Source organism: Engystomops pustulosus, chromosome 4 (genome assembly GCF_040894005.1).
Source record: "Engystomops pustulosus chromosome 4, aEngPut4.maternal, whole genome shotgun sequence".
Lineage (NCBI taxonomy): Eukaryota > Metazoa > Chordata > Amphibia > Anura > Leptodactylidae > Engystomops > Engystomops pustulosus.
This window is the reverse complement of record NC_092414.1, coordinates 206,579,882-207,028,402: the sequence shown is the minus strand read 5'-3', so window position 1 is coordinate 207,028,402 and position 448,521 is coordinate 206,579,882. Positions and strand designations below refer to the sequence as shown.

At 44.7% G+C, this 448,521-nt stretch overlaps 9 protein-coding genes across 34 annotated transcripts; 3 read left to right on the top strand and 6 right to left on the bottom strand.

Moving 5' to 3' along the window:
* Positions 1 to 8,978: 8,978 nt before the first annotated feature.
* On the bottom strand, positions 8,979 to 21,293 carry GTF2F1 (general transcription factor IIF subunit 1). 2 transcript variants are annotated; one of them, XM_072149715.1, is made up of 14 exons: positions 21,205 to 21,293; positions 13,790 to 13,822; positions 13,648 to 13,709; positions 13,314 to 13,386; positions 11,802 to 11,995; positions 11,551 to 11,721; positions 11,042 to 11,247; positions 10,661 to 10,802; positions 10,523 to 10,581; positions 10,186 to 10,296; positions 9,982 to 10,055; positions 9,681 to 9,822; positions 9,466 to 9,589; positions 8,979 to 9,354 (listed from the first exon to the last, which is right to left on the bottom strand). In XM_072149715.1, exons 2-14 carry the CDS (start codon positions 13,799 to 13,801, stop codon positions 9,150 to 9,152), a joined length of 1,575 nt encoding a protein of 524 aa, XP_072005816.1. In that variant the 5' UTR covers positions 13,802 to 13,822; positions 21,205 to 21,293; the 3' UTR covers positions 8,979 to 9,149. The 2 variants fall into 2 exon arrangements, with proteins under 2 accessions (XP_072005816.1, XP_072005817.1); XM_072149716.1 differs by lacking the exon at positions 21,205 to 21,293 and adding an exon at positions 18,727 to 18,790.
* A 6,135-nt stretch (positions 21,294 to 27,428) lies between these two features.
* Positions 27,429 to 31,014, bottom strand: YJU2B (YJU2 splicing factor homolog B). Its single transcript, XM_072149713.1, has 9 exons — positions 30,855 to 31,014; positions 30,136 to 30,189; positions 29,976 to 30,058; positions 29,818 to 29,873; positions 29,446 to 29,506; positions 29,209 to 29,351; positions 28,954 to 29,126; positions 28,732 to 28,870; positions 27,429 to 27,830 (listed from the first exon to the last, which is right to left on the bottom strand). The coding sequence occupies exons 1-9, from the start codon at positions 30,855 to 30,857 to the stop codon at positions 27,457 to 27,459; spliced, it is 1,086 nt and encodes a 361-aa protein (XP_072005814.1). The 5' UTR covers positions 30,858 to 31,014; the 3' UTR covers positions 27,429 to 27,456.
* Positions 31,015 to 32,847: 1,833 nt separating this feature from the next.
* LOC140128194 (surfeit locus protein 4-like) lies at positions 32,848 to 352,245 on the bottom strand. 4 transcript variants are annotated; one of them, XM_072149711.1, is made up of 8 exons: positions 352,173 to 352,245; positions 340,651 to 340,716; positions 223,349 to 223,491; positions 35,886 to 36,072; positions 35,737 to 35,813; positions 35,257 to 35,300; positions 34,892 to 35,078; positions 32,848 to 33,500 (listed from the first exon to the last, which is right to left on the bottom strand). In XM_072149711.1, the coding sequence occupies exons 4-8, from the start codon at positions 35,989 to 35,991 to the stop codon at positions 33,234 to 33,236; spliced, it is 681 nt and encodes a 226-aa protein (XP_072005812.1). In that variant the 5' UTR covers positions 35,992 to 36,072; positions 223,349 to 223,491; positions 340,651 to 340,716; positions 352,173 to 352,245; the 3' UTR covers positions 32,848 to 33,233. The 4 variants fall into 4 exon arrangements, with proteins under 4 accessions (XP_072005812.1, XP_072005811.1, XP_072005813.1 ...); XM_072149710.1 differs by having other exon boundaries at positions 352,114 to 352,227; XM_072149712.1 differs by lacking the exon at positions 352,173 to 352,245 and adding an exon at positions 351,912 to 352,027.
* CACNA1A (calcium voltage-gated channel subunit alpha1 A) lies at positions 78,470 to 302,825 on the top strand. Of its 12 annotated transcripts, none has more exons than XM_072149702.1 (47): positions 78,476 to 79,307; positions 150,676 to 150,781; positions 161,129 to 161,268; positions 183,877 to 183,968; positions 185,365 to 185,517; positions 185,661 to 185,848; positions 198,113 to 198,216; positions 199,156 to 199,271; positions 200,843 to 200,896; positions 202,272 to 202,364; positions 202,957 to 203,166; positions 204,152 to 204,264; positions 204,370 to 204,482; positions 205,002 to 205,133; positions 205,518 to 205,590; positions 205,668 to 205,785; positions 206,389 to 206,456; positions 207,165 to 207,271; positions 208,700 to 209,506; positions 210,869 to 211,287; positions 215,672 to 215,813; positions 216,273 to 216,402; positions 218,906 to 218,965; positions 219,284 to 219,390; positions 222,101 to 222,200; positions 223,356 to 223,516; positions 223,826 to 223,963; positions 224,306 to 224,507; positions 225,535 to 225,699; positions 226,093 to 226,203; positions 226,445 to 226,528; positions 241,265 to 241,381; positions 241,741 to 241,806; positions 243,980 to 244,080; positions 244,209 to 244,359; positions 244,672 to 244,799; positions 250,326 to 250,422; positions 264,644 to 264,749; positions 264,842 to 264,949; positions 265,957 to 266,057; positions 266,200 to 266,309; positions 266,400 to 266,538; positions 266,626 to 266,739; positions 272,784 to 272,819; positions 298,180 to 298,378; positions 298,697 to 298,908; positions 301,529 to 302,825. In XM_072149702.1, exons 1-47 carry the CDS (start codon positions 79,060 to 79,062, stop codon positions 302,060 to 302,062), a joined length of 7,173 nt encoding a protein of 2,390 aa, XP_072005803.1. In that variant the 5' UTR covers positions 78,476 to 79,059; the 3' UTR covers positions 302,063 to 302,825. The 12 variants fall into 12 exon arrangements, 10 of the variants coding, with proteins under 10 accessions (XP_072005807.1, XP_072005803.1, XP_072005800.1 ...); XM_072149699.1 differs by having other exon boundaries at positions 272,781 to 272,819; XM_072149698.1 differs by having other exon boundaries at positions 264,842 to 264,958.
* Positions 332,201 to 333,198, bottom strand: IER2 (immediate early response 2). The gene has a single exon (XM_072149695.1). The coding sequence runs from the start codon at positions 333,067 to 333,069 to the stop codon at positions 332,578 to 332,580; it is 492 nt and encodes a 163-aa protein (XP_072005796.1). The 5' UTR covers positions 333,070 to 333,198; the 3' UTR covers positions 332,201 to 332,577.
* A 115-nt stretch (positions 352,246 to 352,360) lies between the features above and the next one.
* On the top strand, positions 352,361 to 356,027 carry STX10 (syntaxin 10). 2 transcript variants are annotated; one of them, XM_072149708.1, is made up of 8 exons: positions 352,379 to 352,851; positions 353,698 to 353,868; positions 353,985 to 354,078; positions 354,259 to 354,321; positions 354,397 to 354,504; positions 355,192 to 355,298; positions 355,382 to 355,476; positions 355,740 to 356,027. In XM_072149708.1, exons 1-8 carry the CDS (start codon positions 352,817 to 352,819, stop codon positions 355,817 to 355,819), a joined length of 753 nt encoding a protein of 250 aa, XP_072005809.1. In that variant the 5' UTR covers positions 352,379 to 352,816; the 3' UTR covers positions 355,820 to 356,027. The 2 variants fall into 2 exon arrangements, with proteins under 2 accessions (XP_072005808.1, XP_072005809.1); XM_072149707.1 differs by having other exon boundaries at positions 352,361 to 352,851; positions 354,259 to 354,504.
* Positions 356,028 to 359,560: 3,533 nt separating this feature from the next.
* Positions 359,561 to 382,614, bottom strand: NACC1 (nucleus accumbens associated 1). Of its 3 annotated transcripts, none has more exons than XM_072149693.1 (7): positions 382,410 to 382,614; positions 381,908 to 382,080; positions 368,719 to 369,559; positions 365,300 to 365,494; positions 364,768 to 364,873; positions 364,065 to 364,162; positions 359,561 to 363,895 (listed from the first exon to the last, which is right to left on the bottom strand). In XM_072149693.1, exons 3-7 carry the CDS (start codon positions 369,548 to 369,550, stop codon positions 363,642 to 363,644), a joined length of 1,485 nt encoding a protein of 494 aa, XP_072005794.1. In that variant the 5' UTR covers positions 369,551 to 369,559; positions 381,908 to 382,080; positions 382,410 to 382,614; the 3' UTR covers positions 359,561 to 363,641. The 3 variants fall into 3 exon arrangements, with proteins under 3 accessions (XP_072005794.1, XP_072005793.1, XP_072005795.1); XM_072149692.1 differs by having other exon boundaries at positions 368,719 to 369,609; positions 382,410 to 382,612; XM_072149694.1 differs by having other exon boundaries at positions 365,300 to 365,473; positions 368,719 to 369,609; positions 382,410 to 382,611.
* On the top strand, positions 382,038 to 420,788 carry TRMT1 (tRNA methyltransferase 1). 8 transcript variants are annotated; one of them, XM_072149685.1, is made up of 17 exons: positions 382,038 to 382,286; positions 413,655 to 413,833; positions 413,933 to 413,988; positions 414,809 to 414,948; positions 416,259 to 416,446; positions 416,913 to 417,028; positions 417,115 to 417,227; positions 417,379 to 417,527; positions 417,614 to 417,697; positions 417,778 to 417,847; positions 417,927 to 418,061; positions 418,279 to 418,361; positions 418,432 to 418,540; positions 419,066 to 419,142; positions 419,220 to 419,339; positions 420,247 to 420,358; positions 420,641 to 420,788. In XM_072149685.1, the coding sequence occupies exons 1-17, from the start codon at positions 382,233 to 382,235 to the stop codon at positions 420,743 to 420,745; spliced, it is 1,890 nt and encodes a 629-aa protein (XP_072005786.1). In that variant the 5' UTR covers positions 382,038 to 382,232; the 3' UTR covers positions 420,746 to 420,788. The 8 variants fall into 8 exon arrangements, with proteins under 8 accessions (XP_072005786.1, XP_072005784.1, XP_072005785.1 ...); XM_072149683.1 differs by having other exon boundaries at positions 413,607 to 413,833; XM_072149684.1 differs by lacking the exon at positions 382,038 to 382,286 and adding an exon at positions 382,730 to 382,873.
* A 97-nt stretch (positions 420,789 to 420,885) lies between these two features.
* Positions 420,886 to 445,576, bottom strand: MAN2B1 (mannosidase alpha class 2B member 1). Its single transcript, XM_072149681.1, has 24 exons — positions 445,428 to 445,576; positions 442,503 to 442,605; positions 441,651 to 441,824; positions 441,387 to 441,580; positions 439,542 to 439,674; positions 439,199 to 439,344; positions 438,847 to 438,963; positions 438,683 to 438,765; positions 436,730 to 436,850; positions 436,570 to 436,648; positions 436,103 to 436,212; positions 435,768 to 435,875; positions 425,892 to 426,008; positions 425,559 to 425,747; positions 425,390 to 425,487; positions 425,130 to 425,247; positions 424,510 to 424,628; positions 424,327 to 424,428; positions 424,022 to 424,109; positions 423,849 to 423,929; positions 423,396 to 423,632; positions 423,088 to 423,237; positions 422,901 to 423,003; positions 420,886 to 421,025 (listed from the first exon to the last, which is right to left on the bottom strand). Exons 1-24 carry the CDS (start codon positions 445,494 to 445,496, stop codon positions 420,901 to 420,903), a joined length of 2,964 nt encoding a protein of 987 aa, XP_072005782.1. The 5' UTR covers positions 445,497 to 445,576; the 3' UTR covers positions 420,886 to 420,900.
* Between the last annotated feature and the right edge of the window lie 2,945 nt (positions 445,577 to 448,521).

The following is a 448,521-nucleotide window of genomic DNA, read 5'->3' as shown; positions in this document are numbered from 1 at the left end:
TATAGCCACTATAGAGATTTTTTATTAAGAGTCGCCAATAATCTCAAGCATGAATTTTCCATTCTTATCATATTTATTGGGTGAGACAGTATTTAGTGTGTTGTTTTATTTTAACATTTGGTGAATGCTTTATTATAGCCAAATTTATGGTCTGTGTTTCCTCAGCATGTCATTGCCAAATACGCAAATAGATCCTAACACGAGAAAGAATGAAAAGCTTTCTTGTAGGAAAGACCATATAGACCCAATGGTGAAGGCAGGATGTCCTCTTGCTAAAATGTACACCCATAATTCATAGCAAAATAAGGATGGGATGGAAGAATAGTATCTCTAATTTATAAACATGGCCGGAACCGTAATAATTTTTGAACTTTTTGGGAAATAATGGAGGTGAATTACTTGATGGATGTGATTGACACTTTGCAGTCAACTAAACATCTTCAAGAGTTGAGATGAGGTAAAGTGGAGACCCTCAAGGACAAGAGACCATAGGACAGTAATGGCGAACCTTTTAGAGAGCAAGTGCCACTACTGCCATATGAGGTTTGTGTTAAAAGTATCCTAATGGGCATCATGTAGAAGAGTCTCATGGCAAGGATCTGCTGGAAGATATGAATGAAACCTAAGACTTTTCACAAGAAGGTCCTGGTATCGTCTTTCTTTCATTCTGGTTTTTTGTTGGTGCTTGAAATGAAAAACATTCACCGTAACCTATCCCCTGTTCCTTCCTGGATCGTTGCTACAATGGTCTCTTACTTTTTTGTCCCTCTCAACACTTCACTCAGCCAATTAATAAGGCGGTGACATGTCTTGGGCATGAGATGGGCTGAGTAGGATTTCATGTGTATTTTCAGGTACCAGTAAGTATGACCAGCGAGTATGACGAACAGAGAGACTCTTTCCTTTGTACGATGCATAGAATTTTCAAAGCTTCAATACCCGAGGATGAGGATAATGAGGATATAGGAACTTTTTAACTTTTAGTACTAAGCTTTGAGGTACCTCACACTCTCTACAGAATCTCTCAGGGTTGTATTTGGTATCAATGAAGACATCCCGTCTGGCACACATTGCCACCTTACACAGCTCTATACACAAGTATGAAAAAATTCTGAGGGTCAGACTAGGTTTCCTTAGGTCCAGCAGAGAAAATCTGGGGACCCGCTCTTCATTATCCCCAAGGAAATATACTTTAGCAGCCTTCAAATTGTGCTGTTTTCTGATAGATCTGGGGTTCACTATTGGTTTGAGCCAGAGCCCACCGGAGGATCTTCTGGTGGGCCAGTCCGACACTGATGGTGACATTCGTATGGATACATTACTAAACTAGACAAATGTGGTATCTCTCCCATTTGACTAATCTGTGTCCACTATATAAATAAAGAATTATTATATTTCTATTATTATAATATTATTAATCTACCAATCCAAAGAATTACCAAAAAAGCATCATCTCAATCGCACATTGAAAGCTGTATAAATAAAGTCCATTAGAATGTTTTTTTTTGCCAATTTCACCACTTTTGGAAAAAAAAAATTTTAGTTTCCCACTACATGGCACAGAATATCAAATGATGCCACTAGAAAATATAACTCGTCTCACGTATTTCAAGCCCTCGTATAGCTTCAAAAAGTTTTGGCTCATGGGAGGAGTGGAGTGATAAAACAGAAACGCAAGAAAAGCCAAAAAAACTTGTTAAAGTCATACTGTAATTTTCTTTCTTCCGGGGAAAATCCAGCAAGTGTTTCATAAAATTGAAGATAAGTCGCCGGTGCTGTCTTAATAATTTCTTTTAGGACATCTAGTACTTGGTGGTGTGCATTTTTTATTTTTTTTATTATCATTTAATTTATTTATTCATTTCATATATCAAATTCAATACAATACAGTCTGCTTATATTACACAGTGACCCAGGCTGCATATCATTATAAAGAAGAATTTGTTAAAACATACAAGTGTGTAAGCATATATTTATACATACATACACATTTTACTTATATACACACATGTACACATATTTAATCAGATGGCTTTTTCTTCCTCAAAATCGCCCTAACCTTCTCATCCACAATATTTGTGTAATTACAAAACATTTACTACAGATCCACCGTAGTCTTACATACAAAGAAATATCTCTATCTCCTAACCCGTATTCTATCTTCAGAGATTCAAAAGTCCTCATGGAGCCCTCTTCGAATATCTGATCCAAATACCTAATCCCTTTACCTGTCCACTCTTTATACCCCCGCGATTTCCCCCATTAAGTGCCATATTGTCCCATATAGTAGTTAGATCTATCCTATCCTTAACCTTTAACATATTTTTCATCTTCCACCAACAAAACATCGATGTGTCAATCACCCCAACTAATTTCATTTCCTGAGAAGGACCTGTCTCCATAAACTCGACTATACTTAATCTCTTATCTGCAAACCCAAAACGACTTACGAGGCCTTTTATTACTTCCTCCGGTGTGTTATTTACGATCACCGCGACTTGGGCAGCCACAAAGTACAATCTCCAATCTGGGAGGGCCAGCTCTCCTTATTTTTTGGGCACTTCAGATATCTATTACTGATTCTTGCTTTCCTTCCAACCCAGAAAATATCTGCACAAATCCTATCCATGGCTCCAAAGATCCTTTCCGGGATCTTCACTGGGGAATCCCTAAACAGACATAAGCCTGTGGAAGGAATCCCATCTTTATGAGAGGCATTCTGGCAGCATAGGATAATTGCAATTTCCCCCATATTTTAACTTTAGATCTCCAACTTTTCAATAAGGGTCATATATTTCATTCTACAAATCTGTCCAGGATGTTTGACATTTCAATTCCCAAATACCTAGATGATTTTTCCCCATCTATTATTTCCACAAGTAGGCATGTCTCAATCCTGACATCTCCCGGGGGCATTAATGACGACTTTTTCCATTTAATTTTTACCCGGACACCTTTCCATAAGCTTGAAATGCATCCCTCACTTTGCCCAAGGATACTGATGGATTACCAAGGAGGAAAACTAGTGGTTACTGGGTCTGAATCCCTTCATTGTTGTCAGAGACTTCTCTAGATTAAAAGGCAATTAATTCACAGATCCTTATACGCAGCAGGTTTTCTCTCAGGAGTCTGAGACCTGGGAACCTCAGGGATGACATTTCTCTCTGTTGATTTTATTCTCTCGTTTTCTGTGACTGGGAAGAAGTTGGACGCTTATATGGATAAACTTCTTTTCTTTATTTCTCATCCTTTAAATTCCCATGATTATTTAACGCTGGAGTTTCATACATTTGCCCGCATTCTAATTGTATAACACCACTGGTGTGGGGCTTGTGCTACTTTGGACACTTTGGGATATTTTGGTTCATTACTTACGGTAATACCTTTGTTTGTTATGGGCCATGGGTGGTGCGGCTACAGTAGTGATACCTGTGTTAGAGAGAGGTAAAGGCTTGTCCTCTTCTGGAGGCATGTAGTCCTATCTTCCAGTCTGGTTCCAGATAAATGGAGGGCTCTCTGCTCACATTCTTCAGGTGCTGATTTTGCTGGAGGACTTAGACAAAGGCCCTTACTTCGGCACTCATAAAAAAAAGGTGCGGCTATTAATGCTGTATAATATTTTGTCTTTTTCAGGAGATCCAATTGTTCAAAATTTATTCCATGTCCTCAAGAATCTTCTGCCTTCATTTAAGGCTCCATGTCCATCTTGAGGTCTCTCAGGTTTGATTAGTTGCCTTCATGCCCTTCTGCGCTGCTGTTTATAGGCTCTTTGAAGGGTTTTTCCTCACAAACACTTGCCCACAGAGTAATGAAGCTTAAGGCCTTTTCATGTTTAGAGCCTTTTCTTCGGATACCACAATATTGTCTGGGTTAGTGTGCAGTCTCAAGGTGTCCTTAGGTTGGAACATCAACCCCGACGTCTTTCCCACAAGAACCCTCAAAGCCAGACTGAGGAGACCTGGCATTGTTATGGTCTTAAATGGGTGGCCTTATTATGTCTTGAAAAGACCAAATCCTTTCTGCAAATTATCTTTTCAGTTTGCACCATTGAGGGCCCAAGGAGATAGCTCAGAATAAGTCCTGGTTTTAATGATGGATGAAGATGAGGATCTTCTCTGCATGTTAGCGCTCATACAACACGTCCTATATCTGTTCCATGGAACTAGTCTAAGTCATGGTGTTGTAACACATTACAGAGCAGATTCGGCCTCCGCTCCAGCCTTGGCCACTGATTCTGTAACTCATGTTCCACCAGAATGATGAAGTTCAGCTTTAAAATAAGTGGCCCTGACTATGGCCAAGAATACACACTCCAGTGGTCAGCGCTTATTTATATCAGACTGGAATTAGTAGCCGTGTAGAGAAATCACAAGCCTCCATGTAGTCTTATTGCAGTACCTCAGAATTAACATGGACATATAAGTTACCATTATTATGGAGGAGATAATGGGTGGTGGTACAATGAGCAGAGGATGCTTCAACTATGGGGAGTTTTGGCAGTGGACAGGGTGGAGGGGTTCGCTGTAGTCCAGGACATAAAAAAGGCAAACATCATAGATATGCTGCAATCTTGTAATTCCTGAAGAGGCAATAAATCTGCTTGTGGTGTAGAGAGACAGACAAAGGAATTAGAGCTGCTCAGAGCCAGAGATGCACCTGGGATACTGACAAATGGATGAAGATCGGAAAGAATGGAGATCAACAATAGGAAAGAATGAACAGTCACCAAGGAATAGTAAGCAGGATCATTGTACGAGGAGGATGGGGGCTGCGGCAGATCAAGTGCAAGAACTTTCTCTCCATGTAGCAGAAGACTAAGGACAGAAGTCTCATCAAAATGGGCGAACCTCCCTGCTGTAATGTAGTCAGAATCAGCAATCCAGGCATTATGGAGGGCCAACATTGTCCAGGGTACACAGCTGGAACATGGCCACATCACTAAGGTGACTGCCATCATTGTCCACAGAACACCACTAGTATGAAGACACATGGATTTGGTAGAGACCTGTGTGGTTTCCGTATGACTCCGGCAGATCTATGATTTATAAAGTGCTACGTAATGTGAGGGCGCTGAATAAATAAGGATGATGATTAGTAGAACTAGAAGCAGATATTTTTGTACTTTGGTACTAGAGGCATCACCGTTTTTTATTAAACTCATTTATTGGAAAAATAAGCAAGATCACTCTATATGAAAGTGGCGTTATACATTAATGCAATCACAGTACATCCAAAGTATAACATAAACCAATCCTGAGGAGGAATATACCATGATGGGGCACATGAGAGAGCAAAAACACTAAAAAAAGCGAGTATTTACATTGTATAAGCTCAGACATGTCAAAGAAAAGAAGGAAGTATCTTGTCCATATCACAATTGGGGAATACAGGCCAGACCACAACATGGAGAACGTATTTGAGCAAATGGTTTTGTAGTTAAGATGGAAGTAACAGAGTGGACGTCAGTGGGTGAGAATAAGGTTAAGAGGAGAGGGGCACCAGTCATCCCATAGTTTGTGGAATGCTATTACATTATTGACAAGTTGCTTCCATGGAGAAATGTCTCCCATCCATCTAATCACAAATATAAAGAGATAGAAATAAAAAATATATATGGATTTCTTATCTGACCGGAGCATCTAATCACAAAGCCTTCCTAGCAAGGAAAATCTATGTTCATGGTGAGACCATTGTTCCTCATCCAATATGCCAACGAGACAAATCAGTGGAAGACAATCGGTCTGCTTAGGATCGTGGACAGGAATGAGGGCACCGCAGGCCAGAAGGAGGCAATAAAGGGGCATGCCTAGAGCCTGGAGGTGCATGGAGGCACCAGACGTAGTGGGGTGTGGCCGTTCTACCCATTTTATGACGCCTAAGAGGGGTCAAATAACTTTGGTGTATGATATATAATAGGGTTAACTTGTTGGAGAGACAAACCGATTCAAGACTAGGATTTCTGATAAAAGTTCCTCATGAAGTTAGGAGATGTGAGATTTCCAAGAGCCCATTGCTCACAGATTGACACCATTACAGTTGATTTTCATGAAATTAAGAGTAAATTGTGGAGCTGATGCTACCGGGTACCTGCGACCTGACCACGGCAATAAGAGGGTAAGATAAAATTTGAGGAGATTGTGTTGGAGATTGCTAAAATATTGAGTGACGTAAATGCAAGATTTAAAAGGGTTGACGTGGGAATTGGAATTGGTCAGATAGCTGTTCATATGATAAGAGAGACCATTGTCATAAATGTCGCCTAGAGTTCAAATTCCTAGGTTGGTCCACAAAGAAGTGTCCTGAAGAGGAAGCAACTGTGGGAGGGTATCATTATGCCAAAGGGGTGTCCCTTTCCAATAAGGGACAAATGTTCCTAGACTCTTTCCAAACCTTCCTAGCCGTCTTGTGAATTGGTAGGAAATGGCGGGCGGGATTAGAGGGACTTTAAGAACAAACCATAACGACCAGGAGTCCCAGATAAAGGAAGTAATGGGAGAGTCCATCTGTTTGAAAAAGGATTTGCATATAGGATGGAATATATGTTGAAGAATATAGAGATGTATGGGTAGAGTTACCACTAATCAAATTGATTCTCCCCCCCACCGACAAAGCTTTGTAAGCTGCGGATTACCAATAGTATGTGGCCATACTATATAGATAGCCCCTGAATGTGCCCACTCAGTATATAGATAGCCCCTGAATGTGCCCACTCAGTATATAGATAGCCCCTGAATGTGCCCACTCAGTATATAGATAGCCCTTGCACGTGCCCACTCAGTATATAGATAGCCCCACCAGTCCACAGTCAGCCCTAGATGCCCTCTTTATTGAAATGTCCTGCCAGACCCCCCCTCCCCCCTTTAATGAAATGTCCTGCCGACACCTCCCCTTAATATGTCCTGTAAGACTCCCCCTCCTCTGGAAAAGAAATAATAACCCATACTCACCTTCAGCTTCTTCTCCCCATGATGGCGGCCCTGCACCCCTGGGCTTGCTGTGAGGGCCATGTTCATGCCTGGGTGTGGGTGAGGAGCTTGTAGTAGGTTTACATGTAAGTGCCAGAAACAGGAATTGTGCCTATATTGCGCCTAAAATATAGTGCAGTCACAGGTGATTACAAAGACTAAGGTCCTCAACTAATCACAGATGGTTTTATTATGTCATATTTTAGGTGCAAAACCAAAACTAGAGCAGAACTAGTGCGCAAAACTGTGATCCATCTGGCCCTATGTATATTTCCATCTTCTCTTTGATTTACTTTGGTTAGAGCTGGTCATTCCCCTAGTATTTCTAGACATATTTCCTTCCCACCACCTCAGAGCGGCAGCTCTCTCCTGGGGATAGTCAGATTGTAGCCGGACCCCTCCAGTCACAGCCTATTCCTTGAATTATATCTTGTGCAGGGTCTGAAGGGAGAAGCAGGACTCCAGGTTCTAGCAATACAATGAAAATGAGTCGTGCTCCTCCCTCCGGACCAGGCACCACGTATTATTCCATGAAATAGCCATGGCTGGAGCGCTCCTTTAACATTTATTATCATGTTAAAAGCACAGGGGTATGCCAAATGGCATATCCATCTAAATACAAAATCTAAAAACTCCTCCAGAACCGGCACCCCATTGGGTCACCCATGGGGTCACTGAGCAGTGTTGTGCAGGTCTCTGTCTGTAGCAGGAAACTGGTAGAATGGATAGGTGTCACCAAATGTGTCTGTGATAAGTAATGGCTCGGGCCTATGGTGCAGATCCTGATGCATCTCCTAGACATGTGGGCCCTGAGACTAGGTACCAGTGGGCTCGCTTCCTCTAGACACCGATCACTGCTTAATTGGTTATTATGATCAGTGACCTCATATATGCCAAACCAAGCGCCTCAGGACTAAAGGCTATCTTAGGAGTATCGGCTGTCGAGTTCCCAGGGACCCTGATGACCCAGTCACAGTTAGTGGTAGGGTCATGGTAGATCTTATGTTATCCACCTATGGGGGGCGTGTACGTCTCTCAAACGGTGTGAATACATCCTTACTGATGGTAAACCGTCTCAGCTTGTTGGCTGAGTTGTACAATATGCACGTGCCCAGCAGCAGATAGGTAGCCACAGCAAATAAATACATACCTGTGCTCCCGGCTGCCAGCGCCTTGTTGCTCCAGCGCCCTTTTCTATGTCCCAGGCACCGCAGCTGCTGTCGCACAAAGGACATAGGCTGCAATGTTACATGAGGTCTTAGAGATTGGCGCTGTGTGTGCACCTATTTATTTAAGATTTGTCTGCGAGCCAGAGGCAGCCTTCAAAAGAGCCGCATCAGGCTCCCGAGCAATAGGTTACCTACCCCTGCCTTACGGGGACTACACATTCTTGTCCCCCTACAATTATTTACAATTTCAAAGATGTGACAACATATAAAAACACCTGCCAACTTCGTAAAATCACTTTCCTATCGTAGAACATTAGAAACCCACGCTTTCTCTGAGAAGCGAAGGTTGAAAAGAATAAAGAAAAAGAGGTGCCCAGACCCCACCCTAAGGTAACGAGCAATCAGTGAGGGTGGTCTACCAACAGTAAATCATATGGTAGATGTCCTTTAAATATTAAGTATTATCTCTTGCTGTGTGAGTTACCTTGGCACTTGGGGTGAGAATAGACCCCCGTATTACCACTGATGCTGGTAACACCATGTCCAATCTGTTACTATGGGATAGATTGATTGTTGGTCATGAAGCTGTGAGCACTGAAGTTAAAAGGGGACTTTTCTCCATCTCCACATATTAGATATAACGGATCTCTCACATCCGTTATGAGGCTGCAATCAATGCCTATGACATTTTAGGAATCTGACAAAGATGAGATCCAGAGATGAAGGAATTGGGCTATTGTTCAGATATGCGAGGTATTCAGCCAGTTACATCCGGGCACTGCCCACACTCTCTACGTCTGTAAAGAATGATGGACCACGACGGGATCAGCTGCATCACAGAAAATACTTAAAAACATCTTATTTAATACTCCTCATTCTTCAAAGTAATAAAAAAACAAAAACTACAAAACACTGCACAATCTCCAGATGGGGAAATCTCTCACAATCCGGTGTCACCCTGGATGTCCACCTCTGCCCTGGGGCAGCGAGGGCCAGTCCTGTAGTATGTGCGGGGTCATTCCTTCAGGTAGAAGTGCATTTTGTCATGTATTGTCTTGCGGTCGGGGTTCAGTCTCTTGAGAATCTGGGCGAGCACATTGACAGTCTGCTCACTGCTTAGACCCGTCTTCTTGGTTTGGAACTTTTTCAGCAAGTCCTTGGTGGTCATGGGTTTGCGGGTCAGATATCTTCTAACAGCGTCTTCTGTCAACTGGATGTCCCTGTGAGAAAGACGGATGACATGTGGGAAGGATCTAGAGGCGGCTTATGTGCATCTCATAGTGATGCCTCGCTGCAGTGCAATTATCACATGTGATACAAGGGCCACTTACCCGCTGCTGGGTGTAGACTTTCCAGACTGGGGCTGTGGGGTTGATTTTCCCGATGTATTTTGAGGTCCAGAATCCATTTTCAGGCGTTTTGCAGCTGGAGTGTGATTGGCAGCGCCACGTTTACCTGGGAAGACCATAATACCAGTTACTGATATGAGCACAGCTGGAAAGGACTGGCATACAGAAGACCACGGGCCATTATACTAGCAGTGCACCTTGCTCCAGTTTATTAGCTGCGGCCCGGAGAGTGCTAGACGTGTTCCCCGAATCAGGAGAGGGGGTGCCAGGTCTGCTGTTGGCACGTGAGCTGTTGTTAGAGCCTCCTTTCTTATCCTTCTTTGGAGGAGTCTTCTTTTTCTGCAGAGACAAATACAAGTCAAGTCTCCATTAAAAATACTTCTCTGGGATAATATAAAGTATTTTTTAGTTGAATTGAGCCCCCCATCCAAAGATAATTATCAAAAGTTGTAGGAATAAGACCATAAAATATCTGGAGAATCCGTTATTCCTCATTACCTGCATGAATAGCGCAGAGGAGGCCTCTCCGTCTATATCACTGTCCTCCGACGTCTCAGACTCATCGCTGCTGTCTATAGGGAAAAGCACAGAACAATTACCTTCTATCCAGTGTCAGCTTTTTGGGTTGTCATGACCCACAGGTAGCATGTGGGGGGGCGAAGGATTCTCCGGTTCAGGCTTTATATGGAGAGTTGCTCTCACCTCTCTTCTTCTTCCGCTCCTGAGGTGTGGGCGTTTTCTTCTCTTCCTCCTCCTCTTCTTCTACCTTCTCCTCTTCGCTCTCCTCACTGCTCTCGCTTCCCTCATCAATGCCTACAGGGCACAGACACATGAAGTGTATATAGAACTTCATGGTGGAGACCACAGGGGATACAGTGATAGATTTTGCACCAGCTCAGACTCATGTGGCAAAGAGATCATAAAGAGCGCAGTATTCCTATAGCAATTATATTCTCAAATATCCCCCCACCTACTGAGCGGCACGTGGGCACCAGCATTACCAGAGAAACTAGTGCAATTACATTATATCATCTCTCACCTTTTGGAACATCCTCCTCCTTCACAACCTTTGGTTTCCCCGGAAGTTCCTCATCTGAGCTACAAGGAGAAGACAGAGGGATGAGCGGTGGTATTATGGGGTCTGCCAGCATCTCCTGCAGCCAGGTAGCTCCATTACCTGCTCTCATCAGACATATAATCCACCTCCTGCCCCTCATAGTCTCCATCGTCACTGTCCTCGAAGGCCTCATCCTCAGAGCGAGACTTCTTCTTTTTCTTCTTGCCCTGCGTTTTCTTCTGTGCTTTAGGCCGACGCTCTCCTTAAAGAGAAGCACAACAGAAATGGATGAAAGCTGCTGCTGCCCCATTTATCACAGCGTCTGCTGGGGATGGAGGAGAACTTACTGACACACCGCAGAGGTCCTAGCGACGCTGCATGTATTACAGGTGTTACCCATACTACCACAATGATACCACTCCTAGTACTTGGATTAAGCAGTGTGATAAGATAACAGGACTCCCCCTCTAGGATATCCCCTCATTCATCCCACCTACTCACCATCTTCTCCACTCTCCTCGCTCTCCGTCGTGCTCATCTCAAGGTCATCCTCGAGGTCGTGAATTTTCAGGTCATTCTTCTTCTTCTTCTTGCTCTTGCCCCCCTTGTCCTGCTTGCTGCCACCTTCCTCATCCTCTTCATCTAGTCCCTGGTCCTTCAGACGTCGCTGCTGCATGATGCTGAAGTGATTGAGGATTTTGTTTCGCCTGAATGGATACAAGAGGAGCGTCTGTCACATTTATATTGATCAAAAAAACCCTTAGGCCTCGTGAACCCCCGCTTCCGGCCCTTCTGTTTTCGGTTGGGGAGCACCGCTCATACCATGGATGTCAAAAATAAATGACTGCCTGGGTGACATTCTATTCCTATCCTATATTTTGCAGCGCAGGCAGTCGTGCTCCATGCCCGAAGCGCACAGCCAAAATAAATAGTATGAGATCCTTCTCTACAGCCTAAAATGGCTGATAACAGGGGACAACAGAATAATCCCACCAGAGGTGTACACCCACCTGTCCCATTCTTGCTCGGCCTCCTCAGCGGTCAGGGTGCGGTGCTTGGCCAAGGGAGTGAAGTTGTACCAGTTGGACACTGGAAATGCCTCGAACGCACCATCCGGGCACTGGGTGAAGATGAAGTAGGAGGCGTTCTCTGTCACTCCTCCCTTCTTCACACCTTTATACCTGTAAGAGAAGACATGTGGATACATACATGGTCCGGGCCTTCAGCTTTCCTGGCCAGGGTTCACGTTTCCATCACTCACTTGCGCCCGGCTTTGCCATTAACCCTTAGCACCCAGGGCTGGTCTTCAATCTTGAACTCTTTCAGGATAATCCCGTACTTCCTCCTTCTGGACTCTTCTCTCTGCTTGCGATTAAACTCACTCCCGGCTCCGGAGTCTGGCATGTCTTCTTCCTGATACATTTTCTTGGCGCTCAGATCACGCTCCATACGAGCCTGGCAGAAAATAAGTTCTTTTACGATAGAGCCTGTAGGCTGGCACAGAGCTGGGTAACCCCAATGATCCTCATATCCGGTCACCATTCAGCTAAAACATGCATATCAGAGGACGTCTGCCATACAGCTGTCCTACAGATTACCTGATAAATCACTGATTTCGTAGGACATCACACACACCCCCAATGCCATCTGAATGGCAGCTGCATCCGTATTAAAGTTGGTCTTTAACCCCAGTGTCATGCAGCTGCTAGAGCCAGAGTAAGGGGCTATAGAAGTGATGGCGAACCTTTTAGAGCCGGAGTGCCCAAACTTCAACCAAAAGCCACTTATTTATTGCAAAGTGCCAGCACAGCAATTTATTTCTCCTAGTTCTTTGACAACTTTCAATCCTTCAGCCTCCCAAGGACACCAACGCAGTTGAAAAGAGGAGGGCAAATTCATCTATCATTGTAGGAAGATTCTGCAGGAAGATTCGTTGAGTCCTGTCTGGTGAACTTCATGCTGGGGTGATGGCCTGGGTGCCCACAGAGAGGACTCCGAGTGCCGCCTCTGGCACCAGTGCCATAGGTTCACCACCACTGGGCTATAGGATAGCCCTGGCTACAGTCTGCAAGGACCCCCCTCATTGATAACATGCCACTAAACACTCAGATCCACAGGAACCAAAACCAAGCACATCCACCTCCTATGAAAACAAAGCCCTCAAGGGTTAAAAAGTGGTCCCGTACCCGAAGTATGATCATAGCCACCATAGACCAGTTTGTGGTCCATCTTTCTCAAACTACTGTATTGTAGCTGGCATTGACATGTGAGACAGCTGGGTGAGCACCGGAGTGATAATACAGCGCCATGTACCTTGCCTTGTATAAGTTAGCAGTGCAGCGCGTGTACATGAGCAATGACACTATGTAGCAGTCGTCTCCCCTCATATCCTAGTCCAGAGGTTGTATCTAGAGACTAACTGCTCACAGAAAGCAGCAAAGCTCCTGCTCCTTAGCCCTGATAACAACGCAAGCTGCAGTCTGTCTAGGTAAAGCTAGACGGATTCATCAGAGGCGCAGGTCACATCACCATTAGGTCTTCAATTATTCTGAGACAAAAACAGGAGCGACAGAACAGGGGCGAGTATTTCCATTATACCTTCCTTCCGTAGTGTCGATGGAACCTGTTGTGTCTTCTCCCTCACCTGGTTTTGGTTCAAAATAACTGAAGGCAGTGTGAACTGGGCCCGATATACAAAGTAGGTGTGTGAGAAGTACTTTGCTATATTACAAGTCTCTTCTAGTCACTACTGATCTGCAAAGCTCCTCGTTACCTGGTTCCACGTAGAGAAGTCAACTTTATCCGCTGCATTAAACGCCATAAGATTATATCTTTTACTGGGATTCCTGCAACATACGAGAGAGAGGAATAACACATGAGAGAGGGGCTTGCACTATGGAGGGGTCCGGGAATGTACCAGCACCCGGCCATCCATGGATGTCACCAAGAGGCAGTACAGACCCCTTGCTGGTTATGTATAATATTATCACATAAAATGTTGCTGCCACCTAGTGGACAAGGTCAGGACTGCACCCAAGGACCATTAGCTGGTGGGGTCCTACAATGTGCAGTAATCTGTCCCTATTGTATGAATCTCCGTCACTCACCTGGGAACGCGTACAACATATTCGGTGACTGATGATCCACTGGCAGACTGGCTGCTGCCCCCCTGTAACATAATGTCAGGAATATGGTCACCACATAGGAGAAGAGCAATAAAAAGCATGCGGGCACCAGGTGGGCACTTACCAGAGACGCCATGGCTGCACGGAGGACACACACCTGAAAGATAAATCATCAACAGTGAGGAACATGGGGGGCGAGCAGGACACAAGATGTATATAACAGGAGGCAGCAGGGAGATCTGCCCTCATGTGACAGTGATCTGTGTATACTATAATATACACTCACCGGCCACTTTATTAGGTACACCTGTCCAACTGCTCGTTAACACTTAATTTCTAATCAGCCAATCACATGGCGGCAACTCAGTGCATTTAGGCATGTAGACATGGTCAAGACAATCTCCTGCAGTTCACACCGAGCATCAGTATGGGGAAGAAAGGTGATTTGTGGCCTTTGAACGTGGCATGGTTGTTAGTGCCAGAAGGGCTGGTCTGAGTATTTCAGAAACTGCTGATCTACTGGGATTTTCATGCACAACCATCTCTAGGGTTTACAGAGAATGGTCCGAAAAAGAAAAAACATCCAGTGAGCGGCAGTTCTGTGGGCGGAAATGCCTTGTTGATGCCAGAGGTCAGAGGAGAATGGGCAGACTGGTTCGAGCTGATAGAAAGGCAACAGCGACTCAAATCGCCACCCGTTACAACCAAGGTAGGCAGAAGAGCATCTCTGAACGCACAGTACGTCCAACTTTGAGGCAGATGGGCTACAGCAGCAGAAGACCACACCGGGTGCCACTCCTTTCAGCTAAGAACAGGAAACTGAGGCTACAATTTGCACAAGCTCATCGAAATTGGACAGTAGAAGATTGGAAAACGTTGCCTGGTCTGATGAGTCTCGATTTCTGCTGCGACATTCGGATGGTAGGGTCAGAATTTGGCGTCAACAACATGAAAGCATGGATCCATCCTGCCTTGTATCAGCGGCTCAGGCTGGTGGTGGTGGTGTCATGGATCCATCCTGCCTTGTATCAGCGGCTCAGGCTGGTGGTGGTGGTGTCATGGATCCATCCTGCCTTGTATCAGCGGCTCAGGCTGGTGGTGGTGGTGTCATGGATCCCTCCTGCCTTGTATCAGCGGTTCAGGCTGGTGGTGGTGGTGTCATGGTGTGGGGAATATTTTCTTGGCACTCTTTGGGCCCCTTGGTACAACGCCACAGCCTACCTGAGTATTGTTGCTGACCATGTCCATCCCTTTATGAGCACAATGTACCCTGTAACATCTGATGGCTACTTTCAGCAGGATAATGCGCCATGACATAAAGCTGGAATCATCTCAGACTGGTTTCTTGAACATGACAATGAGGTCACTGGACACAAATGGCCTCCACAGTCACCAGATCTCAATCCAATAGAGCATCTTTGGGATGTGGTGGAACGGGAGATTCGCATCATGGATGTGCAGCCGACAAATCTGCGGCAACTGTGTGATGCCATCATGTCACTATGGAGCAAAATCTCTGAGGAGCTTCCAGCACCTTGTTGTATCTATGCCACGAAGAATTGAGGCAGTTCTGAAGGCAAAAGGGGGTCCAACCCGTTACTAGCACGGTGTACCTAATCAAGTGGCCGGTGAGTGTATATGCCCAGGAAAAATCCTACAAGAGGTTTAAGCTGATCTGATTGTGTGATTCTACTTCTCTTTCCCCAAAGGGGTTTTCCCAGAAAATTTTAAATCTTCTTAGCATCAGTGGAAATCTCAGAGATCTGACCCCCAACTTATCATAATGGGATCATAGATACAATATGGAGGGTATACAGGAAACTACGGTGGGGGGGCAGCGTATACAGGAGAGTACGGGGGAGGGGGCAGCGGCTTAGCGTATACAGCAGGAGAGTACGGGGGGCGGGGGGGGGGCAGCGTATACAGGAGAGTACGCGGGGGGCAGCGTATACAGGAGAGTGCGGGGGGGGCAGCGTATACAGGAGAGTGCGGGGGGGGGCAGCGTATACAGGAGAGTGCGGGGGGGGGCAGCGTATACAGGAGAGTGCGGGGGGGGGCAGCGTATACAGGAGAGTGCGGGGGGGCAGCGTATACAGGAGAGTGCGCGGGGGGGCAGCGTATACAGGAGAGTGCGGGGGGGGCAGCGTATACAGGAGAGTGCGGGGGGGGGGGGGGGCAGCGTATACAGGAGAGTACGCGGGGGCAGAGGTCGCACTAACATTTTTCCAGAAGGGTAAAAATACTCCTCTCACCATTTTTGAGGAGTATTTTTACCCGAGGAGGAGTATGAAGATTTCGTTAATGCGCAGCGCACACTCGACACTACACTCACAGCGCGGCACACACTACACTCACAGCGCAGCGCACACTACACAGCACACACTACACTACACTACACTACACAGCACACACTACACTACACAGCACACACTACACAGCACACACTACACTACACAGCACACACTACACTACACAGCACACACTACACTCACACAGCACACACAGCACAATACACACTACACTACACTCACACAGCACACACTACACTACACAGCACACACAGCACAAACTACACTCACACAGCACACACAGCACAAACTACACTCACACAGCACAAACTACACTCACACAGCACAAACTACACTCACACAGCACAAACTACACTCACACAGCACAAACTACACTCACACAGCACAAACTACACTCACACAGCACAAACTACACTCACACAGCACAAACTACACTCACACAGCACAAACTACACTCACACAGCACAAACTACACTCACACAGCACAAACTACACTCACACAGCACACACAGCACAATACACACTACACTACACTCACACAGCACACACAGCACACACAGCACAAACTACACTCACACAGCACACACAGCACAAACTACACTCACACAGCACAAACTACACTCACACAGCACAAACTACACTCACACAGCACAAACTACACTCACACAGCACAAACTACACTCACACAGCACAAACTACACTCACACAGCACACACTACACTCACACAGCACACACTACACTCACACAGCACACACTACACTCACACAGCACACACTACACTACACAGCACACACTACACTACACAGCACACACTACACTACACAGCACACACTACACTACACAGCACACACTACACTACACAGCACACACTACACTACACAGCACACACTACACTACACAGCACACACTACACTACACAGCACACACTACACTACACAGCACACACTACACTACACAGCACACACTACACTACACAGCACACACTACACTACACAGCACACACTACACTACACAGCACACACTACACTACACAGCACACACTACACTCACACAGCACACACTACACTCACACAGCACACACAGCACAAACTACACTCACACAGCACACACTACACTCACACAGCACACACTACACTCACACAGCACACACTACACTCACACAGCACACACTACACTCACACAGCACACACTACACTCACACAGCACACACTACACTCACACAGCACACACAGCACAAACTACACTCACACAGCACACACTACACTCACACAGCACACACTACACTACACAGCACACACTACACTACACAGCACACACTACACTACACAGCACACACTACACTACACAGCACACACTACACTAACACAGCACACACTACACTCACACAGCACACACAGCACAAACAGCACAATACACACTACACTACACTCACACAGCACACACTACACTCACACAGCACACTCACACAGCACACTCACACAGCACACACTACACTCACACAGCACACACTACACAATACACAATACACAATACACACTACACTCACACAGCACAGCACAGCACACACTACACTCACACAGCACACACTACACTCACACAGCACACACTACACTCACACAGCACACACAGCACAATACACACTACACTCACACAGCACACAGCACACACTACACTCACACAGCACACAGCACACACTACACTCACACAGCACACAGCACACTCACACAGCACACTCACACAGCACACACTACACTACACTCACACAGCACACACTACACTCACACAGCACACACTACACTCACACAGCACACACTACACTCACACAGCACACACAGCACAATACACACTACACTACACTCACACAGCACAATACACACTACACTACACTCACACAGCACACACTACACTCACACAGCACACACTACACTCACACAGCACACACTACACTCACACAGCACACACTACACAATACACTACACTACACACTACACTCACACAGCACACACTACACAATACACTACACTACACACTACACTACACAGCACAATACACACTACACTACACTCACACAGCACACACTACACAATACACTACACTACACTCACAAAGCACACACTACACAATACACTACACTACACTCACAAAGCACACACAGCACAATACACACTACACTACACTCACACAGCACACACTACACAATACTCTACACTACACTCACACAGCACACACTACACTACACACTACACTCACACTACACACTACAATCACACAGAACACTGCACACACTACAATCACACAGCACACACTACACTCACACAGCACACACTACACTCACACAGCACACACTACACTCACACAGCACACACTACACTCACACAGCACACACTACACTCACACAGCACACACTACACTCACACAGCACACACTACACTCACACAGCACACACTACACTCACACAGCACACACTACACTCACACAGCACACACTACACAATACACTACACTCACACAGCACACACTACACTACACAGCACAATACACACTACACTACACTCACACAGCACACACTACACAATACTCACAAAGCACACACAGCACAATACACACTACACTACACTCACACAGCACACACTACACAATACTCTACACTACACTCACACAGCACACACTACACTACACTCACACTACACACACTACAATCACACAGAACACTGCACACACTACAATCACACAGAACACTGCACACACTCACCCGGCCTTAAGTCCCGTCGGGATCACGTAAATGCAGGCAGCTGCGGGCAGGTAGGGAGATGCAGCAGGACAGGGAGCAGCAGCCCCGCTGTCCACAGGTCTCGCGGGGGCTTGCGCTCTTGCTCCGGAGCGCTGGTGACACAGATCACTGTGTCACGTGCCACGCTGAGCGGCCCGGCGCGCGCTGTGATCGCGCTACAGACATTTACCTGTTTTGCAGCGCGCGCCGGGCCGCTCAGCCTGCGCGCTACAGGGAATAGTTGGCAAGCGTAACTCTACGCATGGCAATTATTTCGGGGGGTAATGGCGCCTCATCACACGTCTATGACGCGGGGGGGGCAGCGTATACAGGAGAGTGCGCGGGGGGGCAGCGTATACAGGAGAATACAGGGGGTGGGGGGGCAGCGTATACAGGAGAATACAGGGGGTGGGGGGGCAGCGTATACAGGGGGTGGGGGGGCAGCGTATACAGGGGGTGGGGGGGGGCAGCGTATACAGGGGGTGGGGGGGCAGCGTATACAGGGGGTGGGGGGGGGCAGCGTATACAGGAGAATACAGGGGGTGGGGGGGGCAGCGTATACAGGAGAATACAGGGGGTGGGGGGGGCAGCGTATACAGGAGAATACAGGGGGTGGGGGGGGGGCAGCGTATACAGGAGAATACAGGGGGTGGGGGGGGGGCAGCGTATACAGGAGAATACAGGGGGTGGGGGGGGGCAGCGTATACAGGAGAATACAGGGGGTGGGGGGGGCAGCGTATACAGGAGAATACAGGGGGTGGGGGGGGCAGCGTATACAGGAGAATACAGGGGGTGGGGGGGGCAGCGTATACAGGAGAATACAGGGGGTGGGGGGGGCAGCGTATACAGGAGAATACAGGGGGTGGGGGGGCAGCGTATACAGGAGAATACAGGGGGTGGGGGGGCAGCGTATACAGGAGAATACAGGGGGTGGGGGGGCAGCGTATACAGGAGAATACAGGGGGTGGGGGGGCAGCGTATACAGGAGAATACAGGGGGTGGGGGGGCAGCGTATACAGGAGAATACAGGGGGTGGGGGGGCAGCGTATACAGGAGAATACAGGGGGTGGGGGGGCAGCGTATACAGGAGAATACAGGGGGTGGGGGGGCAGCGTATACAGGAGAATACAGGGGGTGGGGGGGCAGCGTATACAGGAGAATACAGGGGGTGGGGGGGCAGCGTATACAGGAGAATACAGGGGGTGGGGGGGCAGCGTATACAGGAGAATACAGGGGGTGGGGGGGCAGCGTATACAGGAGAATACAGGGGGTGGGGGGGCAGCGTATACAGGAGAATACAGGGGGTGGGGGGGCAGCGTATACAGGAGAATACAGGGGGTGGGGGGGCAGCGTATACAGGAGAATACAGGGGGTGGGGGGGCAGCGTATACAGGAGAATACAGGGGGTGGGGGGGCAGCGTATACAGGAGAATACAGGGGGTGGGGGGGCAGCGTATACAGGAGAATACAGGGGGTGGGGGGGCAGCGTATACAGGAGAATACAGGGGGTGGGGGGGCAGCGTATACAGGAGAATACAGGGGGTGGGGGGGCAGCGTATACAGGAGAATACAGGGGGTGGGGGGGCAGCGTATACAGGAGAATACAGGGGGTGGGGGGGCAGCGTATACAGGAGAATACAGGGGGTGGGGGGGCAGCGTATACAGGAGAATACAGGGGGTGGGGGGGCAGCGTATACAGGAGAATACAGGGGGTGGGGGGGCAGCGTATACAGGAGAATACAGGGGGTGGGGGGCAGCGTATACAGGAGAATACAGGGGGTGGGGGGGCAGCGTATACAGGAGAATACAGGGGGTGGGGGGCAGCGTATACAGGAGAATACAGGGGGTGGGGGCAGTGTATACAGGAGAATACAGGGGGTGGGGGGCAGCGTATACAGGAGAATACAGGGGGTGGGGAGCAGCGTATACAGGAGAATACAGGGGGTGGGGGGCAGCGTATACAGGAGAATACAGGGGGTGGGGGGCAGCGTATACAGGAGAATACAGGGGGTGGGGGGCAGCGTATACAGGAGAATACAGGGGGTGGGGGGCAGCGTATACAGGAGAATACAGGGGGTGGGGAGCAGTGTATACAGGAGAATACAGGGGGTGGGGGGCAGCGTATACAGGAGAATACAGGGGGTGGGGGGCAGCGTATACAGGAGAATACAGGGGGTGGGGGGCAGCGTATACAGGAGAATACAGGAGGTGGGGGCAGCGTATATAGGAGAATACAGGGGGTGGGGGCAGCGTATACAGGAGAATACAGGGGGTGGGGGCAGCGTATACAGGAGAATACAGGGGGTGGGGGGCAGCGTATACAGGAGAATACAGGGGGTGGGGGGCAGCGTATACAGGAGAATACAGGGGGTGGGGGGGGTAGCGTATACAGGGGGTGATGTATCATACATGCTGGGGGTCGCGGGTGTCTGGGGTCACACATTGTTATCAGCTTCTCACCTGCTCTGTGCTTCTGCTTCCCGGAATCCGGTTCTATTCCGTCTACTTCCGGGTTACATCCCGATATAAGACCCTGGTTGGGGCGGAAGTCACTCTGGCGCCATCTTTGTTGTGGCACAGGTGTCAGGAGCGGACATGTTTGTTGTGGGCGTCTTGCCTGCGCTCCTCATGTATGGTGGTTGTGACTAAATCCCATGACTCAGTTAAGGGATTTAGCTGGCTCTGTATGAGATGTCTATTTCCCATGACTGGGAAGTACACATGCGCCCCCTAGTGGTGAGATACTGAATAGTTCTAGTATTTATGCGCCCCCTAGTGGTGAGGTGCTGGATAGTTCTAGTATTTATGTGCCCCCTAGTGGTGAGGTGCTGGATAGTTCTAGTATTTATGTGCCCCCTAGTGGTGAGGTGCTGGATAGTTCTAGTATTTATGTGCCCCTAGTGGTGAGGTGCTGGATAGTTCTAGTATTTATGCGCCCCCTAGTGGTGAGGTGCTGGATAGTTCTAGTATTTATGTGCCCCCTAGTGGTGAGGTGCTGGATAGTTCTGGTATTTATGTGCCCCCTAGTGGTGAGGTGCTGGATAGTTCTAGTATTTATGTGCCCCCTAGTGGTGAGGTGCTGGATAGTTCTAGTATTTATGTGCCCCTAGTGGTGAGGTGCTGGATAGTTCTAGTATTTATGCGCCCCCTAGTGGTGAGGTGCTGGATAGTTCTAGTATTTATGTGCCCCCTAGTGGTGAGGTGCTGGATAGTTCTAGTATTTATGTGCCCCCTAGTGGTGAGGTGCTGGATAGTTCTAGTATTTATGTGCCCCCTAGTGGTGAGGTGCTGGATAGTTCTAGTATTTATGTGCCCCCTAGTGGTGAGGTGCTGGATAGTTCTAGTATTTATGCGCCCCCTAGTGGTGAGGTGCTGGATAGTTCTAGTATTTATGTGCCCCCTAGTGGTGAGGTGCTGGATAGTTCTAGTATTTATGTGCTCCCTAGTGGTGAGGTGCTGGATAGTTCTAGTATTTATGCGTCCCCTAGTGGTGAGGTGCTGGATAGTTCTAGTATTTATGTGCCCCCTAGTGGTGAGGTGCTGGATAGTTCTAGTAATTATGTGCCCCCTAGTGGTGAGGTGCTGGATAGTTATAGTATTTATGCTCCCCCTAGTGGTGAGGTGCTGGATAGTTCTAGTATTTATGTGCCCCCTAGTGGTGAGGTGCTGGATAGTTCTAGTATTTATGCGCCCCCTAGTGGTGAGGTGCTGGATAGTTCTAGTATTTATGTGCCCCCTAGTGGTGAGGTGCTGGATAGTTCTAGTATTTATGTGCCCCCTAGTGATGAGGTGCAGGATACTTCTAGTATTTATGTGCCCCCTAGTGGTGAGGTGCTGGATAGTTCTAGTATTTATGTGCCCCTAGTGGTGAGGTGCTGGATAGTTCTAGTATTTATGCGCCCCTAGTGGTGAGGTGCTGGATAGTTCTAGTATTTATGCGCCCCCTAGTGGTGAGGTGCTGGATAGTTCTGGTATTTATGTGCCCCCTAGTGGTGAGGTGCTGGATAGTTCTAGTATTTATGTGCCCCCTAGTGGTGAGGTGCTGGATAGTTCTGGTATTTATGTGCCCCCTAGTGGTGAGGTGCTGGATAGTTCTAGTATTTATGTGCCCCTAGTGGTGAGGTGCTGGATAGTTCTAGTATTTATGTGCCCCCTAGTGGTGAGGTGCTGGATAGTTCTAGTATTTATGCGCCCCCTAGTGGTGAGGTGCTGGATAGTTCTAGTATTTATGTGCCCCTAGTGGTGAGGTGCTGGATAGTTCTAGTATTTATGTGCCCCCTAGTGGTGAGGTGCTGGATAGTTCTAGTATTTATGTGCCCCCTAGTGGTGAGGTGCTGGATAGTTCTAGTATTTATGTGCTCCCTAGTGGTGAGGTGCTGGATAGTTCTAGTATTTATGCGCCCCCTAGTGGTGAGGTGCTGGATAGTTCTAATATTTATGTGCCCCCTAGTGGTGAGGTGCTGGATAGTTCTGGTATTTATGTGCCCCCTAGTGGTGAGGTGCTGGATAGTTCTAGTATTTATGCGCCCCCTAGTGGTGAGGTGCTGGATAGTTCTGGTATTTATGTGCCCCCTAGTGGTGAGGTGCTGGATAGTTCTAGTATTTATGTGCCCCCCTAGTGGTGAGGTGCTGGATAGTTCTAGTATTTATGCGCCCCCTAGTGGTGAGGTGCTGGATAGTTCTAGTATTTATGTGCCCCCTAGTGGTGAGGTGCTGGATAGTTCTAGTATTTATGTGCCCCCTAGTGGTGAGGTGCTGGATAGTTCTGGTATTTATGTGCCCCCTAGTGGTGAGGTGCTGGATAGTTCTAGTATTTATGTGCCCCCTAGTGGTAAGGTGCTGGATAGTTCTAGTATTTATGTGCCCCCTAGTGGTGAGGTGCTGGATAGTTCTAGTATTTATGTGCCCCCTAGTGGTGAGGTGCTGGATAGTTCTAGTATTTATGCGCCCCCTAGTGGTGAGGTGCTGGATAGTTCTAGTATTTATGTGCCCCCTAGTGGTGAGGTGCTGGATAGTTATAGTATTTATGCGCCCCCTAGTGGTGAGGTGCTGGATAGTTATAGTATTTATGTGCCCCTAGTGGTGAGGTGCTGGATAGTTCTAGTATTTATGCGCCCCCTAGTGGTGAGGTGCTGGATAGTTCTAGTATTTATGTGCCCCCTAGTGGTGAGGTGCTGGATAGTTATAGTATTTATGCGCCCCCTAGTGGTGAGGTGCTGGATAGTTATAGTTTTTATGTGCCCCCTAGTGGTGAGGTGCTGGATAGTTCTAGTATTTATGTGCCCCCTAGTGGTGAGGTGCTGGATAGTTCTAGTATTTATGTGCCCCCTAGTGGTGAGGTGCTGGATAGTTATAGTATTTATGCGCCCCCTAGTGGTGAGGTGCTGGATAGTTATAGTATTTATGTGCCCCCTAGTGGTGAGGTCCTGGATAGTTCTAGTATTTATGCGCCCCCTAGTGGTGAGGTGCTGGATAGTTCTAGTATTTATGCGCCCCCTAGTGCTGAGGTGCTGGATAGTTATAGTATTTATGCGCCCCCTAGTGGTGAGGTGCTGGATAGTTCTAGTATTTATGCGCCCCCTAGTGGTGAGGTGCTGGATAGTTCTAGTATTTATGCGCCCCCTAGTGCTGAGGTGCTGGATAGTTATAGTATTTATGCGCCCCCTAGTGGTGAGGTGCAGGATAGTTATAGTATTTATGCGCCCCCTAGTGGTGAGGTGCTGGATAGTTCTAGTAATTATGCGCCCCCTAGTGGTGAGGTGCTGGATAGTTCTAGTATTTATGCGCCCCCTAGTGGTGAGGTGCTGGATAGTTCTAGTATTTATGTGCCCCCTAGTGGTGAGGTGCTGGATAGTTCTAGTAATTATGTGCCCCCTAGTGGTGAGGTGCTGGATAGTTCTAGTAATTATGTGCCCCCTAGTGGTGAGGTGCTGGATAGTTCTAGTAATTATGTGCCCCCTAGTGGTGAGGTGCTGGATAGTTCTAGTAATTATGTGCCCCCTAGTGGTGAGGTGCTGGATAGTTATAGTATTTATGTGCCCCCTAGTGGTGAGGTGCTGGATAGTTCTAGTATTTATGTGCCCCCTAGTGGTGAGGTGCTGGATAGTTCTAGTATTTATGTGCCCCCTAGTGGTGAGGTGCTGGATAGTTCTAGTATTTATGTGCCCCCTAGTGGTGAGGTGCTGGATAGTTCTAGTATTTATGTGCCCCTAGTGGTGAGGTGCTGGATAGTTCTAGTATTTATGCGCCCCTAGTGGTGAGGTGCTGGATAGTTCTAGTATTTATGCGTCCCCTAGTGATGAGGTGCTGGATAGTTCTAGTATTTATGTGCCCCCTAGTGGTGAGGTGCTGGATAGTTCTAGTATTTATGTGCCCCCTAGTGATGAGGTGCAGGATACTTCTAGTATTTATGTGCCCCCTAGTGGTGAGGTGCTGGATAGTTCTAGTATTTATGTGCCCCCTAGTGGTGAGGTGCTGGATAGTTCTAGTATTTATGTGCCCCCTAGTGGTGAGGTGCTGGATAGTTCTAGTAATTATGTGCCCCCTAGTGGTGAGGTGCTGGATAGTTCTAGTAATTATGCGCCCCCTAGTGGTGAGGTGCTGGATAGTTCTAGTAATTATGCGCCCCCTAGTGGTGAGGTGCTGGATAGTTATAGTATTAGTTCTAGTATTTATGCGCCCCCTAGTGGTGAGGTGCTGGATAGTTCTAGTATTTATGCGCCCCCTAGTGGTGAGGTGCTGGATAGTTCTGGTATTTATGTGCCCCCTAGTGGCGAGGTGCTGGATAGTTATAGTATTTATGTGCCCCCTAGTGGTGAGGTGCTGGATAGTTCTAGTATTTATGCGCCCCCTAGTGGTGAGGTGCTGGATAGTTCTAGTATTTATGCGCCCCCTAGTGGTGAGGTGCTGGATAGTTCTAGTATTTATGTGCCCCCTAGTGGTGAGGTGCTGGATAGTTCTAGTATTTATGCGCCCCCTAGTGGTGAGGTGCTGGATAGTTCTAGTATTTATGCGCCCCCTAGTGGTGAGGTGCTGGATAGTTCTAGTAATTATGTGCCCCCTAGTGGTGAGGTGCTGGATAGTTCTAGTAATTATGTGCCCCCTAGTGGTGAGGTGCTGGATAGTTATAGTATTTATGTGCCCCCTAGTGGTGAGGTGCTGGATAGTTCTAGTATTTATGTGCCCCCTAGTGGTGAGGTGCTGGATAGTTCTAGTATTTATGCGCCCCCTAGTGGTGAGGTTCCCCCTCATCACCCCGGCCTTGCCTCCTACTTTGATCATACAGTATAAGCTGAGGGTGCGTGTGCCCTGCAGATGTCGGAAGGTTCCTCTGAGTTGTAGGATTAGCCGCTCCCCGTGTATAATGCGTGTGGTGGAGCCACAAGAACAAGATCCATGGATTCCAGGATTTGTGGGAACCTCCATATAATAAGGATGACATCTCCCAGGATGGAGCTCCGTCGTATTGGGGCGTCCTGTCCTGTATGCTAGGAGATGAGGACAGGGCAGTGATGTACCTCTGCAGCCTGTCAGTGAATGGACACCAGCCCCGTGCAGTTATACTGCAGCTCCAGGAAGGTCACTGCCCACAAAATCCCACAGTAACAATAGATCCTCCTGCCCCCGGCCGCAGCACTATGATTACAGCTCTGGAGGGAAATGCAGCAGATGGCAGATTGTACAAGTGGCGTTTTATATTTAGTGAATTTTCAACTTTTTGAAACAAAAGTCTTTTGTCAGGTGATGTCTACGCCTGCTCAGAGGCAGCTGGAGATTTGTGCCCAAATTTCACATCTGGATTCAGCTGATAACTTGGGGAACTACAAAGGGCGACCATCTAAGGCGCAAACAAGTCGCAAATGAGCACAAGCGCCATGACAAGGGTCAACATTATAAGAAAGAAAAGGGTGAGCCAAGAGTGCGATAGCTGCGCCCCTGTGTGTATGAGGGTGATGCCACACGCGGCGTTTTTGGGACGTTTTTAAGCTGTCCATCAAAAAAACGCATTCAAAACACCACGTGTGACCACAGCCTAAGGCCCCTTTCACACTTGCGTTGCAGATCACGTCAGAGTCTGATCAGGGTTTGGTCAGTGAAAAACAGACATTTTTCAATCAGTTATCAGTTTGTTCAGTCTCTCACACGCAGATAACGCGGGTGATAAGGACTCAGGACTGAGCTCTATCTTTTCTATGGCAAGTGATCAGTGAAAAATCGCATTGCACTTAAGTCTAAAAAACCCCCATTGATTACAATGGGGAGGATGCAACAATGTGTCCGAGGGCGCGTTCTGCTGCAGATTAGACTCTCAGTTCCTACGTTAGTTGGTCTAAACTGTGTGCCGGAATTTTGGGTGCACGGACGATTTCCCGCAAGCCACGCCCACTGCTGACAGGCAATCAGACAAGTCGGGGAAAGTGCCAAAAAAAGTCTAAAAGCCGTGATAACTGGTGCAAAACCAGGAGGATTGTGGCACAAGTGCGTTTATAAATCCCCCCCCAATGTGTCAGAGTGCAATGCAAGTTCTGCGCATCACAAGCACTCGCAGGACACAAGGTGTGAAAGGGGCCTCAGATGTAACAATGGCTGATAACAGAGGACAACAACCCCCCAGCCAATCATAATCTCTCCAGTGTTCTGGACGCCTCCATATGCAGAGTAATGAAGAGGACAGAGGCAGCGAGTGATATATACAATATATATTACATACATCTACCCCTCCCCCTCAGAGCTGGAGTCTGAGTAGTCAGCGACCAGTCCAGATATAGAGGTGTTGGGTTTGGTGGCGCCACCCTCAGGTTCAGGGGGGTCAGTACTACTGACAGTCCGTGTTGTGCTGTCCCCAGGCGCGGGTGCGGTCCCCTCCATTGTCTGTCTCTTGTTATCTGATTGGCCTCCGTCCTTTGATGCTCGTCGTACGACCCCCAGGACCATGGCGCTCGCCCCGGGGCTCGGCTGAGGTTTGGGTTGGATCATTAACTTCTTCAGGGAACTCCCTGTTGTCTGGATTTTCCTGTCAACTTTGGGGGAGAACCAGGAGCGGCTGCTGATCTCCGAGCGCTTCTTCTGCTGCTTCTCATCATACGCTGTAATACAGAAGTGATGAATTAGGTGGATGGGGGCGAGAGGCTGTGTTCTATGTACAGAGACACCACCCAGCTTTCCCAGGCTCCAGAAAGTCTGTCTAGATATGAAGTGACGCAACTGAGGGCTAACTAGCATCCGATACATCAATCAGGCTCCTGGGAAAGATGAGTGACTAGTTTGCGCCATTTTCTCGGTGGCTGTTTTTACGTCTCTCTCCAAATGGCGCCACAACTTTAAACCTTTCATACAAACCCCCCCCCCCAAAAACCTAACTATTATTTATGATGTACAGAGCTGTGTAAGGGGCCATTTTTACTGCTACCGTTTTTAGGACTGTACGACCTTTTGATCACTTAGTATTTAATTTATGACGGATTTGGACATCTGGGCGCTGTTTTTCATCATGGGAAATAATAGACCCGCAGATAACAGTTTTTATAATTTGATAGATCAGTCATTTCTGCATACAGCGAAATCTGACAAGTTTATGTTTGTTATTTTTATTTTGTATATAGGCAAACAAGGGTTATGTGAACTTTTATTTTTACAGGCCCTCTTTTACAGGCACACTGGTGCGCGCCTCGATATATCCCTGGTCATGTGATGTCACACAGGTGCGCGCCTCGTTATATCCCTGGTCATGTGATGGCACACTGGTGCGCGGCTCGTTATATCCCTGGTCATGTGATGTCACACAGGTGCACAGCGCGTTATATATCCCTGGTCATGTGATGTCACACAGGTGCACAAAAAATATCAATTATGTGCTCAGAGTGGACAACCCCATCAAGGTCTGTGATATGGTGAATGGCACAACCCCCTCTGCCGGTCCCCGGGGCACCACACGCTAACACTACTGTTTGATCCTCTATGGCCACTACCCCCGGGACTTGTCCTTACACTCCAGGCTGCGATACTTGAGTAGAGCCGCAAGCTTCTTATCCTCCTCAGCCTCGGGGAGAAGCTTGAGGTCCAGTGACGTCTTCTTGAGCAGAGCCTGGTCCCGCTCCTCCTCCTCCCGGATCTGTTTCTTCTCCTCCTAGGATGAGACAATGAGGTTGTACTTTGTGCTGTATGTGGTAACTGAGCGCTGTACGTGGTGCTGAGCCGCTCTCTGCTTACCCTGAACCGGCTGCGCAGGAGGCTGTTGAGGGCGAAGTCGTCCTTCCATGCACCCTGAGCCTCCTGCAGCTCGGACAGTGACGGCGCCGCCTTCTGGAGCTTCTCCTTGTCCTTGACTCCGTGCTCAAGGCGGAACATGGAATCCGTCTCCAGCTTCTGCTTCTCCTCATGTTCTGGGGGTGATAAGAAGACACCATGGTGATAGAACCCCCAACATCTCCTGGTGCCCTTCAGTGGGCGGGGCATGACACCCACCTGTAGTGAGCACCTGCTCATTCTCCGCCATATCCCAGCGCTCCTCCTTCCTCTGCGCGCCGCTCACAATCACATAGTCACATGACGCGGGGTCCGTCTGCATCTCAATGTAATTCACACATAAGTGACACTTCATCCTGAACCTGGAGAAGGTAGAGAGGGCTCATTAATACTCAGCACTAACCACTCAGCTCATTTAGGTGCCAGGTAGCGTCTCTAAGCTCGAGGAGTCTGTACCTGTAGATGGGAGTTGTGTAATAATTTCCAACCTTCTTCTTTTCCGCGTTATACCGGACCCCTGAAATAGAGAGGCGCAGAGTCAGGACTGATCTCCTGTATATAACGGATGATGTAGATATTAAAGGGGTCCTCCAGGACTGTAAGTAGCCACCAACACTTAGCCCATTAAAGTCCCGGGTCCCTGAGCGATCATCTGGATGTGTCCTGTCCCTGCAGCGCCCCCACAGGATAAGTGCAGCGCTACACTTGTGTCATACAGTGCTAGACAGGGATGTGCAGGGCAATAGGAACATTCAGAGTAGTACAATATTAATCCGGGACAATAATAAACGTCGGTGATGACCTACAGGACACCGGTCTCCGTCTTACCCATTCCTATGTGATTCTTGCAGCCGTCGCACCAGATGTTATACGGCATCTCAAACCTGCGGAGAGAAGAACAGGAATGAGCGGGTGTCACCGCTCCGCAGACACTGTGGGTGACATGTACTGACAAGCCGCTAGGAGTGACCCCAGTGACCTCTCACCTGATGATGAGGATGCCCTGGGACAGCTTCCTGGCCCGCTCCCGCAGCGGGTGACTGTTCCGGTAACGGTTGAGGGAGCCATGCTGAGGAGAGGAGGAATAAGAGGTCACCGCAGGATATGTACAACGTGCCCAGTGACAGCCGGGGACACCGCACTCACCTTGGCCGGGTCAAAGTCTGGAGGATAATACTTATTGGTTCCTTTTCTCTCCCCCTGTAGGAAGATAAAAAGCATTTACATCATTATTACTATGTGCTGTGGGGGAGACGCCATCTGCTCCCATCACACGGCTGGAGAATATAATCCTCAATGTCCTCTGTGGCACCACAAGTCCCAGCCACAAGACACATTCTCCCATTTATAGTGGAACAACAAGTCCCAGCTGTCAGTAATGTGACCCTATGACAAAACCACACAACCCATTGGTTGGAGGACCACATCCCTCAGCCGCGGGCCGCGCACTGGAGGACCACATCCCTCAGCCGCGGGCCGCGCACTGGAGGACCACATCCCTCAGCCGCGGGCCACGCACTGGAGGACCACATCCCTCAGCCGCGGGCCACGCACTGGAGGACCACATCCCTCAGCCGCGGGCCACGCACTGGAGGACCACATCCCTCAGCCGTGGGCCACGCACTGGAGGACCACATCCCTCAGTCGCAGGCCTTGCAATGGAGGACTACCACTCTCAGCCGCGGGCCTTGCACTGGAGGACTACAAGTATCACAAAACCCAAGGTAACAAACTTAAATGGAAGTCAAGAGAATCCAAATCAGGTCCAGCACTACAACTCCCAGCATCTCCTGGACAGCTGTAGAGCCGCTGCCGCGGAGCTCCAGCTGGGAGTTGTAGTCATCCACAGTATCGCTGGCACTCACCATCCTCCCGCAGGCTCAGTCCTGGACGTGTCTCCGGTGCTCGCTCTCCTCTCCTTCCAGCCTGTGTTATGGTTGTGATGAGACAGAGGAAATGGTCACATAATCTTTGTCCTCATTTCCGCTGTGATGAAGCCCGATAATGTACAGGTCTCCCAATACACAGCGGTCTACCACAAAATGGCCGCCAAGCTGAAGCGTAGCCCTGAAACTGGAGACATGCGCTGTACCACGTGGTGCCAGAGGCAGGATCTGGGATGGTCACGTGATCTGACGGCGCCTCACGAGGGACAAAACTCCATCACGCGCTAGCACTGTGGTGTACAGTGCTGTACAATGTACTGGTGAGGAAGTTGCACAGGATCTGACGTGTTGTATGAAGCCCGTCCCGGAGCAGCCAGCATGTCAGCGGCCACTGCTCTCCCACTAGAGGGCGCCACGTGATGAGATTATAGGGGATGTAAGATGTTGGCCCCATGATAGGTGTAGTAGTCATTATATAAGTGATGGGCTTTATACATCTCCACAGGAGATGTTGGCGCCATATACAGATCCCATCACACTGTATTAGCAGATGGTAGGGATAGTCTCTCTAATGTACTGAGGTCTGTCTTCAGGCGGCCGCACTGGCTCCCTCTAGTGGTGGCTGCAGTTCTAGTCTGCCCCATCCTTAGGATCCAATATCAGAGCAGTAAAGTCTGATACCTCCCCCAAATCACTTGTATGAGATCACCTATGGGTGGGGGTCAGATGTAACACCAAGGATGATTAACCCCTTGCGGCCGATGCCACGGAGCTGCATGAGTTTTGTTTTTCACTGTGCTCTCCACACTGCACCTCTCGCTTTTTCCTTGGGTTGGTAAAATAAAAGGGACACCAAATGTACATAGATATGTCATGGGGATGGTCCGCTGCCCTGTGAGGGCTTATTTTCTGCGTAACAAATTGCACTTCATAGTGACGGTATTTAATATTCCATGCTGTGTACTGGGAAGCAGGAAAAAAATTCCAAAACAATCGTGAAAAAAACGCATTTGCACAGTTTTCTTGTGGGCTTGGATTTTACAGCTTTCGCTGTGCGCCCCAAATAACGTCTACTTTTTTTTTTTGGGTTGGTACAATCACAAGGACACCAAATTTGTATAGGTTTTAATATTTTCATACATTTGCAAAAATTAAAACCCCCTGTACAAAATTTTTTTTTTTTTTTTTCCATTTTGCCATCTTCTGGAGCTAATAACTTTTTCATACTTTGGTGTACGGAGCTGTGGGTGATGTAATTTTTTTTTGTGGCTGTTTATAGCAATGAAAACGCCATCATCTTTAGGACTGTGCAACCTTTATTGTTTTGTTTTTTTTATATTTTCAAAACGGAAAAAAAAGTGCCATTTTCGACTTTTGGCGCTATTTTCTGTTACTTGGTACATAATCGGACATTTTCGGACGCAGCGATACCTAATGTGTTTATGATTTTTACTGTTTATTAATATTTATATCAGTTCTAGGGAAAGGGGGGGGATTTGAATCTTTAATTTTTTTTTAATTATCTTTTCTTTTTTTATTATTACTATTTTTCAGACTCCCTAGGGTACTTTCACCCTAGGTTGTCTGATTGATCCTAGGTTCCATAGGCGTTACTGAAGCCTAGAGCCCCTCAGGCTCATTTGCATACAGTCTTTTATCCTGGTGGTAAATGTCCGTTAAGGACCCAGTAACGTACAGATCCATCATGTGTCATAAATGTATGCACCTACCTCCCCCTAGTGACAGCTGCAGGCGCACAATATACTAGACATGGCCGGACATGCTCCTGATTTTCTGTGCATTGTGTGCACTTACAGTTTAGCTGACACAAAGGTGTAGTAAAACTAGAAATGTAAGTGCAGCTCTGGGTGTGCACATAACAGGACGATACATATAGAGGGCATCTCCCGGGCATTGTGGGTAATGTAGGCGTTTCATCTGGATTTAGCAATGTACAATTAAAGATCGCAGGTTATCGCTCTGAAAATAGTAATTTATTTAAAAAATGTTCATACAAATGTTCTCCTTACAATAAAATCTTTCTATTTGTGTCGTTCCCGACGTTTGATGACATTATCCAGTGATGGGCACAAGACGCCCAAATGTAGACAGAGTCCATGCAGGTAGTGTTTACTGGAGGAATAATGGGGGCCAGGCCTGTAGGGAGCGATGGCAAGCACGAGGGTGTGGATTCAGTGCCCGCGCCTGGCATAGCGGCCCTTGCACATTATTCTGTACTGTAATATATCCCCTCGCAGAATGGAATATCCCACACCAGGCTCCCCCCGCTGGATGGAATATCCCGGGCACATGGTGTAATGTGAGGGCATCATATAAATGGCATCACGCGAGCGCCCGTCACCACTTCTTCTTGTGCTCGTCCATGGACACTCCGCCAGGTCCCAGCGCCACCACCAGCAGCAGCCCCCCCACCACCGACAGGGTCTGGAAGAAGTCGTACTTGAGGAAGTCATGCATGGGGCGGTGGGAGGGGATGGTCCAGAAGGCGTTCTGCAGAACATTGATGACCATCAGCCACAGCACCAGGGTCAAAGCCGCCACCTTAGTCTTAAAGCCAATGGCCACCAAGATGATGAGAAACAGCCCAAAGATGTCCTGGAAGATCTGAGGAAGACATGAGGATTATATAGTGCCCCCCTGTATCCAGCCATGCCCCCCCCGTATCCAGCCATAGACCCCGTCTATCGTGCCCCCCCCGTATCCAGCCATACACCCCGTCTATTGTGCACCCCCGTATCCAGCCATAGACCCCGTCTATCGTGCCCCCCCGTATCCAGCAATACACCCCGTCTATCGTGCCCCCCCCGTATCCAGCCATAGACCCCGTCTATCGTACCCCCCCGTATACAGCCATACACCCCGTCTATCGTGCCCCCCCGTATCCAGCCATAGACCCCGTCTATCGTGCCCCCCCGTATCCAGCCATTCACCCCGTCTATCGTGCCCCCCCGTATCCAGCAATACACCCCGTATATAGTGCACCCCCGTATCCAGCCATTCACCCCGTCTATCGTGCCCCCCGTATCCAGCAATACACCCCGTATATAGTGCACCCCCGTATCCAGCAATACACCCCGTCTATAGTGCCCCCCCCGTATGCAGCCATACACCACATCTATAGTGGCCCCCCGTATGCAGCCATACACCACGTCTATAGTGCCCCCCGTATGCAGCAATACACCCCGTCTATAGTGCACCCCCGTATGCAGCAATACACCCCGCATATAGTGCACCTCCGTATCCAGCAATACACCCCGTCTATAGTGCCCCCCCATATCCAGCAATAGACCCCGTCTATAGTGCACCCCCGTATCCAGCCATACACCCCGCATATAGTGCACCCCGTATGCAGCAATACACCCCATATATAGTGCACCCCGTATGCAGCAATACACCCCGTCTATAGTGCCCCGCGTATCCAGCAATAGACCCCGTATATAGTGCACCCCCGTATCCAGCAATAGACCCCGTATATAGTGCACCCCATATGCAACAATACACCCTGTCTATAGTGCACCCCCATATCCAGCAATACACCCCGTCTATAGTGCACCCCCGTATGCAGCAATACACCCCGTCTATAGTGCACCCCCGTATCCAGCAATACACCCCGTCTATAGTGCACCCCCGTATCCAGCAATACACCCCGTCTATAGTGCCCCCCGTATGCAGCAAAACACCCCGTCTATAGTGCCCCCCCGTATCCAGCAATACACCCCGTCTATAGTGCACCCCGTATGCAGCAATACACCCCGTCTATAGTGCACCCCCCGTATCCAGCAATACACCCCGTCTATAGTGCCCCCCGTATGCAGCAAAACACCCCGTCTATAGTGCCCCCCCGTATCCAGCCATACACCCCGTCTATAGTGCACCCCCGTATCCAGCAATACACCCCGTCTATAGTGCACCCCGTATGCAGCAATACACCCCGTCTATAGTGCACCCCGTATGCAGCAATACACCCCGTCTATAGTGCCCCCCCATATACTCACAGTGAAGGCGCTGACATTGAAGTGCAGGAGTGTCATGAACATGAGGATGAGCAGGACGCGGCCTCCCAGCTGCATGTACTGACGGGGGGACGTGTCCCCTACAGTGGGCACCCCGGCAAACATGGACTTTCCTTCAGAGCGAGACTCGGCCAGGAGTAGCAGGAGCCCCCCGCCTAGCGCCATGTTCCTGAGGAGAGAGCAGTCAGTAAGTGCTCCAACATGGAGCCCAAGTCACCGCACAACATGGCCACCAATGAGTTTGTAGGGGGTAGCGCAGGCTGCGGCAGTGTACCCCTCCAGGGCCAGGTGGGTGGGGGGTGCATGCAGGCTATGGCGCTGTACTCAGCTGCACTTAATGTACTGACCTCATGAGGAACTTCACATCCCACAGAATATTGTAGACGATGGTCTGAAAGAAAAAACACAATAATATAAGGATCATTGCTGTATAATAGATGGTCAGATACGGACCACTGCTTGCCGTCAAGAAATGGAAACTCATCGCCCTCCTATCCAGGCCGTGTAAGCGCTGATGTCACTCCATATGAGATTAGGGATCACATGGGAGGGACAATATATTCACCTGCAGCTGATCATATAGAATACACTGCAGTCTATAGGAGCCTGATGTGACAGCAGTGACCGTTTCCCACCACTAGGTGGCGCTCTCATCCTGCTCATAGATGTCTCTCTGCTTCTTATACTGCAGTGGGAGGGACTGAAGAGCAGTGAACAGTCCCTGGCACCCTGACCCGCTACATGCCCAGCGGCCATCATGCCCAGGGGGTATAACATGAGATGCCACCATCATGCCCAGGGGGTAACGTGAGATGCCACAGACTCACCTGCAGGAAGATGATGCAGAAGAGGCCGAGGCAGGCGTACGGGACAAACTTCCTCGTCAACACCAGGACGCAGCCAGCTAGACAGAGACATAGAGCGTTAGGGCAGGAGCAGGGGGCACAGGGGCAGAGCATGGTCTAGGGGGTCTCACCCAGCTGGCCTAGCATGTTAATCAGAACAAACAGCGTGGCCAGGACGGTCCCGCAGCGCCAGGACATGCTGATGTAATCCCGCTGCTCGCTCCACTGCAGCCACATCCGCAGCCCGTCCTCCAGGAAGGTGCTGATCAGACACAGATGAGCCAAGTGCGGCAGATAACGCTTCGTCACACGCAGGAACTGCAAGGACAAGACGGGTAGAGTGTCAGCTCTGCAGAACAGGACACATGATAGACTGCTCTGCACATGGATCCATCATCTTCATATACACAATTCAGTCTCAGAGCAGTACTACAAAATGACCACAAGAGGGGAGCAGAGAGCGCTCAATTAACATGACATCCAGGCTACTGCTCCCTGGTATCAGCCACTCAGCGTGATCACATATTGTACAGGTCACATCTCCGCTCCCTGTGTGTGATGCCAGGAGGTGCTGCCAGCCGGGCATCTATTACATATCTCGGGTTACACTGATACAACTTGGCAGTCGCTAAGCAAATATTTAAGGTTAAACACGAACAGGAAACAGAAGCTGCAGGTATCAGGGCAGAGGCCGGTGACCGTACCAGAAAATGGAGTATACACAAGAATACAGCGAGCCCCATAACTCCGGAGCCGCGCTCCACTACAGCCGTGCTGCAACATTACACCCAAAACTCAACATCTAGCCGTCCACAAACCAAAGCCGAGGTCAAAAGCACCGGTACTGCAGGACATCGTGTAGTACTATACAACTGGCACTTGGTGGAGCTGTAGCTCTCATCACACAGAACATTATATTATGTGTATATAGGGGCAGTGTATAGGGGGCTGCGCTATGGAGGACAGGACCAAGAACAAGAGAATCCTGAAGATCCATCACTGAATATAAACAGCAGAATTATCTACATCCCTCTGCAGCGCAAAACAGGCAGAACCTCTCACATAACTTCCACCCATCCACCAGCAGCAGAATAGCGAGTGCAGCTCTGGGGTATAATACAGGATGTAACTGAGGATCAGTACAGGATAAGTAATGTCATGTATGTACATAGTGACTGCACCAGCAGCAGAATAGTGAGTGCAGCTCTGGGGTATAATACAGGATGTAACTCAGGATCAGTACAGGATAAGTAATGTCATGTATGTACACAGTGACTGCACCAGCAGCAGATAGTGAGTGCAGCTCTGGGGTATAATACAGGATGTAACTCAGGATCAGTACAGGATAAGTAATGTCATGTACGTACACAGTGACTGCACCAGCAGAATAGTGAGTGCAGCTCTGGGGTATAATACAGGATGTAACTCAGGGTCAGTACAGGATAAGTAATGTCATGTATGTACACAGCGACTGCACCAGCAGCAGAATAGTGAGTGCAGCTCTGGAGTATAATACAGGATGTAACTCAGGATCAGTACAGGATAAGTAATGTCATGTATGTACACAGTGACTGCACCAGCAGAATAGTGAGTGCAGCTCTGGGGTATAATACAGGATGTAACTCAGGATCAGTACAGGATAAGTAATGTCATGTATGTACACAGTGACTGCACCAGCAGCAGATAGTGAGTGCAGCTCTGGGGTATATTACAGGATGTAACTCAGGATCAGTACAGGATAAGTAATGTCATGTATGTACACAGTGACTGCACCAGCAGCAGATAGTGAGTGCAGCTCTGGGGTATATTACAGGATGTAACTCAGGATCAGTACAGGATAAGTAATGTCATGTATGTACACAGTGACTGCACCAGCAGCAGATAGTGAGTGCAGCTCTGGGGTATAATACAGGATGTAACTCAGGATCAGTACAGGATAAGTAATGTCATGTACGTACACAGTGACTGCACCAGCAGAATAGTGAGTGCAGCTCTGGGGTATAATACAGGATGTAACTCAGGATCAGTACAGGATAAGTAATGTCATGTATGTACACAGTGACTGCACCAGCAGCAGAATAGTGAGTGCATCTCTGGTGTGCCTCGTTAACTCTCTGTTGCTGTGAGAGGCTGTGTGCTGCTGCTGCTCCTGAGCTCCAGGGAAAAACACCTCCACCTGGGGCCTGCTCTCTCCTCTCCCAGGGAGGGAGTGGGTTTCCAGGCATGAGCCAGGGCAGCAAGTACCAGGCTCCTGCTTCGCGGTCTAGGCCGGTGGGAGGCAGGGGTAGCCAGGAACCGGCCAGCGCTGCGGAAACCTTGGGGGTAAGAAGATCTGCAAGGAACAGCAGCAATGCTGCTCCAAACCCCCCCAGGCCAGCTAAGGCTTCAAAAAGCAGCAAGATCTCAGAAAAGATGGATACCTCGGGAAAGCTGGATACCGCAGGAAAGCCGAGTGCTCAGAGAGGTGAGGCTGACCTCAGTGAAGAGGGCTGGGGAATGCTGAGGACCCGGGAGTCTATTTCCACCTATGCCTCCTGGGCTCTGGCCCACCTCTCTGAGTACGAAGAAGCCAGCAAGACGGTGAGGAGACTGCGGGAGGAGCTGAGGTGCGCCCATGCCAGGGCAAGCTCTGCCCCAAAGAAGAAGGAGCAGATTATGGCAGAGATTTCCAGGCTCCAGACTAACATCCAGGCCTTGGAGGAGAGGAAGGCTTACCTGCTGGAGAGGAGCGGTCCGTTTAAAGAAAAAATTCTTAATGATGAGCGGTTCCGGGAGATGGAGGAGGAGAAGCAGAGGCGGCTGATGGGGCTTCAGCCAGAGAGTCAGACGGAGGAGGAAAGTTCGGTACCGTGCAGTGGGCCCACAGCAGGACAAGCGGCCATGTCATCTGGCTGCGGTTCTGCCGGCCCGGGTGAGGATAGTTACAGCCACCAGGGAGGGGCGCTGATGGAGGAGATCCGACGGCTCGAGTCCCCTGTGCACCTCCAGGACTTTACTTTTGGAGACGATCTGCCGGAGGATGCACCGGGGGGCAGAAAACCACGAAAGAAAAAGACCAAATCTGTGGAAGTGGTGAGTCTAGTCTACAGCCCCCTCCCTGTAAAACCCGAGTCGGCCGCAGGGTCAGCTCACTGTGCGAGCCCCGTTACCCAGCCCAGCACGGGTCCTGCAGTGGACTCAGTGCCAGGGAGCGGGGAGATTACAGGTGTGACATCTGATGTGGCGATGGGCTCCGTCTCTGTTTGTGGCAACAGTGGGGGAGCAGGGGAGGCATCGGCCGCAAGGCCGGACAGTAAGGGCGGCTCGGCTGTGGCGATACCATCCAAATCCAGTGCTGTGGTGCGTCCCCCAGTGGGAGGGGGGGATAGCCCGGCACTGGTGGCAGCTTCCGGTGCCTCGGCGCCTCTTCATGCTGTTGCCGCTGATCACTTGGTGGTGGAGCGGCGGCAGTGTGGAGGTGTCGCTGAGGCTGAGGGCTCCGGACCTCCCAAGCCTAAAGTCCTATTTTGTGTCGGTGTTGGAGATAGTCTGCAGAGGAGTGCTGAGGAAGGTGGGGATCAGCGGTGCCACATACCAGCCAAAGATCAGCGGCGACTCCTACCTTCCTCTAAGAAAAGTAAAATAACATCTGCTACCGATGATGTGGAGGGCACAAGTGTGACACAAGTTGGGGTCCCCTCTGGGCGATGCTCTGCGGGGGGACCCCCGTCCCTTGTGCCTGAAGATGCGGAGGTGGTCTTGTCTGCTAATATTGCTGCTGGTCCAGCCAGTGTGAGTGGAGTCAGTAATGTTGTGGTGGATAATGTGAATGGTGTGAGTGGTGGAGAACCGTTACCAGTTATGGGGGTGAGTGATGGAGTGACTGGTGGTGTGAGTGGCGCGGCTAAGTGTAACATGCAGGTGGGTAGTGTTAATGTGGTGGGTGCAGGGGTTGGTCCGGTTGCTCCCCCAGTGGCGGCCCCCGTTAAGAGCTATGCCAGTGTCGCTGCTGGGGGAAGTGGGGTTCCATCATCCTGGGCTCTGGGGACGGCTTTTTGCAACGGCACCTCCTGCAGGCCTTACAGAAGGGAGAAAGGACGATCAATGTAGCGGGGCAGGAGGTTGATTTGTCGTTTTGGATAGAGAGGCACGGCCTGTCTGCCTTCCGAGAGCAAAGAGGCAGGGAGACACCATGGTCGCTCCCGACAACCGGGCCAGGTGCTAACCGTAGGAATGTGGTCCGTCTTCGGTGGCGTGGCAGTGATGTGTGTCCCCCTCGGGCACGGGTAGTTGAGCTGCTGCTGAAGATGGACTTCAAGGCGGCTGACATCTTTGCCTTGATCCATCCCTATGGTACATCCAAGTTTGATATCAGCTTTGTTCGGCCGGAGGGGCTTGAGCTCTTCTGGTCCAACTATGAGCTGAGATACAACGAGCCCGAGTGGCGGGACTTTGCTGTGCAAGCAGTGTCCCGCCAGAGCGAACTCAAGAAAGTGACCGTTCTTACCCGTAATGAATCACTATCTTGCTTTGACATCATGACCTGGATGAATCGCTACGGAGAGGTGCTAGGATTACCAGAGAAAAATTGTGATGAGTATGGTATCTGGTCAGGGGCCTGGACCTTCATGGTGAAGTTGAGACGTTCAGGTAACTCAGTCGCCCACATCCCTTCATCAGCCTTCCTGGGGAGGGATCGGATCCTGATCTTCTACCGGGGACAGCCTAAGCTGTGTCACAGGTGCGGTGACCCCACACATGGGGTGTCGGCCATCTTGCTGCATCCTGTACAGGGCAGATTAGGTGTAACCTGTGTGGTGATCTCGGTCACCCGTACAGTCGTTGTCCTCTTTCCTTCACTAATGCGGGCTCAACCTCAGCGGATTAAAGCCATGAGGCTGAATCTGCTGGGGAGGGGACCAGCAGAGGCGGAGGAATGGAGGGGCCAGGGAAGAAAGACAGGAAAAAGACGCCTGCCCAGCTAAGGCGTCTAGAGAAGCGTCAACAGGAGAGTCTCGGGCCGCTGGGACGACCTCTGGCGCTGTCCTGGAGACCACACCTGTCGCTGAGGCCCCAGGGGATGATGTGCTGGATGAGGAGGTCAGGAGGATCGAGAGAGAGGAAGGTGCCACGTCCTCAGACTCCTCCCATTATGAGAGTATGGATGAGGATAATAGGGCGTGGCTAGAGGAAAAGCGTAAGCGTGGCGCCAAAAAGAAGAAAAAGGGTAAAAAGAAGGGAGGTGTAAGATCTTCTCCCTCCCTAAGGTACCCAAGGAAGGTGCAACCAACGCCCCGCTCGTCGAACTTTCAAATCGTTTCCTGGCCCTGGATGGAGCCTCTCCTGCCGATGGAGGGGCTGAGGGTGAAGGGCCAGAGGTGGCGGAGCCTGCAGGGGGTGCCGAGTCTCCCCCTGGGGAGTCAGGGTCCTCAGGAGGGGAGACTGGCCAAGAGTCTAGAGGCGAGGATGAGGGGGGAGGTCCTGGATCTGCCCCTGAAGCATCAGAGGTGCGGGATATGGACACCACAATATGTCTAAAAAGGGGGTGTTCATTTCCCGAGGGTGGTGGTAAGATGGGTAAAAAAAAAGCCGTCTAACTCAATCACTCAAGATGGCGGCACCCACTCCGTTGACGCTGGCGTCCATTAATGTCGCTAGCATTAAGTCTGATGCGGCTAGATTTGCGGCCTTTGATTTTCTCGGCCGCGTTGAAGCCGACATTTTATTTTTGCAGGAGACCAGGTTGCCAGATTTGGCGGCCGTGTTTAAAGCTAAGAGGGAATGGAGACACGGGCCTTCCTACTGGTCTCTTGCGGCCGAGCCGTATAGCGGAGTGGCGGTCCTTTTTACCGCACCGGTAGAATGCCGACGAGTTATTGAGTTAGAAATGGGGAGATGCCTGATCCTGGATGTCCTCATGAAGGGACAAGAACTTCGCCTAATTAACATCTATGGTCCCCAGTCCAAGTGGGACAGGAAGTGTCTCTTTATGAGGATCAAGCCCTACCTTTTTACAAGTCGGCAGGTGGTCTTTGGAGGGGACTTCAATGCTGTCACGAGGTCCCAGGATAGGGGAGGTTCCAGAGACAAGCTGACTTATGATAGCGTTGCTCTTAATAGCATAGCCAGTGAGGCTCGCCTGGTGGATGTCCACATCCGGCACACCCCAGGCCACGCAGGGTTCACCTATTATAGGGGTAGCTGCAGGTCTAGAATAGACATGTTTTATTTAAAGGAGGAAGCCATTTCTTCACCAGTTTCTGTTGTTGAGGTGGAGTTCTCCGACCACTGTCTAATTTTGTTTTCTCTGAATGTTACAGAGACCCCCCGGATGGGAAGAGGCTACTGGAAGCTCAATTCGTCTCTCCTGGAAGAAGCAGAGATAAGACAATCCTTTGAGGACTTTCTTCAGAGCCAGGTACCTTTGCTGGGCCTTTGTAGCAGTAAGTCAGAGTGGTGGGAGATGCTCAAGAAAAGGGTGGCGAGATTCTTCCGCCAGCTCGAGCCTCAGGAGCCTGGACAGGTACTGCCTGTATCAGGGCCTGAGGAGGAAACTCGAGCATCTCGTCTCGACTGGAGGTAGTCATGAGGACATCTCCAGAGTGAAATCCTTGCTGAAGAGGTGTCAGTACGATAGACACGCATCTTTGGTTTTTGAGAGGGATTACGGGAAATACCGCTCGCCCGACCCTTACAGAAACTGCAAGATGTCAGTGAATGGTAAAGTTGTCACGGGACTGGTTGACAGTACGGGATCCCTGAAAAGGTCCAGATCTCTTGGGCAGGAGGGATCTAGATAGGGATGTGATGTCGGCTTTCCTGGCAGAAACTGTCCCTGAGCCAGGAGTAGACCCTTCTCTTGAAGTTTTGACAGAGATGATCAGGGAAGAGGAAGTCAGCCTGGCGATTGAAGGGCTCGCCCTCAAGAAATCGCCAGGTCCGGATGGCTTAACATCCGAGTTTTATAAGACCTTTAAGGACGCCTTGGTTCCCCTCTTGACTGAGGTATATAATGAGTGTCTTTCCTCGGGCGCTCTGCCGAAGTCAATGAGGAGGTCAGCCCTGATCATCCTGTCAAAGGGTAAGGATCGATCTCGTATTGAGAACTGGCGTCCCATAGCGCTTCTCAATACGGACAGAAAGGTTTTGGCAAAGGTGCTGTTTAATCGGCTGGTGCAGTTTGCACCCCGGCTCCTTTCGGGGACCCAGCACTGCTCTGTTCCAGGCCGCAGTACATTTAGTGCTGTGCTTTGTGTCCGGGAGGCAGTGGAGCAGGGCAGGGCTGGTAACTGGAAGGGGTACTTGCTGTCCTTGGATCAGGCAAAAGCGTTTGATTGGGTTAACCACGAGTACCTCTGGTCTGTCCTTCTGAGGTATGGCCTGCCGGGGGAGATTGTCAATTGGCTAAAGGTTTTGTACGCAGGGGCAGAGAGTTTCCCGCTTGTGAACGGTTGGATTGGCCGCTCTTTTAAGGTCGGGTCTGGTGTTCACCAGGGTTGTCCTCTGAGCCCACTGCTGTACGTGTTCGCGATTGACCCATTCCTTAGGAGTGTTGATCGTGGGCCGTTGGTGGGAGTCGGGATGGATCGGGCAGCACCGGAAGCCACTCTTAGAGTGGTAGCACATGCCGATGATGTCACCGTTTTCGTGTCCTCGGGAGGGGAGGCGCAATGGGTGATGTCAGAGGTTGATCGCTACTCAGAGGCTTCTGGGTCGAAGATCAACCGGGATAAGTGTGAGAGTCTCTGGCTGGGGGAGGGGGATCCAGGCTTTGATCTCCCGGACACTCTTCCAGGGCCCCAGGACTCTGCCAAAGTTCTCGGCATCGAATTTGGCCAGGGGGATTACCCCATGAAAACTGGGACGGCAGGCTTAAGATCGCCGCTCAGAAGGTGGACCAGTGGAAGGGTTGGTCTTTGACCCTCAGAGAAAGGGTTAACCTGATCAAAACTTACCTGCTCCCGTTGCTGATTTACCTGGGCAGTGTGTGCATGTTGCCAGAACCCCTCTGGACTCGGGTCTACAGTCTGTTCTTCCAGCTGTTATGGGGGAATAGGCTGAACCTAATCAAGAGGGAGGTTACTTACCGCACGAGGAGACAAGGAGGGTTGTGTATGGTCAACCCTGTGGTGTTCCTAGTGAATACCTTTCTTAAGATCAATGTTGCAAACCTCTGGAAAGAGAGGGCTTCTCTGTGGGTATACTCCTGCAGGGGATGGTTTCGGCCTTTCTTCCAGGAGGGCAAGTGAAGGATCTTCGCACACCGCATGGGCATCTTCCGGCTTACGCTACCCCGGTTCTGAAGGTGATTCGCCGGTGGGGTCTGGGAATGTGGGAGATCAGGACCATGTCGAGGAAACTCCTTGACAAGAGGGTTCTGTTGACCCATTTCCAGAAGCCTCTGGCCCTCAGGGATTGCCCAAGTCGGGATCTTGGGGTGGGTTTGAGTTTATTGAATTCCATCAGGATCCCCTTGAAGTTTTGGGACTTGACTTGGCGCTGCTTCCATGGAAAGCTGCTTCAGTGCCCCTTTAACACAAAGGTGTACAACCGGGTGGGCGCTTCCATCCATTGGCCCGGGTTGGCCGGTCTCTCCTATGTGGAGTGGGCCTATGGAGCATTCAGAGGCCTGGGTGGCCGGGACCGATGCACGTTATTCCTAGTTCGTCTAGTGGTCAGGTACCACACGTGGAACGCACGGTGTTTAGTATCGACGCAGCGTAAAATCCTCCCGGTGGATGAGGTGGTTAGGAACATTCTGGGTGACCTGGTGAAGGTGCGCTCTCTGGAGTATGAGAGGCTGGGCACGGGGAGGGCCTCTCTCCTTTGGAGGGGGTTCTCCTTTAGTGTCCCTTAGCCTGTCATCTCCGCTCCTGGTGTTGGGCTGATTCTGCACAGTAGATTTTTGTTTTGTGTACTGAGGTTATAGAGATGTAGTGGCTTGCAGGCGCCGAACCTGGGCTTTATGTGGTTTTGATTGATGTTGTTGAGATTTTATTTGTATTCTGTTTTCTTTATGTTATGTTGTAAATACTGTATATATTGTATATAGAGGGGTTTGGGACATAGTGTTAGGTTGGGAGGGGGGTGATGGTGGTGGGATTTACGAACTGACCTTGGACTCTATGACCCTGGCACTGGTCTGGACTACTTAACGTAAACTTTGGACGTTAGACCAGTGTCTGGGGGTGGGTGCGGGCGATGGATTGTTTAGTGTAGTGTTGTGTGTATTTGTTATTATATATTTACAAAAAAAAAAAAAAGGTGTGGGGTGGTTTGTTATTAGAGGGTGTGGGTGGGTTTATGTATATTTATAGTCATTTTTGTTTATTTGCGGGTGTGGCTTGTCTTTGTTTATTGGTTTGGTTTAGGATGTAATCGGTTGGGTGGGGGTTGTGGTAATTGGTGTTTATTCATTTCGGTGTATTGTAAGTTATTGTTTTTGCTAGGTATGAATGGGGCTGGACCAGCAGGTAAGATATTGTATATATTGTATATTATGTTTTGTTTGTATTGTTATGTTTTTTACTTTTATATAAAATAAAAGATCTACAGGATGTAACTCAGGATCAGTACAGGATAGGTAATGTCATGTATGTACACAGTGACTGCACCACCAGCAGAATAGTGAGTGCAGCTCTGGAGTATAATACAGGATGTAACTCAGTATCAGTACAGGATAAGTAATGTCATGTATGTACACAGTAACTGTACCAGCAGCAGAATAGTGAGTGCAGCTCTGGAGTATAATACAGGATGTAACTCAGTATCAGTACAGGATAAGTAATGTCATGTATGTACACAGTGACTGCACCAGCAGCAGAATAGTGAGTGCAGCTCTGGGGTATAATACAGGATGTAACTCAGGATCAGTACAGGATAAGTAATGTCATGTATGTACACAGTGACTGCACCAGCAGCAGAATAGTGAGTGCAGCTCTGGTGTATAATACAGGATGTAACTCAGGATCAGTACAGGATAAGTAATGTCATGTATGTACACAGTGACTGCACCAGCAGCAGAATAGTGAGTGCAGCTCTGGGATATAATACAGGATGTAACTCGGGATCAGTACAGGATAAGTAATGTCATGTATGTACACAGTGACTGCACCAGCAACAGAATAGTGAGTGCAGCTCTGGTGTATAATACAGGATGTAACTCAGGATCAGTACAGGATAAGTAATGTCATGTATGTACACAGTGACTGCACCAGCATAGTGAGTGCAGCTCTGGGGTATAATACAGGATGTAACTCAGGATCAGTACAGGATAAGTAATGTCATGTACGTACACAGTGACTGCACCAGCAGCAGAGTAGTGAGTGCAGCACTGGTGTATAATACAGGATGTAACTCAGGATCAGTACAGGATAAGTAATGTCATGTATGTACACAGTGACTGCACCAGCAGCAGAATAGTGAGTGCAGCTCTGGAGTATAATACAGGATGTAACTCAGGATCAGTACAGGATAAGTAATGTCATGTGTGTACACAGTGACTGCACCAGCAGCAGAATAGTGAGTGCAGCTCTGGGATATAATACAGGATGTAACTCGGGATCAGTACAGGATAAGTAATGTCATGTATGTACACAGTGACTGCACCAGCAGCAGAATAGTGAGTGCAGCTCTGGTGTATAATACAGGATGTAACTCAGGATCAGTACAGGATAAGTAATGTCATGTATGTACACAGTGACTGCACCAGCAGCAGAATAGTGAGTGCAGCCCTGGAGTATAATGCAGGATGTAACTCAGGATCAGTACAGGATAAGTAATGTCATGTATGTACACAGTGACTGCACCAGCAGCAGAATAGTGAGTGCAGCTCTGGAGTATAATACAGGATGTAACTCAGGATCAGTACAGGATAAGTAATGTCATGTATGTACACAGTGACTGCACCAGCAGCAGAATAGTGAGTGCAGCTCTGGGGTATAATACAGGATGTAACTCAGGATCAGTACAGGATAAGTAATGTCATGTATGTACACAGTGACTGCACCAGCAGCAGAATAGTGAGTGCAGCTCTGGAGTATAATACAGGATGTAACTCAGGATCAGTACAGGATAAGTAATGTCATGTATGTACACAGTGACTGCACCAGCAGCAGAATAGCGAGTGCAGCTCTGGGGTATAATACAGGATGTAACATTGAATTCTTCTTCTGATCAGGGGGAATATATTACACCAGGAGGGAGCATTCAGATGTTGTGGGTGCAGCCTCATTGTAGCGGAGGGGATGACATGACCCCCAGCTGCTTGCAGTCTATCAGGCTGTGAGTAATTACTGATACTCCTTAGTGGTCATAGAGCAGAAGCTCCTGTGGTTTGGTCTGTGATTCAGTAGCCGGTAATAGAGGGATATAGATCCCGGGCACAGGATGGCGGCCATGGAAGCAGACCATGCTGCAGAGTAACCAACATGTCCCCGGCCCTAAAACGATTTACAACTCCTGTATTCTCATTCCTCCTAGGATGAGGGGCGCTCAGGACCTCAGGTTAGTAGATCTTACTGACACCTCCACCAGGTTTCGTTAGGTTAGAGACGCGTCGTCCTATTCAGCTGTAATCTGTATGGGAACCCGCCAGCAGCTGCCCCATCCCTCCCCCCACCCCAGGTGCCTGATAGATGGACAGGACCCTTACTGATGATCTAACATGGCAGACAAGCCTTCCTTCTGTTTCCTAGAATAACCCCTGTAGGCTGCTGAGCATTGGATATTGCTGAGCACAGCGCTCTCCCATCTCCAGCGATGTCTGCACAGCATGGAATAGAGCGTCAGGTCACAAGATCAACCTGTAATTACAGAGGCTCCATCCTGTGTAATAGGGGGGACAATCAGCGCCCCACTGGATGGATGAGCCAAATAATGGAGGCCGAGCGCCTGACCTTATAGTGATCAGAGGAGAAGCCCTGGATGAACCCACCGCCCGGGTCCTCACATCTCCTGAGCAGATACTAAGCCAGGGCCGCACTGATATTATAGTTTAGGAAGATAAAGTAGCGCAGAGGATGGGGCTGTGTCACAGTGATATAGGGGGATCCAGTCCAGCAAGGGACTCCAAGCATCACAGTGATATAGGGGGATCCAGTCCAGCAAGGGACTCCAAGCATCACAGTGATATAGGGGGATCCAGTCCAGCAAGGGACTCCAAGCATCACAGTGATGCAAGGAGGCCGCGGTCACCTGCTATCCACTTTATTATCTACAAAGACATGAAGAGTCAGAACCAGGCTGCGTGCACACCACCGTCTGGAGTGCGTTTTAAGGTGTGAACGCAGCCTAAGAAAGTTTTTTGGTTTATGAGGTGAAGGAGGTGATAGGACACATCAGCCATCACTGGGCAGCTCAAGGGTTAAGTGTTAATGACTTGACCAATTAATTAGTGACTCCCCCCGCAGCACATGGTTTCTACCGAGCATCTCATCCACCTAACGGAACATACCACCAGCTGCTGCAGGTAGGAAGCCATGGGCTGTACCATGTCATTGAAGACAAGGGTGTTGCGGCCGCCGGGTGATACTACCTGATGCCCCGGGAGGGAGAGCGGCGCGGGTCAGTGTGGGGGCTTGTTACCTGGTCCGCCAGCTCCTCGGCTGTTCCCAGGGCATCCGCGGGCGCCATCTCCTCCTGTGCCGCCACTCAGTGAGCGCGTCCGTCCCGCAATCAGACTGGGCAATGGTTGTGGAGGGCGTGGCCCCGCACCATCACGTCAGCTTCCAATATCCGCTGCTATTGGTGGAACGCTGGCGATAAACGGAGTCACGTTTGTTTTTCCACCAATGGCAGCGTCCCAGCTCACAGCTTCATTGTATTGTGCAATACGAGTGCAAGCCCGCGGCGTCCATGGTAAGTGTGGGTGTCCTGCCCTTACTGTCAACGTGGACAGAGCGGAGAGCAGAGGTATCCCCGGAGCAGAGCTGTTGTCCTGGCTGCAGAGGGAGGGCCTGGGGTTTGGCTTTGCTGATTGGCTGCGCTCAGGACAGTGAACCATGTGCCCTGCAGATAAGCCCCTCCCCATGTGCAGGGGGCTGCCAACAAGCTGTCATGTCCATAGCACATTCCTGACAAGTCATCACCTCAGCAGTGATACAGACACTACAGGACACTTCTCCAGGCCATCCCTCAGGGCGCGTTCACACGTTGCGTTTTGGTTGCGTTTTCATTGCGTTTGGAACGCATATACAACAGCTGATGTGAGGTAATTTGCCTAATTACATTACCGTTTACGTTTGTAAACGCAATGTTAACGCATGCGTTAACAAAACGCATGCGTTAACGCTTGCGTTAACATCGCGTTTACGATGCGTTTTGTTAACGCATGCGTTAACATTGATGAAATTAGGCAAATCACCTCTCCTCAGCTGTTGTATATGCGTTTCAAACGCAATGAAAACGCAGGTCAAAACGCAACGTGTGAACGCGCCCTCATGGCCAGTGTAAAATTCCTTAAAGGGGTGTTCCAGTGTATTTTGAAGACTCCTAGGATTCAGCACATGGAGAGAAAAATTATAAAAGCCCACTCCATAGTCTTTCTCCATACCCCCATTCCTGCTCCACTTCCCCATTCATTCTCTATACTCCATTCCTGCTCCTTATCCCCATTCCTTCTTCATTCTCTATACCCTCATTCCTGCTCCATATTCCCGTTCCTGCTCCATATTCCCACTACTTCTCTGTATCTTCATTCCTTCTCAGTTGATGCCTCTTCTAGGGCCAAAAGTGTCAGCAGTCACGTGACCAGCAGTTGGCCTGAAACTGTCCCAAAACTGTCACAGAACCATTCCCATAGGGCGGATTCACATGTATGTGCACACAGTCTGCTACATTCACATGTGCCATAGTGCTGCTCGCCTCCGCCCCTCTCCGTAGGCTGTAGATTCAGCCAAGGATAGAGCTCTATCGTTTTGCACAGGTTCTATCTTTTTGCACCTACAGCTCAGAGCGGTGAGCGCTTGTACCGAGCCTGTGTACCACAGCCGTCTATGCACCACAAGCTTGCGGCTGCACATACGTTCCCCAGACGGGTTGGCGTTCTGCACTGATAACCTGCTGAAAGTTTCTCCCATTTGCACACAGGATTTATGGAGCTCAGCCACAAGGGACCATTGGGTCATTCCAGGGTCAGCTCCATATTTCAGTAGGCCCCTGGGAGACAGAGCCTCAGTGGAACTCATGTGGCATTAAAAATTCTGAAGCTAAAGCAGTCTCCTGTTCCCCAAAATATTCCCAAATTTATCATTCCACACTGCCACCTCATGGTTATTTTATATAAAACACCTATAGATTCAGTATGTGGGCCCCCCCAGCAGCTCTGGGCCCCGGCACTTGCCCAGGTATGGCCAGTGCTGGTGCCGGCCCTGAGTCCTTAGTCACTCATCTTACCAATGCTCTTCTCACTAGATCACGTGCATTGGTGGAGCAGCCATCTCTAGGAACAGTCCTGGTTACACCAAACTTCTATTTAAGAATCATAGAAGCCAATAAGATTAATAAGTGTCTCCCAATCTCTGTAAACTCTACAGGCAGTTCTGTCCTCCTCGTGTGTTTGAGTTCTATCATCACATTTCTGAACTTTACATGCAGTTCTCTCCTCCTCATGTCTCTAAACTATAGTGGAAAGATCCCTTCTTTTCATGTCTCTGAGCTCTACAGGAAGTTCTCTCCTCACATCTCTGAGCTCTACTGGCAGCTCCGTCCTCCATATGTCTCGGAGCTCTAGATGCAGTTTACTTCACCTTAAGTCTCTGATTTCTACATGCAATTCTCCCTGAGACTACAAGGGATATTGGTGGTCCCATATATGGATTATTGGCTAATAACAGCATCATTGGAATAATAATTCTTTATTTATATAGAGCACACAGATTACGCAGCGCTGCACAGAGTTTGCCAAAACTGGTCCTGGCCCTAATGGGGCTCACAATCTATTCACCCACTAGTATGTTTTGGAGTGTGGGAAGAAACCGGAGGAAACCCACACAAACACGGAGAGAACACATAAACTCCATGGATTGACATGGATGGGACTTGAACCAAATACTCCAGCGCACATTTTATTCAATCCACTCTCCAGCTCCTTCAAGCTCACAAATTCTACTTCAAGAAGTCTTTTGTTTATATCACTGCCATTTTTCTTTTTCTCTTCCTCAGAGACACACATGTGGGTGGGGAGAATGCTTATTATTGATACATATGATATCTTTGTACTGCTTAGCAATGTAATATATAGTACAGACCAAAAGTTTGGACACAGCTTCTCATTCAAAGTGCTTTCTGAATTTTCATGACTATAAAAATTGTAGATTTACACTGAAGTTATCAAAACTATGAATTATCACATGTGGAATTATATACTTAACACAAAAGTGTGAAACACCTGGAAATATGTTTTATATTGAGGGCGCTGTCCCACGTTGCGTTTGCAGACGCAGGCGCAGACCAAACCACGCCCACTGGGGCGGTCCGCGGTCCGATCGCATCGGCGATTTCCATAGAAACATAGAGAAACGATGATGCGATTGGACCGCGGACCGCCCCGGTGGGCGCGGTTTGGTCTGCGTTTGCAAACGCAACGTGTGACAGTGCCCTCAAGGTCATTTTGCTGTGATCACTGCTTTGCACAATCTTGGCTTCTCTTGATGAGATACAAGAGGTAGTCACCTGAAATGGTCTTCATATCACAGGTGCCCTGTCAGGGGTAATTAGTGGGATTTCTTGCCTTATAAATCGGGTTACGGCATCAGTGGTGTGGTGCAGAAGTCAGGTGGATACACGGCTGATCGTCCTACTGAAGAGACTGGTAGAATTTGTATTATGGTTAGAAAAAAGCAGCTAGGTAAAGAAAAATGAGTGGCCGTAATTACTTTAAGAAATGAAGGTCAGCCAGTCCGAAAATTGGGAAAACTTTGAAAGTGTCTCCAGGTGCAGTTGCAAGCGCTACAAAGAAACCCAATGACATGAGGAGCGCCCCAGGAAAGGAAGAAAAAGAGTCACCTCTGCTGTGGAGGATAAGAGTCACCTCTGCTGCACCTCTGAGGATAAGTTCATCTAAGTCACCAGCCTCAAAAATCGCAGGTTACCAGCAGCTCAGGTTAGAGACCAGGTCACTGCCGCACAGAGGTCTAGCAGCAGACACATCTCTACATAAACTGGTAAGAGGAGACTGTGTGCAGCAGCCTTCATGGTAAAATATCTACCGGCAACAAGCACAAGAGATAAAAGGAGTGGACATTAGACCAGTGGAAATCTGTGCATTGTCTGATGAGTCCAAATTTGAGACCTTAGGTTCCAACCACCGTGTCTTTGTGCAACGCAGAAAAGTTACATGACTGGCCCTACCGTGAAGCCTGGAGTAGGGGTAATGGAGTGGGGGTCTCTGCTGGTGACACTGTTGGGTGTGATGGTGTGTGGGGGGGGGGGGGCTTTGCTGGTGACACTGTTGGGTGTGGGGGGGGGGGCTCTGCTGGTGACACTGTTGGGTGTGATGGTGTGGGGGGGGGCTTTGCTGGTGACACTGTTGCGTGTGATGGTGGTGGGGGGGCTTTGCTGGTGACACTGTTGGGTGTGATGGTGGGGGGGGAGGGCTCTGCTGGTGACACTGTTGGGTGTGATGGTGTGGGGGGGGCTTTGCTGGTGACACTGTTGCGTGTGATGGTGGGGGGGGGCTTTGCTGGTGACACTGTTGGGTGTGATGGTGTGGGGGGCTTTGCTGATGACACTGTTGGGTGTGATGGTGTGGGGGGGGGCTTTGCTGGTGACACTGTTGGGTGTGATGGTGTGGGGGGGGGGGCTTTGCTGGTGACACTGTTGGGTGTGGGGGGGGGGCTCTGCTGGTGACACTGTTGGGTGTGATGGTGTGGGGGGGGCTTTGCTGGTGACACTGTTGCGTGTGATGGTGGGGGGGGGCTTTGCTGGTGACACTGTTGGGTGTGATGGTGTGGGGGGCTTTGCTGATGACACTGTTGGGTGTGATGGTGTGGGGGGGGGCTTTGCTGGTGACACTGTTGGGTGTGATGGTGTGGGGGGGGGGCTTTGCTGATGACACTGTTGGGTGTGATGGTGTGGGGGGCTTTGCTGATGACACTGTTGGGTGTGATGGTGTGGGGGGGGGGCTTTGCTGGTGACACTGTTGGGTGCGATGGAGTGGGGGGCTCTGCTGGTGACACTGTTGGGTGTGATGGTGTGGGGGGCTTTGCTGATGACACTGTTGGGTGTGATGGTGTGGGGGGGCTTTGCTGGTGACACTGTTGGGTGTGATGGTGTGGGGGGCTTTGCTGATGACACTGTTGGGTGTGATGGTGTGGGGGGGGGCTTTGCTGGTGACACTGTTGGGTGTGATGGTGTGGGGGGGGGGCTTTGCTGATGACACTGTTGGGTGTGATGGTGTGGGCTTTGCTGGTGACACTGTTGGGTGTGATGGTGTGGGGGGCTTTGCTGATGACACTGTTGGGTGTGATGGTGTGGGGGGGGCTTTGCTGATGACACTGTTGGGTGTGATGGTGTGGGGGGGGCTTTGCTGGTGACACTGTTGGGTGTGATGGTGTGGGGGGGGGCTTTGCTGGTGACACTGTTGGGTGTGATGGTGTGGGGGGGGGCTTTGCTGGTGACACTGTTGGGTGTGATGGTTTGGGGGGCTTTGCTTGTGACACTGTTGGGTGTAATGGTGTGGGGGGGCTTTGCTGACACTGTTGGGTGTGATGGTGTGGGGGGCTTTGCTGATGACACTGTTGGGTGTGATGGTGTGGGGGGGCTTTGTTGGTGACACTGTTGGGTGTGATGGTGTGGGGGGCTTTGCTGATGACACTGTTGGGTGTGATGGTGGGGGGGGGGCTTTGCTGATGACACTGTTGGGTGTGATGATGTGGGGGGCTTTGCTGGTGACACTGTTGGGTGTGATGGTGTGGGGGGGCTTTGCTGGTGACACTGTTGGGTGTGATGGTGTGGAGGGCTTTGCTGATGACACTGTTGGGTGTGATGGTGTGGGGGGGGGCTTTGCTGGTGACACTGTTGGGTGTGGGGGGGGGGCTTTGCTGGTGACACTGTTGGGTGCAATGGAGTGGGGGGCTCTGCTGGTGACACTGTTGGACACTGTTGGGTGTGGGGGGGCTTTGCTGATGACACTGTTGGGTGTGATAGTATGGGGGGGGCTTTGCTGGTGACACTGTTGGGTGTGATGGGGCTTTGCTGGTGACACTGTTGGGTGTGATGGTGTGGGGGGCTTTGCTAATGACACTGTTGGGTGTGATGGTGTGGGGGGGCTTTGCTGATGACACTGTTGGGTGTGATGGTGTGGGGGGCTCTGCTGGTAACACTGTTGGGTGTGATGGTGTGGGGGGGGGCTTTGCTGGTGACACTGTTGGGTGTGATGGTGTGGGGGGCTTTGCTGATGACACTGTTGGGTGTGATGGTGCGGGGGGGGCTTTGCTGGTGACACTGTTGGGTGTGATGGTGTGGGGGGCTTTGCTGATGACACTGTTGGGTGTGATGGTGTGGGGGGCTTTGCTGGTGACACTGTTGGGTGTGATGGTGTGGGGGGGCTTTGCTGGTGACACTGTTGGGTGTGATGGTGTGGGGGGGGGCTTTGCTGATGACACTGTTGGGTGTGATGGTGTGGGGGTGGGCTTTGCTGGTGACACTGTTGGGTGTGATGGTGTGGGGGGGGCTTTGCTGGTGACACTTGCGTGTGATGGTGTGGGGAGCTTTGCTGATGACACTGTTGGGTGTGATGGTGTGGGGGGGCTTTGCTGATGACACTGTTGGGTGTGATGGTGTGGGGGGGGGGCTTTGCTTGTGACACTGTTGGGTGTGATTGTGTGGGGGGCTTTGCTGATGACACTGTTGGGTGTGATGGTGTGGGGGGGGGCTTTGTTGGTGACACTGTTGGGTGTGATGGTGTGGGGGGCTTTGCTGATGACACTGTTGGGTGTGATGGTGGGGGAGCTTTGCTGATGACACTGTTGGGTGTGATGGTGTGGGGGGCTTTGCTGGTGACACTGTTGGGTGTGATGGTGTGGGGGGCTTTGCTGGTGACACTGTTGGGTGTGATGGTGTGGAGGGCTTTGCTGATGACACTGTTGGGTGTGATAGTGTGGGGGGGGGCTTTGCTGGTGACACTGTTGGGTGTGATGGGGCTTTGCTGGTGACACTGTTGGGTGTGATGGTGTGGGGGGCTTTGCTAAAGACACTGTTGGGTGTGATGGTGTGGGGGGGCTTTGCTGATGACACTGTTGGGTGTGATGGTGTGGGGGGCTTTGCTGGTGACACTGTTGGGTGTGATGGAGTGGGGGTCTCTGCTGTTGACACGGTTGGGTGTGATGGTGTGAAGGGCTTTGCTGATGACACTGTTGGGTGTGATGGTGTGGGGGGGGGGCTTTGCTGGTGACACTGTTGGGTGTGATGGTGTGATAGGCTCTGCTGGTGACACTGTTGGGTGTGATGGTGTGGGGGCTCTGCTGGTGATACTGTTGGGTGTGATGGTGTGGGGGGCTTTGCTGATGATACTGTTGGGTGTGATGGTGTGGGTGGGGGGGCTCTGCTGGTGACACTGTTGGGTGTGATGGTGTGGGGGCTTTGCTGGTGACATTGTCGGGTGTGATGGTGTGAGGGGCTTTGCTGATGATACTGTTGGGTGTGATGGTGTGGGGGGCCTTTGCTGATGACACTGTTGGGTGTGATGGTGTGGGTGGGGGGGCTCTGCTGGTGACACTGTTGGGTGTGATGGTGGGGGGGGCTCTGCTGGTGACACTGTTGGGTGTGATGGTTTGGGGGCTTTGCTGATGATACTGTTGGGTGTGATGGTGTGGGGGGGGGGGCTTTGCTGATGACACTGTTGGGTGTGATGGTGTGGGTGGGGGGGCTCTGCTCGTGACACTGTTGGGTGTGATGGTGTGGGTGGGGGGGCTCTGCTCGTGACACTGTTGGGTGTGATGGTGTGGTGGGCTTTGCTGGTAACGCTGTTGGAGATTTATACTCAACCAGCATGGTGACCACAGCATCTTGCAGCGGCTGCTATCCCATCCGGTTTGCGTTTAGTTGGACCATCATTTATTTTTCAACAGGACAATGACCCCAAGCACCTCCAGGCTGTGTGAGAGTGATGGGGGGCTACACCAGATGATCTGACCTCCACAGTCACCAGACCCGAACCCAATCCAGATGGTTTGGGGTGAGCTGGAGCGCAGAGTGAAGGCAAAAGGGCCAACAAGTGCTCAGCATCTCTGGGAACTCCTTCAAGACTGTTGGAAGACCATTTCAGGTGACTACCTCTTGAAGCTCATCAGAGAATGCCAAGAGTGTGAAAAGCCGTAATCACAGCAAAAGGAACCTAGAATATAAGACACATTTACAGTTGTTTCATATAAGTATATAATTCCACATGTGATAATTCATAGTTTTGATGCATTCAGTGTGAATCTACAATTTTTATAGTCATGAAAATACAGACATATCTTTAATGTTCATTACAGTATTGTTTTACTGTTATAGTTATATCGAAAAGTCAAATAATAAACTCCCAAGATTTTACAGTAACACGGTACCACTACCATGTCACATCCATTTAACTCATCCCAGAATCTCAGTACGATTAGCTACAAGAATTTTGGACCTCTAGGAGTTCCCTGGATGACAGCTCACATGAGAGCCCTGCATAGAGATCTTGTAGATAGTAAAGAGCACAGCAGTGTGAGAAAACACCCCAGAGGCTTTTGGAGACTATACAATCCTGCAATAAAACTTCAATTTCACAGTACTGCTTCTACTAAGAACATACATAGAGATATGAGTAAACCGTGGTCCAGGGCGGCTACATACCACTTGCTGCCGTATTGATGGCCAAATCTGCTGGTGCATTTTTTTTTTTTTAAAACAAGTTTGTAATTGAATTGAATGTAATAATGAATCTCTTGGCACTCTGTATAATGTGCTGTCAGCTGCTCTGTCTTTTGTGTGTCACCCGCTGCTGGCACTGTACCTTTTCCTGTGTAAACAGCGTGTCCCTTTGTATAATGGGTGTGTGCATGTGCCCTGAGGGTAGACGGCAAGAGACGCGTCATCAGCCCGAGCTACAGAGACCACACTGGATATCAGTCTTGACCTTGTTACATGAAGGTGAAATACAATGTAGTGTTTCCATCTCTGTCTTTTGCCATTTGACTCCTTAATGGTATGAAGTGTCCAGAACCACCTAGTCCAAAATGTATTATATGCAACCTGAATGTAAGCCATGCATGGGTCACCTCTCCACAGGCACACCAATATACAGTCATGATATGAAGACCTTTGGATAGTCACTGTAGTCTGAACCAAATGTCCTGCATACAAATCACAAAGCTCTGTTTACCTGCAGTCACCACTAGAGGGAGCTTATTCTATGTATTTTAGTACTAAAGTTAGTAAGTGCCCCCTACTGGTGGCATGCAGAGGATTTGGAGACTGAGGTCAGCACAGGAGAATGGGATGGCCACACGCCACCTAATCTCTGCTCCCACCTGGTGCTTATTTGGGAATAAATAGCATATTGTTAGGTTTCTGTATTCTTCTCACTGAATGACATGCCAGCGTTCCTCAGAATTGAGTCGGCTGAGTAATCCTGGGAAGTAGAACTATGGACCCCAATCTGCATCTACAAGTTTTCTCCTAAGCCTCTGAGGAAAGGCAATCATTTCGAGGCATTACTTGTTAAAGAACGAGGTTTTTGCAGACATCACAGTTCAGGGTGTCAGGTAAATAGGCCGGCAGCCCTCCGCCATACAGGAAAGCATGAAGCAAAGTAACTCCAGTACTTCCATCCCACAAGAAAGAAAAACTGCAACATTCAATTGTAACATACTGACATTTCCATCAGCTTCTTGTGCTGAGATTCTGGGATCAATATTAGATTGTGGGGGGGGATCCAACATTTGGCATTGTAACCAAATAGCTGATATTAGGAGGCGCTGTTAATGTCCAGTGCATCCTGTGCTGCCTGTCCTGACCTCCTGTCTGCCCCTGACCATGCTTCTGCCTCGCGACTTTGTACCTCACTTTGGCTGCCACTGCGGACAAAGTCGCACCTGTGGAACAACTTGGTGGTAGCACGCCGCAGGAAGTTCAACCTGCTTTGCGGCGGGCTCTGGTGAAAACCAGGTGCTACTTAGACTACGGTCCCAGGTGTCGGCTTACATCATCATCTGCGGTGGTCCAGTGGGTCCGGTACTCCTGGTGCCTGACAAGTGCTATTCGCTGTGTAGTGGCCATGATGGGTTAATGCAGCTCTACCTCCATTAGATGAATTGTGTTCCTTCAGTGTCTGGGCTCTCAACAATAGTAAACCAGATAAAATAGGCAAATGGTCAAGTGCTTGTGGGCTGCAAAACACACACAATTGTGTGCATGAGGCCTTACTGAGAAATTACGACTTTATGATATTCTCATAACTTTCCACGCATCAGAAGTGTCCTCTAGGCGTGTTGTATCTGTCACCAGGAGTCACCAGGAGTTTTGGGCATTACTGTGGTTTCAAGCAAAAATACTGAAAATATCTCCCCTGACTCCAAACTCTTAAATATGTTTTTATTCATTTTTTTTGTTTCTTTGTCCTTTATGTAAATTCATAATTTTTAGTAAGCCTCATTAGTAACCCCATGTGCTACTCACTGCTTACAGAATGGAGATTATTTTATTACACAGAATATACTGTCACATATATGAGGAAGATGTGGTGTATAAAGTGTGATAATCTATTAAAGTAGCATTAGTTATATTTACTTTTATTAATCTGCTTATGCCATCCTCCACCATGGACTAAAGTCTCAGCCCTTAAAGGGGTATTCCTACCATGTAGACAAGTTTCTTATATGTACTCCGGATAACAAGATAACACATTGTCTAATCACGGTTATTAACAAAAATCCAGCATTTCACAGAAATAAGTCCAACCGCTCTCTATTAGATCTGCTGTACACAATTTCAGTTGCCCCTAGACACGACCCTGTAACTTCTGACTTTAGGGTCGGGTGACCACCATCTTGAATTTCGGTGTGAGATGGAGATGAGATTTCTGTCTCCTGTGTGTCTGTAGCCCCGCCCCCTGCATGGAGCTCAGAGACACTAACTGATCACTTCCTGCCAGGAGATCGTGAGCAGAGAGAGAGGCTATAAAGTACAAGGATATAAGTGATCCGGGGGAGGCAGGCACATGTCTGTGAGATGTAGCAGGGCTAAAAGTGTAAAAGTCTGTCAGCGTCTGTGTAATCTCATGCATTTCTGATCTGTCTCATCACTCTTTCTATTTATCACCCCACAGAACTAGATGGATCATAATGTGTCTGCTTAGAGAGGCCCCATCCACGTCCTGAGATTTTGCACTGACTAGCCTAGAGAGTGATATGAGCTAAAACAGCAGTAACATTGTAAAGTAAGGAGTTAAATGATCTTTATTGTGTTACCATCACTAGGGGATCGAAATGGGAGAATTGTCCTTTGTGGGAAAACCCCTTTAATCGTGTGTTAAAAGGGCAAAATATTTGCTGTGAAGTGAGAATCCTGTTCATCTTCATATTATCAATAGTATAAAAACTAATTACCGTATTTTTTGGACTATAAGACGCACTTTTTTTCCCCAGAAAATGGGGAAAAAACAGTGGTGCGTCTTATAGTCCGGATGTACCGCAGGAGGGAACGGAGGGCACCTGGCTGCGCTCAGCCAGCTAATGCTGGCAGAGCGCAGCCCTTCACAGTAAATGCACAGCGGCTCGCTGTGCTCCTCTCCTCCTCTCTTGTATGTGCGCAGCCCGCGGCTCCCAGTCGGCAGGCAGTGAGCTGGCTGGCTGCACAGCGCTGCCCGCACAACGCTGCCCTGAGTCTCTTATAGTCAGCTGTAAGGTGAGTGTCTCTGGCTGGAGCAATGCTCTGCAGCACTGCTGCAGAGTATTGCTCCACATCGGAGACACTCAGCTCACAGCATAAACAAGAGGGACACAGTCATCTCCCAGATCCTCCGGTGTGTGGATATCACATGACCCCGTGATGTCACGGAAAGGGGCGGGGCCTCCCGGAAAAAGCAGGAAGTAAGTGAGCTTCCATGTGTGACTGCAAGTGGCGAACAGAAACCTTACAGGAGCAGCGTTATTCATGTGTATGGAGGTGAGGTCCTAACAGGAAGGAGGAAAATACTGATTGCTTAGTATCAGGGGAGCTCATCTGGAACAAGATATGTATGTTTTGTGCGACTGCATGGCTGCTTTGCCTGAGGTGTATGTTAAATGGGACTGTGTGTCTGGTGGGGGACTGAAGTCTATATAGATGTATTACTGAGGGGTTGGTGGCTGTATATATATGTATTATTGGTGGGAGGTCGACTGTATGCGGATGTGTTACTGGTGGTGCGGCGGCTGTATGCGGATGTGTTACTGGGGGTGCGGCGGCTGTATGCGGATGTATTACTGGGGTTTGGCGGCTGTATGCGGATGTGTTACTGGGGGTGCGGCGGCTGTATGCGGATGTATTACTGGGGGGTTGGCGGCTGTATGCGGATGTGTTACTGGGGGTGCGGCGGCTGTATGCGGATGTATTACTGGGGGGTTGGCGGCTGTATGCGGATGTGTTACTGGGGGTGCGGCGGATGTATTACTGGGGGTGCGGCGGCTGTATGCGGATGTATTACTGGGGGTGCGGCGGCTGTATGCGGATGTGTTACTGGGGGTGCGGCGGCTGTATGCGGATGTGTTACTGGGGGTGTGGCGGCTGTATGCGGATGTGTTACTGGGGGTGCGGCGGATGTATTACTGGGGGTGCGGCGGCTGTATGCGGATGTATTACTGGGGGTGCGGCGGCTGTATGCGGATGTATTACTGGGGGGTTGGCGGCTGTATGCGGATGTATTACTGGGGGGTTGGCGACTGTATGCGGATGTGTTACTGGTGGTGCGGCGGCTGTATGCGGATGTGTTACTGGGGGTGCGGCGGCTGTATGCGGATGTATTACTGGGGGATTGGCGGCTGTATGCGGATGTGTTACTGGGGGTGCGGCGGCTGTATGCGGATGTATTACTGGGGGGTTGGCGGCTGTATGCGGATGTGTTACTGGGGGTGCGGCGGCTGTATGCGGATGTATTACTGGGGGGTTGGCGGCTGTATGCGGATGTGTTACTGGGGGTGCGGCGGATGTATTACTGGGGGTGCGGCGGCTGTATGCGGATGTATTACTGGGGGTGCGGCGGCTGTATGCGGATGTGTTACTGGGGGTGCGGCGGCTGTATGCGGATGTGTTACTGGGGGTGCGGCGGCTGTATGCGGATGTGTTACTGGGGGTGTGGCGGCTGTATGCGGATGTGTTACTGGGGGTGCGGCGGATGTATTACTGGGGGTGCGGCGGCTGTATGCGGATGTATTACTGGGGGTGCGGCGGCTGTATGCGGATGTATTACTGGGGGTGCGGCGGCTGTATGCGGATGTATTACTGGGGGGTTGGCGGCTGTATGCGGATGTGTTACTGGGGGTGCGGCGGCTGTATGCGGATGTGTTACTGGGGGTGTGGCGGCTGTATGCGGATGTGTTACTGGGGGTGCGGCGGCTGTATGCGGATGTGTTACTGGGGGTGCGGCGGATGTATTACTGGGGGTGCGGCGGCTGTATGCGGATGTATTACTGGGGGTGCGGCGGCTGTATGCGGATGTATTACTGGGGGGTTGGCGGCGGTATGTGGATGTATTACTGGGGGGTTGGCGGTGGTATGTGGATGTAGCACTGGTCAGAAAGTCGATAGTGAGCAGGAGTATGTGTATGTATGCCACATTCAGTGGGGGCCTCCACAAGATTTTGTGCCCAGGGGCCCCCACCAACCTTAATCTGGCTCTACCAGTGAAAGCTATTAGCAGTAAGCGCAGCCCGTGAAAACTTACGGCAGCATGCAGTGCATGCTGACTGGACTATTCTGCCCCCAACACTGGTTGGCTGAGCTTGCTGCTAGCCAAGCCGTAGCCAATCCGTGTTGGGTCAAAGTAACAACACTCCCCCGACCACCAAGTGTTCTGTATAGAGCTGAATCTCACAGAACACTTGTAGTGTCGGCACGGGAATCATCCTTCAGCACCAGGTAACAGTGTCCCATATACTCTCCCCTAATAAAGTCTCCCCATTTATTCTCCCCACACAAAGTACACTATTAAAACTTCACCAAATGTCACACAATGACCCCTAATAAAAGTATCCCCTACACAGTCCCCTTAGGCTACATTCATGGCGGGCACACGTCGTTGTCCAGGAGAGGAGGAGGTGGTGAGCGCTGCTCGCCCCTGCCCCTTTCCAAAGAGAAACATGGCTGCACAGCACTGCTGTGTACAGTGCCGTTACTTTACTGTTACTTTATTAAATATTTTAGTACACTATTTGGGGAAAAAACATTTTTTCTTATTTTTCCTCCTCTAAAACCTAGGTGCGTCTTATGGTCCAGTGCGTCTTATAGTCCGAAAAATACGGACTATACGGAATAGTAGTTAAATTGGTATAAATAGTGGGCAGTAATATAGTAGTTATATTCCTGTACATAGGGGGCTGTATTATAGTAGTTATATTCCTGTACATAGGGGGCAGTATTATAGTAGTTATATTCTTGTACATAGGGGGCAGTATTATAGCAGTTATATTCTTGTACATAGGGGGCAGTATTATAGCAGTTATATTCTTGTACATAGGGGGCAGTATTATAGTAGTTATATTCTTGTACATAGGGGGCAGTATTATAGTAGTTATATTCTTGTACATAGGGGGCAGTATTATAGTAGTTATATTCTTGTACATAGGGGGCAGTATTATAGTAGTTATATTCTTGTACATAGGGGGCAGTATTATAGTAGTTATATTCTTGTACATAGGGGGCAGTATTATAGTAGTTATATTCCTGTACATAGGGGGCAGTATTATAGTAGTTATATTCCTGTACATAGGGGGCAGTATTATAGTAGTTATATTCCTGTACATAGGGGGGAGTATTATAGTAGTTATATTCTTGTACATAGGGGGCAGTATTATAGCAGTTATATTCTTGTACATAGGGGGCAGTATTATAGTAGTTATATTCTTGTACATAGGGGGCAGTATTATAGCAGTTATATTCTTGTACATAGGGGGCAGTATTATAGTAGTTATATTCCTGAACATAGGAGTAGCATTGTACTAGTTATATTTTTGTATATGCAGAATGCAGTATTTTATTAGGTGTTTTAATACCACAGATAAGTATAATAAAACATGTGTATTAGGGTAGGCAATATTAGTAGCATTACCTTCTCTATAGGCAGTGTGACTTTAGTTTGGCATGTGCTGCTTGAGTTAATCACATTCCAGGAGATGCTGACCTAATGTGAAGGTATTGTAAGTCTATCAGATTTGTAACCTCATTATGGAATTAAAATGCAGGGACACTGATGACAAATCATCTGGTGCAGAGAACAGCAGAGTCATTGACGGCAGCATCAGTATCAGACCCTTCAGACCGTTCTTTTATGTGACTCAATGGTCTCTAACTTTGACTCATCAGCTGATGTAATAATATAACGCCGGCTACTGCCTGATTCATTTTTGTGACGTAGCTTTTGGGAAAATAAGATTTCTTCTTTAAAGGGGTTTTCCCATGAAAGAAAATTCTCAAATCTCAATCATTTAGTGATGTTTACACAATTCAGATAATTTTAACCCTTTACTTTATAATTTTACTCAGTTTTATTTTTGTTTTAGCTCCTATCACTCTTCTGGCTCCTTAGTGTTGAATCCCAGGGTGTGGGTGGGGACTCTCTAGCAGACTCATTACTGTATCATCCATCTAGTTCTGTGGGGAGACAATGTGGTTACATTAACAGAGTACAGGTTTATATACACTTTCATCTGGCTACTGACATTGTACTAACACACTGACATGTAGCGAGATGAGACAGATGAGAGATGCATGATATCTATTACACAGAGGCTGACAGGCTTTTACACAGTGTGAGCTCTGCTACATCTCACAGCTATGTGCCTGCCTCCCCCTTCCCCGGGATCACTTATCTTCTCCTAGTTTGCAGCCTCTCTCTCTGCTCACCATGTGCTGGCAGGATGTGATCAGTGAGAGTCTCTGAGCTCCATGCAGGGGGCAGGGCTACAGACACACAGCAGAGAGAGAGACAGAAATCTTATCTGCACACAGAAATACAAGATGGCGCCCAACCCTAAGGGTGAAGACACACATGGCGTTTTTGGGCCGTTTTTACTAAGTGCGTTTTCAGATTGTAAAAAACGCATCCGTTTTTGTCCGGTTTTCCGAATTTGCGCAATTACAAACGCATGCGTTTTTTACGATCTGAAAACGCACTTAGTAAAAACGTCCCAAAAACGCCATGTGTGTCTTCACCCTATGCCAGAAGTTACTGGGTCGTGTCTAGGGGCAACTGAAATTGTGTACAGCAGGACTGATAGAGACACTTTGGCCTTATATCTGTGAAATGCTGTAGTTTTGTTAGTAACGGTGAATTAGAGAATGTGTTATGTTGTTATCCTGAGTACATATAAAAAACTTGTCTTTGTGGGAATAGCCCTTTAATAAAAGCACTAGAAAACTTTCACATAACAAAGTCCAGCGCACACTCCCAGATAACTTATCACAGTAGAGGTGACGCTCACATGCACTTGTTTACCCTCTGCCTCCAATCCCCAAGGCCATCAATACAAACACCCAGGAGTTATCATGGAGGGGAGAAAAATCTAATCATTATTGTTATGAGCTGCGGCAAAAAAGACAGACAACGTTTAGACTTGTATCTAGTCATTGCAGCGCACAGGTCACCCACTGCACCCGTGACACCCACATGGAAGAAACATCACACACTGCCTTTCATTGCAACACACTCTAGAAAGAAAACATGCATCAAAAATTCTCTGTGAATTAGCCCTTAATATTTATGTTGGTGCATAAAAATTCCTTTTTTTTTCAACTACTTGAAGATCACCACACATCTGTATGAAGGAAATCTACCATCAAAATCCATCCTGATAAACCAGGGACATTACCCATAGATCCAGGCACCAGGACTGTGGTAATCTGCTTATATTTCTTATCCATGGCCTCCTGCCTTCTAAAATCCTCTGTTATAATAATGCTAATGAGCAAGAAGGGCTCTCACAGAGGCATTAACAGAGCACCTCCGTGTTGTAGCTTCACAGGCTGTTACAGTGTGCAGGAGCACTTCACCTTCCCACCATGTGAGATTATATAAGGCAGAGGGACAGGGAAAGTGCTGAGGGAGCAGGGGGGGGGGGGCAGTATAAAAGCCTATGAAGCTATAGCAAGGAGGAGCTCTAATAACACCGCCCAGAGTCCTTCAGGCTCATTAGCATAATGTTAAAAGTAGATTTTAGAAGGAAGGAGATTACAGAAGATTATAAGAAGATACCACAGTCCCGGTGCCTGGATCTATGGGTAATGTCCCTGGTTTATTATGGTGGATTTTGATGGTAGATTTCCTTTAAGAAGACGTTTCAGGAAATGTTCCTAGATTCTTATCTAGTGTTGGGTTGTTTTATTTTAACAATTTACATGTTTTTCTAGTCTCTGCCATTTCCTGCTGGATGATTGGCTACCAGATTCTCGGACCATGTCTCTTCTTCACCTTATGGCACATGCTGAGAACATCCAAGTATTCAGGTCTCTGGGCTGCCAGGGGCATGTCTTTAGAAGGGGCTCATCTCCCAGCCCTACGCCTGTGGGTGGTAATCCAGGACAGCTGGCAGCTGTGCTCACAATTATGTGCTGATTAGGACCTCTGGTAGATGGCGGGCAGATCCCGCCGCTGTATATGTGCAGCTATAGCCGGGCCTCCTGTACTGCAGTAAAGCAGCAGAAGCTGTGAAAAAGGTTGGTTTTACTTTGTTTCCTTTGCAAAGTCTTTAATTTGCATTCATTTTTAATAAAGTTTAATAATAAATGTGAAAACCACATGTCTATTAATTATATCACAGGGAGACAGAGGTAGATATGTCCAGGACTGGGTCATCCTCACGACAGGCGGAGGAGCAATGTGATACAGATGTGAGTGTACGGAAACTGCTATAAGGGTGCAGTCACACAATGCTTTCTTGATTCGGTTTTAAACACACCGAAAATTGCATTTTTACTATGTGTTTGGCTGGTGTGAAATAGTTTTTCTTAATTTCTGGATTTTTAAGCTTGAAAATTGTTTACACTTCCAGAAATGAAGAAAAATGGATTCAAACCAGCCATAGTAAACATACAAAAACACATGTGTTTTCAGTGCATTTAAAAACCCAGAATCGTCACAGAGGGGCAGATTTACTTACCCGGTCCCGTCGCGATCCCGCAGTGAGATGTCCGACGAGGATTCCGGTCTAGCACGATTCATGGTGCATGTGAGTGCGTGTCTTGCGATACAATTTTAAATGTTAAATCCCGCGCATTATCGGAATCCATCAGGTTGTCTGAAGGTCCGACCCCCGATTTGTGTCGCGTGCAACCCAGCGCTGATGCGCTGATCGCGTGCGGCAAAATCCCGGGGCAATTCGGTGTAAAACGGAAATCGACGAAAATGCGTCCGACTGACCCTTAGTAAATGAGCCCCATAGTGCCCCATCAGTCAATAGACAGCTACTTGATAATATCCCCATTACTTCTGATTTTGTTGCTTCTTAGGGTGAAGACACACATGGCATTTTTGGTCAGTTTTTAAGCATGCGTTTTCAGTCCGTTTAAAAATGCATCCGTTTTTGATCGTTTACAACCTGTTTATCTATTAAGATAATTGGGAAAAACAGACAAAACCGGTCAAAAACGCATGCATTTTTAAAACGGATCCATTTTTAACCCCTTATCACCGACACTAGTTTTCAGCTCAATGACCAGACTCGATTTTTCAAATCTGCCCTGTCTCACGATAATTGGTTATAACTTCGGAACGCTTTAACATATCCCGGTGATTTTGAGAATGTTTTCTCGTGACACATTGTACTTCATGTTAGTTATAAAATTTAAGTGATAAGTTTTGCGTTTCGTTCTGAAAAAAAGTGAAAATTTGGCAAAAGTTTGTAAAAATTCTTCATTTTCCAAGTTTGAAATGTTCTGGTTTCCAGACAAGATGTAAAACTACCCAAAAAGTTTGATAATTAACATTTACAGAATATCTGCTTTATGTTGGGATGATATTTTATGCGTCCTGTCATTTTTCTAGGATGTTATGAGGTGCAGAACTTTAGGTGCGATTTTTCTCATTTTCATGAAAATTGCCAAAACTCACATTTTGAGGGACAACTCAGCTTCCAAGTGACTTTGAGAGGCCTAAATAGTAGTAAAACCCCATAAATTACCCCACTATAGAAAGTTCACCCCTCAACATATGTAAAACAACTTCTATTAAGTCCATTAACCCTTTAAGTGTTTCACATGGGTAAAACAATATGGACCTGCGATTTAGAAACTATAGAATTCTTTTGGAAAATACATTCATTTAGGCCAAAACTGAAATTTTCAGAATAAATTAAATGATGAAACGCACTGCAACGCTTGATGCCCAATTCCTCCCGAGTGTACTGATACCCCATATGTGGTGGTGACTTCTGTACGGGCGCACGGCCGAGTATAGAATGAATGGAGGCGCCATTCACAGCAGATTTGTATTGTCACATTGTACGACCTATACATTTTTATTGGTAATACAAACATATGAGGGCTTATTATGTACGGGATGAGATACAATGTATAGATAATTCATTTTGGGGGTCTATAGCTTATTCTTGAGATTTTATTAACTATTTCAAGGGGGACACAAACAAAATCATCAATTTTTATTTTGGATTGTTAGCATTTTTTTCCCCCCGCCCACCGTAACGTAAAAATAATATTTTATCTTTATTCTCTGGTTCACTACGATTACGGTGATACCTCATTTATATAGTTTTTCTTATTTTTGCTTAATTTTCCTGAGCAAAACCAATATTGGAGAAAATCGCAACTTTTTATTGCCATATTTTTCTGTTGTCAGATCTGGTTGAGGGCTTATTTTTTGCGAAAACAGTTGTTCTTTTCAGTTGTATCATATTAGCGAACATAACTTTTTTTGATCACTTTTTAGAACATTTTTTGTGATGGTGTTTGATGAAAAATTGTATATTATGGGAAGTTTTCCGAGTTTTTTTTTTACGTAGTTCACCGAGCGGGTTCAATATTGATTTAGATTTATTGTACAGATTAATATGAACGCGGTGATACCAAATATGTACATTTTTCGTGTGTTTTTGTGTTTTATTTACTGTATTTGCATTTTATGTGTTACTGGGGAGATTATGGGACTTTTAATTTATTTATTTATTTAATTATATTATAAAAAGATTTAATTTTTTTTTTTTTTTTTTACTTTTTTACATTTTCTACTTCTTGGCTTGAATAAGCGATCATCCGATCGCTTATTCAAGCCTTTACACTGCAATACACTTGTATTGCAGTGTATAGTGCTGCGCATGCTCAGCTACTTACAGCCGGGTCCTGCCAGGAAGGCAGAACCCGGCGGGGAGAGAAGCCGACAGCCTCGGGTCACTCGTCGGGACCCGGGGCAGCGGCAGGAGGGATCGGATACCCGGTAAGCACACCGGGGGGGGGTCCGATCCACGGGGGACACACTTGCACGCCGCAGTCATGCTTGACTGCAGCGTGTAAGGGGTTAAACACCCGGGATCGGAGTTTTTCTGATCCCGGGTGTTAGTGCCGGGTCTGGGCTGTGATATCACAGCCCGACACCGGCACTATACTGACCCGATGTCCCGAAATCTTCTTCTGATGCGGTGCCGTAGAAAGGCGTCGCGTCAGAAGAAGTACCCTTAATGACCGCCGTAAAAACCTGATAGGGCGGTCATTAAGGGGTTAACTCAATAAGACAGCAATTTTCATGCAGGACAATGCCCCCTGTCACATGGAAAAATTGAGAAAGCAGCTCCATGAAACAGGAAAACATTGAAACAATGGAATGCCTTAGCCCAGAGTCCTGATCTAAACCCAATCGAAAATCCTTGGTACGGCCAATAAACTCACATTAGTCACAGAACTGTGGGAGAGACTGGAAGAAGAGCAGATCCCAGCAGAGCCGTGTGAGAAACCAGTGATGTCCTGTGGCCGGTGCTGAAGTCATTCAAGGCAAAGGCCTGTGCACTCCCTACTGATATGTAACTGGTGTAATCTTCTGAGAATTTAGTTATTCTCTGGGCAACAGTCATTGGGGCTCATTTACCAAGCGTCCAGCGGATCACATTTTCGTCAACTTTTAGAAATTTTCGGGATTTGGCCCGCTGTGACAGCTATTTAGAAGTGGATTGTGTCGCATGTGATTGACTTTCATGCAACAGAAATCGAGGGGCGGGACGTCGGAAGATCCAATGGATTCAGACTGAGCGTGGGATGTAACTTTAAAATTATGTCGCATACAAGGCTCTTACATGCACTGGGAACAAGAAGGTGAACTCCGGCGGAACTGAGCGGGGAAGCGACAGATGTAGGAAATCGGGTGCACGATCTTAGTGAATCGTGGCAAAGTTCATTCTCATCGCACAACTCACAGCGTGGATTGCGCAGGACCGGGTAAGTAAATGTGCCCCATTGTTATTGTCTAATTATCATCATACGCTCCACAATATTGAATTTTCTGGTGCACCAACTATTTTCTGTCTGACCACGCCCCCTAGTTATTGAGGACACGCCCCTTTTTGGACGTGTTGGAAAATTGTGCACAGCATTCCAAGTGCAAATGACTGCAGTTTTCTGGCATAGACAGATTGATACATCTCCCCCAGTAACTGAACAGATGAATCAAAGTTATTTAACAGGTTTCCCTTTACACCTGTTTATTTAATGATTTTCACCTGTTAAACTAAGAAACTGTCCCTGCAATGTGTTAGGCCAGCAGAACACGTGGCGTTTTGAACCCGTTTTTAAGCAGTCTGTTAAAATTACAATTATCTTAATTAAAATGGGTCAAAAACGGATGCATTTTTTAACAGACTGCTTAAAAACGGCCCAAAAACGGTTTCAAAACGCCATGTGTGCCGCCAGCCTTACGGTTTTACTCCTAAAAATCTTTTTTTTTCATTTATTTATTATTAGCTTATTTTGTAAGTTGATCTATAAGTTGAACACTGCCTGAATCCTTCTGCGCATACTATAGACCAGATTTTAGCATATGTCATATAAAACCTGATGACGCAAACTGGACGACTGTTACTAATCCATCCCACTTGACAGTCCCTTCAATTTCTTGATCAATTAGCCCCACTTTCAACCACCTATTGACTCTCCTCTTATTGTTTCAAATCCCATTTACAATCTACTTTTAATGCTTTCTCAGCAAACTTGAGGCAATTCTTCTTCTAATGATATTGGAGTTCCAAACTTCTGTAATACGTGTTGCATGGTTCCTGCATCTTACTATTACAATGGATAAGAGCCACCTCCACTGCCGTCCTTGTCTTGCCAGAAGTGACTGCCCTTGTGATGAGCCGACTTGTAGATTATAGCGATCTCTTGGCTTCAGAATGGATGGACTTCATTTTGTATTCATCCACCCGTCATGGCACGAATGTTATGCAGTTTGGTTATTTTCCTGACTGAAAGAGATCGCTATTGCTGAGCTGGATTATGTGGTTTATTTTTTCTTGGGAAATCTTCATGCCTCCTCCTTCCTACAAACCAGTCCCCTTCTGCTTGGGAATCAGCCTAATAAGACGCTGAGCTATGAGGGAATGTGAGGACAGGGTGTAATTTGTAGTAAAGAGGAAACCAGCAGCAAATCATTAACAATGCGCCCGATATCCTGCATGTGTCGCTTCCCCGCTCAAGTCCTACAGAGTTCACCATCTTCTTCCCGGTGCATGTAAGTGCATTGTCTTGCGACACAATTTTGAAAGTTAAATCCCGCGCTCAGTCTGAATCAGTCAGACCACCCAGCTGCACAGCCCCCTAAATCGTGTCACATGGAAGCAGAGCAGCTGCACCACAAAAGGGTCGCGTGGAAACAATCCCAACACAGACACTTCTTAAATACCTGTACAAGCCGAGTAATCACCAAAAAAGGTCCAACAAAAGTGCAGTGCACAACCCTTAGTAAATGAGCCCCAATTGTTACCCTTTTGCCTGGAAGTGAAGGTCTAGAGCAGGGGTGAGTTCTACCCAATAACTAATGCTCACTTTCCTTATGCCCTCTTTTATAATGCCCCAAATTTCATGCTCCCGTTTTTGTGGCAGCGCAGATAAAACTCCCCTTTCCTCTGGTCTCTCTGTCTTTGGTGCTGCAGGAAGGTACTCGGCGATGTCATTGCGCTGCCATGCTGTCCATAGTGTATTACTCCCTGTTCTGCTACGACTAGGGGTGAACCTAAACTCTCTGCTGCCTGAGGCAAGATATAGAACGGCACCCCCTCTGCCCCACCCAGTAGTAATATATCAGGTTATTTTTTTAGTAAATGGGTTCTCCATGTAAGGTCTTGCACTGATGCTGATATCAGGTGTGAAAATACAGTGCCAGGTCCTGTTTTGTAGAGATAACTGCGCACCTGATGCTGCCCCCCATCTTGTTGCAGGGGGCGCCGCCTAAGGCAAGAGGCTCAACTTGTCTCATGGCTGGTGCACCCCTGGCAACGACACGAGCACAGGCAGCAGTGCAGGAGCTAGGAGTGCGTCCCAGTCCTGCATCTGACTAGCGCACTGCCACAATACCCACTCTTCCTGCAGTTTGTATTTAAATCAAATACATTTTTATTGAAATATTTTTGGTGTTGTACAACGTTTCTGTTTTCACTAAGTAACAGAGACCATCCCCTTTTCTCAACTCCCTGCCCCAACCAAGAGATCCCCCCCCACCAGTTCGGTGGATTGTGATAAAACTTAAATGATCATATTTGGCATATAAGTCCAACGCACCTCTCCACCCCCTGCCTCTCCCTGTGGGACTGCTTCTCCTCGAGCAATCTTTAATTCTTATATATGGCAAGGATGTGGCGTCAATGTATTGAAATAAGAAAAAACTTAAAAAAAAAAATCAGAAAGCCCCCTGTCGCCTGTGACGTGGCCCCCTGCGGACTAGACATAATGAGCGCCCTGTGATCTCTGGCCTTAGGGGTCACAGGAGCCAGAACGGTGATGTTCATCCCCATATGAGCAGTCATACACCAGGCAGTAGATATTCATCTCCTCTGTCCATAGGCAGTGATCCCTTCTTCAGATGTAGATCACACTGATGAGGAGTGGGGCTGACTGTGTGTATGACATGTATACAGCTGACAAGTGATAGGAGACATAAGTACAAACATCCTGGAGCGAGGAGCTGACACTGACAATAAGTGGAGTGACACACGACGAGTGCCTATGAGATGTATGTATCCAGCAGCGATTTGTATGCATCTACTTTGCACCTCTTACGGTAATGGAGTTGTGTTCGCTCACCATCCTCCGCCTGCACAAATGCTGCTTCCGCACGGTGTGACATAAACATTTATGTTTGCAGATTTTATGCTAATTACAGATGCTGTCACCCAGCCAATGACAGAGCCATCAGCTAATGAATCGTTGCGGCTGGCTGTGATTGACGGCTCTTTTCATTGACGTTGAATACCGGCCCTCCATAGGTTGTGCACTGCTGATATGGCACCATGTCTGTGATATCTGAGCACAGGGTTAATCCTCCCCAGGCCCTGACTCCTACTCCTGGTCAGCTACTTTACCATCCCCAGAAGTCTTAAAGTGCTGAATCTAGGAGCGAGCTAAGTGCCTGTCTCCAGTGTCAGCAGAAGTGCCTGCTGGGAAACACTTCACCCTTTGCTTGCTGAGCAGCAGTACAGGCAGGAGGTCACTAGGGTTTACATATGAATCAATGCAGGATGGTCCCTGAAGGACTTAGGGTTAATGCACTGAATAACCTGAACCTGATTGACCTGGGTGGCGCTTATGTTATTTAATCGTGACCACTGAACTGACAAAGAGTCAAGGTGATGAGTACAGGGAAAGCCTATGCAATAACAGGGGTAAGAGGACAATAGTTATGTCATCCCAGGTATCATCGGGGGCTTCGCTGTACAGCCTGGGATTATACAGCCAGCTGACCAAATTTAGAAAATTGTGTGTCCTATATGATTAGATCATATCAGTATTTTAGGTTATTTTATAAATTGTATATATTCTAAAGCAAAGAAATAAAAATGTTGGTTTTTGACAAACCCATTGTAGGATCCGGCGTCCGGCAGTAGGATGTCCAGATGAAGGCCAAAGGGATGATGCTATCAGCCATAGCAAGAGAAGATGGTTGTTCTGAGTCTGTGATTTCTAGAATATTGCATCTTTACAACATCACAAACTAATTTAAGCTCCCCAAGAAGGTTGGACACCACTGAAATAAAAATTCAAGAGAGGACAGGATAATGAGGAGAATCTACACGGGGAATTGTTTCAACACTGCAGTTGATATTGCCTCCAGTTCAGCACTGAACAGGGTAAGGATCTGTCACATCATATGTGTCCCAATATTTAAGAGCGTTTAGACGGAAACCCTACTCTGCAGTCACCAAAACGCTCATTAGCAGATAGACTACACTCAGCTGAGGAGCATGTTGTATGGACAGAGGAGAAGTGCTCCACAGTTCAGTGATGAAATCAAATTTAATTGATTTGCATCTCATGGTAAACATTATGTTCATAGACAAATGGGGAAAAAGAGAGAACTCAAAGTGTATAGAAGTCAGTGAAAGGTTAAAGAGGAAGTGTCATGGTTTAGGGAATGTTTTCTGCAGCAAGAGTTGGACCTCTTATGCAGCTACAGGGCACAGTGAATATGAGTGTGTACCAGAACCTTCTTCAACAAGACATGGTTACTTCCTTGCATTCTTCACTCAATCAGCAGCGAATTTATTGCAGGACAATGTCCCCTGTCACGCAGCAAAATGGAGTCCTCATCTAAACCTACAGAAAACCTTTGGTGACAAAGTTATCGCCAAGAAACCCACAACATTCACAGAACTGTGGAAGAGACTGGAAGAAGAGCGGAGCAGATCCCAGCAGAGCCGTGTGAGGACTAGTGATGTCCTGCGGCCGGTGCTGAAGTCATTCAAGGCAAAGTCCTATGCACTCCCTATTGTTATGTAACTGGCGTAGCCTTCTGAGAATTTAGTTATAATCATTCTCTGGGTAACAGTCATTGTTGTTCTCTAATTATCATCATACGCTCCACAATATACAATTTTCTGGTGCACCATCTATCTTCTGTCCGGTCACGCCCCCTAGTTACTGAGGACACGCCCCTTTCTAATGTGTTGGAAAACTGCCTTAAAATAATCTAAAGCGCTAAGGAATTTGATGGTGCTATATAAAGAAAGATTGTTATTTTTATTATTATAATTATAAAACCTTGAATAAATGTGGGGCACAGCATTTTACAGTGCAAATGACTGCAGTTTTCTGGCATAGACAGATTGATACATCTCCCCATTAACTGAACAGGGGAATCACAGTTATTGAACAGGTTTCCCCTTCAAATCAAATTCACCTGTTTATTTAATGTTTTCCATCTAAGACACTACCCCTGCAATGTGTTACTGTTTTGCTGTTGTAACCTTCAGAAAATGTAGTTATGATCTTTCTCTGTGCTACAATCATTGCTGTTCTCTAATTATTACCATCACATTTTTTTGCAAAATAAAGGTTTAATGCCGATACTTTCGTAACAATCCGGTGCCATGGTGCCCTGTACAAAAAATCCATCAAATGTTAATCAATGGAGATTACATTATTTTACACCAGCACCAATGGTCAAACATTGTTCTCTAATTTTGATCTCTAGTGTGTGTGTATATGTATATATGTGTAGCAGAAGTATAGAAATAGAGAAAGTTAATTGGAGTATAGTAATAGATCACTGTGGCAGTAGCATAGTAACAAAGCAGCATAATGGCAATATGGCAATAGGGTAGTGTGATGGAGAAGTAGGGTAAAGTGGAGTGATAAAGTATTGTTGTAGAAAAACACTATAGCACCAGAACCAAACTCTGTACTTTAATACAGCACCAGAACCAACTTAACTACATAAATATAGCAGCAGAACCAAGCTCACAATATTATACAGTACTAGAACCAAGCTTTCAGCTCAATTCTGAGGCTTAAACACAGCACCAGCACTGAGCTTATATCACACATAAAGCAACAGACCCAAGTTCCTTTCATACCAGATTTAAGCTCATAAGAGCCCAAGAACCAAGCTGAGTGCATAAATACAGTACCTTTACCATGCTCATATCATAAATGCAGAACCAAAACTGAGCTTATATCATAAATACAGCACCAGAACTGAGCTTAATACATAAACACATAAATACAGCTCCGAAACCAAACTCAGCGAAAAACAGCACCAGATATGACTTAAAGGGGTATTCCCATTACAGCAAATTGTTATTGTTTGTATTATCAAAAGTTACACAGTTTCCCATATACTTTCTGTATCAATTCCTCACGGTTTTCTAGATCTCTGCTTGCTGTCCTGCTATAGAAAGCTTCATTGTTTATTTCCAGTGGACAGATATCTGACCATGGTCACACAGGTGCACGGCTTGTTATAGCACAAAGCTCTGATTACTCTCTGTGATATAATGAGCCGTGCACCTGTGTGACCATGGTCAGATTTCTGTCCACTGGTGGTGAACATAGAAGATTTCCTAGGGGTGATGCCACACATGGCATTTTTTGTCAGTTTTTAAGCATGCGTTTTCAGTCTGTTAAAAAAAGCAGGCACTTTAAATACATGTGCGTTTTTTAAAAACGCATCAGTTTTTGTCCGTTTTTCCCAATTATCTTAGTTAAGATAATTGGGAAAAAAGGACAAAAACGGTCAAAACGGATGCTTTTTCAAAAACTGGCTCAACTCCAAAAAGATGTATAAAAAAGTAATATTTATTCCATGAAATGGTTAATAGACAAACAATGTCTTCCCAATGCGTTTCGGGTCAGACAACCCTTTATCAAAGATAGGACAGAAAGACTTCAATGCAAGAAAAATAAAGCACTAGAACCAAACTTCTAACATAAATACATCACCAGAAATCATAAGCACAAGAACCAAGCTCATAGCATAAATAAAGTTTTAGAAGAAAAAGCATAAAATAAGTTCCTTGCAAAATACAGCAGAACTGTAATTCATTCTTAAATACAGCACCAGAACCCAGCTTCTAGCAAAATACAGCACCAGAACCTAGATTCTTGCAAAATACAGCACCAGAACCTAGCTTCTAGCAAAATACAGCACCAGAACCTAGCTTCTAGCAAAATACAGCACCAGAACTGAGAACATATCTAAAATACAGCTCCATATCCAAGCTTATACAATACATATGTTACCACATCTGAGCTTCTATTAAATATAAAGGTGCCCAATGAAGCTCAGCACATAATTATAACACTAGACCTGAGCTCACTCCAGAAAAAAAAATACAGCACCAGAAAAAAATGCAGCACATAAATACAGCACTAGAACCAAGCTCATAACAAATATAGCGCCAGAAACAAACTCAGAACAAATATAATGTAGCAAAACCAAGCTTGGTACAGAAATACAATAACCAAAGTAAACTATGTGTACCAAAAAAGGCACCAGAACTGGGGTCATAAGTATAGCACCAGAATCAAGCTTAGTACATGAATACAGGACCAGAACAAAGCTTATAGCATAAATTTGACACAGGAACCAGCAACTAAATTAAATAAAGGTCAGGAACATTGCACAGTACAGAAAAAAATTACAAATTACGGTTAACCTTTACAATATAATTTGGTGTGCCCAGTATGGTCTAACAAATAATGACATTTACAATGGGAGCTGATTGACAAGAAAGTTGTTCTACCTATTGTCACACTTAAGATCATACATTGAATCATGTACGAAACAGTTTATTTATGTATGGCACACTAGAGTTAAATGCTACAAGCTGTTCCTGCTGAAAGTAAAGTGCCACACACTGTGTCTTCTGGAAATACCACCACTGCCTGCTGTAGGGAACTAGGATGACAATGTAGCGGATGATACTACACAGGTGATGGTGCAGTGCAGCGGTAGCACAGTATATGGCAGTATAGGCACTAGGCGCTTAGTGTATTCATAGAAGAAGGATCAGATCGTGACGTCACTGCTGGATCCTTGCTGCTGATTTACCAATACATCAGCCACAGCGAGGAGAATGTGTCCGGAAAAGACCATAGCTAATGGAGTCTCACATATGAAGCAGTGACAACACTAGACACAGTACTGATACTTACCCCAATAGCACCCGGCCCTTCCTACCATTGGTGACAGAGCATAGAGAGAGATGGGATGAAATAGATACTTTGTAGACAATGTGGAAGATATGTAACACTTGATCAGATAGATATGAGATAGTTGTCTATATAATATAGATATAAGATAGATAATATGAAAGGTAGATAGATGTAGGGTAGAAAGATGGACAGATGAGTAGATGGGGTAGGTAGATATCAGATTAACGCAATGATGGGGGAAGTGACATTTCACTGGCACATTTATTACATTGCCCAGACAGTGTATGTGTGTGTATATATACAGCTGACGGATACATAGTAACTAGCCAGGTGATCTATCTCATAGGTATGAGAGTATAGAAATGTATGAGGTCTATGGACAGATAGATGTGATGACAGATGACTGGGCTGGTGCGGTGCAGCCTGTGTACAGCCACATTTGATGCATATGTGTGTGTGCAGGCAGCAGAGGGTTAAGGCTCTTGGTGCAGTGTCGCCATGTAGTGCACAGGCTGCTCCTGTAGTGCTGAGGCGGTTCAGCACTTGGACAGCTCCCAGCCCAGACTGTAATGTGTGACACATCCCTGCATAGCTCCCTATGCACTTTCCCTCACTAGCGCCCTCTGCAGCTGACCCTTAACTTGTTCCTAACAGCACCTGTCTGGTCCCTTATCCATCAGCCATTCTCCTGACTTTCCACTTGGCTTGTCATACTCCTGTCCTCTTCCTGATTCTCCCTCCCCCACCTATGGAGGCTCCGCTGTGGGTTTGGCAGGCCAGCTGCTGCAGTGATTGGCCTGGGGCTATCATGTGAAGATAGATGAATGACACCTTTCCACCCAGTCCATATCCTTTAGGTGATCCATATTCTATAGGTCTATCCGGCTGCGTCCAGGCTCATCCAATCTGGTCTTTCATTGCCTCTTATGTCTCCCAATGGCCGATCCCAGGCAGACCTTTTAGTATTGCATAGGGCTGGGGGAGTGGTGGTAGGGGGGGAGTGGAGCTGAGGACTGCAGCATATCTCTCCCCTCCTTCTCTTCCAGGCTCTCCCCCTCCCCTGCTGGATCTCGCTCTCCCTCTGCTGCTGCTGCTGCTGTGAAGGATTGAAACTCAGCAGCTATCTTTCTAGACTGGACCCACATAAGAACATCTTTATAGATAATAAGGGGTTAAATGAAACATAATGCAAGAGCCTTGCATTGCAGAAGACACCCACCCACCCTACCCTAATCACTCCATTGCCAATGAATCAATAACCCAAAGTGAATGATTTCCCATTGCCAAATGTCATTGTGGCTCAATCGCGAGGTTCTCCAAGACTCCCCCATACTCTGAAGCTTGCCTTATCTCCCTCCTCTCGCTCAGTTCCCCCCACCACCACCTCTCGTTCTCTCTTCCTATCACCCACAACCACCCCCCACCCCCCTTTCCACCTCCTCCTCCTCCCACCGCCCCGGACGGATTGCAGGATCTTGAAAGATGCAGCTCTGAAAACGGCAGGTCTGAAAACGGCAGAGCGTGCAGGGGAGAGGGTCTGCACCGCAGGACCCCTCAATCTTTTTTTTTATTTTCATTTTGGTTTTTTTTCCTGTTTTTTTTTTAATTATTGTTTTTTTATTTTTATTTTTGAAGAGACCAGTCCGGCGGCGAGGGAATGTGTGATCGCCCCCTGTTCTTAACCGTTACCTCTCTACATCTATATCTCCATTTGTTGCCTGTGACCTGGACTTTCATGCATGAAGACCCTGTATAGAGTTCCTTGTGTATATAGGACTTGGTCATACGTGTCTTCTCCCTGCTCTGTATACTACTGTTAAGTTGAGAGTTCCTCTCAGTATATTCCTGCATTTTCTATATGAGCACCTGTCTGCGGAGATACCTGAGGAGTGTGCACTCATATCCGGGACGCTGCCTGTCTGGATGAGATGTGATGCTTTGCAGCGTCCTTACCTCTTCTTTTCCTACATCTTTTCCTTGCTCCTCGCTTTCCGGTAACCCGCGGACTTTGTCCCCAGCATCATGGGGGCTCGCTTCGGGGACGAGGTGCCGGCCCGTGGCGGGGGAGGCGCAGGTCGTGGAAGTCGACAAGGTGGGCCCCCAGGGGCCCAGCGGATCTACAAACAGTCAATGGCACAGAGGGCCCGAACTATGGCGCTGTACAACCCGATCCCAGTACGGCAGAACTGCTTTACCGTCAACCGTTCCCTCTTCCTCTTCAGTGAAGACAACGTGGTGAGGAAATACGCCAAAAAAATCACCGAATGGCCATATCCTTTTTTATTCTTGGCATTGGGGTGCAATAGGCCATGGTCCCTAGTAAGGGTTAAACATGGCTGTGATGGTTGGTTGTATTGGTACTGCCGCACATAAATCATGCAGACAGACAGATCCATATATACCGGAGGTCTAAGTGTATCCATTGCTATATGTGCATGTGTGTATACAGGTATGTAGTGTCATATCAGTGTGTCCCATATGTCTATATGGACCTATAGTGAGAGATGGACATTTGCTCCAATATGTCCTACATGTGTGTGTGTATGAATACATAGTATGGGGATAGTGTCGTGTATGGAAAGTGGGGAAAGCAATGTACAGTATTATGTGTCACTTCCCCAAATATCTATTGCAAAATAATTAATGCTATATATTTATTTCTCTATTATCTATCTATCTCATATCTATCCATCTATCTCTCTATCCATGTATCGTCTATCATACCTATCCGTCCATTGGCAGCATACAGAAAGATCACCTGTGTAGTTACTGTGTATCCATCACATATTCCCAGTATGAATATATGGGATCTATGTACCTATGCACACATGTAGTACATCTAGCTGATCTTGCTGGGACCTGTACAGTATGGCAGCTGTATATATATATATATATACAGTCTGGGAGATGTAATAAATGTGCCAGAGAAATGGGCAGCACTATGTCACTACCCCCATCATTCAGTGCATACGTTTGTGTTGTCTATGAGCGCCGGGCACAGCATATATAAAACATGTATTGTGCTATATATAGCACTGCAGTGCAATGCTCCATTAATAAATCCGCCTGATAATTCTGCATTCTGTGCACATATTCCTGAGGTTCACCAGCTGACAGGAATCTTGGTAAACATAGTCCCGGTGAAGCCCTGTGTATGTGGTGCATTTCATTCTATAGTGTACAATGTATATGTACCCACTGCAGTGTGCAAGGTGCAGTCATCCTGCTCATACCTGCGCTCTACATACATATAGGACGCAGTGCTTGTCATGTGTATACCTGCACTGTACCCTGTACACAGGAGAGATGTAATACTATACATAGTAATACAGATAGAAAATAGCATATCTAGGTCTATACAGCCCCATACATACATGTCCATCAAATATAATATCCATCATCTATGTCATATCTATCTTTCTGTCATATATCCATCTATCTATCTAGATTTTACTTTTCTCCATTCCGCCTTTGCTATGTTAAATGGAAGTTCTCATGTCATACTGGGGTCTGAATTTTGGTGGTGACGTCTAGAGAAATCCACCCTTCAGGCTGTTTTCCTGGTGAAGTGTGATAGGAGCAGATAATGGTCAGCGCTGGGGAGCTTTGCTGCAGACACACTGTGGGGCTGTGAGAACATATCTGCCCACAGTGCTGATGGGGGAATAACTGCTGGAATGGGGTTAATGTGTATATAAAACAATAGCATTTTATCTCTTGCCTGAAGAGCTGGCATTCTTTGAGGTGTAGAGATGCAAACTGGTAAAACTGATGTCTAAAAGAGCAGTGTCAAGCGAGATCTGAATTTCCTGTAGTATGGTGCGTGTACACGAACACACATTCAGAAGCGTACTCGACGAGCTTCTATGAGCACCTGTCACTAGGATAGCCCCCAATAAATTGGGTCATCCAAAATCCCCAAAATGCTCCAAACCAGAGTGCCAGTCTGTATCCAATATACCAAGAGCATTTGTCTAAAGTACACCCAGCGCCAAGAGGGCACAGTATACAGTGGACGCCTCCATACTACATCCTGCTCTTATGGAAAGCCCTCTACAAGATTCCAGATGCTCCATACCATGTTACCTCCATGTTACTGGCTTGTTGGCACAGTATGTAGCCCCCTCAGTTTAGAATTACAGGAATCGCAGAAGGCAAGATCTTCTGACTCATCAGTATAATTATAAGTGAAGCCCCAGGATTAATGAGGCCATCACCCGGGCACCCAACATGAGAGTCAAGCAGGTTATCCATTAGGGCAGTGGTTGGCTCTAAGATTCAGTGGAAGTGGTTGATTGTCCCCTGACCATAAGATTGTGTTGACCAGTGGCTGGTTCCTATATCTGGACAAACTTTGGTTTGTGTCCAAATTTCCATTGGCAGTCCCCAAGATTCAGGGGGCCAATTCTTGGTCAGTGGGTTCTCCAATGCTTTGTCTTAATAGGCCAGGCAGTTGTTTTCAATAGTGGGCTTTTTTTTAGGAAATAGAAGAAGATGACACATGTATATAGGTGGGGGCATCTTACTCTGATCACACATATGATAATGTCTCGGTTGGATCAATACTCACCATCATGGTTGTTTTCTAGATGTTCATGTGGATACCGCTAATACTCTTCCTGAGGGAATGAATCTGATACTAAAGTCTCAGAGCAATTAAGATCCAGATTTGAATTGCTGACTCCAAATTCAATAAATGGATAAGCTATAATATGTCTTCTTATACATGTATACAGGGGTGTACATAACACTGAGGGAGGAACTTGATCCAGTCAAGAAGGGGCAATTCCATTTTGTTGGGACCATTTTCTTTCCCAACAACCTGGTTACTGGTCCACATGCAGTTTTGGGAGTCATTGGTTAGACTTTTCTTCCTTATGGTAAAGTTACATGTGGTATAGATGGGGGCTGGTCCTACTTCCTCCTTCCGGGGGTAGGTTGCAATCTATGGGGAGCCCTGGCACTAAGTGTTGGGTTTTCCTGTAGCGCTACCACTGGAGAAAATAATCACTAGAAAATTCCCATTAACATGAAAGTGTTTTCCATATAATATAATATATATATATATATATATATATATATATATATATATATATATATATGACAGGTTCTCCAAAGAGCGAGAAACTCTTTATAACTACTTCTCTCCACTCTGACCAAGAGATGTGGATCAGACAGGACCTTTATATGAAATCATGGGCATATATTTTTACAATCCCATTTAACCCTATTTACCAATCCCAGAAGTCAGTGCTTATAGCTTTTAACAAGTGTATCTTTGATGAAGCTTGTCTGATTTGCGGCAGTATCTTGTGTGGCAAGTTGCTCATGTGGAATGGGGCGATTTGCGCTCCTGTCAGCTTATGTGACACTTGTAAATAGTCACAGTGGTGAGAGGAGCTGAAAGTCATTGTCACGTCGTAATGGGAAATAAAATAAGTTGCATGTGTAACTAGTTCTCGGTATGTATGATGCCTGCTCAAGTGTCTTACCATATTGTCAGGCCACCATTTGCACTTACCATACAGGTGCGTGTCCACCACCTTCTGCTGCTGCATCTGAGTTGGGCAAAGCATAAAAAAGGCTTGAGGGTAATCACTATAGTGATAATTCATATCAGTGTAGACCCATATTACTGAACCTGATGCTATCGAGCTTGGACCCTTCGTCCCACATGTGGCTGTTGCAGAGATTATTGTCAACCAATGACACCAGGGACCTTATAGCTTTATCGATCCATGTCAGGAGGTTTCGAGCCGCTGATACTTGACACCAGGCCTATCCCGCTGGTACATGATGACTGGGTCAGGACAATATGATGTCTTATGTTTTATCGTGATTCAGTGTAATTCCTCCTGTTGTGTTGTGTGCAAGGTTGGCAGCTCTGATTTTGTTAATGCATTAATATGGCCACAATGTAGGGGATGAAGCAATGTTAGGTGAATACTGTGGGAGGAGGACCCCAGTAGAGAATAACATCCCCAAATGATTCACCTCTCCTTTCCACATTTCTTACTACTCACGCTGTGGTGTCACATGTGCACTGCTAGTGGACTGGTCAGCACCATTAGGTGCTCCATTACTCATTGGATGAATTGCTTCTAGTAGCCGGTAAATGGGTTGAATGGGCTTGACCTGCAATACTCATCATCACAGTCTATGAAAAGAAGTGGGGAAGTTTGTGGAAAAAAACCATTAAAAACAATAACGCAGGCAGCCAGCCTCACTCCCAAGGACAAGATGTCAGGCCTTCCTATAGAGAAAAACCTATGGTGTAACCGGAGGCTCCTCACCGCCCACCATCCATCATGTTATTATACTAGAAGATACACCATTGTACAGATGGCACCATTGGACAGTCTTTGGTAACAGAAACTACATGCTGGGTCCACTGTGCATCGGGTCATATCATCTCCATCTGATATCTATTATTCATATGTTTACTTCAGGATCAACCTCACCCTGTTGCAGGAACAAACTGGCAAATCTCTGCCCCAGAGCAAGGAATTACAGATGTCACCTAGCAGGCTTTGCGGTGTCACTGAATTCTAGATGAGGACATGTCACACCTGGTATATAAAAAGGTGGCAGACTTCTATGGTTGCAAGGACTCATGTCCATTGGTAGGCTGTGGCTGTTTATGGGTAACCTGATTCTGTGCACCTCAGGGTGACTCCTGGTGGCACTTTTGATTTGATGACCCACTTTGTGTGGCACTGGTGGGTGTTCTGACAGGGTATGGCCCTTGCATAAGCTGAATGTGTCCATTTACTGTAGATCCTGAGAATTGCATTGCGGCTGCTTCACTGAGCAGATCTAAATTAAAAAAATAAAGCAAACTGCATTTGGTACTTTGCTGAGCTGTGCAGTATTGGTTCGCAGTCAGCTTTCTCTTTGATGGATGCTTCCTCCACAGGCTTTTCCTTCAACATACTCACTGCTGCCTCTTTTATTCTTGGCTGAGTTCTGCTGGTGGGGGTGATGCCATTTCTATACTGTAGCAATAAGATATGCCACATAGACATGTCTGCAAAGGTCAAGAGGCAGCGGGAAAGCCTCTCCATACAGCATGAATAATACTAATAATTCTATTGCCTTGCTCAATATGATCAATGCCTGATAATATATTCCACCCAGATTTGATAACCCCTCCCTAAATATCATAAGTACAGAATTAGAATATTTTCTATTAGCCTTTTTCTTAGCTTCATCCTGTTACAGGGCAGATGTTAAGGGTTCAGATTTACTTCACACCCCTCTCAAATTTCAATGCCCTTTTAAGTAATTCAGTAAATAAACACCGTATTTTATAAGAAATGTAAGAAAGTGACAACTACATGTGTTGTTATTTTTTAAGCCGATGCAGTAACTAGAATGATAAATTAACTGATCTAACTACAGTATCATTTTATTGTAATTTTAAACAATATACCTCGCATAGTAGTAATCATACTTTACCCTATATACAAGAATATCATTATTAAATTATTTCACCCTATGCAAAACAATATAGGTACAAGAATATAACTACTGTAATACTGCCCCCTATGTACAGGAATATAACTACTATAATACTGCCCCCTATGTACAGGAATATAACTACTATAATACTGCCCCCTATGTACAGGAATATAACTACTATAATACTGCCCCCTATGTACAGGAATATAACTACTATAATACTGCTCCCTATGTACAAGAATATAACTACTATAATACTGCCCCCTATGTACAGGAATATAACTACTATAATACTGCCTCCTATGTACAAGAATATAACTACTATAATACTGCCCCCTATGTACAGGAATATAACTACTATAATACTGCCCCCTATGTACAGGAATATAACTACTATAATACTACCCCCTATGTACAAGAATATAACTACTGTAATACTGCCCCCTATGTACAAGAATATAACTACTATAATACTGCCCCCTATGTACAAGAATATAACTACTATAATACTGCCCCCTATGTACAAGAATATAACTACTATAATACTGCCCCCTATGTACAGGAATATAACTACTATAATACTGCCCCCTATGTACAAGAATATAACTACTATAATACTGCCCCCTATGTACAAGAATATAACTACTATAATACTGCCCCCTATGTACAGGAATATAACTACTATAATACTGCCCCCTATGTACAAGAATATAACTACTATAATACTGCCCCCTATGTACAAGAATATAACTGCTATAATACTGCCCCCTATGTACAAGAATATAACTACTATACTACTGCCCCCTATGTACAGGAATGTAACTACTATAATACTGCCCCCTATGTACAGGAATATAACTACTATAATACTGCAACCCTATGTACAGGAATATAACTACTATAATACTGCCCCCTATGTACAAGAATATAACTACTATAATACTGCCCCCTATGTACAAGAATATAACTACTATAATACTGCCCCCTATGTACAAGAATATAACTACTATAATACTGCCCCCTATGTACAAGAATATAACTACTATAATACTGCCCCCTATGTACAAGAATATAACTACTATAATACTGCCCCCTATGTACAAGAATATAACTACTATAATACTGCCCCCTATGTACAAGAATATAACTACTGTAATACTGCCCCCTATGTACAAGAATATAACTACTGTAATACTGCCCCCTATGTACAAGAATATAACTACCATAATACTGCCCCTATGTACAAGAATATAACTACCATAATACTGCCCCTATGTACAAGAATATAACTACTATAATACTGCCCCCTATGTACAAGAATATAACTACTATAATACTGCCCCCTATGTACAAGAATAGAACTACTATAATACTGCCCCCTATGTACAAGAATAGAACTACTATAATACTGCCCCCTATGTACAGGAATATAACTACTATAATACTACCCCCTATGTACAAGAATATAACTACTGTAATACTGCCCCCTATGTACAAGAATATAACTACTATAATACTGCCCCTATGTACAAGAATATAACTACTATAATACTGCCCCCTATGTACAAGAATATAACTACTATAATACTGCCCCCTATGTACAAGAATATAACTACTATACTACTGCCCCCTATGTACAGGAATGTAACTACTATAATACTGCCCCCTATGTACAGCAATATAACTACTATAATACTGCCCTCTATGTACAGGAATATAACTACTATAATACTGCCCCCTATGTACAAGAATATAACTACTATAATACTGCCCCCTATGTACAAGAATATAACTGCTATAATACTGCCCCCTATGTACAAGAATATAACTACTATACTACTGCCCCCTATGTACAGGAATGTAACTACTATAATACTGCCCCCTATGTACAGGAATATAACTACTATAATACTGCCCCCTATGTACAGGAATATAACTACTATAATACTGCCCCCTATGTACAAGAATATAACTACTATAATACTGCCCCCTATGTACAAGAATATAACTGCTATAATACTGCCCCCTATGTACAGGAATATAACTACTATAATACTGTCCCCTATGTACAAGAATATAACTACTATAATACTGCCACCTATGTACTAGAATATAACTACTATAATGCTGTCCCCTATGTACAAGAATATAACTACTATAATACTGTCCCCTATGTACAAGAATATAACTACTATAATACTGCCCCCTATGTACAAGAATATAACTACTATAATACTGTTTCTATGTACGAGAACATAACTACTATAATACTGCCCCCTATGTACAAGAATATAACTACTATAATACTGCCCCCTATGTACAAGAATATAACTACTATAATACTGCCCCCTATGTACAAGAATATAACTACTATAATACTGCCCCCTATGTACAAGAATATAACTACTATAATACTGCCCCCTATGTACAAGAATATAACTACTATAATACTGCCCCCTATGTACAAGAATATAACTACTATAATACTGCCCCCTATGTACAAGAATATAACTACTGTAATACTGCCCCCTATGTACAAGAATATAACTACTGTAATACTGCCCCCTATGTACAAGAATATAACTACCATAATACTGCCCCTATGTACAAGAATATAACTACCATAATACTGCCCCTATGTACAAGAATATAACTACTATAATACTGCCCCCTATGTACAAGAATATAACTACTATAATACTGCCCCCTATGTACAAGAATAGAACTACTATAATACTGCCCCCTATGTACAAGAATAGAACTACTATAATACTGCCCCCTATGTACAGGAATATAACTACTATAATACTGCCCCCTATGTACAGGAATATAACTACTATAATACTGCCCCCTATGTACAGGAATATAACTACCATAATACCGCCCCCTATGTACAAGAATATAACTACTATAATACCGCCCCCTATGTACAAGAATATAACTACTATAATACTGCCCCCTATGTACAAGAATATAACTACTATAATACTACCCCCTATGTACAAGAATATAACGACTATAATACTGCCCCCTATGTACAAGAATAGAACTACTATAATACTGCCCACTATGTACAGGAATATAACTACTATAATACTGCCCCCTATGTACAGGAATATAACTACCATAATACCGCCCCCTATGTACAAGAATATAACTACTATAATACCGCCCCCTATGTACAAGAATATAACTACTATAATACTGCCCCCTATGTACAAGAATATAACTACTATAATACTACCCCCTATGTACAAGAATATAACGACTATAATACTGCCCCCTATGTACAAGAATAGAACTACTATAATACTGCCCACTATGTACAGGAATATAACTACTATAATACTGCCCCCTATGTACAAGAATATAACTACTATAATACTGCCTCCTGTGTACAAGAATATAACTACTATAATACTGCCCCCTATGTACAAGAATATAACTACTATAATACTGCCCCTATGTACAAGAATATAACTACTATAATACTGCCCCCTATGTACAAGAATATAACTACTATAATACTGTTTCTATGTACGAGAACATAACTACTATAATACTGCCCCCTATGTACAGGAATATAACTACTATAATACTACCCCCTATGTACAAGAATATAACTACTGTAATACTGCCCCCTATGTACAAGAATATAACTACTGTAATACTGCCCCCTATGTACAAGAATATAACTACTATAATACTGCCCACTATGTACAGGAATATAACTACTATAATACTGCCCCCTATGTACAAGAATATAACTACTATAATACTGCCTCCTGTGTACAAGAATATAACTACTATAATACTGCCCCCTATGTACAAGAATATAACTACTATAATACTGCCCCTATGTACAAGAATATAACTACTATAATACTGCCCCCTATGTACAAGAATATAACTACTGTAATACTGCCCCCTATGTACAAGAATATAACTACTATAATACTGCCCACTATGTACAGGAATATAACTACTATAATACTGCCCCCTATGTACAAGAATATAACTACTATAATACTGCCTCCTGTGTACAAGAATATAACTACTATAATACTGCCCCCTATGTACAAGAATATAACTACTATAATACTGCCCCTATGTACAAGAATATAACTACTATAATACTGCCCCCTATGTACAAGAATATAACTACTATAATACTGTTTCTATGTACGAGAACATAACTACTATAATACTGCCCTCTATGTACAGGAATATAACTACTATAATACTGCCCCTATGTACAGGAATATAACTACTATAATACTGCCCTCTATGTACAAGAATATAACTACTATAATACTGCCCCCCTATGTACAAGAATATAACTACTATAATACCGCCCCCTATGTACAAGAATATAACTACTATAATACTGCCCCTATGTACAAGAATATAACTACTATAATACTGCCCCCTATGTACAAGAATATAACTACTATAATACTGTTTCTATGTACGAGAACATAACTACTATAATACTGCCCCCTATGTACAGGAATATAACTACTATAATACTACCCCCTATGTACAAGAATATAACTACTGTAATACTGCCCCCTATGTACAAGAATATAACTACTGTAATACTGCCCCCTATGTACAAGAATATAACTACTATAATACTGCCCACTATGTACAGGAATATAACTACTATAATACTGCCCCCTATGTACAAGAATATAACTACTATAATACTGCCTCCTGTGTACAAGAATATAACTACTATAATACTGCCCCCTATGTACAAGAATATAACTACTATAATACTGCCCCTATGTACAAGAATATAACTACTATAATACTGCCCCCTATGTACAAGAATATAACTACTGTAATACTGCCCCCTATGTACAAGAATATAACTACTATAATACTGCCCACTATGTACAGGAATATAACTACTATAATACTGCCCCCTATGTACAAGAATATAACTACTATAATACTGCCTCCTGTGTACAAGAATATAACTACTATAATACTGCCCCCTATGTACAAGAATATAACTACTATAATACTGCCCCTATGTACAAGAATATAACTACTATAATACTGCCCCCTATGTACAAGAATATAACTACTATAATACTGTTTCTATGTACGAGAACATAACTACTATAATACTGCCCTCTATGTACAGGAATATAACTACTATAATACTGCCCCTATGTACAGGAATATAACTACTATAATACTGCCCTCTATGTACAAGAATATAACTACTATAATACTGCCCCCCTATGTACAAGAATATAACTACTATAATACCGCCCCCTATGTACAAGAATATAACTACTATAATACTACCCCCTATGTACAGGAATATAACTACTATAATACTGCCCCCTATGTACAAGAATATAACTACTATAATACTGCCTCCTGTGTACAAGAATATAACTACTATAATACTGCCCCCTATGTACAAGAATATAACTACTATAATACTGCCCCTATGTACAAGAATATAACTACTATAATACTGCCCCTATGTACAAGAATATAACTACTATAATACTGATCCTATGTACAAGAATATAACTACTATAATACTGCCCCCTATGTACAAGAATATAACTACTATAATACTGCCTCCTATGTACAAGAATATAACTACTATCATACTGCCCCCTATGTACAGGAATATAACTACTATCATACTGCCCCCTATGTACAGGAATATAACTACTATAATACTGCCCCCTATGTACAAGAATATAACTACTATAATAATGCCCCCTATGTACAAGAATATAACTACTATAATAATGCCCCCTATGTACAAGAATATAACTACTATAATACTGCCCCCTATGTACAAGAATATAACTACTATAATACTGCCCCTATGTACAAGAATATAACTACTATAATACTGCCCCCTATGTACAAGAATATAACTACTATAATACTGCCCCCTATGTACAAGAATATAACTACTATAATACTGCCCCCTATGTACAAGAATATAACTACTATAATACTGCCCCCTATGTACAAGAATATAACTACTATACTACTGCCCCCTATGTACAAGAATATAACTACTATACTACTGCCCCCTATGTACAAGAATATAACTACTATAATACTGCCCCCCTATGTACAAGAATATAACTACTATAATACTGCCCCTATGTACAGGAATATAACTACTATAATACTGCCCCTATGAAAATGTTTTTTATATATCACTTAACAATAGTATTATTGTACTAGTTGTATTGATGTAGCACTGTTATTATGTATTTATTGCAGCTACAATACTTATTTCTACCACAAGTATAATTTTGGAGTTATACAATTGGTGTAGTCATGATATTCATGTGCACTATTGGGGAAGTAATATCAGTGCTATGGTAATATCACTGGATTATATTCTTGAACACTTTATTTTAGAAGTGAAGAAGTAATACTGGTCACTACTAGGGTAAGTGGATTATTATTGGAGGTGGGAACTAGTGATAGTAATGAAGGTGGTATCAATCTAGTATGACCAATAGATTGTATATGGGAAGAGTATTATTTTGGGCAGGGTGTATACCGGTAGTAATAGTATTGGTGGTTATACAATAGGTCAGTGATGGTGAACCTTTTTGAGGTTGAGTGCCCAAACTGCAACCCAAAACCTGTATATTTTTTGCAAAGTGCCAAAACAGCAATTCAAGTAGTAACTTTCTTGCTCAATGCTGTACCACAGCTTTCAATGGGCCTGAGGGCACCCTAAACAGGAAGATTCAGGGGTCGCACAGAAGGGGCTCCAATGATAATCTGACCTTGTCCACACCACCTCTCTCTTCCTGCAGTCTCAGTTAGACCAGGATGCTCCACATTAAAATAATGCTAAATATGCCTAGTCCGGCGACTGCAGGAGGATCCCTATCTGGCCATGGTGCAACATCTCTGAGTGCCACCTCTGGCACCCGTGCCACAGGTTTGCCACCACTGCAATAAGTAGTCATGTACATCTTTCCTAGTCATTTGAGGACACTATAATCATAGGTAAATCCTGACACATTCTATGTGCAAGGAATTCACACTTCCAAGAAAGAGGAAACCCTTTCAGAAATCACCTAAGTGGTGAGACGGTGCGAGGAATACCCTCCGCAATGTGATAATATTCTCCAGCAGGTGATGAGGCTACTAGACACTTTGTAGGAATTGTAACGTTCTGGGCCAGACTGAATATACTATTAACAGATAAGTAAGTGAACCCTTTGGAATTATCTGGATTCCGGCATTGATTACTTGGTCTGCTTATCATATAAATTTGGGTTCTAAACAGTCAATTACTTGGTAAAACTGGAGCTGAAAAGGACTTGGGGGTATTGGTGGATGGTAAACTTAATTTTAGTGACCAGAGCAAGGCAGCTGCTGCCAAAGCAAATAAAATAATGGGATGTATCAAGAGAGGAATAGATTCTCATGATAAAGACATAGTTTTGCCCTTATACAAATCTCTGGTCAGACCACAAATGGAATATTGGGGGTCATTTACTAAGGGCACGATTCGAGTTTTTGCGACATGTTACCCGAATATTTTCTCTTTGTATTGCCCCGGGATTTCAGCGCACGCAATCGGATTGTGGCGCATCGGCGCCGGCATGCACGAGGTAGAAATGGGGGGGGGGGTCGTGGCCATACGAAAACCCGACGGATTCGGAAAAACCGCTGCATTTAAAAAAAAAGTGTCGCTGGACTCGCGCTTACCTTCACCAAGTATAGCAGCGTGCACTCCAGCGGAGTTCTGTGCAGCAGCGACACCTGGTGGACGTCGGAGGAACTGCCTTAGTGAATCGCCGGAAGACCCGAATCCAGCGCAGAGAACGCGCCACTGGATTGCGAATGGACCGGGTAAGTAAATCTGCCCCATTGTGGACCGTTTTGGGCACCAGTGTATAAAAAGGACATAGTAGAGCTGGAACAGGTGCAGAGGAGAGCAACCAGGATTATTAGGGGAATGGGGGGACTAGAATACAATGACAGATACTATGATAAATCACAACTATAATATTCATGTCTTTTATACACTGGGGGTCAGCATTTTTCTTATATTGGCAACTTTTTAGGTGAATTGGTGAAATTTTTTGACTTTTTCACCTGCCCAACCCTGGTCGCCGCTACCACGTTTTTCATGCTGTGTCTGATTTAACTTTGGAATCCAGATCTTGATATTCATAACAATCGTTTTGCGATGATGATAATTTTGCACAAAGGAACTCGACTCCGGTGTAGGAAATGATTTTTGCGGTTATTGACCAAACCAAATTTTCTCGAGAATATTTAGAAGGCTTTACCTGCCATGACTTGGCTTACATCAGTCCAAAACTGTCAAAAAGGGTTTATGTAGATAGGAAATACTAGGAACTATATAGATATAGGCGAGGATTGTATAGCAGGGATAGTAGCTGGTGCAGGGTGTATACAGATAGGTGGCAGGGGATAGTAGCTGGTGCAGGGTGTATACAGATAGGTGGCAGGGGATAGGAGCTGGTGCAGAGTGTATACAGATAGGTGGCAGGGGATAGTAGCTGGAGTGTATACAGATAGGTGGCAGGGGATAGGAGCTGGTGCAGAGTGTATACAGATAGGTGGCAGGGGATAGGAGCTGGTGCAGGGTGTATACAGTTAGGTGGCAGGGGATAGGAGCTGGTGCAGAGTGTATACAGATAGGTGGCAGGGGATAGGAGCTGGTGCAGGGTGTATACAGATAGGTGGCAGGGGATAGTAGCTGGTGCAGGGTGTATACAGATAGGTGGCAGGGGATAGTAGCTGGTGCAGAGTGTATACAGATAGGTGGCAGGGTATAGGTGCTGGTGCAGGGTGTATACAGATAGGTGGCAGGGGATAGGAGCTGGTGCAGGGTGTATACAGATAGGTGGCAGGGGATAGGAGCTGGTGCAGGGTGTATACAGATAGGTGGCAGGGGATAGGAGCTGGTGCAGGGTGTATACAGATAGGTGGCAGGGGATAGGAGCTGGTGCAGGGTGTATACAGATAGGTGGCAGGGGATAGTAGCTGGTGCAGGGTGTATACAGATAGGTGGCAGGGGATAGGAGCTGGTGCAGGGTGTATACAGATAGGTGGCAGGGGATAGGAGCTGGTGCAGGGTGTATACAGATAGGTGGCAGGGGATAGTAGCTGGTGCAGGGTGTATACAGATAGGTGGCAGGGGATAGGTGCTGGTGCAGGGTGTATACAGATAGGTGGCAGGGGATAGGAGCTGGTGCAGGGTGTATACAGATAGGTGGCAGGGGATAGGAGCTGGTGCAGGGTGTATACAGATAGGTGGCAGGGGATAGTAGCTGGAGTGTATACAGATAGGTGGCAGGGGATAGGAGCTGGTGCAGGGTGTATACAGATAGGTGGCAGGGGATAGTAGCTGGAGTGTATACAGATAGGTGGCAGGGGATAGTAGCTGGAGTGTATACAGATAGGTGGCAGGGGATAGGAGCTGGTGCAGGGTGTATACAGTTAGGTGGCAGGGGATAGTAGCTGGTGCAGAGTGTATACAGATAGGTGGCAGGGGATAGTAGCTGGTGCAGAGTGTATACAGATAGGTGGCAGGGGATAGTAGCTGGTGCAGAGTGTATACAGATAGGTGGCAGGGGATAGTAGCTGGTGCAGAGTGTATACAGATAGGTGGCAGGGGATAGGAGCTGGTGCAGAGTGTATACAGATAGGTGGCAGGGGATAGGAGCTGGTGCAGGGTGTATACAGTTAGGTGGCAGGGGATAGGAGCTGGTGCAGGGTGTATACAGATAGGTGGCAGGGGATAGGAGCTGGTGCAGAGTGTATACAGATAGGTGGCAGGGGATAGGAGCTGGTGCAGGGTGTATACAGATAGGTGGCAGGGGATAGTAGCTGGTGCAGGGTGTATACAGATAGGTGGCAGGGGATAGTAGCTGGTGCAGAGTGTATACAGATAGGTGGAAGGGTATAGGTGCTGGTGCAGGGTGTATACAGATAGGTGGCAGGGGATAGTAGCTGGTGCAGAGTGTATACAGATAGGTGGCAGGGGATAGTAGCTGGTGCAGGGTGTATACAGATAGGTGGCAGGGGATAGGAGCTGGTGCAGGGTGTATACAGATAGGTGGCAGGGGATAGGAGCTGGTGCAGGGTGTATACAGATAGGTGGCAGGGGATAGTAGCTGGTGCAGGGTGTATACAGATAGGTGGCAGGGGATAGTAGCTGGTGCAGGGTGTATACAGATAGGTGGCAGGGGATAGGAGCTGGTGCAGGGTGTATACAGATAGGTGGCAGGGGATAGGAGCTGGTGCAGGGTGTATACAGATAGGTGGCAGGGGATAGTAGCTGGTGCAGGGTGTATACAGATAGGTGGCAGGGGATAGTAGCTGGTGCAGAGTGTATACAGATAGGTGGCAGGGGATAGTAGCTGGTGCAGAGTGTATACAGATAGGTGGCAGGGGATAGGAGCTGGTGCAGAGTGTATACAGATAGGTGGCAGGGGATAGGAGCTGGTGCAGAGTGTATACAGATAGGTGGCAGGGGATAGTAGCTGGTGCAGAGTGTATACAGATAGGTGGCAGGGGATAGGAGCTGGTGCAGAGTGTATACAGATAGGTGGCAGGGGATAGGAGCTGGTGCAGAGTGTATACAGATAGGTGGCAGGGGATAGGAGCTGGTGCAGAGTGTATACAGATAGGTGGCAGGGGATAGGAGCTGGTGCAGAGTGTATACAGATAGGTGGCAGGGGATAGGAGCTGGTGCAGAATGTATACAGATAGGTGGCAGGGGATAGGAGCTGGTGCAGAGTGTATACAGATAGGTGGCAGGGGATAGTAGCTGGTGCAGAGTGTATACAGATAGGTGGCAGGGGATAGGAGCTGGTGCAGGGTGTATACCAGTGATGGCTAACCTATGGCACTGGTGCCAGAGGTGGCACTCAGAGCCCTTTCTGTGGGCACTCAGGCCATCACCAGAGAGGACTCCAGGTATCTTCCTGCAGTCCCAGACAGCCCACGACTTGCTGTGCACAGAGCTATTTTAAAGTGACAGCTCTACCTGGGACTATTTTCTGCTTTATTGGGGTCCTTAGGTGCTGGTATCAATAAAAACTGTGACAGAGAAGGGAGTATAAATCACAAATTACATTTCTGTGTTGGCACTTTGTGATAAATAAGTGGGTCTTGGTTGTAGTTTGGGCACTCGGTCTCTAAAAGGTTTGCCATCACTGGTGTATACAGTTAGGTGGCAGGGGATAGGAGCTGGTGCAGAGTGTATACAGATAGGTGGCAGGGGATAGGAGCTGGTGCAGAGTGTATACAGATAGGTGGCAGGGGATAGGAGCTGGTGCAGAGTGTATACAGATAGGTGGCAGGGGATAGGAGCTGGTGCCGGGTGTATACAGAGAGGTGGCAGGGGTTAGTAGCTGGTGCAGGGTGTATACAGATAGGTGGCAGGGGATAGTAGCTGGTGCAGGGTGTATACAGATAGGTGGCAGGGGTTAGTAGCTGGTGCAGGGTGTATACAGATAGGTGGCAGGGGATAGGAGCTGGTGCAGAGTGTATACAGATAGGTGGAAGGGGATAGGAGCTGGTGCAGGGTGTATACAGATAGGTGGCAGGGGATAGGAGCTGGTGCAGGGTGTATACAGATAGGTGGCAGGGGATAGGAGCTGGTGCAGGGTGTATACAGATAGGTGGCAGGGGATAGGAGCTGGTGCAGAGTGTATACAGATAGGTGGCAGGGGATAGTAGCTGGTGCAGAGTGTATACAGATAGGTGGCAGGGGATAGGAGCTGGTGCAGGGTGTATACAGATAGATGGCAGGGGATAGTAGCTGGTGCAGAGTGTATACAGATAGGTGGCAGGGGATAGGAGCTGGTGCAGGGTGTATACAGATAGGTGGCAGGGGATAGTAGCTGGTGCAGAGTGTATACAGATAGGTGGCAGGGGATAGGAGCTGGTGCAGGGTGTATACAGATAGGTGGCAGGGGATAGGAGCTGGTGCAGAGTGTATACAGATAGGTGGCAGGGGATAGGAGCTGGTGCAGGGTGTATACAGATAGGTGGCAGGGGATAGGAGCTGGTGCAGGGTGTATACAGATAGGTGGCAGGGGATAGGAGCTGGTGCAGGGTGTATACAGATAGGTGGCAGGGGATAGGAGCTGGTGCAGAGTGTATACAGATAGGTGGCAGGGGATAGTAGCTGGTGCAGAGTGTATACAGATAGGTGGCAGGGGATAGGAGCTGGTGCAGGGTGTATACAGATAGATGGCAGGGGATAGTAGCTGGTGCAGGGTGTATACAGATAGGTGGCAGGGGATAGTAGCTGGTGCAGAGTGTATACAGATAGGTGGCAGGGGATAGTAGCTGGTGCAGAGTGTATACAGATAGGTGGCAGGGGATAGGAGCTGGTGCAGAGTGTATACAGATAGGTGGCAGGGGATAGGAGCTGGTGCAGAGTGTATACAGATAGGTGGCAGGGGATAGTAGCTGGTGCAGAGTGTATACAGATAGGTGGCAGGGGATAGGAGCTGGTGCAGAGTGTATACAGATAGGTGGCAGGGGATAGGAGCTGGTGCAGAGTGTATACAGATAGGTGGCAGGGGATAGGAGCTGGTGCAGAGTGTATACAGATAGGTGGCAGGGGATAGTAGCTGGTGCAGAATGTATACAGATAGGTGGCAGGGGATAGGAGCTGGTGCAGAGTGTATACAGATAGGTGGCAGGGGATAGTAGCTGGTGCAGAGTGTATACAGATAGGTGGCAGGGGATAGGAGCTGGTGCAGGGTGTATACCAGTGATGGCTAACCTATGGCACTGGTGCCAGAGGTGGCACTCAGAGCCCTTTCTGTGGGCACTCAGGCCATCACCAGAGAGGACTCCAGGTATCTTCCTGCAGTCCCAGACAGCCCACGACTTGCTGTGCACAGAGCTATTTTAAAGTGACAGCTCTACCTGGGACTATTTTCTGCTTTATTGGGGTCCTTAGGTGCTGGTATCAATAAAAACTGTGACAGAGCAGGGAGTATAAATCACAAATTACATTTCTGTGTTGGCACTTTGTGATAAATAAGTGGGTCTTGGTTGTAGTTTGGGCACTCGGTCTCTAAAAGGTTTGCCATCACTGGTGTATACAGTTAGGTGGCAGGGGATAGGAGCTGGTGCAGAGTGTATACAGATAGGTGGCAGGGGATAGGAGCTGGTGCAGAGTGTATACAGATAGGTGGCAGGGGATAGGAGCTGGTGCAGAGTGTATACAGATAGGTGGCAGGGGATAGGAGCTGGTGCCGGGTGTATACAGAGAGGTGGCAGGGGTTAGTAGCTGGTGCAGGGTGTATACAGATAGGTGGCAGGGGATAGTAGCTGGTGCAGGGTGTATACAGATAGGTGGCAGGGGTTAGTAGCTGGTGCAGGGTGTATACAGATAGGTGGCAGGGGATAGGAGCTGGTGCAGAGTGTATACAGATAGGTGGAAGGGGATAGGAGCTGGTGCAGGGTGTATACAGATAGGTGGCAGGGGATAGGAGCTGGTGCAGGGTGTATACAGATAGGTGGCAGGGGATAGGAGCTGGTGCAGGGTGTATACAGATAGGTGGCAGGGGATAGGAGCTGGTGCAGAGTGTATACAGATAGGTGGCAGGGGATAGTAGCTGGTGCAGAGTGTATACAGATAGGTGGCAGGGGATAGGAGCTGGTGCAGGGTGTATACAGATAGATGGCAGGGGATAGTAGCTGGTGCAGAGTGTATACAGATAGGTGGCAGGGGATAGGAGCTGGTGCAGGGTGTATACAGATAGGTGGCAGGGGATAGTAGCTGGTGCAGAGTGTATACAGATAGGTGGCAGGGGATAGGAGCTGGTGCAGGGTGTATACAGATAGGTGGCAGGGGATAGGAGCTGGTGCAGAGTGTATACAGATAGGTGGCAGGGGATAGGAGCTGGTGCAGGGTGTATACAGATAGGTGGCAGGGGATAGGAGCTGGTGCAGGGTGTATACAGATAGGTGGCAGGGGATAGGAGCTGGTGCAGGGTGTATACAGATAGGTGGCAGGGGATAGGAGCTGGTGCAGAGTGTATACAGATAGGTGGCAGGGGATAGTAGCTGGTGCAGAGTGTATACAGATAGGTGGCAGGGGATAGGAGCTGGTGCAGGGTGTATACAGATAGATGGCAGGGGATAGTAGCTGGTGCAGAGTGTATACAGATAGGTGGCAGGGGATAGTAGCTGGTGCAGAGTGTATATAGATAGGTGGCAGGGGATAGGAGCTGGTGCAGGGTGTATACAGATAGGGGGCAGGGGATAGGAGCTGGTGCAGGGTGTATACAGATAGGTGGCAGGGGATAGGAGCTGGTGCAGTGTACAGGTATATATAAGTATACAGGTAGTGTAGAGATATATATGAGGATATAGGCAGGGCAGGCTAGTGGTATGTATGAGTATATAGGCAGGCTAGAGGTATATATGGGTATATAGGCAGTATAGACGTATATATGGGTATATAGGCAGGCTAGTGGTATGTATGAGTATATAGGCAGGCTAGAGGTATATATGGGTATATAGGCAGGCTAGAGGTATATATGGGTATATAGGCAGTCTAGAGGTATATATGGGTATATAGGCAAGCTAGAGGTATATATGGGTATAAAGGCAGTATAGGGATATATATGGGTATACAGGCAGGCTAGAGGTATATATGGGTATATAGGCAGGCTAGAGGTATATATGGGTATATAGGCAGTATAGAGGTATTTATTGGTATATAGGCAGTGTAGAGGTATATATGGGTATACAGGCAGGCTAGAGGTATATATGAGTATACAGGCAGGCTAGAGGTATATATGAGTATACAGGCAGGCTAGAGGTATATATGAGTATACAGGCAGTGTAGAGGTATATATGGGTAGTATAGAGGTATATATTGGTATATAGGCAGTGTAGAGGTATATATGGGTATATAGGCAGTATAGAGGTATATATGGGTATATAGGCAGAATAGAGGTATATATGTGTATATAGGCAGTATAGAGGTATATATGGGTATACAGGCAGGCTAGAGGTATATATGAGTATACTGGCAGGCTAGAGGTATATATCAGTATATAGGCAAGCTAGAGGTATATATGGGTATATAGGCAGTATAGAGGTATATAGGCAGTATAGAGGTATATATGGGTATATAGGCAGGCTAGAGGTATATATGAGTATACAGGCGGGCTAGAGGTATATATGAGTATATAAGCAGGCTAGAGGTATTTATGGGCATATAGGCAGTATAGAGGTATATATGGGTATATAGGCAGAATAGAGGTATATATGTGTATATAGGCAGTATAGAGGTATATATGGGTATATAGGCAGGCTAGAGGTATATATGAGTATATAGGCAGGTTAGAGGTATATATGGGCATATAGGCAGGCTAGAGGTATATATGGGTATATAGGCAGGCTAGAGGTATATATGGGTATATAGGCAGTCTAGAGGTATATATGGGTATATAGGCAAGCTAGAGGTATATATGGGTATAAAGGCAGTATAGGGATATATATGGGTATACAGGCAGGCTAGAGGTATATATGGGTATATAGGCAGGCTAGAGGTATATATGGGTATATAGGCAGTATAGAGGTATTTATTGGTATATAGGCAGTGTAGAGGTATATATGGGTATACAGGCAGGCTAGAGGTATATATGAGTATACAGGCAGGCTAGAGGTATATATGAGTATACAGGCAGGCTAGAGGTATATATGAGTATACAGGCAGTGTAGAGGTATATATGGGTAGTATAGAGGTATATATTGGTATATAGGCAGTGTAGAGGTATATATGGGTAGTATAGAGGTATATATGGGTATATAGGCAGTATAGAGGTATATATGGGTATATAGGCAGAATAGAGGTATATATGTGTATATAGGCAGTATAGAGGTATATATGGGTATACAGGCAGGCTAGAGGTATATATGAGTATACTGGCAGGCTAGAGGTATATATCAGTATATAGGCAAGCTAGAGGTATATATGGGTATATAGGCAGTATAGAGGTATATAGGCAGTATAGAGGTATATATGGGTATATAGGCAGGCTAGAGGTATATATGAGTATACAGGCGGGCTAGAGGTATATATGAGTATATAAGCAGGCTAGAGGTATTTATGGGCATATAGGCAGTATAGAGGTATATATGGGTATATAGGCAGAATAGAGGTATATATGTGTATATAGGCAGTATAGAGGTATATATGGGTATATAGGCAGGCTAGAGGTATATATGAGTATATAGGCAGGTTAGAGGTATATATGGGCATATAGGCAGGCTAGAGGTATATATGGGTATATAGGCAGGCTAGAGGTATATATGGGTATATAGGCAGTACAGAGGTATATATGGGTATATAGGCAGGCTAGAGGTATATATGGGCATATAGGCAGTATAGAGGTATATATGGGTATACAGGCAGTTTAGAGGTATATATGAGTATATAGGCAGGCTTGAGGTATATATGGGTATATAGGCAGTATAGAGGTATATATGGGTATATAGGCAGGCTAGAGGTATATATGGGTATATAGGCAGTATAGAGGTATATATGGGTATATAGGCAGGCTAGAGGTATATATGGGTATATAGGCAGTATAGAGGTATATATGGGTATATAGGCAGGCTAGAGGTATATATGGGTATATGGGCAGTATAGAGGTATATATGGGTATATAGGCAGGCTAGAGGTATATATGGGTGTAGCAGCAGACATGGAGCCGGTCTCTTGGTGTGTATTATTGCTATGGCTCTTGCAGATATGCTGCAGTATCACTCAGCTCCTGGTATTCCCTTACTCCTCGCCCCCACACTCTTCCATTATTTGGCAGCCTCTGTCGTACTGGCTGCGGCTCACATATTGGAGCATCCTCCAGTCTGAGCGACCGCAGCTGCTGCCCTGTGTCTCCAGCACACAGTGTCTCATTAACAATGTGCCTCATTATAGCTACTGTCTCCCATGTAGATTACTGTATTATAATATTTCCCAAATATGTCATATAATAGGATCATATAATCATAGCTGTGACTGGGAGGAATCAGTGCAGTCCTCCGGTGCTCTATAACATTACATACCGCCTGTTTATTCATAGCCCGGCTTTACGTGATACAGGTTTGATGCAGTTTTGCATCAGGCGGATCCAAGAAGACAGGAGCAGTAACATCTCTTTGTTATTCAGTGATCAGTCAGGATCTTGATGCCAAACCACAAGGAATAACATATAAGAGAAAATAGTGGAGAGATAAAACTTGTACCAATAATGGCCACACGTGATATATAAATTCACTCAAACCTATTATTTATGCAACTCCAACATATCCTCTAATATTATATACATCAGAACCGCTGCAACAACCAGTTTGTGAACCCTAAGGAATTTGTGCTCCATTACTGGTAAATGGGTCTCAGTTCTGCAGTATTTTTGGATTTTTATGTTTGTCTTGGGTCATGGATGGTGATGGTCCAAGACATCCAGGACCAGAGGTAGCAGCACCAAATCTTTACCCCCCTTCCACTATATAAAAGAAAACATAGTAGTGTACATTTCTTCTAAAAAATCCAACTTTTGTCTCGTTTGTTCACAGAAAATGTTCCCAGATAAATTTTTGGAACATTCTGGAGGCACCAAGCCATAATGTTTTATGTCCTCGGCAGCTGCTTTGTAGTGTCCATTCTATCATAGAACAGAGGCGTTAATTTAATGACCTTTTGCCAATTAGTTATTTCAGAAGACACAGACAGGGCGGTTTACCCATTTAACCTCTTCCTTACTGCTGTAATAAGGGGCGGCATGGCGGCTTAGTGGTTAGCATCACAGCCTTGCAGCGCTGGGGACCTGGGTTCAAGTCCCAAGGTCAACATATGCTAAGAGTTTGTATGTTCTCTCCGTGTTTGCATAGGAGTCCTCCGGTTTCCTCGCACACTCCAAAACATACTGGTAGGTTGATTAGATTGTGAGCCCCATTAATTATATTGCATTATATTGTATGTGAAGGACCTGAAGTAAAAGGAAAAAATCTAAAAACATTTTTTTTGGGGGGAAGCCTTCAGACGCCCCCATCTTCAATTCTATAGCACCTAGAAAGATGTATCATGTGTTTTACTTTGTGACTTTTTAAAGTTTGCTGAAGTCGGGATACTTTAGCAGTGCTATGTATCTTTCTAAATTTACCATTGTGATACATGTCTGTTTCTTTGGGGCATATTTATCAGGACTAGCTTATTGCTAGCACTTGGGATTATTTTGCCCTCTCCGCCGCCTTCACGCCAGTGGGGGTGTGAAGGGGGGGGGGCGCGGCAGGCCGAGCGGAGGGCGGGGCCATCCAGGACTGTCCCTGCGTCTGCGCACTTGCTGCTGCCGGCGACTTTTCATATGCGGCTGCGGAAGCCTCTTGATGTATCCCGCTCCGAATATGCAGCGGCAGGGCTATCATACGCTGGCGCACGAGCCCCAGGGTATAATAAATATGCCCCTTTGTCTCTGATTTGCTGTGTTTTTTTAATGTTTGTGACTTTTTAGGTGCATGTATGGAACTAAGCATGGGGTCAGTGGTACTTTGTTTTGCACCTAAAAAGTTGCAAAACGAAGAAAACCGCTGTCTTGGAAAGATACATTTAGGAACACTGCAACAGACACAACCACTGGCTAACTAAGACCTTGGCAGAGTCGCAGAAATGCACCTAAAAAGTGCATGGTGTCATAATAAAAATGAGATGAGATTCTTGTCTTCAATATGACACCATGTTTCTTGGTGCTATAGAACTGATGATAGAGACGTCTGGAGTGACGCTCCCCCCCGCAGCCTCATTTTAACATGACTTTGGAGGAAATTTATATGGGTACATGGGTGAGATTTCACAGCCAAGAGGGGAAAGTAGAAAGGATATTTCATATTCTACAAGAAGGGGCTGCTAGATGAATGGGATGACAGGTTCCCTTTAACAGTATAACTGTGTGTTTTCAGTTTGGTTAGATCCTACATTTCTGGATTGGATAATGATCCGATCATTTCTGGATGCTCAGATTGAAATGCAAATATTGGCCCAGATATATGAAAACGAGTGCAATCCGTCTTATGGCAGTTTCCCTCACCCATGTGCAGTTTGCGCCAGATGATACAATAGTGCCGCCCGCTCTTAGTAAATCTGGTCTATTTTAAGGATGTGACACAGTTGCCCCTTTTTTTGGTACTTTGCTTCATGCTGTTGTGCACAATTGTGGTGCAGCTCAGTAATAGATGTCAAGCAAAATCCGACTAAGCACTAACATGCCCCTTTAGGTGAAATTTTTTTGTAAAGTGCTGGACAAAGTGCAAACGCGACACAAAAGTGGCACAAACACTTCATTAATACATATGGAAGCTCTAAAGATGCTTTGTGCAGCGCTGTGTAATCTGTATGCGCTATATAAATAAAGAATTATTATTTCTTGTTCAGACACAATGATATATCTCAGCCAATGACTTGAAGCTGTATATAGTTACCATTGTACAATACATCTGTCTATGCTATACTGTATAATAAGCAGGTCCCATCCCTGCACCCAACTTCTGAGATTCATACATATGTTTTATTCAATATCAACTACAGTATAAATAATGATGTATTGTTCATATCATTCTGAAAACTTTTATATTCTACGCTGCATTATATGGATATTTAGAAATAATCCAATAAAGTCACACATGAATCTACACTCACCGGCCACTTTATTAGGTACACCATGCTAGTAACGGGTTGGACCCCCTTTTGCCTTCAGAACTGCCTCAATTCTTCGTGGCATAGATACAACAAGGTGCTGGAAGCTCCTCAGAGATTTTGCTCCATATTGACATGATGGCATCACACAGTTGCCGCAGATTTGTCGGCTGCACATCCATGATGCAAATCTCCCGTTCCACCACATCCCAAAGATGCTCTATTGGATTGAGATCTGGTGACTGTGGAGGCCATTTGAGTCCAGTGACCTCATTGTCATGTTCAAGAAACCAGTCTGAGATGATTCCAGCTTTATGACATGGCGCATTATCCTGCTGAAAGTAGCCATCAGATGTTACAGGGTACATTGTGCTCATAAAGGGATGGACATGGTCAGCAACAATACTCAGGTAGGCTGTGGCGTTGTACCAAGGGGCCCAAAGAGTGCCAAGAAAATATTCCCCACACCATGACACCACCACCACCAGCCTGAGCCGCTGATACAAGGCAGGATGGATCCAGGCTTTCATGTTGTTGACACCAAATTCTGACCCTACCATCCGAATGTCGCAGCAGAAATCGAGACTCATCAGACCAGGCAACGTTTTTCCAATCTTCTACTGTCCAATTTCGATGAGCTTGTGCAAATTGTAGCCTCAGTTTCCTGTTCTTAGCTGAAAGGAGTGGCACCCGGTGTGGTCTTCTGCTGCTGTAGCCCATCTGCCTCAAAGTTGGACGTACTGTGCGTTCAGAGATGCTCTTCTGCCTACCTTGGTTGTAACGGGTGTCGATTTGAGTCAATGTTGCCTTTCTATCAGCTCGAACCAGTCTGCCCATTCTCCTCTGACCTCTGGCATCAACAAGGCATTTCCGCCCACAGAACTGCCGCTCACTGGATGTTTTTTCTTTTTCGGACCATTCTCTGTAAACCCTAGAGATGGTTGTGCGTGAAAATCCCAGTAGATCAGCAGTTTCTGAAATACTCAGACCAGCCCTTCTGGCACCAACAACCATGCCACGTTCAAAGGCCTCAAATCACCTTTCTTCCCCATACTGATGCTCGGTTTGAACTGAAATTAAGTGTTAACGAGCAGTTGGACAGGTGTACCTAATAAAGTGGCCGGTGAGTGTATAACAGTACAAGATGCAAGTCCATCAAGTCCAACCTAAAAGGATTGAACACATGTTCTTTCCCCATAACCCATAATCTTATTACTCTCCAGAAAGGCATCCAGGTCTCCCATGAACATGTACAAACTATCCATAACAACCTCCTGCAGCAGAGAGTTACATAATCCCCGTCTATGGTGATGGTAGTACCGCCTCTCCTCTAGGTGTAGAGGATGCCCCCTGTCTATGGTGATGGTAGAACCTCCTCTCTTCTAGGTGTAGAGGATGCCCCTTGTCTATGGTAATGGTAGAACCTCCTCTCCTCTAGGTGTAGAGGATGCCCCCTGTCTATGGTAATGGTAGAACCTCCTCTCCTCTAGGTGTAGAGGATGCCCCCTGTCTATGGTGATGGTAGAACCTCCTCTCCTCTAGGTGTAGAGGATGCCCCCTGTCTATGGTGATGGTAGAACCTCCTCTCCTCCAGGTGTAGAGGATGCCCCCTGTCTATGGTGATGGTAGAACCTCCTCTCCTCCAGGTGTAGAGGATGCCCCTGTCTATGGTGATGGTAGAACCTCCTCTCCTCTAGGTGTAGAGGATGCCCCCTGTCTATGGTGATGGTAGAACCTCCTCTCCTCTAGGTGTAGAGGATGCCCCCTGTCTATGGTGATGGTAGAACCTCCTCTCCTCTAGGTGTAGAGGATGCCCCCTGTCTATGGTGATGGTAGAACCTCCTCTCCTCCAGGTGTAGAGGATGCCCCCTGTCTATGGTGATGGTAGAACCTCCTCTCCTCCAGGTGTAGAGGATGCCCCTGTCTATGGTGATGGTAGAACCTCCTCTCCTCTAGGTGTAGAGGATGCCCCCTGTCTATGGTGATGGTAGAACCTCCTCTCCTCTAGGTGTAGAGGATGCCCCCTGTCTATGGTGATGGTAGAACCTCCTCTCCTCTAGGTGTAGAGGATGCCCCCTGTCTATGGTGATGGTAGAACCACCTCTCCTCCAGGTGTAGAGGATGCCCCCTGTCTATGGTGATGGTAGAACCTCCTCTCCTCCAGGTGTAGAGGATGCCCCCTGTCTATGGTGATGGTAGAACCTCCTCTCCTCCAGGTGTAGAGGATGCCCCCTGTCTATGGTGATGGTAGAACTTCCTCTCCTCCAGGTGTAGAGGATGCCTCCTGTCTATGGTGATGGTAGAAGCGCCTCGCCTCTAGGTGTAGAGGATGCCCCCTGTCTATGGTGATGGTAGAACCTCCTCTCCTCTAGGTGTAGAGGATGCCCCTGTCTATGGTGATGGTAGAACCTCCTCTCCTCTAGGTGTAGAGGATGCCCCATGTCTATGGTGATGGTAGAACCTCCTCTCCTCCAGGTGTAGAGGATGCCCCCTGTCTATGGTGATGGTAGAACCTCCTCTCCTCCAGGTGTAGAGGATGCCCCTGTCTATGGTGATGGTAGAACCTCCTCTCCTCTAGGTGTAGAGGATGCCCCCTGTCTATGGTGATGGTAGAACCTCCTCTCCTCTAGGTGTAGAGGATGCCCCCTGTCTATGGTGATGGCAGAACCTCCTCTCCTCCAGGTGTAGAGGATGCCCCATGTCTATGGTGATGGTATAACCTCCTCTCCTCTAAGTGTAGAGGATGCTTCCTGTCTATGGTGATGGTAGAACCTCCTCTCCTCTAGGTGTAGAGGATGCCCCCTGTCTATGGTGATGGTAGAACCTCCTCTCCTCTAGGTGTAGAGGATGCCCCTGTCTATGGTGATGGTAGAACCAACTCTCATCTAGATGCAGAGGATGCCCCTTGTCTATGGTGATGGTAAAACTCCCTCTCCTCTAGGTGTAGAGGATGCCCCCTGTCTATGGTGATGGTAGAACCAACTCTCCTCTAGGTGCAGAGGATGCCCCTTGTCTATGGTGATGGTAGAACTCCCTCTCCTCTAGGTGTAGAGGATGCCCCCTGTCTATGGTGATGGTAGAACCTCCTCTCCTCTAGGTGTAGAGGATGCCCCCTGTCTATGGTGATGGTAGAACCTCCTCTCCTCTAGGTGTAGAGGATGCCCCCTGTCTATGGTGATGGTAGAACCACCTCTCCTCTAGATGTAGAGGATGCCCCCTGTCTATGGTGATGGTAGAACCAACTCTCCTCTAGGTGCAGAGGATGCCCCCTGTCTATGGTGATGGTAGAACTCCCTCTCCTCTAGGTGTAGAGGATGCCCCCTGTCTATGGTGATGTTAGAACCTCCTCTCCTCTAGGTGTAGAGGATGCCCCCTGTCTATGGTGATGGTAGAACCTCCTCTCCTCTAGGTGCAGAGGATGCCCCCTGTCTATGGTGATGGTAGAATCTCTATGGTGATGGTAGAACCCCCTCTCCTCTATGGTCTATGGTGATGGTAGAAGCACCTCTCCTCTAGATGTAGAGGATGCCCCCTGTCTATGGTGATGGTAGAACCTCCTCTCCTCTAGGTGTAGAGGATGTCCCCTGTCTATGGTGATGGTAGAACCGCCTCTCCTCTAGGTGTAGAGGATGCCCCCTGTCTATGGTGATGGTAGAACCGCCTCTCCTCTAGGTGTAGAGGATGCCCCCTGTCAATGGTGATGGTTGAATCACCTCTCCTCTAGGTATAGAGGATGCCCCTTGTCTATGGTGATGGTAGAACCTCCTCTCCTCTAGGTGTAGAGGATGCCCCTGTCTATGGTGATGGTAGAACCTCCTCTCCTCTAGGTGTAGAGGATGCCCCTGTCTATGGTGATGGTAGAACCAACTCTCATCTAGATGCAGAGGATGCCCCTTGTCTATGGTGATGGTAAAACTCCCTCTCCTCTAGGTGTAGAGGATGCCCCCTGTCTATGGTGATGGTAGAACCAACTCTCCTCTAGGTGCAGAGGATGCCCCTTGTCTATGGTGATGGTAGAACTCCCTCTCCTCTAGGTGTAGAGGATGCCCCCTGTCTATGGTGATGGTAGAACCTCCTCTCCTCTAGGTGTAGAGGATGCCCCCTGTCTATGGTGATGGTAGAACCTCCTCTCCTCTAGGTGTAGAGGATGCCCCCTGTCTATGGTGATGGTAGAACCACCTCTCCTCTAGATGTAGAGGATGCCCCCTGTCTATGGTGATGGTAGAACCAACTCTCCTCTAGGTGCAGAGGATGCCCCCTGTCTATGGTGATGGTAGAACTCCCTCTCCTCTAGGTGTAGAGGATGCCCCCTGTCTATGGTGATGTTAGAACCTCCTCTCCTCTAGGTGTAGAGGATGCCCCCTGTCTATGGTGATGTTAGAACCTCCTCTCCTCTAGGTGTAGAGGATGCCCCCTGTCTATGGTGATGGTAGAACCTCCTCTCCTCTAGGTGCAGAGGATGCCCCCTGTCTATGGTGATGGTAGAATCTCTATGGTGATGGTAGAACCCCCTCTCCTCTATGGTCTATGGTGATGGTAGAAGCACCTCTCCTCTAGATGTAGAGGATGCCCCCTGTCTATGGTGATGGTAGAACCGCCTCTCCTCTAGGTGTAGAGGATGCCCCCTGTCTATGGTGATGGTAGAACCGCCTCTCCTCTAGGTGTAGAGGATGCCCCCTGTCAATGGTGATGGTTGAATCACCTCTCCTCTAGGTATAGAGGATGCCCCTTGTCTATGGTGATGGTAGAACCCCCTCTCCTCTAGGTGCAGAGGATGCCCCTTGTCTATGGTGATGGTAGAACCTCCTCTCCTCTAGGTGCAGAGGATGCCCCTTGTCTATGGTGATGGTAGAACCTCCTCTCCTCTAGGTGCAGAGGATGCCCCCTGTCTATGGTGATGGTAGAACCCCCTCTCCTCTAGGTGTAGAGGATGCCCCCTGTCTATGGTGATGGTAGAACCGCCTCTCCTCTAGGTGTAGAGGATGCCTCCTGTCTATGGTGATGGTAGAACCTCCTCTCCTCTAGGTGTAGAGGATGTCCCCTGTCTATGGTGATGGTAGAACCTCCTCTCCTCTAGGTGTAGAGGATGCCCCCTGTCTATGGTGATGGTAGAACCTCCTCTCCTCTAGGTGTAGAGGATGCCTCCTGTCTATGGTGATGGTAGAACCACCTCTCCTCTAGGTGTAGAGGATGCCCCCTGTCTATGGTGATGGTAGAACCTCCTCTCCTCTAGGTGTAGAGGATACCCCCTGTCTATGGTGATGGTATAACCTCCTCTCCTCCTAGGTGTAGAGGATACCATCTGTCTATGGTGATGGTATAACCTCCTCTCCTCCTAGGTGTAGAGGATGCCCCTGTCTATGGTGATGGTAGAACTGCCTCTCCTCTAGGTGTAGAGGATGCCCCTGTCTATGGTGATGGTAGATCCTCCTCTCCTCTAGGTGTAGAGGATGCCCCCTGTCTATGGTGATGGTAGAACCTCCTCTCCTCTAGGTGTAGAGGATGCCCCCTGTCTATGGTGATGGTAGAACCTCCTCTCCTCTAGGTGTAGAGGATGCCCCCTGTCTATGGTGATGGTAGAACCACCTCTCCTCTAGGTGTAGATGGTGCCCCTGTCTATGGTGATGGTAGAACCTCCTCTCCTCTAGGTGTAGAGGATGCCCCCTGTCTATGGTGATGGTAGAACCACCTCTCCTCTAGGTGTAGAGGATGCCTCCTGTCTATGGTGATGGTAGAAGCGCCTCGCCTCTAGGTGTAGAGGATGCCCCCTGTCTATGGTGATGGTAGAACCTCCTCTCCTCTAGGGTTAGAGGATGCCTCCTGTCTATGGTGATGGTAGAACCTCCTCTCCTCTAGGTGTAGAGGATGTCCCCTGTCTATGGTGATGGTAGAACCTCCTCTCCTCTAGGTATAGAGGATGCCCCTGTCTATGGTGATGGTATAACCTCCTCTCCTCCTAGGTGTAGAGGACGCCCCTGTCTATGGTGATGGTAGAACCTCCTCTCCTCTAGGTGTAGAGGATACCATCTGTCTATGGTGATGGTAGAACCCCTCCCCCTTTTTTTCATTTATACGATCATTTCTAAAAAGATCATAACCATCTATATAAACAGCCTGGTCATAGCTATCATTTATTATATTTGCGCTCCAACATTAAAAGTTACAGTTCCTCCAAGTTTTTGGTGTGGCTTCTGGCATTGGTGTACGTGCACTTCATATGGTTTTCTCTATCTTTATCCCTTTGGTTCATATTCCCAGATCTTATCCTATCCCCCTTCTTCCCCCACGTACCATGACCATGTACCAGTTTTCTATCTACACTGTCTTGCTTTCTACAAGTTTAGTCGCCTTCCTCCTCCAGTTTAAACACTCCTCCAACCTTCTAGCCATTTTCGCCCCAAAACAGCTGCACCCTCTCCATTGAGGTGCAGCCCCACTGTAAAGCCTGTAGCCGACAGCAAAGTCAGTCCAGTTATCCAAAAAAAAACAAGGCCCTCCTTCCAATAACAACTTATAGACACTTATTCACCTCCCCAATCTCCCGCTTTCTTTCTGGTGTGGCACTTGATACAGGTGGTATTTCAGAAAAAAACCACCTTTGAGGTCTTTGCCTGAGCTTGTGGCCCAAGTCCCTGAAATCATTTTAGCGAACTTGAGGACAATGTGGAGCCATCTAACCTTTCCTGTGCTTCCCCTACTTACTGGAGCAAACAGTCCCCTGGATGTCTTGCTGTAGCATTGCTACCCCTGTACTGATATCCCCCTCATCCGCCAGCTTTGCGGACTTATTGTGGTGCACCCGATCAGGACCAGACTAACTCTTCCTACTATCCTGCCTTCTACATGTTACCCAACTAGCTGCCCACCTCCTAAAGTCCTTTAATCCTGTATCACACTTAGAATACTGCACACACTAAAGATCAGCCCATACTCGCAAACAGTCCCACACTTGCTTTTCTGTTTGCCTTTTAAAGGCTTGGATGCCAATAAATGCTGCTCCTTTCCAACAATCTGTCTGCAAAACCCAATGACTGGTCATAATATAACTTATTACTGTCTGATGGAAAAAGATGCTATAATGTGGTAGCTTGTGGACTTTTACAAGGTTACGTAGCTTGGTATTATTATATGTAATATCTTGCAGAGTTTGTGCAGAGAGTATTATATTGATTGCCCATGGTCACATAACCATCAGGCTTTCCATTGTTGCTGAGTTGGTGATACTATGACTTGTTACTATAGTGCAGTATGTTGTGGAGCTGGTGATACTAGGACTTGTTACTATAGTGCAGTATGTTGTGGAGCTCGTGATACTATGACTTGCTCTGGTAGATGCCTTGTAGTAGTGCAGGAAGCAGGGACACACGCAGAGTTAAAGTCCAAATCAAGTGTTTTATTCACAATGCTTTGTCAAAACACAAAATCAACCTTGGCTTAAGCACATACAAAATAAACCCTGCCCGGCTGGGCACTGCCTAAAACAACAACAGCACCTAACTATACATGTACCAGACTGACAGGCGGCTCTCAGTTACCTTTGCTGTGTGTACACGGTCTAGCCTTCAGCTCTTCAGGTAGTGCCTCACCTACTGTTTCTGGCCTGCAGTCTAAATCAGGCTGTAACGACCTGTGACCCACACCTTTGGGCTATACAGAAACCCAGGAGCGAAGCCCGGATGGAGTAGGAGTCCCACTACCAGCCAACCCCTACTCCATAATAAGCAGGCCCAGTACGGACATTACAAAGGTGTCTATGCTAGCGAGGCCAACATAGACCAAACAGACTATTCCTGCTTACCACATGTCTGCATTAACTCAGGGGTTACTGCAGACAAATCCCGGGCTTTTACCACCTGCATTTCATCTGCCTGTAGGACAGATAGCGGTTTTCCCACACGACACCTCTCACTTTCTTACATACCCTCCCCCTCAGTTCAGACTCACTGGGGTGAACTCCTGACATTAAACAATGCATCCAGGACAAGGCATCCGCATTGCCCTGTAGTTTCCCTTCCTTGTGCTCCAAGAACCACCTAGTGACCCTGGCATTCTTCTCCTTAGTTCTACTCATCCACGTGAGAGGAGAGTGGTCAGTTATGAGACGGAACTGTCGTCCCAGCAAGTAGTACCGTAGGGACTCTAACGCCCACTTTATCGCCAGACTTTTCTACGATACTGTAATTCTTCTTTGCTGTTGTGAGTTTCCTGCTCAGGTAAGTAATGGGGTGTTCCTCTCCATTCACCTCCTGAGACAGGACAGCTCCCAGCCCAACATCTGACACATCCGTCTGCACAATAAACTCTCCCTTGAAGTTTGGCGTAATGAGGACGGGAGATCCACACAATGCAGACTTCAATGCCTGAAAAGCACCTTCTGTAGTTTGGTATAAAACGTCTGTAGTACGCAACAATGCCCAGGAAAGCCCTGACTTGTTTGGTGCTCACTGGTTGAGTACAACCCTGGATAGCATCGATCTTGTTGACCTGAGGTTTAATTATGCCACAACCGATCACATACCCCAAATAGTGTGTCTCCTCCATTCCCTGCGCACATTTCTTGGGGTTTGCGGGCAGGCCAGCTGCCCTTAGAGAGTTTACTACGGCCTGTACCTTGGCCAAGTGACTCTCCCAGTCATGGCTGAAGATGATGATATCATCCAAATAGGCTGTGGCGTATCTCCTATGTGGCTTTAACACTATGTCCATTAACCGTTGGAAGGTGGCGGGGGCCCCATGAAGCCCGAACGGTAACACAACATAGTAAAAAAGGCCCTCAGGGGTGATAAAGGCTGTCTTTTCTTTAGCCCTATCTGCCAGGGGTACCTGCCAATATCCTTTGGTCAGATCCAATGTGGTGAAGTACCGAGCTTCCCCTCGTCTCTCAATAAGCTTGTCAGCCCGTGGCATGGGATAGGCATCGAACTTAGACACCTCATTCAATTTTCTAAAATTGTTGCAAAATCGCAACATCCCATCAGGTTTGGGAATTAGAACAATTGGACTGGCCCACTCACTTTTAGACTCCTCAACCCGTAGTAGTTTCAGCATCTTCTGAACCTCCTCTGAAATGGCTTGTCTACAAGGCTGTATCCAGTCCCTGAGGCTCGATCTTACCTTCACCCCTGCACCCCTGGCTCAGTGACAATATCATGTTTGATTACAGATGTGTATCCGGACAACTCTGAGAACACATCTGTATTTCCTACTACAAACTCTCGAGCCTCTCACTGTTGCCCTTTGGTAAGGGTATCGGCTATTCGCACCTCTGCATCTGCTACAGGCTTATCTGCAGCCTGTGAGGGTAGCGCAGGAGGTGGACTAGCCAGAACCAACAGATTTACATGATAAGTCTGCTCGGGTTTACTCCGTCCGGGCTGACATATCCTGTAGTTCACCTCTCCTACCTTCTCTAGCACCTCATACTGTCCTTGCCATTTGGCGAGAATTTTTTTCTCTACAGTGGGGACTAGCACAAGTACCCGATCACCAGGATTAATGGTCCTTACTTTTGCTGACCTTTTATAAATGCTGCTTTGAGTTCTTTTTGCCTCCTCCATATGCTTCTTGACTATGGGCATGACAGCCGCCACCCTGTCCTGCATATGTGATATGGTCTATTACATTTTTATGGGGGGTGGGCTCCATAGAGAACATTAAATAAGGCAACAGTACATCCAAATCCTTCCCATCCTTGTTCACCACCTTTTTTTTAGCAAACTCTTCAGAGTTTGTTAAACCGTTCTACCAATCCATCCGTCTGAGGATGGTTCACAGAGGTGCGTAACTTCACAAGTAGGGAACTCCAGCAAAATCACGGATGAAGCAAATTAAATTCAAGTTTTCTTTATTCCACGGTTAAAAGCTTAGTCACTAAAAGCATGCAGCAAAGGGACAATGGTAGACAGACCTACACGTTTCGTCTATTCAGACTTAATCATGGGTGCGTAACAGTTTAATATTAAAGAGCCGACATAGCTCCTTGGTGACTATTGAGATGAATGGGGTTCCCTGATCTGTGAGGATCTCTTTGGGTAGTCCTACTCGGCAAAACATGGCAAACAATTCTTTAGCAATTCATTTTGCAGATGTGTGCCTAGTGGGATGGCCTCAGGATATATATCGGGTGGCATAGTTCATGACTACCAGAATATGCTGATGCCCCCGAGCAGATTTAACCAGAGGACCCACCAAATCCATAGTGACTCTTTCAAATGGTACCAAATAATGGGCAGAGGTACCAATGGACTTTGAAACTGTACCATGGGAGCATGCAATTGACAATCAGGGCAAGTTTGACAATATTTTTTTACCTTATCGTACACTCCTGGCCAATAGAAAGGCTGCAAGATGTGTTCCAGTGTTTATGTGGCGTCTAGGTGTCCTCCCATAACATGTTTATGTGCGAGGTCTAATGCCGTTTGTGCATCTTATCAACTTAGTACAATAATTCCTGAATAACCACCACCCGAGGAAACAACTTATCAGCAGCTGGGTGCTGAGGTACTCCATTAATTTCTACTCCATTTTCCCTGGCACGGACCAGACTTGGTTCCTGGAGTTGTGCAGTACCAAATTTGTCACAGGATACCTCCAAATCAGACAACTGTGGCCCTGTCACTAACTCTTCAGCTTCACCTGCCATAACATCTAAGGGAAATAGTAAACTATCATCTTCTTCTATGGCGGAAACCCCTACAGCCGGAACCCCAGAGTCTGGGTCATTGGGCTCGGGCCCGACGACACAGGAGAATGAACCCTCAACTCTTGGTTTCCCTGCCATAAAGTCCAGAACATGGGGAAGTCCCGTCCCAAGATAAGGTCATGTGGCAAGTTCATGACAACCGCGGCCTCATGTAGCGTCTCCCCACAAGAGGTCTGTTAGGTAATAATTGTGGTGGGGTAGTCCTTTACGTCCCCATGGATGTACAGGACTCCAATTGTGCGCCCTGTGACAGTCTTGGGGTCTATGAGGGACCCATTAATTAAGGTCACCCCCGCCTCCTCCCATGGGGTACCCCCGTACATGGGAAGTTGTATTGTCCCAAGGACTCTTGGATGACCTTCCGTGCCTTAGGGCCTGCCCTGGTATAAGGGGCTTCCTTTTTTAGGGCCTCGGTAGCACAAAATGTCTCCACCAACCCCACCAGTGCCTCTGCATCAGATGGGTCATCTCACCCGGCAAGGCCCTCAGGAAACAGTCCAAAACAACATTCTCCACAATCTGGGCTTGGGTTGATGTCTCCAGCTGGAGCCACTTGCAGACCAGGTGAAGTCTTTAAGCGCGTAGACGCAGATCCACTCCTAGTCGGGCCAGGATCTCTGCCTTTACCTTGGGGTAGTCCCGGGAATCCTGCTCGCTCAGATCGTAGTATGCCTGCTGGGGATCAGTGACGAGAAAGGGGGCCAACACCTCTGCCCAGTATTGTTGTGACAACCTCTCACAGATGGCCACCCTCTAAAATAGGCCTCCACATCGTCCTCTGCAGTCAACTATGTCATGGCCTTGTGGACCTCTTTCCTGGCGTCCTACAATCATCGCTGGGACAGTCCTTTGCTGAGCAGTTGCCAGGGCTGTCACCGGCCTCCTCATGCCTTTTCTGTTGCTGCATGTTGACCAGCTGCTGAACCACCATTGCTCGTTGCTGCTGCAAACTGGACTGGACAACCTGCTTTATTAACTCTTCCATGGCTGTGGCTTTCAGCTTCAGCCACAACTGTAGCTGTATCATTACAGGTGATTTCTTCAATCACCCTAGAAAAGGAACTAAAATTCAAATTTAAGGGGTTCTTTATACATGTACTAGCCAACCTGCCATTTATATGCCAAAATGCCCATGTGAGCTGGCATATGTGGGCCAGACAACTAGAGCTATAAAAACAAAATTGAATGAGTATAAATCAGTCATTAGGCAATACCTGACTAAGAATGAAGAAGAACTAAACATTGGCAGTGAAAGAGTCAAGAACGAGACAGGCGTAGCTAGACATTTTCGTGAATTAAAACATAACGTCCGTGAACTGCGCTGGTTAGTGTTACAAAGCTTCACACATGGAAATGAAGACATTGTAAATACGAAACTACTCCAACGTGAAGTTTACTGGATTACTAAATTGGACACCTTGTATCCTCATGGGCTCAATGAGCAATGTAACTTTAATGTATTTTATGACGTTCGTATTTTGTATTTTGCTGCTTCATCTTTTGAAGTAGGCAATATAAGTGTATATATAAAAGTTGATAGTTTTTTATTATATTTTACGTGTATAGATGGTAGAGATTATGGCATTTAAAGTCTTACCCTGCCATTACGGTGCATGTCTGAGGAAGGAGGAACCTCCTCCGAAATGTCACAACACACCGGGCGTGCGTCGTCTCAGTGGAAGCCACTGCTGTTCAGTGTGGACTTACTAATAGACTATGGCACATCTAGCCAAAGTGTGGTGATGTATTGATGCCTTATATGTCTTTTATCAAGTTATATATAATGAAGAATTGAATATCTCCATGGTTTTATTGATATCTTTGATTGCAGCTTCAGCACTGTTGACATCCAGGACATGCAACTAGTGTGTACTTCACTGCCCTTTGCCTGCTCCAATCCACCATGTGTGGGGAATTGCTCTGGTAGATGCCTTGTAGTAGTGCAGGAAGCAGGGACACGCGCAGGGTTAAAGTCCAAATCAATTGTTTTAATCACACTGCTTTGTCAAAACATAAATTTAGCCTTGGCTTAGGCACATACAAAATAAACCCTGCCCGGCTGGGCACTGTCTAATACAACAATAACACCTATAACACCAACCATACATGTACCAGGCTGCCAGGCACCCGCTCTTGGCCAGCAGTATAACAGGCGGCTCTCAGTTACCTTTGCTGTGTGAACTCAGACCAGCCTTCAGCTCTCCAGGTAGTGCCTCACCTACTACTTCTGGCCTGCAGTCTAAATCCGGCTGTAACGACCTGCACCTGTGGGCTATACAGAAACCCAGGACCGAAGCCCGGATGGAGTAGGAGTCCCACTACCGGCCTACCCCTACTCCATAATAAGCAGGCCCAGTACGGATATTACAAAGGTGTCTATGCTGGCGAGGCCAACATAGACCAAACAGACTTCTCCTGCTCACCTCATGTCTGCATTAACCCTTGGGTTACTGCAGACAAATCTAGGACAGATAGAGGTTTTCCCACACAACACCTCTCAGTTTCTCACACTTGTTACTATATTGCAGTATGTTGTGGAGCTGGTGATACTATGACCTGTTACTATATTGCAGTATGTTGTGGAGCTGGTGATACTAGGACTTGTTACTATATTGCAGTATGTTGTGGAGCTGGTGATACTGTGACCCGTTACTATATTGCAGTATGTTGTGGAGCTGGTGATACTGTGACCCGTTACTATATTGCAGTATGTTGTGGAGCTGGTGATACTATGACCCGTTACTATATTGCAGTATGTTGTGGAGCTGGTGATACTATGACCTGTTACTATATTGCAGTATGTTGTGGAGCTGGTGATACTGTGACCTGTTACTATATTGCAGTATGTTGTGGTGCTGGTGATACTGTGACCTGTTACTATATTGCAGTATGTTGTGGAGCTGGTGATACTGTGACCTGTTACTATATTGCAGTATGTTGTGGAGCTGGTGATACTGTGACCCGTTACTATATTGCAGTATGTTGTGGAGCTGGTGATACTGTGACCTGTTACTATATTGCAGTATGTTGTGGAGCTGGTGATACTGTGACCTGTTACTATATTGCAGTATGTTGTGGAGCTGGTGATACTGTGACCTGTTACTATATTGCAGTATGTTGTGGAGCTGGTGATACTATGACCTGTTACTATATTGCAGTATGTTGTGGAGCTGGTGATACTGTGACCTGTTACTATATTGCAGTATGTTGTGGAGCTGGTGATACTGTGACCTGTTACTATATTGCAGTATGTTGTGGAGCTGGTGATACTGTGACCTGTTACTATATTGCAGTATGTTGTGGAGCTGGTGATACTGTGACCTGTTACTATATTGCAGTATGTTGTGGAGCTGGTGATACTAGGACTTGTTACTATATTGCAGTATGTTGTGGAGCTGGTGATACTGTGACCCGTTACTATATTGCAGTATGTTGTGGAGCTGGTGATACTATGACCTGTTACTAAATTGCAGTATGTTGTGGAGCTGGTGATACTAGGACTTGTTACTATATTGCAGTATGTTGTGGAGCTGGTGATACTGTGACCTGTTACTATATTGCAGTATGTTGTGGAGCTGGTGATACTATGACCTGTTACTAAATTGCAGTATGTTGTGGAGCTGGTGATACTGTGACCCGTTACTATATTGCAGTATGTTGTGGAGCTGGTGATACTGTGACCTGTTACTATATTGCAGTATGTTGTGGAGCTGGTGATACTGTGACCTGTTACTATATTGCAGTATGTTGTGGAGCTGGTGATACTGTGACCTGTTACTATATTGCAGTATGTTGTGGAGCTGGTGATACTGTGACCTGTTACTATATTGCAGTATGTTGTGGAGCTGGTGATACTGTGACCTGTTACTATATTGCAGTATGTTGTGGAGCTGGTGATACTATGACCTGTTACTATATTGCAGTATGTTGTGGAGCTGGTGATACTGTGACCTGTTACTATATTGCAGTATGTTGTGGAGCTGGTGATACTGTGACCCGTTACTATATTGCAGTATGTTGTGGAGCTGGTGATACTGTGACCTGTTACTATATTGCAGTATGTTGTGGTGCTGGTGATACTATGACCTGTTACTATATTGCAGTATGTTGTGGAGCTGCTGATACTGTGACCTGTTACTATATTGCAGTATGTTGTGGAGCTGGTGATACTAGGACTTGTTACTATATTGCAGTATGTTGTGGAGCTGGTGATACTGTGACCCATTACTATCATAGTATATGAGGCTGGAAGGAGACGCAAGTCCATCAAGTCCAACCTTCAAGAATTAAATAAATGTTTTATCCCCATAACCCGTGATATTTTTTCTCTCCAGAAAGTCATCCAGGCCTCTCTTGAACATGTACATAGAGTCCGCCATAACAACCTCATGCGGCAGAGAGTTCCACAGTCTCACTGCTCTTACAGTAAAGAACCTTTGTCTATGGTGATGGTAGAATCGCCTCTCCTCTAGGCGTAGAGGATGCCCCTGTCTATGGTGATGGTAGAACCTCCTCTCCTCTAGGCGTAGAGGATGCCCCCTTGTCCTGGTCACAGGCCGAGGTATAAAAAGATCTTTGGAGAGATACTTGTACTGTCCGTTCAGGTATTTGTACATTGTAATGAGGTCTCCCCTCAGTCGTCTTTTTTCTAAACTGAATAATCCCAAATTTTGTAATCTGTCATTGTATTCTAGTCCCCCCATTCCCCTAATAATCCTGGTTGCTCTCCTCTGCACCCGTTCCAGCTCTACTATATCCCTTTTATACACTGGTGCCCAAAACTGTACACAATATTCCATGTGTGGTCTGACCAGGGATTTGTATAAGGGCAGAACTATGTCTTTATCATGAGAATCTATTCCTCTCTTGATACATCCCATTATTTTATTTGCTTTAGCAGCAGCCGCCTGGCTCTGGTCACTAAAATTAAGTTTACCATCCACCAATACCCCCAAGTCCTTTTCAGCCTCAGTTTTACTAAGTAATTGACCGTTTAGAACATAATTATACTTTTTGTTTCCATGGCCCAAGTGCATAACTTTACATTTATCTACATTAAACCTCATCAACCATTTCTCTGCCCACTCCTCAAGCTTCCACAAATCCCTCTGTAATGCTAAACTATCGACCTCAGTATTTATTACTTTACACAGCTTAGTATCATCTGCAAATATTGAAACTTGACTGTGTAAACCCACTACAAGGTCATTAATAAAAATATTAAAAAGAAGTGGCCCCAATACTGACCCCTGTGGCACTCCACTGGTAACATCAACCCAATCTGAGAATGTGCCATTAATGACCACCCTCTGTTTTCTATCACTAAGCCAATTACTTACCCAAATACACAAATTTTCTCCTATTCCCAGCAGTCTCATTTTATATACCAACCTTTTATGTGGCACGGTGTCAAATGCCTTTGAAAAGTCCAGATATACAACATCCACAGCGTCCCCCAGATCCAGTCTTGAACTTACCTCCTCGTAGAAACCAATCAGATTAGTCTGACAGGACCGATCTCTCATAAACCCATGCTGACGCTGGGTTATAAGGTTGTGCACAGTGAGATACTCCAGGATAGCATCTCTAATAAACCCCTCAAATATTTTCCCCACCACAGCAGTTAGACTTACGGGTCTGTAGTTTCCAGGATCGCTATTTGATCCTTTTTTGTATATTGGTACCACATTTGCTATGCGCCATTCCTGTGGAACATAACCAGTCCTCAGTGAATCTTCAAATATTAAAAATAACGGTCTGTCTATCACCGTACATAATTCATGCAGAACCCGGGGGTGTATGCCATCTGGCCCAGGTGATTTATCTATCTTAGTGGTTGCGAGGCGGCGTCGTACCTCTTCCTGGGTTAAACTGTTGACATTATAAAAAGAATTTACATTATTCCTCATTGTGTCTTCCACCAGGGGATTTTCCTGGGTAAAGACAGTTGAGAAGGCGACATTCAGTAGATTTGCCCTTTCCTCATCTCCTTCCACCATGACCCCCATGTTATTTCTAAGGGGACCCACACTCTCTGTTTTTAGTTTCTTATCATTTATATACTTGAAAAATAATTTGGGATTATTTTTGCTCTCCCTGGCAATATTTCTTTCAGTCTCTATTTTTGCGGCCTTTATCTGCTTTTTACAGGATTTATTTTTCTCTCTATAATCCTGTAATGCCTCATCGCTACCTTCACGTTTTAGCACCTTAAACGCTTTATCTTTCTCGCTTATTGCTTTCCTTACAAGACTAGTTAGCCACATAGGCTTTTTCTTGTTCCTTTTATGCTTTTTCCCATAAGGTATGTGTTTCTCACAGGACTTTTTCAGAATATATGAGAAAAAGTCCCATTTTTGGGGGGGGCTTTTGTCTTTGAGAGCATTATCCCAGTCTATGCCTTTAAGGTCTTCCCTTAGTTGATGAAAATTTGCCCTCCTGAAGTTTAGAGTGTTGGTTGCCCCTTCACTAACATGCTTAGTAAAGCGTAATACAAAATCAATGATATTATGATCACTATTCCCCAGGTTCCCCCCAACCTGTAGTTTTGATACCCTATCAGGTCTGTTGGTAAGGATAAGGTCCAGCAGTGCCCCCCCTCTTGTTGGCTCCAGGACTAGTTGCGACAGGTAATTGTCTTTTGTTGTTGACAAGAACCTGCTACCTTTGAAGGACCTGCAGGTTTCTGCCCCCCAGTCAATATCTGGGTAATTGAAGTCTCCCATGATAAGTACTTCACCATGCTTTAAAGCCGCATCCATTTCACTTATCAGCATTTCCTCTGCTGCCTCCATTATATTTGGAGCCTTATAACAAACCCCTAGTAATATTTTATTATTCTTTTTCCCTCCCCTTATCTCCACCCATAGGGACTCCACATTTGCGTTACTGATGTCATCTCGCAAGACGGGCTTGAGGCAAGAATTCACATATAAACAAACCCCTCCCCCTTTTTTATTTATACGATCCTTTCTAAAAAGACTATAACCATCTATAGTAACAGCCCAGTCATAGCTACTGTCCAGCCATGTCTCGCTGATACCCACTATATCATATTTCCGCTCCAACATCAAGAGTTCCAGTTCCTCCATTTTGTTTGTGAGGCTTCTGGCATTTGTGTACATGCACTTTATATGGTTTTCTCTGTCCATATTCCTTTTGTCCTTATTTCCCAATCTCATTCCAGCCCCCCTTCCTCCCCCATGGACTATGGCTCTTCCCAGCTCTCTATGTACACCGTCTAGTTGCCCTGCACAAGTGTAGTTGCCCTCCCCCCAGGTCTCTAGTTTAAACACTCCTCCAACCTTCTAGCCATTTTTTCCCCTAAAACAGCAGCCCCCTCCCCATTGAGGTGCAGCCCATCCCTACTGTAGAGCCTGTAGCCCACAGAAAAGTCAGCCCAGTTCTCCATGAACCCAAACCCCTCCTTCCTACACCAACTTTTGAGCCACTTATTTACCTCCTTGATCTCCCGCTGCCTTTCTGGTGTGGCACGTGGTACAGGCAGTATTTCGGAGAAAATTACCTTTGAGGTCCTTGCCCTGAGCTTATGGCCTAAATCTCTGAAATCATTTTTAAGGACCTTCCACCTACCTGTTACTTTGTCATTAGTGCCAATGTGGACCATGACCGCTGGTTCCTCACCAGCCCCTCCCAGTAATCCGTCAACCCGATCCGCAACATGCCGAACCCGAGCACCCGGCAAACAACACACTGTTCGGTATGCACGGTCTTTGTGACAGATTGCCCTGTGTGTTCCCCTAATAATGGAATCTCCCACTACCAGCACCCGTCTGACCTTGCCTGTGCTCCCATTACCCTTCTTACTGGAGCACACATTCCCCTGGTTGCTAGCGGCCACATCTTTCTGCAGCATTGCTACCCCAGAGCTGATATCCCCCTCATCCGCCAGCCTGGCAAACTTATTGGGGTGCACCAGATCAGGACTAGACTCTCTACAACTCTTCCCTCTACCCCGCCTTCTACATGTTACCCAACTAGCTGCCCCCTCACTCTGCACCTCCATACTTCTCTCCCCACAACCATCTTCCCCAGAGAGTTTGTGCTCCAGGAGCAGCAAACTTCGTTCCATATTATCAATTGCAGTATGTTGTGGAGCTGGTGATACTGTGACTTGTTAATATATTGCAGTATGTTGTGGAGCTGGTGATACTAGGACTTGTTACTATATTGCAGTATGTTGTGGAGCTGGTGATACTGTGACCAGTTACTATATTGCAGTATGTTGTGGAGCTGGTGACACTGTGACCTGTTACTATATTGCAGTATGTTGTGGAGCTGGTGATACTGTGACCTGTTACTATATTGCAGTATGTTGTGGAGCTGGTGATACTGTGACTTGTTACTATATTGCAGTATGTTGTGGAGCTGGTGATACTGTGACCCGTTACTATATTGCAGTATGTTGTGGAGCTGGTGATACTGTGACCTGTTACTATATTGCAGTATGTTGTGGAGCTGGTGATACTATGACCTGTTACTATATTGCAGTATGTTGTGGAGCTGGTGATACTGTGACCTGTTACTATATTGCAGTATGTTGTGGAGCAGGTGATACTGTGACCTGTTACTATATTGCAGTATGTTGTGGTGCTGGTGATACTGTGACCTGTTACTATATTGCAGTATGTTGTGTAGCTGGTGATACTGTGACCCGTTACTATATTGCAGTATGTTGTGGAGCTGGTGATACTGTGACCCGTTACTATATTGCAGTATGTTGTGGAGCTGGTGATACTGTGACCTGTTACTATATTGCAGTATGTTGTGGAGCTGGTGATACTGTGACCTGTTACTATATTGCAGTATGTTGTGGAGCTGGTGATACTATGACCTGTTACTATATTGCAGTATGTTGTGGAGCTGGTGATACTATGACCCGTTACTATATTGCAGTATGTTGTGGAGCTGGTGATACTGTGACCTGTTACTATATTGCAGTATGTTGTGGAGCTGGTGATACTATGACCCGTTACTATATTGCAGTATGTTGTGGAGCTGGTGATACTATGACCTGTTACTATATTGCAGTATGTTGTGGAGCTGGTGATACTATGACCCGTTACTATATTGCAGTATGTTGTGGAGCTGGTGATACTATGACCTGTTACTATATTGCAGTATGTTGTGGAGCTGGTGATACTTTGACCCGATACTTTATTTGCAGTATGTTGTGGAGCTGGTGATACTGTGACCTGTTACTATATTGCAGTATGTTGTGGAGCTGGTGATACTGTGACCCGTTACTATATTGCAGTATGTTGTGGAGCTGGTGATACTGTGACCTGTTACTATATTGCAGTATGTTGTGGAGCTGGTGATACTGTGACCTGTTACTATATTGCAGTATGTTGTGGAGCTTGTGATACTGTGACCTGTTACTATATTGCAGTATGTTGTGGAGCTGGTGATACTATGACCCGTTACTATATTGCAGTATGTTGTGGAGCTGGTGATACTATGACCCGTTACTATATTGCAGTATGTTGTGGAGCTGGTGATACTATGACCCGTTACTATATTGCAGTATGTTGTGGAGCTGGTGATACTGTGACCTGTTACTATATTGCAGTATGTTGTGGAGCTGGTGATACTGTGACCTGTTACTATATTGCAGTATGTTGTGGAGCTGGTGATACTGTGACCTGTTACTATATTGCAGTATGTTGTGGAGCTGGTGATACTGTGACCTGTTACTATATTGCAGTATGTTGTGGAGCTGGTGATACTGTGACCCGTTACTATATTGCAGTATGTTGTGGAGCTGGTGATACTATGACCTGTTACTATATTGCAGTATGTTGTGGAGCTGGTGATACTGTGACCTGTTACTATATTGCAGTATGTTGTGGAGCTGGTGATACTGTGACCTGTTACTATATTGCAGTATGTTGTGGAGCTGGTGATACTATGACCTGTTACTATATTGCAGTATGTTGTGGAGCTGGTGATACTGTGACCTGTAACTATATTGCAGTATGTTGTGGAGCTGGTGATACTAGGACTTGTTACTATATTGCAGTATGTTGTGGAGCTGGTGATACTAGGACTTGTTACTATATTGCAGTATGTTGTGGAGCTGGTGATACTGTGACCTGTTACTATATTGCAGTATGTTGTGGAGCTGGTGATACTGTGACCTGTTACTATATTGCAGTATGTTGTGGAGCTGGTGATACTGTGACTTGTTACTATATTGCAGTATGTTGTGGTGCTGGTGATACTAGGACTTGTTACTATATTGCAGTATGTTGTGGAGCTGGTGTAACTATGACCTGTTACTATATTGCAGTATGTTGTGGAGCTGGTGATACTATGACCCGTTACTATATTGCAGTATGTTGTGGAGCTGGTGATACTGTGACCTGTTACTATATTGCAGTATGTTGTGGAGCTGGTGATACTGTGACCTGTTACTATATTGCAGTATGTTGTGGAGCTGGTGATACTAGGACTTGTTACTATATTGCAGTATGTTGTGGAGCTGGTGATACTATGACCTGTTACTATATTGCAGTATGTTGTGGAGCTGGTGATACTAGGACTTGTTACTATATTGCAGTATGTTGTGGAGCTGGTGATACTATGACCTGTTACTACATTGCAGTATGTTGTGGAGCTGGTGATACTGTGACTTGTTACTATATTGCAGTATGTTGTGGAGCTGGTGATACTGTGACCTGTTACTATATTGCAGTATGTTGTGGAGCTGGTGATACTATGACCCGTTACTATATTGCAGTATGTTGTGGAGCTGGTGATACTATGACCCGTTACTATATTGCAGTATGTTGTGGAGCTGGTGATACTGTGACCTGTTACTATATTGCAGTATGTTGTGGAGCTGGTGATACTATGACCCGTTACTATATTGCAGTATGTTGTGGAGCTGGTGATACTATGACCTGTTACTATATTGCAGTATGTTGTGGAGCTGGTGATACTATGACCTGTTACTATATTGCAGTATGTTGTGGAGCTGGTGATACTGTGACCTGTTACTATATTGCAGTATGTTGTGGAGCTGGTGATACTGTGACCTGTTACTATATTGCAGTATGTTGTGGAGCTGGTGATACTGTGACCTGTTACTATATTGCAGTATGTTGTGGAGCTGGTGATACTAGGACTTGTTACTATATTGCAGTATGTTGTGGAGCTGGTGATACTGTGACCTGTTACTATATTGCAGTATGTTGTGGAGCTGGTGATACTGTGACCTGTTACTATATTGCAGTATGTTGTGGAGCTGGTGATACTGTGACCTGTTACTATATTGCAGTATGTTGTGGAGCTGGTGATACTGTGTTACAATGTTGATGTTTTATAATTAAATCATTCTGTTTGTGTAGTATTGGCTGTGTAGGGATTCTGTGTGAATTGTTTTAGGGTATAATTATCCCCTCAGGACCCTGTGATTATGTATTCTAAACACTGTCTATATGTTAACCATGTGAAAGTAGCAATGTGCTATAGATATGTAGCTATCTATGTACATATTTGTGGGAGAGAGCTAACAGTAACATACTGTATGTATTCACTGTGACATAGCAAGCATGAAGAGGGGCTCAGTTCTCTCCCCTGCTGTAACCACTACCCCCATCCTGCACTTTTGGGCCAGGTGCTAGTAAGCTTCTCCTCTCATTAAGAGCCAGGCGACAGTTCTTTATTGTGCATTATATGTTTGGTGTGGAGTCCATAATAGATGACGTGTCCCATGCCTGGGAGGGGCGCTGGGGACTGTAGAATGACACAGTCAGTCTCTTATTTATGTGACACATTTCCCGGGGTCACATATCTCGCTGTGATAGCCCTCCCTGCTCTTCGCACATACAGAGTGTGTTCTCAGGGATACAGCTGGGGTAACATAGTTCTCTCTGGTGTACATGGTGGGGATAGCTGCTACTCATAAGGGCCCTCTAGAGGAGAACACTGTTACTTGCATTAGTAGAGTAATTGTTCATTATTTAGGTTTATAGTTTCATATTGTGTTTGATAGCAGATAATGGAAACAAGTGTACTACCCGGTCATACATTTCCAGGAGGTGAAACAGAGGGACAAGGTGTGCCGTCACATTTTCATTTTCTCTTTTTTCCCCTTGAGGGTTACTAACAGGAGATTTTCCCAATCTGTCCCAGAAAAAGCAGGTAGTACACTAACTAGAATAAGAAAAAGTTTGGCTGCACCCAGTTTCCAAGTAGAAGTGTGTTTCACAGGCTACAAAGTACAGAGCTACAGGACACATAAGACACTTATACTAAATAATACCAACAGCACCACAAGAACAACAATAGAGACGGAAGAAAAACAATAACATAAAATAAATAAAACAAAAAAGCAGAAAGGATAGAAAGTCCCAAACTGTCAACATTTCTCCTGTATGTCCTGCATGCAGAGGGACCCCAGCTCCATATACATTAGGAAGCCTGGATTAAATACAGAGGAAAATGAGTCCTTGATACATGGGTGATTTTTCCCCATCTACAGAGAATGGAGAGGTCTGTATTTTGTATCGTAGGTAGCTTCAAATGTAAGAGACAGAATCTAAGAATGATGCCACACATGGCGTTTTGAACCTGTTTTTGGTCCGTTTTTAAGCAGTCCGTTAAAAAATGCATGCTTTTTTTTTTTTTTAAATGCATCCATTTTTTAAAGGTTAATTATCTTAATTAAAATTGGTCAAAAACAGATGCGTTTTCAAAAAACGCATGCGTATTTTAACGGACTGCTTAAAAACGGACCAAAAACGGATTCAAAACGCCATGTGTGGCATCACCGTCAAACATATCCCTAACATTACACATCTACTTACATTGCCCCTGGAGTTCACAGAAAGTGCATTGTCCGCTGATCATGCACTGTGCCGCGATTCACTAAGATCGTGCGCCTGATATCCTGCATGTGTCGCTTCCCCGCTCAGGTCCAACAGAGTTCATCATATTTTCAGTGGTGCATGTAAGTGCTTGGGCTTGCGACACAATTTGAAAGTTAAATCCCGCGCTCAGTCCGAATCAGTCGGATTGTCTGAAGGCCCGGTCCCTAACTTGTGTCGCATGGAAGCAGCGGAGCTGCTCAATCCCAGCGCAGACACCTGTAAAATACCTGTCCCCAAAGTGCAATCTGTGACCCTTAGTAAATGAGCCCCATTGCATTATTTTTATGCAATTAGTTTGCATTTTATTCCATGAAATAAATTGATCACCAACCATCTAGCAAGAATTCTGTGCAGTTTTTTAATTTAACAGATTAAAGACATTCACAAGGTGTGAACAAACCATTTTCTGTAAGTAGCTCCTCCTACTCTGCACTCATTACCTGTTCTTGTTACACCTATTCACACACTGAGGGTTCGGTCACATTTGGCGCTAAATTGTGTTTACAAACACCTCCGTCCAATTTCATATGCTCTCTAGTGTATCACATGCGATTGGTAACCAGCACCCAGTGCTTTGTATTGTTTAAATGCAAGACACTGGGTGCTGGTTATTGATCGCATGCATTTCACTGGAAATGCATATGCAATCTAGTGGAGACCTACCGCCGGGCATGCTAGCATGGCGTTTATAACCACAATGCTTGCGGCACGTGTGACTGCACCCAACCTCTCCACCATGGCCAAGACCAGAGAGCTGTCTATGGACACCAGGGACAAAATTGTAGACGTGCACAAAGCTGGGATGGGCTACAGGGTAATAGGCAGCAGCTCGATGAGAAAGCAATACCTGTAAGTGTAAATATCAGAAAATGGAAGAAACACAAAATGTCAATCTTCCTCAGTCTGTGGCTCCATGTAAGTTGTCAACCTGTGGGGTAAGAATGAGAAATCAGCCTAGAACCACATGGGACAACCTGGTCAATGACCTGATATGAGCTTGGACCATTCACATAGGCCCTATGTTAAAGGTGCACTAGAAAAAATTAGTGAGCGAATCGCCAGATTCATGATTTCTGGCGCACGTTCTTAATGACAATTATACACGGGCACAGCACTTTTAGTGCAGTTTCCTACTTTCTTAGTACATTTTCTAAAGTTACTGCATTTGGCTGCTTTGAAAGCATTTTTCTTCATTGTAAGTGTAAACATTTCCACATCTTCTTACACTTCCAGTAATGAAGAAAACCGCTTTCAAAGCATCCCAACCCCTTAAGCGTGCAATCACATGGTGCGTTCTTGGACTAGGACCATGGTCTAGGACCATTTTCAAATACACTGAAAACATATGCGTTTTTGCATGGTTGCCATGAAAATGTTAATACACAAAAAAATGTCAATACAGGATTCAAACCAGCCAAACACATGGTAAACATGGTTTAAAAAAGGTCCAAGAACTGCCCAAGAACGCACTGCACAACAGCACCCTTAGTAACATTTGAAAACAAATGCGTCTGGACCCAAGCAAAACACCACGTGTGAACGCACCCTCAAAGATTATCACTAGTAACACACTATACAGGTCATAGGTTAAAATCCTGCAGGGTACACAAGGTCCTCCTGCTCATGCCAAGAACCATTTGGAGTTTGCCAATGATCATCTGGGCGGCAATGGAGAACACTTTGGTATTAACTCCACTCCCCATGTTTGAAGGAAGAAGAAGGATGAATACATCCAGGAGAGTATATGACAATAACCTGCAGCTAACGTGTGGCTCTGTAAGAAGCACTTCATGGTCCTGGAAGGGTCTAGCCAATCTACAGATCTGAACCCAATCAAAAATCGACAGCCCCGAAACCGGAAAATCTGAGGACATATGACTACAAGAGAGGGACAACCTCAGTAACTGCGTAGATAAGTAGAAATAACTGAGCACAAAGGTTTTTTGCACCAAATATTAAGCTCTGATTTTATTTTCTATCAAATACTTATGATTACTGTATATACTTGTGTATAAGCCGAGTTTTTCAGCACAAAAAATGTGCTGAAAAACGTCCCCTCAGCTTAAACACGAGTTTTTATTACCCACTTATATACTCACCCTCCGATGTCAGCGCGGCTCCCCGATGTCGGCGCGGCTCCTCTTCTCTCTTCTTTCATGGACGCAGCCATGTTTTCTTCGTGGCCGCGCATACTATGACATCAGCAGCGGCCGCGTCATAGTATGCGCATGCTAGAACAAAACATGGCCGCATCCATGCCGGAAGAGAGAAGAGGAGCCGCAGAGAAGAAAGAAGACGGGGCGTGTTGATATTGGGGACATCGGTAAGCTGCGCCGACATCGGAGAGTGAGTATTTAAGTTTATTTTTTTAAGGGCTGTGGGGGCAGGCTGGCTGTATACTACTAGGGGCTGCTGTATACTACATGGGGGAAGGCTGTATACTACTAGGGGCTTGCTGTATTCTACTAGGGGCTGCTGTATACTACTAGGGGCTTGCTGTATACTACTAGGGGCTTGCTGTATACTACTAGGGGCTTGCTGTATACTACTAGGGGCTGCTGTATACTACTAGGGGCTTGCTGTATACTACTAGGGGCCTGCTGTATACTACTAGGGGCTGCTGTATACTACTAGGGGCTGCTAAATACTACATGGGGGCTGGCAGGCTGTATTCTTCTGGGGGCTGGCAGGCTGTATACTACTGGGGGCTGGCAGGCTGTATACTACTGGGGGGTTTGACCAATGCATTTCCCACCCTCGGCTTATACTCAAGTCAGTAGTTTTTCCCAGTTTTGGTGGTAAAATTAGGGGTCTCGGCTTATACTCGAGTATATACGGTATCTAAGATGAAAATTACAGACCTCTCCATTCTTTGTAGGGGGAAACATGAAAAGCATGACTGGTGGCACCAGGGATAAGAGAGATTCCCAGGTAGTCGAGATGATGATGATGATCAACTCATCAGCCCTTGATCAGAATACAAAAAATATAATTGACTCAAAAAAACAGAAGGTGGAGGTTCAGCCTCTGCAGTGGTCTGGTGGTGATGGCTGGGGTAGACATGTCCTGGGATGTATAGAGTCCCCCGAACATTACATATTCTGCCATATTGGATTGTGTTTATTTGGAATTGAGCCTAGGAAAGTAAAGTGATCCGACATTAACAACATTTCCCCATGTATGTTCCCGTGGTGTATGTTGTAGGATCAGTGATAATGAGTTGGGAAGGATTGATGTCACACCACTTGCCCAGCTGTCCTGCTCTGCAGTCGTGCTGTCCTGCTCTGCAGTCGTGCAGTGCTGCGCCTTGCTGTAGGCACCTCTGTTGTATTGTACCGTTACTCCCGGTGTCATCATCGTATTGATGCATCACCATGGTATCAGTGCAGCGTTGCGGTATTTTCACTTGCTGCCCTAGTTTTGTCAAAGGAAGATAAATATTTAAGGCCATGGTGTGTTCGCTTGCTAGAAACATGGGGAGGGGGGTAGAAGTTCCTTTCATATTTGCTTTGCCATCTGCTAACAAACAGAAATAAGCTCCAAAATATGATGTCTTACATCAATACCAATCCCACAGCAGCCAGAGGCACGACCCAATGCAGGATCCATACTGGCAGCCATCACTGGAGCAGATTATCCTCCTCTAACTTGATCTCCTTGTAGGTTACTGGTTGGGTATTTCATATGCAGGGAGGTTATGGTAAGATATTGGTCCCCTAGTGGGGGGTCTTGTTTTAGGGTCCCTGACACCTCCTCTATATACTACACCTCACAGGAGAGCTCATACACCCTTTATATAGTACACCACACAGGAGATACATCCTCTATATACTACACCACACAGGAGAGCTGACACATCCTCTATATACTACACCACACAGAAGAGCCGACACATCCTCTATATACTGCACTACACAGGAGATACATCCTCTATATACTACACCACACAGGATACACATCCTCTATATACTACACCACACAGCATAAACATCCTATATATACTACACCACACAGGAGACACATCCTCTATATGCTACACCAAACAGGAGAGCTCACACATCCTCTATATACTACACCACACAGGAGACACATCCTCTATATACTACACCACACAGGAGACACATCCTCTATATACTACACCACACAGGAGAGCTGATCAATCCTCTATATACTACATCACACAGAAGAGCTGACACATCCTCTATATACTACACCACACAGGAGGAGAGCTGACACATCCTCTATATACCACACCACTCAGGAGGAGAGCCGACACATCCTCTATATACTAATACTACACCATACAGGAAGAGAGCCGACACATCCTCTATATACTAATACTGCACCACACAGGAGACACATCCTCTATATACTAATACTACACCACACAGGAGGAGAGCTGACACATCCTCTATATACTAATACTACACCACACCACACAGGAGGAGAGCTGATACATCCTCTATATACTACACCACACAGGAGGAGAGCCGACACATCCTCTATATATTAATACTACACCACACAGGAGGAGAGCTGACACATCCTCTATATACTACACCACACAGGAGGAGAGCTGACACATCCTCTATATATTAATACTACACCACACAGGAGGAGAGCTGACACATCCTCTATATACTACACCACACAGGAGGAGAGCTGACACATCCTCTATATATTAATACTACACCACACAGGAGGAGAGCCGACACATCCTCTATATATTAATACTACACCACACAGGAGGAGAGCCGACACATCCTCTATATATTAATACTACACCACACAGGAGGAGAGCCGACACATCCTCTATATACTACACCACACAGGAGGAGAGCCGACATATATCAGTGATGGCAAACTTTTAGAGACCCAGTGCCCAAACTGCAACCCTTATCCACTTATTTATTTAAAAAGTGCCAACACTGCAATTCTAGCATTAACTTATTAAAATCTTCTTGGTCTGTGCTGTAGCACGCCTTTCAATGGTCCTGAGGACACCAATATAGTTGACAGGATGAGGGAAAATTCGGATTGCCATTGGAGCTTCCCTTGACAACCCACTGAACAGGAAGAATGGTGCGGCCAAGAGCAGGATCTTCAATGGCTCCAATGAAAATGGACCATGTCCACATCTATTCTTCCTGCAGTCTCACTTTAAAATAACGCTGAGTGTGTCATGTCATGGGCCTGTAGGAGGATCTCTTAAGTCCTGTTTGATGAATTCTGTGCTGGGGAAACAGCCTGAGTGCCCACTGAGATGTCTCAGAGTGCCACCTTTGGCACCTGTGCCATAGGTTCGCCACCACTGCTCTATATACTACACCACACAGGAGAGATGATAGATCCTCTGTCTACTACACCCTACAGGAGAGATGACACATCCTCTATATACTACACCACACAGGAGAGGAGGTACATCCTCTACATGCTACACCACACAGGAGACACATCCTCTATACACTACACCACACAGGAGAGCTAACACATCCTCTATATACTACACCACACAGGAGAGGAGGTACATCCTCTACATGCTACACCACACAGGAGACACATCCTCTATACCAGTGATGGCTAACCTATGGCACTGGTGCCAGAGGTGGCACTCTGAGCCCTTTCTGTGGGCACTCAGGCCATCACCAGAGAGGACTCCAGGTATATTCCTGCAGTCCCAGACAGCCCAGTACTTGATGTGCACAGAGCTATTTTAAAGTGACAGCTCTACCTGGGACTATTTTCTGCTTTATTGGTATCCTCAGGGCTGGTATCAATGAAAACTGTGACAGAGAAGGGAATATAAATCACAAATTACATTTCTGTGCTGGCACTTTGCGATAAATAAGCGGGTCTTTGTTGTAGTTTGGGCACTCGGTCTCTAAAAGGTTCGCCATCACTGCTCTATACACTACACCACACAGGAGAGCCAACACATCCTCTATATACTACACCACACAGGAGACACATCCTCTATATACTACACCATACAGGAGACACATCCTCTATATACTACACCACACAGGAGAGCCCACACATCCTCTATATGCTACACCACACAGGAGAGCTGATCAATCCTCTATATACTACATCACACAGAAGAGCTGACACATCCTCTATATACTGCACTACACAGGAGATACATCCTCTATATACTACACCACACAGGATACACATCCTCTATATACTACACCATACAGGAGACACATCCTCTATTTACTACACCACACAGGAGACACATCCTCTATATACTACACCAAACAGGAGAGCTGACACATCCTCTATATACTGCACTACACAGGAGATACATCCTCTATATACTACACCACACAGGATACACATCCTCTATATACTACACCATACAGGAGACACATCCTCTATTTACTACACCACACAGGAGACACATCCTCTATATACTACACCAAACAGGAGAGCTGACACATCCTCTATATACTGCACTACACAGGAGATACATCCTCTATATACTACACCACACAGGATACACATCCTCTATATACTACACCATACAGGAGACACATCCTCTATTTACTACACCACACAGGAGAGCCCACACATCCTCTATATGCTACACCACACAGGAGAGCTGACACATCCTCTTTATACTACATCACACAGGAGAGCTAACACATCCTCTATATACTACACCACACAGGAGAGCTGACACATCCTCTATATACCACACCACTCAGGAGGAGAGCTGACACATCCTTTATATACTATACCATACAGGAGGAGAGCCGACACATCCTCTATATACTAAACCACACAGGAAAGCGACAAATCCCAGGAGGAGAGCCGATACATCCTCATTAACCCCTCACCACCAAGGCCCTTTTTCGATTTTTCTTTTTTACTCCCCACATTCAAAAATCTATAACTTTTTTATTTTCCATGTAAAGAGCTGTATTAGGGCTTGTATTCTGTGTAAAAAATTGCACTTTGCACTGACAGTATTTAATATACCATGCCATGTACTGGGAATAGGTAAAAAAATTCCAAATCCAGTGACATTGGAGAGAAAATGCTTTTTTTTTCTTGTGGGCTTGGATTTTTACGGCTTTCACTGTGCGCCCTAAATGACATGTCTCCTTTATTCTTTGGGTTGGTACGATAGCTGGTGTTTACAGCAAACACCCACCTTGTATACAGAGGGCTCAGCCCGTGAGCCCTCTCCATACTGCGGCAGCGGACAGGGAGCATACTAATACGTCACATGTCGTTAAGGGGATAGATTACACCACACAGGAGAGCTCACACATCATCGATATACTACACCACACAGGAGTGCCGACACATCCTCTATATCATAGTAAAAAAGGTTAGAAAAAGACATCAGTCCATCAAGTCCAACATAAACATTATATTGCGGTGATCCAGAAAAAGGCAAAAACACTGCAATGCTGATGCCAATTGGTCCAAAGAATGGAAAAATTCCTTCCTGACCCCTAATATGGCGTCAGAATAACTCCCTGGATCAACAGAAACCACTAACAAAAGTTTTATTCTCATACAATGTGATATGGCTGCTCTCCAGAATCCATCCAGGTTTCTCTTAACCCCTTCCCGACATTTGACGTAATAGTACTGCATCGCGGGAGGTGCGTTCCCGCAAAATGCAGTACTATTACGTCATGCTTCTGGCCCCGGCTCCTGAACGGAGCCGGGGCCAGAAGCTGCGGGTGTCAGCTATATATTATAGCCGACACCTGCCTCTAACACCCGCGATCGGAGATTTCTCCGATCGCGGGTGTTAACCCCTAACACGCTGCGGTCGCGCATGCGCATGCTCAGTGTGTTACAGCCGGGTCCTGTCAGAAGGCTGTTCCGATCGCAGCCCCGGGACTGTCGGTGCCCGGGGCTGCGCAATCTCCTTCCTGTAGCCGGGTCCTGCCTTCTGACAGGACCCGGCTGTAACACACTGAGCATGCGCAGCATGCTCAGTGTGTTACATTACACAGTGTAATACATCTGTATTACACTGTGTAATGTGAAGAATAGCTTGAACAAGCGATCAGTGGATCGCTTCTTCAAGCTTACCTGTAAAAGTAGATAAAAAAAGTTAAAAACATTGAATAAAAACATGTTTGAATAAAAAGAATTAATTAAATAAAGTTAAAGTCCCCTAAACACAAATATTCCCTATGCACATGCAATAAAGTGAGAAAAACACAAAATCGCCAAAACCCCCCACATATTTGGTATCGTCGCGTCCGTAACAATCCATACAATAACTCAGAAACATTATTGGACCCGCTCGGTGAACGCCGTAAAAACAAAACCCGAAAAACACGCCAAAAATGTACATTTTTAAAAAAATCTCTGCACAAGAATGTTCTAAATAGTGATCAAAAAGAGTTATTTGCACCAAAATGGTACCAATGAAAAGAACAACTCAACACGTAAAATATAAGCCCTAAACTAGCTCTGTCAACCAAAAACTATTATAGTTACGTCTCCAAAAAGATGGCGATGCAAAAACAAATGAGATTTCCTCTATATTAGTTTTTATCCAGTAAAATAATAAAAATAAATGAAAAACTATATAAATGAGGTATCACTGTAATCGTAGTGATCTGTAGAATAAATATAATATAGTATTTTTAGTGTACGGTGTACGACCCCCAAAAAATACAAAAAGAAAGAAACCAAAATTGACAATTTTCTTTTCACCCATACATTCAAGAGTTAATAAAATCTCATCAATAAGCTAATGACCCACTAAAATGAAGTATTTGTAAAGTGCATCTCATGTCGCAGAAAATAAGCCCTTATATGTCCAAATTGCCCAAAAAATAAAGATTGTATAGCCAATAGAAAGTGACAATGCATAATCTGCTCTGAATGGCGCAGCTTCCCTTCGATGCCCTGGCGTGCGCCCATACAGCAGGTTACCACCACATATGGGGGATTGTTATACGCGGGAGGGATTGGGTATCAAATTTTGTGGAGCGTTTTGGTATTTTATCCACCAAAAATTTGTACATTTTTTATAAAACACATTAATTTAGCCCCAAAAATTTCCCTTTCAAAATTGCATTGGATTTTCTTTTAACCCCTGTAAAACAATTAAAGTGTTAACAAACTTCATAAAAGTTGTTTTACGTACGTTTAGGGGTATAGTTTCTATAATGGGGTAATTTATGGGGTTTTACTTTTATTTAGGTCTCTCAAAGTGAGTTGAAACCTGAGCAGGTCCCTCAATAGCAGGATTTTGCATTTTTTAAAGCCCCAGAACCTCCTACAAAAATAAGACTATGCATAAAAAACCATGTCCACATGAAGAAGACCTTTGGTGAATGTTAGTTATTAAGTATTTTTGCGGTTATGACTATGTGTGGAAAAAGTAGAACATTTTGAAGTTCGAAAATCAAGAATTTTTCCAAATTTTCACCAAATATCTGATTTTCTCATAAATAAATGCAAAACATACCACCAAAATTTTTCAACTAACATGAAGTACAAAGTGTCACGAGAAAACAATTTTAAAATCACTTGGATATGTTAAAGCGTTCCGAAGTTATAACCACTTATAGTAACACAGGGCAGATTTGAAAAAATGGGCCATGTCAGGAAGGTGAAAAGTGGCTTCAGCGTTAAGCGGTTAAACATTTTCATATTATCAGCCACTCTACATCTTGTAGCAGAGAGTTCCATAGTCTCACTGCTTGCACAGTAATGAACCTTTGTCTATGGAGATGGTAGAACCTTCTAGGTGTAGAGGATGCCCCCGTGTCCTGGTCACAGGCCGGGTTATAACAAGATCTTAGGATAGACCCTTGCTACTTCCTAATACATTGTAATGAGGTCTCCACTCAGCTGTCTTTTTTCTAAATTTAATAATTCCAAATTTTGTAATCTGTCAGTGTATTCTAGTTCCCAAATTCTCCTAATAATTTTGGTTGCTCTACACTACACCTGTTCCCGTTCTACTATGTCCTTTTTATACACTGGTGCCCAAAACTGTACACAATATTCCATGTGTGGTCTGACCAGGGATTTGTATAAGGGCAAAACTATGTCCTTATCATGAGAATCTATTCCTCTAATTCCCATAATTTTATTTGCTTTAGCAGCAATCACCTGGCTCTGGTCACTAAAATTGCCATCCACCAACACCCCCAAGTCTTTTTCTCCATCAGTTTTACCAAGTAACTTATTGTTTATCACATAATTATCATTTTTGTTTCCTCAACCCAAGTGCATAACTTTACATTTATCTACATTTAACCTCATCTGCCATTTGTCAGCCCAGGCCTCCAGTTCCCACAAATACTTCTGTAATGTTATACTATCCTCCTCTGTAATAATTACTTTACACAGCTTAGTGTCATCTGCAAATATTGAAACTCTACTTTGTAAACCCTCTAAGACGTCTTTTTAAAATATTAAAAAGAAGTGGCCCCAATACTGACCCCTCTGGTACCCCACTGGTAACATTAACCCAATCTGACAATGTGCCATTAATGACAACTTTTTGTTTGTTTTTTTTTATCACTAAGCCATTTGCTTACCCAAATAGACAGATTTTCCCCTAGTCCCAGCAGTCTCAATTTATGTATCAACCTTTTATGCGGCACTGTATACTACACCACACAGGAGAGCTGACAGATCCTCTATATCAGTGATGGCGAACCTTTTGGAGACAGAGTGCCCAAGCTACAACCAAAACCCACATATATGTTGCAAAGTGCCAACATGACAATATAAGCAGTATCGTATTGATCCCTGCTGTATAACCGCTTTTAATCATATTGGCTTCCTGAGTTCACCAATACAAAAGAAAGATGGAGAACATTGGATTGTAGCTTTTCTCTAGGGTCCCTTGAAGAGGAAGAATCAGGGGACCAAGAGCAGGAGCTCCAATGACAATCCATCTCTATACACACTTTCTCATTCCTCCTGTAGTACTGGCAACCAAGGAAGTTGCTTTAAAAGGGGGCTGAGCATGGCATATCCTGGGCTGTATTGGACCACATGAGGAAGCTCTGAGTCCTATCTAGCAAACTCTCTGTTGGGGTGAAGGCCTGGGTGCCCACAGAAAGGGCTCTGAGTGCCACCTCTGACACCCATGCCATAGGTCCGCCACCACTGCTCTATATACTACACCACACAGGAGAGCTGATAGATCCTCTATATATTACACCACACAGGAGAGCTGACAGATCCTCTATATATTACACCACACAGTAGAGCTGATAGATCCTCTATATCAGTGGTGGTGAACCTATGGCACGGGTGCCAGAGGTGGCACTTGGAGCCCTTTCTGCGGGCACTCAAGCCATGACCACAGGACAGAGTTCACCAAACACTGAATCTTTCTCCAGTCTCAGGCAAATTAAGAGATGCTGCTCTCAGTGTTATTTTAAAGCGACACGTCATTGACTGTTTGGAACTGTGGGAAAAGTGAGAAGGTTTTGACAGAACTGCTCTATCTTTGGAGATCATCCTGCTGCACCCACCATTCTTCCTGTACAAAAAGACTCTGGAGAGAAGCTTCAATGATTGACTGAATTTGCCCTCCTTCTTTCCACTGTACTGGTGGCCTCAGGGGCTGATACGATTGAAAGATGTGAAAGAACAGGTAGCAATAAGTTAGTGCGTTAAATTCCATGCTGGCACTTCACGGTAAATTACTGTATTTTTGTTGTAGGTTGGGCACTTGGTCTCTAAAAGGCTCGCCATCACTGCTCTATATACTACACCACACAGTAGAGCTGATAGATCCTCTATATACTACACCACACAGTAGAGCTGATAGATCCTCTACATACTGCACCACACAGTAGAGCTAACACATCCTCTATATACTACACCACACAGGAGAACTGATAGTTCCTACCTGGATATTGCATTTTTGGTGATGATTGTTAACTAACAAATGCCATTTTAGCTGGTATTACTCTTTAAATGCTCTGCATTTTAAGGGAATTGCCTGATCCATTAGCTCAGTATTGTTAGTGGAGCCACATCAGACGTCCAGCCTTAAGCGAGCTGTTTCAGCAGGACATAGCCGTGTTGCAGTAATCTCTCAGCATCTATGTGTCCCTTTTTATTGCTGCAGCATTATCATCATCATCATCCTGCAGCTGCTGCAGTGTTGAAAGCTTTATGCTGTTTCTCTTGCATTATTAGCACGTTGTACATCTAATGATATGATCACACGATGTTAACGCAGCGTTAATCCAATATTACTGCAGTCTCTGGTTTATGTTATCAGCCTAGCAAAATGGCTGCATTGAGAGCGTGACAGTAGTAGTGGTGGAGGGGGATTGGTGGCTAGCACAGCGTCTGTATGTGAGCGTAGTGACAGTACTATGCAGGATTGCGGTGAACGCTCCCCCCTTCCCCTTAGCGTAATCCATGGCGAGTTGTTCATCTCTCCAGGGGGCCGCTGTTAGCACCATGCCAGGTCTCAGCTGGGTCCTCACTCGTTAAATATTTAATGTATGAGGACGACAAGCTCTGATGCAGCAGGTTGTTTGATAATAACACTAATGAGAAAAATGCAGCACAGTGCCACCATGTCACAGGATCACACGCTGATCCCTGATCATTAAAGCGCTCTGTGTGTGTCAATGTGTCTGTGTGTGCGGAGGCCTCTGTGTGTGCTGTGTCTATACACACACTGCTCTGCACAATATAAGGAAATGACTCACCTAGTTCTGCCGCACAGACTATTCATTATCCATTATAGGAAACATTTCTAGGGTTACCAGCAACCAGGGTCATGCATGTCTTATAGCAAGAGGCCCCCCTATTCAGTGGCTACTGTTTTATGCTGTGCTTGCGCTGCTCACAGTGACTGTATGAACATGTGTGGTGCTCATGGCCTCCCCACAGGCAACACAATTAGAAAACGGTAAAGAAGAATAGGACAGATGTTCAGGAGAAACATCTTTCCTAAACAACATGAAAAACGGTGAACTAGTATTATATCTCTGAGCACATAATGGTCATATTCACATATTGGCACGGGTGGCCTTTTTTGCATTGGCGGCCATTTTTGCATGGACATGTGTGGCCATTTTTGCACAGGGTGATTTTATACTGTGTCAGGGTGCAAATAGATGGTGCGGCCATAATGCAGTTGTAATGTGGCCAGCCACATCAATTAAGGGACAGGGATAATTATTCATAACAGAATTATTATTTAGTGATAATTTCAGGTGAGCACATCATCTTCTCTTATGTGAAAATAGTGTCCAAAGAGCAGAGGCTGGTGAAAATGCAGAGGAGTCAAAGCTTGGGGTGCAGAGAGAGACAGAAAAAGTTCTACAGAATCAAAGGCTGAGATGGAGGGACTGATAGAGAGATGTTGTACTTCACTATTCTGTGCAGGAGACATCTGCATTAACAGATCTGCACAGACACAGCTCTTCTGCTATCTACACTTAGAGAGCATCACATGACCTCCCTTGCTAGATTCATGCTCCTCCCTTCAGTCCCACTTAAGGTTTAATTCAATTAATTAGCTGCGACTAGAGAGTTCTTTTAAGATGAGAAATGTCTTTCCCCTAGGTGTAGAGGATGCCTCCTTGACATAGCTATAGACTTAGTTATAACAAGATCCTGTGACAGGGTGTAACTACAGGGGTAGCAGCAATAGCAGCTGCAATGGGGCCCACAGTGTCAGGGGACCCGGCCACCGGACTTGCCACATTAAAGAATGGAGGATGTGCACCACTATACTGTATATGTATTATGCTGCACATGTATGATTATATCGATGTATGGATGTGTATATGCTGTATATGTAATGTGTATAAGCTCTATATATATGTGAGAACACTGTAAATGTGATGTGTATATGCTATATGTGTGTATATGGTGTGTAAATACTGTTTGTGTGTGTATATATTCTGTATGACAGTACTTTATGTATGTGTGTATATTCTGTATGTACATGGTGTGTATTTCCTGTATATGGTATAAAGTGTGTATATTCTGTATGTGTGTGTTTATGTGCTTTATGCCTGTATAGGGTACAGTATGTATGTGTGAATATGCTGTATGTGTGTATATGGTGTGTTAATATTGTTTACATGTGTAAATATGGAGTGTATATACTGCATGTGTAATAATATCATCTGTGTATACTATATGTATCTGTATTTGATGTGTATATACTGCATGTAAAATACTGTAGACATAAGTGTATAGAAATGTGTGTGTATGAGTGTAGAACTGTATGTGTATGTAAACGTGAGCACGAGTGTAAAAATGTGTGTGAGTGTACAAATATGTTTATTTTTTAATAGTAAGGGGGGGTCTCATTGAGAATTCTCCTATGGGTGCCAGTACATTTTACTATCTGTACATTGTAATAAGACAGTACAGAAGCCATATTGTCTCATTTGAAATCCATACAGAATGCTTCCACAGACCAAGGACAAATAATAATAATATTCTGGTAAAGTGAAGACACATCTGATTTAAATCTCCCAAACACTCAGTAATTCAGCATTTGGCACACAGGAGGACTGTACCATAATGAATGTCAATGAGGGTTTATTATTCATTTTGGATCAGCACCCCTGAAATCTCCCTACAGACTGTATGTCTGCTTGGTCATCAGCAGCTGCTATAGCTGATGTCTATAAATTGAATGTATTTACACACACCGTCTGTATGTTCGTCTATCCCTGGCGTTGTGCCAGGCGAACAGATAGAAGTGGGGGTGGAATTTGGAATTCAGGTACTTACACATTCCTTCTTGTCTATCAGTTTCATTCATATTTTGTATTTTAATCAAGCGTCTGCCGGGAGAGCCAGCGCACTAGACGACAAGATGTCCTTGCTGTCGGCAGTCACATGGTGGGCTTGGCACTAAAGTGTGATTGTGTTGTGACATGTTGTGACAGTGCACATATTCTCTCAGAGTATTGTTTGACTTTACCCTGTCACAATGTAAGTGTGAGGAAAAGCTGCTGAATGAGGCAGAATGACTGCAGCGTAGACTGCTTATCTCCTGTTACACGGCACATACCGATGTAGCAGAGCGCAATCTGTTACTGAATCATTCTCTTTCTCATGACTCACAATACTATAGAGAAAACCCTTCCCATTGAGATCAGGATGATTTAAATCTGCTCACATTAAATCCTTAAGGTCATGGTCATCAGCACAGAGAACTTTTTTTTCCTTTTCCCTGATCAACTTTGAAAAGACCTAACACCAGATGTGTATTATGGGATCCAAAGAGTTCAGTTCTGATCTCTCGTGAGCAGACTATATTTTTCCAGTATCTCACATCCGTGTCTGAATGTTGGGCAACGTTAAACGTGCTTGAACGCGCTTTTTCTCATGCAAGGAGCATTGTGTGGTGAGTGGGGATCCAGACATGGAGGTTGATATTGTACATGCTGATTCCAGGTCTTTCTGTGACTCTCCACAGCTGGTTCATGAATCTAGGAGAGGGGTCGGGAACCTTTTTGGCTGAGGAGCCATTAATGGCACATATTATAAAATGTAATTCCGTGAGAGCCATACAAGGGGGCACATTTAGTTACCCAGCCGTTGCCACAATCCCAGCACAAACACTTGTTAAATACCCGTCCGAGCTGTGTAATCCCCAACATAGGCGAACAGTCCGACGAAAGTGCAATCCGTGACCCTCAGTAGAGCCCCAATATGTTTAAAACTAAATACATTGGCCCATATCTATCAAAAACAGTGCAAACTGCACAAGGTGCAGAGTGTGCAAAGTGTGCCAGATTCATGAAATGTGGCGCACGGTCTGAATGTGCACAGGAAAGCCCCTGCAGAATTTTGCGTTGCTTCAGGTATAGTGCAGGTATGACACAAATAAATGTGCAAGCAGTTTGCATTGCAAAGAAAGGACAAAGTCAGACAAAAAAAAATCTGGTCACACACATACATAGAGGCAAACATTGTCAGTCCAGCAATGCTCACACGCTGCAGTGTGTGGTATGTATTCATACGCTCTCCCAATGATAGGGCTGCTAATTCCTGCCAATGGAGTTTAGAATGGCAGCATCCCCTCTATCCGCCCCCTCTCTCCTGACAGCTAGAGCGGCGCTTGTGCGAGCAGAGATCGGTTGCTGCCAGACTGGGGTGAGAGTGCAGGAACTCGCTGTACCTGCTGCTGAGCTCGCCTCCGCTTTGTGAGGGACAGTCACTGCCACTTGTGCCGTGCTCCGGTCGTGTCCCGGGAGCAATGTCACTGGCAGTTACATGGGGGCAGTGACTCGTCTGGGGTCTTTTCAAAGGTTTATGAAAGTCAGTGAGGGTTTAGGTGAGACGTTTTCTTCTCCTCTACTTGGAGCTGATTTACTATACATCCAGCGCCATGAACGTCCAGGCCACGTCCCAACAAGAATGTTTTAGATTTTTACTGTTATTATTTTTTTGAAGATTTGTCTGCAAGCCAGATGCAGCCATTAACCCCTTAATGACCGCCCTATCGGCTTTTTACGGCGGTCATTAAGGGTACTTCTTCTGACGCGTACGCCTTTCTACGGCAGCGTGTCAGAAGAAGATTTCGGGACACCGGGTCTCGCTGGTGCCGGGCTGTGATCTTACAGCCCAGACCCGGCACTAACACCCGGGATCGGAAAAACTCTGATCCCGGGTGTGTAAGCGTGTCCCGCGTGGATCGGACCCCCCCCCCCCCCCCCCGGTGTGCTTACCGGGGGATCCGATCTCTCCTGCCGCAGACCCAGGTTCCGATGAGTGACCTGTGGCTTTCGGCTCCTCTACCCGCAATACAAGTTTATTGCAGTGTAAAGGCTTGAATAAGCGATCGGACGATCGCTTGTTCAAGCCAAGAAGTAGAAAATGTAAAAAAGTAAAAAAAAAAAAAAGATTAAGTCATTTTATAATATAATTAAATAAATAAATAAATAAAATAAAAGTCCCATAATCTACCCAGTTACACATGAAATGCAAATAAAGTATATAAAACACAAAAACACGTACATATTTGGTATCACCGCGTCCGTATTAATCTGTACAATAAATCTAAATCAATATTGAACCCGCTCGGTGAACGACGTAAAAAAAAAACTCGAAAAACTTCCCGTAATATACAATTTTCCATCAAACACCATCACAAAAAATGTTCTAAAAAGTGATCAAAAAAAGTTATGAGGTCTGACAACAGAAAAATACAGAAGTTATGGCACTAAAAAGTTGTCAATAGTAAAAACAATGCGATATTCTCCAATATTGGTTTTGCTCAGGAAAATTGAGCAAAGATTTGAAAAACTATATAAATGAGGTATCACAGCAATCGTAGTGAACCAGAGAATAAAGATAAAATATTATTTTTATGTTACGGTGGGCGGGGAAAAAAAAAATACTAAAAATCCAAAATAAAAATTGATGATTTTGTTTGTGTCCCCCTTGAAATAGTTAATAAAATCTCATGAATAAGCTATAGACTCCCAAAATAAATTATCTATACATTGCTGTGTATGGCGCCTCCATTCATTCTATACTCGGCCGTGCGCCCGTACAGCAGTTTACCACCACATATGTGGTATCAGTACACTCGGGAGGAATTGGGCATCAAGCGTTGCAGTGCGTTTCATCATTTAATTTATTCTGAAACTGTCAGTTTGGCCTAAATGAATGTATTTTCCAAAAAAAATCCATAGTTTCTAAATCGCAGGTCCATATTGTTTTAACCCATGTGAAACACTTAAAGGGTTAATGGACTTAATAGAAGTTGTTTTATACACGTTGAGGAGTGCAGTTTCTATAGTGGGGGAATTTATGGGGTTTTACTATTATTTAGGCCTCTCAAAGTCACTTGGAAGCTGAGTTTTCCCTCAAAATGTGAGTTTTGGCAATTTTCATGAAAATGAGAAAAATCGCACCTAAAGTTCTGCGCCTCATAACATCCTAGAAAAGTGAGAGGATGCATAAAATATCATCTCAACATAAAGCAGACATTCCGTAAATGTTAATTATCAAACTTTTTGGGTAGTTTTACTTTCTGTCAGGAAAGCAGAACATTTCAAACTTGGAAAAAGAAGAATTATTACAAACTTTTGCCAAATTTTCACTTTTTTTCAGAACGAATCGCAAAACTTATCACTTAAATTTTATAACTAACATGAAGTGCAATGTATCACGAGAAAACATTCTCAAAATCACCGGGATATGTTAAAGCGTTCCGAAGTTATAACCAATTATCGTGAGACATGTCAGATTTGAAAAATCGAGTCTGGTCATTGAGCTGAAAACTAGTGTTGGTCATAACGGGTTAAAGAGTCACATCTGGCTTGCGAGCCAAAGGTTCCCGAACCCTGAGGGTGATGCCACACATGGCGCTTTTGGTCTGTTTTTAAGCATGCGTTTTCAGTCCGTTTAAAAACGCATCCGTTTTTGACTGATTACCATGCGTTTGGTTACTTACAACCTGTCATCTATTAAGATATTTACGAAAAATGGACATAAACGGTCAAAAACGCATGCTCAAAAACGGACTAAAACGCCACATGTGGCATCAACCTGATCAGGGACAAACCTATTAATAATTGGGCCCACCAGTGAAAGTGATTCTGGTGGCCCACCTACTACATGGAAATATTACCTGTACATTCTGAGGCCACGTTTATGCAAACAAATAATGTAAACTCAGCTTAAGACCATGGGGCACATTTAATTAGACCCGTTTTCTGTTGGACTGTTGAATTTCAGCATTGAAATGGGGGTTCTGGTGAACAGCTGGATCGTGCGCCACATTTAACATGCAAACTCCAACAAAAGTGTGTTGCATTCCCCATGTTAAAGGTGTACCAAAAAAAAAGTAGTGCAGGGAGCAGATTCATGCAGAACGAGCACCACAAATCATTAATCTAGCGCCCCCTGCACACTACACAGGTAACTGCACATAGTACAGACTGCACTGTTTTTAGTAAATGTGCCCCCATGTGTTTTAATATGCATTTTGGGCGCATCTGAAGATTATCCTCCCTGAAAATTCTGCATTCAGACGTCAGGAAGGAGATTCCCCAGATGCACCTAAAATGTAATTCAATCATGTGAACGTGGATGTAAGGTCCACCAATCAGTGCCTCTGCTAGCTCCTATTGTGCCCATAATGTGGGCCCACTATCATATCCCACAATATTGTGGGCTCCCTCTTATGCCCCCCCCATATTGTGACCCCCCTCTCATATCCCCCACCGTAATGTGGCCCACACACTCTTCCTCTTTTCCTTGTTTTAAATTAATTTAAATAAATAAACACCACATACTCTCCTGTCCCTGTTCCCCAGCAGCTCTCCTCTTATCCTCTTCTGTGCTGTGATGCCGCTGGACGATGACATCATCACTCTACGCCTGCCGGCATCACACCTGCAGGGGAACAATAATGATGCAGAGATTGGACCGAACTTGCTGATTGGTGTTCCATATCCTAACTTGTTTCGTGGGAAAACTCCTTTAAGTTAAGATATGTACAATAAGGTTCTGGAGCAGCTTAGGTGTGTATAATGAGGTTCTGCAGCAGCTGAGGTGTGTATAAGGATGTTATGCAATGGCTGAAATTTGTATAATGAGTTTGTGCAGCAGCTTCGATGTGTTTGAAGATGTTCTGCAGCAGCTGAGGTGTGTTTTATAAGGTTGTGCAGCAGCCGAGGTGTGTTTTATGATGTTCTTCAGCACCTGATGTGTGTATCATGAAGTTCTGCAGCAGTTGACATGCGTATAATGAGGTTTTGCAGCAGCTGAGACGTATATGATGAGCTTCTGCAGCAGCCAAGGTGTGTATTTTGAGATTCTGAAGCAGTCAAGGTTTTGTATTAGGAGGTTCTGTAGCAGGTGATATTTGTATAATGATGTTCTGCCGCAGCTGACGTTTGTAGAATGATGTTCTGCAGCAGCCGGGAGTTGGGCACTCGGGGGGGGGGGGGGGGGGGGGATCAAGGTGGCGGCATACGCGCAGTGTCGGCGGCGGCAGGGAGCATGGTGCAGGACGCACGGTGCCACCTCCTCTGCGAGCAGGAGGCACGCCGCCTGAGGCGAGATGCTCAACTCGCCTCATGGCAGGTGTGCCCCTGCCTGGGGATATCCTGTATACAATGATATATGTACAGCTGGTATAACCTGGGGATCTCCTGTATATAATGATATATGTACAGCTGGTGTAACCTGGGGATCTCCTGTATATAATGATATATGTACAGCCGGTATAACCTGGGGATCTCCTGTATATAATGATATATGTACAGCCGGTATAACCTGGGGATCTCCTGTATATAATGATATATGTACAGCTGGTATAACCTGGGGATCTCCTGTATATAGTGATATATGTACAGCCGGTATAACCTGGGGATTTCCTGTATACAATGATGTATGTACAGCCGGTATAACCTGGAGATCTCCTGTATATAATGATATATGTACAGCTGGTATAACCTGGGGATCTCCTGTATATAATGATATATGTACAGCCGGTATAACCTGGGGATCTCCTGTATATAATGATATATGTACAGCCGGTATAACCTGGTGATCTCCTGTATATAATGATATATGTACAGCTGGTATAACCTGGGGATCTCCTGTATATAATGATATATGTACAGCCGGTATAACCTGGGGATCTCCTGTATATAATGATATATGTACAGCCGGTATAACCTGGGGATCTCCTGTATATAATGATATATGTACAGCCGGTATAACCTGGGGATCTCCTGTATATAGTGATATATGTACAGCTGGTATAACCTGGGGATCTCCTGTATATAATGATATATGTACAGCCGGGATATAACCTGGGGATCTCCTGTATATAATGATATATGTACAGCTGGTATAACCTGGGGATCCCCTGTATATAATGATATATGTACAGCTGGTATAACCTGGGGATCTCCTGTATATAATGATGTATGTACAGCCGGTATAACCTGGGGATCTCCTGTATATGATGATATATGTACAGCTGGTATAACCTGGGGATCCCCTGTATATAGTGATATATGTACAGCCGGTATAACCTGGGGATTTCCTGTATACAATGATATATGTACAGCTGGTATAACCTGGGGATCTCCTGTATATAATGATATATGTACAGCCGGTATAACCTGGGGATCTCCTGTATATAATGATATATGTACAGTTGGTATAACCTGGGGGTCTCCTGTATATAATGATATATGTACAGATGGTATAACCTGGGGATCTCCTGTATATAGTGATATATGTACAGCCGGTATAACCTGGGGATTTCCTGTATACAATGATATATGTACAGCTGGTATAACCTGGGGATCTCCTGTATATAATGATATATGTACAGCCGGTATAACCTGGGGATCTCCTGTATATAGTGATATATGTACAGCCGGTATAACCTGGGGATTTCCTGTATACAATGATGTATGTACAGCCGGTATAACCTGGGGATCTCCTGTATATAGTGACATATGTACAGCTGGTATAACCTGGGGATCTCCTGTATATAATGATATATGTACAGCCGGTATAACCTGGGGATCTCTTGTATATAATGATATATGTACAGCCGGTATAACCTGGGAATCTCCTGTATATAATGATATATGTACAGCCGGTATAACCTGGGGATCTCTTGTATATAATGATATATGTACAGCCGGTATAACCTGGGAATCTCCTGTATATAATGATATATGTTCAGCTGGTATAACCTGGGGATCTCCTGTATATAATGATATATGTACAGCTGGTATAACCTGGGGATCTCCTGTATATAGTGATATATGTACAGCCGGTATAACATGGGGATTTCCTGTATACAATGATATATGTACAGCCGGTATAACCTGGGGATCTCCTGTATATAGTGATATATGTACAGCTGGTATAACCTGGGGATTTCCTGTATATAATGATATATGTACAGCTGGTATAACCTGGTGATCTCCTGTATATAATGATATATGTACAGCCGGTATAACCTGGGGATCTCTTGTATATAATGATATATGTACAGCCGGTATAACCTGGGGATCTCCTGTATATAATGATATATGTACAGCCGGTATAACCTGGGGATCTCTTGTATATAATGATATAGGTACAGCTGGTATAACCTGGGGTTCTCCTGTGTATAATGATATATGTACAGCCGGTATAACCTGGGGATCTCCTGTGTATAATGATATATGTACAGCCGGTATAACCTGGGGATCTCCTGTATATAGTGATATATGTACAGCCGGTATAACCTGGGGATCTCCTGTATATAATGATATATGTAGAGCCGCTATAACCTGGGGATCTCTTGTATATAATGATATATGTACAGCCGGTATAACCTGGGGATCTCCTGTATATAGTGATATATATACAGCCGGTATAACCTGGGGATCTCCTGTATATAATGATATATGTACAGCCGGTATAACCTGGGGATCTCCTGTATATAATGATATAGGTACAGCTGGTATAACCTGGGCATCTCCTGTATATAGTGATATATGTACAGCCGCTATAACCTGGGGATCTGCTGTATATAATAATATATGTACCGATGGTATAAGTTTTTCCCTAGAGAAGAACGGCAATGTACACAGCGCCCAAACAAACCTTCCAGCATCAATACAAGTTGAAAAATGGGAAAATAAGGACATAGAAACACAAAAATCACAGGGTTCTTTATCAAGTAATGTTCTCTGCGGGATTATTTGATGAATGCTCTTCATGTCACTCATAATAAAATATAACAATAATGATTGATATAATACTTATATAATGGATGAATAATAACTTAGAATGAAAGATAACATGTATCAATAATGTATGTAACTATTTAGGTATGATGACTTCTATGCATATTTCAGTTAATTTTCCTTAATATGAACCTTTACTCCTTTTGAATACATGATTTTAGCAACTATTATAGCAAATTGCATTGTTTTGGCAATGGAGCAGCATCTGCCAGAAGGAGACAAGACTCCAATGTCCGAGCGCCTGGTAAGATTTACACAATTGTTATATTCATAAGGAGGAGGGAGGGAATGACTGTGTGACTCATCCACACAATTATATTTAGTGTCCTTAAAAAATAAGACTTAAAATGGATTTCTCATAGTCCTTACTACCAATTAGACAGAAAAAATTAAAAAAAAAGAAAATGAAAGGGGAGTACTACTAAAGCATGTGACCTCCTGTCCTCCATCCCTCTCATATAGTGACCTCCTGTCCTCCTCCATCCCTCTCATATAGTGACCTCCTGTCCTCCTCCATCCCTCTCATATAGTGACCTCCTGTCCTCCTCCATCCCTCTCATATAGTGACCTCCTGTCCTCCATCCCTCTCATATAGTGACCTCCTGTCCTCCTCCATCCCTCTCATATAGTGACCTCCTGTCCTCCTCCATCCCTCTCATATAGTGGCCTCCTGTCCTCCATCCCTCTCATATAGTGGCCTCCTGTCCTCCATCCCTCTCAGATAGTGGCCTCCTGTCCTCCATCCCTCTCATATAGTGGCCTCCTGTCCTCCATCCCTCTCATATATTGGCCTCCTGTCCTCCATCCCTCTCATATAGTGGCCTCCTGTCCTCCATCCCTCTCATATATTGGCCTCCTGTCCTCCATCCCTCTCATATATTGGCCTCCTGTCCTCCATCCCTCTCATATATTGGCCTCCTGTCCTCCATCCCTCTCATATATTGGCCTCCTGTCCTCCATCCCTCTCATATAGTGGTCTCCTGTCCTCCATCCCTCTCATATAGTGGCCTCCTGTCCTCCATCCCTCTCATATATTGGCCTCCTGTCCTCCATCCCTCTCATATATTGGCCTCCTGTCCTCCATCCCTCTCATATATTGGCCTCCTGTTCTCCATCGCTCTCATATATTGGCCTCCTGTCCTCCATCCCTCTCATATAGTGACCTCCTGTTCGCCATCCCTCTCATATAGTGACCTCCTGTCCTCCATCCCTCTCATATAGTGGCCTCCTGTCCTCCATCCCTCTCATATAGAGACCTCCTGTCATCCATCCCTCTCATATAGTGTCCTCCTGTCCTCCACCCCTCTCATATAGTGGCCTCCTGTCCTCCATCCCTCTCAGATAGTGGCCTCCTGTCCTCCATCCCTCTCATATAGTGTCCTCCATCCCTCTCATATAGTGGCCTCCTGTCCTCCATCCCTCTCATAGTGTCCTCCTGTCCTCCATCCCTCTCATATAGTGGCCTCCTGTCCTCCATCCCTCTCATATAGTGGCCTCCTGTCCTCCATCCCTCTCATATAGAGACCTCCTCCTCTCATATAGTGGCCTCCTGTCCTCCATCCCTCTCATATAGAGACCTCCTCCTCTCATATAGTGGCCTCCTGTCCTCCAACCCTCTCATATAGTGACCTCCTGTCCTCCTCCATCCCTCTCATATAGTGACCTCCTGTCCTCCTCCATCCCTCTCATATAGTGGCTTCCTCTCCTCTATCCCTCTCATATAGTGGCCTCCTGTCATCCATCCCTCTCATATAGTGGCCTCCTGTCCTCTATCCCTCTCATATAGTGGCCTCCTGTCCTCCATCCCTCTCATATAGTGGCCTCCTGTCCTCTATCCCTCTCATATAGTGGCCTCCTGTCCTCTATCCCTCTCATATAGTGGCCTCCTGTCCTCTATCCCTCTCATATAGTGGCCTCCTGTCATCCATCCCTCTCATATAGTGGCCTCCTGTCCTCTATCCCTCTCATATAGTGTCCTCCTGTCCTCCATCCCTCTCATATAGTGGCCTCCTGTCCTCCTCCATCCCTCTCATATAGTGGCTTCCTCTCCTCCATCCCTCTCATATATTGGCCTCCTGTCCTCCATCCCTCTCATATAGTGGCCTCCTGTCCTCCATCCCTCTAATATAGTGGCCTCCTGTCCTCTATCCCTCTCATATAGTGGCCTCCTGTCCTCCATCCCTCTCATATAGTGGCCTCCTGTTCTCCATCCCTCTCATATAGTGGCCTCCTGTCCTCCATCCCTCTCATATAGTGTCCTCCTGTTCTCCATCCCTCTCATATAGTGGCCTCCTGTCCTCTATCCCTCTCATATAGTGGCTCCTGTCCTGCATCTCTCTCATATAGTGACCTCCTGTTCTCCATCCCTCTCATATAGTGACCTCCTGTCCTCCATCCCTCTCATATAGTGACCTCCTGTCCTCCATCTCTCTCATATAGTGTCCTCCTGTCCTGCATCTCTCTCATATAGTGACCTCCTGTTCTCCATCCCTCTCATATAGTGGCTCCTGTCCTGCATCTCTCTCATATAGTGACCTCCTGTCCTCCATTCCTCTCATATAGTGGCCTCCTGCTCCCCATCCCTCTCATATAGTGGCCTCCTGTCCTCCATCCCTCTCATATAGTGGCTCCTGTCCTCCATCTCTCTCATATAGTGGCCTCCTGTTCCCCATCCTTCTCATATAGTGGCCTCCTTTTCCCCATCCCTCTCATATAGTGGCCTCCTGTTCCCCATCCTTCTCATATAGTGGCCTCCTGTTCTCCATCCCTCTCATATAGTGGCCTCCGGTCCTCCATCCCTCTCATAAAGTGACCTCCTGTCCTCCATCCCTCTCATATAGTGTCCTCCTGTCTTCCATCCCTCTCATATAGTGGCCTCCTGTCCTCCATCCCTTTCATAAAGTGACCTCCTGTCCTCCATCCCTCTCATATAGTGGCCTCCTGCTCCCCATCCCTCTCATATAGTGGCCTCCTGTCCTCCATCCCTCTCATATAGTGGCCTCCTGTCCTCCATCCCTCTCATATAGTGACCTCCTGTTCTCCATCCCTCTCATATAGTGGCCTCCGGTCCTCCATCCCTCTCATATAGTGTCCTCCTGTCTTCCATCCCTCTCATATAGTGGCCTCCTGTCCTCCATCCCTTTCATAAAGTGACCTCCTGTCCTCCATCCCTCTCATATAGTGGCCTCCTGCTCCCCATCCCTCTCATATAGTGGCCTCCTGTCCTCCATCCCTCTCATATAGTGGCCTCCTGTTCCCCATCCTTCTCAAATAGTGGCCTCCTGTTCCCCATCCCTCTCATATAGTGACCTCCTGTCCTCCATCCCTCTCATATAGTGGCCTCCTGTCCTCCATCCCTCTCATATAGTGGCCTCCCGTTCCCCATCCTTCTCATATAGTGGCCTCCTGTTCCCCATCTCTCTCATATAGTGACCTCCTGTTCTCCATCCCTCTCATATAGTGGCCACCTGTCCTCCATCCCTCTCATATAGTGGCCTCCTGTTCCCCATCCTTCTCATATAGTGGCCTCCTGTTCCCCATCCCTCTCATATAGTGACCTCCTGTTCTCCATCCCTCTCATAAAGTGACCTCCTGTCCTCCATCCCTCTCATATAGTGGCCACCTGTCCTCCATCCCTCTCATATAGTGGCCTCCTGTTCCCCATCCTTCTCATATAGTGGCCTCCTGTTCCCCATCCCTCTCATATAGTGGCTCCTGTCCTCCATCCCTCTCATATAGTGGCCTCCTGTCCTCCATCCCTCTCATATAGTGACCTCCTGTCCTCCATCCCTCTCATATAGTGACCTCCTGTCCTCCTCCATCCCTTTCATATAGTGACCTCCTGTCCTCCATCCCTCTCATATAGTGGCCTCCTGTCCTCCTCCATCCCTCTCATATAGTGACCTCCTGTCCTCCATCCCTCTCATATTGTGGCCTCCTGTCCTCCATCCCTCTCATATTGTGGCCTCCTGTCCTCCAACCCTCTCACATGGTGGCCTCCTGTCCTCCTCCATCCCTCTCATATAGTGACCTCCTGTCCTCCACCCCTCTCATATAGTGGCCTCCTGTCCTCCATCCCTCTCATATAGTGACCTCCTGTTCTCCATCCCTCTCATATAGTGGCCTCCGGTCCTCCATCCCTCTCATATAGTGTCCTCCTGTCTTCCATCCCTCTCATATAGTGGCCTCCTGTCCTCCATCCCTTTCATAAAGTGACCTCCTGTCCTCCATCCCTCTCATATAGTGGCCTCCTGCTCCCCATCCCTCTCATATAGTGGCCTCCTGTCCTCCATCCCTCTCATATAGTGGCCTCCTGTTCCCCATCCTTCTCAAATAGTGGCCTCCTGTTCCCCATCCCTCTCATATAGTGACCTCCTGTCCTCCATCCCTCTCATATAGTGGCCTCCTGTCCTCCATCCCTCTCATATAGTGGCCTCCCGTTCCCCATCCTTCTCATATAGTGGCCTCCTGTTCCCCATCTCTCTCATATAGTGACCTCCTGTTCTCCATCCCTCTCATATAGTGGCCACCTGTCCTCCATCCCTCTCATATAGTGGCCTCCTGTTCCCCATCCTTCTCATATAGTGGCCTCCTGTTCCCCATCCCTCTCATATAGTGACCTCCTGTTCTCCATCCCTCTCATAAAGTGACCTCCTGTCCTCCATCCCTCTCATATAGTGGCCACCTGTCCTCCATCCCTCTCATATAGTGGCCTCCTGTTCCCCATCCTTCTCATATAGTGGCCTCCTGTCCTCCATCCCTCTCATATAGTGGCCTCCTGTTCCCCATCCCTCTCATATAGTGGCCTCCTGTCCTCCATCCCTCTCATATAGTGGCCTCCTGTTCCCCATCCTTCTCATATAGTGGCCTCCTGTTCCCCATCCCTCTCATATAGTGGCTCCTGTCCTCCATCCCTCTCATATAGTGGCCTCCTGTCCTCCATCCCTCTCATATAGTGACCTCCTGTCCTCCATCCCTCTCATATAGTGACCTCCTGTCCTCCTCCATCCCTTTCATATAGTGACCTCCTGTCCTCCATCCCTCTCATATAGTGGCCTCCTGTCCTCCTCCATCCCTCTCATATAGTGACCTCCTGTCCTCCATCCCTCTCATATTGTGGCCTCCTGTCCTCCTCCATCCCTCTCATATAGTGACCTCCTGTCCTCCAACCCTCTCACATGGTGGCCTCCTGTCCTCCTCCATCCCTCTCATATAGTGACCTCCTGTCCTCCACCCCTCTCATATAGTGTCCTCCATTCCTCTCATATAGTGACCTCCTGTCCTAAATCCCTCTCAAATAGTGGCCTCCTGTCCTCCATCCCTCTCATGTAGTGGCCTCCTGTCCTCAACCATCCATCCCTCTCATATAGAGACCTCCTGTTCTCCATCCCTCTCATATAGTGTCCTCCTGTCCTCAACCATCCATCCCTCTCATATAGAGACCTCCTGTTCTCCATCCCTCTCATATAGTGTCCTCCTGTCCTCAACCATCCATCCCTCTCATATAGAGACCTACTGTTCTCCATCCCTCTCATATAGTGTCCTCCTGTCCTCCATCCCTCTCATATAGTGGCCTCCTGTTCTTCATCACTCTCATACAGTGGCCTCCTGTCCTCCATCCCTCTCATATAGTGGCTCCTGTCCTCCATCCCTCTCATATAGTGGCCTCCTGTCCTCCATCCCTCTCATATAGTGACCTCCTGTCCTCCATCCCTCTCATATAGTGTCCTCCTGCCCCCCCATCCCTGTCATATAGTGACCTCCTGTCCTCCTCCATCCCTCTCATATAGTGGCCTCCTGTTCCCCATCCCTCTCATATAGTGGCCTCCTGTTCCCCATCCCTCTCATATAGTGGCCTCCTGTCCTCCATCCCTCTCATATAGTGGCCTCCTGTCCTCCATCCCTCTCAAATAGTGGCCTCCTGTCCTCCATCCCTCTCATATAGAGACCTCCTCCTCTCATATAATGGCCTCCTGTCCTCCATCCCTCTCATATAGTGACCTCCTGTCCTCCTCCATCCCTCTCATATAGTGGCCTCCTGTCCTCCTCCATCCCTCTCATATAGTGGCCTCCTGTCCTGCATCCCTCTCATATAGTGGCCTCCTGTCATCCATCCCTCTCATATAGTGGCCTCCTGTCCTCTATCCCTCTCATATAGTGGCCTCCTGTCCTCCATCCCTCTCATATAGTGACCTCCTGTTCTCCATCCCTCTCATATAGTGGCCTCCTGTCCTCCATCCCTCTCATATAGTGGCCTCCTGTTCCCCATCCTTCTCATATAGTGGCCTCCTGTTCCCCATCCCTCTCATATAGTGGCCTCCTGTTCCCCATCCCTCTCATATAGTGACCTCCTGTTCTCCATCCCTCTCATATAGTGTCCTCCTGTCCTCCATCCCTTTCATAAAGTGACCTCCTGTCCTCCATCCCTCTCATATAGTGGCCTCCTGTTCCCCATCCCTCTCATATAGTGGCCTCCTGTCCTCCATCCCTCTCATATAGTGGCTCCTGTCCTCCATCCCTCTCATATAGTGGCCTCCTGTCCTCCATCCCTCTCATATAGTGACCTCCTGTCCTCCATCCCTCTCATATAGTGACCTCCTGTCCTCCTCCATCCCTTTCATATAGTGACCTCTTGTCCTCCATCCCTCTCATACAGTGGCCTCCTGTCCTCCTCCATCCCTCTCATATAGTGACCTCCTGTCCTCCAACCCTCTCATATTGTGGCCTCCTATCCTCCTCCATCCCTCTCATATAGTGACCTCCTGTCCTCCAATCCTCTCACATGGTGGCCTCCTGTCCTCCTCCATCCCTCTCATATAGTGACCTCCTGTCCTCCACCCCTCTCATATAGTGTCCTCCATCCCTCTCATATATTGGCCTCCTGTCCTCCATCCCTCTCATATAGTGGCCTCCTGTCCTCCTCCATCACTCTCATATAGTGTCTCCTGTCCTCCATCCCTCTCATATAGTGGCCTCCTGTCCTCCATCCCTCTCATATAGTGGCCTCCTGTCCTCCATCCCTCTCATATATTGGCCTCCTGTCCTCCATCCCTCTCATATAGTGGCTCCTGTCCTCCATCCCTCTCATATAGTGACCTCCTGTCCTCCATCCCTCTCATATAGTGGCCTCCTGTTCCCCATCCCTCTCATATAGTGGCCTCCTGTCCTCCATCCCTCTCATATAGTGGCCTCCTGTCCTCCATCCCTCTCATATAGTGGCTCCTGTCCTCCATCCCTCTCATATAGTGGGCACCTGTTCTCCATCCCTCTCATATAGTGGCCTCCTGTCCTCCATCTCTCCTCATTTAGTGTCCTCCTGTCCTCCATCCCTCACATATAGTGACCTCCTGTTCTCCATCCCTCTCATATAGTGTCCTCCTGTCCTCCATCCCTCTCATATAGTGGGCACCTGTTCTCCATCCCTCTCATATAGTGGCCTCCTGTCCTCCATCTCTCCTCATTTAGTGTCCTCCTGTCCTCCATGCCTCCTATATTGTGACCCCCTCCCCTCAAGTTGTAGCCTCCTGTTCCTTGGTATAAAAATAAAAAAAGTTGCTACTTACCTTTGACTCATTCCCCCGCTGTCCGGCTTTCTCCTTTCCCCAGAGCTCCGATATGACAGAAGAGGGGTGGGGCTAGCAATGGGAGGAGCTACTTCCACATATCACTGCAGTAGAGCAAAGTAGAGATGTGTGGAGGCAGCAGGAGCTGATCCCTCCTCCTGTTCTTGGTTCTACATCTCTAGTGTGCCGGGGTGGAGACCAGGAAATGGGAAACCTGAGGGCAGTGTGGGGCAGTCTGGGACATTCTTCAAACCATCTTGGACGGCACCCAAACTGCGTGACTGTCCTGCCAAATCTGGGACGGTTGGGAGCTATGACCAATAGGTGCAATTCCTGGTATTAGGGAGTCTTAAAAACTAGGAAACAAGGAAATATGTTCCAGACATTGTAAACACAGATTTTCACTTGGCTATGAATAGATCCGTCTAATAGTGAGGCTCAGTAATTCTTTACTTATACATGACAATAGTAATCCCCCCCCCCCCCTAGTAAATGTCACAAATACTGTGAAACAAAGCATACAATATATAGTCATACATTTAAAAAAAAACAGCCATAAATATAAATAATATAGACATAAATAGTATAGCCATAAATAGTATAGCCATAAGTTAAAAAAAAAACATACAGACACTAAAATTAGGGGGGTGGGGATATTTTCACATATCTTAAAATATAAACTTGAGTTCCCTGAGCCACAAAAAGACAGGCACAAAGATATTACAAAACAATGGGGCAGAGTTATCAAGCTGTCTGAAAGTCAGAATATTCCTAGTTGCCCGTGGCAACCAATCACATGCCATGGGCAACTAAGAATATTCTGACTTTCAGACAGCTTGATAAATCTGCCCCATTGTTTTGTAATATCTTTGTGCCTGTCTTTTTGTGGCTCAGGGAACTCAAGTTTATATTTTAAGATATGTGAAAATATCCATATTAATACATATGTCATTAGGATAAGCCATCACTTTATGATCAGTAAAGATCCAACCCCCACTGATCCCTAGAATGAGCAGGAAGCCGCACAGGGTCATGATGCAGCCTGCACAGTGCTAGGCATGGGGCTACAGCATAGCCGCCTGCAATGGAGGACTGCATGACCTGGAAGCATAGTGCTAAAGTGCAGTGAAATTGGGGCAATTATAGATCCCACAAAACAGTTCCTAAAGAAATAGTATCATTTTATTGTGAATGAGAATTCCAGCATTGACTTCTATGTCTACCAGTCATAGTGGCGGCTGCCAGAATGTTATGTTTTACCTCTGTGTCGATGTGACTGGTGCTCTAATTTAGAAAATAAAAATAACAAAAAAATGAGCAGAAAGATATATCTTTATCATAATGAAAGAGAGTTTACCAGCCGCACAATGAGACACACTGTTAGACTTTGCACGTTTCTAGTACAAACTGCTTGCACGGGTTTTTAAGAAGTGTCTTAGACATTTCTGTGTCACACGTAACCATTTTGTGCTGTGGCTGCAGTAGGCGTTCTTAATAAATCTGGCGCTAACTGCTCTATACACAGGTACAGTCGGTCCCCTACTTAAGGACACCCGATTTACAGACGACCCCTACTTAAAGACGGACCCTCCGCCCCCTATGACATCTGGTGATCTCTCTGGATGTTACTATAGTCCCAGGCTGCAATGATCAGCTGTAAGGTGTCTGTAATGAAGCTTTATTGATGATCCTTGGTCCAATTACAGCAAAAAATTTTGAAACTCCAATTGTCACTGGGACAAAAAAAAAAAATTGTCTAGATCTACAATTATAAAATATAGAGTTTCAACTTGCATACAAATTCAACTTAATTACAAACCTATCCTGGACCATATCTTGTACGTAACCCGGGGACTGTCTGTATATTGCATTTAGTGCAGTTTGCACCACTCTTAGTAAATGTGCCCCAATGGGGGTCATTTACTAAGGGCCGAATATTTCAGATTTGCGCCGATTTTCCCTGTATTGCCCTGGGATTTTGGCGCACGCGATCGGATTGCATGCAACGGAAATGGGGGGGGCGTGGCCGAGTGAAAACCCGCTGGATTCGGAAATACCGCCGCATTTAAAACAATAAAAGTGTCGCTTGGGACGCGCTTACCTTCACTTGGTCCGGCCTGGTGAAGTTGAGTGCGTTCAGATGCTTTTCAGCGCAGCAGCGCCACCTGGTGGACGGCGGAGGAACTACCTTGATGAATCCCGGCTGGACCCGAATCCACCGCAGAGAACGCGCCGCTGGATCGCGAACGGACCGGGTAAGTAAATCTGTCCCATTGTGTCAGACACAGGGGCGTAACAAGAGGGGGTGCAGTGGGTCCGGTCACAACTGTGCCCAAGAGGCATAGTGGGCCCACATTATGGCCTGGCTCAGTCTTTACACTGTGGCTCATCAGCCACAAAAGCTATTTATGACCTTTAGATCTCTAAGATAAATCTGTGATTCCCCTTCTCTCAGCAATGGAGGAGATGTTATGTAAATAATGTAGAACATACATGGCATACAGCTATGCATGCTGCACACAGGAACAAGTTATTGAAACAGTTAAATAGTTCTTGTATTTTCTTCTCTTCTATTACCTTCACATTTATACAGTGAGTAAGTGTACATAGTTCATACAATGGGGCACATTTACCAATGGCCTTGCCCCAGTTTTCTGTTGGATTTTGCATGTTCTTTTTTCTGCAATCTGCATGCACAGGTATTTAAGCAGTGTCTAAATTTCAGCACTGAAATGGGCATTCCTGTCTGGACTGTGTGTACGGCAGAAGTGTGTGGAAATGTTAAAGGTGCAGCAAAAAAAGTCAGTGCACTCTGTCGGAGCAGTGCAGGGGGCGCCAGATTCATGAATTGTGGCGCAAGTTCTTCATGGATCTGCACACTACACAGGCAAACTGCTGAGTACAGACTGCACTGTTTTGAGTAACTGTGCCCCAATATGTCCACATTGCAGAAAAATAAAACTCTTTTAAATTTAAACAGTTTCTTAACCCATCCTTGTCATCACCTTGCAATGCTATTCTCTCCCCAGGACGACACTGAACCTTATTTCATTGGAATATTCTGCTTTGAAACTGGAATTAAGATCATTGCCCTGGGGTTTGCATTTCATAAAGGATCCTATCTACGCAATGGCTGGAACATGATGGACTTTGTGGTTGTCCTCACCGGGTGAGTGTCCTTCTCTAACAACATAAAGTGACTACTGTAGTATAAGTTTCATTAGCAGGTATACATAAATTTGAGCACAGGGAGGCGCAGGAAACCTGCTATAGTTTTCAGTGGGATGTCAGTTTGTGGCGGAGGGGATTAATGATTTGGTGCACAAACAAAAAAGGTTTGGAACTGTCTCCCCATTCATAAAGGTGAAGCTTGTAGCTGCTCTAATTGTGCCCCAAAACTTGCACCACAAAATAAGTTGGAAAAATAGAAGCGCCAGAAAGGGGTTGGATTCACAAGTGGTGCCACAATTTTGCGCCCCCCAAAAAAGAACAAGCCGTGAGTGTTGGAGAATCACCAATATTTTGGTACCACCTCTTCATAAATAAGGCGCAAGTGGCGCAGCAAGAGAATAAAAAAAAAATTTCTGCCAGTTTTCAGTTTGATATTAAATTCTCTCCATTGTCTCTGCCTGTTTTTGTAATATAATAATATAATATACCTTCTCTTATACAGACACCAGGAAACCCAGACCTCTTCTCCTAATACACAGACATCAGGACACACAGACCTCTCCTCCTAATACACAGACATCAGGACACACAGACCTCTCCTCCTCCTAATACACAGACATCAGGACACACAGACCTCTCCTCCTAATACACAGACATCAGGGCACACAGACCTCTCCTCCTAATACACAGACATCAGGACACACAGACCTCTCCTCCAAATACACAGACATCAGGACACACAGACCTCTCCTCCTCCTAATACACAGACATCAGGACACACAGACTTCTCCTCCTAATACACAGACATCAGGACACACAGACCTCTCCTCCTCCTAATACACAGACATCAGGACACACATACTTCTCCTCCTCCTCCTTATACACAGACATCAGGACACACAGACCTCTCCTCCTCCTAATACACAGACATCAGGACACACAGACCTCTCCTCCTCCTAATACACAGACATTAGGACACACAGACCTCTCCTCCTCCTCCTAGTACACAGACATCAGGACACACAGACCTCTCCTCCTAATACACAGACATCAGGACACACAGACCTCTCCTCCTCCTCCTAATACACAGACATCAGGACACACAGACCTCTCCTCCTAATACACAGACATCAGGACACACAGACCTCTCCTCCTCCTAATACACAGACATCAGGACACACAGACCTCTCCTCCTCCTAATACACAGACATTAGGACACACAGACCTCTCCTCCTCCTCCTAGTACACAGACATCAGGACACACAGACCTCTCCTCCTCCTCCTAATACACAGACATCAGGACACACAGACCTCTCCTCCTCCTAATATACAGACATCAGGACACACAGACCTCTCCTCCTCCTAATACACAGACATCAGACACACAGACCTCTCCTCCTCCTCCTAATACACAGACATCAGGACACACAGACCTCTCCTCCTCCTCCTAATACACAGACATCAGGACACAGACCTCTCATCCTCCTCCTAATACACAGACATCAGGACACACAGACCTCTCCTCCTCCTAATACACAGACATTAGGACACACAGACCTCTCCTCCTCCTCCTAGTACACAGACATCAGGACACACAGACCTCTCCTCCTAATACACAGACATCAGGACACACAGACCTCTCCTCCTAATACACAGACATCAGGACACACAGACCTCTCCTCCTAATACACAGACATCAGGACACACAGACCTCTCCTCCTCCTAATACACAGACATCAGGACACACAGACCTCTCCTCCTCCTAATACACAGACATTAGGACACACAGACCTCTCCTCCTCCTCCTAGTACACAGACATCAGGACACACAGACCTCTCCGCCTCCTCCTAATACACAGACATCAGGACACACAGACCTCTCCTCCTCCTAATATACAGACATCAGGACACACAGACCTCTCCTCCTCCTAATACACAGACATCAGGACACACAGACCTCTCCTCCTCCTCCTAATACACAGACATCAGGACACACAAACCTCTCCTCCTAATACACAGACATCAGGACACACAGACCTCTCCTCCTCCTCCTAATACACAGACATCAGGGCACACAGACCTCTCCTCCTAATACACAGACATCAGGACACACAGACCTCTCCTCCTAATACACAGACATCAGGACACACAGACCTCTCCTCCTCCTCCTTATACACAGACATCAGGACACACAGACCTCTCCTCCTCCTAATACACAGACATCAGGACACACAGACCTCTCCTCCTCCTCCTAATACACAGACATCAGGACACACAGACCTCTCCTCCTAATACACAGACATCAGGACACACAGACCTCTCCTCCTCCTCCTAGTACACAGACATCAGGACACACAGACCTCTCCTCCTCCTAATATACAGACATCAGGACACACAGACCTCTCCTCCTCCTAATACACAGACATCAGACACACAGACCTCTCCTCCTCCTCCTAATACACAGACATCAGGACACACAGACCTCTCCTCCTCCTAATACACAGACATCAGGACACACAGACCTCTCCTCCTCCTCCTAATACACAGACATCAGGACACACAGACCTCTCATCCTCCTCCTAATACACAGACATCAGGGCACACAGACCTCTCCTCCTCCTCCTAATACACAGACATCAGGACACACAGACCTCTCCTCCTCCTCCTAATACACAGACATCAGGACACACAGGCCTCTCCTCTCCTAATACACAGACATCAGGACACACAGACCTCTCCTCCTAAAACACAGACATCAGGACACACAGACCTCTCCTCCTCTTCCTAATACACAGACATCAGGACACACAGACCTCTCCTCCTCTTCCTAATACACAGACATCAGGACACACAGACCTCTCCTCCTCCTCCTAATACACAGACATCAGGACACACAGACTTCTCCTCCTCCTCCTAATACAAAGGCATCAGGACACACAGACGTCTCCTCCTAATACACAGACATCAGGACACACAGACCTCTCCTCCTCCTCCTAATACACAGACATCAGGACACACAGACCTCTCCTCCTCCTCCTAATACACAGACATCAGGACACAAAGACCTCTCCTCCTCCTAATACACAGACATCAGGACACAGACCTCTCCTTCTCCTCCTAATACACAGACATCAGGACACACAGACCTCTCCTCCTCCTCCTAATACACAGACATCAGGACACACAGACCTCTCCTCCTCCTCCTAATACACAGACATCAGGACACACAGACCTCTCCTCCTCCTAATACACAGACATCAGGACACACAGACCTCTCCTCCTCCTAAAACACATACATCAGGACACACAGACCTCTCCTCCTCCTAATACACAGACATCAGGACACACAGACCTCTCCTCCTCCTAATACACAGACATCAGGACACACAGACCTCTCCTCCTCCTCCTTATACACAGACATCAGGACACACAGACCTCTCCTCCTCCTAATACACAGACATCAGGACACACAGACCTCTCCTCCTCCTCCTAATACACAGACATCAGGACACACAGACCACTCCTCCTCCTAATACACAGACATCAGGACACACAGACCTCTCCTCCTCCTCCTCCTAATACACAGACATCAGGACACACAGACCTCTCCTCCTCCTCCTAATACACAGACATCAGGACACACAGACCTCTCCTCCTCCTCCTAATACACAGACATCAGGACACACAGACCTCTCCTCCTCCTAATACACAGACATCAGGACACACAGACCTCTCCTCCTCCTCCTAATACACAGACATCAGGACACACAGACCTCTCCTCCTCCTAATACACAGACATCAGGACACACAGACCTCTCCTCCTCCTCCTAATACACAGACATCAGGGCACACAGACCTCTCCTCCTCCTAATACACAGACATCAGGACACACAGACCTCTCCTCCTAATACACAGACATCAGGACACACAGACCTCTCCTCCTCCTCCTAATACACAGACATCAGGACACACAGATCTCTCCTCCTCCTCCTAATACACAGACATCAGGACACACAGACCTCTCCTCCTCCTCCTAATACACAGACATCAGGACACACAGACCTCTCCTCCTCCTAATACACAGACATCAGGACACACAGACCTCTCCTCCTAATACACAGACATCAGGACACACAGACCTCTCCTCCTAATACACAGACATCAGGACACACAGACCTCTCCTCCTAATACACAGACATCAGGACACACAGACCTCTCCTCCTCCTCCTAATACACAGAAATCAGGACACACAGATCTCTCCTCCTCCTCCTAATACACAGACATCAGGACACACAGACATCTCCTCCTAATACACAGACATCGGGACACACAGACCTCTCCTCCTAATACACAGACATCAGGACACACAGACCTCTCCTCCTCCTCCTAATACACAGACATCAGGACACACAGACCTCTCCTCCTAATACACAGACATCAGGACACACAGACCTCTCCTCCTCTTCCTAATACACAGACATGAGGACACACAGACCTCTCTTCCTCCTAATATACAGACATCAGGACACACAGACCTCTCCTCCTAATACACAGACATCAGGACACACAGACCTCTCCTCCTAATACACAGACATCAGGACACACAGACCTCTCCTCCTCCTCCTAATACACAGACATAAGGACACACAGACCTCTCCTCCTCCTAATACACAGACATCAGGACACAAAGACCTCTCCTCCTCCTCCTTATACACAGACATCAGGACACACAGACCTCTCCTCCTCCTCCTAATACACAGACATCAGGACACACAGACCTTTCCTCCTCCTCCTAATACACAGACATCAGGACACACAGACCTCTCCTCCTCCTCCTAATACACAGACATCAGGACACACAGACCTCTCCTCCTCCTCCTAATACACAGACATCAGGACACACAGACCTCTCCTCCTCCTCCTAATACACAGACATCAGGACACACAGACCTCTCCTCCTCCTCCTAATACACAGACATCAGGACACACAGACCTCTCCTCCTCCTAATACACAGACATCAGGACACACAGACCTCTCCTCCTCCTCCTAATACACAGACATCAGGGCACACAGACCTCTCCTCCTAATACACAGACATCAGGACACACAGACCTCTCCTCCTAATACACAGACATCAGGACACACAGACCTCTCCTCCTCCTCCTAATACACAGACATAAGGACACACAGACCTCTCCTCCTCCTAATACACAGACATCAGGACACAAAGACCTCTCCTCCTCCTCCTTATACACAGACATCAGGACACACAGACCTCTCCTCCTCCTCCTAATACACAGACATCAGGACACACAGACCTCTCCTCCTCCTCCTAATACACAGACATCAGGACACACAGACCTCTCCTCCTCCTAATACACAGACATCAGGACACACAGACCTCTCCTCCTCCTCCTAATACACAGACATCAGGACACACAGACCTCTCCTCCTCCTCCTAATACACAGACATCAGGACACACAGACCTCTCCTCCTCCTCCTAATACACAGACATCAGGACACACAGACCTCTCCTCCTCCTCCTAATACACAGACATCAGGACACACAGACCTCTCCTCCTCCTAATACACAGACATCAGGACACACAGACCTCTCCTCCTCCTCCTAATACACAGACATCAGGGCACACAGACCTCTCCTCCTCCTAATACACAGACATCAGGACACACAGACCTCTCCTCCTAATACACAGACATCAGGACACACAGACCTCTCCTCCTCCTCCTAATACACAGACATCAGGACACACAGACCTCTCCTCCTCCTCCACTTAATACACAGACATCAGGACACACAGACCTCTCCTCCTAATACACAGACATCAGGACACACAGATCTCTCCTCCTAATACACAGACATCAGGACACACAGACCTCTCCTCCTCCTCCTAATACACAGACATCAGGACACACAGACCTCTCCTCCTCCTCCTAATACACAGACATCAGGACACACAGACCTCTCCCCCTAATACACAGATATCAGGACACACAGACCTCTCCTCCTCCTAATACACAGACATCAGGACACACAGACCTCTCCTTCTCCTAATACACAGACCTCTCCTCCTCCTCCTCCTAATACACAGACATCAGGACACACAGACCTCTCCTCCTCCTCCTAATACACAGACATCAGGACACACAGACCTCACCTCCTAATAAACAGACATCAGGACACACAGACCTCTCCTCCTCTTCCTAATACACAGACATCAGGACACACAGACCTCTCCTCCTCCTCCTAATACACAGACATCAGGACACACAGACCTCTCCTCCTAATACACAGACATCAGGACACACAGACCTCTCCTCCTCTTCCTAATACACAGACATCAGGACACACAGACCTCTCCTCCTCCTCCTAATACACAGACATCAGGACACACAGACCTCTCCTCCTCCTCCTAATACACAGACATCAGGACACACAGACCTCACCTCCTAATAAACAGACATCAGGACACACAAACCTCTCCTCATCTTCCTAATACACAGACATCAGGACACACAGACCTCTCCTCCTCCTCCTAATACACAGACATCAGGACACACAGACCTCTCCTCCTCTTCCTAATACACAGACATGAGGACACACAGACCTCTCCTCCTCCTCCTAATACACAGACATCAGGACACACAGACCTCTCCTCCTCCTCCTAATACACAGACATCAGGACACACAGACCTCTCCTCCTAATACACAGACATCAGGACACACAGACCTCTCCTCCTCTTCCTAATACACAGACATCAGGACACACAGACCTCTCCTCCTCCTCCTAATACACAGACATCAGGACACACAGACCTCTCCTCCTCTTCCTAATACACAGACATGAGGACACACAGACCTCTCCTCCTCCTAATATACAGACATCAGGACACACAGACCTCTCCTCCTAATACACAGACATCAGGACACACAGACCTCTCCTTCTAATACACAGACATCAGGACACACAGACCTCTCCTTCTAATACACAGACATCAGGACACACAGACCTCTCCTCCTCCTCCTAGTACACAGACATCAGGACACACAGACCTCTCCTCCTCCTAATACACAGACATCAGGACACACAGACCTCGCCTCCTCCATTTATGCAATGTCTTTTCCCCCATCGTGTCACATCCCTATTGTAACACATAGAGATAATCATATTCATACACCCGATTCTGGTGCTTTAGTAATAATCGCTGTGTGCCCGGTCAGCTTACATTGACCTCCCACCTCCCTCTATACAGCGTCTTTATCTTATCTGGAGCCCTTATTCTCTGTCTTGCCATATTAGTGGATCTTGGTACATTTCTACAGCTCAGTAACTAGTTCAGGCTTTAAATAACTGTCCTCATTGTCTTGTCCCGGCTGTGGCATTCTGGGAAGTCAGTGCACCTGGGAATACATCCTATCTCTTTCCTTACAGCTGCTAGATTTGACTTTTCTTATTGTATTGGCTGATGATGAACTCAATACAGTTTTATCAGACCTGCCACTGGTTTTTCATCTGCATCTATTAACTCAGAGTGGGGGAGGAGCGACAATTCTGTAAAAATCTTGGAGATAAAAATGGAGTAAAGGTTGTGTCATTTTCAATAAAATCTCTGTAGTCATCATGTCATTTTCCTAAATCAAGTTGTGCCATTTAAAATCTGGCAATGGAAGAGGGGTCAGGGAAAGAACATTGTCATCCTGAAACAACATTTATCATTGATAAGTAATAGGCAGTGGTTGCCCAGGGTCTTTGTGCTAAACAACTTTACATAGTATTAATGGAAAACTTTCAGGTTTTGGGTCCACCAGCATGTTCTTATTAAAGGGAACCTGTCTCTAGGGACCTCATTTTCACTAAAGACAGGTTGCAGAAGCCCATTGCATCTGCAGTGAACATCTGCCTTTCTCTAAGCATTTGTATTACAATATAATTGTGTGTTATAACGTACCTGTTTCCTGACAGAATCATCTGTGTAGTCCCAGGGGTTGGGCTTTGGTTTGGATGCATTTCTAAAAACACCATGTGACTAGCCCCCATCTTTGTGCTCCTGTACAGCTCCTCCCTCCTGCTCCTTCACAGACCTCACATCCTGGTGAGATGACACTAGTGGGAGGGGGAGGAGCTGTACAGGAGCACAAAGGTGGGGGCTGAGAGCTGAGGAGTGAAAAGCACATAGAAGTCACATGTTGTTGTTTTTTTTTTAAATCCATGCAAACAAAAAGCCAACCCCTGGGACTACACAGAGGATTCTGTCAGGGTGCAAGGTAAATTATAACACACAATTATATTGTAATACAAATGCTTAGAGAAGGTAGAAAGGAATCTTTGCAATCCAGGTTTAAAGGCCTTTGCAGCCTGTCTTTAGTAAAGAAGAGGTCCCTGATGACTGGTTCCCTTTAAGAAGACGTTTAGTGCCCCAAACATGTTAATATTCAATCCTTGCTGTCTTTTGGGCTTTGCGTTAAAGAGGATAACATTCTGATTGGGAGATTCATAGATGATCTCTTGTGGGTTTGGGATGGTTCATAGGAGGAATATACAGAAATTATGTTATTTTTCAAAAACAACAACTATATTAACCTAAGGTTCAACAACATTTTTGGAGGATCAAATATTGTTTTTTGGACATAAGAATCTGTAGTGAAAACAACAAAATTAATGTATTACCGTATAGAAAAGAAGTTTCAGGTAAATCCATATTTCTCTCCTCTTCCTGCCATCAAAAACATGTTATTGCAAACAGTGTCGGACTGGCCCACCAGCGTATCAGAGGATCCTCTGATGGGCCCTGGTTCAACCCTATTGAATACTGAATTCCTGAGGTCCAACAGAAAGCAACCCAATTTGGAAGCAGTTAGAATCTATTTCCTGGTGGATAATAAAGAGTTGGCACCAGATTAATTTTCTCTGGTGAGCCTAAGACAACCCAGTCCGACACTGATTGCAAATAATCCATATGGAGAATTTGTGAGAACCAAACGAAATTGCTCAGACAATACTAAATTTCAGCAAGAAGCCAGTGCAGTGAGTAATAGATTAAGAGCGAGAGGTTATAATGACAATTGTATTAATAAAGCATTGAAAAGGATAGATAATACATGTAGACCTATGCTCCAGGAGAAAAATAAAAAATAATAAGAAATGGGACAGCAGTACATCCATGGCTATCACATTTACTACTACTTTCAGTGCACAATTTGGGAAAATAAAGCAAATAATAATTTAAAAAAAACCTGCCAATATCTATTCCAAGATGATGATCTACATGACATACTTTCAGTTGTTTGTGGTTTGTGGCTAAAAGGGCGACTACAATTGCCTCTACAGTTTCACTCAGTCTCTTTAAGAGCAATAATGAAAGCAGTAGAACATATACCTGGTTACATTATCCGGGCTCTCATAGATGCAGATATAACTATTGTAAAGCCTGCAAATATCCCGAAATAGGTGATACTTTTATTTCATACACAACGAAAAATACATACACAGCTAAAACTAATATTAATTGCATAAAACGTGGGATGTACTAGCTGTCCATTAAAAAAACAGATTCGGTGAAACATCTGAGACGTCAGTAATGAAGCTGTTAATGTATCCACCCTAACTCCTCAATTTAGAGATGCACATGCAGGTCAAGTCAATTCCCTCACTTGGCAAAGGTATAGAAAAAGTGTATAAACCAGCAAGAGGAGGAGATCACTTCAGACATTTGATGAACAGAGAATCTTTTGGGATTTTTGGATTAGGGACATGACAACCCCAGGGTCTAAATCAACTCCACAATCTAATTCTATGTTATTGAGAATTCAGAATTTGTTACTTATATGATAGAGTCTAATATTACATCTCTATTTGGATTTTGTACTCTTTGTTATAATAAGAACATAAAATGTTGTCCTTTTTCTCTTTAGAATAGTTAGTGAGAGCATTTGTTAATGAATTATACTTCACATATTAACTTTTGAAGGTATATCAATGTGTGATAAAGTTTTATCGTGTGCTGATAAAGTTTTTATCATGTGAGGCCACCCCACTGAGTGTGTCAATAGCTATTATACATAGAGCAGGATTAAGGCAAAAGTCGAAACACATAGGTCGCTTCTATGTCTTTACTCCATGATTGGTCTTCTATGGATTGTGAATAAAGCCTGAATATTACTTTATGGAAGAGTACGTTGTGAGCTGATCGCATGTGTTATGTCAAAACATTCTGATTGGGGTCTACTTGCTAAGACCCCCATGATCCCCGAAATATGGGTTCCTTTAGCCCAGTGACTAGAGCAGCAGATCAAGATTTTCCAAGTGGTATCTGTCTGTATCCCAATTAGGGTCGGGAAGTAAGAGCTCTCCTTACGGAGACTTTGCCATTTAAGCAAGCCTTACAGGCATGTGGAGACTTACAGCCATTGATGCTCCACTGGTAGATTCTGGAAATTTAGCTGAGTGAGAGGCTTTTGACTAGGGTCGGAAAGTATATTCTAGTGACCAGATGCAAAGACATGGAAACGGCACTGTCTACAGTTGGGAATCTGTTCCTTCTGTTATAGATATGCAGTACTGGTTTGCCTTTAATCCAACATAACAACATTAGGCTTCTCCTTATGACATCCTGTAAAGCTTATTTGCATATTTTCCTGTATACCACCTAGAATATAGGACGCGTAGCTTCTATTTTCCAAGAGAGCAGTGTCAGAAGCAGCAAAAAATACACAGTGTATGAACTGACCTAACACTCACTGCCAAAGGTTACTTCAAAGAGTAAGTGAACCTTTATGTTAATGATTTGTTCAAGACAAATGGGTAATATGTGTTTGGAGAAAGGAGACAATAATGGAAATGTACGGTTCAAATAGACATAAAAAAAAAGTCCTGGTTATTGACAAATCTCCTCACAAACTACTGGTTAGTACGATGTGTCACACAGATGAATGTAGAGTAAACTAATTGTGTACAAGTTCAGGACTGCTGCTGATCTCCCTAAAAGTGCACATTCTGTAATGTACAGTCCTGCTGGATACCCAATAAACAAAAAAAAAAGGAGGAAAGACATCAGCGGAAAAGGAAAATCTGATTTACTCTTTAAAAAGAAAGTAGTGTTACCCAAATATGCTTTGCCAAGGAGAGGTGCAACTCTGGAAACAAATACCTGGAAACAAACTCCTCTGGTTGTGAAATTCTTGCCCCCTAGAAGTAACTTCTCCACAAAAGTCATATATCAAAGACCACAGTCCCAAGAAATATTCAAGACGGAAAGGCTCCTTAAAATACACTTCTTATTTATTGGACAAATACTTCACTTTCAAATTGAATGCCACTCTTTGTCACATCTCATCCTTCTAGTAATCCAAAATGGGAGAGGGAGCTGTTCAGCCTCTCAGCTTTATATCCAAAGTCTGTATGAGTGTGAAAAGCATTGCTGAATCCCATTGGTCTGCCCAAGGAAGCCCGCAAACAGTGTGCTGAAGTCAAGAAGATGTGGATTCCTAGAACCATGTAAGGTTTTCTAACATCCAGCAGAACAGTGATGGTATGTATCATGGAGGAGTGGAAGAGGATTCCAATGGCTGTAAACTGTGAAGCTCTTGTGACCTCCATGCCCAAGACAATTAAGGCAGTGCTAGAAAACTGGTAGCCACACCAAATATTTACACCTTTGGCACATGTAAAGACAAGCCCTGCGCTTCTCCTGTGCTTTCCTACTTGCCTATACTGCACTAAAACTGTAGGTGATAACTGGTTGACAAGCCCTTTTCTGGGTATGTGCACATACCAGATATACAATAAGAGAGACAGACATATAAAACGGAAAAAACCGCAATAGAAAGTAGAACTACAAGAGCTAGGCCAGAGGACACGTGAGTAAAAATGGAGCTAATGGACTCCGCCCCAGTAGATGATTGGTTAGGTCGTCTGTCACTCCAACTGCACCCGAGACACATCCTTACCACTGAAATGTAGCAAGATGAATACAAAGCCTTGGGTGTCATACTTACCAAGTGAAGTTCTGTCAGTGTCCCTTACTGAAGGCTCATTTTCTTAACCGAAGTTTGGTGCCAAATAAATTACTATTTACTCGAATATTAAAACGATCATCAAAAGTTTCTAGGTGTTCGAACCATAGTCCACAGTTTACTGTGTCGGTTACATGTTGTCAGGTCTCCACTCTGTTTCCTGGAATGAGGCGTGGGTCTGGGATGCAGGAAGGCACCGGCTGCTGAAACAAGTCTATTACATATGCTAAATTCACAGCACAATAGGGTGAGAGTCCTATCTACACTCTATTGATTTTACAGCATAAAATGTAGTTCACTAAGATAGCACTTTACGTGGATTTCTCTGTGTCCTACTACTTCTCTGCTCTTGGAGGATTTTTTTATCAACTTATGGTAGAGTTCCCAGGTTTGTTTCATTCCCTCATTTTAGGAGGCCACTGGACCCTTTCATAATGGTTTTTTATTGGCCTCTTGGTGGATGATGTCTTTAACATTAAACAGGATTTTTGAAGGCCTGTCCCCAAACTGTGTACAGGGTTGAAGCAACGACATCTGCTAGGAAGTGGTGAAATACAAAAGGTGGATTTACAAACTAACAAAATTTTGATTTTCAGGAGCAAAACAGTAACACTGCCATTACATGACAATAATATGCAAAACTAAGCTCAAGCCAAATATTAAAATGTATCTATGAGATTTCCAAGATGTCTAAAATGATGCTATTGTCGTGTTCAAAGTTTTAGTGGATAGTGAGATATTGAGCCTGAAAGTCAAAAGTTCAAACCAGTGTTAATCTTTTGCATGGCTGTGTATATACATGCATAGATAGATAGATAGACAGATAGATAAAAACTTTATTAATCCCCCATGGGGGAAATTATAAACCACTTCAGCTGTGATAAGACACCAGTAACACACAACAATAACAATATTACACACAAACACACATTGTACTATTCACATAATACTAAAAAAGGGGAAACATACAAAACCCCACATCTAGACACAATCAGGAGACACCGGCGAGCTCTTGTTATACTATGCGATTGCGAGCGGTATAAAGGATTCTATAGCATTCTTTACAAATCCTCATCTGAAGAAATCTTGCACTAGAATTACTTCTCCTAGCCATGAGTAATGCGAATAGAGGGTGATCAGGATGACCTATTATACTTTTACATTTTGCCTTAATTCTTTTTTCAACAACATTAAAACATTCCAGCTTACCCCCAATTACTCCACCAGCCCTTAATTACTTTATCCATCCTATTAATGTCCCTCGCACACATTCCTGATCCAAAACAGTAAAAAATAGATCCAGCTACTACAGTATCATAAAACATTATAAAACATGTGTATCCGATCTAGCTATATACTGGAATCACGACTGGGTTGTGGTGGTTACCAGCACATGGTCATTCTCAACACTCCACGTTTATGCCCCATCCAGGCTCTCCTGTCTGTGATTCAAGTAGCAATTATGAAAACATGACTCTCAAAAACTCTTACATGTGCCATTTATACTGTATTGATGTTCTGAGGATGTCATTGTGGGTTCTCTCTGATATCTGGGGCTCCAAGAAATTGTTTGGGTTGCTTTATGGGAGGGTAAATCCGTTTCTCTCCTTAAGATCATGCCAATGGTGCAACAGTCAATCTTGATGGTGTTTCAGAAGAAAAAGACCTACAGGCAACTCTACAAACTCCTAAGCCCTCTCTCTATGTGTCCACCATTAGAAAAACACTAGAAAAAGGCAATGCCTGGTGGAGGGGATGCATTGCATTTCTCTTGGGGCCAGAGCATCTTGTCATCATGGATGTAACAATGAAAACATTATACAGAGAATGCAATGGCAGCTCTCTGAGACTTCAAGTTGTAGAAATGGGTAATGTAACAAGGCAATGACCCGAAGCGTTTCAGTAAATTGACTAAAAATGTTTCAAACCCCTGACATTAGGGAGGCGCTTTGTACAAGGAATCCCAGAAATAATGATGTATTGTACAAAAATCCTTCTGCACTGCTGAAATGTGTGGTGGTACCACAGCCACTAAAGCTGCTATTAGAATTTAGCAAATTCAAGGGTTCACTTATTAGTACAACAACAATTTTGCTACTGTGTTGATATTAAACAGCTTTTACTAGTTACCCTTTCAGAAATGTAGGTAGTATCAGAGGGTACACCTGACAATCACATCACTACCAGTGCTACAAGATGTCTGTATCCCAGTGGTTGTCTATCATTCATTTTATAATTCTCCATTATAGGATTCTAAATTCTGTCATTGTAGCAGAAAACCAAAAAGGACGGAGTGCTAGAATAGACAACACTGGGTCCTCAGGTTCTGTAACGTCTACATGCTGCAGTATTTTTCATTTAAAAAATATTGGAATCTGGATGGAGCCTTTGTTTAGGATATAAAGAAACACAGCCTATTGTTCAGATCATGTAGACACCTCCAAATATCAGATTAAACCAGTCACTGATGGACAGTGAGATGTATTAATTATATTATAGTCTATTGCCTTGATTGATCTTATTTCTGGTGATGTGTGGACAAAAATTGTCTTCAATAAGGATACAATTATAGTACAATGAATATGACTTGCCATGTGTCGTCTATAGCTGAGATGCAACAAAAACACCATGGAACAAAAAATACACAGTGTAACTACCAGTTACGCAGATGATTAGTAAATGTATTTGGTAGTTTTATCAGCCAGCATATCCTTTATGTGCACCAAACACATTTATGAATGACCTATTTTGTAGGACATTACCCTATGGAATCTGTAGGATCCTATAAGTCTATATCCTCCATGTCTGCTATAGCTGCTTCAGCCACTTGCCTGCGATGACCCCCTTTAAATAAGAGAAGTGTAAGGAAGCGGCAGACACCTCTTTGGGGTATCTGTCTGACATCCTAAGTCATTCATAAAAGCTGCATGTCTCCACCCGCCTCTGTCCTCGGAGCTCGCTGACGAGATTGGAGGATGGGAGAGAGTGTACTGTTCCCAGCAAGATGGTATCAATGAACGATGCTTTGTCGCCAAGGTAACAAGACATTAGGTAGTCGTGGCAACTGTGTGAATGAGGCATGGCTAGTTGCCATGGAAACATTCTGAATGGGGATAGACCCGATCCTGCGTTACACCTCCACCCTTCCCACAAATATTACCATAAATCCATAATTTATGGATTTCAGGATAGGATATTAATAGTGCGGGGAAAGGACTTTCCTATAGCAGTGGGTATCGGAGCACGGTGCTAACCGTATGGATGGCACCACACATATATGGGAAGGATGGTTATCCTGAAATACTGTCAAGACCAGTCCAGTACACATGCACCAGGGATTACAGCACCAATAGTGACCTCCAGGCCCAATTCCATCCACACATAAAGGCTTAGTCTCATTGTAGTCTTCAGTCCCCTCCAGCGCTGTGCAGTCATTATGGCCCTTGTCAGAGAAGATGGGCCCTATAGTCACAGGGCCCTGTTGCAGATGCTTTTCCATGCTACCTTGATGCTCGTTGCGGGGAATTACATGACCATTTGCACAAGTTTTCTGATGTAAAAATGAAATATATTTTCAAAAATTTACATTTGTGCTAAAATTTACCTTTTTGTAGCATTGCGCTTTCTATACCTTTGAAAAATACAGAATGGGCCAGAACCCCTTATAGTCTAATAGACTCACCGTGACTTACACTAACAATTAGTGCAAATCTACACCTGCTCATACTTTTTTGGGGATATGGGAAGATAACTTATTAAGAGGCATGTACCTTTTTAATACATTTGGCTCATTGTACGCCAGTGCACTTTAGTGTAAGTTTGGCAGATGAAACATCAGACTTAGCAGAACTCTATTATTTTATGGGCAGAGAAAACTTCAAGTAGATGTAAAATATGGGAGTAATTTTCAGCGAGGTGCATTATGTTAACATGTTAGTAACAGGATCCGCGGTGAGATGGTAAAATCCTAAGTGTTTTGCCTATGGAAGTGTTTGTTTTCTCCATTATTCGCAGTAACCCTTTAACCAGAGATGACACATTGCTCTTATGATCCGTATTTCCATTTTAAAAAAGGCAAAATCAAGACAAAAAAACCTGACATTTGCAACATAAATAATAATTATTAGAAGGAGGAGAAAAATTTGCAAGATGAAATGTCTTACGATATACAAAACAACCCCTTTACTTGGCTCTTCGATACCTTGGTAGTTGGCCTTTGCTTACTATTGGTTACATGTGACTGCTGCAACCAATCAGGGCCTCACCTGTCACATGACATACCTACTGACATGATATCCCAGTAAAGAAGCCATGATTGAAGTAAGTAGCGCATCACCTTGACCACAGATTGGCTGTAGAGGCCACATGCCGGGTGATGATCCAGGATACAACTTCTGTGCTGAGCTGCTCCATGTGTGGGGTGGTTTTCAAATACTTTACTCATTGTTAACAGATAATCCCTATTCTGCAATCCTTCATGTGACCTTATGTACCACTTTACATATGTTTTCTAACCACTCAAACACTCTTACGATTGCCCAAGTTATAGCCCTCAGATTATGTCAACACTTAAGTTCTTAGTAAAAAAAATATGATGTTTTTTGGCTTAAGTAGTAAAACATAAGAAAGCCTGTACTTATGTGGTGTCTCCTGACTGCACAAATCCACAGAAACCTTCTAGCATATTGTAGCGTACATAACTGTATGGTGAACTCTGTACAATTTTAAGTGGCAGAGAACCCCTTTCCTTCCATTCCCATGCAACTCAACTTTTGTGGAGACAAAAGAGGGACCAAAAATTTGGCGCTTCCCGGAAATGTTTTTGCCCTATGTGAAGCATTTTGTCCGGACCCTTACGGTACATCTACACAGTATAATTCCTCCCTTAGTGCCCACATCTCCTCCTTACATTGTGGTCCCCTCCTCAACCTTACATCGTGCCCATCTCCCCCTCACACTGTGCACCCCATGCCCCCTTCATATTGTACCCCCCATATTGTGTCATCAGCTCCTCCTCATATAATGCCCCCCCCCCAGTTGCTGATAAATAATAAGCACCTGGTAGTCACCTCTCCCCACTACAGTCCTCTTCTGCTGCTGCTGCAGTTTGGCGCTCGGAAGACAACTCTGCTGAAACTCTACTACACATAGTAGCTGCTACTAGACGCTGAGTGATAATACAGGGGGCTGACATTACCAGTGTGTTCAGTTGATACCCCCTGCTGTCTGGGTCAGAGCCTGAAATCCAGGACTTTCTCACCTGATCCGGCACAGTTGAAAGGTATGCGTTACTTTCAAGAAAGAGTAATTACATATAAATTGTTCTATTATTTTCACCCTAAAAATCATACCTTATTGCAAGAAAAAAGAAGTCCTCATATGTCTCTTAAGTTTTGTAAAAGATGAGGATGAGAAAAAAAAAATAAAAGCTTTGTCCTGAAAATCAGTACAGACCCGTCCTCAACGTGTTAAAGAAGATATAATGAAAATTATCCGCAATGAGAAGGGTGAATTCCAAATTTTTTGTTTGATCACATATTACCATGATAAATTTGGAATAAGTCTTACATATGTTACAGCTGATGCAGCAAATTTCCATCAGTCAGAGCTGATCACTTAAGCAGCGTAGCCTTAATGTGTGTCTTTTATGGGCAGATTGTTAATATTTATTGTTAGGGCTAAGAGAAGTGTTAAACACATTTACTTTTTGAGCAGCTATCTGGGATCCTGACATACCAGGATATTTTATACAGTGCTGCAGTTATAAGAACTTCTCATGATTACATTTAGGGGTAGCCTTGTAATGATTGGGCTGAGAGGCTCTACATATCTATTTCATCCTGGCTAATATTATGGTGAACCAATGACACGGGTGCCAGGCAGGGGAGGTTTTAGACAAAGCGAGGCCCTGGACAAAACCAAGAGTAGGGTCCCAAAATAAAACTATTTTATGAACAGTTACATTCAGTAAGATGCTCCCTTTAGCATGCACAATAATAACAGTAGTATGGTAAGGCCATCTGTAATATGGGACTGTAGGAGAATTTTACAGGAGATGGACAGATGATAGGTAGATTGATGATAGAAAATAAATATAAAAAATATGATATATATGCAGAAATATAAAGTAGATTATATATCTTCACCTGGGAATTCAGCCGAGGGGTATTAAAAGAGCAATACATCCTCTGCCCACAAAAGTCCACATATCGGGGGCCCCTTTAGGATAGGGGCCCTGGGCAAATTCCCAGTTTGCAGCACCTATATGCCGGCCGTGGTGCCAGAGATAGCACTTAGAGCCATCTCTATCTGCACTCAGGCCATCGCCCCAACAAAGTATTCACCAGACAGAAACTTCCTGCAGTACCAGAGAATGTAAGAGATGTTGCTCTCTTACACAATCATGGCTGCTTGAGACTGTGGGAAGAGTGTGAAGGTGTGGACATGTTCGGATTATCTTTTGAGCTCCTGCTGGACCTATACTTCTTCCTGTACAGAGGGACCCTGAAGAGAAGCTACAATGAGAGTCTAACTTTGCTCTCCTTCATTCAGCTATGTTGGTGTCTTCAGGTCGCTGTACAAGAACAGGGAGCAATAACTTATTGTATAAAATGCTGTGTTGGCACGTTGGGATAAATAAGTGGGTTTTGGTTGTATTTTGGGCACTGGGTCACCATCACTGCCCAAGTGTCTCGTGCTTGTCCCTTTATTGTATGCTCTGGGTTTTTCTCTGCAGATCAGTAAAATCTTTATGCTATATTATTCTGTACTGGGACAAAAGAGTAAAGTTACAGCCATGAGGCAACACTTATTCCTAGGAAAAGAGTACATGGATGTTTAAAAGTTAGCAGATGCTTATATATCTGCATATTTCATAACTATAGGAATCACTATAGACAGGGTTAAGGATTGAAGTTGTATGTGGGTCATGCAGCAGGTCAGAAGCACATAAATAGATCAGTACCCACGAAGATTGATGCAGGAATAATGCCATGTCTTGGGAAGATAACACCTAGACCTGAGTGGTTTTAACTCTTTGTAGCAGTGAAGATTTCAATTAAGAGACTTCTACAAATGGGAAACACTAAGGAGGGCCCGAAAGTAACATTGTAATGGGTCCATTCCCACTGTGCTTTACAGGGATGTGAAGCCGGTAAGCCAAACTTCCAACTCTTTCATTTTCCTAACACGGCATGAAATTGGAAAACAAAAAACGGACTCCGCTGCACCACATCCACATAGACAGAATTATTTATTTATTAATGAGGATGACGCGTTTCGAGGAAGGACATCACTCTTCATCAGATTCAGGTAGCACTGGTAGCAGTATTTAGGCTTAAAGAGGACCTGTCACCTAAATTTTCGGCACTAGGAGCTGCTTACTAAGGTAAGCAGCTCCTAGTGCTTGATCAAACGGCGCAGTGTTACAGTGATAGCATTACAGGAAACCTGCGGTAACGCTATCTAAAACTGCGGCGGGGTACAGTGTAATCATCGGACCGCTTCATGTATTCATGAGGGGGCGGTCCAAGGCGCTGCCTCTTCTCCGGACCGCCCTGCTTGCTCCATAGGCCAGCAGTGACTGCCGCGCGCTAGGCTGCAGTCACCGCCCCTAGCCACGCCCCAACCCCGCCCCCTCATGAATACGTCGGACAGCTTTGCGAGCTGTCCGACAATTGCATCCTACCCCGCCGCAGTGTTTGATAGCGTTACTGGAAGGTTTCCGGTAACGCTATCACTCTAACACTGGGGCGTTTGATCGAGCACTAGGAGCTGCTAACTTTAGTAAGCCGCTCCTAGTGCCGATAAATTGGATGACAGGTCCTCTTTAAGTAAGTCACAAACTAACAGCTGGAGGCATGTACAAATAGATATTCTGATTGTGGTCCAAATTGACTGGCAGCAAGGGTATGTAGTGTGCTGCAGGCCAATGCAGTACATGGCATGGAATAGCGTCACTATGAAGTGCAATTTGTTACACAGAAAACGCATCACACAGCTCTGTACATGGAAAAATAACAAATTTATAGATTTTATGAAGGTGGGGTGTGAAAAATGGAAATGCAAAAACCAAAAAGGGCCTAGTCGTTAAGGGGTTAAGTAGGGAACCACTTGTATTCCATATTTGTCATGAGGTAGGTACAACCACAATGCTTACAAATCAATGTGCAGGTATGCATCAATCACAGGTATAAAAAGATGGGTCTCTAGTGTTGGTGGAAGGGAAAGGGGTCTCACCTGTGTGAATATACAGCACTGCAGAGAACTGACCCTATCACCCCAGTGTACTAACTCCTGTTTGCAAAAGTTCCAAGTCATGAATCTGGCTTTGCACTGTGTTGCACTAGAGACGTTTTAGCAGTGAAAAGTACTAACAAACCTCAATGCCACTCTTTTAAGCCAAAAAAGACCAAAAAACTATGATTAATAACCCCCATAGTGCCTTTGTCCACTAGACTATGGGCTATATAGATCCTCTCAGATATCTCTCTATATATCAGTACATTATCCTTTTATTTTAAACCATATAATTAATACAGTTAAATTTAATGAATACAAATATATAAGACCAAAATAATGGCTCATGCAGAGGGATCTGTAATGTCATCCGTAACGTTTCTAATCTACTTCTTGTCCTGCCTAGTTGGTTGTTTGGCAACATTCGAGAAAATACCGCCCGTTTACATTGATCTCTATGGAGGTACCTGGTCTGCACGTGAGAAAAAAATAGCGCATGCTGCAATATCTTTCTCACTGCCAGCAAAAAAAAGACACGTGAACAGACCCATAGGAATCAATAGATCCCGATGCCATCCACAAAAAAAGCGGATAGCATATGGACATCAAAAACGCCCAACTCGATGAGCCTTAAATTTTACATTTTATAATAACATTACCAGTACAACCTTTACGATATATTTAATAAAATATCATAAAAACTAAAGCTTCTTTAACAAAACATTGGAATATCATTACCAATCCGATGTGTTTCAATAGAAATGCATATGCGATCAGTCTGAGCCCCACCCCCAGACACTTGCATTGCGTTTCTATAGGAAATGTAAACGCCCCATGTGACAGCACCCTAAACATTCAGATAATACAATATTTTCAAGAAAAGAAAAAAAATATCAGAATTGAATATTGTGATACTTCTCCAGGTATCCTATTGTACTCACATTTCTGATATTGGTGCAACCCTAGGTGGAAGTGTTTATTGGTGCAGGAGGCCGGATAAGTTCTGTTGAGGAGTCCTCACTGCCTTTGGGTCCTCTACTGATGCTCTGCTCTGTGTACTGACTCCTGATACTGGTTGAATGCATTACGACCCAGAGCAGAACATCTCCTAGAGCAGGAGAGGACCCAGGAGTGGTAAGTACTTGTCACCCGATTCCTCTCTTGCTCCTGGCGTAGTTGTGCTCCGGGTCCTGATGCCAGGGTCAAACAACCAGTGAAGATGCACAGAGCAGGCCGATACACGAAGAAGGAAAGAAGCTGCAGTGTGGTGCAGGGAGTAGAGGAACTAATTTTTATCATTTATTATATATTTCTGGAGTCGGTCTATTTTTTTCATGACTCCAACTCCACTAAAATGTTCACCGACTATAACTCCATCTCCAACTTCACAGCCCTGGTGCTTAAGGCCATTGATAGATGAGTTGTGTATGTCCTGTGTATAGTATGTACAGAGGTGGACCGCTGTGACCCTTCACTCTCAGTGTGTAACTGCTCCACCCCTTTCTGGTTACATGGTACTAGGTCAGGCTTGGCAATTTGTTCTGCCAGTGTAATGCTTCTGTGGTGTCAGGAGAGTGGTGCCACTTCTGATACCTACACCAGCTGCTTACCATAATGAATGGCTTTCTATTACATTGTATTAAGGTGGAATATAAGGGTAGTAATTCCAGGAACAGTAAGTGTCAGTGTGGGGCACAATTTATGGGTAACAACCTGTACATTTCTGGTAACTTCCACATGACACTTCATTACAAATGACAGTGTTCTCAGTATTAGCCAGACTGTAGCCTATACTGACCAATCTGATGCTGAGTAAAGGGGCTTTTCCCTCAGAACACTAAATCGACCTTGATTTCATTGAGTGGCCTGTAGTCATAGCTTTATAAGACGGAGAAGCTTCCCTGAACTGATCTATGTTCCCGGAGGGTGAGTGTGTGCTGACTCATCTCTCTGCTGCACATAAGACAGAGCTAAATGACTCTGACCCTTATGCCATTTTTGTTAATCATCCTAAAACACTTAACCCTTTGGGATTGTGCTTAAATATGATGGTAAGGATGAAAATCCTGCAGCGCCAAATGCTTACACGGGTAGGAAAAGGTTATTATTGAGCATAAACAGGAAGTAACAGGTAATGCACAAAGTAATGTAATAATAAAGGGACACCTTTACATTGCAAAGAAAGGTTGCCCAAGCTATGGGTTTGTCACAAACAGACCCATATATTTCACTATCTCTCTGGGCTATGACTGGTACATGACTGCAGGGTGTGTGTCGCTAAAGATGACATGATCCTAATATGATATAATAACTGTGGCTAATCTCTGTCTGCAGAATTATTGCATCTACTGGGCCAGAGTTCGATCTGCGGACCCTCCGGGCTGTTCGAGTGCTGAGACCCCTGAAGCTGGTATCAGGAATCCCAAGTAAGTCAACTCCAATTTTCACTTTTTGGAAATAGTTTCCTGCTGCGTTTTCTTATTACTATACTGGGCAGTTGTTGCTTTGTCACAATGGGTTGTGTTTGAATTTGTCAGCTGTACCGGCAAACCTGAACCCAAGGGGCAGAATTGCAAAAAAAAAAAAAAAAAGAGAGGATTTCATAGCATTTGAAGGATGCATCCAGTTGAAGTATGGGAAACGGAACAGATCAGATTCTATTGTTTCGTGTATGTTCCTTTCCCTGTGGTTGTTCAGATTGTGAAATAGTTATTGGATCCTGGTGGGACTTGTGCTCTTTGAAGCAGAAAGTAGATGTCAAAAAGCGACTAATCTTCGGTCCCGGTAAGACGCACCCCATCTAACACTGCTGATATGTAATGGTTCTTCCACAATACAATGCTAAAATTGTAGTATTTCCCCCTGTCCAAGCACACATTACACTGGGGAAGCAGGTGACTTTGGCACTTACTCTTCAGATCTTTCTATGATCTCATATTGACTACATTAGTCTTATTAATAGCGGGTCAGTGTGACCGTATGACAGACGCTCCACTCCACAGACCTCCTACTTTTCCAAGTAATGTGCTGCCAGCCCACCTGTGCCCAGGATGTGTCTGCCATCCAGGAAATGTGTCACCAAGGGGAAGTTTGCCAGATGACCACATACGGTATATACTTAATATCATTAATAAGAACCCATGAAAACATTCCAAATCTTGTCATTTGGAATCCGATCTGTAGAGATCTGGTATGACACCTATATATAATTATTGTAAAAGTGTTTGCCATCATAAAGGTGTCCCTAAAGTTGTGCCTATTTCGTGAACAGAATAAAAAGATTGAGGCACATTTACTAAGACTAGTACAAACTTAACTTCACTAAAAGTGCTCTGCCCGTGTATAATGCTCGGTGCGACAGATTCATTAAGAACGTGCACCAGAAATCATGAATCTGTGGCTTCCCAGCACTGGCCCGACAGAGTTCACTGACTTTTTTATGCTGCATCTTTAACATAGGGCGTGTGACAGACTTCTGTCGGACTCTACATGATAAATCTGGCGCATGGTCAGACTAAACTCCACAACGTCCCCTAATTTGTGTTGCATGATGCCTGCGCCACAAAATCATTGCGTGCACTTCTTAAATATCTGTGCAAGCTGTTTGCACTAGAAAGAATGTGCAAAATCTGACAGAAAACTGGTGCAAGGGCCTTAATAAAGGTGCCCCATAATTTTTTTAGCATACATAAGATGTGTTTATAGATGTGGCACCCACATAGTTAAAGGTGTCTGGTTAGTCTGGTGTGTCCAGTTACATGACATTGAGAGTATCTTGTCCTGGTTCTGGTCTGTATAATTGTGATGTTATCTGTCGTGCAGGTTTACAAGTGGTCCTGAAGTCCATCATGAAAGCCATGATTCCTCTGCTCCAGATTGGTTTGCTCTTGTTCTTCGCCATTCTCATCTTTGCGATCATTGGACTTGACTTCTACATAGGCAAATTCCATAATGCTTGCTACGAACCATTTGGAGGTGAGACTGGCCTACTGGTCTATGTGGCCTACTGTCTAGGGGTTTACCCTAACATCTGTTTACATTGGGTCCAGCCTTCCTATCAGCCTGGACAGCATGCATTGCTCTGTGAGAGCACTTTTTATTATTCTGTCTCTTTATAGATGAAATACAGATGGAAGGCCTCTGTGGTAATGATACGTCCTCTCGGCCTTGCCCCGATGGAACTGTATGCTATTCCAAATGGGAGGGACCCAATAATGGCATCACCCAGTTTGACAACATCTTGTTTGCTGTCCTCACTGTATTTCAGTGCATAACAATGGAGGGCTGGACAGATATTTTATACCATGTAAGTATAAGTAAAAAGTAATCTAATACATTTACCAATCACAACCTAAAGCTGTATCTTACTATTGGCATTGCTGCACAGTCGCCCATATATCTTGTGTTTCTGCACTGATACACTTGGGTCTATAAGCTGGACTCTCAGCTCGCTGGGCTGACAGCTGGTGCTGAAGAGGCACGATGAATAGCTGCACATACGTGAGAGCTTAATGAGTATGAATTCTGCAGAGTCAGGGCAAATAGGGAAGAATGGTGAGGGACAGAGAATAAGAGACGCAGAGGGCTAGATACAGACAGAAAATTGTGGAAAATCTGCAGAATGAGGGCATTCTGGCTGCTGAAAATAAATCTAACCATTGTGTTACAGTTCAGCCTAAAATGGATGCCAGGTGAGATCATGAGTAAAGAAAAAACTAATAAAAACCATAATTTAGAATTATTTTAGAATTTATTTTAGGACATGTCCTATCTTTTCCCTATATACGGAACGGTACGGTGGCGCATGTGTGCGGCATGGTATCGCTCGGTGCGGCCATTGCTGTCTATGGGGGGTGTACATACATCCTCCCAGCGGTCCTGTGCCTGGGGCCTAAGTAAGTACAGATGAAAGGACGAAGAGAATGGTATAAATAAATAAGAAGGTATGAATGTGTAGAGATAGATCTAGGGCAAAACAGACATGAATGTGAGACATGTATGAGAGTGCACTCAACTAACGAGACTACATACAGAAGTATGTGACACCACAGAGTATAATAAGCCAGCGAGAGGTTACTAAGGATAGAAGTTGTCAAACTAACTTGAAGCCTGAACAGATGCCTGGTCAGGAAAGCTGCTGTGGATATTGTGGGGCACATTTACTTACATTCTCCTGGAGTGTCCGACGATCATTCCCTGTGCACCGATTCACTAAGATCGTGCGCCCGATATCCTGCATGTGTCGCTTCTCCGCTCAGGTCCCCGGAGTTCACCTTCTTTTTAGTGATGCGTGTAAGTGCATTGTCTTGCTACACAATTTGAATGTTAAATCCCGCACCGAATCAGTCGGATTGTCCAACAGCCACGTGTATTTATAAAGTGTCTGTGACACATTTGCGTTGCGGCTGTATTATACCCAAAGCAACACAAAGCGAAAATTTTCCATATAAAGGAGTGTTCCTGTGCACAGTTGGACTGTGCTTCTCATTTATCATGCGATGTCCTACATAAATGTGTTGCACACCCTATATTAAAGGTGCCCCATAAAAAGTGGTGCCCTCTGTCAGGGCAGCGCAGGTGCCAGATTCATGAAGAACATGCATCACTATTCATGAATCTGGCGCCCCCTGCACACTACACATGCATACTGCATATAGCACAGTTTGAACTAGTTTGAAATAAGGGCTATTAGTTTAGAGGGTTGTGGTAAAAGATTCCTACTCAGAATGGTCACCAGTTATGAGTGGTGGACCCCAGGGCTATGTGCTTGGCCCACTATTATTTAATATATTTATTAATCATATAATATTATATTAATGATAGGTAGGAATTAATAGCACTGTGTCTATTTTTGCAGATGACACCAAGCTGTCTGGTGTAATACAGTGTAGAAATACAAAGTATGAAGGGGTCACCTACTTTAAAGATAGAAATTACTGCTTTTGGTGGGAAATAATTTCCCAATCGACTCAATCCCATTAATCCCCTTCCCTCCGGCACTTCACTTTGTTCACTCTCTTCTTTTTAGTCGGTCACTCAGAGGACGAAGTGTCCAGGCTCCTCTCCTCTGCTTACCCCACTACCTGCATCAGTGACCCCATCTCCTCACACCTCATACAGTGCGTCTCCTCAGCAGTCACTTCTCACTTCACTAACATCAGGCATGCAGTTGTTACATTACTACAGAAACCTTCCTTGGACCCATCCAGTGTTACTAACTACAACCGGTCTCTAAAATCCCTTTCATCTTCAAATTCCTGGAACACCCGGTCTATTCTCAGCTTACCAGTTACCTCTCAGCTAACTCCCTCCCCGATCATCTACAATCTGCTTTTCACTCCATACTTTCTAAATTCTCCAGTGATCACCTCACTGCTAAATCCAAAGGTGACTATTCTCTCCTCATTCTTCTGGATCTATCGGCAGCATTTGATACTGTGGACCACTAGCTCCTCCTCAGGATTCTTCACTCCATTAAAACTGAAGAACACTGCACTTTCTAGGTTTTTTTCCTATCTATCTGACCGCACTTACAGTACTGCCCTCTCTTTTTCTGGATCTTTCTCTTCTCCTCTTCCTCTCAGTGTCGGGGTTCCTAAGGGCCCAGTCCTAGGTCTTCGTCTCTTCCTCCTCTATACTGCCCCATCGGACAAACCATCAGTAGATTTGGTTTCCAGTATCTTCATTATGCTAATGATACCCAGCTATATACTTCTGCACATAACATCAACCCTCTGCTGTCTCTAACATCATGTCCTCTCTCTTCTTGAAACTTAAACTTTCTAAGACTGATTTTCTTCTCATTCCACCATCAACTAACCGACCCAACTCTAACCTCAGCATCACCCTCTGTGGGATCACCATAACCCCAAGGCAGGAAAGCTGCTGTCTTAGGCTTGTGCTGGACTCTGACCTCTCATTTAAGCCTTACATACAATCACTTACACGCTCCTGCCGCTTGAACCTCAAGCCCTAATTGTCGCACTGATTCACTTTCTACTAATCGGTCTTCCATTTACTAAGCTCTCTCCTTTAAAATCTATTCTTAATTCAGCAGCCAGGATTGTTTTTCAGACCAAACACAGATGTCGCTACACGGAAAGACTGCACTGGTTTGCCGTCTCCTTCTTAATACACTTTAAAATAATAACCCACATCCACAAAAATCTGCATAATGCTGCACCTCCCTACCTCTCCTCTCTCATCTCTGTCTATCGCACAACCTGTGCTCTTCAATCGGCCAGTGATTATAGAGTATTCTTTATCTTAATTAGAACCTCTCACGTCTCCAAGACTTCTCCCGAGCTGCACCAATTCCATGGAATGCCCTTCCCTGGACTAATTCCCCGGATCTAATACCCAACCACCGAAGCTTCAAACGTGCTCTTAAAACCCATCTCTTTAGTCAGGCCTATCACACTCACTACCTGCATGAAACCCCAACTCATTTTTATTTATTAAATGATTTTATTCTGTTCCCTTATAAAAAAATGGGAGGACCGTTATACAAGCTCTTATACCTCTTGTGTCACCCTCATAGTGACACAAGACTGTAAGTTGTAAGCTCTTATCTCCCCCTCCCCCTTATAGACTGTAAGCTCTTGTGTCCTCCCCTCATCCTTATAGACTGTAAGCTCTTGTGTCACCCCCTCATCTTCATAGACTGTAAGCTCTTGTGTCCTCCCCTCATCCTTATACACTGTAAGCTCTTGTGTTACCCCCTCATCCTCACATACTGTAAGCTCTTGTGTCACCCCCTCATCCTCATAGACTGTAAGCTCTTGTGTCCTCCCCTCATCCTCATAGACTGTAAGCTCTTGTGTCACCCCTCATCCTCATAGACTGTAAGCTCTTGTGTCACCCCCTCATCCTCATAGACTGTAAGCTCTTGTGTCCTCCCCTCATCCTCATAGACTGTAAGCTCTTGTGTCCTCCCCTCATCCTCATAGACTGTAAGCTCTTGTGTTACCCCCTCATCCTCATAGACTGTAAGCTCTTGTGTCACCCCCTCATCCTCATAGACTGTAAGCTCTTGTGTCACCCCTTCATCCTCATAAACTGTAAGCTCTTGTGTCACCCCTTCATCCTCATAGACTGTAAGCTCTTGTGTCATCCCCACATCCTCATAGACTGTAAGCTCTTGTGTCACCCCTCATCCTCATAGACTGTAAGCTCTTGTGTCACCCCCTCATCCTCATAGACTGTAAGCTCTTGTGTCACCCCCTCATCCTCATAGACTGTAAGCTCTTGTGTCCCCCTCATCCTCATAGACTGTAAGCTCTTGTGTCACCCCCTCATCCTCATAGACTGTAAGCTCTTGTGTCACCCATTCATCCTCATAGACTGTAAGCTCTTGTGTCACCCCCTCATCCTCATAGACTGTAAGCTCTTGTGTCACCCACTCATCCTCATAGACTGTAAGCTCTTGTGTCACCCCCTCATCCTCATAGACTCTAAGCTCTTGTGTCACTACGTCATCCTCATAGACTGTAAGCTCTTATGTCCCTCTCATCCTCATAGACTGTAAGCTCTTGTGTCACCCATTCATCCTCATAGACTGTAAGCTCTTGTGTCACCCCCTCATCCTCATAGACTGTAAGCTCTTGTGTCACCCCCTCATCCCCATAGACTGTAAGATCTTGTGTCACCCCCTCATCCTCGTAGACTGTAAGCTCTTGTGTCACCCCCTCATCCTCATAGACTGTAAGCTCTTGTGTCACCCCTCATCCTCATAGACTGTAAGCTCTTGTGATCAGGGCCCTCACTACTATTGTTCCATATGACTGTTTGTAAAGCTACGGAATAAAAATAAAGATTTTTATTATTAATATATATGAGAGACAGAATGAAGGGATAGGGATGTGTTTTAGAGACAATATGAAGGGGCAGAGATGTATGTGGGAGACAGTATGGTGGAATTTCAGATTATTTTTATTACCACGGAGCCCGAATGGTGCTGCTGACTTGGAATAGATGTCATACTATTTCACTGGCACTGGAAGTTATAGAATCATGACTGATGGAGAGGTTGGAATGATGAGTAATTGTCTAATAAAATGTAAAAAAAAGGAAAGTGTAAAAAATTAGGTAGAAACTATTTCTTCAAAGAGCCATATAGGGATTTAGAAAATGGACTCTTCCCTTAACAACTGCTCAGCCAAATGGAACTGAAACTTTGTGAGATACAGTTACCAATATACAATGTGCTGGTACACTGAAGACAGGGCAGAGGGGAGTGATAAGATGTTACTACAGCCATTGATTTTCTATAGAGTGTAAGCTAATGCCTTAGTGAGTGACCATGTGTGTGACTCGGGAAGAGCAGTGGTCTCAGTATTGCTCAAGGGCAGCATAATGATAGAAAGGGAAATGGTCCTCCCCTCCCCCCCATTCTCTGACAGGAGAGCTGCTCTCTTTCTTAGGATGCTTTCTCTTGCCAGTTATATTTTTAGCATCAAGAAACGGGCACAGGAACCTTTCAGTGCACACGTAGATGAGTGCACCACCCCCATCTCCCTGCAGGGACATAAGCGAGGGAGGGGGTGACCCTCCCACTGCTGGAAACCTGCAGAGCACTTCCATTCAACACTATAAATGTCATGAATGCTGCATTACAGCCTCCAAATACTGTATTATTCTGTTTAACTATCATTGTTATTACATGATTGCCTCATCCTATAACCGCCCTATATCTATCACTGATCTGTTATTACATGACCCCTCATCCTATAACCGTCCTATATCTATCACTGATCTGTTATTACATGACCCCTCATCCTATAACTGTCCTATATATCTATCACTGACCTGTTATTACATGACCCCTCATCCTATAACGCTCCTATATCTATCACTGATCTGTTATTACATGACCCCTCATCCTATAACCATCCTATATATCTATCACTGATCTGTTATTATATGACCCCTCATCCTATAACCGTCCTATATCTATCACTGATCTGTTATTACATGACCCCTCATCCTATAACGCTCCTATATCTATCACTGATCTGTTATTTCCTGACCCCTCATCCTATAACCGTCCTATATCTATCACTGATCTGTTATTACATGATCACTCATCCTATAACTGTCCTATATCTATCACTGATCTGTTATTACATGACCCCTCATCCTATAACTGTCCTATATCTATCACTGATATGTTATTACATGACCCCTCATCCTATAACTGTACTATATCTATCACTGACCTGTTATTACATGACCCCTCATCCTATAACTGTCCTATATCTATCACTGATCTGTTATTACATGACCCCTCATCCTATAACTGTCCTATATCTATCACTGATCTGTTATTACATGACTCCTCATCCTATAACTGTCCTATATCTATCACTGATCTGTTATTACATGACCCCTCATCCTATAACTGTCCTATATCTATCACTGATCTGTTATTACATGACCCCTCATCCTATAACTGTACTATATCTATCACTGACCTGTTATTACATGACCCCTCATCCTATAACCGTCCTATATCTATCACTGATCTGTTATTACATGACCCCTCATCCTATAACTGTCCTATATCTATCACTTATCTGTTATTACATGACCCCTCATCCTATAACCGTCCTATATCTATCACTGATCTGTTATTACATGACCCCTCATCCTATAACTGTCCTATATCTATCACTGATCTGTTATTACATATCCCCTCATCCTATAACCGTCCTATATCTATCACTGATCTGTTATTACATATCCCCTCATCCTATAATTGTCCTATATCTATCACTGGTCTGTTATTACATGACCCCTCATCCTATAACCCTCCTATATCTATCACTGATCTGTTATTACATGACCCCTCATCCTATAACCGTCCTATATTTATTACTGGTCTGTTATTATATGACCCCCCTCATCCTATAACTGTCCTATATCTATCACTGATCTGTTATTACATGACCCCTCATCCTATAACCGTCCTATATCTATCACTGATCTGTCATTACATGACCCCTCATCTTATAATTGTCCTATATCTTTCACTGATCTGTTATTACATGATCGCTCATCCTATAACGCTCCTATATCTATCACTGATCTGTTATTACATGACCCCTAATCCTATAACCCTCCTATATATCTATCACTGATCTGTTATTACATGACCCCTCATCCTATAACACTCCTATATCTATCACTGATCTGTTATTACATGACCCCTCATCCTATAACCATCCTATATATCTATCACTGATCTGTTATTATATGACCCCTCATCCTATAACCGTCCTATATCTATCACTGATCTGTTATTACATGACCCCTCATCCTATAACTGTCCTATATCTATCACTGATATGTTATTACATGACCCCTCATCCTATAACTGTACTATATCTATCACTGACCTGTTATTACATGACCCCTCATCCTATAACTGTCCTATATCTATCACTGATCTGTTATTACATGACCCCTCATCCTATAACTGTCCTATATCTATCACTGATCTGTTATTACATGACCCCTCATCCTATAACTGTACTATATCTATCACTGACCTGTTATTACATGACCCCTCATCCTATAACCGTCCTATATCTATCACTGATCTGTTATTACATGACCCCTCATCCTATAACTGTCCTATATCTATCACTTATCTGTTATTACATGACCCCTCATCCTATAACCGTCCTATATCTATCACTGATCTGTTATTACATGACCCCTCATCCTATAACTGTCCTATATCTATCACTGATCTGTTATTACATATCCCCTCATCCTATAACCGTCCTATATCTATCACTGATCTGTTATTACATATCCCCTCATCCTATAATTGTCCTATATCTATCACTGGTCTGTTATTACATGACCCCTCATCCTATAACCCTCCTATATCTATCACTGATCTGTTATTACATGACCCCTCATCCTATAACCGTCCTATATCTATCACTGGTCTGTTATTATATGACCCCTCATCCTATAACCGTCCTATATCTATCACTGATCTGTCATTACATGACCCCTCATCCTATAACTGTCCTATATCTATCACTGATCTGTTATTACATGACCCCTCATCCTATAACCGTCCTATATCTATCACTGATCTGTCATTACATGATCGCTCATCCTATAACGCTCCTATATCTATCACTGATCTGTTATTACATGACCCCTAATCCTATAACCCTCCTATATATCTATCACTGATCTGTTATTACATGACCCCTCATCCTATAACGTTCCTATATCTATCACTGATCTGTTATTACATGACCCCTCATCCTATAACCGTCCTATATCTATCACTGATATGTTATTACATGACCCCTCATTCTATAACTGTCCTATATCACTGATCTGTTATTACATGACCCCTCATCCCATAACTGTCCTATATCACTGATCTGTTATTACATGACCCCTCATCCTATAACCATCCTATATATCTATCACTGATCTGTTATTACATATCCCCTCATCCTATAACCGTCCTATATCTATCACTGATCTGTTATTATATGTCCCCTCATCCTATAACCGTCCTATATCTATCACTGATCTGTTATTACATGACCCCTCATCCTATAACCGTCCTATATCTATCACTGATCTGTTACATGACCAGTCATCCTATAACCATCCTATATATCTATCACTGATCTGTTATTACATATCCCCTCATCCTATAACCGTCCTATATCTATCATTGATCTGTTATTATATGTCCCCTCATCCTATAACCGTCCTATATCTATCACTGATCTGTTATTACATGACCCCTCATCCTATAGCCGTCCTATATCTATCACTGATCTGTTATTATATGTCCCCTCATCCTATAACCGTCCTATATATCTATCACTGATCTGTTATTACATGACCCCTCATCCTATAACTGTCCTATATCTATCACTGATCTGTTATTACATGACCCCTCATCCTATAGCCGTCCTATATCTATCACTGATCTGTTATTACATATCCCCTCATCCTAAAACTGTCCTATATATCTATCACTGATCTGTTATTATAAGTCCCCTCATCCTATAACCGTCCTATATATCTATCACTGATCTGTTATTACATATCCCCTCATCCTAAAACTGTCCTATATATCTATCACTGATCTGTTATAATATGTCCCCTCATCCTATAACCGTCCTATATCTATCACTGATCTGTTATTACATGACCCCTCATCCTATAACTGTCCTATATCTATCACTGATCTGTTATTACATGACCCCTCATCCTATAACGTTCCTATATCTATCACTGATCTGTTATTATATGACCCCTCATCCTATAACTGTCCTATATCTATCACTGATCTGTTATTACATGACCCCTCATCCTATAACTGTCCTATATATCTATCACTGATCTGTTATTACATATCCCCTCATCCTATAACCGTCCTATATCTATCACTGATCTGTTATTACATGACCCCTCATCCTATAACCGTCCTATATCTATCACTGATCTGTTATTACATGACCCCTCATCCTATAACTGTCCTATATATCTATCACTGATCTGTTATTATATGACCCCTCATCCTATAACCGTCCTATATCTATCACTGATCTGTTATTACATGACCCCTCATCCTATAACTGTCCTATATCTATCACTGATATGTTATTACATGACCCCTCATCCTATAACTGTACTATATCTATCACTGACCTGTTATTACATGACCCCTCATCCTATAACTGTCCTATATCTATCACTGATCTGTTATTACATGACCCCTCATCCTATAACTGTCCTATATCTATCACTGATCTGTTATTACATGACCCCTCATCCTATAACTGTACTATATCTATCACTGACCTGTTATTACATGACCCCTCATCCTATAACCGTCCTATATCTATCACTGATCTGTTATTACATGACCCCTCATCCTATAACTGTCCTATATCTATCACTTATCTGTTATTACATGACCCCTCATCCTATAACCGTCCTATATCTATCACTGATCTGTTATTACATGACCCCTCATCCTATAACTGTCCTATATCTATCACTGATCTGTTATTACATATCCCCTCATCCTATAACCGTCCTATATCTATCACTGATCTGTTATTACATATCCCCTCATCCTATAATTGTCCTATATCTATCACTGGTCTGTTATTACATGACCCCTCATCCTATAACCCTCCTATATCTATCACTGATCTGTTATTACATGACCCCTCATCCTATAACCGTCCTATATCTATCACTGGTCTGTTATTATATGACCCCTCATCCTATAACCGTCCTATATCTATCACTGATATGTTATTACATGACCCCTCATTCTATAACTGTCCTATATCACTGATCTGTTATTACATGACCCCTCATCCTATAACTGTCCTATATCACTGATCTGTTATTACATGACCCCTCATCCTATAACCATCCTATATATCTATCACTGATCTGTTATTACATATCCCCTCATCCTATAACCGTCCTATATCTATCACTGTTCTGTTATTATATGTCCCCTCATCCTATAACCGTCCTATATCTATCACTGATCTGTTATTACATGACCCCTCATCCTATAACCGTTCTATATCTATCACTGATCTGTTACATGACCAGTCATCCTATAACCATCCTATATATCTATCACTGATCTGTTATTACATATCCCCTCATCCTATAACCGTCCTATATCTATCATTGATCTGTTATTATATGTCCCCTCATCCTATAACCGTCCTATATCTATCACTGATCTGTTATTACATGACCCCTCATCCTATAGCCGTCCTATATATCTATCACTGATCTGTTATAATATGTCCCCTCATCCTATAACCGTCCTATATCTATCACTGATCTGTTATTATATGACCCCTCATCCTATAACTGTCCTATATCTATCACTGATCTGTTATTACATGACCCCTCATCCTATAACGTTCCTATATCTATCACTGATCTGTTATTATATGACCCCTCATCCTATAACTGTCCTATATCTATCAGTGATCTGTTATTACATGACCCCTCATCCTATAACTGTCCTATATATCTATCACTGATCTGTTATTACATATCCCCTCATCCTATAACCGTCCTATATCTATCACTGATCTGTTATTACATGACCCCTCATCCTATAACCGTCCTATATCTATCACTGATCTGTTATTACATGACCCCTCATCCTATAACCGTCCTATATATCTATCACTGATCTGTTATTACATATCCCCTCATCCTATAACCGTCCTATATCTATCACTGATCTGTTATTACATATCCCCTCATCCTATAACCGTCCTATATCTATCACTGATCTGTTATTACATGATCCCTCATCCTATAACTGTCCTATATCTATCACTGATCTGTTATTACATATCCCCTCATCCTATAACTGTCCTATATCTATCACTGATCTGTTATTACATATCCCCTCATCCTATAACCGTCCTATATCTATCACTGATCTGTTATTACATATGCCCTCATCCTATAACCCTCCTATATCTATCACTGATCTGTTATTACATGACCCCTCATCCTATAACCGTCCTATATCTATTACTGGTCTGTTATTATATGACCCCCTCATCCTATAACTGTCCTATATCTATCACTGATCTGTTATTACATGACCCCTCATCCTATAACTGTCCTATATATCTATCACTGATCTGTTATTACATATCCCCTCATCCTATAACCGTCCTATATCTATCACTGATCTGTTATTACATGACCCCTCATCCTATAACCGTCCTATATCTATCACTGATCTGTTATTACATGACCCCTCATCCTATAACTGTCCTATATATCTATCACTGATCTGTTATTACATATCCCCTCATCCTATAACCGTCCTATATCTATCACTGATCTGTTATTACATATCCCCTCATCCTATAACCGTCCTATATCTATCACTGATCTGTTATTACATGACCCCTCATCCTATAACCGTCCTATATCTATCACTGATCTGTTATTACATGACCCCTCATCCTCTAACCGTCCTATATCTATCACTGATCTGTTATTACATATCCCCTCATCCTATAAGGTTCCTATATCTATCACTGATCTGTTATTACATGACCCCTCATCCTATAACCGTCCTATATCTATCACTGATTTGTTATTACATGACCCCTCATCCTATAACCGTCCTATATTTATCACTGATCTGTTATTACATGACCCCTCATCCTATAACTGTCCTATATCTATCACTGATCTGTTATTACATGACCCTTTATCCTATAACCACCCTATATCTATCAATGATCTGGTATTACATGACCCCTCATCTTAACATCCTGAATACATGTCTGCTATGGACTATAAACGTTAAAGTGAAACTGCAGCCAAAAGTCATTATGCTGTGGATTGTGCTGTGCTGAGGCATCATGGGATTGATAGTTTGACAGGACCTAAGACAAAATGGGAAATTTAAATAAATGAATGCGTGATTTACATTTGCTGAACTCTTATAAATGTACTTTTTTCTCTATGTGTAAAGCACTTTCTTTACTTCATCTTTTTTCTTGTCCAGAGTAATGATGTGTTTGGCAGTGCCTGGAACTGGCTTTACTTCATCCCCCTTATAATCATTGGCTCCTTCTTCATGCTTAATCTTGTTTTGGGTGTCCTTTCAGGGTAAGTGTACCTGAAATCAAGGCTGAAACATAACTGATATGTGCAGAAATTAACGCTGTATATAGAGCAGAGGGTAGCTGAATAGGTCTGCTGTAAGCAGTCAGACGAGCCCTCAGAATTTTATGTGATCAAGAAAATTCATCATAAATGAGAGTATGTTAATCAATGAAAGAAATTATTATACAAATAATAAAGTTATGCACTTGAAAAGGTTTGCTCTCCATGATGAGGATTCTGGTACCAGCCTCCTCTGCTGAATATAGTGTAGTATGCAGGGGCATTACTAGGAGAGGCAGGGCGCCATAACAGACTAATGAATGGGACCTCCTTTTCCGCATATAAATCTACATATTACAGTCATATATACAAACACACCTATATACACAAACATACAGTTCTTCACTCATACACACACATTTATAAACTCACATACACACATACAGTGCCATATACAGACGTACAGCATATATACACACATACAGCATATACACATCACAGATACATACACATTTACAGAATTTATACATCACATATATGTTATATACATATCATATGTACAATGTTCAGCAAACTATATATATAATGGTGCATATCCTCCATTCTTTATTGTCAGGTCGGACGACGGGGCCCCCTGACACTGCAGGCCCCATAGCAGCTGCTATGGCTGCTACCTCTGTAGTTTCACCCCTCGTAGTGTGTGTACTATTTCCTATGTCAGTATAACCCTGCCTATCTAGACTCTAGCAGTTGCTCCCCATAAAAATTCCCAGCGTTCTCCAGCAGTAAAATAGACATGTACTCAAGTAGTTGGACTTCAAGTCTCAATAATGCAAAGGCTAATTGTGTAGGTTTAATGCACTGGCTGGAAATGTATTTCAACAAGTTATGTGAATTTTTTGATGACTGCAGATGTGACTTTTTCATATTTGTCTTGTATAGAGAGTTTGCCAAAGAGAGAGAACGAGTAGAAAATCGAAGAGCATTCATGAAGCTGAGGAGACAGCAGCAGATAGAAAGGGAATTAAATGGCTACATGGAGTGGATTTCTAAAGCAGGTGGGCGAAGACTTCTACTAGCTTTAACACTCGTTATCAGATGTCTGGGTTGTATTTATCAAAGTTGAACACATTTCTGTGTACTTTTTCAGTGGTTAGGTCCATGGCTTTAGTGTCTCTTCTCCGACCTAAATGAAGCCATTCTAGACTTTAATGTTGTGTAAAATCTACACAGTCACTACTGCCCCCTGCTGAAGCATGGAGTATCACTGGCAGGAAAAGACCAGTAACATGGGGTAATGCCGATAGCTCACGCCATTAGCCATGCATCAGCAATCAATACCACATTACTGTAGCACGTGTGACCTCAGGTGTACCACACGGCAGAGCTTAGCGGCTTCTACAATGATTTTCTTTCTATATTCCCTAAGTGTTATTGGTTCCAGTCCTGAATCAGCAGTTCTGAATATCACATTTGCTTAGGGTTATCAGATCGGAGATGTAAATCTTGACATATATTAATTATCCATGCCTGTGATTCTATAGGCATACATCAGCATATGAGAGGTGTATGGGGATGTACAGTGGTATGTCCTCATTTCATCTGATATCAGTACAATTCTGTTACAATATTGCCCCATTATTTATGGTGTATACACAGAGCTATGGAGGTAGTGAATTTATGTCGAGCAGCAATGAATAGCAATTTATTCTTTACACAGCGAATCTTTGTAACATCTATTATTGTAACATTTTGTTGTTTCACGTTTCAATATTCCGTCCTGCTTAGGCCACTAGTAGAAAAAGTTTACACTAGTTCAAGTGAAAAATGAGCCACAAAATGTTGTTATTTTCTCACTATAAACTAGTGTTGAGGAAACTAAGTGTAGTTTACCAAGAGGAACGTGGTGTAAAAATGTTATATTTCATCCAGAATATGGAACAAATTTTGGCTGAAATCTAGATTTTGTTTGTTAACTTTAGGACAGCCCAAAATAAAGCAATTTATTAAGTAGGAATTAAGTTTGACTGGCCAATGAATATATCTGTACAGGTCTTTAGATATGGTGTATTCTACTCAAGCACACTTCATTATATGTAAAGGGGTTTTCCCATGAAAACGAAGGGTCCAAACAGCTTGACCGCTCGCGTTCGGCTCCATTAGACTGAGGATCGGCGAGGGGCCTCGTTTTCGCAATCTGCGGTGGTCTTTGCACTAAGACCCCCACTGATCAGCATGGATAGGGCTCAATGTGGGAAAACCCCTTTAATAGAGGGACATCTTTCTCTTCAACTTTCTTTTAGTGATGTGCTCTTGAGGCCCAACTACATTTTGCCTCCATTTCTGTGAAGGGTGACATCATTTTTTTTAGATAATATAAGACTATTATTGGTCAAAAAAGTTGTCTAAAACCCTTAATAACGGCCTCATAGAGATAAATATTAGAATACTGTCTGCCTGTAGCTGCCTTTAGGGGAGCTCAAAGGCTTACTGCTAAATGTCTAAAATATTTAGGATTCAATGTATATGTAGTGTGCAAAAATTGTAAGAAATGCTGAGATTTGTAGTTCTTTCTTGCTATATTTCCTGTGCCTCTATCTTCCTAATGTCTGTATTTTGCCCTCTGCAGAGGAGGTCATTCTTGCTGAAGATGACAGTGATGTGGAGAGACTGCCTTATGATGGTAATACAACTGTTAACACAGGCAGGGGCTGACACATGAAATGCAATCAATTATTACACAGAAACAGGACACCAGGACAAACCTCTTCCAGGACAGGATCTCCTCTAATTTACCCATCATACTAATATACAATCATATCAGTAGCTTAGGAAATAAGGAATCAATGAGCATTCTGAAACCCAGTCTAGTATGCCATCCATCTGTTCCCTCTCTATTGTAATGTAATAATCAGTGATCAATGAAATAATTTTAGAGAACTGGAACAGATTATTTATAGCGGTACCTGCTTTGTGTGAATGTTGCTTTATTTTGCTTCATATTCTTGGTAAGAAACCTGCACCCTAATATATCGATATATAAAGGATTATCAGGCTGCTGTTTTTGGTCATTTAAAATTGTATCCCGTCCCCATATGTAATCTACATCTAGATTGAGGCATTTTATATGGATGTATCTCCGTTCTGTAATACACATTGGATGTAAGGATCTAGCTTTCATGTATCAATAGTTTCCTCCATGTAGCAATATCTTCTTCCACTCCACACATCCTCCCCGGCAGAATATACCATGGATGCTTTTACCATTTTTCCTACATTCAAGGGCAGATTTCTTTTAGATGCAACAGGTCAGTCTGCAACGTAGAGGAGTTACACAGACTCTACAACAGTAGGTCCTTTTTAGTGTAGATTGCTTCAGAAATTCACTGAAAAGAACTTAATAGCCTTCAGCCATTCTGCTAATACAGCGGGACCTTGGATTACAAGTAACTTGGTCTGCAAGCGTTTTACAAAGAATGCTTGCATTCTTAGGCTGCATTCACACACACGTATGCCCGCCGGGCACCTACATTCACCGTGATGGAGAGGAGGAGTATCACTCTGTGTACCCATTGCCGGCCTATGGGGGACGTAGGTACGGCCGCAAGCTATACGCCCCCCCCCCCCCCCCCTACGGTTGTGTGAATGCAACCTTAGTTTAGAAGTAAAATTTCATAATACAGTACAAACAATAATATTTTAATGTACGTCCCTCTCGCAAAAAATAGTAAAATACAATATTGAAGAAGTAGAAGAAATAGTGTGTGTGTGGAGGGGGGGGGGAGGTTGTTAGATTTTGTATTACACATGACAAAATATTTTTGGGTTGAGGAACGAATTGTCTGTGTTTCAATTATTTCATATGGGAAAACTTGCTTTGATAAAAGAAAAGTTTGGATTACAAGCACGCTCCTGGGACAATAATGCTGATAATTCAAGATTCCACTGCATCTCTGATCCTTAAAAAATCTGTCTATGTTCTACAGCTGAGATGGTCAATTCTCACAGCATTGGTTGTCATTTAAGGCACATTAATATGTTTAATCTCCTTATTGCAGGAGCCCTGCGGAGACCTACAATCAAGAAAAACAAAACGGAGCTACTGAACGCTGATGATGGAGATGAAACAATCGGAGATATTGCTTCTGTGGGTATGTGTCCAGCAGATATACTCAAAATTTTCCATCACGGATCAAGAAACTCATGATGCAAGCTTCCCAGGAGTTTCAAACTTTGGAAAAACCAGATTTGTTATGATTCACTATTCTGCTCTTCATACTATAAAGCGATGAGCTATAATCTGTGCAGAAATGCATCAATGGGTTGTCTATGTAATTGGGTCCTTCAGAGTAGGTAGTCGTTTTCTGATGTGGCTAATATGATGAGGATCCTGAGGAGGGACAATGAGGCGTATGTATTATGCAGTCTACGCCACAAACTAGTTGCACATGTATTTATAAAGTGCCTGCACTATGCACGCCACAACACAATCCGGTGCACAGAAAGGGTCGCCCGCTGCGCGATAGTAAGACTACTAAATGTGGATCAATATGTCTCATAATTCTACAACATGTGATTTATAATCAGGTTCCCCATTAATAACAGGGAATAAAATGTATATAGCTAACGCTGAACACATCGTACTTACCTTACCACATGAACCAAAAGATTTCATCTAGGGTAGAGAATATATGACATTGCCCTGTGGTTTTCTATCTCCTGTTCTTCCCTTTCTCCCCACAGGCTCTCCTTTTGCCCGTGCCAGTATAAAAAGTGCCAAGTTGGAAAATGCCTCATACTTACACAAGAAGGAACGACGCTTACGTTTCTACATCCGACGTATGGTGAAGACTCAGGCCTTCTACTGGGTGGTCCTAGGCCTTGTAGCACTGAACACGCTGTGCGTGGCAATTGTGCACTATGGCCAGGAAGAACAGCTAACTAATTTTCTCTGTGAGTAACCTTTTGACAATTGCTTAAATATCAAAAAGTCTAAGGCTACATTCACACGATGTATGCCCAGTGTACCGTAGTACAGCGGGTATACATCGGTGCTGGGGAGAGGAGCAGGGCAGGAGCGCAGTTCACCCCACCCCTCTCCATAGGCATATACAGCGCACGGCGCCGTATCATGTGGAAAGATAGGACTTGTCCTACAGGCTAAGGAGCGGTACAGTGCTGCTCCGTACCACTCCCGTACAGGGTCGTGAGGCCATAGAAGTGTATGGGGGATGTATATCGGCCGTATATACGTCCCCCATACATGTGTGTGAATGCAGCCTTAGTTTGTTCTTCTCCAGATGTGGCCTGTACATATCTCTCTCTTTTCTTCCTTTGCCTGGTAATTTAAAAGAAAAGATGCTGAATAATTTGTATTAAAATATTGATCAGCTATTGCAAATCTCCCTGACATCTTGGCCATTCCATGTTATCCTGTTAGTAGGGTTTTGTTATGGTCCTCTAAATAGGCACAGATGAAACAACTGGACCAATAGTAGCAGCCACACTACAACTCCAGTGTCCTGTAAGGCTTGTGCACATGAAGGCAGTACAGGCAGTTACAAGATAGGGTCCGGAGGTTTGTTCTTAAGTTGAATTTGTATGTAAGTCGAAACTCTATATTTTATAATTGTAGATCCAGACAAAAAAATGTTTTGCCCCAGTGACAATTGGAGTTTCAAAATTTGTTGCTGTAATTGGACCAAGGATTATCAATAAAGCTTCATTACAGACACCTTACAGCTGATCATTGCAGCCTGGGACTATAGTAAAGCATTCAGAGAGCTTCCCCAGGGGTCACAATGGGCAGAGGGGTCCGTCTGTAACTAGGGGTCGTCTGTAAGTCGGGTGTCCTTAAGTAGGGGACCACCTGTTTATGGTTTATTGCTGATACCAGTTTTCCAAGTAGTTTCTAACTGTGTATTGTTCTCCTTTTTAGACTATGCAGAATTCATTTTCCTTGGGCTCTTTATGTCCGAAATGTTTATAAAAATGTACGGTCTTGGAACCAGGCCTTATTTTCATTCATCTTTTAACTGCTTTGACTGTGCCGTAAGTACATACATTACTCTTCTCAGATATTGTGCCGCACCTGCCTGGTGCACTGTGGGCAGAGGTACCACAGCATAAATAATCCTTCTTCTATGTGTCTGTCAGGTTATCACTGGGAGCATCTTTGAGGTCATATGGGCAATGGTGAAGCCCGGAACCTCCTTTGGAATCAGCGTCTTAAGAGCCCTCCGCTTGCTGCGCATATTCAAGGTTACAAAGTAGGTATCCCTGGTACATGAAACATCTACCAATCTACACATGTGTAGTAAAGGGATATCTTTCACTGTGTGGTCAATAGTACGATGAACTACTGATGCCTCATTGACAGTAGTTGCAATTTTGGAGTCGTCATATTCTTACTAAATAAATCACCTGTATAATGTGAGATCAGACAAAGCAAAGAATCTCTGAGGGCATATGGTATAACACGTACCAGCTGCTACAGTCACACTGCACAGGTGACCTGTGTTACATTAGATTTTCATGTAATGTGGAGATTACATATGACAAAAGCTGCCAAGGCAGCAGCTGTGAGGTTCTGGGAGAATAGGAGTGTTTTTCCATAAAGACTGGTGGTGAGAAGCTGCTCAGAGCAGCACAACATTACATACTACAGCCCTGGGCTACTGGCTTTAGGGTCATGTAGTCCATATTTGCTGGAGAGTGGCAGGAGTTTTGTAGCAGACGCTGACTACATTTGCAGGTTACTTGTGCTCACTACACGTTCTCTTCTGCAGGTATTGGGCCTCTCTCCGTAACCTGGTAATCTCTCTGCTCAGCTCGATGAAGTCCATCATCAGTTTGCTGTTCCTGCTCTTCCTTTTCATTGTGGTCTTTGCCTTACTGGGGATGCAGCTGTTTGGTGGACAGTGAGTAGCCACATATCCCATCTTCCTATAATCTCATTTGCTTAGGAGTCTTCTTACTTATTGTTCCTAGTCACAAGCCTCTTACTCAGCTAAACCATTTCCCTGCACTGTACTGATGAGATGCAAACACATCCAAACAGTGCTGTCTACAGTTGTGAATCTGTTCTTTCTGGAATAGATTTATTGGTTTGGCTTTTACCCTGCATCATGTCGTTAGGCTTCCAGAAAGTCATGCTTGATGTTAAGGGAACTGCCTTACAAGGTGGCTAAGAGGCAATATTTTCCTTATCCCATCCTGGAAAACGTATTTGCATATTCCCCAAAATGACTGAGAAGCATCACATGAATGATATCATTCTCCACATCCCCCTCTTCTGTCCACAGGTTCAATTTTAATGACAAAACCCCATCTACCAACTTTGATAATTTTCCTGCAGCAATAATGACTGTCTTTCAGGTATGAAATCTGGTAATTTCTCCTGTCAAACTTACATTCTGGTTGCTGTCATTTAACTAACCCTTTCATAACATCAGATATTGACTGGAGAGGACTGGAACGCAGTAATGTACGATGGCATCAAGTCTCAGGGAGGAGTAAATACTGGCATGGTGTCCTCCATCTATTTCATCATCCTCACCCTTTTTGGGAACTGTATCCTTATAATAAGCTATACTAGTTGTAGAGGGTAATAATGAAGTACCACAGACAAGCAGAATGGTCTTCATTTAGGTAGAACTAATTTCAACTTCAATTTTCCATATTACACAATGCGCACACCTGGCGAGTTATTGTACTGTGCAAGCCCCACACCTCAACACAGTGGCCCGTACATATTAAAGTGTTTGCGCCAGTTTTCTGTTTGACTTTGAACCGCAAAGAACGTGAAAACTTCTTGTACATGTATTTATAAAGTGTCTGCACCAGTTTTGCGTTGTGGCTGAACTGTGTCTGACAAGATTGTACACTTAAATTGGTATGTTAGAGCTTAGTCAGAGTTTGCACCCCATTTATTACTGACATGCAACACAATTCTGTCTGTGACACAATTCTGCAACATAAACAAAGCCCACCAAAGAAATGTTGCATTCTGGGGGAGCGATTAATGAAGAGCGGGAGCCAGTTTTGATAAATCTGCCACCCCCTGCACACTCCACTGCACATAGTACAGACCACCAGCTCTGATAGATGTGGACCACATTATGAAGAATAATAGTTAAAGGAAATGTGTGTATTCTCCTTAACCAGTGCACATAGACACACTGCTGAATGTCTTCTTAGCTATCGCTGTGGACAATCTCGCAAATGCTCAGGAGCTGACCAAGGTACGTTGCTTTTATATAGAAAATTTCATAAAGGGTACATAACGGCCGCTACACACACTGAGGGATGGAAGAAGAGAAGACCTGCGGGGGGAGAGGGGCTTCGGAAAAGTGAGTATTGACTTTCCTTGACTCGAGTATAAGCGGAGTTTGGGGTTTTCAGGAAATTGTTTTGTGCTGAAAAACTCTGCTTGTAGTCGAGTACAGGCAGTCCCCGGGTTACATACAAGATAGGTTCTATAGGTTTGTTCTTAAGTTGAGTTTGGTCTCTGTGACAATTGGATTTTAAAAACGTTGGAGTGTCATAAGAACCAGGATTAACAATAAATCTTATTTACAGACGCCATTGATAACTGTTAAAGCTTTTTATTGTAACCTAGGACTAAAGTACAGTAAATTACCAAAATCCAGAGGTCCGTTTGTAACTAGGGGTCGTATGTAAGTCAGGTGTTCTTAAGTAGGGGACCACCCCTATATATACGTTTTTGGAGCTGCCCATCAGATTCATTAAAGTTGCTTTGGCCCTTACTATGAGACTGTTATGGCACTTTTTGCAAGGAGGTACAAATAGTCATGTGAGACTTTTTAGCAGTGAAAAGTCCTAAAAAAAACTCTCAAAAATGCAACTTTGAGGCAACCTAAATGCACAGGAAAACCTGTGATAAATAACCCCTCTATGTATGTATCTGACTTACATTTCTATGTTTCTAGGATGAGCAGGAAGAAGAGGAGGCAGCTAATCAGAAACTGGCAATGCAGAAGGCAAAGGAGATGGCAGAAGTCAGTCCCTTGTCAGCTACCAACATGTCTATAGCAGCGTATGTACTTATCCCCCTCACCGTAGTGTCTCCTATTCTCTTTGTACCTTAATATATTATGACTAAAACATTAATGAGCATGGGGCAAATTTATCATTGAGTGAACAAGTAGATTTTTTCATAATGGTTTTTGTGTAGGAAAAGTTTCTTGTGACTTCACATGAAAAGGAGCATGTGCCAAAAATTATGCGCAATTTGGTGTATTTTTCTAACTAATAGGAGGTTCAAAGACTAGACTTCCCAAAATGGATCATTCATTATTATTCGCCTCTAATCTGGTTCAGCAGAAGATTCTCTCGTCTTGCTTTGCTTTGGCTTTGACTTGGGCTTTGTGCAAACTAACTTATATTTTGGACATAGTGGGCCACATTTATTAAAAGTAGTGCAAACCTGAGGAGTCTGCAGAATGCGCCAGTTTACTCAAAAGTAGCGAACATTAATCTGGCACGTCCTGAACTGCTTTGTGCCAGTTTTTGTCTATCTTTGCACGTTCTTTTAGATGTAAAATGCTTGCACAGATATTTAAGAATTGTTGGCACCACCTTTTGTGGTGCAGCTGCATTAGCCACCATGCGACAAAAAAATAAAGGGGTGTTCTGGTGCACAGTTGGACCGTGCGCCTGATTTATCATGCAAATTCTGACGCACGCCCTATGTTACAGGTGCACCACAAAAAAGTTGGTGAACTCTGTCGGGCCAGTGCTGGGAAGCCACAGATTCATGATTTCTGGCTCACATCCTTAATGAATCTGTCGCATTGAGCATTATACACGGGCAAAGCACTTTTACTAAGAATGATAAACTGCACTTAAAGTGCCTGTGTATAATCCTTGGTACTCCAGATTCATTAAGAACGTACGCCAGAAATCACTGGCCCGACAGAGTTCATAAACTGTTTTGTGGCGCAACATAGGGTGTGTGACAGACTTTACATGATAAATCCAACATGTACCGGAACACCCCCTTATTTGTGTCACACGGTGGCTAGTGCAGCTGCACCACAAAAGGGTTGAGTGAGACACAATAGCGGCGCTAACACTTCTAAAATACATGTGCAGTTTTAGTTTACACCTAAAAGAACGTGCAAAGTCCGCCAGAAAAAAACCCATCACAAAGCCCTTAGTAAAATGTGCCCCTTTTAGTGCAATTTCCCACATTCTTAGTAAATGTGCCCCACTATTTTGGCAAATGGTAACAGTCAATTCTCAACAGTTGTAATTTTATACATACATTTCTAATATTAATAGCAGAGTAACATCACAGAGAGTTATAAGAACAGACGCTCCAGAAATATTTTTATTGGGAATACAAGTATTTACAGTAGTAAAAAAACCCCAGGAGAGATGAGACGACTTCCTAACATTTCTTTACCACGATCTCATATCTATCATTTAGCTTTCTCTCTCTCTCTGCTTCTATATCTTGCAGGAAAGAACAACAAAAGAACCAGAAGACCAATATGTCTGTTTGGGAGCAACGTACAAATGAGATACGTAGACAGAACTTGATGAACAGTCGGGAAGCCTTGTACAGTGAAATGGATCCTGAAGAGCGCTGGAAAATGTCCTTCCTACGTCCTGATGTTAAGACACATCTGGACCGACCACTTGTTGTTGATCCCCAAGAAAATCGAAACAACAACACCAACAAAAGTCGACCAGGAGAAAGTAAGACACCCATGGAACAACGCCTGTCCCACCAGCGAGCAGAGGACTACCTGCGTAAACAAGCACGGTTTCAAGAGCGGGCAGGCCGAGCTTATGATGTGGGTCAGGATCAAGGCCGGAGGCCACGAAGTAAAGAGCAGGACATCAGTCGTGATAGTCAGGATATGGGGCTTCAGGAAAGGACAGGAGAAGTGGATGGAGGGGTGCGCCCCCCACAGGATCAACCAAGGAGACATCGAGGTGGTGGAAGCAAAGAGAGTAGAAGTGGTTCACCTTTGCCACGTGGAGATGGAGATCACCGTAGACATAGGGTACATCGCAGAACTGGGGAAGAACCTGAGTATATGGCCAGCAGTGGTGGAAGAGGTGGAGCAGGTGGGGGAGAAAGAAGAACGCGACATGTGAGGGAGGGGGGAAGAACACGGGAGACTGGTGGTGGTGGTGGTGGAGGAGGAGAAAATGAAGGACCTGATGGTGAGAGAAGAAGAAGGCATCGCCATACTGCACAATCCACCTATGAAAATGATGTGAAGAGAGATGATAGAGAGAGGCGACATCGGAGACGAAAGTGAGTACAGATTCCCAATGCATGAACACATGAAAACTGCTTTCCTATGTCATAACTTCCAAGTCCACGGGTAGTGTTAGTCTTGAAGCTCAGCTTCATACTCTTTAGTGGAAGTAGTATAAGATATAACCTAAGGACATGTGAGGTTTCTATGTACAAAAAACATTTCAAAACTTCCATCTTGAAATGGGGAAACTTTGAAAGTGATGGAAAAAAAATACTGGTTTTTCTAATCTCTAATGCAACTTGTTTTGGGCTCCACCATCATCGACCAGGACGCTAAATGTAGAATAAACTTTTATCCGAAAGGAATAGTTCATGTGATAACATAATCAAATAGGAAATGATTAATTAAATAATATAATTGCTATTAAATTAGTTTGCATTTAGGGAAAAATAAAGGAGGGTGCCGCTAGCTCATCAACAATGATGTCACATTTATAACTCATGTGACGTCTAGCCAATAGCTTAGGTGTCACATGTGCAATGAGCAGGAGCGGATTAAGACATGGGCTTTGGCTGTATGAATATTATAGCTCCTACAAGTCTGAAATTCGCTTACTACATAAGGTACTAGAATCAATGATGTGTCCCTTCTGCTTGATTTCAATATGTGGTTTCAGGAGGCCTTTGGAAGACCTTCAAAAGGTCCTGAAATGGCTCTTGTGTACATGTGTACTGAGAGCGTTAACAGATGTACAAGGATTTCATGGGGTGAAGACCATCACAGTATAAAATTTGGTGGGTGGTTTGGGTGGCCATGGGCCCCCTAGAAGACTTGGGTCCTGGGTTACTACCTAAACCGCCAATCTTATAATCCACTGCTGGCAATGAGTTGAGACGTTGGCTGCCAGGGATACCCTCTGGAGGGATAAGTATACTTTGAAAATGCAAAAGCACAAAACCCCTTTAATAATATATACTCAAGAACTGATGACCTTGGCTGTGTAGGATCTGCTTAGTTGTTTGTTTTGTGCACTTAAATGCAGGGGAGGAGCTTGGCTTGAATGGAAAGAATGGAAAACACATGATCCTCGTTTCCATTTGCAGGTGGAAATGCATCTCTGATTTTCCAAGCCACTCCTGCCGCAGCCTTTGCGTTGTATTTATAAACGCTACACATACGCAATGTGGGAATACGGCCATAGCATATTGCAAGAGATTGAGTAGGCTAAATGTGCAGCCCGAGCCAAAAGTATACATAAAATAGAAAAAGTTAGAAAAAAGCTACAGACACATGAGCTAAATTTATAATTCAACATGAGGCACTGAAAACTTTGTCTTCAGAATGTCTGGTCTGAGAAGAAACTCTTTCCCAATATGTGTAAACCAATGACTAACCTTGTCATGCTTTCCTTAAAGGGACCCTACAGCTCCCGTTCCCAGCTCAGGCCCAAATCTTTCTACCACCCGACCAATTCAAGATCGTTCACGCCAGGAAAACCAAAGCCAACAGCCTGAAAATATGGATAACATCCGAAACAACAAGCTGGTGACTACTGAACCTCCTGCAGTGGGGGGTGGAGGAGGCCTCAACCACAGCCCAGCCAAAATGGGAAATCACACCAACTGTGCAAACAACAACAGCGCTCCCACTATAAATTCTGCCCCGAAAAGGACACCTCTCCCCACCAACTCTGGCCCCCCCTCCACTGCACCGGATTCTGGCCAAACCCTCAGTAACCCCACTGAAACAGCCAAGGGAAATAAAGCTACAGAGCAGACCACAGTGGATATACCACCGCCCTTCCCTCCACCTGTGGAGAATGCTGTGGGACAAGGTGATGCCTCTTTACCACGAGTTTTGTTCTTTCTTTGCATCAATGTTTAATGCTGAGTGATCTGCATTTGTCACTTTGTAAAAGATTTTGTGTCAAGGCCTTTAGCGCTGTCATGGGGTGGCCATGCAGCATGTCAGCTCATGGCTGGTAACTTCACACACATACAGAAAGTCTGTGATTCTTCAGTCCCTTACATACAGATATAAAGAAAGCAGAGGAAGCCTGTGAGAAAGAGGAGGCCTGTTACTTCCCCTTCCCTCAAGCGTAGATACAGCAGGTAATTCCTCTGTACACAGAGATAGAAATAACCTGTGAGTTGTTCTGCGCCCACCAACTGTAATGAATTCCAGGTTTCCCTATACAAGTTTATTTATAAGGAGACCTATAATATGTATGTTCAAACAGGACTCACAGGCTTTCTCTATGAAGGAGAGGGTGGGAGGTAGGACTCACAGGCTTTTTCTATGAAGGAGAGGGTGGGAGGCAGGACTCACAGGCTTTCTCTATGGAGAAAAGGATAAGAGGCAGGACTCATAGGCTTTCTTTATGAAGGAGAGGGTGGGAGGCAGGACTCACAGGCTTTCTCTATGGAGAAGAGGATGAGAGGCAGGACTCATAGGCTTTCTTTATGAAGGAGAGGGTGGGAGGCAGGACTCACAGGCTTTCTCTATGGAGAAGAGGATGAGAGGCAGGACTCATAGGCTTTCTTTATGAAGGAGAGGGTGGGAGGCAGGACTCACAGGCTTTCTCTATGGAGAAGAGGATGAGAGGCAGGACTCATAGGCTTTCTTTATGAAGGAGAGGGTGGGAGGCAGGACTCACAGGCTTTCTCTATGAAGAAGAGGATGGTATACCCATATGGTATACATTATTCATGTGATCACAGGCATTGCTAATGTCCCTTTACTCCCTGATATATGAGGCTCATTAGTGCAGAGACTTTGGAGGAGCGCTGAGCTACTTTTTGCAAGCTATGCACATCTATGCTGTAGTAAATATCCCACAGTAATTGAGTTTCCACACAGCACAATGCTCTTCATAGAAGGAATCTATTTTCTCTTAGTGATTTAAAATAGATAAAATTATGCGCTAACTTGTAATTGACCGACACTATGACTGCCGCTCTATATAATAGCATGCATATGGTCTGCAGGTGCTGGAGTGCCAAATAGCTACAGAAGTTCGCTAGTGCTGTGTGTAGAAAAAGCAATGCTAGCCCACGGGGGCAGACTTCAGCCCAATTGCATATGCGTTTCCTGTGACACCCAGAGCAGAGAATCTTATTTCTCACAGTCCAGGATTCTTCATGTATTTTGCACTTTATGCAGCTTTCCTATGTCTTGCACTGAGGAGAGGCTTCCAGACTCTGCCATAAAGCCCCGGGTGCTGCAGGCTGCAGTGATAGGTGACTCACATCTCCCTACTGCAACTCTGGAGCTCTGCCACAGAGATCTTTGTCGTCTTCTTTACCTCTCTCACCAAGGCTCTTCTCCCATGATTGCTTAGTTTGGCTTATGGGTTAAAGAGGCCACTGTGCTCTTAGGAACCTCAAGTGCTGCATAAATTCTTTTGTAACCTTGGCCAGATCTGTGTCTTGCCACAAGTCTGTCTCTGAGCTCCTTGGGCAGTTCCTTAGACCTCATGATTCTCATGTGCTCTGACATGCACCGTGAGCTGTGAGGTCTTATGTAGACAGGTGTTTGCCTTTCCTAATCAAGTAAAATCAGTTTAATTAAACTGAGTAGGACTCCAATGCAGGAGTAGAACCATCTCAAGGAGGATCAGAAGGTAATGGACAGCATGTGAATTAAAAATGAGCAGCAAAGGGTCACAATACTTATGACCATGGGAAATTTCAGTTTTTCTTGTTCAAAAAATTTGCAAAAATATCTATATTTCTGGTGTTTTTCAGTTAACATGGGGTGTTGAGTGTATACGAATGAGCCAAAAAAATGATCTTTCATGCCAGTTGGCTGCAATGAACCAAAGACTGAAAAATGTAAAGGGGTCTGAATAATTTCTAGTAATGAGACTCTCCTACGAGAGCTTATGGCACGGTCTCACTTTCCAGTGTTGCGTGTCCTTATGCAACACAAGTGCACAGAGGGCAGGACTTGGACTGCAGGCAGTGTTTTGCATTTAAACAATACAAGACACCAGATATCGCATGCATTTCCCTGGTAAGTGTGATCAGACCAGAGTCCTAACTCCCCCCCCCCCCCCCCCCGTGTGCTAGCATTGCATCAGGAATGCAACACTAGCTGAACATGTGGCTGCGCCCTTGAAAGGTGTGACAAAGGAGGTTACAGTGCTTGTAAACGGATACAATAAACTAACTGAATAAACTACAGGCAATCCCCGAGTTATGTACAAGATATGTTCTGTAAGTTTGTTCTTAAGTTGAATTTGTATGTAAGTCAGAAGTGTAACATACTTGGGTGTGAAATGGGCCTTACCCTTCCCTGCTTTCTCAGGTCTTAAAGGAAACCTACCACCACAGATCTACCTATAAGGGTAGATCAGGTGGTAGGTGCATCTATAGAACATGAGGATAGCCCTTTTAAGAGCTAATCCTCACGTCCCTACAATCTTTTAATAACTTTTAATTCCCTAATATGTAAATTTTATAAAGAGGCTACTGGGGTGTGGAGCAGCCGGAGCTGAGGCTCAGCTAATCCACGCCCCAGTAGCCTCTTGGATCCTCCTACCAGAAATCTTTGGCATGCAGCTCCTCGTAGCTGCACGCCCTCATCCGCGAAGCCTGCCATCTGCACATGCGCAGAACAGCAGGCCTGTGGCTGCACGGTCACTGCTCTGAAGATACAAGGAGCTGCGCACTGAAGATTTCCGGTAGGAGGATCCAAGAGGCTACTGGGGCGTGGAGTAGCCACACCATGTAGCTTCAGCTCCGGCTGCTCCACGCCCCAGTAGCCTCTTTAGAATACGGCTTAATAGAGCTATCCTCACGTCCTATGGATGCTCCTACCACCTGATCTACCTTTGTAGGTAGGCCTGTAGTTATGTGGTACAGTCATACACAGCAGAAATGCTAGATTAACAAACTTGTACAAGATTTGAGGGTTAACCTGTATGGTTGTCATAAGACTTCCACGGGGGCTTCTTAGCTTATTTATTTTTGGGGCAATTGCTTTTACTGGACATCTTACACCCTACAAAAAGCATGTATGGAGAATAAGCAAGGAGCGTTTATTGAAGTAAGTCAGAGATAAAGTGGTACGGGGCGGGAGAATTCTCACAAGAGCCGATTATTTTCATAGCACAATGAAGGTCACTATATAAGATAAATTGCATTACACCAGACAAATGTTACCCAAATCAGGTCACTTGCCCAAAATTAGCAACACAGGAAGAGAGGTGCCAGTCAAGCTTTCCTAGTGTCTTTGAGGTGGGACAGAGGCGCCAATCATCAATTATGGCACAGTGAAGCACAGTAGCGGGGGGGGGGGATATGTAATAAAACTGGGACAATACAGCAGCAGTCATGTAGATGAGGTCCTGTATCTAGTATATTTTCTCTTTAGGTCATAGCTATTGTTATCTGTGCACCTTGTTGGCTTACATGTTGGGTAGTATCCTTGGCATGAATAACTGCTCCACTTTGCTTTTTAATAAATTTAAAAAAACCTCCCCAGTATCATATACTCTGTTTATGTGTACAGATACGTGTAAGGGTGTAAAAGTAAATTTATGTTCAGATGTAAGCATGACATATAATTTTACATGACATAGCAATGGGAACACTGGATTATCTGATTCACCATGGTTAGGGTTGCTCTTTGACCTGTGTATGTCCAAATTTGGATAGACTGGAGCTGTATGGGTTGAAGTTGTTGTTTTTGATGTATGTGTTTTTACATGATTTTTTTCATTTTTAAAATAGACTTGATTAAAAAAAGCAACTGCACAGTCCTGTACTGTTCATAGAAATTTAGTACACAAGGCCTACAGTCGGGATGGAATTCATAACATAACACATCTCTATGAATGGATAAAGCTGGGTCCAGCCAAGCCGGGGTCAGCACATTGCATATTGTTGACCCTAAGGACAGTTTTACACAGTAGAATTCTAGTACAAATCTTTCAATTCCACTTTCCGAGTTCCAAACACTAATGCAAAATACTGACAACAACTTTGCTGTGACACTTCCCTAAGTGTACCTAATAGAGCCCCAATATTACTAGCAACCATTGTCACTTTATGGGGTAGCAAGGTTCCTGTTAATGATTCACTGTACAGGATTTCAGAAGCATTTCAGATGTGTAGTAATAAAGCTATAAATGTGTAATCTATACTATATTATATATTATAAATCTTTGATCTGTACTTTCTTTCAGCTTCTTACATCTCTCTTTCTACCCTTAGTGAACAAGATAGTCGCTGTGTCTCCTTTACCTCAGAAGGAAGATGAGAAGAAAGAGGAGGAAGAAGAAGATGACGACGAGGGGAAGGGGCCAAAACCGATGCCTCCATACAGCTCCATGTTTATTTTATCCACTACTAATCCGTGAGTTTCTGTTTAGTCTGAAACTATATATTGTTAAGCCCCACCATCTAGTTAGACTGTACAGGCGGTCCCCTACTTAAGGACACCCGACTTACAGACAACCCATAGTTACAGACGGACCCCTCTGCCCACTGTGACCTCTGGTGAAGCTCTCTGGATGCTTTACTATAGTCCCAGACTGCAATGATCAGCTGTAAGATGTCTGTAATGAAGCTTTATTGATAATTCTTGGTCCAATTACACCAAAAATTTTGAAACTCCAATTGTCACTGGGGCAAAAGAAAAAAAATTGTCTAGAACTTCCATTATAAAATATACAGTTTCGACTTACATACAAATTCAACTTACGAACAAACCTCCAGACCCTATCTTGTATGTAACCCGGGGACTGCCTGTATATGTTTTAGGTTGAGGTACTTTTGCCCACTCTCTTCACACATTATCTGTTGTTTATTTCAGTCTCCGTCGCTTGTGTCACTACATTGTCACCCTGCGATACTTTGAGATGTGCATCCTATTAGTCATCGCCATGAGCAGTATTGCCCTCGCTGCAGAGGACCCGGTGTACCCTCAGGCAACAAGAAACAACGTGAGTGACACTTCCAGAGTTACAGGACTTGAACTTAGTATGTACCTTAGTAGGTAGATATGCTGATAGCAAACACCTCTGTAGGGTTATGCAGTGGGGGGAAATAAGAATTTAGTCAGACACCAATTGTGCAAGTTCTTCCACATAAAAAAGAGGAGGCTGTAATTGACATCATCGGTAGAACCTCAACTATGAGAGACAAATGTGGAAAATTAGTATTTGGTCAATAACAAAAGCTCATCTCAATAATTTGTTATATCCTTTGTTGGTAATGACAGAGGTCAAATGTTTTCTGTAAGTCTTCACAAAGTAGGTATTGTTGCTGGAATGTTGGCCCATTCCTCCATGCAAGAGCTGTGATGTCTTTGGTGGGGATGTCACCGGACAACACAGACTTTCAACTCCCTCAAAAGGTTTTCTATGAGGTGAAGATCAGGAGACTGGCTAGGTCATTGTCATGCTGAAAGACCCAGCCCCGTTCATTCTTTCACATACGTAGATGAGTTGTCTTGCGCCCTTTACAAAGAAACAATCCCAAAGCATCATGTTGTACCCCCCCCCCCCCTCCATGCTGCAAAGTAGGTCTGGTGTTCTTCAGATGAAGCTCAGCAATCATTCTCCTCCAAACACCATGAACTGTGTTTCTACCAAAGATTTCAACTTTGGTTTCATCTGACCACATGACATTCTCCCAATACTGTTCTGGAACATCCAAATGCTCTCTAGCAAACTTCAGATGGGCCCAGAGATGTACTAGTTAGCACTGGCCATGTCTGGCACTGCAGGATCCTGGTGGTGTAGTGTGTTACTGACGGTAACCTTTGTTACCCTGGGCCTAGCTTTCTGCAGGTCAGTCACTAGGTTTTGGTTCTGGGATTTTTGCTCACCGTTTTTGTGATCATTTTGACTCCATAGGGTGGGGTCCCTGATCGAGGGAGAATATTAGTCGTCTTGTATGTCTTCCATTTTCTAATTATTGCTCCTAAAGTTGATTTCACACCAAGCTGCTGCCTATTGCAGATTCAGTCTCCCAAGCCTGGTGAAGGGCTACAATTTTGTTTCTGGTGTCCTTCGACAGCTCTTTGGTCTTCACCATAGTAGAGTTTGGAGTATGACTGAAGATGTGGACATGTGTCTTTTATACTGATAACTAGTTCATACAGGAGCCATTAATATAGGTAATGAGTGGGGGACGACAGAGGAGCCTCTTAAAGAAGAAGTTATAAATCTTGCTTGTTTGTAGGTGACCAAATACTTAAGCACCCACAGATTAAACAGCACTACACAGAGTTTGCCAAATCGGTCCCTGTCCCCATGAGGCTCACAGTCTAATCAACCTACCAGTATGTTTTTTTAGTGTGGGAGGAAACCGGAGGAGCCGGTGGAAACCCACACAAACACATACAGAACATACAAACACTTTGCAGGTGTTGACCCTGGGACTTGAACCCAGGTGCCCAGCGCTGCAAGGCTGTAATGCTTACCACTGAGCCACCATGCTGCTTATTTACCACCATAATTTGCAAATAAATTCTCTAAAAACCAATGCGATTTTCTGGATTTGTTTACTCATTTTGTCTCACTCTGGCCCACATTTATTAAAGTGTTTGCTACAGTTTTCTGTGTGACTTTGCAATTGAAAGAACGTGCACACTGCTTGCACGTGGCTCCACCAGTTTTGTGTCGTGGCTGGTCTGTGTCCGACACGGCAGAAAAAATGTGCACCAAAAGGGCTCCCAAAATTGAGTTGGACCATGCACCACAATTCTGCAGCATTAACACAGTGCACCAAAAAAAATGGTGCACACTTCCCGAGCAGTGCAGAATGCACCAGATTAATGAGGAACATGCGCCACTTTTGATGAATCTGGTGCAAACTGCACATAGTACAGACTGCACTAGTTTTGATAAATGTGGCCCATAGTATCCAATTGGATGCCTCTGCTCCAATTGGCTAGAATGAGTTATGCTCAAACATATGTTTTCGTTCTGCGTATCTAATTACAGGGTATGTAAATATGTTGTGACTATGTTTCCCAGTGAAAGAGTTAAGCAGCACAGGAGGATGGTGCGGCATTGAGGGCCCAGTGTGAGTTGCGGTGACAGCCCGTTCATCACACCCGCCCTCCTGCAGCCATGCTTACGTTGCAGTTCCTCTCTTTATACACGGCGGACAGTTCCCACAGGGGGAAGGGGGTTGAATAAGAGAGGAGATGGAGGGAGGAGAATGGAGGCTGATTGAAATAATGGGAACATTGGTCCCAGTGGGACAAATGAAGCAGAACGTGTTGTATATAAATAGAACTCTATAGTGGTTTTATATATATATATATATATATATATATATATATACACACATATATATATATATATATATATATATATATATATATATATACACACATATATATATATATATATATATATATATATATATATATATGCCTTTGTATTTGCACACTGAGGTTTTCAAGCCTTTTGCATTACCTTTTTTGTCTTGCAGGTTCTTCGTTACTTTGACTATGTCTTCACTGGTGTCTTCACTTTTGAAATGGTTATAAAGGTAGGAGCCAAGGCCAATATGAAGTGTAATGATGAATAAAGTGATAACCAATAGTCTGGGGTCTTTAGGGTTGCTGCTTACAATATTCTTCAGTGATAAAAAAAACCAGTGGTGTCTTCTCAAATGACCCCATGAATGGTTAAATTCTATGGTCAATAACATAATGTAGAACCTATACACAGTCTAATCTCTGGTGTAGTCACACATGAGGTTGTGTTCCTCATGAATCCCAGCTTCTATTTACATAAGATACATATAGCTTAACAAATGAAATGAAGGTTGTACTTGGTTTGACAAGGGTCCCATTCGTCTTCTTAGATGGTGGATCTGGGCCTCATCCTGCACCAGGGAGCGTACTTCAGAGATCTGTGGAATATTCTTGATTTCATCGTCGTATGTGGTGCTCTTGTGGCGTTTGCATTTTCGTAAGTAACAAATCTCCTTCAAGTTTGATGTATTAACACTGCAGAAGGTTTCCCATTTCTAATAAACACAATGCTGCATGTAGTTCCACGGATGATGATCGTTATCCCGGCAATTGATAAGATACATTATATATTTGGGTTTGACATGTTGCATATCTTGTGAAATATAACAAAAATGTGAATAAAACTTTTATTCAAAGCAATACATTTCATGTGCAGAGGCGTAACATGAAGCTTCTGGGCTCCAATGCATAATTTCTACCAGGCACAGGCACAGGTTTGATCGGAAGCCCTGCACCACATCAAGTTGTATCCATCAGATGCAAAAATAATGATTTCTATATTTGTAATATGGCCAGGGCCACACAGGCAGAGTTTGGATAACCCAATGTGGATTTTAAATGCAAAAGTTAAAATCCTTTGAGGGGTGATGGAGGAGGGTTTCTACCATGAGCCATTTAGTGGCAGAAAGGATCTAATGTTGCTGAAAGATGTCCCCCTACATTATGTCTATAGGACAGACCAACCCAATGTTTCTGGTGGTGTCCCCAGTCTTATCACATAGTTGTCTGGGGATTTCAACATGCCCAATCCTTTGTTCTCTGAGATAATCTGTTAGTAGATTATGTGAACTATTAATTACATGAACATGTATTAAGAAAATTGGAAATGAGTGCTCACCAGCTATGTAATGTTTATAGATATATGTAGATATATATAAGCTGCTGTCGGACCATCCGAGGGGTAACCTGGCAATTTTCCTATAGGTGGTACAATCCTCGATTCACAAAGTTTACATATAGCCACTGTGTGGTCTCATCATCCATAATAAATAACAAAGGTGATCTCCTAGGACAGAAGTGGACTAAGGCTGCATACCTATATGTGGTATAGGGCTCTCTGCTTCTTGTAGAGCTGTGAATGGTCCTGTACTGTAATATGAGTCTAGGAGATGTTGAATGTCATCAGCAGAGGAAGAACACGTTCACCAATTTCCTGTCACTTCTTCTTATTCCATCATTCACAGTTGTGGGAGGGTGAGCGTCAATCCTTGTTGAACAATATTCACTGATTACAATGATATGGCTACATCCTCCAGGAAGGGGATCACATGCTTTTCAGTCTCTTGATAATTTCGATTGCCTAGTGGCAGTGTACATTCACTGAATAATGCAGTGATTTGTGACTTTCCAGCTCCTTACCAAAAATATCCATTTTTAGATTATTTTAACTATTTGACAATGATAAGATATAGAGATTTAAAGAACATATATTAATAATGATACTGACTGCTGGACCCAAGGCATGGACTTCACACGATCACAGAGAGTAGGCCATGCATTATACTGTATTCAGCCAATGTTCTCACATCCACATAGTAGGGGGTATTTGCATTGCCCCTTCACAAATGATAAATAAAATTAGTGTGTTGTTTGGATTTTGTCTTCTTTAACCACCAGACATTCATTGTGTATGTCATATATTATATGTATCAGTGTCTGGTCAGTATTATCACTCACTGGACACTTTCTACTAGAGCACATGTGTATCTCAGAACCACTCATGTCCTGGCTGTGAATATCTGAAGTCCCTCTTTGTCCTAAGAGTCCCTTAAGAAATAAGCTCATCCCAGGCTTTGTAGCATCAGAGCAAAGTATTTATCTATAAATGAGTAAATATTAAGGTCAAAAACAGGAGAACTGTGAAGATATACCCGACCTAACAGTTTTCTTATAGACCATTCCTATTTTTGTAGTATTTTCTTGGTGTTTTAGATATATGTATATACACTATATGCACGTCACATTGAGTAGAAAAAGGTCTGCATTATGGTGCTGCCTGGAACTAGGCGGCTTTTGCCAGAAGGTTCACATACTTTGAAGGTTTTGTGGTGTTCACATACTTGTTCTTTTTGAAGGTGTTTGTGGTGTCTTGTCAATGTCTCCATGTTTGTGATTAATTCCCTCTCTTCCTACACCGGCTGCCTCCATTAGGAGCAACCAGCGGTAATGTCCTCTTGTGCTCTGTCTTTATCTTCTCTGTCTTTTTCACCACTTTTGCTCGCACATCTTCATCTCGCAGTGTAGGCTCTTACATTGTACACCCAGTCCCAGACGTAATATAGTCCCTCAACAGCTCCTCAGTGGTATCAAATCCTGAATGTACAATGTGCTAGTGAGGACGATGTGGGATTTTCACTTCTCTCACAGTTGTGACGCTTAGGGACTTCATGAAGTAGTATAAATGCAAGTCTGAAATGGGAATGCTATGATATCAAAGCATGTGGTCAATACTCCAGGGCATTTGACATGTAAGCACCAAGGAGAATGAGCACCCAGCTCCACTAACAGTTCTCTCTTATTTTTCTTTTTCTCCTCTTTCCTTTCTATCTAAATTTCTTTTCTTCAATATCTCTGCTCAATCTAATATTTTCCCTCTCTAATATTTGTATCTGGTCTGCTTGCATGTTTTCCGACTACGTTTCATTCCTCTACCATGCATGCTCACGTCCCATGCTCATCTCTGTCTCTCGCTCTTTTCAATGTTTTGCCTCCTTTGCCTCTTTCTTCCTTTCTCTAATATTGATTCTCCTTTCTTGGTGAACCTCTTCTTCACCATCTTTCTACCTAACATCCTTCTCCTGATTACTTCTGCCTCTTCCTCTTTTTCTCTTCTTCTCGTTTCCCTTTCTTTTATGGTCTCACAACAGAGGAGGAAGTAAAGGCAAGGACATAAGCACCATCAAGTCTCTGCGTGTACTGCGTGTCTTGAGGCCTCTAAAAACCATTAAGCGACTGCCCAAACTAAAGGTTTGTATGCCTGTCTCTCCAGTATGGGCAATCACAAACATAAATATTCACATGGGTGTAGCAATGTGTTTTCAGCTAGTTAGGCTCAGGTTTGTAGTATCCTAAAGGCACATATGTTTTGCCAAAAAGTTGTAGAACTCACCACGATTCCACAGTGGGGAAAATAAGTAATTGATTCTCTGACAATTTTGAAAGTTTTCCACCTGTAAAGAATGGAGATGTCTGTAATGTGTATCATAGTTCACTTCACCTGTGAGAACAGGATCTCAAATAATCCAGATAATCACATTTTATATGATTTTTAAATAATTACCATATATACTCGAGTATAAGCCTAGTTTTTCAGCACAAAAAAATGTGCTGAAAGCCCAAACTCGGCTTATACTCGAGTAAAAATATATCAAAACTCACCTTTCTGGCTTCCCCTGCTGCTGGCTATATACTGGGGCAGGGGGCTAGCTATATACTATGGGGCAGGGTCCGACAGGCTATACTGGGGAGGCTGTGACCAATGCATTTCCCACCCTCGGCTTATATGAGTCAATAGGTTTTCCCAGATTTTTGTGGTAAAATTAGGGGCCACGGCTTATACTTGAGTCGGCTTATACTCGAGTGTATACGGTAGTTTGCATTTTTATTGCATAAAATAAGTATTAAGTTACCTACCTACCAACAAAAATGCAGTCTCCCCTCCTCCTCCTCCGCACTTGTTTGATCTTGTAATCTGTACAAACATCTGTCCACACACCCAGCAATCACACTCTAACCTCCTCACCACGGAAGGACCCAAGAGCTGTGTAACTGTAGACCTGCACAAGGCTTGGATGGAATATGAAGTGACCTATGGTAAAGATTACAGACCTCTCCATTCTTTGTAGGTGGGAAAACTTGCAAAATCACTATATATCTCACTATATATAAAGTAACAGGATGAAGATAGACGTAGTGCACTGTTTGATTGCATACACCTTTAGTTTTTTTTTTTCATTTTGCTCCGTTTTCTTTAAAACTAGTCAGAGTTATGGAGTCATGTAAATGGTGGTTTTGATAGCAATAATCTATAACCATTTAACCATTCAGGAGAATCCGGCACCGATATAACCTTCAGAAATAGCAGTACAAGCTCTCTCCTTACTTTGATCTCTCACCTTTCAGGCTGTGTTTGACTGTGTGGTGAACTCCCTGAAGAACGTCCTGAATATCCTCATTGTTTACATGCTCTTCATGTTTATTTTCGCTGTGGTGGCGGTCCAGCTTTTCAAAGGGAAGTTTTTCTACTGTACCGATGAATCTAAAGAGTTTCAGAGAGACTGCAGGTAAGTGACTACAGTATTCTAATAACCTGAAACATTGTGATCAGTGGTGCAGCAAAACATTGATGATACGCTACTAGTTGTGTGCACACAAGAGCCATGCTGGCTGAGGATATAGTCCTACAATAAGCTTACCTTATAAGTTTTAATCTTAGTCTTTCTACTAAGCACCAATCTTCATCATCTTGGCAGCTAGAGCGTCTGTAGTTTTGTTTTAGTTGAAATTAAAATTTTGAGGTCACCAAAATATATCTGAAATTCAATTCACTTGTGCCTTATACTGAATGCTTGTGTCCTTCTGTGTCCCTCTAGAGGAGAGTATCTGGTGTATGAGAAGAATGAAGTCAAAGCACAGAAGCGAGAATGGAAGAAATGGCCCTTCCACTATGACAATGTGTTGTGGGCCTTGCTCACCCTCTTTACTGTGTCCACGGGAGAGGGCTGGCCAGAGTAAGAAAATGTCTTTATTTAGGAAACTGTTATATGTGTAAGTGATTGCATAGGTTCAGCCTCTGGATGCATCTATGTCTATCTTCTTACAATGTCTATGTCTTTTACATAGATATACAGGTCATCAAAACATGATTAGTTTGTATCTAAAAAACCACCTGATTGGTGCAAAGCCGCTCATCTTTTTGGAACACCTCCTTTTCATACAAATAAAAATGGCTACAGAGCATCTATATGTTTTTGACACAATTTTCACCATTGTATTGTCTCGATATACTCATTTGTAGATATGCAAAACGCATTATTAAATGGCGCATTACTCTTGTGCCTTCATCTCCACAGTGTACTCAAGCACTCAGTGGATGCCACCTATGAAGACCAAGGACCCAGGCCCGGATTTCGCATGGAAATGTCCATCTTTTATGTCGTATATTTTGTGGTTTTCCCATTTTTCTTTGTCAACATTTTTGTAGCCTTGATTATCATTACTTTCCAGGAGCAGGGGGATAAAATGATGGAGGACTACAGTCTAGAAAAGAATGAGGTGTGTAAATAATTCCTGGGTGGTACAGTACAGCTCTGCATGGTGGTATAGGCCTGGGCTCCATTTACTGCTGCCCATAAGAGCAGGCTCCATTCACATGATCACAAATTGCACCGGATCAAGCCATAGAGGTCTACGACACCTGGTTTCACCAAGCCGAGCGGGCCCTATTTTCAGTCTGATTTGTGTTGTGCCACTACACTTAATATGGAGAGGGGAGAGGTGAGGAGCGCACACCAGTCTTCTCCAGCGGGTGCTTTGTACAGTTTCCATTCCAGGTGAAGCCCAATGTCATATACATGAGACCTAACACAAATGACAACTTTTGAGCTGCATAGTACAAGTATTGCCCTGTGTACAATACAGTCATGGCACTGCTCTTGCTTTCCTCGCAATAGTGCAAATCCAAAGAGTCACAATGTTTTAGAACTTTTTCAATAATTATCTAATCCGAATTTAAACCTGTCTTCAGGTTTTCACTATTAAACCTGATGACTGGTTCCCACAGCATTATTCTAGCTCGTGTTCTAGCTTACAGTTACTATACTTATAAAATCCAATTTGTAAGGTTACCTGGCACCCTGCAGCAGTCTCAGCGAGCCCCAAGAGGTGTGTGTTATTTTGCCGACCTAGCCCACGTCAGGCTGACGTTATCTGCTTGTAATATTCAGTTCCCGCACTTGCTGTCCTGCATAACTCATGTGCAGTGAGCGTCAGACTGGGTTCACTTACCACTGTTACTGCCTAGCAATGAGTATGGAGAGGTCTCACATATGCAGTGAACCAGGGGGAGGTAGTTATACACCCAACATAGGCACCAGCATGGAACTCGCACAGCACCTCGTGGGGTATACACAGGTCAGTATTACAGATCTGTAGGCACTACATATGAAGCAGAAAATATAATAAACATGTGATGGACAAAAAAACATTTGGTTTCTTATCCTTTGGGTGATGTTCTGCATCTGTACACACGCATGAGGTCTGCAATGATGATAACATGAACTTTTTTAAAATCTTTTTACAGAGAGCATGTATTGATTTTGCTATAAGTGCCAAGCCGCTTACCCGCCATATGCCACAGAACAAACAAAGTTTTCAGTATCGGATGTGGCAATTTGTGGTCTCTCCCCCGTTTGAGTATACAATTATGGCTCTGATCGCCCTGAACACTATAGTGCTAATGATGAAGGTAAGACGAGTTCATGCTCATATCTTCCATTGCCAACAAAGGTGCTGATGACGGTACATGGAAGAGGTTTAACCAATTTAGGGAAGGTATTCTCATGGATAATCTGGGATATACTTTGGATGTTATAATAAAGTATTATAGAAGATTTATCGGTTATAGTATCAGTAAGTAAATGCCTTTGCCTGGGTCTCCTCTAGAACAGCCTTATGAAGGTCTCCATCCATAATGAAAAGCAAACAGCGAGTAGAAACGGCAAAATATGGAAGTCTCCCAAGTACAGATTGTGATTAGCTGGAAGCAATTATTATGAGCTTCTTATTGTTTTCAATGTATTATGACCTGTATATTCCCTGTCTTACATATGGGATTTATAACATTGCATTTCTTTTGTAGTTCCATGGATATACCAACACTTATGAACAAGTTCTAAAAACATTTAATATTGTCTTCACCTCGCTCTTCTCCCTGGAGTGTCTGCTGAAGATCATGGCTTTTGGGGCTCTGGTGAGTTTATTATACAATTATTACAAATGTTTAATACTAAGACCACGTATTTGTTGTTCATATATTGTATTCACAATGCAATCAACAATGGCATTTCACACCAAGATGACGCTTCTATAAGAAACTAGTAGTTACCCCTACAGTGGCCCTACAGTGGAGCCCTGTATACTTTCAGTAATCACAAGTGTCCTGGCCGTGGTAAGACTCGTATGCTAGTCCTTCTATCTTCTCTTTGTTCCAGAACTATTTCCGTGATGCTTGGAACATCTTTGACTTTGTGACAGTTCTCGGAAGCATTACAGATATTGTGGTTACAGAGTTCTGGGTAAGTTCCCATGAATGATAGAAACGTGTTCTCTCTGCAGAGGTTCTGTGAGCCCCCCCTGAGTGTTGCTGTGCAGAGCATCACAGATGGCAGTGTACACATGAGCAGGAGTGTGTGTGGCTTGTGTGGTTGTATCTAGGAGCCTGTATTGGGTAGGCACTTACCCTATGCATTTACAATAGGACATATATAATGTGTGCTCAGATGAAAGTGAGGGCTCCTATGTATAAATCAAGAGCCAGAATCAAGCACATTGACTCATTATAAATGTATAAAAATATTCTATAGATTCATCATTTAGACGCTGTGGCATAATCCTTTGGTTGCTGTAATACAGATGTGTAGAGAAGTCTAGAGAAGAATTTAGGTGCTTTTCTGCAGCATTGTACTGGATTTCTTTAGGTCGGTTTTGCTTTGGTTGCTTTTCCACTTTTTTACCACCAACTTCACACTAGGTACCGAGTGATCCTTAGCAGTGCCATTGTGTCACATGTCCAATCTGTGTGGCTCTAATTAGTCAACACTTCTGTCATCAGATGGAGAAGCAGGGTAATCAAAGACAAACCATACCAAAATCAACCCAGTAAAAAGCCAGGGATATGGCGCTAAAGAAGGGAGCAAGCAGGCACCGTACAAGAAGGTGCTGTGTTCATGTGGGCCATAATCTTACATTCACTCTTAAATGCACAAAGGAGGCACTTTCCACATCACTAACATATCACAATCCTATAGCCAGTTTACAAAAGATAACCGGAGCCTTCCATGGCATTGTAAGATCGGTTCATGAAGACTAATAGGCCCATAGAGCCCTAGTAACTATCTGACACCTGTCTTTTAGCTAAAAATTGTTCCCCTGAGATTCCATATTCAACTTTATAGTTTTACCTGGTATCTAAGCACGTATCTGTCACACGTGGTGGCGGCACCATCCCCACTGTCACACATGGTGGAGGCACTATCATCACTGTAACACATGGTGGCAGCACCATCCCCACTGTCACACATGGTGGCAGCACCATCCCCACTGTCACACATGGTGGCGGCACCATCCCCACTGTCACACATGGTGGCGGCACCATCCCCACTGTCACACATGGTGGCGGCACCATCCCCACTGTCACACATGGTGGCGGCACCATCCCCACTGTCACACATGGTGGCGGCACCATCCCCACTGTCACACATGGTGGCGGCACCATCCCCACTGTCACACATGGTGGAGGCACCATCCCCACTGTCACACATGGTGGGGGCACCATCCCCACTGTCACACATGATGGGGGCACCATCCCCACTGTCACACATGGAGGTGGCACCATCCCCACTGTCACACATGGTGGCGGCACCATCCCCACTGTCACACATGGTGGAGGCACCATCCCCATTGTCACACATGGTGGAGGCACCATCCTCACTGTCACACATGGTGGGGGCACCATCCCCACTGTCACACATGGAGGTGGCACCATCCCCACTGTCACACATGGTGGAGGCACCATCCCCATTGTCACACATGGTGGAGGCACCATCCTCACTGTCACACATGGTGGCGGCACCATCCCCACTGTCACACATGGTGGAGGCACCATCCCCATTGTCACACATGGTGGAGGCACCATCCTCACTGTCACACATGGTGGAGGCACCATCCCCACTGTCACACATGGAGGTGGCACCATCCCCACTGTCACACATGATGGGGGCACCATCCCCACTGTCACACATGGAGGTGGCACCATCCCCACTGTCACACATGGTGGAGGCACCATCCCCACTGTCACACATGGTGGGGGCACCATCCTCACTGTCACACATGGTGGGGGCACCATCCCCACTATCACACATGGTGGGGGCACCATCCCCACTATCACACATGGTGGGGGCACCATCCCCACTGTCACACATGGTGGGGGCACCATCCCCACTTTCACACATGGTGGGGGCACCATCCCCACTATCACACATGGTGGGGGCACCATCCCCACTATCACACATGGTGGGGGCAGCATCAAGGGTTGGGCTTTTCATCAGCAGGGATAAGGAAGATGGTTAAAATTGATGGGAAGATGGAAGGAGACAAATCCAGGACCATTCTGGAAGAAATCCTGTTGCAGTCTGCAAAAGAATTGAGACTGGGATGGAGATTTATCTTTCAACAAGACAATGATCCCAAACATAAAGCAAAATCTACAATGGAAGGTTCACAAGGTGTTAGATCGGCCAAGTCACTGTCTAGACCTGAATCCAATCAAGAATCTGTGGAAAGAGCTGAAAACACAAACGCTTCATCCAACCTCCCTGAGGTCCAACTGTTCTCCAAGGAAGAAGGGGAAGAATTTCAGTCTCTCCATGTGCAAAACTGATAAGAGACCTACCGCAAGGCACTGTAAATCTGGTGCAGCAAAAGAGAGAAACCTTGTTAAATCCCTACAACCATATGTCAGTTGTGCAGTGCTCTCTTAGTATATACCAGAAATTTGAAATATAATGCCTTGTATAAGTAGTTCCTACTGAAAGTATTTTTTATTTTTTTTAACTTCCTCAGAGCATGTACACAGTGCTCTGAGGAAGTGATGCAGTGTCCTGTGTCAGTACACAGTGCTCGGAGGAAGTGATGTAGTGTCCTGTGTCAGTACACAGTGCTCTGAGGAAGTGATGCAGTGTCCTGTGTCAGTACACAGTGCTCTGAGGAAGTGATGTAGTGTCTTGTGTCAGTACACAGTGCTCTGAGGAAGTGGTGTAGTGTCCTGTGTCAGTACACAGTGCTCTGAGGAAGTGGTGTAGTGTCCTGTGTCGGTACATAGTGCTCTGAGGAAGTGATGTAGTGTCCTGTGTCGGTACATAGTGCTCTGAGGAAGTGATGTAGTGTCCTGTGTCGGTACACAGTGCTCTGAGGAAGTGGTGTAGTGTCCTGTGTCGGTACATAGTGCTCTGAGGAAGTGATGTAGTGTCCTGTGTCGGTACATAGTGCTCTGAGGAAGTGATGTAGTGTCCTGTGTCGGTACACAGTGCTCTGAGGAAGTGGTGTAGTGTCCTGTGTCGGTACATAGTGCTCTGAGGAAGTGATGTAGTGTCCTGTGTCGGTACATAGTGCTCTGAGGAAGTGATGTAGTGTCCTGTGTCGGTACATAGTGCTCTGAGGAAGTGGTGTAGTGTCCTGTGTCGGTACATAGTGCTCTGAGGAAGTGATGTAGTGTCCTGTGTCGGTACATAGTGCTCTGAGGAAGTGATGTAGTGCCCCGTTTTCAGGGCAGGCTCCAGGTTTCAGTGGGCCCCTGGGCGACAGTGCCTCACTGGGCCCCTTAACAGTGAACTCATGTGGTGGCATTAAAAAACGCAGAACCTTAAGATACCAATATTAATATACACCGCCCAGTCAGGCACAATTAATTAATATACACCCCTCCCCAGCCAGAATACAGTAATAAATATACCCTCCAGGCTCCAATATACACCCCCCCCAGGCTCCATTATTAATATACATCCCCCCCCCCCCAGGCTCCATTATTAATATACACCCCTCCCCAGGCTCCATTAAATAATATACACCCCACCCAGGCTCCATTAATTAATATACACTCCCCCCCCCCAGGCTCCATTCATTTATATACGCCCCCCACCACCACCACCCAGGCTCCATTCATTTATATACACACCCCCCACCCCAGGCTCCATTAATTTATATACACCACCGCCCCCCCCCCCCCCCGGCTCCATTAATTTATATACACCCCCCCCCACCAGGCTCCATTAATTTATATACAACACCCCCCCCCCCCCCAGGCTCCCTTAATTAATATACACCCCCACACACACACACCACCCTCCATTAATTAATATACCCCCCCAGACAGGCTCCATGAATTAATAAAAAACACATTATTAGTGACCAGATAAAAATAATAAACGCTAACTTACCTAAAGCGTTGCACACATCTTCTACATCTTCCAAGTGACAGCAGTGTCTACCGTGCAGCAGCGGGGACACTGGCGGCGTGACGTCATCATGTCGGCAGCGTCCTGCACAGTATTAGAAGCTCCGCAACAGAAATACCTCGGCCGCGCCAATGCACTTATATTGTGTGAGGGTCCACTTGCTGTGCCGCCCCCTGTCAGCCGCGCCGGCACTGTGACTAAGGCGCTTCTCTCAACTACATCGGCAAAGTATGCCGATGTAATTGAGCTTAATTATGTTGCCAGTTTGTCCCATGGGCCCTTCTGGGGCCCCGGCACTTGCCTGGGTAAGCTGGGTGCTGGCGCCGGCCGTGCCTGTGTCAATACACAGTGCTCTGAGGAAGTAATGTAGTGTCCTGTGTCGGTACACAGTGCTCTGAGGAAGTGATGTAGTGCCCTGTGTCAGTACACAGTGCTCTGAGGAAGTGATGTAGTGTCCCGTGTCGGTACACAGTGCTCTGAGGAAGTGATGTAGTGCTCTGAGGAAGTGATGCAGTGTCCTGTGTCAGTACACAGTGCTCTGAGGAAGTGATGTAGTATCCTGTGTCGGTACACAGTGCTCTGAGGAAGTGAAGTAGTGTCCTGTGTCGGTACACAGTGCTCTGAGGAAGTGATGTAGTGTCCTGTGTCAGTACACAGTGCTCTGAGGAAGTGATGTAGTGTCCTGTGTCAGTACACAGTGCTCTGAGGAAGTGATAAAGTGTCAGTACACAGTGCTCTGAGGAAGTGATGTAGTGTCCTGTGTCGGTACACAGTGCTCTGAGGAAGTGATGTAGTGTCCTGTGTCAGTACACAGTGCTCTGAGGAAGTGATAAAGTGTCGGTACACAGTGCTCTGAGGAAGTGATGTAGTGCCCTGTGTCAGTACACAGTGCTCTGAGGAAGTGATGTAGTGTCCCGTGTCGGTACACAGTGCTCTGAGGAAGTGATGTAGTGCTCTGAGGAAGTGATGCAGTGTCCTGTGTCAGTACACAGTGCTCTGAGGAAGTGATGTAGTATCCTGTGTCGGTACACAGTGCTCTGAGGAAGTGAAGTAGTGTCCTGTGTCGGTACACAGTGCTCTGAGGAAGTGATGTAGTGTCCTGTGTCAGTACACAGTGCTCTGAGGAAGTGATGTAGTGTCCTGTGTCAGTACACAGTGCTCTGAGGAAGTGATAAAGTGTCAGTACACAGTGCTCTGAGGAAGTGATGTAGTGTCCTGTGTCGGTACACAGTGCTCTGAGGAAGTGATGTAGTGTCCTGTGTCAGTACACAGTGCTCTGAGGAAGTGATAAAGTGTCAGTACACAGTGCTCTGAGGAAGTGATGTAGTGTCCTGTGTCAGTACACAGTGCTCTGAGGTAGTGATGTAGTATCCTGTTTCAGTGCACAGTGCCCTGAGGAAGTGATGTATTGTCCTGTGTCAGTACACAGTGCTCTGAGGAAGTGATGTAGTATCCTGTGTCGGTACACAGTGCTCTGAGGAAGTGAAGTAGTGTCCTGTGTCGGTACACAGTGCTCTGAGGAAGTGATGTAGTGTCCTGTGTCAGTACACAGTGCTCTGAGGAAGTGATGTAGTGTCCTGTGTCAGTACACAGTGCTCTGAGGAAGTGATAAAGTGTCAGTACACAGTGCTCTGAGGAAGTGATGTAGTGTCCTGTGTCGGTACACAGTGCTCTGAGGAAGTGATGTAGTGTCCTGTGTCAGTACACAGTGCTCTGAGGAAGTGATAAAGTGTCAGTACACAGTGCTCTGAGGAAGTGATGTAGTGTCCTGTGTCAGTACACAGTGCTCTGAGGTAGTGATGTAGTATCCTGTTTCAGTGCACAGTGCCCTGAGGAAGTGATGTATTGTCCTGTTTCAGTACACACTGCTCTGAGGAAGTGATGTAGTGCTCTAAGGAAGTGATGTAGTGACTTGTGTCAGTACACAGTGCTCTGAGGAAGTGATGTAGTGCTCTGAGGAAGTGATGTAGTGACCTGTGTCAGTACACAGTGCTCTGAGGAAGTGATGTAGTGTCCTGTGTCGGTACACAGTGCTCTGAGGAAGTGATGTAGTGTCCTGTGTCAGTACACAGTGCTCTGAGGAAGTGATGTATTGTCCTGTTTCAGTACACACTGCTCTGAGGAAGTGATGTAGTGCTCTAAGGAAGTGATGTAGTGACTTGTGTCAGTACAAAGTGCTCTGAGGAAGTGATGTAGTGCTCTGAGGAAGTGATGCAGTGTCCTGTGTCAGTACACAGTGCTCTGAGGAAGTGATGTAGTGTCCTGTGTCGGTACACAGTGCTCTGAGGAAGTGATGTAGTGTCCTGTGTCAGTACACAGTGCTCTGAGGAAGTGATGTAGTGTCCTGTGTCAGTACACAGTGCTCTGAGGAAGTGATGTAGTGTCCTGTGTCAGTACACAGTGCTCTGAGGAAGTGATAAAGTGTCAGTACACAGTGCTCTGAGGAAGTGATGTAGTGTCCTGTGTCGGTACACAGTGCTCTGAGGAAGTGATGTAGTGTCCTGTGTCAGTACACAGTGCTCTGAGGAAGTGATAAAGTGTCAGTACACAGTGCTCTGAGGAAGTGATGTAGTGTCCTGTGTCAGTACACAGTGCTCTGAGGTAGTGATGTAGTATCCTGTTTCAGTGCACAGTGCCCTGAGGAAGTGATGTATTGTCCTGTGTCAGTACACAGTGCTCTGAGGAAGTGATGTAGTATCCTGTGTCGGTACACAGTGCTCTGAGGAAGTGAAGTAGTGTCCTGTGTCGGTACACAGTGCTCTGAGGAAGTGATGTAGTGTCCTGTGTCAGTACACAGTGCTCTGAGGAAGTGATGTAGTGTCCTGTGTCAGTACACAGTGCTCTGAGGAAGTGATAAAGTGTCAGTACACAGTGCTCTGAGGAAGTGATGTAGTGTCCTGTGTCGGTACACAGTGCTCTGAGGAAGTGATGTAGTGTCCTGTGTCAGTACACAGTGCTCTGAGGAAGTGATAAAGTGTCAGTACACAGTGCTCTGAGGAAGTGATGTAGTGTCCTGTGTCAGTACACAGTGCTCTGAGGTAGTGATGTAGTATCCTGTTTCAGTGCACAGTGCCCTGAGGAAGTGATGTATTGTCCTGTTTCAGTACACACTGCTCTGAGGAAGTGATGTAGTGCTCTAAGGAAGTGATGTAGTGACTTGTGTCAGTACACAGTGCTCTGAGGAAGTGATGTAGTGCTCTGAGGAAGTGATGTAGTGACCTGTGTCAGTACACAGTGCTCTGAGGAAGTGATGTAGTGTCCTGTGTCGGTACACAGTGCTCTGAGGAAGTGATGTAGTGTCCTGTGTCAGTACACAGTGCTCTGAGGAAGTGATGTATTGTCCTGTTTCAGTACACACTGCTCTGAGGAAGTGATGTAGTGCTCTAAGGAAGTGATGTAGTGACTTGTGTCAGTACAAAGTGCTCTGAGGAAGTGATGTAGTGCTCTGAGGAAGTGATGCAGTGTCCTGTGTCAGTACACAGTGCTCTGAGGAAGTGATGTAGTGTCCTGTGTCGGTACACAGTGCTCTGAGGAAGTGATGTAGTGTCCTGTGTCAGTACACAGTGCTCTGAGGAAGTGATGTAGTGTCCTGTGTCAGTACACAGTGCTCTGAGGAAGTGATAAAGTCTCAGTACACAGTGCTCTGAGGAAGTGATGTAGTGTCCTGTGTCAGTACACAGTGCTCTGAGGTAGTGATGTAGTATCCTGTTTCAGTGCACAGTGCCCTGAGGAAGTGATGTATTGTCCTGTTTCAGTACACACTGCTCTGAGGAAGTGATGTAGTGCTCTAAGGAAGTGATGTAGTGACTTGTGTCAGTACACAGTGCTCTGAGGAAGTGATGTAGTGCTCTGAGGAAGTGATGTAGTGACCTGTATCAGTACAAAGTGCTCTGAGGAAGTGATGTAGTGCTCTGAGGAAGTGATGCAGTGTCCTGTGTCAGTACACAGTGCTCGGAGGAAGTGATTCAGTGCCCTGTGTCAGTACACAGTGCTCTGAGGAAGTAATGTATACAGTGTATACATATACACTGAGTGATACAGTGCTCAATGTACATAGAAGCTGCTCTTGTCGAGTGGAGTGCTCAACTTTGATAGATGGATCTCTATCTGAATAGTATATCAACCTGTGTCAGTAGATTTTGATCTGAGTGTATGTGGATGTGCCCTGTGTTAAAATGTCATGCTGTATGAGAGTGGCATAAAGCTCCATGACAGTAGAGTAGTGCTTTGCTGGGTGTTGCAGATTTCTGTATCAGTGCCCTTGGTGTGTGTGATGCAGTGCCATGTGTGGATGGTACCGTGCCCAGTCTCATGGGTGCTGTGCTATAAGCGAGTGGTGCATTAACCTGTGTCAGTAATTCGGTGCTCTGAATGGGTGGAGCAGTGCCCTGTGGGGCTCCCTCTCTACTATAATGATCAGTGTATTTCTGTCTTGTCTTTTTCATGTCTCTCTCTATCCCTCTGATATATTGGCCCCCGGCAAAAAAAAACTCATCCAAAATGCACTATGAATCTCATGTGTCCATCCATGAAACTGGTCTGTGTCTTCATGCCAACTACACCCCACCTCCCCCCATACCTAATATAACCCTAACCCCAACCCCACGCACAAATTCCTGCTGCAATCTCCTCCATCTACAACTGCATCGCAGAACCCGGTTGGTTTGTAATTTATAACCTAATGCATAAACATTACCTGCTGCATGTCAGAGGTTGTGCACTCAAACTCACCCCATCCCTCACTCTTGACATGTCTATCTAAATCTTGTTATGTTCTCTTGATCTTCTCCATGAGACCCTTTCTCCTTGTGCCAGGAACTTAATATCAGGATTCAATTCCACCTGCTGTCCATATATACAGTAACATCACTGCTTCTACATCTGACTACACCTGCTGTCCATTAAATACAGTAACATCACTGCTTCTACATCTGACTACACCTGCTGTCCATATATACAGTAACATCACCGCTTCTACATCTGACTACACCTGCTGTCCATATATACAGTAACATCACCGCTTCTACATCTGACTACACCTGCTGTCCATATATATAGTAACATCACTGCTTCTACATCTGACTACACCTGCTGTCCATATATACAGTAACATCACTGCTTCTACATCTGACTACACCTGCTGTCCATATATACAGTAACATCACCGCTTCTACATCTGACTACACCTGCTGTCCATATATACAGTAACATCACTGCTTCTACATCTGACTACACCTGCTGTCCATATATACAGTAACATCACTGCTTCTACATCTGACTACACCTGCTGTCCATATATACAGTAACATCACTGCTCCTACATCTGACTACACCTGCTGTCTATATATACAGTAACATCACTGCTTCTACATCTGACTACACCTGCTGTCCATATATACAGTAACATCACTGCTTCTACATCTGACTACACCTGCTGTCCATATATACAGTAACATCACTGCTTCTACATCTGACTACACCTGCTGTCCATATATACAGTAACATCACTGCTTCTACATCTGACTACACCTGCTGTCCATATATATAGTAACATCACTGCTTCTACATCTGACTACACCTGTTGTCCATATATACAGTAGCATCACTGCTTCTACATCTGACTACACCTGCTGTCCATATATACAGTAACATCACTGCTTCTACATCTGACTACACCTGCTGTCCATATATACAGTAACATCACTGCTTCTACATCTAACTACACCTGCTGTCCATATATACAGTAACATCACTGCTTCTACATCTGACTACACCTGCTGTCCATATATATAGTAACATCACTGCTTCTACATCTGACTACACCTGCTGTCCATATATACAGTAGCATCACTGCTTCTACATCTGACTACACCTGCTGTCCATATATAGAGTAACATCACTGCTTCTACATCTGACTACACCTGCTGTCCATATATACAGTAACATCACTGCTTCTACATCTGACTACACCTGCTGTCCATATATACAGTAACATCACCGCTTCTACATCTGACTACACCTGCTGTCCATATATACAGTAACATCACTGCTTCTACATCTGACTACACCTGCTGTCCATATATACAGTAACATCACTGCTTCTACATCTGACTATACCTGCTGTCCATATATACAGTAACATCACCGCTTCTACATCTGACTACACCTGCTGTCCATATATACAGTAACATCACCGCTTCTACATCTGACTATACCTGCTGTCCATATATACAGTAACATCACTGCTTCTACATCTGACTACACCTGCTGTCCATATATACAGTAACATCACTGCTTCTACATCGGACTACACCTGCTGTCCATATATACAGTAACATCACTACATCTACATCTGACTACACCTGCTGTCCATATATACAGTAACATCACTGCTTCTACATCTGACTACACCTGCTGTCCATATATACAGTAACATCACTGCTTCTACATCTGACTACACCTGCTGTCCATATATACAGTAACATCACTGCTTCTACATCTGACTACACCTGCTGTCCATATATACAGTAACATCACCGCTTCTACATCTGACTACACCTGCTGTCCATATATACAGTAACATCACCGCTTCTACATCTGACTACACCTGCTGTCCATATATACAGTAACATCACTGCTTCTACATCTGACTACACCTGCTGTCCATATATACAGTAACATCACTGCTGCTACATCTGACTACACCTGCTGTCTATATATACAGTAACATCACTGCTTCTACATCTGACTACACCTGCTGTCCATATATACAGTAACATCACTGCTTCTACATCTGACTACACCTGCTGTCCATATATACAGTAACATCACCGCTTCTACATCTGACTACACCTGCTGTCCATATATACAGTAACATCACTGCTTCTACATCGGACTACACCTGCTGTCCATATATACAGTAACATCACTACTTCTACATCTGACTACACCTGCTGTCCATATATACAGTAACATCACTACATCTACATCTGACTACACCTGCTGTCCATATATACAGTAACATCACCGCTTCTACATCTGACTACACCTGCTGTCCATATATACAGTAACATCACTGCTTCTACATCTGACTACACCTGCTGTCCATATATACAGTAACATCACCGCTTCTACATCTGACTACACCTGCTGTCCATATATACAGTAACATCACCGCTTCTACATCTGACTACACCTGCTGTCCATATATACAGTAACATCACTGCTTCTACATCTGACTACACCTGCTGTCCATATATACAGTAACATCACTGCTCCTACATCTGACTACACCTGCTGTCTATATATACAGTAACATCACTGCTTCTACATCTGACTACACCTGCTGTCCATATATACAGTAACATCACTGCTTCTACATCTGACTACACCTGCTGTCCATATATACAGTAACATCACTGCTTCTACATCTGACTACACCTGCTGTCCATATATACAGTAACATCACTGCTTCTACATCTGACTACACCTGCTGTCCATATATACAGTAACATCACTGCTTCTACATCTGACTACACCTGCTGTCCATATATACAGTAACATCACTGCTTCTACATCTGACTACACCTGCTGTCCATATATACAGTAACATCACTACATCTACATCTGACTACACCTGCTGTCCATATATACAGTAACATCACTGCTTCTACATCTGACTACACCTGCTGTCCATATATACAGTAACATCACTGCTTCTACATCTGACTACACCTGCTGTCCATATATAGAGTAACATCACTGCTTCTACATCTGACTACACCTGCTGTCCATATATAGAGTAACATCACTGCTTCTATATCTGACTACACCTGCTGTCCATATATACAGTAACATCACTGCTTCTACATCTGACTACACCTGCTGTCCATATATACAGTAACATCACTGCTCCTACATCTGACTACACCTGCTGTCCATATATACAGTAACATCACTGCTTCTCATCTGACTACACCTGCTGTCTATATATACAGTAACATCACTGCTTCTACATCTGACTACACCTGCTGTCTATATATATAGTAACATCACTGCTTCTACATCTGACTACACCTGCTGTCCATATATAGAGTAACATCACTGCTTCTATATCTGACTACACCTGCTGTCCATATATACAGTAACATCACTGCTTCTACATCTGACTACACCTGCTGTCCATATATACAGTAACATCACTGCTTCTACATCTGACTACACCTGCTGTCCATATATACAGTAACATCACTACATCTACATCTGACTACACCTGCTGTCCATATATACAGTAACATCACCGCTTCTACATCTGACTACACCTGCTGTCCATATATACAGTAACATCACTACCTCTACATCTGACTACATCTAGATCTCCTTATAGCTCATGACAGAATAATTTAGATGAGATCATGTACCCAATCATTTCCTAACATAAAGCTCTGAATAATGTATAGAACATAAAGTCACCCTGCTCCTCTCATTCTCTTTCATTCCACCAGTACACTAAGACTCCTCTGTCCTCTTCCTTTCTCAAAGCTGTTTCACCCTAAACTTTAATTAATTTGACAAGACTGCATGACCCCCTGGTCCTGCTAAGGGTTTTGGCTTTGCCTACTGCTGTGCATGATGCATCATCCCAGTTAAATAATAGGAAGCTTCTGGGGTCACTTAATAAGTGGTCAAAATTAATATTATACAACCGAAAATTCTCACAACTGTGTCATATAATGAATTGATTGATGTTATTTTAGCTTCATTTATGTCCCTGCCCATAATCGACCTATATACTCTGATCTTGTGCTGTCTATAAGATATCTGCTGAAGTAGGCACCAAAAATAATCCAAAATGAAAACTGAGATTGACTTGAGGTCTTACTGAGGTTGAGCAGCATTAGCCCATAGACATCTGCCTATCAATAGTTGGTTCACTGGTGAACTTTAAAGATAGCACATAAATAATATGTCCATTTAGAATATTATTATTGAAAATTTTCCTTTTTTAGATACCAGGCTGTAAAACCTCTGAAGTCAGAACACCGGATCAGTGGTTAGAAGGGTTGCAGAGCAGTATTGGATACAAATATTCCTAAAGGCAATGTCTGTGTACAGTGTAATACAGCTTGGCACTGTTGTTTTCCTGGGAAGCAGGGACTCTGTGCAACATATCTCACTATGACACACAAAGCGTGTCCCCAGCATTGTGGTCAGTTTGTTAAATATGGCCAGCAGAGAGTCCGATTTTCATGGGCTGAGTACAGTTGTGTGTCCCCCTCCGGTCTTAGAGTGATCAGACGCACAGATCAGATGCAAACATGCCACTTATGCGATTTTGGCTCACCATAAGTAGGGCAAACCATTGGCCTTTATACATGCGTACATTACACAGGGAATGGTAACCTCAATAATGTGGATAACTGTTAATAATGAAGGACAGTTGCGCCTGCTGGGACCCCAGAAGCACCTGTGTTTTAATTCGGGACTAACATACAACGGATCCCTTGCCATGAAGGAGAAACGTTAATAGTGGAGAGGATTGCTTGGAAATGCTTTACCTTTTCTAAGAGTTTCTGACATCTTTTGTCAGGGAGAATGTGCTATTGATGTCCAGCTGGTAATAATAGCTCAAGGCTAAATGGGCCCCATGTATAAAATAAAATAATTTAAAAAAAATAATAATTAAATTAAAAAGCTGGTGCAGGCAAAATCTGGATGAGTTGTCTACATTAGCCAATCACATCACTTTTGAAGTTTTCTGTGCTCCAGAGGAATAATAAGATGTGAGGTCTGATTGGTTACTATGGTCAACACCTCCACATTTTGTGGGCACTACTTTTTATACATGTGGCCCTATGAAGTTGGGATCCGTTCCATGTCTGAGTGTAGGAGACTCATCACAATGATGCGCACCCTCCTCCCCATGTGACTTACCACTTTAGTACAGACTTTGGTGTGAGGAGTAGAGGGGCCCACGCTCTGCATGTGCCAAACACTCCTAACGTAAAGTGGCTGCTTGTTTCCAAATACAGTGCATTTGGTTTGATTCTTGTTTCTCCAATGGAAAACCCATAACTCTTAAGTAAACTTAAGCTGGTTGGGATGAAGGAGTCTAGAGGGCTCCCGTCGGTCCTTGAATGTGAAACCTAATGTAGACAAAAGGTGGAAGTGTTGCCCATGGTAACCAAATTTACAGTTTCATCTCCTGTGCTACAAAAAAATATAGGTTTTATTCTGATTGGTTGCTATGGGAAACACCTAGTTCTCCATTGTACTTTGCATTAGTTTTCACACCTGAGGCCCATAGTGTTTCCTTACTCTGCACCCTTTTTCCTGACTTAAAACAGGCCCCAAGCGTTACTTAAACATTCACCGGTTTCAGATGCAAAGCAAAACTATGAAACAAATAAATAAAATTATTGAACAATTTGAAAAAATTTTGGTTTCCGCTCCAATAACGGACAGATCTCCTCCTAGAACGTATCTTTTCTCTATCATCGTAGGATGTGGGGTTTTAAGGGAAGGTAAACAGACAATGGGGGAGACGTCTAAAAGCTGAAATGGGGAGGAATTACCCCATTTGTAGCTTTAGTGTAAAAATAATTTGTGTGATGTTATTGATCACCAAGGGGAAGTAGTTTTTAGAAATCTCCCTCATTATAATCATTTGCAGCCACAGTTCAAAGCATTTTTCCCAATAATAATTTTATTTATTTATTTCAGTGCTGAGTTGAGGATATAGAAGCGCATACACTTACACTTACTGGCTCCACACTTTCCCTCCCCCTTTTCTCCTTATAGGACAACTTTATCAACCTCAGTTTCCTCCGCCTGTTCCGAGCTGCCCGACTCATCAAACTTCTGCGGCAAGGCTACACTATCCGCATCCTCCTGTGGACCTTCGTCCAGTCGTTCAAGGTATGTGCATACATAAACACACACACTATATATATATATGCTCTCATGGTATGGACACCCTTTCATGGTATCTTCCCTTTTAAGACAACCTGCTTCAAAATGTGGTCACAGGATCTGCACAAGTCCAGGTTGAGCTCCAGACACGACCCCAATCCAGCTGCTTACACAAAAAAATGTTACAGATTTTGTGGCTGTTCACTGTATAAGACCTTCTGTTCTAGTTTTATAAATAAGGAATTCTCCCTAAGATGTCCATTACTGTTAAAAGGCATTTAACCCATGGAAAACCATTACAATACCAGATTGCATTTTGATATTTGGGAATCTATTTAATTTTTACATTTTCTACCCCTCTTTAGGCGCTTCCCTACGTCTGCCTCCTGATCGCAATGCTGTTCTTTATTTATGCTATCATTGGCATGCAGGTGTGTGCTAGGATCTATGTCACGTCTGTGTCGTCTTCATGTATAGTATGTCCAGTGGCTACTACATATACAAATATAGAGCAATCACAATCCCAGATGAGTGAACTATCCTTTATAGCCCGTTACTTTATTACATGAAATACATCACCGCTCCGGCATTAACAGGGCAATGTGCTGCTGACAATCCAGCCTTTACTATTTGTCATAAAAGATGAGATCACATATGGACCCAACAAATAGGCATTGTCAGGTGATCTTTGGCACATTTCATCGGACCAATCAGTGGAGATGTTGGTTCCTGATAAGTAGTTGGACAATTGGGTAATATGAAGTGAGGCCCACAACCGTGTTTGGTCCATGAACACAGTGGTGGCGAACATATGACACGTGTGCCAGAGGTGGCACTCAGAGCCCTCTCCCTGGGCACCCAGGCCATCACCAATGAAGACTTAAGGTATCTACTTGTACTCCCTGGCAGCTCAGGACCTCTCACGCTCAATGCTATTATTAACAGCGCTGCCTGGGACTACAGGAGGAGTGGGAAGGTGTGGTCAGATCAGAATTATCATTGTAGCTCCTTCTCCAGGCAAAAAAAAATCTTCCTGTTTTGGGGACCTTGAATTAGTCCTCCTTTTATCTACTTGGTAGAACACAGAAAGTTACTATAGAGCAGGGAGCAATAAGTTAGGTAATATATCGCCACATTGGCACTTTGTGCCAAATAGGTGGGTTTGGGTTGTAGTTTGGGCACTTGGTCTCTAAAAGGTTTGCCATCACTGCCCTAGTACATAGCAGTGGCTGTTCCGGGTTTCACAGCTTTGCCCCATATAACTAGTTTAATAGGAGACATACATTTCCCCTTGCCTTGAGATGAGATGTTAAAACAGATGATAACGGTGTTATAAGTGGCTAACAGAGGACTAACAGAAGAAACATTGAGGGAGATTTATAAATATGTGTCATGATTAATTGTGTCATGATCTGGACAACTAGGTCGACAAAAGGGGCACAACCTATAGCAAAGGGGTGTGGCCTCACACCAAAACAAGTCCGTGCTCCGAAAATAATACTGACACAACAGAATTTTGTCCTAGTTTCCTGCCGTAAAGTAAACATCCGAATACCCTGTTTCCCCTAAAATAAGACATCCCCTGAAAATAAGACCTAGTACAATTTTGTTCAGGCTTGGAAATATAAGGCCTCCCCATAAAATAAGACCTAGTGGCAGTCATTGCAGCAGCTCCCTCCACACCATATATAAGTATAGGCGGTCCCCTACTTAAGAACACACGACTTACATACGACCCCTAGTTACAAACGGACTCTGGATAATGGTAATTTATTGTGCTTTAGTCCTAGGCTGCAATAAACAGTCATAACAGTTATCTAATGTGTCTGTAATGAAGCTTTAGTGTTAATATTGATTCTTATGACAACCCAACATTTTTAAAATCCAATTGTCACAGAGACCAAAAAAGTTCTGGCTGGGATTACAATGATAAAATATACAGTTCCGACTTACATACAAATTCAACTTAAGAACAAACCTGCAGACCCTATCTTGTATGTAACCCGGGGACTGCCTGTATATGGAAATCTTTTAGATGCTGCAGAAGGTTGCGACATGGGGAAGAATTCATGGAATTAAATCACTGACTCTTGTGCTGCAAATGTGATCCCAGCAGCTTCCAGGATAAGAAGGGTCATTTATGGGAAGTGCTTTTACTAAACATGAGAGATTGGGGCCAATGATTCTAATAGAAATGGAGTCACAAGAAATACAGCATGAAATTCAGAGTCTGGAGAGTCATAGGGATGTTTAAGAAGTAGATTTTTTGTTCAACGATAAGTGGAAATTCTTGTTCATTAAAAAATAAGACATTCCCTGAATATAAGACCTATTGCCGCTTTAGGAGCAAAAATTAATATAAGACTGTCTTATTTTCGGGGAAACAGGGTAGTAGGTGCAAAGTTCAACTAGGCAGTCTTAAACTTCCAGAGATTTATCATCCAATTGTGTGCAGCATAAGACTGTCTAGTTAACTCTGCACTGTCTTACCTTAGGACACTTTACATACATTGTGTATATGCCAAGCGATGTCCGTATGTATATATGTCCAGTCACATGGCTGATCCTTTCCATCGGTCTGCCACACTTCCTATCTCCTTGCAGGTCTTTGGTAACATAGCCCTGAATGATGAAGATGAGGATTCGGCTATAACAGAACACAATAACTTTCGTACATTTTTCCAGGCGCTCATGCTTCTTTTCCGGTGAGAAAACTCAAGGCTGTGTTCAGTCTTCTGTAATAGAAGGCCTGGATAGTGGTGTAAGCTTAGCTTTCCCTCAGTACACCCTCGGATGGCGCTGCTGATCATGCCATGTGCCTTCCTTCCTGCAGGAGTGCCACAGGTGAAGCATGGCATGAAATCATGCTGGCTTGTTTGAGTGGCAGGATGTGTGACCCTATGTCAGGAATAAAGGAGAAGGATTGTGGGAGCGAATTTGCCTATTTCTACTTTGTGTCTTTCATCTTCCTCTGCTCATTCCTGGTAAGTGACGCAGCCATGAAGTTATGATTAGGATATGTTGGGCAGTTTTGGATAGAGTCATAAATATTGTATGAATGTTTTTACAATTTTTACATTAGGTTTGCACACAATGAAGGCTTGTACAATGCACCATATGGAAGATCACTACAAGTTAACATCTATATGGAAGTGTGCACTCACATAGCATTGTTATTTCCATTTTGTTTCACAAAATATGCTTTCCACCAGTGTGTGGTATAGATGGGGTAACAGAGGAAAGACTGTGATTTGGGGGTGGATACTCCACATGTCACAATTGTTCTCTCTCTGTAGATGTTGAACCTGTTTGTCGCTGTCATCATGGATAACTTTGAATATCTAACCCGCGATTCCTCCATTTTGGGTCCACATCACCTGGATGAATATGTGAGAATTTGGGCGGAGTATGACCCGGCTGCATGGTGAGTCATTTGATCTACCCAATTTAATGCAAGATTTGGGATGGGTGGATTACTAAAGTAATGATGAAAAAATAGCCAGTTTGTAGAACATGAAATAAAAAAGGAAATACATAGAAGACTGGATGGCCAAGTATAGCAAAAGAGAAAGAGATGGGATGAAATGAAGAGTCACCAACAACAACCATCAAGATGGCATAATACTGAATGGTAATGAAGAGAAGAATGGAATAAAAAATATGTTAACAAGTCAGAAGAGGAGAAATGAATCAGGGATACAGGGGGCTGCTGGCATGAGACCTGATGAGAGCACAAAGTGCCTCCTATAGATAGAACATCTGTAAGGACTTGGATCATTGCTGAATCTTCCTTTGGCTTTGGATAGTTCCCTTGGATGTCTCTGTTGTTAGTCTGGTTTGGAGGATTGTGTATCAGTATCAGATATGCTGATCACACACTTAGTAACTCCTTGTCTGTAGCTTTCAGATCAGAATATGGATGGATAGAGGAATAACCTACTCAAGTTTAGTCATTCTTTGTTATGATCTGGGGACAGAATTAGAAGAACAGCCGAGCATTAAGCTGTTTTTGCCTTTTGATGAAAAGCATTTAGTATCTTCAGATGAACAATGATTTACTTTCATCACAATGTATAGATGAGAAATTTGCTGCAAATAAGAGACTGATTTACACGGGTACACTTTGCATCATCTTAGACCAATGTCTGGTCCATGCCAGCTACACCCTGGTCATTGGCTACCATTCCTGGTTATTACATGATATCATGGCATAATAATGGGCCTTAGGTTACCATAGGTGGTGACATTTGCTGTATACAGAATCTGTGTAACCATGTCCTTTTGTTCTGTACAGTTAGGAATTGGGATCTGTAAATCTGGTCACATTGAGGGCACTTTGTAGTCTGTATGTTGGACAGCAGCCATATTCTGGTTAACTCTTTGATGACAGAACTTATCACGGCTGGAAAGGTCTTTGTGGTGTGCATAAAGGCTGGGCTCACAATAATAATGGTGTTTCCCAATTTCAGTGACTCTTGGCCATCCTATTTGCAGGATATTTAAGTTCATAGTAAAGGATTGTGTCCATCTTCTCCACTACCCGCTTGTGTAATTGTCAGCCTTGGAGCTTTGCCCCTTATTTCATGAACCAGGAGACTCAGGAATAGTTCCAGTGAACAACATATAGTTTAAACTGTCAATAGGAGTTATGTAACATGCATTCAGGAGATCACAGAAGAAATGAAAGTAACGCTAACATAATGTCTCAAATCATGGTATGACAAGAGAATAAGCTTTCTAGTGATCTCAGTGCAAGAACAATCACATCAAGACGGCACCAGAGCGAGGATGAGGAGAAGATTTGTAAGCCATACATACTGTGGACACGAGAACTCCTCTACGCCAGTGACCCTCTATATGCCTGTAATGTTTTCTATGTGTTTTTCTCTCACTCTTTCTTTACACCAATGTATTTTATCCATGTGAGTGTTGGAGTGTTCAAAATTTTTCTGACCAGTATAATGTGTGTTTCCACTGTTCCTCTATACACATTATTCCAGCCATATCTACTAATGTGTTTGGATGTTGTGGTTGAATTCTCAAAATGATCAATAACTAAAACCATCAAAGTGACCGGCCAGGAGCTTTATGGCAACCAACCCATGGGTAGCAATAGGCTTCCTGGTAACAAAGTTATTTCATCTGCCCTGAGGACTGATGATCCCATATCAGATAGGGGAGGGTCTGAAAACTCAGTATCTCTACAGATCACTTAGCGCCTCTTCCTTTTCCCAGGCCATTGACATCACTTTATGTAGTTAGATGGTTTAGAGATCCATTTAAAGGAAACCTACCACTTGAAGTGGCAGGTTTCAGAAGAAAACACCGAGCACCAGCTCAGGCTGAGCTGGTGCCGGAGATAATTTTTGTTAGTGTTTTAAACCGCGGTATCGGTTTAAAACACTAACAAAAATAAGCACCGGCACCAGCTCAGCCTGAGCTGGTGCTCGGTGTTTTCTTCTGAAACCTGCCACTTCAAGTGGTAGGTTTCCTTTAAGTGGATGAAACTGAGCTGCTAAACCAGTTACAACCATTATACAATGTATGGCGCTGTGCCTGGTAAAGAGTGAAGATATTTGAGAGCACATTCAGGCAGCATTCATGCACAGCCTTTGTTATCCAAAAATGTGAATGCAATTAATAACATTTACCAAACGTTTACATTCAGTTTGTATAGTTACAATGTAAGTGTGGTACTAACACTAACACTGTGTTGACACATTGTCAATGCAACTCAAATGCTGTGTGAATGCAGCCATAAAAGCTGCAGTCTCTGCAAACAGCTGATTAGAAAAGGCATCCGATGTTGCATTTTCATCAATCACACATTGACCGCTTATCTTATGTAAAAGTGATCAATGCTGAAAAAAAATCCTAGAGAACCCCCTGTGGGCTTCCCCTTGATTTGTCACAATTGATAGGAATAAGATAAAGATAAGAAGAGACCAAGTAATATGTCTGTGCTGCCCATTTAATGGGGGGAAGTGCCATGTCCTTCAGAGTGTTTTGGTAGATAATTCACAATTTTTCATTAGTGTATTTATAAACTGGATTTGTATACTAGTCGCCCTACAAATCCTAGCACTAAGGCATCATGCACACGACCGTTGTTTCCTCAGGTGATATAGGGCTGGGATTTTTGTGGCTGTGTCATGGTTCCATGTATTTCTATGGGCTCATTCACACAACAGAGGATTTCTCAGCCCCGTGTCTCAGCCTAGTGCCTCAGAGCAAGTCCTATTCTTTTACATGTTGCACAGAAGACTATGGGGATGTAAAAACCACTGTTGACATGCCAAGTTTCATATCTCCTCTGTATTTGCGGAATACACACGGGTCTGCTTTGTGGCCACACGGCGGGAAATACTGTTGATACATGGTCCTAAAAAAACAACCAATGTAACCGTAGGGAAAAACCGTTTGTGTGCAGGAGACCTAACACTGAGAACCAGTCTCTCTACTTCCTTTAGTGCTGGCTGTGAATAACTATAGCTGCCCAACAACTAGGGCAGTGATGGCGAACCTTTTGGAGACAGAGTTCCCAAGCTACAACCAAAACCCACATATATGTTGCAAAGTGCCAACATGACAATATAAGCAGTATCGTATTGATCCCTGCTGTATAACCGCTTTTAATCATATTGGCGTCCTGAGTTCACCAATACAAAAGAAAGATGGAGAACATTGGATTGTAGCTTTTCTCTAGGGTCCCTTGAAGAGGAAGAATCAGGGGACCAAGAGCAGGAGCTCCAATGACAATCCATCTCTATCCACACTTTCTCATTCCTCCTGTCGTCCTGGCAACCAAGGAAGTTGCTTTAAAATAGCGCTGAGCATGGCATATCCTGGTCTGTATTGGACCACAGGAGGAAGCCCTGAGTCCTATCTAGCAAACTCTCTGTTGGGGTGAAGGCCTGGGTGCCCACAGAAAGGGCTCTGAGTGCCACCTCTGGCACCCGTGCCATAGGTTCGCCACCACTGAACTAGGGGCACCAGTTATGTTGTGAAGCATTGCATGGTAAACCTTGTTTACAAGTATAATCCCAGTGACAGCTGAACTTCAGCAACATCAGAAACAAACCATGACTTTGTGTTACACTATCATACTGCTAAGGTAATGTCCAAGCATAGGAAACATTACATTCAGTGCTCTTCATCTGTTACATGCAATGTCTAGATTAAAATGACATCAGGAATAGCGATTAAGGTCACATTTGAGAATTCAGCTACAGGTTATGAGAGTGATTTATAAAAACTACGGTGGGGTTTTCTTGAAGACAGTGATGTGGCTGCTCTCCTGTTCTACCCCAATATCACTAGAGTTTTTATAACTCCCCCTCAATGTGTCTGTGTGTATATCTGCGTGTGAGTTATTACTATTATGTTTCCACAATCTCTTTATCATGCTGGTCACAGCACGGCATCCAAGAGAGTGTGATAACAGGGAGGGTCACCCATGAAAGCTGCACATCCTCTCAACTAACTCCCCTTCTGTTCTTATTTCAGCGGGCGAATTCATTATAAGGACATGTACAGTTTGTTACGGGTTATATCCCCACCGCTGGGTTTGGGGAAGAAATGCCCCCACAGGGTGGCCTGCAAGGTTTGGAAAACCATTACAAAAAAACAACAAAAAAAAAACTAAAACGAAAATGAAACACAGAACGAAACTTCCACATCCCCTACCCCATATACCCATCCTTCCTATTCTCACCCCTGGATAGTATTCCTTTCTCCCATCCTTTAAAACTTAGCCCGTTGTCCCCTGCAAGAGTTTAAGCGGAATGCGCGTTGCTTTCACCTACCTAATGTTAATATATATATGACATATATATATTTGAAGACAGCTGTACTCGGCTGTGTACACCTTATGCATCCTATCTCTTTGGCTGCTGGAGGGAGGGGGTTGGTTAATGGTTCGTCCCGTAGCAGCTAAAGGGTATATAGTCTTATAGAAGAAGCATGGTCTTGCTGGGTTTTCCGGGGTGGTCTGGGCACGAATATTTTATTATTTTGGACTTGGGGAAGCCTGCTTTAAAGAAGAAAAAAAGTATGCTTGATCATGGGGGAGGGTGCGGAGGGGTTTCAGGGGGGCTCCATTAACCATTCTGGATCTCCTTCCATACTCCATAAACTTCGCTCCCACACACCCTCCCTTTTACCACCGCCACTGAAAACATCTCCCTCCCCGCTTCCCAAATTTCCTTCCCAATTCATACTGGCAGGACAAGGCATAATTTTTTTTCCTAACACACCTGTACTGGAGAGAGGTTGTAAAATGAGAATTCTCCACCTGCCAATGCTATCCCATACAAATCCTGAGCTCTGACCCAGTGTACTGCATGGGAGACACTTTCTGCCACTCCTGGAGGATATCATGTTGGTGTTTTGGGTTGATATGAATGTAAGGTTCCAGTTGGCGGTGTGGGTGACTTCCTCTGCGTCGTCTCCTCAGGTAGTGATAAGTTGATCTAATTTCTTTTCGCACCTTTTCTCTCCATGTTTCTTCAGATCCTTACCCCCCTTTCCTCAGTATGTCCTGGGATATACTCTCTCATATTTATCTTCCTCTCATTTTTTCTTCCTCTTTCTTCCTTTTCTGTATTCAATCTTCTCCTCGTGTCATTTTCCTTCTCTACTCTGTTTCCATCATCCATCTTACATGCTCACAATTGATACCTTCATTTCATTCCTTGGTGATGTACATTTGGATGATATGTCTTCCTCCTTAATGATTTCCTTTTATCCTCCTGTGTTTGTCATGTCACTTCTCATTTATTGCACACATCTATTTACCCGCTCGGCTCCTTCTACCCATGTCCCATCCACGGTTACATTTTTCCTCACCGTACAACGTATTCATTCCTCTTCATGGTCCATTTCCCTTTTACCACCAATAAATCCATCCCTCCTCTCCATGGCTCTGTGGCTCCTTTCTCTCTGTTCCCAGGGGTCGCATGAAATACACAGACTTGTATGAGATGCTCAGACTAATCTCGCCTCCCTTGGGTCTGGGGAAGAAATGCCCTGCTCGAGTTGCTTATAAGGTAGATCCCTTCCACTTCCCACTACCATGACTCTTACCCTCTTTCCTAGTGCGTTCTTGGGTCCCATATTGTAACTTACCAGACAGAGGTCACTTAACCTTACTGCTTTGCCTCTTTGTGCATTGACAAGCAGAAGGGTTAAGATGTACCGAATAAGAGATCCTTACAGCTTGGAGCCTCTTGTCACTGGAAGTCTCTCAATGGCATTTTTGTCTTTTGATGTTACATTTTTTGGTATTTTGACGTGGAGATGTGCCGTCACTGTGTGCGTATGTCTTTGACATGTTCTGTATGTGACAAAATCAAGGGCTGTGCTTATGAAGGGAGAGGAGTTTAGCTTACTATAATCTCTTATATGAAGTCTACATGTGAACAACAGGCAGGTAAAGTTCATGTCATTCAATTTGCAGGTTTAGGACCATGTTCAGGCATTATAAGTGGTTTTATTTCCATATTGCATTCATAGACAATATAATTCTATTCTTGTTCCTTTCTGCCACCATCCTAAATAAAGTGGGACAGCTAGGTCCTTTCTTCCGTACCTTGTAGGAGGGAAAGATGATTTGACCCACAGACTGAGGACTACCAATGTTAAAGGTGTTCTCAGAAACTACAAAATAATTGGCCTATCCATATATCAGATTGGTGAAAAGGGCCGTGCCACACCACCTGGTGCCACAATCCTTCCACCGCACAAATATGGTATAAATACACAGGTTATGGCAGTGCCTGGTGTTATAGCTAATGGTACCTAAGTCACATTTAATTAAATACAACTAATATGCAATACCAAACACAACCACTACCAATAATACAGGACTGTGCCTTTCATTCAATGAAGTAGATGCAGAAATTGCTGGAGCAATGTGGCTCCTTCAGTCAGCTGATGGATAGGATTCCAGGAGATAGGAGATACACCCCACTGCTCTGATGTAAATGGACGAAAACATTGGGGGGAATTCAACGCCAGTCTTAAATTTCCCCCGCTGGTGGTCGAGCATCCGTATTCACTTAGAGGCTCTGGTCTCTTAGTAAATGCAGGTGCCAACTCCACCAGATCGGTTATGTAGAACAGATCTGATCCGGCAGAGATTTTTCTATAGCATCCACCAGTTTTACGTTCACGTCCCGTCCCGCTCTCCGCCCTGACCAAAGTGAATTGCGAGTTGGAGAAGGCCAAAAACTGTCAGGAGGAGGTCATTCATGTGCCTATATGAAAAAATACATAATGAATCTCCCACAATATGGTTGTCCTGGAGAATAATTTAGATTTTGTGTGGCTCTACACATCTTGTACAGTATATAGCAGGATGTTATAATAACATCAGGGTGGGACAAATAATATCATGTGATCATGTGCTGGCTTGTTCTCTAGTGACCAGATACAAAAAAAATGTCCCCAGCTATTAGACATGCTAATCTCCAATATTTGTGTACAACATGAATTTCTCTAGTAAATCTAGAAAGATTTTGGAAAGCTTTCATGATTATTCTGCATTTCTGTTCTCACTATACACATACTGCATACTGTGATAGGAATAGAAGGACACTTCAGGATGGTACATAATTGTATCTATTGTCTGCAGATCTCTTGGGATAGATATATAGATCTCCACAATGATCTTGTGGTACTTGGTCTCTAAACATATTAAGTACTTGAGTAAACGTTGTGGAGTGCATATACCTTGTGGTATACGATAAGAAGTTTAGCATACATAAGAACGTAACTGTATGGTATATTGATATCGAAAAAAAGTGGTATGGCATAGGAAGATAGTACAATGCTGAGCTGCAATAATAAACTGTGTGACCCCCTAGTGAGATGGGTTTCTTGATATCTTGTAATAAGAGGAAGGGTGTGTATTCTACCAGGTAATATCAAAGACTGTCTGATAGAAGGCATCTTTCTTATTGAGTCTTAATGTATTTTGTTTGGTAGTGGTTAATACTGGCAGTGCCCAATAGTTAAATAAATCGTGATGTGTTGTTTTCTTGGCTTAAAAAACTAATGGTCTTGAATAGTTGGTAGGTTACATGTTTGGATGGTAAGTAGGTGGAAGTGTTCTACATAGTTTAGAATAATAGTCTGAAGACTGTAAATATGAGTGGCTCTAAATGTATGAAAGTCAGCTGGATGGTGTTATTGAGTGTATATTTATAGGGACCCTGTCAGCTCCCAGGTTATATCTCAACCATTCAGGTCACATAAAGGCAAGACATGCTTATGCTGCAGGCTGCTTCACCTACAGCCGCGTATTAAAGGGGTTGTCCCAGGATGGAGGATAAGAATCTGATTGGTGGGGTTCCCAGCAGTTGTAAGTGAAGCTCCCTGATAAAGAGAACGCGGTCCCATTCTCACTAGTTGAATGAAGTGGCAGACGAGCGCCAGCTCTTTCCGGGTGTGGTCACACGTTCCGTCAGCAGTGCGTTTGATATGCAATGCAATCGTAACGAGGAGGAGGGGCTTGTGACAATCACATCTGCATGTCAGGGGAAACGCATGCGAACGGTAACTAGAACCACATCACTTCCGACTGTTTTCTGTTCTCGACCTGACGCTTAATTCAATTAGTCAGAACAGGATCTGTGGGCGTCCCTTCACATTATCTTGGGGGTCCCAGCAGTCAGACCCCCACCAATCAAATTGCTGCCCCCTATCATGTGAATAAGGGATAACAATCAATCTTGGGACTATCCCTGTTACGTTGATCTGTGCCAGGGAGCTGACAATACAGGGTGTATACTCCTGGATGCTACAGGCTTATAGGTAATATATATTGTGAGATATCATAGTTGATGCTATTATGGGTTACAGGCAGCTGCTGATGCAGTGTACATAACATTTATATCTGGTCAGTGAGTGCTCAGGCTACTTGCTAGTTGTGATAGGGGCTGTAGTTTCCGATATCACATACAGATGAATCTATCGCTCTTTCTTTCCTATCTCTGCATTCCTTACTCTTTTATTCTGTGTATCTTCCTCTCTTGTCTCTCCACTCTCGCTATGGTAAGTGCACAATGCATTGGAAGGATTATGCAGGCTGACCTAACCCTTGTCCCTTCCTGCTTGACAAATATCCTCTTGCAATAAGATGTTAAAAAAAATATCTCCAACCATGAATTAATGAAACCTGTGCTTACAAAATATGACTGCAGAACACATGGATGTATAGGATTTATGATAGATGATGCTTATATGGAAACTCCTGTGTTATTAGATCTGATCCAGTACCTACCTAATAGATGTAGGAGTCTATTTATATTTTTCTATGCACCATTGTTCATAGCGCACCTATCATTATTTTCTGTATATATATATTCTATTGTGGTTATACAAAATGAATTGTAATAAGTGTAAGGGACATGAAAACATATAGGGGTAAATTTATCAGAAGTGTCTAAGAGCAAAACAGTTCTAGTTTCCCATAGCAACCTATCTGACCTCAGCTTTTATTTTCTCACAATTTATACATTGAAAGCTGAGCTCTGATTGGAGTTTTGCTCTCAGACACTTCCTTTAAAAAAAACCAAAAAACTGTTTTTATTCTTCTTCCAACAATATAGAAAAGGAGTAACATACAGTCTGTGCCTCGTGGGCCACATTTACATTACAATGTATACAGATGAACACACTACTGATATATCTCCCGCTATATACTGATATATATAAGACATTTGTCATTTATCTACACTGCTATTTATTTATAGAGCCAAGCAGTATACATTTTCTTCCTTTATATTATACTTTTACCTTATACATTTTATATCTACCTAGAACCTATACAAGGACATGTCTACAGGTTTTCACCAATAGTTAGGAACCGGCAAAAAATAAAATCCTAATTCTTAATCTCCCCTCGTCTCCCCACTGCCTAACCCCAATTATTACTGTATATTTCCTTATCCAATTAAATCCATTGAATTCACATGAAAATCCCAGAACCTCTCTAGTAGTCACATTTTACCAGAATGTGCCGTGTATATAGAACACGGTTCACCATGACATCACAGTAGGAGCTCGCGCTGCTCTCTATACTAATCTGAATGTCCTCCCTGTCCTGCACTGTACATTTCCTTCTCTTTTTCCTTGGCATCTACACTGCCCTTTAACCTTAGACTCTGTTATATTAATTCTGCTCTGTTTGTACAGTATACACAAAAATAGCTACATAACCATGTCCTGTTGTGGCTTATAGCTAAGAATACACATTTACATACCTTAGTACAAAGCATTAATAGTTTCTTCCTAATGTTCACCAGCTCTGGCATCAATTGCACTGGAGTGATAATACAGACTCAAAGCTTCTTAGCATTATAAAAATAAAACTGTTTCATAGCCTGCAAAGGAAATGTCCAGGTGTCTGCAACTGCACATGGCCAAGCACAATCATATCTGGCTATATACTATATATAACCTATACAGAAGTCCAAGGCAGCACTGTGTTATGCCCCAATAGGGGAGGATGCCCACCTGCAGGTCCAGACAGAGCCCTGCCAGATGAAAATTGTAGCATATATATATACTTTTTAGAACTATTTCTCATTTTTTATCATGTGAAGAAGAAAAAAATACAGAAAAACTTTGTGATCCTGACCATGCTATGGACACCTTGGCAAAAAAATATTTATATATTTTTCTTTTATATCTGCCAATGATTACGCTACAAGTGGCTCTTTTAATTCTATCAGGGAAGCAGTCTAAGGGTGAAGACACACATGGCGTTTTTAGGCCGTTTTTAGTTAAATCGTTAAAAACGCATGCGTTTGACAGGTTTGACCAACGGCCAAAAACCCCATGTGTGTCTTCACCCTAAGGGTCAAGTTCTTGTGTTGCGTTTGAATCACATTTAGAAAGAGGAGAAGGAAGGAGACTTCCTGAATGCAGATGCGTTTAGACCCAAACGCTTATGTTCAGAAACTAGAAACACGATTTGTATTGTTAACGGGCAAAATGCGACTGCTAGTTCCTGAATGCAAGCGTTTAGGTCTAAACTCATCTGCATTAGGGAGTCACTCCTCCCCAGTTTCAAAAAGCAATTCAAGTGCATTGTGTTAATTCAGCCAAAAGTTTATAATGCTGTCCCGCCCCCTGCTCCTCTAGTGCATTTACGGTAATATAAATTTGGTACATAACCACTGCTTAACCTCCTACCACAAACTGCCATAATAGTATGTTGGCTGCCAGAGGCATTAAAAAGCATGTTGGTTCAGACCTCCCCTCCCAATGAGGTCATTGGATAGTGACAATCTGTAACCATGACAGCCTGGACCCTATATAAGACTCCAGGTCCCGTCCTTTATGCAGATCCATAACAATGTGCTGGTGGCACATTGTTACAGATGAATAGCAAAATTGCCATTTACTGCAATACAGTAGTATTACAGCATTTGCAAGGAACAACCACACCCACTAGGGTGAAGGTACACTAGGGGGCTGAAAAACTGTAAAAATATATAAATAAATAAATCACCCCCCTTTTCATAGAATTGATATAAAAATATAAAAAACTCATAAAAATGTTAGGTATTGCAGAGTCCCTAAAGTCACGATCTATCAAAATATCTATCCAGCAAATATCAATCCTTGTAACAAAAAATAGCGTCCAAATGTCAGAATCGCCACTTTTTCAACATTTTGTCCCACACAAAAAGTCCCTTTTCAACTTTCTCCTGTAGTATGAAAAGTTACTGGCTTCCTACCAAAGGTTTTCATTTTTTGAAGTCTATTGAAACATAATAAAATCTACATAAATGTAATAACCCCCGTGATCGTACCAACCTGAAGAATAAAGGAGACGTGTCATTTGGAGCACACAGTGATGGACGTAAACGCAGAAAGTGGCGACAAGAAAATGGCGCATATGCATTTTTTTGTCCAGCTTCCCAGTGTATGGCATGAAACATTTAAAGAGGACCTGTCACCTATAAAAATGGCACTAAAGTAAGCAGCTCCTAGTGCTAAAACAGACACTGCAGTTTTACAATGATAGCGTTATCGTTATTTATTACGTGGAAAACAAGCACTCATACAGCGCTTTACATGGAAAAAGTTACGGATTTTTAACCCCTTAACGACTTGGCCTTTTGTTTTTTCTTTTCTATTTTTCACTCCCGCCTTCAAAAATCTATTACTTTTTTATTGTTACACGTAAAGAGCTGTGTGACGGCTTGTTTTCTGTGTAACAAATTGCACTTCCTATTGTCAGTATTTAATATGCCATGTACTGGGAAGAAGGAAAAAAATGACAAATGCAATGAAAATGGAGAAAAAACACATTTGCGCCATTTTCTTGTGGGCTTGGATTTTACGGCTTTTGCTAAACGCCACAAATGACATGTCTACTTTATTCTTTGGGTCGGTACAATTACCGGGATATCAAATTTGTATATGTTTTATAATGTTTTCATACATTTAAATTAAAACCTCCTGTACAAAAATATTTGTTTTGATTTTGACATGTTCTGGCACCAATAACTTTTTGAAACTTCGGTTTCGACTTTGGCCGCTATTTTCCGTTACAAGGTTAAATGCAGTGGAAAAACGCAATTATATTTTGATAGACAAGGCATTTGTTTATGGTTTTTACTGTTTATTAATATCAGTTCTAGGGAAAGGGGGGTGATTTGAATTTTCAGGGGTTTTTTTTATTTTTACTTTTCCTATTTTTCAGACTCCCTAGGGTACTTTAACCCTAGGTTGCCTGATCAATCCTATCATACACTGCCATACTACAGTATGGCAGTATATGGGGATTTTCCTCCTCATTCATTACAATGTGCTGACGGAAGACCAAGGCTGTCATGGTGACCGATAGCCGCTCCCCAATAACGTCACGGGGAGCGACGATCTACGGCAAGATGGCGGTGCCGATTGGAGGGAAAACACCCGCGATCGGTGCAAGCTATATGCAGCAAAGACTTACCGGCTATGGAGAGGCCTCAGCCCACGAGCACTCTCCATGCACCGAGACATGCACGTCGGTAAGGGGTTAAAAAAAGGAGGATCCAAAAATGGAAACACAAAAAAGGGCATCAGCAGAAAGGGGGTAATTACCTCACAGCACAAAGGAAGTGGAGATCATCTGCAACAGTTCTCGGCATAATGTCAGGGAAAGTCACCCACATAAGCTGACAGCTTTATCCAGGGGACGATCATCCACAGAAGCTGACTGATTAGACCTCACAAACACGACCAACCTGTCGTGGGTAGAAGATCAGCTGTAGCAGCTTAAAGCATAGTGTAGAGAAGGATTATCCACAGTAGCTCATAGAATATGTTGGGGGAAGATCATCTGCAGAACCTCACAAAGAATCTCAAAGCAAAATGTGTGATAAGATCATCCACAGAATCTCACAGCATAATGTGGGCGGAGAATCATCTCTAGAAGCTCACAGCATAGTGTGAGGGGAGATCATCTACAGAAACTCACACCATAGTGCGAGAGTGAAGATGGTCCACAGAAGCCTACAACATTTAATGGGAGAAGATAGTTTACAGGAGTAATGTAGAGAAAACATAAACCATAGGAGCTCATTGCAGAGTGTGAAAGGGGATCATCTACAGAAGCTAAGCACACAATGTAGGAGAAAGTTTATCTACTCTACAGCATTGGACAGCTCAATGTGGAAGAAGATAGAAGCTCATCCTCCACAGCTCACAGCACAGCTTGGAGGAATCTTCATCTATAGCAGCTGAAAGCACAGTGTGAAGCAAGGTCACAGCTAGTATGGAGGAAGATTGTCTACAAAAGCTACACAAAAGCTTACAGGCAGAGCACAGTACAAGGTGGAGCAAGATCATCTACATCAGCTCACAGCACTATAGAAGGAAAGATCCATCGCAAAAGCATCCAGTCGTTTACCGCGGAGTGTGAAAGTGGATCTTCAAAAGAAGCCTCAAGAAAGCCTATTATACAGGGCCACATGTCCACCGCACTGTGTGCAGCAAGTGGGATTGTGCCAATTTAATAGGGAGCAATTCAGGAGCCAGAAGAGCCGTCTCTTCAGTGAGCAGAGCTTAATGATCCAATGCGCTAAAAAGAGACAGACTTTCCATCACTACACAATAAAGTGTAGTGAAAGATGGTCTGCAGCAGCTGAGAGCACAGGAAGAGCTTCCACAGCAACTCACTTAGCAGGGAAGGGACAGGATAATTTACAGCACCAAACAGAGGAAGAGGGAAGTGAACTTACAGGAAATCTACCGGTAGAATGAGGTAAAATCAACTAACATCACTTACAAGTTGATGTTTTCATCGTTCTGTATGGCTGCGTTCAAATGTGGTGCTAACAGAGGAGAGGAGATTTGCCTAATCACGTAGTGTTAACATTCCAAAACACAAATGCTTACGTGGTGTTAACATTGTTTTAAACATTGCATTTTGAAGACGCAAATTTTAACTGCAATGTAAATAGGCAGATCTCATCGCCTCTCCTCAGCTGTTGTATTAAATTATATCTAAACACCATTTGTGAACATGGCCTAACTGGTCTAAGACTTCTTTGTAATGGCCTTTTTCCCCCAAAAGATGAACTTTTAAAGTATGCTGATGAGCCTGAGGGGCTCTTTGGGGCATCGTAGGCTCCATTATTTCACAATTATGCACGCCCCCAGTAACCAATTCTGTCTCTGTCTTCCTCCTCCCTGTTTTCAGTCAGTGATATCACCAAGGCCCACGCAGGCAAAGTCGGATCCTCATTGTAACTCCGAGCGCAATGAAGCTCTGTCTTTGAAGACGCTTCCGGGTAGCAGCCGGCTGGGCAATGAAGAGCCAACTGTGCATATGCTGGAGCTGGAGAGACACCACCGGCTGAAAGGCAAGGCCGGAGGAAGACAGAGGCTGGCAGAAATGGGTCTCGAGGGTGTGAATAATTGGGAGATGACAAAGCCCCTCAGACTCATTGTCATATTTTAACAGTTCACTTTTTGGCAAACAAGGCCATTAACCCTTTCACGACCCGTGACGTAATAGCACGTCACGGGTCGGGCGCGGGTGCATGGAGAGGGCTCACGCGCTGAGCCCTCTCCATAGCCGGTAAGTCTTTGCTGCATATTGCAGCAAAGGCTTACCGGTAACACCCGCGATCGGTGCTAGCACCGATCGCGGGTGTTTTCACCTCGATCGCCGCCGGCAATGCTGCCGGCGGCTTCAAAAGCATGGCGGCGCCTGGGCGCCGCCATCTTTTCCAGGATCGCCGCTCCCCGTGACGTCATCGGGGAGCGGCGATCCGTCGCCATGGTAACCTCGGGTCTCGCGAAGACCCGAGGCTACTTTTGGTTAACCCATGCATTACAATGTGCTATCAGCACATTGTAATGTATGAGGAGTAAAATCCCCATATACTGCCATACTGTAGTATGGCAGTATATGATAGGATCGTGCAGACCCCCTAGGGTTAAAGTACCCTAGGGAGTCTGAAAAGTACTAAAAATAAAAATAAAAAAAAGTTAAAAAAAAAAAATTATAATAAAAAACCCTAAAAACTCAAATCACCCCCCGTTCCCTAGAACTGATATAAATATAAATAAACAGTCAAAATCATAAACACATTAGGTATCGCCGCGTCCGAAAATGCCCGATCTATCAAAATATGATAACGGTTTTTCACTGCGTTTAATCCCGTAACGGAAAATCGCGCCCAAATTCGAAAATGGCACTTTTTTTGTCATTTAAAAAATTCTATAAAAAGTGATCACAAGGTCGTACAGTCCTAAAATTGATAACATTGTAAACGTCATCAAAATCCGCAAAAAACGACACCACCCACAGCTCAGTACACCAAAGTATAAAAAAGTTATTAGCGCCAGAAGATGGCAAAATCCCCAAAAAAATTTTTGTACAGGAGGTTTTAATTTTTTTAAATGTATGAAAACATTATAAAACCTATACAAATTTGGTATCCCTGTAATCGTACCGACCCAAAGAATAAAGTAGACATGTCATTTGGGGCGCACAGTGAAATCCGTAAGATCCAAGCCCACAAGAATACGGCACAAATGCGTTTTTTTACCAATTTCACTGCATTTGGAATTTTTTTCCCGCTTCCTAGTACACGGCATGGAATATTCAATACCATCTCTATGAAGTGCAATTTGTTACGCAGAAAATAAGCCGTCACACAGCTCTGTACATGGAAAAATAAAAAAGTTATGGATTTTTGATCATGGGGAGTAAAAAATGAAAATGAAAAATCAAAAAAGGGCCAGGTCCTGAAAGGGTTAAAAACAAATCTAATACCAGTAACAGACCGATTATGACAACAGCAGTTTATATTACCTGATTCTGCTGCTAAATTTCCTTTCAAATATACAACTGGATGGGCCATAAATACTTGATTGGTGGGGGGGTCATCACCTGGGTCCTGCATGAGTAAGTTGCCAGAGTTTTCATGTCCCGGCTCCCATATCCAGTCATTGAGAGACGCAGTTGTATTCTACCAAATAAAGAGACACAGTGACAACTGCTTCTGGCTTTGTGTCTCTGCGTCTCCAGGGTGGAAAACAGCTGATGTGTGTGGAGGCCTGATGTTGTTCTTCCACCAATCAAGTATTGATGGCCTCTGCCCTGGTCATGTGTAAACTGCACGCATCTTATGCAGAAATTGTATAACTTTTCATAATGCAATATATTAAAAGAAATAATTTTTGCTAAAACAGGAATACTCCTTTAAGGTGACCATACACACTGGCTAATAGGTAAATGAAAGTTAAAAGTTTTGCCAACATTCCAACCATTAAAGGTGTTGTCTGATGTGGCAGCCCCTTCCAGATTGCAGAAGGGTCCAGATTGTTAAGTGGAAAGTTTCCATTGATTACACACTCCCTGTGATGTAAGGTCCACAGTATCCACCAGAGTGGTGTTATGGGGGGCGCATAGTACATCAGTACTTGATGTTTACACACTGCCACCGACATTTTAGCATAACCGACACCTGACTGTGGACAGGCTATAGCTAGTTAGCTGGTGTGGGGCACTTGGCATGGAGGCAGTGTATGGGGGGAAATAGCTGCACTGCCTGGAAGTGCTACAGAAATTGTGACTTTAGCAAGGCTTGCATGCCATTAAATCCCCCCATGTGTTTGCCTTTGTATGATAATTATAATTAAGCCCTGATAATGGGAAGTATATATTTTCAAGCATTTACATCTAATACAGATGTGCAACAAAATGTGCACAATGAACAAAAAGCTCCATGCAAAAGAGTGCAGTTTAGGAAGGTTTGCCTAGGCATATTCATACCTGGGAGAGGTAAGGATTGGGCAAGTAAGAATTCAACTGCCTGATCCTATTGTTCAAAGGAGGCAATTTCACATCAACGTTCTCCGGAGCTGCATCTGTATGAGGAAGCCGGGAGAGATTGCGGACGAACTACCATTCAAAGCAAAGCCAGCTTAATGGGAACCAGTTACGCTAAAATGCAGAGCAATATACAGGAAACACGTTGATTTGGATGAATTAGATATTTAGCAACCATTCTCCCCAGCCTCCTGTACTAGAACTGTATAGATGATACTACTACGAGACTAACTGATTGTTGGGGACCTCATCAATCCAACATGGAAAATCTATCCTTACAATAGGTCATCATTTTCACAACCATTCCCCCAAAAGCCCATCCAGCCACTTTAAAGTTTTACTTATGGTGGCCTTTGCCTTCAGTGGAGCGGCTTTACTGACTTTGTAACAGCTTTTTGTACACAGTCAAACAGAGGTGGCTATCAGTCACTGACTAAGCCCCTTTTGTGTATATTGCAGTGAACTGTCTATGCGACAGGCTCCTAGAATAATAAGAATGATAACATCCCTCTGCAAATGTGGTGGTGGTCCACTCTAGCCACTAGTCCACTCTAGCCACTAGTCCACTCTAGCCACTAGTCCACTCTAGCCACTGGTCCACTCTAGCCACTGGTCCACTCTAGCCACTGGTCCACTCTAGCCACTGGTCCACTCTAGCCACTGGTCCACTCTAGCCACTGGTCCACTCTAGCCTCTAGTGCACTCTAGCCTCTAGTGCACTCTAGCCTCTGGTCCACTCCAGTTTCTGGTCCACTCTAGCCACTAGTCCACTCTAGCCTCTGGTCCACTCTAGCCACTGGTCCACTCTAGCCACTAGTCCACTCTAGCCTCTGGTCCACTCTAGTTTCTAGTCCACTCTAGCCACTAGTCCACTCTAGCCACTGGTCCACTCTAGCCTCTGGTCCACTCTAGCCACTGGTCCACTCTAGCCACTGGTCCACTCTAGCCACTGGTCCACTCTAGCCACTGGTCCACTCTAGCCACTGGTCCACTCTAGCCTCTAGTGCACTCTAGCCTCTAGTGCACTCTAGCCTCTGGTCCACTCCAGTTTCTGGTCCACTCTAGCCTCCGGTCCACTCTAGCCTCTGGCCCACTCTAGCCTCTGGCCCACTCTAGCCTCTGGTCCACTCTAGCCTCTGGTCCACTCTAGCCTCTGGTCCACTCTAGCCTCTGGTCCACTCTAGCCTCTGGTCCACTCTAGCCTCTGGTCCACTCTAGTTTCTAGTCCACTCTAGCTTCTGGTCCACTCTAGCCTCTGGTCCACTCTAGCCTCTGGTCCACTCTAGCCTCCGGTCCACTCTAGCCTCTGGTCCACTCTAGCCTCTGGTCCACTCTAGCCTCTGGTCCACTCTAGCCTCTGGCCCACTCTAGCCTCTGGTCCACTCTAGCCTCTGGTCCACTCTAGCCTCTGGTCCACTCTAGCCTCTGGTCCACTCTAGCCTCTGGTCCACTCTAGCCTCTGGTCCACTCTAGTTTCTAGTCCACTCTAGCCTCTGGTCCACTCTAGCCTCTGGTCCACTCTAGCCTCTGGTCCACTCTAGCCTCTGGTCCACTCTAGCCTCTGGTCCACTCTAGCCTCTGGTCCACTCTAGCCTCTGGTCCACGCTAGCCTCTGGTCCACTCTAGCCTCTGGTCCACTCTAGCCACTAGTCCACTCTAGCCTCTGGTCCACGCTAGACAGATTCCTTTTCTGGGTATTTCCTTACAAATAAAAAGTGACATGAGACAAGACTTGAACCAAGCCTTTGTCCTTTTTTTGAACCATATTAATGGAGTTTATGGTTTATCCACAGGAAATACCATAAATGTCTGATTGATGTGTGTTAGATAGTTGAAATGGCATCTTATATTATCTTTGCTATGGGGCTATTGTACCTTTATGTGTCTTTTTGTAAGGGTCCATGAACCTATATCTGTCCTCTTAGCATTACTTTTTATATACTTTAGGACTCCTCAGCCTCCCTAAGCTGTACTACTACTTCAGTTTATGATACAGAATCCTACTTGACAGTCCCTTTTGATTATCCTAGACATACCCGTCAATGGACTATGCCACATCTGACTTTCTTATGCTGTGTGGAGCTCTAGGGAATTTGCTAATGTTGTGTGGCCAGAATCTCTCATGGTTAATATGGGAGCTTCTCCTCATTTTGTTAAACTTTCTAACTAATACAATAAGTTTCACAGCTTTGTTTGTGAATGTATTTCTTTTTTTTCTCTCTTTTTACTCCCTCTCTCCCTTTCTCACCCTCCTCCTCCTCTTCGTCTCACCTCTCTCGCCTTCCTCCCCCTCCCAGCCGCCCTCTCTCCCCTGTGCTCCCCCTATGTAGGAGTTCTAGCTCTATTGAAGGGATTGCATGGGGGAATCCCTGCACGTTGCACGCCACGATTCTGCATGATGCATGCTCCAGGTTGGCCTGTGTACTCGCCTGCCTATCTTGGCTTCAGTTTGTAATGGCTGTTCATTGTTTTAAGACAACTACACCACCAGAGGGGTGTGTGGGAGACATGGGCTTTATTTTCCTTGGTTTACTCTGGTGGTGGAGAAATGTTATTATTATGTTATTGTCTGTAGACCAGGACTCAGAGGCTCCAGGGGAAGTAATTACCCTGTTACAATATTGAAGTGTTAGTGAAGTAATAGCATATGATTTCATAAAGTGCTAAGCCCTTCTGAAACTGAGATTATATATAGGATGGCAGTTGTCAAGGCTTTTTAGTGGACAGAGCTCAGAGGATCACAATAAATAGGCAGCTGACTTCACTGATGGAGCCCATGCCAGTCTTATGCCACCTTTATCCTATGGGCATATATGGGAAGTGTGGTAGTAGTATCAGAGCCCCTGAGTCCTGGATATAGGTAGATAAAGTATGGCAGGTTTAGTTTGATCAGTAAGTTCACACTGTTTTCTGGGTCCTTTCAGCGGTTGCTTCGTATGGATCTTCCAGTGGCTGATGATAATACTGTCCATTTCAACTCAACTCTCATGGCTCTTATACGTACAGCGTTGGATATTAAAATTGCAAAAGGTAATAGATATCTCCTGCACACACTGTGCATTGGTCAATGCAGTCAACTCTAGTGATTATACTGAGACAGTAATATTCCCCATTTTTTTCAGGTGGTGCTGATAAACATCAAATGGATAATGAGCTGAGAAAAGAGATGACAGCCATTTGGCCCAACTTGTCTCAGAAAACGTTAGACCTGTTGGTGACACCGCATAAATGTAAGAGATGTAAGAATCCCATCATTTTCACCTATAGAACATGGAATCCGGAGGCCTTGTTCCCATACTGCAATACATAAAGACTTATGTACAATTTGGAGAAATACAGTTCATGTTGGTTCCATTCGCTTCTCTCATGCTGTGCAGAATCATTGTAATGTACCGTAAGCCTAAAATGATTTGGGAAACCTGTCTCCTACAAGGTTAGATAAGGGAAAAGCACAGTGCTTCATGTTCAATTATAGAGGGATTACAGTAGCAAGTTCTCTTCATAGTTAAAGGGTCACAGAATCTCTTTTTCACGTGGCCTGTCACATAGATCTTATCCTACTGTACATATAACTTAGGCAGTACAACATAAAGTTTCTAGGGGGTGATGTCACTGATACACCAATCAATAACACTGACTATATCTGTAATGATCTCATTCTCAAAGAAAGAACCAGACAGGGGTCACAATGTTCCCTCTCCCACATACTGGATAATAGTACAGACTTTGGTGCCTGTAGGTTACCAGGTGATTGATAACTATAATAGTAAGGAAGTCAATAAGGGAAAGAAGATATTGACTGAAAATCTGAAAACATGTACCTTACATGTTGAGTAAATTTGGTCAGTGATCAATAAAACTCTGGTATAACAGAGAAGGTGATGTAGAAGGGTCAAGCATTCACTCCAGAAGCAGTAGTCAGGACAGTGGTAGAGCAATCCAGGGTTCGGTAAAGGTATAGCAGCAGAGATGAATGATTATGGAAATATGCCAGGACATGAAGCTCAGGTGAAAGTCCCATAGTAGAACCAGGGTTAGAAGAACAAACCGCTATAACTGACACCAAGGTCAGCGTGAGTGGATGAAATGGAGCATATAGTGCTTTGACCAGTCGGGTGGTCATGTGCATGGTACAAGTCCCCCCCGGCCTCCCTGCCAGCCTTGCTGAGAGATGCATTGTGGCAATGGCCAATCTTTTATGTATGAAGTGTATCATATAATGTTTCTATCTTCACAGCTACTGATCTCACTGTGGGCAAGATCTATGCAGCCATGATGATTATGGAGTATTACAGACAGAGCAAAGCAAAGCGACTGCAAGCCCTCCAAGAGGAACAGGTAATCATATAATTCCTGTAAGCTGATATATTTTGCCATACTGGTCTAGTAAACCATATACGTGTCCAGAGATCCCACAAAGCATTGTCAAAACTTTTTGGACACAAGGCTAAATCTTCCCTGTTTATATGTTCTCTTCTAGAACCGAACGCCTCTAATGTTTCAAAGGATGGAACCTCCATCACCAACACAAGACGGTCCAATGGGACTAAACACTCTAATGCCCTCTCAGAATGAGCCCGGGGGAGACATGTAAGTCCTACTGATCAATCCAAGCATTGGCTGCCTGAGTATGTCGATGGTCTTCAGGTGGCATGTGGTTTCATTTTCACATTATTTCAGGGGTATACCAGAGGGTGGCATGAAGGAAAGTCAGTCATGGATGACCCAGAGGGCACAACAGATGTTTCAGAAGACAGGAACCTGGAGTCCAGAGAGGGTGAGAGGCCAGGAGAACACCAATAGCTGGCCGGACTCACAGGTTAGGAACTGCCAGCTATCTCCTGTTATACATACATGTTTGCACAGAAAACATGACATTTACTTCTTTGTATTTCTTTCCTTTCAGTTAGTGGAAATGACGGAGATGAATCGGGATGGTTACTCTGACAGTGAGCAGTACCTGGTGATGGAAGGACATGGGAGGGCAGCATCAATGCCAAGGCTTCCTGCAGACAACCAGGTGAGCCCTATGCCTTGCCATCAAATCAACCTTCCCAAAAAGACAGTAAATGAAATGAATATGATAACCACATAAAGAGAGACAGTTTTACAGTGTAGTTAGTCAGGTGAAGGCTGTATACAAATAGAGGTCATCAAAGTGAATGTTCACTTTAAAAGTCGCAAAATGGGTCAATTGTGACATTTTGGTGGTCTCAATTGTGTAACAATGATGAAACATTATAATGCTTATGCCACCCTTTCCAGTGATAAGAAAACAGGGTATAGTTATGATTCTAACAGGATTTAACAACTGCAGAATTTTAAACGGAACCTGTCACCAGGAGACCCATTTTTAGCACTCCCCCAGTCCCCACAGAGCATAGTACATACACTGCCAAAGTGTTTTTGTATTAAAAATTGGTTTTACAGAAAAAAAGATATGTTATATTGTACCTTTCATTAGCATTTCATGTGTGACTAGGCAGTTGCCAAATGGGAGGGTCTGAAAAGAAGCAGTTACCCCCACCCTTGGGAAACAGCTACTCCATGTGACCTTTTCAAATATATGAAAACACCCATCACTTGGCTTAACGACGCCCCCTGCTCCTAAACAGCCAATCCCGAGTGTGGGGAGTTATTCATATATTTGAGAAGGTCACATGTTTCCCAAGGGTGGGGGGGGGTGGGAACTGCTCCTTTCCAGACCCTCCCATTGGGCAACTGCCTAGTCACACAGCAGATGCTAATGAAAGGTACAATATAACATATCTTTTTTTCTGTAAAACCAATTTTTTATACAAAAACACTTTGGCAGTGTATGTACTATGCTCTGTGGGGACTGGGGGAGTGCTAAAAATGGGTCTCCTGGTGACAGGTTCCCTTTAAGATATTGTTCTAACATCATTCCAGTAAGAGAGAGGTGTCCAAAGTGGAGTCACATCTCATGTGCCACATTCAACAGTTCAGAAATTTAGCCAGACCAGTCTCCAACAAAACTGACTTTCAAAGGTGCAAAATTTTTTCAGTTAATAACCCTTTAGAGATAGAAGATGACAATTAAATATTCTGAATATCCTGCATTATATGTTTTAGCATAATTTCTGAATAAAAATGTCACTAGAAATTACTTACTATCAGTTTCATTCATCTGAATGGGGCTTGCACTCATTCAGGCCCAATTTGTAATATATTTACTTGTCTCAACTAATGGAGGGGACACCATACGTGGTCAGGCTTGTGGAGTCCCACAAGAGAGAGCTACTCTTAGCAGTGCTCTGCTGTGTCTAACTGACGGAGTCCACAGTGATTACATTTCACCTTTTGTGCTTCTATATATCCCAAAATTTAAATGAAATCTACCATCAAAATCAATCTAGTCATAGATCCAGGCACCATGGCCATGTAATCTTCTTATAGTTATCCATGGCCTCCTTCATTCTAAAATCTGGCTTTATAGGATGTTACACTGTCTCACCCTCCCTCTGCGATCTCAGCACTGAGGATTCAGCAGTGCTCAGGGTGAAGGTGAATGTAACATCATGTAAAGCCAGATCATAGAGAGGCTAGGGGTATCCTTGGAAAAACTGATATTACAAAATGTAAACTACTTCTTATCACATGTGCTGCTTTTACCATTTTCCTTGATATAATACATCTTTTATTTCTCTTGAGAGTTTGTATATGCATGATATGGCTTGAACTTACATATGTAGCGGAGCTGAGTTTGTTGTTTAAATTTTTTTTTTTTTTTTTGTGCCGCGTGATAAAAACATTTCTGGATATTATTGGTGCTTTATAACAACCCCAGCTCTGCAACATCAGACTGCTGCATCTATGATAACTGGTTACTTGGGGGCATTGGCTTCACTCCTGCATGGACATACGTATCATTCATAAAATACAAAATCTCTGTCATACACAGTAATAAGTGTACACTGCAGCCTGGCAATGCATAATAAAGACATCAATATTCTAAATATTCCAAAAATGTTTTAGTAGTTAGCACTTAATATCAGCTGGTTAAAGGGCATTGCAGTGTCTGGATTATGTATTACTCTAAAGATAAATGGCACAGTGGTATTTGGGTACAAGGACCCATTATATAATAAACCTGGTCCTCCTCGTAATAAGATATTGCCTGTGGGTGGGACCTGGTTGACCAGGCCAATGATCCTGCAGCAGCACGATTCTGCCTTACATAGTTGTCATTGAAATGAATGGTTTGTCCTTGCACAGAGACCCCAGTGAGAGAGAAAGAGACCCTTTCCCCTTTTCCTAATATAGAGGGGAGTACACCGCTCACTCTTCTATTAGGATTCACTTATTATAAAGCAATATAAACCAAAGTGTTCCTATGAGGGGGAGTAATCCAGAATAGAAGAGCAAGTAATGGGGAAGTAATGATCAAGGTAGGGAGAATGTAGATTGATGTAGTAGGTCTACTGATACATCACTGGCCACAGGAAGGGTGAATGGAGAACATTGGCAATCCTATAATTATAATGTCTGGGAAAGACAAAGCATAAGTGTAACCATAGGCTGCACAAAACAACATTGTAGGGAGAGAAGTTTTAAATTGAGATTTTGGTTTAGCGTGATAGTCGGCCTCTTAGTTCATTTTTTGCAGGAAATCATTTATAGAAAGCAAATATTTGTTAAGTTATGTGCACAGAAACTGTAATACGCCTATAACCGCCCCAGGTATGGTACAGAATGGATCCATAGTAACGGTAGATGTGCTGATGCATAGTATATCAATTATATGGCACCATGCATAAGGCCAAACTATATTATACAGTCATATAGTGTTATAATAATAATAATTCTCTATACATTGATGTGTGTAAGGTAAATAACCATGGAAAGACAATCACTTATGACATTCACTTACATAATGGGACTGTCCCATCCCAACTGTCCGACGAGGATGAACTCTACCGCGATTCATGAAGATCGTGCGCCCGATATCCTGCATGTGTCGCTTCCCCCAATCAGGTCCGCCGGAGTTCACCTTCTTCTTCCCGATGTATGTAAGTGCATGGCTTGCAACCCAATGTTTACGTTAAATCCCGTGGTTTGTCCAAATCTGTCAGATCGTCCGACGGTCCGCAACCCCTCCCCCACCCCGCCTGATTTCTGTCGCATGAAAGCCAGCGCGAACGCGTGCACCAAAACCCCTTTTAAATCACTGTCCCAGCGGCGCAAAACGGAAATCGTCGGGATGTCCGCCGAAAGTGCGGTCCGCGGAGCCCCAATATGTGCACTGACCTAACCTTGACTGAAGAAACACCACATTACATTACAATCCCATTACAGAATGCAGCGTCCAATGCAGGAGAACTGCTGGGGGAGAGTTATTAATGTTGGGACACTATACAACTGATATTTCCCCAGTAATAATTCCTTTATTTATATAGCACACACAAATTACGCAGCACTGCACAAAGCTTGTCAGATCAGACAGTCACCTATGATAAGTAGTCAAGAGCCTAATATTACAACACAGTATATTCCATATAAATTTTCATTACAACAAAATTAAGTGTTAAAAAAACAGAGCAAATATTCTACTTATAGAATATGAGTAATATCTATATACCAGCCAATATCAGTAAATGGGTTGAGGCCACAAATGACCATTGAACTCTCACCAATGAGTATTTCTAAGTCAATCACATTCATCTCTGTCTTACTCTGCATAGTTCATCCTCACCCCATGTCATCTTTCTTACATGCTATCTGAGCAAGTGTTTCATCCCCATTTGCCAAGAGCTTTGAAAATTTGTGCAAGATTTCACCTCTTTACAGCCTAGAGGAAAGATGGCAGGAACCAGCCTGGGCCTTCTTGTTCCTGGATGAGGGAGTATGGTGGTGTACATTAGCACCAGGAGGGAAGCCCACTATAGCTGCTGCAGTGGGGCCCCATATTTCCTTAGTTTCATGCAGCACATTAAAGTGAATATCTACCTTTTTTTACACCATGTGAGTCTTAGTTCCTGTATTAGTTATAGGGTTTACTCTTTTCATAAAAAACCTGAGAAGGGACAGGTTCTGTAGAAGGTGTTAGGGATATTTTATGCAGGGCCTCCTAGTAAACCTTCCACGGCACATTCACCCTGCAAGTGCTTGGCCAACCCCTGGCCATTCATTCAGACTTCAGATTTCTTGGATGTGTAGAACGATTGTGACATCGAGTGTTCTGGTCCAACCGGTGGGGAAGTACAGGGCCGCTACTCAAGTCATGAGGAACCCTATGTCTTTGTTTTTCAATTTTAAAAGGGTTGGTGACTTTGCCAGGCTAAAGTTACTCATATCATACCCTGATAAAGTTTCTGAGTAGTCGCCAGAATCGGCCGGTCAAGTGTCCTGCAGCAGACATCACGTGTCCTGCTGGCTTCTGTCAGATGGAGGGCCCGTGCAGTCATTACTGTGTGCATGTCCTCTCCGTGATAACCATTTATATGTTGGTGGTTGTCAACTACACAAAAACAGATAAAAGTTTTTATTATTGGCCAACCCCTGCAACCAACCCTTCTCCCTCAGGGCTTCTTCTGGGAAGCAGGAAACCCCTTGAACTTCCTAATTTATCTTTGTACAGTGGGTAGAGCTATTTTCTAATGCAAAGCATAGCTAACTGATACATTTCTACATGTACATTTTCTTGTAATAGAGTTCAGGGTATATGTTTGTTTCTGGCCACTGCTGACATATTTATCTCAGCCATTGAGGATACCCCATAAAAGGAACCTTCTCACCAGGTTGTGGACCCCTCCCCCCCAAACCAGTATTCTGTCCTAGTGGTATTTCTTTGTTTTTATGGTACCAGCTTCCTATGGTTTCAGTGCATTATACAAGCGAATTTCGTCCTCCCTATTTTAGCAAACATTACAGTTAAGTATTGTGCGCTATAGTATGCACATACGTCTTGTACATTAGGGTGGTTAGTCAGGGCCTAGAAGAAGGATCCAACACAGGTAGAAGGGACATCTAAAAACTTACAGGTGCCGATTTGCTCCATTAGATCAAAAGCTTCAATGCTCCATACTTTTACTTATTGCTACTGAATTTGCACTTTGATGTATTCACTTTCTTGAAGCACATCTCCACACTGAGCCCCTATAAATACCACAGTTACTAACAGTATAACGTTTCCTGAATATCAACACTGTGATCCTAATTAATACATATGCCTCACACCCCTCCCTCATGTATAAATTATAAGAAATATTATTCCCAACAAAAATCGAAATGTACTGTTGCCAGGCCTATGGATCATGCCTAATTCATTATAATAAAGTAGGTATTATAATAGATCCCTCCTCCCCGACTGTATGTTATTTACAGCGACCCCTGAATAAATTATATTATCCTACCCCCTGAAGTTTTGATATTAACGACAGTACCTGACCCACTCCCATTTAGTTATTCACATACTGTACCTTGGAGAAAATACATTTTGTGTAGTGCATCTCTAAATAAATGATATATCAAATATATCACCTTACCACCAGTGCATCGTAACTCACATGTGGTGTCCTCAGTTAATTATAATATTCCTTGATAATAAATATTTTACATTGCCCCACCCCGTCCACTTCTTCATCTTCTGTCTGCAGGCACCGAACGCATAATAACAGAGGCATGATGATAGGTGTCTGTAGGTAGCCAGAATGTTGATGCTTGGGGCACTAGTTTCAGAAAAGTATAAAGATATATTGAACTTGGATTAGGAAACAATTCTCAACATGGTGGAGAAGGCAGATAGTCACTTTCTAAGAGGATTGTTTGGCATGACTGGAAGGAACATGTCTCCTGCGGTCTTAGTGGCACTCATGTCCTTGTCTTGTGGCTCTTTTGTTGTGTGAACGTCAACTCTTTTAAGTCACTTGTCCATGAATGTGGACACTGTGTATTGAAACTGTTTCAGTCTTACTGCTGTTAACCTGTGTTCTCTCTCTCTCTGTTCCCTCTGCTCTCTGTCCTTCTGTATCTCTGTCCGTCCTGCACTTCTGTGGTCTCTCCCTTCTTCTCGTCTCTCCTCTCTGTCTCGTCTTGCTGTAGCAGCGAAGGAAAACCCGAACCCGAGGGAGTAACCTCAGTGTATGTAACACCTCTATAACATGCTCTCACACTCGTATTATTCTCCATGTATTGCTACACTGTACAACTCACAATTCTCTGTCTTTGAACCCACTGTCAGTATGGATCTTTCCATCTTTGTACTGTTTACTCTGTATAATCAGACACAATGTATTCATGTCATGTTGTTAGAATATACTCTGGGGATTAAAAAAGATCTTAATATAATAAGATTTTTTATCAAATTGCCCAAACTACAACCAAAACCCACATATTTTTCACAAAGTGCCAATGCGACAATTTAAGCAGTAACTTATTACTCCCTGCTCTTTCACAGGATTAAAGTGTATAGGCCCGGAGGACACCAATACAGTAGAAAGAAGGAGGAGAAGTTTGGATTATCATTGTAGCTTCCTTCTAGGGTCCTGGGCTGCCTGGGACTGCAAGTGGCCATGAGTCCTGTCTGGTGAACTCTGCCCTGGGGTGATGGCAAAAGTGCCCATATAGAGGGCTCCGAGTGCCACATCTGGCACCCGTGCCATAGGTTCGCCACCACTGCAGTAGGCTCTCCTCTATACCGCATACAGGTAGCCAAAATATTAACACCATTTTCTTTTCACAACATTCTCTTAAAAATATAACAAACTTTATCAATCAGCTTGTTCTACATGTTACATTCTTAAAGGGCTTTTCCAGTTAAACCTGGATAACCCCAGACAAGGTACAATCCACATGAGAAAAGTCTGAAACAAAGGGCTTGTAAACGGCAAATCAGGTGTCTGAAAATGAATGAAGAAAAGAAGCTCCTCATATCCATAGTGGCTTCTTTTACACTGTGTGCATGTGATATGCATAGAAGGCATCCTTAGTAAACTTCAACTATGTAACTGTAATATCAGTAATGCATCTAGTATAGTCAGGAAAGGAACATATTTATATTCATTTAAGGCCCTGGGCCCCTGGCTGTAGCCAGAAAACATTAACAAGAACGTGCCACAAGTTCTATACACTAGATAGGGGAAATGGGTCCATGATCCACCATTTATTTCTAAAAGACGGAATCAGGAAGGAGAAAAATCTATTTAGTTTTTATACATTTTTAATGTTATTCAGCATGCAAATTATATGTTATTACTATATAATTATGTTTTTTTTTATAATTTATAAGAATTTCTAAACAGGTTTAGAATATGATAAGACTTTTTATGGAGAAATATGGCATTTAAAAAAAATATTTTTATTAGTTTAAATTTATATTGCTGATTTCTTATTGATTTTTAGATTTCTATTTTGATTTCAGGAACTACTTTTTTTTCCCCCACATTTGCCACTAGAGGGAACTTCTGTGTACCTTGTCTATGCACAAAGGACACAACCTGTAGGTGCCTTGACACAGTACAACAATGATGCTCCCTCTAGTGTCCAACAATGGTAATAAAAGACTTTTTTTAATGTCAGAAGATTCTAAGATATAAATAGGGGAAAATGTATCTTTTAGTTGGATTGGATTTTTCTTCATTTGCAACCTTTTGGGCCCACGTGCAGTTTTGCCACTTTTTTGTGTCAAAGGCAATCTCCCTACAAAGTTAGCCATGGGTAAGTTTTCCCAGAGATATCACACAAGTTCAGATGAGGAAGTAACAAATTTTGGCACAAATCCACACTGGTCCTTCGCAAGCGCAGGAATTGACTTGGAGCAGTTTGTGACCTAAGTTCCTGAAAATCCATGTGCATCAAAAAGGAAAAACAACTAAGATACTTATAACCAGGAGAAAAGCATTTTTTAAAAAAAGTAAGCGGACAAAGCCAGACTTCAGATACAGTGGGTATAGAAAATATTCAGACCCCTTTAAATTTTCCTCTCTTTGTTTATTGCAGCCAATCGGCAAGATCAAAAAATTTTTTTGCACATTCATGTGCATTCTGCCGAATCTTGAAAAAAACAGACACGTACATATTTTTGCTAATGCTAATTTATTAAACAAGAAAAATGGAAATATCACATGGTCATAAGTATCCAGACCCTTTGCTTTGACACTCATATCTTACTCACATGCTGTCCATTTTGTTCTGATCCTCATTGAGATGGTTCTACTCCTTCATTAGCCGAGTTTAATTAAACTGATTGTACTTGATTAGGAAAGGCAAACACTTGTTTATATAAGACCTCACAGCTCACAGTGCAAATCACAGCACATGAGAATCATGAGGTCTAAGGAACTGCCCAAGGAGCTCCGAGACAGAACTGTGGCAAGACACAGATCTGGCCAAGGTTACAGAATTTCTGCAGCGCTTCAGTTTCTTAAGAGCACAGTGGCCTCCATAATCCTGATGTTGTTTTGAATGCTCACAACACTTCTTCGACCTGGCAGTTCAAGCCAAAATAACCAATAGTGAGAGCCTTGGTGAGAGAGGTAAAGAACCCTTAGATCACTGTGGCTGAGCTCTAGAGATGCAGGAGGGAGTCACCTATCACTGCAGCCTCCAGCAGTCTGGGCTTTAAGGCAGAATCTGTTGTCGGAAGCCTCCCCTCAGTAAGACATATGAAAGCCACATACAGCGTGCAAAACATATGAAGGATCCAAGACTATGAGAAAAGTTCTCTGTTCTGATGAGACAAAGATTGAACATTTTGGTGTTAATTCTAAGTGGAGGAGAAAACCAGGCGCCGCTCATCATCATCTGCTAAATACAATCACAGAAGTGACACATAGTGGAGGCAGCATCAGGCTATGGGAGCAGGTACTGGGTGTAGTGGAAGGAAAGAGAAAAGCGGCCAAGTACAGAGACATCCTGGATGAGAACCTCTTCCAGATTCTTTGGACCTCAGACTGAGCCAAATCTTCCAACAAGACAATGACCCTAAGCCCACAGCTAAAATGCCACAGCAGAGGCTTCAGAACATCTCTGTGACCATTCCTGACCGGCCCAGCCAGAGCCCAGACGTAAACCAAATGAAGCATCTCTGGAGAGACCTGAAAATGGCCTCCACCAACGTTCACCATCCAACCTGAGGAAACTGGAGAGGATCTGCAAGGAAGAGGCAGAGGATTCCCAAATCCAGGGGTGAGAAACTTGTACCATCTTCCCAAGAAGATTCCTGGGTGCACTAGCTCCAAAGCTGTTTCTACTCATCACTGAGTAAAGGGGCCAAAGACTCATCACCAGGGGCCGAATACCATGTGATATTTCAGATTTTCTTCAATAAATTATCAAAAATCTCTACATTTTTTCTGGTCAAGATTGGGGCAGAGTGCACATTAATGAGCAAAAAAAAGCTTTTTTGATCTTACCAATTGGCTGCTTTGAAACAAAAAGAGAAAAATGTAAAGGGGTCTGAATACTTTCTGTACCCACTGTACATGTGCCAGTTAGTATACCAAAACATTATTTCCTGCCTTATTGGAAAATAATCATGACAGGTCTTTACTAGACATCTGTATGGGGACTTGTTTAATAATAGTGTGGGGGCTTCTACTGTCTAATAAGCAGTCACGTGTGATAAGGGGGTTATGTAGCACTCATTAGTGATAGGTGGTTATGTAGCACTCATTAGTGATGGGGGGTTATTTAGCAGTCATTAGTGATAAGTGGCTATGTAGCAGTCACTAGTGCTGGGTAGTTATGTAGCAGTTATTAGTTATAGGCGGTTATGTAGCACTCACAAGTGATAGGCGGTTATGAAGTAGTCACTAGTGATAGGCGGTTATGCAGCAGTCAGTAGTGATAGGGGGTTATGTAGCAGTCATTAGTGATAGGGGATTATGTAGCAGTCATTACTGATAGGGGTTTATGTAGCAGTCACTAGTGATAGGGGATTATGTAGCAGTCATTAGTAATAGGGGATTATGTAGCAGTCACTAGTGATAGGGGTTTATGTAGCAGTCACTAGTGATAGGGGATTATGTAGCAGTCATTAGTAATAGGGGATTATGTAGCAGTCATTAGTGATAGGGGGTAATGTAGCAGTCATTAGTGATAGGGAGTTATGTAGCAGTCATTAGTGATAGGGGATTATGTAGCAGTCGTTAGTGATAGGGGGTAATGTAGCAGTCACTAGTGATAGGGGGTTATGTAGTAGTCATTAGTGATAGGGGGTTATGTAGCAGTCACTAGTGATAGGGGGTTATGTAGCAGTTATTAGTGATAGGGAGTTATGTAGCAGTCACTAGTGATAGGTGGTTATGTAGCAGTCACTAGTTATGGGGGGTTATGTAGCAGTTATTAGTGATAGGGAGTTATGTAGCAGTCATTAGTGATAGGGGGTTATGTAGCAGTCATTAGTGATAGGGGGTTATGTAGCAGTCATTAGTGATAGGGGGTTATGTAGCAGTCATTAGTGATAGGGGGTTATGTAGTAGTCATTAGTGATATGGGGTTATGTAACAGTCATTAGTGATAGGGGGTTATGTAGCAGTCACTAGTGATAGGCGGTTATGCAGCAGTTATTAGTGATAGGGAGTTATGTAGCAGTCATTAGTGATAGGGGGTAATGTAGCAGTCATTAGTGATAGGAGGTTATGTAGCAGTTATTAGTGATAGAGGGTTATGTAGTAGTCATTAGTGATAGGCTATTATGTAGCAGTCATTAATGATAGGGGGTTATGTAACAGTCATTAGTGATAGGGGGTTATGTAGCAGTCATTAGTGATAGGCTATTATGTAGCAGTCATTAATGATAGGGGGTTATGTAACAGTCATTAGTGATAGGGGGTTATGTAGCAGTCACTAGTGATAGGCTATTATGTAGCAGTCATTAATGATAGGGGGTTATGTAACAGTCATTAGTGATAGGCGGTTATGCAGCAGTCATTAGTGATAGGCGGTTATGCAGCAGTTATTAGTGATAGGGGGTTATGTAGCAGTCACTAGTGATAGGGGGTTATGTAGCAGTCACTAGTGATAGGGGGTTATGTAGCAGTCACTACTGATAGACGGTTATGTAGAAGTTATTAGTGATAGGGAGTTATGTAGCAGTCATTAGTGATAGGGGATTATGTAGCAGTCATTAGTGATAGGCTGTTATGTAGCAGTCACTAGTGATAGGAGGTTATGTAGCAGTTATTAGTGATATGCGGTTATGTAGCAGTTATTAGTGATAGGGGGTTATGTAGTAGTCATTAGTGATAGGAGGTTATGTAGCAGTCATTAGTGATATGCGGTTATGTAGCAGTCACTAGTGATAGGCGGTTATGTAGCAGTTATTAGTGATAGGCTGTTATGTAGCAGTCACTAGTGATAGTGGGTTATGTAGCAGTCACTAGTGATAGGGGGTTATGTAGCAGTCACTAGTGATAGGAGGTTATGTAGCAGTCATTAGTGATAGGGATTATGTAGAAGTCACTAGTGATAGGCAGTTATGTAGCAGTCACTAGTGATAGGAGGTTATGTAGCAGTCACTAGTGACAGGCAGTTATGTAGCAGTCACTAGTGATAGGAGGTTATGTAGCAGTCACTAGTGATAGGAGGTTATGTAGCAGTTATTAGTGATAGAGGGTTATGTAGTAGTCACTAGTGATAGGGGGTTATGTAGCAGTCACTAGTGAAGGGGGGTTATGTAGCAGTCATTAGTGATAGGGAGTTATGTAGCAGTCACTAGTGATGGGGGGTTATGTAGCAGTCATTAGTGATAGGGGGTTATGTAGCAGTCACAAGTGATAGGCTGTTATGTAGCAGTCACTAGTGATAGGAGATTATGTAGCAGTTACTAGTGATAGGAGGTTATGTAGCAGTTATTAGTGATAGGGGGTTATATAGCAGTCACTAGTGATAGGCGGTTATGAAGTAGTCACTAGTGATAGGGGGTTATATAGCAGTCATTAGTGATAGGGATTATGTAGAAGTCATTAGTGATAGGCAGTTATGTAGCAGTCACTAGTGATAGGAGGTTATGTAGCAGTCACTAGTGATAGGGGGTTATGTAGCCGTCACTAGTGAAGGGGGGTTATGTAGCAGTCATTAGTGATAGGGAGTTATGTAGCAGTCACTAGTGATGGGGGGTTATGTAGCAGACATTAGTGATAGGGGGTTATGTAGCAGTCACTAGTGATAGGGGGTTATGTAGCAGTCACTAGTGATAGGAGGTTATGTAGCAGTTATTAGTGATAGGGGGTTATATAGCAGTCACTAGTGATAGGCTATTATGTAGCAGTCATTAATGATAGGGGGGTTGTGTAGCAGTCATTAGTGATATGGGGTTATGTAGCAGTCACTAGTGATAGGCTGTTATGTAGCAGTTATTAGTGATAGGGGGTTATGTAGCAGTTACTAGTGATAGGAGGTTATGTAGCAGTTATTAGTGATAGGGGGTTATGTAGTAGTCATTAGTGATAGGAGGTTATGTAGCAGTCATTAGTGATATGAGGTTATGTAGCAGTTATTAGTGATAGGCTGTTATGTAGCAGTCACTAGTGATAGTGGGTTATGTAGCAGTCACTAGAGATAGGAGGTTATGTAGCAGTTATTAGTGATAGGGGGTTATGTAGCAGTCATTAGTGATATGGGGTTATGTAGCAGTCATTAGTGATAGGAGGTTATGTAGCAGTCATTAGTGATAGGGGGTTATGTAGAAGTCACTAGTGATAGGCAGTTATGTAGCAGTCACTAGTGACAGGAAGTTATGTAGCAGTCACTAGTGATAGGAGGTTATGTAGCAGTTATTAGTGATAGAGGGTTATGTAGCAGTCACTAGTGATAGGAGGTTATGTAGCAGTCACTAGTTATAGGGGGTTATGTAGCAGTCACTAGTGATAGGAGGTTATGTAGCAGTTATTAGTGATAGAGGGTTATGTAGTAGTCACTAGTGATAGGGGGTTATGTAGCAGTCACTAGTGATGGGGGGTTATGTAGCAGTCATTAGTGATAGGGAGTTATGTAGCAGTCACTAGTGATGGGGGGTTATATAGCAGTCATTAGTGATAGGGGGTTATGTAGCAGTCACTAGTGATAGGCGGTTATGTAGCAGTCACTAGTGATAGGCGGTTATGTAGCAGTCACTAGTGATAGGGGGTTATGTAGCAGTCACTAGTGATAGGCTGTTATGTAGCAGTCACTAGTGATAGGAGATTATGTAGCATTTACTAGTTATAGGGGGTTATGTAGCAGTCATTAGTGATAGGGGGTTATGTAGCAGTCATTAGTGATAGGGTTTTTTTTTAGCAGTCATTACTGATAGGGGGTTACATAGCAGTCACTAGTGATAGGGGTTATATAGCAGTCACTAGTGATAGGGGGTTATGTAGCAGTCACTAGTGATAGGGGATTATGTAGCAGTCACTAGTGATAGGGGGTTATGCAGCAGTTTTTAATGATAGACGGTTATGTAGCAGTCACTAGTGATAGGAGGTTATACAGCAGTCACAAGAGATGTGGGATCTTGCAGCAGTCATAAATGATAGGTGGTTATGTAGCAGTCACTTGTGATAGGCGGTTATGTAGCAGTCAGTGATAGGGGGTTATGTAGCAGTCACTAGTGATAGGCGGTTATGTAGCAGTCACTAGTTATGGGGGGTTATGTAGCAGTCATTAGTGATAGGGGATTATGTAGCAGTCATTAGTGATAGGGGGTTATGTAGCAGTCACTAGTTATGGGGGTTATGTAGCAGTCATTAGAGATAGGTGGTTATGTAGCAGTCACTAGTTATAGGCGGTTATGTAGCAGTCAATAGTGATAGGCGGTTGTGCAGCAGTTGCTAGTGATAGGGGGTTATGTAGCAGTCAATAGTGATAAGGGGTTATGTAGCAGTCACTAGTGATAGGGAGTTATGTAGCAGTCACTAGTGATAGGCGGTTATGTAGCAGTCATTAGTGATAGGAGGTTATGTAGCAGTCATTAGTGATAGGGGGTTATGTAGCAGTCATTAGTGATAGGGATTATGTAGAAGTCACTAGTGATAGGCAGTTATGTAGATGTCACTAGTGATAGGAGGTTGTGTAGCAGTTATTAGTTATAGGGGGTTATGTAGCAGTCATTAGTGATAGGAGGTTATGTAGCACTTATTAGTGATAGGGGGTTATGTAGCAGTCACTAGTGATAGGAGGTTATGTAGCAGTTATTAGTGATAGAGGGTTATGTAGTAGTCACTAGTGATAGGAGGTTATGTAGCAGTCACTAGTGATAGGGGGTTATGTAGCAGTCACTAGTGATAGGGGGTTATGTAGCAGTCACTAGTGATAGGAGGTTATGTAGCAGTCATTAGTGATAGGGATTATGTAGAAGTCACTAGTGATAGGCAGTTATGTAGCAGTCACTAGTGACAGGCAGTTATGTAGCAGTCACTAGTGATAGGAGGTTATGTAGCAGTCACTAGTGATAGGAGGTTATGTAGCAGTTATTAGTGATAGAGGGTTATGTAGTAGTCACTAGTGATAGGAGGTTATGTAGCAGTCACTAGTGATAGGAGGTTATGTAGCAGTTATTAGTGATAGAGGGTTATGTAGTAGTCACTAGTGATAGGGGGTTATGTAGCAGTCACTAGTGAAGGGGGGTTATGTAGCAGTCATTAGTGATAGGGAGTTATGTAGCAGTCACTAGTGATGGGGGTTTATGTAGCAGTCATTAGTGATAGGGGGTTATGTAGCAGTCACAAGTGATAGGCTGTTATGTAGCAGTCACTAGTGATAGGAGATTATGTAGCAGTTACTAGTGATAGGAGGTTATGTAGCAGTTATTAGTGATAGGGGGTTATATAGCAGTCACTAGTGATAGGCGGTTATGAAGTAGTCACTAGTGATAGGGGGTTATATAGCAGTCATTAGTGATAGGGATTATGTAGAAGTCACTAGTGATAGGCAGTTATGTAGCAGTCACTAGTGATAGGAGGTTATGTAGCAGTCACTAGTGATAGGGGGTTATGTAGCCGTCACTAGTGAAGGGGGGTTATGTAGCAGTCATTAGTGATAGGGAGTTATGTAGCAGTCACTAGTGATGGGGGGTTATGTAGCAGACATTAGTGATAGGGGGTTATGTAGCAGTCACTAGTGATAGGGGGTTATGTAGTAGTCACTAGTGATAGGAGGTTATGTAGCAGTTATTAGTGATAGGGGGTTATGTAGCAGTCATTAATGATAGGGGGGTTGTGTAGCAGTCATTAGTGATATGGGGTTATGTAGCAGTCGCTAGTGATAGGCTGTTATGTAGCAGTTATTAGTGATAGGGGGTTATGTAGCAGTTACTAGTGATAGGAGGTTATGTAGCAGTTATTAGTGATAGGGGGTTATGTAGTAGTCATTAGTGATAGGAGGTTATGTAGCAGTCATTAGTGATATGAGGTTATGTAGCAGTTATTAGTGATAGGCTGTTATGTAGCAGTCACTAGTGATAGTGGGTTATGTAGCAGTCACTAGAGATAGGAGGTTATGTAGCAGTTATTAGTGATAGGGGGTTATGTAGCAGTCATTAGTGATATGGGGTTATGTAGCAGTCACTAGTGATAGGCTGTTATGTAGCAGTAACTAGTGATAGTGGGTTATGTAGCAGTCACTAGTGATAGGAGGTTATGTAGCAGTCATTAGTGATAGGGGGTTATGTAGCAGTCACTAGTGATAGGAGGTTATGTAGCAGTCACTAGTTATAGGGGGTTATGTAGCAGTCACTAGTGATAGGAGGTTATGTAGCAGTTATTAGTGATAGAGGGTTATGTAGTAGTCACTAGTGATAGGGGGTTATGTAGCAGTCACTAGTGATGGGGGGTTATGTAGCAGTCATTAGTGATAGGGAGTTATGTAGCAGTCACTAGTGATGGGGGGTTATATAGCAGTCATTAGTGATAGGGGGTTATGTAGCAGTCACTAGTGATAGGCGGTTATGTAGCAGTCACTAGTGATAGGCGGTTATGTAGCAGTCACTAGTGATAGGGGGTTATGTAGCAGTCACTAGTGATAGGCTGTTATGTAGCAGTCACTAGTGATAGGAGATTATGTAGCATTTACTAGTTATAGGGGGTTATGTAGCAGTCATTAGTGATAGGGGGTTATGTAGCAGTCATTAGTGATAGGGTTTTTTTTTAGCAGTCATTACTGATAGGGGGTTACATAGCAGTCACTAGTGATAGGGGTTATATAGCAGTCACTAGTGATAGGGGTTATATAGCAGTCACTAGTGATAGGGGGTTATGTAGCAGTCATTAGTGATAGGGGGTTATGTAGCAGTCATTATTGATAGGGGTTATGTAGCAGTCACTAGTGATAGGGGATTATGTAGCAGTCACTAGTGATAGGGGGTTATGCAGCAGTTTTTAGTGATAGACGGTTATGTAGCAGTCACTAGTGATAGGAGGTTATACAGCAGTCACAAGAGATGTGGGATCTTGCAGCAGTCATAAATGATAGGTGGTTATGTAGCAGTCATTAGTGATAGGGGGTTATGTAGCAGTCACTAGTGATAGGCGGTTATGTAGCAGTCACTAGTTATGGGGGGTTATGTAGCAGTCATTAGTGATAGGGGATTATGTAGCAGTCATTAGTGATAGGGGGTTATGTAGCAGTCACTAGTTATGGGGGTTATGTAGCAGTCATTAGTGATAGGTGGTTATGTAGCAGTCACTAGTTATAGGCGGTTATGTAGCAGTCAATAGTGATAGGCGGTTGTGCAGCAGTTGCTAGTGATAGGGGGTTATGTAGCAGTCAATAGTGATAAGGGGTTATGTAGCAGTCACTAGTGATAGGGAGTTATGTAGCAGTCACTAGTGATAGGCGGTTATGTAGCAGTCATTAGTGATAGGAGGTTATGTAGCAGTCATTAGTGATAGGGGGTTATGTAGCAGTCATTAGTGATAGGGGGTTATGTAGCAGTCACTAGTGATAGGAGGTTATGTAGCAGTCATTAGTGATAGGGATTATGTAGAAGTCACTAGTGATAGGCAGTTATGTAGATGTCACTAGTGATAGGAGGTTGTGTAGCAGTTATTAGTTATAGGGGGTTATGTAGCAGTCATTAGTGATAGGAGGTTATGTAGCACTTATTAGTGATAGGGGGTTATGTAGCAGTCACTAGTGATAGGAGGTTATGTAGCAGTTATTAGTGATAGAGGGTTATGTAGTAGTCACTAGTGATAGGAGGTTATGTAGCAGTCACTAGTGATAGGAGGTTATGTAGCAGTTATTAGTGATAGAGGGTTATGTAGTAGTCACTAGTGATGGGGGGTTATGTAGCAGTCATTAGTGATAGGGAGTTATGTAGCAGTCACTAGTGATGGGGGGTTATGTAGCAGTCATTAGTGATAGGGGGTTATGTAGCAGTCAGTAGTGATAGGCGGTTATGTAGCAGTCACTAGTGATAGGCGGTTATGTAGCAGTCACTAATGATAGGGGGTTACATAGCAGTCACTAGTGATAGGGGTTATATAGCAGTCACTAGTGATAGGGGTTATATAGCAGTCACTAGTGATAGGGGGTTATGTAGCAGTCATTAGTGATAGGGGTTATTTAGCAGTCACTAGTGATAGGCTGTTATGTAGCAGTCACTAGTGATAGGAGATTATGTAGCAGTTACTAGTTATGTAGGGTTATGTAGCAGTCACTAGTGATGGGGGGTTATGTAGCAGTCATTAGTGATAGGGGGTTATGTAGCAGTCACTAGTGATAGGCGGTTATCTAGCAGTCACTAGTGATAGGCGGTTATGTAGCAGTCACTAATGATAGGGGGTTACATAGCAGTCACTAGTGATAGGGGTTATATAGCAGTCACTAGTGATAGGGGTTATATAGCAGTCACTAGTGATAGGGGGTTATGTAGCAGTCATTAGTGATAGGGGTTATGTAGCAGTTACTAGTTATAGGGGGTTATGTAGCGGTCATTAGTGATAGGGGGTTATGTAGCAGTCATTAGTGATAGGGTTTTTTTTTAGCAGTCATTACTGATAGGGGGTAACATAGCAGTCACTAGTGATAGGGGTTATATAGCAGTCACTAGTGATAGGGGTTATATAGCAGTCACTAGTGATAGGGGGTTATGTAGCAGTCATTAGTGATAGGGGTTATGTAGCAGTCACTAGTGATAGGGGATTATGTAGCAGTCACTAGTGATAGGGGGTTATGCAGCAGTTTTTAGTGATAGACGGTTATGTAGCAGTTACTAGTGATAGGAGGTTATACAGCAGTCACAAGAGATGTGGGATCTTGCAGCAGTCATAAATGATAGGTGGTTATGTAGCAGTCACTTGTGATAGGCGGTAATGTAGCAGTCATTAGTGATAGGCGGTTATGTAGCAGTCACTAGTTATGGGGGGTTATGTAGCAGTCATTAGTGATAGGGGATTATGTAGCAGTCATTAGTGATAGGGGGTTATGTAGCAGTCACTAGTTATGGGGGGTTATGTAGCAGTCATTAGTGATAGGTGGTTATGTAGCAGTCACTAGTTATAGGCGGTTATGTAGCAGTCAATAGTGATAGGCGGTTGTGCAGCAGTTGCTAGTGATAGGGGGTTATGTAGCAGTCACTAGTGATATGGGGTTATGTAGCAGTCACTAGAGATAGGCTGTTATGTAGCAGTCATTAGTTATAGGGGGTTATGTAGCAGTCATTAGTGATAGGAGGTTATGTAGCAGTCATTAGTGATAGGGGGTTATGTAGCAGTCATTAGTGATAGGGGGTTATGTAGCAGTCATTAGTGATAGGGGATTATGTAGCACTTATTAGTGATAGGGGGTAATGTAGTAGTCATTAGTGATAGGGGGTAATGTAGCAGTCACTAGTTATAGGGAGTTATGTAGCAGTCACTAGTGATAGACGGTTATGTAGCAGTTATTAGTTATAGGGGGTTATGTAGATGTCACTAGTGATAGGGGGTTATGTAGCAGTCACTAGTGATAGGGGGTTATGTAGCAGTCACTAGTGATAGGGGGTTATGTAGCAGTCATTAGTGATAGCGGGTTATGTAGCAGTCATTAGTGATAGGGGGTTATGTAGCAGTCACTAGTGATAGGGGGTTATGTAGCAGTTATTAGTGATAGGAGGTTATGTAGATGTCACTAGTGATAGGAGGTTATGTAGCAGTCATTAGTGATAGGGGGTTATGTAGCAGTCATTAGTGATAGGAGGTTATGTAGCACTTATTAGTGATAGGGGTAATGTAGTAGTCATTAGTGATAGGGAGTTATGTAGCAGTCACTAGTGATAGGGAGTTATGTAGCAGTCACTAGTGATAGGCGGTTATGTAGCAGTCACTAGTGATAGGGGGTTATGTAGCAGTCATTAGTGATAGGGGGTTATGTAGCAGTCACTAGTGATAGGCGGTTATGTAGCAGTCACTAGTGATAGTGGGTTATGCAGTAGTCATTAGTGATAGTGGGTTATGTAGCAGTCATTAGTGATAGGGGGTTATGTAGCAGTCATTAGTGATAGGCGGTTATGTAGCAGTCACTAATGATAGGGGGTTATGCAGCAGTCAATAGTGATAGGCGGTTATGTAGCAGTCATTAGTGATATGGGGTTATGTAGCAGTCATTAGTGATATGAGGTTATGTAGCAGTCATTAGTGACAGGGGGTTATGTAGCAGTCACTAGTGATAGGCGGTTATGTAGCAGTCATTAGTGATAGGAGGTTATGCAGCAGTCACTAGTTATGGGGGGTTATGTAGCAGTCATTAGTGATAGGTGGTTATGTAGCAGTCACTAGTTATAGGCGGTTATGTAGCAGTCAATAGTGATAGGCGGTTGTGCAGCAGTTGCTAGTGATAGGGGGTTATGTAGCAGTCACTAGTGATAGGGGGTTGTGCAGCAGTTGCTAGTGATAGGGGGTTATGTAGCAGTCACAAGTGATAGGGGGTTATGTAGCAGTCACTAGTGATAGGGGGTTATGTAGCAGTCACTAGTTATGGGGGGTTATGTAGCAGTCATTAGTGATAGGTGGTTATGTAGCAGTCACTAGTTATAGGCGGTTATGTAGCAGTCAATAGTGATAGGCGGTTGTGCAGCAGTTGCTAGTGATAGGGGGTTATGTAGCAGTCACAAGTGATAGGGGGTTATGTAGCAGTCACTAGTGATAGTGGGTTATGTAGCAGTCACTAGTGATAGGGGGTTATGTAGCAGTCACTAGTGATAGGAGGTTATGTAGCAGTCACTAGTGATAGGCGGTTATGTAGCAGTTATTAGTTATAGGGGGTTATGTAGCAGTCACTAGTGATATGGGGTTATGTAGCAGTCACTAGTGATATGAGGTTATGTAGCAGTCACTAGTGATAGGAGGTTGTGTAGCAGTTATTAGTTATAGGGGGTTATGTAGCAGTCATTAGTGATAGGAGGTTATGTAGCACTTATTAGTGATAGGGGGTAATGTAGTAGTCATTAGTGATAGGGGGTTATGTAGCACTTATTAGTGATAGGGTTTAATGTAGTAGTCATTAGTGACAGGCGGTTATGTAGCAGTCACTAGTGATAGACGGTTATGTAGCAGTTATTAGTTATAGGGGGTTATGTAGATGTCACTAGTGATAGGAGGTTATGTAGCAGTCACTAGTGATAGGGGGTTATGTAGCAGTTATTAGTGATAGGGGGTTATGTAGTAGTCACTAGTGATAGGGAGTTATGTAGCAGTCACTAGTGATGGGGGGTTATGTAGCAGTCATTAGTGATAGGGGGTTATGTAGCAGTCACTAGTGATAGGCGGTTATGTAGCAGTCATTAGTGATAGGCGGTTATGTAGCAGTCACTAGTGATAGGGGGTTATGTAGCAGTCACTAGTGATAGGGGGTTATGTAGCATTCACTAGTGATAGGCTGTTATGTAGCAGTCACTAGTGGTAGGAGATTATGTAGCAGTTACTAGTTATAGGGGGTTATGTAGCAGTCATTAGTGATAGGGGGTTATGTAGCAGTCATTAGTAATAGGCGGTTATGTAGCAGTCACTAGTGATAGGGGGTTATACAGCAGTCACAAGAGATGTGGGATCTTGCAGCAGTCATAAATGATAGGTGGTTATGTAGCAGTCACTTGTGATAGGCGGTTATGTAGCAGTCACTAGTGAAGGGGGGTTATGTAGCAGTCATTAGTGATAGGGAGTTATGTAGCAGTCACTAGTGATGGGGGGTTATGTCGCAGACATTAGTGATTGGTGGGTTATGTAGCAGTCATTAGTGATAGGGTGGTTATGTTGCAGTCACTAGTGATAGGGGGTTATACAGCAGTCACAAGAGATGTGGGATCTTGCAGCAGTCATAAATGATAGGTGGTTATGTAGCAGTCACTTGTGATAGGCGGTTATGTAGCAGTCATTAGTGATAGGCGGTTATGTAGCAGTCACTAGTTATGGGGGGTTATGTAGCAGTCATTAGTGATAGGGGATTATGTAGCAGTCATTAGTGATAGGGGGTTATGTAGCAGTCACTAGTTATGGGGGGTTATGTAGCAGTCATTAGTGATAGGTGGTTATGTAGCAGTCACTAGTTATAGGCGGTTATGTAGCAGTCAATAGTGATAGGGGGTTGTGCAGCAGTTGCTAGTGATAGGGGGTTATGTAGCAGTTGCAAGTGATAGGGGGTTATGTAGCCGTCACTAGTGATAGGGGGTTATGTAGCAGTCACTAGAGATAGGCTGTTATGTAGCAGTCACTAGTGATAGGCGGTTATGTAGCAGTTATTAGTTATAGGGGGTTATGTAGATGTCATTAGTGATAAGGGGTTATGTAGCAGTCACTAGTGATAGGGAGTTATGTAGCAGTCACTAGTGATAGGCGGCTATGTAGCAGTCATTAGTTATAGGGGGTTATGTAGCAGTCACTAGTGATAGGGGGTTATGTAGCAGTCATTAGTGATAGGAGGTTATGTAGCAGTCACTAGTGATAGGCGGTTATGTAGCAGTCATTAGTGATAGGAGGTTATGTAGCAGTCACTAGTGATAGGCGGTTATGTAGCAGTCATTAGTGATAGGAGGTTATGTAGCAGTCACTAGTGATAGGGGGTTATGTAGCAGTCATTAGTGATAGGAGGTTATGTAGCACTTATTAGTGATAGGGGGTAATGTAGTAGTCATTAGTGATAGGGGGTTATGTAGCACTTATTAGTGATAGGGGGTAATGTAGTAGTCATTAGTGATAGGAGGTTATGTAGCAGTCACTAGTGATAGGCGGTTATGTAGCAGTCATTAGGGATAGGAGGTTATGTAGCAGTCACTAGTGATAGGCGGTTATGTAGCAGTCATTAGGGATAGGGGGTTATGTAGCAGTCATTAGTGATAGGAGGTTATGTAGCAGTCACTAGTGATAGGGGGTTATGTAGTAGTCATTAGTGATAGGGGGTTATGTAGCAGTCACTAGTGATAGGGGGTTATGTAGTAGTCATTAGTGATAGGAGGTTATGTAGCAGTCACTAGTGATAGACGGATATGTAGCAGTTATTAGTTATAGGGGGTTATGTAGATGTCACTAGTGATAGGAGGTTATGTAGCAGTCACTAGTGATAGGGGGTTATGTAGCAGTCACTAGTGATAGGGGGTTATGTAGCAGTCATTAGTGATAGCGGGTTATGTAGCAGTCACTAGTGATAGGGGGTTATGTAGCAGTTATTAGTGATAGGAGGTTATGTAGATGTCACTAGTGATAGGCGGTTATGTAGCAGTCACTAGTTATGGGGGGTTATGTAGCAGTCACTAGTGATAGGAGGTTATGTAGCAGTCACTAGTGATAGGAGGTTATGTAGCAGTTATTAGTGATAGGCGGTTATGTAGCAGTCACTAGTGATAGGGGGTTATGTAGCAGTCACTAGTGATAGGGGGTTAGGTAGCAGTCATTAGTGATAGGGGGTTATATAGCAGTCACTAGTGATAGGGGGTTATGTAGCAGTCATTAGTGATAGGGGGTTATGTAGCAGTCACTAGTTATGGGGGGTTATGTAGCAGTCACTAGTGATAGGAGGTTATGTAGCAGTCACTAGTGATAGACGGTTATGTAGCAGTTATTAGTGATAGGCGGTTATGTAGCAGTCACTAGTGATAGGGGGTTATGTAGCAGTCACTAGTGATAGGGGGTTAGGTAGCAGTCATTAGTGATAGGGGGTTATATAGCAGTCACTAGTGATAGGGGGTTATGTAGCAGTCATTAGTGATAGGGGGTTATGTAGCAGTCACTAGTGATAGGCGGTTATGTAGCAGTCACTAGTTATGGGGGGTTATGTAGCAGTCACTAGTGATAGTGGGTTATGCAGTAGTCATTAGTGATAGTGGGTTATGTAGCAGTCATTAGTGATAGGGGGTTATGTAGCAGTCATTAGTGATAGGCGGTTATGTAGCAGTCACTAGTGATAGGGGGTTATGTAGCAGTCACTAGTGATAGGAGGTTATGTAGCACTTATTAGTGATAGTGGGTTATGTAGCAGTCACTAGTGATAGGCGGTTATGTAGCAGTCACTAGTGATAGACGGTTATGTAGCAGTTATTAGTGATAGGCGGTTATGTAGCAGTCACTAGTGATAGGGGGTTATGTAGCAGTCACTAGTGATAGGCGGTTATGTAGCAGTCATTAGTGATAGGGGGTTATGTAGCAGTCACTAGTGATAGGGGGTTATGTAGCAGTCATTAGTGATATGGGGTTATGTAGCAGTCACTAGTGATATGAGGTTATGTAGCAGTCACTAGTGATAGGCGGTTATGTAGCAGTCACTAGTTATGGGGGGTTATGTAGCAGTCACTAGTGATAGGAGGTTATGTAGCAGTCACTAGTGATAGACGGTTATGTAGCAGTTATTAGTGATAGGCGGTTATGTAGCAGTCACTAGTGATAGGGGGTTATGTAGCAGTCACTAGTGATAGGGGGTTAGGTAGCAGTCATTAGTGATAGGGGGTTATATAGCAGTCACTAGTGATAGGGGGTTATGTAGCAGTCATTAGTGATAGGGGGTTATGTAGCAGTCACTAGTGATAGGCGGTTATGTAGCAGTCACTAGTTATGGGGGGTTATGTAGCAGTCACTAGTGATAGTGGGTTATGCAGTAGTCATTAGTGATAGTGGGTTATGTAGCAGTCATTAGTGATAGGGGGTTATGTAGCAGTCATTAGTGATAGGCGGTTATGTAGCAGTCACTAGTGATAGGGGGTTATGCAGCAGTTATTAGTGATAGGGGGTAATGTAGTAGTCATTAGTGATAGGGGGTTATGTAGCACTTATTAGTGATAGGGGGTAATGTAGTAGTCATTAGTGATAGGGGGTTATGTAGCACTTATTAGTGATAGGGGGTAATGTAGTAGTCATTAGTGATAGGCGGTTATGTAGCAGTCACTAGTGATAGGCGGTTATGTAGCAGTCACTAGTGATAGACGGTTATGTAGCAGTTATTAGTTATAGGGGGTTATGTAGATGTCACTAGTGATAGGAGGTTATGTAGCAGTCACTAGTGATAGGGGGTTATGTAGCAGTCATTAGTGATAGGAGGTTATGTAGCAGTCATTAGTGATAGGCGGTTATGTAGCAGTCACTAGTGATAGGAGGTTATGTAGCAGTCACTAGTGATAGGGGGTTATGTAGCAGTCATTAGTGATAGGAGGTTATGTAGCAGTCATTAGTGATAGGAGGTTATGTAGCAGTCACTAGTGATAGGAGGTTATGTAGCAGTCACTAGTGATAGGGAGTTATGTAGCAGTCACTAGTGATAGGGGGTTATGTAGCAGTCACTAGTGATAGGGAGTTATGTAGCAGTCACTAGTGATAGGGGGTTATGTAGCAGTCATTAGTGATAGGGGGTTATGTAGCAGTCACTAGTGATAGGAGGTTATGTAGCAGTCCCTAGTGATAGGGGGTTATGTAGCAGTCACTAGTGATAGGAGGTTATGTAGCAGTCACTAGTGATAGGGGGTTATGTAGCAGTCATTAGTGATAGGGGGTTATGTAGCAGTCACTAGTGATAGGGGGTTATGTAGCAGTCATTAGTGATAGGGGGTTATATAGCAGTCACTAGTGATAGGGGGTTATGCAGCAGTCATTAGTGATAGGGGGTTATGTAGCAGTCACCAGTGATAGGGGGTTATGTAGCAGTCACTAGTGATAGGGGGTTATGTAGCAGTCATTAGTGATAGGGGGTTATGTAGCAGTCACTAGTGATAGGAGGTTATGTAGCAGTCACTAGTGATAGGCGGTTATGTAGCAGTCATTAGTGATAGGCGGTTATGTAGCAGTCATTAGTGATAGGGAGTTATGCAGTAGTCATTAGTGATAGGGAGTTATGTAGCAGTCACTAGTGATAGGGGGTTATGTAGCAGTCACTAGTGATAGGCGGTTATGTAGCAGTCACTAGTGATAGGCTGTTATGTAGCAGTCACTAGTGATAGGCGGTTATGTAGCAGTCACTAGTGATAGTGGGTTATGTAGTAGTCACTAGTGATAGGAGGTTATGTAGCAGTCACTAGTGATAGGGGGTTATGTAGCAGTCACTAGTGATAGGGGATTATGTAGCAGTTATTAGTGATAGGGGGTTATGTAGCAGTCACTAGTGATAGGGGATTATGTAGCAGTTATTAGTGATAGGCGGTTATGCAGCAGTCATTAGTGATAGGCTGTTATGTAGCAGTCACTAGTGATAGGAGGTTATGTAGCAGTCATTAGTGATAGGGGGTTATGTAGCAGTCACTAGTTATGGGGTGTTATGTAGCAGTCACTAGTGATAGGGGGTTATGTAGCAGTTATTAGTGATAGGCAGTTATGTAGCAGTCACTAGTTATGGGGGGTTATGTAGCAGTCACTAGTGATAGGGGGTTATGTAGCAGTCATTAGTGATAGGGGGTTATGTAGCAGTCACTAGTGATAGGGGATTATGTAGCAGTCACTAGTGATAGGTGGTTATGTAGCAGTCACTAGTTATGGGGGGTTATGTAGCAGTCATTAGTGATAGGGGTTATGTGGCAGTCATTAGTGATAGGAGGTTATGTAGCAGTCATTAGTGATAGGGGGTTATGTAGCAGTCACTAGTGATAGGAGGTTATGTAGCAGTCACTAGTGATAGGCGGTTATGTAGCAGTCATTAGTGATAGGCGGTTATGTAGCAGTCATTAGTGATAGGGAGTTATGCAGTAGTCATTAGTGATAGGGAGTTATGTAGCAGTCACTAGTGATAGGGGGTTATGTAGCAGTCACTAGTGATAGGCGGTTATGTAGCAGTCACTAGTGATAGGCTGTTATGTAGCAGTCACTAGTGATAGGCGGTTATGTAGCAGTCACTAGTGATAGTGGGTTATGTAGTAGTCACTAGTGATAGGAGGTTATGTAGCAGTCACTAGTGATAGGGGGTTATGTAGCAGTCACTAGTGATAGGGGATTATGTAGCAGTTATTAGTGATAGGGGGTTATGTAGCAGTCACTAGTGATAGGGGATTATGTAGCAGTTATTAGTGATAGGCGGTTATGCAGCAGTCATTAGTGATAGGCTGTTATGTAGCAGTCACTAGTGATAGGAGGTTATGTAGCAGTCATTAGTGATAGGGGGTTATGTAGCAGTCACTAGTTATGGGGTGTTATGTAGCAGTCACTAGTGATAGGGGGTTATGTAGCAGTTATTAGTGATAGGCAGTTATGTAGCAGTCACTAGTTATGGGGGGTTATGTAGCAGTCACTAGTGATAGGGGGTTATGTAGCAGTCATTAGTGATAGGGGGTTATGTAGCAGTCACTAGTGATAGGGGATTATGTAGCAGTCACTAGTGATAGGTGGTTATGTAGCAGTCACTAGTTATGGGGGGTTATGTAGCAGTCATTAGTGATAGGGGTTATGTGGCAGTCATTAGTGATAGGAGGTTATGTAGCAGTTATTAGTGATAGGGGATTATGTAGCAGTCACTAGTGATAGGTGGTTATGTAGCAGTCACTAGTGAATTATTTGAACCCCTTTAATTTTTTCTCTCTTCATTGCAGCCAATAAGTAGGATCAAAAAAGTATATTTTTTTTACTCTTTAATGTACAATCTGTTCCCCTAAAACAGAAATGTAGATATTTTCTCTAATTTATTAAACTGAAATATCACATGATGATAAGTATTCAGCCCCTTTGCTGTCACAATCATATATAACTTACATGCTGTCCATTTCCTTCTGAACCTCCTTGAGATGGTTCTACTCTGTCATTGGAGTCCAGTTGTGTTTAATTAAACTGATTGGACTTAATAAGGAAAGGCTCACACTTGTCTATATAAGAAAAAGAAAAACTGAAATATTACATGGTGATAGGTATTCGGCCCCTTTGCTCAGAGATTAGTAGAAACAGCTCTGGAGCTAGTGCATCCAGGAGTCTTCTTGGGAAGATGCTAAAAGTTTCTCACCCCTGAATTTGGGGATCATCTGCCTCTTCCTTGGAGATCTTTTCCAGTTCCCTCAGGTTGGATGATTCTCATGTGCTCTGGTATGCACTATGAGGTGTGAGGTCTTACTTAAACAGGTATGCACCTTTCCTAATCAAGTACAATCAGTTTAATTATACACATCCCAAGGAGGATCAGAAGGAAATAGACTGCATGTCAGTTATATAAGATTGTCACAGCAATACATTTAACCCCTTACCGACATGTTACATAATAGTACGTCACATGGCGAGTGTGGGTGCATGGAGAGGGCTCACAGGCTGAGCCCTCTCCATAGCCGGTAAGTCTTTGCTGCATATTGCAGCAAAGGCTTGCCGGTAACACCCGCGATCAGGAGCGGCGATCCGTCGCCATGACAGCCTCGGGTCTTCCGAAGACCCAAGGCTGCTTCGTGTTAACCAATGCATTACAATCTAGTATCAGCACATTGTAATGAATGAGGAGAAAAATCCCCATATATGGCAGAATATGATAGGATTGTACAGACAACTTAGGGTTTATATACCCTAGGGAGTCTGAAAATTAGTAAAAGTAAAAATAAAAAAAAGTTTTAAAAAAAAATTATAACAAAAACATAAAATTTCAAATCACCCCCCTTTCCCTAGAACTGATATAAATATAAATAAACAGTAAAAATCATAAACACATTGGGTATCACCACGTCCGAAAATCCCCGATCTATCAAAATATAATAACTGTTTTTCACTGCATTTAACCCCATAACAGAAAATAGCGTCCAAATTCAAAAATGGCACTTTTTTGCCATTTTAAAAAATATAAAAAATTTTATAAAAAGTGATCAAAAGGTCGCCCAGCCCTAAAAATGATAACATTGAGAACATCATCATAAGTTGCAAAAAACTACACCTCCCAAAGCTCTGTACACCAAAGTATAAAAAAGTTATTAGCTCCAGACGATGGCAAAATCCCGCCAATTTTTTTTTGTACAGGAGGTTTTAATTTTTGTAAATGCACGATAACATTATAAAACCTATACAAATTTGGTGTTTCCATAATCATACCAACCCAAAGAATAAAGTAGACATGTCATTTGGGGCGTACAGTGAAATCTGTAAAATCCAAGCCCACAAGAATATGGTGTGAATGCGTTTTTTTTACCAATTTCACTGCATTTGGAATTTTTTTCCCACTTCCCAGTACACGGCATGGAATATTAAATACCAGCATTTTGAAGTGTAATTTGTTACGCAGAAAATAAGCCATAACACAGCTCTGTACATGGAAAAGTAAAAAAATTATAGATTTTTGAAGGTGAGGAGTGAAAAATTAAACCGAAAAAACCAAAAAGGGCTGCGGCATTAAGTGGTTAATAAATTAATGAAAATATCTACATTACTGTTTTATTTTTCTGTTGAGACAGGATGCAGACAGAGTACACATTAATGAGCAAGAAAAAAAGAACATTTTTGATCTTAACAATTGGCTGCAATGAAACAAAGAGTAAAAAATGTAGTGGAAACCTACCATCACGGATCTACCTAATAAGGTAGATCGAGCGGCAACTTCCTGTATTCAGTGGTAGCCCAATTTTTTTTTTATTAAAACTTTTAGTGCCTCAGAATATATTATTTATTTTATAAATATGCAAATTTCATTTGGAGGCTACTGGGGCGTGGGGTAGCCTCACAGTGGAGTGCGAGATGCGGCTACTGCACGTCCTCAGTAGCCTTTCCATACCTGTGAAAATGAGTTCTGCGCATGTACCGCTTCAGAGACTAAGGCATGCAGCTACATCAATCTGCACTAATGATTGCATGTAGGAGGTATTAAAAGAGACTATAAAGAGCATTGTAATCAGAACTTTCACTGCCAATCACTGTATGTGGGCGGGGTAATCAGGACTCTCCCTGTCAATCACTGTATGTGGGCGGGGTAATCAGGACTCTCACTGTTAATCACTGTGTGTGGGTGGGGTAATCAGGACTCTCACTGTCAATCAGTGTGTGTGGGCGGGGTAATCAGGACTCTCCCTGTCAATCAGTGTGTGTGGGCGGGGTAATCAGGACTTTCACTGTCAATCACTGTGTGCGGCGGGGTAATCAGGACTCTCACTGTCAATCAGTGTGTGTGGGCAGGGTAATCAGGACTCTCACTGTCAATCAGTGTGTGTGGGTGGGGTAATCAGGACTCTCCCTGTCAATCACTGTGTGTGGGCGGGGTAATCAGGACTCTCACTGTCAATCACTGTGTGTGGGCGGAGTAATCAGGACTCTCACTGTCAATCACTGTGTGTGGGCGGGGTAATAAGGACTCTCACTGTTAATCACTGTGTGTGGGCGGGGTAATAAGGACTCTCACTGTTAAGCATTGTGTGTGGGCGGGGTAATAAGGACTCTCACTGTCAATCACAGTTTGTGGGCTGGGTAATCAGGACTCTTCCTGTCAATCACTTTGTGGGGGCGGGGTAATCAGGACTCTCACTGTTAATCACTGTGTGTGGGCGGGGTAATAAGGACTCTCACTGTCAAGCATTGTGTGTGGGCGGGGTAATAAGGACTCTCACTGTCAATCACAGTTTGTGGGCTGGGTAATCAGGACTCTTCCTGTCAATCACTTTGTGGGGGCGGGGTAATCAGGACTCTCACTGTGTGTGGATGGGGTAATCAGAACTCTTCCTGTCAATCATTCTCTGTGGGCAGGGTAATCAGGACTCTCACTATCAATCACTGTGCGTGGGTCGGGTAATCAGGACTCTCACTATCAATCACTGTGCGTGAGTTGGGTAATTAGGACTATCACTGTTAATCACTGTGTGTGGGCGGGGTAATCGGGACTCTCACTGTTAATCACTGTGTGTGGGCGGGGGAATCGGGACTCTCACTGTTAATCAGTGTGTGTGGGCGGGGTAATAAGGACTCTCACTGTTAATCACTGTGTGTGGGCGGGGTAATAAGGACTCTCACTGTCAATCACTGTGTGTGGGCGGGGTAATCAGGACTCCCACTGTCAGTCGCTGTGTGTGGGCGGAGTAATCAGGACTCTCACTGTCAATCACTGTGTGTGGGCGGGGTAATAAGGACTCTCACTGTTAATCACTGTGTGTGGGCGGGGTAATAAGGACTCTCACTGTTAATCACTGTGTGTGGGCGGGGTAATAAGGACTCTCCCTGTCAATCATTGTGTGTGGGCGGGGTAATAAGGACTCTCACTGTCAATCACAGTTTGTGGGCTGGGTAATCAGGACTCTTCCTGTCAATCACTTTGCGGGGGTGGGGTAATCAGGACTCTCACTGTGTGTGGATGGGGTAATCAGAACTCTTCCTGTCAATCATTCTCTGTGGACAGGGTAATCAGGACTCTCACTATCAATCACTGTGCGTGGGTTGGGTAATCAGGACTATCACTGTTAATCACTGTGTGTGGGTGAAGTAATATAACCTCTCACTGTTAATCACTGTGTGTGGGTGAAGTAATATAACCTCTCACTGTTAATCACTGTGTGTGGGCGGGGTAATCGGGATTCTCACTGTTAATCACTGTGTGTGGGCGGGGTAATCGGGATTCTCACTGTTAATCACTGTGTGTGGGCGGGGTAATAAGGACTCTCACTGTCAATCACTGTGTGTGGGCGGGGTAATCAGGACTCCCACTGTCAATCACCGTGTGTGGGCGGAGTAATCAGGACTCTCACTGTCAATCACTGTGTGTGGGCGGGGTAATAAGGACTCTCACTTTTAATCACTGTGTGTGGGCGGGGTAATAAGGACTCTCACTGTTAATCACTGTGTGTGGGCGGGGTAATAAGGACTCTCACTGTCAATCACCAATCAGAATTCTCCGTACATTAATTTGTGCAGACTCTCAGTCTCTCCAAGGAGACCTCACACAATTTCAATTCATAAATATTCCTCCAAATTCTATAAACCTAAATATCACAAAGCCACATTTATCTACCTCGATCATGTACTAATATACTATAATAGGGCACATTAAACCACCATTGACAACTTCCATTAAAACCTATGAAATGTACCCAATAACAGTTTCCTTAAATGTTTTCCATAAAATATATGTCTATAAATATTCTTTTCTCCATGGTTTTAGTAAAGAACAACTAGACGCTTACCACTGCTTTATATCCAATTTGCAGACTATAACAGATGGAAGTCCAATGAAACGTTCTACTTCCATGCTTGGTCATTCTCGGTCTAAAGGCATCCGACTGAATGAATATTCATTGGAGCGAGTAACCCCTGATGAAGGCCCCCGCCATGGACACCAACGCAGAAGGGAGCGCGGACATCGGGTGTCTGAGCGCTCATTAACTCGATATGTAGATTTGGAATCAGGTTAGGAAATTTACTTAATCTATTTTTATTACTTTTAGATTTTAATTTTCAGTTTTGTGCAATGTTTTTTGGTTATATTATCTGGTATCCTTACCAAGAAAAGGGTGAATGTATGGGTGACTAAACACTGGAAGATCTTTTACCAGGAGTTGGGGTTATGTCGGTGAAACACAGCAGATTAAACAAAGTTTACTAGAATACTTTCACTTTGGGAGTCAAGTGCCAGATAAATGTGGTTGATTTATGTGTTGAAAGCTATGAAGGTTTTATTGTCAATTGTAAGCCTAACTTAGATCATTTACCTAATATCACCTGTAGGTCTCGGTACAGAGCTCAGCACCACAACACAATCAGGTGACCTTCCTTCAGAAGAACGAGGACGAACCCGAGACAGAAAGCATCACCATCACCACCACCATCATCATCATCACCATCACCATCACCCTGGATCTGATAGAGAACGTCTAGATTATGGGAGACCAAGTTCTCGTTCACCAAGTATGGGTCGAGACTATGCTCCGCATAGACAGGTGGGTTCTTCCTTTAACGATAATATGTAAGCAGAGGGTGAAGAGGTTTAGCGGAATAGAAAAGGGAAGGGAGAACAGGAAAAGCGCATAAACAAAGGTTTCAAAGACAGGAACATGACACTGATCAAAGCAAGCTATTCATAATATTTAAGTCTATATGATTGTGCACAGAAAAAAATATATTTCTTTAGAGTGTCTCAATAAGGAGTGGTAATCTCCAATTATGAGATTATAGGGGTTCTGTGCCCCACATTTTAATGGTGCTCAGAATATGCTGCTGCTCCATTTAACTGTGTCAGACTGCCAAAGAGAAGCCACAAGCACCAATCCTGTGAATACCTGATAAGCTCTCATCTACCTATTGATAACTCTTTATGTTGTGTGGAGCATTAAAGAGTATCTTTCACCAATATGCATATATAACTATATCAATAGAAATATTCCTGAAACAGTTGCTCAAAGTGGACCTGTCACCCTAAAAAAAAAAAGCTCTAGGAGCTGCTTGCTATAGTGCTACCCTAGTAGCTTTATGGGAACCTTCCGATAAAGCTAGCAAACATTGCACTGCCATAGCCTCAGAACACCGGACCGAGCTTACAGCGGACCTCTGCTTCTCCCACACTATAGGGCGGCGGGGACTGTCAGGCTTCATGCGGCAGTCACAGCCTTCTCATGAATACGCCGGACCGCTGTAAGCTTGGTCCGCCGTTCCGAGGCTATAGCGCTATAAAGCTAGCAGTTTAACACTGCTAATAATGGGGTAGTGCTAGGAGCTGCTTACTTTAATAAGCAGCTCCTAGAGATTTTTTTTTAGGGTGGCAGGTCCTCTTTAAAGAGGCTTTTACTCCACTAAACTAATAGCATGGGTAGGGTATGAAATATCCTTATTAGAATTCCCTCTTTTATGTTAAAACTCACCTATTTATCTAAACAAAAAAATACATCCAGTCAAATGCAAATGAGCTGAGAAGATTCACTTAGAAAATCACAGGGGGGTGTCAATCTGCATTCCCCTATCTTGGGCTCTATGGTACCTAGAACCATGGTGGTATCATATTAAAGATAGGAATGTAATCTTTCAATCCACATCTTGTGGCTTGTGGTTTTCTGGGATACAGAACAAAAAATAGTTGTAGTTAAAAGGATAAATTAACTAATCTCAGGTAAAAAGTGACTAATCTCAGCTCATTTTATATAACTTTGGAGGGTGTTTTTAAGGGTAAACAGGTGAGTTATAACATAAAAAAGAGTCACTACTAGAAAGGACATTTCATATCTTACGTGAAGGTGCTCATAACTTAGGGGTGTAAAATTAGGTGACACAGTCACTTTAGTAGGAAGGTGTTTTGATGAGCATGTAAGAGGCATGTTATAGAACAGGACAAACTAAGAAGATTAACGTAATAGTCAATATTGGGAAAATGTGCCAAAAGATATAGAACAACTTATAACATTCTGTTCTTTCTATAAGAGTCCAGTGGGTGGCCAGCAAATGGCATCTATGTATATATCCATGCTGATCTATTGTTTGAGCCAGCTTTTCAATCAATGGTTACAAGTTGTACTAAATTTTCTACCACAAAACTATTAGTCTGCTCTGCTCATCCTGCTCTATAATATGGCACCTGTAGGTCAAACAGCAGTTTCATGACAATGAGTATGACTAGTGAGAGATGCTCTTTACTGAAGCAGAGTAGGAATGAACAAAGTAATTGGTTGCTAGAAGACAACACAAAATAATCACCCCATCCTCTCTATCCTCTCTCCACCCGTATTCTCTTAAATCCTTGCATCTGTAATACTTATTTGTTGGTTGGAGGGGTGGTCGTTTTATACACCCTCCTTCATCTTTCTCCCCCGTCCAAATTAGCCCTCCCTTTGCCTGCTTTTCCTCCCCTTGCTGGGGTATCAGCTTCCCATACTGTCTCATTTTCTTGCTGCTCTTGTATTTTTGAAGGGAGTGCAGTGGATTGTGGGTATATAAGTGGTGAAGGTGGGGCAGGTCTGGTAGTGGTGGGCTTTATCTGTCTTTTAGTTGCCTACTCTCACTTTAGTTGGATCTTCTGTCTCTTTACCCCTTGCTTGTTTTGCTCAATCTGCTTGTTGCTGCACAAAAACTTACAGAAAATCCATCTTTTTTCCACTCTTTCTGTTATTTTTTTTTATTTTCTTGTTGCTGTGGCACCCTTCCCCTATCCCCTCTGAACCTTGTCATAAACCTTCTGTGTACATGTGAGGGCACTTCTCTCCTCCTCTTGCTGATTTCTTTACTCACCTCCCCTATGTGTTAAATGTTTCCTGTCTCTGACTTCCATCCCTGTACTCCCTTGTCCTCTGTGTTCATTGCTCTATTCTGTCCCATCATGTCTGTCCTCCTGTGTGTCCCTTTGTGTGATCCTGGACCTGTCATTCTTTCACTTCATTCTCCCCCTCTTATTCTCTCTGCCTTCAACATATCCTGTCATCACAAATCATGTTTATGGTTTTCTATCATTTCTTGTCCCTTTTCATCTCCTGTCTCTCCAACCTCTTGTGTCTTGTAACCGTCCCACCTGGTGTGTCTCCTTTTTCGTGTTTTCTCTTGCTCTTGAATTCCCATTTTGTTTGGATTTTTGTGTAGGGCAGTAGTTCAGTGGATGGCAGCCCCGTGCCCTCAACCTCTGGGGCCAGCACACCCCGCAGAGGAAGGCGACAGCTGCCCCAGCTTCCCCCAACCCCCAGGCCACGCATTACCTACTCCCCTGTGGTTCGCCGGCCTGCCAGCATCTGCCACTCGCAGCAACCGCAGCAGCTGTCCCCTTGCAGAGTGACCACACCCCTTCAGAGAAGATACCCTCAGAATGACAGCCAAGTGGGCAGCGACGAAAGACGAGGCACTCATAACGATTCTCCCCGATCACATCGTCACACCAGGGGACACTGCTCTGATGCCCCTCGCGCTGGATGCAGGCACAGTGGTCCTTATCGGGATTCCTCCTATGAGGGACCCCACCCCTGTGACCAGCGCACCTCCAGGACTTCTGACCCAGGGGGGCCACTCCCCCTCTCGCCACATGGGCGCAGGCTGCCCAACGGCTACTCCCATGGGACCCCGCGACCCACTAAGTCTCATCACGAACGTTACAGTGAAAGTGAGGAGGACGACTGGTGCTAAAAACATATATATATATAAATATATATTATACATATTTATATTTATATATATAAATTAAATTAATAAAATGAACTTGAATCTAGCAGGGAAATCAAAGACACATCTGCAAAAAGGAATAAGACAGGGGGAGGAAAATATGTTGCCCAAAACATTCGAAATTGCCACCAAAAAGAAAATCCTCCTTTTATTCCTTTCCACATTTTTGGTAAAAGGAAGGACGCCCTTGCAGCATGTTTTTTTATAGTTCCACAAATTTCAAGAGGGCATATGTATTTTCAAAGGGAGAAGTTGACACTCAGGAGGATAAAGCAACATGTTTACCACCAAATTCCCCTCCCTGCTCTCAGAGCTTATCCCACTATCACCTTTCAGAAACATTTTCCATTGGTTAAATCTTCCCGGAAGACAAGAAGAAGACAAAAAAAAAAAAAACGCAAAACCGGCGTGAAAAATTTCTAAAGAAAAAAAAAAAAAAAAGCTGCAGAGAACTTTTGGAAAATGTACAAAAATGTTATTATTTTATTTATTTTTTTTCTCAATTTGTATTGATGAGTTTTATCATCCAGAGGATTGGATATATATGTGTGCTGGTTTATGTCTTGGAAAGAGCACGCAGATGCACACACACAAGAGTGTTTAGAGCTCATATTTGTTCATATTGCCTGCGGAAATGAGAATATTAACAAAAAAAAAATCCAACAAAAAAAAAAAAAGACAAATAGTTGGAGAAAAAAATACAAAAAAAGCAGCATTTGATTCAACATCCGATTTTTTGCTTGAAAGTCCCAAAAATGAGACATAAAAAACACAAAAACAAAATTGCGTTGCTAATATTTTAAAATGCTTTTTATTTCGACTTTGTTTGACAAATGTTAGATGCGGAGTGTGGCGGATGCATGAATATTATAAATGGCAAAAAATGTTAAATATAAATATATATATACACATTGAATTTATGATGATAGATGAAAACTGGAATCTCTATCCAAGTGGCGAGCTGAGAATTATGTATGGGGGGGGGGCAACGTGCTTGAAAATGGTCTATATTATATTCGTAAAAATTTCCTGTTTTATTTGATAAAGTAACACTATTTTAAAATGAGTATAAAGCTAATATTGATCTGGCCTACTTCACAGAGCTATCAGAAAAAATGGTTACCACACTAATATCCCCCTAAGGGCTCACACACACAACCGTGTTCAGTCCTGGAAATGTGATCCATCAACATCAGTCCCATGGTGAGGCTGGAACTCCAAGCATTACAGAAAAGTATGATGCTGAGAGTTCATGTCAGGGAGCGGTCTGGAGTTAGGGAGATACAGACAACACTTAGACACAGGGCTTTCCAGGCAGAACATGGTCATATGCATGAGCCCTTACATTCTAGCTAGGCAAATGACTAAAAAACGCTGTACATGGCAGAGGAAGCCACTGAGGGGCCCCTTGTAACCTGGGCAGGGGCTTGCATTTCCAAGAGGTTATGCAGCATTAACAAATAAGAGTGTCCACTTGTCTCAGTATGGTCCATGTCACCCTGGAAGGCGCATACACAGAGGAGAGGGACTTCCATGACTAATAGCAATTTAGGACCAATTTCCTCTATTTATGCTTTCAATTAAAAATTTCAAATGCAAGCCAATGCTCAACCCCTATTTTTTAATATAGTTATATAGAGATTTTGTGATACAGAGATACTAATCTCTGCATAGACAAAGTGTGAAAGTTTTTACTTGGGAAAAGCATATTAATGGGCTATCCGTAGCCTGCACCCCACTCATCAGCTTGTGGCCTGCTACAGGCTCAGCTCCTATTAAAGCAATGGGCACTGAGAATACAACAGGTCTGTACAGAGAACATTAATGGACAAAGCTTTGTGCTTTTGGTTTTTCTCTCTGTGTAACAGACATGGGGGCGTTGCAGGGTGTTGCACTCCTATCAATCTCATATTGTTTTGACCTGCATATTATTAACATGGATAAGCCGTTAATATTTTGCAAGAACCTTCTACTTTACACAAGACATCATGCAGTCAGCTTCTCCTCGTGGCGCCCCCCAAACAGAAGTCTATGCAGAGTTCAGACTCACACAAACAAGTATCTTTATATAGAAATTGGTACAGTGTAAAATGTGGACATTCAGTGTCACTAGTTATTTGCCACCAGTCTATTTATGGGGGATATATCTACTTATATTTTTCTAAAAAAAAATAAACAAAAAAAGATGCACATTAACAGAGGTTTGCATTGCCTTTTTCTAATGCAAAGGGTGTTAAAGTGAGGGCAACTGCTAAATACATTATTACAATTTTATACCACTTGAAAAGTCTCCCATGGTTTATTATTATCATCATCTTCATCGTTTTAACAGTCCAGCATGTTCACCAACACTGATCAAGGTAAAGACAACTGTATCTGCCTTCATGTGTCGGCTCCCCTGCCTTGGTTTCATGTCTTATACATATCAATATGAATCAGATGACATCATCTCTGTTGAACGTATATATTATTAAAATGAAATGTTGCTTATTTTGTAGCCATCAGGTTTACTTTTCATATCTTTATACCTCATTAAGATTAGAAAACACTGATATTCAATGTAGAGAGACACAAAGTAACAAACCTCATTTTGCAATCTTCAGTCATAACATGTAAACTCACTTCCAGGACCAAACACTAAGCCAGCGGGAGCTGCCACATCGTTCTTATAATCTTCCACTAAAATGTATCTTATCTTTATTTGACTTTATGTGATCCTTGTGAAACTGGCCAAATTGTTACTGCTTTGCCTTCCACAAGGTCAAATATCCATTTCACCATCCTTTATCTAAATAGCCAAAGGTAGGGGAACATTCCAAACATGTATCTACCAAAGCTCCTGACCCACCATACGATGGCTTCAATCCTGGGTTTTCTCCCTTTCTGTGATATCACTTTTCTGATCATATTGTTATATTTTATGCTATTACTGCCTAATGATATTTCTTTAGGTTTCAGGTTACTCTTTGCTCTCATTCATACGTAGCATTTGCATTGTATTTTAAAATGCAATTCATAGGATACTGGGAGGATTGCATTGCTTTAGCTTTGCCTTTACATAGCGTTATCATTGTGTGTATGTACATACATACACAAATCTCCTCCTCACAGCCTTGGAATTACGTTTCAAATCCCCTGTGTGTGAATGCCCCCCAAGTCTTTTTGTATTACCATTATTAAATGACAGCTGTGGTCTCCAAAATTACATTGATTTTATTAGTACTTGTGCTTTATACTCCAGTCTGTACAACTGAAAGGCTAGATTGTAATGTGTTCTAGTTAGTAATTAGCATAACTTCTAAATTAGGTGTCAAATGGGCAAATATACAGCCAGTTCCTGGCTCAACTTAAAGTAAACCAATCAAGAGTTAGAAAACCCAAATCCTTCCACTAAGCACTGTCCAGTTTTTGGCAAAATAAAACAGCATAAAAGTTTGCAATTGTTCGCTGTTTCTAAAACTACTTTGGGCAGCTGCAGCACCAATGGTGCTACTAAAAAAAGTGTAGCCCTTGCCAATTCAAATTACATGGTAGATGTGAATGTGCTACAAAATAAGCATCAGGTAGAAAGGAGGTACTGATCATGTTCATTTACAACAGGAAAGCTCCTGCTTCAGTAACAATGTGTTATAATGTCATGTTTTTGTGATGAGGTGCCGCAGATGTGCTACAGTTGTGCCCATGTTATCGCCACATCTGAGAAGAACTGGGACGACCTGAGGCCCCATAGAACTGCTTTTTGCTTATTTTCGTAAACTAAAAGGACTCTGATAAATAGATGATGAGAATAATATTGTTTAGGCTCGCAGTCCCCTGCTATTGCATGCATCTATGACCTGTAAGTGGCGCCAGAGGGCAGGCGTGAAAATTTGTAATGCACTACCATGTGCCCTTCTTTTGCACCAAAATAAGTGTTATGTTATCCTGACAATTGTAAAACAGCATCTCAGGTTGTAGAAATGTCATGCATGAGGTCTGTGCACAGAACATACAGTGCAGGGCAGAGACTTATTGTACACACATGCACCACTGCACTCGTTTTTTGTCATTCATACCTTTTTTCTAAGTGACACTTTTATGAAATAAAATCAAAAGGCTTGAATTCTATGTTATTTGCATTATCCTGCAAATCTGAAATGTGATAAAGCTGTGTAACTATGTATGTACAACATATTTGCTGAATATGTGATTGGTCGATAAGTGGGATACTTAGTATTCTCTATACAGCATCAGGGTTTACTGTTCAGGCCACGGTTGTAACCATATTGAGGGGTAGCATTCCTCACATACCATAATGTCTTAAAATAATATTTCTGTGCTCCTAAATCTTCAATACTAGAGAACAGGCACACACTCATAACACATATCACTTGATTTGTGTTACTCTTCAGATTTGGCCAAAACAGTTACCCTTAGATTTAGATGTAAAACTACTTATTATCCTCTAAATTCTGCAGCATATGAATGGTGACCCTACAGTCACATTACATACACCCCATAAAACAATGGCCCACATGTATTAAATCCCCGAGCTGCAATATACCTGACACGCCACAAAATTCTGCATCTAAAGAGGCGTCACTTTTTTTCATTCAATGTCAGACAGAATTGCGTTGCACGCCCTATATAAAGAATTGGAGCACTCTGACAGAGCCGTGCTGGGGCGCTAGATTCGTGAAAAACAGACGCCACAAATCATGAATCATGAAAGAAAGAAGAGATAGTCTTATACTTCACATATCAGTGTCTGATACTGAATAATCTAAGCCCTATATATCTAGCGTGACAACTCATATTAGATAGCTAAATGTATCCCTAGAAGTTGTGTTGCAAATTTGGCACATAGTAGTGCAACTTAAAGGAAACCTACCACTTGAAGTGGCAGGTTTCCGATGGCAATACCGAGCACCAGCTCAGGGTGAGCTGGTGCCGGAGCTTATTTTAGTTAGTGTTTTAAACCGTGGTATCGCGGTTTAAAACACTTTTTAAACTTTATAGCCGGCGCATGGAGGTACGCGCTCGGCGCTTACCATGCGCGCGGCTCTCATTCACTTCCTATGTAGCCGCGCGCACGGTAAGCGCCGAGCGCGTACCTGCCTGCGCCGGCTATAAAGTTTAAAAAGTGTTTTAAACCGCGATACCACGGTTTAAAACACTAACTAAAATAAGCTCCGGCACCAGCTCACCCTGAGCTGGTGCTCGGTATTGCCATCGGAAACCTGCCACTACAAGTGGTAGGTTTCCTTTAAGCCTCATCCGCTTTTCTCCAAGTCACCATGTCCAGGAAGCCACATCTCTTTTCATACACAACTTAGAAAATATTGAAAAACAGCTAATTTATGGGACTCAAACTGTGTTAGAGAGTTGTGTAGGGCCATTTACTTTAGCTCTTCTCAGAAAAATATTATGGTCAACAAGCTTAAATCCACTTTTTCCTATCTCATGTCAATTCTGAGTAACAAATCTACTCTAACTATTACAATTCACTTTCATATAACATAGTTAAAATACAAATTACACGTAACGCTCCTCATACACACGTACCGCTCCTCATATATACCTGTCACTCCCTTACACACATACAACTCTTCCTTATACACACATACTGCTTCTCATACCCATTCCTCCTTATACACATGTGCTATTCCTTGCCATAGACATGTACAATTCATTTAAATACATCAGTACAATTCCTCCTCATTCATATATATATACATACATGAATCATTTCTCCTCATACACACACACAACTCCTTCTATAACACACATGTATTTTTCCCCATACATATATACCATTCCTCCTAATAAACATGTAGGATGACCCTCACACATGTACAACTACTCCTACTCCTCAGACACATGGACCATTCCACCTGATACTCCAGTACGACCCCTGTTCATACACATGGAACAATCCTCCTCATACACATGTTTGATCAGCTCTGTATAAAGTGCAGGTGTAATTAATTAGCATGGAAACCTTTTGGAGTACAATTGGAGTACAATTGGAGTACTATTGGAATTGGAGTACAGACATAGAGAAGGTAGAATAGTGATAATAAGAAGATATAATGGCAATGTACTCTGTTCACAGTATTTTGCCTTCACTCTATGCCAGTGATGTGGGACCTTTTAGAGGCCGAGTAACCAAACTACAGTCAAAAACCCACCTACCTATGACAATATACTAACAAAGCTATTTATTCAACAATGTATTGCTCCCTGCATTGACACAGATTTCAATTGTATTGGCTTCTTGAGGACCAATATCGTTGAAAGAAGAAAGGAAAATTCTGATTATCATTGTAGCTTCCCTCCAAGATCTCCATGAATCAGAATAATTGTGGGGCAGAATCTCCAATGATAATCCATCCCGGTCCACACCTCCCTGCACCTGCAGCAGTCCCAGAAAGTGTTGCTTTAAAATAGTGCTGGGCCTGGCACATCCTGGGCTGAAGGAGGATACAGTGAATCACTCAACCTGTCTGGCAAACTCTGCGCTGGGATGACAGCCTGGGTTCCCAGAAAGATCGCTCTTAGCGCCACCTTTGGCACTCGTACCGTAGGTTCACCTACACAGCTCTATACAATACTTAGTGAAAGGTTACATTCACACTGCTGTATGGGTACGTATATACAACCAATCTACATCCCCCATAGACGGCAATGGGCGCATGGCGCCATAGGAGAGTTCCCGGCACCGACGTGTGCCCGCCGTGCTACGGTACAGGGGACACACAGTGTGAATTTAACTTAAGTTGTATTTCTTGCAATGCCCAAAATCACATGTAATATGATGTGTTGGTTATCTTGGTGTATATTTATCAAACCAATGGATTGTCAGCAACAATAATAGGAAATTGTTTTGTCTATTTTGTTTTGGAGTCATATTCCTTTCTACACTATAATACCAACTTTGTGAAGCAGATTTACTAATACTTTCTAAAATATAGCCAGTGAAAAGTCTGATGCTGTAGCAGATATATAAAGTGTCCGGCATTTGGCAAAATGTGCCAAAACTTTTAGTGCCCACTGTCACAAATTCCTTTAAAACACTCCCTTTCCCATGAAACCCCTCCCCTATTTTTATACAAGTTACTCTATGTGTGTGTATATGTATATGTATATATATATATATATATATATATATATATACAAAATGGCTCGGGCATGTCATGCAAGAATAATGCAGTATTTTTCTGCCAGTGTTTCCACATGTTACATGGTTCTTATCATCACACATTTATACCACCAAGCAATTTTATAATGCACAGTATATTGTATATTTGTTTTGTATATGTACAAATAATGAAAGGTTCATGTACAGTATAAGGTGTGCCCCCCCCCCCCCATCGACCAATCAGGTAATTCAGCAGAATATCTTGTCAAGATGAAGCACAGCATAACCAACCATACAAAGAATAGAGTACATTACAGCAGAAGTCACATTTTTTTCTCTGAAAATGTAACACTACTGTATGTGACTGGAGGCATGATACTGTTATTAAAATTTACAGTTTATGAAATTCATGTGAATAGGAGATCCCCTACACAAAAGCAAAAAGCCCATGTCTAGATACTCAGGGTAGATGAGCGGGTTGCAAGCCAGGCTAAAGGATTTTAGTGCATGATGCACTAAAAAAGAAACAATAGGAGGAGCTACAAGTAAACTTCATTCTTTACAATAAAAAGTTTTCTTGTGGTAATTAACAATCGCTCACTAGGCCATGATGTTATTCCCGCTGTGTGCAGAGATCTTTAAAGAATCGTACAAATACAAATGTCATATGTAGCCAGCAGTTATACTGTAGCTATAGTCTATGGTGTTTATGCAATCCAGAAAGACAACATCTGAGGTCTGGGTCATGTTGGAATGTCTTCCTTAGCTGATATGTCTGCGCATGGAAGGCAGGTGACCCCCCTCTACCCATAAAACATTGGGGAAAAGGCAAAAAGCAAGGGGCCCAGTATAAAGCGAATGAAATGAATCGGCACCAGGGTCCGTCTCGCATCTGTGTGTGCCCCTGGCCGTATTACAACTCTTCCCCTTTAAATCTGTAGTTGTGCAAAAGATTATGATTGCACTTTACACAAATTCTTTATGAAATGCTTCAGGACAATTTTCTACACACATTCTATTTCAGATGACAGGTTCTATTTTTATTGATTCGGTAGATATCAGCTCGCCACTGTTCGGGGAAGAGGTTCAACTGACTTGATCTCAATCACCATCAGAGGAGCCTGCAAGGCAGAATGAAGGAAGTGCAAGCTTCTCTGACATGTGACAGAGTTAAAGGCACCATTGTTCAAGTAATCATTTTGCAGTTGATAACTCTTTAAAAAAAAATAAAATAAAAAAAAAAAAAAACAATAAAGGGGGCCAAAAAACAAATAAACAACCCTGACCCTGGAAATGCAAAGCTGGTCCAATGACTTTACTTTTTATCCTGCCATTTTTCCTGTTTGATTTTAGAATAAAAAACTAAAAAAAAATAAAAATGAATATGTTTTGATGCATTTTAAAAGAAAAACAAATAAATAGTAAACTGCTTTACATTGCTGTTGTGAGAGAAAGACCGGTTATTATGTCATCATCTGAACTGTGATGTCACTGACTGCACTGTACAAATGTACAAATTGGTGAGGGAAGTCCCCGGGACCAATTACAGGTCACTTGTATCTCACATGTTAATGGTAGATGGTCCCTCCTTATGGAACAGTATGAAATTCTAGCACGTCGTACACCATGGACTTCAATCTTTTTGGTGTGCTTGCACAGTTGTCCCATCAGGCCATCACTGTACACCTGAGAGTCTTTTCAGGGCATGATGTAACTTTCGGCAGTCCCTAACACGAAAAGGTTTTACTGCTACCTCGACTCCATAAGAACCGTGCACAACTATGGAGTGGGCTGTGATTTCAGCGATGCAGGAGCCATTGAACGGAGAACAAAAGGGAAAGGGACTTTAAAGGGAACCTGTCACCAGGAGACCCATTTTTAGCACTCCTCCAGTCCCCACAGAGCATAGTACATACACTGCCAAAGTGTTTTTGTATAAAAAATAGGTTTTACAGAAAAAAAGATATGTTATATTGTACCTTTTATTAGCATCTGCTGTGTGACTAGGCAGTTGCCCAATAGGGGTGGCTGGAAAGGAGCAGTTCCCCCCCACCCTTGGGAAACATGTGACCTTTTCAAATATATATATATATATAACTCCCCACACTCAAGATTGGCAGTAGAGGAGCAGGGGGCGTCGCTAAGCCAAGTGGTGTTTTTATATATTTGAAAAGGTCACATGGAGTAGCTGTTTCCCAAGGGTGGGGGGGGGACTGCTCCTTTCCAGCCCCTCCCATTTGGCAACTGCCTAGTCACACAGCAAATGCTAATGAAAGGTACAATATAACATATCTTTTTTTCTGTAAAACCAATTTTTAATACAAAACCACTTTGGCAGCGTATGTACTATGCTCTGTGGGGACTGGGGGAGTGCTAAAAATGGGTCTCCTGGTGACAGGTTTCCTTTAAGAAAATGACCCTACACCTCATTTACATGCCAAAAAGCATGTAAAAGCACCATAAATACTGCTGACCTAACAGAACTTTCTTCTGGCGTAAAGTAAGCCAACTAATAAGAGGTGCAGAGTACGACTAGACTGTCTTATATGAATCTGGTGCAGAATAAGACTGTGTAGTATAACTCTGCACTGTCTAACCTTAGGACTTTTTATTATTGTAAATAGTTCCAGTAGTTCTTTCACATCAGATTGGTGATGATCCATGAAAATTTCATTTACATGACAATTACTGTGCAGTCAGGCTTCAGGGAAAGATACAGTAACTGCTTGTATAGATCACAACTAATTGTCGCTATTGGTTTTGAGATGATAGCTAGATGGATAGATATGAGATAAATAGAAGAGATAGATAGTTTGATAGATAGATATGAGATAGATATATAGATAGGAGATAGATAAGATAGATATTCTGCCCTTAGGCTGCCGATATACGTCCCCCATACACTTCTATGGGCTCGCGGCCCCCTACGGGGCACCGTACCGCTCTGTAGCCCGGGAAAAGATAGGACATGTCCTATCTTTTCCCGTATTACGGCGCCGCGGCCATATATCGCTATGGAGAGGGACGGGGGTGAGCTGCGCTCACCTCCTCCTCCTCTCCCCGCGCTGCCGTGTGCCCGCCGTGCTACAGTGCGGCGGGCTCACGGCAGTGTGCATGTAGCCTTATAAAGATTTTCCCAGTTTATAGAGTTTCTCTATATAAGTGCTCCAGAAATTGCGACTTTTCCTGGAAGAAAACTAGAATGTAACTTCCCCTACTGAGTTTGTGTCATTTATGCCAAAAAAGTGCTCGATTTTTATGTACAGTATTTGCAGAATTGCGGTGAAGCCAAGCCCTTTTGACAGGTCAAACCCCTTTTGTCATGCTAGTCATAACCGTATGTAAATCCCTTGTGCCTCATTGGTCTTTTAAGAACAAATTAAGGCTGCATTCACACGAACATGTGATTCTCCAGTTATGTTTTTCCGTTCTGTATCAATCTGTATATACGTGCCGATTTCATCCATATGTGCACGTATGTCACTGTATCCGTAACGTATCTGTATAAAATACAGTGGGGCTCGAAGACTGACTATTGGCTGGCTGACAGAATGCTCCTCCCACTGGTTCTGGATATTGCACGTATATATACAGCAGCATGTAAATTTAGAGATCTAAATGATAGTAATAAATTACTCTATAGAAACTACACCCCCCAACATGTAAAACAACTTTAACAAAGTCTGTTAACCTGGTGTTTCACAGGTTAAAACAAATTACAAAAACCATATGGAAGTGCGATTTAGAAACTGTATTTTTTTGGGGGGAAAAATACATTCACATTGTATTAAATGATTAAAGGAAACCGGTCACCAGGGACCTCATTTTCGCTATAGACAGGTTTCAGAAACCCATGACAGCCGCATTGCAAATATGTCTTTCTGCCTTTTCTAAGCATTTGCATTCCAACATAATTATATGTTTTTACTTACCTTGTACCCTGACAGGATCCTCTGTGTAGTTCCAGTGGTTGGGCTTTGGTTTAAATGTATTTCAAAAAACAACATGTGACTTGTCTGTGCTGCAGACTGCTCAACTCTTGGCTCCCACCTTTGTGCTCCTGTACAGCTCCTCTGCCTTCACAAAGCTCACAGCCTGAGGAGTCTGCAGCACAGACAAGTCACGTATTTCTTTTTCTAAAAGCATGCAAACTAATGTCCTAGGACACAATTATATTGTACATACAAATGCTTAGAGTAGGAAGAAAGGCATATATGCACTGCAGGTGTGATGGGCTTCTGTAACCTGTTTTCAGTGAAAATGAGGTCCCTGGTCCCTGCAATGCCTTGCAAAGTTTGATAACCAATTTCTCCCTAGTGTGGAAACACATTTGTTGGTGACAGCTGTGTGGGCACATGGCCAAGCAATGAATGAAAACAGCAGATTTGTATTGTCACATGGTACAGGCTATACATTTTGGTAATGTATACCGTATATGAGGACTTACTATTTGCGGGATGAGATACGCTGTATAGATAATTCATTAAGGGGGTTTATAGCTTATTGAGATTTTATTAATTATTTATATCAAAGTGTATTTATATCGTAACATAAAAGTAATATTTTATCTTTCTTCTCTGATTCACATGATTGCGGTGATACCTCATTTATTTAGTTTTTCTAATTTTTCCGCTATTTTACTAAGCAAAACCAATATTGGAGTAAATCGCTTTTGTTTGTATCAACAAGTTTTTAGAGGCATAACTTCTGTATTTTTCTGTTGACAGAGCTGGTTAATGGCTTATTTTTTTGCAAAAAGCTATTCTTTTCAGTCCTGTAATTTGGGGGCACATAACTTTTTTGATCGCTATTTAGAACATTTTGTGTCAGTATGTACCGTAATGAAAATGTATATATTTAATTTTTTTTTTTATTTGGTTTTTATATGTAAATTTTGTTTACATATTTTAACTTTTTACTTGAGCTTAAACAAGCCTTCTTCGGATCGCCTGTTCAGTCCTCTACACATTGGAATACACATGTATTGCAGTGTGAAACCCATGCTGAGTTACTTACAGCCGGATCCTGCCAGGAGGGCCAGGAGCGCTGCTTCAGGATGGATCAGATCCTCTGGTAAGCTGAAAGGAGTCAGATCTAGGGTCATGCTTGATTGCGAAGTGTAAAGGGGTTAAACACCCGGGATCTGAGCTTTTCCGATCCCGGGTGTTAGTCCCGGGTCTAGGCTGTGATAACACAGTCTAGCCCTGGCACCAGCAGGACCCATTGTTCTGCAATATTCTTCTGACTCTCTGCTGTAGAAAGAAGTACTCTTAATAACCGCCGTAAAAAACCAATAGGGTAGTCATTAAGGGGTCAAAGCATACAATAAATAGATGACATGCAAAACACACATATGTGTCTGAACATGACAAGCACGGAAAACTGGAGTACAAGCACTGATGAATTACCCCAATAGATCCACATAACAGTTCATTTTCAGAACAATTCATTATCAGATGCATCACTCCTGATGATGTCGCAAATCTACAGAGGGTTTGGTCACACGTGGCGTTTGTGGAGCGCTATAAAACACATGCGTTTTTACATGTTAGGGTGAAGACACACATGGCGTTTTTGGGCCGTTTTTGGGCCGTTTTTACTAAGTGCGTTTTCAGATCGTTAAAAACGCATGCGTTAAAAAACGCATCAGTTTTTTAAAAACGCATGCGTTTTTTGAAAACGCATGCGTTTTTGTCCGTTTTTCATTGCGCAATTTCTGAAAAACGGACAAAAACGCATGCGTTTTCAAAAAACGCATGCGTTTTTAAAAAACGGATGCGTTTTTTAACGCATGCGTTTTTAACGATCTGAAAACGCACTAAGTAAAAACGGCCCAAAAACGGCCCAAAAACGCCATGTGTGTCTTCACCCTTACTGTTCGTTTGGCTGGTTTAAAAGCGTTTTTCTTTATTGTTGGAGGTGTAAGCAGTTGTGAAAATCTCAACACAGCTGCTTACAATTCCAGCAATGAAGAAAAACACTTTCAAAACAGCCAAACACATGGTACCATGTAAAAACGCATTGCAAACGCCACATGTGATCACACCCTGAAAGTCCTACAATTAAGTCGTAGTTTACACCACTTTCTCGAATAAATTAGAAGTAATCTGTTGTTCAGTGGAAGCCCCACCAGTTAAGGGTGATGCCACACTTGGTGTTTTGAAACCGGTTTTGGTCCGTTTTTAAGCAGTCCGTTAAAAAATCGCATTTTTTGAAAACGCATCAGTTTTTGACAGGTTTTACCAATTATCTTAATTAAAACTGGTCAAAAATGGATGCGTTTTCAAAAAACGCATGAGTTTTTCAGAAAGACATGCGTTTTTGGACGGACTGCTTAAAAACGGACCAAAGACGGGTTCAGACCGCCATGTGTGGCATCACCCTTAGCCCATCAGTAATCTTTATTTTTATATCGGCAACATATTCTACAGCAATTTACAAAATAAAATCATCCAATCAGTACAGGTTCACACTGTTTAGTGCAGGACACTAGTAGAAGATTTTTATAGTCTATTACAGTGATGGCAAACCTTTTAGACACTGAGTGCCCAAACTACAACCGAAACCCACAAATTTTACGCAAAGTGCCAAAGCCACAATTTAAGCAGTAACTTATTACTCCCTGCCCTGTCACAGGTTCAAATTGTATAGGCCCTGAGGACACCAATACAGTAGAAAGTAGGAGAAGAAGTTTGGATCATCATTGTAGCTTCCTTCTAGGGTCCTGGGCTGCCTGTGACTACAAGTCCTGTCTGGTGAACCCTGCCCTGGGGTGATGGCAAGGGTGCCCATATAGAGGGCTCTGAGTGACACCTCTGGCACCCGTGCCATAGGTTCGCCACCACTGGTCTATTATCTACCAATCACAGGCAGAATTATGGTTTCTTTCTGCAGGCCACGGTGACTTAAAAAACCTCACACCCCTCCCTGGCCCAAATTCATGCTTGACTAGAAAATATACAACATATAAAAGAATCTACCGTATATACTCGAGTATAAGCCGAGTTTTTCAGCACAAAAAATGTGCTGAAAACCACTAACTCGGCTTATACTCGAGTCAAAAAGCTAAAAAAAAAAGACAAAAAAAAAAATAAATCTAAACTCACCTTTTCAGCAGCCGCGCGAGTCTTCTATGCGATCCCTCTGGCTGCGGCACCTGGTCAGAGTCACTGACTTCAGCCGCCGCCGCGATCGTATTGTGTGCGCTGGCAGCCGGCACACACTGTGATGTCAGCGATGCGGCTGACGTCAGAGCTGCGCGCCGCACGGACCTGGCGCCGCAGCCAGAGGGATCGCATAGAAGACTCGGGCGGCCGCCGAAAAGGTGAGTTTAGATGTTTTATTTTTTTTAATTAACTGTCCGCCTCCATAACGAGTCGGGGACCCGGCTCCATAACGGGCCGGGGACCCGGCTCCATAACGGGCCTGGGAGACCTGGCTCCATAACGGGCCGCGGACCTGGCTCCATAACGGGCCGGGGATCCGGCTCTTTAACCCTTTCACGACCCGTGACGTAATAGCACGTCACGGGTCGGCCGCGGGTGCATGGAGAGGGCTCACGCGCTGAGCCCTCTCCATAGCCGGTAAGTCTTTGCTGCATATTGCAGCAAAGGCTTACCGGTAACACCCGCGATCGGTGCTAGCATGTGGGCGCCGCCATCTTTTCGAGGATCGCCGCTCCCCGTGACGTCATCGGGGAGCGGCGATCCGTCGCCATGGTAACCTCGGGTCTCGCGAAGACCCGAGGCTACTTCAGGTTAACCCATGCATTACAATGTGCTATCAGCACATTGTAATGTATGAGTAGTAAAATCCCCATATACTGCCATACTGTAGTATGGCAGTATATGATAGGATCGTGCAGACCCCCTAGGGTTAAAGCACCCTAGGGAGTCTGAAAAGTACTAAAAATAAAAATAAAAAAAAGTTAAAAAAAAAAAAAATTATAATAAAAAACCCTAAAAACTCAAATCACCCCCCTTTCCCTAGAACTGATATAAATATAAATAAACAGTAAAAATCATAAACACATTAGGTATCGCCGCGTCCGAAAATGCCCGATCTATCAAAATATGATAACGGTTTTTCACTGCGTTTAATTCCGTAACGGAAAATCGCGCCCAAAGTCGAAAATGGCACTTTTTTTGTCATTTAAAAAAATTTAAAAATTCTATAAAAAGTGATCACAAGGTCGAACAGTCCTAGAATTGATAACATTGTAAATGTCATCAAAATCCGCAAAAAACGACACCACCCACAGCTCTGTACACCAAAGTATAAAAAAGAAGATGGCAAAATCCCCAAAAAAATTTTGTACAGGAGGTTTTAATTTTTTTAAATGTATGAAAACATTATAAAACCTATACAAATTTGGTATCCCCGTAATCGTACCGACCCAAAGAATAAAGTAGACATGTCATTTGGGGCGCACAGTGAAATCCGTAAGATCCAAGCCCACAAGAAGGTGGCACAAATGCGTTTTTTTACCAATTTCACTGCATTTGGAATTTTTTTCCCGCTTCCTAGTACACGGCATGGAATATTCAATACCATCTCTATGAAGTGCAATTTGTTACGCAGAAAATAAGCCGTCACACAGCTCTGTACATGGAAAAATAAAAAAGTTATGGATTTTTGATCATGGGGAGTAAAAAATGAAAATGAAAAAACAAAAAAGGGCCAGGTCCTGAAAGGGTTAAGAGGGCACAGGGGCTGGTGGCTAAATACTTGGGCAGAGGCTGACAGGCTACAAATTGGGGCAGGGGGTTAAACGCTACAAATTGGGGCAGGGGGTTAAAGGCTACAAATTGGGGCAGGGGCTGACAGGCTACATATTGGGGCAGGGGCTGACAGGTTACATATAGGGGGCAGGGGCTGACAGGCTATATATTGGGGCAGGGGCTGGCAGACTATACTGGGGCAGCGGCTGGCAGGCTATGTACTACTGGGGGCTAGCTGGCAGCTATATACTACAGGGGGCTGCTGTCTATATACTACTGGGGGCTTGGTGGCTATATACTTGGGGGGGGGGCTGTGACCAATGCATTTCCCACCCTCGGCTTATACTCGAGTCAATAGGTTTTCCCAGTTTTTTTGTGGTAAAATTAGGGGCCTCGGCTTATACTCGGGTCGGCTTATACTCGGGTATATACGGTAATATAAAATATAACAGATGATCACACTGGATTATCACAGTATAAATGAAACAAGTAAGAGTTACAAGGGTAACAAGTAAAAGTTTGGCCAAGAATTAAAAAGTTCCTGCAGTGTATCTGCAGGGGCACTCTCTGTAGCTGCCGATATGTTGACATTTCCCAATAGGAATTGCATATTCAGTCGATGCCTTTAAGTGCCCTGGAGCACTGAGGCCCTGCGGTTATACGTACATAATGACTTCGTTAATGACGTTCATGCCTGGCACCACTTGATGAATCAGGTGCCTTCTATGCTGGGTGTGCCTACCCCACATATTTGCACTCTTACAGTACTTGCTCACAGTCATTTAACCCTTTCGATTCAAGCTGCCATGCGATATGCCCAAAATTGTACCCAGCACTACTCTAGACCGCTCAAGTGTTATCTACCTATTTGTTAGAGCATCTGCTATAACCTGTTGTGGGGATTGTGACTAAGTAGATAACTGATGATGCTGAATTATTCTATCCAATAATATATGTCGCTCTCTGCACGTTTCACTGGCAAACTGCACCTAGTGGAGTTTATTGTTGACTGGATGTGTAAATTAAGCTAAAACAGACACCACTGATAACTGGATCCTTTAGGACGCAGGCAGCACAATGTTACCACTGCATGCAGCCTTTGTGTGTACTGTAGGAGAAGTACGGGGCCGGGAGAAGAGGAAGGAGCTGCAGGGAGCGCAGGTAGGTATACATTTTTTTGTTTCTGTTTTACTGTGCAACATAACTAGGGGTGCCATGTGCTATATCACTAAGGTCAAGGTCCAGTGCTACATTAAAGGAAATCTACCATCGAAAATTTGAAGTAAATCCTGTGGTAGATTCCTACTGGCTGCATCATCGCTTTTTAATATTCCCTAGCATAGGAAAGCCTCTGCTTCTTGTGAATCCAGAATTGTGAAGATGGCAGCATGGTCCTTGGACTTCAGGGGTCCTAAGCACATGGGCAGAAGCTCCTGGTCCATTCACAAGAGGCATGCACGCGCTGGGGTGAGGCTCTGAAGAGGCTATTATGGGCCTGGAGTAGCACAAGACTCCAGAGCACACAGAGGCTACTCCACACCACAAGTAGCCTCTGCAGGTAATTTTCATATTAATAAAATTACATTTCGTAGGACAAATGCTGCATTCTAGGAAATATTAAAAATCAGTTTAGTTATGATGCAGCCATGAGGAATCTACCACATGTTCTACTTCAGTAAGTAATATGAGGTTGGGGGTCGCAATTTTGTTTGTCTGCCTAGGGACCTGCTCCATACTTTGTACTGTGCTCCTGCAGATTACACCTCTATAGTGGGCATGAACTAGCCGCAATTTGTGCACGTTACAGCCTAAGGCTGCGGTCACACATAGAATTTACATTGCGTTTTGGCTAAAAATGGTAGATTTGCCTAATTATATGTCTTTGTTTCGTTAACTTTTCTGTTTCCAAATGCAATGTTATCAGCAATGTAATTAGACAAATCTCTCTCAGCTGTTATATTACCTTTCAAAAGGTAATGTGAACGCCACGTGTATATGGGTTCACAAAATAAACTCATGATATGTCAGGTTGAGGCTAATGAGGCTGGGGAATCAGCTGTTGAGTTTTCTAACTAATGTTAAAACTTCAGTGTTTATTTTTGTGGACAAAGTGGAAGCAAAATGTAGACAACACCCAATGGTTGTGCAACACACACGCCAATGTGAATAAGCCCTAAGGGTGAAGACACACGTGACGTTTTTAGGCCGTTTTTGGGCCGTTTTAAGTTCGTAAAAAACGCATGCGTTTTTGACCAGTTTGAATTAAGATAATTGGTCAAACCTATCAAAAACGCATGCGTTTTCAAAAAACGCATGCGTTTTTTAAGATCTGAAAACGCACTAACTAAAAACGCCACGTGTGTCTTCACCCTGAGGCTACTTTCACATGTTCTTTCAAAATACAGACCAGAATGGGGAGGGCCTTGACCAAATTGCATATGTATTTCAATAGAAACACATGTGATTGGTAAAAAGCGTTTTGGACCGTTAACAGGCTGTTAGGATCAGTGGATCCTCTGGACCACCGCGGGAGATGTAACTAGCCAACACCCGGAACCGGAGCCTAGCGGCACCTGGTATTCACCAGAGCCCGCCGCAAAGCGGGTTGGACTTGCTGCGGCAGGATACCACTAGGTCGTTCCCAGGTGTGACTAGCCCACGGTGGCAGCCGAGGTCGAGGTACCTTAGCGGATGACAATCTCGTAGACAGGTCCAGGCACAGGGTCAGGGCAGGCGGCAGAGATGCAACATCAGGTCCAAGTCCGGGGTCAGCAACAGGAGGTCCAGGCAGGTGGGAACGGGAACACAGGCACACGGAACACAGCAACACGGAGGAACTCAGGTAACACGGCAACACAGGACTAAGGAGCGGGAACACACAGGAATACACAGGAACGCAGGAATACACAGGAACGCAGGAATACACAGGAACGCAGGAATAATCGCTAGTAAGCTTTCTCTAAGGCTATGAGGCACAAAGATCCGGCAAGGAACACAGGAAGAGGCAGATTCTTAAAGGTGAGGTGTTCAGCCAGTGCACCAATTAGCGGTGCGCTGGCCCTTTAAATTTTCGGCCGGAGCCGCGCGCGCGCCCTAGGAGGCGGGGACGCGCGCGCACGGCAGTCCGAGGAAGCGCAGGAGCCGGGAGAGGTAAGAGACACCGGGCAGCAGCGGGGGCACATGCAGGAGCACGGATGCGCCCGCGATCCGTGACAGGGATCGCGGGAGCACCCGTGACAGTACCCCCCCCCCTTCGGCCTCCCTCTCTTCTTGGGCTTGAGAAAACGTTGGAGCAGGCTCTTGTCCAGGATGTTATCCTGTGGCTCCCAGGATCTCTCCTCAGGACCAAATCCTTTCCAGTCTACCAGAAACAACCGTCTACCTCTCACAGTCTTAGTATCCAGGATCTCTTTCACCTCGAAGACATCGGTGGAATCAGCTTGTGGTGCCGGAGGAGGAGTAATTTGTCGGTTGAAGCGGTTGAAGATAACTGGCTTAAGGAGAGAAACGTGGAAAGAATTAGGAATGCGCATGCTGGGAGGCAGACGCAACTTGTAAGCCACCGGGTTGATGCGGCCGAGAATTTCAAATGGACCCAAGAAGCGAGGTCCCAATTTATAGCTCGGGATCTTCAGCCGAACATACTTGGCGGACAGCCAAACCTTGTCACCAGGAGCTAAAACAGGGAATGGTCGGCGTCTTTTGTCTGCTTGACGCTTGGTCTGGGCTGTAGCTCGGAGCAATGAGGTGTGGACTTGCTCCCAGATGGCTTTCAGATCACGTACCAGGTCCTCCACAGCAGGAACATCTGCAGACGTAGGTAACGGAAGAGGAGGCCGAGGATGCAGTCCATAGTTAATAAAAAAGGGAGCAGAACCGGCAGAAGTGGAGTCCAGGGAATTGTAAGAGAACTCCGCCCATGGTAGAAGAGATGCCCAGTCGTCCTGTCGGGCAGAGACGAAATGGCGGAGATAGCAACCTAGAGTCTGATTCACCCTCTCCACTTGGCCGTTAGTCTGTGGGTGATAGGCAGAAGAGAAGTCCAAGTTCACCTGCAACTGGTTGCACAAAGATCTCCAGAATTTGGACACAAACTGAACTCCTCGATCTGAGACGATGTGCTGAGGGAGACCATGAAGCCGGAAAATATGCTGGAAGAAGAGGCTGGCGAGACGTGGAGCAGAAGGCAAACCTGGTAGAGGGACAAAGTGAGACATCTTCGAAAAGCGGTCAGTCACCACCCAGATAACGGTGTTGCCAGAAGATGGCGGTAGATCCGTAACAAAGTCCATAGCCACATGAGACCATGGGCTGGTAGGCACGGGTAACGGCAACAGAAGACCAGCAGGTTTAAGTCGTGAAGGCTTGTTGCGGGCACAAGAGGCACAGGAACCCACAAAATCCCGAACGTCCTTGACCAAATCAGGCCACCAGTAGAATCGGGAAATTAAGGCCACAGAGCGCTGCACCCCAGGGTGCCCAGCCACACGAGAAGAATGTCCCCAGGTCAGAATCCTCTTTCGGAGACCAGGTCGCACATAAGTCTTGCCGGGAGGCAGCTGCCGGAGGTCCACCGGCGCGGCAAGCACAAGTCTCTCTGGAGGAACAATATGCCTAGGAGCAGAGTCCTCCCCCATAACATCAGAAGCACGGGACAAGGCGTCAGCCTTGATGTTTTTCTCTGCAGGGCGAAAATGGATTCGGAAGTCAAAGCGAGAAAAGAAGAGGGACCACCGGGCTTGACGAGGATTCAAACGCTGAGCCGTCTGAAGGTACTGAAGGTTTTTGTGGTCCGTGAAAATGCTGACTGGAAATCGGGCTCCCTCCAGCAGATGACGCCACTCTTCCAAAGCCAGCTTGATGGCTAGAAGCTCCCGATCTCCAATGGAATAATTTCTCTCCGCGGAGGAGAAGGTTTTGGAGAAGAAACCACAAGTGAGTGTTCGTCCCCTGGGACCCTTCTGGGTAAGGACTGCCCCAGCACCCACGGAGGAGGCATCAACCTCCACCAGGAACGGCTTTTCAGTATCCGGTCGGGTAAGGACTGAAGCGGAGGAAAAAGCAGTTTTTAATTTCGTGAAGGCTTCTTCTGCTGCTGGTGGCCAGACACGGGGATTAGCACCTTTTTTCGTAAGCGCCACCATCGGCGCGACCAGAGATGAGAAGTGTGGGATAAATTGCCTATAATAATTAGCAAAGCCCAGAAATCTTTGTATAGCTCGCAGTCCCACTGGGCGTGGCCACTGAAGAACCGCAGATAACTTGGCAGGATCCATTTGCAAACCCCTATCAGAAACTATGTAGCCGAGGAATGGAAGGCTCCTCTGATGAAAGTGGCACTTCTCCAGCTTGGCATAGAGGTGGTTTGTCCTGAGGCGGCTGAGAACCTCCCGTACATGAGACTGGTGGGACTCCAGATTGGCAGAATACACAAGGATGTCGTCCAGGTACACCACGACACAACTGTACAATAAGTCCCGGAAAATATCATTTACAAACTCCTGGAAAACTGCTGGCGCATTACAAAGTCCGAAGGGCATAACTAGATATTCAAAATGCCCATCACGGGTGTTAAAGGCGGTCTTCCACTCGTCACCCTTCCTGATGCGGATAAGGTTGTAGGCCCCACGAAGATCCAATTTGGAAAAAATTCTTGCACCCCGCAGACGATCAAATAGCTCCGTGATAAGCGGCAAAGGATAGCGGTTCTTAACGGTGACCTTGTTAAGACCGCGATAGTCTATACAGGGGCGGAGAGAGCCATCTTTCTTTGTGACAAAAAAGAAACCAGCGCCAGCTGGTGAGGAGGATTTGCGGATGAAACCTCTTTGCAGATTTTCCTTAACATATTCCGACATAGCGGCAGTCTCAGGAACCGAGAGCGGATACACACGACCCCGTGGTGGAGAAGATCCAGGCAGCAGATCAATGGGGCAATCATAGGGACGATGTGGAGGAAGGATCTCGGCTTGTTTTTTAGAAAACACGTCTGCAAAGTCCCGGTACGGAGCTGGAAGTCCCTCCAGGGGCTTGGGAGACAAGGTAGCAGTCCTGACAGGAAGCGGATGTGGAACCGTCATGCAGCGTGAGGGGCAATCCGGACCCCAACGGAGAATCTCTCCAGAAGACCAGTCCAGAACAGGGGCATGATGCTGCAACCAGGGGAGACCCAGCAGGAGAGTGGAAGTGCACTGTGGCAGCACAAAAAAGGAGAGTCTCTCTTTATGCAATGCACCAACTTGAAGGAGCAGGGGTTCAGTGCGAAACCAGATAGGCACGGAGAGAATCTGGCCACTGACTGAGGCAATGGACAAGGGCTTCTCAAGACGAACCACCGGGAAGTGATGCAGGGCGACCAGTGCAGCATCTACAAAGTTCGCTGTGGAGCCCGAATCCAGGAAAGCAGAAACCTGGGCCGGAGTGCCGGTGCCAATGCTGAGGAGTACAAGGAGAATCAAGCGTGGAGAAGCTTTATTCACACCTAGGGACGCTTCTCCTGAGAAGCCTAGGTGCTGGCGTTTCCCGGGCGTTGGGGACGTACAGGGCAAGCCCCGACGAAGTGCTGTGGGCTGGCACAATACATGCACAAGTTCTCCTGACGTCGTCTGGAACGCTCTTGTAGAGTGAGCCGGGTTCGGTCAACCTGCATGGGTTCCTCAACAGAAGATTCAGGCGGGACCTGGAGCGGCCTTTGGAAGACTGGCGCCAGGCGAGGAATGCGTCTAACACGGCCTTGGGGATACTCAGATCGTAGTTCCTCAGCTCGCTCCTTAAACCGGACATCAATTCGAGTGGCCAAGGTGATGAGGTCACTCAGAGTAGATGGAAGATCCCGAGCTGCCAGTGCGTCCTTGACCTGCGCAGAGAGCCCTTTCTTAAATGTAGCGATGAGGGCTGCATCATTCCAAGCCAGTTCTGAAGCCAGGGTGCGGAATTGAACTGCGTACTCTCCCACCGATGAGTTGCCCTGACGCAAGTTCAACAATGCAGACTCTGCAGAGGAGGCTCGTGCTGGTTCCTCGAAGACAGACCGGAACTCTGACAGAAACGCAGTGAGGCTAGACACAACCGGGTCATCTCTGTCCCAAAGCGGAGTAGCCCAGGCCAGGGCTTTCCCAGAAAGAAGGCTGAGGACAAATGCCACCTTGGACCGCTCTGTGGCAAATTGCGACGGCATGAGTTCTATGTGCAAGGAGCACTGGGTGATGAAGCCCCTGCACATCTTAGGATCCCCATCATACTTGCCGGGCAAAGAGAGGCGTAGCCTGGGTTCAGCAGCAGGATGATAAGCCGGGGAAGCAGGGGTCGCAGCGGCCGCTTCTGGAGACTGTTGCTGATGTTGGGTAGCAAGTAGTTGTTGTAGCATGGCGGTGACTTGCTCTAGCTGATTCCGCTGTGCTGCAATCTGCCGGGACTGGTGGATCACGATGGTGGCGAGATCAGGCTGACTGGGAGAAGAAGCCTCGGCGGGATCCATGGCCGGATCTTACTGTTAGGATCAGTGGATCCTCTGGACCACCGCGGGAGATGTAACTAGCCAACACCCGGAACCGGAGCCTAGCGGCACCTGGTATTCACCAGAGCCCGCCGCAAAGCGGGTTGGACTTGCTGCGGCAGGATACCACTAGGTCGTTCCCAGGTGTGACTAGCCCACGGTGGCAGCCGAGGTCGAGGTACCTTAGCGGATGACAATCTCGTAGACAGGTCCAGGCACAGGGTCAGGGCAGGCGGCAGAGATGCAACATCAGGTCCAAGTCCGGGGTCAGCAACAGGAGGTCCAGGCAGGTGGGAACGGGAACACAGGCACACGGAACACAGCAACACGGAGGAACTCAGGTAACACGGCAACACAGGACTCAGGAGCGGGAACACACAGGAATACACAGGAACGCAGGAATACACAGGAACGCAGGAATACACAGGAACGCAGGAATAATCGCTAGTAAGCTTTCTCTAAGGCTATGAGGCACAAAGATCCGGCAAGGAACACAGGAAGAGGCAGATTCTTAAAGGTGAGGTGTTCAGCCAGTGCACCAATTAGCGGTGCGCTGGCCCTTTAAATTTTCGGCCGAAGCCGCGCGCGCGCCCTAGGAGGCGGGGACGCGCGCGCACGGCAGTCCGAGGAAGCGCAGGAGCCGGGAGAGGTAAGAGACACCGGGCAGCAGCGGGGGCACATGCAGGAGCACGGATGCGCCCGCGATCCGTGACAGGGATCGCGGGAGCACCCGTGACACAGGCAAAGTACTTGGCGCCCCTCCCCGCTTCAAAACGCAATCCAGATAGACTGTGAGAAACCAGCTTAAAGAGGACCTGTCAGCCTGAAAAACGGCACTAGGAGCTGCTCACCAAAGTAAGCAACTTCTAGTGCTAAAACAAATGCAGCGGTGTTACAATGATAGCGTTATCGGAAACCTCTGATAACGCTAACTAACACTGCTGCGCTGTACACGTCATGAGGGGACGGGATTCGTGCAGTCACGCTCGGCATTCACCTTTGGCCTATGGAGAGGGCGGTCCGGGGAAGAGGTAGCGCATCAGACCGCCCCCTCATGAATACGCTGGACCGCTTTGCAAGAGATCCAACATTTGTGATGTACAGCACAGCTGTGTTAGTGTTATCAAAGGTTTCCGATAACGCTATCATTGTAACACCGCTGCTTTTGTTTTAGCACTAGGAACTGCTTACATTAGTGAGCAGCTCCTAGTGCCGTTTTTTCAGGCTGACAGGTCCTCTTTAAAGGCAGATTCACATTGGCATGTGTGTTGCTTCCCTTTTGTGTCTTCAAAAGAAAAACCTGAAATTTGACCATTGGTTAACCCCTTACCAACATGTGACGTAATAGTACGTCACATGTCAGGTCCCCATACATGGAGAGGGCTCGCGGGCCGAGCCCTCTCCATAGCCGGTAAGTCTTTGCTGCATATTGCAGCAAAGGCTTACCGGTAACACCCCCGATCAGTGCCGGAACCGATCGCGGGTGTTTTACTGCTGATCGACGCCATCTTTCCGTGGATCGCCGCTCCCCGTGACGTCATCGGGGAGCGGCGATCCGTCGCCATGGTAGCTTCAGGTCTCACGAAGACCTGAAGCTACTTCGGGTTAACCCATTGAGTATGAGTAGTAAAATCCCCATATACTGCCATACTGTTGTATGGCAGTATATGATAGGATCGTACAGACACCCTAGGGTTAAAGTAACCTAGGAAGTCTGAAAAATAGTAAAAATAAAAAAAAAGTTAAAATAAAAAAATGATAATAAAAAAACCTAAAAATTCTAATCACCCCCCTTTCCCTAGAACTGATATAAATATAAATAAACAGTAAAAATCATATTTACATTAGGTATTGCCACGTCCGAAAATGCCCGATCTATCAAAATATGATAACGGTTTTTCACTGCGTTTAACCCCGTACCGGAAAATCGCGCCCAAAGTCAAAAATGGTACATTTTTGCCATTTAAAAAAAAATTTAAAATTCTATAAAAAGGGATCAAAAGGTTGTACAGTCCTAAAAATGATAACATTGTAAACGTCATCAAAATCCGCAATAAACGACACCACCCACAGCTCAATACACCAAACTATTAAAAAGTTATTAGCGCCAGAAGATGGCAAAATCCCCCAAAAAAATTTTGTACAGGAGGTTTACATTTTTTTAAATGTATGAAAACATTATAAAACCTATACAAATTTGGTATCCCCGTAATCGAACCGACCCAAAGAATAGAGTAGACATGGGGTGCACAGTGAAATCCGTAAAATCCAAGCCCACAAGAATACGGCACAAATGCGTTTTTTTTTTACCAATTTCACTGCATTTGGAATTTTTTTCCCGCTTCCCGGTACACGGCATGGAATATTAAATACCACCACTTTTAAGTGTAATTTGTTACGCAGAAAATAAGCCATCACATAGCGCTGTAGATGGAAAAATAAAAAAGTTACAGATTTTTGAATGTGGGGAGTGAAAAATGAAAACGCAAAATCGAAAAAGGGCAGCGTCGGGAAGGGGTTATTTAACACAACACCTGGTTTCCCAGCCTCATCAGTGATAAAAAACAGACCTGCCATCAGGTTTTTTTTTGCAGACCTATAGACTTCTATTGTCTTCCATAAAAGAAAAAATAGGACATGGACAATAGCTTCTCTTATCTGCACACTGCAGTGCTCTCTGCCTCCATCCCCTCCCCCCTGCATTACAAGACCAGCTCAGACACAGGCACTTACTACTGGCAAGCAGCAGCGTGCAGAGACTTGCGCTACAGACAACATAAGCATAGCTGACTCTGTGTTTTATTGATTAGATGAGTTAACAGAGCTGAGAGTGTCATTGTGTGTTATATCCATCTCATAAATCTCATCTCTGATCTGTCTCATCTCCCTTTTTTATGTGTCAGATACTAGTGAATGTTCAGAAGCTAAATAAAAGTATATATAAACCTGTAGCCTGATCATCTAAACACATTGTAAACACAAAGCATCTCATAGCACAGAGGGATCATGAAGTGTCTGCTTAAAGAGAACCTGCCCACACCCTGGATACTTACACTGACCTGTCTAGGGAGTGATAGGAGCAAAAACAGTAATAAAACTAAAATTGTAAAGTAAGGGGTTAAAAATTATCATTATTGTGAACTTTCTTTCATGGGAAACCCCTTAAATTGATGTAGCCGACCCATTTATTTGCACCCTAAAGCTCTTCTCTGAGCATCTTCTTCTACATGGCCCCACTACATCTAATAATCCAGGCCCAATATCCCCTCCCCTGGCGTCTACCTATATCAACGAATAACAAGTACTCATGCACACTCACGTATGAAAACGGCTGTACTGCCATATTCTGCATGCACCATACCGTGAGTAAGATGTAAAAAAGTATAGAACATGTCCTATTTTCTCACCTATTTCAGTTCCATATGCCGCATAGAAGTCTATAGGAAAGTATAAAATATGGGTTGCATACGTGCTGCATACAGTTGTGCACTGCATGCTGCCTTATGTACGTGCAGTATCCAGGGAGACTAGAACCATAGGGAGGGGCATTCTGTCAACCAGCCAATAGTCAGGCAGCTATCATTTTCTAACCCACAATATTTTATACGGATATGGTGCCACGCATGCTCATATGGGTGAAAAAATGTCCTGTATTTAAAGGAAACCTACCACTTGTAGTGGCAGGTTTCCGATGGAAATACCGGGCACCAGCTCAGGCTGAGCTGGTGCCGGAGCTTATTTTAGTTAGTGTTTTAAACCGCGGTATCGCGGTTTAAAACACTTTTTAAACGTTATAGCCGGCGCAGGGAGGTACGCGCTCGGCGCTTACCATGCGCGCGGCTACATAGGAAGTGAATGAGAGCCGCGTGCACGGTAAGCGCCGAGCGCGTACCTGCCTGCGCCGGCTATAACGTTTAAAAAGTGTTTTAAACCGCGATACCGCGGTTTAAAACACTAACTAAAATAAGCTCCGGCACCAGCTCACCCTGAGCTGGTGCCCGGTATTTCCATCGGAAACCTGCCACTACAAGTGGTAGGTTTCCTTTAAAGAGGACCTGCCACCCAGAAATTTGGCACTAGGAGCTGCTTTGGAGTACAACAGAAACGTCGGACCACTCTCAAAGGGGGTGGGATTAGGGGCGGTGACTGCCGCATGATGCGGCAGTCAACGCCAGACTATGGAGTGAGCAGGGCAATCCGGGGAAGAGGCAGCGCCAAACCGATTTGAGAGCGGTGTTTCTATTGTACTCCACAGCAGTGTTAGATAGCGTTATCGAAGGTTTCCAATAACGCTATCATTTTAACACTGTTGCGTTTGTTTTAGCACTAGGAGCTGCTTACTTTAGTAAACAACTCCTAGTGCAGAATTTCTGGGTGACAGGTCCTCTTTAAGGCCAAAATAAAGCTGAAAATACAGAACAGGAAGAAAAAAAAATATGACTGTGTGCATGAAGCCTTAGGCTGGTGCCACACGTAGCGCTTTGTCTGCTCTTGCAAATGCAAAGTCGCGCCCGCCCCGGTGGGTTGCGACTTTGTCTGCGTTTGCAAGCGCAGACAAAGTGCTACGTGTGGTGCCAGCCTTAGGGTGAAGACACACATGGCGTTTTTGGGCCGTTTTTGGGCCGTTTTTACTAAGTGCGTTTTCAGATCGTTAAAAACGCATGCGTTAAAAAACGCATCCGTTTTTTAAAAACGCATGCGTTTTTTGAAAACGCATGCGTTTTTGTCCGTTTTTCATTGCGCAATTTCGGAAAAACGGACAAAAACGCATGCGTTTTCAAAAAACGCATGCGTTTTTAAAAAACGGATGCGTTTTTAACGATCTGAAAACGCAATTAGTAAAAACGGCCCAAAAACGCCATGTGTGTCTTCACCCTGAGGCTCCTTTCACACAAACATATGATTTCTCCATACCTGTAATTCTGTTCTATATGACTCTGTGACAATTTTAATCCGTATGTGCACTTATGTCAATTTATAAATAGTGGGCTGACTATTAGCTGGCTGACAGAATGCACAAACATATGCAACACCTATTTTAAACTTTCCCATGGATCACTATGTGGCGTATGAACAGAAATACTGGTGAAAACAGGGCATGCGCAATATTTTTTTAATCTCTCACAGTCACAGTACAGTATTTGTATCCATTTCAATGACTATTTCCCATTAAAGTGAATGTGGATGCAGAATATGTGGCATATGTTTTGGACAATTGTTTTTCACTTTGCAATTTGGCAAAATTTTTTTTTTTTAAACCAACATACCCCAGTAATAATTCCGCAACCAGTCCTCAATCACAAGACGCCAGACATAATTGGCTGATATATGATGAGTTTTGTATAATTATTTTTCTGCAGCTGGGGCCAGAGCTCAACTTTTGCATTATAAAGTTTGAATTCGCACCAGGATCCATTGAAAAATCCACTGAAGATTTTCAAAATATGTGAATGGGATGTTTATGAATCCTAATGACAGTGTAACATACAGATTTTCCACACACACAGACTATGGGTGGCCGTTTTTAGTTAGTGCGTTTTCAGATCGTTAAAAACGCATCCGTTTTTTTGAAAATGCATGCGTTTTTGTCCGTTTTTCATTGCGCAATTTCGGAAAAACGGACAAAAACGCATGCGTTTTTAACGATCTGAAAACGCACTTAGTAAAAACGGCCCAAAAACGCCTTGTGTGTCTTCACCCTATGAGCTCTTGTGAGCAGGGCCCCCACTATTGTTCCATTCTATAATGTAATATATTTGTATATGTCCCCTATGATTTGCGAAATTTGATCGCCTATATGAAGATTATTATACTACAAGTGCAGATAGTTTACAAGTAAATGCTTTACTTTTTAAGCCAACATCCACCCTGGCAATTAACACCCCCATGTGATTTCACTGTATGCCCACATTCATCACCCATCCATCCCCTGGAGGTTGTATCTGCTGACACACATTCACACTTCTAGGCTGCTGTCACAAGTAGCACTTTTTAGAAACGGAATCAAAGTACATGGGGCATGCCATGGCCCAATAACACGTTTTTCTATGGAACCGCAGGCAACCAGCATCCCACACCCAGTGTCTTGCATTTAGAAAATAAAAGGCACAAGGTGCTGCTTACCAATCGCCTGCATTACCATAGAATTGGGTCGTGGCATGCCCCATGTGCTTTGATTCCATTTCTAACGGAAGTCAAAACGCCACAAGTTAGGGTGCGGTCACACGTGCAGTTAAAACTGCATCGCAATCAGCTTTGAGGTGGTTTTAGGTGCAGTTTTGTCAATTGAACAGGTGAAAGACATGAACTGAACGAGTGAATTTGAAGGGGAAACCTGCTCCACAAAATGTCACTTGTTCAGTTCAAGTCTTTCACCTGTTCAATTGACAAAACTGCACCTAAAACCACCTCAAAGCTGATTGCGATGCAGTTTTAACTGCAACGTGTGAATGAACCCTTATAGAACCCTTCAATCGTCATAAGTGTTCACAGCTGGCAATTACTTTTTAGCAGCAAACCAAGGCACGCGCTGATGATCTCACTCTTAGTGTAGTGGATGACTATCAATAACAGATGTGTAACAGGAAGTCCATTGGAAACAAATGGTGAAAGGTATATTCTATCATTGTTTTCTGTTATGCTTTTTTTTTTTTTTTTTTTTTTACAACGGTAGTAGAACTGTGCCTTAGATGGAAAAGACATGTATCACACCAGACAACACACACACACACTAATGGAATGTACACAGATGAAAAGCCAAATGAAAGTTCCATCCAAAGACATTTAATACTGACAAGTTACAAAACACGATCCATATTACAACAAGTATAAAAACAGTAAACGTCCATTAGCAGCAAGTGATATCTAGTCCTTCATGGAAGGAGGATCAGTCGCAGCCTCTGTGGTATGGCTGTCATCATCACCATCTCTCAGTAGTCTGGTGACACATCGTACAGTCATGGGACGGGCACGTCCACTCATCAGTGACTCAATGGAAACTCTTCTCCTGAGTCACCGGCATCTCCGGGAAGGGGCCGGCCCGAGCGGTTGAACAGGGTTAACCCCTCTCTCGCCAGCTGGCAGCTATGGCGTCACTCTCCCGCAGAGGGAGGCAGCATTCGGACTTGACAGCCGGTGGGCACACTCAGAAGGCCTCCAGGGGTCTGGCGTGGACTCCAGTGATGTTGTCAGTCCCTATAGACCTGCATCCCCCTGGTAGAGGTGGCGGCGGCATAGTCCGGAGCAGTAGCTGCTGTAATACTTCGGCCAGGCCGGGGAAGGCGCCCCCTTGCGGCTGTGGATGCGGAGTCTCTTGCCACAGACAGGCACGCTTGCTGGGGAGCACGGGCTCCGGTATCCGGGAGCCGCACGACCTCCTCTTGCGGCTCTCTCTGGTCACCTCCATGGGTACGGCAGCGGCGGGGAGCGGCTTGGGTACTGGCGCCGGCTGTGAGGAGGAGATGATGAGTTCCCGGGCGCTTCTCATCACCAGGGCGAGCTGTAAGGAGCGGTGCAGCCGCATGCCCCCGCGTTGACTCCGGGAGCGGAAGAGCTTCATGGCGGAGAGGGAGGCGATGCGCTGAGCCTCCCGGTGTACGGCCTCCTGCTGAGCCTGCAGCCGAGCGTGCGCCTCCATGGTGCGATCACTGTACAGCGTCCTGCAATGTGCTGAGCTCCGGCAGCCGTGCGATAGTTTATGAAGACTGAAAGCTCCGTGGCCACTGATTTATACTCGTCACTGACAACGAGGAGGGGGCGCGGCCTAGGCTTAAAGGGACATTCACAATTCAAACGACAAAGCATTACGCTAAACACTGAGTAGGGGTCAGCGCGGAAAGAGTTAAGGAAGTTGAGCCCTTAGGCCCCGCCCCCTCTGTCTGATGGCGTCGGATTTCACGACTATATTTGGTGACTCTTACGTCAGGGGGCGGAGCCTGGGGAAATACGCAGAATCGAGGCGAGAGGCCGCTTCCTTTGCCCATATATGGGCGGCGGGTAGAGGAGGGGGAGGTGCGGGGAATCACATCCCTGGAAACAGGAGACTCACGAGTTTCGGATGGAAAACAAATCCTTGGGGGGGCTGCGGTTGGTAGCTGCACTCTGATAGGTCACACTGAGGGTAGGATACACAGCGCCCCTTGTCACGCATCTAATGATTGTCATTGGAGTCGTACAACAGCACCACACAAACGCCATGTGTGAACGTGAAGTACGTTTAGTGGCTGGAAACATGGTGACAAGTGTCAGATGTATTAGATTCTTACACTAAGATTATCAATATTCACCTGCTGGACCGGCATAACGCATGCACCTCCAGAGATACATTGCTGTGAGGCTGAGGTCACACAGGGCGTTTACTTGCGTTTTGAAACACAATACAACTGAAGATTTGCCTTATTACAATGCCGTTTACATAACAAAAAGTATGCATTGGCGGTTGCATTAACAAATCCTCTAACAAGGCGTTAACTGTTTTGTAAGCGCAAATGTTAACAGTAATATAATTAGGCAAATCTCTCTTTAGCTGTTCTATCGCGTTTCAAAACACATGCTTTAACAACATGTGTGAATGCGGCCTAAGGCCGGCGGCACGCGTAGCGTTTTAACCCGTTTGTGGGCCATTTTTAAGCAGTCCGTTAAAAACCTCAGGCCAAAGACATGTTCAAAACGCTACATGTGGCATCACCCTTAGGGCACGTTCACACATTGCGTTTTGGTCGCGTTTTCATTGCGTTTGAAACGCATATACAACAGCTGAGGAGGGATGATTTGCTTAATTACATTACCGTTTATGTTTGTAAACGCAATGTTAACGCAAATTACCTCACATCAGCTGTTGTATAGGCGTTTCAAACGCAATAAAAACGCAACCGAAACGCAACGTGTGAACGCGCCCTCAGGGTGAAGACACACGTGGCGTTTTTAGGCCGTTTTTGGGCCATTTTTTACGATCTTAAAACGCACTAACTTAAAACGGCCCAAAAACGCCACGTGTGACTGCACCCTTAGGGCGCGTTCACACGTTGCATTTTGGTTGCGTTTTCATTGCGTTTGAAACGCATATACAACAGCTGATGAGAGGTGATTTGCCTACTTAGATTACCGTTTAGGTTTGTAAACGCATTGTTAACACATGCGTTTTGTAAACTGAAATGTTAACAGTGATGTAATTGGGCAAATCACCCCTCCTCAGCTGTTGTATATGCGTTTCAAACGCAATGAAAACGCAAGTCAAAACGCAACGTGTGAACGCGCCCTCAGGGTGAAGACACTTGGCGTTTTTAGGCCGTTTGGGCAGTTTTTAGTGCGTTTTAAGATTGTAAAAAAATGCATGCTTTAAAAAAACCGCATGCGTTTTTGACAGGTTTGACCAATTATCTTAATTCAAACTGGTCAAAAACGCATGCGTTTTTTACGATCTGAAAACGCACTAAAACTAAAAACGGCCTAAAACGCCACGTGTGTCTTCACCCTAAGGGCGCGTTCACACGTTCCTCTATCGTCGCGTTCATAACGCGACGCTAGCGCACAGTGGGCGGGGCTCGGGCCGATCACATATGCGTTTCCCAGGAAACGCATGCAATTAATAACCCGATCACATTCGTTTCTCTGGAAACGCATATGCGATCGCCCCAAACTCCGCCCCATGTGCGCTAGCGTCGCGTTATGAACGCGCCCTCAGGGTGATGTCAGACGTGGCGCTTTGTCAGCGCTTGCAAACGCAGACAAAGCCGCGCCCACCGGGGCGGCCAGTGGCCCGATCGCATCGGCGTTTCTATGGAAACGCCTGCGATCGGGAATGAGCCGCCGGTGTTTTGCATTAATCCCGGTGGGCGCGGCTTTGTTTGCGTTTGCAAGCGCAGACAAAGCGCCACGTCTGACATCACCGCCGGTGTTTTGCGTTAAATTAATGCAAAACACCGGCGACTCGTTCTCCTCGCAGCCGTTTCCATACAAAATGCAATGTATGAATGCAGCCTAGAGGTTTTTAACATAGTCTATACATGGCTGTTTACAAAACTAAACGTGACACTTAGAGACGGTGATAAAATATGCAGAAAAGCCTATGTGCAGTTATTTACTGTTGATGTGACAACGCCTACATATATAGACACGGCGTGGCGCCTTTGGTACCGAAACAACCAGTTTTACCACTGCTTACATAGAGGCTAAAAATAAAACTAAACACCCTTCTCCCAAAAATGGCATTCCTGACCAAACAATGACTGTCCGGCTCACAGATCACTACTGAGCTGCTACAGGCAGGATGTGACCCCAGCTGCCAGGCTCATGTGAGGATCAATGTTCACAATGGCTGGCAGACAGCGCCGGTCATTCAGTTTTGCACAGATACTACAGAAGTGTTGCTGTTAAACAATTACAGTGACCTGATTAATTACTACCAATGAAAAAACCTTTAACCTGCAGCTCACTATTATCTTATAAAATATAGTAGGTAATGCAGTACTGAGCTGTGCAAAGATTTGTACAAATGTCAGACATCGTTCCTTCCCCTCCCCCACATTTACAGCAGAAACCTGCCCCTGTCATCTGTGCTGGGAGATCCCTTCCTACTGAAATAATGCGTGGGTGTGAGGAAGGAAAGGGAGCCGAGGCGGAAAGATTTGGTTCCGGCTGCAGCCGCCCACACTGCTGTCCCTGTCTAAACCTTTTTTTTTTTTTTTTTTTTTATAAAGCTGAGGAAATAATTCACATTTTTTAACAACCATCACTTAAGATATCCTGCTCTCATTCTCTGTGTAGACTTCTATTCCGGGGTGTACATAATATCGAGCCTACAAATTAATTTTTGCTACAATAAAAGGCAATGGGAATATTTATAGCTTTTTATCGAAGGCCACATTTTACAGCAGTTGGGACTTTTGAAGGTTTCTGTCATTGAGCATCACAATATATAGGACTTGTGCCACATTTTTCAGTGTCTAAGCTTCATGTAACACCAGCGAATGTAACAGACCGCAGCGTTACGGTTTATGAAGAGAAACATGAATCAAGCCAAGGTCTCCCAGAGACTTAATAAACTACAGTACTTGACGATGAAGCAAATAGTGAGCCTCGCTGTTTCTCTATAGTCTCGATAGCAAATGTGGATCACAATAGGTGAAGTGCTACTCCTCTTTTTTCACTCCACTCCTGCTTTGGACATCCAAAACTGCATCTGAAACGCTGAACTTGTGAACACAGTCTAATTTATTATAAAAATCCAGATGTGGATGTCAAAGTCACAAATTTTGAGTATTTGCGGAGAAAATTTTTTTTATGCACATAACCTTTAGCCAGAGCAGGCGAAGGCAAGGGGTTGCTTCAACATTTATGCGTCTTATGTGTCTCAAAAAACAAATAGATTCACTGGCCTCAATTATAAACCTCTTGGATAAATAAGGCAAGCTCAAAACCTTACAAAAAAAATCCCCAAAACTAGACACACGTTTTCACACTTATGATAAATTTCCCCCCTGGTGCTCATTCAAGAAAGCATGCGTATCACGGTTAGCATTACAGCCTTGCAGCACTGGGATCCTGGCTTCCAGAGTTAACATCTGCAAAAGAGTTTGTATGTTCTCTCCGTGTTTGTGTGGGTTTCCTCCGGGTTCCTCCCACACTCCAAAACATACTGGTAGGTTGATTAGATTGTTAGCCCCATTGGGGACAGGGACCAGTTTTGGCAAACTCTGTGCGCTATATAAATAAAGAAATTATTATAATTAACGACAAGGGGTGAAGTAACAAAGCAGTGGGGTTATTGCGTGTGAGGGCGCGTTCACACGTTGCGCTTTGGTTGCGTTTTCATTGCGTTTTAAAACGAATTACAACAGCTGAGGAGAGGTGATTTGCCTAATTACATTACTATTTATATTTGTTAACGCATGCGTTTACGCATGCGTTTTGTAAGCGCAAACTTTAACAGTGATGTAATAAGGCAACATGTGAACGCTCCCTCATAGGCAATCCTAAACAATTAGGTTTTCAGGTTACTTTGGAGGGTTGGAAGGTGAGTGGGTCAGCCTGTCAAGTCTTGATACAGATTTCCTGAGTATGGGGGATACATGGGAGAAATCCTGGAGGGTTGTGAGAAGAGCAGATAGTAGGAGAGTGGAGCAGAAGGTTTTGTGACAAACAGAGATTATTTTTGGGATAGTATTAGCTGATTAGGTCAGATATAAATGGATGGGACAGGTTATAGACGGCTTTGTAAGTCATGGTTAATATTTTAAAATTAATTAGTTATGCAATTGATAACCAGTAGGGAGACTAGCAGAGAGGATGATGAATACTTGGACAGAGATGGCTTAACAAGGTTTGAAATGCTCATGCCCCTAGATGTCAAGTGTCCATTGGGCAGCAAAAAATACCTACCGTATTTTCCGGACTATAAGGCGCACTTAAAAGCCTTGGATTTCCTTGGAAATCCAAAGTGCGCCTTATAGTCCGGTGCGCCCTATGTATGGCACAGGGCAGCGGACCATACTTACATAGGTCCCCGCTACCGGAGACCAGAGACAGCAGATCTCCAGCGGGAACTGCAGACCACGCGGCACGAACAACTTCTGCCGCGTGGTCTGCAGTTCCCGCTGGAGATCTGCTGTCTCCGGTAGCGGGGACCTATGTAAGTATGGTCCGCTGCCCTCCTCCACCTCCCCCTCACCTTCCCCGCGTCGCCGCATCTCTTCTCCGCGTTGCGTCCCGTCGGGTCTCAGCTCCGCCCCCGACCCTGCGCCTTATAGTCCGATGCGCCTTATATATGGAATTATTACATATATAAGGCGCATCGGACTAATGCGCCTTATATTCCGGTGCACCTAATGGCCCGGAAAATACGGTACTTCCTCTTCCCAATTCCTCCTAAAAATAATTGGCATTAAGGCCGCGGTCACACGTACCGCTAAGCGTCCGTTCATAACCAGGTCATGACGATCCTGGCTAAATGAAAATGTTGTATTTAGTGTGACACTTGTATCTTAAAGCTATTTGAGTTAATAAGCCCTATGTTCTGGTGTGGAGATGGCTCCAGTGACCGGATGGTAATAAATAACTGCTAAGCCGTCTGTTTCCTGGCTTCAGATGACATAACACATGTGGGCTAAGACAATCGGCAGGATATTTCCCTCCGTAAAATATAAAACCCAAACAAGCTGGACTGGCTAAAGCATGCAGTGATTATGATACATGACCCAAACAGTTGTCAAGTTTACTCTTTACTCCTTTACATAATTGACAGTTGTTTGTGAGAATTTTTCTTTTTAAGTTTCACATTCAGCTTCTATGGGCTATATGCTTTTATTAAAAGTTCTTTGTTCGTTCTTGGCCAGTTTTAATTAAGATAATCGGTAAAACCTGTCAAAAAACGGATGCATTTTTTAAAAAAAAACAAAACATGCGTTTTTAACTACCTGCTTAAAAACGGGCCAAAAACGGGTTCAAAATGCCATGTGTGACCGAAGCCTAAGTGGCTGGGGCAGGGCAAAAAATAAAGCATACTTCTCCAGCTAAGGGTGCGTTCAAACGTTGTGTTTTGTTTGCGCAAGGGTGATAGCACACGTGCCGCTTTGTCTGCGTTTGCAAACGCAAACAAAGCCGCATCCACCGGTTAGGGGCGCGGCCCGATCGCATCCGTAGAGACACCATTAGGGTTATGGCACACGTGGCGTTTTGAACGCGCTTTTGGCCCGTTTTTTAAGCAGTTTTTGAAAACGCATCCATTTTTGACAGGTCTGACCAATTATCTTAATTCAAACTGGTCAAAAACGCAAGACAATCGGCAGAATATTTCCCTCCGTAAAATATAAAACCCATCCATTTTTTACCAGTGTTAGTTAAGATAATTGGTAAAACCTGTCAAAAATGCATGCGTTTTTTTTTACGGACTGCTTAAAACCGGGCCAAAAACACGTTAAAAAAGGCCACGTGTGACTGCAGCCTTAGGCCGGCGACACACGTAGCGCTTTGTCTGCGCTTGCAAACGCAGACAAAGTCGCGCCCACCGGGGCGGGCCTCGGCCCGATCACATCGACGTTTCTAATTTAACGCGAAACACCGGCGGCTCGTTCCCGATCGCAGGCGTTTCCATAGAAACGCCAATGCGATCGGGCTGAGGCCCGCCCCGGTTGCCGCGACTTTGTCTGCGTTTGCAAGTGCAGACAAAGCGTTACATGTGGCGCCGGCCTAAGGGTGAAGACACACATGGCGTTTTTGCGCCGTTTTTACTAAGTGCGTTTTCAGATCGTAAAAAGCGCATGCGTCAAAAAACGCATGCGTTTTTGTCCGGTTTTCCAAATTTGCGCAATTAAAAACTGACAAAAACGCATGCATTTTCAAAAAACGCACTTAGTAATTAAAAAACGGATGCGTTTTTTAACGCATGCGTTTTTTACTATCTGAAAATGCACTTAGTAAAAACGGCCCAAAAACGCCACGTGTGTCTTCACCCTAAGGGTGAAGACACACGTGGCGTTTTTAGGCCGCTTTTAGTGCGTTTTCAGATCGAAAAAAACCGCATGCGTTAAAAAACGCATCCCTTTTTTGAAAACACATGCGGTTTTGTCCGTTTTTCCGAATTTACTAAAAACGTCCCAAAAACAGGTTCAAAACGCCATGTGTGGCGTATATGTATATGGGTGATGCCACACATGGCGTATTTGGTCCCTTTTTAAACATCTGTTTGCAGTCCGTTTTTTGGCCGCTTGCCATGCGTTTGGCTACTTACAACCTGTTTATCTATTAAGATAATTGGTAAAAACAGACTTAATACGGACCAAAAACGCTACATGTGGCATCACCCTATGTAATCGGGCTGACCCAGTCGTTTGCATTGCCTTTGTAGGCAATACAAACGCCAAGTATGGATGCACCCTCATCAAGAGCAGAGTACAAAAAGTGTCATTGATACCAAAGACAAACTCTTCATTTCAATGAGAAGGAGTTGCAGGTTGGGTTTGTGAAAATCCCAGATGAACAGCACAAATCGCTGCAGGGACCTGTGTCTTTGTGTTATGACGCCTACAGTCAGTATACGCATGCCTTTTTTTGATGGACTGCTTAAAAACGGACCAAAAAAGGGTTCAAAACGCCATGTGTGGCATCACCCTTAGATGCCATGTCAGGCCAACTTCCAGCATCAACTTATCCTGTCAGCTGTGCTGGAAATCCCACAGCAGTCAATGGAGCATAAAATATTATATAGTCACATCCTTCCTACCTGACGTCAAGATGTAGGCTTTTCCTTCAGACTGTCATATACTGTGGATCACATAAAATCAGATGCCTGAGTTGCACAAATAGAAAGAAAAAAAAATTAGTATCATACAAAGATACAATTACTAGAAAAGGCTTTTCCAGGAAGTAGAAATGGCTATGAGAAGGAAATACTTTAAAATACAGGTACTCCTCCGAGCAGTGCAAATAATTGAGTATAGTTTATGACTTTATTTTACAACATTTCCTGCTTATGGACAGTTTCTTTAATCCTGAAAAATCTGTTTAAAGGTGAATACGGATTATGTTAGGTTGGAGATGCTGTAATCATTGCTCAACTATTTTAAGCTCACAAAAATTGAAGGTGGCGTTTTGAACCCGTTTTTTGGCCCGTTTTTTAAGCAGTCCGTTAAAAAAGCATATGTATTTGAAAAACGTATCCGTTTTTTGAAAACGCATCTGTTTTTGACCAGTTTTAATTAAGATAACTGGGAAAGCCGGTCAAAAATGGATGCGTTTTTTAATGGACTGCTTAAAAACGGGCCAAAAATGGGTTCAAAATGCCACGTGTGACCGCACCCTAAGGTCGTGGTCACACGTACCGCTAGGCGTCCGTTCATAGCACGGCGCTAGCACACAGGGGGCGGTCCTTGGCCTGAATGCACATGCGTCGCACTGGAAACGCATGTGCGTTCGGGCCAAGGACCGCACCCCTGTGCGCTAGTGTCCTGTTATGAATGGACGTCTAGAGGTACGTGTGACCACTGCCTAAGGCAGAGAAGTAAATGCACACTGTAATTTTCTATTCACACTGGTCGAACCGGCACGTACATTCCTGTAACCCCATTAAAAGGGATGACAGTAAAACTATCAAAAAACTTAACCCATATCTAAACTGAAATTAATTTTTCTCTCTCCTTGCGATGCTCCACTAGATTTGTAGATGCTGCTGGGTAGTGAGCAGAGAGAGAGGAGGGGAGGCGTTGTATCCTACTTCTTTTCGACAGATGGAAGACCTTTTGACTTCCTAATGCCAAGTCGTCTGGTAATCAGGGTGTGAAAAGGTAGCGTGATGACAGGAAGCAGTTAAGCCTCTGCTCAGCTATTGTTAGATGTCCCATAGAAGTAAATGGTCACCTCTCCAAGTAGTGCATTCATGACAATGGACCAAGCACCCCCCTTCACAAGATGAGACCTGCATCTACAGAACTACTCCCCACAACATTGTGCTAATAGCTCAGCTGATACGCTGCCAGCTCAGGCGCCGCCAGGAGTTGTGCCATCTGTAGTGAGTCAGAGATACTTAGGACATAGGCATCCAACTTCTCAACAGCTATGCTCAAAAAATTAACTCCTTAGAAGTCAAACACTCCTACAAAATGCAACCAATTAGTATGTCAAGGGAGTATTCACACACTGGGGGACATTTACTTAAAGTGTCGGTGTCTGCATTGGCTTTGTTACCGACCTGCTCTGGGAAAGAAGATACACATTTAATATTGTGTAGCTGTGCAGAGACATTTCTGGCGCCGAGACCATTTTCTGTCCCTGGGACCAAAATCTGTCCCGAGCACCAGAAATGTGTCCAACAGTCCCTGCTAGACCAGTTTTCTTTTGGTCTACTTTCCGCCAGTTTACAGCGCCCAAAAAGGGCTGCGACACATATTAATTGTGTCTGAGTTTCCACTCCGCCAAAGCCACGCCCCTTTTCGGAGAAGAGTCGGAGCAGACGGAAAAAGGCATTTTTTCTGTCCCCGACAGCTAATAAGTAGGTCTGAGAGCAGAACATGTGGTGAGAGCGCCACAAAACTGGCGGAAACGCCATAGTAAATGTCCCCCAATGTGTTGTGTCCTGTTTTTTGACGCATTCCAAAGGCTTCAACCTTGATCACATACATGCTCAGGTTACATGGCGTTTTAGCAGATGCAGTAGCAATGTAACCTCAGGATGTGATCAAGGCTGAAGCCTTTGGAATTCGTCAAAAATTATTCAAAAACGTGACACAGCGCATTGTGTGAAACCATCCTAAGGCTCAGCCTTTTTTTTTCGTAATCTGGCATGTGTCGCTTTCTATGCTTGTAACTTTCGAACACTTTTACTTACTAAAATGATTTTGATTGTTTTTTTGTGTGACACATTGTACTTTATGTTAGTAGTAAATTCTGGTTCATATGTTTTGCATTTATTTATGTAAAAAAATAAAATTTGCTAAATTTTTTGTGAAATTTGTCATTTTTAACATTTTAGATGATCTGCTTTTAAGACGGGTAGTTTTACCACTCAAATTAGTTACGGTACTTACCATACTAACATTTCCCATATCTCAACTTTATGTTTTCATCATTTTTTAAAAGACTTAGTATTCTTATATGACATTAGACAGCTTACAAATAGAACATAGTTTATCTTTTGTTTTTTTCCGTAATTTCTAGATTGAAATTTTTGGGATCATTTTTGTTTTAAAATGAGTTTGAAATACTAAATTATTAGAATCCCCCTATGAATTCCCTCATTTTAAAAGTACACCCTTCAAAATATTAAAAACTGCATTATACCCTGCATTTAACCTTTGAGCGCTGCATAGTAATTAAAACAAAATGGAGATAAAATTTTGAATGGTCTATTTCTGTTGTTAATACATTCATTTAGCCATAAATACATTCATTTAGCCATAAAATGTACACATTTCCAAAAGATAAAAAGAGAAAACAGACGTTAAAATTTGTTATGCAATTTCTCCTGAATACGGAGACACCACACATGTGGACGTTACTTGTTATATGGACGCACAGCGAGGCGCAGAAGGGAAGGAGCGCCGTGCAGATGGCAGTTTTATCCTATAAAACTTAGTGAATTTTAGTTTCCTCATTGGTTCCCTTTTCGTTGGAGGTATGGAGCTAAGAGATGCATTTTCCAATGATACCATTTTGGGGTTGGTATCCCATAATGTTGAAAGCATTAACATTTTTAGGGGAGGCTCAGAATTTTAAAAAAAACATCAATTATGTAAAACCTCTATCGTTTTTGCATTGCCGTCTTCCAAGTGGCATAACACGTTTATTTTTTGGCTTCGGAGCTGGTTGATGGCTTGTTTTTGCGTGGGGCATGTAGTACTTTGCACCAGTATTATTCTGGAGTAGATATGTTTTTTTGATAACTTTATATAGCATTTTTTTTGTGGGATGAAATTGGTACAAATCAATTTTTGGTGTGTTTTTACATTTTTTTTTATTTATTTTTTTAACAGTGTTCATCGTGCAGGTTCATCAATGATTATTTTTAATTCTACGGGTCGTTATAGACCCGTGTTATGATTTTTACCTTTCTCACACTATAAGTCATTTTATGTGTTAATGGGAATTTGCGTATTTTTATTTATTTTCTTTTTTGAACTTTTTAATTAGTTCTACCATGGAACATGAAAAAGAAATCATCTGATTGCTTGTTCATGATAATACCCTGCAATACTCAGGGCGGTTTCCCAAGGGGCTTTTTTTCGCAAGTGGGAGGGGGTTTGGCCAAACCCCCCACCCACTTGCGTTTTGAATGCATTTAAAAATGCGACAAAAGCGCCACGTGGAAAACCGGCCTGACAGCGTCATTTAACAGGTTAAACACCCCTGATCCGAGCCCACTCCGACCACGGGTGTTAGGCCGGCGCCACACGTAGCGCTTTGTCTGCACTTGCAAACGCAAATGCAGACAAAGTCGCGCCCACCGGGCGCCTCGGCCCGATCGCATCGGCATTTCTATGGAAACGCCTGCGGTCGGGAACAAGCCGCCATAGAAACGCCGATGCGATCGGGCCGAGGCCCGCCACGGTGGGCGCGTCTTTGTCTGCGTTTGCAAGCGCAGACAAAAGCGCCACGTGTGGCGCCGGCCTTAGGGTGCAGTCACGCACAACACTTGCAATGTGTTCAGAAAAGCAATGCAAATCTGCATTTCCAGCATGCATTCACTAAGGAGCACCCGGTGTTTTGCATTGTTTACATGCAAAACACCAGTGGGGAATTTATCAAACTTTGTTGATATTTTTTTTTTTATTCACAAAGTTTGTCTGATTTGTCATAAGTTTCCACATGTGGAAGTCTGAAAAAAAAAAGTCACAAATATTGGCGCAATTGCAATGAAAAGTCGCTATTTTTTCTCAAAAAGTCACAAAAACTAACAGACTCACAGGCCTCATTTATCAACCACTAAGGCCGCGGTCACACGTACCGCTAGGTGTCCGTTCATAACGCGACGCTAGCGCACAGGGGGCTGTCCTCGGCCCGAACGCACATGCGTTTCCAGGGAAACGCATGCGATTGATAAGCCGATTGCATGAGTTTCTCTGGAAATGCATGTGCGACCTCCCCTTGTGCGCTATCATTGCGTTATGACGGACGCTTAGCAGTACTTGTGACCGCGGCCTAAGATACATCAGGCAAACCCAAAACCTTACAAATACTAGACACAGGTCTCCAGACTAATCATCGAGTTTACATGAAAAGTCACTTTATGTATTCATGTGTCATTACTCTAATGCCCAGTAACTGTAGAGACTATGGCATGAGCTCCTACATGTCACCAGCCTTTGTCATGTGCCACGGTCCTTCCTGTGACATTTAAACAAAGGAAGTTGGCCCAGGAAATAACATACATTTACAAGTTTGGTGCGGAAAGTATCATGTAACATCACTGACAATCTCTCCTCTTAACCCCATTTTGTAGCTTTAGGGTGATGCCACACATGGCGTTTTGAAACCGTTTTTGGTCCGTTTTTAAGCAATCCGTTAAAAACCGCATCCGTTTTTAAAAGGTTTTCCAAATTTGTGCAATCAAAACGGACAAAAACGGATGGAGGACGTATATACGGCCGATATGCGTCCTCCATAGACGGCAATGGGCGCACGGCGCCCTACGGGAGCGGTACAGTGCAGCACACGTGCGGCACCATACCGCTCCGTACCCGGGAAAAAGATAGAACCTATCTTTACCCGTAGTATGGCGCCTTGCGCCATTACTTCCTATGGAGAGGGGCGGGGGTGAGCTGCGCTCACCTCCTCCTCCTCTCCCCGTGCACTGCCGTTGCCCGCTACGGTGCGGTACGGGCGGGCAACAGCAGTGTGAATATAGTCTAAGGCTCATTCCTATTTTTGTATTCTGACTTGTGTCGCTTTATATGGTTATAACATATCAAAGCGATTCTGTTTTTTCTCCACGTTATACTTCATTTTAGTGGTAAATTTTGGCTGATGAGTTTTGCGTTTATTTACCAAAAAAAAAGATTTTTTTTGAAAAATTAGCCATTTTCGGTATTCGAAATCATCGTGTTTTAAGGCAGAATTTACTATTTAAGGGATAAATACTGTTTTGAATTAAATTTTACATATTTAGCATTAAAACCCCCATATATAACCAACCCATTTATTAAATCTGTACCCCTCAAAACTATCAGAAACAACTTTTACAAAGATTGTTAACCCCTTGAGAGTAATTACATCAAAATGGAGGGTAAATTTAGAATGGTCAGATTTTGTCAGTTATATGTTCATTTAGCCCTAAAATTTACACATTTCCAAAAGATAAAAAGAGAAAACCCACCTTATAATTCATTAATATAATTCAAAGTTATCTTTATTCTATGGGTCGATGCGATTACGGGGATACCAGACTTGAATATTTTTCCTTTTGTTTTACTAAATTTGTTCATGATAATACTCTGCAATACTCATGTATTGCAGGATATTAGCAGTGTCAGCCTATGCACATGCATAGACTGACACTGTGCCTTTAAGATGACGCCATAGACGCCATTTTTCAGGCACTGCCTCCAGGCAGTCGGACTCCAGGGCTGCCATAGCAACGATCGGCGACCCTCGAAGATGGCTTGGAGGGGAGGGGGGCGATCGTGGGGGAGAGACCCCCCAAAGGCAAGTTAAATGTCGCGGTCACGCTGACGTCGGCATTTAACGGGTTAAACATCCGCAATCGGAGCCCACTCCGACCATGGGTCTTACACTGGGGTGTCGGCTATTAGTTATAGCCGGCACCCCGTGTAGCCCGATGCCTGTTCAGCTCATAACCTGAACTGAACCGGCAACAGCTCTGCGTCCGATATATCTGTTTAACCCCTTAACGCTCTGCGCCGTAGCTCTACGGCGCAGAGGTATAAGGGATGTATGAAGAGGGCTCACGGGCTGAGTCCCCTTCATACAAAGGTTGGGGTTTTTGCATTCTGCATAAAACCCCCACCGCTAGTAACCGTGGTCGGTGCTAGCACCGATCGCGACTATTAACCCTTTCGACGCCGCCGGCAAAGTCGCCGGCGGCGTTTAAAAGACGGCGGCGCACGGGTGCCGCCATCTTTTTTATGATCGCCGCGCCCCTGAACGTCATCGGGGGGCGGCGATCGGTTGCCATGGTAGCCTCAGGTCTTCGTTTGACCCGAGACTATCTGGCATCTGCAGATTCGTTACAATGAGCCAGTGGCTCAATGTAACGATCAATGTGCTGCAAAAATGCCATATATTGCAATACAGAAGTATTGCAGTATATGGTAGGAGCGATCTGACTATCTAGGGTTAATGTACCCTAGATGGTCTAAGAAATAGTGAAAAAAAAAAAAAAAAAAGTTTAAAAAAAAAAAAAAAGTTATAAAATATTAAAAGTTCAAATCACCCCCCTTTCCCTAGAACGGATATAAAACATAATAAACAGTAAAAATCACAAACATATTAGGTATCGCCACGCATCCCAAAATGTCCTATCTATCAAAATATAAAACCGGTTACGGGCGGCGGTGACCTCCGAGGCGGGAAATGGCGCCCAAATGTCCGAAATGCGACTTTCACCTTTTTACATAACATAAAAAATGAAATAAAAAATTATCAAAATGTCGCACAGACCTCAAAATGGTGGCAATGAAAACGTCGCCTCATTTCGCAAAAAATGACCCCTCACACATCTCCGTGCGCCAAAGTATGAAAAAGTTATTAGCGTCAGAAAATGGCAAAAATTTTTTTTTCTTTTTTGTACACATTCGTTTAATTTTTGAAAATGTATTAAAACACAATAAAACCTATATAAATTTGGTATCACCGCGATCGCACCGAACCAAAGAATAAAGTAGGCGTGTTATTTGGAGCGAAGAGTGAAAGTCGTAAAAACTGAGCCCACAAGAACGTGACGTGCGGGTTTTTTTCAATCTTTCCACATTTGGAATTTTTTTTCAGCTTCGCAGTACACGGCATGTTAAAATAAATAACATTTACGGGAAAATAAAATTTGTTACGCACAAAATAAGCCCTCACACAGGTCTGTACTCGTAAAAATGAAAAAGTTATGGATTTTTGAAGTTGAAGAGCGAGAAATGAGCCGAAAAACCCTGCGTCCTTAAGGGGTTAAGTACAGTCATGGCCATTACTTTTGAGAATGACACAAATATTAAATTTTCACATAATCTGTTGCCCTCTGGTTTGTCAGATGTTTTATCACATACAGAAATACAAGTGCAATCATATTATGAGTAACAAAAGCTTTTATTGACAGTGAGAAGGAGTTACTGCTGCGAGTCAGTATTTGCAGCGTGGACCCTTCTTCTTCAGGACCTCTGCAATTCTCCCTGGCAGCTCTCAATCACCTTCTGGACCAGATCCTGACTGATAGCCGTCCATTCCTGCACAATCACTGCTGCATTCTGTCACAATTTGTTGGTTTTTGTTTGTCCACCCGGCTCTTGATGATTGACCACAAGTTCTCAATAGGATTAAAATCTGGGGAGTTTCCAGGCCATGGACCCAAAATCTCTGTGTTCTGTTCCCTGAGCCATTTAGTTATCACCTTTGCTTTATGGCAGGTGCTCCATCATGCTGGAAAAGGCATTGCTCATCACCAAACTGCTCTTGGACAGTCGGGAGAAGTTGCTCTTGGAGGACATTCTGGTACCATTCTTTATACATGGATGCGGTTTTAGGCAAGACTGTGAGAGAGACCCGATTCCCTTGGCTAATAAAGCCGCCCCACACATGAATGGTTGCAGGATGCTTTACATTTGGCAAGAGACAAGACTGGTGGTATCACTCACCTTGTCTTCTCCGAACAATCGGAAAGGGGATTCATCAGAAAAAATGACTTTCCCCCAGTCCTCAGCAGTCCACTCCCTGTACCTTTTGCAGAATATCAGTCTGTCCCTGATGTATTTCTGGAGAGAAGTGGCTTCTTTGCTGCCCTCCAGGACACCAGGCCTTGCTCCGAGAGTCTCCGCAGTGTCACAGTGCGTGCAGATGCCTCACACCTGCCTGCTGCCATTCCTGAGCAAGCTCTGCACTGCTGGTAGCCCGATCCTGAAGCTGAAACACTTTTAAGAGACGGTCCTGGCGCTTGCTAGTCCTTCTTGGGTGCCCTGGAGCCTGTTTGGCAATAATGGACCCTCTCTCCTTGAATTCCTTGATGATGCAATAGATTGTTGACTGAGGTGCAATCTCTCTAGCTGCGATACTCTTCCCTGTTAGGCCAGTTTTGTGCAGTGCAGTGATGACTGTAGGTGTTTCTTTAGGGCGCGTTCACACGTTCCGCTATCGTCGCGTTCATAACGCGACGATAGCGGAACATGTGAATGCGCCCTCAGGCTACATTCACACGGCGGGCATACATCGCCACCGGGGAGAGGAGCAATGGATGAGCGCTGCGTACCCCCGCCCCTCTTCACACAGCGCACGGCACCGTATTCAATCGAAAGATAGTGCCGCACGTGTGATGCACCGTACTGTCCCCGTATGGCGCCTTGAGGCGATAGAAGTGTATAGGGGACATATATACACTGTATATACGCCCCCCATACGTTCGTGTGAATTTAGCCCAAGACTGTACATTTCACCTACTAGTTGATCTAGTTTGCTGGGCCACAATATTGAATTTTCATTATTGGCACACAGGACAATTCCTTGGACAACCGCTTGAAAATGGTCCAAAACCCTCAAATGTGGCACACAACATATCAGGTGCAAATTACTCCAGTTTTCTGGTGTAGACAGATTGACACCCACTCTGTCATCCGCATTTTTCACAGCCCCATAAACTGGGAGGGCAGAGCCGCAAACACGGCCAAGAATAGGACCTGCTCTGAATTTTTTTCTTAGCTGTGTATTTAGGCCTAGATAAATACATGGGGACGAGGGACACCCGCAAAAGATAATGTCTCTGCCGGCAGAGAAAAGAAAAACATTGGATGCATGAAGGCTTACAGGCAGGTAATGGGGAACAGCATAGGCCATGGAATTATGTTCACTTGGCATTGCAGTATTCCTCCTCTGTGCCATGGTATGGAGATATTCAATAACCCCTTTTAGTGGTCACATGGAGTAATGCACCCAACACTACAAAACACCCCCAACTATATAACATTCTCCGAGCTTCCTAACCTGTCAAAGAGAACCATACAATTGGTTGCTAAAGGAAACCTACGATCAGGAACCTATTAAAAGGGCTCTCCAGCGGGTCAATGTAAATTGTTTTCATACTGTAACTAAAGACATACACACATGATATGTGTATAATCTGCCCTTGTACTTTATATTTTCTCAGTCCTCAACCTTTTATTCAGCTTCATTGTGTCCAGGAGAAGAAGGCCACTGCCCGCTCCTTGGGACTCTAAATCCCATCATTCATTGCACCTTCCCATGAGCTGCTGCACGTCCATGCTACGCGCAGGAGCTGAATTGGAGGTTTTCCAAAACTTCTTGTGGGCTCAGTTTTTACAACTTTCACCGTGCGCTCCAAACAACACCTCTGCTTTATTCTTTTGTGTATACAAGTTTTATAGTGTTTTGTACATTTTCAAAAATGAAACGAATGTGTAAAAAAAAAGAAAAAAAATGTCACCATCTTCTGACGCTAATAACTTTTTCATACTTCGGTGTACGGAGCTGTGTGAGGTGTCATTTTTTGCTAAATGAGCCAATGTTTTTCATTTTGTTTTTGATCACTCTTTATTCCATTTTTTAAGTCGCATTGCGGACGCTATTTTCCGTTACCGGGGTCACCGCCGGCAATAACCGTCTTTATATTTTGATAGATCGGGCATTTTGGGACTTGGTGATACCTATTGTGTCTGTAACTTTTACTGTTTATTACGTTTTATATCACTTCTAGGGAAAGGGGGGTGAATTTGAACTTTTAGGTTTTCGACTTTTCATTATAATTTTTAAAACATCTTTGAAACTTTTTTTACTGTTTTTAAGACCCTCTAGGGTACATTAACCCTAGATGGTCTGATCATTCCTACCATATACAGTACTGCAATACTGCAGTGGGGGGGCTGTCTGACTGAAACGCATGCGTTTCATTACAAACGGAGGTGCACTTGGTCAAACCCCCTCCCACTTTCATTTGGATGTGTTTAAAACCGCTATGAAAACGCCACCTGGAAAGGTGCCCGAAGGTAGGTTTACTTGAGGGGGCGTTCAAACGTGGATGCGTTTTTACATATTGCCATGTGTTCGGTGGGTTTGGAGGCGATTTTCTTCATTACTGGAAGTGTAAGGGTGATGCCACACGTGGCATTTTGAGTGCGTTTTTGGCCCGTTTTTAAGCAGTCCGTCAAAAACCGCATGCATTTTTGACCAGTTTGAATTAAGATAATCGGTCAAACCTGTCAAAAACGCATGCGGTTTTTGACGGACTGCTTAAAAACGGACCAAAAGCGGTTCAAAATGCCATGTGTGGCATCAGACACGTTTTTAAAAACGTATGCTTTTTTTTGAAAACGCATCCGTTTTTGACAGGTTTTACCAATTATCTTAATTTTGTTTGCGTTACCACATGCGTTTTCAAATGCATCAGAACAGCTGAGCAGAGGATATTTGCCCAATTACGTTGTTGTCAACATTGCGTTTGTCACGTAAACGCAATGTTGACAGCAGTGTAATTTGGAAAATTTTCTCCATTCTCCGTTTCTCATGTGATCCGTTCAAAAACGCATGCATTTACCCTAACAAAACACAACGTGTGAACGCAGCCTTAATATCAGATCTTCAGTGGTTTAGCAGCCGCTACGGAGGGCAGTTTTGGCATCTTTGAGGCCCCATAAAGAGGATATCAGTGCTGGTTAGCGCTTTGTTATACTAATGGCTGGACGCAGGTCTGGTCTTCAGCTTCTCTCAGTCCCTGTATGGGGGACCTTGTATCCAGTGCAGAGTTTCCCTCAGTTTTGTGGGTGTGTAATAGAAAAACCTTCCCCTATATAGTAATAAAAGTATCAAGTAAAAATAAACAAGTTTTACCTCAGCTTTGCAATGACCGGTGAATAACGCACCCTGCTAATAGGACTATGTTCACACTGCATCATAGAGAGAATGGGAATTGCCAACAGCGATAAATATGGGCACTGGGCTAAAACCATTACAAGAACGAGCAGAATATTCTTTGAGGGGAATTTCTACCCTCAGATTGTAAAACTGTAATCACAGCCACTTCGAAAAATACCTAAACGTCGAGTAGACGCCAAATAACGAAACATTTTCCTCAAAATCCTGACTTTTCACCTCACAACTTCCCTCCCGCGTCAGTCACTGAATACTGACTGCGTCACTCACTCGCGTTCCCGCCTCGGCGCGGTGGGCGGAGACACTTTTGGAGACGGCGGGTGTAGGCGGGACCACAGTTCTGTGGGAGGGGTTGTGAAAATGCGCACGTGAAAGACTACAACTCCCATGATCCTTAGCGTTCGGCGGCGGAAACACGTGGAAAGTTGAATCAGTGGGGATGTGGGTGGGGAGAAGGAAGGTTGACAAGTGAGAGGGGATCGCTGCTGACCCGATATCAGGGGAGGGGGCTGGGAAACCCCTAAAACTGGAGCCTATGAGCATTAATGTACTTGACTTACTTGGGCTGAGGGGGCTGGGAGAGGGGAGGCAACTGTTTACATAGCCTAGGGGGCGCTGTTGCTCTGTGTGGCTACTTGCTGCTACTCTAAAAGTTGGAAAGTGGCAATTTTAACATTGTATCTCTGCTTTTAATTGTATCCCTTTAAATCAGTATCCTAGTACCTGTGTATGGAGGTATACTCGTGCGTAGCTCCCTGGTAAGCCCCATTTATAGGCGCAGGGTATGGGCCGAGTCTAACTACGTGACATCGTAATTGTCCTGCATTGACCCAGTAATACAAGTGCTGACAAGATCACCCGTCATGTCTCTGGAGGACCCATTCTCAGTGGTGCGAGGGTGAGTAGCAGAGGGGGCAGTAATGGCGGTCACTGGGGTTAACACTTAAAGGGGGTGTCTAGAATTCTTTGTTTATATGGGTGCCTTCCTATGTTCAGATTTTCACAAGCAGTTTTCAAATCCAAAAGCGGGTGTGGATCATCATTGAGAGAAGCTGCTCCTCCTCTGTTTTAAGTCCACTTCTGGTTTTGACATTGATAATTGCATCTGAAAAACTGATCGTGTGAATGCAGCCTAATTCAGAGGCACCAGTCGATTGGTTTTGTTCGCTTGTCCTATAGTGATGATTCTTTGTACATGTATACAGCTGCCCTCTATGTAAAGCATGAAACTGCCTCTTAGGCTGGCGATTGCTTTGTTCACATTTACTGCACATCATCAATAAAGGACAAGTCAACAAGACGAACACCATTTTTTAAAAATATCCAGGACACCTTTATGTTAGGACAACTTATCCCGGCCTCTGTTGGTGTAAGGAGCTCAGCGTGAATCTGCTACAGGGAATGACGCAACGTCACTGCTATTAACCGACAGAGGCCGGTGATGATGGAAGGAGTCACACTAGATCGGAGTCGTTATTGCGCCATGACGGTTAAAAAAAAATTCTGGACCCCTTTAAAAAAAATTTACACCAAAGCAAAATTTTTATTGAAAAGGGTTTGCTGGGGACTGATAACATAAAACAAATGTACTTGCCACTCTTGTGGCTCTGCCTTCCTTCCACCTAGTAAGTAGGAGCAGTACTACTAACATAGTAGGTGTTGTTTAATTTTATTAGTGGCGCCTGGCAAACCAGATGCCCCTTTAATAACCTCTTTATTTACTGTAACGTCTCACCACTACCAGGGAGGTGCAGAAGGCCCTAAACACCAGTCGAGGTCTATACCAACGTTGGTGCGAACTCCTGCAAGAGAGTCAGGTGACCAGTGCCGAAGAGTTTGATTGGACAACCAATGAATTGAGGAATTCCCTGAGAAGTATTGAATGGGACCTGGAGGATTTGGAAGAGACAATCAGTATCCTTATGTGATGTGTTTTCTCAGTGCCCGCCCCCTGGACTCCTTTCTCCCGTTTCCCAGCATTGCCTATATCTTACAACCCTGTCTGGTTATTTCTTTCACTCATATCTTGGGCATTGTTGAATCGAACCAGAAGAAGTTTAAGATATCGGAGGCCGAACTGAATGAACGGAGGGACTTTGTGGAGAAGACGCGGAGTTCCTTAAAGGTGATGTCTAAGTATTGCACAACACCCGTCCCCATTCCTGTATTACCTTCCCGGAGGTGTGAATTGATTTTGTGGTGACCCCAGTGTGAAGAAATAGCATGAATAGTACCATGGAGCAGGGTTATTGCAGGGGTTTGTCGTCTCTCTTCTCATGTGAGTTACATATTTGTACATTTGCAGGAAATGAGGGATCACATCTCTAGTCCCAGAGCCCAGGCCTTCACAGAACGGAAGAACCGAGAGGTAACAGGTTCTCCATTGCTTCTCCCTGTCACAATATATGCAAAGTACTCTAATCATTGGTCTCTTCTCTTCCAGGCGTTGGGTGTCTCTCACCCTCTGACCACTGATCGTTTCTCTCGATTGGACGAAGAGATTATCTCGGGAAACTCGCGCTACATAGAGGAACAACAAGCACAGCAACAGGTCTGCCCTCGCTTAGTGTCTCGTCGTCCTGGCCCTGCCTTAGTGTCTCGACGTCTTGGCCCTGCCTTAGTGTCTCGACGTCTTGGCCCTGCCTTAGTGTCTCGACGTCTTGGCCCTGCCTTAGTGTCTCGACGTCTTGGCCCTGCCTTAGTGTCTCGACGTCTTGGCCCTGCCTTAGTGTCTCGACGTCTTGGCCCTGCCTTAGTGTCTCGACGTCTTGGCCCTGCCTTAGTGTCTCGACGTCTTGGCCCTGCCTTAGTGTCTCGACGTCTTGGCCCTGCCTTAGTGTCTCGACGTCTTGGCCCTGCCTTAGTGTCTCGACGTCTTGGCCCTGCCTTAGTGTCTCGACGTCTTGGCCCTGCCTTAGTGTCTCGACGTCTTGGCCCTGCCTTAGTGTCTCGACGTCTTGGCCCTGCCTTAGTGTCTCGACGTCTTGGCCCTGCCTTAGTGTCTCGACGTCTTGGCCCTGCCTTAGTGTCTCGACGTCTTGGCCCTGCCTTAGTGTCTCGACGTCTTGGCCCTGCCTTAGTGTCTCGACGTCTTGCTTTGGTGATTCTCTATAGGTCAGCCCCTTATTTCTCTATATGGATATTCAGAAGTATAGATGTATGATATATAATATTAGAGGCACAGTTTTGGTCTCCTCCAGACAACATAGAGCAATACCTGTATGCATTGTCTCTGCAGTTGATTATGAATGAGCAGGACGAGGAACTGGAGTTGGTATCGGGCAGTATCCGGGTTCTGAAGAACATGTCCTCAAAGATTGGAGATGAATTGGATGAGCAGGCAGTGTGAGTCCCTGGTGTACAGTCTTGGTATCAGGGTGCACCCTCCTTTGTACTTGTATCTGACACTTGTCGTCTGTCTTACTCAGGATGCTCGATGAGTTTTCCTATGAGATGGACAACACTCAAAGTCGGATGGACACGGTCCTAAAGAGAATGGCCAAAGTGTCACACATGACCAGCGGTAAGAATTTAGGACTCGGTGGAGAGCTGCCTTTCATGGCCTCATATGGACACTAAAAGAAGCACATGTGAATATACTCTTATGCTCCCGACCTTCTGGTTAAATGATTTGAAGAGTGAGATCTCAGCTGTATTTGTTCTTGCTAGTAAGATAAACCGAAGTTTACTGAGGTGTCAGAATATATTGTAAGATGAGGTGCATGTTAAAGAAGTGATGCCATGGAGGTCAGGATATTTATTTGCTCTCTTCTTTCTCTTCCACAGACCGCAGGCAGTGGTGTGCTATCGCCGCCCTGGTGGTGGTTCTCTTTATTGTTCTAATACTGCTGCTCACATTGCCATAGTCCAATGACCCAAGGCCAAGAGTGAGCTGAGCGGTGTGGTGATGTATACATGGAGATTGTGTGTTACACACAGTGAGGAGAAGGTATTTCCCTCCCTGGAAAACAAAGAAAGAAGGTGCCTGTCTATAAGATGCCAAACAGTTGCCACTTATCTGCTGATTTATACTGTGCGCTATGTTTTTTTTTTAAATCGAATTTTGACAAATTAGATGTGTGTTTGTGTCTTCTGTCTATTCAGAAATTGCAGGGTAAATGAGATTTCACTGACGGCCATTACAGGATGGAAAATAATATAATAATGTGTGATCAGACCTTTAGTCGCTCCCGTCTCTAAAGGGTTAGTCCCAAGTTTAGAAGTTATTGCCCTTTCCTTAGACCTAGTCTTGTCTGGGGTCTGCGGTATTATTTGGGCTGCAATACAGTAATTTTAAGGAATTCCTGGGAGGCCTCTACTAGAGCAGTTAAGCTTATTGTACTTTGGTTAAGCCAGTTACAGGCAGACATCCAAAAAGACTTCCTAGGAAGGGTTGTTGGAAACGGTTGACAATCTTCAATAAGATGCGGCTTTTTAGGCGGATGCTTCAATTGATGCTCTCAGAATGTCTGCCGGGTCGGCTGCCCTATTTAATTCAGCTTTATGGTTGAATCGTTGGTCTGGTGATCCGTCCTCAAAGAGATTTTCATCTACAGTACCATAACACTTTCAATTTAAGTCCTTACAACAGCTTTTTTTTATACTCAAAGAAAGGGTAGAGAGGATAGGAATTATTGGGGGGCACCCTCCACAAAGTCCAAGGGATTCTATTTTGGTCAGCACCCGGATCAGCTAAGTTCTCCATTACGCCGGAAGTCCTGTGGGAGGCTGAGGCTTTGGTGCAATCACAACTTTCCCGACTTTCATGACACAAATCAGGGGCGTGGCCGTCTGACGATCCGATTGATTCGGACTGAGCGCGGGATTTAAAATTCAAATTGTGTTGTAAGACATGCACTCACATACACCGGAAAGGAAAAGGTGAACTCTGGCGGACCTGAGCGGGGAAGCGACAGGTGCAGGATATCGGGCCAGACTTCATCCTTGTTGGACAACGCACCTCGGGGATCACGACAGAAAAGAGTAAATGTGTCCAAAATGGCAGCTGACATGAAAGATGGATTATTCATCCCTTACTTGGATGATTTTCTCTTAGTTGGAAGCTCTGTAGACCAGATAACATCGCAGATTGCCCAGGACTGCAGAATTCTAGAGTATTTAGGATTGTTACTAAATATTGAAAAATCTTTCCTGCTTCCCGCTCAAGGAAATTTTTTTTCTGGAAATGTATCTAGACTCCAGAAGTCCTTTCTTCAGCAGGGAATGATCATAGGGTTACTGATGGCTGCGGTCCCTTGGGCGCTTTATTATGCACGTCCTCTTCAGGCCTCGAACGGAAAGTCTTCATCCGTGGACAAGAAAATCTCCATAGATTCTGGGTTCACTTTCCTGGTGGATCAATCAGGATATAGGCAGTCCCCAGGTTACGTACAAGTTAGGTTTTCTAGGTTTGTTCTTAAGTTGACTTTGTATCTAAGTCGGAACTGTATACCTTTATAATTGTTACCCTAGTCCAAATTTTTTTTGTTCTCGGGCCAAGCAACACCTCAATCTTTTTGCCACAAGGAAAAAAATTCTTCTCCCTGCAGGGATAGATGCTTTTTCACAGTCTTGGGATAGGGGGGGGGAAGGTTTCTCCAATGCCACAGAGCTGTTGAGAGGAGGATGTTAAAGATGAAGTCATTTCACCCTTGCAAACCTGTTATGTATAGGATATAATTTTGGCTGAGGAGAACTTTTCAAGTTTTTAGAAGAAGTTCCAACCCACACTCATTCTAGTAGTTGATTTCTTTCAGAAAGGTTTAGATAGGAGGTTTAGATGGAGTTCCCCCATGGGACCTGTCTTTTGTCCTGGAGAACCTTTCCAGGCCTCCCTTGGAGCCTATTCAGGATATTTTGGACAAACTTTTAACGTTAAAAACTTGTTTACAAATAGCCATAACCTTGGATGGGCGAGTTGTCCTCCCTTGCCTGTAGGCCCCCTTATACCAAGATTCTTTCAGACAAGGGGATTCTAAAACCTGACTCGTCTTTTCTACCAAAGGAAGTTTTAGGTTTTCATAGGTCTCAAGATATAGTCCTCCCATCCTTCTGTATAGGTCGGATAGAAAGAGGTTTTATAATGTGGATGTCTGTTGCAATACCTGGACAGAGTAGGTTCATGGAGAAAGTCCAATAAGTGGTTTGTCCTATATTCGCGGAAAAATAAGGTCACAAGTGCCCCTTCCATTGCAATGGTTAGGTGGATTAGGTTAGCCATTACCGCCAACTGGTAATGATGTTTCCTCAAACCATTCTTTCATGCTCAAATTCCACTACACCAGATTGTTCCTCATTAACCCCTTAGGAATTAACGACCATGCCCTTTTTCATTTTTCTCATTTTCATTTTTAACTCCCCCCCCATCTTCAAAAAATCAGTAACTTTTTATTTCCCATGTACAGAGCTGTGTATGGGCTTGTTTTCTGCATAACAAATTGCACTACATAGTGATGGTATTTATTATTCCATCCCTTGTACTGGGAAGCGGGAAAATAATTCTGAATGCGGTGAAATTGGTGAAAACACATTTGCGCCTTTTTCTTGTGGGCTTGGATTTTACGGCTTTCACTCTGCGCCCCAAATGACAGGTCTTCTTTAATTTTTGCATTGGTACGATCACGGGGATAAAACCTGCATAAATTTGTTATGGTTTTTATACATTTTCAAAAATGAAAATCTGTAATCTGACGCTAATAACTTTTTCATACTTCGGTGTACGGAGCTGTGTGTGGTGTCATTTTTTTTGCGAGATGAGGTGACGTTTTCAATGCTACCATTCTGAGGACTCGACAGCCTTTTGATCACTTATTAAATTTTTTTATATTTTGCGAAAGGGCAAAAAAAGTTTCATTTTCGACTTTGGGCGCTGGTTTCCGTTACGGAATTAGACTCTGGGAATAACAGTTTTTATATTTTGATAGATTGGACATTTTGGGACGCAGCCATACCCAGCCGGTTTGTGATCTTTACTTTTTATTTATATCAGTTGTAGGGAAAGGGGGTTGATTTGAATTTTTTTTTTTACTATTTTTCAAACCCCTTGTGGTACTTTAACCCTAGGTTGTCTCTGACCCGATCATATACATTTTGGCAGTATATGGGGATTTTCCACATCACCTATTACAATGAGCAAATCACACACTGTAATAGAAGGGTTAAAACCAGAAGCCTCGATCGTGGGGGTTATTGGTTTGGTGTTTGCTGCAATATGAACCAAACACCCACCGGCTATGGAGAGAGCTCAGCCTGTGAGCCCTCTCACAACACCCACAGCCGATGTGTGATGTACTACTATGACACATGTCGTAATGGAAATAACATTTCAGGGCATTGGCTTCACTATTCAAATTAGATTTTATTATATAGATTTATTGAACTTTACTGCTTTCATCAATAAAAATTTAAAGAAAAAAAAAAAACATTCCTGCAATGTTCCCAGATTGCATCTAGTGTGCAGCCCCCCATAGAGGTCTATTGGTTATGGTGCGGTGACAGAGCTGTTCATGTGCCCCGTTACTCCACACGTGGGCATCAGGCCTAGGAGTAAATGGATTTTATAGAGCGCCATAGGAGTAGTCGTCGTCCAGGTGGGCAGAAATAAAAAAACCAGCAGACATTTTCCCTTTTTGTTAAAAACGTTTATTAATATGTTTTCAGATTTTTTTTTTTTTTTTAATCCTTAATGTGCAATGCTCCTGTCTCACAGTTAAGGGAACACACAGCGATATCTTGGCACTTAAAGAGAGCGGAAGGGAAGGGGACATGTCAAGTGAGCGATTTGGAAAAAAATTGCAAAAAAATTCCCCCACCCACCGCGCAGTGAGGGCCTATCAAGCATCCGCGATTCACAATCTAGAGTATGCAATTAGTGAGAAGTTCATTATAGCGGAAGGAAATATGAATTTTTCGTTTTAACATTTTTTAATTTTTTTTTCAATTTTAAAATTTTCTACTGTTAAAAAATAATATTATTAAAAAAAAAGTCACCAGCCTGGGGAAAGTGGGCACGGAAATAAAAACAGTGGAAAGTCTGCAGCCCTCCTCTCTAACTAGCGTATCACACTAAAGTTTAGCAGTCTGTCTGTGAAAATGCCATTTATATTGCCAGCTAACAAGGGAGGAATCACTTTTATCCTTCATCAAAACTATATTTTATAGGTTTCGGGGAGGGGGGGGGGGAGCGTTAATTCCACCTATGGCTTCAATACCGTAAAAGGAAACCATTGTATGAATGCAGTACCTACTGGCAGCCTATAGGTGGTGCACTAGGATGTGAATCATCTAAACAGCACCATCTAGTGTCCAAAAGCTGGAACTACACTTACTGGATGGTCTCAGAGGGGGAAATAGGCCTATAAAATATCAAATTAAAATGTGAAATCTCCCTTAAAATTAAAAAAGTGACTACAGTGACAATGTGGTGTCTGATTCATAACCTACAAATATGAAAGCTAAAACGAGAATTCTGCCTAAAAATAAAAGAGAGAAAGGGTTATATACATTGTGCCATCCCGCGCACCTCTGTATATACACATACACACAACGGAGTTTTTCGAGGGCTGCTCCTTTCAGTCTCTCCATTCTCACCCCTGTTGCCTGCAAAAATATTAATTCAAATATTTACATCCCGTTCCAGCCCGGCAGAGCCTTAACGTGGGAAGAGAGGGGTCACTATATATATATACATATACACACATATATATGTACACTGATATCATGCACGCATTGGCAAGATATAGGTCAGACTCAGCGGCAGCCCTTGTACTCATCCGTCACTGCATATTGAGGATGGGGACAATACCCCCTGTACACCCACCTAAACACAAGGGGTGATACGTGATGAGGGAAAGGGAATGGAACATGGGAGGGTTTGTCGTTGCCAAGAAGATGAAGAAGCCGGTTTACACAGCAACCAGCGCTCTCGTTAAGATCAGTGTATTAGCCTTTACCCTACAGGGTTATCCTTATTCTCGTCACTGGTACCTTATAGTTCCCTCTCTATCCCACAGAACCTAGAAACTAGCGGCTTTACCGTCCTACACGATAAGCTATACATATATTTACAAAATAAACACGTAATCGCACACCCAGCAGGGGGCGCTGTGCAAGGACACTCCAGCTCTCCCATAAGACTCCACAATTTGGTTATTACCAGCGGGAAGCATAGGTTGGGGGACGGGAGTCGCTGGATTCAGTGGGGAGTGACTTTGGTAAGAAAAAAGGTCTGGACCTAAATAATTTGGTTTATTTGGTTAAAGGCGTTGTCTAATTCCATACAACCCACCTCACCCCTGGCATCTGATTTAGTCAGTCACGGCCAACCAATGGAAGGCTGGGAAATCAGAAAGCGGGGAGAACCATGTACCCTAATAGCAGTAAAAGATAAGGTCATTAAAGGACATCTCCCGGCAGGATGAAAGACTGGAAGTAAGGGAGCCTGAGGGGCTCCATTAACACCTATGCAGCCTGGAGCCCCTCAGGCTCATTTGCATAAAGTCATTCATCCTGTTTTTAGGTGCCCTTTAAAAGAGCGCTCCGAAAACCAAATATCATACCCAGACAAAGATACTCTAAATATATTCATCATAGTCCAAACCCGTTTAAACCCACAAAACAGCGTCACCGCTGCCTGCAGGTTACAAAGGGCAATGTACAAGTGGAGGACTAATAGGTCTAAGCTCCATCATCTATAATATCAAGGGACATCTCAGTAGCCAGATCTTCCCTATAACCTTAAAGGGTCTGTCCACAATCAGAAAAAACATGATTCAGCGTCACACCATTGCATCGGTCCCTCCTGCTATTGCAGAAGTGAATTATGCCCATGCCACAGCAATGAGGTTCTGCTTTTAGAACAATGCAGCCATTTTTTTTTTTAAAATACCTGGACGGTCCCTTTAAAGCAAAGGCCAGATTAATGATAGTAAAAATAGATCATAACCCCCCTGTTGCTGTACTCTCCAGGTAACTGTGCTTTACAAATAGAGGATCAGAACTGCTGGTCTGTACAAGGCTTGGGAGATGTTATGGGAGAGTGGGTCATAGTGAGGGGCACAGCGCCCCCGCCTGGCATAAATGGAAGCGCCTTAACTCTATGTCTGCCCATCTCACAAACTATCTGACATGATGCTTCTCTCAGAACCGCCGACATAGTCAAATACTAAAACAGTCAAAAACGCAGGATCGTCCCTGCCTCCATGTATGTGAGCCGCTCTACATACATAGCAATTAGTGTGAGTCCTCCAATACTTCAAGAAATCTCTGCTAACCTCACTTAAAGGAGCCGGTTAATGCTGGGTGAGCTTAAACAATGTGAGACACTACCAACGGGGGGGCGATCTTCAAACTCCGCCAGGATAGCGTTACAGTGTGCTTGTCCTTTACCATAGAGGGCAGCCATTTTGATGGCTGAAGCGTTAAAGGGGCGCTTTCAGACTAATTAAGGTGAAAGGGGGTTACCATGTCAAGATGGTAGCTGCAACCAAGATACATGGGTCATGTAATGATGAACAAACCCCCCACAAGTCAATATGAGGAGGGGGATAACAGCGGAGAATCTATACACCCTGTACAACCCCCCATCTCAATGAGAAAGTAGAACAGTCCGTGGCTTTCAGCAAAATGGCCGCCCTCCGGAAATTGCAAACTTCTAATACTAAGCATAATTATAAAAAAAAAAAAAAAATTCTAGGGGAAACCTTAATTCCCCCCAGAAAATGGTGAAACCCCTAAATACATGACAAAACAGAGACAGGGGGGACACTACAAATAATAAATGTGCAATTAGTAGCTGTGCAAATAAACTTGCCCGCTGCAGCCAATCAGATTTGTTTATTTATTTTTTATAGAAAAATAACAAAGAATCTGATTGGTTGCTTTGGACCCAATGGCCAGATTTAAGATTTTTTTTTTCCAGGGCAACCAATCCCATCGCAGCTTCCATTTCCTATAGTGCTTGTGAAAAAGAAAGCTGCTCCGTCATTGGCTGCTATGGGCAACAGTAAGAACCGTTTCTAAATTTTCTTATCTCCAATTGCCGGTCATTGCTGAACTACCACACCCTCAACATGCCGGGTATTGTAGTCACGCAGCAGCTGGAGAGAATTATAAGTTATTACGCTCCGGCTGTTGGCAGCGCTCTCTGAGTGCGCACACAGGGGGACGGGGAGAGGGGGTCTTCTAAAATATAGCAAAGTTACTCAAAATTTAAAAAAAAAAAAAAAAAGTCTCTCTTCCTCCCAGGACGCAGGAGCTGGGTTATCAGAGGGCCAGTGAGATTAAGGAGTTTCTACCCCGACTGCACCATCAAATAATGCAGAATATTATATACAAGTCTACCCCCTCCCTCAGTGCCCAATGGGATGACAGCGATGGCGAGTATCTCTATACACTGATAATGGAGGCGCTATATAATGACACGGCGTAGTATAACTGCATACTGATAATGGAGACGTGGCGCTGGATAATGATACCGAGTATCTCATGCAGCAGTGTATAGTGATACCGAGGTCCTCCGCACCGCAGCGTCCAGTCATACTTAGCACCACCTACTACGGCATACAGATGATAGCCCATATCCTGAGTGCCATATTGTCCTTCCCCCCTCCCCTCCTTGCCACAGACAGAAAGAGGGGAAGGGGTATACACATTTTCTACTGGAGGGGGGGAGGGGATCGTGCAAGACCATCAGGGCATTCCCTCTCCTGGCTCGCCATCAAAGCCCGCACTATGATCTCCGGGGGTTCCTCCACCCATCAAATCGGGCTCCATTTTTCCGGTGTCGTTGATAAAGGATGTGTAGGCGTCTCCTTCGGCCATTAGCAGCTTCAGTTTGGGGATCCAGCTCTTGCGCACCACGCGCCGGGCGTTTGTACACATGTCTGCTGCGATGGCGTTCATCTCGCTCTCCTTGAAGTTTGGAGCAAAATTCTGACAGTAAACTAAAACAGAAAAAAAAAAAGATGACGTTCAGATCAGAAGAGTTTACAAACTTTGATTAGAATTTCATAGCTGCTCATGAAGGAACCGCGGGGGACACGTCTGCATTGTGTCTATGTGGATCCATCAATAGATAATCATTGTAACGTGTGAGAGAACAACATGGCTTACATTTCACCGCATGCAGGACCCGGCTGTCCAGAGGCTTCCTACTGGGGTCATTGGTGGACGAGCGAATTCCAGTGCCACAGCTGTTTGCTAGAGTGTTCCTAGGGTAAAGGGGAAAGACATGATTTATAATACAATGTATGCAGTATAACTCAAGCTATACCCTATCCACAGGACTCAGGGATAACCTGCAGATCGGCGGAGGTCTCATGCACCCACCAGAGAGCACGATGCCTGACAGACCACCACATCAGCGCATGAATGGAGGTAGGGTGCATTCTCTCAGTTTCGTAAATGAACCCCATCAGTGTTAGTGATAGTAGAAGTTTTGACTTTTTATTATAACTCGATACGCCGTGATTGCACCAATATAGTATAAAGATTATGCCAATTACCCTGGACGCTCCAGCTACAGAGATCAAAGTCTTATCCCCCCTTCCGATACAAGTCCCACGCACCCACAGTGCATAAAGTGAATAAATTAGGCAAGGCACTCTGAGGTGCTCCAGGGATGTAGCTGGAGCACCCCAGACTTTTATAACTCTATATTGCTGCAATCAGGACGTATAATAATAATATAGTAGAAGCCCTGAGGAACACAGTTCCTCAAGAACTTCTTAGTAGGACACATGTACCATTAGTAAAACTGATGTTTCATGTTCCCTAAAGGTGAATTTTCACATTCATAATCGTTAAACCTTCTCACCTGTCAAAGAAAGACGCCAACAACCTGCGCAGTAGAACCTTGTGGCGCGTGCCAGCACTGATATGACAGTTCATGAGCTGAGCGCGGGTGATAAACACGTTGGTTCCTGAAAAGAGAGGGGGAAAAACGAAAAGATAAATGGACCACAACAATAAGGAGAAGGCAGAAGATGAAAGGACTGGTTTATATTAGGAGTATTAATACCGCTACTGCATGATCAGAAGTGGGGCAGGCTGCCATAGGAACTGATCCAAATCTAATCACTAGATCCACTCACATAAAGAGTTCACACCCTAAGTCCCAGACAGCCAGGACCGCTGGTATCGAGTAACAGGATCAGAGTCTGAATGCAGTCACAGAATACAAGAGATCCGGCCAAACTGGTGGCAAGCCAAGAGGCCGAACCTGTTCCAAACCAAACAGACGCAGTAATTGTGTTTGAGAAGATACAGGAAAGCCAGAGTGGCCATTGTAACCAGTGCCAAATGACAATCTGCTCTGCCAAAGCAGCACAGAGCAATAAAGCAAGTACCTGTCACTAGTTCGATCTTCTCAGCTGGGTCTCCTTCTTCATACAGTTTTGGGTGGCAGCGGTTGCCTATCTGACTGATGAGCTCCGCTGGGAGGGTAGCCAGGTCCTGCTTGACACGCACGCGGTTCCTGGAGTCTGAAAAGACGGGGTCCGGCAGAGCCTCCACCTTCTCAGCTGAAGGAGTCAAAGAATATTCTATTGACAAGAGGACAGGCACACGTTATACTACACAGGTGAGGAGGATGCAATACATATACCCAAATAGATGTCCCCTCCACCCTAGAGATGATCCCCCCCCCCCAGGACAGCGACAACTTCCACCAGTGCTACATAGTGCTCCTTACACTACATTCACACCTGTGCCTTGTTACCTAGTGTCAAACTGTACATATATTACTTATCCTGTATAGTACTCCAGAGCTGCACTCACTATTCTGCTGCTGGTGCAGTCACTGTGTACATACATGACATTACTTATCCTGTACTGACCCTGAGTTACATCCGGTATTATACCCCAGAGCTGCACTCACTATTCTGCTGCTGGTGCAGTCACTGTGTACATACATGACATTACTTATCCTGTACTGATCCTGAGTTACATGCTGTATTATACTCCAGAGCTGCACTCACTATTCTGCTGCTGGTGCAGTCACTGTGTACATACATGACATTACTTATCCTGTGCTGATCCTGAGTTACATCCTGTATTATACCCCAGAGCTGCACTCACTATTCTGCTGCTGGTGCAGTCACTGTGTACATACATGACATTACTTATCCTGTACTGATCCTGAGTTACATCCTGTATTATACCCCAGAGCTGCACTCACTATTCTGCTGCTGGTGCAGTCACTGTGTACATACATGACATTACTTATCCTGTACTGACCCTGAGTTACATCCTGTATTATACCCCAGAGCTGCACTCACTATTCTGCTGCTGGTGCAGTCACTGTGTACATACATGACATTACTTATCCTGTACTGATCCTGAGTTACATCCTGTATTATACCCCGGAGCTGCACTCACTATTCTGCTGCTGGTGCAGTCACTGTGTACATACATGACATTACTTATCCTGTACTGATCCTGAGTTACATCCTGTATTATACCCCAGAGCTGCACTCACTATTCTGCTGCTGGTGCAGTCACTGTGTACATACATGACATTACTTATCCTGTACTGACCCTGAGTTACATCCGGTATTATACCCCAGAGCTGCACTCACTATTCTGCTGCTGGTGCAGTCACTGTGTACATACATGACATTACTTATCCTGTACTGACCCCGAGTTACATCCTGTATTATACCCCAGAGCTGCACTCACTATTCTGCTGCTGGTGCAGTCACTGTGTACATACATGACATTACTTATCCTGTACTGATCCTGAGTTACATCCTGTATTATACCCCAGAGCTGCACTCACTATTCTGCTGCTGGTGCAGTCACTGTGTACATACATGACATTACTTATCCTGTACTGACCCTGAGTTACATCCTGTATTATACCCCAGAGCTGCACTCACTATTCTGCTGCTGGTGCAGTCACTGTGTACATACATGACATTACTTATCCTGTACTGATCCTGAGTTACATCCTGCATTATACCCCAGAGCTGCACTCACTATTCTGCTGCTGGTGCAGTCACTGTGTACATACATGACATTACTTATCCTGTACTGATCCTGAGTTACATCCTGTATTATACCCCAGAGCTGCACTCACTATTCTGCTGCTGGTGCAGTCACTGTGTACATACATGACATTACTTATCCTGTACTGATCCTGAGTTACATCCTGTATTATACCCCAGAGCTGCACTCACTATTCTGCTGCTGGTGCAGTCACTGTGTACATACATGACATTACTTATCCTGTACTGATCCTGAGTTACATCCTGTATTATACCCCGGAGCTGCACTCACTATTCTGCTGCTGGTGCAGTCACTGTGTACATACATGACATTACTTATCCTGTACTGATCCTGAGTTACATCCTGTATTATACCCCGGAGCTGCACTCACTATTCTGCTGCTGGTGCAGTCACTGTGTACATACATGACATTACTTATCCTGTACTGATCCTGAGTTACATCCTGTATTATACTCCAGAGCTGCACGCACTATTCTGCTGCTGGTGCAGTCACTGTGTACATACATGACATTACTTATCCTGTACTGATCCTGAGTTACATCCTGTATTATACCCCGGAGCTGCACTCACTATTCTGCTGCTGGTGCAGTCACTGTGTACATACATGACATTACTTATCCTGTACTGATCCTGAGTTACATCCTGTATTATACTCCAGAGCTGCACTCACTATTCTGCTGCTGGTGCAGTCACTGTGTACATACATGACATTACTTATCCTGTACTGATCCTGAGTTACATCCTGTATTATACTCCAGAGCTGCACTCACTATTCTACTGCTACGGTCACTGTGTACATACATGACATTACTTATCCTGTACTGATCCTGAGTTACATCCTGTATTATACTCCAGAGCTGCACGCACTATTCTGCTGCAGGTGCAGTCACTGTGTACATACATGACATTACTTATCCTGTACTGATCCTGAGTTACATCCTGTATTATACCCCGGAGCTGCACTCACTATTCTGCTGCTGGTGCAGTCACTGTGTACATACATGACATTACTTATCCTGTACTGATCCTGAGTTACATCCTGTATTATACTCCAGAGCTGCACTCACTATTCTGCTGCTGGTGCAGTCACTGTGTACATACATGACATTACTTATCCTGTACTGATCCTGAGTTACATCCTGTATTATACTCCAGAGCTGCACTCACTATTCTACTGCTACGGTCACTGTGTACATACATGACATTACTTATCCTGTACTGATCCTGAGTTATATCCTGTATTATACCCAGAGCTGCACTCACTATTCTGCTGCTGGTGCAGTCACCGTGTACATACATGTCATTACTTAACCTGTACTGATCCCGAGTTACATCCTGTATTATACTCCAGGGCTGCACTCACTATTCTGCTGCTGGTGCAGTCACTGTGTACATACATGACATTACTTATCCTGTACTGATCCTGAGTTACATCCTGTATTATACTCCAGAGCTGCACTCACTATTCTGCTGCTGGTGCAGTCACTGTGTACATACATGACATTACTTATCCTGTACTGATCCTGAGTTACATCCTGTATTATACTCCAGAGCTGCACTCACTATTCTTCTGGTAGTGAAGTCACCATGTACATACATTACACTAAACTTTTAGGATGTTTCTCCTGAAGCAGGACTAGAAGTGATGAATGGAATATTGGAAGCAACTCTGGCTAAGATTGGAATACATGAAGTACTGTAGTATGATGATATTAGCGGTAACATATAGTGTAGAGAAGTAGTTTACACAGCATCTCACCGGTTTGGTTGACGTTCATCATGCTGTACATTGTATACATATTGCAGATCTGCCTGTATTGCTCCTCTGTGCCGTCCTCTCCGACCTCCTCTTCCTCATCCTCCTCATTGTGATAGGACCCTGGGCTGTCACTTGTGTATGCACTGGATGTCCCTGGGCTTGTTCTCTCTGATCCTAGTGGGGCCACAGCTCCTGATGCTCCACCAGCCGCTCCTTGAGAGAAGCGCGGCACCTTTCTATTTGCCCCTCCTGCTTCCTTCTGCCCCCCATCCCAGAGTCTCTTGGCCACTGGAGTGCACTGCACTGAATCAGACTCTTGGCTCTCTGTTTTCACCCGGGGTGCCCGAGATGTAGGGTAAGATGTTGAGGATGACAGTGATGCCACGGCGGTGGCTGCCACTGCTGCAGCCGCTGGGCTGGGAGGTTCGGAGCTTGGGGTTTCTTCTGGGTGAAGACCTTGGGAGTCACAGCTGGGCGAGCTAACCTTCAGGAAGAACTCTGTCCCCTTCTCCATGATCTCCTGGATCTGCAGGAAGCCGGCCGTGTACATGAGGAGGAACTGATCTCCTACGTTCATGCTGAGCCGTCCAGTGTAACAGAAGCTGAGGATCTGCTGGAAGGACTGAGGCTGGACAGATCCGGGCAGCTCCACCACAGGGTTCTTGCTGTTATGGAAGAGGTCTCTGAAGTAGGAGCTGCTTGCTGCCAGGACAGCCCGATGGGCCTTGAACTGGTGTCCACGGACCACGACGGAGACATCACAGTACAGGCCCTGGAGGCGCTGCTCGTTCAGACACTCCAGGATGCTATTCCCAAAGTTGGGGATTTCCATTTGTAGAGTCTGAGACATGATGACAAATCAGGGGGGAAAGTGAGAGACTGAGGATAAGGCTAAGGGGAGAAAAAGGAGAAAATTCTAATAAGACACATGGTAGAGATGGCAGGCACGCTACACACCTGTATCTGGGAACTCCGCATTCAGGAACATGTGATATTTTGCCTTTTTAGAAATGGATTTAAGCTCCTATTAGCCATGTACAGGGGTCACCATTCACTAACAGCAAGCAGAGATTTTGAACCGATTTAGCTTTATTCACACATCACCAAAACAAATATTAAACCAGTGTTCCAGAAGTTACTTAATCTTTGATGACCAATATTTATTATTATCAGCATTAGCTTGTTGCGAGATTGGTAAATATACCCATCCCACAGATCAATAAATACCTCCTGGGATATCCATTCCTATACCGAATAATTAACATTTCTACAACTTTCTAACACAATTTCCCTTGCAGTCACTGAATGGAAAGGCTGCACTACAATTTCTCTCTACGTTTTCAGCACACTGATGCCTCAAAACAAAGTCTCCATTCTCCAACATCAAGCGCCAATAGTGGAAATCGTACAGTAAAGGCATCTGGTACCAGGAACATACTGAGCGCTACAGTGAATTTCCCCACTGTGGGACTAATAAAGGATTATCTTATCTTATCTTATTGTGCCTCGCACCTCAGAGAGGAATAACTTTCTGACCTCAAAAAGATTATTCATGGTTTTATTCTGTAGGTTTTAGAACAATGGACTGTGGTTAAAATAAGGTAAAGTTTCTTATATATTTGACAGGCCCAATATGCAAGCCACTGCTAGATTTCAAAATAGGACTGGGTGCAGATCTGTTGGGGGTCAGAGACAACCCTAGAGCGCTCTACAGACCAGACAGCTCAGGGTAAGACACTAAGGAGATATATAGATATATCACAGTGGGCCACCATCAATCGTAAGACTCTAGAGCAGTGGTCCGCAACCTTTTCTTGCCAAGGAACCGGCGGTGAACATAAATTTTTTCCGGGGTTGGGGGGAGGGGGCAGGTGTCCTTTCATAGTATAGCAATGTATATTTGCATGCTCCACCTTAACTCCCTGCGTGCCCCCAGCTTATATTGTCTCATTTCCCGAATAAGCACCACCCCACTTATATTGTTCTTTTTCTGCAGCATGCCCCCTCCAATGTCCCCTTTCCTGTAGCATATCCCCCTTCATGTATAATGCCCCCTCCAATGTCCCCTTTTCTGTAGCATGCCCCCCCAATGTCCCCTGTCCTGTAGCATACCACCCTTTCCCTGCCAAAAAAAAAAAATCCAATACCCACCTTCCCTGTTCCCCTGCAGAAGTCTTCACTGTTCTTTCACTTTTCTTCTGCAGTGCAATAACTCAGAAATAAACTAAAGGAAGAGAGGACTGATGTGGGGAAAAAGGGGAAGGCGAGTTCAGGCCGTGGCCGGGACCATGTGCTCCACTACTCAGTCCTGAGTTGCAGCCCAGTGGTTGGGGGGGAACACTGCTCTAGAGCTTTGAGGATATTTAAGGAAATCTAGAACCAGGGTTGTAAAGAAAGTACACTAACATGCTGGTGTGCGCCCCCTCTGCCAGGATCCATTGTAGTTTTAGCATTTAATGATTTTGGTTTTGCAGAAAAAAAAAAGCTTTACAATTATGCAAATGAGTCCAAGGGTCTCCAGGCTCAATTAAAATCTAAGGGTCATTTGTACAATTTTTAAAAGGCTATTTTGGGGGCGGGGGGAGAAAATACAAAGGCATAGGAGCTAAACGAAGTGCGGATCCTGCCAGAAGGGGCACACACCGGCATGTAAGTGTGCTTGGCTTATAATCCTTCATCCTGGTGCTAGATGTCCTTTAGATGTAACCAACCATCCATGTGGAGCACTACACTGCTATATCCAATGTGTGGACATGAGAGCGGCTCTAAGGGCCTCAGAATAACTCCCTGGATCAACAGAAACCATTGCTCTCCAGAATCCATCCAGGTCCCTCCTGAACATTATCAGCCAAGGTGTAAACATTGTACACTTTGTACTAATGATTGAAATGGAAAGCTAAATACCTCTGCTTGCTGTCATGGAATAGTTTCCTTCCTATAGGATCTTCATTATGTTATAACAACCCAGTGGGTCATACCAGAGTATCTGATGTGCTTTTCACTGTATATAGGTAAGCAGGAACTAGTATAGGGGATAAAAGTCTGATGTTTGGGGTCTCCGACCGCTGGGACCTCAGGGATGGGGAATGCAAGCTACCCCATGTGCATAGAGCGGAGAGGTGTCATTGTCCAGCCATTGTGTGGGATTACTATACTAGGCACATGCACAACTTGTGGAGCCCACATTTTCATGACCTCTGGACATCCCAGATCTCGGACCCCCAGCAATCAGACATCTACCCCCCCCCCATCCTTAATAGGAGTTCAGTAATGAAAAATGTCTCTAATATCTTCCTAAAAGAGATTAACATCCAAAATAACAAGAAACATACAACCGCCGTGCAACCACTGGGGGGAGGGCCCTGTATGTAGAAGTTATATATAGATATTTGGGGGAGGGGGGTCCTGTATATAGAAGTTATATGTAGATATTTGGGGGGGGGGGGGGGGGGTCCTGTATATAGAAGTTATATATAGATATTTGGGGGAGGGGGGTCCTGTATATAGAAGTTATATGTAGATATTTGGGGGGAGGGTCCTGTATATAGAAGTTATATGTAGATATTAGGGGGAGGGGGGTCCTGTATGTAGAAGTTATATATAGATATTTGGGGGAGGGGGGGTCCTGTATACAGAAGTTATATGTAGATATTTGGGGGGGTCCTGTATATAGAAGTTATATGTACATATTTGGGGGGAGGGCCCTGTATATATAGAAGTTATATATAGATATTTGGGGGAGGGGGGTCCTGTATATAGAAGTTATATGTAGATATTTGGGGGGGTCCTGTATATAGAAGTTATATGTACATATTTGGGGGGAGGGCCCTGTATATATAGAAGTTATATATAGATATTTGGGGGAGGGGGGTCCTGTATATAGAAGTTATATGTAGATATTTGGGGGAGGGGGGTCCTGTATATAGAAGTTATATGTAGATATTTGGGGGAGGGGGTCCTGTATATAGAAGTTATAGATATTTGGGGGAGGGGGGTCCTGTATATAGAAGTTATATGTAGATATTTGGGGGAGGGGGGTCCTGTATATAGAAGTTATATGTAGATATTTGGGGGAGGGGGGGTCCTGTATATAGAAGTTATATGTAGATATTTGGGGGAGGGGAGTCCTGTATATAGAAGTTATATGTAGATATTTGGGAGAGGGGGGTCCTGTATATAGAAGTTATATGTAGATATTTGGGGGGAGGGTCCTGTATATAGAAGTTATATGTAGATATCTGGGGGGAGGGGGGTTCTGTATATAGAAGTTATATGTAGATATTTGGGGGAGGGGGGTCCTGTATATAGAAGTTATATGTAGATATTTGGGGGAGGGGAGTCCTGTATATAGAAGTTATATGTACATATTTGGGGGAGGGGGTCCTGTATATATAGAAGTTATATGTAGATATTTGGGGGGAGGGTCCTGTATATAGAAGTTATATGTAGATATTTGGGGGAGGGGGGTCCTGTATATAGAAGTTATATGTAGATATTTGGGGGAGGGGGGTCCTGTATATAGAAGTTATATGTAGATATTTGGGGGAGGGGGTCCTGTATATAGAAGTTATATGTAGATATTTGGGGGGGGGGGGGTTCCTGTATATAGAAGTTATATGTAGATATTTGGGGGGGGGGGGGCGGGTCCTGTATATAGAAGTTATATGTAGATATTTGGGGGGGGGGGGGTTCCTGTATATAGAAGTTATATATAGATATTTGGGGGGGGGGGGGTTCCTGTATATAGAAGTTATATGTAGATATTTGGGGGGGGGGGGGGCGGGTCCTGTATATAGAAGTTATATGTAGATATTTGGGGGAGGGGGGGTCCTGTATATAGAAGTTATATGTAGATATTTGGGGGAGGGGGGGTCCTGTATATATAGAAGTTATATGTAGATATTTGGGGGAAGGGTCCTGTATATAGAAGTTATATGTAGATATTTGGGGGAGGGGGGTCCTGTATATAGAAGTTATATGTAGATATTTGGGGGAGGGGGGGGTCCTGTATATAGAAGTTATATGTAGATATTTGGGGGAGGGGGGGTCCTGTATATATAGAAGTTATATGTAGATATTTGGGGGAGGGGGGTCCTGTATATAGAAGTTATATGTAGATATTTGGGGGAGGGAGGGTCCTGTATATAGAAGTTATATGTAGATATTTGGGGGAGGGGGGTCCTGTATATAGAAGTTATATGTAGATATTTGGGGGGAGGGCCCTGTATACAGAAGTTATATATAGATATTTGGGGGGAGGGTCCTGTATATAGAAGTTATATGTAGATATCTGGGGGGAGGGGGGTTCTGTATATAGAAGTTATATGTAGATATTTGGGGGAGGGGGGTCCTGTATATAGAAGTTATATGTAGATATTTGGGGGAGGGGAGTCCTGTATATAGAAGTTATATGTACATATTTGGGGGAGGGGGTCCTGTATATATAGAAGTTATATGTAGATATTTGGGGGGAGGGTCCTGTATATAGAAGTTATATGTAGATATTTGGGGGAGGGGGGTCCTGTATATAGAAGTTATATGTAGATATTTGGGGGAGGGGGGGTCCTGTATATAGAAGTTATATGTAGATATTTGGGGGAGGGGGGGTCCTGTATATAGAAGTTATATGTAGATATTTGGGGGAGGGGGGTCCTGTATATAGAAGTTATATGTAGATATTTGGGGGAGGGGGGTCCTGTATATAGAAGGTATATGTAGATATTTGGGGGGGGGCCCTGTATATATAGAAGTTATATGTAGATATTTGGGGGAGGGGTCCTGTATATAGAAGTTATATGTAGATATTTGGGGGAAGGGTCCTGTATATAGAAGTTATATGTAGATATTTGGGGGAGGGGGGTCCTGTATATAGAAGTTATATGTACATATTTGGGGGAGGGTCCTGTATATAGAAGTTATATGTAGATATTTGGGGGAGGGGGGTCCTGTATATATAGAAGTTATATGTAGATATTTGGGGGGAGGGTCCTGTATATAGAAGTTATATGTAGATATTTGGGGGGAGGGGGGTCCTGTATACAGAAGTTATATATAGATATTTGGGGGGAGGGGGGGTCCTGTATATAGAAGTTATATGTAGATATTTGGGGGGAGGGCCCTGTATATATAGAAGTTATATGTAGATATTTGGGGGAGGGGGGTCCTGTATATAGAAGTTATATGTAGATATTTGGGGGAGGGGGGTCCTGTATATAGAAGTTATATGTAGATATTTGGGGGAGGGGGGTCCTGTATATAGAAGTTATATGTAGATATTTGGGGGAGGGGGGTCCTGTATATAGAAGTTATATGTAGATATTTGGGGGGAGGGCCCTGTATATATAGAAGTTATATGTAGATATCTGGGGGGAGGGGGGTCCTGTATATAGAAGTTATATGTAGATATTTGGGGGAGGGGGGTTCTGTATATAGAAGTTATATGTAGATATTTGGGGGGAGGGCCCTGTATATATAGAAGTTATATGTAGATATTTGGGGGAGGGGGGTCCTGTATATAGAAGTTATATGTAGATATTTGGGGGAGGGGGGTCCTGTATATAGAAGTTATATGTAGATATTTGGGGGAGGGGGGAGTCCTGTATATAGAAGTTATATGTAGATATTTGGGGGAGGGGGGGTCCTGTATATATAGAAGTTATATATAGATATTTGGGGGAGGGGGGTCCTGTATATAGAAGTTATATGTAGATATTTGGGGGAGGGGGGAGTCCTGTATATAGAAGTTATATGTAGATATTTGGGGGAGGGGGGGGTCCTGTATATAGAAGTTATATGTACATATTTGGGGGGAGGGCCCTGTATATATAGAAGTTATATATAGATATTTGGGGGAGGGGGGTCCTGTATATAGAAGTTATATGTAGATATTTGGGGGAGGGGGGAGTCCTGTATATAGAAGTTATATGTAGATATTTGGGGGAGGGGGGTTCTGTATATAGAAGTTATATGTAGATATTTGGGGGAGGGGGGAGTCCTGTATATAGAAGTTATATGTAGATATTTGGGGGAGGGGGGTCCTGTATATAGAAGTTATATGTAGATATTTGGGGGGAGGGTCCTGTATATAGAAGTTATATGTAGATATTTGGGGGAGGGGGGAGTCCTGTATATAGAAGTTATATGTAGATATTTGGGGGAGGGAGTCCTGTATATAGAAGTTATATGTAGATATTTGGGGGAAGGGTCCTGTATATAGAAGTTATATGTAGATATTTGGGGGAGGGGGGTCCTGTATATAGAAGTTATATGTAGATATTTGGGGGAAGGGGAGTCCTGTATATAGAAGTTATATGTAGATATTTGGGGGAAGGGTCCTGTATATAGAAGTTATATGTAGATATTTGGGGGAGGGGGTCCTGTATATAGAAGTTATATGTAGATATTTGGGGGAGGGGGTCCTGTATATAGAAGTTATATGTAGATATTTGGGGGAGGGGGGGTCCTGTATATAGAAGTTATATGTAGATATTTGGGGGAGGGGGTGTCCTGTATATAGAAGTTATATGTAGATATTTGGGGGAGGGGGGTCCTGTATATAGAAGTTATATGTAGATATTTGGGGGAGGGGGGTCCTGTATATAGAAGTTATATGTAGATATTTGGGGGAGGGGGGCCTGTATATAGAAGTTATATGTAGATATTTGGGGAGGGGGGTCCTGTATATAGAAGTTATATGAAGATATTTGGGGGAGGGTCCTGTATATAGAAGTTATATGTAGATATTTGGGGGAGGGGGGTCCTGTATATAGAAGTTATATGAAGATATTTGGGGGAGGGTCCTGTATATAGAAGTTATATGTAGATATTTGGGGGAGGGGGGGTCCTGTATATAGAAGTTATATGTAGATATTTGAGGGAGGGGGGTCCTGTATATAGAAGTTATATGTAGATATTTGGGGGAGGGGGGTCCTGTATATAGAAGTTATATGTAGATATTTGGGGGGAGGAGGGTCCTGTATATAGAAGTTATATGTAGATATTTGGGGGAGGGTCCTGTATATAGAAGTTATATGTAGATATTTGGGGGGGGGGGGGGCGGGTCCTGTATATAGAAGTTATATGAAGATATTTGGGGGAGGGGGGTCCTGTATATAGAAGTTATATGTAGATATTTGGGGGAGGGGGGTCCTGTATATAGAAGTTATATGTAGATATTTGGGGGGAGGGTCCTGTATATAGAAGTTATATGTAGATATTTGGGGGAGGGGGGTCCTGTATATAGAAGTTATATGTAGATATTTGGGGGAGGGGGGTCCTGTATATAGAAGTTATATGTAGATATTTGGGGGAGGGGGGTCCTGTATATAGAAGTTATATGTAGATATTTGGGGGAAGGGTCCTGTATATAGAAGTTATATGAAGATATTTGGGGGAGGGGGGTCCTGTATATAGAAGTTATATGAAGATATTTGGGGGAGGGTCCTGTATATAGAAGTTATATGTAGATATTTGGGGGAGGGGGGTCCTGTATATAGAAGTTATATGTAGATATTTGGGGGAGGGGGGTCCTGTATATAGAAGTTATATGTAGATATTTGGGGGAGGGGGGTCCTGTATATAGAAGTTATATGTAGATATTTGGGGGAGGGGGGTCCTGTATATAGAAGTTATATGTAGATATTTGGGGGAAGGGTCCTGTATATAGAAGTTATATGAAGATATTTGGGGGAGGGTCCTGTATATAGAAGTTATATGTAGATATTTGGGGGATGGGGTCCTGTATATAGAAGTTATATGTAGATATTTGGGGGATGGGGTCCTGTATATAGAAGTTATATGTAGATATTTGGGGGATGGGGTCCTGTATATAGAAGTTATATGTAGATATTTGGGGGGAGGAGGGTCCTGTATATAGAAGTTATATATAGATATTTGGGGGAGGGGGGGTCCTGTATATAGAAGTTATATGTAGATATTTGGGGGAGGGGGGGTCCTGTATATAGAAGTTATATGTAGATATTTGAGGGAGGGGGGTCCTGTATATAGAAGTTATATGTAGATATTTGGGGGAGGGGGGTCCTGTATATAGAAGTTATATGTAGATATTTGGGGGGAGGAGGGTCCTGTATATAGAAGTTATATGTAGATATTTGGGGGAGGGTCCTGTATATAGAAGTTATATGTAGATATTTGGGGGGGGGGGCGGGTCCTGTATATAGAAGTTATATGTAGATATTTGGGGGAAGGGTCCTGTATATAGAAGTTATATGTACATATTTGGGGGGGGGGGGTTCCTGTATATAGAAGTTATATGTAGATATCTGGGGGGAGGGGGGTCCTGTATATAGAAGTTATATGTAGATATTTGGGGGAGGGGGTCCTGTATATAGAAGTTATATGTAGATATTTGGGGGGAGGGTCCTGTATATAGAAGTTATATGTAGATATTTGGGGGAGGGGGGTCCTGTATATAGAAGTTATATGTAGATATTTGGGGGAGGGGGGTCCTGTATATAGAAGTTATATGTAGATATTTGGGGGGAGGGGGGTCCTGTATATAGAAGTTATATGTAGATATTTGAGGGAGGGGGGTCCTGTATATAGAAGTTATATGTAGATATTTGGGGGAGGGGGGTCCTGTATATAGAAGTTATATGTAGATATTTGGGGGGAGGAGGGTCCTGTATATAGAAGTTATATGTAGATATTTGGGGGAGGGGGGGTCCTGTATATATAGAAGTTATATGTAGATATTTGGGGGAGGGGGGTCCTGTATATAGAAGTTATATGTAGATATTTGGGGGAGGGAGGTCCTGTATATAGAAGTTATATGTAGATATTTGGGGGAGGGGGTCCTGTATATAGAAGTTATATGTAGATATTTGGGGGAGGGGGGAGTCCTGTATATAGAAGTTATATGTAGATATTTGGGGGGAGGGTCCTGTATATAGAAGTTATATGTAGATATTTGGGGGAAGGGTCCTGTATATAGAAGTTATATGTAGATATTTGGGGGAGGGGGGTCCTGTATATAGAAGTTATATGTAGATATTTGGGGGAGGGGGATCCTGTATATAGAAGTTATATGTAGATATTTGGGGGAGGGGGGGTCCTGTATATAGAGGTTATATGTAGATATTTGGGGGAAGGGGAGTCCTGTATATAGAAGTTATATGTAGATATTTGGGGGAGGGGAGGTCCTGTATATAGAAGTTATATGTAGATATTTGGGGGTGGGGGGGTCCTGTATATAGAAGTTATATGTACATATTTGGGGGAGGGGGATCCTGTATATAGAAGTTATATGTACATATTTGGGGGAGGGGGGTCCTGTATATAGAAGTTATATGTAGATATTTGGGGGGGGGGGGGGCGGGTCCTGTATATAGAAGTTATATGTAGATATTTGGGGGAGGGGGTGTCCTGTATATAGAAGTTATATGTAGATATTTGGGGGAGGGGGGGTCCTGTATATAGAAGTTATATGTAGATATTTGGGGGAGGGGGTTCCTGTATATAGAAGTTATATGTAGATATTTGGGGGAGGGGGATCCTGTATATAGAAGTTATATGTAGATATTTGGGGGAGGGGGGGTCCTGTATATAGAGGTTATATGTAGATATTTGGGGGGAGGGCCCTGTATATATAGAAGTTATATGTAGATATTTGGGGGAGGGGGTCCTGTATATAGAAGTTATATGTAGATATTTGGGGGGAGGGGGTCCTGTATATAGAAGTTATATGTAGATATTTGGGGGAAGGGTCCTGTATATAGAAGTTATATGTAGATATTTGGGGGAGGGGGGTCCTGTATATAGAAGTTATATGTAGATATTTGGGGGAGGGGGGGTCCTGTATATAGAAGTTATATGTAGATATTTGGGGGAGGGGGGTCCTGTATATAGAAGTTATATGTAGATATTTGGGGGAGGGGGGTCCTGTATATAGAAGTTATATGTAGATATTTGGGGGAAGGGTCCTGTATATAGAAGTTATATGAAGATATTTGGGGGAGGGGGGTCCTGTATATAGAAGTTATATGAAGATATTTGGGGGAGGGTCCTGTATATAGAAGTTATATGTAGATATTTGGGGGAGGGGGGTCCTGTATATAGAAGTTATATGAAGATATTTGGGGGAGGGTCCTGTATATAGAAGTTATATGTAGATATTTGGGGGAGGGGGGGGTCCTGTATATAGAAGTTATATGTAGATATTTGAGGGAGGGGGGTCCTGTATATAGAAGTTATATGTAGATATTTGGGGGAGGGGGGTCCTGTATATAGAAGTTATATGTAGATATTTGGGGGGAGGAGGGTCCTGTATATAGAAGTTATATGTAGATATTTGGGGGAGGGTCCTGTATATAGAAGTTATATGTAGATATTTGGGGGGGGGGGCGGGTCCTGTATATAGAAGTTATATGTAGATATTTGGGGGGAGGGTCCTGTATATAGAAGTTATATGTAGATATTTGGGGGAGGGGGGTCCTGTATATAGAAGTTATATGTAGATATTTGGGGGAGGGGGGTCCTGTATATAGAAGTTATATGTAGATATTTGGGGGAGGGGGGTCCTGTATATAGAAGTTATATGTAGATATTTGGGGGAAGGGTCCTGTATATAGAAGTTATATGAAGATATTTGGGGGAGGGGGGTCCTGTATATAGAAGTTATATGAAGATATTTGGGGGAGGGTCCTGTATATAGAAGTTATATGTAGATATTTGGGGGAGGGGGGTCCTGTATATAGAAGTTATATGAAGATATTTGGGGGAGGGTCCTGTATATAGAAGTTATATGTAGATATTTGGGGGAGGGGGGGTCCTGTATATAGAAGTTATATGTAGATATTTGAGGGAGGGGGGTCCTGTATATAGAAGTTATATGTAGATATTTGGGGGAGGGGGGTCCTGTATATAGAAGTTATATGTAGATATTTGGGGGGAGGAGGGTCCTGTATATAGAAGTTATATGTAGATATTTGGGGGAGGGTCCTGTATATAGAAGTTATATGTAGATATTTGGGGGGGGGGGGCGGGTCCTGTATATAGAAGTTATATGAAGATATTTGGGGGAGGGGGGGTCCTGTATATAGAAGTTATATGTAGATATTTGGGGGAGGGGGGGTCCTGTATATAGAAGTTATATGTAGATATTTGGGGGAAGGGGGGTCCTGTATATAGAAGTTATATGTAGATATTTGGGGGAGGGGGGTCCTGTATATAGAAGTTATATGTAGATATTTGGGGGAGGGGTGTCCTGTATATAGAAGTTATATGTAGATATTTGGGGGAGGGGGGGTCCTGTATATAGAAGTTATATATAGATATTTGGGGGAGGGGGGGTCCTGTATATAGAAGTTATATGTAGATATTTGGGGGAAGGGTCCTGTATATAGAAGTTATATGTAGATATTTGGGGGAGGGGGTCCTGTATATAGAAGTTATATGTAGATATTTGGGGGAGGGGGTCCTGTATATAGAAGTTATATGTAGATATTTGGGGGAGGGGGGTCCTGTATATAGAAGTTATATGTAGATATTTGGGGGAGGGAGGTCCTGTATATAGAAGTTATATGTAGATATTTGGGGGAGGGGGTCCTGTATATAGAAGTTATATGTAGATATTTGGGGGAGGGGGGGTCCTGTATATAGAAGTTATATATAGATATTTGGGGGAGGGGGGGTCCTGTATATAGAAGTTATATATAGATATTTGGGGGAGGGGGGGTCCTGTATATAGAAGTTATATGTAGATATTTGGGGGAGGGGGGTCCTGTATATAGAAGTTATATGTAGATATTTGGGGGAGGGGGTCCTGTATATAGAAGTTATATGTAGATATTTGGGGGAGGGGGTCCTGTATATAGAAGTTATATGTAGATATTTGGGGGAGGGGGGTCCTGTATATAGAAGTTATATGTAGATATTTGGGGGAGGGCCCTGTATATAGAAGTTATATGTAGATATTTGGGGGAGGGGGGTCCTGTATATAGAAGTTATATGTAGATGTTTGGGGGAGGGGGGTCCTGTATATAGAAGTTATGGGGTCAGTGCAGGTTTTGGGGTCCCCCGGCCGGTGTCCCGCCCTCTCTCTATGATATAACCCGCATATTACTCCCGGGGCTGCCCTCGTGTGTGGGGTCTCCTCTGGGAATGGGATAAATAAAGATGGCGGCGCTGGATCATCTCTGAGGAGACCCAGCATAGCGGGAGAACTACTTACCCGGTTGCTCTCACCGCGGTCCGCTCCCCCCGGTTCCCGCTTCCGGTGCTCGGGTCTTAGCGGCTCCGGGAGCAGCAGCGGCCATTCATCGCCAGCAAGGGGAGAGCTAACGAGCGTCGATAACACCACAACCACAGGGAAGAAGCAACGAGGGCCGATCACAGCGAGCCAGACTATGGGTAGAGATACACAGGAATAATCAGTTGAGCGCCGATGGCAATGAGCCAGACAGTAGGAGGAGGGAGAGGCGACGAGCAGGGAAGATGAATCGAGCGACTATATGAATGAGGCAGACCGAAGAGACAAATGATGAATAAAAACATATATGGGAAGGAAAAGAAGCGTTAATGAAAAGAAAGGAGACCGAAGAAGGAAAACGGTAGGGGTGGGGCGCGGAAGGGAAGATGGTTCATTAAGCAAACCGCCCAATATCAACACCGGCGTCTCCAGTAGACGGCACTGGGCGGTAACAGGGGAGAAAGATGCAGATAGCGAAACGTACCACGATGCCGGTCAGATTAGAAAGGAAATCCGACGGGAGCGGAGCTCGTCAGACGGCGGCACGGAGCCCAGACTATGGATTACATAGGCAGGGGAGAGAGAACGAACGCCGAGAACATCAACCAGACAGACTGCCTAGGAGACATAATGGAGCGCCGAGTGGGGCCAGCTCAGGACCCGCACTGGAGGGGGAAAGCAGATGGCCGAGATCATCGAGCAGACTGCATTCCCCGAGGGCGGAGGGAGGGGAATGCCGAGCGAAAGAGCCGACAACGAGCTAGATAGGAAGGACAGCTAAGCGATTGCAGAATCATAGAGCAGACACCCAGGGGAGACAAATAGAGCATCGAGCTTCCAAGAATAGACAGAAAAGAAAATGCAAACAAAGGAGCAATGAGTCGATTACCGAGTGATCGAGTCAGACAGCGCTGCAGACACAGTGGAAGCGATGGAGCGAAGCTGAATGTATTATTATTATTATTATTATACATTGCGGCCGAGCTGCAGTCCCTGATGTAACGACACTGTTATATGCGGCATTAGTAGCTATAATAGGTCATACATTTACATAACACTCATAAGCCGTTCAGGATATTGGGAAAGCTGTATACGAGCCCTGTATGTGTAGTGACCCGTAACCATTAGGTGCATTGGGGGGATTTTGCACCTGGGATTGCACTTTTTTTATCCAATTTTTTTTTTAGGTGTTAGGCTTTTTTCTGTTTGTTTTGTGTTTACATTTTTCACTCTTCTCCTTATAGAGGAAACTTTTTGGTTTGCATAAATGTCGGAGGGCTTGTTTTCTGCAGGACAAACTGTACTTCCAAATGCAGTAGGAAAAAACATGTACTGTTGTCTATGGGGCTGTGTAAGGTGGCATTTATTGCAGGTCAAGCTGAGGATTTTATTGATACTGATTGGTTACCAAACTTTTACGTTTTGCAATATTGGGGGGGGGGGGGGCTTTTCGTAGATATGCTGTTTTTTTTCTTTCTTTGCAACTCATAGGGTTATCATTTTTATATTTTGATAGATCAGACATTTTGGATTTATAAAATCTATTAATATTTTGTCAGAAATATGAGAAAAGTAGGCCATGTATTCTGAAACGGGAATGTTTACAACGCGTTATGACCAGGTGGAAATGGCCACCATATGCAGTCATGTGTATGAAGCTTAAGGAGAGAGGGATTGGGGTAAAAAAAAACAAAGTTTGGAAGCCAGAGGAGTTTCTTAGGCCCCTTCCACACTTGCGTTGCAGATCACGTCAGAGTCTGATCAGGGGGCGATCAGGGTTTGGTCAGTGAAAAACGCGCATTTTGCATCAGATTGCAATCAGTTTTCAGTCAGAGTTTGTTCAGTGTCTCAGTTTTTCACGCGCGTTTTCAATGCAATTTCAATGCGTTTTTCACACGCATTTTCTCAGGACTGAGCTCTATCTTTTCTATGGCAATTGTTGCGTGAAAAACGCATTGGACTTGCAAGTGTCTCAGAGTGCAATGCGTTTTTGATGCCTCTCCATAGACTTGTATGGTGCGTTTTTCACGCGTGTGACTTGCAAAAGTAGAGCATGTCGAGATTTAAACGCGCGTTAAAAAAAATGCAAGTCTGAAAAGACCCATTGGTTACAATGGGTCAGAGTGCAATGCAAGTTCTGCACATCAAAAGCACGCGCAGAAAACGCGCGTGAAAAATGCAAGTGTGAAATGGGCCTAAGTGATTGTCATAGTCTGTGATACCGCTGTTGGAGATAAGCATGACAGGAGTCAAGTTTCATAGGCAACACCTGACTATGATGGATTTCAAGATCCAACATACTAAGTTGGAAAGCAATGACCTAGCTTGAGAAAAAAAAGAGGGGTGGGGTAGGAATTGGAAATAAGAGGAGGGACGAGGGGATGCACAGCAACTAATCCGTATGAGAAAAGAATCCACCATCCATATCATATGAAGATCAACTAAAACTCAAGCAGTCGGATCAGTGGGTCCTCACCACTTGTCGATCTACTGATAACATGTTTGTACTTTATTCTTAATTCTCGTTGAAGTGGTCACTAAAGGGTTTACACAATGTGAAAAACAACTGTCCTTTTTTTTTTGTTCCTTTTATGGTTCACTAGCATTTATTGAAAAACATTACATAAATAAACAATACAATAATGCGCAACATTTGGTCATCAGGTGCAGAAACATAATGGGGGGGGGGGGGCGCATTGCTGTAGTGAGCCCTCTGTTTGGACCCTGAACTTAAAAAACTTTCTGGAACATATTGCTGTAGGGTCATAAATCCCAGGACCCGTTTCCCTCTTATGCAGTAGAACACCCACCCATCAAACCCCAATCATCCAACGCTCACACAAATAGATAGGAACAACACACTAACTTAAGGGAGGGGGGATGGAACAGCGTCCAAGCGATATCTCAGTTAGCTCAGCCCGATACCCAAACTGGGAACTCCGACGAATTCCTGAACGAAGTCCACGACAACCACCGCAGGTGTAAGGCAATAGTATGCATTCAGCTGAAACTCATCCAAAACTATCAGTTCCTCTATCCTCACAATATAAGCCATGTCCGCTGCCAACATTGCTCTAGTCGGCCCAGAGTTAGACTTCCATAGTCTCAGTATATTTTTTGTTCTTTTTATAATGCTGCTTAACCATATTTCATTCCGAAGATAAAAGTTAGCTTTTGCAAGACCAGAGTCTTCAAGTAATAACAGATGGATATACATTCCTGCAGGATAGCCTTCTGTGCTGCCACAGAGATGAGACAGAATAGTTAAATAGAGTAGGGATGCATGATGAGGGGGTAACATACCAAACTGCCCATAAAGTTGAAAACCAGTGTCTACTTGTGTCACAGCAAACTCCTTTACCTCTGGCAGAGAAGGCATGTATATACACCCATTACCACCAATTTCGGCATGACTGGAGTGGATCTGGCGGGAAGGGGTTTAGTCTCGGGGACCGCTGTCCTTTTCTCATGCAGGAGTTAGCTATCACATAAAAGAATTGATACAGTTACAGATGTAAAATGGAGAGTCTGGGGGTTATTTGAGGCAGTGCAGTAGTCCTCAAACTGATATGAGACACTCACAGAGTAGGGGATCTTTAATATATGTCAAGTCTGTCCCAAAGCTAGACAGATGTCAGCACTGGTAGGGTATAGCAGGGTATCTTTAAAAAATACTACCAGCAAGGTCTGCACCTCCTGACAACGTTGAATCCAAGATGGTGATGGCCTTGGTGACTGCAGCACTTAAAAAGCAGCACTCCGTTTGTGCTGCACAGCAAAATTTGTGACAATTCGGTCTGTTGCAGCATAAGCATTGGATACATATTTTTAAATTATAGTAGACCAGTAATTTCAATGCCTAAAATCTTTGTGATTTAATTTTTTTAATTTATATATACTTTCTAGGGAAAGTGGGCGATTTACATTTTTTCAAAACTTTATTTTTACTATTTCAAGCCTCTTAGGCTGTCTCAACCTTGGGGTCAGGGGTTGGCAACTATTTGTGGCATATGTCAGGTATATAATGCAGCAGACTCCTGTCCTGTATATTCAGGCTCAGCCTGTAAGCCCCCTCCATATAGCCTCTATCATATAATGTGTGAAGGGGTTAAAAAACTGACTCCTTAAATGGAAGAAAACAGTCATAATGTGATCAGTAGATAGAGGAGGCGGACACCTAGTCTAATGGAGGCACCGAAGAGGGAACCACCGTAGGTCATGGGCTCCAGTGTCTGGGACATGATTATATTATGATGGTAGTCAGAGAGATCTATACAGATCACCTTATATATAAAACACTGAAGACGACGCGACTCAGTGATGTGATAATAACAGATCGGATTAATGTCACTGATAATGGCGGATAATATCATCTATCAAATGCATTGCAGGAACCTTCATTATGGAAAGCATTATTATCTTATTACCATTCTATCTCATCATCTACTATGTATCTCATATTTATCACATATCTAAATTCTATATACAGTAGGGGGAACGGCATTTAGCCAGCCACCAAATGTGCAAATTCTTTACAATTTATTTGTGGTGAAAAATAAGTATTTGGTCAGTAACAAAACAAATCACACTGCTGCTGTTATGTTGGCCCATGTCTCCATGCAGATCTCCTCTAGAGCAGTGATGTTTTGGAAATGTCGCTGGACAACACAGACTTTCAACTCCCTCCAAAGCTTTGCAGAGATAAAGCCCCTCATCATGAAGTTGCCCCCCGTCCCCATGCTGCACAGCAGGTCTGGTGTTTTCTGGATGCAGCTCCGCAGTCTCCCTCCTCCAAACACGGGTAAATGCGTTTGTACTTTGGGTTCACCTGACCACATGACATTCTCCCAATACCCTTCTGGAACATCCAAATGCACAAAGTTCATACGGGCCGGGATATGTAGTGGCTTAAAGGAAACCTACCACTTGTAGTGGCAGGTTTCTGATGGAAATACCGGGCACCAGCTCAGGGTGAGCTGGTGCCGGAGCTTATTTTCGTTAGTGTTTTAAACCGCGGTATCGCGGTTTAAAACACTTTTTAAACGTTATAGCCGGCGCAGGCAGGTACGCGCTCGGCGCTTACCGTGCGCGCGGCTACATAGGAAGTGAATGAGAGCCACGCGCACGGTAAGCGCCGAGCGCTACTTCCTTGCAATACTTCAGTAGCAATCAGATGATGACATTCATGTCCCATGGTAGAACTAATAAAAACGTAAAAAAAATATATATATAGTTCTTAAATAAAAATAAATTAATAAAAATGCCCATAGGTTCCATAAACATGTAAAGAGACATATCGGGGCAGATTTACTTACCCGGTCCATTCGCGATCCAGCTGCGCGTTCTCTGCGGTGGTCTTCCGGCGATTCACTAAGGCAGTTCCTCCAACGTCCACCAGATGTCGCTGCTGCGCTGAAGTTCGCCAAGGCCCGCCGGAGTTCACGATCCTATACTTGGTGAAGGTAAGCGCGTGTCCAGCAACACTTTTTTTTTTTTTTTAAATGCGGCGGTTTCTCCGAATCCGTTGGGTTTTCGTACAGCCACGTCCCCCGATTTCCGTTGTGTGCTTGCTGGCGCCGATGCGCCACAATCCGATCGCGTGCGCCAAAAACCCGGGGCAATTCAGGAAAAACCGTCGCAAATCGGAAATATTTGGGTAACACATCAGGAAAACAGAAAAACACAAATTTATATAATGATCGCGTCCATAACAACTTGCAGAGTTAAAAAAGTTAAAAAATTATTGAACCCGCTCGATGAACACCATAAAAAAAAAAACACTACCTATTTCATCCCACAAAAAAAATGCAATAAAAAGTGCTCTAAAACCATATGTACTCCAGAATGATACTGTCATTACAACATGTCCCGCAAAAAATCAAGCCATCAACCAGCTCCATAGCCTACACAGTGAAAATGTTATGCCACTTGGAAATGGTGATGCAAAAATTATAGATTTTGAAAATCGGTTGATATATAGGGGGTTTCTAATATTATATACCGTATATACTCAAGTATAAGCCGAGTTTTTCAGCACAAAAAATGTGCTGAAAAACACAAACTCGGCTTATACTCGAGTCAAACAAGACAACAGGAAAAAAAAAAATCAAAACTCACCTTTCCGGCGGCCCCTTTGGGTCTTCTGTGCGATCCGTCGGTCAGCGGCCGGTCCGTGCGATTTCACAAGCACTGACATCAGCCGCCGCTGCAATAGTATTGTGTGTGCCGGCAGCGGCTGCGGCTGATGTCAGTGCTGTGCGGACCTGCCGCTGACTTGCCGCTGAAAAAAAAAATAATAATAATCAAAACTCACCTTTCCGGCGGCCCCCTCGGGTCTTCTGTGTGATCCCGCAGTCAGCGGCCGCCGCCGCTGCAATAGTGCTGTGTGTGCCGGCAGCCGGCACACACTGTGATGTCAGCGCTGTGCGCGGCACGGACCTGCCGCTGACTGCGGGATCACACAGAAGACCCGAGGGGGAGGCCGGAAAGGTGAGTTTTGATTATTTTTTCTTTTACATCAATGGGGCGGGGGTTCGGCTCGGTAACGGGGCACAGGGGCTGGCAGGCTATTGACCGGGGCACAGGGGCTGGCAGGCTATTGACCGGGGCACAGGGGCTGGCAGGTGGTATACTGGGGCACAGGGGCTGGCAGGCTGTATACTGGGGCAGAGGGGCTGGCAGGCTGTATACTGGGGCACAGGGGCTAGAACGCTATATACTGGGGCACAGGGGCTGGCTGGCTATGTACTGGGGCAGGGGCTGGCTGGCTATATACTACTGGGGGCTGCTGGCTATATACTACTGGGGGCTGCTGGCTATATACTTCTGGGGGCTTGCTTGGGAAGGGGCTGTGACCAATGCATTTCCCACCCTCGGCTTATACTCGAGTCAATAGGTTTTAACAGGTTTTTGTGGTAAAATTAGGGGTCTCGGCTTATACTCGAGTATATACGGTATTTAAAATTTAATTAAAAACAATAATTATGCCCCAAAAAGTCAATGTTTTTGCGTTTTCATTTTTCACTCCCCACCTTCAAAAATCTATAACTTTTTTACTTTTCCATGTACAGAGCTGTGTGGCAGTTTATTTTCTGCATAACAAATTGCACTTCAAAATGCTGGTATTTAATATTCCATGCCGTGTACTGGGAAGCGGGTAAAAAATTCCAAATGCAGTGAAAATGGTGAAAAAACGCATTCCTGCCGTATACTTCTGGGCTTGGATTTTACGGATTTCACTGTACGCCCCAAATTACATGTCTACTTTATTCTCTGGATCAGCATGATTACGGCGACACCAAATTTGTATAGGTTTTATAATGTTTTCATACATTTACAAAAATTAAAACTTGGGGGGATTTTGCCATCTTCTGGCGCTAATAACTTTTTTATACTTTGGTGTACAGAGCTTTGGGAGGTGTCGTTTTTTTGCGACTATTGATGACGTTTATAATGTTATTATTTTTAGGACTGTACGACCTTTTGATCACTTTTTAAAGAATTTTTTTATATTTTTTGAAATGGCAAAAAAGTGCCATTTTCGAGTTATTTTCCATTACGGAGTTAAACGCATTGAAAAAACGTTATTATATCTTGATAGATCAGGCATTTTTGGACGCGGCGATACCTAGTTTGTCTATGATTTTTACTGTTTATTTATATTTATATCAGTTCTAGGGAACGGGGGTTGATTTGAATTTTTATGTTTTTTAATTATAATTTTATTTTATACTTTTTTTTTTACTATTTTTCAGACTCCCTAGGGTACTTTAACCCTAGGTTAACAATCTCCAAAAAAACAATTGAAACAGAGGTGGAATGATATCCCAAACTCCTCTGGGTGAAAATTAAAGTAAACCTGTAACTGGTACTGAATATACACAACCTACTCGACGAAAAAAACCAGATTTGCGCAGAAACTTGTTACTGTAAAGCATGAGACAAAACTTTATTAAATATATACAAAAATTCATACAAGAATTAAAATATACAGAACAGGCATTAACACACTGGGAGGTAACCAGTTGAGACTGAAAAGGAGGTCTTAAAACATCAAGGAGGCATAAATGGTAGCAAGATATTTTGTAAGTAAGTAGAATCAGTCTAAGCATTGTAAAATAAGGGTAGTGGTAGATGATAAGATCATGTGTGACAGTTACCTAGGCACTGAGAATGTGCGGCCTCCAAGATGGATGAACACCCCGACGCGCGTTTCGGCACGCTGCCTTCGTCAAGGGGTAATGAAATACAAACACTGGGCAGTATTTAAACAAGTGATAGCCAATAGGGATCTGAGAAACACACCTGTAGATCGTTGACTGATATTAAGTCTGCATCATGGATACCGGTCAGACTTCCGGGTTCCGAGATGTTGGCGGTCATGTGATCTCCCCTTTACGTGTGATGCCCCCTATACATTTGAGGAGGTCTGTGGTGTCCCTTTATATATGTCGGGAGTGAGAGCACAAATGGTCTTAGGACCTTATCAACATATATGCCAATGTTCTGGCACAGTGATCCCACTCCCGACACTATTGGGCGCCCCTTAAGGGGTTGAGGCCCTTGTGCACCTTGGGTAGGGCATAGAAGGTGCTACATACTGGGAACTTAGGATATAAAAAATCAAATTCGGCATCAGAGATTAATTCCTCCCGTCTTGCCTCTGTGAGAATCTGCTTCAAGTCTAACAGAAACTGTTCAGTGGGATTTTTTTGTCAGGATGTCATAACATAATCTATTCTCTAGTATGTCTAAGCACATTTTCTCGTAGTGGGTGGTGTCCAGTACCACTACGTTGCCCCCCGAAGATTTAATAGTCAGACTTTTGTTATTCTCAAAATTCTGTAGTGCCTTAATCTCAGCTTCAGACATGTTAAAGTCTTTATTGATGTGTCTTTTAGCTAAATTCTCAAAGTCTTTGGAGACTAAATCAACAAACACATCAATACAAGATACCTCCCCTTTTGGTGGCATTTTAGTGCTCCTAGCCTTAGGTCAATGAATGGTCCCTTACCTTCAACAGTCGTTGTGTCACCCAGCTGGAATAGTGACCTTACATCCTCCAGCATTTCGAGTGGAATGCCTAGTTCCCTGCTTTCCCTAATATCTTGACGTTTAAAGTGTTTACGCCAGAGTATACGTCTCACGAAGAGGTGCAGGTCTTTAATCCACTAAAATATATTAAAGTCTGAAGTGGGTACAAACAACAGGCCTTTCTCTAGCACTCCCAGTTCATCATGGGGGTGATTACAAACACTTACGTTTTGTGGGTATCGATATGATACCATACCCACTAAGAGGTGGGGATTGGAATAAAAGAATCCTGCAGGTCGAGACCAAATGGATATACAGATTGGTAACTGTGTCCCCTGGAGGACTAAATGAACAATTGCAGTTTACCTGCTTTCTGTAGTCCCAAACAGATATCTAGGGGGCTATATTTGTCTCCCCCCCCCCCCCCTTTTCTCTTGTGCGTGATAGGGTCATCATACTTTTGCATCTTACTTTTGGCAGTTCTTGTAGGGCAAACTTATCTGGTTTTACCTTCTACACACCAGTAGAATATGTAAGTGAACTATATGTACTTTTATATACTCCATACTGGTAATCCCTTTGGTTTGCACCTTTATGGACAACGCACGTGCATCCTGTATCGCTGAACATATAAAGCATACTTCTATGCCATAACTACTAATAACAGGGAGTTATAGTTCAGCCTGCATTAAATCCATTTAGGTCCACTTTCAGCCCGTGTCAATTTCACTTGACCTGGGGTGAGGGCAACTACACTTGTGCAGGGCAAATAGACAGTGTAGATAGAGAGCTGGGAAGAGTCATAGTCCATGGGGGAGGAAGGGGGGCTGGAATGAGATTGGGGAATAAGAATAGGGATATGGAAAACCATATAAAGTGTATGTACACAAATGCCAGAAGTCTCACAAACAAAATGGAGGAACTGGAACTCTTGATGTTGGAGCGGAAATATGATATAGTGGGTATCAGCGAGACATGGCTGGACAGTAGCTATGACTGGGCTGTTACTATAGATGGTTATAGTCTTTTTAGAAATGATCATATAAATAAAAAAGGTGGAGGGGTTTGTTTATATGTGAATTCTTGCCTCAAGCCCGTCCTGCGAGATGACATCAGTAACGCAAATGTGGAGTCCCTATGGGTGGAGATAAGAGGAGGGAAAAAGAATAATAAAATATTACTAGGGGTCTGTTATAAGGCTCCAAATATAATGGAGGCAGCAGAGGAAATGCTGATAAGTGAAATGGATGCGGCTTCAAAGCATGGTGAAGTACTTATCATGGGGGACTTCAATTACCCAGATATTGACTGGGGGGCAGAAACATGCAGGTCCTTCAAAGGTAGCAGGTTTTTGTCAACAAGAAAAGACAGTTACCTGTCGCAACTAGTCCTGGAGCCAACAAGAGGGGGGGCACTGCTGGACCTTATCCTTACCAACAGACCTGATAGGGTATCAAAACTACAGGTTGGGGGGAACCTGGGTAATAGTGATAATAATATCATTGATTTTGGATTACGCTTTACTAAGAACGTTAGGGAAGGGGCAACCAACACTCTAAACTTCAGGAGGGCAAATTTTCAGCAACTAAGGGAAGACCTTAAAGGCATAGACTGGGATAATGCTCTCAAAGACAAAAGCCCCCCCCAAAAATGGGACTTTTTCTCATATATTCTGAAAAAGTCCTGTGAGAAACACATACCTTATGGGAAAAAGCATAAGAGGAACAAGAAAAAGCCAATGTGTCTAACTAGTCTTGTAAGGAGAGCAATAAGCGAGAAAGATAAGGCGTTTAAGGTGCTAAAACGCAAAGGTAGCTATGAGGCATTACAGGATTATAGAGAGAAAAATAAATAAATAAATAGAGACTGAGAGAAATATTGCCATGGAGAGCAAAAATAATCCCAAATTATTTTTCGAATTTATATAAATGATAAGAAACTAAAAACAGAGAGTGTGGGTCCCCTTAACATAACATGGGGGTCATGGTGGAAGGAGATGAGGAAAGGGCCAATCTTCTCAACTGTCTTTACCCAGGAAAATCCCCTGGTGGAAGACACAATGAGGAATAATGTAAATTCTTTTTGGAATGTCAACAGTTTAACCCAGGAAGAGGTACGGCGCCGCCTCGCAACCACTAAGATAGATAAATCACCTGGGCCAGATGGCATACACCCCCAGGTTCTGCATGAATTATGTACGGTGATAGACAGACCGTTATTTTTAATATTGGATGATTCACTGAGGACTGGTTATGTTCCACAGGACTGGCGCATAGCAAATGTGGTACCAATATACAAAAAAGGATCAAATAGCGATCCTGGAAACTACAGACCCGTGAGTCTAACTGCTGTGGTGGGGAAAATATTTGAGGGGTTTGTTAGAGATGCTATCCTGGAGTATCTCACTGTGCACAACCTTATAACCCAGCGTCAGCATGGGTTTATGAGAGATCGGTCCTGTCAGACTAATCTGATTGGTTTCTACGAGGAGGTAAGTTCAAGACTGGACCTGGGGGACGCTGTGGATGTTGTATATCTGGACTTTTCAAAGGCATTTGACACCGAGCCACATAAAAGGTTGGTATATAAAATGAGACTGCTGGGAATAGGGGAAAATCTGTATATTTGGGTAAATAATTGGCTTAGTGATAGAAAACAGAGGGTCGTCATTAATGGCACATTCTCAGATTGGGTTGATGTTACCAGTGGAGTGCCACAGGGGTCAGTATTGGGGCCACTTCTTTTTAATATTTTTATTAATGACCTTGTAGTGGGTTTACACAGTCAAGTTTCAATATTTGCAGATGATACTAAGCTGTGTAAAGTAATAAATACTGAGGTCGATAGTTTAGCATTACAGAGGGATTTGTGATAGATAAATGTAAAGTTATGCACTTAGGCCATGGAAACATAAAGTATAATTATGTTCTAAACGGTCAATTACTTGGTAAAACTGGAGCTGAAAAGGACTTGGGGGTATTGGTGGATGGTAAACTTAATTTTAGTGACCAGAGCCAGGCGGCTGCTGCTAAAGCAAATAAAATTATGGGATGTATCAAGAGAGGAATAGATTCTCATGATAAAGACATAGTTCTGCCCTTATACAAATCCCTGGTCAGACCACACATGGAATATTGTGTACAGTTTTGGGCACCAGTGTATAAAAAGGACATAGTAGAGCTGGAACAGGTGCAGAGGAGAGCAACCAGGATTATTAGGGGAATGGGGGGGATTAGAATACACTGACAGATTACAAAATTTGGGATTATTCAGTTTAGAAAAAAGACGACTGAGGGGAAACCTCATTACAATGTACAAATACCTGAACGGACAGTACAAGGATCTCTCCAAAGATCTTTTTATACCTCGGCCTGTGACCAGGACAAGGGGGCATCCTCTACACCTAGAGGAGAGGCGATTCTACCATCACCATAGACAAAGATTCTTTACTGTTAGAGCAGTGAGACTGTGGAACTCTCTGCCGCAGGAGGTTGTTATGGCCGACTCTATGTACATGTTCAAGAGGGGCCTAGATGACTTTCTGGAGAGAAAAAATATCACGGGTTATGAGGATAAAACATTTATTTAATTTTAAAGGTTGGACTTGATGGACTTGCGTCTCCTTCCAGCCTTATATACTATGATACTATGATACTTCCAAACGCCTATTAAATTTACTTAATCGATTCCATGTAGCCTAATTTAGCCAACAGCTGCTTATTATTTGGGCACAACATGGCCGATATCTACTATTGTTGTTTGTCCGAATCCTGGTCGCGATATATGCTAACCTCTTAAGCCGTACACTACCTGCAGCGGAGGACCGATATCCTCCGCAGCGGTAGCGTCATGTTTCCATGACAAAGAGTCATGCTGCACCCTCCCCTGTACCGTCACATGACCTGGTCACGTGACCGGAAGTGCTCCCGGTGTCTAGTGGTGGCGCGCATTTCTGATGAGATGCGGCTGCACACGCCGACGGTCTGACCGACACCGGGCTCAGGATTGGTAAGTGATTATGGGGGGCGTGTATCTACTCCTACTTATACTCCTATGCTGCATAGGGAAATTTATCCCTACTAGACCAGCCAGGGATCAGTTACCAGGCCTCCGCACAGGACACCTGGAGGGTTATCCTACACCTGGAGACACCCACTATATATTACACCCGAGGGACATCCGATCACTATAGGAGTCCCAACATTATAATTCTTTTGTTAGCATTTTTGCCAGAAATCCCTCTGATGGATCCTAATAATGAAGAAACGCGCCAGGGAGGGGGGATGCTGGGTGATTAGTGCAGGGCAAAACTTGGTACTGCCCTTGTAAGGGCGGGAGTTCATACACACTGGGATTAGGGACAGGAATAGGTGTTCTTCCAACTCCAACCGCCTGCCCCACCGCATGCAGGAACGCCTCTGGATGCATCCCGGGATCCCGGCCATCTTTACATATAAGGTAACACAGAGTATAACCTGATGCACCAATGCATGATACACGGCGTTTGAACTGGTAAGACTATCATATCTTTGCTATCACCAGTGTACTAGGCTGTTAATTAGTATCCTGCTGGTCCTCTATTTACCTCTTACGCTGGTAGGATACCTTTTTGCTATAGGTGTCCATATGTATATTCATAACCTGTGCTGTTTTTTGTGCTTCATCACCGATGGAAGGGTGATTTTTTTAAATTAAGTGAAATAAATTTGGTTAATCCATTCTTGCTTGTATAATATTCTGACCAGTATGCTGCTGCAGTGACACATGGCATATAATATTTTGGCAAGTTTTCTGCGCCCGTTATATATTACAGTATAATATCTGACAAGTATGCTGCTGCAGTTATATATTACAGTATAATATTCTGACAAGTATGCTGCTGCAGTTATATATTACAGTATAATATTCTGACAAGTATGTTGCTGCAGTTATACATTGTGTAGCGGTCACACAGACAACAGAAGGTAGATGGAGAGAGAGTACTTGGCCGCAACCCAGGACCGGAGTCTAAGTGGCACCTTGGTGCAACCCAGCTCATCCTTAAAAGCTTCTTTCCCGCTGTCACTCCAGGCTCGGACTGTGTCCTACACCCCTGTCATCCCTGGCTGCCACCACGGGCCCAGTCGCACCTGTGGAACAACCTGTGGCACCCCGCAGCAAGACCATCTTGCTTTGCGGCTGGCTCTGGTGAAGACCAGGGTGCCATTAGACTCCGGTCCCGGGTTGCGACTAAGAACTCTATTTCCATCTCCCGCGGTGGTCCAGAGGGTCCACTGGTCCACAGACTCCTCCCTCCGGACTCTTCCCAGAGAGATTTTCCTCCCGGGTACTCCCAAGTACCTTCTGTCGTCTGTGTGACTGTTACACATTGCAGTATAATATTCTGACAAGTATGCTGATGCAGTTATACATTGCAGTTAGGAAACAGATAAGATGTTTATCTAAGAATCTTTTCCATTTTCTTTCTGTTTGCTATGATTGTTTTACTTGCCTATCGTCTTTCTATTCCACCAGTACCAACTATCCCTATCAATGCCTCACTTCTTCACTCACCTTTGTACACAACTCACACACTCTATACTTTATGTAACCATACTAACAGTGTTCTGTTGTGAAGCAAGAAATAATATCTTATAAATCTTGGAGGCATCTTCTGACTCTTCTCTTTCACCTCCTGCTGGCTGCAGGGGACATCTCTCATCTTAACCAGTATAATGATTCAGTGTTCTCCCTCTTTTCCTCCTCCACCCGTAAGCCCTTTGATTTGTGCCCTATGGAATGCCCGCTCTGTGGGCAATAAACTAAAATCTGTTCATGACCTCTTTCTTTCTAAGTTCTTTGACCTGCTGGCCATCACGGAAACATGGATCCAGCAAGATAACTCTGCCTCCCTCACGGCTTTGACTTTTCTCTCTGCTCTAGACCTGAGAACAGGGTGGGGAGTAGGCAAACTTGACTCTCCTCAGTGCACCTTCCTGCTCATTCCTCTTGTACCCTCACTCACTTTTCCATCTTTTGAAGACCACACCCTCAGATGGCTCACTTTGCCTATTGGTCTCACTTTCTATCCTGTAAGATTCCAATCATGGGAGACTTTAACATCCCTATTAACACTCCCATCTCCCCTTCTGAGTATCAGCTCTCTAGGTCTTTCCCAATTCTCTGATTCCCCCACTCATAATGAGGGAAACATCCTCAACTTGGTCCTCTCATGATTTTCTTCAATATCTAAGTTTACCAATTCTTCCTTTCCAATCTCAGACCATAACCTTATTTTTTTTTTACTTTTGATAATCCTTCACCTTCGCAGAATCCTTCCACCCATCATTCATACCGGAACCCACGTGCCAGTCTTCAATGTCCCCCAAAACCCGTTTCCTTCAGCAGTGCCTCAGGATTGCCAACCATCTGTGGAGAAAATCCGCACATCTACAGATTTTTTAAATTTATGCTAAAAACCTATAACTCTGCCCTTCACCTCGCTAAACAGGTCTATTTTACTAATCTCATATCCTCTCTCTCTAACAACCCCAATTACTCGTCACTCCTTACTAACACCAAAGGAGCAGCCACCTGTCACAGACCTTGGGGATGAAGATCTGGCCACCTACTTTAAAGATAAAATTGACTGCATTTACCAGAAAATAATTTCTCAATCCTCTTGTTCAATTAATCCTCTTTCCTCCGGTGCCTTACCCAGTTAGCTCTCTTCCTTTGTGCCAGTCACAAGGCTCCTCTGCTCACCCCACTACCTGCACTAGTGACCCCATCCCCTCACATCTGGTACAGTTCCTCTCCCCAGCAGTCACTTCTCACTTAACTAACATCTTCAACCTCTCTCTCTCTCACTTCCGGTGTCTTTCCCTCTTCTTTCAGGCATGCTGTTGTTACTCCATTACTTAAGAAGTCTTCCCTGGACTATGCTACTAACTACGGACCAGTCTCTATTCTCCATTTCATGTCCAAACTCCTGGAACGCGGGATATATTCTCGACTAACCCGTTATCTCTTAGCTAGCTTCCTTACTTGACGCCCTACAATCTGGTTTTCGTACTATGCTCTCCACTGAAACTGCTCTTACTAAAGTCTCTGATGATCACCTCAGTGCTAAATCCAAAGGTGACTATTCTCTCCCCGTTCTTCTGGATCTATCGGCAGCGTTCGATACTATGGACCACCAGCTCCTCCTCGGGATGCTTCACTCCATTTGCCTAAAGGACACTGCACTCTCATGGTTTCCTTCGAGAGACTGCACTGTCAGTGTCTCTTTCTCTTCTCCTCTTCCTCTCAGTGTTGGGGTTCCTCAGGGCTCAGTCCTAGGTCTTCTTCTCTTCTCCCTCTATACTGGCCCCATTGGACAAACCATCAGCAGATATGGTTTCCAGTATCACCTTCCTTCAGAACACCAGTGTCTGTCTTTCTGCTGCCTGTAACATTATGTCCTCCCTCTTCTTGAAACTTAATCTTTCTACGACTGAACTTCTTGTCTTTCCACCATCTACTAACTGACCCAACCCTGACCTCTCTGAGCACAGAGGCATCAGGCCCATTGTCTTGGGGTTGTGCTGGACTCCAACCTCTCCTTTGCGCCGTATATTCAATCTCTTGCTCATTCTTGCCCCATGCTTCTCAGAAACATGCTATTTCTCACTCTGATTCACTCTTGTCTGGACTATTGTAACTCCCTACTAATCGGTCTTCCCGTCACTAAACAATCTATTCTTAATGCAGCTGCCAGGCTCATCTTTCAGACAAAATGCTACACAGATGCCTTGAGTTTGTGCCAATCACTGCACTGGCTGCCTGTCTCCTTCCGTATACAGTTTAAAACAATAACCCTCATCCACAAAGCTCTGCACAATGCTGCACCTCCCTATCTCTCTTCTCCAGGGGACGGAGTCATCCCGGACATTGGAGCACATCTACTCTCACACTTAGGTAAGAACCAGACTTTAATGAAGGGCGCCTTATACACTAGTCACATGGCGGAGATAAGATAATGTAACATATACTGAATGCTTATTCTGGTCCAGCCGGCCCCTACATAGAAGCTAGGTCCTTCCTTTCCCATAGCTCACAACCTCCATATAATGTCCGGGTATGACTTTTTAGTCTGTGTATCACCATTTCTTGTACTGCACCTTCTTGATTAAATTATGCATGTTTTATTCTAAGTAATTGATGTAAAAAGATTGTTATTATTTTTACCCTACAAATGTATTTATAGTCCGGCTTTTTCTTCTCCCCTTATTTGAGGGGGTACAATTTGGTATAAACAACGCTGCACCTTCCTATCTCTCTTCTCTTATCTCAGTCTATTGCCATACCCGTGCTCTTCGATCTGCCAGTGATATTATATTAATCTCTATCCTAATTCCAACCTCTCATGCATGTCTCCAGGACTTCTCCCGAGCTGCACCAGTTCTCTGGAATGATCGTCTCCGGACTATCAGATTAATAAAACACATAACAGGTTAGAGTTGATTTGTGTGCAGCTCACCTGGTTCCATGTTAGCGGTTTCTGGATATACTGGAAATACAATTTTCACGTGCATGAGACACGCTAGGAGTGCAACCGTGTTGCCTGCTAGGACCACAGGTGTAGTATGAGAATAATCAGGAGAAGGACCGCGGCACTTCCAGATAAAACTTTAGTCTTTATTAAATTCTTGGATAAAACATTGTAGGTTAAACACACAAATCGCCTACGCGTTTCGAGCTATTGATGCCCTTAATCAAGGCGATTTGTGTGTTTAACCTACAATGTTTTATCCAAGAATTTAATAAAGACTAAGGACCTCCAGCCTCAGGATGTAAAAATAAGAATGGAGGAACCTCCAGCCTCTAGATATACAAAGAAGAATGGGGGAATCTCCAGCCTCTAGATATACAAAGAAGAATGGGGGAATCTCCTGCCTCTAGATATACAAAGAAGAATGGGGGAATCTCCAGCCTCTAGATATACAAAGAAGAATGGGGGAATCTCCTGCCTCTAGATGTACAAAGAAGAATGGGGGAACCTCCAGCCGCTAGATGTACAAAGAAGAATGGGAGAACCTCCAGCCTCTAGATGTACAGAGAAGAATGGAGGGAATCTCCAGCCTCTAGATGTACAGAGAAGAATGGGGGAATCTCCAGCCTCTAGATGTACAAAGAAGAATGGAGGAACCTCCAGCCTCTAGATGTACAAAGAAGAATGGGGGAATCTCCAGCCTCTAGATGTACAAAGAAGAATGGGGGAACCTCCAGCCTCTAGATGTGCAAAGAAGAAGGAAGGAGCCTCCAGCCTCTAGATGTACAAAGAAGAATGGAGGAACCTCCAGCCTCTAGATGTACAAAGAAGAATAGAGGAACCTCCAGCCTCTAGATGTACAAAGAAGAATGGAGGAACCTCCAGCCTCTAGATGTGCAAAGAAGAATGGAGGAATCTCCAGCCTCTAGATGTACAAAGAACAATGGAGGAACCTGCAGCCTCTAGATCAGTGATGGCTAACCTATGGCACTGGTGCCAGAGGTGGCACTCAGAGCCCTTTCTGTGGGCACTCAGGCCATCACCAGAGAGGACTCCAGGTATCTTCCTGCAGTCCCAGACAGCCAAGGACTTGCTGTGCACAGAGCTATATTAAAGTGACAGAGCTACCTGGGACTATTTTCTGCTTTATTGGTGTACTCAGGGTGCTGGTATCAATGAAAACTGTGACAGAGAAGGGAGTATAAATCACAAATTAAATTTCTGTGTTGGCACTTTGCGATAAATAAGCAGGTCTTTGTTGTAGTTTGGGCACTCGGCCTCTAAAAGGTTCGCCATCACTGCTCTAGATGAACAAAGAAGAATGGGGGGAACCTCCAGCCTCTAGATGTACAGAGAAGAATGGGGGAACCTCCAGCCTCTAGATGTACAAAGAAGAATGGAGGAACCTCCAGCCTCTAGATGTACAGAGAAGAATGGAGGAACCTCCAGCCTCTAGATGTACAAAGAAGAATGGAGGAACCTCCAGCCTCTAGATGTACAAAGAAGAATGGGGGGAATCTCCAGCCTCTAGATATACAAAGAAGAATGGAGGAACCTCCAGCCTCTAGATGTACAAAGAAGAATGGGGGGAACCTCCAGCCTCTAGATGAACAAAGAAGAATGGAGGAACCTCCAGCCTCTAGATGTGCAAAGAAGAATGGGGGAACCTCCAGCCTCTAGATGTACAAAGAGGAATGGAGGAACCTCCAGCCTCTAGATGTACAAAGAAGAATAGGGGGAACCTACAGCCTCTAGATGTACAAAGAAGAATGGAGGAACCTCCAGCCTCTAGATGTGCAAAGAAGAATGGGGGAACCTCCAGCCTCTAGATGTACAAAGAAGAATGGAGGAACCTCCAGCCTCTAGATGTACAGAGAAGAATGGGGGGAACCTCCAGCCTCTAGATGTACAAAGAAGAATGGAGGAACCTCCAGCCTCTAGATGTACAGAGAAGAATGGGGGGAACCTCCAGCCTCTAGATGTACAAAGAAGAATGGAGGAACCTCCAGCCTCTAGATGAACAAAGAAAAATGGGGGGACCTCCAGCCTCTAGATGTGCAAAGAAGAATGGGGGAGCCACCAGCCTCTAGTTGTACAAAGAGGAATGGGGGAAGCTCCAGCCGCTAGATGTACAAAGAATGGGGGGAACCTCCTGCCTCTAGATGAACAAAGAAGAATGGAGGAACCTCCAGCCTCTAGATGTGCAAAGAAGAATGGGGGGAACCTCCAGCCTCTAGATGTACAAAGAAGAATGGAGGAACCTCCAGCCTCTAGATGAACAAAGAAGAATGGAGGAACCTCCAGCCTCTAGATGTACAAAGAAGAATGGAGGGACCTCCAGCCTCTAGATGTGCAGAGAAGAATGGGGGAACCTCCAGCCTCTAGATGTACAAAGAAGAATGGAGGAACCTCCAGCCTCTAGATGTACAGAGAAGAATGGGGGGAACCTCCAGCCTCTAGATGTACAAAGAAGAATGGAGGAACCTCCAGCCTCTAGATGAACAAAGAAAAATGGGGGGACCTCCAGCCTCTAGATGTGCAAAGAAGAATGGGGGAACCACCAGCCTCTAGTTGTACAAAGAGGAATGGGGGAAGCTCCAGCCGCTAGATGTACAAAGAATGGGGGGAACCTCCTGCCTCTAGATGAACAAAGAAGAATGGAGGAACCTCCAGCCTCTAGATGTGCAAAGAAGAATGGGGGGAACCTCCAGCCTCTAGATGTACAAAGAAGAATGGAGGAACCTCCAGCCTCTAGATGAACAAAGAAGAATGGAGGAACCTCCAGCCTCTGGATGTACAAATAAGAATGGGGGAACCTCCAGCCTCTAGATGTACAAAGAATAATGTGGGGAACCTCCAGCCTCTAGATGAACAAAGAAGAATGGAGGAACCTCCAGCCTCTGGATGTACAAAGAAGAATGGGGGGAACCTCCAACGTCTACATGTACAAAGAAAAATGGGGGGAACCTCCAGCCTCTAGATGTACAAAGAAGAATGGAGGAACCTCCAGCCTCTAGATGTACAAAGAAGAATGGAGGAACCTCCAGCCTCTAGATGTACAAAGAAGAATGGAGGAACCTCCAGCCTCTGAATGTACAAAGAAGAATGGGGGGAACCTCCAGCCTCTAGATGTATAAAGAAGAATGGGGGAACCTCCAGCCTCTAGATGTATAAAGAAGAATGGAGGAACCTGCAGCCTCTAGATGTACAAAGAAGAATGGAGGAACCTCCAGCCTCTAGATGTACAAAGAAGAATGGGGGAACCTCCAGCCTCTAGATGTACAAAGAAGAATGGGGGAACCTCCAGCCTCTAGATGTACAAAGAAGAATGGGGGGACCTCCAGCCTCTAAATGTACAGAGAAGAATGGGAGAACCTCCAGCCTCTAGATGTACAGAGAAGAATGGGGGAACCTCCAGCCTCTAGATATGCAAAGAAGAATGGGAGAACCTCCAGCCTCTAGATGTACAGAGAAGAATGGGGGGAACCTCCAGCCTCTAGATGTACAAAGAAGAATGGAGGAACCTCCAGCCTCTAGATGTACAGAGAAGAATGGGGGAACCTCCAGCCTCTAGATGTACAAAGAAGAATGGAGGAACCTCCAGCCTCTAGATGTGCAAAGAAGAATGGGGGGAACCTCCAGCCTCTGGTTGTACAAAGAAGAATGGAGGAACCTCCAGCCTCTAGATGTGCAGAGAAGAATGGAGAAACCTCCAGCCTCTAGATGTACAAAGAAGAATGGAGGAACCTCCAGCCTCTAGATGTACAAAGAAGAACGGGGGAACCTCCAGCCTCTAGATGTACAAAGAAGAATGGGGGAACCTCTAGATGTACAAAGAAGAATGGAGGAACCTCCAGCCTCTATATGTGCAAAGAAGAATGGGGGAACCTCCAGCCTCTAGATGTACAAAGAAGAATGGGGGAACCTCCAGCCTCTAGATCAGTGGTTCTCAACCTGTGGGTCGGGACCCCAGCGGGGGTCGAACGACCAAAACCGGGGGTCGCCTAAAGCCATCGGAGCAGAAATTTTACTGTGTTTTTACTGCGAGTTGCATGGTTTGGGGTCACCAGAGCATGAGGAACTGTATTGCGGGGTCACAGCATTAGAAAGGTTGAGAACCACTGCTCTAGATGTACAAAGAATAATGGGGGGAACCTCCAGCCTCTAGATGAACAAAGAAGAATGGAGGAACCTCCAGCCTCAGGATGTAAAAATAAGAATGGAGGAACCTCCAGCCTCTAGATGTACAAAGAAGAATGGAGGAACCTCCAGCCTCTAGATGTACAGAGAAGAATGGGGGGAACCTCCTGCCTCTAGATGTACAAAGAAGAATGGAGGAACCTCCAGCCTCTAGATGTGCAAAGAAGAATGGAGGAACCTCCAGCCTCTAGATGTACAAAGAAGAATGGGGGAAACCTCCAGCCTCTAGTTGTACAAAGAGGAATGGGGGAAGCTCCAGCCGCTAGATGTACAAAGAAGAATGGGGGGAACCTCCTGCCTCTAGATGAACAAAGAAGAATGGGGGAACCTCCAGCCTCAGGATGTAAAAATAAGAATGGGGGAACCTCCAGCCTCTAGATGTACAAAGAAGAATGGAGGAACCTCCAGCCTCTAGATGTACAGAGAAGAATGGGGGGAACCTCCTGCCTCTAGATGTACAAAGAAGAATGGAGGAACCTCCAGCCTCTAGATGTGCAAAGAAGAATGGAGGAACCTCCAGCCTCTAGATGTGCAAAGAAGAATGGGGGAAACCTCCAGCCTCTAGTTGTACAAAAAGGAATGGGGGAAGCTCCAGCCGCTAGATGTACAAAGAAGAATGGGGGGAACCTCCTGCCTCTAGATGAACAAAGAAGAATGGAGGAACCTTCAGGCTCTAGATGTGCAAAGAAGAATGGGGGGAACCTCCAGCCTCTAGATGTACAAAGAAGAATGGAGGAGCCTCCAGCCTCTAGATGTGCAAAGAGGAATGGGGGGAACCTCCAGCCTCTAGATGAACAAAGAAGAATGGAGGAACCTCCAGCCTCAGGATGTAAAAATAAGAATGGAGGAACCTCCAGCCTCTAGATGTACAAAGAAGAATGGAGGAACCTCCAGCCTCTAGATGTACAGAGAAGAATGGGGGGAACCTCCAGCCTCTAGATGTACAAAGAAGAATGGAGGAACCTCCAGCCTCTAGATGTACAAAGAAGAACGGGGGAACCCCCAGCCTCTAGATGTACAAAGAAGAATGGGCGAACCTCTAGATGTACAAAGAAGAATGGAGGAACCTCCAGCATCTAGATGTACAAAGAAGAATGGAGGAACCTCCAGCCTCTGGATGTACAAAGAGGAATGGGGGGAACCTCCAGCCCCTAGATGTATAAAGAAGAATGGGGAAACCTCCAGCCTCTAGATGTACATAGAAGAATGGGGGGAACCTCCAGCCTCTAGATGTATAAAGAAGAATGGAGGAACCTCTAGCATCTAGATGTACAAAGAAGAATGGTGGAACCTCCAGCCTCTAGATGTACAAAGAAGAATGAGGGAACCTCCAGCCTCTAGATGTACAAAGAAGAATGGGGGAACCTCCAGCCTCTAGATATGCAAAGAAGAATGGGAGAACCTCCAGCCTCTAGATGTACAGAGAAGAATGGGGGGAACCTCCAGCCTCTAGATGTACAAAGAAGAATGTAGGAACCTCCAGCCTCTAGATGTACAGAAAAGAATGGGGACCTCCAGCCTCTAGATGTACAAAGAAGAATGGAGGAACCTACAGCCTCTAGATGTACAGAGAAGAATGGGGGGAACCTCCAGCCTCTAGATGTACAAAGAAGAATGGGGGAACCTCCAGCCTCTAGATGTACAAAGAAGAATGGGGGAACCTCCAGCCTCTAGATGTACAAAGAAGAATGGAGGGACCTCCAGCCTCTAGATGTGCAGAGAAGAATGGGGGAACCTCCAGCCTCTAGATGTACAAAGAATAATGGGGGGAACCTCCAGCCTCTAGATGAACAAAGAAGAATGGAGGAACCTCCAGCCTCTGGATGTACAAAGAAGAATGGGGGGAACCTCCAACCTCTAGATGTGCAGAGAAGAATGGGGGAACCTCCAACCTCTAGATGTACAAAGAAGAATGGAGGAACCTACAGCCTCTAGATGTACAGAGAAGAATGTGGGAACCTCCAACCTCTAGATGTATAAAGAAGAATGGAGGAACCCCCAGCCTCTAGATGTACAAAGAAGAATGGAGGAACCTCCAGCCTCTAGATGTACAAAGAAGAATGGGGGATCCTCTAGATGTACAAAGAAGAATGGGGGAACCTCCAGCATCTAGATGTACAAAGAAGAATGGGAGAACCTCCAGCCTCTAGATGTACAAAGAAGAAAGGGGGAACCTCCAGCCTCTAGATGTACAAAGAAGAATGGGGGAACCTCCAGCCTCTAGATGTACAAAGAAGAATGGCGGAACCTCCAGCCTCTATATGTACAAAGAAGAATGGAGGGACCTCCAGCCTCTAGATGTGCAGGGAAGAATGGGAGAACCTCCAGCCTCTAGATGTACAAAGAAGAAAGGGGGAACCTCCAGCCTCTAGATGTACAAAGAAGAATAGAGGAACCTCCAGCCTCTAGATGTACAAAGAAGAATGGAGGAACCTCCAGCCTCTAGATGTGCAAAGAAGAATGGAGGAATCTCCAGCCTCTAGATGTACAAAGAACAATGGAGGAACCTGCAGCCTCTAGATCAGTGATGGCTAACCTATGGCACTGGTGCCAGAGGTGGCACTCAGAGCCCTTTCTGTGGGCACTCAGGCCATCACCAGAGAGGACTCCAGGTATCTTCCTGCAGTCCCAGACAGCCAAGGACTTGCTGTGCACAGAGCTATATTAAAGTGACAGAGCTACCTGGGACTATTTTCTGCTTTATTGGTGTACTCAGGGTGCTGGTATCAATGAAAACTGTGACAGAGAAGGGAGTATAAATCACAAATTAAATTTCTGTGTTGGCACTTTGCGATAAATAAGCAGGTCTTTGTTGTAGTTTGGGCACTCGGCCTCTAAAAGGTTCGCCATCACTGCTCTAGATGAACAAAGAAGAATGGGGGGAACCTCCAGCCTCTAGATGTACAGAGAAGAATGGGGGAACCTCCAGCCTCTAGATGTACAAAGAAGAATGGAGGAACCTCCAGCCTCTAGATGTACAGAGAAGAATGGAGGAACCTCCAGCCTCTAGATGTACAAAGAAGAATGGAGGAACCTCCAGCCTCTAGATGTACAAAGAAGAATGGGGGGAATCTCCAGCCTCTAGATATACAAAGAAGAATGGAGGAACCTCCAGCCTCTAGATGTACAAAGAAGAATGGGGGGAACCTCCAGCCTCTAGATGAACAAAGAAGAATGGAGGAACCTCCAGCCTCTAGATGTGCAAAGAAGAATGGGGGAACCTCCAGCCTCTAGATGTACAAAGAGGAATGGAGGAACCTCCAGCCTCTAGATGTACAAAGAAGAATGGGGGGAACCTACAGCCTCTAGATGTACAAAGAAGAATGGAGGAACCTCCAGCCTCTAGATGTGCAAAGAAGAATGGGGGAACCTCCAGCCTCTAGATGTACAAAGAAGAATGGAGGAACCTCCAGCCTCTAGATGTACAGAGAAGAATGGGGGGAACCTCCAGCCTCTAGATGTACAAAGAAGAATGGAGGAACCTCCAGCCTCTAGATGTACAGAGAAGAATGGGGGGAACCTCCAGCCTCTAGATGTACAAAGAAGAATGGAGGAACCTCCAGCCTCTAGATGAACAAAGAAAAATGGGGGGACCTCCAGCCTCTAGATGTGCAAAGAAGAATGGGGGAGCCACCAGCCTCTAGTTGTACAAAGAGGAATGGGGGAAGCTCCAGCCGCTAGATGTACAAAGAATGGGGGGAACCTCCTGCCTCTAGATGAACAAAGAAGAATGGAGGAACCTCCAGCCTCTAGATGTGCAAAGAAGAATGGGGGGAACCTCCAGCCTCTAGATGTACAAAGAAGAATGGAGGAACCTCCAGCCTCTAGATGAACAAAGAAGAATGGAGGAACCTCCAGCCTCTAGATGTACAAAGAAGAATGGAGGGACCTCCAGCCTCTAGATGTGCAGAGAAGAATGGGGGAACCTCCAGCCTCTAGATGTACAAAGAAGAATGGAGGAACCTCCAGCCTCTAGATGTACAGAGAAGAATGGGGGGAACCTCCAGCCTCTAGATGTACAAAGAAGAATGGAGGAACCTCCAGCCTCTAGATGAACAAAGAAAAATGGGGGGACCTCCAGCCTCTAGATGTGCAAAGAAGAATGGGGGAACCACCAGCCTCTAGTTGTACAAAGAGGAATGGGGGAAGCTCCAGCCGCTAGATGTACAAAGAATGGGGGGAACCTCCTGCCTCTAGATGAACAAAGAAGAATGGAGGAACCTCCAGCCTCTAGATGTGCAAAGAAGAATGGGGGGAACCTCCAGCCTCTAGATGTACAAAGAAGAATGGAGGAACCTCCAGCCTCTAGATGAACAAAGAAGAATGGAGGAACCTCCAGCCTCTGGATGTACAAATAAGAATGGGGGAACCTCCAGCCTCTAGATGTACAAAGAATAATGTGGGGAACCTCCAGCCTCTAGATGAACAAAGAAGAATGGAGGAACCTCCAGCCTCTGGATGTACAAAGAAGAATGGGGGGAACCTCCAACGTCTACATGTACAAAGAAAAATGGGGGGAACCTCCAGCCTCTAGATGTACAAAGAAGAATGGAGGAACCTCCAGCCTCTAGATGTACAAAGAAGAATGGAGGAACCTCCAGCCTCTAGATGTACAAAGAAGAATGGAGGAACCTCCAGCCTCTGAATGTACAAAGAAGAATGGGGGGAACCTCCAGCCTCTAGATGTATAAAGAAGAATGGGGGAACCTCCAGCCTCTAGATGTATAAAGAAGAATGGAGGAACCTGCAGCCTCTAGATGTACAAAGAAGAATGGAGGAACCTCCAGCCTCTAGATGTACAAAGAAGAATGGGGGAACCTCCAGCCTCTAGATGTACAAAGAAGAATGGGGGAACCTCCAGCCTCTAGATGTACAAAGAAGAATGGGGGGACCTCCAGCCTCTAAATGTACAGAGAAGAATGGGAGAACCTCCAGCCTCTAGATGTACAGAGAAGAATGGGGGAACCTCCAGCCTCTAGATATGCAAAGAAGAATGGGAGAACCTCCAGCCTCTAGATGTACAGAGAAGAATGGGGGGAACCTCCAGCCTCTAGATGTACAAAGAAGAATGGAGGAACCTCCAGCCTCTAGATGTACAGAGAAGAATGGGGGAACCTCCAGCCTCTAGATGTACAAAGAAGAATGGAGGAACCTCCAGCCTCTAGATGTGCAAAGAAGAATGGGGGGAACCTCCAGCCTCTGGTTGTACAAAGAAGAATGGAGGAACCTCCAGCCTCTAGATGTGCAGAGAAGAATGGAGAAACCTCCAGCCTCTAGATGTACAAAGAAGAATGGAGGAACCTCCAGCCTCTAGATGTACAAAGAAGAACGGGGGAACCTCCAGCCTCTAGATGTACAAAGAAGAATGGGGGAACCTCTAGATGTACAAAGAAGAATGGAGGAACCTCCAGCCTCTATATGTGCAAAGAAGAATGGGGGAACCTCCAGCCTCTAGATGTACAAAGAAGAATGGGGGAACCTCCAGCCTCTAGATCAGTGGTTCTCAACCTGTGGGTCGGGACCCCAGCGGGGGTCGAACGACCAAAACCGGGGGTCGCCTAAAGCCATCGGAGCAGAAATTTTACTGTGTTTTTACTGCGAGTTGCATGGTTTGGGGTCACCAGAGCATGAGGAACTGTATTGCGGGGTCACAGCATTAGAAAGGTTGAGAACCACTGCTCTAGATGTACAAAGAATAATGGGGGGAACCTCCAGCCTCTAGATGAACAAAGAAGAATGGAGGAACCTCCAGCCTCAGGATGTAAAAATAAGAATGGAGGAACCTCCAGCCTCTAGATGTACAAAGAAGAATGGAGGAACCTCCAGCCTCTAGATGTACAGAGAAGAATGGGGGGAACCTCCTGCCTCTAGATGTACAAAGAAGAATGGAGGAACCTCCAGCCTCTAGATGTGCAAAGAAGAATGGAGGAACCTCCAGCCTCTAGATGTGCAAAGAAGAATGGGGGAAGCTCCAGCCTCTAGTTGTACAAAAAGGAATGGGGGAAGCTCCAGCCGCTAGATGTACAAAGAAGAATGGGGGGAACCTCCTGCCTCTAGATGAACAAAGAAGAATGGAGGAACCTTCAGGCTCTAGATGTGCAAAGAAGAATGGGGGGAACCTCCAGCCTCTAGATGTACAAAGAAGAATGGAGGAGCCTCCAGCCTCTAGATGTGCAAAGAGGAATGGGGGGAACCTCCAGCCTCTAGATGAACAAAGAAGAATGGAGGAACCTCCAGCCTCAGGATGTAAAAATAAGAATGGAGGAACCTCCAGCCTCTAGATGTACAAAGAAGAATGGAGGAACCTCCAGCCTCTAGATGTACAGAGAAGAATGGGGGGAACCTCCAGCCTCTAGATGTACAAAGAAGAATGGAGGAACCTCCAGCCTCTAGATGTACAAAGAAGAACGGGGGAACCCCCAGCCTCTAGATGTACAAAGAAGAATGGGCGAACCTCTAGATGTACAAAGAAGAATGGAGGAACCTCCAGCATCTAGATGTACAAAGAAGAATGGAGGAACCTCCAGCCTCTGGATGTACAAAGAGGAATGGGGGGAACCTCCAGCCCCTAGATGTATAAAGAAGAATGGGGAAACCTCCAGCCTCTAGATGTACATAGAAGAATGGGGGGAACCTCCAGCCTCTAGATGTATAAAGAAGAATGGAGGAACCTCTAGCATCTAGATGTACAAAGAAGAATGGTGGAACCTCCAGCCTCTAGATGTACAAAGAAGAATGAGGGAACCTCCAGCCTCTAGATGTACAAAGAAGAATGGGGGAACCTCCAGCCTCTAGATATGCAAAGAAGAATGGGAGAACCTCCAGCCTCTAGATGTACAGAGAAGAATGGGGGGAACCTCCAGCCTCTAGATGTACAAAGAAGAATGTAGGAACCTCCAGCCTCTAGATGTACAGAAAAGAATGGGGACCTCCAGCCTCTAGATGTACAAAGAAGAATGGAGGAACCTACAGCCTCTAGATGTACAGAGAAGAATGGGGGGAACCTCCAGCCTCTAGATGTACAAAGAAGAATGGGGGAACCTCCAGCCTCTAGATGTACAAAGAAGAATGGGGGAACCTCCAGCCTCTAGATGTACAAAGAAGAATGGAGGGACCTCCAGCCTCTAGATGTGCAGAGAAGAATGGGGGAACCTCCAGCCTCTAGATGTACAAAGAATAATGGGGGGAACCTCCAGCCTCTAGATGAACAAAGAAGAATGGAGGAACCTCCAGCCTCTGGATGTACAAAGAAGAATGGGGGGAACCTCCAACCTCTAGATGTGCAGAGAAGAATGGGGGAACCTCCAACCTCTAGATGTACAAAGAAGAATGGAGGAACCTACAGCCTCTAGATGTACAGAGAAGAATGTGGGAACCTCCAACCTCTAGATGTATAAAGAAGAATGGAGGAACCCCCAGCCTCTAGATGTACAAAGAAGAATGGAGGAACCTCCAGCCTCTAGATGTACAAAGAAGAATGGGGGATCCTCTAGATGTACAAAGAAGAATGGGGGAACCTCCAGCATCTAGATGTACAAAGAAGAATGGGAGAACCTCCAGCCTCTAGATGTACAAAGAAGAAAGGGGGAACCTCCAGCCTCTAGATGTACAAAGAAGAATGGGGGAACCTCCAGCCTCTAGATGTACAAAGAAGAATGGCGGAACCTCCAGCCTCTATATGTACAAAGAAGAATGGAGGGACCTCCAGCCTCTAGATGTGCAGGGAAGAATGGGGGAACCTCCAGCCTCTAGATGTACAAAGAAGAATGGGGGTACCTCCAGCCTCTAGATGTACAAAGAAGAATGGAGGGACCTCCAGCCTCTAGATGTGCAGAGAAGAATGGGGGAACCTCCAGCCTCTAGATGTACAAAGAAGAATGGAGGAACCTCCAGCCTCTAGATGTACAAAGAAGAATGGGAGGAACCTCCAGCCTCTAGATGTACAAAGAAGAATGGAGGAACCTCCAGCCTCTAGATGTACAAAGAAGACTGGAGGAACCTCCAGCCTCTAGATGTACAAAGAAGAATGGAGGAACCTCCAGCCTCTAGATGTACAAAGAAGAATGGGGGAACCTCCAGCCTCTAGATGTACAAAGAAGAATGGGGGAACCTCCAGCCTCTAGATGTACAAAGAAGAATGGGAGAACCTCCAGCCTCTAGATGTACAAAGAAGAATGGAGGAACCTCCAGCCTCTAGATGTACAAAGAAGAATGGGAGAACCTCCAGCCTCTAGATGTACAAAGAAGAATGGAGGAACCTCCAGCCTCTAGATGTACAAAGAATAATGTGGGGAACCTCCAGCCTCTAGATGTACAAAGAAGAATGGGGGAACCTCCAGCCTTTAGATGTACAGAGAAGAATGGAGGAACCTGCAGCCTCTAGATGTACAGAGAAGAATGGAGGAACCTCCAGCCTCTAGATGTACAAAGAAGAATGGGGGAACCTCCAGCCTCTAGATGTACAAAGAAGAATGGGGGGAACCTCAAAATCAAAAATCAGGGGTATGAAGACTTTTCCACTGCAGAATATGAAGGTGCTAAACTCATATATTATTAAAGGAAATCTACTAATTTATTCCATGCATTATGAAGCAAACATACCTTGAGAATGTTGTAGCTATACTGATGCAGAAACATATCTTGTTTAATCCCTGAGCTGAGTGGTTTTTCAGAAAAAACAATGATAAAGTTCTGATAATGAGGCTCTGTCGCTCTTGTGGCTGCTCAGGCACTATTCCTCTCACCCTAATTATGCATTGCACCAGAAAATGAGGTAATCTCTGTGTTGTCCCTTACAGGGAGAAGTAATCAATCGCTGCACCATGATTAGTGCTGTCTGGGCAGTTCAGTAATGTTTTTATGTAAGGCATCCAGCTTGAACCCAGCTTTCCCAAGGTCCTGAATTTTATAATAGTTTTTTAGCAATACCACTTGGTTCAGGGATAAAACAAGATATGTTTCTGCATCAGTGTAGCAACAGCATTCTCAAGGTATGTTTGGTTCAAAATGCATAAAAACAAATGGTAGATTTCACGTTTTCATCTTGTAAACTCTGCCGCTTGTTACTATATATCTCATTTTTCGGTGCTGGACACTATATTATGGTATAACAGGGGGCTGTAAGGACAGATTATTGTTGCTGATGTATTTTATAATATGTAGAACATTATTTAACCACAATATAATATTTATAGTAGAGGGTTTCTTATAGTCTGAAACCTATGGAGGTGCCAGCTTGTAGGACTATGAGCCCTTTACACTATTACTATACATAATGTAATATAATATAATATGATATATATATTCTACTCTAATATACCATTATTACATCAAATCCCATCACTGTAGCAACTATTTCCTGTAGCCACATTCTGTACAAATTCTCAAGCGCTTCTGAATATAAATGACGATCTATAATTAGGTTCTATGATCAGTAGTGCTCAGATTTCGGTATACAATAGATCGCTTTCGAATTAACATTGTTCCTTTTCGAATGCCGTCGAACTTGACGCTGGTTGGTTAGAAGGCGTCACGTGATGCGGCAAGATGGCAGCGCCCTGGGGAACATGCTGTGATATGTGATTAAGAGGTGATATGGGGTGAGAATTGTTGTTATGTCAGTGTTATTGATAGGGGTCCGGAATATATTATCGGAGGGAGAGATCGGAGTAGGATCTGGGTGTTCTATGCTATTGGCGCTCCAGCAGTGACTAAACTACAACTCCCAGCATGCTCTGAGAGCCGATAGTTATACTATATACGTGTTTCTCAGTATCTGCACATCCAGCAGAACCTCTGAGCAGCTGTATTCATATGATTGTGTTTATTTCTTCTTCATTTACACTGAAAGTGATGGTAGCCGGTTATATCCTCCGTATCCCCCCCCCCCCCCTCAGTATCAATCCTCAGTATCCATGCTGCTTTCCTCTTCTTCAGGTCCTCCTGATGATCTCCATCCTTCACAGACTCCGTTCTTTTCCACAGACGTCTTCTTCAGTGTTCAAGTTTCAGAATCTAATAAGGATCTCCCGTGCATTCATGATGGAGGTAGCTGCGCCCACCCAAGAGGAGACCATCATCACCGAAGGGAAAGCCAAGGTCATCTATCCCAGCGCCAATCAGGTGTTTTATAACCCGGTGCAGGAGTTTAACAGAGACCTGACGTAAGTGGAGGGATTGGGGGAAGGATCCTGGACTGCAGAGCTTACAATCTAAGGGCAGGATCATGATGTGTACATTACGTTCTTCTGTTCTATACTTAGTTGTGCTGTCATCACAGAGTTTGCTCGTATGCAGCTAGCGGAGAAAGGCATTGACTGTGAGTATGTGGTGCTGCAATACTTTGTTATACCACTTGTGTGATATGTCCTATATATTTACCGGTCTCTGAGCAATATTAAATGGAGATTTCATTCTGGAGTTCAGTTTACATGTAACTAAAGTGACAATAATTTAAAAAGAGCAACTTTATCTGTACAACTTGCCTTGTCCAACATTACACAGCTTAGGCATAGATGTAATTGGGCCCTGTGTAACACTTCATGTGATGGCGCTGCAGAGAACCTTGTGATCAACTTGCTCCCAAATAGTCTGCCAAATGTCTTTAAATGGGTTGTAACACGTTTATTATCCCCTATAGTCAAGATAAGGGATAATAATCTCGTTGGAGGGGGGCTGATTGCCGGGACCTCAACCAATCATGTGAAAGGGGGTCCTGCTCTAACTATTTGATGGAGAGTCAGGTCAAGCATGTGATGTGTTCAATTGCTACAATCAATACTGTTGGAGTATTGAAAATGGCAGAGCACGGCGCTCTGGTATGTCCAACACTACTGTTAACTGTCTGTGAGAGCCCTGGAAATATGTGAGTGATGTGTTCTGCTATATCTGATATAGAGTGGTAGAACAAATGCGTAACCTGCCGCTTCATGCATTGGTGAGAATAGGACCCTCTTTCTTGATCTGAGTTCAGGACATGGTACAAATCCTTTCAGTTTGTTTCAGAGATGGTGGAAAAGAGTAACTCTGATCTTGAAGAGTATGATTTTTATATGAGTAAAATTTCATATATTATTGGAATTTCTCAGGTAGGAGGACAGATTCTTTGTGGTTATTGATAAGTGTCTATATCTCTGCAGTTGTGCTGCCAGGAGAGAAGGAGCTGCAGAAGGTGGTGGTGGATCTGTCAGACAACGGAGAGGACTGTAAAATGTCTACCCATGAGAATACGCCTGCTCCCGCCGAGCGACGCACTGTGACTGTAGGAGAGGCATGCCCGGTTAGTACTCAGGATGACTGCCAGGGGGTATGGAGATGAGGGATTACTAAGAGCACTCTCATCACTGCTGAGACACTTATATAGAGAGCTGTGCAGAGCAGCTGGCACCTACTGAACTGCAGTTCACAGGAGGGTGCTGTGCAGTAAATGTTTTAAAGTGTATTATGTTAACCCTTTAATAGCACTTGCCATATATACTCGAGTATAAGCAAAAAATTTGCTGAAAAACTAACTTGGCTTATACTAGAGTCTATGGAAGAAAATAAACCTCTGTACTCAGCTTTCCAACCCCAGGTCATCAGCTCTGGCTCCATCTTTGGGTCCCCACAGCTGCATCGCACACAACATTACTTCAGCCGCTTGCCAACATTATAGTGTGTACACAGCCATCGGCACACACGCGGCAGGCGGCTGACGTCATGGTGTATGCGATGGGACCGCATGGAGAGCCGGAGCTGAAGACAGAAGACCTACGAGGGTGTTGGAAAGGTGAGTACAGAGCGGGCAGGGGCTGGGTACATACAGGGGGCTGCTGGCTACATAGTGGGGGAAGGGGACTGGCTAGCTATGTACTGGGCAGGCTATATACTACAGGGGGCTGGCTATATATTGGGGAGGCTATGACCAATGCATTTCCCACTCTAGGCTTATACTCAAGTCAATAGGTTTTCCCAGTTTTTTGTATTAAAATTCGGTGCCTCGTCTTATACCCGAGTCGGCTTATACTCGAGTATTAAGGGTATGTTTCGCAACTCTGCAAAATGGTTAAAAAAATGTATTAATAACTGGATTGTATAAAGCATCATCTTTATACAACTCCTCACTATTATTATTTTTTTTATATAGAGCTAACAGTATCCATTTTTGCATTTTTAAAGAAGAAAAATAAGAATAACAGTACAAAGTAATTTGACATAAGGCATTTGACTACAGTACCAGATTTCCTATAATTAGACATTCTGCAATAATAGCAACATGTTCCAATAATGACAGGCATTACGTATCACAGGGCATATGTCCAGGTTTCGCATTTGCCAGCAAGCAGGATCAGAGAACCGTAGGCACAACAGACCTGACAAACACACCCACAACATAATACAAACAAACCCTTACCCAGCTTTCCTAGATGTCTGAATAGCAAATATCCTAAATTAAAAAAAGCATCAAGCACCGGAAGGCAATTGTACTCGGGGACTATGCCTTACTACACCAGGATGAAGTTGCTGATGGTCACACTATAATTTATTTTACTTCTGGATCTCTTGGGATCCCCCTAATCAGTGAATTACCCCCCTATCTCCCTTTGTTAGGAGGGTCTGCGTGTTCTGGAGGGTCTGGCAGCTTCTGGGCTACGTTCTATCCGTTTTGCTTGTGAGGTTCCGGGGCTGCAGAGCATCGTGGCCAATGACTTCTCTACCAGTGCCGTGGAGCTGATCAAAAGAAACATACAGTTCAATGGTGTGGAGCACCTGGTGACTGCCAACTACAGTGACGCCAGGTAAGGTGCTGTACGTTCCACTGTAGTGAGTAGGGTGCAGCTGCAGTACCACACACAACCAGTTGAAAATTGTGGCACCCTGTGACAGTTGAAAATCGGCCATGCCCTGGAATGTATTGTATTAGGAAGTTGTGCTCCTCCTGGCATCTGCTGGGGTGTAGACATTGACACCTTGGGGTGGGTGGAGAATTGCTGCATACATCACAATTACATGAGTAATGCACATAGGAATGCCACCTATAAATAATGGCTGCAATTACATACTATGGCTGTTCATTCCTTTTGCATCTGAAAACAATGGTGAAATCTTAAAGGGCCTGTCCCGAGCTTGATTAATAAAGGTTGTGTAGGGGATAACAATCTGATCAGTGGATCACGAGAACAGACCCCGATGTAGCCTTTGTCACCACTTGATGGAGCAGCAGGTCATGCTTGGGGTATTTACTCTCCTCCTTTGTGCTTGTAGGATGTTGATGTATAACAGGATGGGAAGAAATGATCGCTTTGATGTCATTGATCTGGATCCCTATGGTAGCCCGGCCATATTCCTGGACGCAGCGGTGCAGAGCATTGGTGAAGGAGGTGGGTGGTTAATGTTTGCTGAGGGACCCTGACATTTGTGTAGGGCTGCGGTGATGTGACCTTGTACCCCTGTGTATCCTCCATAGGGCTGCTGTGTGTTACCTGCACTGACATGGCCGTGCTCGCGGGTAACAACGGGGAAACCTGCTACAGCAAGTACGGCTCCATGTCCCTGAAGTCCAAATTCTGCCATGAAATGGTAAGGAGGTCTATGGGCAGAGTTTAGACCCATAAGGTTTTTGCTAACAAGTTTAGATACTTAACATCTTCGTCATTGAGTGCTGCTAGGTGGCGCCAATTGATGGTTCAATATATGTGGAGTGTAAGGAGTTATGTTCTGCCCTGCACAGGCTCTGCGTATCCTCCTGCACAGCTTAGACCTGCGCGCCAATTGTTACCAGCGTTACATCGTTCCTATGCTCAGTATCTCTGCCGACTTCTACATCCGGGTGTTTGTACGAGTTTTCACTGGACAGGCAAAGGTTAAAATGTCAGCCAGGTGAGTGTCACCCCCAAACACTGTACAAACGCCCCTTATGAAAACACCCAAGATAACTCCAACATCCCCCCCCCATATCTCCATAGTAAACAAGCCCTGCTCTACAACTGTGTGGGCTGTGGAACGTACCATCTACAGCGTATGGGGAGAGCTGTGCCTCACGGGAACAAGTATGTTACCTCTGTGTCAATGATAATTACGTTTTTAGATGTTTTTTTTTCTCTTATTAATGCATTTACTCTCTGGACAGTATGAAGTACTCTGCCGGGACTGGACCAGCCATAGGAGCCAGCTGTGAGTTTTGCCAACAGAAGCATCAGGTAGGCAGTGACTGGTCACGTATAATGGCCGTGTGTCCGGCGTCCGTCTGCCCCGTATTATCGTGTTCTTGTGTTTCAGGTTGGAGGACCCATCTGGGCTGAGCCTCTCCACGATAAAACCTTTGTACAGAAAGTCCTGGACGCATCAGAAAGAAATCCAGAGCGCTTCAAGACGTCAGACCGGATCGAGGGAATGCTGAGCATGGTGACTGAGGTGAGAGAGCGCTCCCTTGTGGTGTTCACTGGAAAATGTGTCCTGCTAATCCAGCTTTCAAAGACTCCTGAATGTATGATAGATGCATTTCCCTAACTGGGGTGGTAGATAATGTCACGGATTTCAGGAGCTTGGGAAAGCTGGGTGATAACTCCAGGCGGAGCAGTAATAGTTTGCACCCATCGGCTGATGCATTTCTGATATTCCCATTCTGCAGGAGCTGGATATCCCCTTATACTACACTCTGGACAGTCTGAGCAGTGCTGTGCGCTGTAACACTCCCTCCCTGCTCCAGTTCCGGTGAGTTCCTGATTTCCTTAGGTGTTTGGTTTTCTTTACTGTAGATCAGATTTAACCCTCTTTCTTCCAGGTCTGCTCTGCTGCATGCTGGGCACAAAGTCTCGCTGTCACATGCCTGCCAGAACGCCATCAAGACCAATGCATCTCCCTCCGTGATCTGGGACATCATGAGATGTTGGGTGAGAGTCTACATGTCCTGCAGCCATTGTTATGTATTGTCCCTGGAGACATGTGTAATCATCCTTTTTTGTATGTAGTAGCAGCAGGACTGTGAAAAATGCATTAATATTCTAGGATTGTAGCTGTCCTCACACTGCTGTGCTCATAGCTCTCTGCACCGATCTACTACTCCACAGCCTCTCCTCTCTACTTCTGAGTATGAGCTGAATTAGGTTTCTTGTAGGCAGTGGTTTAGGTTACAGAGCTAAGTGCACAGCAGTGTGAGGATATCCCCTGGTGCATGTGGAGTGGATACCATGCACCATGGCTGCAGCTTTGCAGGGACAGAAACTTCTTCATCTCCTAGAGTCCTGTGGAGTCTGATTTCATAACTAGCGGCCGCTCTGACTACCTCTCATTGAACTAAAAAAAGTTGTCCTCAGTTTTCTAAAGAGGTTCTGCAGCATCTATATAGCAGATGAATGGATGATGACAATGAATGATTCTTATGTATCCGACCTGTTAATGATCTCCATTTCCAACAGGAGAAGCTGAATCCAGTGAAGAGGGAGAAGCTGTCGGAGACGAGCCCGGCGTATCACATCCTGGGTACAGAGCCGCGGTCAGTGCCGTGTAACGCATCTGTATATCATCTGATGCCGCCGTCACGTAGCGCTCATCACGTCACTTTCTCTATAGGATTCAGGCCAATTTTGAAGTTCGACAAGACGCAAATCCAAAATCCCGGAGGATGGGCCTAAAGAGGTTTCAGGAAAATCCGGAGGCCAACTGGGGACCGAAAGCACGAGCCAAAGCCGGGTAGTTATATAATCACTTACCTGCGCCCGAGTGATGCTGCATTACAAGTTTCTTATATGTACTCAGAATAACAAAATAACACATTCGCTAATTCACTGTTATTAACAAAAATACAGCATCTCACAGATATAATTCCAACCTGTCGCTATCAGTCCTAGTGTACACAATTTCATTTGCACCTAGACACGATTCTGTAACTTCTGACTTCGGGTCGGGTCGCTGCCACAATGGATTTCTGTGTGAGGCCTGCAGCTGAGATTTGTGTCTTTCTGCTCTGTGCCTGCAGCCCAGCACGGAGCTCACACTGACACTCACTGATTCACTTCCTGCCAGCACATTGTGAGCAGAGAGCTGCAAACAGACAAGTTATCGGGGGAAGCAGCCACATATCTATGAGAACAGAGATGTAGTAGAGCTGACAGTGTAAAAGGCTTCTCATCTCTTAGAGTCCCCACTCACACCCTGGGATTTTACACTGAGCAGCCTAGGGAGTGATAGGAGCTAAAACAGCAATAAAACTGAGTAATTGTTAAGTAAGGGGTAAAATTATCTTTGTGTAAACATCAGCAGGGGATTAAGATTTGAGAATTTTTTTTTTAGTGGGAAAAACCCTTTTAACCACCTACCTCATCACACACAACATACAGCCATTTACTGTCAGTGCTTGGTATTGCAGCTCTGCCCCATTCACTTGAATGGGATTGAGCTACTGATGAACCAACATGGTCTTCTAGGGAATGTGTATTAGAGAAGTGATTTGATTATTCAAGGAATTATGAATCTTAAGGGCTCAATACGCTAAATCCTCTGGGTGACATTGTTTGGTGACCTGTGGCTCTCCAGTAAGGATGATGAGAGTTGTAGTTAGTGTCTGTGGGGTTGTATCATACGGATTTGTCTCCTCCAGGGGAGGAATATCAACATCCTTGGAGGAGAGGAGGAAACAACATCAGAACAAGAGGAAGGGCGCCCCCGAGGATACAAGCTTCAAGCAGTTTGTGTGCAAGAAGTACAAGCAGGTAAGTGACCGGAAGTAATTTAGTCATAGGTAGGTAATCCTGTAAGGTGGTAGGGTCTGAACTATGTAATAGTGCAAAAAATCTGCAGCCACTGGATGGCGCTGTACTGGTGATATTAGACTGACAACTAGAATGTTAATCTGACAGAATAGATACCTCTGCTCTTGGAGCAATCCATGGGGGTCTCAGTTCATAAACTACCTTGCTGACCCTCAATAGGGTGGATTTTTAAGCTTCGTCTCTGATGAGCACCACCTTTGACCTACCTTTTGTCTTCCATAGGGTTCCTGTGACTTGGGGGACAGCTGCCGTTACTCTCATTCACTTGTGGACTCTGAAGTGGAGTCACAGGACCCCTCTGCAACAGATAATACCCCTGCCTCCTGAGGGCGCTCTGCTTTTATTCAGCTCGGGATGGACTTGTCTGGTTTTTAAACTGGAGAGTAAATTAAACTTCATATTTTTTTTTTTCTTTGAAAAATAGTTTATTTGGCCCTGGCACATGGAGAATAATGCACGATCGGTAAGGCGTAGTTCTATGATCAGCTATTGGCGTCCGGCTTTCTGTACTGGCTAGTAGCAAGGAAGGTGCGGATCTCCATGGGGTTCAGTGTGATGTTTGTGGGGTCCAGGGAGTAAGACTTGTCTTCTCTTGGGTGATCAGAAGCTGCAAAGAAGAAACAGACAGATTGTAATATATGGGAGGGGACGGATTTAAAGGGAGTGAAGAGTTTTGTAACTTTCTTGTTCACCAGCATCTTAAATACACAGGTTACAAGGTGGCAGAGCAAACCATTCAGGGTCTTGTAAGTAATCTGATAGGAACTGTACAGAATATTGTGTCTGCAAGTAGACGCACCCGTGGTCTATGTTTCATATGCGAGTGTGGTGGGAACGCTCACCCCCAGGGGATCTTGGCTGAATTCTTAATGTAAAGCTTCTTATTTGGCCATTAAACCATCAAATGATTCTGGTGTCTTTACTTGTATGTGATACATTACTTATTCTACACAAGACACATCCATAGCTGTTTCAGAATACCACTAATTTTATAATTAGATAATTTTGCTAATTTATTAAACTAGAACAATGAAATATCACATGATGGTAAGTATTCAGACCCTTTGCTGTGACAATCATATATAACTCACATGTTGCCCATTTCATTGTCAACCTCCTGGTGATGGTTCTACTCCTTCATTGAAGTTCAGTTGTGTTTAACTAAACTGATTGGACTTTTTTAGAAAATGCAAACACATGTCTATATAAGAGCTCACAGTGCATGTCACAGCATATAAGAATCATGAGGTCTAAGGAACTGCCCAAGTTGCTCAGAGGAAATTGTGGCAAGACATAGATCTGGTAAAGGTTGCAAAAGAATTTCTGCAGCACTCAAGATTTGTAAGAGCACAGCGACCTCCATAATCGTCAAATAGAAAAAGTTTGGGACGACCACAACTCTTTCTTGACCTGGCCATCCAGCCAAACTAAGCAATCGTGAGAGAGGTAAATAAGAACCCTAAGATCCCTGTGTCTGAGCTCCAGAGATGCAGTAGGGAGATGGGAGTCACCTATCACTGCAGCCTGCAGCACTCGGGGCTTTATGGCAGAGTCTGGAAGCTTCTCCTCAGTACAAGACATATGAAAGCCGCATACAGTGCAAAACGCATGAAGGATCCCAGACTATTTATATAGATTTTTATCTAAGGCTTAAACCGCCCTTATCAGTTGTAAAGGTGACTTTCAAATTAACTCTTTCATGGCTGCCCGGTACCGGGATGAGAGAACAAACCAAGACACAGACACGCTCTTCAGCTGCACTGAAATCACACCGTTTATTTCAAAACCCCAGTCATGTATATAAAAACAGAAAAAGCAGCAGAGGGCGTTGATAAGGTGCTTGGATGCTATAGGCTTAGTTCAAATGCAGTACAACCGCCCCTCTAATACGTTCTACAAAAAGGTTAATAAATTGTGCTCAGATCTCAGGGACCTTGTTGATAGGATAATATAAACAACACGGTTTATCTATCTACAAAATGTACAGAATACGGCTCCAAACGCTTCTTGTTAACCAAAACATGATATAAGCATACAGGCCGAAAGACAGCAAAATGTCAAGGAGAGGCTGCAAGGCAAGCAGTAATTTCCCAAAAAAATAGCTGAATTATGACATTTCACCATATAGCTTCTGAGTGGGCAACATATCCCCGCCCCAGGCCAGACCTAAAATGTCCACTTAGTCTCCAAAATGGCGGCTGTTTTGTTCTCTTGGTCCAGGAAGGCCACTGTAGAGGAATATATCACCAACACTATGAGAAATAAGATTCTCTGGTGTGATGAGATGAAGATTGAACTTTTGGGTGTAATTAATAGCACTACATGGGCTACACATCTTAGATTTGCAGGGTGCCAATGCCTCCTCTAAATCTAGGGCCTTCCTATTGCCCACATCCATGTTGCTTTATATTTAGAATGGACCAGCTGAATAGAAGGTTGGAGGATATAGGATTATGTGATACATTCTGCTCCAATCACTCACCTCCCGCCGCTCTCCAGCGCATACGACTCATCTTATTCTTTGGTAAATTTGCGGAGAGAGTCATTTCTTCCACCTCGGAGAAGGAGAGGGTAGAGAACATTTCCTGCAGGAGAAGAGAGGAGATCGGATCAGAAGCCGGGGTCCAATACTACATCATGTGCAGATTAGCCTCCGCCTGAGGCCTCACCTGGAGGTTGACTGTGGCAGGCTGGGAGTAGTTACTGCTCTCGTGTGCCTGGAAGGGATGCTCCAACCGGATCAGGAGCTTGTGCGGTTCATGCACAGCGAGGGAGAGGAGGTGGATGTTGTTCGAAAGTGGGGTCCGAAGGGCTGAGAACTTTGGAAAAGAGAAGAATTACTAGCTGTATAGTGTTCTAGAGACAGGGGTGAACATGAGAACCCCCATAAGATTCCTTCTTGTAATACTAGTACCTGACATCCCCTATAATAAGTGATCTACCTACCTATCAGAAGCAGTACTGCTCTGACACTTACCTGGCTGATTGGATTTTGCTTTGAGTCATAGGACACCCCATTTCCAGGAGAAAGGATAATTTGGGGGGACATGTATTCTTGTATGGCCAGAGTCCGATGAACATCCGCAGAATCTTTCGGGGTGTCCAGCACCAGTAAGTGTCTCCCCCGTACTATCAGCCCCGTTCCGTACTGCCCGGGCTCCAGCAGCGGCTCTCCCACCCCACGGTAATCGTCATACAGGAGACGCCTGTGGACCTGGCAGGAAAGGATCACACAACGTACAAGGACCTGAATGTAGTTACTTAAGACGTCCTGATGGACGCAGACATCAGGTTAGCTCCATCCTGTAGTCAGACATTTGTACTAGGAATATTAACTCCCACAATGCACTGCTCCTTGTAAGACGAATGGAGACCTTTGATGGCAGAGGACTACAACCCCCAAAAATACCTGAAAAGCAGCTCCACTCACCATGAGCTCCAGTGACCCGTCAGTGATGCTGGATCCTCCCTGTGAGCGGTCTGTAAGTACCGTCAGCTGGATATTCTTGTCCTGCAAGACGTACAGACGCCAGACAAGGTGATATATATGGAGTATGGAATTCTGATGGGGTTTATACTCCCACTGATCTACACATGACTCACCTTTATATATATCCGGCTGTTTACTGGGTAGTAGTTTCCAGCTACAGGTTCAGTCTGCTGCAGCGACCAGGTTTCCCGAAAGTCTCTTCTATATAAAGAGAATTAAAGAAACCAGGAGTAAAAATGATGTCATATAAGGTCTGCAACTCCACCCACACAGACAAGGGGGAGGAGCTGTGAGAGAGACTTATGCCAAGGATGACAGGGAGGAGGGAGGAGCTATATCACTCCTCCCACCACAAGGTAACCCGGTAGGGTGAAGGAGCGATGTAGCCTGGAGAGATATATATGTGGGTAACATTTACCTCCGCTGTAGAATTTGTCTTCCATTTGCATCAGTATAAAACAGGCCATTTGTCTGCAACTTGGAGTCAAAGCGGCTGATGACTTCCTTTCCCAGGTTATCCCTGACAGGAGAAAATCTTATCCATAAATTGATATTCGGATTCACCATAACAACAACCTCCGACCCATCACCATGCACTTACCTCAGAGGAATAGGCCCCACTGTCCACTCCAGCTCCACATACGGCTGGTCCGAGTACAGTCTCACCACCTGGGAGCACCACGAAGAGAAGTTCTGGTACACCTCCTGCACCAGGGAGTTCTGTACAAAGAGGCACATGTCACCGACAGTACCACGCACAGAGGGACAGTACCCCACGCACAGAGGGACAGTACCCCACGCACAGAGGGACAGTACCCCACACACAGAGGGACAGTACCCCACACACAGAGGGACAGTACCCCACGCAGAGGAACCGCTCATAGGAGGGACAGTACCCCCGCACAGATGAGCAGTACCCCACGCAGAGGAACCGCTCATAGAGGGACAGCCCCCCCGCACAGAGGGACAGTACCCCACGCAGAGGAACCGCTCATAGAGGGACAGCCCCCCCGCACAGAGGGACGTGTCACTGACTGCACCCCCGCCCAGAGAGAGGGCTCACCAACACTTACGCCCACACAGGGGGAACATCTTACAGACAGTACCCCACACAGAGAAAGGGCTCACCGACTCCATTACATATCTAGAAATGCTCAGCTCTCTTCCAATGCTGTGCACATAAAATGTAACTGTTGCAATTCAGAATCCTGATAATCTCACCTGCACCAGGTAACTGCGGACACTCTGTGACACGGGAATTGGTGTGGATGTGTTAGGTCTGAAGATATAGGCCCCGGAGGTCTGTGTACTGTCTGCATTACCATCACTGGCGTTATACCTGCAGGAGAATATGCAGTGATGGGAGCTGCTCCTCCAGCACCAATGTCAATGTCCGGCCTTTATACAGGCCAAACCAGACGCTCATCTCCAGACCATTCACTAAACAATGAAGAATATTCCATCCTGGAAAGGATTCTCACCAGTAAAAGTTTTGTGTTAAGGGTAAATAGATCCCCTTCACCAGGTTATAGATGCCGGATATCAGTCCAGTTTCTGGGTGAAATTCTACCCTGTAATACTAGAGGGAAGGGAAGAGTCAGAGGATGACTGACAGAGGGGGCGCTATAATATAACAACACTATAACGCACCTTGTTCTCAATCTTAGACGGACTAATCTTCTTCTTTGTCTTTGTGAAGAATCTCTCCGGGGCGGACACTTTCTGAACAGTGAACTTACTAAAACCTAACGGAGGAATCTGGGCCTGAAAAAGGAGGTCCCTCTGCGCTGTCCCCTTATCTCTGCGGATGTCCTTGGTGAATGCAGATACTGGACTGACCTAGGAGGGGAAGGTAAGAGGTCAGGACCTGGTAACAACCAGCAAGAATAAAACCCATACAATAGACATTTTTCTAAACTAAAAAAAACTATATGTTTTAATGGAATCTGCAATTCACACATCATAACCCCCCACAGCCCTCACCTCACTGGTCACAGCGCGGCCGGAAGGGTCTTGTACGGTGTACGCAACGCCATTGACTGGAAGCCGGACGTTCCATGTAACTGCACGTCCCAGAGGATTGTACAGGAACACATTAAACTGTAACAGACAACATGGAAGAGTCAAAGTACAATGAAGGATCATCATATATACTACAGTATACGTCTCCCTGTATATACAGGACACACTCTGCATCCGAAATACTAACTCAACTTCTTGTCTCACCGCCATCTACTAATCCTGACATCTCCACTTCAGTCTATGGCCTTACCATGAGTTACATCCTGTATTATACCCCAGAGCTGCACTCTCTATTCTGCTGGTGCAGTCACTGTGTACATACATGACATTACTTATCCTGTACTGATCCTGAGTTACATCATGTATTATACTACAGAGCTGCACTCACTATTCTGCTGCTGGTGCAGTCACTGTGTACATACATGACATTACTTATCCTGTACTGATCCTGAGTTACATCCTGTATTATACCCCAGAGCTGCACTCACTATTCTGCTGCTGGTGCAGTCACTGTGTACATACATGACATTACTTATCCTGTACTGATCCTGAGTTACATCCTGTATTATACCCCAGAGCTGCACTCACTATTCTGCTGCTGGTGCAGTCACTGTGTACAAACATGACATTAGTTATCCTGTACTGATCCTGAGTTACATCCTGTATTATACACCAGAGCTGCACTCACTATTCTGCTGCTGGTGCAGTCACTGTGTACATACATAACATTACTTATCCTGTACTGATCCGGAGTTACATCCTGTATTATACCCCAGAGCTGCACTCACTATTCTGCTGCTGGTGCAGTCACTGTGTACATACATGACATTACTTATCCTGTACTGATCCGGAGTTACATCCTGTATTATACCCCAGAGCTGCACTCACTATTCTGCTGCTGGTGCAGTCACTGTGTATATACATGACATTACTTATACTGTACTGATCCTGAGTTACATCCTGTATTATACCCCAGAGCTGCACTCACTATTCTGCTGCTGGTGCAGTCACTGTGTACATACATAACATTACTTATCCTGTACTGATCCGGAGTTACATCCTGTATTATACCCCAGAGCTGCACTCACTATTCTGCTGCTGGTGCAGTCACTGTGTACATACATGACATTACTTATCCTGTACTGATCCTGAGTTACATCCTGTAAATCTTTTATTTTATATATAAAAATGAAAAACATTACAACAATAAACATAAATCAAGCCATAACTTCTGGCAAAACAAAACAATAATAATAATAACAAAACAATAATACAAACTAAAAGAGACTTACAAAAATCTCCTGGCCCAGCCACACACACACCACACAATCAGCATTATAAAACAAAACCTTCACCCAATCCCACCACCTAATTTTTTTTTTTTTTTTTTTATATAATTTTTTATAATAATTTATTTATTTTTTTTTTTTCATAAATAACTAAAGAATACACAGCAAAAAAAGACAAACAGGAAATAAAAACATTAAATATAACTAACTAAATCCCACGCCCATCACCCTCCCACCCAGACACTGGTCTAACGTCCAAAGTTCGCGCTATATAGTCCAGACCAGTGCCCAGGATCATAAAGTCCAAGTCCCGTCCACCCCCCTCCCAACCTAACACCCTAACACCAACACCCCAAAACCAACCACCTATATACACATTAACTATAACTACATAAATACACACTGTACACAAAATACAAACACATTAAACATATCAACATATAACAAACCAACCACATAAAGCCCAGGTTCGGCGCCTGCAAGCCCCTACATCTCTATATGCTCAGATACAAAACAAAAATCTACAGTGCAGCATCAGCCCCAACACCAGGAGAGGAGATGACAGACTAAGGGACACTAAAGGAGAACCCCCTCCAAAGGAGAGAGGCCCTCCCCGTGCCCCGCCTCTCATACTCCAGAGAGCGCACCTTCACCAGGTCACCCAGAATGTTCCTAACCACCTCATCCACCGGGAGGATTTTACGCTGCGTCGATACTAAACACCGTGCGTTCCACGTGTGGTACCTGACCACTAGACTGACTAGGAATAACGTGCAGCGGTCCCGGCCACCCAGGCCTCTGAATGCTCCATAGGCCCACTCCGCATAGGAGAGACCGGCCAACCCGGGCCAATGGATGGAAGCGCCCACCCGGTTGTACACCTCTGTGTTAAAGGGGCACTGAAGCAGGAAGTGGTCCATGCTCTCCAGCAGACCACCGCACTCCTCCCGGGGACAACCCCTTTCCTCAGAGCTCCTACACTTCAGATTGTCCCTCACACACAGCTTTCCATGGAAGCAGCGCCAAGTCACGTCCCAAAACTTCAAGGGGATCCTGATGGAATTCAATAAACTCAAACCCACCCCAAGATCCCGACTTGGGCAATCCCTGAGGGCCAGAGGCTTCTGGAAATGGGTCAACAGAACCCTCTTGTCAAGGAGTTTCCTCGACATGGTCCTGATCTCCCACATTCCCAGACCCCACCGGCGAATCACCTTCAGAACCGGGGTAGCGTAAGCCGGAAGATGCCCATGCGGTGTGCGAAGATCCTTCACTTGTCCTCCTGTCTCCCATTCCTGGAAGAAAGGCCGAAACCATCCCCTGCAGGAGTATACCCACGGAGAAGCCCTCTCTTTCCAGAGGTTTGCTACATTGATCTTAAGAAAGGTATTCACTAGGAACACCACAGGGTTGACCATACACAACCCTCCTTGTCTCCTCGTGCGGTAAGTAACCTCCCTCTTGATTAGGTTCAGCCTATTCCCCCATAACAGCTGGAAGAACAGACTGTACACCCGAGTCCAGAGGGGTTCTGGCAACATGCACACACTGCCCAGATATATCAGCAATGGGAGCAGGTAAGTTTTAATCAAGTTCACCCTTTCCCTGAGGGTCAAAGACCAACCCTTCCACTGGTCCACCCTCTGAGCGGCAATCTTAAGCCTGCCATCCCAGTTTTGCATGGGGTAATCCCCCTGGCCAAATTCGATGCCGAGAACTTTGGCAGAGTCTTGGGGCCCTGGAAGAGTGTCCGGGAGATCAAAGCCTGGATCCCCCTCTCCCAGCCAGAGACTCTCACACTTATCCCGGTTGATCTTGGACCCAGAAGCCTCTGAGTAGCGGTCAACCTCTGACATCACCCATTGCGCCTCCCCTCTCGAGGACACAAAAACGGTGACATCATCGGCATAAGCTACCACCCTTAGAGTGGCTTCCGGTGCCGCCTGGTCCATCCCGACTCCCACCAACGGCCCACGATCAACCCTCCTAAGGAATGGGTCAATCGCGAACACGTATAAAAGTGGGCTCAGAGGACAACCCTGGCGAACACCAGACCCGACCTCAAAAGAGCGGCCAATCCAACCATTCACAAGCGGGAAACTCTCTGCCCCTGCATACAAAACCTTTAGCCAATTGACAAACTCCCCCGGCAGGCCATACCTCAGAAGGACAGACCAGAGGTACTCGTGGTCAACCCGATCAAACGCTTTTGCCTGATCCAAGGACAGCAAGTACCCCTTCCAGTTACCAGCCCTGCCCTGCTCCACTGCCTCCCGAACACAAAGCACAGCACTAAATGTACTGCGGCCTGGAACAGAGCAGTGCTGGGTCCCCGAAAGGAGCCGGGGCGCAAACTGCACCAGCCGATTAAACAGCACCTTTGCCAAAACCTTTCTGTCCGTATTGAGAAGCGCTATGGGACGCCAGTTCTCAATACGAGATCGGTCCTTACCCTTTGACAGAATGATCAGGGCAGACCTCCTCATTGACTTCGGCAGAGCGCCCGAGGAAAGACACTCATTGAATACCTCAGTCAAGAGGGGAACCAAGGCGTCCTTAAAGGTCTTAAAAAACTCAGATGTTAAGCCATCTGGACCTGGCGATTTCTTGAGGGCGAGCCCTTCAATCGCCCGGCTGACTTCCTCTTCACTGATCATCTCTGTCAAAACATCAAGAGAGGGGTCTACTCCTGGCTCAGGGACAGTTTCAGCCAGGAAAGCCGACATCACATCCCGATCTAGATCCTTCCTGCCCAAGAGGTGCGAGTAGAAGGATCTGATGACCTCCAGAATCCCTGATCTGGACCTTTTCAGGGATCCCGTACTGTCAACCAGTCCTGTGACAACTTTACTACTCACTGACATCTTGCAGTTCCTGTAAGGGTCGGGCGAGCGGTACTTCCCGTAATCCCTCTCAAAAACCAAAGATGCGTGTCTATCGTACTGACACCTCTTCAGCAAGGATTTCACTCTGGAGATGTCCTCACGACTACCTCCAGTCGAGACGAGATGCTCGAGTTTCCTCCTCAGGCCCTGATACAGGCGGTACCTGTCCAGGCTCCTGAGGCTCGAGAGCTGGCGGAAGAATCTCGCCACCCTTTTCTTGAGCATCTCCCACCACTCTGACTTACTGCTACAAAGGCCCAGCAATGGTACCTGGCTCTGAAGAAAGTCCTCAAAGGATTGTCTTATCTCTGCTTCTTCCAGGAGAGACGAATTGAGTTTCCAGTAGCCTCTTCCCATCCGGGGGGTCTCTGTAACATTCAGAGAAAACAAAATTAGACAGTGGTCGGAGAACTCCACCTCAACAACGGACACTGCTGAAGAAATGGCTTCCTCCTTTAAATAAAACCTGTCTATTCTAGACCTACAGCTACCCCTATAGTAGGTGAACCCCGCGTGGCCTGGGGTGTGCCGGATGTGGACATCCACCAGGCGAGCCTCACTAGCTATGCTATTAAGAGCAACGCTATCATAAGTCAGCTTGTCTCTGGAACCTCCCCTATCCTGGGACCTCGTGACAGCATTGAAGTCCCCTCCAAAGACCACCTGCCGACTTGTAAAAAGGTAGGGCTTGATCCTCATAAAGAGACACTTCCTGTCCCACTTGGACTGGGGACCATAGATGTTAATTAGGCGCAGTTCTTGTCCCTTCATGAGGACATCCAGGATCAGGCACCTCCCCATTTCTAACTCAATAACTCGTCGGCATTCTACCGGCGCGGTAAAAAGGACCGCCACCCCGCTATACGGCTCGGCCGCAAGAGACCAATAGGAAGGCCCATGTCTCCATTCCCTCTTAGCTTTAAACACGGCCGCCAAATCTGGCAGCCTGGTCTCCTGCAAAAATAAAATGTCGGCTTCAACACGGCCGAGAAAATCAAAGGCCGCAAATCTAGCCGTATCAGACTTAATGCTAGCGACATTAATGGACGCCAGCGTCAACGGAGTGGGTGCCGCCATCATGAGTGATTGAGTTAGACGGCTTTTTTCTTACTATTTCCCTTCCCCCTACTGTCCTCTGAAGATGATGCCTTTTCCCTTTTCCCTTCAGAATTGGGGCAACTTCTCTTTAATGAAATCGAGGTGTCCATGTTATTACTGGCCCCCAAGGACCCACCCGGACCACCCTCTCCTTCGTCCTTGTCTCCTGACTCTGAGTCAGTCTCCCACTCTGAGGACCCAGCATCCCCAGAGGATAGAGACTCGGCGCCCCCTGCAGGCTGCTCCGCCGCCACCTCCAGAACCCCACCCTCAGCCTCTCCTTCCGAGGAGGCGATCTTATCGAGGGTGAGGAACCGGTTGGAAAGCTCAACCAGAGGGGAGGAAGTTTTCCCTTCCTTAGGTACCTTAGATCGGCCGCGTTTTTTCTTTTTCTGCTTGCGCTTATTTTCTAGCCAAATCCTGTTATCCTCATCCATACTCTCATAATGGGAGGACGTGGAGGACATGGCACCTTTCTCGCGCTCCATCCTCCTGACCTCCTCATCCAACTCATCATCCCTCAGGGCCTCAGTAGCAAGACCAGCCTCTGAGGAAGGACCAAGGGTCACCCCAGCAACCTGAGGCTTCCCCAGTTCTCTCCCTTTTTGTCTGGCTTCAAGCCGCCTCAACTGAGAAGGTGACTTATTCTTGCTTTTCTTCACAGGCCCCTCAGCTCCTCCACCTCTGCTGGTACCTTCCCCAGCAGAAGCAACCTCATGGCTCTCCTCCACTGGGGTCACAACCGCATTGGCAAAGGAGCGAGGACAACGGCTGAAAGGGTGACCGAGCTCATCACACAGGTTACACCTAATGTCCTTACAGGATGCAGCGAGATGACCTAGCCCACCACACAAAGCGCACTTCTGCACTTGGCAGCTGGCGCTAAAGTGTGTGGGGTCACCGCACCTGTGACAGACCTTCGGCTGCCCCTGGTAGAAAATCAGGATTCTGTCTCGCCCAAGAAAGGCTGAAGAAGGAATGTGGGCGACTGTGCCGCCTGAACACTTCAACTTCATCATGAAGGTCCAGGCCCCAGACCAAATGCCAAATTCATTGCGGTTTTTCTGAGGTACCTGTACAACCTCACCATAACGACTTAGCCAAGTCATGATGTCCATGCAAGAAAGTGACTCGTTACGGGTCAAAACGGTCACCTTCTTGACTGTGTTTTGGCGAGACACTGCTTGCACAGCAAAGTCTCGCCAGCCAGGCTCGTTCTTTGCCAGCTCATAATTCGACCAGAAGAGCTCTAAGCCCTCCGGCCGAACAAAGCTGACATCGAACTCCAGAGTACCATAAGGATGTATCAGGGCAAAGATGTCACTAGCCCTGAAGTTCATCTTCAGGAGGAGCTCCACCACCCTTGACCTGGGTGGGCATGCGTCACTGCCCCTCCAGCGAAGACGAACCACATTCCTACGGGCAGCACAGGGCCCAGTTGTGGGTAAAGACCATACAGTCTCTCCCCCCCTTTTCTCTTGGAAGGCTGCCAGGCCATGCCTGTCTGTCCAGAAGGACAGATCAACATCTCTCCCCTCTACATTGATTGACTTTTCCCCTCTCCTGAGAGCCTCCAGAAGACGCCTTTGCAAAACGCTATTCCCAGAGTCAGGAGACAAGGAGTTAACCCCACTTGCCCCAGCGGTGACACTCGCATAGCTCCTTATGGGAGCGGCCACCACTGGGGGTGCAGATGGACCAGCACTCACACCAGGATCCCCCTCAGCACCATTCACCACCCCCACATTCACCACACTATGTGCATTACTGCCTCGCTTCCCTGCATCACTCACACCAGCTGGGCCAGGAGGACCTGGGGTTGCCTCGGCGTCACTGGGCACTGGGGGTAGAACCACCTCCATAGCTGATACAGCCTGAGAAGAGGCAGCTCCAACCCCGATCTTACTTGTGCCCTCTGCCTCATTGGCATTAACCCCTTGTTGACCAGCTATTTTAATGTTTGTGCACCGCTGCTCACTAGATGCATGAGGTCTCTTATCTTTATGAAGTCCGGAAAGTCTCTTGTTACCATCTCCTGGGTCTGATGATCCAATGCAAAATAATATTTTTCCTGTGCCCTTTCCTGCAGGCTGCACAGGACGCTTGGGAGGCGCTGCACCACAAGCCCCAGCAGCCCCATCACACTGCCGCTGCTTACCGGAGCAAGCAACAGCCACAGCGCTAGGTGCCACAAGAGCCACCGCCACTGCCCCTGGCACAGGGCCACCCCCCCCCTCCCACTGGGGGGCAGCGCACAGTACCAGGACCTGCTGGATCGCCCTCACTGTCCGGCCTTTCGGTCGATGCCTTCCCTGCTCCATCCTTGCTACTACAAACAAGGCTGGTGCTCTGCGCCATGATGGAACGTGGCTTTGCAATCTCCCCGCACCCTGGCACCGAGTCCACTGCAGGATTCGTGCTGGGCTGGGCAACGGGGCCTACACGACAGGCTGACACTGCTGCCCGCCCGGAGGGAACAGGGAGGGGACGAAACACCAGATTCACCTCCTGAGACGCCTTGATCTTCCTGGCTCTCTTCTTTCTCTTTAGGTCGTCATCTGGCATATCATCGCCGAAGGAGAAGTTCTGGAGGTGAACTGGGGACTCGAGCTGTCGGATCTGAGCCATTAGCGCCCCCCCCCCTGACCGCTGTCATCACTTTCCTCCTCCAGGTTGGCAGAGCCGCAGCCTGATGGTAATGGCGCTTGCTCTGCAGGCAGCCTGTCGTGCGAGGCCTGCTGGTGTTGGTGCAGGCCACCAGACGGACACGGCAGGTCTTCCTCATCCTCCTCATCATCGCCATCGCCTTCATCCGCCTGGATCTGAAGCCCCTTCAGCTTTCTCAGCTTCTCCTGGCGCATCTCCTCAAATCTGGCGTCGTTCTCCAACTTTTCCCTGAACGGACCGCTGTGCTCCCGGATCAACCGTCGTTTTTCCTGCAGAGCGGTGACCTCGGCTTTAAGTCTGTCAATGGTGTTAAGAAGATCAGACTTTTTCTTCTGTGTAGCCACCCCCGCTAGGGCCAAGGTCTCCCTTATCTCCTCCTGGAGCCTATTCAGCGCCTTGCCAGCTTCCTCGTACTCACGGAGGTGCTCAGCAATCCGGGAGCCATAGATGGTAGCAGACTCCCGGGCCTTTAGATGTCCCCATGCTTTTTGCACACCTCCGTGAGCACCCAGCTTTCCAGCTGAACCACCCAACTTTCCCGCACAGTCACTCAGCTTTCCAGGAGGAGCACTCAGGCTGATGTTACTTGCCTTGATCTTCTGTGTTCCGGAGACCTTGCGGCTTCCCTGGGTCTTGGGGGTGGCAGCCGAGGTCACATCGCTGCGTCCTTGGGTCCGGGCAGATCTTCTCACCCCCTCCATGTTGGCCGGTATCTGGCTTTTCCTGCCCCCCGCCGGCCTGGTCCGAGAGGCAGAAGCCTGGGATTTGCCTGGTTCACTCATCCCAGAAAACCCACTCTCTCCCTGGGGAGGAGAGAGCAGGCCTGGGTGGATTGGTCTTCCTCCAGGTGGTGCAGGAGCTCAGTCACAGACAACCACACCCGTCAGCAGTTCACAGGGGAATGAGCCAGCACTCACTATTCTGCTGCTGGTGCAGTCACTGTGTACATACATGACATTACTTATCCTGTACTGATCCTGAGTTACATCCTGTATTATACTCCAGAGCTGCACTCACTATTCTGCTGCTGGTGCAGTCACTGTGTACACACATGACATTACTTATCCTGTACTGATCCTGAGTTACATCCTGTATTATACCCCAGAGCTGCACTCACTATTCTGCTGCTGGTGCAGTCACTGTGTACATACATGACATTACTTATCCTGTACTGATCCTGAGTTACATCCTGTATTATACTGCAGAGCTGCACTCACTATTCTGCGAGTTTTTTAATTAATTTGGCTGATATAATAATATACTCGAGTATATACTTGAGTATAAGCCGACCTGAGTATAAGCCGAGATCCCTTATGTCAACACAAAAAACTGGGAAAACCTATTGACTCGATTAGAAGCCGAGGGTGGGAAATGCATTGGTTACAGCCTCCCAGTATATAGTCTGCAAGCCCCTGTAGCATACAGCCTGCCCAGCCCCTGTAGCATACAGCCTGCCCAGCCCCTGTAGCATACAGCCTGCCCAGCCCTTGTAGCATACAGCCTGCCCAGCCCTTGTAGCATACAGCCTGCCCAGCCCCTGTAGCATACAGCCTGCCCAGCCCCTGTAGCAGGAAAAAAAAATAACACTGTACTCATCTTTACAATGTCCCCTGTAGGTCCTCGACTGTCTCAGACAGAAGAGGACCTACGGGTGACGTCAGAAAGGTAAGTTTTGTCTTTATGTTTTAGTTGACTCGAGTATAAGCCGAGTTAGGGTTTTTGAGCACAAATTTTGTGCTGAAAAACTAGGCTTATACTTGAGTATATAAGGCTGATATAATAAAGACCTACCATATATACTCGAGTATAAGCCGACCCGAGTATAAGCCGAGATCCCTTATTTCAACACAAAAAACTGGGAAAACCTATGTTTAGAGCAGTAAACATGATAGACTCACGCTTTTAGCTTCCTCTGAGGTTCGGCAGACACTGATGTTCAGCAGGTTACAAAAAGTGAAACTTTCCTTGGTCCCCGTGAGACTGGAGAGGGCGTTACTGATCACAACCTGCGAGTTACAGATAAGAGATGATGAGAGGACAAAGATATTGTACAAAAATAACTCTACCTCGGTGCATGTTATAATATGAAATCCCTTAGAGATGGAGCATTAGGTTATATTTACAGCTGCTGAAATATCCCTTTAAATATGAAAAAATGAAGGAAATCATATATCAACTTTTGACATCTCAGGTGAAACAATTCATATACAGCCTGAGAGCAGGGCGAGGTTACCTGGCACGTCTCCCAGCCCTTATGCAGCCGCAACGTGTAGTCATCATTCACATGCTGCTTCGCTGTTCCAGTGATTGCGTCATGGTGCTGAGCAACCCCCATAGCACGTCCTGAAATACAAGTCATAGGTAATAAGATGTTACAGGGGTAATAAGAGGATCAGGAGCCGGGTTACTGTAATAAGATGTTACAGGGGTAATAAGAGGATCAGGAGCCGGGTTACTGTAATAAGATGTTACAGGGGTAATAAGAGGATCAGGAGCCGGGTTACTGTAATAAGATGTTACAGGGGTAATAAGAGGATCAGGAGCCGGGTTACTGTAATAAGATGTTACAGGGGTAATAAGAGGATCAGGAGCCGGGTTACTGTAATAAGATGTTACAGGGGTAATAAGAGGATCAGGAGCCGGGTTACTGTAATAAGATGTTACAGGGGTAATAAGAGGATCAGGAGCCGGGTGACTCACTTAATAATAAGCTGTTGCCGGTCCCATATGGTCCATGTGATGCTGCTGGTCCGGTTATGGCCTCGAGCTGGTTGCAGACCTGGTTATGGTGGACATGACATTATGGCTGTTGCTCGGGTCACTCTCCCCTATACCACGTGACATATAAGCTGCACATCACCTGCAGGAAGTTGTTACTGAGCCGCTCGTAGCGTTTGAAGCCGGCGCGGCTGGTGAAGTATCCCGTCCAGAACATGTGAGGTCCGTCCGCGTAAGGGAAGAAATCGTCCACCTTCACCGGCCTGAGACGAGGGGACAGGACAGGAATGACACATGGGGAGGCAGAGGTTACAGGAAAAGTTGTTAAAGCCATTAAAACAAATCTCATATAGGGAAGAAACTGCAAATAATATATATATATATATAGTAAAAAAGAGTATATAGCAGCACTCAAAAAAGAAAAATATTACTCAGGTGCACGCTCCCAGAACCGGGATCACAGTTCATCCAACGTATAGAATAAGAAAAATGGCAGCACTCCGAGTTCGGCCAAGAAAAATACACAGACATTTTTATCCTGAGCCACTAAGGGATGTTTCCCCTGCCTGAACTGTGTCAATTGTAAAATGATAGTAAAAGGCAAGACGTTTACCGACATACACACAGGTAAAGAATACTCTATCAGGCATTACTTAACATGTAGCTCATCATATGTGATTTACTTACTGGAATGCCCTTGTGGACTTTGGTACATTGGGGAAACCAGCACGGAATTAAAACTGAGATTAAACAATCACAGACAATCGATAAGAGATAGGAGATTGGACTTACCGGTCTCTAAACACTGTGTGGAGGCCAAACATAGAGAATTTCAATTGAAGGTACGCATAATAGACCACGTCCCACCACATAGACTAGGTGGGGACAGATCCCTGAGACTACATAGAAAAGAAATGGAATGGATCCATAGGTTAAATACCTTAAGACCTAGAGGGCTCAACATAGAATTCAGACCCCTCGATGTAACCTAGGACTGGGTGACTCCAGAGGTTGCCATGACACGACTCCTGTTATCCTATTCAGAAGTACATTGGTGTTATTATATTATTATTTATGTATTTTTTATAATGTGATTCAAGCCGATTAATTTTATTTTTTCTTTCCTTTTCCTATAGATGCTTATCTCACTCCACATTGAGCACCACACTGTAACTTCACGTTGAAGACGCGTCACTTTCTCACCAGACTATGATTATGTTCTAATACTAGGTCCTGATGGGGGCTTTAGAGGTTGATAATGCTATTTCTAAGGGGCATTTTGTATATCACTAGCGTAATTATTTCGAGGTGCAAAAATTGGCTCCGCTAAAGGAATGTTGGAGGAGTACCACCTAATCCCCAAGATGCACCCTTTGGATTAATGTCCGATTAGGGTTGCAGAGTGTGGATTTGTGTCCATTCAGAAAACCATAATAGGTGATCTGTGGACTCGGGTATTCCTCGTGACACCTTTGGAACCATGCACCGGTAGGCATCTGCAGTTCACTATAGATGCACCAGGGATATATTCCCACGTACTTACCTACATTATGTTCCCTTATCCAATATGGCGACAGCGACATAGTAGTTACTAGTGCACATGCGCGCTGTTCGTCGACCTCTCTCGTCCCACCACGTTCATAGCGATCACGTGACCACTCACGTGTCCGTCATGTGACTGTCATGCGCAGTCGACTATTAGGAACGCCGATGGACCCGCGAGTATGTTCTTTTGGTGAGCGATCATTAGCGATTACACTATGAATACACTACACTGCGATCACATTCTATGATTGTATTTTGATGCTCAAAATGAATTGGTATCCTTAACACTGTATATAGATTGCATTATGCACCTGTTGTCATTAAGATAAATGATGTCACTTCCTCAAATGCTTTGTATAAATTGTACCACTGTTGTATACACCTTTGCTTGAAAAAGGCTCCAGGCTTTGGGAGCTGAAACGTTGCATGGCACATGCTGGAATAAAATAGTACGTTTCTGACCACATTGAATCTCGGAGTGCTGCCATTTTTCTTATTCTATATATATATATTATACAGGATAGTACACATATTATACAGCAGGACTCACCAGGTCAGGTTGGCGCGGTTTAATGCAGCCAGGTAGCAGCTCGGAGTAGAGTAAATCACATTCACTTTGCTGCCGTTCACTTGCTAAAAAAGAAAGCAAAAAATTATTCAGTGGAGATCCAGATGACCCTACACGAGACACCGGGGCGCCCCCTCGCTCCTCACCTGAGCATTCACCACATCAATAAGTTTATCCATGTTGGTAAACCAAGGAATAGCGTTCTCATACATGAAATCCGAGCCCATAGTCATCACAATGTGATTGGAGAGGTAGGTACCAGCCTAGAGGGGATAACAAATTACATCTATTCCTCACACACTACTCAGCACAGCTACCACTACTACCATTACTACTACCACAGCTGCTACTACTACTACTACTACTACTACTACTACACAGCACAGGTACTACTACTACTACTACTACTCAGCACAGCTACCACTACTACCACTACTACTACCACTACCACTACTATACATGTCATTTGCATGAAGGTTACGATGAATGATTTATTACTTGTGTTTTTGCAGCCTTCAGAAAGTTGGTTACGATGGCGTCCACATTATTGTCCTCCATCTGTGGATCATCCATTATTGGGGCATCTGTACACAACTGATCCCAGCAGAATTGATCCGGAGGGTTGTATCCATTGGGCAAAACACCTGATAAAAATGAGGATATCAGTAAACCTTGTGTTGCAGTTTCATTGATTTGCAACATTGTATACAGCGCGCTCCTCCATGTGGCGGTATAAATAAGACGGGACCTGCTGATATATATATATATATAGCAATGTATCACAGGGAAGGATCCACAATTACAAATCAGGAAATATAGAAAATAAATGTACAAGACTGACCTGTGAAGAGGTCAGCAGAGGGCGCAGCCAGGTCATCACTGCCCCTCCAGATCATCTCCATTTGCTTGGTTTTCTCTCGATTTGTTTTGTCCTGATAATCCAAACGTCCGAAGAAAAGTCCATCAAACCCCATCTACCAGATAATTAGAGAAGGTTATCAGACCAAATACATCCAGGGCAATATTATAGTAGTTATATTCTTGTACATAGGAGGCAGTATTATAGTAGTTATATTCTTGTACATAGGGGGCAGTATTATAGTAGTTATATTCTTGTACATAGGGGGCAGTATTATAGTAGTTATATTCTTGTACATAGAGGCAGTATTATAGTAGTTATATTCTTGTACATAGGGGGCAGTATTATAGTAGTTATATTCTTGTACATAGGAGGCAGTATTATAGTAGTTATATTCTTGTACATAGGGAGCAGTATTATAGTGGTTATATTCTTGTACATAGGGGGCAGTATTATAGTAGTTATATTCTTGTACATAGGGGGCAGTATTATAGTAGTTATATTCCTGTACATAGGGAGCAGTATTATAGTAGTTATATTCTTGTACATAGGGGGCAGTATTATAGTAGTTATATTCTTGTACATAGGGAGCAGTATTATAGTGGTTATATTCTTGTACATAGGGGGCAGTATTATAGTAGTTATATTCTTGTACATAGGGGGCAGTATTATAGTAGTTATATTCCTGTACATAGGGGGCAGTATTATAGTAGTTATATTTTTGTACATAGGGGGGCAGTATTATAGTAGTTATATTCCTGTACATAGGGGGCAGTATTATAGTAGTTATATTCCTGTACATAGGGGGCAGTATTATAGTAGTTATATTCTTGTACATAGGGGGAAGTATTATAGTAGTTATATTCTTGTACATAGGGTGCAGTATTATAGTAGTTATATTCTTGTACATAGGGGCAGTATTATAGTAGTTATATTCTTGTACATAGGTGACAGTATTATAGTAGTTATATCCCTGTACATAGGGGGCAATATTATAGTAGTTATATCCCTGTACATAGGGGGCAATATTATAGTAGTTATATTCTTGTACATAGGGGGCAGTATTATAGTAGTTATATTCCTGTACATAGGGGGCAGTATTATAGTAGTTATATTCTTGTACATAGAGGGCAGTATTATAGTAGTTCTATTCTTGTACATAGGGGGCAGTATTATAGTAGTTATATTCTAGTACATAGGGGGCAGTATTATAGTAGTTATATTCTAGTACATAGGGGGCAGTATTATAGTAGTTATATTCTTGTACATAGGGGGCAGTATTATAGTAGTTATATTCTAGTACATAGGGGGCAGTATTATAGTAGTTATATTCTTGTACATAGGGGGCAGTATTATAGTAGTTATACTCTTGTACATAGGGGGCAGTATTATAGTAGTTATATTCTTGTACATAGGGGGCAGTATTATAGTAGTTATATTCTAGTACATAGGGGGCAGTATTATAGTAGTTATATTCTTGTACATAGGGGGCAGTATTATAGTAGTTATATTCCTGTACATAGGGGGCAGTATTATAGTAGTTATATTCTTGTACATAGGGGGCAGTATTATAGTAGTTATACTCTTGTACATAGGGGGCAGTATTATAGTAGTTACATCCCGGTACATAGGGGGCAGTATTATAGTAGTTATATTCTTGTACATAGGGGCAGTATTATAGTAGTTATATTATTGTACATAGGGGCAGTATTATAGTCGTCATATTCTTGTACATGGTTTGGGGTCACCGTAACATGAGGAACTGTATAGCGGGGTCACAGCATTAGAAAGGTTGAGAACCACTGGTATAAAGCCTTGTTCATGTACCTGAGCAAAGAGCAGAGCTTGTTCTCTGGAGTGGCCGAAAGGATCAATGTGCCATGCCACCCGGGGTCTACCACATTCACCAAACGTAGACTGCAAGAACTGTAAGCCGTGGGTCATCTGGTCAATAATTGGACTGTAATGTGTGGCGGCTTCATCGTTCATGGTCCAACCGCCATTGATAAATTCCAAGCGACCTGAGATAGAGGGGGGGATGGTTAGTACCATGAATACACGAGGCGACTCACAGCAGCCACTAGCACTCACCCTCCTGTACGAGCCGGATCACATCTCTCCGGACAGACTCCTTCCTCTGCTGCCACCAGAGCCAGAAAAAGGCGCTCTCCACGTAGATAAAGCGTCTCCGGGGATCAGCGAGCAGCTGCTGGACCACAGAATCCAGAATATACTGCACCCCCGCATGCTGGATTTTGTTTTTTGCTGTGAGATATAAAACACAGAACAGATGAGAGTGGTAAGAGACGGGAGAGGGGAATATCAGAGATAACGGCTCTAGGAGAGATAAACGAGAAGCAAGATGGCCGCCTCACAGCTGCTTCAAGGGAAATAACGAAACTATAAGTGAAGATAAGGAGGGTGTGCACTTCCCTTTTACTGAAAATACTCATTACACATTTCCTGCAATTTTACTTATCTGACAATCTTCAGGTCAAGTGATATGTACAAAATAACATTAGTGATGCTCAGAGGTAAGAGGGGGGGGCAGGGGTGCCCAGACACACAGAGGGGGGGGGGGGGGGGGTGAGGGGCAGGGGTGCCCAGACACACAGAGGGGGGGGGAGGGGCAGGGGTGCCCAGACACACAGAGGGGGGGGGGGAGGGGCAGGGGTGCCCAGACACACAGAGGGGGGGGGGCAGGGGTGCCCAGACACACAGAGGGGGGGGGGAGGGGCAGGGGTGCCCAGACACACAGAGGGGGGGGGGAGGGGCAGGGGTGCCCAGACACACAGAGGGGGGGGGGGAGGGGCAGGGGTGCCCAGACACACAGAGGGGGGGGGGGAGGGGCAGGGGTGCCCAGACACACAGAGGGGGGGGGGGGGGGGAGGGGCAGGGGTGCCCAGACACACAGAGGGGTCTAAGGTACAAGTAGTGTCTCACCTCCATAATAATACTGATCCACAGTCTTCAGCCAGCCCACATCATTGTGTGTGTGAGGGATGAGGTGCACATTTAGGAAGCCCTCGGGGGCTGCAGGGCAGGTCTACAGGAATAGGAGAGGTCAATAAGAAAAGACAGGCCTGTAGTGTTATCCACAAGATACACCCCTGCACCCCTCTCCTCTCCTCCCTCGCTCCCTCCTGTCCTCTCCACCCCTCTCCTCTGCACCCCTCTCCTCTCCTCCCTCCCTCCAGTCCTCTCCTGTGCATCCCTCTCCTCTCCTGTGCACCCCTCTCCTCTCCTGTGCACCCCTCTCCTCTCCTGTGCACCCCTCTCCTCTCCTCCCTCCCTCCAGTCCTCTCCTGTGCATCCCTCTCCTCTCCTGTGCACCCCTCTCCTCTCCTCTGCACCCCTCTCCTCCCCTCCCCTCCCTCCAGTCCTGTGCACCCCTCTGCTCCCCTCCCTCCAGTCCTGTGCACCCCTTTCCTCCCCTCCCTCCAGTCCTGTGCACCCCTCTCCTCCCCTCCCTCCAGTCCTGTGCTCCCCCCTCCAGTCCTGTGCTCCCCTCTCCTCCCTACAGTCCTGTGCTCCCCTCCCTCCAGTCCTGTGCTCCCCTCTCCTCCCATCCCTCCAGTCCTGTGCTCCCCTCTCCTCTCCTCCAGTCCTGTGCTCCCCTCTCCTCTCCTCCAGTCCTGTGCTCCACTCTCCTCTCCTCCAGTCCTCTGCACCCCTCTCCTGTGCACCCCTCTCCTCCAGTCCTGTGCACCCCTCTCCTCCCCTCCCTCCAGTCCTGTGCACCCAGCTCCTCCAGTCCTGTGCACCCCTCTCCTCCCCTCCCTCCAGTCCTGTGCACCCCTCTCCTCCCCTCCCTCCAGTCCTGTGCACCTCTCTCCTCTCCTCCTCTCTCCTCTGAACCCCGGTCCTGTGCTCCCCTCTCCTCCCCTCCCTCCAGTCCTGTGCTCCCCTCTCCTCCCCTCCCCTCCCCTCCAGTCCTGTGCTCCTCTCTCCTCCCCTCCAGTCCTGTGCTCCCCTCTCCTCTCCTCCCCTCCAGTCCTGTGCTCCCCTCTCCTCCCCTCCCCTCCAGTCCTGTGCTCCCCTCTCCTCCCCTCCCCTCCAGTCCTGTGCTCCCCTCTCCTCCCCTCCCCTCCAGTCCTGTGCTCCCCTCTCCTCCCTCCAGTCCTGTGCTCCCCTCTCCTCTCCTCCCTCCAGTCCTGTACTCCCCTCTCCTCCCCTCCCCTCCAGTCCTGTGCTCCCCTCTCCTCCCCTCCAGTCCTGTGCTCCCCTCCAGTCCTGTGCTCCCCTCCAGTCCTGTGCTCCCCTCTCCTCCCCTCCAGTCCTGTGCTCCCCTCTCCTCCCCTCCAGTCCTGTGCTCCCCTCTCCTCCCCTCCAGTCCTCTGCACCCCTCTCCTCCCCTCCAGTCCTCTGCACCCCTCTCCTCCCTCCAGTCTTCTGCACCCCTCTCCTCCCTCCAGTCTTCTGCACCCCTCTCCTCCCTCCAGTCTTCTGCACCCCTCTCCTCCCTCCAGTCTTCTGCACCCCTCTCCTCCCTCCAGTCTTCTGCACCCCTCTCCTCCCTCCAGTCTTCTGCACCCCTCTCCTCCCTCCAGTCTTCTGCACCCCTCTCCTCCCTCCAGTCTTCTGCACCCCTCTCCTCCCTCCAGTCTTCTGCACCCCTCTCCTCCCTCCAGTCTTCTGCACCCCTCTCCTCCCTCCAGTCTTCTGCACCCCTCTCCTCCCTCCAGTCTTCTGCACCCCTCTCCTCCCTCCAGTCTTCTGCACCCCTCTCCTCCCTCCAGTCTTCTGCACCCCTCTCCTCCCTCCAGTCTTCTGCACCCCTCTCCTCCCTCCAGTCTTCTGCACCCCTCTCCTCCCTCCAGTCTTCTGCACCCCTCTTCTCCCTCCAGTCTTCTGCACCCCTCTTCTCCCTCCAGTCTTCTGCACCCCTCTCCTCTCCTGTGCACTCCTCCCCTCCCTCCAGTCCTGTGCACCCCTCTCCTCCCCTCCCTCCAATCCTCTGCACCCCTCTCCTGTGCACCCCTCTCCTCCCTCCAGTCCTCTGCACCCCTCTTCTCCCTCCAGTCCTGCGCACCCCTCTCTTCTCCTCCAGTGCTCTGCACCCCTCTCCTCCCCTCCCTCCAGTCCTCTGCACCCCTCTCCTACCTCCAGTGCTGTGCACCCCTCTCCTGTGCACCCCTCTCCTCTCCTCCAGTCCTCTGCACCCCTCTCCTGTGCACCCCTCTCCTCTCCTCCAGTCCTCTGCACCCCTCTCCTGTGCACCCCTCTCCTCCCTCCAGTCCTGTGCACCCCTCTCCTCCCTCCAGTCCTGTGCACCCCTCTCCTCCCCTCCCTCCAGTCCTCTGCACCCCTCTCCTCCCTCCAGTCCTGTGCACCCCTCTCCTCCCCTCCCTCCAGTCCTCTGCACCCCTCTCCTCCCTCCAGTGCTGTGCACCCCTCTCCTCTCCTCCAGTCCTCTGCACCCCTCTCCTGTGCACCCCTCTCCTCTCCTCCAGTCCTCTGCACCCCTCTCCTGTGCACCCCTCTCCTCCCTCCAGTCCTGTGCACCCCTCTCCTGTGCACCCCTCTCCTCCCTCCAGTCCTGTGCACCCCTCTCCTCCCTCCAGTCCTGTGCACCCCTCTCCTGTGCACCCCTCTCCTCCCTCCAGTCCTGTGCACCCCTCTCCTCCCTCCAGTCCTGTGCACCCCTCTCCTGTGCACTCCTCTCCTCTCCTCCAGTCCTCTGCACCCCTCACCTCTCCTCCAGTCCTCTGCACCCCTCTCCTGTGCACCCCTCTCCTCCCTCCAGTCCTGTGCACCCCTCTCCTGTGCACCCCTCTCCTCTCCTCCAGTCCTCTGCACCCCTCTCCTGTGCACCCCTCTCCTCTCCTCCAGTCCTGTGCACCCCTCTCCTCCCTCCCGTGCACTCACGCTGAGGCCGCAGCCTGTCCCCCGGTGCACCGCTGCCAGCAGGAGGAGTACGAGCAGTCCCCGCTCCATCCCGTGTCACTGACCCTGTGTTACCGCTGCGGGGATTTACACATCGTCATGTGAGTTGTTACCGCGGCCACGCCCCGATGCATCCAAGCGTCCAATAGTAGCGCTGTCTATAGACACATGACCTGGAACATGCAGAACACGGCAGTACAGCGCTCCGCCAGCAGGGGGAGGCAGGAGCTACTCTCTATACAACATCTATCAGCCTATACTCCCTTCATATAGTATACACTATACAACCTATATACACTATATCACTATACACACTATATCACTATATACATTATATACTCTATATCACTATATACACTATATCACTATATACACTATATACTCTATATCACTATATACACTATATCACTACATACACTATATACTCTATATACACTATATCACTACATACACTATATACTCTATATACACTATATCACTATATACTCTATATACACTATATACTCTATATCACTATATACTCTATATTATTACATACACTATATACTCTATATACACTATATCACTATATACTCTATATACACTATATCACTATATACACTATATACTCAATATACACTATATACACTATATGCTCTATATACACTATATCACTATTACACTATATACACTATATTACTATATCCACTATATACATTATATCACTATATATACTCCTTGCATATAGTATACACTATACATACAAACTATATCACTATATACACTATATCACTAAATACTATACATACACACTATATCACTATAGATACACTATATAAACTATACATACTCCCTATATACACCCTACATACACACTATCAATATATATACACTATACATACACACTATATACATTAAATCACTATATATACACTATATAAACTATACATACTCCCTATATACACCATGTATACACCCTATATGCACTACATATACACACTATATACATTATATAAACTATACATACTCCCTATAAACACCCTATATACACTATACATACACAGAGAGGTGGGCAGAGACAGTCACTGAAAGACAGTCAAAGACAGAAAAGGCCAGAGACAGAGACAGTCATTGAAAGCGAAAGAGTAGGTCAGAGACGGAGACAGCCAGTGACAGTCACTGAAAGAGACGGTCAAAAACAGAGAAGGTCAGAGACAGTGATGGTCAGTGACAGAGAGAGTCAGAGAGAGATATAGATACATTTAAAATATTTTTTGTCAACCTATTGTATTATGTTATAGCTAAGAGCAGTTATTTCTTACCTCAGGCAGAACCGGGATCTACAGCTAGTATATTATATACACCCTGAATAGACCTTATATACGCTATATATAAAACCCTATATACTATATAGGTAGACCCTATACACACTACACATGCACCCTACATACACACTATATATACACCCCATATATATATATATATATATATATATATATATATATATATATACAGCCTATACTCTCTTTCCATAGGCACAGACCCATAATCCCCTGTATCCATTCTCTGTGTAATAATACTGTGTCAGTCTTTACTTGAGCTCTTGGATTTTATTCATGAAGCAATAGTTATTACTGTGGATAGATCTTTGTGATCAGATGACAGGGGGTGCGGTACCCTTACAGGTGTCACCTCCCACTACCCTTGGATGACATTGGATGGTTACTGCCCACAACACACTGGCACCAAGGTAAGTGACTCCTCTGGCCCTGGCACAGATTTAATAAAACTTCAGAGATAAGAGAACTTCTCCGGAGCAGAGGTGCGGCTCCTCCTTCCTACTATTACACATTTACTGCATATTGTAATCACTAATGACCTTAACGCCGTCATGTGAGAAAGATGCATAGGGCAAGAGATCTACTGGCATGACTGGAGGGAGATGGCATGGGGGCGACTGACCAGAGGAGGGAAACCGGATGATGGTGGTGGGGATTTGCTGGCTGGAGAGGGCACAGGGGTCACCGGCTGGAGAAGGCAGAGGTCACTGGCTGGAAAGCGCACACGGGTCACTGGCTGCAGAAGGCACAGGGGTCACTGGCTGGAGAAGGCACAGGGGTCACTGGCTGGAGGTGGCACAGGGGTCACTGGACGGAGGTGGCACAGGGGTCACCGGCTGCAGAAGGAACAGGGGTCACTGGCTGGAGGTGACACCGGGGTCACTGGACGGAGTTGGCACAGGGGTCACTGGACGGAGGTAGTGATGTCACCATGTAGACATGGCACTGGTGTTATAGGCTTGAACTGGTGGTGGTGGTGGATGGGCTTTGGATAGAGATGACATAGCAGTTGGGGGAGTATCTGGATGGAGATGACATCACTGGATGGAGCCAGCAGTGTCATGGAGGTCATTAGGCAGACAAGGGGGGGGGTCAATAGATGTTGGTGGCACAGGTGTTACTGGCCTGAAATGGTTGTGGAGGCTTTGGATGGAGATGAGACAGGGCTCACTGGATGGAGGTGTCAGATAATTGGATGGATATGCCAAATCGCTGGATGCAGGTGGAACAGGGCGGACAGTATTTTCCAGGAAGTGTTTCACCTTATAATACTGATCCCCTGAGTGCAGCCAGTCACATCAGTGTGTATAAGGGAGGGTGCACATTGAGGAAGCCCTTGGGGCTGCAGGATAGTCAATAAGAAGCTAGAAGCAACCAGAGAACATTAAGGCTTATGCATCACTTCCATGTGGTCCCACCTCTCCAGAACCCCCATAATCCTCATGCCACTGCACACCATCATAATTCCATACCCTACTAGTACACTGCCCAACGCAGTACTGTTAGTGAATCACCCTGCCGCTGATGGGGAGAGAAACTCTTTACTAGAAATTACATCTTCTTTCCCCTCTTTGTTCCACCACTTTGACTGTTGACACTTTCATTCCATCATGATCCAGAAAGATTTGGATGAACAGGACTCCGATAACCACAGTGGTTTCAGCAAATATTACTGAATACTGTGGTTGTAGGTGCAGGAAATGTCACTGGCGTCCAAATGGAATAAAATAGTAAGACACACACATCATGGGGAGGTC

Coding starts and splice junctions, on each gene's coding strand:
- GTF2F1 (XM_072149715.1), bottom strand. Junction 11,996..13,313: donor ACTTCTCTACGTGGAACCAG/GTAACGAGGAGC, acceptor ATTTTCTGCCAG/GCTCGTATGGAGCGTGATCT. Junction 10,056..10,185: donor GGAGCGGAAGAAGAAGAGAG/GTGAGAGCAACT, acceptor TTTTCCCTATAG/ACAGCAGCGATGAGTCTGAG.
- YJU2B (XM_072149713.1), bottom strand. Junction 30,059..30,135: donor CAGACTTTGACCCGGCCAAG/GTGAGTGCGGTG, acceptor TCCTCTCCTCAG/CATGGCTCCCTCAACCGTTA. Junction 29,352..29,445: donor TACACAACTCCCATCTACAG/GTACAGACTCCT, acceptor TACCTTCTCCAG/GTTCAGGATGAAGTGTCACT.
- LOC140128194 (XM_072149709.1), bottom strand. CDS start 48,366: ATGGCGCCCGCGGATGCCCTGGGAACAGCCGAGGAGCTGGCGGACCAG. Junction 35,079..35,256: donor GATGTGAAGTTCCTCATGAG/GTCAGTACATTA, acceptor CTCTCTCCTCAG/GAACATGGCGCTAGGCGGGG. Junction 33,501..34,891: donor TCAATGTCAGCGCCTTCACT/GTGAGTATATGG, acceptor TGTCTTCCTCAG/ATCTTCCAGGACATCTTTGG.
- CACNA1A (XM_072149696.1), top strand. CDS start 79,060: ATGGGGGCTCGCTTCGGGGACGAGGTGCCGGCCCGTGGCGGGGGAGGC. Junction 219,391..222,100: donor CTTGTGGCGTTTGCATTTTC/GTAAGTAACAAA, acceptor GTCTCACAACAG/AGGAGGAAGTAAAGGCAAGG. Junction 225,700..226,092: donor CTATAGTGCTAATGATGAAG/GTAAGACGAGTT, acceptor TTTCTTTTGTAG/TTCCATGGATATACCAACAC.
- IER2 (XM_072149695.1), bottom strand. CDS start 333,069: ATGGAGGCGCACGCTCGGCTGCAGGCTCAGCAGGAGGCCGTACACCGG.
- STX10 (XM_072149707.1), top strand. CDS start 352,817: ATGTCTCTGGAGGACCCATTCTCAGTGGTGCGAGG. Junction 354,079..354,258: donor AGACGCGGAGTTCCTTAAAG/GTGATGTCTAAG, acceptor GTACATTTGCAG/GAAATGAGGGATCACATCTC. Junction 355,477..355,739: donor AGTGTCACACATGACCAGCG/GTAAGAATTTAG, acceptor TCTCTTCCACAG/ACCGCAGGCAGTGGTGTGCT.
- NACC1 (XM_072149692.1), bottom strand. CDS start 369,568: ATGTCTCAGACTCTACAAATGGAAATCCCCAACTTTGGGAATAGCATC. Junction 365,495..368,718: donor GATGAACGTCAACCAAACCG/GTGAGATGCTGT, acceptor TCTTGTCAATAG/AATATTCTTTGACTCCTTCA. Junction 364,874..365,299: donor GAAGATCGAACTAGTGACAG/GTACTTGCTTTA, acceptor CTCTCTTTTCAG/GAACCAACGTGTTTATCACC.
- TRMT1 (XM_072149682.1), top strand. CDS start 382,802: ATGAGTCGATTACCGAGTGATCGAGTCAGACAGCGCTGCAGACACAGT. Junction 417,698..417,777: donor GCTGTGCCTCACGGGAACAA/GTATGTTACCTC, acceptor CTCTCTGGACAG/TATGAAGTACTCTGCCGGGA. Junction 417,848..417,926: donor TTTGCCAACAGAAGCATCAG/GTAGGCAGTGAC, acceptor CTTGTGTTTCAG/GTTGGAGGACCCATCTGGGC.
- MAN2B1 (XM_072149681.1), bottom strand. CDS start 445,496: ATGGAGCGGGGACTGCTCGTACTCCTCCTGCTGGCAGCGGTGCACCGG. Junction 425,488..425,558: donor CGTCTAAGATTGAGAACAAG/GTGCGTTATAGT, acceptor CCTTCCCTCTAG/TATTACAGGGTAGAATTTCA. Junction 423,238..423,395: donor AGCAAAATCCAATCAGCCAG/GTAAGTGTCAGA, acceptor TCTTTTCCAAAG/TTCTCAGCCCTTCGGACCCC.